This window comes from Convolutriloba macropyga, chromosome 2, assembly GCF_964194025.1.
Source record: "Convolutriloba macropyga chromosome 2, txConMacr16.3, whole genome shotgun sequence".
Classification (NCBI taxonomy): domain Eukaryota; kingdom Metazoa; phylum Xenacoelomorpha; order Acoela; family Convolutidae; genus Convolutriloba; species Convolutriloba macropyga.
Window position 1 is genome coordinate 72,726,635 of NC_134469.1, and position 409,924 is coordinate 73,136,558.

The 409,924-nt window shown below is 35.4% G+C and overlaps 7 protein-coding genes across 17 annotated transcripts in view; 3 read left to right on the forward strand and 4 right to left on the reverse strand.

The window, feature by feature from the left end:
- Window positions 1–11,447: 11,447 nt before the first annotated feature.
- On the reverse strand, window positions 11,448–255,464 carry LOC142334680 (uncharacterized). 2 transcript variants are annotated; one of them, XM_075382902.1, is made up of 9 exons: window positions 255,456–255,464; window positions 107,523–107,826; window positions 107,010–107,445; window positions 105,381–105,515; window positions 69,437–69,703; window positions 64,540–65,537; window positions 47,705–47,845; window positions 36,611–36,887; window positions 11,448–12,952 (listed from the first exon to the last, which is right to left on the reverse strand). In XM_075382902.1, the coding sequence occupies exons 2-9, from the start codon at window positions 107,796–107,798 to the stop codon at window positions 12,678–12,680; spliced, it is 2,805 nt and encodes a 934-aa protein (XP_075239017.1). In that variant the 5' UTR covers window positions 107,799–107,826; window positions 255,456–255,464; the 3' UTR covers window positions 11,448–12,677. The 2 variants fall into 2 exon arrangements, with proteins under 2 accessions (XP_075239017.1, XP_075239018.1); XM_075382903.1 differs by lacking the exon at window positions 11,448–12,952 and adding an exon at window positions 46,900–46,965 and having other exon boundaries at window positions 36,756–36,887.
- Window positions 144,621–165,420, forward strand: LOC142335445 (uncharacterized). 5 transcript variants are annotated; one of them, XM_075383941.1, is made up of 6 exons: window positions 144,621–144,782; window positions 148,209–148,518; window positions 159,312–159,493; window positions 160,738–160,798; window positions 161,739–161,752; window positions 165,011–165,420. In XM_075383941.1, exons 2-6 carry the CDS (start codon window positions 148,493–148,495, stop codon window positions 165,118–165,120), a joined length of 393 nt encoding a protein of 130 aa, XP_075240056.1. In that variant the 5' UTR covers window positions 144,621–144,782; window positions 148,209–148,492; the 3' UTR covers window positions 165,121–165,420. The 5 variants fall into 5 exon arrangements, with proteins under 5 accessions (XP_075240056.1, XP_075240057.1, XP_075240055.1 ...); XM_075383942.1 differs by lacking the exon at window positions 148,209–148,518 and having other exon boundaries at window positions 144,622–144,782; XM_075383940.1 differs by lacking the exons at window positions 144,621–144,782; window positions 148,209–148,518 and adding an exon at window positions 158,880–159,028 and having other exon boundaries at window positions 159,234–159,493.
- LOC142334990 (uncharacterized) lies at window positions 165,849–166,679 on the reverse strand. The gene is made up of 2 exons (XM_075383318.1): window positions 166,279–166,679; window positions 165,849–166,140 (listed from the first exon to the last, which is right to left on the reverse strand). The coding sequence occupies exons 1-2, from the start codon at window positions 166,677–166,679 to the stop codon at window positions 165,849–165,851; spliced, it is 693 nt and encodes a 230-aa protein (XP_075239433.1).
- LOC142334991 (uncharacterized) lies at window positions 166,717–168,670 on the reverse strand. The gene is made up of 3 exons (XM_075383319.1): window positions 168,539–168,670; window positions 168,005–168,376; window positions 166,717–167,469 (listed from the first exon to the last, which is right to left on the reverse strand). The coding sequence occupies exons 1-3, from the start codon at window positions 168,668–168,670 to the stop codon at window positions 166,717–166,719; spliced, it is 1,257 nt and encodes a 418-aa protein (XP_075239434.1).
- On the forward strand, window positions 237,553–246,321 carry LOC142334679 (RNA helicase aquarius-like). Its single transcript, XM_075382901.1, has 4 exons — window positions 237,553–238,158; window positions 241,225–243,062; window positions 243,327–243,706; window positions 244,544–246,321. The coding sequence occupies exons 1-4, from the start codon at window positions 237,578–237,580 to the stop codon at window positions 246,245–246,247; spliced, it is 4,503 nt and encodes a 1,500-aa protein (XP_075239016.1). The 5' UTR covers window positions 237,553–237,577; the 3' UTR covers window positions 246,248–246,321.
- Window positions 253,808–296,822, forward strand: LOC142334681 (vacuolar protein sorting-associated protein 35-like). The gene is made up of 14 exons (XM_075382905.1): window positions 253,808–253,937; window positions 255,871–256,091; window positions 256,817–257,010; window positions 257,182–257,364; window positions 263,836–264,038; window positions 271,955–272,164; window positions 273,406–273,554; window positions 277,314–277,521; window positions 278,380–278,604; window positions 278,733–278,870; window positions 284,220–284,402; window positions 291,522–291,773; window positions 293,364–293,510; window positions 296,458–296,822. Exons 1-14 carry the CDS (start codon window positions 253,836–253,838, stop codon window positions 296,662–296,664), a joined length of 2,622 nt encoding a protein of 873 aa, XP_075239020.1. The 5' UTR covers window positions 253,808–253,835; the 3' UTR covers window positions 296,665–296,822.
- Window positions 296,823–312,653: 15,831 nt separating this feature from the next.
- LOC142334682 (cytoplasmic dynein 1 heavy chain 1-like) overlaps window positions 312,654–409,924 on the reverse strand; it is a 148,454-nt gene continuing 51,183 nt past the window's right edge. Inside the window, exons 20-53 of one of the 6 annotated variants that reach the window (XM_075382906.1) lie at window positions 401,077–401,198; window positions 398,415–398,654; window positions 397,945–398,100; window positions 393,118–393,251; window positions 392,746–392,872; window positions 389,997–390,020; window positions 389,347–389,379; window positions 388,296–388,670; window positions 370,068–370,245; window positions 369,120–369,829; window positions 361,741–361,932; window positions 361,256–361,447; window positions 360,651–360,935; window positions 360,145–360,285; window positions 359,677–359,835; window positions 355,498–355,698; window positions 355,000–355,213; window positions 350,088–350,283; window positions 349,429–349,762; window positions 348,724–349,148; window positions 347,230–347,686; window positions 346,821–346,954; window positions 338,404–338,682; window positions 338,225–338,242; window positions 330,807–330,987; window positions 330,184–330,541; window positions 329,502–329,800; window positions 328,940–329,331; window positions 324,792–324,895; window positions 316,255–316,484; window positions 315,048–315,240; window positions 314,583–314,842; window positions 314,100–314,254; window positions 312,654–313,725 (exon numbers count right to left, since the gene is read on the reverse strand). In XM_075382906.1, coding sequence (XP_075239021.1) covers window positions 313,554–313,725; window positions 314,100–314,254; window positions 314,583–314,842; window positions 315,048–315,240; window positions 316,255–316,484; window positions 324,792–324,895; window positions 328,940–329,331; window positions 329,502–329,800; window positions 330,184–330,541; window positions 330,807–330,987; window positions 338,225–338,242; window positions 338,404–338,682; window positions 346,821–346,954; window positions 347,230–347,686; window positions 348,724–349,148; window positions 349,429–349,762; window positions 350,088–350,283; window positions 355,000–355,213; window positions 355,498–355,698; window positions 359,677–359,835; window positions 360,145–360,285; window positions 360,651–360,935; window positions 361,256–361,447; window positions 361,741–361,932; window positions 369,120–369,829; window positions 370,068–370,245; window positions 388,296–388,670; window positions 389,347–389,379; window positions 389,997–390,020; window positions 392,746–392,872; window positions 393,118–393,251; window positions 397,945–398,100; window positions 398,415–398,654; window positions 401,077–401,198 — 7,670 coding nt within the window. In that variant the 3' untranslated portion in view covers window positions 312,654–313,553. Of the gene's footprint in view, window positions 313,726–314,099; window positions 314,255–314,582; window positions 314,843–315,047; window positions 315,241–316,254; window positions 316,485–324,791; window positions 324,896–328,939; window positions 329,332–329,501; window positions 329,801–330,183; window positions 330,542–330,806; window positions 330,988–338,224; window positions 338,243–338,403; window positions 338,683–346,820; window positions 346,955–347,229; window positions 347,687–348,723; window positions 349,149–349,428; window positions 349,763–350,087; window positions 350,284–354,588; window positions 354,785–354,999; window positions 355,214–355,497; window positions 355,699–359,676; window positions 359,836–360,144; window positions 360,286–360,650; window positions 360,936–361,255; window positions 361,448–361,740; window positions 361,933–369,119; window positions 369,830–370,067; window positions 370,246–388,295; window positions 388,671–389,346; window positions 389,380–389,996; window positions 390,021–392,745; window positions 392,873–393,117; window positions 393,252–397,944; window positions 398,101–398,414; window positions 398,655–401,076; window positions 401,199–409,924 lie in introns of all 6 variants that reach the window. The other 5 variants (XM_075382907.1, XM_075382909.1, XM_075382908.1 and 2 more) reach the window with 5 other exon arrangements.

Sequence of the window (409,924 nt, forward strand, 5' to 3'; positions counted from 1 at the left end):
ATTCCAAAAACAAAAGAACAAACAAGGTCCTGCACAAAAGTTTGCAAAAGACACCCATGTTTAAATTAAATGCCTCAAACTAAGTTGGAGAGCAATTAATAATACCTCTTCAAGTCGTAACAGAACAGCAGCTCATTTATACGCTAAAATTAGGTAGACATTTATAATAAAAACCCAGTAACAACATTTTATTCAAATTGTTCAAAAAAACTGTACGCTCGTTCTCACTGATCAGCATAAAAAGTATTGCTCAAAACAAACTTGAAATTCATAAAAGACAAGAGAGCACGCCTTCATTGCATTTTTACCCGAAAGCAATTCTTAAAAATGTATTTCAAAAAGTTTTCAGGAACATGGATAAAATGTTATTCAAACGATGCTTAATTTGCTCTTGCCTTCGCTTCATGTGCAAAATAATCCGTCCTAAACGTTTAAAGGAAGAAAATGAATGCTCAGTTTTTTCTTTCATAAATATAAGTCACCAAAAAATTAAAATGCGTGTATTGAGCATCAGTTGGAAAGTTTGGTTTTGGTTAGTGAAAGATTCAGACAGTCATTTTTTGAAAAAAAAGGATGAGGCTGTTATACTCACTTAGTCGATAAGTTTAGTATTGCAATGGTGGCACTCATGAAAGCCAATGAGTATGACGGTTTCAATTTGAACAGATAAGAAAGCATTTAAGATAAAAACGATAAAACTTATTTAGAAAAATTTGTCAATGGTACACAGCCCAACGGCTAAAAATCAAAAACAACACAGTAAACCAATATTACAGTCATATGGTTGAAAGGAGCCTTTTATTCTGTAGTAGCTAGCTTAAGATCAGAGAAGCTAGACTCACTGGAAGAGGGAGGTTGACCTTCAGGCCTCCTTAGAAATGTGTTAACAGTTAACCGCTGAACTAGAGACTTCCGACGCTCCATAAACCTCCCAATCGACACAATGCCCTGTTCCAGTTTCTATGGAAAAAGAGGTAGCGGTCCGACAGAAAAAGATGGTTGGACTTAAACTTCATATGAGAACTGTGAATAATAAGAACTAAAACTCCAATCTAAGGATGTTTTCATCAATTTTAAACATTGAGGGACAATTTGTTGCAAAGGCAAAGACGAACAAGCCTTCTTGTTAATGATTGCCCTCTTCCAAACTCAAATGGGTACTCATTTCAGGGCTTACTCCTCAATGTACCCACCCATATTTCTGTCGAACTTTTCCGGCGCCTGCTTCTTTTTCATCAACCCATTTAGCTTTCGATACTGACCATTTTTCATATTGATACTTTTTTGCTTATTGATATTGTCTGTTTCGAAGATTGTTCGGTCAAAAAAACTTTCTTCAAAACAAGTTTCCGAGACATTGGTCGGCTATTCCCCCATCAATGTTTTCGCCCATTAACTCTTTAACATAGCTGGCAGATTGCCAGAAAATAGCCGCAATAGATTCGTAGATCGGCAGTCTAAAAAAAAACAGTAAAAAAGACAGACCAAAAAAATTTATCTTTTCATTGAAGGCTGATCTGTTATATTTTGATTAAAAATCTGTATAAGTTATTGCTGCCTCTATTAGCTGATCTCAAATAACCTTCATTTAGAGTGATACACACCCATTTGACCTTATCTCTTTGAATTAAAGTAAATAAAAGTCAATTTCAAAGTGAGGAAGTCACTTTTGAGAGTGAGGTAAGTCAAGTGTGACCAAAAATTTAATCATGCGCATGAACAAAAAAACTCGCTCCACTAAGAGCGAAAAATGACGTCACACATGCAATTCAATTGAAATTGCATGAACGAATGAACAAAAAATGGCTGTGACGTCATATGGTCGTAACAAAAATCATGACGACGAAATAAAAAAAAAACCAAGAGAAGGCCAATAATAGCCTCAGCTATCGCTGTGCGGCTATTAATTACAAATTTTCTGCTCAATGGACATTTCTCGGTTCATTTACACTTAGGCACGCTTTCGACCATTGACATCTGTATCAAAACATGAACTAATTAAGGTCGGACATATTGCTCTCCAAAGAGAGGCGGGGCAACTGAATTCAGAGGGGGCAAAAATTCGCACTAAGGAGGGATTCGGCCTTAAGTCCACCACTGAAGAACTTAACACTCGGTTATAAGTCCCTTATTATCCCAAAGTTTACAATCTCTTTTATTTTTGCAACGCATGCTTAATTTCTCAAAGAGAGCAATTTGGTCAAACAAAAAAGATCAAACCAAGCGTGAAAAAGGTCACACAAAAAGTGAAATCGAAAGTTTTCTAGAAAAGGGTACAGTTGTAAACTCCAGCAAGTGCAAAATAATAGAAAGCTTAAGTTGCGCGCCTTTGCTGTGTTTATTACAAATCTGAAATCTATGCTGAGTATCGTTCTACCTGGTGGTATTAGTTGGAGTGCATGTGTTAGCTCCTCTTTCACTTTACTCAGTGAAGTCTGATAATTCCTGCTGCAATGTCGTCTATCGACCAGCCAGTCCAACAGCTGATTTGAGTGAATGTCAATAGATACATGCATAAAATCTCCACTCATTTCAACACCTGAAAACACGATAACTCACTCACAGCCAAAAAACGGTTGCTGAACTGTTTTGATTATCTGATCAACAAGGCGGCTCGGTAATGTGCGATCGCACATAAGGTTCCGACCCCGCTCATCCACAATTTTGGCATAATTGTCTACCAAATGAGGAAGATAGAAAAACACAAAAATTCAAGTATTTTTCAAAAAAAAACTGGTGTATGAAAGAAAAGGTATCCTCCAAAGCAAATAACTCAGTGGAGTAAAAAAGATAAAAAAGATGCATTAGATTGATGAGACATTCCGATACTAAGAAAGCGAGCGAAGACGAACGGCAAAATCAAACAACAACAACCAACATTAATTATATCAAAAATTTTTTGTCCGTTTTGAAAAACAAAACTTAATAATACAGTCAAAATAGCGTCAGATAAAAATGAAAATGAACAAAATAATTTGTAATTCAACAGCAAAAATTGGTTTTTCACCAGTTCATAATAAGGTTTGGTAACAATTAGACAAAAAAGAACAGAAACTTTAAAGTTAGAAAATTCGCTGAATTTTTCTTACAAAACAATTAATTTCAAAGTAATGAAAACTATTAGGAATCCGCTAAAACATCCCATAGGTTTAAAGTTACCAATGCTGCTATAGAACGGAATAAAAAACTGTCGGTATTCAATTTTTTATGCAGTTACAAAATGAACGACAAATATACAACAAATAAAAAATCAATTAAAACTTGCCAGAAAATGCTTTGGAAGCCATAAAGCCATACTTTGGCCCTCAAAATATGTTTTTCGGACACCGATAATGTATTATGTTACCACCCAATAATGAAACTAAGTAACAATTAGACAAAAAAGAAAACAATGCAAAATTATGTAATAATTGATTTTTTTTGGAAAAAAATTTATTTCGAAAGACATGAAAGCCATTAATTACAAAACGAAAAAATTGAATAAGATCGTCCATTCTTCCAAAAGAAGGCCTTGAGACCTGCCATTATCCAGAATATTTCGTACGTCTACAAAAAGAACGTCAAATATGACAAAACTTTTTTTGTGAAAAACCCTTGTGGAAGCCAGTAAAGTCACAACGAATTCATTAAAAACATTATATTTGTGACACCAATCCCATTTGAAACCTTCCCTTGAAATGTATTCTTTGACCTCTCATTAATGAAACTAGGTAACAATTAGAAGAAAAAGAAAAGCAAAATTATGCAATACTTGTTTTTATCGAAAAAAATTTATTTCCAAAGACATGAAAGCCATTAATTACAAAACGAAAAATTTGAATGGGTTCGTTTATTCTTCCAAAGGAAGCCCTTGAGAATTACAATTATCCAGAATATGTCTTAAGTCTACAAAAAAACGTCAAATATGACAAAAATCAAAAATTAGTTTACTTTTATGTGAAAATCCCGTGTCGAAGCCAGTAAAGTCATAACGAATTCTTTAAAAACATTAGGTTTGTGACACCAAACCCTTACGATACAGTCCCCTAACAAAAATAATGTATCTTCAACCTTTAATTAACGAGGCCAGGTAACAAACAGACAATAATAGGAACAAAATTGCAAGTTGAAGTAATTTTTTTTTTATTTTGGAAAACAATTATTTTTAACGTCATGAAAACTATCATCTATCTTCTAATATTAGATCATCGGCTCATTTACTATTCCATGAAAAGCCAATCAAATCGGGTCATTGTACAGGAAATTAAATAGGACTAAAAAGACAAAGTAAAAACGATAGTTAAAGACAAAATTTAAAAAATTCATTTAAATTCATCGAGAAAGTATTGTCGAAGCGGTAAAGAACCACAATCTATATCTTTAAAGATTTAAAAAACTATCAATTGTCCGTTTTTTGAACGCAAAAAAATCTGATATATTAACTGCCAATAACGTGATAATTTGACAAAACTATAAAACATGAAAAATGGGCAAAAACCTAAAAATAAAAAAAAATTGTGGAATCTAGTAGTATCAAAGCCAGAACACCATAACTTAAGGCGTAAAACCGCACTAAAGACTAATTTTGAATTCAGCAGAAAGAAGGAGCACTCTTTGATTGCTTACACTAAGCTACAAGTTGACCAAATTAAAAAATGGAGGCAAATTTCAACAAGCCATTTTTTATTTAAAAATAAAACATTTTAAAAGTCAAAACGACCATAAACTTTCAAACAATCAACAATCTTAATTAATTTGGAGGAAATTAGGAAGACAATAGGACCTATCACTAGTGAGCTTTGATTTGAAATGTTCTGTTATTTAATTTATGTAAAAATATCGAGTTTTTTAGATGAAAAACCGACTGATGATAATCCGAACTATTTTTGGATTGTAACGGTCCAAGATTGGTACAAAACTAGTCCTGCTAATGCTGGATTGTCCATTAGGAATATTTAGTTTTTCGAATGTCATTGATATAGATATTTTGTTAGTTAAAAAACCAAAAATAAATGCTGCGTTTTTGATAATCAACAAGAAAGTTCGCAAAAAACAGCAAAGTTTTATTTACAGAACACTCTCAACGGAAATTGAAATAGAAACAACCCCCTTTTCAGTTTACAAAGACTGTGTTGGTGGTGTTTGGGTATGCACTTCCTGTAAATTTAATCAGAGTGGACTAAAGAAACTTATTTCGTGCTGTTTTTGATGAAAAAGTCTGAATTTTGTGAAATTTTTAGCCAGAATTTGTGACAAAAAGTTCAATGAAAATAGTCGACAAAGTATTTTGTCTTTAAACTTAAAATCAACAACATTTTCATGAAAAATTTTATTAAATTATATCAAAATTGGCGAAATTTTATTCAAAAATTCCGAAAAAAGGTGAAAGAAATTAACGGAATTAACTCCATTTTGTCGAAAGTTTAAACCTCGATATCTCCCTGTAAAAAACGAAAATCAAAAATATCTTTTTAATTCCATATTCTACGCTGCACAAGCTTTCTAATGATACCAGTCTAAACTCTCTATGATGAATATATCGATCGGCCAAAATTGACTGAACAAAAAAACCCATTTGAGTATATAGTTCCTCCCCCCTCAAGTGTGGTCGGAACAATGAGATCCCGAAGTTTTTAGTTGATCAAAAAGTAGCAGAAATTTTCCGTAAACAATAACTAAATTTTGTTAAAATTTACCAAATTATTTGTTAATTTTTTTTCGCACAGTATAAACAACCAACATGACGATGGACAATGAAGCAATGTCAATCATGTTCTCACGTTGATGCAATAATCCAGACTCTGGAGTTAGCTTTTGGCCTATTAAAGCTCAATCAAACCGCAGACGACGTCCTGTTAGGAGCGAAACGTTTAATGGTTTTCTGTGTCAAAAACGAGGATCTAAATTGTAAAAGGTAATCATTTCGAAGCAATTTTGATTCGACAAGTGGCATCTAATGACGTTTCATTTAAAACTAAGCCACGCCAGCTAAGTGAAATGCGAGAAAATGTTGTCTGGGCTTAGTACTAGAAAAAATATATAGCCAGCTAATTGCAAAAAAAATAGCCACGATCGAATCCCTTGATTACACTGGGATTGAACTAGAAAAACGAAAAAAAAAAAAAAACAAAACAGCCGAAAATCGCCGCAATTGAGCCCCATGAATTCGATTGGGATTGAGAAAAGATAGCAAATTGCAACCTGTCTTCTAAGAGTTAGAAGGCTTTCTCATTTTGTGTGCAAGTCGGCTTAGGCATATAGGCTGAGTTCAGGTCTAAATTGACGTTAATTTTCGATAAGAAATAATGAGACCAATTAGCATTTACTACATTGATCTCTCATAGAGTGGTGTTATATATGATCTGGGTTTATTTTACTCCTTTAGATTTTGCGCTCTGCATTTGACGTATCTACCATCGCTAGAATGAAGTCGTTGAATAAAATCTAGACTACTCACGTTAAACAAAGATTGAGTGAATCACAGAACAAAATCGCAAAATGTGACCTCAGTAAAAAACGTGAACTTAAGGTGAAGCGATATTAGAAACCTGCAAAAAATTTTGCACCCGCGCCCTAAAGGTCATCTTTGGAAAAAAATTGATTCCTTGAGCTATCGAGTACGCTCATGAATGAAATATTTTGAAGAAACTTCACAAACAGCATTTTAAAAATTCTTTTGAAAATACAAAATTTTGGCAACAATTTTTTTCAATAAACTTAAAAGCCGCAGGACAGTTAAAACTAAATATGAAATGTTCTCGAGCTTAGGTTTACAGGCTCACGCCAAAAGTAGGTAATCTCAGAAAAGTATTTATTTTCCTAGAGAACTGAAAAGAGTGATACACGCATAGCCTGTAAGGTTCATCAATAGTAACACGTTCGCGAAGTGCGCACATTCGTACTTAATATTACTTCACATTGTCGCCTTCTCTTTGTCTAAAATCCATCTCCCATACAATGACTTTCCGCGATATAATGTTGCCGTTCGTTAGTTGAATAATGGTCTAAATTTTTACACCATGCGCATAAGGAAAAATTGGACAAAATTACTGTCGGTCAAATGATATTAAGATAATAAATACAAGCAAAAAAACCCTTTCTTCATAAAAAACATTGAAATAAAACCCACTAACAAAGGGCGCATTGCGCACCAATGACTGGCGCGGGATCTACTCTTGCATTCTGCTGCAGTCGCGGAGGTGGAAGCGAAGTGAACCAGCTCAGAACACATCAGTGGTTCTAGATGAGCCCATCAACTTTGAAATTGCCAAATAATGAGATAAAGAACAACAATACTTGGTAGTGCAGAATTTCGGGCGCTGGGTTTCGTGAAGTGTTACGTTTGCGGTCGCATCCGAATACTTTTTTTATCGCAGACAGAAACCTAACTGCCCAACAACTCCATAAAAACATAACCGTCTACCGTGGGAAAAGTTGCTCGAACAACAGGTGTTGGCTTTGAATCGAGTAAGCTTAGGATTCAGCAGCTCAGCTGAATTGGGTAGAAGGAAAAATGGGGGTCCCAAGCAATCAAAGTTCGAAATTGCCTCTGAATAAATGCTTTCTCAAATGCTTTGCTGATGGTACACTTAGCGCCACAAAAGATTGCTGAAAAATGCATCCGTTGATTCCCATTACCCCAATTGGGATCGAAAGAACAGAAAAAACAGAAAATAATGATTGTTGCACAAAAAGAAAAACTTTTAAAGCACAAACTTTTTCTAATTTCATTTAGGTGTAAGACATACTTCTGTCCCATAATGAGAGGGTACAAAGGCTAGTTTCAATATCTAACATAACCGACTAAACGTCGGAAGAATTGCTCTCGAGCGACTAGTGGGAGCTAAAATCAATTGCAGCCTGCTTCAGTCGGGCGGGAGGAGGGAAGGAAGGAGGGAAGGGGAGCCTAAACGGGACTAAGAAGTTCAATAGTGGGCTTCAAATAACCACATTAGAGGTTAACATATACCACTATTAAGACTTAAAGTAAAAAATGACACCAGTTTCGGCACACTTTTCACCTGACTTTTCGTATTAAATTGCCGCCAATGAGTTCAGCTGCTTGAAATTGTGATTGAGAGAGAATTTTAGATCACCAAAACACAAAAAGTCAAGGGCGTAGAAGTCACTCGAAAAGTCAAAATTGTCAAGCAAAACTTTGCATAAAAAAGACACACGTTTACAATAAATGCTCTGAACTTCGTTCAAGAGCAATTAAAAAGCATTACAGATGGTAAGAAAGACTTGTAAAAACAAAGTTCAAGTAGCGCGGATCTAAAATTGGACTTTATGGGTTTATCCGTTTCTACACTTGATTTGGTTTTTCTACGTTCATTTTAGATTGCTTTGCTGAGTAACTGCTGTTTGAAACATTGAGCAGAAAAATTGGGTGAAAAACAGAAATAATCTAGTGAAGTGCAAAAAATTTCAGACTAAACAAATTTTTATTCGATGAAATTAAAACACAACAGGACAAGTCCACTGTACCTGACCAATGTCAACCGAACAGAAAATCAGAAAGAAAATAGAATTCTAATTGTATATACTGTTACTATCAGCTGGTTGAATACCTCATATCAAAAAGTCGTCCTTAAAATAAAAAAGAGCACCTTGGCAAATATGAGAAGGCTTGATATCCAGAGAGAGACAAAACAAATACAATAAGAAAATAAGAAATTAGAAAATAAGTTTCATGCTGTCCAAATCCTCGAAGCAAGAGTCACAGCGTTCGAATTTACGCATAAACGGAGCACCGAGCCCGTATAACGTTCTAATGGCAAATTGAGCTCCAAAAAATTGATAATGACACAAAACATTCCAAAACTTCAAAGCTGAATTCACTGCGAAACGCTCTTATTCTGCATACCAATGACTTTAAAACCTTTTTCTTACTAAAGTCTACAGAACAACGTCAGACAACAGGGATTAGACTGAACATAAAGGCAACAAACAAAAGCAAGAACTTAAAAACGAACCAGAGACAAATATCTCAAGTTCTCGAAGCTAGTGTTCTCAAAACTAAATATTTTCCGCAAAACTTAAGGCATTACCCCTTGCATAAGCTTTGAATAAGCTTTCTTGGTCCCTAGAGATTGAAAACCTAGAAGAAAAAATGACGAAGTACTTCAAAATGAAAAATGCAAATTTGCCATAGAAAAAATGCCACATATCTTGATCTCATTATCCTCAAACCGAAATCGACTACAATAAACATTTAACAGTAAACCATCATCAAGCCCTCAAAAGACTCATTGGTCCCAAAAAAGAGAAACATTCGAAAACGATCATAGTTTTCAAAACTTGACAAAAATGCAAATGTAATAAAATTGGCAAAAATTCGAGATAGTAGAATCTCCGATACTCTTTCATCATACTCGAGACCATGCCGTAACACAATATCAAACCATTGATGAATTCCACTGGTCCCTGAAGATCGGAAAATGCAAAAAAATGTCAAAAACCTCAAATTTTATTGAAAAGTTACCAAAATTTGTGGTAGTAATTTCTTCAAAACATTTCTCCCTAGAAATTATTTAGTAACCATCTTCAAGCCCTAAAAAGTGTTATTTGCCCCTAATGATCGAAAGACTTAGTTCTAACAATACTCGAATTTGAAATTTTTTTAAAAAAATCAGTATCAATTTGCGTGTTTAAGTGTGCATCGCTAAAACATATAACAAAATGGACTTCAAAAGTGTCTTGCAAAAGAACATTATCAACTTTAACAAACGTCAATTCAAGACTTTAAATTTAACACAATTTAAAACTGTGAATGAAAAATCACGCAGAACGAAACACACAAGGTCGCAAAAAACACTCAAACGTCAATCGGTCAAGCAAAAATTTGGCATAAACATAGTCGGCAAATTGCCGGAAAATAGCCGCTTGTGGCCCTTCCATGGAATTGAAATAACTAGAGAAATAAGATAGACAAATTGACCACCGGTCCATTCATAGACCACTAGACTTTTAGGGTTAGAGTCGGACTGTCATTTTTTATGCGACACGTACGCTCTATAAGGAAAAAGACCTAATAGAGATTTATCAAAATTAATATTCGAAATCAAAATCTCAAGACTCTTATACTCAAGAGTCAGGGAATATACGTTTGGCACTGTTTAGATGCATACTAATGATTTTCAACTAGTAAATGTCATTAAAAATTCATTAAGTGAGTTCTGAAGTCATTTGTTGAGTGAGGTAAGTCACGCAATTGACCTAAAAGCAGAACAAAAGAAGTCACACACACTAATTTTAACTGCAAAGCATTAGAAGTCACTGAAATTGAAAAAAGTCAATGGTCACAAGAATCATTGATGAAGATAACGAATTAAAAAAAATAGCAGGACAAGTATCGACCTACAATTGAAAGAATTTTCATTGACTAAACAAGAAATTAGGCCTTAAATGCGCTATGACTTGATTGCAAAAACCATTTTGAAAAAAAAAATCCCAGCAAAAAAGTCAAAATCACTACTCCAATTTGACTTTAAAAATCATGAAAATGTGTGAACACATCTTTAAAAAAAGACAGCGCCCCAACACAATTCAAATTCATTAAATTGTAAAAAAAAACACGATGTCCCAATAATAGCCGCTATTGCTTCGTGACTATTAAAGAGACCAAAACTTCGTTCCAAAGCAATTAAACATAACCGACTAAACGTCGGAAGAATTGCTCTCGAGCGACTAGTGGGAGCTCTCGAACCAATTGCAATAATCAAATGCAACCTGCTTCAGTCGGGGGGAGGGGGAGCCTAAATGGGACAACATTAGAGGTTAAGCTATACCACTATTAAGATTTAAAGTAAAAAATGGCACCAGTTTCGGCGCATTTTTCATTTCACTTTTAGTATTAAATTGCCGCCGATTGAGTTCAGCTGCTTGAAATTGTGATTGAGAGAGAATTTGAGATCACGCGAAACGCAAAAAGTCAAGGGCGTAAAAGTCACTCGAAAAGTCAAAACCGACAAGCAAAAATTTTGCATAAAAAAAGACATATACGTTTACAATAATTGCTATGAACTTCGTTCAAGAGCAATTACTAATACCGTACGGTTAATATCGCCACCGAGAAGTTATCAAACTACGAGGCGAAGCGGAGTTGTTGAATTATTTCGAAAGGAAATAACAACCATGCGGTAATGTTTTTACTCAACTCTAGTTGCGATTACAGCAGTTGGATAACTTACGCCCCACTGCCGAGATGACAACAAGCTTATCGCACTTTTATTGCCACAGTTTATTTTGTAAAAGTGGGGATTAAAGTGTGATAAACTCGTACTCTGATGACGAAGCAGATTTCGCAGCGCAAATTACGTTAACGTGTTATTTCACCGGTAAGTTATGCAAGTGCGTTATCGCAACAGAGTTGATTAAATCCAACAGGCAGTTGCTTAGCAAGACAACTGATCTCGTGAAATGCTTTGAGAGTAGTTATTTGTCTAGCTAAAGTTAATCTCTGATATACAGTTGACAACTTTTCTCACAAAAGAAGAGACAGTAACAGACTTCTTTATTGAGGTTCTATTTTAAAGGTCTGAACTTGAAATCAAACTGAGAGAAATTTGGAAGCAACTCGAAATTATTGTCCTATAATGTACTGCAGATAGCATTGTGGCAATAATAATACATCTTTAACATTCAAGTAGCATTCTTGTACTACACTTCGGATCGAAGGAATTTTGCGAAACAATTTTGCGGCCACGGTAAACGTTTGAACATAATAAGTTAAACTCAGTAATTGGAGGAAAAGTAACTAAGAGATTAATTAAGCTTATAATCGTAACATTCTAACTAGTGCTCTTTTCTTTTTGGATTCGATTGTTCTGATAATCGATCCAGTTTAAGAGTTTCAGAAAATATTCACTGCACTAATTTAATCAAAATGAGGATGATAGCTTTGATAACCAGATTAGATAACAAACGCGAAATATTTAACTTCAAATTGATTACCGCAATGACGCGGGCAAGGTCCTGACTTCGCAGGAAAATAGCAGAAAGACGTTTAATCTGAATCGGGTAAATTCTAAAGATAAACTACAAATTAAAGAAATAGCAAAACGAAGTAGTAGCTTAGTTACAAACCATTAATCTTAATCGCACACTCATTTCACAGAAGGGAAATTAAGTTGAGCAAGTTTAACTAAAAACTAAGCAGAGATCAGATTTTTAATTTTGATAATCAACTTGTTTGTTCATACGAGTTGAACTGCATATGAGAGTCATAAGATAGACTTCAGCAACTTGAAATCAGTGGATTAGATAAAATTAAGAAGTACGCAAGAGGGGTTGCTGAAATCTTCCAATTTTACACTTTGAATTGTTTTGATTGGCATAAAGTACAAACAAACGCGAGAACAAAGACGAAGAATAATATTTGGGTGAAATTTAGAAGAAATTCAATTAGCATCTTCAAGATGCGATAGCTAAAATTTTTAGTATATTTGTATTATCGTATGGCAAATGTATTTAATTCAATTGTCGTATTGTTCGGCAATTAACTGTGGCACAACATTAAGAGTGATTTGAATTGAGTCCAAGCACTGTTAGGAGAGGCTCCGATTTTCCAGAACCTTCCAATTTAGCTCAAAAACGTCGATTTCTTCATCATATCTCACGTGTCAAAACTTTCAGCTCCACGTTAGGTCTCATTGAATCGGCATCCGAATATGTGTCCAGAGTAATCCAACAACCCATCAGAAGTGATTACCACCAGTGCTCCAGATTTGACGCGGAAACGCTTCGAAAACAGAGTCTTCACTCTCCTCAGAAAGAAGTCGTTTATCAGTGGCCTCAGCCAGCAATGCATTAACGCTTGACATGCTGGGTTCCTCTGTAGCCACAGCATGGGACGCCTCCTCAATCTGGGCTGCGGCTTCTCTTGTGTGTTGCAGGAACACCCACTGCATACTGCGTGCTTTACGAGTGATCTCCGTCAGTTCACGCACAGCGTTACAAAGTGCAATACGATCTAAACATCAATTTCCTGAACATATGGAGACTAGAGACGAATTGGTTTATACCAGATGTTTATCACATTCGACGATATCATTACGTCCATTCAAGTTGAAATAATTAGCGCAGTAAAAGCAAAATAGCTGAAGGAGATATTAACCTTGACAACTTCAACCTTCCGGCAGTTGTCAGGGACCCTATCTTTTAGTCAAAACAAGTAAACATAGCTTGTAAATTGACGGAAAAAAACTATTGGCCCTCTAGTTGTCCATTGAGACAGAAAAAGGACAGAAGAAAGACATCTTTTCAAAAAATCAAAGTGTTCTAATTTGGTGCGCAGTTTTAGGTAACATAAATTTACAGAATTCAGCTTCTAAGCTGAAGCGTATGGAATTTACTAGTAATAACCTATAGCATTGGCTCTAATAAACTGTGATGATCTGATGCATCAACTTATTGACAGGCCATTAACACAACCCCAATTTTTTGCTCAATAAGAACAGAAAAAGAACAAATTGATTGTCATACAAAAAACATCTTTAAAGTGGGAAAATTTTTATTTCATTTTTAACTTAATGACCAGACGTCAAAAACAACAAATATGGCCAAAACTCAAAGATCGCTAAAAATGTTCAGAAATTTTGTTGCAAATTGAAGCACTTTGTAATTGCACCTAATTAAAATAACCTTTCAATAGCTATTGTGCAAAATAACAAGAGAAGCGACAGTGAAAACCGAGGTCAAATTGAAGGAAATGACAGGGAAAATTTTTAAAAATCGAAAATTTGTTCAAATTGCTTTCTCACTCCACATAAAAAAAGTTTTACGCTCTCGAAGGAGAGGCGCGAAATTTAATTGAGTCGCTGTTGTTTAGATATATGTTTCTCTATTGGTGCAAAAAAATCAGACTTGGGAGGGATTTGAGCCACAGACCCCCGGAGTTCCCGACAAAATCAGTAAGCACTCGACTATCAGGCCCTCGTCAATTCTTACAATCAATAATAATTAGATAAAAACTTTATTTTAGATTCAGAGCAATTAGGATAACTCAACAATGAAGACAAGCGTAAAAAGTCACTTGAGAAGTCAAAGAATGATCTTGTGAAAAAATTTGCATTAAGACTCATGCGTTTATAAACATACGCGGCAGATAGCCGAAAAATAGCAGCAAATGATTCCCATAACACCGATTCAATTGAGAGAACAGAAAAACGATGATAAAAATTAAATGTTGTACAAAACTCTTTAAAAGAGCAAACTATTTTGATTGCATTTCGTAGCTAGACATACTCCGTTCCCTAATGAAAGGATAAAGGGGCTAGAATCAATGCCAATAGAATTAAAGATTTAAATTATGACTTATAAGAACAAAGTTCAAGTTGCGGGCATCAAAAATTGGAGGGCTTTATGGGTTTATCCGGTCTCTATTTTTTGGATACTGATTCTGTCCACTTTAGATTACTTTGCTGAGCACCTGCTGTTTAAAAGCAGTGTGAGTAGATTGAGCGAAGCATGAAGCCAGCCTACAGAAGTCAAAACGATGTCATGCAAATTGTTGAACAAGCTGTGAAATAATGTTAGCCCGGATGAAAGTGGTCGGCAAATTGGCGTGCCTTCTAGTTTGTGTGTCGACAAACAACCCGAGACCATTCAAGGAGAATAATGCACAGAGTTCATTTTGGAACCATTAATGATTTCCATTGACAAGTCAGGTGCTTCGCCTGCCGGCAACTGTTGCTCGTTGTCCAAGCGATGCCCATGGAAACTATTGAGTCTTAAATAGTTTTATTTCATAAGAGGGGCTGTTGGCAGCTCCCATCGGGCGCTGCCAACTTGTTGGATTGCACTTTTTAGAGTGACCTTTGGGCACTAGCGAGTGCTTCAATTTTTACGGAAATTGTCTGCTCGGTTTTGAGAACACTCATTTTCGAACCATTAATGATTTCGATTCACACGTCAGGTGCTTCAACTGCCGGCATGTTTTAAGGGCTGTCCAAGCGATGCCCATAGAAATTTTCAAGCATTTAATAGAGTTGTATTTCATGTTAGGGTTTGTTGGCATTTCCCTTTGGGCATTGCCAACTTGTTGGATTGTTAGTTTAACCTATGGGCACTGGTGAGAGCTTTTTCACGGAAAAGTTTCTACTAGGGTTTGAGAACATTATCTCGGGGCTTCGTGCATGCTTTGGATTCTCTAAATAGGCCTGATGTGCGGCTAGACCCAAATACCAGCTCCGAAATATTTATAGGCACAAGTATGGAAATTGTGTTAACAGAATGTCCAATTTTGCACATTTTTTTTTTCATAAATTTTGGCTTTGACTTTTTATATGAAAATTTCTGAACAAACTTTTTCCTGGGAAGATCTTATTGTCAGATGTCACAACTAAAAGAAGGGAAAATAAGTTTCGAATTTAAAGCATTGACATAAACTTCTTTTGATTATTTTTGGCCCAAAAAATGTGCGTCCTCCTTGACCTGGGATGGACAGCAAAGCAGTTATCACAACCAACAGCGAATTAACATAGACGGCAGACTGCCGGAAAATAGCCGCGATAAGGGCCTGTGGCCTTCCATGGAACGACTTTCTCAATTAGACTCGGACTCTGATGTTTATGACACACATACGCTCATGTTCCGCACTAACTTTTAGAGTTTTTATCTCGGTATTTCGTCGGTTACCGTTCGTAGTAATTATCTACAGTTAGTGCCATTTTACAAGGAACTATTACGCTTGTTTCATAGTGCGATTTTAGCGGATATAATATTAATACAATTAGCTAGTAATGGCCTTTATTTGAGCAGTTCAGATACGTGGTATATCCACTAGTTGCCTTGTTTTAATAGCTTTTCACTGATATAGTTACGCTCAGTCAGTGACTATTATAACTTTGGGAATTTAATAAAGATTTTCCAGCTCAATCTTCATTCAATTATTATAGACAAATTTTTTTAAAAAAATATTTCAAGAGAAACAAGAAATTTGTGAGTTTTATTGATACTTCATGGATAAATTATTAGTAATCATAAGACTTCCATTTTCTTAAAATATATTTTATTAATACATTTTTTAAGTAAAAAGGCTTGTTATTGTTCACTAGGGACCTTATTCGGGCTCACATATGAAGACCAGATTTCTTCCCGAAGCAAGAATTAAATACAATTGAACTAATCTTTTCAAACAAAAAAATGGAGTTCCTCTTAAGAATATCTGAAAACAGATACAATTCAAGATAATTTTCTACTTGAACTCACCATAACTTTTTAGGCAAGACAACTTCGCCTTCAGAACTAGTCAGTCAGGGAAAATTATTGTTTTGCAAGAAAAAAGCTCAAACACATATCCAACTAACGTCGGGCGAACTGCTCTCAAACGACTGGCGAGCAGTTGGCTTCGTCAGTAGCTAGCCACGGTATAATGAGGATGGCTTTAGCTTAATTGAACAGGCGTGAGTTGAGTGAAAGAGGGCAGACTGCCGCATAATAGCCGCGATAGGCGCCTGTGGCCTTCCTTGGAATGACTTTTTGGGTTAGACCCGACCTGTTAGTTTTATGACAAACATACTCTCATATTGCGCACTGCAGAGTTATCTCGGTATTTTGTCGGTTATTATTCGTAGTAATTGTCTAGAGTTAGTGACATTTTACATGGACTTATTATGCTTTTTCACAGTGCGATTTTAGCGAATATAATTTTATCACAATTAGCTATTAATGGCCTTTATTTGAGCAGTTCAGATACGTGCTATATCCAATAGTTGCCTTGTGCCTTAACAGCTTTTCACTGTTATAGTAATGTTTAGTCAGTGACTATTATAATTTTGGGAATTTAAAAAAGATTTTCCAGCACTATCTTTAATTATTATATCCAAAACATCCGAAACAAAAAGAAATTTGTGAATTTTATCGATATTTCAAGACTAATTTATCAACTGATTGTCAGGCTGATTCTCCGTTGTTCTGGTGACCGTTGATTCAGCAGTGCTATACCTCGAGCTCTATTGGTCCTTCGCAAATATTTACTGATCTCCAAGTTCCGCAATTTCCTGCTTTTGCATGTTTACTGATGTTAGTTGAGTACCTAACAAATTTCCGTATTAGCACCTACTTCATCAGCATAATTACTTCACCAAGAACATAATTTCTCTTCACTTTAATAACCAATTATACAAAACCGTTTTCACTGAACTTAAAAGCTAAAAATTGAGGCTTTTGGGTACGTAATATGTTTATCAGGAATCTATCAATCTGCGGTTGTTTTTAATAAACAAATAGAAATAAGAGGTTATAGTCCTGGATGGAAACACGGACTATATTTAGCCTATAGAACTGTCTAAATCAGAACAAATTTAAAGCAATTTATAAGAATATTTAAGAAAAAACATCACGTAACTATGAGGCACAAAATACGGGGCGTAACACTCTACAAAAAGCCCTAATAGAGCTTTTTCAAAATTATTTGACGTCAAAAACTCACGACTCTAGTACTCAAAAATTAGTGCATATACGTTTGGCACTACTAAGATGAACACTGTTGATCTTCAACCAGTCATTATTCTTATAAGTTTAATGGAGCTTTCATAAAAACTCATTAAATGAGTGCAGAAGTCATTTTTTGAGTGAGGTAAGTCAGGCAATTGACGTAAAAGCAGAAAAAATGACGTCACGCAAGCAAATTTCAACTGCAAAGCAGAGATTAGTGAAATTGAAAAAGTCAATGCTAGCGAGAATCATCGATGGAGACAAAGAATTTAAAAAAAACGATGTCCCATTTAAAAAAAAACGATGTCCCCAATGATAGCCACTATCGCTTTGAGGCTATTAATCAAAAGACTTCCATTTTCTTAAAATATATTTCATTAAAACATTTTTTAAGTAAAAAGGCTTGCTATTGTTCACTAAGGACCTCATTCGAAATCACAGATGATGACAAGATTTCTTTCCAATACAAAATGGGAATTCCTCTTCAGAACTTCTAAAAAAACAATTTAAGTAATTTTCCACTTAAACTCACCATAATTGTTTATGCAAGACAACTTTGCCTTCAGAACTAGTCAGTCAGGGAAAATTATTGTTTTGCACGAAAAAAGCAAAAAACATAACAAACTAACATCTGGCGAACTGCTCTCAAACGACTGGCGAGCAGTTGACTTCGTCAGCAGCTAGCCACGGTATAGTGAGGATGGCCTTAGCTTAATTGAAGGGGCGTGAGTTGAGTGAAAGAGGGCAGACTGCCGCAAACTAGCCGCGATAGGCGCCTGTGGCCTTCCATGGAATGACTTTTTGGGGTTAGACCCGGACTGTTATTTTTATGACACAAATACGCTCATATTGCGCACTGTCGAGTTAATATCTCGGTATTTTGTCGGTTATTATTCGTAGTAATTGTCTAGAGTTAGTGCCATTTTACAAGAACTTATTATGCTTGTTTCACAGTGCAATTTTAGCGGATATAATTTTAATACAATTAGCTAGTAATCGCCTTTATTTGAGCAGTTCAGATACGCGGTATATCCAATAGTTGCCTTGTGTTTTAATAGCTTTTCACTGTTATAGTTAAGTTCAGTCAGTGACTATTATAACTTTGGGAATTTAAAAAAGATTTTCCAGCACTATCTTTAATTATTATATAAAAAAAATATTTTGAGAGAAACAAAAAGAAATTTGTGAATTTTATCAATAGTTCAAGACTAATTTATCAACTGATTGTCAGGCTGATTCTCCGTTGTTCTGGTGATAGTTGATTCAGCAGTGTCGTAGCTCGAGCTGTATTGGTCCTTCGCAAATATTTACTGATCTCCAAGTTGCGCCATTTCCTGCTTTTGCATGTTTCTTGATGTTAGTTGAGTACATAACAAATTTCCGTATTAGCACCTACTTCATCAGCATAAAAAATTCACCAAGTACATAACTTCTTTTCACTGTATTAACCAATTATACAAAATCATCTTCACTGAAATTAAAAGCTAAAAATTGAGGCTTTTGGGTGCGTAATATGTTTATCAGTAATCTATCAATCTGCAGTTGTTTTCGATAAGCATAAAGAAAATAGAGGTTATAGTCCAAAATGGAAACACGGACTATATATATCCTTTAGAACTGTCTAAATAAGAAAAAATTACAGCACTTAATAAGAATAATTAAGGAAAAGCATAACGTAACTATGAGGCACGAAATACGGGGCGTGATAATCTACAAGAAAAAGCCCTAAGAGCGTTTTCAAAATTGTTCGAAATCAAAAAACTCAAGATTCTAGTACTCAAAAAATAGTTCATATACGTTTGGCACAACTAAGATGAACACTATTATCTTTAACCAGTAAGTATTCATAAGTTTTATGGAGCTTTTATAAAAACTCATTAACTGAGTGCAGAAGTAATTTTTTGAGTGAGGTAAGTCACGCAATTGACCTAAAAGCAGAAAAAATGACGTCACGCAACCAAATTTTAACTGCAAAGCAGAGGTTACTGAAATTGAAAAAGTCAATGTTAGCAAAAATCATCGATGGAGACGAAGAATTTAAAAAGAAAAACGATGTCCGCAAGGATAGCCACTATCGCTTTGAGGCTGTTAATCAAAAGACTTCCATTTTCTTAAAATATGTTATTAATACATTTTTTAAGTAAAAAGGCTTGTTATTGTTCACTAGGGACCTTATTCGGGCTCACATATGAAGACCAGATTTCTTTCCGAAGCAAGAATTAAATAAAATTGAACTAATCGTTTCTAACAAAAAAAAATGGAGTTCCTCTTAAGAATATCTGAAAACAGATACAATTCAAGATAATTTTCTACTCGAACTCACCATAACTTTTCATGCAAGACAACTTTGCCTTCAGAACTAGTAAGTCAGTCAGTCTTGTTTTGCAAGAAAAAAGCTCAAACACATAACCAACTAACGTCGGGCGAACTGCTCTCAAACGACAGGCGAGCAGTTGGCTTCGTCAGTAGCTAGCCACGGTATAATGAGGATGGCTTTAGCTTAATTGAACAGGCGTGAGTTGAGTCCTCCTTGACCTGGGAGGGATAGCAAAGCAGTTATCACAAAATACAGCGAAATAAAAAAAAAGTCGGCAGACTGCCGCATAATAGTCGCGATAGGCACCTGTGGCCTTCCTTGGAATGACTTTTTGGGGTTAGACCCGGACTGTTATTTTTATGACACACATACGCTCATATTGCGCACTGTCGGGTTATTATCTCGGTATTTTGTCGTTATTATTCGTAGTAATTGTCTAGAATTAGTGCCATTTTACAAGGACTTATTATGCTTGTTTCACAGTGGGATTTTAGCGGATATATTTTATTACAATTAGCTAGTAATCGACTTTATTTGAGCAGTTCAGATACGCGGTATATCCACTAGTTGCCTTGTTTTAATAGCTTTTCACTGATATAGTTAAGTTCAGTCAGTGACTATTATAACTTTGGGAATTTAAAAAAGATTTTCCAGCACTATCTTTATTGTATCCAAAAAAAAAATATTTTGTGAGAAACAAAAAGAAATTTGTGAATTTTATCGATATTTCAAGACTAATTTATCAACTGATTGTCAGGATGATTCTCCGTTGTTCTGGTGATCGTTGATTCAGCAGTGTTGTAGCTCGAGCTGTATTGGTCCTTCGCAAATATTTACTGATTTCCAAGTTGCGCCATTTCCTGCTTTTGCTTGTTTCTTGACGTTGGTTGAGTACATAACAAATTTCCGTATAGCACCTACTTCATCAGCATAAAAAATTCACAAAGTACATAACTTCTTCTCACTGTATTAGCCAATTATACAAAATCATCTTCACTGAAATTAAAAGCTAAAAATTGAGGCTTTTGGGTGCGTAATAAGTTTATCAGTAATCTATCAATCTGCAGTTGTTTTTGATAAGCATAAAGAAAATAGAGGTTATAGTCAAAATAGAAACACGGACTATATATAGCCTTTAGAACTGTCTAAATAAGAAAAAAAAGCAATTTACAAGAATAATTAAGCAAAAGCATAACGTAACTATGAGGCACGAAAAACGGGGCGTGACAATCTACAAGAAAAAGCCCTAAGAGCGTTTTCAAAATTGTTCGAAATCAAAAACTCAAGACTCTAGTACTCAAAAAATAGTGCATATACGTTTGGCACAACTAAGATAAACACTATTATCTTTAACCAGTAAGTATTCATAAGTTTTATGGAGCTTTTGAAAAAACTCATTAACTGAGTGCAGAAGTAATTTTTTGAGTGAGGTAAGTCACGCAGTTGACCTAAAAGCAGAAAAAATGACGTCACGCAACCAAATTTTAACTGCAAAGCAGAGATTACTGAAATTGAAAAAGTCAATGTTAGCAAAAATCATCGATGGAGACGAAGAATTTAAAAAGAACAACGATGTCCGCAAGGATAGCCACTATCGGTTTGAGGCTGTTAATCAAAAGACTTCCATTTTCTTAAATTATATTATTAATACATTACAATTAGCTAGTAATGGCCTTTATTTGAGCAGTTCAGATACGTGGTATATCCAATAGTTGCCTTGTGTTTTAATAGCTTTTCACTGTTATAGTTGAGTTTAGTCAGTGACTATTATAATTTTGGGAAATTAAAAATGATTTTCCAGCACTATCTTTAGTTATTATATCCAAAAAAAATATTTCGAGAAAAACAAAAAGAAATTTGTGAATTTTATCGATATTTCAAGACTAATTTATCAACTGATTGAAAGGCTGATTCTCCGTTGTTCTGGTGATCGTTGATTCAGCAGTGTTGTAGCTCGAGCTGTATTGGTCCTTCGCAAATATTTACTGATCTCCAAGTTGCGCCAATTCCTGCTTTTGCATGTTTCTTGATGTTAGTTGAGTACATAACAAATTTCCGTATTAGCACCTACTTCATCAGCATAAACAATTCACCAAGTACATAACTCCTCTTCACTGTATTAACCAATTATACAAAATCATCTTCACTGAAATTAAAGCTAAAAATTAAAGTTTTTGGGTGCGTAATATGTTTATCAGTAATCTATCAATCTGCAGTTGTTTTTGATAAGCATAAAGAAAATAGAGGTTATAGTCCAAAATGGAAACACGGACTATATTTAGCCTATAGAACTGTCTATATCAGAACAAATTTACAGCAATTTAAAAGAATATTTAAGAAAAAACATCAGGTAACTATGAGGCACAAAATTAGGGGCGTGACACTCTAAAAAGAAAAAGCCCTAAAAGAGCTTTTTCAAAATTATTGGAAGTCAAAAACTCAAGACTCTAGTACTAAAAAATTAGTGCATATACGTTTGGCACTACTAAGATGAACACTATTGATCGTTAACCAGTCAGTATTCATAAAATTTTTATGGAGCTTTTATAAAAACTCATTAACTGAGTGCAGAATTCATTTTTTGATTGAAGTAAGTCAAGCAATTGACGTAAAAGCAGAAAAAATGACGTCAAGCAACCAAACTTTAACTGCAAAGCAGACATTACTGAAATTGAAAAGTCAATGCTAGCGAGAATCATCGATAGAGACGAAGAATTTTAAAAAAACAACGATGTCCCCAATGATAGCCACTATCGCTTTGAGGCTGTTAATCAAAAGACTTCCATTTTCTTAATATATTTTATTAAAACATTACAATTAGCTAGTAATGGCCTTTATTTGAGCAGTTCAGGTACGTGGTATATCCAATAGTTGCCTTGTGTTTTAATAGCTTTTCACTGTTATAGTTGAGTTTAGTCAGTGACTATTATAATTTTGGGAATTTAATGAAGATTTTCCAGCACTATCTTTAATTATTATATCCAAAAAAAAACATTTCGAGAAAAACAAAAAGAAATTTGTGAATTTTATAGATATTTCGAGACTAACTTATCAACTGATTGAAAGGCTGATTCTCCGTTGTTCTGGTGATCGTTGATTCAGCAGTGTTGTAGCTGGAGCTGTATTGGTCCTTCGCAAATATTTACTGATCTCCAAGTTGCGCCATTTCCTGCTTTTGCATGTTTCTTGATGTTAGTTGAGTACATAACAAATTTCCGTATAGCACCTACTTCATCAGCATAAAAAATTCACCAAGTACATAACTTCTTTTCACTGTATTAGCCAATTATACAAAATCATCGTCACTGAAATTAAAAGCTAAAAATTGAGGCTTTTGGGTGCGTAATAAGTTTATCAGTAATCTATCAATCTGCAGTTGTTTTTGATAAGCATAAAGAAAATAGAGGTTATAGTCAAAATAGAAACACGGACTATATATAGCCTTTAGAACTGTCTAAATAAGAAAAAAAAGCAATTTATAAGAATAATTAAGCAAAAGCATAACGTAACTATGAGGCACGAAAAACGGGGCATGACAATCTACAAGAAAAAGCCCTAAGAGCGTTTTCAAAATTGTTCGAAATCAAAAACTCAAGACTCTAGTACTCAAAAAATAGTGCATATACGTTTGGCACAACTAAGATAAACACTATTATCTTTAACCAGTAAGTATTCATAAGTTTTATGGAGCTTTTGAAAAAACTCATTAACTGAGTGCAGAAGTAATTTTTTGAGTGAGGTAAGTCACGCAATTGACCTAAAAGCAGAAAAAATGACGTCACGCAACCAAATTTTAACTGCAAAGCAGAGATTACTGAAATTGAAAAAGTCAATGTTAGCAAAAATCATCGATGGAGACGAAGAATTTAAAAAGAACAACGATGTCCGCAAGGATAGCCACTATCGCTTTGAGGCTGTTAATCAAAAGACTTCCATTTTCTTAAAATATATTATTAATACATTACAATTAGCTAGTAATGGCCTTTATTTGAGCAGTTCAGATACGTGGTATATCCAATAGTTGCCTTGTGTTTTAATAGCTTTTCACTGTTATAGTTGAGTTTAGTCAGTGACTATTATAATTTTGGGAATTAAATGAAGATTTTCCAGCTCAATCTTCATTCAATTATTATAGACAAATTTTAAAAAAAAAATATTTCAAGAGAAACAAGAAATTTGTGAGTTTTATTGATACTTCATGGATAAATTATTATTAATCATAAGACTTCCATTTTATTAAAATATATTTTATTAATACATTTTAAGTAAAAAGGCTTGTTATTGTTCACTAGGGACCTTATTCGGGCTCACAAATGAAGACCAGATTTCTTTCCGAAGCAAGAATTAAATAAAATTGAACTAATCGTTTCTAACAAAAAAAATGGAGTTCCTCTTAAGAATATCTGAAAACAGATACAATTCAAGAAAATTTTCTACTTGAAATCACCATAACTTTTCATGCAAGACAACTTTGCCTTCAGAACTAGTCAGTCAGGGAAAATTATTGTTTTGCAAGAAAAAAGCTCAAACACATAACCAACTAACGTCGGGCGAATTGCTCTCAAACGACAGGCGAGCAGTTGGCTTCGTCAGTAGCTAGCCACGGTATAATGAGGATGGCTTTAGCTTAATTGAACAGGCGTGAGTTGAGTCCTCCTTGACCTGGGAGGGATAGCAAAGCAGTTATCACAAAAGACAGCGAAATAAAAAAGACGGCAGACTTCCGCATAATAGCCGCGATAGGCGCCTGTGGCCTTCCTTGGAATGACTTTTTGGGTTAGACCCGACCTGTTATTTTTAAGTAAAAAGGCTTGTTATTGTTCACTAGGGACCTTATTCGGGCTCACATATGAAGACCAGATTTCTTTCCGAAGCAAGAATTAAATAAAATTGAACTAATCGTTTCTAACAAAAAAAATGGAGTTCCTCTTAAGAATATCTGAGAACAGATACAATTCAAGAAAATTTTCTACTTGAAATCACCATAACTTTTCATGCAAGACAACTTTGCCTTCAGAACTAGCCAGTCAGGGAAAATTATTGTTTTGCAAGAAAAAAGCTCAAATACATATCCAACTAACGTCGGGCGAACTGCTCTCAAACGACTGGCGAGCAGTTGGCTTCGTCAGTAGCTAGCCACGGTATAATGAGGATGGCTTTAGCTTAATTGAACAGGCTTGAGTTGAGTCCTCCTTGACCTAGGAGGGATAGCAAAGCAGTTATCAAAAAAGACAGCGAAATAAAAAAGACGGCAGACTGCCGCATAATAGCCGCGATAGGTACCTGTGGCCTTCCTTGGAATGACTTTTTATTGTATATCCAATAGTTGCCTTGTGTTTTAACAGCTTTTCACTGTTATAGTTAAGTTTAATCAGTGACTATTATAATTTTGGGAATTTAATGAAGATTTTCCAGCACTATCTTTAATTATTATATCAAAAAAAATTATTTCGAGAAAAACAAAACGAAATTTGTGAATTTTATCGATATTTCGAGACTAATTTATCAACTGATTGTCAGGCTGATTCTCCGTTGTTCTGGTGATCGTTGATTCAGCAGTGTTGTAGCTCGAGCTGTATTGGTCCTTCGCAAATATTTACTGATTTCCAAGTTGCGCCATTTCCTGCTTTTGCTTGTTTCTTGACGTTGGTTGAGTACATAACAAATTTCCGTATTAGCACCTACTTCATCAGCATAAAAAATTCACCAAGTACATAACTCCTCTTCACTGTATTAACCAATTATACAAAATCATCTTCACTGAAATTAAAAGCTAAAAAATAAGGTTCTTGGGTGCGTAATATGTTTATCAGTAATCTATCAATCTGCAGTTGTTTTTGATAAGCATAAAGAAAATAGAGGTTATAGTCCAAAATGGAAACACGGACTATATTTAGCCTATAGAACTGTCTATATCAGAACAAATTTACAGCAATTTATAAGAATATTTAAGAAAAAACATCACGTAACTATGAGGCACAAAATACGGGGCGTCACACTCTAAAAAGAAAAAGCCCTAAAAGAGCTTTTTCAAAATTATTTGAAGTCAAAAACTCAAGACTCTAGTACTAAAAAATTAGTGCATATACGTTTGGCACTACTAAGATGAACACTATTGATCGTTAACCAGTCAGTTTTCATAAAATTTTATGGAGCTTTTATAAAAACTCATTAACTGAGTGCAGAAGTCATTTTTTGAGTGAGGTAAGTCACGCAATTGACGTAAAAGCAGAAACAATGACGTCAATCAACCAAAATTTAACTGCAAAGCAGAGATTACTGAAATTGAAAAAGTCAATACTAGCGAGAATCATCGATAGAGACGAAGAATTTTAAAAAAACGATGTCCCCAATGATAGCCACTATCGCTTTGAGGCTGTTAATCAACAGACTTCCATTTTCTTAATATATTTTATTAAAACATTACAATTAGCTAGTAATGGCCTTTATTTGAGCAGTTCAGATACGTGGTATATCCAATAGTTGCCTTGTGTTTTAATAGCTTTTCACTGTTATAGTTGAGTTTAGTCAGTGACTATTATAATTTTGGGAATTTAATGAAGATTTTCCAGCACTATCTTTAATTATTATATCCAAAAAAAAAATATTTCGAGAAAAACAAAAAGAAATTTGTGAATTTTATCGATATTTCGAGACTAATTTATCAACTGATTGTCAGGCTGATTCTCCGTTTTTCTGGTGATCGTTGATTCAGCAGTGTTGTAGCTCGAGCTGTATTGGTCCTTCGCAAATATTTACTGATTTCCAAGTTGCGCCATTTCCTGCTTTTGCTTGTTTCTTGACGTTGGTTGAGTACATAACAAATTTCCGTATAGCACCTACTTCATCAGCATAAAAAATTCACCAAGTACATAACTTCTTTTCACTGTATTAGCCAATTATACAAAATCATCTTCACTGAAATTAAAAGCTAAAAATTAAGGCTTTTGGGTGCGTAATAAGTTTATCAGTAATCTATCAATCTGCAGTTGTTTTTGATAAGCATAAAGAAAATAGAGGTTATAGTCAAAATAGAAACACGGACTATATAAAGCCTTTAGAACAGTCTAAATAAGAAAAAAAAGCAATTTATAAGAATAATTAAGCAAAAGCATAACGTAACTATGAGGCACGAAAAACGGGGCGTGACAATCTACAAGAAAAAGCCCTAAGAGCGTTTTCAAAATCGTTCGAAATCAAAAACTCAAGACTCTAGTACTCAAAAAATAGTGCATATACGTTTGGCACAACTAAGATAAACACTATTATCTTTAACCAGTAAGTATTCATAAGTTTTATGGAGCTTTTGAAAAAACTCATTAACTGAGTGCAGAAGTAATTTTTTGAGTGAGGTAAGTCACGCAATTGACCTAAAAGCAGAAAAAATGACGTCACGCAACCAAATTTTAACTGCAAAGCAGAGATTACTGAAATTGAAAAAGTCAATGTTAGCAAAAATCATCGATGGAGACGAAGAATTTAAAAAGAACAACGATGTCCTCAAGGATAGCCACTATCGCTTTGAGGCTGTTAATCAAAAGACTTCCATTTTCTTAAAATATATTATTAATACATTACAATTAGCTAGTAATGGCCTTTATTTGAGCAGTTCAGATACGTGGTATATCCAATAGTTGCCTTGTGTTTTAATAGCTTTTCACTGTTATAGTTGAGTTTAGTGACTATTATAATTTTGGGAATTAAATAAAGATTTTCCAGCTCAATCTTCATTCAATTATTATAGACAAATTTTAAAAAAAAATATTTCAAGAGAAACAAGAAATTTGTGAGTTTTATTGATACTTCATGGATAAATTATTATTAATCATGAGACTTCCATTTTCTTAAAATATATTTTATTAATACACTTTAAGTAAAAAGTTTGTTATTGTTCACTAGGGACCTTATTCGGGCTCACAAATGAAGACCAGATTTCTTTCCGAAGCACGAATTAAATAAAATTGAACTAATCGTTTCTAACAAAAAAATGGAGTTCCTCTTAAGAATATCTGAAAACAGATAAAATTCAAGATAATTTTCTACTTGAACTCACCATAACTTTTCATGCAAGACAAGTTTGCCTTCAGAACTAGTCAGTCAGGAAAAATTATTGTTTTGCAAGAAAAAAGCTCAAACACATAACCAACTAACGTCGGGCGAACTGCTCTCAAACGACAGGCGAGCAGTTGGCTTCGTCAGTAGCTAGCCACGGTATAATGAGGATGGCTTTAGCTTAATTGAACAGGCGTGAGTTGAGTCCTCCTTGACCTGGGAGGGATAGCAAAGCAGTTATCACAAAAGACAGCGAAATAAAAAAGACGGCAGACTGCCGCATAATAGCCGCGATAGGTACCTGTGGCCTTCCTTGGAATGACTTTTTATTGTATATCCAATAGTTGCCTTGTGTTTTAACAGCTTTTCACTGTTATAGTTAAGTTTAATCAGTGGCTATTATAATTTTGGGAATTAAATAAAGATTTTCCAGCTCAATCTTCCTTCAATTATTATAGACAAATTTTTAAAAAAAAATATTTCAAGAGAAACAAGAAATTTGTGAGTTTTATTGATACTTCATGGATAAATTATTAGTAATCATAAGACTTCCATTTTCTTAAAATATATTTTATTAATACATTTTTTAAGTAAAACGGCTTGTTATTGTTCACTAGGGACCTTATTCGGGCTCACATATGAAGACCAGATTTCTTTCCGAAGCAAGAATTAAATAAAATTGAACTAATCTTTTCAAACAAAAAAATGGAGTTCCTCTTAAGAATATCTAAAAACAGATACAATTCAAGATAATTTTCTACTTGAACTCACCATAACTTTTTAGGCAAGACAACTTTGCCTTCAGAACTAGTCAGTCAGGGAAAATTATTGTTTTGCAAGAAAAAAGCTCAAACACATATCCAACTAACGTCGGGCGAACTGCTCTCAAACGACTGGCGAGCAGTTGGCTTCGTCAGTAGCTAGCCACGGTATAATGAGGATGGCTTTAGCTTAATTGAACAGGCGTGAGTTGAGTGAAAGAGGGCAGACTGCCGCATAATAGCCGCGATAGGCGCCTGTGGCCTTCCTTGGAATGACTTTTTGGGTTAGACCCGACCTGTTTTTTTTAAGTAAAAAGGCTTGTTATTGTTCACTAGGGACCTTATTCGGGCTCACATATGAAGACCAGATTTCTTTCCGAAGCAAGAATTAAAGAAAAAAAATTGAACTAATTAATTCTAACAAAAAAATGGAGTTCCTCTTAAGAATATCTGAAAACAGATACAATTCAAGATAATTTTCTACTTGAACTCACCATAACTTTTCATGCAAGACAACTTTGCCTTCAGAACTAGTCAGTCAGGGAAAATTATTGTTTTGCAAGAAAAAAGCTCAAATACATATCCAACTAACGTCGGGCGAACTGCTTTCAAACGACTGGCGAGCAGTTGGCTTCGTCAGTAGCTAGCAACGGTATAATGAGGATGGCTTTAGCTTAATTGAACAGGCTTGAGTTGAGTCCTCCTTGACCTGGGAGGGATAGCAAAGCAGTTATCACAAAAGACAGCGAAATAAAAAAAAAGGCAGACTACCGCATAATAGCCGCGATAGGCGCCTGTGGCCTTCTTGGAATGACTTTTTGGGTTAGACCCGACCTGTTATTTTTATGACAAACATACGCTCATATATTATATCCAAAAAAAAATATTTTGAGAGAAACAAAAAGAAATTTGTGAATTTTATCGATATTTCAAGACTAATTTATCAACTGATTGTCAGGATGATTCTCCCTTGTTCTGGGGATCGTTGATTCCGCACTGTTGTAACTCGAGCTGTGTTGGTCCTTCGTAAATATTTTTTGATCTCCAAGTTGCGCAATTTCCTGCTTTTGCGTGTTTCAAGATGTTAGTTGAGTATATAACAAATTTCCGTATTAGCACCTACATTATCAGCATAATTACTTCACCAAGAACGAAACTTCTCTTCACTTTATTAACCAATTATACAAAATCATCTTCACTGAAATTAAAAGCTAAAAATTAGGATTCTTGGGTGCGTAATATGTTTATCAGTAATCTATCAATCTGCAGTTGTTTTTGATAAGCATAAAGAAAATAGAGATTATAGTCCAAAATGGAAACACGGATTATATATAGCCTTTAGAACTGTCTCAATAAGAACAAATTTACAGCGATTTAAATGAATATTTAAGGAAAAACATCACGTAACTGAGGCACGAAATACGGGGCGTGACACTCTACAAGAAAAACCCTAATAGTTTTTTCAAAATTATTCGAAATCAAAAAGTCAAGACTCTAGTACTCAAAAATTAGTGCATAAACGTTTGGCACTACTAAGATGAACACTATTGATCTTTAACTAATAAATATTTTAGAAAAGTTTTATGAAGCTTTTATAAAATCTCATTAACTGAGTGCAGAAGTCATTTTTTGAGTGAGGTAAGTCACGCAATTGAAGTAAAAGCAGAAAAATGACGTCAAGCAACCAAACTTTAACTGCAAAGCAGAGATTACTGAAATTGAAAAAGTCAATGCTAGCGAGAATCATCGATAGAGACGAAGAATTTCAAAAAAACAACGATGTCCCCAATGATAGCCACTATCGCTTTGAGGCTATTAAACAAAAGACTTCCATTTTCTTAATATATTTTATTAAAACATTACAATTAGCTAGTAATGGCCTTTATTTGAGCAGTTCAGATACGTGGTATTAGTCAGTGACTATTATAATTTTGGGAATTTAATAAAGATTTTCCAGCTCAATCTTCATTCAATTATTATAGACTATCAGTATTATAGACTATTTTCTAACAGCAAAGGGAATTCCTCTTTAGAACATCTAAAAACAATTTAGGTAATTTTCCACTTAAACTCATAATTTTTCATGCAGGACAACTTTGCCTTCAGATCTAGTCAGTCACGGTAAATTATTGTTTTGCAGGAAAAAAGCTACAATGGTTATCAACTAACGTTGGGCGAACTGCTCTCAAACGACTGGCGAGCAGTTGGCTTCGTCAGTAGCTAGCCACGGTATAGTAAGGCTCGCTTAAGCTTAATTGAAGGGCTGTGAGGTGAGCACAGCGGGGGTGCACCCGGGGGCGTGGGGCTAGCAGTGAGAGGGCGGTTTTTTGCTGTGGTCAATCTGTAAGTACCACCCTTCAGACCATAAGTATAAGTTTCTAAAACAGTTTCTGTGAACCGCACACTTGGAGACTAGTGAGCTGAAAAGCTCTAGGAGCACATAATTCCCGCTGGGCGCTACATGTTTATCCTGTTTTTGAGGACAAAAAGTCAAATGGGTCAGACAAAATAGATCGAATAGTTTTAACGTTTTCCGAGGTGCTAGCTTTGGTTTTAGCTTAAGATTAGAGAGGCCAGCCTGAATTGATATTGGGCAAAAAAGGGTGTGTCAACAACATCAAAATTACCCTTCATACACTGAAAAAGGGCCACCGCAGTTTTATTTGAACGTAAAATTCGAGACTAGTTAAGAGAATTGCAAAGCAACTTACTGCAAGTGTCACTACCCCGAGCGTTACAACTTGATCAGACAACAGAGGACTACAGTAGAATAGACGAAACTGCTCAAAGACTCGTGCAACAAACTCTCCATCTAACTATGACCACAAGACATTTCGCAGAAAGTATACAACAAAAACAACGAAAAAAACCAGCATATAAACTGTAAACAACCGACGACCTTCGCGTGTTATTTAAACGAAAAAAAATGACAGCGTACAATTTTAAGTGTCCAATTAAGCTCTAATTTGACCCTCAGTATAAATAGATTTGATTAAAAGGGGGCAAAATTGGCCACTAAATTGCAATAAATTGCACTTACTAATACCATTTAGCATTTCTGAAAGAAGTTTTCGATAGCTTAATGCCCGAAGTCTTCAGTATTAAACTCACTTCTGTGATAACTTATTTTTCAAGAAAAAACACCGGTAGATTGTCGGAAAAGAGCCGCCGTTGATTCCCATAACCTTCATAAGAAGTGCAAGAACAAAAAAATGGATAAAATAGATTGATGTACAAACACAGCCGGCATATTGCCGGAATAGCTGCGAAAGAATAGACCTGCGCGCCGTATAATAGAGATAGAAACAGAGACAGATCTAAATTGGAAAATCCATGCCGCTCAAAAAGCTAGGTAAAAAAACATGCAGCGCTAAATAACAAAGCTTGTTAAAAATCATCCCGCAGAAGCCTCTTATTAGGGACCTTTACTGGACATGTGAGTTCCTTTGACCTTAAACAAATTCAAATTAAACTGCAAAAGTGCAAAAGCCATTTTACTGAGTGAGTTAAGTCACTTGTGATCAATATCTAATCACGCAAAAAACTTTTGCTAAAGAGATTGAGAAATGAAGACACGCGCGCAAACGTTGTTAGTGAGAGGAAGAAGTCATTCAGAAAAATTGACTTCTTCAGCTTTGCCTTGTGAACAAATTTAAAACGAAAAAGAGCGTCAGACGACGAAACAAAACATATAGCAGGACAAGTCCTGACGTACAATTCAAAGAATTGTCGTTAATTAAACAAAAAACTAGACCTAGAACAGACTGAGTGAATTGAGAAAACAATTTCTAAATAAATCATCAAAAACTTTTTAAATAAAACGAAAATGGATGTCAAAATGTCGCATGTGAACAAAAAACCAATAGCGTGAAAAGCAAATTTGGTTCAAACAAAAAAACTAGGCGTAGATTGAGCTATGAATAGACAGGGAAAACTATTTAGCAAAAATCGGATCCAAAAAGTCGAAAAAAACAGTAAAATCAAAGTGAAATTGCCGCATGTGAACAAAAAACCACTAGCGAGAAAGCGAATTTTTATTCAAACACCGTTTTCTCACTCTACTTTAAAATTAGAGCGAAGAAAATTCACGCCACAAATACACTCGCTTTCGCCCTCCACTTCATGTTTCGGCGTGACCAAAATCATTACTCCAATTTGACTTCAAAAATCATGAAAATGTGTGAACAGATCTTAAAAAGACAATGCCCCAATACAATTCAAATTCTTTGAATTGTAAAAAACCAAAAGCACCGCAATATAGCTCCGCTCATGTTACAGCTTCGCAGCTATAAAAACATTTAAAAAGTGCGCACTAATTTCATTTCCTTTCGGTGTTACACAAATTGCAGCTTCTTAATGAGACGATACAAGGGCTAATATCAATATCAAAAAGTATTAGAGATGTTAACTAAAACTTATACAAAATTATCCCTTATACACTGAAAAAAGGGCCACAGAAGTTTTATTTGAACGTAAAATTCGAGAATAGTTAGCAGAATGGCAAAACAACTTACTGCAAGCGTCACTACCCCGAGCGTTACAACTTGATCATACAACAGAGGACTACAGTAGAATAGACGAAACTGCTCAAAGACTCGTGCAACAAACTCTCCATCTAACTATGACCACAAGACATTTCGCAGAAGGTATACAACAAAAACAACGAAAAAAAATCAGCATATAAACCGTAAACAACCGACGTTGACCCCGCCGACCTCCGTTTGTTATTTAAACGAAAAGAAAATGACAGCGTACAATTTTAAGAGTCCAATTTTAAGTTTCATCAAAAAATTCATGAAAATGTGTGAACAGATATTAAAAAAAGACAGCACCCCAATAAAATTCAAATTCTTTGAATTGTAAAAAACCAAGAGCACCGCAATATAGCTCCATTCAGCTTCAGAGCTTCGCAGCTATAAAAACATTTTAAAAGTGCGCACTATTTTCATTTCATTTCGTTGTTAGACAAATTGCAGCTTCTTAATGAGACGATACAAGGGCTAATATCAATATCAAAAAGCTTTAGAGATGTTAACAAAAACTGATAAGAACAAAGTTCAAGTAGCGGGTATCTAAAATTCGGCTTGGAGGGTTAATCCTGTTCCCAATTGTGATGTCGTTTTTGATACTGATGTGGTTCATTTTAGATTGCTTTGCTGAGTAGACTGCTGTGTAAACGCCCTTTGAGCAGAATGGGTGAAGAAAGAAACTCGCCTGGACAAGTCAAAAAGATTTCAAGCAAAATGTTGAAAAAGCCGCAAAATGAGGTAAAGCAAACCAAATTTTTGTTGGACGAAGTAACATTATACTGACCAATTTCAAACAAAAACAGGCCTCCTAACAACTGCTGTCAAAAAACTTTGCAGCACGATTACTTCTCAATTGGCGAATATCGATTGACAGAAGAAATAACGAAAAAACACCTAGAAAAAACCGAGGAAAGGCAAAATAATGAAGGATAAAGGCCATAAATACTATTTTCTACAAAACTCTTGTAAAAAGTTATCCACATGGTAATACTATGCAATATTGCATCAATCAATTTTGAATAATTCTCATTACTGCTTCTGCTCAGGCATTGATCACCCCAACACTTGGCAGAAATATTAAACAACAGAAAAATGAATAGAAGGAAAAACCGAAAAATAAAATTGTTGGAATTAATTCAGTGATAAGTGCCCTACCTACACTTCAATGGCACCTTTCAGGACCAAAAACTATAGAACAACTAAAAATTAATTATTCGACAAGAACATCTATAACCAAAAGCTTAAAATGAGAAGAAATGCGCAAAAAGCTCAAAGACAAAAATCGGCCAAAAATTCGCTAAAAATTATACAATTATCTTTAGGAAACACCCAAAATCAATAGCAAATCAAAAGAAACGCATTAGGAATTGATTAAGAAAAACTAAATCGAGAAAAAAGCCGGAAAAAAATTTTAAAAAATCGACAAAAATTGGCACAAAGTTGCTGCAAACAACTGAGAAACAATGTCAATCCAAATAAAAGACAACCAAAGAAAACCAAGAACATATTTGACCCACAAAATCGCCCATTTACTACAAAAACATTGCCAGAAAATAGCTGCAACAGCTTCGGGGATCTGCAGTCTCAAAAAAAGTAAAAGACTGACGAAAAAAAAAGAAATTTATTCTTTTCATTAAGAGCTGAGGTATAATATTTTTATTAGAAATTTGTATAAGTTATTGCTGCCACTACTAGCTGCTCTCAAATAACCTTCATTTAGAGTGATATACATTCAGTTGATCTTCTCTTTGAACTAAAGTAAACAAAAGTCAATTTCAAAGTGAAGTCATTTTTGAGAGTGAGGTAAGTAAGTCACGTGTGACCAAAAATTTAATCAAGCGAATGAACAAAAAAACTCGCTCAACTGAGAGTGAAAAATGACGTCACGCACGCAATCCAGTTGAAATTGCATGAACGAATGAACAAGAAGCCGACTTGAAGTGATTAAGACGTCATATGGTCCAAACAAAAATCTTGACGAAATAAAAAAACCAAGAGAAGGCCAACAATAGCCTCAGCTATCTCTTCGCGGCTATTAACAAGAAGAAATAAACTGCTCAGAAAGCGTTCAAGTTGGAAAAATAGTTAAAATAGCACAATCTAAAACTCCACTTGAAACTTCATTTTTTGCATCAGATTAACAAAAAAAGCTTTCAACACGCTATTTCTAGTTTGGGTAAACAATAAAAACACCTCTAACTGAAAAATTTGGGTTGAAACTAAAAAGAGCTTTGAAAATGACGTACGTGGTCAAAACATTTGCTCTTGCTCGTTTAGCAAAACATTTTTCACCCCTACCCTCGCTCTGTGTCAAAAATGCGATATGAACAAAAAAACACTCTCCTCTCTGTTCTTTAGCAATTAGACCTAAATACTCAATAACCGATCAAAAAAGTCGCTCCACCGATACTCCTCAACGACCACGTAAAACTAAGAGCGCATGATAGCCTGGTAAGAAGATAAGGTCGGCTCTTTAAGAAGAAAAAACGATTTTTACAAAAACAATTTTATAGTGCGAATTAAAGATAGTAACTAAGACTTATGAGAACAAAGTAGCGGGCATCTAAAATTGGGTTTATGAGTTTATAGCGTTTCTATTTTTAATTTTGGTTTTATGACTCCGTTTATAATAGATTTCGTTGCTTAGCAACTGCTGTTTAAAAGCACTTAGAGCAGAATAAGGGAAGCATGAAACTAGCCTAGAGAAATCAAAAAAATTCAAGCAAAACGTCGAAACATACCCGGCAGATTGCCGGAAAATAGCCGCCGTTGATTCCAATAAGCATGATTGGGATTGAACGCATAGAATATATTGAAAAAAAAAGATCTTTGTACAAAAATATTTTTTAAGTCCGATTTATTTTGATGGCATTTCGTAGTTGAACATACTTCTGTTTCTTAGAGAGAGGCTACAGGGGCTACTATCAACACCAATAAGCATTAGAGGTGGTAACTAAGACTTATAGGAACGACGTTCAAATAGCGGGCATCTAAAATTGGGCTTTATGGGTTTATCCCGTTTCTATTTCTGACTTCAATTTTTTATACCGACTCTGTTCATTTTTAATTGCTTTGCTTAGCAACTGATGTTCAAATTCACTTTTAGCAGAATGAGAGAAGAGAGAAACTAGCCTAGAGAAGTCAAAAAGATTTCACGCAAAATGTCGAAAAAGCGGCCAAATGGTAAAGCGAAAAAAGTTTGACGAAGTAAAAAAAAATACGAGCGCAATAATAGCCGGCTGAGAAGATGAGGGCGGCTATTAAAAAGCGCCAAAATGAGGTAAGGCGAAAAAAGAAGAGATTAAAGCGAAAAAAAACATTAGGGGTGAAATAATAGCCGGCTGAGTTTGAAAGACTATCAGGAACCAAATAACTGCGATAAATTACTGAGAGCAGTTTCGTCGCATTGATTTTTCTGCTATATATGAAAGAAATGCCTCACATTATCAACCATCTACCTTATTCCTGATGCCACTTTCGCACATAGTGCTAAGTTTTTTCAACAAGTCATCATTCGCCATACTGTACAATACCTTTGTCTTCGTAGCCACGATTCGAATTAGACCCAGAGGGCATAGTGCTGCTGCTAGCCCCTGGCATCATGCTCCCAGGTGTAGGTCCCACAGGCAAGTGCCTCTGTCTGTTTGCCTGGCTATTGGTATCCTCACGTCTCCTAGCCTGCACTTTTCGGATGGCCGCCTGCCACTGGTCCATAGTGATGCCAACCTCAAGAGGGACCCCGCGAGTGACAACGCCCACATTGATCCATGGTCGGAGAACGTCTTCCGCCTTCGAAATGAGGACCTGAACCTGCAGACAAGAGACCCGAAAATAAAGATCATTGGCAATAAAACAAACTTAACGAAGATGGACTGTAGCGACAAATCTGCGCATGTGCTCAGATGAAACACATTCAAGTTCATTACATGTGTTTTGACTGATAATAAAATTGACCAAGAAGCAGAGAAGGGCCCTCTCAAAATAAGAGCTTTGCTTTACATTTATTAAATTGCGCTTCGATTGAGTCACGCCTGATAAGAAAAACAACCGACTAACGTCGGAGGAGTTACTTTCGAACTAGTGGGAGCTCACATCCAGCCTGCCTCAGTCGGGTGAGGGGGGGGGGGGGGTAACTAAATCCACTAAGGAGACTTTAAATGACGTCATTAGAGATTTTATAACACTTGCAATAATAAAATTTGAAAAATGACAAAAACTTCGGCCTAATTTTTGTTTGATTTCTAGCAGTGACTGCCGCGCCACTTGCGTTCAGCTGCTTAAAAATATACATGAGAGAAAATTAGATCACGCAAAACAACAGCGTAAAAGTTATTCAGAAAGTCAAAAAGGTCTAGCAAAAATTTTGCATAAAACACGACCAACACGTTTGAGAGCAATTAAAAACTCAGATGAATTGAAAGATTAAGCGTAGAGATCGAAAAATGACGTCGCGCATGCAATTCAAGTGCTGAGCAGTAGAAGTCTAAAAATTGTCAATAAAAACAGCTGGTGAGAAACCGGCAACTATTTGAAGCTTCATAAAAAAAAAGAACATTGTTAATTTCCTCTGGTACACATAAGTATAAAAAGCAAATGGTAAAAGAGGCAATGTAAAGTTAAGAATATAACATTATGTAAAATTATAAAATCATTAAATTACTTAACTAAAAATTTGACCTTACATTATTAAAAAATGGCCTAAAATGCGAACATAAAATGTTCTCACAATTTTATATGTACATCGTGAAGATTAAAAATTAAAATTAAAATCTAATGCTCTCAATATCATCTTTAATATCAGTTACTTTTGGGTCCTTCAAAAATTCTTTCCAAAAATATTCTTTCAGTTGTTTTTTTAAGGAAGCTTTCGATGTTGTTTTCAGTCTAATATTAGAAGGCAGACTATTATAAATTGGAATGGCTTGTGCAATAAAAGAATCAGTTAAAAACTTATTGTTCTTTCTTATATCGAAAGTTACTTTTTTGGACCTGTCATGTTGTTTTATTCTCATGGTAGAGAGAGGTTCAATTTTATACGCTGGAAGATCGTTGCTGAGTAAGCGAATAAAATATTTTGAGCAACGATATTTCAAGAGAAAAGAAACTGGTAGTATTTTGTTGCGAAGTTTGAGATCTGTAGACCGATCGTATTTTCTCCTATTAAAAATGGATTTTATTCCCCAATTCAATTGTTTTTCTAAAGTTGTGAGTAATGACTTTTGCAACCCTATCAGAATTAGAGCGGAATAATGTAGATGACTTATAACTATTGCATTAAGTAATAAGACTTTCGTTTTCTGTGGTAAACTTTTACTTAGTGTATTCAAAACTTTTATTCCACAAGCCATTCTCTGAAGAATCTTTTTCACTTCTCCATCAAATTTTAGTTTGCTGTCTATAATTACGCCAAGATACTTCACACTATTTGATTCTGCTATTCTTTCATTGTCAACATTCAGAACAGTATTTGTTAACCTCTTCCTGGTGCTGAACACAATATATTCTGTTTTTTGTTTGTTCACTACTAACTGGGACTTTGCAAAAAAATCAATAATTTTTGAGATGTTATGTTCAAGTTTTGTTTTTGCCGATATTTCATCAGTGTCGGATGTAAAAAGAAAAGTGTCGTCTGCGTACTGTACAACCGTGCAATCCTCTTCAACAATCTTTGCTAAATCGTTGACGTAAATGTTAAATAATAGAGGTCCTAAAATAGTACCTTGTGGAACTCCTCTCTTCAAATTTATCCAGTCCGATTCAATTCCATTCAGAACAACTCTTTGCGTTCTTTTACTCAAATAATTCTCTACTAAATTGGTAGCATGTTCGTCGAAACCTATATTTTCTAGTCTCCGTAACAGTATTTTGTGGTTTATAGAATCAAAAGCCTTTGAAAGATCTAAAAACGCCCCTGTAACATTTTTTTTCTTGTTGAGTTCTAATCTTATTTGTTCTGTCGATTTCAGGATAGCATCAATTGTTGAAATTTGTTTTCTATAACCAAATTGACTAGCCGACAATAATTGCTCCCTTTCGAGGAAACTTGTGATTTGTGAACTGAACGCCTTTTCAAAAATTTTTGACAAAGCAGAAGTGACAGAAATAGGTCTATAATTGAGTGGGTCTTCGGGATTCCCTTTTTTGAAGAGTGGAGTTACACAAGCTTTTTTAAGATCTTCTGGAAATTTTCCTTCTGTAATGAATTGATTAATGAGATAACATAGTGGTTCCGCTAGCGCTGCTTTAGCATCTTTTATTGCCCAAGCTGGTATTTTTGAAGGACCGACTGGTTTACTTGTATTCAAAGAATCTATGAGCACATTTGTTTCCTTGGTTGTTATATATCGGAAATTGAAACACTTTCTCGGAGCAGTTTTAGGAGGAATGTTGTTTGTTTGTTGCAAGCCAATAAACTCTCCTAGAGTCGAAAATCTGTAATTTAGACGATTTGCGATTTCCATGGGCTTTGTTATCTTATCACCAAAACTGTTTAATAAAGATTGAATTCTTGCTTGAGTCTTTTCTTTATTACGAAGATCTTGAATGAATTTCCATCTGGCTTTTTCACTGTTTAACTCCATAAAACTTGAAAGAAGTTGTTTTTCTTTTTGACGGATTAAATCATTTTTAGTTTCATCATCGCTAATTCTTGAAAACTGTCTTTTTGTTTCCTCACATAACCATTTTTCTTGAAGCAAGAATTTTGGTTTATCTGTTCTAATATAACAGGTTTTAATTGGAGCATGTAGTGCTAATGCTCTTTCAATAATTCTTTGAAATTCTAATAACATCATATCTCCTGTCACTGCACCGTAAAAGTGTCTCCAGTCTGAATTTTTAATAAAATTTTGGAATGCTATGGCTGAATATTTTTTTTTGTCGAAAAACTTTTTCTTTGTTGTTTTTGATTTTAGCATCACAGATTTAAGAACTGTGATTGTTGCAAAATGATCAGTTTTCAAAATCGTATCCGCTACTATGCCAGTTTCGAAATCGTCTGTTATGATATAATCGATAAGTGTTGAAGAAGAGTTAATCATTCTTGTAGCTGTGTCATTATTCGTTGGTTTAAGGTCATATGGAGAAATTACAGATTGCAGCAGACTTCTGTCGCGCTTTGCAAAATAGTTTAAATTGTAGTCTCCAGCAAGTATGACAGATTTTCCTTCAGCCATAGCAAGATCAATTCCCAGGACCAATTTTTCCAAAAACATCTTAACAAGTTTTTTTTCCGGACAGTATGATAAATTCAAAACGCATTTCTTTTTTTGTATGCTCAACTCAACCCATAAACTTTCAAAAATTGTATCCGGAAAGCAGTTGAGATCATCGCGGAGACGAGGTTTTAATAATTTTGGAATGTACATGATAATACCACCACCTTTTGTTTTTGTTGTTTGGATGCGATCTTTTCGAAAACAGTCAAAGTTTTGCTTATCTATATGCCAAAATTCTTCCGGATGGTTTTGTGACAACCATGTTTCACTAAACGCATATATGCAGTTGTAACCAATGTCTTGAATGAGTTCTTTCAACAGCAGATGTTGTCCTGCTAAACTTCTGGCGTTTTGATGTAGAATTTTTATTCTGGAATCAAATAATTTTAACTTTTTCATCATAAGTGCATATGGCAGAACTGGTCCAGGGTTTATTTCGATATCACCACTTTTTAGTAGAAGATACCATATAACAACCAAGAAAAAGGAAAAGTTGAATTTGCATGGTGAAGCACATTGTTTGCTGTTACAGATTCCTTTGAATGAAGGTATTCGAGATGCATAAGGAAGACTGTAAAAACATTCTGAAATACTATCGGAGGATGTGAGTAGTACACATAGTATAACTATGAGTCGAATACCTGCCATTTTTGGTTATATCTGATTATAAATCATTACACGTTGCAAAATAGCTTAAAAACAACAGAAACTGCAGCTAAAATCCATTTGTATAACGATATGTTTGTCTCCATGGTTTGTAAGTGTTAGCCCTACTCACGTATGCACTTTGAGAATATTGCAAAGGTTGTAATCGAACAAGATTACAAGAAGTTAAAAGAAAATGACTTAAAACTGCGTTTTTAATAAACGGAATTCCCTGCTGAAAATTAAAATGTATGTCATCGTAAAAGAGAGCGTTGTAATTTGCCATTTGACTCAACATGTTGCACACAGGAAGTATTTTGATTTTTTCAGTGTTTTCTTGTGTAATATACTCTCGCAGTTTTTCATTGAATTCATAAATTTTGTTGTTTGTCTGTTCGTTTTTCGGCAATTTTTTTAAAGGAGGCACTTCCATCAATACCAATGATTCTGGGCTGAACTTTTCCTGTATTGCAGAGACAAGATCTTTGTAATCTGAGAATAATGTTTCTAAATGATCACTTTTTTGTTTTAGAATAGCATTGGTCCCATCCTGTAAAATAACTGTTTTCATCTTTTTTTGATCGTAACCCTGTAATAATTGCAATTTCTCCTTTGTTGTCGAGCCTGGGTAAGCATGTATACTGCAGTCCTGAGGAAATGTCCGATTTCTTGCCAGGTGTTTGATTATACTACTACCAATTAAAAAATTTTCTGTTTTCTCCTCGATCTCTAATGTTTCAAACTTTCGAATAAAAACGTCATTTTTTGCACTCGTGTTAATCGTTGGTGTTATAATAGCTGAATTAGTTGTTACCTGTGTCGATTTTTTAAGGAATTCACTCACGGTTACCACATGCTCGGCGATGAGACTGTCCTTCTCCTCTAATTTTTGATAAAGTTCGCAATAAATTTTATAAAGATCCGCTTTTGAATAACTATTAAACTTTTCTGCAGTCATCATCATGATTGGAATATATTACAGGAGGATATTTACAGGAGTAATTTACAATTATTGATATTCACAATTAGAACTATGTTACAGAATCTGTTGCTTAAAAAGAACTATTGTGCTAACGTTTAAAACTAGCAATGCATAAGAAAGTGTTTAAAAAATGAAGGTCAAGAAGCAACTGTACAGAATGAAAGAATTGTGTGTTGTAAAAGAATTGTGTGTTGTGACTTACTTCGATGCCCAATACCCCAAATCAAAGCATATGAAACCAAAACTAAAACATAGTAGGACAAGTTCTGACCTACAATTCAAAGAACTGTCATTGACTAAACAAAAAACTAGGCCTGGACAGGACTATAAATGGATTGGGAAACTTTTTCGATCAATTGTCAAAAAATCCGATCCAATGTCAATTTATCCCATGCGAACGACCAGCCCACTAGCCAGAAAGCAAATTTTGTTCAAAAACTGTTTTGCCTTACTTTATGTTTTTTTACTCCAGTGTAAAAGAATTTCAAGCCGCACATTCAAGCCGCACCACCACCTGCATTTTTGCTCAAAACCAGAGTGTGACAAAAGCATCACTTTTTTGCAAAAGCACCATTTGACTAGTAAGATCATGAAAAAGAGTGAACATATCTTAAAAAGACAGCAACCCAATACAATTCAAATTCTTTGAATTGTAAAAACGTCACTTAAATCATACGAAAGATGCAATACTCTGAGTAATAACTCGCGGAGGACGGATTAATGATAGAAATTAAAGAGCAAAAGCAAAAATGGAAGAAACTTTCGTTTTGTAAAACAAATAGTTTTTACGTCATCCTATTTATGACTAATAAGAGTCCTACACTGAACATTACAAAAAAGAAAATACTTAGCATTACAAAATGGCCAAGAAATAAATTTATCAAATGCACCACATCCCATTCTCTAAAACTTTCCCGATAGCTTTATTCCAAATCAAAAACAAATAGAACTGTAAACTTTAATTTAATTGTATATTTTTACCGTGACCTGTAATCTATCTCAAAACACCAATGCCATAAAAATCAAATTGCCTTCGAACAATCTGTTTAGTTATGAGCTTCCTATCAATCAACGTGCTTTTAACATTATTTGTTAAAGGCAAACTTATTGATGGCAAGCTCATTACTAAACAAATTGTTCGAAGGCAATTTGATACATTATTATGGCATTGGTGTTTTGAGATAGATTACAGGTCAACAAAAATAAACCAGTTATGTTGAAGTTTACAGTTCTATTTAGTTTTGATTTGGAATAAAGCTCTCTGGAAAGTTATAGAGAATAAGATGTGGTGCATTTCATAGATTTATTTCTTGGCCATTTTGTAATGTAAGTGTTTTCATTTTTGTAATGTTCAGCGTAAAACTCTTATTGGTCAAAAACAGGATGACGCAAAAACTGTAATTGTTTTTACAGGTTTCTTCCTTTTTTTATTACGCTCCTTAATTTCTATTATTACTCGGTCCTTTGTGAGTTTGTGCTGAAAGTATTGCATCGTTTGTATGAAATAGGTGACGTTTATACCATTTACGTTAATACAGTTAGCCTGTAATAATTTGAATACCAAAAGGTTAATCTAAAATAGACCTCAACTTAATACCAAACATAACCTTCAGATTGCCGGAAAATAACCGCAACTGATTCCCATAACACTTATCGGGGTTGACAGAACAGAATGAAAAATATGATTTGTTTAAAAAGAAGTAACGCAAACTATTTTAATGTCATTAGGTAGTTGAACGTGGTCCTGTTTTCCAAAGAGAGGATACAGGGACTAGCATCAAAACAAATGAGCATCAGGCATGATAACTAAAACAAACTTTAAGTAGCCGGAACTGAAATTGAGCATTGTGGGATCATCCCGTTTCTATTTTTGATTTCATTTTTTTGATACTGACTCTGTCTATTGTAGATTATTTTCCTGAGCAACTGACGTTTAAAAGCACTTAAAGCAGAATAAGATGAAAGAAATTAACCTAGACAAGTAAAAGATTCCATGCAAAATATTGATTTAAGCTGTGAACTAAAGTAAAGCAAAACAAATTTTTATTCGACGAAGTAAAAAACATAGCAGGACAAGTCCTAACAACAATTATACGAGTTTTCAATGACGAAACAAGAACTGAACCTACAAATGACTGGGATTGGATTAAAAAATATTTTGGAAAAATCCAATAAAACTCACAAAAAAACAGTAAAATCATAGCCAAAGCGAAGCATGTGAACGAATCTAATCAAAGCCACAGCGAACGTATTCCAGAAAACGAACACCTTTTGTTCAAGGATCATTTTCTCACTCTAAATTAAAATTATAGCGAAACCCTTTATGCCACAAAACCACTCGCTTTCTTCCTTCAGTTCGTTTCGTCGTGGCTAAAATCACTTCTCCAATTTTACTTCGAAAATTATGAAAATGTGTAAACAAATCTTAAGACAGCGCCCTAAATACAATTCAAATTCTTCGAATTTTAGATAAATCTGGCCGCTATAACAGCCAGATTAGAGCAGGTGTTAATAACAGTTTATTTTTACTCTACCTTCGATAACTTATTTATATTTTGAGTGAAGTGATTGTTAATGCTAACATACGAAGACAATCAAACAATTATTGACGCAAAAAAACTCACACAAATAAGGAAACAATACAACACTCATACAATTCAATTCGATAAAACGAAATTAAAATGAATGTGTAGACGCGAGCATGAACAGGCGAAAATTGGCATAGCAGGAAAAAAATTAGAAACAAAACCAAAAAAGCAGACCTCGCAATGCATAGGAAGGGGAATTAAAAAGAATTTGCCACAAAAATAGGAAAGCTCAAAAAATAGAGTGACGCAATTCAGTCAAACTTGCAAACGTGAACAAAGTGAATACTGAAATATTGTTCTCATTATCTGCTTTAGAGGTCTATAAAAAAACACCGTAAAAATGTTTTTTTTCGAACGCCTTTCGGAGAGATGTAAAAAGCAATTTAAGTTTGACCGATAACTTCATGAAATTCAGTCAGGGAGAAGACAAGGCCTACAATTTAAACATAGTCGGCAGATTGCCGGAAAAAAGCCACGATAGACGCTTGTGGCCAACCATGAATTGAAAGAACTAAAGAAATAAGATACAGATTGGCCAGACTCTAATACTCAAGAATTAGGGCATATACGTTTGGCACTACTTAGATGCTCACTATTGATTTTTAACTAGTAAATGTTCATAAAATTTAAAGTTCCATAAGTGAGTTCAGAAGTCATTTTTTGAGTGAGGTAAGACGCAATTGACCTAAAACCAGAAATGACGTCACCAATACAAATTTTAACTACAAAGCAGTAGAAGTCACTGAAGTCATTGAAAAAGTCAATTCCAAGAAGTGAGGGTAAGACGAAACAAAAATCTGTTAGACGATTAAAAAAATTAGGAGCGCAATAATAGCCGCCTGGAATTGCTGACGCGGCTATTAAACATAAACCGATTACCGTCGGACGCAGTTCTCTCGAACCACTGGCGGGCGGTTGATTGCAGCTAGTTTAAGCTTAGGCCCAACCCCAAGGTGTTGTTGGATGCAGTAGAAGTAGGAGCTCAGGCCCCATTTCAGTACATAAGGGGTAGCAAAAAGGAGTGGACACGGTACAGGAAGTGGTTCCCAAACCTGCGTTATTCAAAAGTTCCCTTCATGCCCTCAAATTCTGCTAACTCGGCAGCTTCCAGCTTCGGTGAGCCGTACAATTAAAGCCTACTAAAGCTCAAAGAGCTGCTTATACACTTAATGGCTTCGGGCTTTACCTGTTTATCCAGTTTTTGACGCTAAAAGAGTCGCCTTCAATCGCTCAAGAGAGCAAAAAAAAATGTGGTAGCTGAGAATTCTAGCTGCACGGTCGAGCAAAAACTTTGCATAAAAACACACACGCTTACAATAATTTTTTCAAACTTCATCCGATAGCAATTGACTAAGACAAAAATTAAAACCACAGGCAAAACTAAAAATCCGGGGCTAGCCGAAAGGTGTAGCGTCAGCAGAAAGAGGGGAATGGGTCCCAAAGCAATATCAATTCAAAATTTCCTTGAAGTTCTGCTTGCTCAACAGCTTCGCTGAACCATACAGTGAAACCTACAGAACTCTAAAAAGCTGTCCAGACTCTTACTCCCCCTGCATTATCGGATTAAGCAGTTTTTGAACACAATCTAACTCGTCAAACCCGGCTAACAATATGAGCTATCAGATGTTCAAGGACAAACGCGTGGCTTCCACCAATAAGTTTCCTCAGCAAAAACTTGTTAAACATGGCAGTTTATTTTTTTGCTCTTAGTTCAAATGGCCGCGCGAACAATGTATTTTCTATATCAACAAAACATACCAGCAGAAAACCAACACTCCTCTTCGCTTTGCAGAAAAAAAACAATGAGATCAATATCTCCGCTATTGCTTGGTGGCTTTTAGTAATTTTAACTCGCTGCAAAAATATTAGTTTTCATGGAGGATTAGTTCAGCTCAAGATGAACGTTCATGCGTTAGTATTGCCAAGCTTAACTTGACATTTGAGAAGCATGTAATTAATTAGAGATGAAAAGAAACAAGCACACCAATGGCATTCACTAACACTAGCATGAGGACACCACTATCACCATCATAATAATACTTTGTTGTAAATTCTTGTAATGTTTCCCTCTCTTCTGAAAATAAATTTATTCGAAAAAATACAAAATTTGAGGTGTCGTGCACTCATTCAACGGAACCTCAATGTAAAATAGTTGCAATATATTGGCTTATATTGTACTAACACGTGTGCAATTCAATTCTGAGATGAAATTGAGGTAAGCAGCAACTTGAAGTCAATATAACGGCCAAGGCAAACTTCTGAAGTTCAAAACTAATGATATAATTCAGGAGCAAAAATGCGCCATTACATTCTAGGTATCAAAGAGCTATGCAGTATTTCAGAAGAAAAGGAAACATTTGCAATTTTCTCGACAAACACATTATACATACCCAATATAACCAATGTAAACCATCAAGGGTTTCTCATCCACCGTCCAGATGAACAGCGAAAGGCCGCTTGAAAACAGACACAAATTAAGTTTACTTCTGCAGTAGTAGTATATTGATTTACTGTTCTGTGGTGTTTAAAAAAGTGAAACATGACCCTTATTCTCGGAAGTTGCAAAACGAAATTTCATGTAACCAATTTCTACAAACGTTACTATGCGATAACTGTAACTATATATCTATCATTGCTATAACTTATCATTGAACATTGGAAAGCACAGTCAATTTTTTATCAGTGAATTAGCTCACAAATTCTTGACACCCAACGCAGGAGAACAACTTTTAATGTGAGATACCTTTCGACTGATAAATCCCTATCTGATACATACCTCTGCAGAATCTGCAATATTGTCCATACACCTCAATTGAGAGTAACTCAGAACGGTTTAAACATTTCTCTGATTGATGATTGCAGACAAAATAATTAATTAAAAACAAAATGTTTTTCAAAAATGGCGACTTGAAGATCTGACATCGCTAATAAATATAATGAAACAGTTTGGCAAAATGATGGCTAAAATACATGTGAGATTATTCATATAAAAACTGAAAAATAGGCCAGTCGAATGCGGCAGCAGGGAATGCTTTTCGTTCAACATTATTGAAACCAATATCAACTTAGTAAGCCGAGGAGACTTTTAACTGGTCCGATAAAAAAAGTCAACAGACTTTTTAGAATACGGATGAGAGCATCCGTTTTCAACGATTGCTAGACAGAACTCAAAAATAATATTGCTTTTACGATTACTTTTGGCTGTTCTTTCTGCATCTCTCCAACTAGTCTGTCCACTCGAGTGGGATTTGGAGGTAGCCGAGGAGTTTGACTGGATCGTCCATTGTCGCTGCGCATGTCATGGCTGGGGAACAAGTGGGACAGCGCGACTTCAGTCTGAAGAACAAAAGATAACTTGAAACATAGCCGGCAGATTGCCGGAATAAATGCGAAGGAATAGACCTGCGTGCCATATAAAACAGATACAGATCTAAATTGAAAAAAAAAATCGACGCCGCTCAAAAAAATAGGCTAAAAAACACTCAGCGATACATTTATAATGTTTGCTAAAATTCATTCCACAGAAGCCTCTTATTAGGGACCTTTACTGCACATACGAGTTCCTTTGACCTTAAACAAATTCAAATTAAACTTAGTGCAAAAGTCATTTTATTGAGTGAGGTAAGTCACGTATGATCAAAATATGATCACGCAAATAACCTAAATACTTTCGCAAAGCGAGTGAGAAATACCCTCACGCGCGCAAATGCCGTTAGTGAGAGGAAGAAGTCATTCAGAAAATTTGACTTTTTCAGCTTTGCTGTGTGACCAAATGCAAAACGAAGAGCGCCAGACGACGAAACAAAAAACCAAGAGCTCCGTAATATAGCTCCGCTCAGCTTACAGCTTCACAGCTCTAAAATGACTCGAACACAGAACTTTAGATTCCATTTGACGCTAACAAAGAGCGTCAGACGACGAAACAAAAAAAAACATAGCAGTACAAGTCCTGACGTACAATTCAAAGAATTTTCATTGACTGAACAAAAAACTAGACCTAGAACAGACTATGAGTGAATTGAGAAAACCATTTCTAAAAAAAATCAAAAAATTTAAAAAAACGCAAATCGATGTCAAAATGTCGCATGTGAACAAAAAACCACTAGCGAGAGAGCGAATTTTTGTTCAAACACTGTTTTCTCTCTCTACTTTAAAATTAGAGCGAAACAATTTCACGCCGCAAAACCACTCGCTCTTTCGCTCCATTTCCTGTTTCGGCGTGACCAAAATCACCACTCCAATTTGACTTCAAAAATCATGAAAATGTGTGAACAGATCTCAAAAAAGACAGCGCCCCAATACAATTCAAATTCTTTGAATTGTAAAAAAACCAAGAGCGCCGCAATATAGCTACGCTCAGTTTACAGCTTCGCAGCTATAATAAAAAAGTGTACAAATTTCAATATTCGGAATTTTGCATGAACATATAGCTAGCAAGCAGATCCAGTAACAGCTAGATTGAATACCAACTCAACACGCTATTAATTTTCTATTGCAAAAATTAGGGACCTTATTTAGATTAACAAGTCTTTGACCTGAGGGATCATCTTTGGACGAGTCTTTCCCATAAAAGCCCTTCAGCCAGATAGTCATATAACGCAAAGCCTCTCAATTACCGCAACTATGCCGTGATGGGGGACTATAATTTCGAGGGAAGCGCAGTATCAAAGACCCAAAAAAGGTGTGGGTAGGTGGTGGCGGAGGGGGATCTCAATACCCAACGTTCGATAAAAAAGAAGTCAATGATCGAAAAGAAAGAGGTAAAAGTTCAAGTCATGAACACATATTCTTCACATAAAACAGTATCTATTCTGTTTCACCCCTCCCCCAAGCATAGTGAGCGCATAACATTTATGCGCCTTAAATGTAGTAATTTACTAAAGTTATTAGCGGAAACTAAAAAACATAACCGACTAACGTCGGGCGAATTGCTCTCAAACAACCAGCGAGCGGTTGGCTTCGTCAGTAGCTGAGCACGGTTTAGTGAGGCTAGCTTTAGCTTAATTAACGGGCGTAGGTGAGCGCAGCGGGGGGGGGGGGTGCACCGGGGGGCTGAGGGGTGGCAACAGTGGGGGGAGGGGGGTCAATCTCTAAGAACGGCCCTTCGCACCATAAGTAGAAGTCTCCGAAACAGTTTGAGCTGAGACGGAGCTGAAAGGCTCTAAGAGCACTTACTGCCCGCTGGGCGCTACCTGTTAATCCCGTTTTTGAGGACAAAAAGTCAAATGGGTCAGACGAAAAATCGGTCAAGCGAAAAATTGCATTTAGAAGACCGACAGGACTTATATAATTGCTACAAATTTCTTTTGCGAGCAATTAATTAGGAATTCGGAGGAGTTAATGTTTAAGAAATGAACTTTTTTAAAAACTTTTATTTTCTATTCACTTGATTATTTTGTACATAATGGATCGTCATCCAGTTGCCGACACGTGCTGAAAATTTGGAGACCATTTTTCAAAAATTGACAAAAATTAACATTTTCTCTGAAAAAATGATATACTGATCCTTTTACTGCCAGTTTTTGACTAAAAACATGGAGTGATAGGGTGGAAAAGTTTACAGAGGGATTTTTTCCCGCTTAGTATATGAGGTCAACATGCAAAAAATTGGGAAAATCGGTTATAAGTTTTCAAGATTGTCACTTTTCTGAAAATTATTAATATTATATTTTTATAGGGACCGGCAGGGCTCCTACCCCAGCACACGAGCCATGAAAATTACAATCAGATTTTTTATTTACTCAACAAAATAGCGCAAATAATTTTAACGTTTTCCGAGGCGCTGGCTTTGGTTTTAGCTTAAGATTAGAGAGGCTAGCCTGATTTGATATGGGGCAAAAAAGGGTGTGTCCAACAACATCAAAATTACCCCTTAAACACTGAAAAAAGGGCCACACAGTTTTATTTGAACGTAAAATTCGAGACTAGTTAAGAGAATGGCAAAAACAACTTACTGCAAGCGTCACTACCCCGAGCGTTACAACTTGATCATACAGCAGAGGACTACAGTAGAATAGACGAAACTGCTCAAAGACTCGTGCAACAAACTCTCCATCTAACTATGTCCACAACAGGCATTTCGCAGAAAGTATACAACAAAAACAACGAAAAATAACACAGCATATAAACCGTAAACAAACGCCGTTTACCCCGCAGACCTCTGTTTGTTTTTGAAACAAAAAAAATGACAGCATACAATTTTAAGTGTTCAATTAAGCTCTAATTTGACCCTCAGTATCATTATATTTGATTAAAAAAGGGGGCAAAATCGGCCACTAAATTGCACGATAAAAGGCTTACTAATAACATTTAGCATTTCCTAAAGTCTTCATAAAATAGGTGCCCTTCTTTGAAAAGTAGTACTCTGAAGTGATCAAGAAAATGCTCTCAGTCAATTACGGAGTGGGGTAGGTATCATTAATGATTCAAGAACTGATCAAAAAACTGATTGGGTGGGTGGGGGTAAGAGCGCGCGGGGGGTGGGTTGGGGGAAATAGTGGGGGCGGGGGAGGGGTCAACAGTGGAGGGGTCTTCAACCTCTAAAAACCGTCCTTAACACCATAAGTATAAGTCTCCAAAACAGTTTGAGCTGAAACAGAGCTGAAAGGCTCTAAGAGCACTTAATGCTCGCTGGGCGCTACCTGTCTATCCCGCTTTCGAAGACGAAAAGTCAAAAGCGTCAGACGAAAAATCGGTCAAGCGAAAAATCGCATTAAAAAACCGACAGGACTATAATTGCTACAAACTTCGTTCGAGAGCAATTAAAAAAACGTAGTTCGCAGATTAACAAAAAAAGGCAAAAGACTTCCTGACCGCAAAAAAAGTAGCCAGTGATACATAATTAGGATGGAATACAATATCGAAAGTAGGTGTAAAAAATATCGAAACTTAATAACTTCGCTCTACTTTTGACCGTCTTCATAAAATAGGTGCCCTTCTTTGAACTTAAAAAGTAGTACTCTCAAATGATCAAGAAAATGCTCTCAGTCAATTACGGAATGGGGTAGGTATCATTAATGATTCAAGAACTGATCAAAAAACTGATTGGGTGGGTGGGGGTAAGAGCGCGCGGGGGGTGGGTTGGGGGAAATAGTGGGGGCGGGGGAGGGGTCAACAGTGGAGGGGTCTTCAACCTCTAAAAACCGTCCTTAACACCATAAGTATAAGTCTCCAAAACAGTTTGAGCTGAAACAGAGCTGAAAGGCTCTAAGAGCACTTAATGCTCGCTGGGCGCTACCTGTCTATCCCGCTTTCGAAGACGAAAAGTCAAAAGCGTCAGACGAAAAATCGGTCAAGCGAAAAATCGCATTAAAAAACCGACAGGACTATAATTGCTACAAACTTCGTTCGAGAGCAATCAAAAAAACGTAGTTCGCAGATTAACAAAAAAAGGCAAAAGACTTCCTGACCGCAAAAAAAGTAGCCAGTGATACATAATTAGGATGGAATACAATATCGAAAGTAGGTGTAAAAAATATCGAAACTTAATAACTTCGCTCTACTTTTGACCGTCTTCATAAAATAGGTGCCCTTCTTTGAACTTAAAAAGTAGTACTCTCAAATGATCAAGAAAATGCTGTCAGTCAATTACGGAGTGGGGTAGGTATCATTGATGATTCAAAAACTGATCATGCTATTCAAACCAACAGTCAAGGCAGCTGATGAACTAAACTTTTAGCGTCAAGCTCTACTTAATTCGCCCAAGAGACTTAATGCCCTGACACAAACGACCAACTACTTGGGCACAAGAGGTGGATAAGATTTGTGTTCTAACGCCGAAAGAGCAACAAAGTAGGGAAGGTAAAAACATGGCCGGCAAATTGCCGGAAAATAACCGCCGTTGACCCGCTTGACGTATATTGAGATGGAAACAAAAAAGAATAAGAGCTAGAAATTGACAGAAGTGTCAATCAGACTTTTAAGTGTCAATTTTTCATTTGGTGTGTAAATTCTACGAAATTGGTTAGATTCTAAAACTATACTTAATTCAGCTTCTAAACTGAACGCTATTAAGCATAATACTATTGCCAGGTAGCGATCACTTTAATAAACTTTGATAACCTAATGCACTGACTTAATGACCGAGCTTTATATGCTTATCCTTTTTCTTTTAATCTTTTGGTTTTGCTCTTTTGACTTTAACCGTATTCAATACATTGCGTAAGTCAATGCGCGGAAGATTTTAAAATCGATTCAATTGAAACAGTGGGTGAGGTAAGTCAGAAGTCAAACGCAAAAATCGTGACTTATGTAAAACAAAAATGTGACCAAAAGGTAAAGCGAATTAAAAGAGCGCCAAAACAATAGCTGTTGAGAGGCTGACGGCTGCTATTAAAAAGACATGAGACGGCAACTAAATGGGCCCGATATTTTGACAAATCTACGTTTAAAAACATAACCCGACTAATGTCGGAAGAATTGCTCTCGAACGGCAGGCGGGTAGAAAAACATTTGACCCCGAAGGGATTCGAACCACTGATATCCCGATCCATAATCAGATGCACTGACCACTCGGCCATGAGGCCCTTGTATTTGATTTGCTGCAACAGACTTTATATTAGCAACAAGCTTTACTTCGGAGTGAGATCAATAGAGATCACTCAAAAATGAAGAATGAAAGCGTGAAAAAGTCACTTGAGAAGTCAACGAATTTTCTAGAAGAAAAACGCAAAACGGTCAAGCAAAAAATTTGCATAAAAAAGACCCACACGTTTACAATGATTGCTATAAACTTCGTTCAAGAGCTATTAAACATATTTTGAATTCGTTCGTTTTCCACGCGCGTTTCTAAGATTTAAAAGCAATCTAACTTGAGCTGCCTCGAAGTTTTAGCGACTAATTTATTCATATTAGTCCTGGTGGACAAACTTTTTGCCTGAACCTTGCTTTTAGAGAATCAAGCAGTGGGGGTGGGGTGGGGGAAGAACTACTCTTCATACCAAAAATTTGTCTCCGCGACAGTTTCTGAAAAAATCGAGCAGACAAAAAGTTGGTGAAAAATCGAAAGACCAGTACAGCTAACATAACTGCTATAATAATAATTTCTATAAACTATGTTAGAAAACTACAAATTTCAAACATACCCGGCAGATTGCCGGAAAATAGCCGCCGTTGATTGCAATAAGCATGATTGGGATTGAAAGAATAGAAGATATTGAAAAAAAAAAAGATTTTTTATACAAAAACATTTTTTAAGTCCGATTTATTTTGATGGCATTTCGTAGTTGAACATAACGTACTTCTGTTTCTTAGAGAGAGGCTACAGGGGCTACTATCAATACCAATAAGCATTAGAGATGGTAACTAAGACTTATAGGAACGACGTTCAAATAGCGGGCATCTAAAATTGGGCTTTATGGGTTTATCCCGTTTCTACTTCTGACTTCAATTTTTTATACTGACTCTGTACATTTTGAATTGCTTTGCTGAGCAACTGATGTTCAAAATCACTTTTAGCAGAATGAGAGAAGAGAGAAACTAGTCTAGAGAAGTCAAAAAGATATCACGCAAAATGTTGAAAAAGCGGCAAAATGAGGTAAAGCGAAAAATTTTTTTATTCGACGAAGTAAAAAAAAAATAGGAGCGCTATAATAGCCGGCTGAGAAGATGAGGCGGCTATTAAAAAGGGACACGAAGGTTTACTTTGCTTGAGCAGATGACCAATCGTCTTTTTTTCGATCCAAACGGTTTGGATTGTATTGCTGCGCTGTCTTTTTTTAAGGTATGTTTACCCCTTTTTTCCACTTTTTCATATCAATGAGAAGTCGAAACAGAGTGGTGATTTGAATCAAACTGGAGTAGAAAAGGGAACAAAAAGCGAGCAAGTTTGAAGCGTGCTTTCTATTACATCACTTTCAAAGAGGAGTGAAAAATTGGTACTTGAACAATGTTTGCATTTGTTTCAAGTGCAGCAATTTGACTTCCATTTTCCCTAGTTCTTCCTGATTTTTTAACTTATGATTTCAACAGCTCATTCTGTCCAAAAAGTCATATTGAATTTTTGAATAATTCCAAAGGCATTTGAAGCTTTATGTAACTTAGACTTAGCTTTCTTAGTCTCATGAATACCTGGCCACATTGGCTCTCTAACAGGGGTTAATAGAACCTATGTAATAGTTTCAATTGATATCTAAAAATCTTGACTTTTTCACAACTCCTTTTCAGCTTCGCCCACTATTGAAGTTGTTTTTGTTATTTTATCAGCTAGACTCACTCATGACATTTCGCATCGTTTGCTAATGAGGCATTAATAAATGGTTTGAGCTCATAGAAAGTGTTTTTTATTTCTTTGCCACTAGTTGCTTTCGAAAACTATTAGCCAATTATTGCGTTTTTTGTCAAATAACTCAACGTGATTAACAATCAAAAATTTGTTCAGTTCATAAAGCTTTGTATGACTTGAAACAAATTGTTTTAAGAAATTATTAGCAAATTTTTGCCCCAATTTGATTCTTCTAATTCCTGTCTGGTAACTTAATCTCATTAATGACAAGAGAGCTCTGTTGTTAATGATGCATAAATGAATCTAATTCAAGATTTGAGTACATAGCAGTTTCGTTTTTGTGACTTCAAACTTTTGTTTCAAATTTTTACCAGTATCGCCCGTTTTTTTGTTCTTCTTGTGATAATATAGCTTAGTCTCAAAAATACCTGTTCTCAATGGCCTTCTAATGCGGCATAACTCGTAATTTTATCGCCTTCAACTTGTAGCTGTCGCTTTTATCGACTTAGGTACCATCTGTTTTTGAACCGTTTTAGTGAATTTTTGAATCTTGCCATCATTGGGCGTGTATTTTGGGCCTTTTCTCCAAGCAGAAAGATTAAGGGTTGTTTATGACTTCTAAGGGTGTATTTTATGCTGTGATTAAGTAATTTAGTATGTACTTGTTTTTTTTTACATTGAGGCAAAAAATTTTCAAAACTGATTTTTTTCTCAAAGTTCCCAATTTATGCATATCTGTTGAGGATTTCCACCAATTTCTTCTGTTGTTTTCTCATTCGAAGCACGCGCAGTGTTAATAAACATACCCGGCAGATTGCCGGAAAATAGCCGCCGTTGATTCCAATAAGCATGATTGGGATTGAAAGAATAGAAGATATTGAAAAAAAAAAAGATTTTTGTAAAAAAACATTTTTGTCCGATTTATTTTGATGGCATTTCGTAGTTAAACATACTTCTGTTTCTTAAAGAGAGGCCACAGGGGCTACTATCAATACCAATAAGCATAAGAGATGGTAACTAAGACTTATAGGAACGACGTTCAAATAGCGGGCATCTAAAATTGGGCTTTATGGGTCTATCCCGTTTCTATTTCTGACTTCAATTTTTTATACTGACTCTGTTCATTTTGAATTGCGTTGCTGAGCAACTGATGTTCAAATTCACTTCTAGCAGAATGAGAGAAGAGAAACTAGCCCAGAGAAGTCAAAAAGATTTCACGCAAAATGTCGAAAAAGCGGCAAAATGGTAAAGCGAAAAAAAGTTCGACGAAAAAAACAAAGCAAGACAAGTCCTGAAATACAATCCAACGAATTGAACAAAACAGACCTAATGTACCTGACCAGAAGATCAATTGAGCAATCCCAGCCAAAAAGACAATCTCAAATGTTGAGAACCTAAAAGAATCAAACAAACTAAACAAAAAAATAACCATTGCTAAAACTCTTGAAGCTTTTAACCTGAAGGCCATAAATGACACAATTCAAAATGATCATTATATTGCATATTGAATTATAGTGCCACTAAATGTAGATTAACTCGAGAGATGACAAATGCTTAAACAAAAATTGAGAAAAGCAAAATTAAAACAAAGTTTCTAAATATTGATGGAAAAAGTTCAAAACCATTTTTTTATCTCCAAAGTTTTGTGAAGTAACCCATCTGCAAGACATAGAAAAGCTTCTTGGGCCAGTAAAGGTCGTTAAACTCAAAAAAATACAAAAAATTCAAAACATTTTTTAAAAAATCAAAAATTTTAACAAAAACTTGCTAAAATCGTTATATTATTATCTTCCGAAACCTTTCATTATCTCCAAAGACTATCCGTTGTCCCGGTTGCAAGCCTTGAACAGTTTGACTGGCTCATAAAGATCCACAAACTTGTAACATGATAATAATTTTTTAAAAAAAAATATTTTTTTTTATCAAGACATTGCTGAAATTCTTGTTATAAATGTATTGATAACCATTCCATTACCTCTCGCAGCTATGCAGTAACTTGTTATCAAACGCTGGAGGAGGTTCCTGGGCTCCTGGTGCAGGGAAAGCTCAAAAAATTTTCAAAACATTTTCAAAAAAACTTAAAAACTTGCAAGTATATTTTAAAAAACTGCTGAAATTTGTGATATTAAAAATGGACAACCATTTTATTGCCACTAGAAACTATGCAGTAACATACTTGCAAACCCTATAGGAGGTTTCCTGGCCAGTGAGGAAAAAATACTAAAAAAACAGAAATTTATAAAAAAAATTGCAATTCTTCTTTAAAAAATCGTTTAATTCGAAGTATTAAAATATCAAAACACATTCCTCATTACCAATAAAACTATGCAGTAAACTATTATCAAAACCTAGAGACGATTACCACTAGAAATTATGCTATAACCTATTATTTAACGCAAGAGGAGGCTGCCTGACACCAGGGTCAGAAAAACCTCAAAAAAGGACAAATGTTCAAAAAACCTTGAAAGATTTGTTAAAAATTTGTATAAATTTGCGTGTTTATGTTTGGAGTACCAAAAGACTTAGCTCTTTAAGTGGCCATAAAACGTAATAACCGAATGCCAAACACCATTACCAAACTTCACAAAGCTCAATTTCAGACTGGTCCAACAGACTGGTCCAACTGTTTTGAAAAAACTTGATAAAAATGCAAATTTTAACAGAAAATTTCTAAAATTCGAAAGTGTTGAAAACAAATCCATTGAAACTGAAAACTATGCAGTTATTTTTTATCAGAACGTGGAATGATAATTTTTTCTCAGACCGTGGAATGCAGTAGTTTTCTGGCACTTGAGAATGGATAAATATCAAATATTGACAAAAACTTTAGGAAATCATAAAAAAATTGCAGATGTTATCAAAAAATGCTCAAAGTCGAGACGTTTAAATGTTGAAAACCAATCCAATGTTACTAGAAACTATGCAGTGCTCTATTATCATACCCTACGCGAGATTCCCTAGCCCTTGAAACCGGAAAAACAAAAAAAATGATAAAAACTTTCAAAAACTTGAAAAAATTGCAAAAATTAGTAACATTTTGCGTGTTTGTGTGTGTAGTACCAAAAGATATTGCTCAAAAAATGGTCATAACAAGTAATTTTGTCTCGCAAAAGCCCTTCATCAACGTTTAAAAACTTCACCTAAGACTAAACAAACAAAAAACTCAAAAAAATCACAAATATGAAAAATTGCACCATTTTGAGCCCAAAAAGTCCTAAAAAACCTTTTAACCTTAGATTAAGGCCATTTCAGCAGCTGCACCACTCTAAGCACTTGAATGACTACTAAAGTCCATTTTGGGCCTCTAATGAAACTTAATGCCCGCAGGGCTTTACCTGTTTATCCCGTTTTGAATGATCAAAGTCATTGAAGAATGTGTGAACACATCTTTAAAAAAAAACACAGCGCACCAATACAATTCAAATTCTTTGAATTGTAAAAAAAGACAGAGCACCAATACAATCCAATTCTTGGATTGTAATAGGAGCGCTATAATAGCCGGCTGAGAAGATGAGGGCGGCTATTAATTATATAAACTTTTGTTTATTTCTTTTCCGTAAAACTAATTTCTGAAAAAAGTTTTTTATATCCTCATGTTTATTTTTGCGCTTATTAAGATCATGTGCTTTGTTGACTATCATAGTTTGCTGTTGCTTGGAAAAAGTTGATTTTAAAGTCCTTAGTTAATTAAATGCTTACAATTACAATTCAGGACTTCTGCAAATTTTTCTTTCAGCTGCACCATTGCCTGTTACCAATACATCCAACAAAAGTGTCGATGAAGAAGATGCTCTACCGATACTCCTATTCCAGGTGTATAAAAAGCAGAGCGATTATTTACTTGCCGTTTGAGTATCTAAATGACCCATTGAATGATATCAATATTCTGCTTCTGGTCATTAAACAAACATCAATTAAACATAAATCGAATATCGTCGGACAAACTTCTCTCCAACGATAGTTGGTGCAATTTAATTAAGAGCGCCGAGATAGTTTTCCACCCAAGGAGGATTTTGAACCCCTTCCTTCGTATTAACAAACTGACGCATTAACCACTCTCGGCTACCAGATCTTTGTCATAGCATATCCTACAATCTCTGTTTTAGCAGTACCCTTCATTTCTGAAAGATGCCGACAAATTGCCGCCCTTCGTTCCTTTTAGATTACTTTGCTTACCAACTGATGTTGAAAATCTCTTTGAGCAAAATGATGGAAGAATAAAACTAGTCTAGAAAACAATATTGAACAAACTGCGACTTACGGTAAAACTGAAACAAACTTTAAATTACCAGAAAAAAAATTACAGCCAGAATAAATTGAAACAACTCGAAAACCCAAATCATAGGTGGCTGGCAGATTGCTAGAATATCGCCGCAATAGCTTCATGGGATCTGCAGTCTCAAAAAGATAAAAAAGAAACAGACAAAAAAAGAAATTGATTTTTATTAAATGCTGAGAAGCTATATTTTTTATTACGAAATTGTTTATCCAATGCTACTTCTATGCATTGCTCTCAAAAAACCTTCAATTAGAGTGATACACACTCACTTGACCTTTTCTCTTTGAATTAAAGTGAAGAGAAGTCAATTTTAGAGTGAGGAAGTAATTTTTGTGAGTGAGGTAAGTCAAGTGTAACCAAAAAAATTTAAGCACGCAAATGAACAAACAAACTAGCTCCACTAAGAGCGAAAAATGACGTCACACATGCACTTCAATTGAAATTGCATTAACAAATGAACAAAAATCAGATTTAAGTGGTTGTGACGTCATATGGTCGTCACGAAATAAAAAAACATAGCAGGACAAGTCCTGACGTACAATTCAAAGAATTTTCATTGACTAAACAGAAAACTAGACCAAGAACGGACTATGAATGGAATTGAAAAACCATTAAAAAAATCCGATCCAAAAAATCGAAAAAACAATAAAAATCAAAGTGAACTTGCCGCATGTGAACAAAAAAAACCACTATCGAGAAAGCGAATTTTTGTTCAAACACCATTTTCTCACTCTATTTTAAATTTAGAGCGAAAAAATTTCATGCCGCAGAACCACTCGCTTTTTCGCTCCACTTCCTGTTTCGGCGTGACCAAAATCACTACTCCAATTTGACTTCGAATATCATGAAAATGTGTGAACAGATCACAGCGCCCCAATTTAATTCAAATTCTTTGAACTGTAAAAAACCAAGAGAAGGCCAATAATAGTCTCAACTATCGCTTTGCGGCTATTAAAAACATAACCGACTAACGTCGAGTAAAACTCTCTCAAACGACTGGCGAGCAGTGGGCTTCGGTATTATCCAGCTGAGGCTCAGGGATGCATAAGGTGGGTGTGAGCGGAGTGGGGGGGGGGGGGGGGGGGGGGTCACGTAATGGGTGGTAGGGTTGTGCAAGAGCTAGAGAGAGGGTCCAAATCGCGGGGTTGGAAGAGAGTGGACAGGAGAGGCTTTATGGCGGGCTGACAGAGATGGGGGTTGCTGACAGAGGGGGGTTAAAATTGAGTCTAAGATCTGCCCTTCACGCCTTGAAAGTGTCTCCTCGTATCAATTTTGGTGAATCTTATACTTAGAGACTAGTAAGGCTCCAAGAGAGGTGCTCGGCCACTTAACGCTGTCCGAGCTCTACCTGTTTATCCCAATTTTGAGAGCGAAACGTCGAAAGGGTCAGAAGAACAATCGGTCAAGCAAAAAATTGTATTAAAAATCCCACAGGACTAACCTACAAACCTCGTTTGAGAGCCAAACCACTTCAAATGGTACCTACTCAAACCACTCTGGAGAATTTTGAAAAGTATTTGAAGATAGGCTCAAGAAAACAACTTGAACTAAAAAAACTAGAAAACAATAGAAAAATTTTTAAAATTAAAAGTACTTAATGCCAAAGAAACGCTACTTTAAGCAAAAAGTAATAAAAATTCAAAAACACAAAAGTCAAAACAGAATAGTCTAAAAATAAAGAAGGTTGGTGAGAAATTTGTCGAAGATATTTTGTCAAAGTCCTCAGCAAAAAGACGTTTTATACCAACGAAATTGTACTCACTTAGAATCTGAATATTCCATAACTAATAATAGTCTTTCCAACTTTTCCAGTCATCACTTGAGGGATTAAAACAATTCAATTAGCAAAAATGCTTATAAATTATCAAAAATAGCTGAATAACCACCAAATAAGCTGTATCAGATTAATTCGCAGAAACCTTCCAACCATTACTGAGACTACCCTAAAATTAAAACAATATCATACCTTAATCAGACCTCTTATAAAAAAACTTTTTTGAAAAAGCCACACAAGAACAAAAAACCTTTAAAAGACAAAATTTTGACAGAAAGCTCAGCGCGATCTTTTGAAACCCCAAAACTTTGTAATCTCAGCTACTCTTTAATACACTATGCTACTCAAAAAGACACATTGGGAAAGCATAAGGCAGATAACATTCTCACCAACTGACATTTACATCACAAAGAAACTAAAAGTTTATGTTGTGGCATTAGAGCACTCAATAGAATACTAAAAAATTTCTCTCATGTTACAGACAATTGTCTTAAAATGAATTCAAACAGATAAACAGATAAAAAATCAGAGGAAAAAAAGTGATAATTATCCAAAACCAGTCCCACGAAAATTCACAAAGAACAATTGAGTCCTAAATATCAGTCAAAACACATAATAACACTTAACGAAAATTCTCAGAGCAGCATTATTTTAAATGACATCAGCTTCAAATAAAAAACTTTTAAAAGGAAAAATTTCAAAATCTTTAAAATTTTAAACAACTCAAAAGCACAGCAAACAAAGCTTATTAGCAAACAAGAAGTTTTTCTAGCCCCCGGGGGTGGTAAAACTTCAAAAATTGCAATAAATGTCAAAGAAATTGACAAAAACTGGAAATGTCAAAAAAACTAAATCTCGTGATAATCTATGCAAAATCTCGTGATAACAAAAATTTTCAAAAAATTGTGAAAATAAATATTAATTTGCGCGTTTTTGGAGTACCAAAACACTAACCAGCCTCAATTTTAGACTAGTCCAACAAAGAATTTGAAAATGACAAACACAAAAAAAATGCAACATTTTGGGCTCAAAAACACCTGAAAATGATTTTTTAACCTTTAACTACGGCCTTCCCAGTAGCTTCACACACTAAGCAATTGAAGGACTACGAAACGCGGCTAAGGGCCTCTAATGAAACTTAATGCTCGCTGGACACTACCTGTTCATCCCGTTTTTAAGACGAAAAGTCAAATGCGTCAGACAAAAAATCGGTCAAGCGAAAAATTGCATAAAAAGATCGACAGGACTAATATAATTGCAACAAACGTTTGAGAGCAATTAACCATCTTTGAGTCAAAATAAAACATTGACAATATAATGCGAAGATCTGAATCACTCAAAAAATTTTGCGAAAAACACCCAATTACTGTTAAAATTGCTAATTTTAAAGATTTTTTTATTGAATATCTAACACTAACTGCCAAAAATAAGCAATTCTCAAGATAAAAGGCATTAAAATTTCTGACGAAGCACAAAGCCATATTCCAAAAAATGCAATAAAAAACAAAAACCCGGATTAATATGAGTAAAAACTTATAAACATAGCCGGCATATTGCCGGATTAGCTGCAAAAGAATAGATTTGCCTGCCGTATAATAGAGATAGAAACAGATACAGATTTAAATTGAAAAAAAAATGACGCCTCTCAAACTGCTAGGTAACAAACAATCAGTAACGAACAAATAAATAAAGCTTGTTAACATTCATTACGAAGAAGCCTCTTATTAGTGACCTTTACTGCACATGTCAGTTCCTTTGACTTTTTTTGAGTGAGTTAAGTCATTTTATTGAGTGAGTTAAGTCACGTATGATCAAAATCTAATCAAGCAAATGATCTTAAAACCTTTGGTAGAGAAAGAATGAGAAATGACGTCACGCGCTCAAACGCCGTTAGTGAGAGTAAGAAGTCATTCAGAAAATTTGACTTTTTCAGCTTTGCTGTGTGAACAAATGTAAAACAAAAAAAGAACGTCAGACGACGAAACAAACATAGCCGCCAGATTGCCGGAATAGCTGCGAAATAGACTTGCGTGCCGTAAAATACAGATGGAAAAAGATACAGAAGTGAGTTGATAATAGTTATCGCCGCCGCCTATAAAACTTACAAGTTTATTTCAAAGGAGGTTGTTTTTGGGTGCAAAAAAGTTTCACTGTCGCGTCTCGAACCGGCGATCTCCGGATTAACAGCCAGTCGCCTTAACCACTCGGCTGTCGGACCATAAAATCTGTTTTCTTACAATCAACTTTGTTTTAGGAACAGATTCTGTTTCTGGATAACCGCAATTTAGGTCACGCAGAAAGCGTAAAATCAAGCGCGAAAAAGCCATTTAAGCAGTGACGAGACAGAATGTTCTAGAACAAATGTAAAACGAAAATAAAGCGTCAGACAACGAAACAAAAAAACCAAGAACGCCGCAATATAGCTACGCTCAGCTTACAGCTTCGCAGCTATAAAAAACCAAGAGCACCGCAATATAGCTCCGCTGAGCTTACAGCTTTGCAGCTATAAAAAAACACCTCGCATCAAAAACGGAGGCATTCTATGCCGGAGTTTCCAAAGTGACCTCGATATTTAAGATCATTACAAAAAAGTTTGCTTTAAGGTCCAAAAAATTATTGAAAACTTAAAACGCAGCAATTAAACAGTTGTCCAAGTAAGCAATCTCAACAATTAAAAAGTTGCCCAGTACAACTCAGATTGAAATTTTTGAGCTGATAGATCAGTAAAAGCCCTTGCCATCCACACAGCTATAAAACATAACCGACTTAACGTCGGAAGAATTGCTCTTGAACGACTAGTGGGAGCTCTAATCACTTGCAGCCTGCTTCAGTCGGGGGGGGGGGGGGGGGTAAATCGGACTAAGAAGTTCTATAGTGGGCTTCAAATAACCACATTAGAGGTTAACGTATACCACTATTAAGATTTAAAGTAAAAATGGCACCAGTTTCGGCGCACTTTTCATCTGACTTTCAGTATTAAATTTCCGCCAATTGAGTTCAGCTGCTTGAAATTGTGATTCAGAGGGAATTTTAGATCACGCGAAATGCAAAAAGTCAAGGGCGTAAAAGTCACTCGAAAAGTCAAAATTGTCAAGCGAAAATTTTGCATAAAAAACATAGCCGGTAGAATACCGGAAACGACTCGAATCGTCGTGCCAAAAAATCTCTAACCTAACTTGGACAAAATCAGAATATCGAAAAAAACACTAGAAATAACAAAAATAGTAGACCAATACAACATAAAAAGCGTTAAAAATTTTTTCAGTTCAGGGGTGTGAGTAGGTGCTGGTGGGGGCGGGGGGTTGGTAGGTGGTGGTGGGGAATGTAGGTAGGTGGGGGGGGGTAGGTAGTTAAATGGGATCAAATTTTCTCAAATTGACCTCTTCACCTTGAATTACAGACTGTTACCAATTGCTATACATTCCAAACTAAGCTATTTTTAAAGTCCAATGTTCGAAAACAGAAGTCAACAATCAAAAACGGAGGTAAAATCTCGAATAGAAAGAAGTCAAAATTCAAGTCATGAACAAATTTGCTTTCTGCTAAAAAAAAAACGTAGAATATCAATACTCCTCTTCGAGTTGTAAAAAGACACACGTTTACAATAATTGCTATGAACTACGTTCAAGAGCAATTAAAAACCAATAAATACTATTTAACTAAAACTATGCGGCTAGATGAGACTGATACGAAGGGATGTCGGTTGGTCAGTCGGTTATGGATCAATTTCTGCCAAACATATCTTTGTAATTTACCTTTTTTCGTTCATTTTCAATTGCCTTGTACTGTTCCACGGCAAGTGCCACATTAGCCAGCAGCATATCTGTAGCCCTGTTTCTAGCTCCTGACGACTGATACCCATGTTGTCTATTGTGGTTATGATGTTGCTGGTCATTTCCATGCATTCCGACACTTCCACAACTTGGCATTAACATCGCATCATTGCCCTGCTGTTTGTATCGATTGCCACCATTGGTTTTGTTCATTGAGTTAGCTCCAAAACTGTTGTTGCTTCGAGCTGATGGCTGTTTGCTCCCCTGAGAATGTGAACTCTGAGAGTAATTTAACCAGCTAGAAGCACAATTTGGCATCTTAGAGTAAGCTCCTCGATTGTTCAAACCAGTACCAACGAAATCATGTTGCGACCTTTTGTTTGGATGCAATAACGGCTTACTCATCAGTCCATTGTTGCAGTTCGCAGATTTGTTGTTAGCCGAAGCTGCGAGCAGATCTTTGACACCGTCCGAATTCAAGTTGACAGATGACAACATCGACAGGTATGTGTTGTACAAGTCAGCGGAGGATTGAGCAAACCCATGTAACTGATTAGGCGAGACGAGGGCACTTTTTGGTCCCGCTTCAGTCTCGTCATACTGGCCAGCAAACACAGATTGATTATGATTATGACCACTTTTGTAAGCATCTTTCTCGTCTGCTGTGGGCAAAAGACCGGGTGAATGGCCATTTAGAGTATTGCATTGGTGAGACTGGTAGGCGCTGAAAGACGGCGATTGTTGACCTTGCACGAGCTGTTGTTGCTGAGGTTGATGTTGTTGACTAATAAGCTCATTGAAGAGAGCATAGTTGAAGTTCATATTGCGCAGGATGCTATTGGCACTTTGCATAAAGCTCTGATCATGTGAGTTGAAATTCCCGGACGTATTCGAGGCATCGTTTGTGGACGCACAACCAGATGACGCCACTGATGTTGCCATGTTAATCATGCACTGTTGATTTTGCAGCATCATGAAAGCTAAAATAACCCTATTCCTCCACAAAGCAGAAATTAAAATTTCGGACCATTTGAATTCGGACCATTTCATGATTTCAACAGTGCTTTCTCTTAAACCGATAAAAACGTTTAATATCTCAAAAATTTTAAGATTCAAAGCATGAAACAAAGTTGCGGGGAGCCTGAATGGGACTTAAAAAATCACTACGGGCCTTAGAGGTTAACATATAACCCTATAACGATTAAAAACGAAAAAATGTCACCAGTTTCGGCGCACTTATCATTTGACTTTGTATTAAATTGAGAAAAAAACTAAATACACATTCAGTTGAAACAGTGAGTGAGGTCAGAAGTTAAGCGGGAAAATCGTGAATTATGTAAAACGAAAAACGTGATCAAAAGGCAAAGCAAATTTAAAAAGTAGAGTGCCTAAATAATAGCCGCAGAGAGGCTAACAGCGGCCATTAAACTCAAACTAGCGTCGGAAACCTTGCTCTCGAATGACAGGCGCGACAAATTATTTCAGCGGCTGCAACCTAGATAAACTTTTCTTAATGGGTGCAAAAACATTGGACAAATAGGATTCGCAACGCAACCTCCTGGGTCCCATTCCGTCACCTCGACTGAGAAATTGGCCACTCGTCTATCAGGTCCACGTCAACGTCTCAATCGGTGTTGTTGAAAACTTTATTTCGGAGTGAGCAATTGAAATGACTCAAAAATCAACAAGTTCGTGAAAAAGTTATTTGAGAAGTCAAATATTACTCTAGAATCAAAGCGCAGACGGTCAGGCAACAAATCTGCATAACATAGCTGGCAGATCGCCAGAAAATAGCCGCAATAGCTTCGTAGATATGCAGTCTCAAAAAAACAGTAAAAAAGACAGACCAAAAAACTCGTCTTTTCATTGAAAGCTTATATGTAAAAATTTGATTACAAATCTGTATACGTTTTTGCTGCCTCTATTAGCTGCTCTCAAATAACCTTCATTTGGAGTGACACACACCCGTTTGACCTTATCTCTTTGATTTAAAGTAAATAAAAGTCCATTTCAAAGTGAGGAAGTCAGTTTTGAGTGAGGTAGGTCAAGTGTGACCAAAAATTTAATCAAGCGAATGAAAAAAAACTCGCTCCACTAAGAGCGAAAAATGACGTCACACATGCACTTCAGTTGAAATTGCATGAACGAATGAACAGAAAGCAGATTTGAACTGATTAAGACGTCATATGGTCGTAACAAAAATCGCGACGACGCAATAAAAAACGTAGCAGGACGTACATAAAACGTAGCTGACGTACAATTCAAAGAATTTTCACTGACTCAACAGAAAACTAGACCTAGAACGAACTATGAATGGATTGGGAAAACCATTAAGAAAGAAATCCGATCCAAAAAATCGAAAAAAAACAGTAAAAATCAAAGTGAAATTGCCGCATGTGAACAATAAACCACTAACGAGAAAGCGAATTTTTGTTCAATTACCGTTTTCTCACTCTACTTTAAATTTAGACCAAAAAAATTCAAGCCAAAAAACCACGACTCCAATTTGACTTCAAAAAATCATAAAAATGTGTGAACAGATCATAAAAAAAGACAGCGCCCCAATACAATTCAAATTATTTGAATTGTAAAAAACCAAGAGAAGGCCAATAATAACCCCAGCTACCACTGTGCGGCTATTAAAAAGACAGAAGATTACAAAAATTGCTTCTCATTCGAGAGCAATTAAAAACAAAGACGAGAAGGCAAATAATAGGTCCGTGAGTTTCCGTTATCGGAGCTATATATGAATCAAAGATCAAGTCGTGATTAAATTTGCTGGAGCTAAAAAAATTTACCCACTTCGATTCGTAAAACATTGTTCAGCAGCTTAATTCCCGTCGTATTTCAATTTCTATTTTAGAGAGAGCTATCAGTAGAAACAAAGACTCGAAACCTTGCTTTATGGCAACTCATACCATGAAAATAGGGGATATTGGAATACAAAAGCGATGCCAAGTTGTAGTTCAAGTCGCTTGTTTTCCTGACAGCTTCTGATTTGAAATTATTGGCAACAGAGTCCACAAAGGGGTTCTCCAACAACCCAGAGGAACTTACATCTTTATCAAAAGAGCCAGTGTCAAACGTGTTGATCATTTTTGGAACTTCGTGATCTGATAAAGGCGTGCTTACAGTTGAATTGGAGGTACTAGCAATCGAAAGCGAAGACAGCAGACTACTTATATCACCTAAACCACAATGCAGACATTTCAATAAGAAAAATTGTACTGCCGCTAGCTCATCCAACATTTCGGACAATTATCGTTTTTACGTAAGAGTAGTCAACCAGTGAGTGAGGTATGTCAGAATTCAAGCGTGAAAATCGTGAATTATGGAGAACGAAAAACGTGATCAAAGTGTTACGAAAAATCAAAAAAGAGAGTGCCCAAATAATAGCCCTCAAAAGCTGACGGCGGCTATTAAACAATAACTAGCGTCGGAAAACTTGCTCTGGACAGGCGGGGCAATTCAATTCAGCGGCTGTAGCCTAGATAAATATTTTATGGGTGCAAAAATATTAGACGAAGGTAGGGTTCGAAACCCGAACTCCTGAGTCCCATTCCATCAACTGGACTGAAGTATTAACCACCCGTCAATTAGGTCCTTGTCATCGTCTCAATCGGTTTTGTTGGAACCTTTATTTCGGAGTGAGAGCAACTGAAATCACTCAAAAATCAAGAAGGGCACGAAAAAGTCACTCGAAAGTCAAATATTACTCTAGAAGCAAAATCAAAAACTGTCAGTCAACGAATAGGCATAAAATAGCTGGCAGATTGCCAGAAAATAGCCGCAATAGCTTCGTAGATCTGCAGTCTCAAAAAAAGTAAAAAATGCTCATATGTAATATTTTGATTAAAAATCTGTATAATTTTTTGCTGCCTCTATTAGCTGCTCTCAAATAACCTTCATTTAGAGTGACAAACACCCATTTGGCCTTGTCTTTGAATTAAAGTAAATAAAAGTCAATTTCAAATTGAGAAAGTCATTTTTGTGAGTGAGGTAAGTGAAAAGTAACCAAAAAAAAAATTCAAGCACGCAAATGAACGAAAAACTAGCTCCACTAAGAGTAAAAAATGACGTCACACATGCACTTCAGTTGAAATTGCATTAACGACTGAACAAAAATCAGATTTGAAGTGGTTGTGACGTCATATGGTCATCACGAAATAAAAAAACATAGCAGCAAAAGTCCTCACGTACAATTCAAAGAAATTTCATTGACTAAACAGAAAACTAGACCTAGAACGGACTATGAATGGAATGGAAAAACCATTTAGAAAAAATTCGATCCAAAAAATAAAAAAAACAGTAAAAATCAAAGTGAACTTGCCGCATGTGAACAAAAAACCACTAGCGAGAAAGCGAATTTTTGATAACATACCGTTTTCTCACTCTACTTTAAACTTAGAGCAAAAAAAATTCACGCCGCAGATCCACTCGCTTTTTCGCTCAACTTCCTGTTTCGGCGTGACCAAAATCACTACTCCAATTTGACTTCAAATATCATGTGTGAACAGATCTTAAAAAAAGAGCGCCCCAATACAATTCAATTTCTTTGAATTGTAAAAAACCAAGGCCAATAATAACCCCAGCTATCACTGTGCGGCTATTAAAAAGACACAAGATTACAAAAATTGCTTCGCATTCGAGAGCAATTAAAAACAAAGATGAAAAGGCAAATAATAGCTCCGTGAGTTTTCGTTATCGGAGCTATATATGAATCAAAGATCAAGTCGTGATTAAATTTGCTGGAGCTAAAAAAAACTTACCCACTTCGATTCGTAAAACATTGTTCAGCAGCTTAATTTCCGGCGTATTTTAGAGAGAGCTATCAGTAGAAACAAACAGACTCGAAATCTTGCTTTATGGCAACTCATACCTTGAAAATAAGGGAGATTGGAATACAATAGCGATGCCAAGTTGTTGTTCAAGTCGCTTGTTTTCCTGACAGCTTCTGATTTGAAATTATTGGCAACAGAGTCCACAAAGGGGTTCTCCAACAACCCAGAGGAACTTACATCTTTATCAAAAGAGCCAGTGTCAAACGTGTTGATCATTTTTGGAGCTTCGTGAGCTGATAAAGGCGTGCTTACGGTTGAATTGGAGGTAGCAATTGAAAGCGAAGACAGCAGACTTCGTATATCATCTAAACCACAATGCAGACATTTTAATAGTACAAATCGTATTTCGGCTGGCTCATCCAACATTTCGGACATTTATCGTTTTTACGTAAGAGCAGTCAAATTTAATAGCCCGTCAAAAGGTTGATACATTAATACAAATTGAGCGCACAAGGAGTAATGAACATCAAAAATTACCGAATAACGTCGGACGAACTGCTCTCAAACTAGCCACGGTTTAGTGAGGCCAGTTTTAGCGTAATTGAAGGGGCGTGAGGTGAGCGCAGCGAGGGGGGTGAACCCGGGGGGGGGGGGGGGGGCGTGGTTGGCAACATTGGCGGGGGGAGGGTGGTTTGAAAGTGCGGGAGGGGGCAACGGTTGGAGGGGTACCTTTGGCTGCACTGGGTCAGTATGGCCTGAACGATGTGCAGGGGTAGGGATGGGGGGGGGGTGGGGGGACTGATGTGGGTCAACTTCTAAAAACCGCCCTTCACTCCATAAGTCTCCAAAACAGTTGATGAAAAGCATACTTGGCGACTAGTGAGCTGAAAGGCTCTAAGTGAATTTAATGCCCGCTAGGCGCTACCTGTTTATCCCGTTTCTGAGGACAACAAGTCGCATACAAAAAGACCAACAAGACTAATATAATTGCTACAAACTTTGTATGAGAGCAATTAAAAACCACTAACACTTGAACAAAAAGCAGCCACTCAAAAACAGCGGAGTGAAATAATTTGAGACAAAAAATTCTCAAAATAAGTTCAACTTTGTCTACAGTTTCATTATATTCAATAAAATTGATAAATTCAGCCTAAATCGGAGGACTATAAGAGTAATAAGACCAATTAACAGTACTTTCTATCTAAGGAAATCTGATATCTTCATGCATTAGAAAAATTGACGACAGACGAACTTTTTCCAAAAAGATTGAGGTGAACCAGAAGTCAATAGCAGATGATAGTCAGCAGGGCATACACCAAAACAACACAGAACAGCATCTGATAGTCAATAGAGCATATATTGAAACAAGTTGCAAAACGTAACTGAAAAATTGAATTTTAAAACAAAAAAATATCACATGTAGAGAGCATCTAACAACTTTTCAGTTACAGAGCACGTGCCATTACATAGTAAATCATTGTGTAAAAATAAGGCACGTGCTTCTAGGCGGCATATAATATGCAGCCACAAGGCTGGGTGGGGGCATAAACGGAAAATCTCCAATGAACGACGAAAGAATTGCATGGTTAAAGAACAAACGCAACAACATAACTGAATAGCAACAAAATAACTAAAACTGAATCAAAACAAAGGTTGTTAAAAAAGTCAGAAGCAAAAAGTTGAAAATAACAGTAGGGTGAAACCTAGGCACAATAGAAAACAAATGAGATCTGTCAAGCACAGTCAAATAAAATTTCAGAAAACTTGAACATAGCCGGCTGATTGTCGGAAAATAGCCGCCGTTGACGCTCTTGAAGCACATCGGGATTGAAACAGAAAGATATAAAAGAAAAGATAGAACTATACTTAATTCAGCTACTACTAAAGCTTTAAAGCTTAATATTAATCTCAGATAACTATCGCTCTAATGAGCTTTGCTAACCTAATGCACTATGACTTATTGACCGGGCTTCAAAGATTTATCCCATTTCTTTTGACTTTTCTCCTTTGACATTGACCGCATTCACTACATTGTGTAATTCAATGCAAAAGAATTTAGAATTCATTCAGTTGAAACAGAGAGTGAGGTAAGCCATGAGTCAAGCGTGAAAATCGTTAATCAAAAGGTAAAGCGAATTTAAAAAATCCTGACATACAATCCAAAGAATTGAAAGAAAAATTGAGAACTATTGTAGCTAACCAGCAGATCAAATGAACAATCCCCGCCAAAAAGACTATCTCAAAAGTTGAGAAAATAAAATAATCAAAATAAACAAAAAAAATTATTTCTAAAACTCCTGACGCTTTCACCCTGAAAGGCAAAGATAATACAATTCAATGGACTCCTTATATCACGCAAAAGCCTTTAAAGAGATTTATTATCCATTAAAAGTAGATAAACGAGAAATACGACAAATGCTTAAAAAAATTGAAAGCAAAATCTAAAAAAATTCCTAAATTTAGAAAATGTTTAACACCATTTTGTTGCCTCTGGAGTTGTGTCATGCAACCTATCTGTAAGACTTGAAAAAATTTCGTTGGCCAGTAAAGATTGCTAAACTCAGAAAATGCCAAAACTTAAAAAAAAATCAAGACAATTGCAAATTTTTAACAAAATCTTGCAAAAATTTGTAAAATTATCGTCTTAGGAACAATTTCACTTTCTCCAGTGACTATCTAGTATCCCTATTTCGCGCCTTAAATAGTTTCATTGGCTCAAAAAGCTCGATAAATTCGGAACAATAACTTAGAGAAAATTTGAAATTAAATTTTATATAAAAAATTGTTTAAACACATATTATTAAAATATTGGTATACAATCCATTACCTCTTGCTCCTATGCAGTAACTTATTATCAAACTCAACAGGAGGTTCCTGTGCGCGAAAAATTCGCTGTTGAAAAATTTTCAAAACAGCTTGCAAATAAATATGCAAGTTTCATTTAAAAACCTCTAAAATTCGCGACATTTAAAAATGAAAACCTTTTCAATGCCACTCGAAACTGTACAGTAACTTATTATCAAACCCTAGAGGAGGTTCTTTGGCCCTTGAGGGTGGGAACTCTAAAAATAACAAAATTTCAAACAACTTGAAAAAAAGTTCTATAAAAAAATGTCTGATACTAAAATGTTGAAACCGTTCCATGGCCAATAAAAACTTTTCAGCAACCATCATCAAATCCTCTAAATCAAATCCCATCAAAAACTTGAAAAATGACAAATATTAAAGAAATTTGAAAGTTTTAAAAAAATTGCTAAAATTATTGATGTTCAAATGTTAAAAACCATCATATTACCACTAGAAAATATGCAGTAACCTAATATCAAACCCTGGAGGAGGTTCCTTGACACTAGGGCTGAAAAAACTAAAAATGACAGAAAATTTCAAAACTTGAAAAAAATTATAAACATTAGTATAAATTTGCGTGTTTGTTTTTAGTACTAAAACATATAGCTCTTAAAATGGTCACAGAAAGTATTTAAGTCTCACAAAAGACCGAATTATCAACTTTTACGAACCTCAATTTCAGACTGGTTCAACAAAAAATTCAAAAAATTACGAAAAAACCGCAAAAAATGCAACATTTTGGGCTCCAAAACTAAAAGTCACAAACTTGAATTACAGCAATCCCAGTAGCTTCACCGCTCTAAGTACTTGAAGGACTACTAGACGCGGCTAAGGGCCTCTAATAAAAACTTGATGCACGCTGAGCTTTACCTGTTTATCCAGTTTTGAAAGCTCAAAGTCATAAAAAAAGATGTAAAAACATCTTACAAAAATAAAAACAAAGACAGATCACCAATACAATCTAATTCTTGGATTGTAAAAAAAGAGAGTGTCGAAATAATGGCCGCTGAGACGCCGACGGCGGCCATTATGAAAATGTTGATGCGCTTCAATTACGCTTCATCAAACAGCCAATGGGACTTACCATTACTGACACTAATCAATAAGACAATATCAACAACTATAAAACCGTACAGTACTAAAAAACTCGGCAATAATTTTTCAAAACAAATAATGTCAAAGCCGTTAAATACGTCAGCTAAAAACAAACAAATATACAGCTTCAATTATGCTTTATCATATAGTTATTAAGACGGGCCGTTAACACTACTAAGGCAACCAGAAAGAAGATCAGCAGAAACGGAAAATAAACCAAATAACTTTTCGAAAACAAAAGTCAAAATTCAATATACTAAATTGATTCAAAAAGAGATCCAAAGAGACATACCATTATTGGCATTAAGCAAGACAACATGGACATCTATAAAAACCCACAGAACTAATTGCAAAAAGTAGCGTCATTAAAACTTTGAATAAAAATTAAAACTTTAAATAAAAATAGCTTCCGTTATGGCTTTCTGGAGTGTCATTGAGATGAGTCATTAATAGAACAAAGAGGCAGGACGGCAAATTTAAAAAATTAAAGTATGCAAAATTATACCACTATTGTTACTCTCAAACGACTTGCAAGTGGCTGGCTTCTTCAGTTAATAGCTAGAGTTAAGTGTGGCTAGCTTTATCCTAAATAAAGGGCGTGGGTTGAGCATGGCGTGGGAGCGCACATGGAGGGTCGATCTCAAAGGGTTACGGATGGAAACATGTGCAGGGTGGGGGATTAAAGGGGAAGGGACTGATGTGAGGGGGTCAAACTAAGAACCACAGTCCAGTGAGCCAAAAGGCTCTTAGGAAACTTAATGGCCTCCAGGTTTCACTTTTTCCCGTTTTTGAGGACGGAAAGTCAAAAGGGTCGGACAGAAAATCCGCCAAGCGAAAAATCGGATGGTAAATAGTACGGCTCCGACTTTAATTTAAAAAAGCAGGACACGGCCAGAAATATAATCCAGGGAATTGAATGACAAACTTGAAAAATCATCAGTTGACTGACAGAAGAATTGGATATCAAAAGCCGAACAAAAACACTAATTTGAGAATTATCAAAAGAGAACTTGAATTGTAAATTTGAATACTTGTAAAGGTAACGAGAACCAAAGGTTAATAAAATATTCCAAAGAAAAACAAAACAGGGCAATTCACAGATATCCTTCCGGACACACAACAAGCGAAAGCGAAAACATAAGTATGAGCCAAACAAAGGACAGAAAATTGTCCAAACCTAGAAAAATCAAGCGAAATTACAAAAAATGTGCTAAAAATCTTAGGAAAAACTTTCAAAACAGCTTCTGTACAACTGAAAAAACTATTCATTACCACAGATTGAACTGAAAAAAAAGTTTATTCAAATCTCCTATGAATTTAATAACAAAATATTTCAAAAACTTGAAAATATCAGCATTATTAAGCAGTTTCAATTTGAGATGTTAATATCCTCAAAAAATATCTGGGTCATCAAAATTTATCCAACAACCCAAATTTCAGACTGAAAACTGTTTTATTAGTCGCTAAAACCTGCACTTAAAGATTTGAAAAACTATTTAGAAGTTGAAATTTGAAAAATATTTAAAACTTACAAACATTATTCATACCCAGATCATCAAATTTTTCTATTGATAAAACAAATCTCTGAACCCATTTTCAAGCATAACCTTTTTTAATAATACTCTCCCGGAAAATGCGAAGTGTGAACTAAAAACTGCTTTGATAAGACCGCACGTGATCAAAAAGATTCCACGCTTAGCGAAAATTTTTTCACACTAACTTTTTTCGATCGCTCTCAAAATGCGGCATGCGCAGAAAATCACTCTTTTTACTCTCTGCTCGCCAACTCCTTAACCTAAACCATTAGTTTTCACGAGCAGCATTGTTTTTACATTCTGTGGAATACAGTTCACAGAAAATTATCGATAAAAAATAGCCAGAACAAAACCGGAAAGTTGAAATTTGAAAACTTGAAAATTTTTTAGAAGTTACAGGTATTATTCAAACCCAGATCAAATTTTTCTATTGATAAAACAAATCTCTGAACCTATTTTCAAGCATAACCTTTTTTAATAATATTCTCCCGAAAAATGCGAAGTCTGAAAACAGTCCTCAACAAACATTAAAAAACAGTTACTGATGAATTGTTGATTACACACATGAAACCCGAACTTCATTGGAAAACACTTGAAACAAGACAGAGTGAAAACTGAAAACTGCAGAAGTGAACAATAAATTTTAAAATATGTGCTATGAAAATTTTAATTGTTTTCGCTTAGCAACAAAACACATACGATGACAATACCCATACCACAGTACACAATTGAACATAAAGATATTGCATAAGGCCGAACAAATCAGAAAAATTTGACAAGAAACATCAAAAAAGAAAAAAAAATTGTCAAAATTTAGTTCAATTTCATTAAAGCAAACTGAAATTGATTTTTAACAAAATCAAAAAGTTACAATATTCAACATAACTAATTTCAACCAAAACTATTAGCCTAAAAACAAAAAACATAAAATTGAGTCAAAAACCACTAAAAAGCGTCTAATAAGGCTAACTCACAAAACTGCTTTAGATATCATATAAAACTCTAAAATGTTGAGATGATGAAAAACGCTCCCAAATGTAAAGTTATTTTTTAATAGGGTTTCCATAAAATAATTACCCAAAAAAAACAAAGTGAAGTAAAAACTAAAAATAAAAATGCTTCGGAACACCTTTACTTAAAACAACTTTAGTGTGAACTAAACTGCTTTGAAAAGTCCTCACGTGATTAAAAAATTTGACCGCTTAGCGAAAGTTTTACCAAACTTTTTTCGATCGCTCTCAAAATGCGGTATGAACAAAAATTGGATCTTTTCCGTTTGCGCCCCCCCCCACTACGTTATGCTGCCCCAGTTACAGAGCACGTGTCATTACATAGTAAATCATTATGTAAAAATATTGCACGTGCCTCTGGGGGTTGCAAATAATATGCACCCAATAAGCTGGGGGGGGGGGGGGCACAAACGGAAAAGATCCCAAAAATTCACTCATTTTTCTCTCTGCTCACCAATTCCGTAACCTAAACAGTTAGTTTTCACGTGCAGCATTGACTTTTACATCCTGTGAAAAACATTTCACAGAAAATTATCGATAAAAACAGCCGGAAGAAAACCAGAAACTTGAAGAATTTTATTTAAAAGTTGAAATTTGAAAACTTTAAAAAACCTTAAAAAACAGTTACTGCTGAGTTATTGAAGACCCACACGACACCCATATTGATTGAAAAACAGTTGAAACATGACAAAGAGGTGATAGATAATAAGTGCGGAACTAAATAATTCAACTTAAAAAATGAATTACAAAACTTTTGTTTTCACTTAACAACAATACCCATACGATAATAATACCCATACTAAAGCACACAATTTAACATAAAAAATGTTGATGAAGACCGAATAAAACAGAAAAATTAGGCAAACAAAACGAGCACAAAAAATTGTTTAAATTTAGTTCATTTTCTTTAAAACAAACTGAAATTGATTTTAACAAAATCAAAATGTCACAATATTCAAAATAAAATATAATTTCAACCAAAATAATTAGCCTATAAACCAAAAAGGTAAAATTGAGTCAAAAATGGCTGCAAAGCGGCTAATACGGCAAAATCACAAAAATTGCTCAAGATATCATTTAAAACTCAAAGCTTGAGATGATCAGAAACGCTCCCAAACGTAAGGTTATTTGTTAATAGGGTTTCCAAAAATACCCAAAAATAAAAATGATTCGGAACACCTTTACATAAAAAATTTTTATTGTGAACTAAAAACTGCTTTGATAAGACCGCACGTGATCAAAAAGATTCCTCGCTTAGGGAAAATTTTTCCACACTTAACTTTTTTCGATCGCTCTCAAAATGCGGCATGCGCAGAAAATCACTCTTTTTACTCTCTGCCCGCCAACTCCTTAACCTAAACCATTAGTTTTCACGAGCAGCATTGTTTTTACATCCTGTGGAATACAGTTCACAGAAAATTATCGATAAACAATAGCCAGAACAAAACCGGAAATTTGAAATTTGAAAACTTGAAAATTTTTTAGAAGTTACAGGTATTATTCAAACCCAGATCAAAATTTTCTGTTGATAAAAAAAAGCTCTAAACCAATTTACAAGCATAACATTTTTTAAAAATATTCTCCCGAAAAAAGCGAAGTCTGAAAACAGTCCTCAACAAACATTAAAAACAGTTACTGATGACTTATTGATTACACACATGACACCCAAATTCATTGGAAAACACTTGAAACAAGACAGAGTGAAAACTAAAAACTGCAGAAGTGAACAATTTACTTTAAAATATGTGCTATGAAAAACTTAATTGTTTTCGCTTAGCAACAAAACACATACGATGACAATACCCATACCACAGTACACAATTGAACATAAAGATATTGCATAAGGCCGAACAAATCAGAAAAATTTGACAAGAAACATCAAAAAAAAACAAAATTGTAAAAATTTAGTTCAATTTCATTAAAGCAAACTGAAATTGATTTTAACAAAATCAAAAAGTTACAATATTCAACACAACTAATTTCAACCAAAACTATTAGCCTAAAAACAAAAAACATAAAATTGAGTCAAAAACGGCTAAAAAGCGTCTAATAAGGCTAAATCACAAAACTGCTTGATATATCATATAAAACTCTAAAAGGTTGAGATGATGAAAAACGCTCCCAAATGTAAAGTTATTTTTTAATAGGGTTTCCATAAAAAAATTACCCGAAAAAACAAAGTAGAATAAAGTAAAAATTTAAATTTAAATTATGTAAAAAAATTGCACGTGCCTCTGGGGGTTGCAAATAATATGCACCCACTAAGCTGGGGGGGGCACAAACGGAAAAGATCCCAAAAATTCATTCATTTTTCTCTCTGCTCACCAATTCCGTAACCTAAACAGTTAGTTTTCACGTGCAGCATTGACTTTTACATCCTGTGAAAAACATTTCACAGAAAATTATCGATAAAAACAGCCGGAAGAAAACCAGAAACTTGAAGAACTTTATTTAAAAGTTGAAATTTGAAAACTTCAAAAAAAATTAAAAAAAACAGTTACTGCTGAGTTATTGAAGACCCACACGACACCCAAATTCATTGAAAAACAGTTGAAACATGACAAAGAGGTGATAGCTAATAAGTGCGGAATTGAATAATTTAATCTAAAAAATGAATTACAAAACTTTTGTTTTCACTTAGCAACAATACCCATACGATAATAATACCCATACTAAAACACACAATTTAACATAAAAAAGTTGATGAAGACCGAATAAAACAGAAAAATTAGGCAAACAACAAAACGAGCACAAAAAATTGTTTAAATTTAGTTCATTTTCTTTCAAACGAACTGAAATTGATTTTAACAAAATCAAAATGTCACAATATTCAAAATAAAATATAATTTCAACCAAAATAATTAGCCTATAAACCAAAAAAGTAAAATTGAGTCAAAAACGGCTGCAAAGCGGCTAATACGGCAAAATCACAAAAATTGCTCAAGATATCATTTAAAACTCAAAGCTTGAGATGATCAGAAACGCTCCCAAACGTAATGTTATTTGTTAATAGGGTTTCCAAAAATACCCAAACATAAAAATGATTCGAAACACCTTTACCTAAAAAATTTTTAGTGTGAACTAAAAACTGCTTTGATAAGACCGCACGTGATCAAAAAGATTCCTCGCTTAGCGAAAATTTTTTCACACTAACTTTTTTCGATCGCTCTCAAAATGCGGCATGCGCAGAAAATCACTCTTTTTACTCTCTGCTCGCCAACTCCTTAACCTAAACCGTTAGTTTTCACGAGCAGCATTGTTTTTACATCCTGTGGAATACAGTTCACAGAAAATTATCGATAAAAAATAGCCAGAACAAAACCGGAAAGTTGAAATTTGAAAACTTGAAAATTATTTAGAAGTTACAGATATTATTCAAACCCAGATCAAAATTTTCTGTTGATAAAATAAAGCTCTAAACCAATTTACAAGCTTAACATTTTTTAATAATATTCTCCCGAAAAATGCGAAGTCTGAAAACAGTCCTCAACAAACATTAAAAAACAGTTACTGATGACTTATTGATTACACACATGACACCCAAATTCATTGGAAAACACTTGAAACAAGACAGAGTGAAAACTAAAAACTGCAGAAGTGAACAATTTATTTTAAAATATGTGCTATGAAAATTTTAATTGTTTTCGCATAGCAACAAAACACATACGATGACAATACCCATACCACAGTACACAATTGAACATAAAAATACTGCATAAGCCCGAAAAAATCAGAAAAATTTGACAAGAAACATCAAAAAAGAAAACAAAATTGTAAAAATTTAGTTCAATTTCATTAAAGCAAACTGAAATTGATTTTAACAAAATCAAAAAGTTACAATATTCAACACAACTAATTTCAACCAAAACTATTAGCCTAAAAACAAAAAACATAAAATTGAGTCAAAAACGGCTAAAAAGCGTCTAATAAGGCTAAATCACAAAACTGCTTTAGATATCATATAAAACTCTAAAAGGTTGAGATGATGAAAAACGCTCCCAAATGTAAAGTTATTTTTTAATAGGGTTTCCATAAAAAAATTACCCGAAAAAACAAAGTGCAATAAAGTAAAAATTTAAATTTAAATTATGTAAAAAAATTGCACGTGCCTCTGGGGGTTGCAAATAATATGCACCCACTAAGCTGGGGGGGGGCACAAACGGAAAAGATCCCAAAAATTCACTCAATTTTCTCTCTGCTCACCAATTCCGTAACCTAAACAGTTAGTTTTCACGTGCAGCATTGACTTTTACATCCTGTGAAAAACATTTCACAGAAAATTATCGATAAAAACAGCCGGAAGAAAACCACAAACTTGAAGAACTTTATTTAAAAGTTGAAATTTGAAAACTTTAAAAAACCTTAAAAAACAGTTACTGCTGAGTTATTGAAGACCCACACGACACCCAAATTCATTGAAAAACAGTTGAAACATGACAAAGAGGTGATAGCTAATAAGTGCGGAATTGAATAATTTAAATTAAAAAATGAATTACAAAACTTTTGTTTTCACTTAGCAACATTACCCATACGATAATAATACCCATACTAAAACACACAATTTAGCATAAAAAAAGTTGATGAAGACCGAATAAAACAGAAAAATTAGGCAAACAACAAAACGAGCACAAAAAATTGTTTAAATTTAGTTCATTTTCTTTAAAACAAACTGAAATTGATTTTAACAAAATCAAAATGTCACAATATTCAAAATAAAATATAATTTCAACCAAAATAATTAGCCTATAAACCAAAAAAGTAAAATTGAGTCAAAAACGGCTGCAAAGCGGCTAATACGGCAAAATCACAAAAATTGCTCAAGATATCATTTAAAACTCAAAGCTTGAGACGATCAGAAAAGCTCCCAAACGTAATGTTATTTGTTAATAGGGTTTCCAAAAATACCCAAAAATAAAAATGATTCGAAACACCTTTACCTAAAAAATTTTTAGTGTGAACTAAAAACTGCTTTGATAAGACCGCACGTGATCAAAAAGATTCCTCGCTTAGCAAAAAATTTTTCACACTAACTTTTTTCGATCGCTCTCAAAATGCGGCATGCGCAGAAAATCACTCTTTTTACTCTCTGCTCGCCAACTCCTTAACCTAAACCGTCAGTTTTCACGAGCAGCATTGTTTTTACATCCTGTGGAATACAGTTCACAGAAAATTATCGATAAAAAATAGCCAGAACAAAACCGGAAAGTTGAAATTTGAAAACTTGAAAATTATTTAGAAGTTACAGATATTATTCAAACCCAGATCAAAATTTTATGTTGATAAAATAAAGCTCTAAACCAATTTACAAGCTTAACATTTTTTAATATTCTCCCGAAAAATGCAAAGTCTGAAAACAGTCCTCAACAAACAATAAAAAACAGTTACTGATGACTTATTGATTACACACATGACACCCAAATTCATTGGAAAACACTTGAAACAAGACAGAGTGAAAACTAAAAACTGCAGAAGTGAACAATTTATTTTAAAATATGTGCTATGAAAATTTTAATTGTTTTCGCATAGCAACAAAACACATACGATGACAATACCCATACCACAGTACACAATTGAACATAAAAATACTGCATAAGCCCGAAAAAATCAGAAAAATTTGACAAGAAACATCAAAAAAGAAAACAAAATTGTAAAAATTTAGTTCAATTTCATTAAAGCAAACTGAAATTGATTTTAACAAAATCAAAAAGTTACAATATTCAACACAACTAATTTCAACCAAAACTATTAGCCTAAAAACAAAAAACATGAAATTGAGTCAAAAACGGCTAAAAAGCGTCTAATAAGGCTAAATCACAAAACTACTTTAGATATCATATAAAACTCTAAAAGGTTGAGATGATGAAAAACGCTCCCAAATGTAAAGTTATTTTTTGATAGGGTTTCCATAAAATAATTACCCAAAAAAACAAAGTGAAGTCAAAACTTAAAAAAATGCTTCGGAACACCTTTACTTAAAACAACTTTAGTGTGAACTAAACTACTTTGAAAAGTCCTCACGTGATTAAAAAATTTGACCGCTTAGCGAAAATTTTACCAAACTTTTTTCGATCGCTCTCAAAATGCGGTATGAACAAAAATTGGATTTTTTCCGTTTGTGCCCCCCCCCACCTCGTTATGCTCCCCCAGTTACAGAGCACATGTCATTACATAGTAAATCATTATGTATAAATATTGCACGTGCCTCTGAGGGTTGCAAAAAACATGCACCCACTAAGCTGGGGGGGCACAAACGGAAAAGATCCCAAAAATTCACTCATTTTTCTCTCTGCTCACCAATTCCGTAACCTAAACAGTTAGTTTTCACGTGCAGCACTGACTTTTACATCCTGTGAAAAACATTTCATAGAAAATTATCGATAAAAACAGCCGGAAGAAAACCAGAAACTTGAAGAACTTTATTTGAAAGTTGAAATTTGAAAACTTTAAAAAACCTTAAACAATTACTGCTGAAATATTAAAGACCCACACGACACCCAAATTCATTGAAAAACAGTTGAAACATGACAAAGAGGTGATAGCTAATAAGTGCGGAATTGAATAATTTAATTTAAAAAATGAATTACAAAACTTTTGTTTTCACTTAGCAACAATACCCATACGATAATAATACCCATACTAAAACACACAATTTAACATAAAAAAAGTTGATGAAGACCGAATAAAACAGAAAAATTAGGCAAACAACAAAACGAGCACAAAAAATTGTTTAAATTTAGTTCAATTTCTTTAAAACAAACTGAAATTGATTTTAACAAAATCAAAATGTCACAATATTCAAAATAAAATATAATTTCAACCAAAATAATTAGCCTATGAACCAAAAAAGTAAAATTGAGTCAAAAACGGCTGCAAAGCGGCTAATACGGCAAAATCACAAAAATTGCTCAAGATATCATTTAAAACTCAAAGCTTGAGATGTTCAGAAACGCTCCCAAACGTAATGTTATTTGTTAATAGGGTTTCCAAAAATACCCAAAAATAAAAATGATTCGAAACACTTTTACCTAAAAAATTTTTAGTGTGAACTAAAAACTGCTTTGAAAAGAACGCACGTGATCAAAAAGATTCCTCGCTTAGCGAAAATTTTTTCACACTAACTTTTTTCGATCGCTCACAAAATGCGGCATGCGCAGAAAAAAACTCTTTTTACTCTCTGCTCGCCAACTCCTTAACCTAAACCGTCAGTTTTCACGAGCAGCATTGTTTTTACATCCTGTGGAATACAGTTCACAGAAAATTATCGATAAAAAATAGCCAGAACAAAACCGGAAAGTTGAAATTTGAAAACTTGAAAATTATTTAGAAGTTACAGATATTATTCAAACCCAGATCAAAATTTTCGGTTGATAAAATAAAGCTCTAAACCCATTTACAAGCATTAAAAACCTTGCTTAGGTCTATATTAAAACAAGGAAAATGACAAACCATAATGAAAACGAAAATAGACAAAAAATTGCCAAACAATTGATTCATTCAGGACTTGCAAAACGACATTTTCACCTTAATATAGATGCTCCCAGCAACGTCACTACGTTTGGCACATTAAAAACCAATAAAGCCGGCTAAGGGCCTCTATCGCCACTTAATTCCCGCCGAGAATACCTGCTTATCCCGTTTCAAAAGCTCAAAGTTGTGAAAGCATCATACAAAAAAACATAGCCGGCAGAACCCGGAATCGACATTTAAAAAAGTTTTTTTTTAACTTTCACGCTAGCCAACCACTAAATGAGAAATTTATCTACTTCATAATACTAATCAAATTGAAACAACAAACAAACCAAATTATCATGGAAAGAGCAGATTACGAAAAAAAATTCTTGGAAACGTTGCTGGAATAGCATTTCCTTTCTAAGTTTCTAAAAAAACAATTGAATATGACAAATTGTTAGGTAAAAAAACATTTTGCTCAACAAATGATGGGAAACATAGCCAACAAAATATCAAGAAATTTCAAATACCGAGCAAAAATAGAAGAATTAAAAAAATCTGAAAAACCTGCTACATTTTTTAATATTCTCCCGAAAAAAGCAAAGTCTGCGAAAACTCTTCAGCAAACCTTAAAAACAGCTCCTGTTGAATTATTGAATACCCACATGAGACCCAAATTCATTGGAAAACACTTAACCATGACAAGGAAGTGAAAACCTTGAGTTGCGGAATTGACTAATTTATTTTAAAAAAAGTGCTACAAAACTTTTAATTGTTTTCGCTGATCAACAATACCCATGCAATAACAAAAACCATACCAAAACACACAATTGAAGAAAAAATTGCTGAAGACGGAGTAAAATAGAAAAATTAGGCAAACAAAAAGAGCACAAATTTGTGTAAATTCAGTTCATTTTGTTTAAAGCAAACTGAAATTGAGTTTAACAGAATCAAAAGGTCGCAAAAATAAAAAAAAACAGCTAATTTGATCCAAAACAATTAGACTGTAAGCCAAAACACAAAATTGAGTCAAGAACCGCTAAAAAGCGTCTAAAACGGAGAAATCACAAAAATAGCTCGAGATATCATATAAAACTCTAATAAAAAGTTGAGATGATCAAAAACGCGCCCAAACCAAGAGATTTTTGATAGGGGTTGCAGAAAAAATTAACCGAAAAAAATAGTGAATTATAAAAAACTGAAAACAAAAATGCTTCGAAACACTTTTACCTAAAAAAAGTGCTATGAATAAAAAACTCCTATGAAAAGACCGCACGTGATCAAAAAGATTGCTCGCTTAGCGAAAACATTTTCACGATACCTTTCTTCGATCTCTCTCTAAATGCGGCATAAACAGAAAATTACTTTTTCTCCCTGCTCGCCAATTTCTTAAGCTAAACGATGTCAATGCGCACGTGAAAACTAACTGTTTTCACGTGCGGCATTGATTATTACATCCTGTGATACACACTTCAGAAAATTATCGATAAAAACAGAAAAAATCCAGAAACGAATTGAGATCGCATTCCCCGAGAAAATTGGCTTTTCCAATTGGCTTATATCTCCTTTCAGAACGCATCAATGCAAGAAAACAAAAATTACAAAAAAGTGTGTTTAAATTCTTAGAAAATACTTTAAAACAGTGTCTGTAAAACTGATATCTATTCATTACCACATACATGAGCAGTAAAAAGGTTTCTTTAAACCTCAACTATGAACTTGGAAAACAAAGAAATTTTCAAAAAACTTAAAATCAGCATTATTATGCTGTTTCAATTTGTGATGTTCATATTCTCAAAAAATCATCTGGGTCATCAAAATTAATCCAGCAACCCAAATTTCAGACTGAAAACTGTTTCCTTTCTCACTAAAAGCAAATTAAACTTGGAAAAAATTAAAAACTAGAAAAACTTTATTTCAAACCGGAAATTTGAAAAACATTTAAAACTTACAAATATTATTTATATCCAGATCATCATACTTTTCTGTTGATAAAATAAAGCTCTAAACCCATTTAAAAGCATTGAAAACCTTAGGTCTATATTGAAAACGGAAATTGACAAATTATAATGAAAACGAAAATAGACAAAAAAAATTGCCGAACAATTGCGCCATTCAGGACTTGCAAAATGACAATTTCACCTTAATATAGAAGCTCCCAGCAACGTCACTACGTTTGGCACCTTAAAAACTACTAAAGCCGGCTAAGGGCCTCTATGGCAACTTAATGCCCGCCGAGACTACCTGTTTATCCCGTTTCAAAAGCTCAAAGTTGTGAAAACATCATACAAAAAACATAGCTGGTAGACCCCGGAATCGACTTTTAAGTAAGTTTTTTTAACTTTCACGCTAGCCCACCACTAAATGAGAAATTTCTCATTTTCATAATACTAATCAAATTGAAACAACAAACAAACCAAATTATCATGGAAAGAGCAGATTACGAAACAAAATTCCTGGAAACGTTGCTGGAATAGCATTTCCTTTCTAAGCTTCCAAAATATCATTGAATATGACAAATTGTTAGGTAAAACAAACATTTTTCTCAACAAATGATGGGAAAAATAGCCAACAAAATATCAAGAAATTTCAAAAACCGAGCAAAAATAGAAGAACTAAAAACTCTGAAAAACCTGCTACATTTTTAAATATTCTCCCGAAAAAAGCAAAGTCTGCAAAAACTCCTCAGCAAATCTTAAAAACAGTTCCTTTTGAATTATTGAATACCCATATGAGACCCAAATTCATTGGAAAACACTTAAACATGACAAGGAAGTGAAAACCTTGAGTTGCGGAATTGAATAATTTATTTTTAAAAAGTGCTACAAAACTTTTAATTGTTTTCGCTGATCAACAATACCCATGCAATAACAAAAACCATACCAAAACACACAATTGAAGAAAAAATTGCTGAAGACGGAGTAAAATAGAAAAATTAGGCAAACAAAAAGAGCACAAATTTGTGTAAATTCAGTTCATTTTGTTTAAAGCAAACTGAAATTGATTTTAACAGAATCAAAAGGTCGCAAAAAAAACAGCTAATTTGATCCAAAACAATTAGACTGTAAGCCAAAACACAAAATTGAGTCAAGAACCGCTAAAAAGCGTCTAAAACGGAGAAATCACAAAAATAGCTCGAGATATCATATAAAACTCTAATAAAAAGTTGAGATGATCAAAAACGCGCCCAAACCAAGAGATTTTTGATAGGTGTTGCAGAAAAAATTAACCGAAAAAAAATAGTGAATTATAAAAAACTGAAAACAAAAATGCTTCGAAACACTTTTACCTAAAAAAAGTGCTATGAATAAAAAACTCCTATGAAAAGACCGCACGTGATCAAAAAGATTGCTCGCTTAGCGAAAACATTTTCACGATACCTTTCTTCGATCTCTCTCTAAATGCGGCATAAACAGAAAATTACTTTTTCTCCCTGCTCGCCAATTTCTTAAGCTAAACGATGTCAATGCGCACGTGAAAACTAACTGTTTTCACGTGCGGCATTGATTATTACATCCTGTGATACACACTTCAGAAAATTATCGATAAAAACAGAAAAAATCCAGAAACGAATTGAGATCGCATTCCCCGAGAAAATTGGCTGTTCCAATTGGCTTATATCTCCTTTCAGAACGCATCAATGCAAGAAAACAAAAATTACAAAAAAGTGTGTTTAAATTCTTAGAAAATACTTTAAAACAGTGTCTGTAAAACTGATATCTATTCATTACCACATACATGAGCAGTAAAAAGGTTTCTTTAAACCTCAACTATGAACTTGGAAAACAAAGAAATTTTCAAAAAACTTAAAATCAGCATTATTATGCTGTTTCAATTTGTGATGTTCATATTCTCAAAAAATCATCTGGGTCATCAAAATTAATCCAGCAACCCAAATTTCAGACTGAAAACTGTTTCCTTTCTCACTAAAAGCAAATTAAACTTGGAAAAAATTAAAAACTAGAAAAACTTTATTTCAAACCGGAAATTTGAAAAACATTTAAAACTTACAAATATTATTTATATCCAGATCATCATACTTTTCTGTTGATAAAATAAAGCTCTAAACCCATTTAAAAGCATTGAAAACCTTAGGTCTATATTGAAAACGGAAATTGACAAATTATAATGAAAACGAAAATAGACAAAAAAAATTGCCGAACAATTGCGCCATTCAGGACTTGCAAAATGACAATTTCACCTTAATATAGATGCTCCCAGCAACGTCACTACGTTTGGCACCTTAAAAACTACTAAAGCCGGCTAAGGGCCTCTATGGCAACTTAATGCCCGCCGAGACTACCTGTTTATCCCGTTTCAAAAGCTCAAAGTTGTGAAAACATCATACAAAAAACATAGCTGGTAGACCCCGGAATCGACTTTTAAGTAAGTTTTTTTAACTTTCACGCTAGCCCACCACTAAATGAGAAATTTCTCATTTTCATAATACTAATCAAATTGAAACAACAAACAAACCAAATTATCATGGAAAGAGCAGATTACGAAACAAAATTCCTGGAAACGTTGCTGGAATAGCATTTCCTTTCTAAGCTTCCAAGATATCATTGAATATGACAAATTGTTAGGTAAAACAAACATTTTTCTCAACAAATGATGGGAAACATAGCCAACAAAATATCAAGAAATTTCAAAAACCGAGCAAAAATAGAAGAACTAAAAACTCTGAAAAACCTGCTACATTTTTAAATATTCTCCCGAAAAAAGCAAAGTCTGCAAAAACTCCTCAGCAAATCTTAAAAAACAGTTCCTTTTGAATTATTGAATACCCATATGAGACCCAAATTCATTGGAAAACACTTAACCATGACAAGGAAGTGAAAACCTTGAGTTGCGGAACTGAATAATTTATTTTTAAAAAGTGCTATAAAACTTTTAATTGTTTTCGCTCATCAACAATACCCATGCATTAACAAAAACCATACCAAAACACACAATTGACGAAAAAATTGCTGAAGACCGAATAAAATAGAAAAATTAGGCAAACAAAAAGAGCACAAATTTGTTTAAATTAAGTTCATTTTGTTTAAAGCAAAATGAAATTGATTTTAACAGAATCAAAAGGTCACAAAAATAAAAAACAGCTAATTTGATCCAAAACAATTAGCCTATAAGCCAAAACATGAAATTGAGTCAAAAACGGCTAAAAAGCGTCTAAAACGGCGAAATCACAAAAACAGCTCGAGATATCATATAAAACTCTAATAAAAAGTTGAGATGATCAAAAACGCGCCCAAACCAAGAGGTTTTTTATTAATAGGGGTTCCAGAAAAAATTAACCGAAAAAAAGTGAAATAAAATTAACACTAAAAACAAAAATGCTTCGAAACACCTTTACCTAAAAAAGTGCTGAGAATTAAAAACTCCTATGAAAAGACCCCACGTGATCAAAAAGATTGCTCGCTTAGCGAAAACATTTTCACGATACCTTTCTTCGATCTCTCTCTAAATGCGGCATAAACAGAAAATTACTTTTTCTCCCTGCTCGCCAATTTCTTAAGCTAAACGATGTCAATGCGCACGTGAAAACTAACTTTTTTCACGTGCAGCATTGATTTTTACATCCTGTGATATACACTTCAGAAAATTATCGATAAAAAAGAAGAAAAAATCCAGAAAGGATTTCAGATCGCATTCCCCGAGAAAATTGGCTTTTCCAATTGGCTAATATCTCCTTTCAGAACGCATCAATGCAAAGAAAACAAAAATTACAAAAAAATGTGTTTAAAACCTTAGAAAATACTTTGAAAACAGTGTCTGTAAAACTGATATCTATTCATTGCCACTTACATGAGCAGTAAAAAGGTTTCCCTAAATCTCAAATATGAACTTGGAAAATAAAGAAATTTTCAAAAAACTTAAAATCAGCAATATTATGCTGTTTCAATTTGTGATGTTCATATTCTCAAAAAATTATCTGGGTCATCAAAATTAATCCAGCAACCCAAATTTCAGAATGAAAACTGTTTTCTTTCTCACCAAAACCAAATTAAACTTGGAAAAAATTAAAAACTAGAAAAACTTTATTTCAAAACGGAAATTTGAAAAACATTTAAAACTTACAAATATTATTTATATCCAGATCATCATACTTTTCTGTTGATAAAATAAAGCTCTAAACCCATTTAAAAGCATTGAAAACCTTAGGTCTATATTGAAAACGGAAAATGACAAACCATAATGAAAACGAAAATAGACAAAAAATTGCCAAACAATTGCTTCATTCGATAAAATAAAGCTCTAAACCCATTTAAAAGCATTGAAAACCTTAGGTCTATATTGAAAACGGAAGATGACAAACCATAATGAAAACGAAAATAGACAAAAAATTACCAAACAATTGTTTCATTCAGGACTTGCGAAATGACAATTTCACCTTAATATAGATGCTCCCAGCAACGTCACTACGTTTGGAACCTTAAAAACTACTAAAGCCGGCTAAGGGCCTCTATCGCCACTTAATTCCCGCCGAGAATACCTGCTTATCCCGTTTCAAAAGCTCAAAGTTGTGAAAACATCATACAAAAAAAAACATAGCTGGTAGACCCCGGAATCGACTTTTAAGTAAGTTTTAAGTAACTTTCACGGTAGCCCACAACTAAATGAGAAATTTATCTACTTCACTACACTATTCAAATTGAAACAACAAACAAACCGAATTATTATGGAAAGAGCAGGTTACGAAAAAAATCCTGGAAACGTTGCTAGAATAGCATTTCATTTCTAAGTTTCTAAAAAACCATTGAAAATGACAAATTATTAGGTAAAAAATTAGTATGCTCAACAAATGACGGGAAACATAGCCAACAAAATTCATTGGAAAACGCTTGAAAACACAAAGTGAAAACTAAAAACTGCGGAATTGAATATGAAACTTTTAATTGTTTTCTCTTAGCAACAAAACCCATACGATGACAATAACGATACTACCATACACAATTGAACATAAAAAATATTGCTGAAGGACGAACAAAACAGAAAAATTTGGCAAAAAAAATCAAAAGAAAAAAATTTAGTTCACTTTCTTTAAAACAAACTAAAATTGATTATAACAAAATCAAAATGTTACAATTCAACATATCAACATATTTCAACCAAAACGATTAGCCCAATAACCAAAAACATAAAATTGAGTCAAAAACGGCTAAAAAGCATCTAATAGGGCTAAATCGCAAAAACTGCTTGAGATATCATATAAAACTCTAAAATGTAGAGATGATCAAAAACGATCCCAAACGTAAAGTTATTTTTTAATAGGGTCTCAATTAAATAATACCTAAAAAAAAATAGTGTGAACTAAAAATTGCTTTGAAAAGTCGGCACGTGATTAAAAAATTTGCCCGCTTAGCAAAAATTTCACCACACTGACTTTTTCGATCGCTCTCAAAATGCGGCATGAACAGAAATTTAATTTTCTCCCTGCTCGCCAATTTCTTAAGCTAAACGATGTCAATGCGCACGTGAAAACTAACTTTTTTCACGTGCAGCATTGATTTTTACATCCTGTGATATACACTTCAGAAAATTATCGATAAAAAAGAAGAAAAAATCCAGAAAGGATTTCAGATCGCATTCCCCGAGAAAATTGGCTTTTCCAATTGGCTAATATCTCCTTTCAGAACGCATCAATGCAAAGAAAACAAAAATTACAAAAAAATGTGTTTAAAACCTTAGAAAATACTTTGAAAACAGTGTCTGTAAAACTGATATCTATTCATTGCCACTTACATGAGCAGTAAAAAGGTTTCCCTAAATCTCAAATATGAACTTGGAAAATAAAGAAATTTTCAAAAAACTTAAAATCAGCAATATTATGCTGTTTCAATTTGTGATGTTCATATTCTCAAAAAATTATCTGGGTCATCAAAATTAATCCAGCAACCCAAATTTCAGAATGAAAACTGTTTTCTTTCTCACCAAAACCAAATTAAACTTGGAAAAAATTAAAAACTAGAAAAACTTTATTTCAAAACGGAAATTTGAAAAACATTTAAAACTTACAAATATTATTTATATCCAGATCATCATACTTTTCTGTTGATAAAATAAAGCTCTAAACCCATTTAAAAGCATTGAAAACCTTAGGTCTATATTGAAAACGGAAAATGACAAACCATAATGAAAACGAAAATAGACAAAAAATTGCCAAACAATTGCTTCATTCGATAAAATAAAGCTCTAAACCCATTTAAAAGCATTGAAAACCTTAGGTCTATATTGAAAACGGAAGATGACAAACCATAATGAAAACGAAAATAGACAAAAAATTACCAAACAATTGTTTCATTCAGGACTTGCGAAATGACAATTTCACCTTAATATAGATGCTCCCAGCAACGTCACTACGTTTGGAACCTTAAAAACTACTAAAGCCGGCTAAGGGCCTCTATCGCCACTTAATTCCCGCCGAGAATACCTGCTTATCCCGTTTCAAAAGCTCAAAGTTGTGAAAACATCATACAAAAAAAAACATAGCTGGTAGACCCCGGAATCGACTTTTAAGTAAGTTTTAAGTAACTTTCACGGTAGCCCACAACTAAATGAGAAATTTATCTACTTCACTACACTATTCAAATTGAAACAACAAACAAACCGAATTATTATGGAAAGAGCAGGTTACGAAAAAAATCCTGGAAACGTTGCTAGAATAGCATTTCATTTCTAAGTTTCTAAAAAACCATTGAAAATGACAAATTATTAGGTAAAAAATTAGTATGCTCAACAAATGACGGGAAACATAGCCAACAAAATTCATTGGAAAACGCTTGAAAACACAAAGTGAAAACTAAAAACTGCGGAATTGAATATGAAACTTTTAATTGTTTTCTCTTAGCAACAAAACCCATACGATGACAATAACGATACTACCATACACAATTGAACATAAAAAATATTGCTGAAGGACGAACAAAACAGAAAAATTTGGCAAAAAAAATCAAAAGAAAAAAATTTAGTTCACTTTCTTTAAAACAAACTAAAATTGATTATAACAAAATCAAAATGTTACAATTCAACATATCAACATATTTCAACCAAAACGATTAGCCCAATAACCAAAAACATAAAATTGAGTCAAAAACGGCTAAAAAGCATCTAATAGGGCTAAATCGCAAAAACTGCTTGAGATATCATATAAAACTCTAAAATGTAGAGATGATCAAAAACGATCCCAAACGTAAAGTTATTTTTTAATAGGGTCTCAATTAAATAATACCTAAAAAAAAATAGTGTGAACTAAAAATTGCTTTGAAAAGTCGGCACGTGATTAAAAAATTTGCCCGCTTAGCAAAAATTTCACCACACTGACTTTTTCGATCGCTCTCAAAATGCGGCATGAACAGAAATTTAATTTTCTCCCTGCTCACCAATTTCTTAACCTAAACGATGTCAATGCCGCACGTGAAAATTAACTGTTTTCACGTGCGGCATTGACTTTTACATCATGTGAAATACACTTCAGAAAATTATCGACAAAAAGGAAGAAAAGAAGAAATCCAGAAACGACTTGAAATCGCATCCCACGAGAGAACTGGCTTTTCCAATTGGCTAATATCTTGCAAAACTCATCAATGCAAAGAAAACAATAATCTTAAGACAAACAACGAAAGAAAATAGTACAAGTACAAATAAAAACGAAAATCGTTGTTTCATGAAATGAAAACTACTGACCTAACAAAAAATCAGCCAATACTTAATGAGCTCACAAACATCTGTTTTTCCCAAAAGGAACATTAAATTGGGTAAAATTTTATCATTTTTTGTCACAATTTAGAGAAAATAAGGTAGCAAAAAAATTGTATCCTTTGTATTCAACAGAGCCTACAGGAATGAGGCTTTAATTCATTTCTCAATAAATTCAATAACATAGCTGGCATATTGCCAGCAGAAAATAGCCACTATAGCTCCGTAGATCTGTAGTCTCCAAAAAGATGGTAGAAACAGACCAAAAAAGAAACTTCTTTAAATTACCGAACTGTTGTATTTTAAGAATGTTTAACTTATTGCAGATTTTATAAGCTGCCCATAAATAACCTTCAGTTAGAGTGACACACACTCGTGGCCTTATCTCTGTAAATTAAAGTGTACAAAAGTTTATTCTTTCCCATTATAGCCCTCCCCCGCGTAGTATTCATATAACCTATAGCCCCCCATCAATGTAAATACACAATAACGGGGGACTATAATTTCATGGAGAGTTGAAATGAGAAAGACCCGAAAAGTCAATTACAGAGCTAGTAAGTCATTTTTGAGAGTAATGTAAGTCACACGTGACCCAAACTTTAATCACGCGAATGAAAAAAACATAGCAGAACAAGTCCTGACGTACAATTCAAAGAATTTTTATTTCAGACGTAATAAACAAGCAACTAGACCTAGAACGGACCATGAGTGAATTGGGTAAAACATTTCTTAAAAAAATCAGATAAAAAATTTTAAAGAAAATCAATGTCAAAATGCTGCATGTGAACAAAAAAGCACTAGCGAGAAATGGAAATTTGTTTCAAACAATAAATTAGGCCTAGAATGAACTATGAATCGATTGCGAAAACCATTTGGCAAAAAACCGGATACAAAAACAGTAAATATCATCGTGAAATAGCCGCATGTGAAAAAAAACCACTGTCGAGAAAGCGAATTTTTGTTCAAACACCGTTCTCTCACTCTATTTTAAAATTAGAGCTAAAAAATATTCACGCCGCAGAACCACTCGCCCTTTCGCTCCACTTCTTGTTTCGGCGTGACACTACTCCAACTTACAAAATCACTACTCCATTTTGACTTCAAAAAACATGAAAATGTGTGAACAGATCTTTAAAAAAAGACAGCGCCCCAATACAATTCAAATTCTTTGAATTGTAAAAAAAACACTCTACTTAGAGTGAAAAATGACGTCAATCCAATTCGTTGCATGAACGAAGGGATAAAAAATAGATTTGAAAGGTTATCGTCGTATGATTTTAACAAACATCTTGTTGACGAAATAAAAAAAAAACAAGAGAAGGCCAAAAATAGCCTGCGCTATCGCTTTGCGTCTATTTAAAACGATACAATGGGCCAAAAATCGGGAAAAAACTAAAATTCAGCAACATGGTTGAAAAACCTTCAAATTAGCGCTTAATTCCCGTTATTTAGAAAAAACTTCAAGGTTTCAAAACAGGCTGAAAATTATTACTTGTCTCAACAATAATCTGCTAGACAACATAAAAACGTAAAACCAAATAACCTGTTGGACAACATAAAAACCCTAAAAACAGCTTCAAAAAATTCACTCATTTAACGAAGGTTTTTTTCACGCCGACACTTCTCACTCGCTTTCAAAAGAAGGTATGAGCAAAATAACCACTCTCTGTTTTCTCCGCTCTCCGAATTTGATCACTGAAATAACTTTTTCAAACTTTATTTCGAACCATAACGACTCTTCGAGTCGTAAAAAGACGCTCCACCAATACTCCTTCAAGTCGTAAAAAAGAACGAGCACCAATATGATCCAATTCTCGATTGATAAAAGCGCAAAACTCATAAAATCAAATTTTTGGGAGAAATAGTACAAACGTCCATAATACCGGTAAGTATAATATGAAACCATGAATTCCATTCCAATATCTCATTATAGAGAAAATGTACCTGTCACCACAGACTTTAAGAACCTACCGTACGAAAAAGTGCTCTCGATCGACAAGCGAGGGGTTGGCTTGTTTGGTTGTAAAGCTAGATTAAGCGTATGACCAGCCGCAGTATTTTGGGGGATGGGGCAGAAGTAGTAGCTGAGCGCGCGCGGGATAGCAGAAAGGAGTTGGTGCGAGGGCAGAGGGGGGGGGGGCAGAGCTTTTAAAGCTCTGTAACATCGGGCTTTACCCGTTTATCCCATTTTTGAAAACGAAAGAAAGTCACCTTGAAAAGCTCCAGCGAGCGAAAGAATGTTGCCCAATATCCTAGCTAAAAACTCAAAACATATAAAAATTATTTAAAACTTGTTTCGCAAGCGGAAAGCTTTGCGATCACTTTCCGCTTGCAAAACAAATTGCGATCGCTTTCCACTTATTAGTTAACGAATATGTAATCATCATCAGATCGATTACTACAAAGTTTTAACGGTGTTCGTATTAACTGTTTGCTTTCGTTTCCGATTTTTCAAAAAATTTTAGAATATTTTCAGAATGTTAATATGGAGAAAAGTTTCTTTTTCAAACAGACAATTTGGAAAATTGCAACAGTCAAAAAAACAGTTATTCCAATTGTTTATTTGTTCTCAATTTCAAGTGAAGAGCATGAAAATTTTCCGTTTGCTAATATCTAGATCGTCAGGATGATTTTGGCAAGCCCAAGGATAGGTTTGAACTACCAAAGGTTTTGGTAGAGTGTAGGTTTCTTTTGATAAAGTTCAGTTTGTATTTTGGTTACCAGAGGCCGCAGTAGACCGTTTTTCGGTAAGGTGGAAGTTATTACTAAGTTTTGGTAAACGCACTTCGTTTTATCTTTGCAGGAACGTTCATTGAAATCCGTACATTTGTCTAAGATGATTTTCTTGTGGCGTGATGCCAGCTAATTACTCGTTGATTCACGTATCCAAAATACTGTTTCTTGGTTAATGGTCTACCAAGTTTGTATTTCAACAAAGCATCTCTAAATTTATGGAGACTTGACTATTCTTTGCAATCCTGAGAATAGGGCAGTTATGTCATCAATACATAATTGACGCTCGGTTCATTACAGATTTTCTACACTATGAATATCCACCCGAAACAGACCACCAACGGTTAATTGAAGCAAGTGACAAATCAAAGAAAGTATCCAAGCAAAGGAGTCGAAAATGAACACAAAAAGAATAAACACTGAGGACTGATTTATTTCTCATAAACGCTTGAATCGTTTATTAATTCAACTAAACAAAAATGATTTCCCGAGTAGTCCTAAGGCGGACAATACAAAACGAGAAAAGCAAAATATGAAACTTAATCATAATCCGATGTCAAGAACCATGGGTTCAATTTTGTATTTAAAAAACAATTAGTGAAAAAACCAATTGAGTAAATTACAAGGGAGTAAAATCAAAGGCGAAAACAAACATGATAAATGTACTCGAATCGAACAAAGGAAGCAGTTAAAGAAACATAGCCAACTAACGTCGGGTGAATTGCTCTTAAGTGAACAGTTGGATTTGGTAGTTCGGTAGAGATGCTAGCATGGGGGATGAGCGGAGTGGTGGAGGAGAGGAGGCGCAGTTGGGTGGGGGGGGGGGGGGGGGGGGGGGGTAGGGTTCGCAAGGCTGAACGGGCTACAAACCACCGGGTGGCGTGGTCTGGCGTGATTGGTGGAGCGAGCGATGGGGTCTGATTGGGGAGTGAGCGTGAGGGGGGTGACTGAGGGAGTCACATTATTAAGATTAAGAACAGCCCTTGACACCACGAAAATGTCTTCTCGAAATAGTTTTGGTGAAGCGCTTATTAGTGGCTGGCATAAGGCGTAAGGCTCAAAGAGCGCTTAATGCCCTCTGTGAGTTACCTGTTTATCCCGTTTTTATGGACAAAAAGTCTGATAGGTCCGACGAAAAATCGCATAAAAAAACCAACAGGACTAATTTAATTACAAACTTCGTTTGAGGGCAATTAATTAGTAGACGAAACATTGTTAAGTAAAATACAGAACATTGGCTCATAGATCGATAGGCAATAAAATTTATAAAAAATTTCAAACTTCAAAAAACAGAAATTCGTTCTATTAAAATGTGGAAAGCCCTTCACTTGCCCCCTAGCAACTACATAATAACATACTACCTGGATGAGGTTACCTGGCTAATAAGGCAAAAAAATAAACAAAATGCAAATGTTTTGAAAAAATTGAAAATTTGCAAATTTTATAAAAAAACTTCCAAAAAACGAAAGTTAAATTGTTGAAAACAAATCCATTGAACTAAAACCATGCAGTATATTTTTATTAGAACGTGGAATATGTTTTTTCGCACTTGAGAATGGACGAATATCAAAAACTGACAAAAACTTTAAGAAGCCTTGAAAAAATTAAAAATTTTATCTAAAAAATGCTAAAATTCGAGATATTAAAATTTTAAAAACCATTCCATAATTACTACAAACTATGCAGTGCCCTATTAAAAACCTCAAAGGAGATTGCCTGGTCCCTGAAGCTGGAAAAACTGAAAAAAGGACAAACATTTTCAAAAACCTGAAAAGCGAATTTTGCCCTGGACTCAAACAACTTGATTAATGACAATATATGTCCAAAAATAGGAAAAAATTGGCTTTGTCAGAAAAGTTTTGTCAAAAAAGGCTAAAATTCATGATGGCAAAAACATGATAACCATTCCATTATCACTAGAAACTATGCAGTAATCTATACTCAAACCCTAGAGCAGGTTTTTTGACACCTAGGTTTGATATCACTCAAAAAACGGCAAACATTTCAAAAAGCTTCTAAAAAAACTCGAAAAATGACAAAAATTTTTGAAAAAACCTGAACAAAATTGCGAAAATTAGTATCATTTTGCGTGTTTGTGTTTGTAGTACCAAAACATATAGCTCATAAAATGGTCATAACAAAAAATTTTGTCACCCAAAAGGCCTTCATCAACTTTTAAAAACTTCAAACTAAGACTAATCCGAACAAAAAATTACAAAAAACATGAAAATATGCACCATTTTGAGCCCAAAAACTCCTAAAAACGACGTTTTAACCTTAAATTAAGGCCATCCCAGCAGGTGCACCACTATAAGCACTTGAAGGACTACTAAGGCCCACTTTGGGCCTCTAATGAAACTTAATGCCCGCTGGGCTTTACCTGTTTATCCCGTTTTGAAAGATCAAAGTCATTGAAAAATGTGTGAACACATCTTAAAAAAACATAGCAGGACAAGACCTGAAATACAATCCGAGGAATTGAATGAAAACAGGCCTAATATACCTGACCAGCAGATCAATTGAACAATCCCAGCCAAAAAGACGAAATCTCGAAAGTTGAGAAACTTAAAGAATCAAACTAAACAAAAAAAAAATAATTATTCCTAAAACCCTTGAAGCTTTTAACCTTAAGGCCATTTATGACACAATGCAATATAGTCAAAAACTCACGCAAAAGACTTGAAAAAGAATAATTTGACTCTAAGGTAGATAATCTCGAAAAAAATGACAAGAAATGTGAAAAATGCTTTAAATGAAAAGGAAAAATTTGAAGATATTTTTCAAAAATGCTTCTGGAAAAAATGTTCAAAATCATTTTTTCTTTGTGGAGTTCTGTCTTGTAACTCATCTGCAACATTGAAAAACTTTCGTTGGTCAATAAAGACAGTTGAACTCAGAAATTGACAAAAAAAATCAAAAAAATTGAAAACAATCAAAAAAATTTAAATTGCAAGCTTTATTTAAAAAATTACTTATATTTGCAATCTAAAAAACAGCGAACTATTTTGTTGCCACTAGAAACTCTGCAATAACATACTAGCAAACTCAATAGCAGCAAAACCCTGGCCACTGGGGAAAAAGACTAAAATTTGTAATATTAAAATATTGAAACACATTCACGATTACCACTAGAAACCATGCAGTAACTTATTATCAAAACCTAAAGGAAATGTTTTTGGTGTTCAGTTTAGAGGAACCTAAAAATTGACAGCAAATTTCAAAAATTTGAAAAAATTGGCTTATGCCATGGCCAATAAAAATTTTGCAGTAAACTATTAGCAAATCCTAGACGAGGTTTCTTGCCCCCTGGAGCTGGAAAACTTGAATAATGACAATTAATGTCAGAAAAATGGAAAAAACTGCAAGTTTTATCAATAAAATTAGTAAAATTCGTGAAGTTGAAAACAATTTCAATACCACTAGAAACTATAAAATAACCTATTATTGTGACACCAAGAGCTGAAACAACAAAAATATTCAAAAAACTTGAAAAAAATTTTAAAAATTAGAAATTACCGTGTTTATGTTTGGTGTAGCAATACATATAGCTCTTAAAATGGCCATAAAAAGCAATTACGTCTTGCAAAAGACCTTTACCAACTTTTACAAACCTCAATTTCAGACTGGTCCAACAAAAAATCCGCAAAAAAGACGAAAAAATTGCAACATTTTGGGCTCAAAAACTTCTGAAAATGACCTGTTAACCTTGAATTACGGCCTTCCCAGTAGCTTCACCACTCTAAATACTTGAAGAACTACTAAACGCGGCTAAGGGCCTCTAATGAGAAGAATGATTCCCGCTGAGCTTTACCTGTTTATCCCGTTTTGAAAGCTCAAAGTCATGAAAAATGTGAAAACATCTTACAAAAATAAAAAAGACCAATACAATCCAATTCTTGGATTGTAAAAACACAGCACACCAATACAATTCAAATTCTTTGAATAGTAAAAAAATTAGGTGCGCTATAATAGCCGCCTGGAATTGAGGACGCGGCTATTAAAAACGTAAAACCAAATAACCTGTTAGACAACATAAAAACCTTAAAAACAGCTTCAAAAAAATTCACTATTTTAACGAAGATTTTTTTCACACCGACATTTCTCACTCGCTTTCAAAAGAAGGTATGAGCAAAATAACCACTCTCTATTTTCTCCGCTCTCCGAATTTGATCACTGAAATAACTTTTTCAAACTTTATTTCGAACCATAACGACTCTTCGAGTCGTAAAAAGACGCTCCACCAATACTCCTTCAAGTCGTAAAAAAGAGCGAGCACCAATATGATCCAATTCTCGATTGATACAAGCGCAAAACTCATAAAATCAAATTTTTGGGAGAAATAGTACAAACGTCCATAATACCGGTAAGTATAATATGAAACCATGAATTCCATTCCAATATCTCATTATAGAGAAAATGTACCTGTCACCACAGACTTTAAGAACCTACCGTACAAAAAAGTGCTCTCGATCGACAAGCGAGGGGTTGGCTTGTTTGGTTGTAAAGCTAGATTAAGCGTATGACCAGCCGCAGTGTTTTGGGGGATGGGGCAGAAGGAGCTGAGCGCGCGCGGGATAGCAGAAAGGAGTTGGTGCGAGGGCAGAGGGGGGAGCAGAGCTTTTAAAGCTCTAATAGAGCTGCTCAGACGCTCAATAACATCGGGCTTTACCCGTTTATCCCATTATTGAAAATGAAAGAAAGTCAACTTGAAAAGCTCCAGCGAGCGAAAGAATGTTGCCCAATGTCCTAGCTAAAAACTCAAAACATTCAAACAAAAAAGCCACGTTTATAAAAATTATTTAAAACTTGTTTCGCAAGCGGAAAGCTTTGCGATCACTTTCCGCTTGCAAAACAAATTGCGATCGCTTTCCACTTATTATTTAACGAAAATGTAATCATCATCAGATCGATTACTACAAAGCTTTAACGGTGTTCGTATTAACTGTTTGCTTTCGTTTCCGATTTTTCAAAATTTTTAGAATATTTTCAGAATGTTAATATGGAGAAAAGTTTCTTTTTCAAACAGACAATTTGGAAAATTGCAACAGTCAAAAAAACAGTTATTCCAATTGTTTATTTGTTCTCAATTTCAAGTGAAGAGCATGAAAATTTTCCGTTTGCTAATATCTAGATCGTCAGGATGATTTTGGCAAGCCCAGGGATAGGTTTGAACTACCAAAAGTTTTGGTCGAGTGTAGGTTTCTTTTGATAAAGTTCAGTTTGTATTTTGTTTACCAGAGGCCGCAGTAGACCGTTTTTCGGTAAGGTGAAAGTTATTAACTAAGTTTTGGTAAACGCACTTCGTTTTATCTTCGCAGGAACGTTCACTGGAATCCGTACATTTGTCTAAGATGATTTTCTTGTTTCGTGATGCCAGCTAATTACTTGTTGATTCACGTATCCAAAATACTGTTTCTTGGTTAATGGTCTACCAAGTTTGTATCTCAACAAAGCATCTCTAAATTTACGTAGACTTGACTATTCTTTGCAACCCTGAGAATAGGGCAGTTATGTCATCAATACATAATTGACGCTCGGTTCATTACAGATTTTCTACACTATGAATATCCACCCAAAACAGACCACCAACGGCTAATTGAAGCAAGTGACAAATCAAAGAAAGTATCCAAGCAAAGCAATCGAAAATGAACACAAAAAGAATAAACATTGAGAACTGATTTATTTCTCATAAACGCTTGAATCGTTTATGAATTCAACTAAACAAAAATGATTTCCCGAGTAGTCCTAAGGCGGACAATACAAAACGCGCTATTTTTAAATTTATTGAATTCTAAACTCAGGTAAGAAAACAATCGAGAGAAATAAAAATGGAACCGAGAAAAGCAAAATATGAAACTTAATCATAATCCGATGTCAAGAACCATGGGTTCAATTTTGTATTTAAAAAACAATTAGTGAAAACAAACCAATGGAGTAAATTACAAGGGAGTAAAATCAAAGGAGAAAACAAACATGATAAATGTACTCGAATCGAACAAAGAAAGCAGATGAAGAAACATAACCAACTAACGTCGGGTGAATTGCTCTTAAGTGACCGGTTTGATTTGGTAGTTCGGTAGAGATGCTAGCATGGGGGATGAAAGGAGTGGTGGAGGACAGGAGGCGCAGTTGGGTGGGGGGGGGGGGGTGGGCAAACCACCGGGTGGCGTGGTCTGGCGTGCTTGGTGGAGCGAGGGATGGGGTCTGATTGGGGAGTGAGCGGGAGGGGGGTGACTGAGGGAGTCAAAGTATTAAGAATAAGAACAGCCCTCGACACCACGAAAATGTCTCCTCGAAATAGTTTTGGTGAAGCGCTTATTAGTGGCTGGTATAAGGCGTAAGGCTCAAAGAGCGCTTAATGCCCTCTGGGAGTTACCTGTTTATCCCGTTTTTATGGACAAAAAGTCTCATGGGTCAGACGAAAAATCGCATAAAAAAGACCAACAGGACTAATTTAATTACAAACTTCGTTTGAGGGCTATTAATTAGTAGACGAAAAATCGTTGAGTAAAATACAAAACATAGAGATCAAATTGCACAAAAAAGCAGCTGTTGACTCGCTCTAGGCACATCGGGATTGAAACAAAGGTTTAAAAATACAAGAAACCGACAATTTTTCGAAGTTAAACAGTACTCAAATTGGACGTGAAATGTCGGTTATCTTCTAAATTTAAACTTAATTCAGCTTGTAAACTGGAAAAAAAACAAAGCTCATTACCAATATCACCTAGCAACCGCTTTAATGAACCTAAAAAATCTAATGCACTATAACAATAACGGTGCTTTATATATAGGTTTATCCTGTTTCTGTTGATTTCGCTCTTTTGACTTTTAACGCAATCACTAAAGTGATTCAATGTGTGAACGAAATAAAATCCATTCAGTGAGTGAGGTAAGTCCGAAGTCAAGCGTGAAAATTGCGAATCATGTAAACATAGATGGCAGATTGCCAGAAAATAGCCGCAATAGCTTCGTAGATCTGCAGTCTCAAAAAAACTAAAAAAAGACAGATTAAAAAATTCGTCTTTTCATTGGAGGCTGATATGTTATATTTTGATTAAAAATCTGTATACGTTTTTGCTGCCTCTATTAGCTGCTCTCAAATAACCTTAATTTAGACAGACTAAATTTGACATTAGAAAGACTAAATTTGACCCATTTGACCTTATCTCTTTGAATTAAAGAAAATAAAAGTCAATTTCAAAGTGAAGAAGTCATTTTTGAGAGTGAGGTATGTCAAGTGTGACCAGAAAATTAATCACTCGAATGAACAAAAAACTTGCGCCACTAAGCGTGAAAATGACGTCAAGCACGCAATTCAATTGAAATTGCAAGAACGAATGAACAAAAAGCAGATTTGAAGTGGTTGTGACGTCATATGGTCGTAACAAAAAATCTTGATGAAGAGATAAAAAAAACAGAAGGCCAATAATAACCTCAGCTGGGGCTGCGCGGCTATCAAAAACGAAAAACGTGATCAAAAGGTAAAGCGACTAAAGCCAGTAAGAACGCCAATTTTAGCTCAAACACCGTTTTCTGTTGAAATGAGAGTGAGAAAACTTGCACAGCAAAACCACTGGCATTTTTGCTTTATTTCCAGTTTCAGCGTAGCGTGTCTAAAATTATCGGTACAATTTGATAAGAAAAGTCATGTAATTGTTTGATAAATGTTTTACGCTTAAAAAACACAAAAGGACTCCAAATAGAAATTTGACCATAACCTAATAAAAGACCTGCTTAGTTATAATCATTTTCGAGCAAAAACAGGAAACAGGAAAAGTTACCATGGAAAAGCACCTGACAACAAAAACCGATAAAACATCTGATAACAATTAAAAATTTTCTTTATAAGATGATAAGACGAAAACAACTATTGACAAAATACCTTGCGATACAGTTAGTTTCAATTGATTTAACAACTCCGAAAGGACAGAAAAACAAAAAAGCAACTTTTTAGAAGCAGCACCTATAAAGTAGCTCTAAATTAAAAATTGCACCAGAAGAACTAAAGCGAGAAGCACAAAATCAAAGAAACAGGGAAAACAAAAAATTGGCGTAAAAGTTTGCGTAAAAATACTCAATTATGGTTAACAAAATTAACTCAAAAACAAAATCCACCGGATCGAAAGTCAATCAAAAGAGCGAGAAAAACTTATTATTATCTACTTTTTCACCCAAGTGACTTAATGCCCTGACACAAGGGCGCTTGCAACCAGGTACTTGGGCACAAGAGGTTGATAAGATTTATGTTCTAACTCCGAGAGGGCAACAAAGTAGGGAAGGTAAAGACATGGCCGGCAAATTGCCGGAAAATAGCCGCCGTTGACCCGCTTGACGTACATTGGGATTGAAACAGAAAAGAATAAGAGCTAGAAATTGACAGAAGTCTTTTAAGTGTCAATTTTTTTATTTGGTGTGTAAATTCTACAAATTTGGTTAGATTCTAAAACTAAACTTAATGCAGCTTCTAAACTGAACGCTATTAAGCATAATACTATTGCCAGCTGGCAATCACTTTAAAAAAATTTGATAGCCTAATGCACTGACTTAATGACCGAGCTTTATATGCTTATCCTGTTTCTTTTGATATTTTGGTTTTGCTCTCTTGACTTTAACCGTATTCAATACATTGCGTAAGTCAATGCTTGGAAGAATTTAAAATAGATTCAGTTGAAACCGTGGGTGAGGTAAGTCAGAAGTCAAACGCAAAAAATGTGACTTACGTAAAACAAAAATGAGATCAAAAGGTAAAGCGAATTAAAAGAGCGCCAAAACAATAGCTGTTGAGAAGCTGACGGCTGCTATTAATAAGTAGGGAAAGTAAAAATATGGCCGGCAAATTGCTCAAAAATAGCCACCACTAAGGCGCTTCACGCACATGGGCATTCAAACCGATAAGAAAGATAGAAATTGAGACATTTTCTAATTAAATTTCAAAAAAATTCTAATTCGGTGTGCGGTTTCAGTTATATTCCAAAACTATACTTGATTCAGCTTCTAAACTGAAAGCTTTTGAGTTTAGTACTATTGTGAGCTAGCAATTGCTCTAATGAACTTTGATAACCTATTGAACTATCACTTAATGACCGGGCTCTATCGATTTATCCCCATTTCGTTTGACTTTGTTTTTTTAACATTGACCAATTCACTGCATTGCGTAATTGTAATTCAATGTGTCAAAGAATTTAAAACCGATTTAGTTGGTAATTCACATGTCAAAGGTGAAAATGGTGTCTTACGTAAGACGTGATCAAACGGTAAAGCGAGCGAGAAAGCCAATCTAACTGAATAAATCGTAGTTGCAACTAAAAAAACTGAAAAAACTGCTTCGAAAATTTAATAGGTGATCAAAAAAATGGCTCGCTTAAAAAATTCTTAAACGTACTTTTCCCGCTCTCCCTCAAAAATGCGACACGAACAGAAAACCACTCTCACTCTCCTCTCTTCTCCTCGTCAATTTGACCTAAATACTATTTTTTCATGCATTTTACTTCGTTTTTAATACACTCCAACAAAATTACCAATCAAAAAAATTTTGAATTGTATAAAAGGAGACCGCCTAAATAATAACCGTTGAGAGGCTGAAGGAGGCTAATAAAAAGCAGTAACGAAAAGGCATCTTTTGTTATTTTGAAACATGAAAAGTATTTCAATGATATTGGACATGAGCTTACCTCCAAAGTTAGAACCCTCGTTTTGTCCAAGTGATGACTGAGTTGGAGTCGTTGCTACATATGGAACTGCATCAAGCGTTCCTGGACTCAGCTGGTACTTGTTCTCAAACAACAAGCGTTTGTCCGGAGTCATATCTAAAGCAGTCCCTTGGTTGTATTTCAATATTTTCTTCAATTTGAACACATCCAATGACCTTTCAAGAGCAGATCACTATAATGTCAGGACACCCTTATACGTATCGTTCATACAATTTTTCACTGACTTTACAAAATTGAGCAGCTTAATTGTGTTCTGATCATTTTACCGGGTGCTTTCCTTATGACGCTTCTTTGGTATACTATATACGGTGCTAGGAAAATTGGCCGACAGGGCGTTTAGCCGACAAGGAAAACATACCCGGCAGATTACCGGAAAATAGCCGCCGTTGATTCCAATAAGCATGATTGGGATTGAACGAATAGAATATATTGAAAAAAAAAGATTTTTGTACAAAAATAATTTTTATGTCCGATTTATTTTGATGGCATTTCGTAGTTGAACATACTTCTGTTTCTTAGAGAGAGGCTACAGGGGCTACTATCAACACCAATAAGCATTAGAGGTGGTAACTAAGACTTATAGGAACGACGTTCAAATAGCGGGCATCTAAAATTGGGCTTTATGGGTTTATCCCGTTTCTATTTCTGACTTCAATTTTTTATACCGACTCTGTTCATTTTGAATTGCTTTGCTTAGCAACTGATGTTCAAATTCACTTTTAGCAGAATGAGAGAAGAGAGAAACTAGCCTAGAGAAGTCAAAAAGATTTCACGCAAAATGTCGAAAAAGCGGCAAAATGGTAAAGCGAAAAAAAGTTTGACGAAGTAAAAAGAAAATACGAGCGCAATAATAGCCGGCTGAGAAGATGAGGGCGGCTATTAAAAATGGGAAATTTAGCCGACAGTTTTATCATAATTGGTCAGAAAAGTCTCATTGGTCCATAAGTCAGTAGTTCGGTTGTGATAGATTCATATCAAGTCCCACGGGCCGCTGAGGCATGGCCATGGCCCGCGAGGCATGGCCAGATGCGGTAAAATACGGTCCGACCACGGATAGACCTTCGTTACGCTAGTTGATGAAAAAACTGCGGTATATTTGTCCGCTTACGAAATAGTGTTTTAAATTGGCCAATCACAGCTTCAGAATAAGTTTTATTGCTCATTTTACTTAAATTGTCGGCTAAATTTCTCATTTTTTGGTTGTCGGCTAAACGCCCTGTCGGCCAATACGGCGGTCACCACTATATACATTCTCGCTGGATCTGTCCTGTTTCTCTCTGGATCTCAAACTGGAAAGCACATTAACAAGTGCACGAGTTTAAAGAATGCCGTAAAACTTTTACGTTAATATCTTAACAACCAAGCCTCACATGCCTTTTAAGACGTTGTCCAATAAAAACAACTGCACGCCTTATGTCTCTCCAGCACCAATATCTATTTAAGATTATCTCATTTTTCTGTTTCAATCCCATCTTTTCCTTGTTCAAAATTGTTTTAAAGCCACAAAATTTAATTCAGCGCGGCGCCTCAATTTTTGTTCATTCTGTACTTTTCACATTTGGTGCTTTTACCATTAAGTTCTCTACTTACATTTCACAAAAGTTGTGAACTCATCCATAGACTTGCAGCGAGTTTCATGCAGAACACGTGGAGGGATTTTCAAACTCGCGGGGTAAGTTTTTTGAGGGCTGTCTCTTAGTGCTGAAGCGTCCACGGAACCATTTCTTGACAAGTTTATATTTAATTGCTGTCTTTTAAGGTAATTTTCGAAATCTTTCTTCGAGGAATAGTAAGTAGGAATGTGCGATTGCGGTGATAGGGTTGAACTGAGTGAAGAATCTGGGTATTGACACCGGGCTTCGGGTATCACAAATTGAAACTGTTTTCCTGAAGATTCATCCCACATAGGTCCCGTGGGTCCATTTAAGATGTATTTTTTCTCTGATCCAAAGCTAGATGCGCCGTCATATGTATTCGGCTTCCCATTTGATTCTAGCTCCGGGTCACAGACCGGCTCATCGGACTCCTGCAATTTATTTAATTTTTTAAATGAATGGTATAATGAATGGTACATTCACCATATAAACTGAAGTTCTATCTTACCAATTTCGTCACAACCGGGAGTTTTATGTCAATCATAGAAGCCTCATCGTTATTTGATTGCTGTTTTTGCACCAAGTAGTTGTCCTGCTTGTCATTTTCCGTTGATGCTATAAATGGTGACAGCGATAGAAATTGGAAAGGGTTAGTAATCAGTGCACCATCGCCTCTGTTGTCATCTTCACAAGACGAGGTAGCCTTGAAAATTTTTATTTCTTCGGTTGGTCGTAAGGCAAAGCCACCATACGGGATAGATAATTCTGAACTGAAACCAGGCATATTAGCTATTGCTGCACAGACATAAACTCTGAAAAATAAACACCGTCATAGAAACTTCAACTGTCAACTAAAAGAACCTCCAAAATACTAGGAAACCTCCCAAATACTAGCAGAACCTCCCAAATACTAGAAAAAATTTTAACGAAAAAATTTTCTAGTATTTGGAAAGTTGCCCTCAGCTTCTTCCTAGTATTTGGAAAGCTCCCAATAAGCTTGTTGGTTGAAATGTCCCTGATTTTTGAATACTTTTATATGGATTTATTTATGATTTCTTAAATTGTAGCTGCTGCCTTTCTAGAAATTTTAGCTGCTGCCTTTCCAGACCTTTCAAAAGCATTTGACTCAATAAACCATGTTATCCTTTTAAAAAAGCTAGGAAGATTAGGTGTTGACTATAAAACTAATAGAAAGTTTCATCTCGGAGAGAAAACAAAGAGTTCTGATTAATAACGTAAATTCAGATGAGATTACTCTAGAACGTGGTGTGCGTCAGGGGACAGTGCTTGGTCCTCTATTGTTTAATATTTATATTAACGATCTGCGAGATCAAATTGATAAAAACTGTGAGGTGGTACAGTATGCAGATGATACATTACTCCTTGCTTCCGCTCCCATACAACGAGAGTGCAAAACAATTATAGAAAAAACTGTAATTTTGCTGACCAAGTATTTCACAAGTCTAAAACTACAATTGAATCCATCAAAAACTGAATTCATACTATTCAGCCGCAACAGAAATTTCAGCGAATCTGAATCAATAAAAATCGGGAACGAAATTATCACAGAGTCAAAAAGCGTCAAGTATCTTGGGGTACATATTGACAAAAATCTCAGTTTCCAAGACGAAGTGAAGCATCTTTTAAAGAAAATGGCGGGTGGAATTAAAACAATTTATACACTCCGTAATCGGATACCAACGTTTCTAATGAAAACGGTTCTGAACGCATTTGTTATCAGCCATCTACACTATTCATTACTGTTAATTCAATCAATAGACAAAAATTTGCTTATATCGCTTGAAAAGCAACTAAATTGGGCCATTCGTGCTTGTTACTCTGGAAATAGAATGAACTCAACAAAAGATCTCAAGACACAGCATTCTATTCTCCCTGTTGAATATTTAATCAAATTGAAAAGAACCACTTATATGTGGAAACTGAGAAACTGTCTTTTCCCCGCGTTTAATCCTTTAGATGTCACAACCTTGCCCACTTGGTGCATCAGACAAAGCCTTAGAAGCTGTGACATATTTTTTTACTCTATATGTCACACTCAAAAATTAGAACGTTCAATTAAAAAAACTGCATCAAAGGATTGGAATTCACTTCCTAAAGAATTAAGGGGTTTGGAAAAGAAAAAAACTTTCCCAAAAGAATTGAAAAAGTTTTATATTAAATCTTTTTTTGATAATAAACAATATAAAACTTATGGGTCGGTTAGTTGGAAATCTATCAGATTTAAAAAGTTTACTAAACCATGACTCAAGAATCAACACTAACTGGTCGAGCTAAGAATTAATTAAATTGAATTTAATTACACTTATGTACTAAAATAAATAACCACACTCCAGGCAGTATTATAACAATTGTTAAACCCTCTGTTACTTGTTATGACTGTTATGGTTAATAAAGTGTTCTTTTTTATGATCACGTCAAATTTTAAGAAGCAGAGAATTGGCAATTAAAAATTAAATTGATTTTAAAAAAACGAGCTCTCAAGTGAGCACGCGTACGCCGTTTAACAGCACGTTCCAGGGGTGTTGAGCGTCAAAATTTCAGCAAATCAGTAACTCAGAATATGATAGCATGGAAAACCAGTTATGGTTGTGTTCTCTGCCGTGAAAATGATAAGACTTACATTAACCAGTCGTCCGAAATAGAAGTTTTTCTTTTGTTTCGGAGCAAAATGTCTGAGTAAGATATCGCTGAGCCAAATTACTCAATACGCTAGTCAAAAATGATGTCTTTATAGAATACCTTGACGTTTCAACAGCCGCGAGAAAAAATCAGTCCTTTAAAACTTTAGCTAAACTTGACTTCAATAAGGTTAAGTGATATCTTTTTCAATATAGATGTAGGTTAAGAAAACTAGATAAAGAAGTCAAACGCGATCATTGCTCTGCACTTTTAACTCGGGTCCTCATAATAAAACGTGATCCCCTTTAGTAGGGTGCCCTCTGATCCATCTCTAATTCTTCTAAAAATTCTAATTCTTCTGAATCAGAGAAAATAATTATAATTTTCTTTTTTCTTTCTTTCTTTCTTAGATAGGTCGACGATATTGTGAGAACAGTTAGAGGTGACACCAAAGAGCTGTTAGACGCGGTCAACAACCTCCATCCAAATCTTCAATTTACATTAGAAACAACGGATGACAAAAACAGTCTGCCATTTCTGGACATGTTAATTAACGTACAACCGGAAGGTACAATTTTTTGCACATGGAATCAATAACCGTTAGATACTGGAAAAATTCGGAACTATCGTACCTGTGTACCCCTTCAACATAAGAAAATCATAACACAGGGAACAAAACATAACCTGCTCCGAGGCGCAATTGGGAAGCGTTCAACGAAGCATTGACAAAAATGAAAAAAAAATTGGGAACGTAATCAATATCCTAGGCATCAGGTAGGGAAAATTGTCAAAGATTCAATTAGCCAGCTGCGAATTAAAGAACAAAGAAAAAGCTATAACGCTGGTGTAACCTTAAAACAAAAGATAAAAACTGAGAAAAAACAATTTGTATCAGTGCAGAGGCAACATTTCTAATGATTTGTAATTAAGCTGATGAAATTTCAACCTGTACAAACAACTTTTACCACTCGGAAACTTAAGAGCTGTTTCAGTATAGCTTTGATAAAGAATTCAATTCCCACGTGGTTTACGAACTCACTTGTAAAGGATGCAAATCCACCTCTATAGGGCAGACATGCCGACATATAACCACAAGGGTTGTGACATATAAACAAACACCAGAATTTACACTAAAACTCACTTGTAATGGATTTGACACTGAAACCGGTCATCAACACGCGCTACGAATACCAAACACAAGAATTGACACTGAAACTCACTTGTAATGGATTTGACACTAGAACTCACTTGTAATGGATGCAAATCCACCTATGTAGGGCAGACATGCCGAAATATAACCACAAAGGTTGCTGAAATTTAACCAATTTAAGTTAATGACACTAGAGGCGCCTTATATAAGAACATTGAAACCGGCCATCAACACGCGTAACAAACACCAAACACGAAAATTGACACTGAAAGCTTAGTTTGGGAATGAAAACCCAACTTGAAAGAAAGACACATGAGAAATCGAAAATTTCAACTTTACAATTGAAACAAACGAAGTAAGTTTAATGTAATTTATGTATGGTTTTTTAATTCAAAACATGACGATATGCATCTGCTACATCAAATCGAAAAAAAAATTATATACTCAGATGTAAACTTTTGTCAATAGGACCCTAGATATATAAAAATTTGTTTTTATTTGACTTGAATGAGTGGATTTCAGTGAATTCGCTTTTATTTTCTGGCTTTTCATATTAGCATTTTGTATTTTTGATAACCTGACGATGAACACAGAGTTCGAAAACGTTTGTAAGAAACTTTTTAATAGACAATTCTGTTTTAAATCTTAAAAATAATGAACATTTTCAAATTTTGCAATCATCGTCAGATTTAAAAAACAAATAAAATCTTTTATAAAGTATATAAACTTGTCTTTGACTCTAATTTTATGAAATGAAATAAAATAACAACAAATTTTTGAAACTAATTAAAGTTAATATCACATTTACAATGATTTAATTACACTTTTTTACCAAAAATTACCGGAGTTCTCAAAAAACCGGGTGTATTGTTTTGTATTCCTTAAACAGGATTTTTACTTTCATTCCTATCTACTGTTACTTTTTAATTGTTGGGTTTGACAAAACTTCGAATTAACATGTACTAGAAAATTTTTGAATTTCAAAAGTCATATTTTTTGTATTTGAATTAATACTTCAATGTCAATTCCCACCCCCGATACACGTCGCGCGTATTTAATTGCGGTCTTTATTTGTTGATATAGTTTATACCAAACAGTTGGAATTTCAATATAACAAAAGCTTTATTATACAACTGATTGTCGTCGTGGAATCAGTGCATTATAATCGAAACTCTAACTCATATGTGTTTTGTCTGGTCTATGAAAAAGCGTACGATAAAGTGCTTTTTAACATTTTGCTCAGTAAACTCATTCATTTCAAGTTTGAAGATTTAATTGTTCTGTTATTGAGTTATCCGTTTAATAGGAATCAAGAAACAAAGGTGAATAATTTCTCCTCCTTTGTGCAAAACCTGTTGAGCTTTTGACCACAGAGGTTATTATTGGGCCCAGTTCTCTTTTATAAATGACCTGCCATTCGTTTTTCTCAACTCTAAACAATGGATAATTTAGTTCTCTCAAGTTTTGTGATGATTTGAAGCGGTTGTACAATTGGAATATAGGAAAAGGGATGATTGAAAATAGTAACAAAACAGTTTGGTTGAACTTTCCTGGAAACAATAAAGTCGATTTTGAACGTCACTTGAAAATTGGTAATTAACAAATTCAAAAAGACTTGGTAGTAGTATTGCGCTCTGATTTGAAGTCGACTGTTGTCGAAGAAAGGTTGAAGAAAGCATATAGATGCTTTCATAGCCTGAAAAATATTATTCTCTGGAGCACTCCTTCCAGTGTGAAACTGACCCCTAAAAAACAATGATTATGCCTATCTTACCTTATGTTTTACAGGGATGCACCCCTTATAATACTAGACTAAAAAAACTTGAAAATGTTCAAAGAAAAAGCTTTATATGGATATTTGGAGCAAAGTCAGCTATGGCGAGCGAATTTTTCAAAAATACATAAAATTTTACCTCTCTGCCATGAAGTTAAGCAATAAGTTTTTACGTTTTTATCCCAAGTTTTTCCTGGTCGGTATCTTTATGAAAACTTGATTCAGGTGAATTTCAGACAAAAAAAAGAGATATCAAACGAACAAACGACAATATTCTCGAGTGCCTAGGATTAAGCAAGGTTTATGAAACTCAATTTGTACCTTCCGCGGAAATGTATATCTTTTTATATCGACAGAAGTTATTATCTGGTTTTGGGCGGAAATATGAATGTGCAATACGAAACAACTTATTCCCGAGGTCTTTCAAACTTAATGATGTTTTTTTTTGTTGTTATTGTTCCCAATGTTAGGTATCAGAGAAAAAACTCTAATTTCTTGGCGTCCTGATCCGGGAATAAAGTCTTTCTTTCTTTCTCTCCCCGAAAAAAGTAGCCAGTAACATCAAGAGAGGCAATGACATCAGAGGGTACACGTACATTACGTGTCTTTCCAATTATAGCCTCTACCTTTATGGTATGTTCCTTAGGCTGGGGGCTATGATAGAAAGAAAAGTAAATTGTGACAGCATCAAATACAAGTTTTAAAAATTTTTTAAAAAATTAAAAAAAATTTGAAAAATTTCACCTCATATATTATATATTTTAACATGCTCTTTAGATCTATCCATAGTACGGCTAAATCCATATCTTTGAAAATCAAGACAATCTGCATTTATTTGTTTTAAAGCTAAAATACAAAATAAGTTTATTAAGCTTACACATACTAAAAGTCAATTATATCTCCGGTTAATTATAATGTTTACTCATATGGTCATTTCTATCTTTCTCTTTAATGACCACTTTACATCAAAAACATTCAAAAAGTTGTTCTCTACATTTATAACAAGATTCTTTCCACTGTTTATCTCTACGACTAAGACGTTTTGAAAGCATTTTCTATATTGTGAACATTCATTTTCCCTAAAGAAATGGATATCAATAGAAGCAACTCGTGTTATATCTACCATTTATCTTTCAAACCAGCGAAAGATTTCCTCAAACAGACATTAACAAGCGATCACTTAGAAAGAAACAGAGAGCTGATTAATGATGAAGATGAAGACCCTCTTATTTATTAAGCTGAACAAAAAACTGTAAATAAAGCTAAAACTGTAACTAAAGCTAAAACTAAAACTGATGATAATATCTGTACTAGAATAAATTAGGAATGTAAAGAATGTCACGAAGTATTAGGAAATAGAATAGCTCTAACTCCTCACCCATATAGTCATAATGTAAAATATATATAGAGGATACTGAAGACTATCTCGACATCTATGTTTCCCATGACCTGACGTGGAAGACACACATCGAAGAACGACTGAAAAAAGCGAACAAAGTACTCTACCTACTTCGACGAAACATAGCTCTTCAACTAAGACAAGATATCAAGCTCGGACTCTACAAGTCACTAATTTTGCCAGTACTCTTATATGGCTCTGCATGTATAAATCCGAACCGAGGTGAGCTACAACAGCTTGAAAGATTTCAAAAGAAAGTAGTCAAATGGATCCTTGGACAAAAAGTCATGCCGTATCCAAATCAACTGAGACTTCTTAACATACTACCACTACCAATGTTCATGCAACTAAATGACGTTCTACTTTTATCGAAATTTACAGAAGACGATAGCTTTTTACCAATGCTGAAACAAAGTTCAGAAAAAAGGAGAACAAATGAATTATTCAAGCTCCAGAAAACCAGAACTGAAAAGGCTAGAAATGATTTCTTTTTCCCTACATGCAGACTAGCAAATCGAATAAAAAAATACATTGAAATTAATACGAAAGAAGGCCTTAAAAATCGAGTTTTAAATTTCATGTGGAAATTTGTAAACGAGCGATTCGACGAAAATAACATCTGTAGCTGGCATCTATGCTGTGACTGTCAGATCTGCAGAAATAATAGGACAATTTTCTAAGACCACGACTGGGACAAAAATCCCCTCAGTGAAAACTGTAAATCCCCAACAACAACAACTATGATATAAACTCCATTTGAACATGAGAGAATTTTATTTTACTGATAAAACTGGAAATTGTTTTGAAGATAGTGATGAAGCAATTAATTAACCGGTAGAAGAAATTAAAAACTATTACGAATTTAAAAAATTTAAGAGTTTTAAATATAAGATCACAGGTGAGTGTGAGTATGAGAAGAGAACTAGTGAAAAGTTGAAATCACGAAAATATTGTTCACTTTGGACTATATTTTTAAAAAGGCTATATACGATTACGGTGACTTCAAAAATTGGCTAAACTTTGAAAAAGAAATATATGAAGTTTATGGTTAGGAATTCGAGTTCCTAGATTTAGGAAGCATTCAGTTAAATATTGAATCAACTAAAGCATCTATTGGTAGCTATACAGATTTACCACAATATCTAAAAAATTCTAAATGAATATTAAATATACGCAATTAAAAATATAACTGTCTACAACTATCAACTACCGCATTGCTACATCTCGCTAGAGAGCATGCAACATGTGAGAGAAAATAAGTAAATAAGTGAATTGTACCACGACAACAAAATGAAGATGACTTTGCCTAAAGAGTAAGAATACAGAAATTATATAATATAAACATATGGCTACAATCACCTCGTGGTGAGGGTAAAGTAGAATTTTTTAAGCCAGTCGAAGACCAGGATAAAGACAAAAACGATGCTAGAATGTTTGTTTGGGAAAATGGAGAAGTAGAGTATTGTGGTTTAATTAAATACATAGAAACATTAATAGACAGGCCAAATAAAAGACACCATAAATTCTACTATTGTAATAGATGTACATATTGGTTTAGTTCACAAATTAAACATAACAATTAAACATGCAGTCATTCATTTAAACCTGAGATTGTTTGCCCCAAGAAAAATCTTATTATTTTTATAAATGAACGCAAACGACAGGAAGCAAAATATATTATAACTGGTGATGTAGATTTTTGTGTTATCAACATCACAGAACACACCAACAAATATAAAATAGCCAAATACAAAACAATAAATGTAGGCTACAGGTTCAAATGAAACTCCAAATACTATTTTGGTGTGGACTGTACCAAAAAATTTGCTACTGATCTACTAACTAATGAAACCGAGCATAAATTCAAGTACAACAAAGATATGATACTTACAGAAAAAGATAAACTATTTCACGAAGCCATTAACACATGTCACATATGTAGTAAAATGTATATTAGTAAAGTAAGAGATAATTGTCACAAAAACGGTAAATTGAGAGGGCCCCATGTGATATATAAATTTCCATAATGAATCCGGCTATGGTTTCAATCTATTATATAGTGAACTCTTTAAACAGAATAATGACAAAAGAAAAGTAGATAACATAACATCAGCTGCTGGTAAGTCTTTGACATTTAGTATTGCTAATCTAATAATAGAAGACTTCAAATCCTCTCTCTCTCTCTCTAAAAAACTATCAACACAAGAAGAGTTAGATATCTAAATAATGAAAACAGACATAAATTTGGCAAAGGTCAAACTATAGTGTCTTTACAAAATGATGTGGAAAGACATGACTATTGCATGAATGAAGATGGTAAACTAAGTATGACAGATTTTAGTCTCAATCCACTACACTATATAAGGCTCCCAGGTCATAGCTATGATTGTTGGTTGATCTCAAGCGGTGTTATATTAGATACATTACAAGATAAAGAAATGCCAGATATTTTTTAAAGCAAAGAGAGGTGGTAGATGTGGTATAATGGGTGATAGACAGATTATTAGTAGTGAAAGTAAAACGTCAATCTGTTACATGGACGCAAACATCCTATATAATTTTGCAATGATGCAAAAGCTACCTTAAAAGGACTTCAAGTACTCTAGCGTATTTCTAGATGATATTATAATTACTCCAGATTATAGTGATTATGGTTATTATATAGTTTGTGGTGTTGATTAAAATGATATCTGTAAAAATAGAACCAAACAACTAGCACTAATTACTAATAAAAGAAACATAAACGATAATGATTTAGGCTATAGAGAAAGAGAGAAAAGTAGAGCAAGAACAAAGAAATTAGTATTAGATCAAAACAATATATATATGAATATATGGTTTATTATGGAATGTTAAAGTGTTATTTTAAGATGGGTGCAAAAGTAACTAAAATACTTAGAGTAAGTAAATTTAAACAAGATTATTTATGCAGAGATAAGGATCAATACAATACGGATAAACCAGCAACGGCCAAAACTGAAACAGAAAAGGATGTAAGGAAATTAATGAACCCTTCGCTATATGAAAGAATGAACATGAATCCTCTATACTTCTTTCAAAGTAAGTTTTTACATGATGAAAAAAAGATAATGAAAAGTATAAGCAAACCAAAGTTTGAGAATACAACTAAATATATAGATAATAGCCGATTTGAAAATACAGTGAAAAAATAGAATTTGAGTCACCAAAATAAGTAGGTGTTTCTATATAAAATTCAAGTAAATTACACATGTATGATGTATGATTACACATGGACAATATACTAGAGCCATCTACAATATACTAGAACCATCACTTAAAGATACACAACTACATTATATGGATACAGATAGTTTTGTATTAAGTTTCAGTGAAACTAAAGTTAGCGATGAGCACATGGATCTATCCAATGAAGTTTCACCTATCAAAACCAATAATAAAGTCCCAGATGTAATAAAACATGATTTTGGAAGTAAAATCAGAGATTAATTCATAACTCTATAGCCAAAAAGATATAGCTTTAAACACTAAAGTTCAAAAGAGAAACGAATGAAGAAATGTAGCAATTGTAAAAAAGAAGTCTATTATAATGCACTAATTCATAGCACAGAGAAAACTGTAGAGGAATGTAGAATAGAAAAAGTGGGAGATAATATGACAACGACAAAAACAAGAAAGACTTGTCTAAATTTTTTCGATGATGAAAGATTTTATGTAAGTAGTATTTAAAGCTATTCTCATGCTAAAAACAAATCTATTCAAAACAGATTTAAAAAATAAAATTAATACTGCTCCAGTAGAGCTATTAATAAATCTAGGGCTAGACAAAGACAAAGATCTGCCCATCGGTAACCCATTGTTCTATTAATAAATAATATTAAAGAGCTAACTAATGATAATGATAGGAAGTTAATTGAAGCTGCTATTACACCATATAATCACTTTAATATAACTCTTATAACTATAAAAAAGACAAAACTAGAAACACTTAGAGAATTAGACAATCCAGAAAAGGAAAAGACAAGAAAAATTTAGATGATAAATTAAAACAACAAGATTTTAATGATAAAATGGAGGAGTTATTTGATTCATTAATTTAATCCTGAAAAGCTAACAATGAGAAATATTTACATTAGGTAAGCAAACACTTAGAGCATTAAATTGGGAAAATTGAGAGTTAGATATAAAAGCAAAGACTATCGAATAAGCCGGTTCCCAAATCAGTGAAGCATGGACGAAGTGCCATGAAACTGCCTTATTAAAGAAACTGGATACTCAGGATGGATCACGAATTATAATTGATACAGAGACAGCCCATATGCTTCATTTAAAGTATGTTCAATCTAACCCACAAGTAGAGTTATAGATCAAAAATATATCTACTAGGTAATATGAAATGAATGGTTTTGATATAACCTTAGAGCAGAGTGCATTTTTAGTTGAGGATAAAATATTCAAAATTTCAGATGGCTTTAATAATTTTCTTAACAATCAAAACATACCATATGAGGACATTGGAGATTAGGATGTAGAAAGAAAAGTTGAAACTTTTTGTGGGGTATAAGATACGATACAGGGGTGGGTGACAAAAGAAGCCAATGATTTAAAGCAATAAAACGCTTGTTTGAAGTGAGTTGGAACTTTTATTTAGGTAGAGGTCTTACAAAGGGCCCCCGGCCTTGGTTCCCCTTTCGTAACCCCGACAGTTTAATAGAAAGAATAGAATTACTAATATTAGAAACAAGGGCTGGTCATAATCGATTATACGATGAGATAATAAAGATATCTAAACAACTATTATCAATAAATATTATTAACCAAGAAACAACTAGACAATTTTTTATTTTTAATTATGGCAAGTGAGCGAACCTAAAACTAAGTCCATGAACACGCCCGCAATTAGGTTGGTGAATGAAGTCGTGCAAAGCACAGAATCAAAACTACAACCACAAGTAAAGCTAAACAGCAACTATTAGCTAAAGAAGTTTTCAACCTTCAAACAACAAAGACTAGAAGAGGAAAGTTATTACCATTATATAAAGATGAAACATGATCAGCTGATTTAATTGGTAAGTCATCTTTAAGTAAATACAACAATAATTATAAGTTTAAATTAATTGTTATAGATATATTCACAAAATATGCATTGGCCGTTCCATTAAGGACTAAATCTGTTATATTTTTAAACAATGGTTTTAAAATAGTATTAAGAGAAAGTAAAAAATCGGTATGAATGATTATGGATAGATAGAGGTATTGAGTTTTCCAATAAGACATTCAAATCCTTCTTTTCTCTTTATGAAACAGAATTTTATTCTGCATTCAGTGATCTAAAAGCCGTATTTAAAGAGTATTCAGTAGAACATTATTGCACATAATTAACAAACCAATGTTTATAAATGATGACAGTAATTGGGTAAATCTTATAAATGATGCTGTTGTAACATATAATAATTAAAACACACAAAAATAAGTTTGACGCCCGCTGATGCTTCTAATCACCCTGAAGAGGTTAGATACTACGCTAAATCAACCAAAGAAACCCCTAAGTTTAAAATCGATGTTTACGTTAGGAATGCTGACAAACGCAGCATTTTTTTTAAAAAAAATAGACATCCAATTGGAATAGAAAAATATCTAAAATTAATGAAGTTTTAAAAACTCAACCACCAACATAAAAAAGATAAAAAACTAATGGTGAAATAATAGAAGGTAAATATTATGAACATGAATCATTAAAATCTGGCTTTGATTTTTTGTCATAATAATAAAATTTAAGAATAATTAAATATAGACCTCCGTTCTTCTGCAAAGCAGTTGCTTTGTTAAGCCATCAAACCGGATTTAGTTTTTACTATAAACAATACAAAGATGACAAAAAGATTCAATGAGCCTAAAAAACATCAAAACAACAGTGATCAGCTTCACTGACCGTAGGAAAAATTTAACATTAAGTAAAGCCATCAATTATTCTTCGAAGATAATAAAAAAATTGATAAAGAAAGTAATTTCATAGTCAAAAAATTACATCCACCTCTTGATATGAAAGATCCTGTTAATAAAAATATTGTGATAATAACAAATTTTTTTAAGTCGAAATATGACTGAGTTAAGAAAAAGTGAATTTGAAGAAGTTACAACTGGACAACAAAATGCAAACATTATTCGACTACCATCATCTACAACCAAAAGAGGCGCTGTACGGATTGATGATCAGACAGTTGAACTAGTTTCTCTTAAATCGCATAATTTAATCGCATTAGCCGGTAAATAACTGAAATTGACACTATTATTGTTTGATTTGGCAATAAAGTTTCCGGGGACACCATTTCTAAAAATAATAAATTGAAACAAGAGTTTGACAATACGAATGTTAATCGATCAATTGCTAAAATTGAAAAAAGCGATGAATGCGTTGATAGATGGCGAGGTATAAGAGATAATCACATATTAGTAGTAAAGGTTGTTACAAAAAATATATTTGCTATAATACTTGAAAGTAAACTTGTTGATAACAAAGAATAAGCAAGACTAGAGATGCATTATATTTTAATCAAAAAGATATTGTGAAAGAAACTGATATTTTTCTTACTACTGAAATTGGCAATGCCAAAAGCACTCAGTGAGAAATTTTAATATCCAAACCAGTCAAGAGTTAGTGGACAGTTGATTCGGCAAGCGGCTGAGAAACAGATAAGTGAAAAGATTCGAGCTAATAATAAGTTCAATAAAAACAATAATATTATAAAAGATATTAGAAACTAATATGAAACTGAAACTAATAACTATGAAAAAGTTAAGTAATTACCAAACAAAACTAATATAAAATTGAAACTAATAACTATGAAAAAGTTAAGTAAATATCAAACATATATTAACATGGCTGAGATAAGATAAATTGCTCTATCATCAATAGCAACAACAGAAAAAACAACATCATTTGCAATACAGGTCTAGGATTATCTTGTTCTATACCAATAAGTTTTGCTACAGCAACTGTTTGTGGTTCATTACAGATAACAATCGACACAAAAATATGAGAAACAAGTTTACAAAGTATTACCAAAGTAAACAGCTTAGTGACAAGTTTAAAGGACTATATACTAAATCAATGAATGATAATAAACTAGATAAAGATGAATATAATGAGTTAGTTAAGTTATATGAAGATATAAGAAGAACAAGAAAAATAAATTGAGTAATTTTTCAAATAAAAGTTAATAGTGTTAGTAATAATGATATATTTAGTAATAATAATATAAGCAATAATATTTATAGCTAGGTTAATATTATTACTATATCTAGAAGTAGATGTAGATCTATAGCTATAGCTATATCTTTAGTCATAGCTACATTTAAAGCTATAGCTATAGTTATAGCTATAGTTATAGTTAGATTTATTATGTATAGCAATTGTTACAGTTAAGCTATCTGTTTTTTCCTAGATATAACCCTCATCCTTTTTGTACTACTCTTATACCTCCACCAGTAGTTGCAAATTTAATTAAATCAGGTGTGGCTGATAATGCAGCTCTAGGGTTTCTAGTTGCGGCTGCACTTCTTATTTTACTAGCTTTTTTGAATGCTCTTACTGGATTTTCTTTCCAAATTTAATAGTAGTTTTTCCGACACTTCTAAAGAAATCTTTTAATCCCTCGGCATCTATTGTTGCATCACTGACAGTTATTGACTTATTTTTTCTACAAGTAGTACAACTAACAGTTTGAATTTTAGTACTTTTTGATGAAATAAAACCCTTAATATTTTTATTATAACTATAATGTCTACCACCAACACAATATGAATAAGTTTTAAACCTCTAAAAAAGACTCAATTCTATATATCAAAAAAAGGAACTTAAAAATTATATTCCCTTTGTTGTACATAAGCCTAAAGATGAAGCTAAAGCTAAAGCTTAATCAGATCTTGAAGCTCAAGCTAAACCAAAACTCGAAGATAGGGTCTATGGCATAGCACGGTCGGAGTCTCTATCTCAGGAGAACAAAAAGGAATTAGATATTTTTTATACAAAGGATTTATTAAGTTTAGTAATTGATAAGACACACTTATAGCTGAAGCTAGGACTAGAACAATAGTTATAGCTATAGTTTTAGCTTCAGCTATAAGTATAGCTAAAGCCAAAGTTAAAACTAAAGCTTAGATTAAAGGTCAAACAACTTGTTACTATCACTATTAACACTAAAAATCTTTCTAGTTAATACCAATGCATGACATATAACATCAGCAACAGCAACGCCAAACTTAAATTTCAGACCTATATGATCGTTTTGATTTCTAGTGTCAGATACATATATTCTATAAATACTTTTGAATGTTTCATGATTTTTATACGGTTTAAAAACATGAGGTAATCCATTTTAATCTTTCTAAAAGTAACAATCTCTTTAAAGTCCTCATTATAGTTATTAGTACCATAATTAAGGTTCATTCTGTCATCAGGATAAAATCCACCACCTATTTTCCAATAACATTCAGTGACATTCATTACATCAAAAGTAGTTGCATCATCAGTTTGCTCATCAACATTATTATTCTCGAAACCGACTATTATATTTTGTGGTTTTTCAATTACAAGTTCCTTACCTAGATCAAAAAAAAATAGTAGCATTAGGCACATTCTAATAAAATGTCTTTCTTTCATTATAACTACAGTCAGAAATATTCCTTTTTTAACCACTTTTTGTACAAAAGTTCTATTTCTTTTACTAGTATCAATGATAGGAACGCACCTTGATATATCATTAGTTTCAATAATACCATCATAAGCCACTTCACCTGAATTTACATAAACTCTAAAAAAAGCTCTATCTTCATTATTTTTAATAATAGTATAGAACCTATACCATATATAATCTCTTCTAAAACTTTTACAAACCTGAGTAGACCTCTCATCTTAACCATCGTGTCCATATGACCACAACCAGCAGCAACATGATCACCCATAAATGGACTATCTCTTTTTGCTTGATTTCTAACAAAACCACTCTCATACTCATCTTCAGTACTAGTTAATAATTTGTACATCAGTAGATTAGGATGACAATGATCGATATATTCAAAAAATTAATAGAGCTAAACATTGCCATCATACCCTAAATTAATAGTCATTAATTGCATTAAATGCAAAAAACACTACCACCATTATCTGTCGCAGTAAAGTCTATCTCTAGATACGCATCGCGTATACTTAAATGACTCCCTTATCTATTGAGAATTGTATTATTGTTAATATTACCTGTATTCATTGTTGCTAGATTATTAGGTTTATTTTTTTAATCTTACTATTGTGTATATCATTATTATGACCGTAAGTTGTATCCAAAATAAAGTCCATTTTCATGGATAAATTATGTAGATATATATCTAGATGTAGAGGTAGATAAATAGCTTGATTTAGAGCTAGATATAGAGTTGAGAGAGTTGAGCTAATGTGATAGCTTTTCCTAATAGAATGGCTAACAACAACTTCGTACTATGGGAACTACAGAATATAACTAAAGAGTTAACAAAAATTAAAGATGAACATAAACTTAACTTCAGACCGATTACAAATGAAAGATTTCAATTTATTGACACTATAATTAATACATCAAAGTTAGGTTTGGTTAGATTATCTGTTCATAATTTGGTGTTTAATATAATTGAAACAAGTAATCAGTTTTTGTATGCTAGTTAGATTAGTACTATAACAACAGGAGCATTTGAATTAACAGATATAAAAAAACAAGAAAAAAATATAATGTTTTAATACAAGCAGATAAAAATACAATGAAAAGTAAAATGGAAGTAAAACATGGGGTAATTAATTTTGATTTAGAAAACTCAGTGAGACTATCACTAGGACATGGTAAACAAATATATGCAACAGGTATGCACACGGCAAACAAAACTGTTGATCTAATGGGTTTCAACACAATTATTTTTCATTGTTTTATTATATCTGTTGCCAAAGATAAAGGTAAAGATACAGATATATTTTATACATTTAATCTAACAGATTGACCCAGTTTTATGATATAAATTAAAATTCGTACAAATATGTTATATCAAAATGTCACAAAAAATGTAATAGAATATATTGAATTTCTTATTAGGGTTAAATATCGTAGACCATTTGATTTCAATGGTGAATTATTGAGTTTTTCTTCACATCTAGTCGAAATACTAGCTAGTCAAAGAGCCATCTTACGTAGTCAGCTGTTCGAAGACCCATCTGCGAAGCAGTTCTATTGATCTGGTGTAACCAGCAACTTTGTTGATCAGTATAGCTATGACTTCGTCAATCGGACATAGTCAACTGACCATCAAAAATGCTGGCCAAAGATCCAAAAATGGTCTATCTAGTCAAAAATCTTGCCCGTAGAAGACCCATCTAGATAAATTTATAGTTGAATCTCAAGTTTGTTATACAAAGTTTAATCTATAATACTTCGCACTCCAATTAGTTCTTACTTTGCCATTAATATTTTTGCTTTTAGATATATCAAGGACAATGCAGTTATACGGCTCTCTCCATACTTCATTACATAAACTAATAAAGCGTTATAAGTAAGTTCAATATCACAAAAAAAACTTGATATATAGATGTGAGGGCTTAACCTCTTTGTTCAAATAAAATTATAAAATAACAATTGTCTCTAACATTCTGCCTCTCCAAAGAGAAAGGTTTTGATTAATATATACAATGTATATAATAATATTACAATTATTATGTCTACCTGTACTGAAGTATTCATTAATAAATGATTCTTTTGCTTTATCATAATCAAATATCATAATTTCCTTGAACTCTTTTGGTAATTGATTAATGGAAGATAAATCTCTTTAATCAACTCAACATCTGCTTTTTCATTAATACTTTCGAGATCTTCATATTGATCATCAATAAGACCGATTATGTATAGCTTATCAAAATATATTTTATTTAAAATTATATTCTTTAATAACCATGTCTTACCGCATTCACTTGGTCCTGATATTACACATCTGATAGTTTCTGGGAACGAGATATTTTTATTTCTATCAATATCATTATCATTGACATTGACCTTGACATTATCATTATCATTGATATCAACATTATCATTATTATTGATAATGACATTATAATTATCTTTTTATCATTATCATTGAAAGTGACATTGACATTATCATTATGGGTCTTCAGCCAAGCGTCTGCGAAGCCCTTTTCACCATTGCATGGCCATCATTATCATTGACTTTGACATTATCCCTGACCTTATCTTTAACCTTACAATCTTTTCAACTACTACAACACCAACATAAACAAAAACACTCATTATAAATTTTAGGATGTTTACATTGATTAATACAAAAATTATGGGCACTCTTAACTCTATATCCTCTATCGATAACATAGATCATGTATAGATAATTTGCAGCACAACAAGATTCTTCATATTCTTGTATTCGCTCGTCTGACCTTAGATCAATATATTCTTCAAGGAATAATAGTGGTGTCTCAAAATCCAAATTATCAAAATAATAAATCTCACAACCATCTCTCCTTATAACTAAAACCCAAAGAATACCATTATTTGGATGTAAATTAACAATAATGTTAAATTTACTGTCATTAAAACTATCTTGTGTCTGATCTTTCAGTAGTATTTCAATGGGGTTTAAACTCGTATCTCCAACTATATTCTTTATTTCGATAATGTTCTCAGCTTTAATATCAATATTAAATTTATTATGAAATTCCTTAGAAGTTAAAACAATCTTTTTATATATTTATATTCTTTAAAGTTAGACTTAGACTATGTCTAGATATTAAACTAGCTTTTAGACTAGGTCTCAGACTAGATCTTAGAGTAGGTCTTAGACTAAATTAAGCTTTTACCGTATAAAAAAGGGTAATATAGTTTTCATATTTATTACGGTGTTTATTCTTTTATATATTCTTTATGATAGAGTGCCTAGTAAACATCATGCTTAGAAAAAAGTTTGAAGGGAAATGAATAATTAAGAATGAAAGAACCAAATGATAGGGCAACTATAAGTGAAATTACTTTAAGTGAAACCTTTCGTTTATTAAATATCCAAAGCACAAAAGTTTTGAAATTCAAAATGATGTTTCAACAAAAAGAACAAATTAGAGCTAAATGGTTAGGTTGGACATCTGCCGGTTTTAGTGTTCTGAGTAGTGGAATAATAACATATAATTTTATCTCGACAAGTAATCGAATAAGAGTTGCCGGTTTAGCGGCTACAATTGGTAGACGTGCATTAAATGGAACTAATATGTTAGTTAACAATAGAATTAATGGGTATGTTACTCCATCCATGCTGTGCCAAGGTTGTGTTTAAAAACTAAGAAAAAAAGCGGACATCATATTGACCCTGACCCAGTTGTTGCCACGCAGCGCATCTACAGAGATATCTTAGTATACAAGTTTATTAAAAAGAATACAAAATATTTGAATGTAGCTGGCGTTAGCGCTACGAATTAAAAACATAATATTCTCGACTACTTAATAAGTAACTATGGTAAAGACGGAGAACAGCTTGTACTTATGAGATATATGAACAGCTCTCTAAATAATATTGTTAGAGGTTGTTAGATATCTCTCAGAGTTATATAACCCAAAAGATATTGCTACAGATATAATTGAATTTTTCGCCCGCACTAAATAACGGTTTATAATTGATTTGAGTGTAAAAGAAGTCTAGGGGACAATTTTCAATCATGTGTCATTATGATAGACTTCATGATGATAAGAGAGGTGTGTGTAAAAATGGATGTGATTTTTTATTGAAATTTGTATTAAGAGTGGTTGTAGAAAGAGAGAGATCAGTGAAACTGCTTCGCAGATAGTGAAGCCGCTTTGCGGATTAGTGTTGAGAATACAGATCATATTAATGACTTGGTTAAAGATATACTTAAAGATAATACCTACAATTTTGATAAAGATGAAAATATAGATAAAGATAAAGATGATGTTTATATTTTTGATATCGGTAAAGGGAGCCAAAAGGAGCTTTAAATATATGTAAAAATATTAAACATATGATAGCTTTTGATATAAATAAGTATAAATGTAGGGATTGTAATGCTAGTAATGCTAAATATGGACATTGTAGTTCTTTTTTTAGTTTCAGTGGGTTGAGGGGTCATAAGAAAAGAGTACACCTATAGTTGGGTTTACCTAAGGCGGTTATTTTAATAAAAAGCCCGATAATTGTCGTTTTCCTTTTCTAAACTTGAAGCTAGTGGTATTGATATTGATGATTTATTGGAAATTTCGAAAGAAAGTAGACCCTCATCTCAAAAAACATTAAAAGCATAATAAGCATAAAAACAAGATTTTAGATTGAGGGCTATGCCTATATATGAGGGTGTGCTTATTCTAATTATTTGTGATAATGTCCAACATATTTCATATTTTAGTTTTAAAAAAGACAAAATAAGCAAAACTGTAGAGTTAAGCTGTTATATATAATTTTTGGGATACAGTTTTTGGAATATAACTTTTGGAAAAATTAATCTAAGAAAAATCAATGAATAACAATAAACTAGACAAAGATGAATATAATGAGTTAGTTAAGATATATGAAGATATAAGAAGAACAGGAAAATAAATTGAGTAATTTTTCAAACTAAAGTTAATAGTGTTATTAATAATGATATATTTATTAATAATAATATTAGCAATAATATTTATAGCTAGGTTAATATTATTACTATATCTAGAAGTAAATGTAGATCTATAGCTATAGCTATATCTTTAGTTATAGCTACATTTAAAGCTATAGCTATAGTTATAGCTATAGTTATAGTTAGATTTATTATGTATAGCTATTGTTACAGTAAAGCTATCTGTTTTTTCCTAGATATAACCCTCATCCTTTTTGTACTACCCTTATACCTACAGCAGTCGTTGCAAATTTAACTAAATCAGGTGTGGCTGATAATGCAGCTCTAGGGTTTCTAGTTGCGGCTGCACTTCTACCTTACTAGCTCTTTTGAATGCTCTTACCGGATTTTTAGCAACTTTCTTTCCAACGTCAACAGTAGTTTTACCGACACTTCTAAAGAAATCTTTAAATCCCTCAGCATCTATTGTTGCATCACTGACAGTCATTGACTTATTTTTTCTACAAGTAGTACAACTAACCGTTTGAATTTTAGTACTTTTTGATGAAAAAAAACCCTTAATTTTTTTATTATTACTATAATGTCTACCACCAACACAATATGAATAAGTTTTAAACCTCTAAAGAAGACTCAATTCTATATATCAAAAAAAATATTTGAAAAATTATATTCCTTTTGTTGTACATGAGCCTAAAGATGAAGCTAAAGCTAAAGCTTAATCAGATCTTGAAGCTCAAGCTAAACCAAAACTCAAAGATAGGGTCTATGGCATAGCACGGTCGGAGTCTCTACCTCAGGAGAAAAAAAAGAAATTAGATATTTTTATGCAAACGGTTTATTAAGTTTAGTAATAGATAAGACACACTTATAGCTGAAGCTAGGACTAGAACAATAGTTATAGCTATAGTTTTAGCTTCAGCTATAAGAATAGCTAAAGCCAAGGTTAAAACTAAAGCTAAGATTAAATGTCAAACATCTTGTTACTATCACTATTAACACTAAAAATCTTACTAGTTAATACCAATGCATGACATATAACATCAGCAACAGCAACGCCAAACTTAAATTTCAGTTGTATTGTTTCTTGACCTATGTGATCGTTTTGATTTCTAGTATCAGATACATATATTCTATAACTACTTTTGAATGTTTTATGATTTTTATATGGTTTAAAAATCTGAGGTAATACATTTCAATCTTTCCAAAAGTAACAATCTCTTTAAAGGCCTCATTATAGTTACTAGTACCATAAGTAAGGTTCATTCTGTCATCAGGATAAAATTCACCACTTATTTTACAATAACATTCAGTGACATTCATTACATCAAAAGTGGTTGCATCTTCAATTTGCTCATTAACATTATTATTCTCGAAACCGACTATTATATTTTGTGGTTTTTCCATTACAAGTTCCTTACCTAGATCAAAAAAGAACTTAGTAGCAATAGGCACATTCGAATAAAATGTCTTTCTTTCATTATAACTACAGTCAGAAGTATTCCTTTTTTAACCCCTTTTTGTACAACAGTTCTATTTTTTTCACCAGTATCAATGATAGGAACGCACCTTGATATATCATTAGTTTCAATAATACCATCATAAGCCACTTCACCAGAATTTACATAAACTCTACAAAAACTCTATCTTCATTATTTTTAATAATAGTATAAATCCTATACCATATATAATCTCTTCTAAATCTTTTACAAACCTGAGTAGACCTCTCATCTTAATCATCATTTACATATGACCACACCCAGCAGCAACATGATCACCCATAAGTGGACTATCTCCATTTTCTTGATTTCTAACAAAAACACTCTCATACTCATCATCAATACTAGTTAATAATTTGTACATCAGTAGATTAAGATGACAATGATCGATTTATTCAATAGTCCTACAACCACTAGCTTCAAGCTTAATAGAGCTAAACATTGCCATCATACCTTAAATTCATAGTCTGATAATAGCATCGTTTGCAAAAAACACTACCACCATTATCTGTTGCAGTAAAGTCTATCTCTAGATACGCATCGCGTATACTTAAATGACTCCCTTATCTATTGAGACTTGTATTATTGTTAATATTACCTGTATTCATTGTAGCTAGATTATTAGGTTTATTTTTTAATCTTACTGTTGTGTATATTATTATTATGACCGTAGGTTGTATCCAAAATAAAGTCCATTTTTATGGATAAATTATGTAGATATATATATATAGATGTAGAGGTAGATATATAGCTTGATTTAGAGCTAGATATAGAGCTGAGCTAATGTTATAGCTTTTTCTAATAGAATGGCTAACAACAACCTCGTACTATGGGAACTACAGAAGATAACTAAAGAGTTAACTAAAACTAAAGATGAACATAAACTTAACTTCAGAACGATTACAAATGAAAGATTTAAATTAAATGACACTATAATTAATACATCAAAGTTAGGTTTGGTTAGATTATCTGTTTATAATTTGGTGTTTAATATAACTGAAAGAAATAATCAGTTTTTGTATGCTAGTTAGATTAGTACTATAACAACAGGAGCATTTGAATTAGCAGATATAAAAAAAACAAGAAAAAAATATAATGTTTTAATACAAGCAGATAAAAATACAATGCAAATCAAAATGGAAGTAAAACATGGGGTAATTAATTTTGATTTAGAAAACTCAGTAAGACTATTACTAGGACATGGTAAACAAATATATGCAATAGGTATGCACACGGCAAATAAGATTGTTGACGTAATGGGTTTCAACACAATTATTTTTCATTGTTTTATTATATCTGTTGCCAAAGATAAGGGATGTATTTTATACAATTAATCTAACAGATTGACCCAGTTTTATGATATAAATTAAAATTCGTACAAGTATGTTATATCAAAATGTCACAAAAAATGTAATAGAATATATTGAATTTCTTATCAGGGTTGAATATGGTAGACTGTTTGATTTCAATGGTGAATTATTGAGTTTTTTTTCACATCTAGTCGAAGTACTATCTAGTCAAAGAGCCATCTTACGTAGTCAGCTGGTCGAAGACCCATCTGCGAAGCAGTTCCACTGATCTGGGGTAACCAGCAACTTTGTTGATCAGTATAGCTATGACTTCGTCAATCTGACATACTCAGCTGACCATCAAAAATGCTGGCCAAAGATCCAAAAATGGTCTATCTGGTCAAAAATATTGCCCGTAGAAGACACATCTAGTTAAATTTATAGTTGAATTTCTAGTTTGTTATACAAAGTTTAATCTATAATACTTCCCACTCCAATTAATTCTTACTTTGCCATTAAAATTTTTGCTTTTAGATATATCAAGGACAATGTAGTTATACGGCTCTCTCCATACTCCATTACATAAAGTAATAAAGCGTTATAAGTAAGTTTAATATCAAAAAAAAACTTGATATATAGATGTGAGGGCTTTACCTCTTTGTTCAAATAAAATTATAAGATTACAGTTGTCTCTAACATTCTGCCTATCCAAAGAGAAGAGGTTTTGATTAATATATACAATGTATGTAATAATATTACAATTATTATGTCTACCTGTACAGAAGTATTCATTAATAAATGATTCTTTTGCTTTATCATAATCAAATATCATAATTTCCTTGAATTCTTTTGGTAATTGATTAATGGAAGGTAAATCTCTTTAATCAGCTCAACATCTGCTTTTTCATTGACACTTTCGAGATCTTCATATTGATCATCAATAAGACCGATTATGTATAGCTTATCAAAATATATTTTATTTAAAATTATATTCTTTAATAACCATGTCTTACCGCATTCACTTGGTCCTGATATTACACATCTGATAGTTTCTGGGAACGAGATATATTTATTTCTATCAATATCATTATCATTGACATTGACCTTGACATTATCATTATCATTGATATCAACATTATCATTATTATTGATAATGACATTATAATTATCTTTTTATCATTATCATTGAAAGTGACATTGACATTATCATTATGGGTCTTCAACCAAGCGTCCGCGAAGCCCTTTTCACCGTTGCATGGCCATCATTATCATTGACTTTGACATTATCCTTGACCTTATCTTTAACATTACAATACATTCAACTATTACAACTGCAACATAAACAAAAACACTCTTTATAAATTTTAGGATGTTTACATTGATTAATTCTAAAATTACTCTTAACTCTATATCCTCTATCGATAACATAGATCATGTATAGACAATTTGCAGCACAACAAGATTCTTCATATTCTTGTATTTTCTCGTCTGACCCTAGATCAATATGTTTTTCAAGGAATAATGGTTGTGTCTCAAAATCCAAATGATCAAAATAATAAATCTCACAACCATCTCTCCTTATAAATAAAACCCAAAGAATACCATTATTCGGATGTAAAATAACAATAATGTTAAATTTTTTGTCATTAAAACTATCTTGTGTCTGATCTTTCATTACTATTTCAATGGGGTTTAAACTCGTATCTCCAAATATATTCTCTATTTCGATACTGTTCTCAGCTTTAATATCAATATTAAATTTATTATGAAATTCCTTAGAAGTTAAAACAATCTTTTTATATATTTATATTCTTTAAAGTTAGACTTAGACTATGTCAAGATATTAAACTAGGTTTTAAACTAGGTCTTAGACTAGGTCTTAGAGTAGGTCTTGGACTAAATTATGCTTTTACCGTATAAAAAAGGGTAATATAGTTTTCATATTTATTACGGTGTTTATTCTTTTATATATTCTTTATGATAGAGTGCCTAGTAAACATCATGCTTAGAAAAAAGTTTGAAAGGAAATGAATAATTAGAATCAAAAGACTTCTAATACGAGAAGTCCTCATTACATACTATTGTTTATAGGGTTACTGGTACTTTTAAAACATATTATGTTAAACCGTATTTAAAATTTGTAAATAGACCTATCATTGCGGTGTGTGAAGATATATTAGAATGAGGAGATACACAACGGCTGCTATTGAGGAGATTACTTGAATTTATTTGGAAGTTTTCAAAGATGCTATATTAGTACCTGATGACATGGTTGGTAAGTTAAACAAACAAATAACCTATTATTTTACAAGTCGGAGACATCATAATTTTCAAATTAATATTATGTGTCATAAAGCGGCTCAAATATATAATAAAAGTAGTCCTAGTGCAAGTACTATATAAATTACAACATATAATAAAGGCTGCAATCTTTCGGAAATTTAAAAAAACTCACAGTTTTAAATATGATTTCAGTGATGCGTGTGTGACAAAGTTTTGTCTGCAGAAACCCAAGTGGTTTCATCTACAAAAATCAACAGAGATGAGCTTGTGGCAAATTATGGGACTTTACTTAGGTGTAATCTTCAATATGCTATCATGAAATATGATCCGAATAATGACACATTTATCATTTTTGAGAAAAATGTAAATGTAGTATAGGATTCTTCTAATGGATTTATAGATGTTGAAGCAATGAGTCTTAAAGGGGATTTATCTAATGAAGAGAAACATAATGTAATCAATTATATGAAATTAAGAATGAAAGAACCAAATGATAGGGCAACTATAAGTGAAATTACTTTAGGTGAAACCTTTCGTTTTTTAAATATCCAAAGCACAAAAGATTTAAAATTCAAAATGATGTTTCAACAAAAAGAACCAATTAGAGCTAAATGGTTAAGTTGGACATCTGCCCGTTTTAGTGTTCTGAGTAGTGCATTAATAACATATAATTATATCTCGACAAGTAATCGAATAAGAGTTGCCGGTTTAGCGGCTACAATTGGTAGACGTGCATTAAATGGAACTAACATGTTAGTTAACAATAGAATTAATGGGTATGTTACTCCATCCATGCTGTGCCAAGGTTGTGTTTAAAAACTAAGAAAAAAAGCGGACATCATATTGACCCTGACCCAGTTGTTGCCACGCAGCGCATCTACAGAGATATCTTAGTATACAAGTTTATTAAAAAGAATACAAAATATTTGAATGTAGCTGGCGTTAGCGCTACGAATTAAAAACATAATATTCTCGACTACTTAATAAGTAACTATGGTAAAGACGGAGAACAGCTTGTACTTATGAGATATATGAACAGCTCTCTAAATAATATTGTTAGAGGTTGTTAGATATCTCTCAGAGTTATATAACCCAAAAGATATTGCTACAGATATAATTGAATTTTTCGCCCGCAATAAATAACGGTTTATAATTGATTTGAGTGTAAAAGAAGTCTAGGGGACAATTTTCAATCATGTGTCATTATGATAGACTTCATGATGATAAGAGAGGTGTGTGTAAAAATGGATGTGATTTTTTATTGAAATTTGTATTAAGAGTGGTTGTAGAAAGAGAGAGATCAGTGAAACTGCTTCGCAGAGAGTGAAGCCGCTTCGCGGATTAGTGTTGGGAATGGAGATCATAATATTGACTTGGTTAAAGATATACTTAAAGATAATACCTACAATTTTGATAAAGATGAAAATAAAGATAAAGATAAAGATGATGTTTATGTTTTTGATATCGTAAAGGGAGCCAAGAGGAGCTTGAAATATTTGTAAAAATACCAAACTTATGATAGCTTTTGATATAAATAAGTATAGTTGTAGGGATTGTAATGCTAGTAATGTTAAATATGAACATTGTAGTTCTTTTTTTAGTTTCAGTGGGTTGAGGGGTCATAAGAAAAGAGTACACCTATAGGTGGGTTTACCTAAGGCGGTTATTTTAATAAAAAGCCCGATAATTATCGTTTTCATTTTCTAAACTTGAAGCTAGTGGTATTGATATTGATGATTTATTGGAAAATTCGAAAGAGAGTAGACCCTCATCTCATTAAACATTAAAAGCATAATAAGCATAAAAACATGATTTTAGGTTGAGGGCTATGCCTATATATAAAGGTGTGCTTATTCTAATTCTTTGTGATAATGTCCAACACATTTCATATTTTAGTTTTAAAAAATACAAAATAAGCAAAATTGTAGAGTTAAGCTGGTATATATAATTTTTGGGATACAGTTTTTGGAATATAACTTTTGGAAAAATTAATCTAAGAAAAATCAATGAATGATAATAAAATAGATAAAGATGAATATAATGAGTTAGTTAAGATATATGAAGATATAAGAAGAATAAGAAAAATAAATTGAGTAATTTTTCAAACTAAAGTTAATATTGTTAGCAAAAATGATAAATTTAGTAATAATAATATTAGCAATAATATTTATAGCTAGGTTAATATTATTACTATATCTAGAAGCAGATATAGATCTATAGCTATAGCTATATCTTTAGTTATAGCTACACTTAAAGCTATAGCTATTGTTATAGCTATAGTTATAGTTAGATTTATTATTATTATGTATAGCTATTGTTACAGTTAAGCTATGTTTTTTTTCCTAGATATAACCCTCATCCTTTTTGTACTACTCTTATACCTACAGCAGTCGTTGCAAATTTAATTAAATCAGGTGTGGCTGATAATGCAGCTCTAGGGTTTCTAGTAGCGGCTGCACTTCCTATTTTACTAGCTTTTTTGAATGCTCTTACTGAATTTTTAGCAACTTTCTTTCCAACGTTAACAGTAGTTTTACCGACATTTATAAAGAAATCTTTTAATCCTCAGCATCTCTTGTTGCATCACTGGCAGTCATTGACTTATTTTTTCTACAAGTAGTACAACTAACCGTTTGAATTATAGTACTTTTTGATGAAACAAAACCCTTAATGTTTTTATTATTACTATAATGTCTACCACCAACACAATATGAACAAGTTTTAAACCTCTAAAACAGACCCAATTCTATATATCAAAAAAGGAACTTAAAAATTATATTCCTTTTGTTGTACATAAGCCTAAAGATGAAGCTAAAGCTAAAGCTTAATCAGATCTTGAAGCTCAAGCTAAACCAAAACTCGAAGATAGGGTCTATGGCATAGCACGGTCGGAGTCTCTATCTCAGGAGAACAAAAAGAAATTGGTTTTTTTATGCAAAGGGTTTATTAAGTTTAGTAATAGATAAGACACACTTATAGCTGAAGCTAGGACTAGAACAATAGTTATAGCTATAGTTTTAGCTTCAGCTATAAGAATAGCTAAAGCCAAGGTTAAAACTAAAGCTAAGATTAAATGTCAAACATCTTGTTACTATCACTATTAACACTAAAAATCTTACTAGTTAATACCAATGCATGACATATAACATCAGCAACAGCAACGCCAAACTTAAATTTCAGTTGTATTGTTTCTTGACCTATGTGATCGTTTTGATTTCTAGTATCAGATACATATATTCTATAACTACTTTTGAATGTTTTATGATTTTTATATGGTTTAAAAATCTGAGGTAATACATTTCAATCTTTCCAAAAGTAACAATCTCTTTAAAGGCCTCATTATAGTTACTAGTACCATAAGTAAGGTTCATTCTGTCATCAGGATAAAATTCACCACTTATTTTACAATAACATTCAGTGACATTCATTACATCAAAAGTGGTTGCATCTTCAATTTGCTCATTAACATTATTATTCTCGAAACCGACTATTATATTTTGTGGTTTTTCCATTACAAGTTCCTTACCTAGATCAAAAAAGAACTTAGTAGCAATAGGCACATTCGAATAAAATGTCTTTCTTTCATTATAACTACAGTCAGAAGTATTCCTTTTTAACCCCTTTTTGTACAACAGTTCTATTTTTTTCACCAGTATCAATGATAGGAACGCACCTTGATATATCATTAGTTTCAATAATACCATCATAAGCCACTTCACCAGAATTTACATAAACTCTAAAAAAACTCTATCTTCATTATTTTTAATAATAGTATAAATCCTATACCATATATAATCTCTTCTAAATCTTTTACAAACCTGAGTAGACCTCTCATCTTAATCATCATGTACATATGACCACACCCAGCAGCAATATGATCACCCATAAAAGGACTATCTCTATTTTCTTGATTTCTAACAAAACCACTCTCATACTCATCATCAGTACTAGTTAATAATTTGTACATCAAAAGATTAGGATGACAGTGATCGATATATTCAGTCGGCCTACAACCACTAGCTTCAAGCTTAATAGAGCTAAACATTGCCATCATAGCCTAAATTAATAGTCTGATAATAGCATCGTTTGCAAAAAACACTACCACCTTTATCTGTTGCAGTAAAGTCTATCTCTAGATACGCATCGGGTATACTTAAATGACTCCCTTATCTATTGAGAATTGTATTATTGTTTATATTACCTGTATTCATTGTTGCTAGATTATTAGGTTTATTTTTTTAATCTTACTATTGTGTATATCAATATTATGACCATAAGTTGTATCCAAAATAAAGTCCATTTTTATGGATAAATTATGTAGATATATATATAGATGTAGAGGTAGATATATAGCTTGATTTAGAGCTAGATATAGAGCTGAGCTAATGTTATAGCTTTTTCTAATAGAATGGCTAACAACAACCTCGTACTATGGGAACTACAGAAGATAACTAAAGAGTTAACTAAAACTAAAGATGAACATAAACTTAACTTCAGAACGATTACAAATGAAAGATTTCAATTAAATGACACTATAATTAATACATCAAAGTTAGGTTTGGTTAGATTATCTGTTTATAATTTGGTGTTTAATATAACTGAAAGAAATAATCAGTTTTTGTATGCTAGTTAGATTAGTACTATAACAACAGGAGCATTTGATTTAGCAGATATAAAAAAAACAAGAAAAAAATATAATGTTTTAATACAAGCAGATAAAAATACAATGCAAATCAAAATGGAAGTAAAACATGGGGTAATTAATTTTGATTTATAAAACTCAGTAAGACTATTACTAGGACATGGTAAACAAATATATGCAACAGGTATGCACACGGCAAAAAGGATTGTTGATGAAATGGGTTTCAACACAATTATTTTTCATTGTTTTATTATATCTGTTGCCAAAGATAGGGGATGTATTTTATACACTTAATCTAACAGATTGACCCAATTTTATGATATAAAATAAAATTCGTACAAATATGTTATATCAAAATGTCACAAAAAACGTAATAGAATATATTGAATTTCTTATTAGGGTTGAATATGATAGACCATTTGATTTCAATGGTGAATTATTGAGTTTTTCTTCACATCTAGTTGAAATACTAGCTAGTCAAAAATCCATCTTACGTAGTCAGCTGGTCGAAGACCCATTTCCGAAGCAGTTCCACTGATCTGGTGTAACCAGCAACTTTGTTGATCAGTATACCTATGACTTCGTCAATCTGACATAGTCAGCTGACCATCAAAAATGCTGGCCAAAGATCCAAAAATGGTCTATCTAGTCAAAAATATTGCCCGTAGAAGACGCATCTGGATAAATTTATAGTTGAATCTCTAGTTTGTTATACAATGTTTAATCTATAATACTTCCCACTGCAATTAATTCTTACTTTGCCATTAATATTTTTGCTTTTAGATGTATCAAGGACAATGTAGTTATACGGCTCTCTCCATACTTCATTACATAAACTAATGAAGCGTTATAAGTAAGTTCAACATAACAAAAAAACTTGATATATAGATGTGAGGGCTTTACCTCTTTGTTCAAATAAAATTATAAGATTACAATTGTCTCTAACATTCCGCCTATCCAAAGAGAGAAGGTTTTGATTAATAAATACAATGTATGTAATAATATTACAATTATTATGTCTACCTGTAGCAAAAGTATTCATTAATAAATTATTCTTTTGCTTTATCATAATCAAATATCATAAGTTCCTTGAACCCTTTTGGTAATTGATTAATGGAAGATAAATCTCTTTAATCAACTCAACATCTGCTTTTTCATTGATATTTTCGAGATCTTCATATTGATCATCAATAAGACCGATTATGTATAGCTTATCAAAATATATTTTTGTTTAAAATTATATTCTTTAATAACCATGTCTTACCGCATTCACTTTGTCCTGATATTACACATCTGATGGTTTCCGGGAACGATAAATTTTTATTTTTCTATCAATATCATTATCATTGACATTGACATTGACATTATCATTATCATTGGTATCAACATTATCATTATTATTGATATTGACATTATAATTATCTTTTTATCATTATCATTGAAAGTGGCATTGACATTATCATTATGGGTCTTCAACCAAGCATCCGCGAAGCCCTTTTCACCGTTGCATGGCCATCATTATCATTGACTTTGACATTATCATTGACCTTATCTTTAACATTACAATCTATTCAACTATTACAACTGCAACATAAAGAAAAACACTCATTATAAATTTTAGGATGTTTACATTGATTAATTCAAAAATTACTCTTAACTCTATATCCTCTATCGATAACATAGATCATGTATAGACAATTTGCAGCACAACAAGATTCTTCATATTCTTGTATTTTCTCGTCTGACCCTAGATCAATATGTTTTTCAAGGAATAATGGTGGTGTCTCAAAATCCAAATTATCAAAATAATAAATCTCACAACCATCTCTCCTTATAACTAAAACCCAAAGAATACCATTATTTGGATGTAAATTAACAATAATGTTAAATTTATTGTCATGAAAACTATCTTGTGTCTGATCTTTCATTACAATTTCAATGGGGTTTAAACTCGTATCTCCAAATATATTCTCTATTTCGATACTGTTCTCAGCTTTAATATCAATATTAAATTTATTATGAAATTCCTTAGAAGTTAAAACAATCTTTTCATATATTTATATTCTTTAAAGTTAGACTTAGACTATGTCAAGATTTTAAACTAGGTTTTCAACTAGGTCTTAGACTAGGTCTTAGAGTAGGTCTTAGACTAAATTAAGCTTTTACCGTATAAAAAAGGGTAATATAGTTTTCATAATTATTACGGTGTTTATTCTTTTATATATTCTTTATGATAGAGTGCCCAGTAAACATCATGCTTAGAAAAAAGTTTTAAAGCAAATGAATAATTCGAATCAAAAGACTTCTAATATGAGAAGTCCTCATTACATACTATTGTTTATAGGAGTACTGGTACTTTTAAAACATATTATGTTAAGCAGTATTTAGAATTTATAAATAGACCTATTAGTGCGGTGTGTGAAGATATATAAGAATGAGGAGATACAAAACGGCTGCTATTGAGGAGATTACTTGAATTTATTTGGAAGTTTTCAAAGATGCTATATTAGTACCTGATGACATGGTTGGTAAGTTAAACAAACAAATAACCTATTATTTTACAAGTCGGAGACATCATAATTTTCAAATTAATATTATGTGTCATAAAGCGGCTCAAATATATAATAAAAGTAGTCCTAGTGCAAGTACTATATAAATTACAACATATAATAAAGGCTGCAATCTTTCGGAAATTTAAAAAAACTCACAGTTTTAAATATGATTTCAGTGATGCGTGTGTGACAAAGTTTTGTCTGCAGAAACCCAAGTGGTTTCATCTACAAAAATCAAAAGAGATGAGCTTGTGGCAAATTATGGGACTTTACTTAGGTGTAATCTTCAATATGGTATCATGAAATATGATCCGAATAATGACACATTTATCATTTTTGAGAAAAATATAAATGTAGTATAGGATTCTTCTATTGGATTTATAGATGTTGAAGCAATGAGTCTTAGAGGGGATTTATCTAATGAAGAGAAACATAATGTAATCAATTATATGAAATTAAGAATGAAAGAACCAAATGATAGGGCAACTATAAGTGAAATTACTTTAAGTGAAAACATTCGTTTATTAAATATCCAAAGCACAAAAGATTTGAAATTCAAAATGACGTTTCAACAAAAAGAACAAATTAGAGCTAAATGGTTAAGTTGGACATCTGCCGGTTTTAGTGTTCTGAGTAGTGCATTAATAACATATAATTATATCTCGACAAGTAATCGAATAAGAGTTGCCGGTTTAGCGGCTACAATTGGTAGACGTGCATTAAATGGAACTAATATGTTAGTTAACAATAGAATTAATGGGATTGTTACTCCATCCATGCTGCGCCAAGGTTGTGTTGAAAAACTAAGAAAAAAGGGTGGACATCATATTGACCCTGACCCAGTTGTTGACACGCAGCGCATCTACAGAGATATCTTAGTATACAAGTTTATTAAAAAAGAAGACAAAATGTTTGAATGTAGCTGGCGTTAGCGCTACGAATTAAAAACTTAATATTATCGACTACTTTATAGGTAACTATGGTAAAGACGGAGAACAGTTTGTACATATGAGATATAAGAACAGTTCTCTTAAAATTGTTAGAGGTTGTTAGATATCTCTCAGAGTTATATAACCCAAAACATATTGCTACTGATATAATTGAATTTTTCGCGCGCAATAAATAACGGTTTATAATTGATTTGAGTGTAAAAGAAGTCTAGGGGACAATTTTCAATCATGTGTCATTATGATAGACTTCATGATGATAAGAGAGGTGTGTGTAAAAATGGATGTGATTTTTTATTGAAATTTGTATTAAGAGTGGTTGTAGAAAGAGAGAGATCAGTGAAACTGCTTCGCAGATAGTGAAGCCGCTTTGCGGATTAGTGTTGAGAATACAGATCATATTAATGACTTGGTTAAAGATATAATTAAAGATAATACCTACAATTTTGATAAAGATGAAAATATAGATAAAGATAAAGATGATGTTTATATTTTTGATATCGGTAAAGGGAGCCAAAAGGAGCTTTAAATATATGTAAAAATATTAAACATATGATAGCTTTTGATATAAATAAGTATAGTTGTAGGGATTGTAATGCTAGTAATGCTAAATATGGACATTGTAGTTCTTTTTTTAGTTTCAGTGGGTTGAGGGGTCATAAGAAAAGAGTACACCTATAGGTGGGTTTACCTAAGGCGGTTATTTTAATAAAAAGCCCGATAATTATCGTTTTCATTTTCTAAACTTGAAGCTAGTGGTATTGATATTGATGATTTATTGGAAATTTCGAAAGAAAGTAGACCCTCATCTCAATAAACATTAAAAGCATAATAAGCATAAAAACATGATTTTAGGTTGAGGGCTATGCCTATATTTGCGGGTGTGCTTATTCTAATTCTTTGTGATAATGTCCAACATATTTCATATTTTAGTTTTAAAAAAGACAAAATAAGCAAAACTGTAGAGTTAAGCTGGTATATATAAATTTTGGGATACAGTTTTTGGAATATAACTTTTGGAAAAATTAATCTAAGAAAAATTTTTAAAAATTAACTTATTACATATGTAGCAGTCATTATTAGTATTTGAAGTCAAACTATAACGTGAACCTGAATTACCGTCACTGTCTGCAAATCAGTTTGCCAATTATGCAAAAAAAAACAACTAAGAGCATTTGGCATGAAATGCTTAAAATAACATTAGTTCTTCTCACCCAGAATCTTGCTCATAACCACTAAAAAGATTCGGAGTTTACCATACAATCACCAACAACTTTGACTGTTGCACTGATGTCGTAAAATTCTATTCGAAGATTTATTCGGAAGAAAAGACGAAAGTCATTACTAATTTGCATCAGATTCTTTACGATTGGTTATGATTCGATCTGCTGTTGGTTGAGAATATTCAGCAAAACTTCTGCGTTGTTAACCAGACCTCATGACATCAACTTTACAATGAAAAGGTGACGTTATGAAAAACTGTTCACATTCTGTCGACATCCTCATCAACAATTAATCAGAGATGCAATTTTGATATGTAACGCAGTGTAAACAGAGTTTGATACTATTAATAATCCCAGTTGCTCATCCTTCATCAGAGGCAGAATATCAGTGCCTGTCAACAGCAGATTAGGAAGCGCTGTATGTGAGGCAACTTATGGAGTACTTTGGCATCCAAAAGAAACATCCAATATCAATTGGAGAGGGCAACCAGAATTGTAACAAACTGTACCAAAACCCATGAATGTGAGCCCACAATATGAGCAAGAATATTGAGACAAAGTTTCCCCTCATACAGGACAAGGCGGAAGATGTAACTAAATCAGTTCATTACGTTCCTACCGACAAAATCGCAGCCGACATCTTCACAAAAACCTTATTTGTTTCGAAGGTGGAAAAATACAGAACTGTTTTGATGGGAACAGACTATAAGCAATCAGCTTGGGTCTGTGTGAAGGTTTTGCAATTTGTATCAAACTACAGTCATAAACTTAGTTAGAATTAATAGAAAGAAAGTTTAACTAACCTTATTATAAAGACAAAGGTAAACTGATTCTATTCACAAAAATTATATAAATGAATCGTTAACAAATGATGTTTAGAATCAATATTCGGTTCACATTGACGAATCTAGATAAATATTATTAGACTGAGATTTTATGAAGTAAAATCTTCCTAACATGTATTGAATGATTTTGATACCGCCGGAAAGGCGAACGAATTCTTAGAAAAGTAGTTTAAATGCATTTTATTGATGGTATCCCTTGCGACTAAATTCTAGGAAATTTGCAGAAGTGAACCATATGGGGTAACCCATGCGTCCCGCAAAATAAATCATGGTGCTAAGATTATTTTTGTACCTTAAATTTTCTCGCACTGATAATGATTATATATACAATTTATTTTGAACTTTTCTTCATCCCCACTTCAAATCTCCATCCTAATCTCACAATCAGATTTCTCCTGTAAATTTCTAAAATCTACTGTGAAATATCATTTTTGTGATTCTCTTTTTTTGAGAAATTAATTTTTCTACTTAGCTAAAAATGCTTTATCATCGCCTGCCAAATTCCACAACCCAACAGTTTCTGAGCCCACACCCAAGTCTCTGAACTTAACCAAAAAAGAGAGACAAGATAGTTGGAAACTGAACAAGAGACGATGCGCAATTGAAAGGAGAGTGTTAGAAGGTTGAGAGAGAACAACCTAATGTAAATTGTGACAAGATAAGCTTGAGATAGCTTGTGAAGAAGCTCTAATTGTTCAACGTGTACTTGGTTAGAGAAGTGGTACCTTGAGGATCAAGATTGACCGTGCAAAGCGGGTTATAAGAGATGCGCAAGTCCGAGAGCTAAAGACCAGTTGGTGTAAATGGGTAGCACACTAGGCTTGCATGTAAGATTTGATGGAAGTTAGAGAATTTTTCTTTAAAAGATGAGTTTCTTGATAGAGCTCTGGTCGAACGTATTAATGTTTGTTCTTATGGTAAAAGAGCTCAACATTTTACATAAACTCAGAAGAAGTTTTATAATTTTCACTTTCTTACGTAACCTGCAGATGTTAAAAAGGAAATATTCCCCCTGGAGAACTCTTTTTCTCATCTAGAGCACAAACTTCTTGTTTTTGTTGTTGAATTTTTTTGGATCTATTCTGTTTTAACCCTCCGTCCCCCCCCCCCACACCAGATTAGTGAGCAAAATTTTTTTACGACCCCCAGGCGCACGTGATATTTTCTTACATAGTAAAATTTGGGATCTATTCTGTTTTGCCCCCCCCCCCCCAGTGTTTTTTATGACCCCCAGTTACAAATTATATGTTGTTATATAGCTCGTTACTATGTAAGAAAATAGCACGTGCGCCTGGGGGTCATAAACATTTATGCTCACTAAGCTGGGGGGGGGGGAGGGGGACAGAATAGATCCAAAATTTATAAATGAGGATAACACTGGGGGCCGAAACAGAATAGATCCTTTTTTTCAAGAAAACCTCGTTCTACTCCTTCATTTTTCGGCACTCAATTGTACTTGTTTGCAAGATATGAATGAAAAAAAAAATGAATAGCAAACTGAATTTCATTTCCGTCGTACAATGGAGAATTTTACTCTAAATAAACCTGATTTGGGACTACTTTTGAATTGAAATCTCTCTTTAGCCTCTCATCTGGTCGTGATATTACAATTAAAACTGAACTGTCATTTTAACTTGTGAATAGAACTGTTGCATCTTTGCATCTGTCATATAGTTAACGCATGCAAGAATTCAGGTTTCAGCCACAGATTCAATGTTTGTTGATCTGCTGGCCTTGCCGCAACTCATTCTAAACAAGGCCAAAATTTGGCGAATAAAACAAAATCAGCACGTGTTAATGTCTGACTACAAAAAATCCAGCTAGCACATAGCTACTTAAAACTCATTGTGACTAAATACTACTCAAGATATCCACTTATTTACCACCGACTGAACCAACATGTCTATCAGGTAGGTTCTTCAGTTTTATCCATCAAGTCCTAAAATAGTCTGCTAGGACTAAAATACGGTACGGTACCAAAAAGCTGCTTACACCTGAAATTTTTTTAACACACCACAAACATCAAAAGAAAAAAAATCATTTTGCCTTGAAAGTTCTCTTGTAACAAGTCATTTCACATTTAGTTTTAAAACATTAAAAAGACAGTTTGTATAAATTTTTATTCCATTATTATTATTGTATTATACCAACGACATTTGCTTCAATTTTGTCCGAAAATCTTTGAGCTAATTTTAGGATTTGAAGAACTTGGTAGAAGAAAAACAAAATCCCTAATACTGGGTAATATATCAGATGTCTTCATCAGCTGTTTTCATCTTTTTGACAAAATATGCTGGTTATTGTTTCTTAGCCGCCCTTATTTCTAGGTACTGTCTGTATAAATGCGTGCAACTGTGCAGAGAAACCCACTTCGGTTTCATTCTCTAATGCTGGTCAGAAACTTTTATTTTGTGGTCATGCCCACTTTCATCCCAAGTTAAATTTGAAGACAATTATTTACTACTTATTGTTTCATAAAAATGGTAGGCTTATAAACACTAATTTCATTCTAGAAAAATTTGATTCTTTAATTTTTTAACAAGTTAAATATAGCCTATGGTAGCCTTTGTTTGTTAAATATTAAAAAAAACTATTTAACCCGTGCATAAATATTTTAAACCGTTTCTTTTAATTTGGACCCAATTGTTTTTGTTGGGTATCAACGATGTCATAGCCACAACGCTTCAATTCTGTAACAACGATCAATTTCGAAGTTGTAAGATTCTGAATTTTAATTAGGCAACCTAACATGGGAAAAGAATAGCTCTACGACCTCTTAATTCTGGTGATTAATTATGTGTTTGGTTGTTCTCCTTAATTTCCAAAAATTAAATACAAATCATGGATCTTTTCCGTTTGTGCCCCCCCCCAGCTTAGTGGGTGCATATTATTTGCATCCCCCAGACGCACGTGCAATAACTTTACATAATGATTTACTATGTAATGACACGTGCTCTGTAACTGGGGGGCGCATAACGTACTGGGGGGGGGGGCACAAACGGAAAAGATCCCAAATCATAACACATCAGGTAACATGCTCTATCAAATGAAGACACTGACTTTAAATTCAAATGAATGTAGCTCAAGTAACCGCAAGTTTGGAACAAGAAATAACTAACTAAGCTAACCTCAAATCAGCTTCCTATGGATAGTAATTTCCGCTACTACTTAAGTGAAACTCATACAATTTAATTATCCCTCAGCTATTAACTGACTGTTGAACCCAAGTCAAGCAGCAACAATGGTTCCAAGCTTCTTGCTCGATCAATCAGGCAAACTCTGCCCGTTAGTTCTAACGCTATAACAGTGACTATTCAGAGCCTTGTGCCCAATCGAGCCGCAAAGTTAGCGCAACGACGCTTGTGAATGGTTAACAGAGCCTCTTGCACAACACCACTGGAAAACTATGACAAACAGTCAATTATTAAATCGTTCCAGATTATCAACTTCGGCACCGCGTTTATAGTTTAAGCCAGTTTTATACTGAGCCGAGCAAAAAAATTGAGATCTATTCTGTTTCGGCCCCCTCACAATTTAGTGAACCTAAGTTTTTTTGAGCCCACGGGGGCGCGTGCTCTTTTCTTACATAATAACGTGCTATATAACAACATATAATTTGTAACGGGAGTCGTAAAAAAATTGGGGGGGGGGGCGGAAAAGATCAAAAAATTGTTTGCTCAAACAAAACAGCCATGAAATGAGCGAACTATTAAGGCTTCCCCTGAGAAAACAGGAGTGTCCTAATTTTCTGCGCGTGTTGACTGCCAATATTTATTTACTATATGTTTAGATAGCCAAAACTTGCAGGCCAAATAATGTTTAACTGAACAGAAAACGATTCCGGATTTTTGTTTAAAGAGGACCGTTTGGGGGGCACGGGTCGTTTCTGGCCTAATCAGCTTTTGACTGAAGGCCTCTATACCAAATATGTTAGGTGGTTTCATGAACATTTAAAAAGATTGATTTCGGAAACCACCCAAAAATTATAGCCTCTTCGCCTCATAAGTGCCAAAAGCTACTCACAAGTGTTTAGATAGCCAAAACTTGCAGGCCAAATAATATTTAACTGAACAGAAAAAGATTCCGGGTTTTTGTTTAAAGAGGACCGTTTGGGGGGCACGGGTCGTTTCTGGCCTAATCAGCTTTTGACTGAAGGCCTCTATACCAAATATGTTTGGTGGTTTCATGAACATTTAAAAAGATTGATTTCGGAAACTACCCAAAAATTATAACCTCTTCGCCTCATAAGTGCCAAAAGCTACTCACAAGTAAAGCTGCTTTTACCAACTCCGCTATTCAAAGAACTTTGGGGCACCTTGGGGTGTTGGTGACTCCAATTTCGTCCTGATACATCGGCTTTGCAAAATTGGGGGTTGTACAAAAATTTACTCTTGAATTGCAAAAGTTTTCAAATTTGACCAACGATTGTTGTTTTGTAGAGTTTGATTTTGTTTAAATTAGAACGGATATTAGCGAGTTTCATACAAGGAGTATCATACATTTTCTGGACAATAACAAGTTATTTGCAAACTGCAGCGCATTACTTTTCAATACGGAACCGAATTTCATGTGGGTCACACAAATAATGCATTTAGGTTAATCATTCGCTACGATCCATTTATAACCACAACCACTCGCAAAATGTTTTCTGCTGTGAGGCATGCGCTCTTTTGCGCTCTTCGCAGCGGTTTCGATGATAAAGTTTTTTTCATAATATCAATTCTTTGATGACAAATTTTATAATTCCAGTCTATAGATAAGAATACCTAAGATAACAGTACATTATGCACTTGAGATTCACCAGTCCTCATACACTGCATGGCAAAACTGTTAATCTGCAGGATTGGTGTAAACTTATTTAATAAACCGTTCTGCTCTCCTTCCTCGTTATTGAGCTCAATCAGCTTGTTTGCTTGGTCTACTTTTGTTTGTATCCAAAGGTTGCCAGATGCTCTTAGCTAAAATCATTTTTCAATTAATGTGGCTTGAGCTCATTAATTACTCTTTTACATGCCTTCCTTCAAAAACTTTTATCCTCCCAGATAATTGAACATCAAGATTAAGAGTACTATAAATAAAATTCTAACTGTGTTTTTGCAACAGAAGCGTTTTCTTTAGTTCTATATAATTCACATTGTTTTTTTCCTAACTCTCAATTTACAAGATTTTGTATCTCCATTGACAACGTTTCTACTTTACTTACAACTATGCGGTCCGTTTTTTTACTGGCCACATCGGTTCAATTCTTCCGTAGCCTTTTTGAATACTTGCTTCAAGATAGCTGTTTTAAGATATGCGACTGAGAGGTCCATCGGAGGGACGTTCATTTGTTTTAGAGAGCGAAAATGTTTCCTGAACAAAGTTCCTTGCAAAAAGTTTCATCAAATCTTCGAAATAAACGTGACTTATTCCATGTCCTTCATCTGTCCTTGTTGAAAGAAATACCAGGTGCCCTTGGTTTCTTCCGACAACCCTTTGGCTTTATCCAGCTCTTTTGGGCCATGTTTGGAGAACACAAAGGTATACAGATTGTCGATCTCAACTCTCCTCAATACTGGCACCCCTTGTTTTGAGCAAACGCCAAACAGCATTGCTTCGTTTCGTGTGCTGCAAAATCCCAATGGGACAGGAACTTCTTTTCCAAAGGTGCCATTTTCTCCTTGATGATATATGGGTCTTTGTCTTGCTCTAAAACACTGCCGATACTTTCTTTTCTCAGCCAAACTTCATTATACCTCGAGAGGAGGCCGCAATCCAACAGTGCACGATTTGAATTAGAATAACCATGTTTGAATTATAATCGACAATTTGTGTCAAGCCAACTGTATTGTTAAGTAAAAAAACATCCAGGTTTGATTTCTATTCGACAATTTTTTCTGAGTCAACTTGTTTTGTTGGATGAGGGGTTATTTAACCTAAAGTTTATCGAAAACGCCTCTATACAAATCTCTTTGTAGTGTTTTAATCCATTGGATGTTTAACTTAACCCAACCTTAGTTTTTGTTTTGTTTTAGCTTTGCAATCAATCAATTCACTCCGTCTCGCGCTACCGATTATTGAATTTAGCTTCGTTTGGGTCCAGGTTTGTAATTTTTTTAAGTCAGATAACTAGACGGCATCAGTCTACGGCATATTCTAGCAGCAACAATATTAGATTGTAACAGTAACAGACAGCTATAAGCGTTTAGACAAGTCCTAAGGTTTTTGATTGAACAAGTTTGGATCCAGGAGAGTTGGTTGCCAGCCAGTTTTGATCGGCAACAGTTTTTGGTCTTATTTTTAGGTCAGTCATATTGTCACATGTTTTTCTCCCAATTATGTGTACCTGCCTTCTATTCCAATAATCCCTTGTCTCTTTTGCAGATTCTTTTTAAACAGCTTCTTCACAAATTTTTGAAATGTTGCTACTCATCGTCTCGGTCCTTTCTTGTTCACATCCTGCTTAGCCGCTTCAGTATGTCTGCATCCTGGTTGAAGAAACCGATTATAATTTTGGAGGTTCTGACAAGAAAGCTTTTCGGTTACCACTCTCCGCTATTTCAAAGCAAAAGTCCAAATCGTTACGCAATTTCTACACAGCAGACTCTTCAGCAAAAATTTTGAGTGTGCTCGAGAAGAAGTTTGAGAAATTTTCCGACAGTTCGTAGTTGATAGATTCACTATCAGCATCTTCCTAATCTGAGGCACAATTTTGTTGTCTGTTTGACATTCCAAGTTGACCAGGCTAAAAAACTGATTCTGTGCTGCTTCACCATTTGCGTTCGCAGAAGCGCTCTCTGTTAACAAGGCGTCGTCCCATCAATTCATTTGTTTTTATTTGTTTTCTGGGAGAATTCTATTGTCTTTATATCTGAGCCTTGTGGCAAATCAGCTCGCAACCATCCGATCACTTTAGGTTTTGAAGCTAACTGAATTTTCAGGAGTTTTTGATTGACATCAAACAATGCATCAAGACCTACATTCAATAAAGCCGAGACAAAAATGTGTTCTAATAGAAAATTTGATTGCGTGAGGTCTCTTCTTCAACGTCGTCAATTGTCTTTCCACGTTCATTTTATGGTTTTGCGCCACACGTTTGCTGTCATTGATACAATGAGCGGTAAAAAATTGCTTGTGGTTTAACTTCTGTTGTAAAATTCCGGCAATCAGGGGTACTCTCTTCCTCATGAGCCTACGAGGATTGCTTTGTCTTATCAGTTCTTGGAAAGCTGTCTTCCTTTTTCCCAACCTCAGCATTTTTCCTCCGGTAGGTGAAGTCTCATTGTGTTTGTTGATCTTGCATTTCAGAGGATCAAATTTCCATGTAACACTTCAGTGGTCCTTTCTCTCTCACTAACGTTTGGGACTCTCACTCTTGATTAATTGGTTGGCTGATAGTAAAATTTCAGAATCACGTGGGTGATCTTCGTTGTCAAATGCTTTTGTATGGTTCACTGATAGGAGTTTTTCAATTTCAACCTGATAAATTCTCGTCTCAGGTTTATTTCTTCAGCTTCTTTTTCCATTTTCAATTTCCGCCAGGCTGCGCTTGTGATGTTTTCTCGTGATGGGAGTGGAGGCCGCATGCATTTCCACCACAAATTTTTCCAGCTGCTTCTAATTTGTCCTCCAATGGATTCGAATTCCTCGGTTGTTTTTGTTTCATCTCACCTTCCACTACATGCATATGTGTCATGAGAACAGACGTTTTGCTCCAGTAATGATTTTCATGTAATCCATGACAGAATTCATCTGAAAGACTTTGCCACGGTGGCACTCGGGCGTCCTGTTCATCTATCAGGTCCAGTTCTCAAATTTTACAACAATCATTCACTTTCATTGAACACTCCTCAACCAGCTCATCTGGTTGCTAAGGCTTCAGATAAATCAATTAAATTTTAGTTGTTTTGTTGAGTTTGCTACCAGTCTCCGTTGCTGGTTGTTTTGCGGAATGCAATAGGTGGCTATCTCTATAAAAATTTCTTCCTCCAAAAAGCTCTCAGTCCCGGTATTGCTTACTTGCATCCGTTGAGTCTAATTTTCTAGTACACCGCATTCAATAGCTATCATCCTGTTTGGTGGTCGATGCGCCCTTGCATCAGACGTTTTTTCTTCCTGGTGAAATGCTTACAAAAGTTTGTAAAAGTAAATAACTTGAGTTTGGTTCTACCTTTCTGAGCAAATCCTTGCGCTCTTTTGCTGAAAATGCATCGACAGTTAAATCTTCCCGTTCCAAATTATCAATGTGCTCTGGTTTCAAATTCCACTGAAAAACCTGTTCAGCAAAACATGCTACCATCTCATAAGTAATTGGCAACAGAAATGCGTTCTTGGTCTGCTGATTGACTTTCAATTTCTCACTCACATCGATATTTGTTGTATTACGCTCAAAATCTTGTTAGCTGCTGGTTGCAAGCGGAACTTTTCAAATTATTTGGCTATTCTGATTCCGCAATATTTAAGGCAACTGATACAGGAGTTGTACTACATTTTTCTCGCATCCTGTCACACATTTGTATGTGTTATTTTGAGCCGCTCAGCCTCAATTTTTTCCACTATTTGCTCCAAGGAATTAGCATCTCTATCATACTATGGCTGAAAAGCACAGTAAAGCAGTCGGCCGACCTCCGTCATTCCTTCTTTCTCTTCATCTTTGTCGCCACACTTTTTCACTACGTGCTCTGACCTCGAGCGGGAATCAGACCAACCGTATCCGTCCCAACCAATGCTGCCCGTGTCCGCATTCATGCCTCAGTATCTCAATCTGTCTTTCAATTATGTAATTTGAAGAAGATAGCCCATCTTGAAGCGCAACTGTAAGATTTATAATTTTGATTAGGTAGCCTATCACGGCAAAACAACAGCGCCCCGATCTCAAAATTGCAAAAGGTTCTGTTAGGTGCTTCGTTTTCTTCTTAACAATATTATTCTTGTACTTTGCTCTTGGCTGTTATAAGTTGTCAATTAAAACACTTAATATAATCTCCCATAAAAAGTACAAAAAATCAATACGCATTTCCATCAAGTAACGTGCTCTATCAAATGAACAAACTAGCAGCGGTATTTAGTTGAATGTAACTCAAGCACCGGCATTCTTAGAACAAGAAAAGGTTACCCAAGTTAACCTCAAATCAACTCTCTAAGCATAGCAATTGCGCTAACTAATACTTAGGGTTACCTAATACAGCTGGAGTTATCTATTTATTACAGTCTTCTTGCACAATCAATCGCGCAAGCTCTTTGAAACATTTTCAAATCTGTAGCAGCGATTTATCAGAGCCTCGCGCTCAATCGCATCGTCAAAATTAGCGCGAAGACTTTTAAAAACTATTAACAGAGCCTACGTTGACAATTTGACGTGGTGTTCATAAAAACTGAAAATGACAGACTTTGGAAAATACCCCAAAAATACCCCAGTTTTCCACTCATAAATCTTATTAGCTATCCTCTTAAAAACGTTGGTTTAAATTCCTGTTCACAAAGAGCTTAATGGCCATTTATGGTGTCGACAATTCGTGTGGCTCGGACAAATTGGACTCACAAAATTGGGCGTGCACTAAATTTCAGTCCCAACTTGCAACACTTTTCAGATTTGAACGGATATTGTTGTTTTTCAACACTTTATTTTTATTCATTTAGAATGGCTGTTAGTGAGTGTCAAAGTTTCTGTAATATAGAAAAATATTCGGAAACTGCTGAGCAAAACTACTTAATACGGAATGCAACATAATTTTGTATAACCGTTTTAAGAATACCAGTGTCTTTGAAATGACTGTTCTGTTGTTCTCTCTAGGCTTTAAGGCAATAGGGTGCTCTTACTTAAAAAGTACATCAGATAGAAGGATGTGGATTGACCACTTAGCAGCAATTTTGACGATAACATTCATTTCATGAGGATAGTTGGTTGATGACAATTTTCATGATTCCAGTCTTTTTGATAAAAGTACGTATGATAACAGTGCGCAAGAGGGTTCCGTCAGCTCTCATACACCGCGTGGCAAAACCTTTAACCTTTATTAAAATCCTCCGCCTTCGCGAGACCGGGTAAAAACAGTTTTAACAAATTTTTAGCTCTCCTTTTCTCGTTAGAAGCATTAGTGAGCGTGTTCAGCTTAATTGCTTGTTTCTCTTTCTACTTTTTATTTGCTTTTAGACGTTGTCACATGCTCCTAGCTAAAGCGATGTTTCAAATTTGATAGCCTATTTGTCAGTCTAAAAATTATTTTTTGCCTAAAACCTCAACCGCTATGATTAAAGCTTTTTGGTTACTTTTTTACAGAAATGATTACGCTTTTGGACACCTGGCGTACATGAAATGTGTACTTGAGACTCAAATGAATGATATACATTTCAAATGACATAAACTTTTTTCTTCTAAATCTTTAGTTACTGCTTAAAACTGCCTTGGTGTTTTTTATTGCGGTGCTGCTTATCGATCAGGGCTAAGCCGTTTAATGATATACATTCCAGCAGAGGAAAGCCCAGGTTTTTCCTATTTTCATATGAAAAATATTCATTGGCCCTTGAAGATCGATTAACTCGAAAATGAACAAAAAGTTTAGAAAAAAAAGAAATCAATAGTAAATTATACGGAAATGTTGCTGAAAATCGTGATATAATGTCTTCAGAGTGATGTCTTCAGAATCATTTCTGTGACTCTAAAAGCTATCCAGTAACCCAATGCCAAGTTTTAAAGAACGCATTGGCTCATAGATCGACAGTCAATAAATTTTAGAAAAAATTTCAAACTTCAAAAAAAAAGAAACTCGTTCTATAAAAGTGTTGAAAGCCCTTCCCTTCAATTGCCCCTATCCACTACTTAATGACAAACTATTAAAACCTGGATGAGGTTACCTGGCTACTGAGGCAAGAAAAAATGAATAAAATGCAAATGTTTTGAAAAAACTTGAAAAAATGTGCAAATTTTATAAAAAAAATTTCAGAAGTCGAAAAGTTAAATTGTTGAGAACAAATCCATTGAAACTAAAAACCATGAAGTAGATTTTCATCAGAACGTGGAATATGTTTTCTCGCATTTGAGAATGTACGAATATCAGAAACTGACAAAAATTTTAGGAAGCCTTAAAAAAATTGCTGACTTAATCAAAAAATGTTATAATTCGAGACATTATAATCTTAATAACCATTCCATTTGTAATAGAAACTATGGAGTGCCCTATTAACAAACCTCAATGGAAATTGCCTGGTCCTTGAAGGTGGAAAACGACGAAATGACAAATGTTAACAATATTATTCCCGTACTTTGCTCTTGGCTGTTGTAAGTTGTCAATTAAAACACTTAATAAAATCTCCCATAAAAAGTACATAAAATCAATACGCATTTCTATCAAGTAACTTGCTCTAATAAATGAAGAACTAGCAGCAGTATTTAATTGAAAGTAACTCAAGCACCGGCAATCTTAGAACAAGAAAAAACTACCCAATGTAACCTCAAATCAACTCTCTAAGCATAGCAATTGCGCTAATACTTAGGGTTACCTAATACAGCTGGAGTTATCTAATTATTACAGTCTTCTTGCACAACTAATCACGCAAGTTCTTTCAAACACCTTCAAGGCTATAGCAGCGATTATTCAGAGCATCGCGCTCAATCGCATCGTCAAAATTAGCGCGAAGACTTTTAAAAACTATAAACAGAGCCTACGTTGACAATTTGATATGTGGTGTTCATGAAAACTGAAATGACCGAGTTCGGAAAATACCCAAAAGACACCCCAGTTTTTCCACTCATAAATCTTATTAGCTATCCACTCAAAAACGTTCGTTTAAATTGCTGTTCACAAAGAGCTTAGGGGCCACTTATGGTGTCGCCAATTCGTGTGGCTCGAACAAATTGGACTCACAAATATGGGGTGCAATAAATTTTAGTCCCAACTTGCAACACTTTTCAGATTTGAACGGATATTGTTGTTTTTAAAGACTTTATTTTTATTCAATTAGAATGGCTGTTAGTGAGTGTCAAAGTTTCTGTAATATAGAAAACTATTCGGAAACTGCTGCGCAAAACTACTTAATACGGAATGCAACATAATTTTGTATAACCGTGTTAAGAATACCAGTGTCTTTGAAATGACTGTTCTGTTGTTCTTTCTAGGCGTTAAGGCAATAAGGTGCTCCTACTTAATTGTACACCAGATAGAAGGATGTGGATTGACCACTTAGCAGCAATTTTGACGATAACATTCATTTCATGAGGATAGTTGGTTGATGACAATTTTCATGATTCCAGTCTTTTTGATAAAAGTACGTATGATAACAGTGCGCAAGAGGGTTCCGTCAGCTCTCATACACCGCGTGGCAAAACCTTTAACCTTTATTAAAATCCTCCGCCTTCGCGAGACCGGGTAAAAACAGTTTTAACAATTTTTTAGCTCTCCTTTTCTCGTTAGAAGCATTATTGAGCGTAATCAGCTCATTTGGTTGTTTCTCTTTCTACTCGTTTTTTGCTTTTAGACGTTGTGACATGCTCCTAGCTAAAGCGATGTTTCAAATTTGATAGCCTATTTGTCAGTCTAAAAATTATTTTTTGCCTAAAACCTCAACCGCTATGATTAAAGCTTATTGATTACTTTTCTACAGATATGATAACGCTTTTGGACACCTGGCATACATGAAATGTGTACTTGAGACTCAAATGAATGACATACTTTTCTAATGACATAAACTTTTTTCTTCTAAATCTTTAGTTACTGCTTAAAACTGCCTTGGTGCTTTTTGTTGCGATGTTGTTGCTTATCGATCAGACTAAGCCGTTTAATCATATACATTCTAGCAGAGGAAAGCGCAGTTTTTGCCTATTTTTTATGAAAAATATTCATTGGCCCTTGAAGATCGAATAAATCGAAAATGAACAAAAAGTTTAGAAAAAAAGAAATCAATAGCAAATTATACGGAAATTTTGCTGAAAATCGTGATATAAATGTCTTCAGAATCATTTCTGTGGCTCTAGAAGCTATCCAGTAGCCCAATCTCAAGCTTTAAAGAACGCATTGCCTCATAGATCGATAGGCAATAAATTTTAGAAAAAATTTCAAACTTCAAAAAAAAAGAAATTCGTTCTATAAAAATGTTGAAAGCCCTTCCCTTCAGTTGAACCCTATCCACTACTTAATAAAATACTATTAAAACCTGGATGAGGTTACCTGGCTACTGAGGCAAGAAAAAATGAATAAAATGCAAATGTTTTGAAAAAAAAATTTCAGAAATCGAAAAGTTAAATTGTTGAAAACAAATCCATTGAAACTAAAAACCATGAAGTAAATTTTCATCAGAACGTGGAGTATGTTTTCTCGCATTTGAGAATGTACGAATATCAAAAACTGACAAAAATTTTAAGAAGCCTTAAAAAATTCCATTTGTAATAGAAACTATGCAGTGCCCTATTAACAAACCTCAAAGGAGATTGCCTGGTCCTTGAAGGTGGAAAACGACGAAATTACGAATGTTAACAATATTATTCCCTTACTTTGCTCTTGGCTGTTGTAAGTTGTCAATTAAAACACTTGATATAATCTCCCGTAAAAAGTACATAAAATCAATACGCATTTCTATCAAGTAACGTGCTCTATCAAATGAACAAACTAGCAGCAGTATTTAAATGATTGTAACTCAAGCACCGGCAATCTTAGAACAAGAAAAAACAACCCAAGGTAACCTCAAATCAACTCAAATAACCTCAAGTAACCTCAAATCAACGTTCGTTTAAGTTCCTGTTCACAAAGAGCTTAGGGGCCACTTATGATCAGAGTCAATGAAAAATGTGTGAACACATCTTAAAAAAACAGCGCACCGCAATACAATTCAAATTCTTTGAATTGTAATTAAAAACTGGGCAAAAAAACAAACAAAATGAGGAATATTTTGAATATCTCAAAAAATCTGACCGAACGGCAAAAAAAGTAAAATTTCATTAAGCTTGTAAAAATACAAGTGAGAAAAATTAGAAAAAAAATGGAGTTCAGCCCGCATAATTGTTTACACTGGCTGGGTGAAGTAGAGAGGCAATGCCCGCCTTCTCAGAAAGCTTAGCCTTAAAATTAATTTTCGATCACCAAAATGTATTTAATTAAATCCTTAAGCTTAACCGAATTTTACTCCTGAAACAACACTAAAAGTCATTAAGATGCAGAGGTATACCCAAATCGTCACGGGCAGATATGACCCATGCGTGTATCTCGTTTTTGTTATTGCTATGTTAATACATTGAAAGCGGAACAATATTGCGGAAAATAGCTACTTTAGCAGAAACCGGCAAAAAGGAAGGGAATATCGTATCCCGTGTTCGCAAAAGTGTCCTAATTTTAGCCACGAAATACAAGTATAAACTTAATAACCTATTTTTCACGCGAGTTGTATCACGCATCCGCGCCATTTATGTATCGATTTTCCGCACGCAATGTAGCTCGATTTCGCATATAATCCGCAATTAAGCCTAACTTGATTACTATTTATTTAATTAAGACTAACTTATTACTATTAGTAGTACTTTATTACTACTTATAGTACTTTATTACTACTTATTACTACTTATTAGTACTATTTATTACTACTTATTAAACTCGGCCAGTCCCATATTGATATACAAAGCCTTTGATGTGCGAGGGATTTCTCGGAAAAAAATCAGTTTTTGTGGCTGCATTTATTTAAAGCACTTTAAAGCTTTGAAAGCTTTAATTAAATTTTTATTGAAGTGCTTATTGCATGCTCAGAATGCGCGCAAATAATAGATACCTAAATTGAGCGGAAACTTGCTACAAGATTTGTTACCTACTTTTCGCACCGAATGTTCTTTTATTTCGCAAAATTGGCGGAACCCCTTTTGCGAAAACTAAGATTCAAAGGATGTCTCCTAATTTCGTTCATTGTATGTATCTAATCTCTGCATCGTAATGATTTGAACTGCAAACTTTTGATTTATTTTGTTTTTTAACACAAGGTTTTCGTTTTGGGAAGAACTTATTAGAGACATGACTTCACATGTTGAGACTTCATGGGGATTCTGAGATTATTCTCTCTGATAAACAACTGTTGCAGGAAATAACGTGTTTCCAGATTTATACTAGCACACATGAAACGAAACAGCTATATTCGAATTAACTGGTTCTCTTGAGTTATGCCTAAAAAAAGCATTTCCGATATGCGTAGCCAAGATTATAGGTTAAAAATTTATGCTGTTTTGGGTAAGTATTTTTTCTTAATATTTTCCCAAAATCATCAAGGATTCTGAAGTCGTTGATAAAATCTTCAATAAAATGAGTTTTGATTTTTGGTGGTTGAATTCTTGGCAGTTAGGTTACCATGGTTATTTTTCTAAAGACAAGAAAGAGCTCTCCTTATTTTTAAATTTAGAATCCGGATTCGAACACATTTAATATAATACAAAACTGCATCTGTCTATCAGGCCTACTCAGTTAGAGGTCCCAGGCGGAATCAAGCATACCCACACCGATTATGAACGCACGAGGGCCGTCCTGTGTTAATTAATCCATTTTTAGCCGGAAACAATCAAGTCTGGAAAAATCGAAAAAGGCACGAAAGTCTGGACATGAACGCATTGAAGTCTTGTAGACGCATGTAGTCCGAACATGACCGAACAAACGTCTAGACATGAAGGCATGAATCTCTGATGAACACAAAAAGTCTGAACAAGACGACACAAGAATGTGAACAATTTATAAATGTGTCTGAAAAAAAACAAGAAAATTGGAGTGGCATAATTTTCTCGCATATTTTTCTCCAAAACATTAAATCATTTAAGAAATCTGAGAGCTGTGAACTTTTGATCTCATTTTTTGTATAACTTTGTATTTTACAGTTTTTCTGCCTACATTAATTAAGTTCAGAATTTAATTTAAGCCACTACAGCTAAACTTTTGATAGTTGTATGGTAAACAGTATGCAAACAGAATTACAATTGAGTATAATCCAAAGGCATAAAACTTTCACGAAAAGTTGAAAACTGTTGATGATCAATAAAAGCATGCACAATTTTCAGTTCAGTTGGTATACATAGGCCACCTATATTTGGTCAAAAATCAAAACTTTTCAAAGTTATGTATAGAATCTGATAAGACTGCTGTCGAGTAATAGATTTAATAACAAAAATCAATTATTTGCTCGAAAACAAATCTAATTTTCTAGCGGACCTAAAGCTCAAGCAAGCCATTGACACAACCAAGCAAATTAGTTATTAACTAATATATTAAGCTCCACGAAAATTTTAATTAAAAATTATGAAGTTATTCGGCTGTTTGTGATCTATTTATAATTCGATCTTCTAGTCAAGAGTTCAAATAAGAAATCGTTTTGTAGTTTTTCAAGAGACTTTGTGTTTGCTTGAGCTGAAGTTAACTTTTGAATAGTTTTCTATATTACCCAGATTACAAAACATCTGATAGAGTTATTGAACCCGTAATGGCACCTTCTTATTTTTCTGCTAGCATCTTCAGTGTGAAGAAGTCGATCACATTGAGCTCATTTCCAGTGCTGGTAGCAATTGTGACATGTCTGTTTTTGATGATGTCAGAGACTGTAGAAGCAAGGGGCGTTCTCATTGATGAGAGACACATTGAGAGACAGGTTAAGAGGATACTGGATATCCAGGAGAGAGCTAAGAAGAACAGTGAGTGGTCTTGGTGCTCCTTAGTAACCTCGAAACACCTACATCACACGACACCACATCAAAGCACACCAAAAGCATACAAGTGAAAAGAACTTTGCGCTCAAAACTACCTTTTGTCAACTTTGTCTCATAAACTCAAAAAATATAATTTATCTATTGATCAAAACTGAATCGAGCAGGATCTTGCATGATTATAAAAACTCACGCCAGTATTGGAAGAAAACCATCTTTCTTCCAAGACACTTGAAATATAACATTATTTTCTTCAAAAATCTTGCAATATAACCGTCTTTCTGCAAGATATTCCTTCCTTCAAGACTCTTGCGATATAACTTTTTCTTTAAAAAGACACTTGGAAGATAACAGTCTTTCTTTCAATACTCTTGCGAGATCTCCGCATTTTTCAGCAAAAGTCACCGAGGCAACCTTGATAGCTATAATTTCTTGGCTTTGTTGGTTTTGGTGTCATCAACTTTCGAAACAATAGAAATCACACAGCAGCCGTGGAAGAGCCGCAAAAACAAACAAAATACTCAGATCTTAATTGAGAAGTTTGACTATGTCACTATTTACAAAGGCAAAGATGCTTTTTCACAAAACAAGATTTTCTCAAAATCAACAGTATTTTAGCTCAAAACGATTTCTACATAATTTTTGATATTCTGGGAAACCTTTTACACAAATACCTCTAGAAAATTAAATCACCGCAGAAATTTTAAGTCTTTTGAAGCGCCCTATTGTTTTGGAGCGCAAGCCATTCTGATCATAAGCATTTTCCGACTGGGGCGACCTGGACATTGGGATGGTCTGGACATACTGACTTTCGGTCTGGCACCGCAGCCTGGGTACAATGGGATATAGGTCTAAACTTTGCTTTTAATCAAGTTTTCTCTAATTTTTCCAACCTCAAAACATTTTTTTTTTTTTGGGGGGGGGGGGGGGGGGGGTAACGAACCATGGGGTACAATGGCCTTTTGCTAAGCCGTTTTGTGGCGAGCGATATCTTTTACTCGGGGATACAAAAATGGTATCACTGAAAATCTCTTGAAAAATTGATGATTTGATTCTTGAATAGATTTTCTCATTTTTTAATTGTCAAAGAACCATTGGATCAAAGTTTTCACACTCATTTATTGATAACCGTCTTCAGTCTATTTACACTGTGTTTTTGGTTCAAAAGATGTAAAAACAACAATCATGTTCATAATGAGGATCACATAAAAAGACATATACTTTGTGTTTAGAAGAAGATTGTCCAGATGGCATGTTCCGATGTTCTCCCATTGAGTGCATAGACCCAGAATGGTAAAGTTGTTAAATCAACAAGGGTCGGTGTGAAATGATGTCAGCTGTTTCAAAACACAGCACCGGCTCACCTGCACAATTAACAACAAAAATAGAGTTTAATCTATAAAATAAAGAGGAATGGAATATTCAAACATCACTTGACGCCATTAAGTACTCAAACAATTATTTATACATAATAGCTTAAAATACCACAGTAAACTTTTTTTTTAAAAAAAAAATGCGCGTTAGCAATATTTTCTTTCGAATATTCCCGCGCCCAATAGCTGTGAAGTATTCAGAAAGCAAAGAAAACTTTTTATGTTCTCCTTTGAGCGCATATCAATGTTAGGTGTAGTAGCGATGAAATAGTTTGAATAAAAGTACATTTTATAAATACTTTATCGCGACTCATTTTCATATAAAGGCTATTCTCATAGCGTCTCCATAAATTAATGTGGTTCTTCAAGTACGGCCCTTAAAAGTTTTAATTAGTGTCTGCTTAATTGTTAAAAAAAGGTATTCAGACTTACAATAATGAACTTTAAACAATAGAACATTATAATATTGATAGAAAAGAAAACAAAGCATGAAGAAATAATTCAATTGACCGTTAGCTATTGAAAAGCAAATTCTAAAAATAGATCACTCCAAGTGCGTTTGAAAGTCTTCAGCAAAAACAAAGGCATCCAAACTTGAGCAACTGAGCAATTTGAGGTATGGTCGACCCAGGTCAGCTCTGATCAGACCGACTTGGGTCTAGTATTGAGGGTAAAGCGTGACCCTGGAACAAAGTCTGAAGTCTACACTACGGTCGAGAATTTCTGATCAGAGCCACGTTCACAGTCTGGACATTCTAATCAAAGATCTGAATAATTATAGATCAATTTTCCAAATTTCGAAGGGCAATGTTCTCAAATTTTGTATAAAATGAGAGTTGTTAATTGTGCGAACTGCAAAGGGACAACGGAAGTAGTTAGTATACCAATTTAAATTGTGCTCTTCGTTCAGATTAACTTTCAAAAACATGTTGGTTGGTAAAAACTGTTTTTTCTTAAATTAAAATCCCAAATCTTGCAAAACTTTTTCAAGAGAATACACAGTTTGTCAATTTTTGTTGCAAAATTCCTGCAAAAATTGAATAAAAGATTTCTCGCAAGTTTCCAAATCTATCTTAAGAGATACTTGGAATATTTTGAGTCTATTTTTTTGCAGGGCTGGACGAGGATCATGTTTGACATGAAAATGTAACAGAAAATCATATCGCATGGCTTATATTCTGAAAAACAATTATCTCAGCTCATGCTAAAAGCTAATTTTTAAGATTTTCCTGTATTTTTAGGTTTTATCTCACCTCCTTTTCAATCCAGTTTATGGGCGTACAAGGGAGGAGTTGCTTAAATAAATCATTGGAGAGCTGATAGAGAACCGCAAAATTGAGGTTTTCGAATTACCCTTATATGAATTTTTGCTGTGATTTCATCTTAAAATCCAATAAGGGAGACTTTACAATTTTTCGAAACACCAAATAGTTAAATTGATATAAAAATAATGGTATAACAATTTCATCCAATGACAAGAATCTGCAATTGTTCATGCTGTTAATGAATTTCAAGGACACAAAACCTTGCAAGTATTTCAATTCTCAAAACCAGCAGAACTTCCAGTCAGGTCTCCTCCTACGATACTCTTTACAAACCTCCTTTTAAATTATTGTCATTCTCGAAAAAAAAAGAATCAACAATGTTTTTTTGAGAATAAAAAATGTTACACCAATTTATAAAGATGCTAGACACTGCTTTGAATACTGCTATGTCCTCTCTCAGTTGTGAAGCTTGTAGTAATTATTTGATCTTTGTAATTCGTTTTTTCTCACACTGATCGAACACAATTTCTACCATTTGAACACATTATTTGACCTCGATGCGATAGCAAAACAGAAAGCCAACTTTTTGGGATTTGCCTCCATCTATTCACTATTCGCAATGACGTACTATTCTGAGTAAAATCACAAATTATAAATAGTATTTAAAGTGATTTTCATGTGAAGGCAGTTTTTAACAAAGCGTGAGAACTGAATAGCGCCTACGTAAGGTAACGTGGTTTTTCAAGTACGGTCTTTATATGTTTCAAATGGTGCCTTCCTAATTTTTTATCAAGTTGCCCAAGTTTAATTTAAAGAAATGCAAAGAATAGATCATTATCATATGGTATGAAAAGAGAACAAAATATGCACAAATAAATTCAATTGTCAGTAAGCAATTAAAATCCAAGCAAAAATATCTCGCTTGGAGTGCGCTTGAAAACCTTCAGCAAACACGAATGAATCCAACTTAGGGCATTTTGAAATTTACGACCCAGTTCAGCGCTGACCAGACCGACTTGAGTACAACGTTGAGGATAAAAATGTGATCCTAGAACAAGTTCTGAAGTATACACTGAGATCGGGAAATTCTGATTAGTGCCGCGTCCACACCCTGGACATTCTAATCTACAATTTTAAAATTTTTTGATTAATTCTCCAAATTTCCAAGCACAATGCACTCAAATTTTGTTCAAAACAAAACAGTTCTCATTTGTGCAAACTTTCTCAAAAAAAATTAAATTTTTTTAGAAATAATGGTAAATCAGTCTCATCCAATTTAAAAAATGTTTATTTGTTCATGGTGTTAAAGCTTTGCAAGGAACCAAACCATAGCAAATATCTAGCACATTTTGTGCATAATTTCAACTGCCAAAACCAGCATAGCTTCCCTAGTTGAGGTCCAGACCAAAAATGAGCTATGATCAGACACACTCAAACGCACACCCGTGTGTTCCCTGGCCGAAATAACAGTGTATGGACAGCACTTCGAGCACAAAATAGTCTGGGCCATGGTCTGATTTAGGTCTGATCAGAAGTCAATTCGGTCCGGAAGGTCTGATCAGACGTCATTTTGGTCTGGAAGGTCGGATCATAGGTCACTTAGGTCTGGAAGATCTGATCAGAGGCGGATTCGCACTTGGGTCATATCAGAGGCCATGTTGTGCGCAGTTGAGTCTGAGTTTTTTTTTCATTTTTTTTTCTAATGAGTAGGTGGTTATGGCTCTTCCAGGAGTCAAAGAAAAAGATATCTGCTCTGACCGGAGACTCATTTGCAGTCCCTTGCTTCCAATCAGAACCATCAGGACGAAAGAGTCCAACCACTATCTAGTGGTCCGTCCCTTAATAAAAAAGGAATGGCAACCGTAGATTCAGATATTTCCTATAAATAGCTGTCAAACGCCATCTATGGTGCTGGCAAACTTAAGCAATGGCGTGCAAAGTTTTCAATTTAAAAATTTCTTCAACTCTTTTTCACAAAAACACATTCGGTTTTCAATTGAATTCATTGAAATTTCTCCTGGAGACATCGATTTTTATGAAGTACATATATTATAACGATACCTAAAATCTCGTTTAAGTGTAGTCTCTGATGAGAGGTTACTTCGGTATTAAAAGTCTGATCAGAGGTCATTTCGCTCTGGTATGTCTAATCATAGTCTGTTTATAGTGTGGACAATGGTCTGAAATTGAGTATGATCATAAGCGCACTATAGTCTGGGCACCGTTTGATCAGAAGTTATATTGGTCTGGAAAGTCTGATCAGAGGTCATTTTGTCTGGAAAGTCTGCTCAGATTTCATTTCAGTCTGGATAGTATGATCATAGCTCAATTTGGGTCTGGACCTCAACCTGGGTTCCAATAAAATCTTCTCTGCGGGTCACTAACTCTGTGTAAACCTCTTTCTTTTTAAATTATTTGTAGAATATTCTTTTTATGTTTTTGGAGAATAAAAAATTTTACAAAAATCTTGAGAGATGCTAGCATTGTTATTTATTTATACTACTAGGTCTTCTCGAAGTTTTGAAGCTTGTCTTTAAAGCCTCCATACATCGGTTTTTAGAGTTGATGTTCACAAAATGTGATGTGTAGAATGATTTATGACTTCGAGGCAAGTGTCACATCTGACACAGGACCCAGTGGGATTTATAATTATGCTAGCATCTTTCAAGCATCTTCCATGGTTTTGTATTCTCAAGATATTTCTAATTTGTTTTTTAGAAACGAAAAAGCTTTAAAAAATTATAAATTAAAGAAAAATTATGTTTGTCTGGTTTTGGATATTGACCTTTCTCTATCCACCATTTGTACAAGGTGTGCAATTTATGAGGTAAATTTTTGTTTCAAATTTATTTGAATTTTGGTTTCAGTATTTTGCGATAACATCCATCAATGCAAAACTTCAAACAAAGACGAGAGCAAAAAGATTTGCAAACCTAAAGAAGGCAAAGGTCAAAGACAAAGACAAAGAAGAGAATGATTGACAGCTCGGTGAAAGAAACTAGTCAACTAACAAATTTATTTTATATCACAATGGCAACTTCTGGATATGTGCATTTTCTTTTTTGTAATAAACTCGAGACATTCCAAACCACTTATCCTGCAATGCTTAAAACTCGTATAAAGTTGTCTTTCAAGATTTTATACCCTTAGAGAAGAAAACTCGCAAGTTCTTGTCAGTTCTAGCTTGTAAGATATTCTTAATTATTCGTATTATAATTTGCCTAGTTAGTACGATTACTACAAAGTGACTTCTGAAATATCTGGGAAAGTCTTTTTAGTCGATTAACGCCGTTACTGTTCGTCCAGTTCCAGCATAGCATGACAATGGCCGTCTGGTCCCGGTCGGGGGAGTTGCCGTTGTCGTCTTTCTTCTTCAATTCCTTGGGTTTTGTTGTTTCAAAAATAGGATCCTTGTTTCAATTTCTTTATTCAATCATTTCTTTTGTTTCACCACGTGCACCTTTGTTTAGCTTGTTTTCGATGATTATCATTCAAACTGGTCGAAAAAATCAAGTTTACAACATTTAGGCGGCAAAATATGCTTAAGAATTATCACATCGATAACATTCTCGGGGCCTACCTAACCTGCCGGGGGTGTTTTTGGGAAAACATGTGTAAGTTTAACAGCTGGTCGGGTTAAAAAGCCTAAAGCAGTTTTTACTTCACATGACCTAGCTGTTTTGTCGGGGCCGGTGAACGTCCTTGTCACGCGTCCCAGGTACAAATTCCTCTTGGGGTCCATTCTTCCAAAACCCAAACGACGTCATTCACTTCCAACTTGGCATCAGGTTTTAACCACTTCTTCCTTGTGTTCAGGGTTGTAATGTACTCTTTTAGAAGTCTTTTCCAGATTGCTTCGATTCGTTGTCGCACTTGGGTCCACGTCTTCGTCTGGATTGTGGGAGTCTCTTTGAAGACACACGCTGGGACATTGGGAAACGCTCTACCGATCGGAAAGTGGTTGGGTGTAAACGGGTCCTCGTCCTCGATGTCACTTCTAAGGTGTGTTAAAGGTCTCGCATTGACAAGACTCTCTGTTTCGATAACAATGGTGGAGAAGACGTCCCATGTCAACTTCGCAGATCCGAGATTCAAGAGAAGAGCTCGTTTTGCAATTTGTACGAGCCTCTCCTACACCCCACCGAAATCAGGAGCAGAAGAAGGGTTTAGACGCCATTCGACAGACTCCTTCATTAGTTTCTGTCTAATGAAATCATGGTCAAGTTTGAGGGGTTGTCTTCGTATCTGTTTTCTGGCTCCAAGAAAGTTGCAACCATTGTCAATGAGGATGAGTCGAGGTTGTCCGCGTCTGGTGATATATCTTCGGATGGCCGTCATGCAAGTGGTTGTCGTTAAGTCTTCTGTCACTTCCAAGTCCACAGCTTGTGTGACTAGACAATTGAAGAGGCAGATATTGGCTTTTTCTTCTTTGTTCCGCTGAATAACAGTAAAGGGGCCAATATAGTCGATTCCAACGTTTGTAAAAACTACAGGAGACTGGTCTTGTGGAAATCTGATGTCGGGTAGTTCCGCCATAGGGGGTTGAAGTCCTTGGCTTTTGAATCGTCTGCAATCAAAGCACCTGCAGGTGATACTGCGGAGGGCGAAGACCAAACACGTAAAAGTTTTCTTGCACATAGTTAATCACATATTCAGTTCCAAAATGCATACAGATTTCGTGGCATTTGATTGGAAAGAGTAGGGTAATGAACTCTTTTGCGTTTAGAATAATTGGGTGTTTCGTGTTGTAACACAATGTACTCCTTTTGGTTCTGCCGCAAGCACGTAAAATGTTGTCTTGGAGAAACGGGGAAAGCTGTAGAAGTTTGTCTTTCGTTGGAAGAGATTTCTTCTGGTTCAGTAAGCAGATTGAAGCACCGAAAGAGGTCTGTTGTGACGCTTTGAACACATGATTTCTCGATTTTTCAATATCCGTACAGTTGGGAGCTCTTTTTTGCTTGGTTTTAATTATGTCCAGGAAACGAAAGACTTGTGCGGTTGTTTTGAGTAGCTTGGTCCACTTCGAGAATCTCTTGACGTCAATGATTGATTTTACTGGTTGTTGTATTGTTGTGACGTTTGTTTTCTCCGCGCTGAGTATCTTGTTCCAGCTGTCTTTTGATTCAAACAAAAACGAGGGTGGAGTTAGCCAAAGTTTTGGCAGCTCATCTGGATCAATACCGCGAGATACGTGATCGGCTGGGTTATTCTTGCCACTGATGTGATACCAGCTATCAGATGATGAGTTGTCTTGAATTTCGCGCACCCTGTTGGACACGTAAACTTTAAGCTTGTTCGTGCTCTTGTCCACGCTAGGACTGCTGTGCTGTCACACCAAAAGACGGTTTCCTTGAACAAAATATTTTGGTGGGTTTTAACGAATCTAGCTAAATGGCTTCCAAAAACTGCGGCCTGGAGCTCCATTTTAGGAATACTGAGCTGCTTGATCGGAGCAACCTTGGCTTTGCTTATGAGAAACCAGCATGAAACGTCATTTTCTGAAGAAGTTTTGATATAAGCTACAGCTCCATAAGCTAGTTGCGAGGCGTCGCTGAATATATGGAGTTCACGTAGTTCATTTGCTCTTGATTTGGGACTTATGCAGCGAGGAAATTCAATAGGTGGTGCATATTGATATTTGTCAATCCATTTTTTGATCAGAATCCGTTTTTCCTATAGATATCCTGTAGAATAATCTTGAGTTTAATTACTAGCGGGGCTAAAATGCCTAACGGATCAAAAAGACAGGCGATTAGCAACAGAAGTTTCCTGATTGAATAGCTGTTACCGTTGTTGTCAAACTTTGATGATTTTTTGTGGAAAAATCTGTCAGCTTACTTATTCCAGTGAACTCCAAGCACTCGATGACAATCTTTGTCGTATTCGTTGCTGTCGTCATAATCTTGTACAGCGGATCTTTCGTTTGAGACAAATTTTGTCAAATTGAACCCGCTTTTCAAAAGCGTTTTCTTAAGCAAAGCTGTGTTATCTTTAGCCTGTTGAATTGTCTCGAACGAGTGTACAAAATCGTCCATATAAAAACTGTTGTAGACTATATCCTTAACGGCCTGGTTTGGTGAGAAATCGTTAGCAGTTTTTTGAAGAACAAGAATTGCTGTTGTTGGCGAGCATCGAGCGCCGAAGATTAGGCGGGTGTACTGGAACTGTTTTATACTTCGCTCAGTTGCCCACAGAAATCTCATGGAGGGTTGATCTGTTGCTATAATGCCAACCTGCATAAACATGGCTTCAATATCAGCCGTGATAGCAACAGGTTTTTCTCTAAATTGAAGTAAGAGCCCGACAAGATTGTTTAGTAAGTCGGGTCATGTGAGAAGATTGCTATTCAGTGAATTTCCTTTGAATGTTGATGCAGCGTTTGAGACACGGCGCACCTTTCCCGGTTTATTGGGGTTGGTAACAAGATGGTGTGGTAGGTACCAGACGCGATCGGGTGTAGTGTAACTGAAGGTCACTGATTTGACATATCCTTTTTCAAGGTCAGTGTCGAGTGTTTTATGATACATATCTTTCAAGGTTTTGTCCTTCTTGAGTTTTTTGTCATGGCTTTGGACTTGAGCTTTTGCTACGGGGTAATTGTTCTCAAGGGTAACTCTTTCTCTCCAGAGGAAACTGATTTCATATCTTTCTCCTGTATGTCTCACTGTGTTTGTAAGCATTTCTACTGCCCGCCGCTTTGGTCGTTCTTGGAAAGGCAAAATTCGTCTTCATTTTCCGTTCCTGATGTGTCAATTTTCCAGAAACTGGTCACGGATTCCGTTAAAGGGTCTTCATCATCTTTTGTTGAAAAAGTCATTTCCCTATCAAAAGCCTCAAAACTATGTGACAGAAAGTTTGTTTTTTCGGGTTTGTCATTGTCAAATTTAATGGGGCCTGTTATGGTCCATCCAAGTAGACTGCGAATTGCAAACGGGGTGTTTTTAGGACCCTGCAAGAACTCTCGCTCGAGTATGTACTGTGTTGCATCAATTCCAAGCAGAACTTGGATTTTGTTGTTTTCCAATTGCGGGAAGTTGATGCGTTGTAGGTGTGGGTACTTGCTGCATACCTCATTTAACTGTGTCACGGGCGCTTCCTCGATGTGACAATTTTTTATTGAGTAAAAGTAGTTTAGACGGAACAATGGTCGTTGGCTCCAGAAGAGCCCGATGTCAAGCTGTACTAGCTTTGCTTCCATAGAAGTGTCGCCAAAAGCTGTTGAGACGTTCAGAATCGTTTCCGAGCTTGTTTGTGGTGCATTCAATTTGGTAACCATCGGATCAAAAGCATATGAGATTGTGCTGCAGCTGTCCAATAGCGCGTAGCACTCGAAGTGCTCGTTGCGTTCAAATAGTTTGATGGGTATCATTGGCAATTGATTTCGGATTCTCCTCGGGAAGACAGGTGTATAACTTGACGGTTTTGTTCCGCTATTTATATCTTCGAACGATTCACAAAAGGGCAATTCGTGTTGTGTGATGTTTGTTTTCTGATTAGGGCTATTGTTTTTATCGTGTAGCATTGAATGACGCTTGCGTGAGCAATGTCTACATAATAATTTTGATGGGCAATTTTTTGCAGTGTGATTGGGACTTAGACAGTTGTAGCAGAGCAGATTTTTCTTCACTTCCGAATTTCGCTCAGATGGTGACATCTGCAAAAAATTAGAATATTTTCGAATGTAGTGGTCGCCTTGATCTACCGGGCATTTCTTGCTCTTAGTTTGCTGAGTGTTGGAAGAATTTCTTTCGGAAATTCGGTTGTTGTTCGAGGAAGTACTTACGCTGTTGTTCATAAACTGTGGTGTTCCCCCAATATTGTCTTGTCGCACGTTATTGTGACTATTATTGTTGACTGGCTCGCTTCCTTTTCTGAAACTACCGTTCATGTTCGAGTTTCGGTTGCCATATCTTTTGTTGTTGTTTATGTTTTGATTAAAGAACTTGGATTGATGGTTGTTATTTCCATTGTGGTGGTTATTTTTGTCTCGCCGATTAAAATTTGTTTGTTTTCCGTTATCATTCGGTTGATTTTGAAGTGATACGGACTCCTGTAGCTTTTCACAAGCTCTAGCTTGTCTATCCATCCAATTTGAGAGGTCTTCTATTCCTGGGAAGGTACTATTGATATCCACAAGGTGTTCACTCAACCTCATTTTCAAAGACCATGTTAATTTATCCCGTGCTATCCGAACTAAGTATGATGACTTCAAATCGGCATAGAATCCATGGGCGTTGAATGTTTGAACCAGTTTGCGTAGAAAGGACGCATAGCTGATCAAGGTCGCGTGATCGCTTGCTTGTGGTTGTTGCCATAGCTCTAGTTCTTTGGTTAATGCTGATACGACGTGCTGCGGTTTTCCAAAGCGGCCTTCCAGTTCCGACAACGCTTCGTGATAAAAACCTGGGTTGCGCAAGTATCCAGAAACGGCTTTTTTTGCTGAGCCAATGACTAGGGACTGCAGGTAGCTCATTCTTTCAATTTCCGAGATGTCGCGATTATTGTGGATTATTGATGAAAACATACTAGACCACTCATTCTATTTCAGCGGATCTTCGTCAAACCTATTTACGCGAATGTCTGGGAGCTTGACCGAGCGGTGGTTATTTCGAAAGAAGGGCTGGTGTTGATTGTGGTTTTGGTAGTTCTGATATTCGCCTGGTTACGCGTAGTAACCATTGAGGGCTGGTTGGGTTGTAGCGTAGTTACCTTGTTGTTCAACGAGGTTTTTAGGATTTCGTCCTGCGTCAGTCGCGTTATAAAAGTGTTCACGACCGAACGTTGTGTTTTGAAAGTTATTGGTGAGAACATTTTGTTGATCTGGCATGGCTCCAGGGGCAACATACTTGCTGCGGTTCGTATCCAAGATTCTTTTGTTTCAACTGGCACATAAAAATTTCCGTGGCAGCTGTTGATCCGTTAGCTTGTGCAATGTAAGGCCGATCTGTTTTCTGATAGCTGTTCTTACTTAGTTGAGAAGTGTTTGTTGGATTCATGTTGCCTGCTTCTTCGCTCCCAATGAAATACGGTCGATTGGTTGTTAAAGGGGGAGCCGGCATTTCATTGCTGGATTAGACTTGATTTGTCCTAATAGGGTTGGTGTTTGAGAATGCTTGATAGCTGTTGGTGTTAATGTTCACTATTTCGTTCTCAGAATTCCTTATGGTGTTTTGTTGATTCGGCAGTAGGCTGTTTGCATCGCGAACGCATTTTTCTGTTAGTTGAAGACTAGGGATAATATTTAGAGGACCTGAGGTTTCGTTTGTTGTTTGTGGCTTAGCGCTACTTGTAGGCGAATGATCCAAGGAAATGATCATAGTTGGTCTATTGTCAACATTTTTGTCCAACTGTCTCTTAGGGTCTTCTTGTCTCAATGGAGAATGATTTTTCTGTTGTTGATCAGCACAGAAAATTGACTGATAGTATGAGGGCTCAAAATTGTTCTCGTTAGCTTTCCTATAGGCGTCGAATGGATGATACTGACTTGTCGGCGTAGTTATCTGGTGGCTAGAGATTAAATATTTTTTGTTCTCTTTTGAGATATTGTGATCGCCTGATCCTTGAAGCTGAAAAATATCAGAAACTCCCGGTTGATCTAGTTGTGACGATTTGTCTGGTTCGGTTGGGTTTTGATCCTTGTTCTGCTTTTCCTCATTGGATGATACAACTCTTTGAATGTTTCTATTTCTCAGCTCGTAAAGTACGCTGCTGGTCGAATTGACAAAATTATTTGGCTGGTCTTCAAATTTTTCTTGGTTCTGGGCTGCATCAAAAGTGTGCCCAAACGGAACTCTTTTGTTGATGATTATCAACAAAAGATACTCTAATTATCATTATTTCTATTCTCCTTTCTACCTTCAACTTTGGAAGCGGTTGATAGGTGGCTGTGTACTGATTAGCGACTGCTTGCTCTCGACCGAAACTGTCTCTTCGTGATCTCGTGCTGTTTGACGGTTTGCATAATTTCAAATTTCATCGACGTCAGTTCTTCCGCTTCTTCGAGAGGTTCTACCACTTGAGTGCTTTCAGATTGCGTCATGACGTCAACGAGTACTTCAGCTTGTTCCATCAGCTTTTTGAACTCTTGATATGTTTGTAAGATTATTTCAGGTTCCAGATCATCTGAAATTTGCTTTTTGATCTCTCGAAATAGTAGCTGCATTGTCTTTAATTGTTGTTTAAAAAGCTTGACGGTGCTGCTGATGTTTTGCTTGCCGTTACTCACTTTTATTTTCCTTGACAATTTTGTCCTCATTTTCTCAAACTTTGTAATGAGCAGCCGTTTGTGTTAAGTGGTTGAGTGTGAAGGAGCTTTCAAAATCCACTCTAACGGCTTTTGGTGTCACAAAATACGGTTAGGTGGTCCGATTTTGGTGACCTTTGGGGTTGATGGAGTCACTATTGGGGGGCTATTTTGACCAATTTGATTGGCCTTTGATGGCACTTTGGCGACCTTGGTGTAAGGTGTGGTCAACTTGCGTGACCTTGGGGGGCACTTTGATGACCTTGGGGGGGCACTTTGGTGACTTTGGTGGGCACTCTGCGTGACCTTGGGGGCACTTCGTGTGACCTTGGGGGGCCAGGTGTGGTCAACTTGGGTGAGCTTGAGGGGCACTTTGGTGACCTTTGGCGGCACTTTGTGTGACATTGGAGTCAGGTGTGGTCAACTTGGGTGACCTTGGGGGGCACTTTGGTGACCTTGGGGGGCTCTTTGTGTGACCTTGGAAGGCACTTCGTTGACTTTGGGGGCACTCTTGGTGTCCTTGGTGGGCACTTAAGTGACCTTCGGGAACTCTTTGTGTGACCCTGGAGGGCACTCTGAGTGACCTTGGGGGGCAGCTGGCTCGTGGTGGGCACTGCTAGGACGGGCTTGGAACTACTGGATCGTGCTGGCTCTTATAGAGCACTGCTGGGGTTGTGCTGGCTCGTGGCGGGCAATGCTGGGTCGTGCTGGGTCGTGGCGGGCACTGCTGCGTCGTGCCGGCTCGTGGTGGGCACTGCTGCGTCGTGCTGGCTCGTGGCGGGCACTGGTGGGTCGTGCTGGCTCGTGGCGGGCACTGCTGGGTCGTGCTGGCTCGTGGCGGGCACTGCTGGGTCGTGCTGGCTCGTGGCGGGCACTACTGGGGTCGTGCTGGCTCGTGGCGGTCACTGCTGGGTCGTGCTGGCTCGTGGCGGGCACTGCTGAGTCGTGCTGGCTCTTGGCGGGGACTGCTGGGTCGTGCTGGCTCGTGGCGTGCACTACTGGGGTCGTGCTGGCTCGTGGTGGTCACTGCTGGCTCGTGCTGGCTCGTGGCGGGCACTGCTGGGTCGTGCTGGCTCTTGGCGGGGACTGCTGGGTCTTGCTGGCTCGTGGCGGGCACTGTTGGGTCATGATGGCTCGTGGCGGGCACTACTGGGTCGTGCTGGCTCGTGGCGGGCACTACTGGGGTCGTGCTGGCTCGTGGCGGGCACTGCTGGGTCGTGCTGGCTCGTGGCGGGCACTGCTGGGTCGTGCTGGCTCGTGGCGGACACTGCTGTGTCGTGCTGGCTCTTGGCGGGCACTGCTGGGTCGTGCTGGCTCGTGGCGGGCACTACTGGGGTCGTGCTGGCTCGTGGCGGTCACTGCTGGCTCGTGCTGGCTCGTGGCGGGCGCTGCTGGGTCGTGCTGGCTCTTGGCGGGGACTGCTGGGTCTTGCTGGCTCGTGGCGGGCACTGTTAGGTCATGCTGGCTCGTGGCGGGCACTACTGTGGTCGTGCTGGCTCCTAGCTGTCACTGCTGGGTCGTGCTGGCTCGTGGCGGGCACTACTGGGGTCGTGATGGCTGCTCGGATGTTGTAACACAATTCGCCGGACCCGAACTTTGTAATATAACAATTTAAAAACGCTAATATATTAACAAAAAAAAACCTTCGGAATTATATATCAACCAGTTTATGATGATGGAAGCTTCTCTTTTCCTACCAAGCTTCTCTTTTCCTTTTTCTTTTTTCTTTTACCAGTGACTAGCTGCTTTTATGATAACTCTATGATATGTGCTTGGTCGTGAACGTTACCGGTGCCCCCAGAATCTACTAAATCTACACTGTTAAATTTATTTTAAAGTTTGTAAGAGTTTCTTATCTGTTTAGACACCGGACCCTTGTTTCCTGATCCTCGGCTTTCCTCGGTTGTCTGCTGCTCTCAGTGTGTTTCCTGTTACTCAGTTCACTCCCAGTTGTAGTGATCTCAGTAAACTCTCAATCACCATGATATCACTGAATGCGTCTTCGATCACATTAGACATTTGGCCAGGTGCAAATCCTTTGTAGGTTCTCAATGATTCTCCAATTTATTGGCGCCAAATGACAATGGCCGTCTGGTCCCGGTCGGGGGAGCTGCCGTTGTCGTCTTTCTTCTTCAATTCCTTGGGTTTTGTTGTTTCAAAAATAGGATCCTTATTTCAATTTCTTTATTCAATCATTTCTTTTGTTTCGCCACGTGCACCTTTGTTTAGCTTGTTTTCGGTGATTATCATTCAAACTTGTCGAAGAAATCAAGTTTACAACATTTAGGCGGCAAAATATGCTTAAGAATTATCACATCAATAACATAGCATTATAATTCAATATAAGCTGAAGATTGGAAAGCGACTGGCAAAGTTTTGGGGAACAATTTCCCTTGATTTAACGCTTTGAAACCCTAAAAAGGCTTTTAAAGCATTCAATGATCATTCCGTCCATAACAACACATTTAGTTCAGCTTGACCTTTTAGGTTGTCATGTCATAATAAAAGTGTCAATTTGGGTCTTATTCTTTTAAGTGTGGACTAAATAGATTTTGTGTTTTCTGACAAATTTTGAAAATTTTGCGATGGTCTGACATTCCTGCGTAACTTTGGGTAAAACTAGTTGCTTCCCATTGAAGTCTGCAGAAAACTTAACAGACATTCGTCATTTACTTTAAGTGACTTTAGAGTAAACAACGAGGCTCGGTAATGTGCGCTTGCAGATAATGTTTCGACCCCGCTTATCCACAGTGTTGACCTTATTCCAAATGGGAAGAGATTGACAACTTTTTTAAAATTAAGTGGTGTACGTTTAAAAAATCCTTTTAAACTAAAATCATTTAACAAAGTGAAAATGCCGCTTTAAAGGACCAATGAATTATGTCATTTCGTGTCCTTTATTTTGCTTCCCATTTTCCGAAAAAAAACTAAAGCTAGCAGTTTTACATGATTTATTTTCTTTACAGAACGTGGTACCTTTTCTGCAGAAATGGAGTTCTCCTCTTTCGGGATTTTTTCTTCAGATGTAGGTTTATATAATTTCATCGTCAATTTGTTACATCAACCTTTTGATCGGTTAGATAAGCCCCATCGGAAAACACGACTTACCTTGGGATCTTTTTAGGGAAAAATTCTAATGTTGATCAAATTTGGATTTCTCAATCCATTTTCATGTGTGAGTGCAGATTCTGCACACCCATTGAAAATTAAATTGGGAAAAATGAAATTTGATCTCACTGATTTTAATGCCTTTTTGTTTACACTTCTGGCTTTTAAATGAATCGTCCAAAATAATAACATTTCAATATCATTTTTTTAAATTTCAAGATAGTTTATTTCAATTGACAAACAGTTCGGCACAAAATGTGGAAGAAAGAGGTCAGAGTATTATGTGGTATTGCACATTAGAGAGAGTTTTGTTTTGAGAAACCAGTTGGTTTTCAAGTCCATCAAACGATATAATGCTCGTAATATTTTGCAACAGCTTATGCAAACATGAATTCTGATCATCCAGATAATAAATTTTATTGCAAATAGATAGAAGAAGAGGTGCGAGGAAGTGGTTGGTTTCTAAAAAAGTACCCGAAGTAATATAAAGACTCACACTTGAGTTTCCACACCTGACATTCGGCCAAGAGTTTTTCCGGTCAGGTTGATTAATATTCAGATGTATTGTCTCACTTTCTTGTCTCTTCGAGCACTGTTCAGAACGGTGGAGAATCTCGAAGTTACGAGAGATTGACTTTGCTCAATTCTGACCTTTAAGAATTTTCAAGGTGCTACAGTTTGTAAGAGGAACGCTCAAAAATTTTCTGGAACCCAACTTCTCTCAAAGACCCAAAAATTGATGAAGTTATTTAGTATAATCGTTGGCGTCCAGGTAGTTATAAGGAGACCTGCGCTGACTCTTTCTTCATTTTGTATTGATTTGTGAAGAAGTTACGTTACTTTTTTTAACTCCGATCCTGCAACAAATTCCGTGAATTTAAAAAAAACTAATTCGAGAAGTTAATGATTTTGGTCGTTTGCTAATGCTAGCCACAAAAATAGTTTTATTGAGTCTTAAAATTAGCCTTCACACATCAGAGCCTAAATTATATTTTTGGTTAATTAATTTTGGTCTCCTACGTTGCTTTACGTTCAACTGTAAGTGAATCTCTCGTATGCAGTGCGAAGCTTGCATTTTCCGTGATTCAGAATTATTCAATGGCCGACTTAATATATATGGTTCTGGTTTTAGACACAGTACTTATGAAGGCTTATCAAGCTGTGCTATGTTACTGGGTGCTTAAAACGAGTAACTCAGCAGTCCAGGGCTCAACGGAACACTTGATTTCAAGCAGTCTTGTCAAAGGTATTGACAAAACAAGAACTAACAATGCTAATATATTTGGATCATGATAATCCTGCGTCCTGAGGTTCCTTGAATAATTAGACGACTCCTAAGAGATAAAATAATAAATGAATTTTGGTTGTGATGCTGTCATTGGAAGTTGTTTTTACAGTTTGCTGCTGGCAAAGTTCACCAACTATTTTCTCTTTTTCCAACATTTAAAAGGCGGAAAATTTCAAAAAGTCACCTAATCGATTATTTGAGTTTGTCAACTATTCAAAAGCAGAAAACAGCTTTAAGAAATATGATTTGCAATCAAATGTATTTGAATCTGCTCGGTCCGGTGAACAGTCCTACTGCTGACGTAATTTGACTGAAATTGGATCAGCTAGATATCGAATCAAGATTGCGTTAAAATGGGAATTGCCTTAAAAATCCTAGCCTATTCGAATTTGATGAATGTTTTACATTTTCTCCTAGCTGGCAACAATAAAGAAACCGAGTATACAGTGCAAACTAATAATAGTCTCTTCGAGCACTGTTTTGATTGGTGGAAAATCTAGAAATTACAAGAAATTGACTTTTTCCCATTTTTGACTTTAATGTTTTTTGTGTTGCTACAGATTGTAAGTGGAAGGTTCAAAAATTATTCAAAACAACGTCTCTCATAGAACCGAAGACTGACGGAATTATCCATCATAATAGTTGGCTTCCTAGTATTGATTAAGAAACCTCTGGTGATGATTTTCTTATTGGTGTTGCTTGGTGATGTGGTTAAATTACTTTTTTAAAAATGTGATCCTGGTATATATTTCGTTACTTTTGAAGAAGGAAATTGCTACGAGATGTCGACAATTTTTTTTTTGCAAAAGCAAGCCGCAACATTTCTTTCACAAAATTTAAAACAGCCTCCTTTTTTCAGAGCCTGAATTATACATTTGTTAATCCATTTTGGCTTCCCACCATCTTTTAAGCTCAACTGTAGCTGCATCTCAGGTAGGGGTGGGAAGCTTGCGTTTTCCTTAAATCGCAAATAATCAATTGCTCAATTTATAGTTGTAGATCTGGTTTTAGACAGAGTAGTTATAAACAATAATTAGCCTAATTGTTGTGATAAACTTACAAAACAGTCTCCAAGTGAATCCGGGAGGCTATTTAATTCTGTTTCAGCTCCTGATTGTAATTATTTGTTGTTGTATCAGAAGCCAGACATTGTTTGGGTAGCCCCAGTTACCGGGGATTTCAGATTCAGGCGGACAAAACCTGTATGCTTCACATTCGAATACTGCAAACGGTGTAGTATTTCAACAAACACTGAAGTCCAGATTTCCGAGATAAACCATTTGGCGCAAAAGTTCTTCGCAATTTTTTGAGCTTTAGTAACATTAGGTTATTTTTCTCAGTCAATATTTGGCGTCAGAGTTATTTATTGCTTGTCAAACCATACGAAGCCGCAGATAGGTTTCCTTGGTATCTGACCTTTCAAAAAGATTTTTAGGTTATTTTTGTCAGTCAACATTTGGCGCGAGTGTCGTACACTATTAAAATGCGCCCGTCTCTTGCGGAGCGAGTTAGCTTAATTTGTTCAGGATGCGTTTTACGGCGCAAAATCCAAAGTTGATCTAATTTTGTTTACTTGCGGCGCGAGATACAAGGAGAGAATTGTCAACTGAATTTGATTTAAGAAAGTAAACTTATGAAACTCAAGTGCTTTTAATCAATTGAATAAGGTGTGATCAGACATGTACTGATCACGAAGCGGGAAACCAAGAAGGATGAAGATGAACAAGATAAGTCAAGGCTTGAACTAACATAAAATGATAATCAAGGGCAAATGACATTGAACTTAATTAAATGCATCGTATAAAATTTTACTGCCTCAAATAAATATATGAAATATGATATCTTTGGGTATCACATACCCCTTGTTTCGACAAGGAAAATTTGTGACAATAGCAATTTTTCAATTTTATAAGATAAAACAATATTTACAAGTTAATACTCGGTCCCCGATTAAATAAATTGTAACAATATATGCACTGGTTATTATAGCTAAAAATAAAATAATACTAAATTTAAAAAATTTAGTTTTATGCAGTTTTGAATCACAAATTTATTCATCAGATGTCTCTTGATTTTCTGCTTCAAAGACCGTCATAGACCAATCCAACGTTGGGTTTTAGAATTGAAGGAGCATACGGGGTGGGTGGCGAGACTGCTCCGATTATCGGGGAGATGTTAACCTCATCCTGTTGTTGTTCGGCAACGTTTTGGACAGTTTCAACAACAGTTTCAACTGATGCAGGTGGGGGCTGAAAACTGTCTACGTCTCCCGTTCGGCCTGGAAGTTTCGGTTGGGCAGCAGTTGTCAAGTCCGATGACGAACTCTCAAAGCCATAGTAAGAGGGGCTACGGCGGTTCCTGTTCGAAGATATTTTAGCCTGTATAGTCGGATTTGCCATTGCGGAAGATGTAGGTTGGAGAGAAGTTTGAGCTATCAGCGCCTCGCGAAGTACGTTCGGAATTGCTACTTTTTCGAAACACACACAGCCGGAACGTACGTGTAGATCTCTCCAATATGAGTGGATATACGGGTTGAAGGCTTTTAAACGGCTTTCGTTGTTTGTAAGAGTACAGTCCCGTACCTCTTTTAAGACTGCATCCTTGCTTGTTAGAGATGCGATGAGAGATTTACTAAAGACTTTATTCACGATATAATCAAACATTGGGAGCTGTAGACTAAGCGTAAGAGGGGTACTGATGTTGGAAGAAAGGGCCGGGGATGTTAGTGTCGTTATTTGGGTCGAGATTGCGGCGCGAGTGCTACTCGGAGATTTGGATTGTTGACTCGCGGAGCGAGATGTGGCTGGGAGTGTAAAGTGTTGATTCGCAGTGCGAGGGGCGTCATCGAAGCGAACATTGGTGGTACGCTTTCTAGAAGGCATGTTGTGTTCATTTTTATCAATGAGATTAATTTCTAAATTGTTTTTGAAGTGAAAGTGATTATTTGAACAGGAGGTGAGCAACTGATTTCTAGGATGATTTAAGGCAAAAAGCTCTGGTTCTATTTTTGGGTGGTGACTTTTTGTGGAATGTCTTCTAAGTGGCGGGAATTCATGTTGAGTGAATTGAGTTTCGCGCGTTGCGAGAGTTAATTCATTCCGATTTTGGAATGATTGTTTACAATATGTTGAATTTTTCCAAGCGAGAAAAGTGGTAAATGGTATTTGCGACACGGGATATGCATATCGTTGAAATTACCACTGGTATTTGCAATGTGATTTCGCGGCGCGAGTGATTAGTGAGAATCATGCCTTTGTACACGTTTTTGGTGTATGTTAATTGAATTTATCGTATTACTTCTATCCTCAAATGTAGGTGTAAATTGATTTGCAAGGTCATGTGTTTGGATTAATTTGTTGAAATCAACAGCAGATTCATTAGGGCTTAAATTCAGAGAATTAACTAATGCAGAGATAAGTTTTAACTTTGCTACAATAATTTCTTCATCATAAGCAGAAACTTTTTCAGCTTTTGATTTGGGTGCCGGGATATGTAGTCTACTAATCCCATTTTTGCACCAGGCATGTGTTCAATATCAAATTGAAATGGAAGGAACCTATCCAGCGAGATACGGGATCGATTTTTTTTAATATGGAAAGAAGAGCTCTGTGTTCCTGTGATACCTATGGATACATAATTAAATATCGAAACTCATATGTGTACTAAATTACAAAAAAAACCTCGAGTTTTAATATTTATTTCATACATTTTTAAACTAAGGCTAAGATGACATTTTATTATTCACATATATAGATATTCCCGCTAGTCTACAAAATTATTTCATAGATTGTTCACACTACTTATATTTTACTAATCATAATCTTTCTTAATCTGCTGAATTCAAGTTGCCTTTGTAAACGCTCTTCAAATTCGAAAGATAAATTAACCTGGATTCACTTAGCGATTCCATTCAGCATATTTAGCAAGATTCACTTTAAAACAGATTCGCCTCGAGATTCCACTTTATAAATTAGTTAACGTATTCGGATACAATTCAAATAGCTAATCTCTCAGCTATAACATGGCGCAGTCAACACTCTCCACAGTGTGGCGTAGCAGGTGACCACAGGTGGCGTAGCCAACAATCTCCACTCGGAATTCAACCCTTTTGGGAGAAAGCAACTGTAGAGCCCCCTCTTTAATGGCAAAACTGGAGGACACAATTCAAATTGGCGATTCCTGCTCGCGAAGCGATTGTAGTGGATCTCCTCCTTGCCGACCCTCCAGAGCATGTTGTTCTACCTCCCGAAACCGCCTATGAAGACGCTGTTGACAATCCTGCAGCAGAATTGGAACAAGAAAGACGCATTAGAAATGAACAATCAAAAACGACATGAAATAATCACCGTTTACGTCTTGAAACTGTAGGCGTATTATGCGGAGACAAACAATGGAAAATTTGTGATCTGAAAGCATCGTCTTTGATGTGTTTGAGCCGCGGAACAGAAGGACGACGATTCTTCAAATCAAAAAATTCGGCTGTCAATTTAGATGAAATTTCAACTAAAAGTCTCTGGGATATCTTAAACAAAAATTTTATCCGAAGTCACAATATAACATTCAATCAATATGTCTTCTTAACGCGAAAATAACAAAGAGGCGAACCATTGAAAATTTCTACGGTCATCTTAAAGAACTTTTCGAAAACTCTGATGTGGGAGAAAAGGGAGATACCATCATCAGAGATGTCTTTATTGCAAACAAGCAAAATTACCATATTAAAAAAGAGCTCCTAAAAGAGACGGTGGAACCCGATAAAGCTTTGACAATCGCAATAAACATTGAAATTGGCACTCTTAATTAACTTAAAATGAACGGTAGTAAATCCGAACTCAATTCCACAGTCAATCAAGTACAGTGGATGCGCACCCCAAATGTTATTCCCTACTCAAACATGAATTCCAGTGCCCGGAAGAAGCCTACAATATGCCATTTTTGTGAACGTAGTTGGACTTTGGAACATCGTAACAAATGCCCTGCACGCGGAACGAAATGCAATAATTGTGGTATCGGAAATCAGTTCGAGAAGGTTTGTCGAAAACCTAAGGATCCTAATTCCTACCCAAAAGTTAAACAGCGTGTCATTAACGTTGAAAAAGAAGATAATCAAACCGATGATGTTAATAAAATTTCGGCCAATTATGACCCTGATCTAGAATCTAACTACTCACCGGATGAAGACAATTGTGTTGCATTAGTGTTTTCAGCGGATTCTACAAATCTATAGAATCAATCAATCTTCCTGTGGTATTTGGAAATACAGCAACAAATGTTTTAGTGGGTTTGGGCAGCGTTTGCATGACAATAAATGAAACCCTGGCATACTCTATTATTTCCCCAGACCGAAAATCAAAATGGATACACGAAACGGCTCCCAAGCAATTGAAGACTTTCTCCAACGAACTCATTCAAACGCTTGGCATACTCCAAACGTCAATCCGAAGAAACAATTGGTACGCGAATCCGAATGAAATTCAAGTATTGACGGATGGTCATCGTTCGTTGTTAGGTAGACATTTGTTCCCTGCTTTCGGACTTTCAATTTAACAATCTAATAGTGCAAAGACAGTTAATCAGGTAGAACACGAACATTGTCCAATCAAAAAATTCATTGCAATTAATTTTCCTGACCTAATCTCTAGAATTGGTAAGTCTAAATTACATACAGTTCGTTTAAAATTCCATAAAAACTATACTCCAACACATCAAAAAGGAAAGGTCGTCGTGTTCCTATAAATTTGTTAGACAAAGTATCTGATGAATTGAAGAAACTACCAGATCAAGGACATATTGAAAAGCTAAACGAATGCTCAGATAAAATTTTTATTTCTCCGATCGTTATCACAGTTAAGAAAGAGAAATCTGTTAAATTAGCTCTTGATTCAGAAGTTTGGCATGAAGCAATTTGTAAAAAAGAGTATATAAAAATAAGCAAATGCCGAATATAGATAGTCTTATTGATTCTATTTCACAACACATCAACGATTCCAATCAAGGTGACAATGTTCTTTTTTCGACGATTGACTTAAAATATGCGTTTAGCCAACCAAAGTTACGTCCGGATACTTCTCGTCACTGTAATTTTAAAATCATTTGTGGAAACTCTACTGGTGCGTATCGTTTTAAAACTGGTTTTTACGGTCTTACAGTTATGCCGGCGGAGTTTCCAAAAAAGCCTTGGATTACACATTAGTTGGTTTAACCAATAATATTGTTTTCTTGACGATATAATTGTAGTCCGTAAAAGTAGCAAGGAATCGCACATCAAATACGTCTACAATTGCTTACAAAAACTTGATGCACATAATCTTAGAATAAACCTGAGCAAATGTCATTTTGCAAAACACCAGATAAACTGGCTTGGTTTCTCCCAAAGTGGTGTTAAGCCCATAGAATCAAAAGCAACAGCTATAGCAGAAATCAAGGCTCTAAAAACATTGAAATAACTACGGTCATTTCTAGGTAGTGTTCATCATTAAAGCAAATTTATTCCCAATCTGGCAAAAAATTTGACACCCTCATCGACCTTTGTTAAAGAAAAATGAAAAAATTGTTTGCACTGAAAATCATCAAATTCATTTTGAACATATTAAAACTGCAATTCAAATGTTACGGAAAATACTCTTTTTAATCCAACACTGGAAACGCGAGTCAAATGCGATGCATGTAGACAAAGTCTAGGCGCCGCACTAGAAAAATTGGATTGTGAAGGGTGGAAACCTGCGGCTTTTGCATCTCGTTTTCTTAATAGCGACTAAAAACGCTACAGCATTAATGAAATAGAATTACTTGGTAGGGTTTGCGCCTTGGAATATTTTAAATATTATCTTTTTGGAAAATGTTTTACAGTCTTGACAGATCATAGAGCACTTCTTTCAATTTTGAAATCTCATCGTTCAAACAAATCATATAATTGTCGATTAAAAAGGTGGATTGATCGTTTGTTACCTTTTGATTTTAATAAAAAACACATTCCCGGCACTTGTATGGGATTAGTTTGTTATATTTCGCGCCAACCAAATCAGAAAACAAAAAGCATCACTCAATATGATGAACAATTTATGGTAGCTACAATTTCCCGCATTCGCGACGAAATCACCACTTTACTTAGTAACTCAAATCAAATTCCATTCTAAATGTAGCATAACAAATCCAAACGCAAATTACTTGTAAACAAGACGCAAGTCCACTCTCACAATTTCACCAAACACGACGCACATATTCCAAATTCTTCAAATGTTTCATTCACTACTAAAGCAATAGTAAATAATTATAACTCAAAATTCATTTCAAGCTTCAATTTCCACGCATATCACTTGCTCAAAATTAATACTGTATCCGCTCCGCAAATCCAGATCACAAACTTTAAACTGAATTCAGTAAATAATTCCGATAACAAAATCAATCACATCACAATGTCTGCAAATGATTCCCCTCGAACCAACCCTCCTACATCTCAAACTCGCCGAGTAACATTTCAAGCCCATTCAACACCAAATACTAATACGAGTACGAGTGTCAACAACACCCAGACTTTCTCATCGCCAGAAAATAGGGACATTGAGCTTTCCCGGGAATAAATTTTCGAAAAAAATCTAAATCAGCTATTCACGAAGTCCTTTCTCGAGGGTCCTTACAAGAAAGGGCTCAGTCCTCAAAGAAATCCGGGACTGTGTGATACAAGACGTTGAGGCCAGATGCAAGGAAGTCAGCCAGTATTTTCATTCTCTCTGTAAGGATCTCCATGTGAAATCAGGTTGTCTTTGTGTTGATGGACGTCGCGATTTCTAACTCAATTAAAGACGCCGTACTCGAATCGATTCACATGACACACCCTGGTAGTTGGGGGATGATCTCTTTATCCCAATATGCATGGTGGCCATACATGCATAGAGAAATTCTAGCTAAAACATCTGATTGTGTTCCATGTAAAGAAATCGGTAAGAATCTCAAATTATATCCCTAAATCCAAATGGCATCCACATAAAGCATGCCAAGAACCTAAGGAGATTCAAATTGACTTTGGGGGTCCAATACTGAGTGAAAAAGATAAAGAAATTTATTTTCTCACTTGTATTGACCGTTATTCAAAATATCCTACAGATGAAATTTTCGAAAAAGCTAATGGTGATAATGTAGTTAATTTTCGTTAATATGCATTTAATCATGGATTTCACAAACGATACGCTTGGACCAAGCAACCTGTCTAGTAGGAAAACAAGTCACAATTTATTGCAATGAAAACAATATTAACATCCTTGACGCTCCTGTAGGCAATCATAGATCTATTGGATTAGTGGAGCGAGTGATCCAAACAATAAAAAGGTGGTTATCTTGTATGCAACCTTAACACAAGGAAATATTTTCTACTTCCGCTGCGATTGAATTAAATATTTCAGTACTACGTTTAACAAAACAGAAAACTACAAAGATAACTCCATTTGAAGCTCACTTTGGTCGTTCTGCAAATACTCCTTTAAAGAATATTAGTACTGCTCCCTCAAGCCTAAATTTAACTTATGAAACAATTATTAACTACTATTTAGATGCTGATACTGTTCCTGCGGATCGCTTCCTTGATTATGCCTGGTGGTTCAATCTACATAGAAGTGATCTGGAAATTGAAAAGACCATTTGCCAGGCACAACAAGATGCAGGCCGCCGTTATCGCGATTCTACTGACAAGGAATCGCGCATCATTATCCACCCTAAAATAACTATTCCCATCTCCAAGACTGAGGCATCTCTGAAAGTCAAACTCCCTCATAAGAAAACGACCAAGAAACAACTGGTCGGATTGTATGAAGTCCTCAAACACGGGTCATACGCCACTAAATCCTCGCCGACAACAACAATAATAAATGAGCCTGGACGATCAACAGTCAAATTTTGAGATAGTGACCTTGAAAAATTCGGAAAAAAAGCAGAACGGGCAAAGAATTTATGGACATATGCACAACGTCGGCCAGCCCCCTATGAGCAAACAACGGAGACAAAAATAGCGAAACATAGTAATGACTTAAAGAAGCATAAGCGGGAGGAAACCAAAATTCGCCATCGACAGCGCGATACAACGTCAGTAGATTCCTCCGTAGACTCGAATGTAACTCGAGCTGTGACAGTTCGAAAACCCTCCAAGCCTCAGTCTAAACGCCGCCGAATTACCGCTTGTCTAAAAGAAAAGGAACAAGCACCACAAGAACAGCCTGGCTCCTCAATAGTACCCGCCCAACAAATACAAAGCAAAAGTCGAAAACGCAAATGGCCTCACTTTTATGGTTTCTCGGAGGCAGACTTTTGCCCAACAAGATTATTGGCATCTACAAATTCCTCAAGAACAAAAAAAACGAAAAACCAAAAAGCAAGAATCAAAAAATCCGACAACCATAGAATCAGTGGTGGAATTAATCCAGAATGCAGAACAAGTTGGCATCCCATCTCCACCACGACAAGATATACATATCGGACATGTATCACCACCTGACCCTCGAATCACCTATTATGAGTTTGAACAAGAACGGGAAATGTCGGTATGTGATGCTGAAAATGAAATATAGTGATTAAAAACTATAAAAACTTTGCAAACTGTCAGTAAATATTTAGTTTCAATTCATTCATGTATTCACCCTGCGAAAGCAATTTTAATTTGTGTTTCATAATTTATTTGTTGCATTCGTTTCTCAATTCCGATTCACATTATCCATATGCATATCTGACGTCTTTGTGTTTAAATTTATCAATATGCCTTCGCGTTGCAAATCTATAAAATTATACAATTTCATTTTGGCATTTCAACATTCGCGGTGGTTTTCCACCCCACGTTTAGGTTAATTTCAATTTTCATTCTTTCGTTAACTAAATTGCATCAATATGCATACATTTAACTTATTTGTGTTGTTCCTTCTAAAAAATTGTAAAAACTTTAAAATTTTTTCCTGTCATGGGGGAAATGTGACACCTATGGATACATAATTATATATCGAAACTCATATGTGTACTAAATTACAAATTACCCTCTAATTTTAATATTTATATCATACATTTTATAACTAAGGATATGATTACTTTTTATTATTCACATATATAGATATTCCCGCTAGTCTACTAAATTATTTCAATGATTGTTCACATTACTTATAAATTACTAATCATAATATTTCTTAATCTGCTCAATTCAAGTTCGTTTGTAAACGCTCTTCAAATTTAAAAGCTAAAATTAGCCTGGATTCGCTTAGCGATTCAATTCAGTAAATTTCGCAAAGTTCACTTTAAAACGGATTCGCACCGCGATTCCACTGTATAAATTAGTTAACGTATTTGCAGCGCAGATAAAATTCAAATAGCTAATCTCTCAGCTATAACAGATCCGTAATGAATGTAAAGTGTTTACCGTAGAGGTAATTTTTAAAATATTCAATAGACCAGACTACCCCAAGAAGTTCGAGTTTATTCACGCTATATCGTTCTTCACATGAATTTAGGAATCGAGGTGTAATTGCAATTGGTTTCCACCCATCAACGGTTAACTGCACAAGATGGGACCCGAGACTGGAACAAGATGCGTCGCATTTTAAGCGCGTTTCGAGTTGCGGGTTATAGTGAATGTTTTCCGTGGCGTTCGCGATTGGGTTTTTTTCAATCAAAGAATTTTCATGTTCTTCAGTCCAGATAAGTTTAGATTTTTTTCTTAGTAATGGTCGGAGTGGATGGCTAATTTGAGCTAAGTTGGGTATAAATTTACTGATGTAATGGACTCAACCCAGAAACGAACGGAGTTTCTTTAATGTTTTTGAGGCCTCAAGAGACAATATAGCTGAGGTCTTACTCTCGATGGGCGAGATACCCTATTGTGAAATATGATACCCAAGCCAATCAATCTCTAGTTTTGAGAAATGACACTTTGGTAGGTTAATCCTAAGATTTTCATCATCTAAGCGTTTAAGACATTTCAAAACGTACATTTTGTCTTCAGCTTCCGATCATTTACTTCAATCCGAATATCCACAAGAAAACAGTAAGTATTTTTCAAGCCAATGAGAGTATAATCCATAGCTTTTTGAAATTCTGCCGGCATATCTGTTAAGCCATAAAATCCACCTTGAAATCGGTATGTGCCGGTCATGTCGCCACTTACTATAATAAAGTTAAAGTGATTTGCTGTGTGAGAATCTAGGTTTAATTGACTGTACGCTTATTTCAAATCCAATGTAGAGAAATATGTGGTGTCTTCCGGTGCGGGAGCACTTATTTTTTGAGAAATAGATTCGATTAGCGTATCGATATTTGGCAGTTGATACTTTTTTTACGAATAGCTTTATTTAATTTTTTGGAGTCCAGTTTGATTGATTGGTCTTTCTTTACGGTAACTACAATGGAGATATGAAATATTTGTCGGGAGAACTATAAAGTTTTATAATGTGTTTTTAACTAATTAATTTTTTCAGTCAACATTTGGCGCGAGAGTTAATTATTAGTTGTCAAACCATACGAAGCATCAGACAGGTTTCACTGGTATATGACTTTTTCCAAAAGACCCGTCTGTCCCTAGCTTAGACGGGTGAAGCCAGTCAACATTTGGCGCGAGGGGCCTAATCAGCATTTGTTGGACAGATTTTTGTATTTTTCTTGTAGTTATTTTTTAGATAGATTTTAGATTATAAGTTTAATTAGGACCTACTCAGCGCTTACTGCAGTTTTCGGACTGCATTTATTTATTCCAAACAAAGACGGCTTTATCCCCGCCGCCTCCCCCATTCGATCCGCCATGCACTGTGTGCATGGTTTTATGTACAAAACAAGAACGCGTTATCTGTGTTCGATGTAAATCTAAATGTGTTCATGGATCTTGCCTTGGAATTGCTCAGACTGGAATGATATTTTGGTCTTGTCCGAGTTGTTTGCCAACTTTTACAACAGAGTTATCAGACCTTGATTGAATATCTGCTCTTGACGTTAAATTAGAAAAAGTAGATTGGCTGAGTTCTGAAGTTCAATCAATGAAGCTGGAGATAAATTTTTGAAGAAACCGGATTAACCGTATCTTAGCTCTGCTTTCAGAAATTGGACTGACAGCACTGCTAGCAATCGTAATTCAAAGAAACAGAAAGTTGAAGGCAGAGAACATTTGTTTGCTGACAAAGAGTCACAAGACAGAAAACCAAAAGTTTTCAAGACGGGCACAAATATTAATCATCAGAAGACAGTCAGCGCAATAAAAAGGCCACCGAAAAGACGGCATATCTACATTGGTTGTGTAAACAAATCTGTCTCTACGGATGATATAACAGAATATTGCAAGAAGAAGGGAGTTGATATACTGTGTATTCGTGAAATATCAAGACACGAATCTCGTCTGAAATCTTTTCACTGCGTTTTCAAATTTGATAATTATCAAGTTGATTCTCCCGATTTCTGGCCCGAAAATGTTCCATTTTTACAATTTTATTTGAATCAAAAAGCGGGGGAGTGGCTGGCGTCCTTTGACACATGGCTATCCAATGTTAAAACCGCAAATGACAGTGTAAAAGTTTGTTTACATAATGCAAGATCGGTTCGCAACAAGACCTCGCAAATAAGAAATCTTATTTAAGCTAATGATTTTACCCTTATAGTTGTAACAGAAACTTCGATCAAAGATAATTCAAGTGATGAGTTTTTTCTCCAGCCGTGTTGCCCAAATGGATATTATTACTTGAGTGCAAACAGAAAAGAAAGAAATGGCGGAGGATTAGCGGTGTTCTACGAGGGCACTGTACGTGTCGATGATTTTGCAAACAAGTGTTTAACAAACGCAGAGCTGGCTTCTCTTGAGTTTACGCTTCGCAATTCGTGTATCTTTTGGTTTGTATAAACAGACGACCAAATGCCAAAGGTTCGTGTCTTTATAAGTGAGTTAACATGATTTTTTGAGTAGAAAAAGCTGTTGTTCAAAAAATTATTTATTGTAGGTGATATCAATAATTCTATGCTGCTATCAAATGATTCGTCAAGAAATCAAATTTTATTTTTCGAATGAATTTGGTTTGCAACGGCAATTTACTGTGCCTACACACAAAAGTGTTGGATTTTTAGACCAGGTTATAACATCCGAGGAGGTTGAAGTATCAAAACCTCTTGTAAATTTCTTTACAAGCTCTGATCATGGAGTTGTGCACTTTGTCTTTCTGCAAAAGCACGAGAATTTAGCTATAATGACGGCCTCTTGCAAAAATTGGCAAAATTTTGGCTTGGGAGCGTTTGCAGATTATATTGTTGCTCCGATCGACAGAGATATTCCTGAAAATGTTTGGAACAGTGTTTTAATGAACGAAGTAAATTATGTCAATAAGAACCATCCTCTGAAAACAAAGTATGTTCGAGTTCATACGTGCCCTTTTTTGTCCATGGGCTAAGAACCATGAAAAGATCGAGAAGAAAATGTGAGAAAACTTATCGAAAGAATGGAAATTTTGAAGACAAAAGCCTGTTTATTAATTCAGATTTGGAGTGTTTTGAGCAGCTTACCAAAAAGAAAAGTGAATACCTTGACAAAGGTGTCGTTAGTGAAAATAAGCGTGTTAGGTAATCGATGCTTCAGCAACTCTTAGGAAAAAATAATGTTGTCCTGCCGCATTCACTAGGGTTAGTTTCAATTACAGTTAGTTTCAATACCTCTAACAAATTGTTTAAAATTGAATAATTCACATACAACTACCCTGGGCGCTTTTCATGTTTTTAAATTGAGCGATTTCAAATTACTTCTACCAAAAATTTTGAACAGTACGGCACCGAATGATGTGATACCAACTAGGTTATGCAAAATTGTTTTGACAAATTCTCCGGACCAATTCATTGCATTAAATATTTTAACTCTCCAGACAGGGTACTTTCCAATCAAGTCAAGGCGTCGTGAGGCCGCTCATAAAGAAGTCTAAACTTGATCATGAATTGTTGTCGAGTTATCGACCTGTGACAAATCTAATATGCATGTCAAATGTTGTTTAAAGAGTTGTTTTTGAGCAAATTAATTTGTATCCGGAATCTAATAATCTCAAGAGCAAGTATCAGAGTGCATTTCGTTGTTCGCATTCAACGGAAACGGCTTCACTAAAAATATTTAATGATCTTCTTTGTTGTTTGGACGAGTCGCGTTCCGTGATGTATTTTGGGTTATACTTGTCCGCAGCGTTTGATATAATTGATCATCAGTTTTTATTTGAGATTTTAACAAAAATGATTGGTTTGCAAACTTTGTTATCTGTTGTGTTACTGTTTATTAAAATATTTCTTTCGAATCACTTGCAACAATTTATCATAAATGGATGTTTTTCTGCCGATGTTAAAGTTAAGACGGGTGTGCCACAAGGATCAGTTCTTGGTCCGGTACTTTTTTCTTGTTACATGCTACCATTAGAAGATAAGTTGAAAGAATTAGAAAAAATTACCATTTCTACGCAGATGATACCGTTCTTGATTTTGTATTCTGTTCGACCCTCAGTCAATGCAAGTTTGATATTTTGACCTCGATTCAGCGTTAGTTCAGCAATGCAAAAGTGAAATTGAATGCGGATAAGAGTGATTACATGATGTTAAACATGGTCTATTACGTCTGCCAGAAGATGGCAACTACACTGAACAGGTAAAAGGTCTAGGTTGTTATATTGATTGTCAACTTACTCTGCAACGAAAGATTAACTTTGTTTTTTCCAATTCGTTTTATTATCTCTGTAAAGTATGGTCAATTCCAGATCAATTTAAGACATCAGTCATAATTGATTTAATTAGAGTTTTAGTGTTATCACGTGATGACTTCTGTAATCCGCTATATTATAGTCTGCCAAATTTTTATTAGCAAAACTTCAGCGAATAATGAACTCTGCAAATTCCGCTCTAATTTTTGAAGACGTTCGTTCTCGCATGCCGTCGCTGTTGAGTGCAATAAACTCTCTTTTGAGCTGAAACTTAAACTATCTTAAATTTTATTCAGGCGAAAAATCAAAACTTATCTGTTTTGATTTTCCTGCACTGTTGAGATTTTAAATGGATCTTAAGCCAAGAAAATAATAACAATAACAATAACAATAATAATATTAAGAATAATAATAATAATAATAATAATAATAATAATAATAATAATAAAAATAATAATACTAATAATAATAATAATAATAATAAAATAATAATAATAATAATAATAATAATAATAATAATAATAAATAATCATACTAATAATAATAATAATAATAATAATAATAATAATAATAATAATAATAATAATACTAATAATAATAATAATAATAATAATAATAATAATAATAATAATATTAAAAGTTATAAAAACTTATCAAGCTGCGCTAGGTTACAGCGTGCCCTCCGGCTTTATAAATTATGTTTAGAACGAGTAAGGCTAGATACAAGTGCTCATCGGAACACTTGCATGTTGTCGGGCAGTCTTGCCAAAAATATTGTCAAAATAAAACAAGAACTAGCAATGCTGATATAGTTGGATCATAACAGAATTTACATTGCGTCTTGAGGTTCGTTGAACAATAAGACGACTCCTGACGGTCTCCAACGGCTCATAATTATCTTGAGTTTTTCTTTTTTTTAAGTTTATCGGCTTGCAATGTCTCAACTGTAAAATGAAACAGCAACTACCTTTGCTAAAGTAGAAGTAAATTTTCTCTAATATGAAGAAATGTTTTTTTTATGCGGCACAGATACATTGTTTATAAGTGAAACAACTATGCTTAATTTGTTTCAATAAGTCGGAGCCGTTTTAAGTTTGCTGGAGTTATGCGCTATGTTTATCTGTATAGCGGTAATGTATATCCATAGTCAAGTTTCGGATTATCAAAGTATGCACATTTTTCTTTGGCTTAAGTTGCGTTGTAATCAGAAAAAAGTTTCAACTTGCATGAAGATACTTTGTTAGTCCAATAAAAATTGATTTGTTTGAAAAAAAGAAGCACCGTACAAGGAGCTACATCAGATGTATACTGTTTTTCTGAAATAGAGGTAGTTAAAAAAAATTTTGTTTGTAATGCTGTTATTAGAAGTTGTCTTTTCCGTTTGCTACAGGCCAAGTTCAACAAATATTTTCTATTTTTGCAAAATTTAAAAGGCGGCAAACAATAAAAATTCACCTAATCGTTGATTTGAGTTTGTCAAGTATTCAAGAGCAGATAACAACTTTAAGAATGTGTCTTGCAATCAAGAGCATTTGAAACTTCTCTTTTCGCATAATTTGAAAGGCGGCAAACTAAAAAAATACCTAATCGTTGATTTGAGCTTTTCAAGTTTTCAAGAGCGAATAACAGCTTTAAGAATGTGTCTTGGAATTAAGAGTAATTGAAATTGATCGGTCGGGAGAATAGTCCTACTGTTGACATAATTTGCATTAAATTGGTTCATCTAGATATTCAAGTAAATTATAAAGATTGGTTTTACAGACCGATTGCCTTCAAAAATTATCCACTATTCAAATCTGAGGAAAACTGTAGAAATTTTTTTAAGTGACATTAATATTGCAACCGAATACACTGTGCAAACTAATAGTTGTCTTTTCGAGCATTGTTCCGGTTGAGTTGTCGAAGTTACGAGAAATGGACTTTTCTCAGTTCTGAGTCTTAAAATTTTTCATGGTGCCATAGTTCGGAAGTGGAAATTCGAATCAAAAGTTATTCGAATCCAACTTTCCTCACAATATCAAAAACTGTTGGAATTATCCTGTGTAATAGTTGGCTTTTAGGTAGTCATAAGGGGACTTGAATTTTAAAAACCAAAAATTGTGTGGCATGGTAAAGTGGTCACGGTTCTTTTTTGTAATGTGATCCTGGAAAATATTCAGTGAATTGTGAAAATAATAAACTAATTTATGAATCGGATGGTTGTCTAATCTACTTGTCTTTTCGAGCTCTGTTCCGAATGGTGGAGAATTGCGAAGCTAAAAGAAATGTATTTTTCTCAATTCTGACTCTAAACTTTTTCATTGTGCTGTGGTTTGCAAGTGGAAGATTCAAAAAATTATTCACAGCCAACACTTCTCAATGATCCGATAATTAATAGAATTATCCAGTATAATGGTGGGCTTCTAGTTATTCATAAGAACATCTGCGGTGATGGTTTTTTTCATTGTTGTTGCATGGTGAAGAGGTCACCTCACCTTTTTTATATGTGCTCCCTGAGTGCATTCCGCGAATTTTGAAAGAGAAAACTACGTCAAAATTTCGATAACTTTTGCCGTTTGTTATTCTGTCGTCAGTGATTCAGAAACTATTGTTCGCTCAGTTTATAATTATGGCACTGGTTTAAGACACAATGGATATGAAAGCTCATCAAGATGTGCTTGGTTAAAGGGTGCACTACGGGTCAGCAAACTATTGTTTAAAAACGTAACGTTGTATACAAAGGTACTTCTCTACACTAGTAAACCTTCAAACATTTATTGTCAAAGTAAAACATGCTGGTTTGGTTGAAGTCAAAACAGTTTGTTGCGCATCTAAAAGTTCATAGAATTACTAGACGACAGTTTTTTTTGTATTTAGAGTCATTTTCTCTTGTATATGAGTGGCAGAAGGCGAATTACAAATCACCTGAGGTTTGATTTGAGTTTGTTAGGTAATCAAGAGCAAAGAACAGCTTTAAGAGATTTGCTTTGCAATCAAATGTAATTGAAACTGCTCGGTCCAGCGAACAGTCCTTCTGTTGACCTAATTTGAATTTTGTTCAGCTAGATTTTCGAATAACTGAAATATGGAATGGGTTAAAAGAGCAATTGCCTTAAAAGTCGCGGGCTATTTGAACTTGATCAAAGTTTTGAAAATTTTTTTCACTGACAATAATTTTGAAGCCGAGTATACAGTGCAAATTAATAATAGTCTTTTCGAGCACTGCTCCCAATGCTGGAGAATCTGGAAATTACGAGGAATTGATTTTTTCCCATTTCAGCCTTTAATGTTTTTCATGTTGCTAAAGATTGTTAGTGGAAGATTCAAAAATTTAGTCAAACACAACTTTTCTCTTTAAACCGAAAATTAAACAATTATCCACTATAATAGTTGGCTTCCAAGTAGTGATATGGAAACCTGCGGTGATGATTTTCTCCTTGGTGCTGCTTGGTGATGAAGCTAAATTATTTTTATAAATGTGATCCTTGAATGCATTCTGTTCTTTTAAAAAAAAATTACTCCCAGATGTCAATGACTTTCGTCGCTTGTTTAAAATGCGATGTTTCAAGTTCAACTGTAGCTGCATCTTCTGCAGGGGCGGGAAACCTGCATTTTCCTCGGTTCACAGATAATCTATTGCTCATTTTGTAGCTATAGATCTGGGTTCAGACAAAGTAAATATCTTTAGAACGCGTAACGATGGATTACTGTGCTCATAGGAACATTTACATGCTGTCAAGCAGTCTTGTCAAAGGTAACGTCAAAATAAAACAAGAACTAGCAATGCTGATATAGTTATATCATAATAGAGTGTACATTGAGTCTTGAGGTTCCTTGGACAGTTAGACGTTTCCCGAAGGTCTCCATTGGCTCATCTTGATTTTGAGTACTTTTTTAATGCTTATAGGCTTGTAATGTCTCAACTGAGAAAACGAAACAGCAACTACCTTTGCAAAATCAGGCATAAATTCCTCTAATGTGAAGAAACCTTTATTTTTGCGGCACATATACACTATTTATAATTAAAACAATTATGTTTAATTTGTTTTAATAAGCCGAAGCAGACTCGTGTTTGCTGGAGTTATGCATCATGTATATCTGTATAGTGGTAATGTATATCTAAATTTCGGATTATCAGGGTAAGCATATTTTTCTTGGGCTTCAGTTGGGTTGTAATAAAAAACAAGTTTCAACTTGTATGAAGATATTTTGTTAGTCCGATAAACTGATTCATTTGAAAAAAAACACCGGTTAAGGAGCTACATCAGATGAAAACCGTTGTCCTGAAATAGAGGTAGATAACAAAAATAAAACAATTTTTTTTATAATGCTGTCATTAGAAGTTGTCTTTTCCGTTTGCTACTGGCCAAGTTCACCAATTATTTTCTCTTTTCGCGAAATTTAAAAAGCGGCACAGCACAAAAAATCACTTAATCGTTGATTTGAGTTTGTCAAGTATTCAAGAGCAATTACCAGCTTTAAAAATGTGTCTTGCAATCAAGAGTATTTAAAAATGCTATCACTATTGATTTTGTTGGACTTCACGATATGTAATGTAAAGCAGTCTTGTCAAACGTACTGTCAAAATAAAACAAGAACTAGCAATGCTAATATAGTTAGATCATCATAGTGTACATTGCGTTTTGAGGTTTCTTGAAGTGTTCGACGACACCCGAAGTTCTTCAGTGGCTCAATTTTTTTTTAAGTTTTTCTCTTTTTAAGTTTATGGGCTTGTAATGTCTCAACTATAAAAGGAAACAGCAACTAATTTTGCAAAATCAGACTTAACGTTTTAACAGTAAAGTATAGCTAACAGCATTCCAACGTTTTCCGGCAGTTATATGTTTGCAGAAAACGTGTATTTTTGATATCTGTTAGAATTACTATTGATTTTGCTGGACTTCCCGATATGTAATGTCAAGCAGTCATGTCAAAGGTATTGTCAAAATAAAACAAGAACTAGCATTGCTAATATAGTTGGATCATAATAGTGTACATTGCGTTTTGAGGTTTCTTGAAAAGTTAGACAACTCCCAAAGGTCTCCACTGGCTCAATTTCATTTTGAGTTTTTCTGTTTTTAAGTTTATAGGCTTGTAATGTCTCAACTGTAAAACAAAACAGCAACTATTTTTGCAGAATCAGACGTAAAATTTCTCTGATATTAAGAAACTTTTCATATGGGCACAGATGCACTATTTTTAAGTGAAACAATTATGCTTAATTTGTTTTAACAAGGCGGAGCCGTTTTGTGTATGCTGGAGTTATGCACTATGTATATCTGTATAGTGCTAATGTACATCTAAAGTCAAATTTCGGATTATCGGGTTATGCATTTTTTTCTTCGACTTCAGTTGGGAGTAATCAAAAACAAGTTTCATTTTGCCTGACAACATTTTGTTATTCCAACAAAACGGTTTGTTTGAAGGAAGGAAGCACCGTTTAAGGAGCTACATCAGCTCCTTAAGTCATTAGAAGTTGTATTTTCCGTTTGCTATTGATCAGCCACACCACTTATTTTCTCTTTTTCGCAAATTTGGAAGGCGACAAACTAAAAAAATTACCTAATCGTTGATTTGAGCTTTTCAAGTTTTCAAGAGCAAATAACAGCTTTAAGAATGTGTCTTGGAATTAAGAGTAATTGAAATTGATCAGGCGGTTGAATAGTCATACTGTTGGCATAATTTGAATTAAATTGGTTCATCTAGATATTCGAATAACTTAATTAAAGATTGGTTTAACAAACCAATTGCCTTAAAAATCACCCACTATTCAAATCTGATCAAAATTGTAAAAATTCTTTTAATTGACATTTCGAGAAATGAACTTCTCTCAATTCTGATTCTTAAATTTTTTCATTGTGCTAAGGTTTGTAAGTGGAAGTCTGAAAAAAATAATTGAACCCAACTTTTCTCAAAGAAATAAAAACTGTTAGAATTATCCAGTGTAATAGTTGGCTTCCGGGTAGTCATAAGGAGACTTGAGTTGAATTTTTTTGAAAAACTGTGTTGGATGGTGAAGAGGTCACGATACTTTTTACAACCTGATCCTGGAACCTGTTCAGTGAATTTTGAAAATAATAAATTAATTTATGAATGGGATAATTGTCCAATTTACTTGTCTCTTCGAGCTCTGTTCCTGATAGTGGAAAAATGCAAAGCTACAAGAAATTGATTTTTCTGAATTCTGACTCTAAATTTTTCATGGTGCTGTAATTTGCAATTGGAAGATTCGGAAAATTATTCAAACCTAACTTCTCTCAAGGAGCTGAAAATTGATGGAGTTATCCAGTATAATAGTTGGCTTCCAGTTAGTCATAAGGACACCTGCAGTGATGTTTCTTTTTCATTGGTGTTGCATGGTGCAGAGGTCACAAAAATTTTTTTATATGTGCTCCCTGAGCAGATTACGCGAATTTTAAAAAACTATTTTGAAATTTTGATAACTTTCGCCGTTTGCGAAAGTTATTTTTTCGTCAGTGATTCAGAAACTATTGTTCGCTCACTTCATAGTTATGAAACTTGCTTTAGACACAGTGCATATCAAAGCTTATCGGGATGCGCTCGACTAGAGGGTGCTCTACGGGTCAATAAAATGTTGATAAAATTCATACACTGAATACAACGGCAAATCTCTACACTTGTACACCTTCAAACATTTCTTGTCAAACATAATGACAAAGTAAAACGAGAAAACACTATGCTGGTTTAGTTGGAGCCGAAATAGTTTGTTGCGCATCTCGAGGTTCATTGAAAAACTAGACGGCAATTTATTTGTGATTAGATTCATTTTCTCTTGTATCTGAGTGCCAAAGGAAAACCAGAAGAAAAAAATTGTTTGAAAACTATATACTGAGCACTGTTATGTGTCTGCATATATAAGGAGCACACATGTGGTTGCTTCAAAGTGTCAGAACAAAACAAAATCGCACGGCAAATTGTTTTAAATATTGTTGTATTAATTAACTCCTTATCCTTTTGTATACAGAAATAATAGAGTATTGAAATTAGTATCATAACACCCTGATTGTAATTGAAAGCGGGCTTATGATTCAAATTTTTAACTTTTGTTTTTCATTTTTACAGCACAGTTCAGTCAGGGATCTGTTGCTATTGTTAATTGAACTTTAAATCGTAATGTTTTGTCATAAAAATTTTAATTGCTCGGGTAAGTGGTCAAAAATTTTCTGTCATCCAACGCAACATGGATGTTTGGATCTGCTGTGTATAAAAACTTCTAATATTTTGCAGATATTTTTGATGTTTGTTTTGCACTTTGATTGGTTTAAGCCTTTAATTAAATTTTTAATTTATGATTGAATTTTTCTAGCCCTGAGTATTAATTTAATGCAGTGTGTATTACATTTTTTTTGGACTGAGCAGCATGCAATATCATGTAAAATTATTTGTGCCGCTTTGGTCTTTTATAAAAGCTTTCGAAATCTTAGTTTCCAATCTATACAGTTGTGTTAGTTTGACTAAACAGTTTTGCCATTTTGCTTCAAATTTGCTTCAAATTGTATTTAAAGTTGTTAATGAAGCATAAATCTATGTGATTTTGTGAGAATCTGCCATTGGAGACAAGATTTAGACAAAAAGTCTTTGTGCAAAAACTATTAGTGTTGTGTTGAAACACTGATAAGTCTATATACTCTTGCCAGTTCCTTGGCAGTTGGTTTTCATAATTTTGTAAGTGGCATGCGAGCCGGCTATGGGACTTCTCTAAGGCGCCGATTGTGTGAGTTTAATTAATAATAGCTGGTTTATATTTTTTTCGTAGAAGTAGTGACAGCTCCTCTAAATTTTGTGAACGAAATTGCGATCTTTGACCTGTTAGTATAACAAATGGTAGACGGGAGTGCCGTTTGAACCATTGCATCAAAAATATACAGAGAGACTCACCTTAGATTAAAATTATGAACTACGGAAACAAATGTTTCGGAAACAAATACATTCTTCATAATATAAAAGGATGGCTTATGACCTTGGCAGTTGACCAAATATAGCAGCTTGCAATTGATTTTGAACTAATTTAAAAAATGTTCCAGATTTTGTTTTCTGTTTGGTAGACGCAGCCGGCAAACATGTACAACACATTGATGTAGGAATAAAGTTCAAAGTAGATCGAGCAAAAAAATTTTCCTTCAAAACCTGCGGCTGTATTTTTGTACGCCTTGGTTGCTGAAAATTTAGAGTTTAGTTAATTTGGAGTAGTAATCTGATTGTTAATTTTTTTGACTGAATCGTCGTAATATTTTCGTCAAAGTTTAATTCAATCAAAAATTGACCAACCAATTCACCTATACTATTTTGTATGTCATGCGAACCATACATGCTTTTTGCCAGTTCCTTTTAGCCAGTTAAATGTTTTTTGCATTTTTTTGGTTTTCAACTGTGAACTAAATGTATCAATTGCTTTTAAACACTCAATGCATCAAAACTTTTCTGACCTGTCTGGATGATTTTGTTTTGACAGTTTGTTGATGGAATGACTTTTTGGCTGCATGACTTCTTGCTGTCAATGGTTATAAGAGGCTGATTCTCTGCTGTTTATAAAGTTGTATTACTATTTTTTTGTCTCTGTACTGGTAGTTTGACTTCAAAAATTTTTACAGTGGAACGATTGCGGGGTTAAGGTTTAGCTTTGTGCTTGAGATGACATGAATGCGTGATAGAAGAACCGCAGCAAAATACTTTTCCAAAAATGTTTGCCTAAAACGTTTAAAGAATAAAATATAGCTAACGGCATTTCAACCTTTCCTGGTAACTTTTTGTTGGAAGAAATCGTTCATTTTTGATATCTGTTGGATTTATTATTGCTGTACTTCCCGATATGTAATGCTGAATTGACTCAAAGGCCTTAAAAATATTCCCCAGTATTCTTTCATCAATATTCGAGGGCTTCCTTTGTTTGTGCGAAAACATTATCAACCCAAAAACCACAGGTCCATGAATTTTTGGATTTGCTGTATATAAAAACTGCTTTTTTATTGCAGATTATTTTGTTTTGTTTAAGGCCGACTCTATAAACAATATGCGTGTTTCTTTTGCTTATGTCTCCAAATAAGTAGTTAATTTTTGGTTGACATTTTTCACCCCTGAAAATTATTTTAAATGCAGTTCGTATTACAGTTTAGCTTTTGGTAAGAAATTTGAAATGAGCAGCATAAATTATTCATTTGGAACTATTGGTGCTGCTTTGTTGTTTTATGATTACTTTCGCAATCTTACTTTTCATTCTATACGTTTGTGTTAGTTTGACTAATTAGTTTTGTCACATTTTGCTACAAATATTAGCAAACTAATGAAATGGCTTTGCAGTTGGTGTATAATGTTGTTAATGAAGCGTAAATCTATGTGATTTTGTGAGAATCTGCCTATGGAGACAAGATTTAGACGGCAAGTTTTTGTGCAAAAACTATTAGTGGTGTGTTGAAACACTGATAAGTCTACATATTCTTGCCAATCCCTTGGCAGTTGGTTTTCATAATAAGTGGCATGAGAGCCGGCTATGGGACTTCTCTAATGCGCCGATAGTGTGAGTTTGTTTAATAATAGCTGGTTTATATTTTTTTCGTAGAAGTAGTGACAGCTGCTCAGAACTTCGTGAACGAAATTGCGATCTCCGACCTGTTAGTATACAAAATAGTAGACTGGACTGCCAATTGAACCTTTGCATCAATAAGTTACTGAGTGTCTCCACTGAGATTGAAAATATGAACTGCGGAATCAAATGTTTCGGAAACAAATACTTTCTTGATAATATGAAAGAATAGCTTTATGACCTTGGCAGTTGACCAACTATAGCAACTTGTAGTTGTTTTTGAACTAACTAACAAAATGTTACAGTAATGTTTTCTGTTTGAGGAGACTGAGCTTGCAAACATGTATAAAACATTGATGTAGGAGAAAATTTTAAAGTAGATCATTCAAAAATGTTTTCCTCGAAAATCTGCGGATGTATTTTTGTATGCCTGGGTTGCTGAAAAAATTGGAGTTTAGTTGATTAGGAGTAGTAATCTGGTTGATAAATTTTCTGGCTGAATCGCCTTAATATCTTCGGCAAAACGTAATTCAATCAAAAATTGTCCAACCAATTCACTTATGATATTTTTTTAGGTCATGCGAACCATGCATGCTTATAGCCAGCTCCTTTTAGCCAGCTAAATGTTTGTTGCATTTTTTCGGCTTTAAGCTGTGAAATAATTTATCGACTGCTTTTAAATACTCAATGTACCAAAAATTTTAAGACCTATCTGGAAGATTTTGTTGTGACAGCTTGTTGATGGAATAATTTTTGGCTGCATGAATTCTTGCTGTCAATGGGTATAAGAGGCTCGTTGACTGTTGTTTATAAAATTGTTTGTCCATTGTTCTGTCTTTTTGCTCGTAGTTTGACTTCAAAATCTTTTAAATTGCTACGATTGCGAGTTTTAGGTTTAGCTTTGTGCTTGAGATGACATGAATGCGTGATAGAAAGTCCACAGCTCAAAAATTTTTCCAAAAATGTTTTCCTAAAACGTTTTAACAGTAAAGTATAGCTAACAGCATTTCAACGTTTTCCGGTAGTTATATGTTTGCAGAAAACGTGTATTTTTGATATCTGTTAGAATTACTTTTGATTTTGCTGGACTTCCCGATATGTAATGTCAAGCAGTCATGTCAAAGGTATTGTCAAAATAAAACAAGAACTAGCATTGCTAATATAGTTGGATCATAATAGTGTACATTGCGTTTTGAGGATTCTTGAAAAGTTAGACAACTCCCAAAGGTCTCCACTGGCTCAATTTCGTTTTGAGTTTTTCTGTTTTTAAGTTTATAGGCTTGTAATGTCTCAACTGTAAAACAAAACACCAACTATTTTTGCAGAATCAGACGTAAAATTTCTCTAATATTAAGAATCGTTTGTTATGGTGCACAGATACACTATTTATAAGTGAAACAATTATGTCTAATTTGTTTTAACAAGCCGGAGCCTTTTTGTGTATGCTGGAGTTATGCACTATGTATATCTGTATAGTGCTAATGTACATCTAAAGTCAAATTTCGGATTATCGGGTTATGCATTTTTTTCTTCGACTTCAGTTGGGAGTAATCAAAAACAAGTTTCATTTTGCCTGACAACATTTTGTTATTCCAACAAAACGGTTTGTTTGAAGGAAGGAAGCACCGTTTAAGGAGCTACATCAGATGAAAATCATTGTCCTGATGAAGAGATAATTAAAAAGAATAAAACAGTTTTGTTTGTGATGCTGTCATTAGAAGTTGTCTATTCCGTTTGCTACTGGCCAAGTTCACCAATCGTTTTCTCATTTTGCAAAATTTAAAAAGCGGCAAAACACAAAAAATCAATTATTCGTTGATTTGAGATTGTCAAGTATTCAAGAGCAAATACCAGTATTAAGAATGTTTCTTGCATAAAGAGTAATTTAAATTTCTCGGCCGGGAGAACAGTCCTACTGTTGAGATAATTTGATTTAAAATGGATCATCTAGATATTAGATTATTTTATTTAAAGTTGTTTTAACAGACCTAGTGCCTTAAAAAATCATCCACGATTCAGCTCTTATCAAAGTTGTAAAAAATCTTTTAACTGACATTAATATTCAATTGGAATAAACTGTGCAGACTAATAATTGTCTACCTGGGCACTGTTACGATTGGTGGGTTGAAGTTACGAGAAAAAAACTTCTCTCAATTCTGACTCTTAAATTCTTCATGGTGCTGTAGTTTGGAAGTGGAAATCTCAAAGAGATATTTGAACCCAACTTTTCTCAAAGAATCAAAAACTAGTGGAAACATCCAGTGTAGGATTTGAAGTTTTTTAAAACTTGTATTGCATGGTGAAGAAGTCACGATACTTTTTCTCAATCTTATCTTGAAACCTATTCAGTGGATTTTGAAAATAATAAACTAATCTATGAATGAGATGACTGTATAATTTAATTGTATCTTCCAGCTCTATTCCTAATGACGGAGAATTGCAAAGATACGACAAATTAATTTTTCTCAATCTGACTTTAATTTTTTCATGGTACTGAAGTTTGAAAGTGGCAGATTCAAAAAATTATCCAAACCCAACTTCTCTTAAGGAACTGAAAACTGATGGAATTATCTAGTATAATAGTTGTCTACAAGTTAGCCATAAGGACACCTGCGGCGATGTTTCTTTTTCATTGGTGTTGCATGGTGCAGAATTCACAATAATTCTTTATGTTTGCTCCCTGAACGCATTCCCCAATTTTTGAAAAAGAAAACTATTTCGAAATTTTGATAACTTTTGTTGTTTGTCGTTTTTGTCGTCAGTTGATTCAGAACCTATTATTCGCTCATTTTATAGACACAGTGGATATGAAAGCATATCAAGATCTGCTTGATTAGAGGGTGCTCTACGGGTCAATAAAATATTGGTAAAATTCATACACTGAATACAAGGGCAAATCTCTACACTTGTACACCTTCAAACATTTCTTGTCAAACATAATGACAAAGTAAAGCTAGAAAACACTATGCTGGTTTAGCTGGAGTCAAAAAGTTTGTTGCGCATCTCGAGGTTTGTTGAATAAATAGAAGACAGTTTTTTGTGATTAGATTTGTTTTCCCTTGTATGTGAGGGGCAAAGGAAAATCAGAAGACAAAATTTGTTTAAAAGCTATATACTGAGCACTGTTATGTGTCTGCATGTATAAGGAGCACACATTTGGATGCTTCAAAATGTCAGGACGCAACAAAATTTGACGGAAAATTATACTAATTGTTGATGTACTAAATAATTCCTTATCCCCTGGTCTACAGAAAAAATAGATTATTGAAGTTAGTATCATAACACGTTGATTGTTTTCGAGAGCGGTTTTACGATTCAAATTTTGCACTTTTTTCTCATTTTTCCATCACAGTTCAGTCAAGAATTTGTTGCTATTGTTGATTGCGCTTTCAATTGTCTTCTTTTGTCACAAAAATTTTAATTGCTCAAGTGTGTGGTCAAAAATTTTCTTTCAGCCATTGTCCATGGAATTTTGGATCTGCTGTATATAAAAAATTCTATTGTCTTGCAGATAGTTTTAATGTTTGTTTTGTTGTTTTCTTGGTTGAAGTCCGACTCTAAAAACAATTTGCGTGTTATTTTTGTTTACGTCTTTAAATAAATAGTTAATTGTTGGTTGAATTTTTTTACCCCTGAATATTATTTTAAATCCAGCTCGTATTACGTTTTTGCGTTCGGTAAGAAATTTGAAATGAGCAGCATATTTTATTCATGCAAAACTATTGGTGCTGCTTTGGTATTTTATATTAACTTTCGCAATCATAGTTTTCAATCTATACAGTTGTGTTAGTTTGACTAATTAGTTTTGCAATTTTGCTTCAAATATCAACAACCTATTGAACTGTTTTTTGTGGTAATCTGACATCTGAAGACAAGATTCAGACGGCAAGTTTTTTTGCAAAAACTATTAGTGTTGTGCTGAAACACTGCTAAGTCTACATATTCTTGCCAGTTCCTTGGCAGTTGGGTTTCATTATTTTGTAAGTGGCACGTGAGTTGTTTATGGGACTTCTCTAATGCGCCGATTGTGTTAGTTCATTTATTAAAAGCTGGCTAACATTTATCTTTGTAGAAGTGACAGCTCCTCAAAACTTCGTGAACGAAATTGCGATCTTTGACCTGTTAGTATAACGAATGGTGGACTGGAGTGCCGTTTGACCCATTTGCTCAAAAATATACAGAGCAACTCACCTTAGATTAATATTATGAACTACGGAGACAAATGTTTCGGAAACTGCAATCTTCATAATAAAAAATGATAGCTTTATGACCTTGGCAATTGACCAAATATAGCAGCTTGCAATTGTTTTTGAAATTACTAAAAAAATGTTCAGTTAGTGTTTTCTGTATTTTTGTATGACTGGGTTGCTGAAAAGTTAAGAGTTTGGTTGATTTGGAATAGTAATCTAATTGTTAAAATTTTTCACTGAATCGTCGTAATATTTTCTTCAAAATGTATTTCAATCAAAAATTGACCAACCAATTCACCTATGATATTTTTTATGTCATGCGAACCATATATGCTTTTTGCCAGTTTTTTTTAGCCACTTAAATGTTTTTTTTTGCATTTTTTTGTGGTTTTTCACTGTGAACTAAATGTATCAATTGCTTTTAAACACTCAATGCATCAAAACTTTTCTGACCTATCTGGAAGATTTTGTTTTGACAGTTTGTTGATAAAATGACTTTTTTGGCTGCATGACTTCTTGCTGTCAATGGTTATAAGGGTCTGGTTGACTGTTGTTTATAAAGTTGTATGGCCATTGTTTGTCTCTGTACTGGTAGTTTGACTTCAAAAATTTTTACAGTGGTACGATTGCGGGCTTAATGTTTAGCTTTGTGCTTGAGATGACATGAATGCGTGATAGAAAAACCGCAGCGAAATACTTTTCCAAAAATGTTTCCCTAAAACGTTTAAACAATAAAATATAGCTAACGGCATTCCAACCTTTCCTGGTTATTTTTTGTTGGAAGAAAACGTGCATTTTGGATATCTGTTCGAATTACTATTTTGCTGGACTTCACGATACGTAATGCTGAATTAACTCGAAGGCCTTAAAAATACTCCGAGTAATCGTTTATCAATAATGGAGGTCTTCCTTTGTTTGGGCGAAAATATTTGCAACCCAAAAACCACAGGTTCTTAAGCTTTGTTGTAATCTACTTCCTCAATAAATGAATAATCTTCGGCAAACGAGATAAAAACTGATGCGTTAAAGTCGGCTGAAAAGCAATTATGGACAGAAAACCTGGTTTAGTAGTTTCAATGACACTGACCATGCCTTGTTTATGTCGTTTTTAAATATAGCCGGGAATTCTTGATAATCATTTGCAAATCTGTTTTGACAATTTGAACAGGGATGCAGTTTGAATGCAAGATTGTGAATAAATTTCAGGTAATTTTAAATGACTCCGATCAGAAAGCGTAATTGTTTTACCACTTGTGGTATATGAATATTTCCAAAAAAGCTCAATTTTTTTTGCCTTAGAGGCTATACCGGCAGACTTTATAACGAAGATTACACGGGTCGCGGATTTTGCAGATGTGAAGATCAAAATGACATTTTAATTGAAAGAAATTAAAGCCGGTTTACGAATACAAAAGAAAATGAGTTCTAATTTACTAGGTTGTTGATAAACCTATTTCTATCCTTTGCGCCACTCTTTCACTTCGACAAAATGAATAAAGCGCTTTTCACGAGCTACATTTCAATGTAGGTGTATCCTCACTCAAGAGGTGATTGTTGCTGGTGATGATCTGCTGTGTTCTTTGACTAAAGTGAGTCCCATAAAGTTGCAACGCTATGGAACGTTTCAAAGGTCAATGGTTAATTTTAAAACATGCAAAGATCAGTATGTTGTTGTTCATTTGCATGTCGGGAGTTTTTAGAACATTCGTTTGAGTTGCAACTTTATGGGACTTACTATAGTCGTGTGAAAGCAAAACTTCTTCCACCAGTTTTATCAGCCATCACATAAACGCAATTTTAACACAATAGTTTAGCTAGAATCCATTTTGCTGTTATCATTTTGCCCACCAGAAATTGCTGTAGCACCAGCCATTGTTGATATAGGAATACTACTCTCATTATAATCTTTGTGTAAAAGGTACCATACAAAAATATAAAATTCGTCCATTCCAATTCAGAAAGAGATTTATCAAGGTTAAAATTATCCACTCATTAATTCATTAGAGTGGCTTAAACTTTAACTAAAGCTCCTATAAGCGTTAAATTGTCCAGACCAATAAATTTTCTACCTTTTTTTCTGTTTTCACGAAAATATAATTTCTATCCATTTGAAGCTTGAAAGAAACATATCTGGGTTCACTTTTCCATCCCCAATATTATAAGAGCGTCGTAAGTAGTAATCCAAATGCAAGTAATCTTCGAAATCTCAATACCGTCGTCAAGTGTTGGGAATAACAATTCATCTGAGAGCAACCATAATTACATATTTGTTTTGGTTTGATTTTCGAAACAGAATTTTTTAAAGGCGATTAATATAAATAATGGTCTCTAGTTTCAACTCTCTATTGTGCGCAAAATTTGACATCCAAAAAAACAATTTTTCCATTCGTTTTTATGGGAAATAGCCAGGATTGATCGGTTCCATTTCGAAATCCCAATTTTGATTATTTTCTATCAAATTTGTTGATTGACATGTAAAGCATGGTTTTGATTTTTTTTCTTTAATAAACCTAGCCGTACAATTATTCCAATTTTTTAATTTTGTTTTTCATGTTCACATCACAGTTCAGTCAAGGATCCATTGCTATTGTTAACTGAGCTTTCAGTTGTCATTTTTTGTCATAAAAAAATTAATTGATCAAGTGTGTGATCCAAAATATTCTGTCACGCAACGCCCCATGGATGTTTGAATTTGCTGTATAAAAAAATTTCTATTGTCTTGCAGATAATTTTGTTTTGTTTTTTGATTGGCTTTAGACCGACTCTATAAACAATATGCGTGTTTCTTCTGTTTCCGTCTCTAAATAAATAGTTAACTTGTGGTTGAACTTTTTCACCCCTGATTATTATTTTAAATCCAGTTCGTATTACTTTTTTGCATTCGGTAAGAAATTTGAAATGAGCAGCATAAACTATTCATGCAGATTTATTGGTGCGCCTTTGGTCTTTTATAATAACTTTCGCAATCTTAGTTTTCAATCTATACAGTTGTGTTAGTTTGACTAAAAAGTTTTGCGATTTTGCTTCAAATATCAACAACCTAATGAAATGGTTTTGCAGTTGGTTTTTAATTTTCTTAATGAAGCGTAAATCTATGTGGTTTTGTGGTAATCTGCCATTTGAAGAAAAGATGCAGACGGCAAGTTTTTGTGCAAAAACTATTAGTGTTGTGCTGAAACACTGCTAAGTCTACCTAATCTTGCCAGTTGGTTTTCATTATTTTGTAAGTGGCATGTGAGTGGTTTATGGGACTTCTCTAATGCGCCGATCGTTTTAGTTTGTTTAATAATAGCTGAACAATATTTATTTTTGTAGAAGAAGTGACAGCTCCTCTAAACTTCGTGAACGAAATTGCGATCTTTGACATGTTAGTATAACGAATGGTAGACTGGAGTGCAGTTTGAACCGTTGCATCAAAAATATACAGAGCAACTCACCTTAGATCTGTTCGGAAACCAATACAATCTTCATAATAGAAAAGGATAGCTTCATGACCTTTGCAAATGACCAAACATAGCAGCTTGCAATTGTTTTTGAACTAACTAAAAAATTGTTACAGTTAGTGTTTTCTTTATTTATTTATGCCTGGGTTGCTGAAAAGTTATGAGTTTAGTTGATTTGGAATAGTAATCTAATTGTTAAAATTTTTGACTAAATCGTCGTAATATTTTTTTCAAAATGTAATTCAAACAAAAATTGTCCAACCAGTTCACCTATGACATTTCTTTTTCATGACATTTTTATTTCATGCGAACCCTACATGCTTATTACCAGTTCTTCTTAGACATTTTAATGTTTGCTACATTTTTTGGTTTTCAGCTGTGAACTAAATGTATCAATTGCTTTTAAACACTGAATGAATCAAAACTTTCAGACCTATCTGGAACATTTTGTTGTGACAGTTTGTTGATGGAATGACTTTTTGGCTGCATGACTTCTTGCTGTCAATGGTTATAAGAGGCTGATTGTCTGCTGTTTATAAATTTGTATGACCATTTTTTTGTCTCTGTACTGGTAGTTTGACTTCAAAAATTTTTACAGTTGAACGATTGCGGGGTTAAGGTTTAGCTTTGTGCTTGAGATGACATGAATGCGTGATGGAAGAATCGCGGCAAAATACTTTTCCAAAAAATGTCTCTCTAAAACGTTTAAACAATAAGATATAGCTAACAGCATTCCAACGGAGGAAAACGTGCATTTTTGATATCTGTTCGAATTATTACTGATTCTGCTGGACTTCCCGATATGTAATGCTGAATTAACTCAAAGGCTTCAAAAAATAATCCGAGTAATCATTTATCCATTATCGAGGTCTTCCCTTGTTTGGGCGAAATCACTTGCAACCCAAAAACCACAGGTTCTTAAGCTTTATTGTAATCTACTTCCTCAGTAAATGAACAATCTTTGGCAAACGAGATAAAAACCGATGAGTTCAAGTCGGCTTTAAAGTAATTATGGACAGAAAACCTGGTTTGGTAGTTTCAGTGGCACTGACCAAGCCTTATTTATGTCATTTTTAAATATAGCCGGGAATTTCTGATAATCATTTGCAAATCTGTTTTGATAATTTGAACAGGGATGTAGTTTATATGCAAGATTTTGTATAAATTTCAGGTAATATTCAATGACTCCGATCAGAAAGCGTACTTGTGTTACCACTCGTGGTATATGAGTATTTCCAAAAAAATGCTCATTTTTCTTTTCATAGGAGGCTATACCAACAGACTTTATAACGACAATTACACGGGTTGCAGATTTTGGAGATGTGAAGATCAAAATGACATTTTAATTGACAAAAATTAAAAGCCAATGTAGGAATACAAAAGAAAATAAGTTCTAAAATATTAGGTTGTTGATAAACCTTTTTCTATCCTTTGCGCCAGTTTCCACTTCGACAAAGTGAACAAAACGTATTTCAAGAGCAACTCTTCAATGTAGGTGTTTCCTCACTCAAGAGGTGATTGTTGTTGGTGATGATCTGCTGTGTTATTTGACTATAGTCAGTCCCATAAAATTGCAACGCTATCGAACGTTTCAAAGGTCAAAGATCAGCTTTAAAACATGCAAAGATCAGTACTCTGTTGTTCATTTGCATTTCGGGAGCTTTTCGAACGTTCGTTTGCGTTGCAACTTTATTGGACTTACTATAGTCGTGTGAAAGCAAAGTTTCTACCACCGGATTTTTCAGCCATCGTATAAACGCAAATTGAACACAATAGTTTAGCTATAATCTTTTCTGCTATTATCGTTTTGCCAAATAGAAATTGCTGTGGCCTCAGCCATTGTTGATATAGGAATCCTACTCTCATTATAATCTTGACGTAAAAAGTAACGTAAGAAAAGATAAAATCCATCTATTCCAATTCAGAAAGAGATTTCTCTAGGTTAATGTTTTTCACCCATTATTTCATTAGAGTGGCATAAATATTAACTGAAGCTCCTCTAAGCGTTAAGTTGTCCAGACCAATAAATTCTCTACATTTTTTCTCTTTTCACGAAAATATAACTTCTATCCATTTGAAACTTGAAAAAAACATATCTGAGGTTAATTGTCCAAACCTAATTTTATGAGAGCGCCATAAATAGTAATCCAAACGCCAAAAATCTTTGAAATCTCAATACTGTCGTCAAGTTTTGGGAATAACAATTCACCTGAGGGCGATCATAATTACATATTCGTTTTTCTTTGATTTTCGAAAGACAATTTTTTTGAAGGCGATTAATACAAATAATGGCCTATAGTTTCAACACTCTATTGTGTGCAAAGTTTGACATCAAAAAAAACATTTTTTGCTTTCTGATTTTCTGGGAACTAGCCAGGACTGATCGGTTCCGTTTCGAAATCCCAATTTTGATTATCTTCTGTCAAATTTATTGGTTGACATGTAAAGCATGGTTTTGATTTTTTTCATTAAAAAATATAACGGTACATTTATTCCAATTTTTTAATTTTGTTTTTCATGTTCACGTCACAGTTCAGTCAGGGATCCGTTGCTATTGTTAACTGAGTTTTCAGTTGTCATTTTTTGTCATGAAAAGTGTAATTGCTCAAGTGGGTTGCCAAAAATCTTCTGTCACGCAACGCCCCATTGATTTTTTGATTTGCTGTATTTAAAAATTTCTATTGTATTGCAGATTATTTTGTTTTGTTTTTTGATTAGTTTAAGACCGACTCTATAAACAATATGCGTGTTTCTTTTGTTTATGTCTCCAAATAAGTAGTTAATTTTTGGTTGACATTTTTCACCCCTGAAAACTTTTTAAATGCAGTTCGTATTGCAGTTTAGCTTTTGGTAAGAAATTTGAAATGAGCAGCATTAATTATTCATGTGGAACTATTGGTGCTGTTTTGTTGTTTTATGGTTACTTTCGCAATCTTAGTTTTCATTCTATACGTTTGTGTTAGTTTGACTAATTAGTTTTGTCACATTTTGCTACAAATATCAGCAACCTAATGAAATGGCTCTGCAGTTGGTATACAATGTTGTTAATGAAGCGTAAATCTGTGTGATTTTGTGAGAATCTGCCTATGGAGACAAGATTTAGACGCCAAGTTTTTGTGCAAAAACTATTAGTGGTGTGTAGAAACACTGATAAGTCTACATATTTTTGCCAATCCCTTGGCAGTTGGTTTTCATAATTTTGTAAGTGGCATGAGAGCCGGCTATGGGACTTCTCTAATGCGCCGATAGTGTGAGTTGGTTTAATAATAGCTGGTTTATATTTTTTTCGTAGAAGTAGTGACAACTGCTCTGAACTTCGTGAACGAAATTGCGATCTCCGACCTGTTAGTATACGAAATGGTAGACTGGACTGCCAATTGAACCTTTGCATCAAAAAGTTACTGAGTGTCTCACCTGAGATTGAATTTATGAACTGCGGAAACAAATGTTTCGGAAACAAATACCTTCTTGATAATGTGAAAGAATAGCTTTATGACCTTGGCAGTTGACCAACTATAGCAACTTGTAGTTGTTTTTGAACTAACTAACAAAATGTTACAGTTAATGTTTTCTGTTTGAGGAGACTGAGCTTGCAAACATGTATAAAACATTGATGTAGGAGAAAAATTCAAAGTAGATCATTCAAAAATGTTTTCCTCGAAAATCTGTGGCTGTATTTTTGTATGCCTGGGCTGCTGAAAAAATTGGAGTTTAGTTAATTAGGAGTAGTAATCTGATTGATAAATTTTCTGGCTGAATCGCCTTAATTTCTTCGGCAAAACGTAATTCAATCAAAAATTGTCCAACCAATTCACTTATGATATTTTTTTAGGTCCTGCGAACCATACATGCTTATAGCCAGCTCCTTTTAGCCAGCTAAATGTTTTTTGCATTTTTTCGGCTTTAAGCTGTGAAATAATTTATCGACTGCTTTTAAATACTCAATGTACCAAAAATTTTAAGACCTATCTGGAAGATTTTGTTGTGACAGCTTGTTGATGGAATAATTTTTGGCTGCTTGAATTCTTGCTGTCAATGGTTATAAGAGGCTGATTGTCTGCTGTTTATAAAGTTGTATGACTTTTTTTTGTCTCTGTACTGGTAGTTTGACTTCAAAAATCTTTACAGTGGAACGATTGCGGGGTAAAGGTTTAGCTTTGTGCTTGAGATGACATGAATGCGTGATAGAAGAACTGCAGCAAAATACTTTTCCAAAAATGTTTGCCTAAAACGTTTAAACAATAAAATATAGCTAACGGCATTTCAACCTTTCCTGGTAACTTTTTGTTGGAAGAAATCGTTTATTTTTGATATCTGTTGGATTTATTATTGCTGGACTTCCCGATATGTAATGCTGAATTGACTCAAAGGCCTAAAAAATATTCCCCAGTATTCTTTCATCAATATTCGAGGGCTTCCTTTGTTTGTGCGAAAACATTTTCAACCCAAAAACCACAGGTTCATAAGCTTTATTGTAATCTACTTCCTCTGTAAAAGAATAATCTTTGGCAAACGAGATAAAAAAACCGCTGCATTAAAGTCGGCTGTAAAGTAATTATGAACAGAAAACCTGGTTTAATAGTTTCAATGACACTGACAATGCCTTATTTTTGTCGTTCTTATATATAGCTGGGAACTGCTGAAAAACACTTGTAATTTTTTTGTGACAGTTTGAACAGGGATACGGTTGAAATGCAAGATTTTGTATAAATTTCAGGAAATATTCAATGACTTCGATCAAATAGCGTACTTGTTATGCCACTTGTGGCAAATGAACAATTCCAAGAAAGTGCTCAATTTTCTTTTCATTAGAGGTTATATGTGCAGATGATGTATCATAGATTACACAGGTTGTGGATTTTGGAGATGTGAGGACCAAATTGACATTTTATTTGACAAAGATTACAAGCCGATTTACGAATTTAAAAAATGAGCTTTAAAGTACTAGGTTGTTCATAAACCTATTTCTAACCTTTGCGCCAATTTTGACTTCAACAAAATGAGAAAAATGGCTTTTCACAAGCAATACTTCTCTGCAGATGCTTCATCACTCAAAAAGTGAATGCGGTTAGTGATGATCTGCTGTGTTCTTTGGCTAGTTGAGTGAATGCAAAGTTTCTTCCACCGGATTTATCAGCCATCAGATAAACGCAATTTGAACACAATAGTTTAGCTAGAATCCTTTTTGCTATTATCGTTTTGCCAACCAGACATTGCTGTAACATCAGCCATTGTTGATGTAGAAATATTACACTTATTATAATCTTGACGTAAAAATTACCAAAAAAAAGAATCCGTCCATTCCAATTCAGTAAGAGATTTCTCTGGGTTTCATTCCACCTAAAATTTCAATAGAGTTGCATAAATAGCAACCAAAGCTTCTATAAGCTTTAAATTGTCCAGACCAATAAATTCTCTATCTTTTTTCGTGTTTTTACAAAAATATAAACTCTGGTCATTTGAAACTTGAAGGAAACATCTCTCGGTTCACTTTTTCCAACCCCATTTTTATAAGAGAATCCGAAAAAATAATCCAAACATCAGTAGTCTTTAATTTCTCAATACCGTCGTCAACTGTTGGGAATAACAATTCATCTGTGGGGGACCATAATTTTATGGTTGTTTTGCTTTGATTTTTTTTAAAAAAATCAAATTTTTTAAAAGCAATTACTGTAAATAATGGACTATAGTTTCACTTCTCTCTATTGTGAGAAGAATTTGACATCAAAAGAACAATTATTGCTTTTCAATTTTATGGGAAATAGCCAGGATTGATCGGTTCCGTTTCAAAATCCCAATCTTAATTATTTTCTATCAAATTTATTGATTGACACGTTGCAGTTGGTAAATTATGTTGTTAATGAAGCATAAACCTATGTGATTTTGTGAGAATCTGCCATTGGAGACAAGATTTAGACGATAATGTTCTTGTGCAAAAACTATTAGTGTTGTGTTGAAACACTGATAATTCTACATATTCTTGCCAGTCCCTAGGCAGTTGGTTTTCATAATTTTGTAAGTGGCATGTGAGCCGGCTATGGGACTTCTCTAATGCGCCGATAGTGTGAGTTTGTTTAATAATAGCTGGTTTATATTTTTTCGTAGAAGTAGTGACAGCTGCTCTGAACTTCGTGAACGAAATTGCGATCTTCGACCTGTTAGTATACGAAATGGTAGACTGGACTGCCAATTGAACCTTTGCATCAAAAAGTTACTGAGTGTCTCACCTGAGATTGAATTTATGAACTGCGGAAACAAATGTTTCGGAAACAAATACCTTCTTGATAATATGAAAGAATAGATTTATGACCTTGGCAGTTGACCAACTACAGCAACCTGTAGTTGTTTTTGAACTAACTAAGAAAATCTGTTTGAGGAGACTGAGCTTGCAAACATGTATAAAACATTGATCTACGAGAAAAATTCAAAGTAGATCATACAAAAATATTTTCCTCGAAAATCTGCGGCGGTACTTTTGTATGCCTGGGTTGCTGAAAAAATTAGAAGTTAGTTAATCAGGAGTAATAATCTGATTGATAAAATTTCTGACTGAATCGCCTTAATATCTTCGTCAAAACGTAATTCAATCAAAAATTGTCCAACCTGTTCACTTATGATAACTTTAGGTCATGCGAACCATACATGCTTATAGCCAGCTCCTTTTAGAAAGCTAAATGTTTGTCGCATTTTTTGGCTTTAATCTGTGAAATAATTTATCGACTGCTTTTAAATACTCAAGGTATCAAAAATTTTAAGATCTATCTGGAAGATTTTGTTGTGACAGCTTGTTGATGGAATGACTTTTTGGCTGCATGAATTCTTGCTGTCAATGGTTATAAGAGGCTGGTTGACTGTTGTCTATGAAGTTTTTTGTCCATTTTCTTGTCTCTGTGCTGGTAGTTAGACTTCAAAATCTTAACAAAGGTACGATCGCGTGTTTTAGGTTTAGCTTTGCGCTTGAGATGACATGAATTCGTGATAGAAAGTCCGCAGCTCAAATATTTTTCCAAAAATGTTTCCCTATAACAATTAAACAAAAAATATAGCTAACAACATTTCAAGGTTTCCTGATAATTTTTGTTGGCAGAAAAAGTTTTTTTTTGATATCCGTTAGAATTATTACTGATTTTGATGGACTTCCCGATATGTAACGCTGAATTAACTCAAAGGCCTTAAAAATATTCCCCAGTAGTCTTTCATCAATATTCGAGGGCTTCCTTTGTTTGTGCGAAAACATTTTCAACCAAAAACCACAGGTTCATAAGCTTTATTGTAATCTACTTCCTCTGTAGAAGAATAATCTTTGGCAAATGAGATAAAAAAAACCGCTGCATTAAAGTCGGCTGTAAAGTAATTATGAACAGAAAACCTGGTTTAGTAGTTTCAATGACACTGACAAGGCCTTATTTTTGTCGTTTTTATATATAACTGGGAATTCCTGAAAAACATTTGCAATTTTTCTGTGACAGTTTGAACAGGGATACGGTTGAAATGCAAGATTTTTTTATAAATTTTAGCAAATTTTCAATGACTCCGATCAAATAGCGTATTTGTTATGCCACTTGTGGCAAATGAACATTTCCAAAAAACTGCCCAATTTTCTTTTCATTAGAGGTTATACTTGCAGACGATATATCAAAGATTACACAAGTCGTGGATTTTGGAGATGTGAGGACCAAATTGACATTTTGTTTGACAAAGATTGCAATCCGATTTACTAATACAAAAAAATGAGCTTTAAAGTACTAGGTTGTTGATAAACCTATTTCTATCCTTTGCGCCACCTTTGACTTCTACAAAATGAGAAAAATGGCTTTTCACAAGCAATACTTCTCTGCAGACGCTTCCTCGCTCAATAAGTTAATGCGGTTAGTGATGATCTGCTGTGTTCTTTGGCTAGTCGAGTGAAAGCAAAGTTTCTTCAACTAGATTTATCAGCCATCAGATAAACGCATTTTGAACACAATAGTTTAGCTAGAATCCATTTTGCTATTTTCGTTTTGCCCATCAGAAATTGCTGTAACATCAGCCATTTTTGATGTAGAAATGTTACACTTATTATAATCTTGACATAAAAATTACAAAAAAAGAATCCGTCTATTCCAATTCAGTAAGAGATTTCGCTGGGTCTTTATTCCACCTAATATTTCATTAGAGTTGCATAAATAATAACCAAAGCTCCTAAAGGCTTGAAATTGTCCAGACCAATAAATTCTCTATCTTTTTTCGTATTTTTACAAAAATATAAACTCTGGTCATTTGAAACTTGAAGGAAACATCTCTCGGTTCACTTTTTCCAACCCCATTTTTATAAGAGAATCCGAAAAAATAATCCAAACATCAGTAGTCTTTAATTTCTCAATACCGTCGTCAACTGTTGGGAATAACAATTCATCTGTGGGGGACCATAATTTTATGGTTGTTTTGCTTTGATTTTTTTTAAAAAAATCAAATTTTTTAAAAGCAATTACTGTAAATAATGGACTATAGTTTCACTTCTCTCTATTGTGAGAAGAATTTGACATCAAAAGAACAATTATTGCTTTTCAATTTTATGGGAAATAGCCAGGATTGATCGGTTCCGTTTCAAAATCCCAATCTTAATTATTTTCTATCAAATTTATTGATTGACACGTTGCAGTTGGTAAATTATGTTGTTAATGAAGCATAAACCTATGTGATTTTGTGAGAATCTGCCATTGGAGACAAGATTTAGACGATAATGTTCTTGTGCAAAAACTATTAGTGTTGTGTTGAAACACTGATAATTCTACATATTCTTGCCAGTCCCTAGGCAGTTGGTTTTCATAATTTTGTAAGTGGCATGTGAGCCGGCTATGGGACTTCTCTAATGCGCCGATAGTGTGAGTTTGTTTAATAATAGCTGGTTTATATTTTTTCGTAGAAGTAGTGACAGCTGCTCTGAACTTCGTGAACGAAATTGCGATCTTCGACCTGTTAGTATACGAAATGGTAGACTGGACTGCCAATTGAACCTTTGCATCAAAAAGTTACTGAGTGTCTCACCTGAGATTGAATTTATGAACTGCGGAAACAAATGTTTCGGAAACAAATACCTTCTTGATAATATGAAAGAATAGATTTATGACCTTGGCAGTTGACCAACTACAGCAACCTGTAGTTGTTTTTGAACTAACTAAGAAAATCTGTTTGAGGAGACTGAGCTTGCAAACATGTATAAAACATTGATCTACGAGAAAAATTCAAAGTAGATCATACAAAAATATTTTCCTCGAAAATCTGCGGCGGTACTTTTGTATGCCTGGGTTGCTGAAAAAATTAGAAGTTAGTTAATCAGGAGTAATAATCTGATTGATAAAATTTCTGACTGAATCGCCTTAATATCTTCGTCAAAACGTAATTCAATCAAAAATTGTCCAACCTGTTCACTTATGATAACTTTAGGTCATGCGAACCATACATGCTTATAGCCAGCTCCTTTTAGAAAGCTAAATGTTTGTCGCATTTTTTGGCTTTAATCTGTGAAATAATTTATCGACTGCTTTTAAATACTCAAGGTATCAAAAATTTTAAGATCTATCTGGAAGATTTTGTTGTGACAGCTTGTTGATGGAATGACTTTTTGGCTGCATGAATTCTTGCTGTCAATGGTTATAAGAGGCTGGTTGACTGTTGTCTATGAAGTTTTTTGTCCATTTTCTTGTCTCTGTGCTGGTAGTTAGACTTCAAAATCTTAACAAAGGTACGATCGCGTGTTTTAGGTTTAGCTTTGCGCTTGAGATGACATGAATTCGTGATAGAAAGTCCGCAGCTCAAATATTTTTCCAAAAATGTTTCCCTATAACAATTAAACAAAAAATATAGCTAACAACATTTCAAGGTTTCCTGATAATTTTTGTTGGCAGAAAAAGTTTTTTTTTGATATCCGTTAGAATTATTACTGATTTTGATGGACTTCCCGATATGTAACGCTGAATTAACTCAAAGGCCTTAAAAATATTCCCCAGTAGTCTTTCATCAATATTCGAGGGCTTCCTTTGTTTGTGCGAAAACATTTTCAACCAAAAACCACAGGTTCATAAGCTTTATTGTAATCTACTTCCTCTGTAGAAGAATAATCTTTGGCAAATGAGATAAAAAAAACCGCTGCATTAAAGTCGGCTGTAAAGTAATTATGAACAGAAAACCTGGTTTAGTAGTTTCAATGACACTGACAAGGCCTTATTTTTGTCGTTTTTATATATAACTGGGAATTCCTGAAAAACATTTGCAATTTTTCTGTGACAGTTTGAACAGGGATACGGTTGAAATGCAAGATTTTTTTATAAATTTTAGCAAATTTTCAATGACTCCGATCAAATAGCGTATTTGTTATGCCACTTGTGGCAAATGAACATTTCCAAAAAACTGCCCAATTTTCTTTTCATTAGAGGTTATACTTGCAGACGATATATCAAAGATTACACAAGTCGTGGATTTTGGAGATGTGAGGACCAAATTGACATTTTGTTTGACAAAGATTGCAATCCGATTTACTAATACAAAAAAATGAGCTTTAAAGTACTAGGTTGTTGATAAACCTATTTCTATCCTTTGCGCCACCTTTGACTTCTACAAAATGAGAAAAATGGCTTTTCACAAGCAATACTTCTCTGCAGACGCTTCCTCGCTCAATAAGTTAATGCGGTTAGTGATGATCTGCTGTGTTCTTTGGCTAGTCGAGTGAAAGCAAAGTTTCTTCAACTAGATTTATCAGCCATCAGATAAACGCATTTTGAACACAATAGTTTAGCTAGAATCCATTTTGCTATTTTCGTTTTGCCCATCAGAAATTGCTGTAACATCAGCCATTTTTGATGTAGAAATGTTACACTTATTATAATCTTGACATAAAAATTACAAAAAAAGAATCCGTCTATTCCAATTCAGTAAGAGATTTCGCTGGGTCTTTATTCCACCTAATATTTCATTAGAGTTGCATAAATAATAACCAAAGCTCCTAAAGGCTTGAAATTGTCCAGACCAATAAATTCTCTATCTTTTTTCGTATTTTTACAAAAATATAAACTCTGGTCAATTGAAACTTGAAGGAAACATCTCTCGGTTCACTTTTTCCAACCCCATTTTTATAAGAGCATCCTAAAAAATAATCCAAACACCAGTAGTCCTTAATTAGCTGGGAAATAGCCAGGATTGATCGGTTCCGTTTCAAAATCCCAATCTTGATTATTTTCTATCAAATTTATTGGTTGACATGTAAGAACTTTTACAATCTTAGTTTTCAACCTATACGTTTGTGTTAGTTTTGACATCTGGATTCAAATATCAGCAACCTAATCAAATATGGTTTTGCAGTAGGTATATAATGTTGTTATTGAAGCATAAAACTTTGCGATTTTGTGAGAATCTGCCATTGGAGACAAGATTTAGACGGCAAGTTTTTGTGCAAAAACTATTAGTGTTGTGTTGAAACACTGATAAGTCTACATATTCTTGCCAGTCCCTTGACAGTTGGTTTTCATATTTTTGTATGTGGCATGTGAGTGGGCTATGGGACTTCTCTAATGGGCCGATCATCTGAGTTTGGTTAATAATAGCTGGTTTACATTTTTTCGTAGAAGTAGGAAGATCTCCTCTAAACTTCGTGAACGAAATTGCAATCTTTGACCTGTTAGTGTAGGAAATCGTAGACTGGAGTGCCAGTTGAACCTTTGCATCAAAAAGTTACAAAGAGTGTCACCTGAGAATGAAATTATGAATTGCGGAAACAAATGTTTCGGAAACAAATGTTTCGGAAACAAATACAAAAACTTTTTCCTCGAAAATCTGCGGCTGTATTTTTTTATGCTTGGGTTGCTGAAAAGTTTAGTTTAGAAGAGTTTAGGTAATTTATAGTAGTAATCTGATTGATAAATTTTCTGACTGAATCGTCATAATATTTTCATCAAAACGTAACCAAAAAAAATGGTCCTTTATGATATTTTTTAGGTCAGGCGAACCATACGTGCTTTTTTCCAGTTCGTTTTAGCCAGTTAAATGTTTGTTGCATTTTTCTTCTTTCAACTGTGAGATAAATGTATCGATTGCTTTTCAACACTCAATGCATTGAGAGTTTTCAGACCTATCTGGAAGTTTTGGTTGTGACAGTCTGTTGATGGAATGACTTTTTAACTTCACGACCTCTTGCTGCCAATGGTTATAAGAGGAGGGTTGACTGTTTTTTATAATGTTGTATGTCCATTTTCTTGTCTATGTGCTGGCAGTTTGACTGCAAATTCTTAACAAAGGTACGATCGCGTGTTTTAGGTTTAGCTTTGTGCTTGAGATGACATGAATTCGTGATAGAAAGTCCGCAGCTCAAATACTTTTCCAAAAATGTTTCCCTATAACAATTAAACACAAAACATAGCTAACAACATTTCAAGGTTTCCTGGTAATTTTTGTTGGAAGAAAAAGTTTATTTTTGATATGCGTTAGAATTATTACTGATTTTGCTGGACTTCCCGATATGTAACGCTGCATTAACTCAAAGGCCTTAAAAATATTCCCCAGTAGTCTTTCATCAATATTCGAGGGCTTCCTTTGTTTGTGCGAAAACATTTTCCACCCAAAAACCACAGGTTCATAAGCTTTATTGTAATCTACTTCCTCTGTAAAAGAATAATCTTTGGCAAACGAGATAAAAAACCGCTGCATTGAAGTCGGCTGTAAAGTAATTATGAACAGAAAACCTGGTTTAGTAGTTTCAATGACACTGACAATGCCTTATTTTTGTCATTTTTATATATAACTGGGAATTCCTGAAAAAGATTTGCAGTTTTTTTGTGACAGTTTGAACAGAAACACGGTTGAAATGCAAGATTTTGTATAAATTTTAGCAAATTTTCAATGACTCCGATCAAATAGCGTATTTGTTATGCCACTTGTGGCAAATGAACATTTCCAAAAAAGTGCCCAATTTTCTTTTCATTAGAGGTTATACCTGCAGACGATATATCAAAGATTACACAAGTCGTGGATTTTGGAGATGTGAGGACCAAATTGACATTTTATTTGACAAAGATTACAAGCCGATTTACAAATAAAAAAAAGAACTTTAAAGTACTAGGTTGTTTATAAACCTATTTCTATCCTTTGCGCCAATTTTGACTTCAACAAAATGAGAAAAATGGCTTTTCACAAGCAATACTTCTCTGCAGATGCTTCATCACTCAAAAAGTGAATGCGGTTAGTGATGATCTGCTGTGTTCTTTGGCTAGTCGAGTGAATGCAAAGTTTCTTCCACCAGATTTATCAGCCATCAGATAAACGCAATTTGAACACAATAGTTTAGCTAGAATCCATTTTGCTATTATCGTTTTGCCAACCAGAAATTGCTGTAACATCAGCCATTGTTGATGTAGAAATATTACACTTATTATAATCTTTATAAAGATTACCAAAAAAAAGAATCCGTCCTCTCCAATTCAGTAAGAGATTTCTCTGGGTTTTTATTCCAACTAATATTTCATTAGAGTTGCATAAATAATAACCAATGCTCGTTTAAGCTTTAAATTGTCCCGACCAATAAATTCTCTATCTTTTTTTTGTGTTTTTACAAAAATATAAACTCTGGTCAATTGAAACTTGAAGGAAACATCTCTCGGTTCACTTTTTCCAACCCCATTTTTATAAGAACATCCTAAAAAATAATCCAAACACCAGTAGTCCTTAATTTCTCAATACCGTCAACTGTTGGGAATAACAATTCATCTGTGGGTGACCATAATTATATGGTTGTTTCGCTTTGATTTTAAAAAAAAAACAAATTTTTTAAAAGCAATTACTGTAAATAATGGACTATAGTTTCACTTCTCTCTATTGTGAGAAAAATTGGACATCAAAAAAACAATTATTGCTTTTCAATTTTATGGGAAATAGCCAGGATTGATCGGTTCCGTTTCAAAATCCCAATCTTGATTATTTTCTATCAAATTTATTGGTGGACATGTAAGAACTTTTGCAATCTTAGTTTTCAACCTATACGTTTGTGTTAGTTTTGACATCTGTATTCAAATATCAGCAACCTAATCAAATATGGTTTTGCAGTAGGTATATAATGTTGTTATTGAAGCAAAAAACTTTGTGATTTTGTGAGAATCTGCCATTGGAGACAAGATTTAGACGGCAAGTTTTTGTGCAAAAACTATTAGTGTTGTGTTGAAACACTGATAAGTCTACATATTCTTGCCAGTCCCTTGGCAGTTGGTTTTCATAATTTTGTAAGTGGCATGTGAGTGGGCTATGGGACTTCTCTAATGGGCCGATCATGTGAGTTTGGTTAAAAATAGCTGGTTTATATTTTTTCGTAGAAGTAGGAAGATCTCCTCTAAACTTCGTGAACGAAATTGCAATCTTTGACCTGTTAGTGTAGGAAATGGTAGACTGGAGGGCCAGTTGAACCTTTGCATCAAAAAGTTACAAAGGGTGTCACCTGAGAATGAAATTATAAATTGCGGAAACAAATGTTTCGGAAACAAATACTTTCTTGATAATATAAACGAATGGCTTTATGACCTTGGCAATTGAAAAACTATACCAGCTTGCACTTGTTTTTGAACTAACTAACAAAATGTTACAGTTAGTCTTTTCTGTTTGAGGAGACTTAGCTTGCAAACATGTATAACACATTGATGTAGGAGAAAAGTTCAAAGTAGGTCATAAAAAAATATTTTCCTCGAAAATTTGCGGCTGTAGTTTTTTATGCTTGGGTTGCTGAAAAGTTTAGAGTTTATTTAATTTATAGTAGTAATCTGATTGATAAATTTTCTGACTGAATCGTCATAATATTTTCATCAAAACGTAACCCAAAAAAAAATGTCCATATTGATATTTTTTAGGTCAGGCGAACCATACGTGCTTTTTTCCTGTTCGTTTTAGCCAGATAAATGTTTTTTGCGTTTTTCGTCTTTCAACTGTGAAATAAAAGTATCGATTGCTTTTCAACACTCAATGCATTAAGACTTTTCAGACCTATCTGGAATATTTTGTTGTGACAGTCTGTTGATGGAATGACTTTTTGACTTCACAGCCTCTTGCTGTCAATGGTTGTAAGAGGCTGGTTGACTGATTTTTATAAAGTTGTATGTCCATTTTCTTGTCTATGTGCTGGCAGTTTTACATCAAAATCCTAACAGTGGTACGATCTTGTGTTTTAGGTTTAGCTTTTTGCTTGAGATGACATGAATGCGTGATAGAGAGTCCGCAGCTCAAATACTTTTGCAAAAAAGTTTCCCAAAAACGTTTAAACAATAAAATATAGCCAACAGCATTCCAACGTTTCCCGGTATTTTTTGTTGGAAGAAAACGTGTCTTTGATATCTGTTAGAATTTTTATTGATTTTGCAGGATTTCGCGATATGCATTGCTGAATTGACTCAAATGCCTTAAAACATTCCGAGTAGTCTTTTGTCAAAAAACTATGGCTTCCTTTGTTCGGGAAAAATTTTTGCAACGCGAAAATCACAAGTTTTTAAGCTTTGTTGTTATCTAATTACTCAGTAAATGAAAATTCTGTGGCAAATGAGATAAAAACCGCTGCGTTAAAGTCGGCTGTAAAATGATTACGAACAAAAAACTTGTTTTAGTGGTTTCAAAGACATTGACAATGCCCTATTTTTGTCATTTTTAATGTTAGTAGGGAATTCTTGAAAAATATTTGCAAATTTGTTTTGACAGTTTGAACAGGGATACGGTTGAAATGCAAGATTTTGTTTAAATTTCACGAAATATTCAATGACTCCCATCAAATAGCGTACTTGTTTTCGCACGTTTGGCAAATGAACATTTCCAAGAAAGTGCTTAATATTCTTTTCATCAGAAGTTATACCGGTAGACGATATATCAAAGATTACACAAGTCGCGGGTTTTTGAGATATGAGGACCAAATTGACCTTTTATTTGACACAAATGAAACGCCGACTTATGAATAAAAATGAAAGTCAGTTCTAAATTACTAGGTTGTTGATAAACCTATTTCTATCCTTTGCGCCATTTTCCACTTCGACAAAATGAACAAAGCGCTTTTCACGAGCTACATTTCAATGTAGGTGTTTCCTCACTCAAGAAGTGAATATTGTTGGTGATGATCTGCTGTGTTCTTTGACTATAGTCAGTCCCATTAAGTTGCACTGCTATCGAATGTTTCAAAAGTCGAAGGTCAACTTAAAAAACATGCAATGATCACTACTTTTTTGTTCATTTGCATTTCGGTAGTTTTTCGAACGTTCGTTTGCGTTGCAACTTTATTGGACTTACTATAGTCGTGTGAAAGCAAAGTTTCTACCACCGGATTTTTCAGCCATCGTATAAACGCAAATTGAACACAATAGTTTAGCTATAATCTTTTCTGCTATTATCGTTTTGCCAAATAGAAATTGCTGTGGCCTCAGCCATTGTTGATATAGGAATCCTACTCTCATTATAATCTTGACGTAAAAAGTAACGTAAGAAAAGATAAAATCCATCTATTCCAATTCAGAAAGAGATTTCTCTGGGTTATTTTTTCCCTGCATTATTTCATTAGAGTGACATAAATATTAACCAAAGCTCCCGTTAGTTTTAAATATTCCAGACCAATAATTTCTCTACTTTTTTGTGTTTTTACAAAAATAGAAATTCTATCCATTTGGAGGAAACATCTCTGGGTTCACTTTTTTCAACCTCAGTTTTATAAGAGCGTGATAAATAGTAATCCAACCGCCAGTAATCTTTGAAATCTAAATACGTCGTCAAGTGTTGGGAATAACAATTCATCTGAGGGTGACCATAATGATATATTTGTTTTGCTTTGATTTTCAAACGACAATTTTTTTGAAGGCGATTAATGTAAATAATAGTCTATAGTTTCAAGTCTCTCTATTGTGTGCAAAATTTGACATGAAAAAGAAAACAGTTTTTGCTTTTCGAGTTTATAGAAAATAGCGAGGATTGAAGGGTTCCATTTCGAAATCCCAATTTTGATTTTTTTCTCTCAAGTTTATTGATTAACATGTAAAGCATGTTTTTGAGTTTTTCCTTAATAAACCGAACGGTATAATTATTCCGATGGTTTCCTTATTTTAAATCTTTAAGAACGGTACATTCCTTCTCTATAAATTATTTTTGATAGAGGTTGAGATTGGCCTGTGGTATATAAATATATTATCACTAGAAATTCAGATAATCAGAAAACAGATTCTCCATTAGGCAAAACCTCTCATTCAATGTTTTGATACAGAGCTTACAGGGCTGAAAAACTAATGACGATTTGAGCGTTTTATCTCAATGATTTGGAACCCGAATTGAACTGTATCATTGATTTAGAACTCCAACTAAATTTTAAATGCGCGCGATTTAGATTTAAATGCTGATTACCGGGAAAGAATTGTCGTTAAACTATCCGTTCAGGTGCAAACTTAAAATTTTGACATCGGATAAAAATATGAAACATATTAATTCAACTTTTTTTCAACCCAAAAACTTTAAAGATAACTACAGATAGAACTATGAGAAAAATCTCTTTTTCAGGAATAAACTCAACAAATTATTCTTATTCGAAAACTTTTTTAAAAATAATAGTTTGTTGGGGGTATCAAATGTGAATAAAAACGTATAAATAATATGAAATCGGAGAAAAAAATCCAAAAAATTTGATTTTAACTTTTCTTCTAAAATTAGATGAAAATTAACAATGACAAGTATAAATGATATTTACATCATTGCATTGGATTGTTCTTCATTTTAAGGCCAACCTGAAAACGAATACATTGTTTGCTGACATTCGATGATACTAATCAAAATCCTTTATAAATTAAAAAATTACTTAACTTTAGTTGAGAGATTTATGTCTCATTGGAGTTAAGATATTTGCTCACTGGCAAGCGCACGCCATTCGAAATGGGCCCTTCTGTGTGCAGAGCATTTATCAGTGGCTCTGGATTAAAATGAAGTAATTGTTGTAGCCTTCTGATTCTTTCATGACATTATTATAAAAAAGTTCTTGTGAAAGTTCTTTCATAGAAAAATGAAGATGACTAATTAACACGACATTGCCCTCTTTCTTAAAGAATCGTTCCTATAAACTCATAGCACCTGCTAAGTATAAGCTAATTATTTATTTTTTTGTCGACATGAATATATTGCTTTTATCATAGACATAAGTTTGAAAAAATAGGCAAGTTTTAAGCCTCAGGCCTGTGAAATTAATAACAATTCAACTTTTTGTAAGCTGAGCCCTTAGGGTCTGAACTATCATAGCCCCAATCAGCTTAGTGGTCATATAACCTATAGCTCCTTAGTCATGGAGTTCGGACGTCTACGGGGAAAGGATCTCTAAGTTCGTGCGTGGTGCTATAATGGAAAAATCCGAAAAGGCCATAGTTTCATTATCTTTAAAGCCAATCACTTTCAAAAAATGGGAGCCAACGCAAACAGCACATTGAAAACTAGACAAAAATGTATCATAGGGCAGACAATCACAAAAGTCTTTTCCCTAGAGATGAAAAAATCATCTTCGCTTTCGAAGTGATCGAGAAAGCCGCGAGGATTATCTAAAAAGATTTTTCGATAGCAAGGACCTATGATCATTATAGTTTCCCGCAGCTCGGTGGTCATGTAACCACTAGCTTGTCAAACATACTTTTATGTGATCCTGAATTTTCCCAAAGAGTTTTGAGCAAAAACTGGAATTGAATTTCTTGAGAAAATTATAGTTGTAATGATTAAGTATTAAGGCATAGCATCCAAATCACCAATCATTTTATATCTGAGAGGTATTGGTGACGCAAGATGTGGTAAATTTGTCTGTTCTGTTAACGTACCAGCATAAATGGACAGTCTGCGATTTTTTTTGAAGTCTATTCAAGTTTTGGCAAAAATTTCGTGATATCTGTTCGAATCTTTTTTTGGTTTTTCTTGATCATAAGAAAAATAAAATCCGTCATTCCATGATGTGCATCATTACTGAAAAAAGAGACTCAAGAACCATAGGTAGCAGTTTCAAAGCAACCAGTATCAGGAAATTTTTTGAAGTAGCTCTGACAAAATTTCAGGATATCTGAACAGAAGACCCAAGGCCTGTGAAATTAATAACATTTCAAGTTTTTGTTAGCTGAGCTCTTAGGGTTTGAACTATTATAGCCCCAATCAGCTTAATGGTCATATAACCTATAGCTCCTTAATCATGGAGTTCATTCCTCTACGAAGAAATGATCTCTAAGTTCGTGCGTGGGGATAAAATGGAAAAATCCGAAAGGGCCATAGTTTCAATATCTTTAAAACCAATCATATTCAAAGAATGAGAGCCAACGCAAACAGCACATTGAAAACTAGACAAAAATGTATCATAGGGCAGACAGTCACAAAAGTATTTTCCCTAGAGATGAAAAAATCATCTTCGTTTTCGAAGTGATCGAGAAAGCCGCGAGGATTATCTAAAAAGATTTTTCGATAGCAAGGACTTATGATCATTATAGTTTTCCGCAGCTCGGTGGTCAAGTAACCACTAGCTTGTCAAACATACTTCTATATGATCCTGAATTTTCCCAAAGAGTTTTGAGCAAAAACTGGAATTGAATTTCCTGAGAAAAGTATAGTTGTAATGATTAAGTATTAATGCATAGCATCCAAATCACCAATCATTTTATATCTGTGAGGTATTGGTGACGCAGGATTTAGTAAATTTGTCTGTTCTGTTAACGTACCAGCATAAATGGACAGTCTGCGATTTTTTTTTTGAAGTCTATTCAAGTTTTTTTTCAAAAATTTTGTGATATCTGTTCTAATATTATTTTGGTTTTTCTTGATCATAAGAAAAATAAAATCCGTCCATTCCATTTTTAATGAAATGTTTCTTGTTTATTTTTTCTACCGATTGTTTGATTAAAGTGGCATAAATATTATTTAAAACTCTTGTAAGCTTTGAATTGACCAGATTTTTGTCAGATGTTGGGAACATAAATTATCTGTGGTTAAGCATAATTATATATTTGTTTTGCTTTTTCGAGAATCAATTTGTTTGTTTTACAGGTGATTAATGTAATTGTTAATCTAGAGTTTCCTCTATCTTTATATTTTGCTGATTTTGTTGACAAAAATAAAGTTTTGATATTCGAAATTTCGGGAAATGACTAGAGTTGAACGGTTCAGTTTCGAATCCAAATCTTGATTTTTGTTGGCTATCAAGTTTGTTGGTTGACAAGTGAAGCACGTTTTTGATTTTTTGTCCCAAGTAAACCAAACGGTATGGTTATACTTGTGGTCTTCTCAATCGCAATAGCTGATTTCAGCTTGAAAAATAAACTTCAGTCCAGTCACTTAATTTCTGCGTTGATTTGCTTAGAGCTGTCAAAGGAAATTTTTAAGATTTCTTTGAGTATGCGATTTCACTTTGCTAAGAAATTCTATTCATTCTACAGACCCGACGGAATGGAAAACCTGGCCCTACTGGATCTGAGCCGTAACGTATGTGAATACAAAAGAAAACAGAAGAACTGATACCGGCACAACCTTAGGTGTCCGTAGATGGTCATCATGACAAAAATGACTCAAGAAATATAGGTAGCATTTTCAAAATAACCAGTGACAGGAAAAATTTTGAAGTAGCTCTGACAAAATTTCAGGGTATCTGGACAGAAAACCAGTATCCAACTGAAAGATCATTTGTCTATTGAAAATGAGATTTTGGATTAAATACTTACAAAAGAAAAGAATTCAACAAATCTTCCCGAGAAAGATTATCTCAACTTAAGCAAAAGCTGATGTTTTTGTTCAATACTGAGGAATTATCAATCAAAATTTTTAAGAGTAAAGGAAAAAAATTGGGTGATTTTTTGAAATCATTTGCAAAACTATAAAAAACGAGAACTTAGTTGCCCACTCTATATCATTTTTGATAGAATATTAAAGTCTCGTGTGGCAAAAAAAATCACCTATAATGTGAGAACTTCGTCTTTTTTTTGGCAAACCGGTTTATATTTTACCACCAGTATTTAAAAAATCCAAAAAAGATTCTCCGGTGAGCCAAACATCTCAATGAATGTTTTGGTACAGCGGTTATAGATCTGCAAAACTGATGACAATTTGAGCGATTTATCTTAATGATTTAAAACCCGAATTGAATACGCGCAATGATTACCCGGGAGGGAATTGTCGTAAAAATTTTTATACATGTGCATAATTAGAATTCTGATATTGAAAAATAATTTGAAACATATAAGTTCAACATTTTGTCAACCCGAAACTCTTAAGGATAGCAAAAGATAAAACTCTGAGCAGAAACTCCTCTTCCGGGACAGAAAACAAAAATACGAGGAATTTTCGAAAACTACGGATAATTTTTTGTGTGTTTTAAATGTAAATATAAAATTGCAAATATAATTTGAACTATAAATAATTCCAAACGCTATTTGATTTTAAAATGTTTTTAAGAATAAGATCAATTTTGTGAATTAAAAAAGTAAATTCTAAATCATTTTATTTGATTTTACTTCAATTTAAAGTCAATTTCACAAAAAACGCAAACTTTGTAAACAATTAACTAATCAAGTTCATTTTTAATTAAAAATTCATTTTTCTTTGCAGCTCAGTGTGTAATGTTACAAAAAGGAAGGAATTGTCAAATCAAAATTAAAATCATACAAATAAAACGAACGTTTTCGAACATTGCGTTCATCGTCAGTTTTAACAATCGAATAAAATTGTTAACAAAGTATATAAAATTGACTCTATCTATTGAATCTGAAGAAATGAGTTAAAAACAGCAATATTTTTGAAATTATTTGCAGTTGAAGTCACATTTACATTTGTTCGACACTTATTTTACTAAAATTAATTAAATCTTTTTCCTGAGCTTTTGAAAATCACGTTTATTTTTACTTCACTCCTGTCAGTTGTTATCCTTTACTTGGGGTTGACGAAATTTCGATTTCACATTTACAAGAATAATTTTAAATATACAAAAGTGCGGTACTAGACTAACTACAAATATGAATTTCTGACTCCGTATTGAATGGCTACATTATTCCTTACGTTATATATCTTACGTTGGAAAAAAACTTTTCGTTTGTTTTATATCAGAATGTAATTTACTTGTTTCATTCATTCATCCCAATATATTTGAACTAATACTTCAATCTCAATTCCCGCCGACGGTGATCGTCTCGCGTATTTAGTTGCGGTTTCAGCTTTTTAATGTAGATCGCTTCTATTGTCATTAGTTTTTCAACCCCGCGGCATGCATCTAGAACCTCCCATTCAATATTATTGGTTGCACCGCAACATTCAACGAGGTTTTGTACCACAGAAGAATCTTTCTTTTGATGTGTTACGCTAAAGGCTTGTTGGAGTCAAGATATTTGACCTGTGGGGAGTGTACTTCATTTGAAATTGGCCTTTTTTGTTGAGAACAGTTATCAGTGGCTCTGGGTCAATAAGTGAAGCAATTTTAATAGCCTTTTGAGTCTTTCATTATCTTAAATAGTTTTCGAGAAAAAGTATAGGAACAATTAGATGACAAATTAGCTGAACAGGGGGCTCTTTTTTAAAGAATTGTTATTTTATACCTGCCAAGTATAAGCAACCTATTTCTAGTTTTTAGTAGACATGGATAAATTTCTTATCGTAGACATAAGGTGGAAAAAGTAAGCAAATTGTAAGCCTCAAGCTTGTGACATTAAGAACAGTTCAACTTGTTTTTAGCTGCGCCTGTTGGCTTTGAACCATTATGGCCCCAATCATGTTTTTGTATAGCCCACCAAGTCATTGTAGTTATACTTCAAGGGGTCTGTAATGTGGACCATGAATAAATCAACGCAACGGAAACTTGAGAGTTTTCACACCAGTTGTCTGCGAAGGATACTATGTTTTTCATATCTGGAGAGGGTGACAAATGAAGAAGTACTGGCTAGATCACGTATTTCGACACTTTCTGCAATTATCATGATTAAACGGTTGAAATGGTTTGGCCATATCCTGAGGATGAATGACTATCGTCTAGCGCTCCGAGCTTTCACCTGGGAGCCGACAGAAAAATATCAATATGCTAAACGAGCTCCAGGGGGTCAACGCAAGACGTGGATGGATCAACTTGAAGAAGATTGCTCAAGCAACAACATGAGCTACATCACCTTACGACAGAAAGCGAAAAGAGAGTCTAAATCCCGCTTCAACAGTTTTGTCGAACAGCATTTCCTGGATTAAATAAACCCAGATAAGCTCAAACTTATATGCATTCTATTCACTTGTTTGTACTTATTGTCATTGTTCCTTTATTTCTTTATGGAATTTAAGTGTTCAAACAGTAGTAGTAGTAGTAGTAGTAGTAGTAGTAGTAGTAGTAGTAGTAGTAGTAGTAGTAGTAGTAGTAGTAGTAGTAGTAGTAGTAGTAGTAGTAGTAGTAGTAGTAGTAAAAGACTCAATTCCATAACAGGAGTGAGGAGATCATTTAGTCCAGGCATCAGGAGAAATTAGGAGCGACAGCTTTTACAAAAACATTTTAAAAAATAAGAACAAGAGATATCAATGTTAAAATAAGTAAGATTTTCAACTAGAAAAATATATAATTTAGTGCGAAATTTGCCCAGCGGCATATCGAATTCAATAACTTTTAGCTTTAGCAGTTAATTTGCACATCTGGTGGCCCTGACAAAGTTATCTTCAGAGCAAAACTTCTGCGTTTTAGGCACGCTATACAATCCAAGAGTCAAAGACCTTGTGTTGAAAAAACTACTTTGTATTCACTCTCAATCTCCGCCTGTTTATTAATCATTGTCCAAAGCAGAACCATGTCCGACTCAATTTTCTTGTAGAAAACTGGTAAAAAATGTCTTTGAAGTTTAGAAACATAATCGAGATCAGAAATAATCCATCTGAAAACACTTGATTGAAATTTCTCCAGCTCGCGCATATAGGTTATGGAAGGCTGCCATACAGAACAACCGTAAAAAAGGATGGAGAGGACGAGGCATTGATACAATAAAAGTTTCCTCCTTGCTGAGATCTTGAAAGGCACATTTCGCTTTATGAAATAGAAAATCTTTTAGTTTTTAGCTAATTTTGTATCAATCTGACGTGGCCAGCTCAAATTACTCGATATGGTGAAGCCAAGGTCTTCAATATAGTCAATATAATTCAGTGCTATCTCATCAAGTTTTAATACTTGCGAACGGTCAAAATTGAAAGATAAAATTTTACATTTGGACGGATGAAAATTCAAGCAATTTGAAACTGACCACTGCTGTAAGGCGTTAAGGTCTGGTTGTATAAGTTGTGGCTCACAGCATGTAAAAATTTTCAAATCATCAGCGTACAAAAAATACGATCCATGTGAGATTACATTTGGCATATCATTGATAAATAACAGAAAAAGAAGTGGTCCGAGGACACTGCCTTGTGGTACACCAGATGTCACATTCCAGAAAGGAGAGAAAGTGTCATTCGCTTTGACGCACTCTAAGCGATCAGATAGATAAGACTCAAGAAGTATCAAAAAACCAGGACAGAAGCCAGTAACTTGAAGTTTAGACAGCAATAAATGATGAGGAACAGTGTCAAAGGCCTTCCTAATGTCAAAATAAACTGAAAGTGCAGGAGAGCTATTGTCTTGAGATTTATAAACAATATCTAAGTAATCAATCATTTGAGTTACAGAACTCCTTAATTTCATGAATCCGTGTTGCTGTTTGCAAATTAAAAGCTTCACCTTTGGATAAATAAAATCAAATAAAATACGTTCAAATACCAACGAAAGTTTTTCATAAAATACTTATTGGACGATAGTTTTCAATCAAGTTCAGTGGTCCTGTTTTATGTAAGGGCGTAATATAAGATATTTTCCATAAACAAGGCCAGGTACAATTTTTGGTAAACCAGTAAAGGAGTTGTTGAGCTGCTGGAGATAAAATAATTGCACACTCACGAAGAGCGAATGAGGGAATATTATCATCGCCCATAGAGCACGAATCATCACAGTGCAACAATAAGGTTCTTATCTCGGTTTCTGAAACCGTTACGTTGTCTATACACAACTCTGCCAAAAATTCACAAGATGCTGGCACATCGTATTTAATTTTGGGAGAAAAAACGGAACCAAAGAAAATATTAAAACCATTTGCGATCTCAGAGCTAGAGGACAGAGAAACTCCGCTATGAGACATAACAGAAGGTAAAGACTTACTGGAGCCAAGTGTTCTCAGCAGATTAAAACAGTGAGAAGAACATGAAAGGTTGAATTTTTCAAAGAAATTTTGCTTGTCCAATTCAATCGACTCGTTGAGAGATTTATTAAGTTCTCTTTGTTTTAGTGAGAGCAAAAGTGTCCAGTTTTTTGAAAGCTTACGGAGATTAGTCTCTTTTTGATTCAAGAGATGCATTGTATGCGAGGAGAAAAATATTGGCGAATTACGTCGCTTATCTCTTTTCATATTAACACTTTGACTAAAACTTTCTTGCAGATAAAAACACCAGTGCTCAGGATAGTCCAAAGTCTTGATATCGTTGAAGCTTAGAAATTTGAACAAGTGAGAAAGATAAAAGTTGAAAGCTTGCGCATTAAATGACGAGCGTGAAAAACCTGATTTAAATTTAGCATCAATCAGATCGAAGTTACAAGAAAAAGAAATCGGGTAATGATCGGAAAAAAGTTTGGTTCCAATAGATACAGGTAATTGATCCACATTAGATAAGATAAGATCCAACGTGTTGTGACCTTTGTGAGTGGCACCGCTAACAAATTGATTCAAGTTAAGTTTGTCAAATAAATCTAAAAATTCAACTTCCTGAGAGTTAATCGATGTAAGTGTTTCCCAATTGATGCCGGGAAGATTAAAATCACCGAGCACATAAATATTATTTGTTGTCGTAGGCGAATAGTTGGTGACTACACATTTGATTTTCGCTAGGTTTTCCTTTAGGAAATCAGCGAGCAATTCGATGTTGAAGTGAATGGGGAGCCGACTGGGGGTTTGTATATCAAAATGAAAAACGACGGTATGCTATCTAGAAGAACACACGGAACAGAGAAAGGATATTGTTGTAATTTAACATCAATTATTTTTGTTTGGATGCAATTAGAAGCAGCAAAGAGAACACCTCCGTGTTCCCATTTGTTGCGATCTGAACCTGCCACAACATTGAAGTTAGATCCGAGTAATATTTCTGAATCAGAAATGTTTTCAGAGAGCCATGTTTCAGTTTAAAATATTAAGGAAATTGATGCTGTTGTCATTATTCTAACTAATTCTTGACGTTTAGACAAGCTGCAAATTGACTGACAATTGAGAAGCAAGCAGTTGGCTTGTGTTAGTCAATTACTGCTCATTTCGACTTCACGCCCTTGATAAAAAAGTTTCAAGTTCTTTATCCGAAAGCCTTCTTTATTTTTTCCTTCCTGATGAATCATATGGAAGCGTTTTCCCGAGGACATATTTCTCCTTCTGTCTTTCACTGGAAGTCAGAATCTTCTTAATGTATACAGGTTTTACAAAATTTTGCAAGTAGGGACTTCTAGCAAAGCAATTCTGAAGGAAAAGGGGATTGGAAGTTGTGATAAGTATTGGACGGCAGTTTCGCTTTTGTTTGTTCAGGTGATTGACTTTTTTGCCAAGTCTTCTAACACCTATTACAGTGCCGTCCAAGCTAGCCCCATATATGATATTATGTTTTTGACTTCTATCAAGTCCTTCTCGATTTGCTTCAAATACAAGTCTTCAGATTCAGTAACACCATTTATAATAAACTGCAGATCAGAATTTTTGTACTGCGCCTTTGAGCGACCTGAACTAATGTCAGCGTAGGATGGTAAGGTCTCATTAACAGCTTTCTTGACGTCATTCTTTAGGAATTAGTTCTGCAATTGATGATGTAAAATTTTTACTTAAAGAATCAAATAAGCCATTCAACTTAGCTTCGGTTTTAGAAAAAGTAAAGATGTTGTCATTCTGCTCGAAACACGAGTCACAAAGCCACACACAACTGCGTTTAGCTCCAAGCCATTTAAATTCCTCCTCGGAGAGGTGAGCACAGGTACCGTGAAACCAAAGTTGACAACTTTCGCACCCTATCGCAGAACCGTCATCCTCTTTGACTCCTTTCTTGCATTGGCCGCATTTGACTGATGTCTTAGAAGAGTTAACTCTTTGATTCCTTGATGCCATTGTTCAAGCATACATTCATATGAAACTATTTAATGCAGGATTCAGGATAGTAGTGCAGGATTCATTGCGAGACTCTTGGGTTTCCACCCAATTTACAGTTCACATCAGGTTTAACTTTAGTATGTTGCAGTTTCCAAATCTTCAAATTTATCTCCATGTGCATTTGTTCTCTTCCACATAATGATTTGTAAAAAAACTGCAGTATTTTTCTGTAAAGTGATGGGGAAACACCCGCCTTTTGCTAAAAGAAGTTTTGGGTCTTTCTTAATGTGGCTTCCCTTAGCTTAGTGGTCATATAGCCTGTAGCTCCCCAATCAAGGAATACATACCTCTAGGGGAAGAGAGCTCTAATTTCGTTCGTGGACTATTATGGAATGAACCAAAGTGCCATAATTTCAACACCTGTAAACGTTGTACGAGAGCCGATTGAAAGAGCCGAAAATTTATTTAATTTTTTAGTCAATAAATCAAGATAAATTTAGCAGCCGATTAAATTGGCTTCTGAAGTGAGACCACCAAATTCTCAACCAATCTTTACGTATTTGAGTATTTGAGAAATGAAATTTTACCTTTTCTAGTAAAACAGCGGAATAAATGATTATCTTGAAATCATCACGGGCCATGGCCATGTCTCAGCGGCTTATAGGACTTGATGAGAAACTATAACAACCGAACATGAGACCAATTTACCAATTTACCCACTTTTCTTGGTAAACTTCAGTAAACTAAAGTTTTCAACTAGCAATTTATGATAATTGCAAATTTTTGCTTTCGGCTTTTTAAATCAAGTCAGGTTTCGGCGCTTTCTAGTGTCTGCTCTCTTGCACGTAACCTTAAACGCCAATCATAGACAAGAAACGGGAGCCAACGTTGACAGAACATTGAAAACCGGAAAAATGTATGATTAGGTAGACAGTAACAAAATTATTTTGAAATGAAAAGATTATTTTCGTTGTCGAAGTGATCGAGAAAGCTGTGAGGATTGTTTAGAAACATTTTTTCTGAGAGCAATGAGGGATTATTTTGCCGAAAAGATAAATTAGACTTGGGTGTTTCACTTGAAATAATTTCAGCCAACATTTTAATTTTTTTGAAGATTGCTCTGCAACAAAACAGTCTGCCGAGAAATAAATGAATAAGTATCCTGAAATTATTTATCAAGGGAAAAGTGAACAGTAAAAACTTGAATACTGTTTTAATTTAAATTACCAGGGTAATGACAATAGATAGAAAATAGTTAAGTATATAGTTTTATTTCTCTTCATTGCGAGAAAATTAGCAATAGAGGAAATGAATTAGAAACAAAAGAGATTGTCAGAAAGATATTTCGACTATGTAATTTGCGCAAATAGTGGAAACAAAGCTTTATTTCAGTAAATCAACGTTGTCCTTGAAAAGTTTACTCTGGAAAAATTAAGTACTAATTGAAGCTAGCTTAGTAGGTGTTGATGAAAGTATTCAACCATTTTTCAACGGCATTAAAAAACAGCCAAAAACTTAGTTTTTGCCACCATAGATTTGTAAGATTGTTTTAGATTTCCCTTCGTTCCTAAAGAACGATGACCAATTTTTTAATCAAGCCGTAGACTTGTGGAATAAAAGAAATATCGGAATTAAGAAAAATTCTGCCATTTCTCTTTTAATTGATTTCCCGCCAAGCAGAAGGAAGAACTGCCCAGGAGGAAGAACTGCCTGGTATGAGCAATTTTGAATTTTAGTTTAATTGCATCCCCCCACAAGCGGGCTTCCTTAGGATTATGATAGTTACAACTAAAGCCAATCTCCCGTTCAGAGCAATTATAATATGGCATTTCAGGTGAAATGAAGCCAGAGCGTGGTCCTAAAATTTCGAGGCGCTACTTTCCGACGGTGCGCCAGCTGGTGAATGATCGAGTTGGCGTAATTGCGCGCGACAACTGGGCTCCAACTCTTGAAAAATTTCCTCCATTCAATCCCAAAGTTGTTCAGAATATATATTACCAAGAACTTCAGGGACATGGCAAAACGAGCCAAATTATGTTTTTAGAGTTTTCCCAATATTTGGAGAATTATTTGTGGCCAAATTTTGATGCCGTTAACGCAACTAAGGAGCACGTAATATCTATTGCCATGATGGTGAACGAAAAGTGGCGTGAACGCAATCCTGCATGGACTGTTTTCATTGCGGCCCCAGATCAATTTGAAGGTTTCTTCCAGGCTGTCCTAAATTTTAGTTTAGCAGAGCGTTCGAAAATTAATTTGGTTGAAAAGTCTGTTTTGCTTGTCTTCATGATGCACTGCATGAATAGTATTGAGATCGACATTATTCGGTTCCAAATACAACGGTTGCTTTCACTGGCATCGTGGAAAAATTTGCTGCCTGGACGACTCTCAGAGGAGCTGGAAAGAAATCCCAAACTTAAGTAAGTAAACCGCCACAAATATTATTCGTCACTTAAAATTTTATAGATTGCTCTGAAACGAAGTTTTTAGCAAGTATTGCAGTGTGTCTTTTACTGCAAAATTTTTAGTTGAGCCATTTGACTTTTGCTCTAAAATGAAATTTTCGTTTTCCAAAAAAATAAAGGTCAATTAAGAGAAAGCCCTTCCCCTAAAAGTGTAGTCGGTCAACTCGGGGGCAGCAAGTCAACTCCTATGTGTATTTATAAATCATGACAGTAAACAAAAATTGAAGCATCCGATGCAAAAGATAAAGAAATTAAAGCATCAGAATTATAATCAAAATAGATATGGTAAATAGCAATTCAAGTATAATGTGTAGTGATTTTAAATCAGGATTAGAAAAAATATAAAGCATTTAGCACAACAGCTTCCCTTCATCTACAATGGTTCCCATTGACACTTCTACCGCAGGGTGCCGGCGCATGGAGCCCGCGCCACGGAGGCAGAGTATGGAGCTACGCAAAAGAGCGAAACTTAATTTTGTCCTTATGTACGTGATCACGTCCGAATATGAATCTTCTTTCTTAACGCTGATCGTGGAAGCCAATCTCTGTATGGTTTTTGATGCCGACGGACCAGCTCCTCCTGTAAAAGAGAAAATTAACGGACAGAAGTGGCTTTCTCGACTTCGATTATCCTTTGCTCGTATTTCAGCTTCTTGTGGACTCGTGGTATTTCTGGGAATCCGGTATGCTTCTTGGGCAACTCTTCGCATACGGATTAAACACTTTCACTTTAAAGACGTTCTGCTGAAACTTGAATCAAAGAAACCATTAGCTTAGTGGTATCAATAGTGGTAGTTCTATTTGCGAAGATTTCCCCTCCCAAAGTTTGAAGACAGGGCTCTTCTTCGACATCATCGCAGACCTCATTGAGCAAGTTGGTAAAGAGTCACGGATATCATTGTCTTATGTGCGTATAGCCACCTTTTGGATAATGTAGAGCATGTGCTACATTAAAGTTTTCTCCACATGCGCATCTTGATGACAATTTTACCGGATCTCATCCATATCTAGGAGCAATTCCATCTCTAAACTCTCCCTTGGTTAAATCTTTTCAATGGAAGTGCGTTTAGCCAGCATGATGCTCCTTTTTCCATAGCCAAATCTAGAGAATCTACCTCTTTATCATTGATGAGATCTTTGATTGCCAATTTTTTCGCTCCAGCTTTTTCCTGTTTTTCTTTTCTGATTTTCTGAAGGATTTTTCCTGATGAAACTTTGCATCTATAGCATTATGACTCCGTAACGGCTCACAAATTCGAATAGATCTTTCATATTCGTTTGCCCTGTCTTCAGGAAGAAGAATGCTTAGGCCACCCTTTTCAACCGGAAGAGAGATAGCCTTCCAATATCTGTCTTTGTAAGAGGGATGATTCAACATTGAAGGTATATGATTTTAAACAATAATTTTTTCGGCTTCACTCATTAGACTGTCCGAGTTTGGAGTAGTCCTAGCAATAAAAGTCAGTTATGCTGCCATTTGTTAGTAAATGATTTGTACACATTCTGAGGGGACACCATACTATGTTTGGCGAGCTTCTCAAGCATGTTAGAGTAGTTCGCTGACTTTTCTTTCAGAATATCGTTGCAGCTTTTATCAGAACCAATAACTGAACCCAGAACTCGATGACTATCAATAACCTCCTAATCCCGAAAAAACTTTTTTCGCCTTCTGGACAAACTCAGGTTTTGTAGTGAGATGACATTTGATAACATTATAACCGAATGCACCGCCATGTTCATAGAGCTTATCTAGCACGATTCGCAGTGATTGAAGGCTACCGGCCACGTTACCGTCATCTGCGTACCATTTAAGAGTCAGATTTTGATCTTCGAGCATGTCGATGAGAGGAAGTGTAGCCACTCCGTACATTGTCATGGCTATTGGATCACCTTGTGTTGGTCCTTCCTGAGACTTGATAACTCTTTTATCAATAAAAAGGTATTATGGGGTCTTAAAATAGTTTCTGATTGCTGTATAAATTGAGGGACAAAGCGTTTTTGATGTTTTTTAGAGCCAGATCTCTGATCAAGCTATTAAGCGAGTTCCTGGCATCAATCAGTGGGATCCCTCCAGTATGATCTTCAAGAAAGCGCCGCCGGAGTGCATGGATAGCATTTTCGATGCCACTCTTTTGTCCAAGGCACATCTTTACGTTTCCCCCTAGTAATTGGAGATCTCGTTTAACGCACTTCACTATAGTGCTACCTATAGTTCGTCTTGAGACCTCGACCATGGCAATTGGTTGAACCCCAGGGCATTTATCTAGTGCAATCAGACGACAAGCGTTATAAGAATTCAAGAAATTTAGTTCTTCGGTGACAATTCTGAGTGCAAGTTTGGACAATCTTTTGCAAAGATCGATTGAGGCACATTTGTATGATGTTAAAAATTGTCTCTATTCGCTTGCATCAAGACCAGAAGATGGGCCATGGCTGCCATTTGTTTTGCTCTTATTCTTTTTTTTGACAGCTGAATCTAATTTGTGGCAGTTGACTGATAAAAGTCAAAATGTAAAGTGCGCCGAAATGTTTTGATTTCTATCAATTTAAATCCATGTAATCCATAAATTAGTCTGTGATAAGCCCATGACATCATGTGAAGCCCACTTTTGACGGTACAAGTTTTAAGAAGGGAGGGACCCTTTTTAATTGACTTTTAAAAAAAATGAAGAGCTAATAATTAATTTAAAAAAAACTTTTTTTTGCCTTTTTGCTTAATTTTTTTTGAAAAACTGCTTGTATACGCTGTTTTTTGGTTTCAGTTTTTCTATGGGCTCGGTCGCGAAACTCAACCAAAAGGCGCGGAAATTGCTGTAGATGTTTGGCAATAAGACTAAAAATGTTTATACATATGCTGAAAGTGCATAATTGGACGCATCTTAAGAAATAGACAAAACTCTAATACCAAAATTAAGTTGGCGAACATTACTTTTCTTATTCTAATCTAAAATGTAACCTTTTCCATGTGATAGTGTTCGTGGAATTTACAATTCTTCGTACATACTTTGTTTTTGGTTCTAGAAAACTGTGGAAGGCCTTGGGGAAAAACGACAAGAAGTTGCAGCAAGAGCAACTTAAAAAGATCGACGAGGAAAGATGTTTTATGAAAATGCTGTTGGAGCATTTCATTGCTGTGGTCAAAGAAATGGAATTGGATGCCGAGGTTGACGAGGCGAAGAGAAAATATTGTGAAAGATTCCTTGAGTTGCTGATTGACATGGAAGTTATTCTGCCCACGAGGCGATTTTTCAATACGTTGTTAGACAATGAGCAATTAGTGGTGCGGTTGGAAATCTCGAAGCTGAACGGCCACCCAGATTGCAGTTTGTTTTCCGAAATGCTTCAGTATCTCAAGTATTACGCAAAGTTTGAAATTGACGATCACTCTGGTAATCCTTTGACTCAGAAGGAGATGATATCCAGACATTATAAACAGGTCACAGAATTACAGCGCTCTGTGTTTAAACTGTACCCGGAGTTGAAAAAGTTTTGTATCAGTAGTGTTTCACGCATAGACTCGCGTGAAATGCTGATGAAACATTTTAAGCCTCTCAGCAGCAAAAAGCTTCATCAGATTTGTGCTATGCTAAATATGATCGAAGCGTTACCGGAAGGGGCTAAAAGCTCCTATGACAAGAAGTTATTGCTAGAAATAATCGTGAGTAAGCACGAAAAGACATTAACCCAATTACAGAAGATAAACAATATGCCACTGTACCCTACTGAAGATCTCTTATGGGATGAGAATGTAATACCCATGAATTTCTATGATGGGAAACATTGCTTAGCTCTGCCCAAATTGAACCTACAGTTCTTGACGTTACACGATTATCTTCTGAGAAATTTCCATCTGTTCCGCCTTGAGGCCGCTTATGAAATACGAGAAGAATTGGAAGACGTAATAACACGTTTGAAGCCCTGGCAAACTGAAGGAAACGAAGTGAACTTCGGTGGTTGGGCTAGATTTGGAATGCCAATTACAAAGTTCACCCGTTTTGAAATTACGCAGCCGAGATTGGGTGAGGCCCACCCGGCGAAAGTGTCGGGACACGTGACTGTAACGTTGTCCATGCGACCAGATTTGAAGGAAGAATGGGAAAACCTCCGTCGTTTTGACACGGGGTTTTTGATCACACTTAGACCAACCAATGACTCTGTCCAAAGTCTTGATTCTGATGCAGACTTCCAAACTAAGTATGGAGTTGTCTATGTGCGGGGTGTGGAGTTTGAGGGTAAATTGGACGATGAAGGGAAACTAATTGAAGACTTTCCGGACCAACCAGTGAAATTCAAAGGTGACCAGAGAACGTATAGGGTTCTATTAGATCCGTGTCAATATCAGATTGATATGGAAAACCACGATCAGGGCTTAGAGGATGTTTATGAGACCTTCAATGTATTGTTCAGACGCAGTCCCAAGGTCAACAACTTCAAAGCCGTTTTGGAAACGATTCGAGACTTGATGAATAGTGAATGCAGTGTGCCAGATTGGTTGCATGATATCATTTTGGGCTACGGGGACCCAGCCTCAGCTCATTACCCTAATATGCCAACACTTTTGAAAACAGAATGTTTGGATTGGAATGATACATTTTTGGACTACCAGCATCTATCAGACAGTTTTCCTGGCTGCAAAATTGAGTTGAGATCACCCGAGGAAAAAGAAAAGTTAAAACCCCCATTCAAGTTGACATTTAAAGACGAAGTCAAAGATGAAAAAGACGACGTGAAAGAGGATAGTGGAAAAGTGATTCTGGTGGAGCCACATGTGATTCCAAATAGAGGTCCTTACCCTTTTGATGAGCCTAAACGCAATGCAATACGATTCACGCCTACTCAAATTGAGGCTGTAAAATCTGGTTAGTCAATCAACAACTGCGACAGCGTTCTCGCTTGACCATCAATAGTTGTTTGTGTGTTTTCAGGATCAACGTTGTTTTTTTTTGCTTACGTCGTCAACTCAAATCATAATTTTGATAAGAGAATCTTCTGTCCTCTGAATAAATTCGCAGCATTTCGACAATGACCTTTTGCCTCGTTAGCAGAAAGTGCATATTCCGGGGCGCATTATGAAAGGTTGTAGAAGATTGTTATAGGAGTTAGTCTCATCCATTATTTTTCAGGAATGAATCCCGGCCTGACTATGATTGTTGGTCCGCCTGGAACAGGTAAAACAGACGTTGCAGTTCAGATCATGTCAAACTTGTACCACAACTTCCCACAGCAGAGGACTTTGATTGTCACTCACAGTAACATGGCTCTAAACCAGTTGTTTGAGAAAATCATTGCGCTAGACATTGACGAGAGACACTGTCTTCGTTTGGGTCACGGCGAGGAGTCTCTGGAGACTGAGAAGGATTTCAGTCGGTATGGAAGGGTGAATTTCGTGTTAGCAGAGCGAATTAAGCTGCTCAAAGAGGTCTCAAGACTTCAGCACAGTTTGGCCATCACTGGCGATGTGACTTACACTTGCGAGAATGCTGCCCATTTCTTCCTTCATCAGGTTAGACCTTGTGTTAACTAATCAGAATTGACGCAAATGATTTCAATTAATCATGACCATGTTAGTTGTTGAGCAGTCTAGTTGAAGAAAACAGAACTCCAAAGTTACCCGGTTAATGTAGCTTCTGACATTATCTTGGGAAAGATATACAAATTCATATATGGGGAGTAATAATTGCTCTCGAACTGAGTTTTTAGCTATCACATTGTGCTGCTGTTCTTGTTCTTTTTAAGGCTCTTTTCCATTCTTGCTCTTTATCGGGATCTTTTCCATTATAGCCCCCTCGCGCGTAATTATTCGCCCTTTATTGTACAGTTATGGTGATGGGACGGGAAGGGGGCTGTACGTTCTATGCAAACTAACATGCAGGAGGGGACATAATGGGTAAAAGCCCCTTTTTATGCTGTTCTTCATCTGATCGATTTGATTTTTGGATTTACTTTGTCACTCTTGATTTCATGTATTCCGTTATATAAATTGCTCATTCAAAATTAGGAGCAGTCGAACTCATGTAGTTTTCTACTAAAAGAAAGTCAAATCAAGAAGTGTCGAAAATGTTTTTTTTTGCAGAATAAATTATGCGAGTAGTCTATAAGCTATCACTGAAGGTCCTTAGTGGCGCTATAGCGCTCCCCCAACCCTAACGTTGTAATGCAGGCAGTGAATTGGCACTGCTTTGTTATTTAAGAGTATTTTGTTTGTGGGATTTTTAATGTAAGCAGTATTTTTTAAAAATATTTTGCATTTTTTAGTGTTAAGTAAATCAACTGTTTGCAGGTGATTAAAAAAACAGACCAATGGTTGACTTTAATAATAACAACCAATTGTGTATTTAAGGTCATGTCGCGATGGGAAGAGTATTGGGCTAAGGTGACACGTCCAGAGGTCAAACTGAGTGATTTAATCAATTTCTTTCCATTCCACGGATTTTTCTCGAATGCTCCACAGCCTCTGTTTAAACAGAGTTCACTAGAAGAGGATTTGGACATAGCAGAAGGTTGCTGGCGTCACATTAAGATGATTTTTACTAAACTGGAAGAGTATAGAGCATTTGAGTTGCTGAGGACGGGATCTGAGAGGTCCAAGTACCTTCTGGTAAAAGAGGCCAAAATCATTGCCATGACCTGTACTCACGCTGCTTTGAAAAGACGAGATCTGATTGACTATGGCTTCCAGTACGATAATGTTCTGATGGAAGAGGCTGCTCAGATATTGGAGATCGAGACTTTCATTCCTCTAATGCTGCAAAAGGAAAAGGATGGTCACAACAGACTGAAGCGTTGGATTATGATTGGTGATCATAACCAGTTGCCACCCACTGTTAAGAACATGAGTTTTGCCAAGTACTCAAACATGGAGCAATCATTATTTACTCGCTTAATAAAACTCAATGTTCCCAACGTCACATTAGACGCTCAAGGGCGTGCAAGGTCCTCGATTGCTCAGCTGTATAGTTGGAGGTATGAAGTGTTGGGTAATTTACCTCATGTGCAACTTAGGCCTGATTTTCAGAAGGCTAATACTGGCTTCTGCTTTGATTATCAAGCTATTAATGTTGGTGATCTAAACGGAATTGGTGAAACAGAACCAGCACCTCATTTTTTCCAAAATTTGGCTGAAGCTGAGTTTGTTATTGCAACCTATATATACATGCGACTAATCGGATATCCTGCCGAAAAAATTACAATATTAACTCAATATAATGGTCAGAGGATGCTGTTGAACGATGTGGTTTTCAAAAAGTGTGCCAATAATCCTCTAATTGGACCTCCACACAAAGTAGAAACTGTTGATAAGTACCAAGGTCAGCAAAACGATTACATATTACTATCGCTTACTAGAACAAAATCGGTGGGTCATTTGAGAGATGTGCGGCGTTTAGTGGTCGCAATGTCGAGAGCTAGACTTGGTTTGTACGTTTTTGCTCGGGTTGATCTGTTCCGAGATTGTATTGAACTTAGTCCTGCTTTTGTCCGTTTCATTCAAAGACCTCTCACGTTACATCTAGCGCCAACAGAACAGTATCCGACGTCACGACCGAACGGAGAATTTCCAGCCAACCCGATGAAAATAACTGATGTTACACAAATGTGCCATTTTGTCCACAATATGTATGAGCAGAAAAGACGCTTCTTCGAGCACAATTATCACCAACAGCAAGCTATACAACAGGAGCACCATAGACAAGAATTGCTCGCAATGCAAACACAAGACAGCCAAGTGAACACGGAAGAAAGCATTGTTATACAGTTATCAACTCAAGAGGACAAGATGGAAACCGATAGCAATCAGCAAGCAATCGAGGAGAGTGGAGTGGCGATATCTTTTGAACAACAGCGGCACGATTTCCATCAATTGGAATCCTCAAGTCATACAATCGAAGCTGAAGAGACTGCTATTAAGTTTGATCAATCTTCACTGGATGAGGTTGCGCCTTTGATGAAACCACCAGAAGAAGCTATGCAAGAGAATTTGCAGATGCTCAGTACTTATGATGAGCTGAAAGACTCAGTTGAAGTGCGATATAATACTGATTTGTAGTTAAATATTTGTGATCTCGTTTACTTGTTTTCTGTCTTACTGGAATAGATAATTTGTATAGATCTTTATTTGGATTTTCTTCTGATCTGGGGAGCAATCATCACCCTGCAAGGTCTAAAATTGCTTCTATTATGCCCAAGTCTTTAAAGCTATTTCGAATCTTCCCAATATTGACTAAAGAATATATGTATGTTTTGGAGAACAGGTAATACATAGAATGACAAATAGGCGTAAGTGACTATAAACAACTGTAATTGATTAACTTTTCGATAAATACCGAAACTGATTCATTGCGATGCAATTTTGTAAACGTGTGTGTCTTTTCGCGTGACCGTTTTTTAACGTTTATTATAGCTGCGAAGCTGTAAGCTGAGCGGAGCTATATTGCGGTGCTCTTGGTTTTTACAATTCAAAGAATTTGAATTGTATTAGGGCGCTGTCTTTTTTACGACTCGAAGAGGAGTATTGGAGAAGTCCTTTTTTTAGTCAATTTTATTGGAGTGATTTTTGAAGCGGGAAATGAAATGCGTGAAAAAATTTGGAGTGCTTTTGGTGCTGAACAAAAGTGAAGAGTGGAGCGAAAAGAGAGTGGTTTTTGTTCATACCGCTGTTTTTGAGAGAGCGAGAAATTGATGTGTGAAAAAATTTTCTCTAAGCCAGCAATTTTTTTTTTACGTGCGGCATTTTAGAGCAGTTTTTTCATTTATTTTGGTTAAGAGGTTTGGTTATGATTATGTTTTAATTTTAGGCCGGTTTCGGTAGTGCTTTGAAGGTTTTTGGAAATTCATGTGAATTTTATGATAATTCGGAGGTTTTTAATGTATTTTGCCGATTTTCGGGCTAATTTTTGCGTTTTTTTGACGATTATTTTGTGTTACTGGCTCAAATGGGTATTGAAGAAACCCCTTCTACTTGAGCAAATTTATGATAACATTTGGTTACAGTTTTGTGGGTAAGAATCATTTTTTTGTTGAGAAATATGACAAAAAATGGCGAAAATTGGAATTATTTTTTAATTTTTTTTGCAGTTTTTCGTTTTTTTTTCTGTTTTTAGCTAAATTTCTTAGCCTATTATGACTTGCCTATTGTTTTGCGAGCATCTGGATACCCCATTGGCTGATTGGAAATTTTTGGATTTATATGCTTTTGAAATTTTAAAAAAAATTTGATAACTTTTTCCAGTTTTTCAGTGAAAGCTGTTTTTAAGAGCTTTCTTTTCATAATTTAGCCTAAAGTATTTTTTCAAAATTAACATAAGTGGTTTTAGTAAGTATTAGGTGTTTTGATGAAGTTATTTTTGCAGAGATAGTTTTTTCGGGATCTCAATTTATAACAAAATTTGATCAGATTTTTTATCATATTTTAACAGATTTGATTTTATTGTCTTTACTATTTTGTTTCATGGTTTTGTTTCAAGATAATCATAAATTAATTAAGGCACATTTTATTTGATGAGTGGTTGGATGGCGTTTAAATGGATTTTCACTTCGAGTCGTTTCCGGAATTCTTCCGGCTATGTTTTTTTTTAAGATCTGTTCACACATTTTCATGATTTTTGAAGTCAAATTGTAGTAGTGATTTTGGTCACGCCGAAACAGGTAGTGAAGCGAAAAAGCGAGTGGTTTTGTTGCGTGAATTTTTTTCGCTCTTATTTTAAAGCAGAGTGAGAAAACGGTGTTTGAACAAAAATTCGCTTTCTCGCTAGTGGTTTTTTGTTCACACGCGGCATTTTCAATTTGGTTTTTACTGTTTTTTCAATTTTTTGGATCGGATTTTTTTTCTAAATGGTTTTCCCACCAATCCATTCGCAGCTCATTCTTGACCTAGTTTTTTGTTTGAATTAAATTTTCATTTCTCGCTATTGGTTTTTTTTGTTCACATGCGGCATTCTGACCTTGAATTTCTGTTTCTTATTTTTTTGATCCAATTTTTTTTCTAAATGGTTTTCTCAATTCACTCATAGTCCATTTTAGGTCTAATTTTTCTGTTTAGTCAATGAAAATTCTTTGAATTGTTTTATTTCGTCGTATGACGCTCTTCTTCGTTTTACATTTGTTCACACAGCAAAGCTGAAAAAGTCAAATTTTCTGAATTACTTCTTCCTCTCACTAAAGGCGTTTGCGCGCGTGACGTCATTTCTCACTCTCTTCAGCAAAAGTTTTTCGCATGATTAGGTTTTGATCACAAGTGACTTATCTCACTCAATAAAATGACTTTTGCACTTTAGAACTTAAGTTTAATTTGAGTTTGTTTAAGGTCAAAGGAACTCATATGTGCCCTAAAGGTCCCTAATAAAAGGCTTCTGTGGAATGAATTTCAACACGCGTTATTAGTTTATTGCTGTATTTTTTGCGTAGCTTTTTGAGCGGCGTCGATAACTTCTGCAGCTTTTATCATATCTGTATCTGTTTCGATCTCTATTATACGGCACGCAAGTCTGTTCTTCCGCGGCTATTACGGCAAGCTGCCGGCTATGTTCATTCAATTCTTTGGATTGCTTCACAGGAATTAACCTGCTACGTTAACAATTGTTTATTCGCTTGAATAGCTTTTTGGTCACATGTAACTTACCTCTCGCGAATTTGACTTTTCCTCTCTCAAAGTGATTTTTGCTAACATTAATTAGAGGAGCTCAAATTAATTGAGGATATCTTAATCTAATCGAAAGTCAGTTGAGGGCATCAAGTCCCGGAGTAGCTGTGTAGGGTGTTAGTAGGCTCTAAGTGCGCGATACCTGTGAAGCTGCTGAGGAGAGAGAAATTCATTCTGTGGTGGACAATTTTAGTATTACCCTCACACTATTACCTCATAATGGTCAATGCTGAGTTTCAATGTTGTCCTGACGTTGTTTTGAATTTAATAGAATATGCTTGAAATCTTCTGGCTTATTTTGTTTTGATTGCTCAAATGGTTTTTTCGGTGTCAAGACATTTCTTGAGTTTATAAATGAGTTTATTTCTGAGTTATAAATGAGTTTGTTTAAGGTCAAAGGAACTCATATGTGCCGTAAAGGTCCCTAATAAGAGGCTTCTGCTGGATGGATTTTATCAAGCTTTATTAATTTATCGCTGAATGTTTTTTACCTAGTTTTTTCAGCGGCGTCGATTTTTTTTCAATTTAGATCTGTCTCTGTTTCTATCTCTAATATATGGCACGCAAGTCTATTCTTTCGCAGCTATTCCGGCAATATGCCGGCTATGTTTGACTTTTACATCCTTGACTTTTTGCGTTTTATGTGATCTAAAGTTCTCTCTCAATCACAATTTCAAGCAGCTCATCTCAATTGGCGGCAATTTAATACTAAAAGTCAAATGGAAAGTGCGCCTCAAACTTGGTATCATTTTTTTCACTCTTAAAATCTTAATAGTGGCAATAATCCTCTAAAGACGTCACAAAGCACCGTAGTGAACTTCGTTGTTCCCCCTCCTCCAGGCTACTTCCTCTCCCCGAGACTGAAGCAGGCTTGCAATACATAAGAGCTCTCACTAGTCTCGAGAGCAATTGGTGGGTTATGTTTACTAGCCGCCCTCATCCTCTGAAATGCTATTATTTATGAACTAAAAATTTGAATTGTCTTTTTACGAGGTGAAAAGAAGTATTGGAGAATTGTACCTTTTAAATCAATTTTATTGGAGTAAGAAATTTAATTTGAAGCAAGAAATGAAACGCGTTAAATTATTTGAAAGGGTTTGAGTGCCGAACAAAATTGAATAGTGGAGATATACGGGTGGTTTTAAATTGCTCTCGTAGAGAAGCAATTATTGTATACGTGTCCTTCTATGCAAAGTTTTCACTTGACCGTTTTAGACTTTTCAAGTGAAATTTACGCCCTTGACTTTTTGCGTTTGGCGTGATCTAAAATTCTCTCTCAATCACAATTTCAAGCAGCTCAACTCAATTGGCGGCAATTTAATGCTAAAAGTCAAATGAAAAGTGCACCGAAACTGGTGCCATTTTTCACTTTAAATCATTATAATGGTATATGTTAACCTCTAATGTGGTTATTTGGAGCCCACGATTGAGCTTCTTAGTCCCATTTAGAATCCCCCCGACTGAAACAGGCTGCAATTGATTAGAGCTCACACTAGTCGTTCGAGAGCAATTCTTCCGAGAGAGCAAGAAGTTGAGGTGTGAATATTTTTGTCTGTGAAAAAACTTTTTCTAGTGCTCCGTCCTAAAGAAGTTTTCTATATTTGGTATACATCGGTAAAAAAGTTTTTTGTTGAAGTATGACAAAAAATTGACAAAAAGTTTCTTCATATCCTTTTTTTTCGAGAAGTTCTTCTAAGTGAATTATGACTTGTCTATTGTTTTGGAGGCATTTTAATACTGTCGACTTAGAGAAAATTCAGAAAGTTTCTAATTCTCATTGGTTTCAATTGGTTTTCGAAGGTATTAGTTCTTCGAAATGGTTGTTTCTTTTATTGCTCTCAAACTAAATGTGCAACAATTATATTTAATTGCTCTCGAACGTCGTTTGTACCACTTATTAATTGCTCTCAAACGAAGTTTAGCAATTATATTAGTCCTGTCGGTCTCCTTTAATGCGATATTTCGCTTGAGCGATTTTTCGTCTGACACTTTTGACTTTTCGTCCTCAAAAACGACATAAGCAGGTAGCGCCCAGGGACATTAAGTGCTCTTAGAGTCTTTCAGCTCTGTTTCATCTCAAACTGTTTTGGAGACTTATACTTATGGTGTGAAGGGCGGTCCTCAGAGGTTGAAGAATTCCCCACTGTTGAACCCCACCGCCCGCCGCCTTGTTGACCCCCAACCCACTGTTGCCCACATCCTCCCCATCAGCCCCGCGGTGCACCCCCCCCCCCCCCGGGGGGGGGTGCTACTGACGAACAACCTATCGGTAAAAACACGCAATTTTTATTCTTAATTTCCACAATTTTTTTCAAGCTTTTTAAAAATTTGTCATTTTTCGAGTTCTTTCAGGCCTAGGTGTCAAGGAACCTCCTCTATGGTTTTATAAAAAAGTTACTGCATAGTTCTTAGTGTTAGTGGAATGGTTTCAATATTTTAACATTAGGAATCTTAGCCTTTTTTTTACAAAACGTACAAATTTTTTCAATATTTCTGACATTTTCCATTATTCACGTCTTTCCAGACGCAGGGGCCAGAAAACGTCCTTAAGGGTTTGATAATAAGTTACTGAAAAATTTTTTTTGCCTTGGAATAGCTTTCAAGTTTTTAATATGACAAATTTAGCAATTTTTTACAAACTTTCATTTTTTCAAGTATTTTGAAAATTTTTGTCTGTTTTTAGGTTTCTCCAGCCTCAAGAGCCGAGGAGCCTCCTCCAGGGTTTGACAATAGGTTACTGTATATTTTCTAATTGTAATGAAATGTTTTTCAAGATTACAACACCACGAATTTAAGCATTTTGTTAACATTTTTTGTCATTATTCAGATTTTCGATCCTAACTGAAAATCTCCGTTATGGTTTGATAATAGGTTACTGGAAGAAATTTTTTGGCCTTGGATTAGTTTTCTAATTTTATCATAATTTTTAGCAGTTTTTGAATTTTTTTGGTTTCTCCAGCCTCAAGAGCCGCATAACCTCATTTAGGGTTTTATTATAGGTTAATGTATAGCTTCTAGATGTAATTGAACGTTTTCCAAGATTTTAATAACTGCAAATTTTAAAATAATTTTCAGTTTTCAAGTTTTTTAAATCTTCTTGAATTTTTTTATCGTTTTTTCCGTCACCAGGTTCCTAGGGACCTCCTCTAAGGTTCGATAATAAATTACTTCATAATGTCTGAAGTAGGTGAAATGGTTATCAATTTTTTAATGACTCGAGCTTTAGCAATTTTTTATGGCGACTACTAAAGTCAAACCCTTCCACGTTGAGAGCGATTCGTTCGACAAAAGGTTTTTCTTGAGTTTTGTTTAATGAAGATAAGAGCAGTAGCGAAGCAGATAATTAGCAGTTAAGAAAATTTGAAAATTTTATCGTAGATTATTGCGAGATTGAGATGAATTTATGGATATCAGTTGTCAACATTAAGGTAATATCAGCTTGGTGGCATGATTGAGAGAAAATATTAGCGTAAGCTTAAGAGGATTGTGCAAAATTTCTTCAATAAGATGTAGGTATAAAAGAAACGTTTTCTGTATGTAGTCATGTAGAAAGAGCGTCATCAATATATATCATTAACTAAGAGTTAGTGAGAAGACAACTTCTAGTACGAATAAGCAAGTAGATACAATACAATCTTCCTAGTTATTTTAAGCCAATTTAGGACATCCGAGATCCAAAAATTGCGCCACATCGAATTTTTTGTCTTATACCTTGCGGGAAAAGCGATTTCTTTTCAAATCCAACGGCTGAAATTAATCATGGGCTTAAAGATGCAAAAAGTACAAGAATGTGTGAACTTTTGAAGGCAAGTAGGAGCTTAAACTAAAACAAAAATTGTTCGAAAGGTATCCACAAGATATGTGGAATTAATCGAGAGGATACTTTTGTAAGCTACCAACATTTGCCTGACGTTAGTCGGTCATGTTATCATAGCTGCGAAGCTGTAAGCTGAGTGGAGCTGCATTGCGGTGCTCTTGGTTTTTTCTCGTTTCGTCGTCTGGCGCTCTTTTCCGTTTCACATTTGTTCACACAGCAAAGCTGAAAGTCAAATTTTCTGAATGACTTTTTCCTCTCACTAACGTCGTTTGCGTGTGTGACGTCGTTTCTCATTCTCTCTCTAGTAAAGGTGTTAAGATCATTTGCCTGATTAGATGTTGATCATAGGTGACTTACAAACTCAATAAAATGACTTTGGCACTTTAAAACTTATGTTTAATTTAAATTAGTTTCAGGTCAAGGGATCTTATATGTGCAGTAAAGGTCCCTAATGAAAGGCTTCTGCGCAATGAATGTTAACACGCTTTATTAATTAATCGCTGAATGTTTCCTACCTAGTTTTTTGAGATGCGTCGATTTTTTTAGATTAGATTTGTATCTGTTTCTATCTCTATTATACGGCAGGCTAGTCTGTTCTTCCGCAGCTATTCAGGCAATATGCTGCCTATTTTAATTTTTTTAACGATGTATATGATCACACGCAATTTACGTTGTGCCTTGTTGCAGTTTACTCAATTGTTTCACAAATTGAGTTTCTACCATAGTTCACTTTGATATTTTGCTTATTTTTGATTTGTTTAGTTTGATTTTTTCCTGAAAACTGAAATATCCGCGGAACATAGCATTGTTTCCTTGCTCAACTATATCAGTGCAAAATTTCATCTTTGTTATCAAAGTTTGAGCTGATGTTAGCTGGTCAATGAGGTCTCTTGTGCTATTATGCTTTATTATAAAAAAAACCATTCTTTTTTCCGGAGTTATTTGGCGTAACACTTCAAAATCAGATAAAATTTTGAAAAAGACAAACAGGTGCGACAGAACTAATTAAATACTTGAGTAATGTTCTGCTCAAAGAATTTGATATCGAGCGAAAAGCAGAAGCCATTTTGGTACGTGTTTTAGAAAGCTAAATTTGAAAAGCAAGAAATGTATATCTGAGCGAATAATAAATACTTAGCTTTTAATGTCCATTAGAATGTCATTGTATTTCAGAAAAAAATGGCAACGTTAAATGCTACTCAACTTAAGGAGCAGGAGATGATATTGGATGAAGCAAAGGCAAATGTGGCGACTCAGGCAATGGAAATGAAAAGATGCCTTGTAAGTTAATTCTGCAGTTATCATTGTCTGAACTTGATAGATATTCAGTCGCAAAAGTTAAAAATTTAGCTGCTTGAAATGCTATTTGAATTCACTAGGGTCTAGATTTAAACCTAATAAAAGCTCCGAAGAGTCTGTTTTTAAAGCCCACATCTCCATAGCTTGTATCGTAATCATCTTAAACTTCAATAACTTTTCTGAACTGTTAAAACTTTTATTTCAAGAAGAAATATATAAGAATCAATAAAAGCAAAAACTTCATATTGGTCTTTTTTGAGAATACAAAACAATTAGGGTCTAAGATGAGATATTGAGCGAACTCCGCTGGTGATTTCAAGAACACGTGTTCTGGTTGTCGTCTCTCATAAACTACTTCCTATTGAACAGATAATCAATCACTAATATCGTAGTTTTAAGCTGGAGTGAGTCGTGCTTCGTTTGTTCGGGACTGTTTTTAATAGTTTTTGATTTATGAAGCTCAGAATTAAATTGTCCTAGGCGTTACAGCTCCGTCAACTAAAGATTTTCTCCGATCAACTCTAGTATGTCTTTGACTTTTTAATCTCAATTTTTCTACTTTCAGACTTTCTACTTCTTCAAATAGCCATCGTTCAATATTGTGGAAAATTGTCACCTTCATTTTTTTTCTACCCAATTTTTGTAAAGTAGCCTTGGATGAACACCTATTTCCCTAATACCTCTGATTTCCTGGTGTTGGGTGCATATTACAGTTACACACCACGCATATTGAAATTTTATACTTTTCAAACTGGTTTTCCCCATTGCTTCTATAATTTTGATCAAAACCAAGTAAAATAATCTCTGGGATTTTCACCAAGATAACGACTGTGACTGAGAGGATAAAAATTTTTGATTGGAAGCGAAGAAGTTAATCTCTTGGAACCTCGCAAAACCATCCTCTCACTCACTTCTTTTATTCGTCTGGCAATTGCTATCCTCTGCTGCTTTTGAGGCTTTCTTTGACATTTTTTTAATAGTTTGAAGTTGCTACCGTATTTTCTGTAAATTTTCAAGTTTTTATTTCAAGATAATGAACCAGGTAGAGTTTGCTTTAACTTGTCACCAGCTTCTTGCCTTTGTTTGCTCACTCGGTATAGATTTTTAACGATATGCAGCACTCTTATACCTTGTTAATTCGTTTTCGGATCCTTTAACACAATAAACAATGCCAATAGCCAGATTTGCTTTTCTGATTTCCTGTTTTCTGGTGGATCGCTCATCGGGTTCGTTACTGAGTTAATAATCAAATCGTGCCACAAGGTGAAATTTCCCTGCTGAGGAATTTATCGAATGCGACTTTGAACAATTTTGCTTTTTTTTCTTGGGCAGATAGATGCAAACTGTATCCAAACTTTGTGATCTTTTCCTTCGTCAGACGGAGCCTCTTCTTGATGTCCGTCCAATTTTCCAGTGACTTGTGCCATGAACTAATTCCAAGTAAACAGCCACTTTAGGGCATCCGCAGCTGCCCCCGATATTACAGTTAATCAGAAAGACCTATTTAATAAGTTTTTTTACAAAATTATGCAGACTTTAGAAAATAACATCTGTTCTTGAAGGTCAATGGAGCGCATCCACGTAGTTCTTTTTGCTTTAGAGGTTTCTATTACTTGATTGAACAAATTTGTGCATTAAGTGATCAAATAAGGAGAGGCAAAATAGCCTTCGTTTGACGCTCATGCGCTGTAGTCTCTTTGCTTTATCGTTTGTTGATACAACAGGTCACAACAGTGTACTTCGCGGCTATAACCCGGCAATCTGCCAGCTATATTTTTAAGTTACAAATTTTGAGCCTCTTTTGCTGTTTTATGTCAGCTGGATGCTTGTAACGATTGAAGATAAAATTTTAAGTGGGATTTTGCAGACCAATTTCTTCTATTTAACTGAGTAATGGGAAAATGAAAATGTTTAGGACAAATCTAAGTTGATGGATGGCCTAAAACATGCGTCTATAATGCTGTCGGAACTGAAGACCTCAGTGCTGGCTCCCAAGTACTATTACGAGTTGTACACTTGCATTGCTGATGAGATGCGACACTTGGAACAGTACCTGTTAGATGAATATAGGAAGGGACGAAGAGTGGAGGACCTCTACGAACTGGTCCAGTATGCTGGCAACATCTTACCTAGATTGTAAGTCAAACTGAATCCAAGTCTGGAATGGAGCTGTGTGTAGAATTGTATAGAGCATAGATAAAGCGTTTCTAAGATTTCCGGGTGTCTTGAAACGAGAAGGGCGACGTTTTCGGTGCTCCTTTAAAGGCATGTTTGCTACGCAATGCACACGTAACCTAAATTTGGAAATTCGTGCGCTTGCTCATACTTTTCTAGACGCCCGAAAATCTTAAAAATTTTGATCTTTGCTCAATCCAATCAAACAAATGCTGATTGAGCAAATGAATGTTTTGCACAAAATTGGTTCTTGAATTTGGCTGGTACTGGTACATGGTACATAATGTTTATTTATACCAGTTGCAAATGATTCGGTAATTCTTAATGTCTGAGAAATGGGTTGTGCTGGCTTAGTCAATCAAAGGAATATTCCTAGGCACGATAAACAACTGGCTAAGTGCAAAAAATTGCACTTGTGCTAGCTATTTGTAGCGAGGGACAAAGTCTTTTTTTGCGGAAAATGTCAATTGGAAATAAACATCATTTGGAAACTATAGGGGTTATTTATATGTGAACGGATTTATAAATTTTTACCTCGATAACAACTGTTATAAATAATTTGGGAAAAAAGTACATTTGGTTCATTTTAATTTCAATTGCGAATTCTTGATACTCATGCTCGGGACCACGATGTTCTTATATGGTTGGCAGATGATGATTGCTATTCATGGACAGTGTGGTTATAGGTATTTGTTGGTGACAGTAGGAGTTGTATACATTCAGACAGAAGAGCAACAACAGGAGTCTCAACAGCAACAACAGTCCTTTGTCAGGGACATTTTGAGAGACATGGTCGAGATGTGCAGAGGCATCCAACACCCTCTCAGAGGACTCTTCTTAAGAAACTACCTGATACAGACCACTAAAAACATTTTGCCAGGTAAATAGAAGATAGGAAATGCCTACATATTCGGTAGCAAATCAACAGCCTTTACTTTCACAAATTGAGAAATAGACCAGAGGCATCGGCCTTTGAAAAGCAGGACTCTCTGATATATTTTTCTAATCTTGAGAGGTCATGCTTTCCACTATTTGTGGTACTCAACTTTAGGAAATTTGCCAACAATGGCTCAGATTGCGGCTGCAAATGAGAATCTTGGCCTGGGAATGAATGGCGATGATACCTCGAACTCCCTCTCTCAAATGCCGGGAACATCAGTACATGACTCCATCGACTACATTCTCATGAACTTTACGGAGATGACGAAACTTTGGGTGCGCATGCAGTACCAAGGTCAGTTGATGCAGTCAATAAGAACTGATCGCAAAAAAATAAGTTGACGTTCAATGAAGCTTGGCAAAGTGTCAGCTATTCGCATATAGCTAAACAAAGCATCAGATTCGGGTTTTTTTGAATAGAACTAGAATTGAGATTTTGAGTAAAATCGAGACCGGCAGCGTAGTTTTACGGGTTGTGTGAAGTCATTTATGATATCCTGAGCGTATTTAAGAGCTAATTGCTCCCGAGTTTTAGAACGGTTGCTCAAATTAACCTCAACGAATAAATTAAATGGCTCGTTTTTATAGCTGGGGCTATTATTGGCCTTCTCTTGGTTTTTTACAATTCAAAGAGTTTTTACAATTCAAAGAATTTGAATTGTATTGGGGCTCTTTTTTCTCACTTTTTCCTGATTTTTGAAGTCAAATTGGAGTAGTGATCTGGGCACGCCGAAACAGGAAGTGGAGCGAAAAAGCGAGTGGTTTTGGGGCGTGAAATTTTTGGCTCTAAATTTAAAGTAAAGTAGAGTGAGAAAACGATATTTGAACAAAAATTAGTTTTCTCGCTGGTGATTTTTTGTTCACATGCGGCAATTTCACCTTGATTTTTTTACTGTTTTTTCGATTTTTTGGATCGCATTTTTTCTAAACGGTTTTTCCAATCCATTCATAATTCATTCTGGGCCTAATTTTTTGTATGAATCAAATTTTCATTTCTGGTGTATGGTTTTTTCACATTCGGCTCTTTGACATTGATTTTCTGTTTTTTTTCAAAATTTTTTTGATCCGTTTTTTTTAGAAATGGTTTTCCCAATTCACTCATAGTTTGTTCCATGTCTAGTTTTAATAGCCGCAGAGCGATAGCTGGAGCTATTTTTGGCCTTCTCTTGTTTTTTTGTTTCGTCGTCAAGATTTTTGTTACGACCATATGACGTCACAACCACTTTATTTTATTTAATTGCTCTCAAACGAAGTTTATAACAATTATATTAGTCCTGTCGGTCTTTTTTATGCAATTTTTCGCTCGACCGATTTTCCGTCTGAAGATTTTAACTTTCCGTCCTCAAAAACGGGATAACTAGGTATCGTCCAACGGGTATTAAATGATCTTAGAGCTTTTCAGCTCTGTTTCAGCTCAAAATGTTTTGAAGACTTATGGTGTGACGGGTGGTTCTTAGAGGTTGAAGACACCCCCACTGTTGACCCTGTTGACCCCCACCGCGCTGTTGCCCCATCGAACTCATGCCCCCCTCCCTCCACGTCAGCCCCTCGGTGCAACCCCCCCCCCCCCCCCGGCTACGTTCGAGCAACCGATCGCTAAAAACAAGCAATTTTATACTAGTTTTCACATTTTTTTAAGTTTTTTGAAAATTTTTGTCATTTTAGACAAAATAGGTTACTTTTTAGTTTCTAGTGGTAGTGGAAGGGTTTCAACATTTTAACATCACGAATTTTAGCATTTTTTCAAAACGTGCAAATTTTTTCATTTTTGACATTCATTTTTCCTTATTCACGTCTTTTAAGACGCAACGGCCACAAAACGTCCTTAAGGATTTAATGATAAGTTACCGAAAAAGTTTTATTTGCCATGGAATAGCTTCCATTTTTTAATATGACAAATTTTAATGATTTTTTATTTAACTTGCATTTTCAAGTTTTTTTTGAAAATGTTTGTCACTTTTTAGGTTTCTCCAGTCACAAGAGCCGAGGAACCTCCTCTAGGATTTAAAAATAGGTTGCTGTTTATTTTCTAAATGTAATGGAATATTTTTCAAGATTTAAACATCACGAATTTTAGCATGTTTTTTGGACAAAATTGGCAATTTTTTTAAAAATTTTTTTGACATTTATGGTCGTTGTTCAGGTTTTTATTGAGCCTCAGGGGGTCAGAAAACCTCCGATATGGTTTGATGATACATTACTGGTAAACTTTTCTCGGTCATGGAACAATTTTCAACTTTTTAATATCACAAATTATAACAATTTTGTTTATTAATAGCCGCACAGCGATAGCTGGGGCTATTATTGGCCTTATCTTGGTTTTTTTTTATTTCGTCGTCATGGTTTTTGTTACGACCATATGACGTCACAGCCACTTTTTGTTCATTCGTTCATGCAATTTCAACCGAATTGCATGCGTGACGTCATTTTTCGCTCTTAGTGGAGCGAGTTTTTTTATTCATTCGCGTGATTAAATTTTTGGTCACACTTGACTTACCTCACTCTCAAAAATGACTTTCTCACTTTGAAATTGACTTTTATTTACTTTAATTCAAAGAGATAAGGTCAAATGGGTATGTGTCACTCTAAATGAAGGTTATTAGAGAGCTGCTAATATAGGCAGCAATAACTTATACAGATTTTTAATCAAAATATAACAGATCAGCCTTCAATGAAAAGACAATTTTTTTGTCTGTCTTTTTTACTGTTTTTTTTTAGACTGCCGATCTACGAATCTATTGCGGCTATTTTCTGGCAATCTGCCAGCTATGTTATAATTTAGTTACGAATAGCTTCTAGATGTAATGGAATGTTCTCAAGATTTTAATATCAGAAATTTTGAAAAAATTCTTCTCCGGGTTCAACCATCATTACTGGCCAACGAAGCTTTTCAAGTCTTGCAGACGGGTTACTTGACATAACTCCAGAGACAAAAAATAGTTTTGAACATTTTCACTGGGAAATCTGGAAGCTTTTTTAAATTTTGCAATATTTTGCAATTTTTTAAAATATCAGTTTTTTTTTATTCATTTAATGATAAGGCTAGAAAACTAAAAGTTGCATAGTCCAATCAAGCTAAAACTAGCCTCACTAAACTGTGGCTAGCTGCGGACGAAGCCAACAACTCGCCGGTCGTTTGAAAGCAATTTGCTCGACGTTAGTCGGTTATGTTTGTTCCTTTCTTCATCTAATTTCAACTGAAACGCGTGCGTGACGTAATTTTTCGCTCTTAGTGGAGCGAGTTTTTTTGTTTATTCGCTTGATTAAGTTTTTGGTCACAAGTGACTTACCTGGCTCTCAAAAATGACTTCCTCACTTTGAAATTGACTTTTGTTTACTTTAATTCAAAGAGATAAGGTAAATGAATGTGTGCCACTCTAAATGAAGGTTATTTGAGAGCAACTGATAAAGGTAGCAATTACATGCAGATTCGTAATCAAAATTAACATCTCAGCGTTCAATGAAAAGATTATTTTTTCGGTATGTCTTTTTTACTTTTTTTGGACTGCAGATCTACAAAGCTATTGCGGCTATTTTTTTGGCTATCCGCCAGCTATGTTTTTCTGCAATTCAAAGAATTTGGATTGTATTCGGGCCCTCTTTAAAGATCTCTTCACATATTTTCATGATAGATGTTCTTGAACAAAGCTTGGGTCATTTATTAATTGCTCTCGATTGAAGTTTGAAGCAACTTGTGTTTGGGTTTTAGGCGAAGTTTTCGTCCGTTTTTGCGCTTTTGTTCTTGAAATTTATTTGACTTCTTGGATGACCTTTTCACGCTCAAGTTCATCTTTTATGATTGATCCAAGTTGCTCTCGTTCTGAAATAATTTTTCTTGCTATTATAAAAGGGATTGACAGCGATAAAGAATCAACTCCATTGTACATTAATGTTGAGATGTTGAACTAGAGGCCTGGAGTCCGGGTTTTTTTACGTACAAAAGTTTTCTGAGCTGCATCCTTTCTAGTTTAAATTATAAATTAACCGACTTCCGCGGCTATCAAGCGGCTATCCGCCGGTCGGCTATCAAGCAACCTTAAGCGGCTATCAAGCGACCTCCACCGGTCGCCTGATAGCCGTTCATCTGACGATAGTCGGTTTTTGTATCTTAAATAGAATTAAGTAATTTTGATCAAATTTCGTCTCTTTTTCTATGTTTTTTATTCCTATTTTTGCCTATTTCTTGTGCTTCTGAGATTTTTGCAATAGTTTTTCTGTTCAATAGTTAATGGAGAGCTGTTGAATGGGTATTGAAATTTATACAATGCTGTTTGTATAATATGATAAATTATACAAATTTGTAATTTTTTCAGGATTTTTGTTTTTTTAATTAACATTTAAAATGTCTAACAGTGAGTGATATGCAGAAAAAAATACAAGGGTTGTTTTAGAAAAATTGTTGTGCGGCAGTATTTAGCATTTTGTGGAGAGTTTCGCAACTGAAAATGTTTGCTGGTATTTTTGTTTTCTGGGTTTTCTCCGTTCGTAGCAGTTTTGTAGTTTTTTTCAAAGGAAAGTCGTTTTTACAGCTTTTGCGGCTTGAGGAGGAGTTTTGTTTGTTCATGGCTTGAATTTTGACTTCTTTTAAAATCACTGGCTGCTTTTTAATTGCTCTTGAACGAAAATCGAAGCAGATATTTTAAGTGTGTCTTGCAAGTTTTCCGCTTTACTGTTTTTGCGCTGTTATTGTAGAACCTTCTTTGTTTTCTTGAGTGAGTTTTTCGTGCTTGGGTTCTTCTTTGAGTGGTCTAGGTTGCTCTTTTTCTGAAGTAAAGTTTAGAGCTATTATAAAAGCAACTGCAAGTAGAGAATCAAATACATTGTTAGTGGTTAATTTGTGAGACTGAAATCCTAGAGGTCATGATGTTGAACCCCTGTTGATTTTTTGCACCCATCAAACATCTAATCTGTGCCCTCTAAAAATTCAATTGCCCCTCCTGTTGATCGAGAGAAGTTCATTCGACGCTAGTTTATGTTTCTTCAAGTCAAATTTGAAAAGTTATTTTTGTCACGCCAAATCAGGAAGTGGAGTGAAAAAAAGGATGAATTTTGTGCAAGAAAACGGACCAAAAAATTTTTTGCAAGTTTTTTTTATACACATGCGGCAATTCTACTTGATTTTTCAACTTTTTTAAAGTATTTTCATCGATAATCCTACGTTTTTCCAAATATAGTCCTAGTCATTTCTATGTCTGTTTTTGTTTAGTCAATGAAAATTCATTTAACGGTGATTAACAGCAGGAGAGCGATAGCTGGGGCTACTTTTGTCCTTCTTGGTTTATTTTACAGTTTATACATTTGATTTTTTTGGGTCCATGTTTTTTAACGATCTATTCACAACTTTTCATGATTTTTTAACTCCAATTGAAGTGGCGATTTTGGTCTCGCAGGTGCCTTTTTCACGCTTGACTTGATGTTTTTTCCTAATGTTTTAGTCCTTTCTGAGTCTAGGTTTTTTTATGTAATTAAACTTATTCGAATTTTAGGTCAGGACCTGTCGTGCAGTTTTCAATCGTCGAGATGTTTGTTACAACCGTATGACGTCACGATTATTTCAAACCTGCTTTTTCATTCATTCATGCAATTTTGATTGAAGTGGTTCCGTAACGTTGCGTCTTTTTTCCTGTTTGTGAAGTGAATTTACTAAATTAAACTTTTGATCACTCTCTAAAACAGTTTTCATCAGTGTCAAAACAACCTTTCACTTTGATTCAAGGAGATAGGCTCAACTGAGTGTGCCTTACTTTACTTGGAGGTTGTTTGGGAGCAGCTAATAGAAATAGCAATCAGTTAAACGTTCGCCTATCAAAATATAACAATAAATAGAAGAGAAATTTCGTTTTGGTCGTATTTTTTTTACCGCAGACCCACGGAGTTATCGCTGCTGCTTTCTTGCAATCTGCCAGCTGTATATCAGGACTTTTCTGCCATTTTTGTAATTCAAACATAGAACTTTATTGGGTCGCTGTCTTTTAAGATTTGTTCACTTTCATGATTTTTGAAGGCAAATGAAAGTGATATTCTTGTCACACCGGAGCGGGTGGAACCAAAAAGCAAGGGGTTTTGCAGCTTTCATTCCGTCGCTCGAATTTCAAAATAGATTGAGGAAACGGCGTTTTAACAAAAATGCTCTTCTCGCTAGTGCTTTTTTTCTCATGCGGTCGGATTTGAAAATTGATTGTACAATCCATTCTAGATCTAATTTTTGGATTAGTCGATAGAAATTTTGAAAGAAAATTAAAATATAGTCTGGACTTGTCCTGTTATGCTTTTTTGTCATCTGACGTTCTTTCATTTTACATGTGTTCACTCAGCAATGCTGAATTAGTCAAATTGCTTGAATAACTTCTTTCTATCACTAACGGATTTTGCGCGTGTGGCGTCATTTCTTACTCTATTCAACAAAGGTTTTTGGGTCATTGCGTGATTAGATTTCCATCATGCGTGACTTTCCTCACTCAAAAAGTGTCACTTTTAATGAAATTGCACTTAAAAAAACTTATATTTAATTTTGATGATTAAGGTCAAGAAGCTAATTTGTGTACTAAAGGTCCCTTATAAACAATTTATCCAAAAAATTTTTTTCTGTAAGTTTTTAAGCGGCTTCGACAACTTTTTAAAACTCATTTTGGTATCCTTCTATCTGTATTCGACGGCCCGTAAGTCTGTTTTGCATCTGTTCGGGCAATCTCTCGGCTTTGTTTTTTTTCGCGCAGCATCTATTTTTGCATAGCATTAACAGCCTGTTGTGCATTGTTTTTTGCAGGTCATACGAAGGATAGACAGATGAGAGAACAAGAGAGAAGAGATCTGAAGCAGTTGGTAGGAGCCAATCTGTATGCTTTGAGTTCTCTTGAGAATCTACATGTGGACATGTACAAAAACAAAGTTCTGCCAATCATTTTGGCACAAGTTGTCAACAGCAGAGATGCATTGGCTCAAGAGTACCTGATGGAAGTCATTATTCATGTAAGTCTAGGTTTCATTTAGTCGAGAGGTAAGGTTGGTGTGTAATTTTGATAGATCAGCGTTGAAAGGCAATTTTTCACCTAAAATTTACCCACTTTTTATAATGAGCCCTTCTGCTATTACAGCGACCATTATTCAGGCGCTTTCCTTTTTGGACGAGATTGGCATTGATCAGGCATTTAAGCATGGCACCTGACAATGAAAATAGTATACTATGGTAAATGAAAAATGTGCTCGACATCTACAATGACGTTTTGCTGCTAAACAGTTTCACATTCATTTCACCAAATTTCCCAATAGGAACCAGAAGTTAAAATGAACTGAAAAACGAATGCGAATTTTTAATTGACGATTTTAAGACGGATACACTTTGGAAAGATATTAAATTCCAGAAAAAACACTTACACATTATTACACTATTTATGATCAATAATTTATCATTCCTTATTGTTCCAACCCCATTTTTGCTTCAAAACATCTTAAAAAATTGATCTGAAGTAGTCAAAAAATTTGCTTCTGATTTTTAATTTGATTTTAATAGCCGCGTCAGCCTCTCAAGGGGTATTATTTAGGTGCGCTCCATTTTTTAAATTTGAAGACTTTGAATTATATTATGCTCTGCCTGCTTTAAAAATGTGTTCACACTTGAGTTTCTGTTCTTTTGAACGAGACGTCAAATTGTAGTCGCGGTTAATTGCTCTCAAACGAGGTTTGATGCAATTATATTAGTCCTGTCGGTCTTTTTATAGCTGCGAAGCTGTATGCTGAGCGGAGCTATATTGCGGTGTTGGTTTTTTTACAATTCAAAGAATTTGAATTGTATTGGGGCGGTGTTTTTTTAAGATCTGTTCACACATTTTCATGATTTTTGAAGTCAAATCGGAGTAGTGATTTTGGTGAGGAAATTTAAAGGAGTGAGAAAACGGTGTTTAAACAAAAATTCTCTTTCTCGCTAGTGGTTTTTTCACATGCGGCAATTTTTTCACTTTTTTGGATATGATTTTTTTCTAAATGGTTTTCCCAATCCATTCACAGTCCGTTCTAAGTCTAGTTTTCTGTTTAGTCAATGAAATTTCTTTGAATTGTACGTGAGGACTTTTGCTGCTATGTTTTTTATTTCGTGACGACCATATGACGTCACAACCCCTTCAAATCTGATTTTTGTTTAGTCGTTAATGCAATTTCAACTGAAGTGCATGTGTGACGTCATTTTTCGCTCTTAGTGGAGCGAGTTTTTTGTTCATTCGCTTGATTAAATTTTTGGTCACATGCGGCGTTTTGATATTGATTTTCTGTTTTTTTCTTATTTTTTTGTTCTGATTTTCTTAAAATGGTTTTCTGAATTCACTCATTGTCCATTTTTTCGTCATCTGACGCTCTTTTTTCGTGTTACATTTGTTTTCGTCATCTGACGCTCTTTTTTCGTGTTACATTTGTTCACACACCAAAAAGCTGTGTGTTTTTTTCGTCATCTGACGCTCTTTTTTCGTGTTACATTTGTTCACACACCAAAAAGCTGTGTGTTTTTTTCGTCATCTGACGCTCTTTTTCCGTGTTACATTTGTTCACACACCAAAAAGCTGAAAAATTCAAATTTTCTGCGTGACTTCTTCCTCTCACTAACAGCGTTTGCGCGCGTGACGTCATTTCTCACTCTCTCTAGAAAAAGTATTAAAGGCATTTGCGTGATTAGATTTTAACAAGCTTTATTAATTTATTGCTGAATGTTTTTTACCTAGTTTTTTTAGCGGCGTCGATTTTTTTTTTCAATTTAGATCTGTATCTGTTTCTATCTCTATTATATGGCACGCAGGTCTTTTTTTCGCAGCTATTCCGGCAATCTGCCGGCTATGTTTGCGATTTTTCGCTTGACCGGTGTTTCGTCTGACCCATTGGAATTTTCGTCCTCAAAAACGGGATAAACAGGTAGCGCCCAGCGAGCATTAAGATCTCTTAGAGCCTTTCAGCTCTCTAGGCTCCAAGTATGCGTTTCACAGAAACTCTTTTGGAGACCTATATTTATTGTGTGAAGCGCTGTTCTTAGAGGTTAACCCCCCCCCACTGTTGCCGGTCCTTTGAGAGCAATTCGCCCGAAGTTAGTCGGTTATGTTTTTAGTTACAATGTAGTGAAAGGAGATAAAAGAGGGTGATATTGATGTGTGAAATTTATTGTGAATACTTTTAAAATGAATGAAAATTTGCAAAAAAGCAGTAAATGTGTTCTAACGGTTTTAACAATTCTGACACTCACTTTGTTTTTCATTTTTTACCTGTCAATCAATCTTGTTAACGAAAGTTACTCTTGGCTCTATAATGAATTTTTATTAAGAATCTATTTTTATTTATAATAGTCTTTACGAGTCTAGTTATTTTCTAGAAAATATAACTGTTTTAATTACTTTGACCTTACTTTTTAAAAAAGGTATTTATTTCTCTTTTTGCTAGTTTTTGTTTTTCTCTCAGAGGTCTCATTGGCTCTATATTGAATCTTTTTTGAGTCTTTCAGACGCTTGTTCTCAAAAATACGAGCGTCCCAGTGTAGTAGCTTTCGATTTTCCTAGTGTATTAGCTGTTTTTGTTCTGTCAGTTTGGCAGGTATGACAGGTCTCATTGGCTCTGTAATGAATCCTATTATAGTCAATTTGATTGTTCTGTATATGAAATGATTTGAACAACGTTTTCACGAATCGTTTTCAAAAACTATTCCTTTATTATTTCTACTTTAAACCCCTAATGTAGTTCCGTCTTCGGTCCTCTCTCTCTCTCTCCCTATTCTAGTTAGTGACAGGTCGCATTTTCTATTAAATGATGCACAATGGATGCTTCTCAACCGTTTTCAGATCAGGTCTGTTGGCTTTAATAAATCATGATTGGGACTTTTTAAATATTTCAAATCATTTCGGCTTCAATGTTTTCAAAACATCGATTTTTCTTGGCCCATTTTTAGTTTTTTGTGTACTATCTTTTAGTCTCTTTATTGAATGGTCTTATTTTCTCTCTAATGGCGCAAATTTTTCCAGTTTACGGAGGTCCTAAATTGTTTTTTTCTAAAACTTGATTCTAACGATCTATTGTGGTATAGTTTTTAGTATCTATCCCAAAATCTGATTTTTAATTGCTCTCAAACGAAGTTTGTAGCAATTATATTAGTCCTGTCTGTCTTTTTTATGCGATTTTTCGCTTGACCGATTTTTCGTCTGAGGCTTTTGACTTTTGTCTTCAAAACGGGATAAACAGGTAGCGCCCAGCGGGCATTAAGTGCTCTTAGAGCCTTTCAGCTCTGTTTCAGCTCCAACTGTTTTGGAGACTTAAACTTATGGTGTGAAGGGCGGTTCTTAAAGGTTGAAGACACCCCCACTGTTGACCCCCCCCACTATTGCCCCCACCCCCACCTCTCTGTTGCCCACCCCCGCCCTTCCCGTCAGCCCCCCCCCCCCCCCGGTGCACCTCCCCCCTCCCCGGTGGCTACTGATGAACAACCGATCGCTAAAACCCGAAATTTTATACTAATTTTCACGTTTTTTTCAAGTTTTTTTGAAATTTTTTGTCAGTTTTTAGGTTTCTCCAGCCTCAAGGGCCGAGGAACCTTCTCTAGGGTTTGACAATATGTTACTGTATATTTTCCAATTGTAATGGAATGCTTTTCAAGATTTCAACCTCACGAATTTTAGCATTTTTTCAAACAAAATCTGCTGTTTTTCAATTTTTTGACATTTATGGTCGTTATTCAGGTTTCTCAGCCTAACAGAAAATCTCCGTTAGGGTTTGATAATAAGCTACTGGAAAATCTTTTTTGGTGATGAATTAGTTTTCAACTTATCACAATTTTTAGCAGTTTTTTATGCAACTTGCAATTTTTTCATGTTTTTGAAATTTATCAAGAGCCACATAACGTCCTCTAAGGTTTGATAATAGATTGGCGAAAAGTTTTTTTGACAGTTATTGTCATTATTAAATTTGTCCTCACCCAGGGGCCAGAAAATTTCCTTGAGGGTTTGATAATAAAGTAATGAAAAATTTTCAGTGAGCATGAATAGTTTTCAACATTTTAACATCACAAGTTCAAGCAATTTTTTGATAAAACTTGAAGTTTTTTTTCATTTTTTTTGAAAATTTTGTCATTTCTTAGGTTTCTCTAGACTCAATAGCCAAGCAACCTATGGGGTTTCGTTATAGGTCATTTCATAGCTTCTAGATGTAATGGGATGTTTTTCAAAATTTTATTATCAGCAAATTTTAGAAAATGTTTGTAAATTTCAAGTTTTTTGAATCTTTTTAAGTTTTTGTTTTTTTTCTGGAACCGTGGTCCTGGGGATCTTCTCCAAGGATTGATAATAACCTGTTGCATAGTTTTTAGAACTAATGGATTGGGTACAAATTTTTTAATGACTCCAGCTTTAGCAGTTTTTTGATAAATTTAATTTTTTTTTTCAAATTTTCAGAAAATTATTATGTTCCAAGTTTATGGTTCTTTATGAGCCCGTGAAACTATTTAAAGCTTGAAATTGGGATAATGGATAGTTTATTGAGACAATGGATTGGTTTTGAAGATTTTAATATCTTGAATCTTAGCAACATTTTGTTAAAATTTGCGGTTTTCAAAATTTTTTGACTTTTTTTTTACTTTTCCGAGTTTAACGATTATTACTGGCCAACGAAGCTTTTCAAGTCTTGCAGATAGGTTACTCCAGAGACAAAAAATAGTTTTGAACTTTTTCACTGCAAAATCTGAAAGCTTTTAAAAAAATTTTAATTTTTTTGCGAATTTTTAAAATATCAGTTGTTTGATTTATTTACTAACAAGGCTAGAAAACTAAAATTTGCATAGTCGAATCAAGCTAGAGCTAGCCTCACTAAACTGTGGCTAGCTAGTGACAAAGACAACAGCTCGCCGGTCGTTTGGGAGCAATTCGCCCGACGCTAGTCGGTTATGTTTGATTGTGTGTTTCAGTAACATTGACGTAACTGATTTTTCCATACATTAGTAACTATCGGTTTTTGCGATGTGTTGTCCTCTTACTGTCTTTTTTGTTGTGGTATTCTTGAATGTTTTTTTGCTTTTTTAAGTCCCATAGTCTGAAATTTGTTTAGGATGATGTTTTAGGACCCTTTAACTATGACAACCTTATGCATCTGAAACAAAAGATTTTTATTTGTATATTTTCGTGTATATTGGTTTATTAATTGTTTAATATGAAATACTTAATATAAATAAAGCGATAATTTGGTCTTTAGATTGTTCAATTTTTTTAGTTGTAGTCGAGGACTTGTGCTGTCATTCGTGTTAGTAATTATCTGGTCACCCATGATTTCCTGCAGTTGCCAACTGATTATCCCCCGTTTTTCTTTCAAGTGTTTATGTTTACTGTGAAATACTCACCACAATTGAAACTCATCTGCAAGAAGCTTTTAGAACAAATTATTTGAGATTACAACAACCAGGCAATTGCGTTTAATTAAAGTTTTCTAGTATTATTAATAGCCGCCGTCAGCCTCTCAGCGGCTATTATTTAGGCGCTCTCCGTTTTTTACTACTCGGAGAGGAGTATTGGTGGAGCGTCTTTTTTATCAATAATTTTTTGGAGTGTATTAAAAACAGGATGCAAAAGTCAATGCCGCACGCGAAAACTAAGCGTTTAGGTGAGACGGTTGAACAAATTTAAGAGCACAGAGTGTGATTTTCATCCATATCGCGTTTCTGAGAGAGCGAGAAAAGTAGGTACAAAGAAAATTTTTGCTAAGCGAGCTAATTATTTTGATCACGTGCTGCTTTTTTGAAGCAACTTTTTAAATTTTTTCCTTTTTTTGGTAAAGTGGTTTTTTGAAATCATCTTAACACGTTATTGTGCAATTGGGAGTCTTTTTAATAGCCGCACAGCGATAGCTGGGGCTATTATTGGCCTTCTCTTGGTTTTTTTTTATTTCGTCATGATTTTTGTTACGACCATGTGACGTCATAGCCACTTTTTGTTCATTCGTTCACGCAATTTCAACTGAATTGCATGTGTGACGTCATTTTTCGCTCTTAGTGGAGCGAGTTTTTTTGTTCATGCGCGTGATTAAATTTTTGGTCACACTTGACTTACCTCACTCTCAAAAGTGACTTCCTCACTTTGAAATTGACTTTTTTTACTTTAATTCAAAGAGATAAGGTCAAATGGGTGTGTGTCACCCTAAATGAAGGTTATTTGAGATCAGCTAATAGAGGCAGCAATAACTTATACAGATTTTTAATCAAAATGTAACACATCAGCCTTCAATGAAAAGACGATTTTTTTTGGTCTGTCTTTTTTACTGTTTTTTTTAGACTGCCGATCTACGAATCTATTGCGGCTATTTTCTGGCAATCTGCCAGCTATGTTTGGCCATTTTAATCTTATATGATTGTTTTATATGCAATCTTGAGCTAATTTTGTGATTTCGACGTTTTTGAGACTCTTTTGAACGATTTCTGCACTCTTTTTTCAGTATCTGGATTTACAAAATTGTTTTAATTGAGCTTTTCTGCTTAATTTCTGTTTTTAACGTATTTGACGTTCTTCTGACTTTCAGTATAAATGTTCTGCATTTTTATTTTTGAGCGTTAACTTACAGTTGTTGACAGGCTTATGGTCTTTAAATCCAACCAATTAAAGGTTTGATAGCACTTTTTTTTAAGTAAAACAAAGTAATTATTTCTGCAGTACTTCTAATTTTTTGTTTTTGCTCACGTTTTGTGTGTCATAGTGTGTTTGGGTGGAGGGTAGGTCAATAAATCAGCAGGGACGGCTTTTTCAGGTGTGTTGGTAACAATTCATTGAGACCTTGAGGTTGTCAGCAAAGTTGACTTAATAATATTGGCAGATTTTTTAGGGTTTGTTCTTTTTGCTCGATTTTTCTCCTTTCTCGAGATGTATCGTTGGTTAGATTTATTCTATCGTTTGATAGTCAATTGCTGAGAGGGGTTAATTTTTATCAAACAATCTATCATACACAATGCTTCTGGAAATGCAACTTTTAAAAGTTTTTTTCCAAGAAAACTTATTCATAATTTTTCCCTGCTTTAATTATTTTGGTTGTTTCAAATTGCATAGTATAAGGTTAATAGTTGTACCAGTTGGTGGTTGAATTTTTTTGGAAGTTTAATTCGTTACTTTGAGTCGACTCCGGAGTCTTCCGGCTATGTTTTTTAATTTGCTTTACCTTTTGATCGCGTTTTTCGTTTTACATAAGTCACGATTTCCACGTTTGACTTACTTCCCTAACTGTTTCAACTGAATGGTTTTTAAATTCTTCCACGCATTGAAATACGCAATGTGATGTATACTGTCAGAGTCAAAAGAGCAAAATCAGAAGAGACGGGATAAACCGATAAAGCCCGGTCATTAAGTCAGTGCATTAGGTTATCAAAGTTTATTAGAGCGATTGCTAGCTGACATAATTATTAAGCTTATTAGCTTTCAGTTGAAATGCTGAATTATGTATAGTTTTAGAATCCAACTGCTACTGCAAACCGATTAAGAGCACATTTTTTGAAACTTAGGAAAAAAGTCGTTCAATTTTTATCTTTGCTTTTTCTGTGTCAATCCCGATGTGCGTCAAGCCCGTCAACGGCGGCTATTTTCCGGCAATCTGCCGGCTATGTTTAGGTGTTGTTCTATTGGCATTATGAAACTATTTTTCTAAGAAGCGATTGCAGCTGTTTTGTGGCAACCTACTAGCCGTATTTTAATTGTGGCTATTCTGACTTCCGGTTGAACTTTACTGAGGCAAATGCCTGAGTTGGAACAGGTGATGTGCTTCGCAGAGCAAACCGCGATTGGCCTCTTTTTCAAGACATTTTGTCACATCTATACTACAACTACAACTGTATCTGCGTTTTCATTCCCAAGTATGGTTTTCCAAAGTTGCTGGTTCTTTTAAAAATACGTTTATAGGTATTTCCGGACGAGTTTCACCTGGCAACACTTCAAGTGTACTTGGAGGCCTGTTCATCGCTGCACGAAGATGTGGATCTGAACTCCATCATAACTACTCTTATCTCTCGTCTCACTCAAATGGCCAACGAGGAGCAAGGTGGCATTGGCATCCCACCTGAGCTGCAACTCTTCTCTGTCTTCTCGGAGAAAATTCAACAGATCATAAAAGTACGATTTGTAGTATTTTTGGTTAATATTTTTGGGCATTGATAAAAATTTTAATTTAACTGTTTCCAGTGAAGTGAAACTTACAAAATTGGCATTTTTTTCCACGCTTATAATGGGCAACGGCTATTTTATTTGCTTTTCAAATCTCTTTTAAGGAGAATGTCAATGTTACAGCACGCGTTCCTTGATTGCAAACACACGCGCAGTGTGTAGGAAATAAACACCTTTGGAAAAAAAACGACCTAATTTTAGATGGGAAATGAACCCTCGAGGAAATTAACCGCCATTTTAAAATTCAGTTTGTCTTGATAATTTGTTCGGTTGTGATAATTTCATTTCAAGTCCCACTGGCCACACGCTCTTTAAGTACTCAAGTGTTTTATTACCTATCTAAAATTAACTTTTTTTCGTGGGGTTTTCCGAAGCCGCAAGCTCAATAAACAAAGAATTTTTTGTGTGCCGGGTGTAAGAAACGGATACAATTTAGTTACCCTCGCAAATGTTACTAGTGCATTATGTTCCTGGTGTTTCTGGTACAAACAAATATTTAAATTGTATTGTTGATTTAGTGTAATGAATATACAATCAAAGTAAGAAAACTTTTTCAAAAGTCTAAGAGAAATGAAAGAATGGCAAGCTAAAATTTTTGCTAAAAAGTTCCTTAAAAACTATATTATTGGTTCCTTAGACATAAAAAACTATATTTTTGGCTGATTGGAGCCATCGATATTTGTAAGCTGTATACTGCCGTTTAACTCCAAGAAGTGTTTTTTGGTTTTCAAGTTTTTTAGACACATAGGAAGTCCTTTTCCCTGCATTAACCCAACAAACTCTTTTTGTTTATCTTCCTCACAAAGGCGCCTAAAAACGATTCATAGGGGGTCAATGGTGTCCTTTCGGAGCGCATATGATATTTGAAAATATATAAATTATGTAAATGTCCTTTTTTATTATGCGTAATCCGTAAACAATTTATATTGTATTATATATATTTATATATATATATATATATATATATATATATATATATATATATATAAAACGAAATTAGAAGAAGCGGGGTAAACCAATGAAGACCGTAGATCAAGTCATCAGAGTATATGCTACCAACGTTAGTCAGGGTTTAACTTAGTCGGTTAATTTAGCACGCTTTTGTATGTTCTGAGTATCAAACGAAGAAAATTAAACTAATTTTTCTGAAAAGTTGTAGTAGCTAATTGGACAATTCTGTATTATTGCAGACGTTGCCAAAGACGCCGATTGAGAAGATCATTGGAATGCAGGCATCCCTCCTGTCTCTGGCCCTGAATTGCTATTCTGACAAACCAGAATATGTGAACATTGTTCTGGAAACGACCGCTAATATCTTCAACAATTTTCAGATTGAAAAGTTAGTTGCGGTTTTGATGAACGTGATTGGTGTGTATTCTGAGCGCGGTGGGCTGTACTATATGCTCATCTAGTTTTTTGTGTTTATTTTTACCCATGCAATGTTATAAGGGATATCGCTAGAATGCATGTCAGCCGTAGAAAAATTTAGCTAAAAGTGTTTTTTATCTGCGTATTTTAGAGGAGTTATCGAGGATTGTCATTTTTGGCAATTTTCGGGACAATTTGGGCACTTTTCCATCTAATTTTGGCGCGCAGCAGGATAGTTTCTAATTCCAGTGGCCAATATTTTTTTCCCAATATTAAAGCATGAAGAGCATTATTGATTTCATTTTTGTGCGAGGTCACGGTAGCTTCCATTTCGACCGGATTACAATTGATCTTGGCAGTTTTAGACAACTTTCAGGTAGTTTGTAGTAATTCAATAATTGTATGTAAATACATTGAATGCTCAATTACTCTTTCATTGAGTTCTTTCATTCGCAGTTATCGAGGAGTTTGTGGTTATCATTGGCTTTTTCGGCGCTTGTTTTAGTCTAATTTATGCGTTTCGATTATATCATTTTCTATTGCTGTGCCTTAAAATCACAAGCTGCGATTTCCAATTGTGACTCTTTGAGATACGTTTTTTCGACGAAATTTGGCACTCATTGTAATCATAATGGCTCAAATGAGATATCTGCTATATTTACTGTTTTGCTTCTTGATATTATGATACTTAATACGATACGACTCTTCTTGTGCTTATCGAAATTCTGCTGAGAGCAGTTCGCCTGAAGTTATTCGGTTTTGTTTAATTGGCGCCTTTATGTTCTCAGTGGGCTATTATAGCGCTCCTATTGCTTTGTACTTGTTCGAACAAAAATGTGATTGGTTCTATCCCATTTTGCCTTGGTTTACTCTTCTCTCATTGCGCTAAAAATATCTGATTAACAAGCAGGAGTATGTCTTACTACAAAATCCAATAAAAAATGCTTGCTTGTTCTGATTACACGCTCCTTAATTATCGTTTGTAGAAATGTTATGCCGGTGCTGTGACTGAGTGCTAAGGTATTAGAAATTTGAGTTACTGATTCCTTTAATTTTCTATTAAAGGCATTTTAATGCGGTTTTTGCTATTCCAAGCGGGAGTCAGTTGAAAAGCGTTCTGTTTTCTGCGCAAAGGTTTTTATATAAATTTATTGAAGCAATTGAACTGCAGTGGACAGGGATGATTAGTGAGTAACTTTAATCAGAGACATCCTATAAATAATTTTTCAATGTCTTTCAACCAATCAAACTTAACCCTTGTCATACATTTTTTCTGTTTTTCAATCCTAATTTGAGTTATGGGAATCAATGGTGGCTATTTTCCTTCAATCTGTCGGGTATGTTTTGTAATTACTCTTTAATTGCTCTCAAACAAAGTTTGTAGCATGTATATTAGTCCTCTCGGTCTTTTTTTAATGCTATTTTTTGCTTGACCGATTTTTCGTCTGACCCATTTGATTTTTCATCCTCAAAAGCGGGATAAACAGGTGGCGACCAGCTGCTGCGCTCACCTCACGCTCCTTCAATTAAGCTAAAGCTAGCATCACTATACCGTGGCGAGCTACTGACGAAGCCAAAGGCTCGCTGGTCATTTGAGACCAATTCGCCCGACGTTAGTCGGTTATGTTAATTAATTGAAATTAAACTTTTTAAGCATGAGAACTTGGTTTTGTGTAGAAGTTATCTCCTTCTAACCTTTTCCGCATCTTTTTTATATCAAGCGTTTTTGTCAACATTTACTTTTTCAAGGCTATCTTTTTTCTCTTACCCGTTGAAGGCAGTTCGAGAATTTTGGAGGGCCAAGTGTCTAAGATGGGATAAAACTTTTTTCTTTGTAAATACATTGAAAGCCATTGTACTGCTAATTGAATAGAAGCCTTAGCACTTACAGCTGAAAAGCAACTTTTTAAAAGTTTTAAAACTTGAAAAACAAGTTTTTTTAGAAGTTTTAAAACTTGTTAAGCACGTTTTATTGACCGTTAAAATTTCTTCAACAAGAGTTACAAAACAAAAACAAGACCTGCGAATCTACTGTAGACGTGACAGAAAGTGTCCGTAAAGTTATTTTAAACGAAACAAACCGTTTTTTTAATTGGTCGAATACTGAAATTTGTGTCGAATAGCCGATGCTTATGAACTGGCTCTCTTATTTTCTTATTCAATAAAAAAATTTGCTACCAACTTTAAAATTTTGCTGCACTTTGTGGTTAAAAATACAAGCTGAAGAAACCAATAAACTTGGTACTAGAGGTCCATTATTTAACGTTTCAATTTTCCAATATCCGATTTAACTATAACTTCTATGGTGCTATCAAATCCAATCAAATTAATTCTCATTTTTGTATAATTTTTTGGTTCCTTTCTCCAGTAAAAAATTGACAACTGCATCTTTTTTTTCTGTTTTACATTTGTCTCACTCATTATAAGTCGTAAGAATCAATCACCTTTCTTCTACAGAAATCTGTCGGTTATATTCAAATTAGCTGCTGAGGGATCTCAATCAGTAACAAAAATGGATTATGGTCGCTTCATATTTCAGTGCAGTCAAGTGACCCCAAGAGACCAGGATTCCATATTTAGTGAATTCTTATGTTTAATAGCCGCCGTCAGTCTCCCAAACGGCTGTTATTTAGGCGCTCTCCTTTTTTACAATTCAAAGAATTTGAATTGTATTGGGGCGCTGTCTTTTTTTTAAGATCTGTTCACAAATTTTCATGATTTGTGTGCGGGCTGAAACTTTTTTGCTATAATTTTAAAGTATGTGAGAAAATGGTGTCTGAACAAAATTCGCTTTCTCGCTAGTGGTTTTTTGTTCACATGCCGTAATTTCACTTTACTATTTTTTTTTTCGTTTTTTTTGGATCATTTTTTTTCTAAATGGTTTTCCCAATCCATTCATAATTCATTCTACGCCTAGTTTTTTGTTTGAACCAAATTTTCATTTCTCGCTAATGGTTTTTTGCTCACATGCGGCATTTTGACATTGGTTTTTTAATTTTTTTTTAGAAATTGTGTTCCCAATTCACTCATAGTCCGTTCTAGGTCTAGTTTTTTTTGGTCGATGAAAATTTTTTGAATTGTACGTCTGGACTTGTCCTGCTATGTTTTTTTAATTCGCTTTACCTTTCGATCACGTTTTTTGATTTACATCAGTCACGATTTTTACGTTTGAATTCTGACTTACTTCACTCACTGTTTCAACTGAATAGATTTTAATTTCTTTTACGTATTGAATCACGCAATGTAGTGAATGCGGTCAATGTCGAAAGAGCAAAATCAAAAGAACGGGATAAACCGATAAAACCCGGTCATTAAGTCGTCATTAAGTCATAATGCATCAGATTGTCAAAGTTCATTAGAGCGATTGCTAGCTGATATTAGTATTAAGCTTAATACCCGTCAGTTTAGAAGCTTAAGTAAGTATAGGTTTAGAATCTAACTGATACTGCACACTGAATAAGAACATTTTTGAAACTTTGGAAATTTTTTTGTCAATTTCAGTTCTTTTTGTTTTAATCCCGATGTGTGTATAGCGTGTCAACGGCGGCTATTTTCCGGCAATCTGCCGGCTATGTTTAAATTTTGCGGTGCATCAGATAGCTCTCGTGCGAAGACGATGGGCTGAATTTTATAACAGCGTGGCTACAAATGGTAAACTTTGTGAATATCAATCTAAGCTCTTCGTTGTGATGCGTGATAGATCTTTGAGATAACATGGACTGATTAACAGGTTGCAAGCACGATCCAAAGTTGCTATTGAGCTTGACAAGATGTTGAAGCTCCCAGTGGATCATTACAATGACCTGCTATTAGTGGCGGACATGACAGGATTCCTTCCATTACTCACTTTCCTGGACTGGGAACCAAGGAAGGACTTGTGTTGCTATCTCATTGAGAACGCACTCAAACATGCATGCCTCGTCTCAGACGTAGAAAAGGTACACACCACCGTCCTTGATAGGAAAGTTTTGAAAGCGTTTTGAAACATCTAATATTGTGCACCTATTCACCTCTCCAAAAATCAGCAACGAAAAGGTGGCTAAAATAGGGCATACTAGGCAAATTGTGAGTTGGAGGTCTCACAAATTATTACCACCAGAAAGTTAATTTGCTTCAAATTTTTGGCAGGAGGTCTAATTCATTGGAAAAGACAAACTTGTAAAAACTTTGGTCAATTTCTGTATACTGGGATGAACTGCAAAATTTTCTATTTGTCACTTGGCCTCTTCTGATTGTTTTTGACTTTACTATGTGAAATCTTTTTAAAAGAGGAAAGTATATCCTTAGCATCGCATGACAAACTTTTGCTCGATATTCTCAATGACATTGGAAAACAATTCGAGACCGCCATGAATTGATGCAGCCATATTTATGTTGGAAAACAGTCAGATGAAAACACTCTTGTCAATCTATCAGTTTGATCTACATAACGTACTTACATATCATATCAATCTGCAGTAACGTTTGATTGCGATTTAAGGTCGAATAATGACGAGGGGAATTAGCAGAAAGTATCCAAAATTGCCTTTCAAATCACTCACCCACCAAACTTTTCTTTAATTTTGTATGTATATTATATATCTTATTTGTATCCATGTCATGTCCTATTAGGTTTTTGAAAAACTTGACGCATTCATCTGTGGAAACCCAAAATAAAACCATAAAAACCAAAAGCCGTAAATAACTTCTCTTCACTGGGAGAAGAGAAAATACAGTTTTGTTTTTTGCAACATCTTCTATCATCATTAGTTTCCCACTGTAACTATGACTGTTCATAATAGTTTGTCTGTTTGTAGACAAACAAGGTGTTGGAGTTGCTGCAGACTCTGTACAAACAGCAGTCAGATTGTCCAATCAATGAGGACTTGTCAGGTTCTGGAGGGGGAGATGCGACTGTGAGTGGTGGGGGCTACTCTACCATGTCAACTTCATCCCTCATTGAAGAGATCGAGAACGACATCTCTCTACTCGCTAAATTCCTGCATAACTTCTATGCCGATGACCCCAACCTTCAGCATCTGGTGAGCATTGATTGTAGATTAGCTCTCGCAGTAAACGACTATCTAATGGTTTGTGTGCTGTATTAACGTCCACTGGTGCGTCAACAGATAAAAATGTGGCCGAAAGTATTGTGTGCTGCGTGTTTTAGATGTTACAGGCTGCAAAGGAGCATCTGTGTGTGAAAGTGGAGGATACGAGCGGACCAGTGCGGAGGCAGAACACCCTGCCCGCCCTCATCTTCATCGCCCTACAGCTGGCTCTCCGATTCCACTCCATCAGAGAACAGGTGTGTTTATATGCATGCAAACATTCCCAAAATAAATGTACCAGTTTTTCTGGAGGCTCACTATTTTAGTTATCCATAAAGTATTAAATCAGAACTTGTGTATCAGAACGTAGCTTGGGCTAGGGCACTCAATCTTTGAAATTAGTTCCCTCCTTTTTTCATTGAATCGTAGCCTTGCTCTTATAACTTCTCTACTTTTTGTTCCGACCCACTTTAGTGTGGGGAGGAACTATATACTCAAACGGTTTTTTTTCAGTCAATTTTGACCGATCGATGCAATCATTGTAGAGAGTTGTGAGTTGTATCATTAGAAAGCACGTCCAGCGTAGAATATGGAATTAAAAACATTTTTTTTAATTTCGCTTTTTACAGGGAGTTATCAAGATTTTAAGTTTTGTAAACTTTCGGCCGAATTACGATGCTTTTGTTCAAAATTTGCGTAATTTTTGTCCCAATTTTTGTCAAATTTGTTAAATTATGTTAATAATGGTGTTATTAGTTTAATCCATAAAGATAGAAGAGGGTTGCGGAATTGTTCGATCCGAGTTTTTTGGCTAGAATTTATGCTAAATTTTTCAAAAACGGGATCAAATATGCTTTCTTTAAGCCCATTTTCTTGGCTGGCAGTGGACACCTAAAAACTGCGGAACCATTCTTTGTAAGCTCAAAAGGAGAGCTAATTGTACTCTCGCTGGCTTTAAGAGCTTCTGGAATTATAATTTTTCCAGTTTTTTGCAAATATAAACGCGGTAATTTTACGAATGCATTATTTATTTTTGATATACTTAAGTGTTGTTTAAAATTTGATTTTTTTCGCAATCATTTGAACAATTAAGTGTTTTCTTTGGCGAACATTACTAATGGGGAAAAATGAGGCTCAAATTTGAATATATTTGTTTTAAGAAATGTCCGTGAGTTTTTGAACTCTGCCACTCTTTTGCCTTATTTCTCTCAATTTCTGGCGTAGTCTGAGTAGAGACAGGCCAAAACACATTTCTTGTGATTTGTAAATAAATGTTGGTAACGGTTTTGTACTTAACTAATGGTTTCTCGGTTTTCGATGCTACGAGTTTTCAAAATAAAGAAATTTTGATTATAATTGCACATTTTATAGGTCCTTATTGTTTCCTTGTCGAATTATCACATTATGCAGAGATCCAATTGACTGAATGCTGCGCTGGAAGATTTTGCAGTGTTAAAAAAATTCGCAAGTGAATGTGTTAATTGTTTTTGTCAAATAGTTTAAGCTTTTATGGGCTGAGACAAATTTCTCGCAAATTTTAGCGCTTTTCTTTTTTGCCTGTTTTTCTTTTTGATGTTGCACGACATATACTTGATAATTATAGGTTTCAGTTGCTTCCTCAGACGTTTAACAGAACCTAATTAAGGGTTTCAGCTTAGAGCTAGTTGTTTTAATTGAACTTCCAGAAAAAAGTTCTTTCAAATGTTTCCTTTTTCAAATGAACTCTAAAAAAGATTTTTTCAACCGTCTCCTTGTTGCTCTTTTTCATCATCTTGTACCTCGACCTCATTAAGGACAAGTCTGACCTACTTTTGTTGATTCAAATATTAATTTCTCTTGCTTCTATGTTTTGACTGATGGTTTCGATCGTTTAATTTCATCAGAAAATTTTTGAGAAAGCTTTCAATACTGTTCGGTTTTTTGGTTTCTTTTTGTCATTTCTACGTAGTCTTTTTGTAAGCAAACACCGTTAATGTTCAGATGAAAAGCAAATGATGGTTTGCAGTTCTTGCAGATAACATCTTCTATTTATAGTGCCCTCAACACTGATGTAAAATTGTTTTGTCTTCCGCCTGTATTTGTTATTTTGTAGTCTGACTTAGTTTTTTCATTTAAAACAGTCGCAATTGGCTTGCTAATATGCTGCAAGTTAATTTCTTTTTTAGTGAAAATCTTATGTCTGTTATGGCTTTTGAAAATATTTGTTTTCAAAATTTTATTTTGATTTTTAAGGTTAGCCTTTTTTTTAAATCATTTTTGGGTCGATTTGTAGCTTAGTCTCTGCGCGACAACCCATTTCCAGTGAGTTATATTTTAATCTTTCTAACTGCTTTGGTGTTAACCATTTTTTTTTGGCTTTGTTACTACGAATTTTCATAAATTGTTTGATTACATTTTATAGGTTTTTCTATTTAAATTATAACTTCAATGGTAGGTCCCATTGGCTTTGAAAAATTGCGCAATCGAACATTTTTGGTTCTTAGTGACAAACTTATGGTTTTAACGGCTTGACTGCCATTTGCGCGCAAAGTTTGAACTTTTTTAATTTTTCAGGTGTTTATCCTTCCTGTTGTAGTCGTATGACGTAAACTAGATAATGATCGGTCTCAATTGCGTCCTATGGAGAAGTATATGAAATTTTAGTATTTTTTATGTTTTATATAATCATTTTAATCACTTTCAATCTAATTGTTTTCAGAAATAGAAACGATTTTTGAACTTCGCCCTTTTTTGCTCTTTTTTGTCGACCTGTTAACCAGCCGCATTGAGGACAGTCCGAAATGAAGTATTTGATGATTGGTTTTGATTAGGTTTCATCCGATTCCAGGTTGATTTTTTATTTTTAAAACAATAAGCATCGAATTTTGGTCGTAATTAGTATTTATTTGGTTTTTATGATGGTCTCTTCTAGTAGTCCATATAACAACTAGTTTCATCGGCCCTCTAAAGGGGCAGTATTTTATTTTATCAGTGTCTTGTTGAACGATATATACGCTTTTGAAAGTTTTCTTATTTTGTTTTCTTAATTGCATCTTTTGAAAGTTTTATTTGATAGTCAAGAATGTGAATGAGCTGGGTCGGAACATTATGTGCAAACGCACACTACCGAGCCTCCCTGTCAACTTTTGTGGCAGTTAGGTATGTTTAATAGCTGCGATAGTGATAGTTGATGGAGCTATTGTTGGTCCTCTCTTGTTATTTTATGAGGCTGCAGAGTTCTGGTGAACTTCCATTTGTACGATTCGATGAGGAGTATTCAAGAAGTGTCTTTGATTGCTCTCTCGGAGAAATTTTGTAACACTTATATTAGTCCTGCGGTTTTTTATAGCTGCAAACTTGTACGCTGAGAGGAGCTATATTGCGGTGCTCATGGTTTGTACGACTCGAAGAGGAGTGTTGGTTTTCGTAGGGGCTTTTTTACCGGAAGTACTATACGCTCAGGCGGCGTTTTGAGTAAAAAAATCCATGTGAGTCAAAGCGAAAGTGAGTAAAATTGCTGTGTGAAATTCTTTCTGAGCTAGAGAATTTTTCTGATCATGCGCTGCGTACAGTGAATGACTTCTCAACTTCTTAAAGTTTTTTGACAGAATGGCTCATATAGATAGCAGTTTTAAGCCGTTTTTTCTGTCTAATTGGCCCAATTTTTGACTTTTAATTTGTTTTTTTTTGTGGAAATATATATTTTTTCGACGTCATATTGAAATGTAGGCCTTGGAAATTGATATCGCTATGTTTTACAGAGCCTAATAATTCGTTTCAATTTCAAAATGAACACATATTTCTTGATTTTTTAGTTAATTTTGGCTTTTTCCTATTAATTTGTCCATTTTGGATCTGTCAGCTGTGTTTTTGCAAAATTCAGTTCATATGGCAACTTCCTATTGATAGTTCATATACTGAATGTCTCTTTCTACCGCGAATAAATTTGTTCATAAAATTATGCACATGTTACTCCGATTTTGCTAGTTTTTCTTCCATTTTTTTGTGTTTTTTTTGTATTCTGGCTTAATTTACTGGAAAAAGTCCTTTTTGCAACATTAGGCGTTTTAGTTTCGTCTTACTTATAATGATTTGTTTTTTTGGCGATGATTTTTTGAAATACAGTAAAAAAAATTTCCTAATTGCAGTTTTTTAAATTTGCTGACCTTTTTTTGCCAATTTTTTTTAACGCTCACAATCTCTGAATTCTGTTTCTACTTTTTTCTCTACAGGATTATGGCTCTTGGTTTATTCTATGTCTAGAATGCTAAATTGTGAAATGTGTTTCTTCTTCATTTTTTGTTTTAAATATGATTTAACTTTCAAGAGTCAGGTAGTCCTTTTGTTTCTGTGTTTTCTTACATTGTGTCTATATTTTGAAATTTCTAGATTCTAGCATTCCCCTACACCTATATTTTTATTCGTTTTGCGTTTTTCAGTAGTTAAAAAAATTAACGATTTTGGCTTTTTCTAAGGTTTCAGTCATTTCTTTAGTTTGCAATTGATTTCATTTAACAGATTGCAGCACAGAAAATTTGCTGGAAATCTTTTTCTTTTCAAAATTTTGACTGACTTTGTGTATTTTTCGGGTCCTCGGTGATGTTCTTAAACAATTTTTTCCCTTTGATTTTTTGCCTTTGTTTTTTTTGTCTATCATATCTCCAGCAACGAAGAAGTATATCTTATTTTTTTTCTTAATTTTATTGATATAACTAAATGTGGTTTTTTGATTTTTTCTGTGAAAAATGTAGTTTAGCTTCTACAGTGTTTATCTGTCTTATTTCTTCTCAATGTGTTTTTGGTTGTTACAGTTGATTGCGTCCTTCTATCTTTTCAAGACCAGCATCATGATATTTCATGCCATTTTATAGCGCTGTCAGTTTTTTAGACAATCTATTTTAACCATCCTAAGAATATTGGACATTTTTAAATGTTACCAAATGTTTAATTATAACAAAATTTTGCTGCATTTCTTGCTCGTGTAATTGCGGTATAAATTTTAGCATTTTAAAAAAAATCAAACCAGCTGATGTAAAGAGTTGATGGTTAAATACAAAAGGTTGTTGTATCAGCTGCAATAACGGTTCTTTTGTGAAGCTTTGACGTTTCGAGTCGCTTCCGGAATTCTTCCGGCTATGTTTTTTGTTTCGTCGTCTGACTCTTTTTCGTTTTACATTTGTTGACAGAGCAAAGCTGAAAAAGTCAAATTTTCCGAATTACTTCTTCATCTCATCAAGGTCTTTTGTGCGCGTGACGTTATTTCTCTATCTATCTATCTATCTATCTCTCTCTCTCTCTCTCTCTCTCTCTCTCTCTCTCTCCAGCAAAATTTTTTACGTCATTTGCGTGATTAGATTTTGATCATACGTGACTTAACCTCACTCAATAAAACTTCTGCACTTTAAAGTTCAACTTGAATTAGTTTAAGATATCGTACCTATTTTCTAGCAATTGTTCAGCTATGTCTTAAATTTGGTGTATAGTGCTTTGTACCAACTAGTTTTTGCTCAAAAGTATCAAAATCAGTGTGAGATCAACCGGATTTTGATTCATCGACCCTGATGAAAAATTTGATGTAAAGAATGTTCATCGTGGAAACGAAATATGCAGTTGTATTTGCATTGTAGGACGAGAACTGGGGAAAGAAGTGTCAGAAGATTGTGGGAGGTTACTGCAAGCAGTTGGTAGAGACCATTGCAGCGGATGAGAAAGGCGAACTGGCATTGCGCATGTACCTACAGTGTGCCCTAGTTGTAGACAAACTGCCCTTCGACCAGCATGAGTCTCTCGCTTACGAGTTCTTCAGTCAGGTTAGCATCTCATCTTTAACAGCCGCGTAGCAATATTAATCCTTCATTTCAGGTCTCGTGAGTTTTTAAAAGTCCGGAAGGCATTAAGATGCTGCGCACTTCTCCTAGAGCTGTACTAGTCTGTAAGTGTAAAAATCAGCGACACTGCTGGAAAGACATGAAATGTTGTATGAGTGGCACATTTTTGGACACCCCTCTTCCTTATTCCAGACCTAACCCCCCTCGCTTGAACCCCTGAAGACCCCCAGTTATTCCAACCCTCCTCATACTCCACATCTTAGCTATCTATTTTTTCTACTCCTTCACCCTCTCGGCAAGTCTTAACCTGGCTTCTGCTAGCTACTGACGAAGCCAAACGTTCGCAAGTCTTTGAGAGCAATTTGTTCGACTTTAGTCGGTTATGTTTAATAACTGCCCTCTGCCCTCATTTTCTCATCCGGCTGTTATACCGTGCTTTTTAATTTTTTGTAATTATATTAGTCCTGTGGTCTTTTTTTGTGTAATGTTTTTACTTCACCAATTTTTCGTATGACCCGTTTTAGCTTTTCGTCTTCAAAAACGTGATGAGCAGGTAGGTGGCCGAGCAGCTCTCTTAGAGCTTAACGCCTTTTAGTCTGAGTACGCGATTCACCAAAACTGTTTTGATGAGACAATTACAATGCGAATGGCGGTTCTCAATCTTGAAAGTTAGACCCCTCGGTCACCCTGACGATGACCCCCTCTCGTCCAGCCATCTCAACCCTACAACCCCCTCCCCCATCGCTTGACCCCAAGTCTGCTCACCTCCAAACCGGCCGTTTGAAAGCTATTCGCCGGACGTTAGTCTGTTATGTTTTTACTTCGTCGAACCGAAACTTGTTTTTGCTTTACCTTAGTTCATAACTTCTTTAACTTTTTGCGTGAAATCTTTTTGACTTGGCTAGTATTGCTCAAATTGTTTTCAAATAGTACTTGCCCAGAAGAACAATTTAGAATCAACGGGGTAAGTATTGATAACCCAAAGCGGGATAAACCCATAAAGCCCGACTTTAGCGCTCCTTAAACTTTGTTCTTATAAGTTTGAGTTGACATCTCATGAAAATTTGTTATCGATATTGCCCCCCCCCCCCGTATGCTATCAATAGGAAACAGGAGTATGTCTAACTACTACGTGAATTCAAAAATGTTACGCACTTTAAAAAAAAATTTAACGACAATTGGAATCAACGGCGAATGTTTTCCTGAAGTTTACCGGATGTTATTTTTGTTGCTTCAAAACTTTGTTTTGAGTGAAATCTTTTCAATTCTCTGTGCTTGTGCTTTTACTCGCACACCCTGCCTAAAGTTCTATTAAACATTGCCGAGCAAAGCAATCTGAAATGAACTGAATTGATGTTGAAAGAGGATCAAATTGCATACACGCTAAACCCATAATGCCCAGTGTTAGATGCCGGTTGCTTGAACTTTGTACTAATTTCCATGTCGAATGCATGTTTGTACTGCTACTAATCTCTCTAGGCTCAATTGCGAGCTGGTGTAAACAAGCGTAACTATCAAATCCTATATAAGTATCACGTATTTTCGATAAACCGGAGCAGAACCAAATAATCAGTATCGATAACCAAGAATCGGTATCGATAAGCAGAATCAGTATCGATAACCAAATAAATAAAAAGAAGCGGGATAAACCCACAAAGCCCGACCTTATAAGCGCGCTGCTTAAACTTTGTTTTTGTAAGTTTGAGTTGTCATCTCATGAAGTTTTTTATCGATATTAGCGCCCCTGTATGGTATCATCAGGAAACAGGAATATGTCTAACTACCACGTAAAAAATAATACGCACTTATACAAAAAATATTTTCTAATGACATTGGGAATCAATGGAGATTATTTTCCTCAAATTTGCCGGAGGTTATTTTTGTCGCTTCAATAATTTGTTCTGAGTGAAATCTTTTCAATTCTATGTGCTTGTGCTTTTACTCGCACACCCTGCCTTAAGTTCTGCTAAGCATTGCCGAGCAAAGCTATCTAAAATGAACTGAATTGATGTGGAAAGAGGATCAAAATACATACACGCTAAACCCATAATGCCCAGTTCTTGATGCCTGTTGCTTGAACTTCCTAATTCCCAGGTAGAGATTTTATTTGTACTAGTACTCATCTCTCTTGGCTCTCAATGGTGAGCAAGTGTAAGTAAGCGTAACTATCAAATCCCATATAAGTATCACGTAATTTTGATATCAATTGGAGCAGAACAACCATTTTAATAGCTGCGATAGCTGAGTGGTTTTTTATTGAACTTCATTATTTTGTCAAGTTTTTTTTAAATCACTTGCGTCACGCCCACCTAAATTTAGTTTATGTTGAAGTGTCCATGCATCTCTGGATCTTTTTTAACACTTAGTGGAGCTAGTTATTTACCATCCAAAGGATTTGAACTGTATCGGAGCGCTGTATTCATAGCAATTATTGTAAACGTGTCTTTTTTATGCAAAATTTTTGCTTGACTTTTGAATTTTCGAGTGACTTTTACGCCCTTGACTTTTTGCGTTTCGCGTGATCTAAAATTCTCTCTCAATCACAATTTCAAGCAGCTGAATTCAATTGGCGGCAATTTAATACTAAAAGTCAAATGAAAAGTGCGCCGAAACTGGTGCCATTTTTCACTTTAAATCTTAATAGTTGTATATGTTAACCTCTAATGTGGTTATGTGAAGGCCACTTTTGAACTTCTTAGTCCCATTTAGGCTTTCTTCAGTAGTCTTTTGGGTGCTTTATGTAATGAAGTTACTGGGAAAGTCCGAATTCAAGAAGAAAAATCACTTTTTGATTTTTTGGTCCAGAAATTTCTGCTATTTTTGTTTTTATCCATTTTTTCAGTTTCCTATCTCAAACGGATCAGCAATTGTTTACGTCTAAAGCTCAAATGTGTCTCTTGCAAGCTAGAATAGCTTTTCATACATGGTTTATGTTGTATATGTTTTGGTAATGCAAAGTTAATAACAAAAGTTTTGTAATTTTTGCTCTTCATAGCCGCCGTCAGCTTCTTAACGGCTATTATTAGGCGCTCTTCTGTTTAATTGCGAAGTTTGTAGCAATTATGTTAGTCCTGTCGGTCTTTTTTAAGCGATTTTTCGCTGGACAATTTTTTTTCTGACGCATTTTTCTGACTTTTTGTCCTCAAAAACGGGATAAACAGGAAGCGCCCAGCGGGCAATAAGTGCTCTTAGAGCCTTTCAGGTCACTAGTCTTCACGTATGCGATTCACAGAATATGTTTTGGAGACTTATACTTATCTTAACTTGTACTTATGGTGCGAAGGGCGGTTCTTGCCCCCCCCCCCCCCCCCCCACTGTTGCCAACCCATCAGCCCCCGGCCCCGCGCTGCGCTCACTTACGCCCTTTCATTTAAGCTAAAGCTAGCCTCACTAAACCGTGCCAACAAAGCCAACTGCTCGGCGGTCGTTTGAGAGCAATTCGCCCGACGTTAGTCGTTAATGTTTATCTAAGAGGTTAATTATTTCAGTTATGGCTGTCAATTTTTTGGTTGGATTGGTTTCCTTAATTCTTCCAGCTATTTTACTTTGTCGAACAAAAATTTGGTTCGCTTTACCTCATTTTGCCGCGGTAAGTATTCTGTAGGCATTCTCTAGACTTCGATTTCATTTGGATCATGTTTTTCGTTTTACATTAGTCGCGATTTTAAAGTTTGACTGCTGACTTACCTCTGTCACTGTTTCTACTGAATAGAATTTTAATTCTTTCTTGAATTATGCAATTTAGTGAATATGGTCAATGTCGAAAGAGCACAAAATCAAAAGAAACGGGATAAACCTCAACGGCTATTATTTAGGCGCGGTCTTTTGTATAATTCGCTTTAACTTTTGATCACGTTTTTCGTTTTACATAGGTCACATATTTTCAGTTTGACTTCTGATTTACCTCACTCACTGTTTTGAGGGGATGGATTTTTGAATGGATTTTAATTTCTTTTTTGTATCGAATTACGCAATGTAGTGAATACGGTCAGTCAAAAGAGCAAAATCAAAAGATCAAAAGAAACAGGATAAACAAATCGAGATCATTAAGTCAGTACATTAGGTTATCAAAGTTCATTTAAGTGAATGGTAGCTGGCGTTAGTATTACGTTTAATAGCGTTAAGTTTCGAAACCAAATTAAGTGTAATTTTAGAATCTAACCAATAATGCAAAATCTGCGCACCAAATAAAAAGTTTAGACACTTCTATCTCCTGTTCTATCTCTTATTGTTTTCTTTTTCTGTTTCAATCCCAATGTGCGTCAAGCGGGTCAACGTCGGCTATTTTCCGGCAATTTGCCGGCTATGTTTCTGTTTCAATCCCGATGTGCATCAAGCGCGTTAACGGCGGATGTCGCCGGCAATGTTTCAAAGTTTTTCATTTCGAGGTTTTCGATTTTAGGGGCAAGTGAACGTTTTTCAGTGCTGGTATATCGGTTAACATATCGTTTTTCAAACAACCAAATAGCTTTGAAGATATTATTATGCGTAATTTTAACGACTTTTAACAAAAAATGGTCATTTTAAGTTTGTGAATTGTTTAGAATGTTTTGAGTTTTGATCTTAAGTGGTCAATGAATTGTTTTAAGGGGTTGAAGATGAGTTGCTGAATAGGTTTTAGCGTCAACCAAATTGTTTTGAAGATATTAATAACTTGAATCCTAACAACTTTCAATATAATTTGCTATTTTTTCAGAATTTTGAAATTTTTTTGTGCTTTTCGAGTTTTTCTAATCTTTAGGGGGCAACGAATTTTTATGTGCAAGAAAAATTAGTGGATGTTTTTACAAAACAGCAAAATGGATCTCATGTGCAAAAAAGTTTTTGCTCGTCTGCAATATCATTGTATATTTGGTATATTGTGGTTATTTTGTATATGTTAGCAACGATGAATTGGTTTTGACGGCATGAAAATGATTAATGAAGAGAATTCCTTGAATTTCCTTAAACTTAAATCCCCAATGAATTTTTCTATCTTTGTATTGCCTATATGTGTAATTATGAAAATTACAATTTTGGGTTTGAAGGCATTGACATCAGCCATCAACAAGTTATATTGAATCTTGTTGTTTTTTTGCTTGTTTCTTAGTTTTGTTTTGCTTGCTACTTCCCATTTGTCAAGCGTTTTTTAATATTCGAATACAAGTTTTTTGCGTGGTTATATAAGATTGAAAAACCATGCTATTCAACACAATCTTAAAGGTGTTCACATTTCGAACGCCGTTATTTTTTCACTCTAAATTTGTGAAACTTTGTTTTTCTTTTGATTCGTATTATTCATTTGTTCCCATGTTCAGATAGTGGGTTATTTGTTTTTAATTGCTCTTGAACGAAGTTCGTAGCAATTATTGTAGACATGTTGGTCTTTTGATGCAAATTTTTTGCTGGACCAGATAGCCGAGTTGGCAGTGCTTCTGGTCAGGGATGGGGAGGTCAATGGTTCGAATCCCCGAGTGGTCAACTATTTTCGCACCCTTAAAGAAAATTTTATCTTGGCTACAGCCCCTGAATTAATTTGCCTCGCTTGTCGTTCAAGAGCAATTCTTCCGGCGATTAGTCGGTTATGTTTTATAGCTGCGAAGCTGTGAGCTGAACGGAGCTATATTGTGGTGCTCTTTGTTTTTTTAATAGCCACCGTCAGCCTCTCAAACGGCTATTATTTAGGCGCTCTTCGTTTATTTTAATTTGCTTCACCTTCTGATTACGTTCCCGATTTACATAAGTCACGACTTTCACGTCTGACTTCTGACTTACCTTACTCGCTGTTTCAACTGAATGGATTTTAAATTTTTTCACGCATTGAATTACGCAATGTTCAAAGTCAAATTGAAAAGATCAAAAGAAACATGATAAATATATAAAGCGCGGTCATTAATTAATTATGCATTAGATTATCAAAGTTGTTTTTAGCGATTGCTGGCTGGTATTAGTATTATGTTTATTAGCGTTTACTTTAGAAGCTGAATTAAATGTAATTTTAGAATCTAACCGATTATGCATAATTTGCTAGCTCTTTCTTTTTTCTCTTTTTCAATGTCAATGTGCGGTAAGTGAGTCAACAGCGGCTATTTTCCGGCAGTTTGCCGGCGATGTTTGTTTTGTCGTCTGGCGCTCTTTTTCGTTTTCAGTTTGTTCACACAGCAAAGCTGGAAGTCAAATTTTCTGAATTACTTCTTCCTCTCACTAACGGTTTTTGCAGGCGTGACGTTATTTTTGCTTCTCTCTAGCAAAAGTTTTTTTGCTTGATTAGATTTTGATCATAAGTGACCTACCTCACTCAATAAAATGACTTTTGCACTTTAAAACTAAAGTTTAATTTGAATTAGTTGAAGGTTAATGGAAAATGTGCAGTAAAGGTCCCTAATAAAAGGCTTCTGCGGTATGAATGTTAACACGCGTTATTAATTTATCGCTGTATGTTTTGCGCAGCTTTTTGAGTGGCGTTGATAACTTGTGCAACTTATATCATATCTGTATCTGTTTCTATCTCTATTATACGGCACGCAAGTCTATTCTTTCGCAGCTATTACGGCAATCTGCTGGCTATGTTTATTCAATTCTTTGGATTGCTTTAGAGGAATTAACCTGCTATGTTAACAATTGTTTATTCGCATGAATAGCTTTTTGGCCACATGTAACTTACGTCTCGCGAATTGACTTTTCCTCTCTCAAAGTGATTTTTGCTAACCTTAATTAGAGGAGCTCAAATGAATTGAGGATATCTTAATCTAATCGAAGGTCAGTTAAGGGCAGCAAGTCCCTGAGTAGCTGTTTAGGGTATTAGTAGGCTCTAAGTGCGCGATACCTGTGAAGCTGCTGAGGAGAGAGAAATTCATTGTGTGGTGGACAATTTTAGTATTACCCTCACACTATTACCTCATAATGTTGTCCTGACGTTGATTTGAATTTAATAGAATATGCTTGAAATCTTCTGGCTTATTTTGTTTTGATTGCTCAAATGGTTTTTTCTTGGTAATTGGATTATTGAGGGAATAAATTGGGTAAAATGGCACACTGAGTATTTTGGGCATTGGTTATATTGTCATTTAACCCCTGAAATTACTGGATATCTTGATAAAGTGTCCTCAATTCTATTTATAGGCTTTGGCGTTGTACGAAGACGCAGTGACAGAATCACGAGCTCAGCTGGCAGCCATCCAGGTGCTGATGAGCAGCTTGCAACAGATGACGTGCTTCACAGAGGAGAACCACCAGCCGCTCCGCACCCAATGCACTCTGGCTGCAAGCAAGCTGTTCAAAAAGCCAGACCAGGCCAGGGCAGTTGCTCTCTCTGCACACCTTTACTGGGACTGTACAGTTGTGATAGATGCTGCTGAGGGAACCACCCAGATTGTGCGTACTCGTTCTTGACCAGAGTTAATGTCAAATGGTATCAATTTGAGCCTTACAATTAATAATGTAAAATTATTGGGTAACCACTGTTTAATGTTGGATCCGTTTAATGTTGGATCCGCAAACTGATAACAGAAACCAAGTTTACTTGTTTTGCCAGAATTCCATGGGACTCTTCCAAAAAAATTGCGAAACTCCTGAATTTCATAAAGAAGAAAAACTGTTGGTTTTGATCTGAAATTTCATCACTTACTAGTTTTTTTTTATAGCTGCGAAGCTGTAAGCTGAGCGTAGCTATATTGCGGTGCTCTTGGTTTTTTTTAAAGCTGCGAAGCTGTAAGCTGAGCGTAGCTATATTGCGGTCATCTTGGTTTTTTTTTGTTTCGTCGTCTGACGCTCTTTTTTCGTTTTACATTTGTTCACACAGCAAAGCTGAAAAAGTCAAATTTTCTGAATGACTTCTTCCTCTCACTAACAGCATTTGCGCGCGTGACGTCATTTCTCACTCGCTTTAGCAAAAGTTTTTAGGCTATTTGCGTGATTAGATTTTGATCATACGTGACTTACCTCACTCAATAAAATGACTTTTGCACTTTAAAACTTAATTTTAATTTGAATTTGTTTAAGGTCAAAGGAACTCATTTGTGCAGTAAACTTCCCTAATAAGAGGCGTCTGTGGAATGAATTTTAACAAGCTTTATTAATTTATCGCTGAATGTTTTTAGCCTAGTTTTTTGAGCTGCGTCGATTTTTTTCAATTTAGATCTGTATCTGTTTCTATCTCTATTATATGGCACGCAGGTCTATTCTTTCGCAGCTATTCCGGCAATCTGCCGGCTATGTTTTTTGTTTCGTCGTCTGACGCTCGTTTTTCGTTTTACATTTGTTCACACAGTAAAGCTGAAAAAGTCAAATATTCTGAATGACTTCTTCCTCTCACTAACAGCATTTGCGCGCGTGACGTCATTTCTCACTCGCTTTAGCGGAGGTTTTTAGGTTATTTGCGTGATTAGATTTTGATCATACGTGACTTACCTCACTCAATAAAATGACTTCTGCACTTTAAAACTTAGAGTTTAATTTGAATTTGTTTCAGGTCAAAGGAACTCATATGTGCAGTAAAGGTCCCTAATAAGAGGCTTCTGTGGAATGAATGTAACAAGCTTTATTAAGTAATCGCTGAAAGTTTTTTAGCCTAGTTTTTTGAGCGGAGTCGATTTTTTTTTCAATTTAGATCTGTATCTGTTTCTATCTCTATTATATGGCACGCAGGTCTATTTCGCAGCTATTCCGGCAATCTGCCGGCTATGTTTAATTCTTACAAGTTTTTTGAATTTACTACCAATAACTGGAGGTTCTGCTTTAATGGAGAAGTTGATTGCCCATCTACTTGTAGGATAAAGAATTAATCGCAAGGAATAAATTACTTCTATTTTTTGCATGCAATGTTTTTCTTGTATTAATAGCTGCGAAGCTGAAATTTTCAGCCGTCATGTAAAACAAAAGCCGTTTTTTGCGAAAGATCGTTTACTTGCCCTATATTAGGAATACCAGAGCATATTTGCCAATTTATGATGATTGCCGTTTTAGTTGCGCGAGAGCAAGCGAGTGGCCGACTGCTTGAAGAGAGGAGTGAAAACAGCCAATCAGGTGGTGGACTCTTCCACGAAGACCCTCATCCTCATCGAGATGCTGAGCCACTATGTTCACTATTTCGCACACCCGCTGGCAACTGAGGTATGTGTTGCCAATCTATTCACTCATTCCGATTGATCATTGGTTAAGGGCATGACGAGTAATTTTGAGGCAAGCTAAATTTATCTACTAGTGCACTGTTCATCTGATGAAGTTAAAAGGTTTTTTTTTTAAAAAAAACTCAACCCTACCAAATTTGAAGATATTGCTTGATAGCAAATAAATATGTGACAATTCTTTTTGGTTCTGCAGGTATTTTAATGCAATTATTCGTCAGATTTTTGCTTGGCCGGTTTTGCTTTTAATTGATTTTGCTAATGATTTCCTGATTTTTACCATAAATTTCCATTGTTCAAAGTAAATAATAGCCGCCGTTATCTTCTCATTAGGCTATTGTTTGCTCTTAATTTTTTATCTCGAGGAGGAGATTGGTGGAGCGTCTGTTTGACGCTCGATAATTTTGGAGTGAGAATGTATGTGAACCAGGAAATTTCGCACTTTATAAAGTGTCTTGGGTGAAGCTGCTGTACAAATTGAAGAGCAGAGAAGCGAGAGCTATTTTCTCTTCATTCTGCCATTTTTGAGTGAGTTTGATCATGCTCATAAAAGTACTCTTTTTCCCAATTCGAAAGCGCTAATTCTATTGGATCGGTTTTGCTTGGAATGTTTTAAGAAAGCCTTGGTTCCGAGTAAAGTTCAGGTCTGTTTTTTAATTAGTTTTATTGGTACTTCTTCGGCGCTAAATTTTTTTCACTGTGCAAACTGCTGTCAGCTGAAAATCTAGTTTATTTCCTCGGCATTATTTTAAATTCTAAGTACATGTAATTTTTTAAATATTTGAATAATACTATAGAAGTATTTATACAAAGAGACCTAATTACAATTGGAAAAGAATTTTGGTTTTAATTGGGCTTTTGAAATGGGTTTTATAGAGTGCAACAAGACGGTGAACAGACAAAATAGTCTTAAATTGCAAAATGGTCCCAGACAACGTAGTCCAAATAGACAGACAAAACAGTTCCGGAGAAAGCGCTCCTTAGACAGACCAAAAAGAAAATGCAATTTAAATCTTAAAGAATGCTTTGAAGTCGGAAAACAAAAATTAGAGCAGTGGTGGTAAGTTCTCTTTACGCACTTTTGGGAGGTCGCTGCTTTGAGCCCGAGTGTGCAGATTAATATTTTAACTGCAGCCTCTCAAGAAATTAATCATATTCTGATGCGTGTACTTTTGAACAAGAGCTTGTAAATTCGCCTCAATTTTTTTTCTAGATTTGCTTTTGTGGGCCACTCTACTTCCTGACCAGCTGTTATCTTCTCAGCTGTTTTCTGTTTTTGTTCGTCCTTGAATTTCTCAATGAACTTTGGTAGCGACGGATGTTTTGTTTAAGCAAGTTTTACAAAACTATTCTAGCTCTGGACAGTTGTTTGTGATTAGATAGCGCTTCATTATGCGCTCGCGGCAATTCCCACGTTCAGTTGCAAATCGCTGTTTGTGCCTCTGATCAGTAGCGTCGTATCGACCGATGTAATTGTCTTCAGATTAGTTAAAAGTTGGCTCACAGTCCTCTGGACAAGTTAGTGCAAATGCAGTAATGACATCTTTTGTTGGCAATAAAGCAGTGCAAAGCATAATTATGATTTGTTCTCGAAACTCCAAGTTATCGTATTTTCCCACTTCATGTCTCCACACGTTTCGACCAAGGTGGAAGAAGTAAAATTAAGTTTAAATGCTTTCATTCTGAAGGAATGCGTTCCAATCTGCAACTTCGAAATCCATTTCTACGCGTTTTATTAACGTTTGTGGGAGCGAGCTTAGTAGTTTTCGATAGCTCTCCTTTTTTATCGGGAAGACGAGCGTACACGAGAGGAAAGTTGAAGCCGTCAACTGAAGCCGGGATTGTGTAGACCTGACGACAGACGTTTGGAGCTGTTGAGAATATCCCATCGCAGAACCAATCATCTGATTGCTCGAGCAAATCAATGGCAAATTGAGTCGCACAAAAAATTCTTTTCTTTTTGGGCCCTTGAATCATAATGCATGAATTTCTCACCACTATGTGCCACTTTTAAGATCTCTGGAATCTCAAATTTTTTCAGTGACGGGCGGTCACTCTTTTGTTGGCGATCTTTTGCAGCGTTCTGTTAACTGTTCTTTGGTTTGAGTTGTAGGATGGAATTTTGTGTGCTGTTTCTCCACTGATGTCTTTGTACACTGAATATTGTTTGGCGTGGAGTCTCGTCAGCCATTGCTGCTCTGTCTTTCACCGCCGAGCGAAATTTTGTTTTTTCAATATCTGCTGTATCAGGTAAATGGCTGTGAACCCTGATAACTTCTTCGATTTGTTCATTGCGTAGCACCATTCTGCCATTGGACTTTGTAATACATCAGCGCCAAGAGGATGCGTTGTCAGTAAATTGTCGGTGGCTATTATAGCCATATCCGTCAAAGGAGAGCAATTCTTATTTATTGTTTTTAAATTTGACAGCTAGTTTTAAGGTTTAGTTTAATTGCGAGATTAAGTTTTGTTTCACTACCTTTGAACGAATGAACGTATTGAATTCAATTAGGGGCTGAGTGGCTTAGCGACTTAATGGCCTTATACGAGGGCGCTTGCGTCCAATGGTTACTAGAATTTTTGTTCTATCGGATATTGCGAATCTTAAAAAATCGGGTGGGTGTTTTTATAGAGTAAGCTTAAGGTCGTCTAGTTTATCAACATTATAACCACTTGAGCAACCATAAAAGATTTCTCTAATCACACTTTTTCCATCCCCGCCTCCTTTTTGTTACGAGAGCAATTATTGTGTCACTTGCAGTAATCATGCAACAATAATGACCATTTATGATAATAATGGCTTAGAAGCTTAGAGATGCTCTCGGTGTGTAATTAATGCGAGCTGTGCGATCTTTGGTCTTTAATTGGCACTAATTTGAGATTGAATTTGGAAAGTTTCAAGTTCTAACAAATAAACTCTGGAATATGCTCAGATATCGGCCTCTGTGGTGAATGGTTTGACTGAGAAGATCAATGCGACACTGGAATCTGACGTGAGTCATGCTGATGACAAGCAGCGACTGAAGCACTGTCTGGATACAGTTCTCAAGACATTGAAAGAGAAAACAGTGAAGGCTGTTGAAGAGAACGCCAATGATGAAGCTCTCGCTTCTAAGGTTGCAGAGCTCACAGTAATTTGACTGATCCATCATAATCATCCAAAATCAATTGTAGTCTACGACATACGTTCATTGAATAATCTATAATGAAGTTGAGTAACTGTCTATAACCTGTACATCAAATAACCCTATTATATTTAATTTGTTTACGCTAAATTTATTCTGCATTTCATCATTGAGTCAAGGTTATTCTCTGATTAAGTTTGCAGGTTATCTAGATAAGTGATTGATACAAAACATTACTTCCAGATGATGGATGAAAACCGAGGTTTTGATGACAAAAAGCTGCGAAATCAGGGACTGAGAGAGCTATCATTGGCCTTCTCGTGGTTTTTAACAACTTGAAGAATATGAATTGTAATAGAGTGCTGCCTCTTTGCATTTCAAGTTTTTCTTTCTTTTTGCTCTCGGACGAAGTTGCCGAATTACTTATCTATGCAAAATATCAGTCCTACGTTAGTCGATGGATTAATAAATATGGCTAATAGCCGTCCTAATTTTCTCAGCTGGCTGCTATTTCTTAACGAATTGAAGAGGAGTTTGTTTGGTGGAGCCTCTTTATCTGATCGGAAATTTAGTTGTAGTGTATTTGGAACAGGAAGTGAAATGCGTTAAAAACAGTATTTAGGTCCAATTGCTAAATATGAAAAGCAGTGGTGAGAGAGAGAGAGATATAGAGTGCTATTCAATTCATGTCGTTTTTTTAGAGAGAGAGAAAGAGCGAGAAAATTAATTATGAAAAAGTTTTTGCTAAGCGCGCGTATTTTTATCATGTTGCATTTTCAAGGTAGTTTTTGCGGTATTTTTTCAGTTAGAGATTTTTCTCAATTATCTAAAATAGCAGCAGTGAGTGTGGAAGCTTTATTGGCTATTTAAACCAATTAATACATTTTTAGAGTCAATTTTGAGCTATTTCTTCGGTTTTGTCCTATTGGACCCTTTTTTTTAACAGTTTTCGTATTTTTTTTTCGTAGCATTTAGGGATTTCTGTGGCTCAAAACAGTTGTTCTAGCTCTGGCTGCCTTTCGAATCAATGGATGTTTTTTGAGTTGAGTTTGTTAAAGAATTGAAGAGGAGTTTGATGGAGCCTCTTTATCTGATCTGAAATTTCGTTGTGTATTTGAAACAAAGTGAAATGCGTAAAAAAACAGTATTTAGGTCAAATTGCTAAAGAAATATCAAAAGCAGAGGTGAGAGAGTGCTTCTCAGTTCATGTCTTTTTCTACAGAGAGAGAGAGAAAGAGCGAGAAAATAATTTATGACAAAGTTCTTGCTGAGCGTGCGAATTTTTTAATGCTGTGTTTTCAATGTAATTTTTTGGGTATTTTTTTTCAGGTAGAGATGTTTGTCAATTATCTAAAATAACAACAGTAAGTGTAGGAGCTTTATTGGCTATTTGAACCAGTTAATAAATTCTTAGATACATTTTTGAGCTATTTCGATTTTGTCCTATTGGAACCTTTTTGTTCAGTTTTTGTATTTTTTTCGTAGCATTTAGGGATCTCTGTGGCTCAAAACAGTTGTTTTAGCTCATGCTGCCTTTCGAATCAATCGATGTTTTTTGAGTTGAGTTTGTTAAAGAATTGAAGAGGAGTTTGATGGAGCCTCTTTATCTGATCTGAAATTTCGTTGTGTATTTGAAACAAAGTGAAATGCGTAAAAAACAGTATTTAGGTCAAATTGCTAAAGAAATATCAAAAGCAGAGGTTAGAGAGTGCTTCTCAGTTCATGTCTTTTTCTACAGAGAGAGAGAGAGAAAGAGCGAGAATTTAATTTATGAAAAAGTTCTGGCTGAGCGTGCGAATTTTTTAATGCTGTGTTTTCAATGTAGTTTTTCAGGTATTTTTTTTCAGTTAGAGATGTTTGTCAATTATCTAAAACAACAACAGTAAGTGTAGGAGCTTTATTGGCTATTTGAACCAGTTAATACATTCTTAGATACGTTTTTGAGCTATTTCTTCGATTTTGTCCTATTGGACCCTTTTTGTTCAGTTTTTGTATTTTTTTCGTAGCATTTAGGGATCTCTGTGGCTCAAAACAGTTGTTCTAGCTCTGGCTGCCTTTGGAATCAATGGATTTTTTTGAGTTGAGTTTGTTGAAGATAACTTCTGAGCAGGGGAAATTTTCGATTACATTTTTATTATAGCTGCGAAGCTGAGCGGAGCTATATTGCGGTGCTCTTGGTTTTTTGTTTCGTAGTTTGACGCTCTTTTTCGTTTTACATTTGTTCACACAGCAAAGCTGAAAAGGTCAAAATTTTTTGAATGACTTCTTCCTCTCACTAATTGCGTTTGCGCGCGTGACGTCATTTCTTACTCGCTCTAGTAAATGTTTTTCAGTCGGTTACGTGATTAGATTTTGACATACCGGACTCAATAAAGTGACGTTTGAACTTTAAAACCTAAGTTTAATCTGACTTTGTGTTAAAGGTCAAGGGAACTCATATGTGTAATAGAGGTCCCTAATGAAAGGGCTTCTGCGCAATGAATTTTAACAAGCTTTTTAAATTTATCTCTGAATGTTTTTAGATGGTTCTTTTGAGCGGCGTCGATAACTTTTTCAACTGTTATCTGTATCTGTTTCTAGCTTTATTACACGGCACACAAGTCTGTGTGGTCGCAGCTATTCTGGCAATCTGCGGCTATGTTTACGTTTTTACACTTCATCGGCTGTTGTACGGCAAGTTACTATGCAAAAAATCTTGTACACTTGAGAAGCAGCACGATTTTGTTGTATTTTGTTAACTGTTCTTTGGTTTGAGTTGTAGGCTGGAATATTGTCTGCTGTTTCTATAATGATGTCTTTTTGTGCAGTGGTTTTTGTTTGGCGTGGAGTTTCGTCAGCAATTGCTGCTCTGTCTATCAACGCCGAGCATAATTCTGTTTTCAATATTGCTGGATCTGGTAAATGGCTATGAACCTTGATAAATTCGATTTGTTCATTGCTTAGCCTCACTTCTGTCATTAGATTTGGTAATACAGCAAAGTTTTCAAATTATATTCTGTTCTCTATTCACTGCAAAGAGATCTTTGTCGGCTGTTTCTTGTTAATCTACGGGGTTTGTTTTGCTTCAAAGATTTAAAAATAAATTTCTGTCCACGGACGAAATTGAAACGAAGATCTAAATTACCTAAAAAAATTATTAGCCTTAAATTTGTTTTGGGGTTATTAATTCTTTTCTCTACATTTGATTATTTAAATTGCTTCAATTAAGATTCATTCCGATCTATAAGATTCTGTTCCCCGAGTGTTTACGCCCAAAAATATACGTCCAATGAGTTGTGGCAGAAACATAATAGATCTTTTTATGCGCCCCCAGTTGAAGAGCACGTGTCATTACATTGTAGATCATTGTAAAAAAATGACTCGATCGTCTGGAGCGTGCAAAATTTTCGTACCCACAGCTGGGGAGCTTGAACAATGGAAATCTGTAAATCTTTATTAATTGCGCTCGAACGTAGTGTTTGAAACAATTATTGTTTATGCAATATTGTCTTTTTTATGCAAAACTTTTGCTTGACTGTTTTTAATTATCGCTTGACTTTACGCCTTGACGGTTTTGTTTTCCGTGATATAAATTTCTCCTTCATTCATCAGCTACATTCGTGGTGACATTTCACTAATATAAGTAAACTGAAAAGTGCGTCGAATTGGTGTAATTTTTCTAATATTTCATTAGTGGTTATAGTGGTATAACTACTTCTAAAGACGTCATTTGAAGCCCAATCATTGATTTTAGTTACCTCCCCCCACGCTGCAATAGATTAGAGCTTCTACTAGTCCTTCGAGTCACTTCTTCCGGCGCTAGTCGGTTATGTTATTCTTATCAGCCTCATTATGCAGGACTATTTTTTTCAGTCTATAGATCTATTCATGGGCTCAATTTGACCTAAAATGAATATAACACTTTACAAAATTGTTCAGAGAACGATATCAGTCATTGATGAATTGAAGAAATCAATCATGCAGTTGCAATAAACAGGATGGGTGTGGCAAATATCTAACAAGTCGAATTAGACTTTACTGTGATAATTCAGACGAAGAAAAATGGGTAGCAAATTTTGAGCGTCAGACGACTAAAGAAAACAAGCTAGCTAAATTTTTGAGCTAAATATCTAATATGAACTCTAAATGGACTCTGATATGGATGGTAAATGAACTGAAAAGGAATTCGTCAACCGTTAAAATCGTTTTGGATAACTCAAAACAGAGCATTTACTGCAATTAAGAATTTTTAATTTGTAAACCAGTAAAACAGCTGTGAGGCACAGATTACAGATTTGAAGCTAATTACATATAGTATTTCTTTTAATCACTTACAAACAAATGCATGCGAAAACTATGTTAGCAAAACAGAAGTTCTCCAAACTCAATTTTTCGATGCTAAAATTAATGATTTTCTGATAACGCTGTGACAAGTGCTCCAACTCAAAAGCTTATAGTCTTCTGTTTATAGTATTTTGTTTTCCTGTGCTCATTCAGCATCTTTTCTCTCATCAACCCTTCCAGACCTGTCCCAATAAGCACGCAACCTTTTAACGCTCTTCTTCGACTACAATAAAAATATTCGTTCTCCAATGACAAGCAGTGAGATTAAATGATGCAGCCTGTTTGAGTGGTTCCCTCTACAATTAGGTACTTCCGGTTTTATGATTTCCAAAACCGAATTTGTCGCATCATGCATAAGTTTTTAGCCACTTCTGTGGTCTAGCATCCTGAATAAAAAGACTTTAGAGAGCGGAAAACTCAATAAGAAGCAAAACACAACAGAAATCCTAATCTGTCAGATAAGACAGAAAATAAAATGTAATACCAACTAAAAATCAGTTTAGTCGATAGACGATAGCTTTGTTCAGAGGAATTAAAGAAGTATATTTTGTACAAACTGTGCATACAAGCAAACAAACTCACCTAGCGCAGTTTCACTGCTGTATATTGAACCCGTTTTAGTAACTCCAATAGCTTTTTCTTTGATCAGCGAAACCATCGATAAACCCGTTTAGGCATGCTGTTCAATGATGCTTTTCAATATACGATTCACAAAGCCCACTTAAAAATGCTGCTTATGTGGTTTTAAACAAGTGATGTATATTAGGAAATAAGCAAATTAGAAAAAGAACTAAATAGGTAATACACAACAAAAATTTATGGCTAAAAACCAGACGTTTTGTAGAAAGAGACCGCAATTGACTCCCATGAATTTTACCACACGGTTGTTATCGCCACTGAGAAGTTATCAAACTCCGAGGTGTTATGATAACTTCGAGGGCGATAACAACCGTGTGGTAATTTTTTTAATCAACACCTGTTGCGATCATTTCAAAATTGAACACAGTTTTATTGGTTTTTCATTTTCACCTTTTGTGCACAATTACATTTTCAAAGGTAAGTGATATTTCTTCGGATCCGTTCTTCGTTTTGTCCTCAGGCGCCCCCTCCCCCACCTACACACACACACACTTACACACACACAAACACTCACACACACACACACAGAGACACACACACAGACAGGCACACACCCACGCAAATGGATGCACACACGTATACACGCACCCGCGCGCGCACACACACACACACACACGCTCACACAAACGCAACCACACACACGCACACACACACACACAGACACACACACACACGTACACACACACACGCACACACACACACACACACTTGCACAAACTTACACACACACGCAAACACACACGCACACACACACCACAAACCAACAACACCACACACACACCGCATACACACGACACACACACCACACAAGTTTTTTTAGATTGCAAGTTTATCAAAGCACACACGTGCACACGCACACACGCTCACACACAAACACACGCGCACACACACACACATACGCGCGCACACACACAAGCACACAACCAGAAACACGCACGCACGCACACACACGCACACACACACATACAAACACACACCCACATACATACGCACGCACACACACGCAAACACACATACATACCACGCACAACACACACACAGCAAACACGCCACACACACCACACACAAACAACACACACGCACACACTGCACACACACACGACATACACACCGCACACACACAACACACACGCCACACAAGTTTTTTTTAGACAAGTTTATCAAACTGTTTCCATCATTAGAGTACGAGTTTATCACCACTCTTTTATCGCCATTGTTTATAGTAACAGTGGCGATAAAAGAGTGTGATAAACTCGTAGCCTAATGCTGAGGTGTTTTTCCAGTGTCGATCGGGCACTAAAATTTATTACACTGGCAGTTTATTTAACTGCTATTATCGCAACAGGTGTTGATTAAATTGTGAAAAGAGATATCAATAAATGGCTCTATTTTGTTTTGGCCTTCGGTGTTTTTTTATGCCCCGAAATACAATTTTATGTTAAACAGCACGCTAATACACAAAGAAAACAGCACATGCGTCTGGGGCCTAAACGTTATATTGACACTAAGCTCCGGGGACGGGGGGGGGGGAACAGAATAGATCCGGGTAAAGATGGTCTTCTGATAAACGGTTTTGCTAATAAAGCCATTTTCATTTGTTCTGCAAGCAAAGTTTGCTTCTGAATGACAAGATAGAGGGACTAAAACCAAGAAATTGGATTGCATTGCTACTCTGTCAGTTTGTGTGTGTTAAAGCGTTTTTTGATTACTTTTAGCTTTGGAAAGGGATTAGTGGTGTATAAAATTGCAATAGAGGCCACAAGTTGGCTGCGATAGACTCCAAAGTTCTAAGTAAGCTAAAAATCTATTAAATCCTTAACTGAAGATGAAAAGATCAGTTTTCGAAGTTAAGTCGGCCAGAATGGCCCAGCTTTTCCCTTTTTGTCGACTTTTTTTGAACTTTTTTCAAATGGTTTTTGATGGGGTGGGTCAAAGTCTAATTGAGTCTTTTCTAAGAAATGGGATACATAGCATTCAAGTCCTTAAATGTTGCCTAGGTTGCCTGAATTGCCTGACTGTTAAGAGACTTATTAGTTTTTGCAGGGCTTCCACTCTGGCCAATGGATATATTTTAGCAGCAACAGCTGGACCAAAAATCAGGGAAACACCAATATTTATTGAGTGAGAAAGAAATCTACCAATTGAACGAAAAAGTCATACTTTGATTTATCTAATTTCTTTGATTATAAAAATGACAAGGAGGCTCGGTAATATGCGATCACACATAAAGTTCCGACCCCACTCATCCAGAATTTTGGCATAATGGTCTACCAAATAATGAACAGATTGCAAAAATCTTGAATTTTTGGATTTTCTATCTGTTCCTCATTTGGTAGACATTGTTCCTCATTTCAAGTCTTTGGAAATAATTTTTTTTCCAAAAAAAACAAGTATTACTTAATTTTGCCTTTTTGTCTACTTGTTACTTGGTTTCACTAATGAAAAGTCACATAATACATTATTGGCGTTCGAAGAGGGTGCAATCGAACATATTTTGAGGCCAAGATATGTTCGACATATTTTGGTAAGGCCAAAGTATGGCTTTACGGCTTCGGAAGCGTTTTCTGTCAAAAATTATCTGATTTTTTAATTGTCTATTTGTTTTGCTTTTTACAATCGCATAAAAAATGAATACCGACAGTTCTTATTTCCTATCTTTAGAAACACTTGTAGTTGGTTTTCGTTTTTATGAAATTAATTGTTTTTAAAACAAGCGATTTATTCAAATTTACTGTTTTTGTTCTTTATTGTCTAATTGTCACCACGCCTTATTATGGACTGGTCCCTTATCTTTTCTAGTGAATTACAAGTTTTTTTTGTTTAGTTTCACTTTTATCTAAAGCTATTTTTACTTTGTTATTAAGTTTTGATTTTTTAAAACGGACATATATTTTTGATGTATTTAATGTTTGTTGTTTTTGTTTGATTTTGCTGTTCGTCTCGACTCGCTTTTTCAATATTGGCATATCTCATCAAACTAGTGCATCATTTTTTACTCCACTGAACTATTTGCTTTGAAGACTATCGTTTCGTTCATACACCTTTTTTTGTTTTGAAAGTTCCTTAATTGTCCCAAGAATAAAAACAGTAAATTTGAAAAAATTGCTTAATTTTTTTTAAAAAAATCATTTAATTTCAAAGTAATGGAAAACCATCAGAAATCCACTAAAATATACCATATGTTTACAAATACCACTTTTTCTAATGATGGAAAGTAAGAACTGTCGGTATTCAATTTTTATGCGGTTACAAAAAGCACAACAAATAGACAACATTTATAAAATCAGTTAATTTTTGACAGAAAACGCTTCCGAAGCCGTAAAGCCATAATTTGGCCCCCAAAATATGTTCGATTGCACCCTCTTCGAACACCAATAATGTATTAAGTGACTTTTCATTAGTGATTTCAGGTAACAAGTAGACAAAGAAAAGAAAATTAAGTAAAACTTTTCAACTTTTCAAGACATGAAAGTTATCAATTAAAAAATGTAATAATTTTTAAGCTTTGTATTTATTTCCAAAGGAAGACCTTGAGACGTGCATTTATCCAGAAATTATCTTACCTTTACAAAAAGAACGTAAAATATGACAAAATTAAAAAACTAATTTAATTTTTTTTGTAAAACCCGTGTCAAAGCAAGTACATTCATAACGCCTTCTTTTAAAACATTACATGTTGTGACACCATTCCACCATTTTGACACCTTCCCTTGACAACAATAATGTTATATTATGCCTGTTGATCAAAATTGCAAAGTTAGTGTTTTTTTATTTTCAGAAAACAATTGTTTTCAAAGTCATAAAAGCTATCAGCCATCTACTAATATCAGAATATTGGCCCATCTATTCTTCCATGAAAAACCAATTAAACCGGGTTATTGTACAGGAAATTTCTTAAGACTAAAAAGACAAAGTAAAAACGACAGATAAAGACAAAATAAAAAAAATTCAAATAAATTCTTCGAGAAATGATTGTCGAAGCCGTTAAAACTAGAGTCGATCTCCATAAAGCTTTTAATATTATCAATTGTGCTGTACTTTGAACGCCAATACTCAAATGTCAACAACGTGATATTGTGAAAAAAACTAGAAAACGTGAAAAATGGCTTTGACAATACTTTCACGAAGAAATTATTTGAAATTTTTAATTTTGTCTTTAACTGTCGTTTTTAATTTGTCTTTTTAGTCGTAAGAAATTTCCTGTACAGTAACCCGGTTTTATTGCTTTTTCATGGAAGAATAGATGGACAAGCACCTGAAAATAAAAAAAAATGTGAAATCTAGCAGTATCAAAGCCAGAAATCCATAACTTAAGGTGTAAAACCGCAATAAAGATTGAATATGAATTCAGTAGAAAGAGAAAGCATTCTTTCATTGCTGACGCTTAGCTACAAGTGACCAAATCAAGAGAAAATTGGAAGCAAAGGTCAAAAATCCATTATTTATTTAAAAATCAAATTTTTAAAAAGTTAAAACGACCATAAGCTTTCAAGTAATAAATTAGATAAAAATAATTGGGAGCTAACTCGGAAGCGAACTCGACCTGTCACTAGTGAGCTTTGATTTGAAATGTTTTATTATTCAATTAGCATATAAAAAAGATTGATTTTTTAAAAGACGGACTGATTACAATCCGAAACATAACCGACTAACGTCGGGCAAATTACTCTCAAACGACCGGCAAGCCGCTGCCTTTGTCAGTAGCCATCTACAGTTTAGTGAGGCTAGCTTTAGCTAGACTCGACTCTGCGACTTTTAGTTTTCTAGCCTTTTTAGTAAATCAATCAAATAAAAAATTGATATTTCACAAAACTGCAATATATTGCAAAATTTTAAAAAGCTTCTAGATTTCCCAGTGCAAATAATCAAAACTAATTTTTGTCTCTGAACTTATGTTAAGCAACTCATCTGCTTGACTTGAAAAGCTTCGTTGTCCAGTAAGGATCGTAAAAGGACAAAAATTTTGAAAACAAAAGCAAATTTTACAAAAATCTAGCTAAATTTCAATATACTAAAATCTTCAAAACAATTTCATTGTCTCAAGAGATAATCTAGTATCTCTATTTCAAGCTTTAAATATTTTCAGTGGCTGATAAATATCCATAACAATTTTCCGAAAAATTGGCAAAATTAATTGCTAGAAAATCGTTAAAGCTTGAGTCATTAAAATATTTGTAACCAATAACTCTACAAACTATGCGACAGCCTATCATCAAACATTGGAGGAGAACTAGGACCCTGGTGCTAGAAAAAATTATAAAAAATCAAAGATTCAAAAGACTTGAAAAAATTGCAAATATTTTTTAAAAATTGTTGATATTAAAATCTTGGAAAACTTTCAATTACATCTAGAAGCTATGCAGTAACAATCTGAAGCTATGCAATTTGAGGTTGGAGAAACCTAAAAATGACGAAAAATTTTAAAAAATGCAAATATTAAAAAATTGCTGAAATTCGTATAAGAGAATGATGAAAACCATTCCATGGCCAATAATTCCTTGCCAATATTTCCTGGCCCCAGGAGATTTCTTGGCTCCTGGGTGTCGAAAAAACTGGATAATGAAAATAAATTTTATAAATTTGAAAGCAAGTTTCATCCAAAAATTGCTAAAATTCGTGATGTTAAAACGCTGAAAACAATTCTGTTACCACTAGAAGCAATGCGGTAACCTATTACCAAACCTTGCAGGAGGTTGGCTGGCTCTTGAGACTGGAGAAACCTAAAAAAGCAAGTTTTATTAAAAAAATTGCTTAAATTTGTCATATTAAAAAATTGAAAGCTATTACATGGCAAAATTTTTTCAGTAACTTATTATCAAAAAACTGAAAAAAATTGCACGTTTTGTCAAAAAATGCTAAGAAATTTGTGATGCTAAAATGTTGAAACAATTGCACTACCACTAGAAACTATGCAGTAACCTACTATTAAACCCTAGAGGAGGTTCCTTGACACCCAGGGCTGACAGAACTCAAAAACTGACAAAAAATTTTCAAAAAGCTTGGAAAAAAATTGTGAAAATTAGTAAAAAATTGCGTGTTTTTAGCAATCGGTTGTTCGTCAGTCCACGGTGTGGGGGTTTGCATTGGGGGCTGAAAGGGAGGGGGTGTGCTGGCAACAGTGGGGAGGGGGAGCAACACCGGCTGTGGGATGATGAGAGCAATAGTGCGGGGGGGGGGGGGTTTCAACCTCTAAGAACCGCCCTTCACACTATAAGTATAAGTCTCCAAAACAGTTTGAGCTAATACAGAGCTGAAAGGCTCTAAGAGCACTTAATGCGCGCTGGGCGCTACCTGTTTATCCCGTTTTTGAGGACGAACAGTCAAAAGCGTCAGACGAAAAATCGGTCAAACGAAAAATCGCATAAAAAAAGACCGACAAGACTAATATAATTGCTAAAAACTTCGTTTGAGAGCAATTAATTAATTTTGGATTGTAACAGTCCAAGATTAGTCCAAAACTAGCTCTGCTAGTGCTGTTTGTCCATTAAGAACACTTAATTTTTCAAATGTTATAGAAATAGATATTTTGTTAGATGAAAAATTAAAAATAAATGCCATTTTTGATAATCAACGAGTAAAGTTAGCAAAAACGGCAAACTTTTAATTACGGAGCACTCGCATCGGAAGTTGAAGTAGAATTAGCCCCTTTGAGTCTACAAAGCTTGTGTTAGTGGTGGTTGGGTGTGTACTTCCTGCAAATTTAATCAAAGTGGACTAAAGAATCTTATTTCATCCTGTAATTGATGAAAAAGAATTTTGAAATATTTAGCCAATTATTTTAGAACAAAAACTTAAAAAAATTAGCCGGCAATATTTTTTTTGTCTTTACAAATAAAATCAACAACACTTTCTAAAAAAATCGCAAAATTGGCGAAATTAGCGAAATTTTAGTCAAAAATTTTGGAAAATGTGATTCAAATCAACGGAATTCACTCTATATTCTCAAAATTTTAAACCTCTATAACTCCCTGTAAAAAACGAAATTAAAAAAATCTTTTTAATTCCATATTCTACGCTGGACAAGCTTTCTAATGATACCAGTCTCAACTCTCTACGATGAATAACTCTCAAGCGACTGGCAAGCGGTTGTATTTGGTTGTAACCACTTGAGGCATATGGATACTAGAAATCGGAGGGGGTGAACGGCGGAGTGGTGGGGGCTCAAGCGCTGGGGCGGAGGGAAGTCAGGAGATGGGGAATAAGTTCGGGAAAGCTGGACGAGAGGGGGTACAAATTTCCAAAAGGAGGGGTGAAGTAACGTGGACGGGGGAGTGTTAGAGGGAGGATGTTGAGTGAATAAGGGGGTTGAATGAATGAGGTCATGCGAGAGATCAATTAAGTGAAAATTGCAAAAAAACAACAGGACTAATATAATTGCTCCAATTTGATGAAGGAAAATGTTCAACTAGTTGTGGAACGATAAAAACACACTGATGATTAAAATAGGAGGAGAAACCTTAGAGGAAAGTGAAAAAGGACGCATACACACACATGCACACACACACACACACACACACACACACACACACACACACACACACACACACACAGAGAGAGAGAGAGAGAGAGAGAGAGAGAGAGAAAGAGAGAGAGAGAGAGAGAGAGAGAGAGAGAGTAAAAAGTAAACGAAATGTAAAATTGGGATATCGTGACAAAAAAGAATGCGCACGAGAGATAGGTCAAAAGGGACAACGAAAAAGCGAGAGAACGGAGAAAAAAGCAATGAAATCCTTAGAGGGAGAGAAAAAAGGACAAAGGGTTAAAATAGGGCTACAGAGGTATGTTTGAGGGAGAGATTGAGATGAGATATTTTTATCAAGAACAAATAGCACGAAACACATGCACACACACATATACACACAAGCAAACACACAAACAAATATTGGATCTTTTCCCTTTGTGCCCCCATCTTAGAGGGTGCATATTATTGGCACCACCCATAAGCACGTGCCAAGGTTTTACAATGATTTACCCTGTAATGACACGTGCTCTGTAACTTAGGGAGCATGACGTACTGGGGTGCACAAACGGAAAAGATCCCAACTAATGGACAAGAAATTTAAAGAAAGGATAGCATTGTGTGTGATGGAAGGTATCAGAAAGAATTGGCCTTAAAACAGAAAACCAAAAAAAAACCAACCGACTAAACAATTCGCAAAAATGTAAAAAAAGGAGTAAAAACATAAGAAAAGGGAGAACAAAAGGGCAAAATGAGCAATACTTTTAGAGAGATAGAGAGACAAAGAACTGGAGAGAGAAGAGAGAAGCTCCATTAAAGGAGAGGAGCTACATTAAGCAGAAGGACAAGAGATGAACAAAGATTTAAACTCGGAAATTTGCAGTCACAGGAATAAAATCTAGAGAACGCAAGCGCCAGAAAAGCAGCTCAAAGAGGAAAAAACAGCGACATGAAAGCAAAAAGCAGGTCAAGTAAAAGACACGAAAGAAGGTGAGGAAAAAGAAAAGTAAACATAGCCAGCATGTTGCCGCAAAATAACCACTGTTGACGCGCTTGATCAGTATCCAAAAGTATTTTATTTTTGCGTTTGTTAGATTCCTAGACTATACTTATTTTAGCTTCTAATCTGAAAGCTAAAAATAGCCGGAAGATTGCCGTAAAATAGCCGCCGTTGATGCGCTTGATAGACATCGGAATTGAAACAGAAAAAAACACAGCTGACAGATTGCCAGAAAATAGCCGCAATAGCTTCGTTGATCTGCAGTCTCAAAAACACAGTAAAAAAGACAGACCAGAAAAATTCGTCTTTTCATTGAAGGTTGATATGTTATAATTTGATTAAAAATCTGTATATTTTTGAGGCTTCTATTAGGCGCTCTCTAATAACCTCCATTTAGAGTGAAACACATCCGTTTGACCTTATCTCTTTGATTTAATGTAAATAAAAGTCAATTTCAAAGTGAGGAAGTCATTTTTGTGAGTCAGGTAAGTCAAGTGTGACCAAAAATTTACTCACGCAAATGAACAAAAAAGGCGCTTCATTAAGAGCGAAAAATGACGTCACGCACGCACTTCAGTTGAAATTGCATGAACGACTGAACAAAAATTAGATTTGAAGTTGTTGTGACGTCATATGTTTGTAACAAAAATCGCGACGACGAAATAAAAAAAACCAAGAGAAGGCCAATAACAGCCTCAGCTATCGCTGGGGGGCTATTAAAAAGAAGACAACATTCAGCAAAATTGTTTGTTTTTTTTCAGTGCCAAAAGTGTTCTGTTCTAATTTTGGCGTCCAGTTTCAATTAGATTCTTAAAATCCGAAGTCAGATTTCAAACGTGAAAATCGTGACTTAAATTAAACGAAAAACGTGATCAAAAGGTAAAGCGAGTTAAAAAAAAGAGAGCGCCTAAATAATAGCTGTTGAGAGGCTGACCCCGGCTATTAATAGAATAAATAGCAATTTCAGCTAGCAAACACTAATGAACGTTGATAACCTAATGCTAAATTAAGTACGGATCGGGCTTTATCCCGTCTCTTTTGATTTTGCTTTTTTGACTTTGACTGTATTCACTACATTACGTAATTAAATGCGTGAAAAAATTTAAAATTCATTCAGTTGAAACTGTGAGGTAAGTCAGAAGTCAAGCATGAATTGTTACCTATGTAAAACAAAAAAACGTGCTCGAAAGGTAAAGCTAATTTAAAAAAGAGCGCCCAAATAATAGCCGTTGTGAGGCTGACGGTGGCTATTAACGAAAAAAAGCGATTGACAAAAGAGAACAAACAGAAACGCGTACATAAATGAGTTAAACGAGCCTGAGAGAACACTCATTAGTTTCACGGCTGATTCCTCAACTTAGCACCCCAATGTTTTTGGGCACCTGATAGGTTTTGCTTCAGCACCTTCAGCTTTGGTTGATGACATGTTTTTTCATTGACGCTTGTTTGCTCATTGAAATTTTCTAATTCGGCAATTGTGTGGTCATAAAACTTCTTACAAAACAAATTTTCCAGTCATCGGCCAACCCTTAAATCTTTATTCTCGGCCACTAACTGACTGTCTTTATCAAAAAGTTTTTGTTCACTGAACTGAGAAAATGTTCACTGAACAAAAAATTTGTTTGCCTTAACAAGCTGTATGTCACTGAACTATGCAGCAAAATATAAACCCACTAACGTCGAAAAATTTTTTCTCAAAGACAGGTGATGCGATTTAAATCAGTGAGCGCTGTAGCAAAGGAAATATTTTACGGTTGAAAAAATTACTCGGGAGAGATTCGCACCCTCCACCTCCGGCGACCGCGTAGACTCACGCACTTGCCACACGGCTATCAGCCCTTTGATCACGTTTACATTTTTTTTGCAACGCAGACCTCGCATTTATTACAACGCAGACTCAATTTCTCAACACGAGCAATTTTGATCTTGTACGAATTCAAGCGTGAAGAAGTCACTCAAGAAGTGAAATCAGGAAAATGTTCTAGAAGACGGTCAAGCAAAAATTGGATCTATTCTGTTTTGCCCCCCCCCCCACCAGCGTAGTGCTATATAACAACATATAATTTGTAACTGGGGGGCGTAAAACACACTGCGCGGGGGGGGGGGAACAGAATAGATCCCAAAAATTGTGCATAAAAGACACACGTTTATAATTCCTTCAAACGTCGTTCGAGAGCAAATAGAAACTTTTCGTCATTAAACTTTTTCCTGAAGAATTTTCCTGTCCTTTGCAACCGCTTAACCAATCAAAACTGTTAAAACATGCTGATCAATGCCTATTAAAAACGCAACCTTGTGTTCGCGCGCAATATTGTTGAGTGCAATTTATAATGCATCCAAGAAAAAGCACTCAAAATTTGATGCCAGCTATATAATTGCTGAAAACTTTGTTAGAGAGCAATTTATAACTCATCTTCATGAATCAGCAGTAATAGCGGGCTAAAAACATGCCATGTCATATATATTTGAAGGATGCCGATTGCCAATATTAACGCCCTAAAGATTACTTTATCGACTTTTTCACCTGCGCTGCAAGTTAACCGACAGATTGGTACAAATAGCTGCTGTATATACCCTTAAAAAGAAGCAAGCAATAATGAATTATAATAATACATAGTGATACATGACTCACACCATTCTTAATTTGGATCAATTCACTTCCACCACCAAGTAACTAAGCGATAGAGCACAAGTCCAAAATGGTAGAAATTCTCGTATCTTCCCATTGCATACAAGTAATGTCATCGTCAGTCTTTACATGTAAGGTTAGGATAACCATATTAACAGTCGTAGCACTGTACAAAAAGTATTCAATTTAAGCGCAGTCAGTTGCTTCGACCCATAATGCACTCATTTTTTTTAAAAAATTAATAGCTCCTTTAACATATCTTAAGATCTTTAACATCCTTCACCTTAAGAGAGTATAATGATATTGCAACGTTTCAACAAATCCCTCAGCTGATAAATCGCATCTCGAAATTCGTCATTAGGAATTACTGAAGACTAGTTTTCACCAATCGAGATCATCCTGATAAAATTTAAACGGATTGAGATGAAGAATTGTACATAAAATAGGTCGCAGCTGATTGTATTAAAGCATTCAGTTACTGTCTATCAAAACAGTCAGATCACAACACCAGTTAATCAATTAAGTTAAATTTAAGTTCTGCAATTAATATTACCCAGCATCGGAGCAGATTTTGACTTGAATTGCCCAGCAAAAGCCATTTAACACCTCTTTAAGAACCCGTCGTCAATTTTCTTTGAAATATTTTATGTAACAGTTGATTGTGTCAGTGGGTTTTAAACTGTTTAATTTTTTTTTCAAAGTTTGAGTCTGATAAGTAATTAAGTTTGAAACAGAATGTTTTCCTGTGTCATTGTCATGTTGCCCTCTCTTTTCCTGTACATGTGCTGGTGAATCCTTGTGGTTTGTTGGTGTGTGATTGGTGCTTAGTTGTGAACAAGAGAGTGATGTTCAGTTTAGACAGCCTTTGAGCACAGGAGGGCCACTCCCCTCTCGTAGAACTTCATGCCATCCGAGTGCACAGTGTGGAAGTCCAGAGTGAACAACAGTTCCGCCCGAGTGAAGTTCAAGTAAACTGGCAGTCTCACTTGACCCTCGCTCAACAAACCACGCTCCTCAACTGGCAACCTATGCACACGCCACATTCGTTCATACGCACCTACTGACAGTTTACCATTCAGTAGCCCAAGCTAAACTGTCGCAGAAAGACATGTTTTTAGTAGTTTACTTTCTCCAAATCTAGTTTTTTCTTGATCCGTCAATCTATACCCTTCCCTCAGTTCAGACAGTTCCTTCGCAATTAAACGAACCATCAATTCCGAAAACCCAAACTAACAAGGTTTCTGAAGCTAAAAGTTGCAGAAATTATAAAAGACGTGGGCGTTCGACCGGAGATCGCAGATTTATTTTCTCTTGAGAAGCGTAAATTGTAACAAGTCCCTAAGACCCCTTAACAAAGCAGAAATGAGAAGCCTGCACTTAAGACAAAAATAGGTACTTACTTGACCCAAGTGAGTGCAGTGAGTGGGAGATCGGTGGAAATTTTAGAGGAGAGGGAGAGCTTGTTGTCCTCACAGGCAGCCCCCAGGAGATTTAGACTCAGGATGCCAAATGAACACATGTCCAGCTTAGTGTGTACATCCGTATACACTTTGACCTACATACATCAAAAGTGAATCAAAATCAATCTAAAATTCCCTTATAAAATTGAGGTTCTCACTGACTTGAAAACCCACCCAATATGTGGCATTAAACGTTCTTCAAACCTTAAGCATTTAATTGAATTTCCTCAACATCTTGATTCGAATCATTTAAAGTATTATGGTAAAAAAAACTGGATCGAAAGTTTCTCATGATTCACTCCAAGTTCATCTGAGGCACACCCCTGACAAATATCACCATACAATTCCATTGAGCTTAAAAAAACCGTTTTTCCAATAACTAGAAAGGAGCAAGGCCAGTGAATTCTCGTCCACGTCATTTACCTGTAGAGTGAGCTCCTCGAGTGACCATTGATTGGCCTGTGCCACGTACTGTCTAGTGGCAGTGATGTATGCCTCGGCTGTGAACAGTCCTCCTAGCCACACATGGATGCCCTTGAGTGGCGCAGTCGTGTTAGGACTGTCATTGGCCACCTTCGAGATCTCTCGCAGCTGCTTAATCCTCTCAGAGAAGTCTGCAATCCATTGAAGCACAGTCACACTTTTCGGCACCTTGTACCTGTTCCAGCTCATGGGCAGAATGCCTGTTCAAATGCAAAGTCAGGATCAAACTGCATTCGTCAAATGCTCAATTTCACCGAAGCCTAACATAGCCGACAAATCACATCGTTGAAACAGAAAAGCCGTGTCAATGTTGGCCGCTATAATATTACTACTGGCCAATATCATCATTTCGTCTAGGTTGCTATACTATTTATTTGGTTTCTAGTTAATTAAAGTGGAACTAGCCTTTAGAAAGGAAGCTTATAAGTTGTCTGAGATAGTTGGTCTGTTTCTTCTCAACATTGCACACAGCCACCACATCTCTCAAGTCCCGTCTCACATCCTCAAGCAGAGCCGCGCCCTGGCTAATCTCTCGGTCGAAGAAGCGGAAGAGAGGATCCTTTATATTCTCACTATTTCGCTGCAGCACTTGCAGACTCTATAAAAATGAAACAAAAGATTAAAAACGTTTCTGCACAAGTTATGCTGATGATAGATATGGAAGCAGTAAGGAGTGACACCCATAACCTAAACTCCATGGGAAAGAACTAATCCAAGATAGACCATGATTTAATGTTTTCTATTGCTTCCCCAGCGTTCCTAGCCCTCTCCAAGTAGCTACAAAACTTTGTATAACATCAAATGTTGCAGATAAACTTTGAATAATTACGCACAACTGTCGCGACAAATATAAGGGAACATGAGAAAATATTTTTGATAAATTTACAAGAACCCAGTTTTCAGAGATGCCCATAGCACATTTAAAACATGTGGCCCCAAAACGTTTTATTTTCTACAAACCAGAAGTTATCCTGTCTTACCTCCTAAATTAACAGACAAATATTAGCATATAAACTGAAGTTGACCAAAACCAACGATTCTCAATTGCTCGGTCGATATAATCATGAGATGGTAACTGACGGCAAGGAAAATGTTCGGTCTCATTTGACTGGCGACTGATTGATGAACGCATTCAAATAATTCAAAATGAAGCAAATGATAACTTACATTAGCCTAAATGGAAAGCTTCATGATGGTGCAAAATCAAATTCACTTTTTGGAAAGCAGCACAATTAACCATTGCCTGTTAAATATAACCAACTAATGTTGGGAGAATTGCTCGCAAACGACCGACGGGCAGTTGGCCTTGTGAGCAGCTAGCTGCGCGGCTTGGAGAGGCAAGCTTTAGGTTAATGGGGGGGGGGGGGGGGGGGTCAGAGAGCACGGGGGTGTTGAGAGCGCAGATGGGGCGAGTGCTCGGGGTAAGGGTTGGAATGAGGACAATTGGGGAGTGGTGGTGGGTGGTGGGGGTGAGATTCAGGCGAAAATCGCATCTATCCAAATCAAACAGAAAATCTTGAAAAATCATTATAAGCGTCCGAAGGATAGCATAGATCCAATAACGATGCACACAAAATGTGAAGCTTAAAGCTATTTTTGAATGAAATGATACCTTGGGCACGAGACTAAGCCACTGAGAGGCGGTCTCAGCCAGCTGCTTCATCCACGCAGGTCTTCCATCATCAGCCTGTTGATTGCTCTCTTGAGAGCCGCCAGCAGAAGAAGCATTGTTATCTGCAGGTCCTCCGGACAGCAGATCCAGACCTCCACCAGCTGTCAGATCTTCCTCGCTTTCGTCCTCCAAAGTGCGCATCTTCAACAGCTTCGTTGTCATCTCAGTACCTATCAAAAACACAATTTTTATTGCTGCTTCTAAAATGGTCATGATACTCTTATTTGAAACTAACATCACTTAAATCTCTTTCATAAAAATCATTAATAGCACAACTGCAAGTCAAAAAATTCTGCTGTTTGAATAAAACAATTGTTTGTTCCAACATTTTTTCAATAAGGGGGAATACATAATTCATTAATTTCCGATTTTTTTAACACAGAAATAGATATCTAATAGCACTTGGAGGCTATTTTACTTTTTTATCAATTACAAGAGACGGGTTGAGAAAGAAGAACATTTGCTAAAGAAAATTGAAAAAGAAAAATGCAATGACAGAAAATGTGTCTCAATTTTAATTTATATAAAATAATTTAACTAAAAATTTAATTTTCAATTTAAATATTTTTTGCTAACTAATTCCTATTATACAAACTTGTTTAAAAACAGAACATTTCATTAAAAGTTAATTAAGACAAAAATTCAAAAGAATAAACTACAACCATTTTTCACAATTCTTCCTCATATTAATTAACTTAGAATTTCATTTTTGTAACTCATTAAAGACGAAATATAGCGAAAGGAAAAAATTGAACTTAATACGCGGAAACAAAAATAAGAGAGCGTACGCCGAATTTGAAAATCCTGTACAAAAGGTAACTCTTTTCTAGTTATTAACCAATATCTTACCCTCGTTTATCAAACACTGCCCAAATCAACGAATCAGAAACACTTCATGTACCAGAAAATTACTGAAACGAAAACAATTCTTCTAGAGAACGAGAAAACTCAAAATTGACAGTTCGCATTTTGTTGTTGTCTTTAGATTCTTGAACACACTGAAATAAACGAAATAAAATATCTGGAAAAAACTGTATGATAATAATGAAAATCATTTGCAACAAAAACGGTAAGGACCGAAAAATGTTAAATAACAATTTTTTTTCTTGATCTTTTACGCTAAGCCTGAAAATCTTGACCCTAATTTGATTCGAGGATCGATTGGACTAAAAAGAACTGGCCGTATATGGGATATTGGAGACTAGATCGCTGTAAAGAAAGGAACAAACATAAAATATAGCTGGCATACTGCCAGAAAGTAGCCGCAATAGCTTTGTAGATCTGCAGTCTCAAAAAGCTAGTAAAAGAAGCAGAGCAAAAAATAAGTTTCTTTTATTATCAAATTGATTAGGAATCAGTTTATCTTATTGCTGCTTCTAATAGTTGTCCTCACATAATTTCCAATTATAGTGACACAAATTCACTCGGCCTTATCTCTTTGAATTAAAGTGAAGAAAAGACAAATTCAGAAAGCGGAAGTCATTTTTGAGAGTGAGGTAAGTCACGTGTCACCGAAAACATAATCACGCAAATGAACAAATAATTTCTCTCCAATAAAAACGAAAAATGACGTCACGTAAGCAATCGGTTGCAATTGCATGAACAAATGAACAAAAAGCAGAAGTGATTATGACGTCATATGGTCGGTACAAAAATCGTGACGACGAAAAAACCAAGAGAAGGCAGATAATAGCCCCAGCTATTGCTTTGCGGCTATTAATAAAAAATCCAAAATAAAAAACTTCTTTTTCTCGCCAAACTCTGAGCAAGTTGCGGCTATTAAAAAAAATCCAAAATGAAAAAATTCTTTTTCTCGCTAAACTCTGAGCAAGTTTAACAACTGCCTCTATTAGCTGCTCTCAAATAACCTTCAATAAGAGTGACACACATTCACTTAACCTTATCTCTTTGAATTGAAGTAAATAAAAGCCAGTTTCAAAGCCAGTTTTTTTGAGACTGAGGTAAGTCACATGTGACCAAAAATTTAATCACGCGAATGAACAAAAAAATTCGCTCCACTAAGAGCGAAAAAGACCGTCACACACGTAATTCAGTTGAAATTGCATGAACGAATGAACAAAAAGAAGATTTGAAGTGGTTGTGACGTCATATGGTCGTAAAAAAATCTTGACGACGAAAAAACCAAGAGAAGGCAGATAATAGCCCCAGCTATTGCTTTGCGGCTATTAATAAAAAATCCAAAATAAAAAACTTCTTTTTCTCGCCAAACTCTGAGCAAGTTGCGGCTATTAAAAAATCCAAAATGAAAAAATTCTTTTTCTCGCTAAACTCTGAGCAAGTTTAACAACTAACAACTAATAAAAACTAGCTAACAACTAATAAAATAGCTGGCAGATTGTCAGAAAATACCCGCAATAGCTTCGTAGATCTGCAGTTTCAAAAAACAGTAAAAAGACAGACCAATAAAATTAGTCTTTTCATTGAAGGCTGAGATGTTATGTTTTGATTAAGAATCTGTATAAGTTATTGCTGCCTCTATTAGCTGCTCTCAAATAACCTTCAATAAGAGTGACACACATTCACTTAACCTTATCTCTTTGAATTGAAGTAAATAAAAGCCAGTTTCAAAGCCAGTTTTTTTGAGACTGAGGTAAGTCACATGTGACCAAAAATTTAATCACGCGAATGAACAAAAAAATTCGCTCCACTAAGAGCGAAAAAGACCGTCACACACGTAATTCAGTTGAAATTGCATGAACAAATGAACAAAAAGAAGATTTGAAGTGGTTGTGACGTCATATGGTCGTAAAAAAAATCTTGACGACGAAAAAACCAAGAGAAGGCAGATAATAGCCCCAGCTATTGCTTTGCGGCTATTAATAAAAAATCCAAACTAAAAAAATTCTTTTTCTCGCTAAACTCTGAGCAAGTTTAACAACTAACAACTAATAAAAACTAGCTAACAACTAATAAAATAGCTGGCAGATTGCCAGAAAATACCCGCAATAGCTTCGTAGATCTGCAGTTTCAAAAAACAGCAAAAAAGACAGACCAACAAAATTAGTCTTTTCATTGAAGGCTGAGATGTTATGTTTTGATTAAGAATCTGTATAAGTTATTGCTGCCTCTATTAGCTGCTCTCAAATAACCTTCATTAAGAGTGACACACATTCACTTAACCTTATCTCTTCGAATTGAAGTAAATGAAAGCCAGTTTCAAAGCCAGTTTGTTTGAGACTGAGGTAAGTCACATGTGACCAAAAATTTAATCACGCGAATGAGCAAAATTCGCTCCACTAAGAGCAAAAAAGACAGTCACACACGTACTTCAGTTGAAATTGCATGAACGAATGAACAAAAAGAACATTTGAAGTGGTTGTGACGTCATATGGTCGTAAAAAAATCTTGACGACGAAAAAACCAAGAGAAGGCAGATAATAGCCCCAGCTATTGCTTTGCGGCTATTAATAAAAAATCCAAAATAAAAAACTTCTTTTTCTCGCCAAACTCTGAGCAAGTTGCGGCTATTAAAAAATCCAAAATGAAAAAATTCTTTTTCTCGCTAAACTCTGAGCAAGTTTAACAACTAACAACTAATAAAAACTAGCTAACAACTAATAAAATAGCTGGCAGATTGTCAGAAAATACCCGCAGTAGCTTCGTAGATCTGCAGTTTCAAAAAACAGCAAAAAAGACAGACCAACAAAATTAGTCTTTTCATTGAAGGCTGAGATGTTATGTTTTGATTAAGAATCTGTATAAGTTATTGCTGCCTCTAATAGCTGCTCTCAAATAACCTTCATTAAGAGTGACACACATTCACTTAACCTTATCTCTTCGAATTGAAGTAAATAAAAGCCAGTTTCAAAGCCAGTTTTTTTGAGACTGAGGTAAGTCACATGTGACCAAAAATTTAATCACGCGAATGAACAAAAAAATTCGCTCCACTAAGAGCGAAAAAGACCGTCACACACGTAATTCAGTTGAAATTGCATGAACGAATGAACAAAAAGAAGATTTGAAGTGGTTGTGACGTCATATGGTCGTAACAAAAATCTTGACGAGGAAAAAAAACCAAGAGAACGCCAATAATAGCCCCAGCTATCGCTGTGCGGCTAAAAATGACGTGTGAAAACATAAGTTAACTTCATCACTGATCGATTTTCTCAGTTGCTTCAAAAACTTCAGACCACGTTTCCCTTCATTTAACGAATCAAGACTAATTAAAGTTATCATAACTGACTCAATATGGGATTTTTGATGAACAAAAAAAATTTTTGGAACGCACAATTATTACGTTTCCATTCTCTTTACTGATGCTTAGTGGCCTTTGAAAACTTTGTCGCCCTTTTTGTGGCCAACTTTGATCATGCTAAAAACCAACCGAATCCAAGAGCCATTGGAAATATACATAAGGAACAGCTCAGTACGGAAAGTGTAGAAAATTTAAAGTGTAGAAAGTGTAGAAAATTTCAATCACACCCTTCATTTGAATAACATAGTCCGTAGATTGCCGCAATAGCTGCGAAAGAATAGACCTGCGTGCCATATAATAGAGATAGAAACAGACACAGATCTAAATTGAAAAAAAAACCGACGCCGCTGAAAAAAACTAGGTAAAAAACATTCAGCGATAAATTAATAAAGCTTGTTAAAATTCATTCCGCAGAAGCCTCTTATTAGGGACCTTTACTGCACAAATGAGTTCCTTCGACCTTAAACTAATTCAAACTAAATTTAAGTTTTAAAGTGCAAAAGTCATTTTATTGAGTGAGGTAAGTCACGTATGATCAAAATCTAATCACGCAAATAACCTCAAAACTTTTGCAAAAGCGAGCGAGAAATGACGTCACGCGCGCAAATGCCGTTAGTGAGGGGAAGAAGTCATTCAGAAAATTTGACTTTTTCAGCTTTGCTGCGTGAACAAATGTAAAACGAAAAAAGAGCGTCAGACGACGAATCAAAAAATAGCCGGAAGAATTCCGGAAGCGACTCGAAAAGTCAAGATTTCACAAAAAACCGTAATTGCAGCTGAAGCAATTACCTTTTGTATTAAACCATTAACTCATTGCCTCACTAGGTCTGATCTAAAAATTGGGAAAAAAAAACCACTCACCAAGAAAAAAAAAGCAGCAAAATTTTATATTATTGAAAACCTTTGCTAACGTTAAAAAATCCGACATAATTAGGATGGTCAAAATACTGATAGACTCCAAAAGCAGACAGTGTTATCAATTGCCCTAAAAATCATAATTCTAGTCGCTAAAAGATCGCAAAAGCAAACTGCAGATAATAATCTTAAAACTAAGTTAAACTTTTCAAAAAAGAATGCTCAAAATTAAGAACCAGAAAACCACTACAATTAGAATGCAAATCACTGCAATTAGGACAGAAACAACACATACTGCTTCCTTGGTGTACGTATGCTAGACAAAAATGATTTCATGAAAAATTAAAAAATTCAAAAATTAAATTAATCATAGAAAAGACATAAGCAACAGAATAATATTCAAAGGCAAGAATGACTGAAAACAATACCAAGGCCACCAGAAAATGGCAAGGCCAAGGCCACCAGCTGTTCCTTATGTATATTTCCAAGAGCCATTGGAAATATACATAAGGAACAGCTCAGTACGGAAAGTGTAGAAAATTTAAAGTGTAGAAAGTGTAGAAAATTTCAATCACACCCTTCATTTGAATAACATAGTCCGTAGATTGCCGCAATAGCTGCGAAAGAATAGACCTGCGTGCCATATAATAGAGATAGAAACAGACACAGATCTAAATTGAAAAAAAAACCGACGCCGCTGAAAAAAACTAGGTAAAAAACATTCAGCGATAAATTAATAAAGCTTGTTAAAATTCATTCCGCAGAAGCCTCTTATTAGGGACCTTTACTGCACAAATGAGTTCCTTCGACCTTAAACTAATTCAAACTAAATTTAAGTTTTAAAGTGCAAAAGTCATTTTATTGAGTGAGGTAAGTCACGTATGATCAAAATCTAATCACGCAAATAACCTCAAAACTTTTGCAAAAGCGAGCGAGAAATGACGTCACGCGCGCAAATGCCGTTAGTGAGGGGAAGAAGTCATTCAGAAAATTTGACTTTTTCAGCTTTGCTGCGTGAACAAATGTAAAACGAAAAAAGAGCGTTAGACGACGAATCAAAAAATAGCCGGAAGAATTCCGGAAGCGACTCGAAAAGTCAAGATTTCACAAAAAACCGTAATTGCAGCTGAAGCAATTACCTTTTGTATTAAACCATTAACTCATTGCCTCACTAGGTCTGATCTAAAAATTGGGAAAAAAAAACCACTCACCAAGAAAAAAAAAGCAGCAAAATTTTATATTATTGAAAACCTTTGCTAACGTTAAAAAATCCGACATAATTAGGATGGTCAAAATACTGATAGACTCCAAAAGCAGACAGTGCTATCAATTGCCCTAAAAATCATAATTCTAGTCGCTAAAAGATCGCAAAAGCAAACTGCAGATAATAATCTTAAAACTAAGTTAAACTTTTCAAAAAAGAATGCTCAAAATTAAGAACCAGAAAACCACTACAATTAGAATGCAAATCACTGCAATTAGGACAGAAACAACACATACTGCTTCCTTGGTGTACGTATGCTAGACAAAAATGATTTCATGAAAAATTAAAAAGTTCAAAAATTAAATTAATCATAGAAAAGACATAAGCAACAGAATAATATTCAAAGGCAAGAATGACTGAAAACAATACCAAGGCCACCAGAAAATGGCAAAAAACTTTAAGAAGTGGATTTTGAAAAGGCTTTCTAGCAACCTCTCAGTACCTCTGATTGTAAACCAAAGAAATGACGAAAATCTAAGAAAAAGCTGATATCACCCAATTTTAAAAAGAAAAATTAATATAACGAATAAAAATGTAGGTGCCAGGACAACGATAGAATGAAGAAAACTAGAATGTGAAGAAAATGGACACAATGTAACAAACACCGTAACAAAATTCTTGAGTTTTGAAATTTAAAAGTCAAATAAAAAATCAAGAAAAACGAACACATTATATTGTTCAGTAATTGAGACAAAGAAAACACAACATGTCATCCGAGACAAAAAGCCATCTTCCTGAATAGCACAAAAAAAACAAAAAAACAATTCAAACATACGAAACATTGAAACATTTTTGAAATTTTTAAGACTGAAAATATGAAAAAACTTTTTAACTGTTTTTCAAAAACTTAACGCCAAAAAGTGATTGAATTTTTTGAAACGAAACTAAAGTCCCTGATGTTGCACAAAAAGACTATTTCAAGTAATTAAAACCGAAATACAAACAAAAAACTACGAAAATCGGATTAGCATATGAACAATTTTACAAAACAAAATTACATAGAGGTAGAAAGAGGCTTTGATGATATGAATTATCAAAGTGAAGTTGCCATATTGAACGATGTTTGAAAAAAGGCTGTTGAAAGACCCAAAAATGAAAAATTAATAGAAAAAAGGCCAAAAATTAACTAAAAAAAATCGAAAAAGATCTGCCAATTTTGACCTTGAAAAATATTTTCAGTCTCTCGAAAACACTGTGATATCAAATTCTGAGGTATACATTTCAGTATAGCATTGAATAAAAATTATTTCTACAAAAAACCAAATTACAAGGAAAAAATTGGGCCACTTAGACGAAAAAGCGGCTAAAAACGGATATCTATATGTGCCATTCCGTCAAAAATACTTTTCAAAGTCAAAAAGTCATTCACTAAACGCAGCGCATGATCAAAAAACTTTGCTCAGAAAAAATTAGTTCACACGGCAATTTTACTCACTTTCGCTTTTAGGTTAAAACAGCGTCTGAACGAATAGTACTTCCGGTAAAAAAAAACCTAAAGAAAACCAATACTCCTCTCTTCGAGTCGTAAAAAACCAAGAGCACCGCAATATAGCTACGCTCAGCTTACAGCTTCGCAGCTATAAACATAGCCGGCAGATTGCCGGAATAGCTGCGAAAGAATAGACCTACGTGCCATATAATAGAGATAGAAACAGATACAGATCTAAATTGAAAAAAAAATCGACGCCGCTCAAAAAACTAGGTAAAAAAATTTAGCGATAAATTAATAAAGCTTGCTAAAATTCATTCCGCAGAAGCCTCTTATTAGGGACCTTTACTGCACATATGAGTTCCTTTGACCTTAAACAAATTCAAATTAAACTTAAGTTTTAAAGTGCAAAAGTCATTTTATTGAGTGAGGTAAGTCACTTGTGATCAAAATCTAATCACGCAAAAAACTTTTGCTAAAGAGAGTGAGAAATGACGTCACGCGCGCAAACGCCGTTAGTGAGAGGAAGAAGTCATTCAGAAAATTTGACTTTTTCAGCTTCGCTGTGTGAACAAATGTAAAACGAAAAAAGAGCGTCAGACGACGAAACAAAAAAAACCAAGATCACCGCAATATAGCTACGCTCAGCTTACAGCTTCGCAGCTATAATAAAAAATCCTCACTGCTACATAACTTTAATCAAGTATACTTACCGAGGGTCGTGAGCAAGACAGTCTCGGCATTGTTGGGGAGTCCTAGCCACGATGGTGTCTGAGTATCGGGCAAGTCACCTACCCACTTCACAAACTGCTCATGTCTGAAACAGTAGCAGAAGCTTAGAATTCAATAAATTGGAATACTGAACAATATATAAGCAGGAACAACTACGTTTGGTCCGCAAATGCACCTAGGGCATAAATTAACCTTACATAACCTAAATAAAATTTAGGTTATGTAACCATAAATTAGTTACATAACCTAATTCGACTAATCAGGTGGCGAGTTGCTCTCAACGATCGCCGAACAGTTGGTTGGCTTCGGAAGTAGTGAGCGGTCTGAGGGGGTCTCTTAACGTTACGAAAAACATGAATTAATATCTCCCCAAAACTTAGAGACTAGCAGGGCGCAAGGCTTTAAGAGAACTTAATACCCTCTGGGTGCCACCAGTTAAGGGGTCAGACGAAAAATTGGTCAAGCAAAAAAACCATAAAACATAACCGACTAACGTCGGGCGAATTGCTCTCAAACGACCGGCGAGCGGTTGGCTTCGTCAGTAGCTAGTCACGGGGGGGGGGGGTGCACCGGGGGCTGATGGGGGGGGGAACAGCGCGGTGGGGGTGAGGCAATCGTGGGGGTGGGGGGTCAACAAGGGTCTCCTCTTCGAAGAACCGCCCTTCACACCATAAATAAGTATAAATATAAGTCTCCAAAACAGTTTGAGCTGAAACAGCTGAAAGGCTCTAAGAGCACTTAATGGCCGCTGGGCGCTACCTGTTTATCCCGTTTTTGAGGACGAAAAGTCAAAAGCGTCAGACGAAAAATTGGTCAAGCGAAAAATCGCATAAAAGACCGACAGGACTAATATAATTGCTACAAACTTCGTTTGAGAGCAATTAAAAAGACCACAGGAATATAATTGCTACAAACTTGATTTGAGATCAAATAAAAAAGAACTACGATGAGACCATTAGGGTTGGGGAGATCTGGACCGAATTGTCAGTCGGTAGAATGTGGACGGAGGGAATGTGGGGGGAGGGGGAGGGGGCGAGGGAAATTATGCACGGGGGGTCAAATTTTTAAGACCAAGAACTACCCTCCACATTACGAAATTATCTCCTCAAAACAATTTCAGTTAATCTTATACTAAAAGACTGGAAAAGCGTCGGGCTCTAAAAGAGCTGCTCAGCCACTGATTGCCCTTCGGGGCTTTACCTCTTCATTCCGTTATCAGGAAGAAAAAATTGAGGACTGAAGCGAAAAAAGACCGCATTGTAGAATTGAGAGCTGTGAATTAGAACGGATACTTAACCCGGCATATAGAGCAAACATATTTCATCTTGCTAATTACCACCAATTCCTCTAAGAACTGATCAACTTATCGAGCGCTTTGACTGACAGCGTCTTAGTATTAACACTTTGATAAAACATACCCGGCAGATTGCCGGAAAATAACCGCCGTTGATTCCAATAAGCATGAGTGGGATTGAAAGAAGAGAAGATATTGAAAAAAAAACGATTTTTGTACAAAAACATTTTTCAAGTGAACATGCTTCTGTTTCTTAGAGAGAGGCTACAGGGGCTACCATCAATAACAATAAGCATTAGAGATGGTAAATAAGACTTATAGGAACGACGTTCAAATAGCGGGCATATAAAATTGGGCTTTACGGGTTTATCCCGTTTCTATTTCTGACTTCAATTCTTATACTGACTCTGTTCATTTTGAATTGCTTTGCTGAGCAACTGATGTTCAAAATCACTCTTAGCACAATGAGCGAAGAGAGAAACTAGACTAGAGAAGTCAAAAAGATTTCACGCAAAATGTTGAAAAAGCGGCAAAATGAGATAAAGCGAATCATTTTTTTTGTTCGACGAAGTAAAAAAAAATAGGAGCGCTATAATAGCCGGCTAAGAAGATGAGGTCGGCTATTAAAAACTTTATAACAGTTCCCTTTATTGTTCGACGAGGTAAAACATAGCCGGGTGTCAGCATTTCCAAACAAAGAAGCGCCTTTGACGCCTTGAAATTGTCTCCTCAAAACAGTTTAGGCGAGTCGCACACTTAGAAACTAGTAAAGCGTTAGGCTCTAAGAGAGCTGCTCGGCCACTTCTTGCGCTACCTGTCGTCCCCTTTTTGAGGGCCAAAAAATAAATGGGTAAAAAAATCGATTAATCGCATAAAAAGACCACAGGACTAAGATAATTGGGTCAAGCTCCGCTCGAGAGCAATTAAAAACATAACCGACTAAGCGCCGGAAGAATTGCTCTCGAACGACTAGTGGGAGCTCTAATAAATTGCAGCCTGCTTCAGTTGGGGGGAAGGGGGAGGGAGGCGGAGCCTAAATGGGACTAAGAAGTTCAATAATGGGCTTCAAATAACCACATTAGAGGTTAACATACCAGTATTAAGATTTAAAGTAAAAATTGGCACCAGTTTTGGCGCACTTTTCGTTTGACTTTTAGTATTAAATTGCCGCCAATTGAATTCAGCTGCTTGAAATTGTGATTGAGAGAGAATTTTAGATCACGCGAAACGCAAAAAGTCAAGGGCGTAAAAGTCACGCGAAATTTTTGCACTAAAAAAAGACACACACGTTTACAATAATTGCTATGAACTTCGTTCAAGAGCAGTTAAAGACCACCGGACAAATTTTGCTACAGAATTCGTTCGAAGAGCAATTAAACACTTCAAACTTTTTCACGCATGTCATTTCCTGCTTCAAAACTCTCTACAATAAAAACTGTTCAACAAACAAACAGGACAATTCTCCAATACTCCTCTTCGATTCATTAAAAAATAGGTCTGCTAAAATAGCCGAATGAGAAGATGAGGGGGCTATAGAAACGGAATAAAATAAAATAATCTATATTAAGCTATAAAATAAAACAGCATAACAAAACTACATAAGATGAGTGACATAGAGTACAGACATAAACAGATACATAAAAGAACTGATAAAAATTCTTATTCAAACTAGAAAATTTGTTTAAAGGATTCAAAAACTTTGCGAGATTTCAATCTATTTTGCCAAAAATCATACTGGTCGTAATGCCACAATAATAACTGCATTCGGCTAAAAGCTCACTGTTTATGAGTATGAAAAATGACTTGACGCACATAATATAGCGTCAAAAACATAGCCGGCAGATTGCCCGAATAGATGCGAAAGAATAACCTGCGTTCCATTTAATAGCGATAGAAACAGATACAGATCTAAATTGAAAAAAAAAATCGACGCCGCTCAAAAAACTAGGTAAAAACATTCAGCGATAAATTAATAAAGCTTGTTAAAATTCATTTAGCAGAAGCCTCTTATTAGGGACCTTTACTGCACAAATGAGTTCCTTCGACCTTAAACTAATTCAAACTAAATTTAAGTTTTAAAGTGCAAAAGTCATTTTATTGAGTGAGGTAAGTCACGTATGATCAAAATCTAATCACGCAAATAACCTCAAAACTTTTGCAAAAGCGAGCGAGAAATGACGTCACGCGCGCAAATGCCGTTAGTGAGGGGAAGAAGTCATTCAGAAAATTTGACTTTTTCAGCTTTGCTGCGTGAACAAATGTAAAACGAAAAATGAGCGTCAGACGACGAAACAAAAAAAACCAAGAGCACCGCAAAATAGCTACGCTCAGCTTACAGCTTCGCAGCTATAAAAAAAACATAGAAGGACCAGTCCTGACGTACAATTCAAAGAATTTTCATTGGCTAAACAGAAAACTAGACCTATAACTGACTATGAATGGATTGGAAAAACCCTTTAGAAAAAAATCCGATCCAAAAAATCGACAAGGAACAGTAAAAATCAAAGTGAAATTGCCGCATGTGAACAAAAACCACTAGCGAGAAAGCGAATTTTTGTCTAAACACCATTTTCTCACTGTATTTTAAATTTAAAGCGAAAAAAATTTCACGCCGCAAAACCTCTCGCTTTTTCGCTCCACTTCCTGTTTCGGCGCGACCAAAATCAATACTCCAATTTGACTTCAAAAATCTAGAAAATGTGTGAATAGATCTTAAAAAAAGACAGCGCCCCAATACAATTCAAATTCTTTGAATTGCAAGAAAATAGGAGCGCTATAATAGCCGGCTGAGAACGAGGTCGGCTATTAAACAGCATAAAAATTAAGCAAACCCACCTCAGTCCATCTGGCATTAGAATGGGAGTTCCCTTTCCATCAGAGTCGTCAATGAGTGCGAAATCTGCCTCGAAGCTCTTGATGGTGAAGAGATTTGACAGGAACGCATTGAGCAACTGCTGGTCGAAATCGTTGTCAATCTTACCACCATAGATGCACTTGGCCAGAGTAGTTCTCATCGCATCCCATGGAATCTTTTCAGGTGGCAGATTCGATCGTCCTTTAGATGTGGAATCAATCCAGGTGTCCAGTAAGTCACAGCCACACTTCAGGTCTGAATCAGTGAATTCGTATTTCTTGCTCCATCCCAAGGGCGAATATCTCAATCTCTCTTGCACAATGCCGTGGAACCACGCAAGGAGGACATACAGTCGAGACCTCTCATTAGGAGCCTGTTAGCAATGTTACAAGGAATATAATTGATTAAAAATAAATTACGGATCAGGGAAGAATTAGAATCATGGAAGAATTAGTATCAGCGCGCAACGATAGGGAATAGATTCCAAACAAATAAAATATGAGAAAGTAGAGTATCCCCTAAAAAACTCAAGCAATTACATACCCTAGTTATTCGGCTAGCAGGTATTTCGGCGAAGGTGCGCATCAAGTTTGCTTTGATTCCTGGTGGTGGTTCAAACACGAACACTCTGCCTGCTCGGACGAGATTCATTGGCAATTTGGGTGTGATTTCACATGTGAGGAACAGACGGAAGTTGTTATTGGGCGTAAGGCTGTGCAGCTTCTTCTCAATTCCTGCCAACCACTGGGGTGCCAAATGTACGTTCTTTAACAACACCCATCTGCCCGACTTAGCTGCCATGTTTATGGCGCTATCTGCTTGCTTGAATCCCTCCGCAGAACCTAAATATGTTGGCGACCTTGAGGTTTTTATCCGTTATTATAAAATACGATCATCTAATGACAAGAGATTACAGTAGCTGCTTAAAGCCTCAAGAAAATTATTTTTCAATAAAACCTATATTTTACTACTCATTTCCGACTGACATTATATAACACAGACGTGAAAATCCATACAAAAGTTTTTTTGCACTATTACCAATTCTTTTTTTTAATGAACGGATAGAAATCCAAATTTATTTTTAAATTTTTAATTAGTGCTCTTGTGCTTGAAAAGTAATGAAATGCTGGAGGACGGCCGTGCAAAAAGCGCGTTCAATAAATATTTTAATAATGGCCCTAAGAGAGCACAAAAGGTGCTTCGAGGAACATAAGGGACAGTGTACCAATTGAGATTGCAGTCAACTGTTTGCCAGTGTCTGCAGCCAAGTCCTCCACTTTGCCAGATGCGTCGAATCCAGTGACGGAGCACATGAGCACTGCAGTGCCACTGGTCACCTCCTCTTCCACCACTCTGCGCAAATCCAGAGGCGAATCTATCACATTCAGGAACTCCTCTCCCATAACCGAAGCCACAAACTGGTTAACGGCTGCCAGAAGTCGATCTGGTCTGAATGCCTCTACGAGCAGCAGATTGTAGAGAGACTGTCCAACTTTGTTGAGGGGCTTTGCACCACTCGGCATTTGCCACATGTCAGAGGGAACACGCAATTCAGGATAAGTCTCATTCAGCCATCCAGAGAACTACAACAAAATCGAATTGTGACGAAGAATAGAACAAATTCGTATCTAAAACGTTTTAAAATGTGCAAAGACTATGTCGAAAAGCCCTGGGTACCTAAAAATGCACTCGTCAAATGCCCAGATTTTGCATACATTACCTCTACGCAACATTACATGTAGAAATGGAATAAAAATTTTCTGTTACCAATCACACTGTTTATAATTTCCATGCCTTATGAAAAATGATTCATCAACAATAAATGCAGGCAAGGCTGACGAAACTAGCCTCATTGCTGGCTTCAACAGCATTGTAGATGTTTTTAAAAGCCGGAAGTGATGAAGACAGCTTCGTCATTCTCTCAGCTTGCTCCACTTGAAGTCCAGGTAGAACTCGCGGAGCACTAGCCATTACCACTTTCTGATTACCCTCAATGAAGTGACGGTATTCAGGGTCAAAGCCTTGATCCCTATAACATTATTTATTCCAGAAACTCGTTTCCATGTTAACTACTCTGTACATGCGCTGCTACCTATTCAAATAGCATTCTTCATATCAGGCATGCGAAAAAAATGCTAAAGCAAAATCAGAGCACATCAGCTCGATTGTCTGGAACTAGTTTTTCAAATTTTTGAAAACTCTTGAAGAGTTCGCTTTGAGAAAACAGACTGTAGCAAAACTGCTGTCGCAATAACGTAGAGATTTCAAAATAACCGAAAGTAAGCAAGCTAGCTCATGAACACAGAAAATCCAAAAAACTCAAAACTATACAAACTATGTCAAACATAGAAAACTCATTGATTCTTGAACGCTAAAGAGAAAGGAACCTTAGTAGGTCAAAGTTCAAAGCAAAAATCAAGAAACTTTCGAAAAAGACGAAAATAAAAAAATTGAATAGTTGCGGGAAATTTGCTATTAACAGGTTCAAACCATAATATATTAAGAAAAACATACACAGTAACCAAACTGACAGCTACCATTTAACTTCTTTGACCATTAAAATCACAAAAATGAAGGGCCAAATTTACTAAATTTTAGTTTTTAACGCCTTCAGAACCAATACCGCCATTCTTTCAGAACCAATAACTTAAATGAGTAGGCTGAAAACATAAACCTCCTGGAAACCTTAAACAATAAAAACCCATAAAAACCGACAATTTTACATCCATTTGTTGGCAATTTTTGTTAGCGCCTGTAAAACTACTAAAATTAAAAATCAAAGTAAAAAACAAAAGAGCTAAAATCTTCAAATGCTAAATATCACGATATCACGACCATGTTGAAAAAGGCATTATACACGCAAAACAATTTGCCTCTATCACCGAGCAAACCAATAACAACCATATAAACAAAATTTGTTTTTAAAACCTCTGCTAGTCGTAAAGTTCAGTAGAAAGTCCAAAAGAATACGTGCTTATTAGAAAAAAAGATGCAAGAGCATTGTACTACCTCAAGCAAATATCACAAAGATTAAAAACAAAACCGACTAAAGTCGCTCGAATCGGGCTTAAACGACTGGCGAGCGGTGAGCTTTGGTAGTAGCCAGCTGGCGCTTAGGGATGCATCAGGTGGGTGTGACCGGAGTGAGGAGGTCTGGGTCAAGTGATGGGGGTAGGGTTGCGTCGACGAGAGGGGTTCCAAATAGTGTCGGCGGAGGGTGGACGGGGGAAAAGTGTTGGGGGTGAAATATGGGGGGTGACAGAGGGAGTCAAAATTTAAAGACTAAGAATCGCCCTTCAGACCTTGAAATTGTCTCCGCAAAACAGTTTCGGTGAATAGCATACTTAATATACTAGTAAGATGTAAGGCTCTAAGACAGCTGCTCGGCCAAATAATGCCCTCCAAGCGCTACCTGTTATCTCGTTTTTGAGGACGAAAAGTCAACGGGGACAGCCGACAAATCGGTCAAGCCAAAAATCGCATTAAAAAAGCACAGGATTATATTGCTACAAACTTTGTTTTAGAGCAATTAAACATAGCTGGCAGATTGCAAGAAAATAGCAGCAAACCCTCATAAAGCACCGGTCTCAAGAATATAAACAACAGACCAAAAAGAGCACTGTCAAATGTTTTTTAAAAGTGCTGAGATTTACATTTTGATTAATAATCTGTATGCCCTAATGCTGCTTCTATTAGCAGCTCTCAAATAAGCTTCATTTAGAGTGACACACACTCAGTTGACCTTATCTGACTATCAGTTGACTTCATCTCAGTTAAGTCTAGTCTGACCTACCCGCCTGACTGAGGAGCCTAAATGGGACTAAGAAATTCACCAGGGGGCTTCAAATAACTTCATCAGAGGTTAACATATACCAATGTTGAGATTTAAAGTGAAAAAATGGCACCAGTTTTGGCGCACGTATTATTTGATTTTTATTATTAAACTGCCGCCAATTGAGTTCAGCTGTTTGAAATTGTGAATGAGAGAGCACTTTAGATCAAACAAAACGCAGAGAGTCAAGGGCGTAAAAGTCACTCGAAAAGTCGAAAAACGGTGAAGCAAAAATTTTGCATAAAAAAGATGCACATGTTTACCATAATTGCTTCTCTTCAAGATCAGCTAAAGACTAAACCACAGGAGGCAACAATAATGTATACAACAAATTTTAAAACATACCCGGCAGATTGCCGGAAAATAGCCGCCGTTGATTCCAATAAGCATGATTGGGATTGAACGAAAAGAAGATATTGAAAAAAATTTGATTTTTGTACAAAAACATTTTTTAAGTCCGATTTATTTTGATGGCATTTTGTAGTTGAACATACTTCTGTTTCTTAGAGAGAGGCTACAGGGGCCACTATCAACACCAATAAGCATAAGAGATGGTAACTAAGACTTATAGGAACGACGTTCAAATAGCGGGCATCTAAAATTGGGCTTTATGGGTTTATCCCGTTTCTACTTCTGACTTCAATTTTTTATACTGACTCTGTTCATTTTGAATTGCTTTGCTGAGCAACTGATGTTCGAAATCACTTTTTGCAGAATGACAGAAGAGAGAAACTAGCCTACAGAAGTCAAAAAGATTTCACGCAAAATGTCGAAAAAGCGGCAAAATGGTAAAGCGAAAAAAAGTTCGACGAAGTAAAAAAAAATAGGAGCACAATAATAGCCAGCTGAGAAGACGAGGTTGAAGACGATTGATGTTAGTAATACGAACAAAAATCTTTGAATAAGCATCAAAATTAGTCAGTGTAAAAAATGACACGGCTATTACAGAAAAAATAAAGGGTTATACAGCGTACTGGTATGTTCTGTTTAAGTATTTACAAATTTCAGAAAGCAATATTCTGAATCAATTTTTTTAACAACAACGAGGAATACCAGGCTAACGTTTTAAGGTCAAACGTTTAAAAACCGCCCTTACACCATGAAATTGTCTCAAAACATTTTCGGTGAAACTCATACTTAGAGAATAGTGAGGCTCTCGTAGAAAAGGCTCTACGAGAGCTGTTCAGTCACTTAGCGATCTCCGGTTTTTACCATTCTATCACGTTTATGAGGACAAAAAGTTATAATGGTCAGACGGAAAACCGATCACATGAAAAATTGCACAAAAAGACCACCGGACTGCAATTGCTACAAATTATGTTTGACAAAAATTAACATAGCCGGCAGATTGCCGGAATAGCTGCGAAATAGACTTGCGTGCCGTAAAATACAGATGGAAAAAGATACAGAAGTGAGTTGATAATAGTTATCGCCGCCGCCTATAAAACTTACAAGTTTATTTCAAAGGTTGTTTTTGGGTGCAAAAAAAATTTTCCCTGTCGCGTCTCGAACCGGCGATCTCCGTATTAACAGCCAGTCGCCTTAACCACTCGGCTGTCGGACCATACAATCTGTTTTCTTACAATCAACTTTGTTTTAGGAACAGATTCTGTTTCTGAATAACCGCAATTTAGGTCACGCAGAAAGCGTGAAATCAAGCGCGAAAAAGCCATTTAAGCAGTGACGAGACAGAATGTTCTAGAACAAATTTAAAACGAAAATGAAGCGTCAGACGACGAAACAAAAAAACCAAGAGCACCGCAATATAGCTACGCTCAGCTTACAGCTTCGCAGCTATAAAAAACTATTATTTGGGAGAGTTTAATAACTCATAACTTCTCGAATAGCAACCGAAACAAAAAAAAACCAAGAGCACCGCAATATAGCTACGCTCAGCTTACAGCTTCGCAGCTATAAAAAACTATTATTTGGGAGAGTTTAATAACTCATAACTTCTCGAATAGCAACCAACTACCACCGTACGAATGCTCAACAACAGGCGATGTGTTGGCTTTGATTGTAACTAGGTTAAGTTTAGGGTGACAAGCCGCATTGGGTAAAATTGGGTCTCAAACCTATCGAATTGCCCTTCATGCCGTAAAATGAAGTTCTGCTTCCACAACGTTACACTTATAACCTACGATTATCCTAAGAGAACTGCACAATGACTAAATTCTCTTGCAATTTGACCAGTTGATCCAATTTCTGTCAAATTTGTATATAACCGATCAGGCAACAAAATGCGCACAAACCAACAACTCCCACTTAATTGCAAAAAGCATCAATCGAAATTGCCTCATCAATGTATAGTTTTAAAAATTTTGCATTTTTTGAGCCCCTTCAATTACGCTAAAGCTAGCCTCACTAAACCATGGCTAGCTACAGACGAAGTCAACCGCTCGCCGCTTGTTTGAGAGCAATTCACCGGACGTTAGTCGGTTATGTTTTGAGGACTCTTATTTGAGTCCTCAAAACATAACCGACTAACGTCCGGTGAATTGCTCTCAAACGACCGGCGAGCGGTTGACTTCGTCAGTAGCTGGCCACGGTTTAGTGAGGCTAGCTTTAGCTTAAATTAAGGGGCGTGAAAAATGTAAAATTTTTTAAACTACATTGATTGAGGCAATTTCGATTGATGTTTGTTACAATTAAGTGGGAGTTGTTGGTTTAGTGAGGCCAGTTTTAGCTTGAACGAAAGGGCGTACGCTGAATACAACGGTGATGCAAAAGTGATGTGGGGGCGGTTGTTGTGGGATCAATTTCTATGAACCGCTCTTGAGGCTTCAAAAACCTAAAAAAGGACAAATTTTCAAGAAACTTGAAATAATGCAAGTTTTTTAATCAAAACTTGCTAATATTTCTGTTAGTAAAAAAACTATTCCATGGCCAATAAAAAAACCAGTAACTAATTATCAAACACCGAAGGAGGTTTTCTGTCCCCTGCGTCCGGAAAACCTTGAATAATGACAATAAACATAAAAAAACATTAAAATTGCAGGTTTTGTCAAAAAAATTCTAAAATTCGTGATGTTATAATGTTGAGAACCATTCCATTAACACTAGAAACTATGCAGTAACATATCAAACCCTAAAGGAGGTTCCATGGCTCTTGAGGCTGGAGAAACCTAAAATATGACCAAAAACTTCAAAAACTTGAACATTGCACGTTTTATTAAAAAAATTGCTCAAATTTGTGATAAAAAACTGATATAATCCTTGGCCAACAAAAATTTTTCAGTAACTTATTATCAAACCTTTAACAAGGTTTACTGGTCCCTGCGTCTAGAAAAACTTGAATAATGACCAAAGTCAAAATTGAAAAAAAACGCAAGTTTTGTCAGAAAAATGATATTATTCGTGGAAATATCTTGAAAGACATTCCATTACATCTAAAAATTATACAGAAACCTATTGTCAAACCCTAGAGGCGGTTCCCTGTCTCTTCAGGCTGAAGAAACCTAAAAAAAACGCCAAACATTTTCCAGCAACTTGAAAAAATACAAGTTGAAAACTATTTCATGGCAAATAAAATTTTTTCAGTAATTTATTATCAAACCCTTAAGGACGTTTTCTGGCCCCTGCGTCTGAGAGACGTGAATAATGAAAAATAAATGTCAAAAAAATTGAAAAAATTTGCACGTTTCGTCGAAAAAAATGCTCAAATTTGTGATGTTAAAATGTTGAAACCATTCCACTACCACTAAAAAATATGCAGTAACTTATTAAAACCTAGAGGAGGTTCCATGACACCTAGGACTGATAAAAAAATTTTCGAAAATGTTAAAATAGCAAATTAGTATATATTAGCGTGTTCTTAGCGAGCGGTTGTTGCCAGTAGCTAGACAAGAGGGGGAGAGGGGGGACCGGTAACTGATGGGGGGGTCAGTAGTTAGAAACGGGGGGGGGGGGAGGAGAGGGTTGCACCAAACACTGATGGGCGGGGATGGGGCAACAGTGGGATGGGGGTAACAGTTCGCGGGGCGCAACAGTGGGGAGAGGGTCAATAGCGGAGGGGTCTTCCACCTTTAAGAACCGCGCTTCACACCATAAGTATAAGTTTCCAAAACAGTTTGAGCTGAAACAGGGCTGAAAGGCTCTAAGAGCACTTAAAGCCCGCTGGGCGCTACCTGTCTATCCCGTTTTGAGGAAAAGTCAAATGGGTCAGACGAAAAATCGGTCAAGCAAAAAAATACATCAAAAAAAGACTGACAGGACTAATATACAAAGCTGACTGCATTGAGAGCAAGAAAAGACGTTACGCAACCAACGGAGTTGAACACTTGCATCAATGAAGAAACAGAAAAAAAACTATATCGAAGTGAGCACGAAAAATAGTAGTATCAAAAGTGAGCACAAAAAAAGTTGTATCAAACTAAATAAATATCTTGACAAAAAATAAACGAACAAAAATGCCAGCAAACAAAACATTACCGACTAAAATAAATTCCAGTTTTCGCTGCAGATCAATTAAAAAACTAGCCCAGAGGCGAAAAGGGCAAAAAATATATATATACAAAACGTTGCGAAAACGGGGACATCAGGAACACGAGAAAAGAAAATTTTGGAGAAATCAGACAAATAGCCAGCGTATAAGTTCATGCGGTTACCACAAAAGAGAACTGGTCTGTTCCGTTTGAGTATTTACCCATTTGAGACTAATATTCTAAATCAACTGTTTTAAATAAATCCGAGTAACGTCAGGCGAATTGCTCTCTAAGGACCGGCGAACGGGTGGTAACAAGCTACGACTTAGGGATGGTAGTATTAGGGAGGGGCGGAGTGGAGGTTCAAGCGATGGGGGTTAAGTTGGGCGCTTAAATTTTTAAGAGTAAGCACCGACCTTCACATCATAAAATTGACTCCGTAATACTATTTCGGCGAATCTCTTACTTAGAGAATATAAGGCGTAAGGCTCTAAGAGAGCTGCTAAGCAACTTAATGCCCTCCAGGTTTTGTCTACTTATCCGGTTTTTGAGAACGAAAAGTCAGGTTCAGATGATAAATCGGTCAAACGGAAAATCGCATGAAGACCAGAAGACAAATATAATTGCTACAGTCTTCATTTGAGAGCAATTAAAAACCATTTTGAGAGTTAGGTAAGTCAACTAAAAAATACTATGCACATGAAGAAAAATACTACACAAAAAGTCCGCACACACACACACTTCGTCCGCATCGGGAGAATATAATCACACTTGAGCGACAAAGGGGGGCCCGGAAATCAATGCAGAGCATTTGGAGTTCGTTTGAAGCACTAACTATTGCAAAAGCTGAAGCAATTATCCATCTCCTAGGCGTCACGAGTTAATATTAAATATTTAGATCATGCGGCTATTAGTTGACTCAAACTGAAACCAATCTGCTTAATCTAAAGAAACTGAATTTTAAACTCGCAGTTTAATTCATGTTAGTAAAGTAAGCATTTAACATTTACCCAATCTCAGCTTGCAATCTAAAATTTAGGAAAGAATTTTCACAATGAGACATTTACAATCCTTGAGATTAGCCATATATTCATAAGAGACAACACCAACTAGCATTAATTTTTGTGATCTTAACTGACAAAAAAGTATTCACGCTTTTCAAAATCGATTACAATCTGTATTAACTCACCCTGGGTTGCCCTTCATCTGAATTCGTGCCAAGAGCACAGCAAAAGTCAATCTATCCTGATGAAGCATGCCTCTGGAGACACGCTCGAATGTCAGGGCAAACAGTAGTTTGTTGATGATTCTGAGTCTTTGTCCAGGATCGTTCACCCCGGTTAGAGGGTTCTTGTCATCTGAGGAACCTTTGCCTTGAAGTGCTGCGTGGAATAATTCCAGGAAAAAGCGAAGAGAATACTGATAGAGGAAGTGGATCTGATTCAATGCCTCCAATGTGAAGTATACACTAAAATGAAAACACAAAGCTGAAAACGCATTATCCACAAAAACTCATCACAACTCGCTAAAAAATTTTGAGAAACGTAATGGCCAGAACATACCTGGCAGATCGCCATAATAGCTGTGAAAGAATAGACCTGCGTGCCATATAATAGAGATAGAAACATATACAGATCTAAATTGAAAAAAAAATCGACGCTGCTCAAAAAACTAGGCTAAAAAACATTCAGCGATAAATTAGTAAAGCTTGTTAAAATTCAATCCACAGACGCCTCTTAGGGACCTTTACTGCACATAGGAGCTCCTTTGACCTTTAACAAATTCAAATTAAACTGAAGTTTTAAAGTGCAAAAGTCATTTTATTGAGTGAGGTAAGTCACGTATGATCAAAATCTAATCAAGCAAATAATCACGCGTCAGACCACGAAACAAAAAAAACAAGTCCTGTCGTACAAATCCAAAAGATTTCATAGACTAAAAAAAACTGGACCTAGAAGGGACTATGAGAGAATTTGGAAAACCACTTCTAAAAAACTTACCTAAAAAACAGAAAATCAATGTCAAAAGGCCGCATGTGAACAAAAAACCGATAGCGAGAAAGCGCACTTTTGCTCAAACACCGTTTTCTCAATCTACTTTAAAAATAGGGCAAAAAATACATGCTCCAAAACCACTCGCTTTTTCGCTCCACTTCCTGTTTCGGCGTGACCAAAACCCACCACTACAATTTGACTTCAAAAATAATGAAAATGTTTGAACATTTCTTAAAATATAGCTGGCAGATTGCCAGAAAATATCAGCAATAGCTTCGTTGATCTGCAGTCTCAAAAAAATTTAAGAAAAAACAGACTAAAAAAATAATCTTTTCACCAAGGGCTGAGATGTTAAATTTTGATTAGGAATCTGTATAACTTATTGCTGTTTCCATTAGCTGCTCTCAAATGCCCTTCATTTAGAGTGATATACACTCACTTGACCTTACGTCTTTGATATGAAGTAAAAAAGTCAAAGATAGAAGGAGGTAAGTCACGTGTGACCAAATAATTAATCACGTGAATGACAAAAAACTCGCTCCACAAAGAACGAAAAATGACATCACGCACGCAATTCAGCTGAACTTGCGCGAATTAATACACAAAAAGCAGATTTGAAGTGATTGTGACGTCATATGGTCGTTACAAAAATCTTGACGACGAAAAAACAAAAAAAAGAGAAGGCCAATAATAACCTCAGCTATCGCTTCGCGGCTACTAAAACAGCGCACCAATACAATTCAAGTTCTTTGAATTCTAAAAACCAAGAGCACCGCTATAAAAACAGCTTCGATAGCTTTGTCAGTATCATCAAAATAATGCGGTGAATGAGGAGTGATGGGGGTCAAACCCCAATAACCTCCCTTGACACGATATGAACTTATATCTGCAAAACATTTTGATAAAACGCAAAAAGCTCTAAGAGAAATTAATGCCCTCATGGCGTTGCCTGTTTTTCCAGTTTTTTGAGGATGAAATGTCGACAGAGTACGACGAAGAATCAGTCAAGCGAAAAAGGGATGGACAAGACAAGGGTCCAAATCGCCAGGTGAAGAAGGGTAGACGGGGGAGTGGTTTGGCGGGTGACTAAGCGGGTAGGACAGGTTAAACATTCAAGACTAAGAACCTCCCTTCAAATCATGAAACTGTCTCCTCTAACCAGTGAGCTTTTTCTCCTCTAACCCTAATGGAGCTTTTCAAAATTAATATTCGATAATAAAACTCAAAATTCTATTACTCAGGGCATATAAGAATTAGGGCATACAAGTTAGGCACTAATTAGATGCACACTATTGACCTTTAATTAGCAAGTGTTCATAAAATAAAGCTAAGTGTTCGTAAAGCTCCATAAGTGAATTCAGAAGTCATCTTTTTGAGTGAGGTAAGTGACGCAATTGAACTTGAAGCAGAAATGACGTCACGAACACATACTTTAACTGCAAAGCAGTAGAAGTCACTGAAAGTCATTGAAGAAGTCAATTCCAAGAAGTCAGGGTAAGACGAAACAAAAATCTGTTAGACGAAGTAAAAAAAACATAGCAGGACAAGTCCTGAAGTACAGTTCACAGAATTTTTATTGACTAAACAAAAAGTTAAACCTCTAACGTACTATGGGTAAATTAGGAAAATAATCTCTAAAAAAAATCAGATCAAAGATAAAAAAATACAAAAAATTGGTGTCAAAGTGCCGCATGTGAACGAAAACCCACGAGCGAGAAACCGAAATTTGTTGCAAACAAAAACCTAGGCATAGAATGAACTATGAATGGATTGGGAAAACCATTTAGAAAAAATCCGATCCCAAAAATCGGAAAGACAGTTAAAATCAAAGTGAAATTGCCGCATGTGAATAAAAAACCAATATTAAGAGAGCGAAAACTTGTTCAAGCACCAATTTCTCACTCTACTTTAAAATTAGAATTTAAAAAATTTACGCTGCAAAACCGCTCACATTTTCGCTCCAATTTTGTTGCGGCGTGGCCAAAATCACTACTCTAAATTGACTTAAAAAATCATGAAACTGTGTGAAGAGATCTTAAAGAAAGATATCAGGACAAGAATTTCAAAATGCCGCATGTGAACAAAAAACCGATAGCGAGAAAGCGCACTTTTGCTCAAACACCGTTTGCTCAATCTGCTTTAAAAATAGGGCGAAAAATACATGCTCCAAAACCACTCGCTTTTTCGCTCCACTTCCTGTTTCGGCGTGACCAAAACCCACCACTACAATTTGACTTCAAAAATAATGAAAATGTTTGAACATATCTTAAAATATAGCAGGCAGATTGCCAGAAAATATCAGCAATAGCTTCGTTGATCTGCAGTCTCAAAAAAAAATTAAGAAAAAAACAGACTAAAAAAATAATCTTTTCACCAAGGGCTGAGATGTTAAATTTTGATTAGGAATCTGTATAACTTATTGCTGTTTCCATTAGCTGCTCTCAAATGCCCTTCATTTAGAGTGATATACACTCACTTGACCTTACGTCTTTGATATGAAGTAAAAAAGTCAAAGATAGAAGGAGGTAAGTCACGTGTGACCAAATAATTAATCACGTGAATGACAAAAAACTCGCTCCACAAAGAACGAAAAATGACATCACGCACGCAATTCAGCTGAACTTGCGCGAATTAATACACAAAAAGCAGATTTGAAGTGATTGTGACGTCATATGGTCGTTACAAAAATTTTGACGACGAAAAAACAAAAAAAGAGAAGGCCAATAATAACCTCAGCTATCGCTTCGCGGCTACTAAAACAGCGCACCAATACAATTCAAGTTCTTTGAATTCTAAAAACCAAGAGCACCGCTATAAAAACAGCTTCGATAGCTTTGTCAGTATCATCAAAATAATGCGGTGAATGAGGAGTGATGGGGGTCAAACCCCAATAACCTCCCTTGACACGATATGAATTTATATCTGCAAAACATTTTGATAAAACGCAAAAAGCTCTAAGAGAAATTAATGCCCTCATGGCGTTGCCTGTTTTTCCAGTTTTTTGAGGATGAAATGTCGACAGAGTACGACGAAGAATCAGTCAAGCGAAAAAGGGATGGACAAGACAAGGGTCCAAATCGCCAGGTGAAGAAGGGTAGACGGGGGAGTGGTTTGGCGGGTGACTAAGCGGGTAGGACAGGTTAAACATTCAAGACTAAGAACCTCCCTTCAAATCATGAAACTGTCTCCTCTAACCAGTGAGCTTTTTCTCCTCTAACCCTAATGGAGCTTTTCAAAATTAACATTCGATAATAAAACTCAAAATTCTATTACTCAGGGCATATAAGAATTAGGGCATACAAGTTAGGCACTAATTAGATGCACACTATTGACCTTTAATTAGCAAGTGTTCATAAAATAAAGCTAAGTGTTCGTAAAGCTCCATAAGTGAATTCAGAAGTCATCTTTTTGAGTGAGGTAAGTGACGCAATTGAACTTGAAGCAGAAATGACGTCACGAACACATACTTTAACTGCAAAGCAGTAGAAGTCACTGAAAAACATTGAAGAAGTCAATTCCAAGAAGTCAGGGTAAGACGAAACAAAAATCTGTTAGACGAAGTAAAAAAAACATAGCAGGACAAGTCCTGAAGTACAGTTCACAGAATTTTTATTGACTAAACAAAAAGTTAAACCTCTAACGTACTATGGGTAAATTAGGAAAATAATCTCTAAAAAAAATCAGATCAAAGATAAAAAAAACACAAAAAATTGGTGTCAAAGTGCCGCATGTGAACGAAAACCCACGAGCGAGAAACCGAAATTTGGTGCAAACAAAAACCTAGGCATAGAATGAACTATGAATGGATTGGGAAAACCATTTAGAAAAAATCCGATCCCAAAAATCGGAAAGACAGTTAAAATCAAAGTGAAATTGCCGCATGTGAATAAAAAACCAATATTAAGAGAGCGAAAACTTGTTCAAGCACCAATTTCTCACTCTACTTTAAAATTAGAATTTAAAAAATTTACGCTGCAAAACCGCTCACATTTTCGCTCCAATTTTGTTGCGGCGTGGCCAAAATCACTACTCTAAATTGACTTAAAAAATCATGAAACTGTGTGAAGAGATCTTAAAGAAAGATATCAGGACAAGTCCTGACGTAAAATCAAAGAAATTTCATTGACTAAACAAAAAACTATACCTTGAACGGATGTGTGAATTGCGAAAAAAATTCTTAAAATCAGATCAAATTTAAAAAAAAACAGAAAATCAATTTCAAAATGCCGCATGTGAACAAAAAACCGATAGCGAGAAAGCGCACTTTTGCTCAAACACCGTTTGCTCAATCTGCTTTAAAAATAGGGCGAAAAATACATGCTCCAAAACCACTCGCTTTTTCGCTCCACTTCCTGTTTCGGCGTGACCAAAACCCACCACTACAATTTGACTTCAAAAATAATGAAAATGTTTGAACATATCTTAAAATATAGCAGGCAGATTGCCAGAAAATATCAGCAATAGCTTCGTTGATCTGCAGTCTCAAAAAAAAATTAAGAAAAAAACAGACTAAAAAAATAATCTTTTCACCAAGGGCTGAGATGTTAAATTTTGATTAGGAATCTGTATAACTTATTGCTGTTTCCATTAGCTGCTCTCAAATGCCCTTCATTTAGAGTGATATACACTCACTTGACCTTACGTCTTTGATATGAAGTAAAAAAGTCAAAGATAGAAGGAGGTAAGTCACGTGTGACCAAATAATTAATCACGTGAATGACAAAAAACTCGCTCCACAAAGAACGAAAAATGACATCACGCACGCAATTCAGCTGAACTTGCGCGAATTAATACACAAAAAGCAGATTTGAAGTGATTGTGACGTCATATGGTCGTTACAAAAATTTTGACGACGAAAAAACAAAAAAAGAGAAGGCCAATAATAACCTCAGCTATCGCTTCGCGGCTACTAAAACAGCGCACCAATACAATTCAAGTTCTTTGAATTCTAAAAACCAAGAGCACCGCTATAAAAACAGCTTCGATAGCTTTGTCAGTATCATCAAAATAATGCGGTGAATGAGGAGTGATGGGGGTCAAACCCCAATAACCTCCCTTGACACGATATGAATTTATATCTGCAAAACATTTTGATAAAACGCAAAAAGCTCTAAGAGAAATTAATGCCCTCATGGCGTTGCCTGTTTTTCCAGTTTTTTGAGGATGAAATGTCGACAGAGTACGACGAAGAATCAGTCAAGCGAAAAAGGGATGGACAAGACAAGGGTCCAAATCGCCAGGTGAAGAAGGGTAGACGGGGGAGTGGTTTGGCGGGTGACTAAGCGGGTAGGACAGGTTAAACATTCAAGACTAAGAACCTCCCTTCAAATCATGAAACTGTCTCCTCTAACCAGTGAGCTTTTTCTCCTCTAACCCTAATGGAGCTTTTCAAAATTAACATTCGATAATAAAACTCAAAATTCTATTACTCAGGGCATATAAGAATTAGGGCATACAAGTTAGGCACTAATTAGATGCACACTATTGACCTTTAATTAGCAAGTGTTCATAAAATAAAGCTAAGTGTTCGTAAAGCTCCATAAGTGAATTCAGAAGTCATCTTTTTGAGTGAGGTAAGTGACGCAATTGAACTTGAAGCAGAAATGACGTCACGAACACATACTTTAACTGCAAAGCAGTAGAAGTCACTGAAAGTCATTGAAGAAGTCAATTCCAAGAAGTCAGGGTAAGACGAAACAAAAATCTGTTAGACGAAGTAAAAAAAACATAGCAGGACAAGTCCTGAAGTACAGTTCACAGAATTTTTATTGACTAAACAAAAAGTTAAACCTCTAACGTACTATGGGTAAATTATGAAAATAATCTCTAAAAAAAATCAGATCAAAGATAAAAAAAACACAAAAAATTGGTGTCAAAGTGCCGCATGTGAACGAAAACCCACGAGCGAGAAACCGAAATTTGGTGCAAACAAAAACCTAGGCATAGAATGAACTATGAATGGATTGGGAAAACCATTTAGAAAAAATCCGATCCCAAAAATCGGAAAGACAGTTAAAATCAAAGTGAAATTGCCGCATGTGAATAAAAAACCAATATTAAGAGAGCGAAAACTTGTTCAAGCACCAATTTCTCACTCTACTTTAAAATTAGAATTTAAAAAATTTACGCTGCAAAACCGCTCACATTTTCGCTCCAATTTTGTTGCGGCGTGGCCAAAATCACTACTCTAAATTGACTTAAAAAATCATGAAACTGTGTGAAGAGATCTTAAAGAAAGATATCAGGACAAGTCCTGACGTAAAATCAAAGAAATTTCATTGACTAAACAAAAAACTATACCTTGAACGGATGTGTGAATTGCGAAAAAAATTCTTAAAATCAGATCAAATTTAAAAAAAAACAGAAAATCAATTTCAAAATGCCACATGTTAACACAAAAACCACCAGCGAGAAATGAAAATGTGGTCGAAACAGAAAACTAGGCCTAGAATAAACTATCAATGGATTGGGAAAACCAGTGAGAAAAAAATCCGATTCAAAAATCGAAACAGAGCCGGCAGATTGCCGGAATAGCTGCGAAAGAATAGACCTGCGTGCCATATAATAGAGATAGAAACAGACACAGATCTAAATTAAAAAAAATCGACGCTGCTCAAAAAACTAGGCTAAAAAACATTCAGCGATAAATTAGTAAAGCTTGTTAAAATTCATTCCACAGACGCCTCTTAGGGACCTTTACTGCACATAGGAGCTCCTTTGACCTTTAACAAATTCAAACTAAACTTAAGTTTTAAAGTGCAAAAGTCATTTTATTGAGTGAGGTATGTCACATATGATCAAAATCTAATCACGCAAATAACCTAAAAACTCTCGCTAAAGCGAGTGAGAAATGACGTCACGCGCGCAAATGCCGTTAGTGAGAGGAAAAAGTCATTCAGAAAATTTGACTTTTTCAGCTTTGCTGTGTGAACAAATGTAAAACGAAAAAAGAGCGTCAGACGACAAAACAAAAAAACCAAGAGCACCGCAATATAGCTACGCTCAGCTTACAGCTTCGCAGCTATAAAAAACGGTAGAAATCAAAGTGACATTACCGCATGTGAACAAAAACCACTAGCGACAAAGCGAATTTTTGTTCAAACAACATTTTCTCACTCTGCTTTAAAATTAGAGCACAAAAATTTCAGGCCGCCGCTTTTTCGCTCCACTTCCTTTTTCGGCGTGACCAATATCACTACTCCAATTTGACTTCAAAAATCATGAAAATGTGTGAACAGATCTGAAAAAAAGACTGCACCCCAATACAATTCAAATTCTTTGAACAGTAAAAAAAAGACAGCGCCCCAATACAATTCAAATTCTTTGAAGTGTAAAAAAATAGGAGCACCATAATAGCCGCCTGGAATTGCTGACCTGGCTATTAAAAATATTTCTAAATTCCGATCGCCAGCAATTAAAAACCGCTTTGTTAAATAAGATTCGTTTCATTATCACGACTGTTTTTATCATCTGACGACTGAGACATTTAGCAAACGGCATCTTCGACAATTATGTTGAAAGTACCGGTTGCTTTACGTACAAGGGTTTCCTACTTACGAGGACGTATTTTCAACAACACTATCATAGCATTTTAGGTGATCAATAAACTAACTTGCTGCATGCAGTGGCAAGTGGGGCGTACTGCTGCGAAGTAGCCTCCACTTCCGCCATTATGACATCTGTCTCCTCCACCTTCTTCTGCACTTCAGCTGCCTCTTTTTTCAGCGTCTCCAGGGTCCCGATGACCTAAATGAACAAGCTATCAGACATTCTAGAAAGCTCAATTAGCTGTCACTACAGCGTTTTTGTTCATTTGTTGAACAATAAGACATGCGACTATTTTCCCTAACTGCGTTCTTATACCATTCACTATTCTCTTAATACTTTATACTTTTCAAATTTGGTTTCCTGAAGAAGTTTTTATGAACTGATTTAGTTTGTTACTTAACACCAAGGCACACATTTCCCGTCGCTTAGAATATTTTGCTACTTGACAATCGGATATAATTTAGCAATCATACCTTGTCATCTTCAAGAATGGAGCCTTTAGACTCATTGAGAGCATTCAGCAGTGACTTCTCCAAGTGTCGCAGTTTCAGTCTGAACTCTCCTTGCAACTTCAGCAGATCCGATCTCTTCTCATCCACATCTGGACGCTCAGATTTGAGAACAGTGTTCAGACACTGACTTTGCAGCGAACTTCGAGTAACAGTGAAATTGACGAATGTCACTCGACTGCACAAGTCGGGCGGGAATTCAACTGTCGGGTCACGAGTCGACAAGAATATCGCGAACGTCGGAGATAAATCAATATCTTGATCTCCAATTGTTATCAGCACACGGCCACCAGTACGTCGCACTTCCCTGTTGAGTACTGGATTTAAGATAGGGTCATAGGATTCCACATCTTGCACAAGTAGGGGGTTACCAAATCGAAGCGCACTCTCCAAGTGCTTACGGAAGTTTGAGTCCAGGAAGCTAAAATGTAAGGATACAATTGGCACAAATGCTCTCACTGCCACAAATATGACTACCCAATTCTGTTTGGGATATGGTGAAATCCATTGGCCATTATATAACATAGCCGGCAGATTGCCGGAAAATAGCCGCCATTGACGGGCTAGACGCACATCGGGATTGAAACAGAGAAGGGAAAAAAGAAGCGATAGAAATAGACAAAAAATTTTCCTTTGTTTCAAAAGTTGATCTAATTCAGTGTGCAATTTCAGTTAGATTCTAAGCCTTTACATATTTCAGCTTCCAAACTGAAGGGCACTAAGCTTAATACTAATATCAGCTAGCAAACGCCCTAATGATAACCTAATGGCTTTATCGGTTTATCCCGTTTCTTTTGATTTTGATCTTTTGACATTGACCGTATTCACTACATTGCGTAATTCAATGCGTGAAAGAATTTAGAATCCATTCAGTTGAAACAGTGAGTGAAGTAAGTCAGAAGTCAAACGTAAAAATGTAAAACGAAAAACGCGATCAAAAAGTAAAGCGAATTAAAAAAAACATAGCAGGAAGTACAATTCCTGACGTACAAGTCCTGACGTAAAATTCATAGAATTTTCATTTACTAAACAAAAAACTAGACCTAGAACGGACTATGAAAGAATTGAGAAAAAAAAACCCAATCCAAAAAAACTTGTTCAAACACCTATTTCTCACTCTACTTTAAAATTAGAGCCAAGTTTTCACGCCTCAAAACCCCTCGCTTTTTCGCTCCACTTCCTGTTAAGGCGTGACCAAAATCACCACTCCAAGTTGACTTCAAAAATCATGAAAATGTGTGCACAGATCTTAAAAAAAGACTGCACCCCAATACAATTCAAATTCTTTGAACAGTAAAAAAAGACAGCGCCCCAATACAATTCGAATTCTTTGGATTGTAATAAAAAAGGATAACGCCTAAATAATAGCCGTTTCAGCGGCTGACAGCGGCTATTAATAATATATGTTTAATCATGACCACAGCGCTAGAAATACCAAGATCAATTAACTTCAACTACCTCGTCTTTGTAATCTTCTTGTTTCGATACTCTTTCGTTATGAATTCAGTCGCTTGTCCACTGGGGTCAATCACGAGGGGATACCGGTTGTACCTCTTGAGCATTATCGCATTTTCAACGCACAAGTCATCGGCCGGCAACGAATTCGCTTGCCAGGTCAGGCGATCATCCGCCGAAGAAAGATATTCCACCAATGCCAGCTCAGGTCTGAACACAATATTTGACTGGCTCAACTGCTTAGTCCATGCCTGGACCAAGACTCGTCTCATGCTCTGATCGAAGTATCCAGCGTAGGCCATGAAAGCAGATGACAGTATAACGTCACCGACTATTGTTGCCATTTGTCCCTTGAACGCCTCAGATCCTGCTTCCCATCGCACTTTCTCACTTTCAAGACTTCCCAAGAGGGCACGGCTTCTAGTCACCTGTAACATTAAAGAATAATAAAATGAAAAGGGAAAACGAGCTAACATATAGATTGAGCTCGATTAATGATCCTTACCGACAATAGTAAGGATCATTAATCGAGCTGTAACTGTTTCTGGCAGGTTACCAGGTTGAAAACCAAAAATTTTTGAAAACGGCGATGAATTGTTGTTCCTTAGCGGAGTAGTTGATACTTAGTACAGTAAAGCTCATCACAAAACCCTTACATGCCTCTTCAACACATCTTCTATCATATCAGATAATATTATCCATCTTTACCTTTGCTTCAACTAGTTCGGCGTCAGTCTTGATGCTCTGGGCTTGACTGATAAGCTGTGCGTACTCGGCCGTGTATGTAGCAATACTGGCTTCCAAATCAGCGATCAGTTTGTTAGTCTCGTCGGCTTTCTTCTGATTTTCAGCGGCTTGTGTCTCCAGGCTGCTCAGCTCCTGCCTGAGAGGGTCAACTTTTCGCAGCATCTCTGCATAGCTCACCTGGGCTATCGCCCATTTGACCATGGGTCCACATGCCTGACTCGCTTTATTGATCTTCTCGAAAGTGTAGTCAGGATTGGACAAATACTTCTTGCTCATTTGCTCTCGGATCTCATCCCTACATTACAATGTTCGTTCAAACAAAAAAAGAATTCCTGCATTAATCACCTCAGTTGACAAACTAGATTCATTGCAGGCTAATTAGCAGGATTATGCAGGCTAATTAGTGTCACCACGATTCATGCTCCGGGATACCACGAATCATAGGAGTTCTATCATTGCAACAATAAAAAAAATGTTATAACTAAAACCTATTTTGGAAATACCAAAAGTATAGTACTCACGATAGGACTAATTTCAAATATAAATTGCTTATTGCCTACGGAAAAAGATCGTGCTGTTTCTCTACCTCTTCATCTGAAAGTTTTCTACAAAATACGTACGTGATCTGATCAGCATCAAAGTTGAGAATTCGGGGAATGAAGTCAGCAGTGTTAATCAACTGCCGAATGTCTCGCCATGATGGCGCCCCCTCCCCCAACATCAGACACACACTCTCCAGAGTGATCTTGACTGGAGGGGGAGGATTATTCATAGTCCTGATCTCAACCAAGTTCTGACGCTTGATCGAACTGACAGCTGAAAGAGGGAAAAGAACCAATCAATAGAATCCCACAACCAAAGGATACATTAGCTCTAATAATTCTAACCAACCGGCCAGACCCTTCAATTAACATAACAACACAGAAATTCACGTCGTATTAGCCGCAGTTTTTAATCATTTTCAAAACGATGTCATAGAAATCAAAATTTTTCACCATGTTTGTTTCCACATATATGCCGTTCTTCAGATTGGTATAGTGACAAAAGGTGTGTTTTCATATTGCACTGTTCAGCGTCAAATATCTGTTTGGACAATGGGCTCTTCGGAATGTAGCCGAAAAAAATCTGTCAATTAGACGTTTGGGATGTAGAATATAGATAGCAATAGATGTAGATCTAAGTTGGAGTTGCTGACGGGTGCAATCTATAATCTATTTACAAAATTTCAATTCTTTCACAAAAGTTTTAAACTTCCTTTTGAAAAAACTCAAAAAGCTAGTTCTATTTTGCTTGCCCTGGTCTTTTTAAGTAGTCATTTCTTGCCGTAGCCATTTAATGACTTCGCAAAAATTTGGAAACTTTGTGGCATTAACGACAGTGTAATTTATTGTTATTTGTTGAATGAGGTGAGTCATTTATGATAAAACCCGTACAACGATGGAGCGGCTTGAAAAGACAATCAAATTTCTGCTACGCGACAAAATTTGCGGCGTGAAAATACAATGCAAAAAATCAACGTAATACAACGAAACTAAAACAGCTGGACCAAATCTTCAAAACAGCCAGCAGATTACCGGAAATTAGCCGCCATTGACGCACTTGAAGCACATCCGGATTAAAACAGAAAAAGAAGATAAAGAAATGGGCAGAATTTATTTTTCTAAAAATGTTCAAAATGTTCTAGTGTGCAGTTTGTTAGATTCTAAAACTATACTTAATTCAGCTTCTACAAGATTAATGTCAGCTAGCAACTGCTCTAATGAACTTTGATAAACTAATGCACTATACCTTAATGACCGGGCTGGACCGGTTTATCTCGTTTTCAATTTTGCTCTTTAGACTTCGACTGTATTCGCTATATTGCGCAACTCAAGGTGTGAAAGAATTTAAAATCCAGTCGGTTGAAACAGTGAGTGGGGTTTATTCAGGAATCAAGAGTGGAAATCGTGACTTCCGTGAAACGAAAAACGATCAAAAGGTAAAGCGAATTGATTTGAGGAAGTCATTTTTGAGACTGCGAATTTATTCGAGGAGGTCATTTTTGACAGTGCCGTAAGTCAGGAGTGACTAAAAATTTAATCACGCGAACAAACAAAAAACTCGCTCCACTTCGAGTTAAGACGACGAAAAGGCAAGAGAAGCTCGATAATAGCCTCAGCTAATGCTTTCCCGCTATTAAAAGAAAAACAGCCGAACTGCTGGAAAATACCCGCCAATGATTCTCATAAACACCGATTGAGATTCATTGAACAAAAAATGAAAACATAGCAGGCAGATTGCCGGAAAATCGCCGCGATAGACGCTAGTAGCCTTCCATGAATTGAAACAATTTAAAAAAAATACGATAGACAGATCGACCACCAGTCCATTAATAGACCACTAGAACTTTTGTGCTAGATTCGGACTGTCAATTTTATGACATACGGTCTATAAGGAAGAAGCCCTAAACGAACTTTCTCAAAATTGATATTAGAAATCAAAAACTCAAGACTAATACTCTTGAAAGAGTGCATAAAAGTTTGGCACTTCTTAGATGCACACTATTGATCTTTAACTAGTAAATGCTCATAAAAATTAAGGTCGACGAATTAAAAAAACAACGATGTCCCCAATAATAGCCTCTATAGCTTCGCGGCTATTAAAAAATAATTTTTATACAAAACAGTTAAATATTGCTAAATTGATGTCATTTCGATGTTGGACACAGTGTTATTTCTTAATGAGAGGACACAGTGAATTGAACAGATCAATGCCATTGGAAAGACAATTCGACTAGTCATTATCGAGACAAAGATGAGAAAAACAGCTGCAAATTGAGAATTCAAACAATTACAACTGTGCACTATTAGAAGACAAACATATCTAAAAAAAGACAGCGTCCCAATAGTTTGAATTTTTTTTTGAAATTTCAAAATTGAACACGAGTAATCTAATTAAGCTATGTCGGTTTTACCAATTCGCAGCTATAACCAAAATTTTGTGTCGTTGTTAACCTAGCTGGAAAAATAAAGTCCAGCAGCTCCCCAAAGTGTGCTTCTCAGACATACCTGTATATCAACAACTCAAATACCTTCAATTGAAAAACACTTATGAAAAAAATAACAAACCGGCAAACGTCAGATGAATTCTTCTCGAAATACAGGCGGGGTAATTTAATTAAGATGTGAAGCTTCAAAAACTTCTATGGGCAGAAGAAAAAATCCGACATCAAGGGGGTTCGAACCCTCGACCTCCAGGATTTCAGTCTTCTATATGACCCACAAAGCTATAACTGGTTTGTTACTTCATCGCTTACAATTGCTTTTATTTCAGCAACAAATAATTTTTCGGAGACCAATTGCAATCTCGCAAAAATTAAGAAGACAAGCGTGAAAAAAGTGACTTGAAAGCAAAATGAAACGTTGTAGAAGGAAAGCGAAAAATTTGGTCAAGCAAAAATTTTGCATAAATGAGACAGACACGTCTTCAATAATTGCTTCAGACTTCGTTGGAGAACAATTAATGAGGATTACAGCCTACATTAGGGAGTGACTAATGAATGTCGAAGAGATTAATGCCGACAATTAAGTTCAACTAAATTCGACACCTGAGCTATTTCTGGCCTATTTTAATTACCTTTAAGGAAAACTTCTGACATGCAGAAAACAAAATGAACAACATAGCTGGCAAATTGCCAGAAAATAGCCGCAATAGCTTTATAGATCTGTAGTCTCAAAAAAAGGCAAAACATACCCGGCAGATTGCCGGAAAATAGCCGCCGTTGATTCCAATAAGCATGATTGGGATTGAAAGAATAGAAGATTTTGAAAAAAAAAGATTTTTGTACAAAATTATTTTTTAAGTCCGATTTATTTTGATGGCATTTCGTAGTTGAACATAACGTACTTCTGTTTCTTAGAGAGGGGCTACAGGGGCTATTATCAATACCAATAAGTATTAGAGGTGGTAACTAAGACTTATGGGAACGACGTTCAAATAGCGGGCATCTAAAATTGGGCTTTATGGGTTTATCCCGTTTCTACTTTTGACTTCAATTTTTTATACTGACTCTGTTCATTTTGAATTGCTTTGCTGAGCAACTGATGTTCAAAATCACTTTTAGCAGAATGAGAGAAGAGAGAAACTAGCCTAGAGAAGTCAAAAAGATATCACGCAAAATGTTGAAAAAGCGGCAAAATGAGGTAAAGCGAAACATTTTTTTATTCGACGAAGTAAAAAAAAAAAATAGGAGCGCTATAATAGCCGGCTGAGAAGATGAGGGCGGCTATTAAAAAGACAGACCAAAAAAGAAACTTATTCTTTTCATTAAGGGCTGAGATGCTAAACTTTGATTAAGAATCTGTATAACTTATTGCTGTTTCTATTAGCTGCTCTTAAATAACCTTCAATTAGAGCGACAAGCACTCATTTCACCTTATCTCTTTGAATTAAAGCAAAGAAAAGTCATTTCATAGTGGGGAAGTCATTTTTAAGAGTGAGGCAAGTCACGTGTGACCAAAAATTTAATCACGCGAATGAACAAAAAAGCAGCTCCACTAAGAGTAAAAAATGACGTCACACACGCATTTCAGTTGAAATTACATGAACGAATGAACAAAAAGCAGATTTGAAGTGGTTGTGACGTCATACGATCGTAACAAAAAATCTTGACAACGAAATAAATAAAAAAAAACCAAGAGAAGGCCAATAATAGCCTCAGCTATCGCTTCGCGGCTATTAATCAGAATGGATTCAAAACAATCGAGTTCAGCCACTTAAATACAATTAATACAACGCATAATTAAGAGTTCGTAATTATGCATTGTATTAGTGATGCCCGAAGAAATCGTCAAATCAAAAATGCAGCAGGAGACATACATTTGTTTATGAGTAGTTATTAAGCACCATTTCAAGAGCATTTTCCAGAGGGAGTCACTTATTATCAGTGTTATAGTCAGAACTGCTTGAAACCTAAACGCGCTCGCTGAAAATAATACGGCAGTATCAAAATTCCCTCACTTTGAAATGGGAGGATACAAGAGCGTGAAGAGTAGGGGAAAGAGTCCATCACACGCTATATTCAAGTGTACCCGCAACCTTTACACCATAGTACAAGCGAGAGAGATCATTTACGAGACGTACGAGATGGACTCGGAGTCAAATTCCACAATGTTTTTAATGAAGGAGTCGCTGGCCATGAATTGTTTGATGTCCTTCCATTCAGTAAACTTCTTGCCCAGAAGCAAGACCAGAGACCCAACCGCCATTTCGACTGGCTTCGGAGGGGTCTTGAGAGCTTTGATCTCTCTCAAGTGGTCCTTTTTGATTTGTTTAACGGCTACAAATACAATTCTCTTCTTCACAAAAAGTAAAATTTAGATTCTACGCGTTTTTTTTTCTTTTCTGTAAAAATATCTCACTCTTAGCTCACCCGTTAACTCTGGGAGATCTCACTACTCTAATTTTGTGCCGAAGTTTTAACTGGATAACTCCCAGTAAACGATTCCACAGATTGACTTTGTGGCTGTGAATGTTGTTGCCAGTGATGCTTACCCTGTTTAGCCTCCTCAACAGCTGGTTCGACAGCTGCCAACTGGTGCATGACGTCATTTCTCTTCACCGAGATGTATTCACTCATTTCCTTCAGTTTGACTTGAAGTGCCTCGCCCTCTGTTTTCTTGCTTTCTGCCGCCTGCTGGTCAGCCACCATCTGCTTCAGCTTCGCATTCGCCAACGCATTCTTCTCCTCCAGTTCTTTCGATTTCACCTACACGTGCATCACACATACAAATTACCCGGAATTTAGTCACAGAGCAAACAAAGTCTCAATAGTAAACAATTCAAAAATGATTGTTAAGTTTTTAACATCTTCAATATTCAAAAACTCTTTTTATCTCTTAGTTTAAAAACCATTAAAATACGAAAACAGCCAAGCTGAGAAAAATTTCCAACTTAAACCATGAGATTTCTTTTAAAAAATAACTACCCAGTATGAATATTTCCAGGAAATTCAAAATTTTAAGGCAACCAATATCTTTTGCATTATCTGACCTTAAGCTCTTTCTGAAGTTGTTCCACCTGTTGTACAGTTTCCCTTATTTTCTGTAGACCGACACTCAAGTGTTGTTGCTGCTCCTCCAAGTCATTCCTCTTCTCACTTGACAGCTTCACATAGTGGCTGATGAAGTCCAGATAGTGTCGCGGAGTCACCACCACTGGTCGACCCCCACGTTTAGTCAACTTGTCACTCACCTTAATCATTTAGCCTAGTATAGATACAGCCCATGCAGATCCAAGAGGACATTTCTCATAGCTTGAAGTGAAAATACAACTATTCCTAATTACCCTTCATTCTTTGCCAAAAAAAACTGCTACTAAGCTATAAGCTACCGTCGGACATAGTGCTAACTATAGAAAACTATGGTAGTTCAGAAAAGCACAGAAAACCCAGCCTGCAACTTGCAAAACAACATCGAAATAAACTTATTTGCTAAGGACAGTAAACAAGAAACCTAGAATTGAGTTAATGGAGTTACCGATTCAAACTGTTTATTTTATTTTGGTCGCAACGTTTTATTAATATAACTCATTAAACTGGAGCCCTATATTGACCTTGAAAAGAAAAAGTAGTTTTAAAACACCTCAATATCAGTGCTAAAAGTGAATCATAAAGTGAGGGTGTCTTTCATGATCCAAAACACTTATAACAATAGGCATACCACTAATTAACTTAAGAAATGACAACATGCGGTGAAAGAGCCGCACAAAAAATATTTTAGAAAAGACTCTTAGAGGTTGCCAGAGTCAAAATAAGCAAAACGGAAAATGACATTAACAGGACAAGTATTGAACTACAAAACAAAATGTTCATCGACCAAGCAAAAATAGACCTCGAAATGACTAGAAACAGCAAATGAAAAGCATATGTGAAAAAGAGTAACTCGAGAAAATAAGAAGAAACTGAAGTTTGTCGCATGTGAACATAAATCCTCTCTTAAAAAAACTGTTCAAACTGACACTTTAAAAATGGAGCGAACAAAATCAACGCCTAAAAGCCACTCGCTTTTCCTTTTCACTTCCAGTTTCGGAGTGATCAAATTACACTCAGACTGATACATCATCAAACCTTTTAAACATATCTAAAAAAAGGGCGAGAATGACCAAAACGTCTAGTAGTAAGAAATTGAGCAGAGTAACGCACGTCAACTAATCTGAAAAATAATATTAATTACTAATCAAAAACAAATTTGCATACTGATATTTTCAAAACCCGAACAAAAAATATTGAATTTTTAATTCACATTTGTGCAAATAATTATTCTTTGAAAGGTATCGCAGGCAAAATCAAGCATCAAGGAAATGCAGAGACAACAAATAAATCGAACATCTTCTCGGAAACAATGAAAATTTTGTAATTCTCCGACCAAGCCTTATGCAGAATTTTATTTTCTCATCAGAATTTTTTTCGATGGTCTAAAAAGGATATCAACAGAAAAAAATTACAAATCGTGGAAAAAAATGGTTTAAAAATGCGAAGGTGTATCAGATGCCGACCGCTAAAGGTCTTCACTTCTGTAACACAGATAAGAAGACAGAAAGATGCGGCAATTTTTAATGGAAGACTGCGGAATTGACCGTAAGTAGACTTCAAGTCAATCAGCAGCCAACAACTAAAGTAGATGACCTATTTATTTCACTATATTCAATTCAAAAAGGAGAAAACAAAGATCAAAGTATCAATGGTGCTACTCCAACTCGATATCAACTGTTTTCAGCAAATAAAAACATTAAAGACTGAGAGAGGAGAAGAAACAATGCGACATCGCAAATGTCGATATCGCTGACTACCAAAACGGCTAAGGACTCACTAAACAAAAAACATAGCCGGCAGATTGCCGGAATGGCTGCGAAAGAATAGACCTGCGTGCCATATAATAGAGATAGAAACAGATACAGATCTAAATTGAAAAAAAATCGACGCCGCTCAAAAAACTAGGCTACAAAACATTCAGCGATAAATTAATAAAGCTTGTTCAAATTCATTCCACAGAAGCCTCTTATTAGGGACCTTTACTGCACATAGGAGTTCCTTTGACCTTAAAAAAATTCAAATTAAACTTAAGGTTTAAAGTGTAAAAGTCATTTTATTGAGTGAGGTAAGTCACGTATGATCAAAATCTAATCACGCAAATAACATAAAATCTTTCGCAAAAGCGAGTGAGAAATGACGTCACGCGCGCAAATGCCGTTGGTGAGAGAAAGAAGTCATTCAGAAAATTTGACTTTTTCAGCTTTGCGGTGTGAACAAATGTAAAACGAAAAAAGAGCGTCAGACGACGAAACAAAAAAAACCAAGAGCACCGCAATATAGCTACGCTCAGCTTACAGCTTCGCAGCTATAAAAAAACATCAGAGGCCAGAAAAAACATCGGTAAAAATCATTTATTTTGTTTTAGTAACAATTGTTCTACCAATCATTCGAAAGCCTCACTTAAGTTAAAATCAGCACATAAAACAAATCTAAGTTAGAAATCTGTACCAACATAACTGATCTGTACCGCAAAAATTTAAACAAACAAAACCAGGTCCAGATTCGCTTTAATTAAACAAACTTTGTGTCACAAAACCCCATTGAATGAAACACTAAAAACCACTGTACCTGCGTAGCAGACCAATTGAACAATGCCAGACAAACAGATAAAAAGTATTATCTCAAACTCAGAGAAATAAAGAAACAATAGCATTCAAAGTGCATATATTTTAAAGATCAGCGTGTTGAAAGCCAAGGTGTTGAATACAAAAATTCGCTCGAGCTTCTGTCGTCAAAATTTTCGTAAAAACTGTAATGTTAAAGTTCATGCATATACACAGCACCAAGCACAAAAAATATTGACTAATTGAGCTCAGAGAAATTGAAAAGGACAAAACATTTCCAAAACTTCAAAAAGTAAAAACGAAAACCATCGCAAATTTGTCTTATTATTCATTCTGATGTCTTCAAAGCCAAATGTTTCTGGATACATTCTGTGTATTACTTAACTTGCATTCTAGCAGATATCTTCTTGCACAAAAAAAGCAAAAAGAATCAAGAATGATAAAAAAAATTTAATTTAGAAAAAATGACGCTTATGTCCACAAAACCAAAACCTATGTCAATAAATGATACGCATTAACATATGTATAAACATCTAAAAAGCTTCATGGACCCGACAAACTGAAAAGTTTAGTTAGAATTTTCTTATAAGTTGCAAATTTTATTGAAAAGTTTCCCACATTTATGAAACTATTATTATAAAAAGCATTTCGTTGTCACTAAAACTATCCCGTAAAACAACGTCAAGCTTATAAAAGTTTCATTGGCCCGTTTTGAAAGTCAAAGTTCAAAAATTGAGTCAAAACATCTTACAAATAAAGACAGAGAACCAATACAATCAAAATTCTTTGGGTTGTAACACAAGTAGCACACGCAAAATCGTATCAGGAAACGTGCACACATGCATTAAAACACATCTATGCATATGCAAATAAGGACACATAATGGATGCGTGTGTATGAGCACATATAAAAATAAAAAAATCAACCTGAGAAGACAAAAAAAATAGTCTGATTGAGGTTAATTTTTTGTGATATAAAACAAACAAAGGGTGAAATTGGCACGAATCTCTTTCATCTAGTATATCACATGACTTTATACAGATTAAAACAGCTCTTTGGAAGTTCATGTTTGTACACCGCGAATAACATTACGTCAAAAAAAACATGACAGGACAAGCACTGCACTACAACAAAGGACTTTCATCGACCAAAAATAAACCGACTAACGTCGGCAAAATTGTTCGAATGACAGGCGGCGCAATTTAATTAAGGGGCTGTAGCTTACAATTTATTTTATGGGTGAAAAACATCAGCCGAAGCTAGGGTTCGAACTCCGACATCCTGAGTTCAATTCCGTCTCCTCGACGGAGGTATTAACCCATCGGCTATCACGCCTTCAGCGAATTTCTAACAATGGGATTTGTTTGATCAACAAACTATATTCCGCAGTAAGAGCAATTGATACCACTCAAAAGTCAAGAAAAAGAGTGTGAAGAAGTTCACCTTATCTCTTTCAATTAAAGTAAAGAAAAGTCAATTGAGTAAGGAAGTCACTCTATTGAGAGTGAGGTAGGATCTTTTCCGTTTGTGCCGCATAACGTACTGGGGCGCCCCCAGTTACTTTATTTTACTTACTCTGTGGAGCGACTGGTGAATGAAGACGAATGAGTTGACAATAGCGCTGTGGTACGACAGAGGAGTGGGAATTGTCTCGAATGCCAGAGGGGGGTTGAACTGTGGGGCTGTGTAGTGATTGTTGTCTATGTCCACCTTTATTGTGAACTCCTTGCCCACCTGTTGAAGATACAGTTCAGAATTCTATACATTTCTCTTCTTTTTCAATTGTCAGTTTAATTTGCATCTGCATTGACGAATGAACAACTTTTCGACTCTCCAGCTTGATTATTATTTAACTAGGTCTAATTCAAGATTTTGCCCCCTGGCTGCATTAATACATCAATTCTTCTCTTTGAAAACTTTTTTTTCTTTGATATCAGCAATTACAATTTAACACTGCGTCTCAAAATGGAGGTCCAATTGGACAAGGTGGCGGGGGTATGACACGAGCATAAAAATGGAACTAAAAAGGGGGTTTCAACGCACCTGGAAGTATGCGGAGAGTGACCAGTCTCCGAACCAATTGAGCACACATCGGTTGAAGAGGGCGGGCGATGTTGCTGCCCTGTCCTTAAGCCCGTCTGCAGATGGGTTCATTGTGAACACCACGTGCAGATTTCGCATCACCTAAAATACAAATTCAAAGTACGTATTTATGCACAATGTAATCTGTTCTGTGATAGAGTTTCTTGCATCTTAGTTTAAGTATCTTGCTCTTTCTGGACACCATTCTATGAAATTCAAGAGCTGCTTCAAGTATCAAAACTAGCTCCCTTTTTCACAATTTGTACAACAACAGATGCCCAACCCGAGACAATAGTAAATTAGAATTTTAAACCGGCATTGAGGCCGTGGAGACGACGTGGACTCAACTAGATAATGTGGTTATCACCAAAAAGTATTCACGCCGCACTGCACGGCTCAAGACTATGCTTTATATTTAACTCTACAAAGATAAATAATTAGCAAGATCAGCAATTCAGATCACAAACCTGATGCGTGAACCACTTGTACAATTCCTCATTGGAATCCAACATGAGCCCTTCTCTGACAGCACCCTCTTTGATCTGAGTCATGAGAGTGGTGTACTCGTCTCCCTCGAACAGTCCAGGCACCTCTCCGTTGGCTAGCAGGGTGTTCATCCTCTCCAGGAAACTGGCGTCCAGCACGTTTCCCTCGTCCATGATGAAGCAGATCTTCTCTCCCTTGCAGCCAGATCGCCTTAATACTATACGGAGGTCCTCGTCAAAATCATCCCCTGTGTATTTGTTGTGCACCTACATTCACAAAAAATATTGGAGTAAATTTGATCTCTTCCATGGCGTGGAAGAAAAGTACTGGATTAAACAATTGAACACAAAGACCGATTCTTCACAATAAACTAAGTTCACTTTGATTCTATGATTCGACTAACAATTTAGTGAGACTCATTGGCATTGTTTTAATTCACCTTTTTTAAATAGGCAAATTGGTCTCCTTTAATCTGCTAATCTAAATTATTATGTCGTTCGCTTTGAAAACTGGCTGTTTGTCAGAATTAAACCAGGCTGTTTGCCAGTAAATTGTACATTTGACGTACAACAGTTTTGTTCACTACCTTAATTTGGTAGACAGTAAGTCCATTCATCCAGGCAACGAATCGAGAGAGGGTAGTTTTTCCAGCTCCCGACACTCCAATGAGGAGCAAATGTCCTTGTGGCTGTCTGAACACTCGGTCAATTCTCAGCACATGATCCAATACCTCATTGAACAGCACAAGCTGCACGTCTAACTCCTCCTCGTAGAATACCTGTTTTCAAACAGATGAAATAGCACGTGAGCAATTACGACATGTCAGCTATGGCGATCAGAAAGATGAACAAAGCTTAATAATTTCACTCAAAAGAAAAATATTTTACTGACATGGTGTGCGATTCTATTGATGCACAATGAATTTCTCTTTAAGTCAAATATCACCCTCACCAAATATCAACATTGGTTCAATCGTAATAGGAAAACCAGCGATACTTAAACCTATTTTATGGCTGCCTGGTTTACATGTGACCTTGCCCTATTCCAAGTGCAATAATGAGTTGAACACACCTTCAGTCTGGCTTTGACGTAGTCCCGTAGTTGTTCCTGCTCCACAGGCATATAGTCCTTGGAGAGCCAATTGGAGAAGAGGATAGGGCCTTTGAGCGCCTCCTCTCGATCAATTCCTGGGAAATGGCTCAATGCCACCTTTTCCACGTGTTCATCCGTCCACTGTCGCTCTTCGTCCTCGATGAGACGGTCCTGAAACAAATCTCAGAATCAGCCAGTATAATAACATTTTTTTGCTGCCAACTATTCACAGTAGCTACCCGACTTTACTGCAAGAAACATTCCCGACTATTTGCCAGAAAATAGCCGCATTGATTCCCATAATTCCGATTGGGATTGAACGACCAGAAAAAAAGGAAAATCGATTTTGTAAACACATTTTTTAAAAATATCAGGGCCTGTAGCCTAGGTAAACTTCTCTTAATGGGTGCGAAAACGTCCACCTAGGGAGGGATTCAAACTAGGGCCCCCGCAATCCTAGACAATCATTGCCCACTCAGCTATCAGGCCCCTGTTATTTCTTATCTTACAATCACCTTTGTTTTAGCAACAGACTTTACTAGTGAGAGCGAGATCACTCAAAAAATATAAGAACATAAGCGACTAACGTTGGGCGAATTGCTCTCAAACGACCCGCCAGCGGTTGGCTTCATCAGTAACTAGCCACGGTTTAGTGAGGCTAGCTTTAGCTTGATTCTACTCTGCAACTTTTAGTTGTCTAGCCTTGTTAGTAAATAAAACAAATAAAAAACTGATATTTAAAAAAATTGCAAAAAATTGCAAGATTTAAGAAAAACTTCCAGATTTTGCAGTGAAAATGTTCAAAACTAATTTTTTGTCTTCAGAGTTATGTCAAGTAACTCATCTGCAAGATTTCAAAAACTTCGTAATGATCGTAAAACGGCCCGTAATGATCGTTAAACTCAAAAAACACAAACTATTCAAAAATTTTGAAAACAATCGCAGATTCTAACAAAATCTTGCTAAAATTCAAGATATAAAAATCTTCAAAACCCTTTCGTTGTCGCAAAAGACTATCCATTACCCCTAATTCAAGCTTTAAATAGTTGCACTGGCTCATAAAAATCCATAAACTTGGAACAATATTTTTCCGAAAATTTGAAACTTTATCAAAAAATTGCTAAAACTGGAGTCATCAAAATGTTGATAGACATACAGTACCCTGTTGTCAAACCCTAGAGGAGTCTCCTCGGCTCTTAAGGCTGAAAAACTAAAAACCGACAAAAATTATCAAAAAAACTTGAAAAAATGCAAGTTTTATCAAAAAAAATTGCTAAAACTTGTCATACTTTAAAAATTGAAAACTATTCCATGGCAATTAAAATTTTTCAGTAACTGATTATCCAACCCTTAAGGACATTTTCTGGCCCCTGCTTCTGGAAAGACGTGAAAAATGAAAAATAAATGTAAAAAAAAATTGCACGTTTTGTCAAAAAACGCTAAAATTCGTGATGTTTAAATGTTGAAACCATTCCACTATCAAACTATGCAGTTAGCTTTTATAAAACTCTAAAGGATATTCCTTGACACCTAGGGCTGAGAGACTCGAAAAATTACGAAATTTTACAGAAAGCTCGAAAAAATTGTGAAAATTAGTATAAAATTGTGTATTTTTAGCGATCGGTTGTTCGTCAGTAGCCATGGGGGGGGGGGGATGTGCACCGGGTGGCTGATGTGGAGGGAGGGGGGTTGGCAACAGTGGGGTGGGGGCAACAGCGCGGCGGGAGGCAGCGCGGGGGTTGGCAGCAGTGGGGGGTCAACAGTGGGGGTGTCTTCAACCTCTAAGAACCGCCCTTCACGCCATAAGTATAAGTCTCCAAAACCGTTTCAGCTGAACCAGAGTCGAAAGGCTCTATGAGCTCTTAATGCCCGCTGGGCGCTACATGTTCATCCCATTTTTGAGGACGAAAAGTCAAAAGCGTCAGACGCAAAATCGGTCAAACGAAAAATCGCATAAAAAAAGACCGACAGGACTAATATGATTGCTACAAACTTCGTTTGATAGCAATTAACAAGCGTGAAAAAGTCACGGGTGAAGTCAAAGAATGTTCCAGAACAAAAACACAAAAACGGTGAAGATAAAATATTGCATAAACAAGACACATATGTTGTCAATAATTGATTCAAATTTCGTTCGGGAGCAACAGAAAAATTATTTTGCCATTTCGTAGATGGACATACTGCTGTTTCCTAATACGAGGATATTGACTAGTATCAATACCGAAGACAGAGCAGATTGCCGCACAAGCGCCGTTTAGCGCTTCGGGACTATCGAGATTGAAAAAAAAATGATACGAATTGACAGGGTTTTTTTTCTAAGTGTCGAGAAGTGTTCTTATTCTATAACCAATTTTGGTTAGAATAAACAACTATAATAAAAGTGATTTCCAACTGAAGTCAATTCAGCTCTCAACTGATACAATAAAACAATCCCTCTGATGAACTTTGATAACCTAATGATTTTTTTCTAAGTCAGATGTGCAACCTAATCACGCAAATGACTAAAATCATCTTGTCACTAAAAGTGACAAAAGACGTCACACACGCAATTCAGTTGAAATTTCATGAACGAAAGAAAAAGCAGAATTGAAGTGGTGATAGTGACGTCATATGGTCGTAAGAAAAATCCTGTTGACGAAATAAAAGAAGGCAAGATAAGGCCAATAATAGCCTTAGCTATCGCTTTGCAGCTATTAAAAACATTATCGTGAGAGAAACCTTTACTCAACCACCATTTACTAACTATACCTCAAAATTAGATTGATAAAAATTTACTTCAAATCACAGACAAAAGTTCAACAAATAAGATCAAAAACCTCTAAAACGTACCCCACTAACGTCGGGCGAATTACTCTCAAACAACTGGTGAGCGGTGGGCTTTGGTATTAGCCAGCTGGGACTTAGGGATGCATCAATTGGCTGTGAGCGGAGTGAAGGGGTCAAGTGATGAGCGTTAGGGTTGTGGAGAGCTCGACGAGAGGGAGGTCCAAATCGTCGGGAGCGAGATAAATGGAGGGTTTGGGGCGACTGAGGGTGTCAGCATTTCCAAACAAAGAAGCGCCTTTGACGCCTTGAAATTGTCTCCTCAAAACAGTTTAGGCGAACCGCACACTTAGAAACTAGTAAAGCGTTAGGCTCTAAGAGAGCTGCTCGGCCACTTCTTGCGCTACCTGTCGTCCCCTTTTTGAGGGCCAAAAAACAAATGGGTCAAAAAAATCGATTAATCGCATAAAAAGACCACAGGACTAAGACAATTGGGTCAAGCTCCGCTCGAGAGCAATTAAAAACATAACCGACTAAACGCCGGAAAAATTGCTCTCGAACGACAAGTGGGTGCTCTAATCAATTGCAGCCTGCTTCAGTTGGGGGGGAAGGGGGAGGGAGGCGGAGCCTAAATGGGACTAAGAAGTTCAATAATGGGCTTCAAATAACCACATTAGAGGTTAACATATACAACTATTAAGATTTAAAGTAAAAATTGGCACCAGTTTTGGCGCACTTTTCATTTTACTTTCAGTATTAAATTGCCGCCAAATGAATTCAGCTGCTTGAAATTGTGATTGAGAGAGAATTTTAGATCACGCGAAACGCAAAAAGTCAAGGGCGTAAAAGTCACGCGAAATTTTTGCATGAAAAGACACACACGTTTACAATAATTGCTATGAACTTCGTTCAAGAGCAGTTAAAGACCACAGGACAAATTTTGCTACATAATTCCTTCGAAAAGCAATTAAACACTTCAAACTTTTTCACGCATGTCATTTCCTGCTTCAAAACTCTCTACAATAAAAAATGTTTAACAAACAAACAGGACAATTCTCCAATACTCCTCTTCGATTCATTAAAAAATCAGGTCTGCTAAAATAGCCGGCTGAGAAGATGAGGGGGCTATAGAAACGGAATAAAATAATCTATATTGAGCTATAAAATAAAACAGCATAACAAAACTACATAAGATGAGTGACATAGAGTACAGACATAAACAGATACATAAATGAACTGATAAAAGTTCTTATTCAAACTAGAAAATTTGTTTGAAGGATTCAAAAACTTTGCGAGATTTCAATCTATTTTGCCAAAAATCATACTGGTCGTAATGCCACAATAATAACTGCATTTGGCTAACAGCTCACTGTTAATGAGTATGAAAAATGACTTGACGAACATAATTTAGCGTCAAAAACATAGCCGACAGATTGCCCGTATAGTTGCGAAAGAATAGACCTGCGTTCCATTTAATAGAGATAGAAACAGATACAGATCTAAATTGAAAAAAAAAATCGACGCCGCTCAAAAAACTAGGTAAAAACATTCAGCGATAAATTAATAAAACTTGTTAAAATTCATTCAGCAGAAGCCTCTTATTAGGGACCATTACTGCACAAATGAGTTCCTTCAACCTTAAAGTAATTCAAACTAAATTTAAGTTTTAAAGTGCAAAAGTCATTTTATTGAGTGAGGTACGTCACGTATGATCAAAACCTAATCACGCAAATAACCTCAAAACTTTTGCTAAAACGAGTGAGAAATGAGGTCACGCGCGCAAATGCCGTTAGTGAGAGGAAAAAGTCATTCAGAAAACTTGACTTTTTCAGCTTTGCTGCGTGAACAAATGTAAAACGAAAAAAGAGCGTCAGACGACGAAACAAAAAAACATAGCAGGACAAGTCCTGACGTACAATTCAAAACATTTTCATGACAAAACAGAAACCTAGACCAAGAACAAACTATTAATGGATTGGAAAACAATTAGAAAAAAATCCGATCCAAAAAATCAAAAAAACTGTAAAAATCAAAGTGAAATTGCCGCATGTGAACAAAAAACCACTAGCGAGAAAGCGAATTTTTGTTCAAACACCGTTTTCTCACTCTACTTAAAATTTAGAGAGGAAAAATTTCACGCCACAAAACCACTCGCCTTTTCGCTCCACTTCCTGTTTCGGTGTGACCAAAAACACTACTCCAATTTGACTTCAAAAATCATGAAAATGTGTGAACAGATCTTAAAAAACATAGCCGGAAGAATTCCGGAAGCGACTCGAAGCGTCAGAACTACACTAACAAAACCATATTTGCAACGGAAGCCACTACTTTTTGTATTAAACCATTAACTCACTACCTCTCCAGGTCTGCTCTAAAAATGGGTTAAAAAACCACTGTCAACAAGAGAAACAAAATGCAGCAAAACTTTATATTAATGAAAACGTTTGTTAAGGTTAATAAATCCAAAATAATCAAGGTGGTCAAAAACCTGATAGTCTGAAAAGGCTGACAAGGTTGTCAGTAGCCCTCAAATAATTCATGATTCTAATCTGTAAAATATCGCGAAAGCAAATGGCAGATAATAATCTTAGAAACTAAGTTAAATCTTTTCAAAAAAGAGAGCTCAAATTTAAGAATCAGAAAACACCTATAATTAGACTTCTTATCACTGCGATAAAGACAAAAAAACAACACACACCTGTTCCTTGTTGTACATAAGCTAGACAACATGATTCATACTAAATCAAAAACAAAATTGATCATAGAAAAGACATAAGCAGCAGAAGAATATTCAAAGGCAAAAAATTGTTTAAATTAATACCAAGGCCGGAAGAAAGCTGTAGTAATTAGTCATAAGTGAAATTTTGGGAAAGGCTTGCTATCAAACTCTCAGTACTGCCTTATGTTGAAATAAATCAATTGCAAATCAAAGACATGACGAAAATCAAAGAAAAAGCTGAAATCATTCATTTTTAACAACTGAAAAAGTTAGGTGCCAGCACAACGCTAGAATGATACTAACTAGAATGTAAATATGGGCACAATGTAAGGAACACCATAAGAAAAAGACATTCTTGATTTTTGAAAGTTAAAAATCAATTTGATTTTTGAAAGTTAAAAAATCAATTTAGAAAGTTCAAGAAAAACGAATACATTTCATTGTTCAGCATTCAAGACATTGAAAAGATAACTATTCATTCGATACAAAGATCTATCCTCCCGAAGAGAACAAAAAATAGGAAAAAGCAGAACTCATAAATACGAAACATTGAAACATTTTGCAAAAAATTGGTCAAAGAACTTTTAAGTTAAGACTGCATTTATGAAAAAGTTATAACTGTTTTTTCAAAACTTAATGCCAAAAAATGATTGAATTTTTATTGAAACGAAATTAAAATCCCTCGTGTTGCACAAAAATACTATTTCTAACAATTACTAGCAATTTTAGCATATGTACAATTTTATGAAACAAAATTACATCGAGGTATAAAGAGGCGTTAAGTATAGGAATTTTCAAAGAGCAGTTGCAATTTAACTGATTTTTGGCAAAAAAAGACGGTTAAAAGATCCAAAAATGAAGAAATTAATATAAAAACAGCCAAAAATTAACTAAAAAATCAAGAAATATGTGCCAATTTTCAACTTGAAACGCATTTTCAGGCTCTGCAAAACACTGTGGTATCAATTTCCGAGAATGACATTTCAATAGAGTATCGCATTAAATTTACTTCTACAAGAAACCAAATTAAACGCAAAAAATTGGGCCACTTAGACGAAAAAACGGCTAAAAACGGTTATCTATATGAGCAATTCAGTCAAAAATTACTTTTCAAAGTCAAAACGTCATTCACTAGACTCAGCGCACGATCAAAAAAACTTCTCTCGCTCAGCGAAAATCTGTTCACCAAGACAGCTTTTCTCACTTTTGCTTTTAGGTCAAAATGCCGCGTGAACAAATCTTCCTGTAAAAAAAACAGAGAGAAAACCAATACTCCTCTTCGAGTCGTAAAAAAAAGACAGCGCCCCAATACAATTCAAATTCTTTGAATTGTAAAAAACCAAGAGCACCGCAATATAGCTTCGCTCAGCTTACAGCTTCGCAGCTATAATAAAAACGAAAACAATGAGTATATAGCTATATCTCTACCCTGAGCTCACAACTTCACAGCTATAATAAATTAATTTATGGTGCAAAATTTTTAAGTGTACTCGTGCTGAAGCTCATATTGAGGTTATGGAAACCGAAGTCGAGAATATTCCAAGTAGCAAACGTTTTCGCTGATTTCATTATAAAATACAAAAATTAGCTTTACTGATTACCTAATCCCTAGCATAGGAGTTCCCAGTCTTTTGCTCTAAATCTACTTTCATTTATTGCTGCGCAAAGCTTACATGGTACATTCGAGCTAGAGCTCTCCAGAATTAAAAAACTGGTCTAATGAGAAATCAATTCATCTCATCATCAAATATCTAGTGCTTTTCTGTCACTGTAAAAAATAGTGTAGATCAGAACTTAAGTCAAAGCTAATGAAGCCATTCCATTCCGTTCAGTAAAATCGCGGACTAAAGCACATGCAGTTAAGTTATGAACTTACTCTGAAAAGCCTGAAAGCCTCATGCGCCCAGATTCGAACGAGTCCTTCTACCGGCAATATCTCCAGAGGCTTGATAGCCTCGTATATACCTCGCACCCATCTGGTCATTTCACGAGGACTGTATATGTAATGGGGCTGCATATCAGCTGTGAATCTTTCTTGAGTTTTTAGGAAAAATTCTACCATTGCGTTTGTTAGTGGCTCATGGTAAGGTTTCAGAGATGAAATGCATCTCAGCATAGCTCGATTGAAGGTTCCGTAAATCTGTTTCAAACTCATTTCGCCGGGATAGTCGACATAGACCACCGGAATGTGTCTCAACAATCGGGGCGAAATTGGTTTACGTCCAGGGTCAGTTGGTGGATTACAGGCACCCACAATTTGGATTCTCTGACATTGCACCCATTGCATATCTGATGTGCGATAAAATCCGCCATGCTCCACAATCTGTCTCAAGAAAGTGATCACTCTTTGTGTCTCATATTTGTCCTGGTCTGGTAAATTGATTTCATCGCAGAACAAGACGATCCACTGTCCGAGTTGCATAGGAGCAATCACGGTCCCGTTGGGGGTCTTCTTGTATTCACAGTATTGGTCCAGCGTTTTGATCAACAGCTCTGGAGTGGTGGCACTTGAGAAGTTCAACCCAATCACTTCCATGTCCGGCAATGCCCTCAACGCAGAGAACAACGTCATCGTTTTACCAGATCCTGTTAAAACAGGGGTGAAAATTTCAATTAAAGTTCCACTTTTTTCCCCTCGCCGTTCACTCGCCATAAAAACTCGATTATAAAACCAGTGCTTTCAAAGCAAATTTTGAAAAACAAACAAACTATTAGTTCGAGCATTTTTCACAATTGAGCTCGCGATTGATACTCATGAACGTAATGGCATTTTACTAAGTCTGCAATATAACCCATTACCGCTAATAATACTGAAAATACTAGCCTGGTGGTCCACAGAGAACAAGTGGCTTATGTTCTGATAGCCATGTGTACAAGAGTGCCTCATGTCTCACGGTGTCTAGAGTGGGCACTACTACATCAGGAGATCCCACTTTGTGTGTCTCCACCTCTATCTGGGGCACCTTGTTAGACCACGGCACCCACTCACCCTCTACTGTTGCCTAAAACCCACACATTTTAGTGTCGTGCTAGACCCAACAAAATCTGAACATAGCCGGTAAATTGCCGGAAAATAGCTGCCGGTGACCCGCTTGACGCACATTGGGATTAAACCAGAAACAAATTAAGAGATCGAAAATGACAGAAAGTGTCAAAGTGTTCTAATTTGGTGCGTAAATTCTGCATAATCGGTTATATTCAAAAAATACACTCAAACTAACTTCTAAACTGAAGGCTTTTAAGTATTATACAACGGCCAGCTAGCTATCGCTCTAATAAACTTTGATAACCTAATGCATTATGACAACGGGCTTAATATGTTTATCCCGTTTCTTTTCATTTTGCTCTTTTGAGTTTGACCGTATTCACTACTTGCGTAATTCAATATGTCAAATAAATTAAAATCCATTCAGTTGAAACAGTGAGTTAAGTAAGTCTGAAGTCAATCGTGGAAATATTGACTATGTAAAACAAAATCAAAAGAAAGCGAATTAAAAAAACATAGCTGGACAAGTCCTGACCTACAATTCAAAGAATTTTCAATGACTAAACAAAAAACTAGACATAGAAGGGACTATGACTGGATTGGGAAAACCATTTAGAAAAAATTCTATCAAAAAAATCGAAAAGAAAAAACCACTAGCAAGAAAGCGAAACTTTGTTCGTACACCGTTTTCTAACTTCACTTTTATAAATTAGAATGAAAAGTTCACGCAACAAAACTACTCGCTTTTTCGCTGTACTTCCTGTTTCGGCGTGACCAAAATCATTGCTTTAATTTCACTTCAAAATAATTGCAAAATGTGGAACAGAAAAAAAAAAAACGGAAGACTCCGGAATCGACTCGAATTGGAACTCAAACTATGACATAGCCAGAAACAAGCAAATTCTTATCCAATTCATCATATCAATTTGAAAGAAAACAGAGGAACTAATTAGAAAGGAAAAAAATAACAGACTAACGACGTCGGGCGAATTGCTCTCAAACGACCATCTGGCTTCGTCAGTCGCCAGCCACGGTTTAGTGCGTCTAGCTTAAGCTTAAATGAAGTGGAGTGAGGTGATCGCAGCGGGGTGAGGGGGGCAACAAAGGGGGAGGGGCAACTGTGGTAGAGGGCTCTTTGGCTCCATGTTGCCCTTACGGCCTGAACGATGTGCAGGGGTGGGGATTGGGAGAGGGGGGGGGGGGGGGGGGGGGGGGGTGGGTGGGATTGGGAGTGAGGGGGGAGGTGAAGTGAGGAGGTGGGGCTGATGTGGTGGAGGTGGTTGGGGGATGGTCAAACTATAAGAACCGCCATCCACACAGTCTCAAAAACTTTCCGTGAATCGCATACTTGGAGACTAGTGAGCTGAAAGGATCTAACAGAACTTGATGCCCACTGCCCGCTAACTGTTTATCCAGGCTCAATGACAAAATGTCAAATGGGTCAGACGAAAAATTGGTCAAGCAAAACTTGCATTAACAATAGACCAACAGGACTAATATAATTGCTAAACTTCGTTTGAGAGCAATTAACAATTTAAGTTTGGTATTGAATGGAAAAAAAATGACAAAAACTGCATTCAAATACACTAAAAGTATGAAACATGTTGATTTTCTATCATAGTTTAAATTTCGAGTTTTTAGTGAGGGGATACAGAGGCTAGAATCGATGCCAATAAGAAACCAAGATAGTAATTAAGACTTATAATAACAAAGTTCAAATAGCCGCATTATAAAATTCGGGTTCATTGATTTATATTGCTTATTGTTTTGATTTATTTTTTCGTTACTGACTCTGTTGAATCTAGATATAGTCCGTTTTTCTGACTAACAATTGCTGCTTAAAAGCACTTTGAAGATAACGAGACGAACAAAAATAAGTCAAAATGATAAACGCAAAATTTTGAACCAGCTGTGAATTAACGTAAAGCCGAACAAATTTTTGTTCGACGAAGAAAAAATAGTGCCGCTAAAACAGCCAGCTGTAAAATGAGTCAGAACATTACAAAAAAGATGACAGACAATACATCTCAAAAAATGAGAAAAACCGAAAAAAAAATGACAAAATCTAAGAAGACTGCTAAATTTTCCGATAATGTGTTCTGAAAGTTGTAGAATATCAATGGATGATTTCAACACAGATAAGGAAGCAGCTCTTTTTTATTCGTTGAGCAACCACATGACACCCAAAGGCACTGGAAAACACTTAAAACAAGAGAAAAAAATGCAAAAAAAAACTGCAGAACTGATTATTTATTTTACAAAAACAATGTGCTAACAACAAGCTTTTAATTGTTTTGACGTAGTAACAAAAAACCTAAACCAACTCAAATTTACTGTTTGAACATGAAAAATACTCGAATAGTCAGAAAATAAAGCAATTAAACCAAAAAAAAACAATTACTGAAAAACCAAAAAATTAAGCAAAAAATTGTTGAAAATTGGACTGTTTCCTTCAACTAAAACAAACTTCAAGTGCTAAAATTAAAACTGCATGAAAACCTACATGAACACTAAATTCAACCAAGATATACCCGGACACTAAAAAATTCAAAAAAGAGTACAAAAACGGCTAAAAAAAGCGTCCAAAACGGCGAAATCACAAAAATGGGTCAAGATTACATATAAAACACTAATATATGGCTGACACGGACAAAAATACTTCTAAAAAAACAATTATTTGCTAATATGGTTTAGAACAACCACATTACCCGAAAAAATAAAGTAAAAACTAAAACTGCTTCGAAAAAACTGCACGTGATCAAAATATTTCGCTCGCATAGCAATTTCTTCACACCTACTTTTCTCGCTCTCTGTCAAAAACGCAGCAAAAATTACCCTCTCTTCTCTCTGCTATTCAATTCGTTCAACCGTTTGACCTAAACACTTAGATTTCACGTGCCGCATTGACTTTTACATCCTGTTTTGCATGCAGCTTTAATGTTCGTTTTTGTCTCAGCTATAATTATCTCAAGAATTCATTGTAATTTACCATGAACTTCAGTTACTAAAAGAGTTGTTATAACATGAATGATCTACTGCCACCAAAGAGGTGAATGTATCAAACTATTCTATTTGGTTTAAGACAACAACTCCATTATATGGCAACAAACTGCATTACTTTCAGCTTAAGTGAGATTAAGAACAGAGCTTTGCCAGTCTTATTTATCTACCGTGTTCAAACTTGTCTCTTCGGACCACCAGTACGGCAAAAACCATTCACTGATTTATTAAGCTTGTATCAGAACAACCATAAAAAATTGGCCAGGATGGACCAAATTCTGTCTTCAATATTGTCGCCCAAGTGCGTTGAAGTCTATTTCACATACAAAGACTATTTCAACTTAGATTGCAGCAAACTCCTACTCAGCAGGCTAGTCGGATACCTGATACTCGGCTTCGCCTTAGGTGGCAAACTGCCTCAAATATCCAAAATTTACAAAGGCAAAAGCGGCCGAGGCATCAACATCACAACTCAAGTAATCCTAGTCCTCTGTCTCTGTACAGAATTCAGCTACAGCTACATCTCTGGGTATCCTTTCACCACCTTCGGAGACGCCGTATGCAACTTCGTTCAGACAAATGCTATTGTTTACTTATGCATTTACTACAGTGGACAAAAAACCCGAGCAGCTTTCACCATGATGCTGATTTTCAGTGGAGCAGTATTGTTGTGCTCAGGCGTTGTCCCGCTTTATATTCTCAAAAAAATAAATCAAATAGGCTTTCTCCTGAAGTTTTTTGCAGTGTCTATTCAAATTCGCACCAACTATAAGAATAAATCAACTGGTCAGATTTCATTCGCGTCAATGGCGATTGCGCTATCTATTGTATCAACGAAAGCAGTGCTAATTCTCTACGCGACCCGAGACTATCAATTGGCTACCGGTGTATCTCTTAGTGTTTTGCCACTCGCCACACTTGTCTTCCAAATATGGTACTACTCAGAAAAGGTTCAAGCCACCAAAAAGACAGAATAGTCCAATCGGATGAAGATCGTATGAGATCAAATGAAGACACAAAAATTTGATTTAAACTGGCAAGTTAATTTACATTCTGATTGAGGAATACAATTTCACACTTTCGATGTTCTAATTCACAATTCCAGCTCAACAATTCTCTTGTTCAAACGATCTAGTTATTTCGAACAATCCTAACTTGCGTAGAGCGACGGATATTCATAATCATTGGAAAGTTTGAAGTTTTTAAAATATAAGAGAGGGGCGAAAAAGGGGCAAGTAAACGTCTTTTGCACCATAAATTTATATCTCGAGAGCAATACCGATTTATCGCACAGTTAGGATCCAGCACGCTGTAGTATATTATGAACTGAACTGATCAACTCCGATTCTCTGGACAGAAAACCAAACAACAGACGGATAATATGTTAAAAAATACCAGTTCAAAAATTAACACCGAGCAAATATGTTGATCATCTGAAATTGGAGGTCGTATCTTTAGCTTATAAGAGATAGAGCTAAGGAAGGATCATAGAAGTTAAAAAAAATGCCAAACATAACAATTATTAACAAAGCCGGTAGATTGCCGGAATAGCTGCGAAATAGACTTGCGCGCCGTACAAGACAAATCGAAATAGATAAATATGTTCGAAAAGCTTTCGACGCCATTAAAAAAATTATGAGAAATCATTCAGCGACAAAATAAGCAGGCTAGTTAAAATTCACTCCGAAGAAACCCTTTCATTAGGGTCCTTTATTAAACATATAAGTTTTAAAGTGCAAAAGTCATTTTATTGAGTGAGATAAGTCATGTATGATTAAAATCTAATCAGTCAAATAACTTAAAAACGTTTACCAGAGAGAGTGAGAAACGAACTCATGCACACAACTGCCCGTTAGTGAGCGGAAGAACTCATACAAAATAAATAACCTTTTCAGCTTTGCTGTGTGAGCAAATGTAAAAGGTAAAAAAGAACATAAAATGGCCAAAACAAAAGCAGAGAAGGACAAGTCCACGACCCAAATCCAAACATTTTCATTGCTTTAACAAAAAACATACCCGGTAGATTGCCAGAAAATAGCCGCCGTTGATTCCCATAACTCTATTGGGATTGAAAAGGAAAATATCAACAAAAAATGATTTTTGTACAAGTGGGATTTATTTTGTTGTCCTTTCGTAGTTGAACATACTTCTGTCTCTCAGTGAGAGGCTACAGGGTCTAATATCAATACCAACAATCATTATAGATAGTAACTAAAACATGAGAACAAAGTTCAAGTACCGGGTATCTAAAAATGGACTTTATGGTTTATCCCGTTTCTATTTCTGACTTTGATTTTTTTTATACTGACTCTTTTCATTTTGAATTTCTTCGCTGAGCAGTTGCTGTTTAAAAGGACTTTGAGCAGTATGACAGAAGAGTGAAACTAGCCTAGAGAAGTCAAAAAGATTTCACGCAAAATGTCGAAAAAGCGGCAAAATGGGTAAAGCGAAAAAAAAGTTCGACGAAAAAAAGGAGCGCTATAATAGGCGGCTGAGAAGATGAGGGCGGCTATTAAAAACTAGACCAAACATGGACTAACAATGGGTTGGAGAACACTCATTCTTTATCCGGTTTTTATTCCTCAATTATAAAAATTATGCAGCAAGAATACCTGAAGCAAGTCCTAAAAATCTTCGCAAAAAATAAATTATGACGACAGTAAAAATGAAAATATAAAGGACTAACGTCGGGCGAATTGCTCTTAAACCGCCGGCGAGCGGTTGGCTTCGTCAGTAGCTAGAAACGGTTTAGTGAGGATAGCTTTAGATTAAGGAGCGTAAGGTGAGCACAGCGGGCTGCACCACAGCGGGGGTGCAAAAGTGGATTCAAGGGACTTATGTGGGGGCGTTGGGTGCGTGGGTGGGTGGGGGTGTAGGATCAATTTTTAAGAACCGTCCTTCACGCCAAAGTTATAAGTCTCCAAAACAGTTTCTGTGAATCGCATACTTGGAAACTAGTGGGTTTAACGGCTCTAAGGGAACTTAATGCAAACTGGGCGCTACCTCTTTATCCCTTTTCTGAAGACGAAAAGCAAATGAGTCAGACAAAAATTGGCTGAGCAAAAAATTGAATAAAAGAGACAAACAGGATAAATAAATTTGCTAAATTGCTTTGGAGAGCAATTAACAATGATTTCTTAAAATGTGCCTGTTAAGTCAAGTGAGATAAAAACCTTTCTACTATAACTCATTGTTAATGAGGATCAAAGAAGATGAAATTACGCCACATAACAACAGCTGAAGTGCGGCATCAACACACACACATGCAGAGAGAGAGAGAGAGAGAGAGAGAGAGAGAGAGGAGAGAGATAGTGTGAGATAAAACGTGATCGAGAAAAAAAGGGAAGAAACCCTTAACCAAACAAAGAGAAAGAGAGATAGGATAATTTTAAGACGGGATTCAACTCAGCAACATTAATTTTTTAGCCTTGTTAGTAAATACTTCACATAGAAAAAAAACTGAAAAAGGCAAAATTAAAAAGTTTTCAAATTTGCAGTAAAAAAATCAAAAAAGTTTTTTTTGTGTCGAAAGTTCTATCAAGTAAAGCATCTCCAAGACTTCAAAGTTTTCGTTGGCCAGTAATGGTCCGTAAACTCAGACAAGGACAAAAAAATATTGATAAATTTTGGAACCAGTTGCAAATTCTAACAAGATCACGCTAATAATCAAGATATTAATATCTTAAGAACCATTTCATTGTCTCAAGAGATTGTCCAGTATCCCTGTTTCAAGCCTGAAATAGTTTCAATGGCTCATACAGAACAAGGCACTTCGAACATCACATTTTCCCACAAATTTGAAAAAAGTTAAATTTTATCGAAAGAATACAAAATTTGGAGTCATAAAAAAATTGATCGCCCTTCCATTAATTCTAAAAACTAAGCAGCAGCTTATAATTAAAAAATGGAGAATGCTACAGGGCCCCTGCCTGTTGCCGGAAAAATCAAACATAAGCGACTAACGTCGGGCGAATTGCTCTCAAACGGTCGGCGAGCGGTTGGCTTCGTCAACAGCTAGCCACGGTTTAGTGATCTCAGGGCACTACCTCTTTATCCCGTTTCCGAAGACGAAAGTCAAATGGGTCAGAAGAAAAATCGGCCAAGTAAAAAATTGCATAAAAGACAAACAGGATTAATATATTTGCTACAATTTGCTTTTGAGAGCAATTAACAATGGTTTCTTAAAAAGTGCCCGTTAGATCATTTATGATAAAATTTCAACTATAACTCAATGATAATGAGGATCAGACACGATGGCATTACGCTACATAACAGCAGTTGAAGTGCGGCATCAACAAAGAGAGAGGCGTTACTGATGAAGTAACCCATCTGCGAGACTTGAAAAAATCTCGCAGACTTGTTGGCCAGTAATGGTCGTTAAACTCACAAAAGGACAAAAAATGTTGAAACATTTTGGGAAAATTTGCAAATTTTAACTAAATCTTGCTCAAATTCAAAAAATTCATATCTTGGGAACCAATTCATTGCCTCAAGAGATTATCCGGTATCCCTGTTTCATGCCTGAAATCGTTTCACAGGCTCATAAAGTTCCATACACTTGGAACATAAAATTTTACAAAAACATAAAGTTTAAATTATATCCAAAGATTACTAAAACTGGAGTCATAAAAAATGTTGATCACCATCCCCTTAACTCAGAAACTATGCAGCAGCTTATTATCAAACTTTGGAGGAGGTTCCAGGTCCCCTGTTCCGGGAAAAAATTCAAAAACATGAAAAAATTGCAAATAGTTTTAAAAAATTGCTTAAATTAGTGATATTAAAATCTTGAGGAATTTTCCATTACATCTATAAATTATGCAGTAATATATTATAAAACCCTAGAGGAACCTAAAAAATGACAAAAAACTGCAAGCTTTGTTTAAAAAGTTGCTAAACTTGTGATATTAAAAAGTTGAAAATTGATCCGTGGCCTAAAAAAATTTCCAGTAATTTAATATCAAATCCTAACGGAGGTTTTCTGACCCTTGAGGCTCAAAAAATCTGAATAATGACTAAAAATGTCAAAATATTGGAGAAAAGGCAACAATTATCAAAAATATGCTAAAATTCGTGATGTTAAAATCTTGCAAGACATTCAATTTAATCTAGAAATTATTCAGTAACCGATTTTCAAACCCTTGAGGAGTTTCCTTGGCACTTGAGGTTGAAAAATTCTAAACAAAAAAATTTTCAAAAAAAACTTGAAAAAAAGCAAGTTTTATCCAAAAATTGCTAAAATTTGTGACATTAAAAAGTTGAAAAACTATTCCATGGCCATTAAAAATTTGTCAGTAACTTATTATCGAACCCTTAGGATATTTCCTGGCCCCTGGGTCTGCAAAGACCTAAATAAGGAAAAAAAATGTCAAAAAATTGAAAAAATTGCACGTTTTGTCAAAAAATTGATAAAATGCGTGATATTAAAATGTTGAAACCATTCCATTACAACTAGAAACAATGCAGTAACCTATTATCGCACCCTAGAGGAGGTTATTTAACACCTAGGGCTAATAAAAATCAAAAAATGTCAAACATTTTCAAAATGCTTGAAAAAATTGCAACATAGTATAAATTTGCATTTTTAGCAAGCGGTTATTCGTCAGTAGCTAGCCACGGGAGGGGGGTCACCGGGAGTTGATTGGAGGGCGTCACTGGAAAACCGGTCAAGCAAAATATCGCATAAAAAAAAGACCGACAGCACTAATATAATTGCTACAAACTTCGTTTGAGAGAAATTAAAAACTTGAAACACGCACATCAGGATTGACACAAAAAGAACAGAAAGAAATTGACAAAAGTTTTCCTGTTTCAAAATATTTTCTAGTTTAGTGTCCAGTTTCAGTTAGGTTCGAAACCTATACTTACTTCAGCTTCTAAACTGAAGGGTATTAAGCTTAATACTATGATCAGCTAGCAATCACTCTAATGAACTTCGATAACCTAATGCACTGACTTAATGACCGGGTTTTATCCCGTTTCTTTTGATTTTGTTCTTTTGACATTGACTGTATCTACTATATTGCGTAATTCAATGGGTGAAAGAATTTAGAATCCATTCAGTTAAAACAGTGAATGCATTCAGTTCAGAGTGAGGGAACTCAGAAGTAAAACGTGAAAATCGTGACTTATGTAAAACGAAAAAAAGAGAACGACGAAAAAATAGCCGTTTGAGAGGCTGACGGCGGCTATTAATCAGCAGAAAAATGCAGAATACAATAAATCAGAAAGACCAAAATTTGATCAACTTTCGTTAGCAAAAACAACTCAAAATTGATATCTATCAATTGAAAAGGTCGCCAGATAAGCTAAAAAGGGCCACTCTGTATCCTGACGATACAGAAACAAAATGAAGCATGCAAGTACAGTGAAAAATGCGTCCAAAACTGGTTAAAAATATAGCCAAAGAGCCCCGGAAAGGACTGGAATTCGTTTTCGCCGAAAAATAACTAGTATCTTATGGCACAAAGCATCAAAGCGGAGAAAATAGAAAAGCCCCGAAAGAAGGTATGAACAAAAAAAGCACTGTCTTGCCACCATTCTTCGAAATTGTTCACTGAAGCAACTTTTTTAAACAACTTAAAAGTTTTCCCCTCGAAATTCTGGATTCCTTGCTCACTCATTTAACAAAAAACATAGCCGGAATAATTTCGGAAACAACTCGTAGACGCCTTTCAGTTATCTAGTTTCTCATGGCAGCAGAAATCAAAGAAGACAAAATGACAATCTTAATTGAACAAGAAGGCTCGGTACTATACAGTGGACTTAAATATCCACCAAATGAGGCAGAGAAAGAAAACTTTCGAAAACTCACTTATTGTTCAAAAATAATTAGTGTATCCATTTAAAAATCGCTTAAGCTCTAGCCACTATAGAAATGAAACAATAACTCATTAGATGGAAAAAGATATCTGTCAAAAAGGAGAGTAAGAGAATACAAGCAACAAAATCAAACAAAAACAACGAGCATTACTTAGGACTAACAATCAATGTCTAACTAGGTTTTCTTAAAAAACTGAATGAAAAAACCAAAATAGCGTCAGATAAAAAGTAAGCTAAACCAAATGACCTGCATTTCATCAGAAAAGATACGAGACCTGTCTTTATTGAGAACAATTAAAAAGTAGACAGAAAACCAAACGGGCAAAATTCGAAAATAAGTCATGAAAGCTATTAGTTTTCAACTGATATCATTATTTGGCTTCGTTTACACCTTTATACAAAACCATTGAGAGCTGTCAATATTCAGAATGTCACACGACTACAAAAAGAGCAAACACAGGCAAAATTTAAACAAACCGACTAATGTCGGAACAATTCCTCTCGAACGTCAGGCGGGTGGAAAACTATTTGACCACTCCGGGATTCGCACTATTGACCACCCGATCCTTAAGCAAAAGCACTGCCCACTCGGCTACCAAGCCCTTCTTTTTGACATACTACAACCGTTTTTATATTAGCAACAAGCTTTATTTCGGAGTGAGAGCAATAGAGATAACTCACAAATGAAAAAAGACTGTGTGAAAAACTCACTTGAGAAATCAAAGAATGTTCTAGAAGAACACAGCAAAAACGGTACAGCAAAAAAATTGCATGAAAAGGACCAACACGTTTGCAATAATTTACAATAATTGGTATTACTGTTTACAATAAAGACGGTAAAGCGAAAAAATTGCATGAAAAAAACCGACACGTTTACAAAAAGTGCTCACAGCCTCGCTCAACGGCAATAAAAAAGTCCATTCAATTTTGCGAGGAAACGGTGTCCACGCCTATAAGGTCAAAATCTAATCACTAAAAAAAGAATAACATACCCGGCAGATTGCCGGAAAATAGCCGCCGTTGATTCCAAGAAGCATGATTGCGATTGAAAGAATAGAAGATATCGAAAAAAAAAGATTTTTGTACAAAAAAATTTTTCAAGTCCGATTTATTTTGATGGCATTTCGTAGTTGAACATAACGTACTTCTGTTTCTTAGAGAGAGGCTACAGGGGCTACTATCAATACCAATAAGCATTAGAGATGGTAACTAAGACTTATAGGAACAACGTTCAAATAGCGGGCATCTAAAATTGGGCTTTATGGGTTTATCCCGTTCCCACTTCTGACTTCATTTTTTTTATACTGACTCTGTTCATTTTGAATTGCTTTGCTGAGCAACTGATGTTCAAAATCACTTTTTAGCAGAATGAGAGAAGAGAGAAACTAGCCTAGAGAAGTCAAAAAGATATCACGCAAAATGTTAAAAAAGCGGCAAAATGAGGTAAAGCGAAAAATTTTTTTATTCGACGAAGTAAAAAAAAATAGGAGCGCTATAATAGCCGGCTGAGAAGATGAGGGCGGCTATTAATAATCAATTGCACCTTATTTCAGCGCCTTTAATGTAATATGAGACTTTTCATTATTGTGCAATTAACGTGATGATCGGACAAAACAGCAAAAGAGAACCTAAAAAATTGGAAAATGTCAGTAAAAAAATTATGAAAACTTGTAGTATGAAAGATAAAAAAAACGTTAATTAAATAAAACACAGCAATCAAAACTACATTGTGACTCTCTTGAAAAAGAAGGCAACTTCTCTCTTTACTACGCTGAAAAGTTAAAGAAATAAGAGCGAAACTCGCAAAACTCAAATTCCCATTTCTGTTTTTTAGAACAAATTTTATTACGAGCGTAAAGCATGACAACCTTTAGCTTTCAACTTAAAAAGGGTAAAAGAACGTTGAAGCCAAACAACATTTGCTTTGCACTGCAAATATTATGTACGTCCACATCGTCGTCCCTGTGAACGTAAATTTTAATTGTCAATCATTGAGGTTTGATTTGAAAATTCTGAACTGCAACTAACATAAGAACAAAATGCAAAATTAATTCAAAAAAAATCTATACAGAGATTTATAACAATTCGATCTCTGAACTATAAAATTCCATAACTAGACCAAAACTGTCCCTGCTTTTGCTGTCTCTCCATTACAACAAAAAGTCCCAAATTACTGATATAGCTAATTTGACCAAAACGTCCTTATCAAAATTGAACGATGAACTTTGGACATCTATTGAGTGATATAACCAAAAAACAATTATGTGTCAACTGAAAGTATTAGCTAGTTTTTAAAAACTCCGACGATACTCAATTAGTCATTTGATTAATTAGACTCGGTCATAAATCAAAATGCGAGCAAAAATTTATGAAAACAATTTTTCGGAGCAATAAAAACCATGAGCTCTACTCAATATTGTTTTATTGACTTTTCTGGACAATCTGGCGGGGCTCTTTTTAAGAAAATGTGTAATACTTTTTTTGGCAAACGAAAATTTTATCATATCAAAAATAAACTACACTTTTTCAATAAATATCGGTTTAATTTAGCAAAAGACTGCATAATTCTTATTTCCAGAGAACTTTCGTTGGAACCGGGGCAAAAATCAGCCCATATCTGAATAAAGGAATAATGTGTAAGCAGTTTTAATGTGTGCATCACCGGTGAAACTGGACAAAAGGAAAATATAGCCATCTGTGATGCCATTTTTTATAAAAAGAATTGCGAATAAATTTTCAAAAAGTTGCTTAAGATTGGTTCAAACTATTCATCAATTCTATTCTAACTTTAAACGTAAAAACAATGAGACTGTCGTTAGCAATTTTATCATATTTTAGCCTAAATTGATCAAATTCAAGCTAAAATTAAAATCACGTTCACATTTCTTTAAACCTCAGTAACACTCCGGGAAAATAAAAAGTCAAAAAAATATTTAATGTGAAATTCTTTGCTTGACGAGTTTTCTAATTATACCACTATATGATTAAAATATCGACCGGCAAAATTTGACGAACACAAAAAAAGCCAGTTGAGTATATAGTTCCTCCTCACAAATTGGGTCGGAACAAAAAAAACGTAGCTAAAAATTTACGTTCTTACACTTTTACGAGTACAAATACAATCTTAAAACATTTAATGCAATCGAGATAATTTAATTGCTCACACAAATTATGACAAGCCACGATGAGCTGAAAAACATTGCTAAGTTTAAATACAGAAAAAAAAGTAATTTATTGTGAAAAGCTGTACTAATTATTCAATAATTTTTTGCTAAAATTCAAAGAAACAAATCCCTCGATAACAACAAAAACTGCAAAAATTGGTTAAAAAAACAGTCTAAGAGCATTAGGCTTATATTCAATTTCATAAAATAAAATCATTCGAATAGCCTTAAATCGGAAAAGTAGTTAAAAAATAAGCGTAAAGCTCCATTTAATTACCAAAAGCCTTCACAACGATATCAATACAACATCAAATATATAACTGCAGGCGAAAATAACCATTTAAACAACAAAAATTTTGGAAAAAAACAAAAACATAGCTGGCAGATTGCCAGAAAATAGCCGCAATAGTTTCGTAGATCTGCGGTCTCAAAAAAAACAGTAAAAAAGAGCAAAAAAAATTGTCTTTTCATTGAAGGCTGATATGTTAAATTTCGATTAAAAATCTGTATACATTTTTGCTGCCTCTATTAGCTGTTCTCAAATACCATTAAATTGGAGTGATAAACACCCATTGCCAGAAAATAGCCGCAATAGTTTCGTAGACCTGCGGTCTCAAAAAAAACAGTAATAAAGAGCAAACAAATCGTGTTTTCATTGAAGGCTGATATGTTAAATTTTGATTAAAAATCTGTATACATTTTTGCTGCCTCTATTAGCTGTTCTCAAATACCATTCAATTAGAGTGATACACAAATTTGACATTATCTCTTCGAATTTAATTAAATAGAAGTCAATTTACAAGTGAGGAAGTCATTTTTGAGAGTGAAGTAATTCAAGTGTGACCAAAAAAATCACTCGAATGTTATAGCAGGACAAGCCCTGACGAACATTCCAAAGAATTTTCATTGACTAAACAAAAAACTAGACCTAAAACGGACTAGAAGTGAATTGCGAAACCATTTCTAAAAAAATCAGATTAAAGAAACAAAAAAAAACTCGATCCACTGAGAAAAAAACGACGTCACGCACGCATTTAAGTTGAAATTGCTGAACGAATAAAGAAAAAGCAGATTTGAAATCGTTGTGACGTCATATGGTCGTAACAAAAATCTTGACGACGAAATAGAAAAAAACATAGCAGGACAAGTCCTGACGTACAACTCCAATAATTCTCATTGATTAAACAAAAAAACTTGACTTAGGACGGTATATGAGTGAATTGGAAAAACCATTTCGAAAAAAAAATCAGATCAAAAAAATTTAAAAAAACAGAAAATCAATGCCAAAATGCCATATGTGAACAAAAAACAAATAGCGAGAAATGGAAATTTTAAACAAAATACTAGGCCTAGAATAAGCTATTATTGAATTGGAAAAAACCATTTAGAAAAAACACCGGATCCAAAAAATCGATAATACAGTAAAAATCGACGTGAAATTGCCGCATGTGAACAAAAAACCACTAGCGAGAATTGACAATTTGGTTCAAACAAACAACTAAAGCTAGAATGAATTATGAATGGATTGGGAAAATCAGTTAGAAAAAAATTCGATCCAAAAAAACGAAAAAACAGTAAAAAAAATTAAAAAGAAATTGCCGTATGCGAACAAAAAACCATTATCGATAAAGCAAATTTTAGTTTAAACGCCGTATTCTAACTCTACTTTAAAATTTGAGCAAAAACATTCACGCCGCAAAATCACTCGCTTTTTCGCTCTACTTCCTGTTTCGGCGGGACCAAAATCACCAATGCAATTTGACTTCAAAAATCATGGAAATAAGTGAACCGCCCTTAAAAAAAGGCAGCGCCCCAATACAATTCAAATTCTTTGAATTGTAAAACCGAGAAGGCCAATAATAGCCCCAGCTATCGCTGTGCGGCTATCGAAAGACAGCTTGAAGAAGCCGCACGTTAACAAAAATAATAGCTGCGAAAGAATAGACCTGCGTGCCATATAATAGAGATACAGATACAAATCTAACTTGAAACATCGACGCCGCTCAAAAAACTAGGTAAAAACATTCAGCGATATATTAAAGCTTGTTAAAATTCATTCCGCAGAAGCCTCTCATTAGGGAGCTTTACTTCACAAATGAGTTCCTTTGACCTTAAACAAATTTAAACTAAACTTAAGTTTTAAAGTGCAAAATTTATTTTATTGAGTGAGGTGAGTCACGTATGATTAAAATCTAATCACGCAAATAACCAAAAAACTTTTGCTAAAGCGAGTGAGAAATGACGTCACGCGCGCAAATGCCGTTAGTGAGAGGAAGAAATCATTCAGAAAATTTAACTTTTTCAGCTTTACTGTGTGAACAAATGTAAAGAAAAAAGAGCGTCAATCGACGGAACAAAAAAACACAACCGACTAACGTCGGGCGAATTGCTCTCAAACGACCGGCGAGCGGGGGGGGGGGGGGTGCACCGAGGGCTGATGGGGGCAACACTGGGTTGGGGGAAACAGCGCGGTGGGGGGTGGAGGCAATAGTGGGGGTGGGGGGGGGTCAACAGGGGAGGGGTGTCTCAACCTCTAAGAACTGCCCTTCACACCATAAGTATAAATCTCCAAAACAGTTTGAGCTGAAACAGAGCTGAAAGACTCTAAGAGCACTTAATGTCCGCTGGGCGCTACCTTTTTATCCCGTTTTTGAGGACAAAAAGTCAAAAGCGTCAGACGAAAAATCGGTCAAGCGAAAAACCGTACAAAAAAAAGACCGACAGGAGTAATATAATTGCTACAAACTTCGTTTGAGAGCAACTTAAAACCAAGAGCACCGCAATATAGCTCCGGCTCCGCTCAGCTTACAGCTTCGCAGCTATAAAAAAAGCCACGTCTCCCATACTCCTCTTCGAGTCGTAAAAAATTGGCGTCGCAATAACATCGGGTGAAAAGATAAGGTCGGCTATTAAAAATCTGACTTCTACTCCAATCACTACTCCAATTTGACTTCAAAAATCATGAAATGTGTGAACAGATCTTGAAAAAAAGCTTCCCAATACAATTTAAAATTCTTTGATTTGTAAAAAAACTCGATCCACTAAGAACAAAAATGACGTCACGCACGAACTTAAGTTGAAATTGCTGAACGAATGAACAAAACGCAGATTTGAAGTGGTTGTGACGTGATATGGTCGTAACAAAAATCTTGACGACGAAATAAAAAAAACATAGCAGGACAAGTCCTGACGTACAACTCAAATAATTCTCATTAATTTAACAAAAAACTTGACCTAGGACGGTATGTGTGAATTGGAAAAACCATTTCGAAAAAAATCAGATCAAAAAAATTTAAAAAAACAGAAAATCAATGAAAAAATGCCACATGTGAACAAAAAAACAAATAGCGAGAAATGGAAATTTGGTTTAAACAAAATACTAGGCCTAGAATGAGCTACTATTGGATTGGGAAAAACCATTTAGAAAAAAAACCGATCCGAAAAATCGAAAAACAGTAAAAATCAACGTGAAATTGCCGCATGTGAACAAAAAACCACTAGCGAGAATTAGCAATTTGGTTCAAAAAAACAACTAAGGCTAGAATGAAATATGAATGGATTGGGAAAATCATTTAGAAAAAACTCCGATCCAAAAAATTGAAAAAACAGTAAAATTCAAAAAGAAATTGCCGTATGTGAACAAAAAACCATTACCGATAAAGCGAATTTTTGTTTAAACGCCGTATTCTAACTCTACTTTAAAATTTGAGCAAAACAATTCACGCCGCAAAACCACTCGCTTTTTCGCTCTGATTCCTGTTTCGGCGGGACCAAAATCACCAATGCAATTTGACTTCAAAAATCATGGAAATAAGTGAACCGCCCTTAAAAAAAGGCAGCGCCCCAATACAATTCAAATTCTTTGAATTGTAAAACCGAGAAGGCCAATAATAGCCCCAGCTATCGCTGTGCGGCTATCGAAAAACAGCTTGAAGAAGCCGCACGTTAACAAACATAATAGCTGCGAAAGAATAGATCTGCGTGCCATATAATAGAGATACAGATACAAATCTAACTTGAAACATCGACGCCGCTAAAAAACCTAGGTAAAAGATATTCAGCGATATATTAAAGCTTGTTAAAACTAATTCCGCAGAAGCCTCTCATTAGGGAGCTTTACTTCACAAATGAGTTCCCTTGACCTTAAACAAATTTAAACTAAACTTAAGTTTTAAAGTGCAAAATTTATTTTATTGAGTGAGGTGAGTCACGTATGATCAAAATCTAATCACGCAAATAACCTAAAAGATTTTGCTAAAGCGAGTGAGAAATGACGTCACGCGCGCAAATGCCGTTAGTGAGAGGAAGAAATCATTCAGAAAATTTAACTTTTTCAGCTTTACTGTGTGAACAAATGTAAAGAAAAAAGAGCGTCAATCGACGGAACAAAAAACACAACCGACTAACGTCGGGCGAATTGCTCTCAAACGACCGGCGAGCGGGGGGGGGTGCACCGAGGGCTGATGGGGGCAACACTGGGTTTGGGGGAAACAGCGCGGTGGGGGGTGGAGGCAATAGTGGGGGTGGGGGGGGGGGGGGGGGGGGGGTCAACAGGGGAGGGGTGTCTCAACCTCTAAGAACTGCCCTTCACACCATAAGTATAAATCTCCAAAACAGTTTGAGCTGAAACAGAGCTGAAAGACTCTAAGAGCACTTAATGTCCGCTGGGCGCTACCTTTTTATCCCGTTTTTGAGGACGAAAAGTCAAAAGCGTCAGACGAAAAATCGGTCAAGCGAAAAACCGTATGAAAAAAAAGACCGACCGGAGTAATATAATTGCTACAAACTTCGTTTGAGAGCAACTAAAAACCAAGAGCACCGCAATATAGCTTCGCTCAGCTTACAGCTTCGCAGCTATAAAAAAAGAGACACGTCTCCCATACTCCTCTTCGAGTCGTAAAAAATTGGCGTCGCAATAACATCGGGTGAAAAGATAAGGTCGGCTATTAAAAATATGACTTCATTATTCCTTGTCGATTATACAAGAACTAATGAAATTATTCGTCGCAAAAATGCCGTCAATGACATTAGTTTGCAATATTTCAACCAAAATTTTAAAATCACATGGCTTTATAATTACCTCGAAATCAATGATGCTCTGGTTAGGTTGCATGTTGGGCAGTTGGATGGTAGTTGCCTGTGCAATGAACTGACCCAATTGCTCTCTTGCTTTCAACTTGCCATCACCCACTGCCGCGAATATGAGGGAGTAGATGAGGGCCTTACCCGTGTAGGACTCCATCTTCTCACGAGACAGGAGGAAGTCAGGGTGGTCTCGGTTGTACTTAATGACGTTCCTCGCAATCTGGTTGAGCATAGAGAAGAGAGTGGAGAGGACACGTAGTTTAGTGTACTCCATAATGTGATCCAGGGATGCCGCTTGTTCCAGCACACGTGACACAATTCCACCTTCCGCGAAGTGGGGCGCAAGCACTGATGCTACATCGTTTTGAACCTATTACAATACAGCAGAATAATTGACCAATTGCATATAATAAAAGCTGAGAGCATGTTTTCAGCTTTCAATGAAACATGATCACAAATGGAATCGAATTTTCCAGCTAAACAATATGTGAAGTCAATTTTAGTGGACAATATAAGCATTATATTTGCCAAAACCCAGTTAGTTTATTCTTAACGGATGTGGTCTAAACAGCCGGCGAATAATAACTGCGAACATTGGCCGCAGAAAAGACATCATTGCTGGGCACAAGAGACATCGCTAAGACAAAACTGTACATCATAAATGCTTTCACGTTCAACAAAGACTGTACGGATCAATTTGTAGTTTTTCTTTTATGTCAAAAACCATAAATGACCAGAAGTAAAATTCACAAAAAAAGATCAACATGGAACAAATGTAGCACCAGGCTCCTATAGATTTTAAATATTATCCCGAGTGTAACACTAGTACAGTATTGATGAACAATCAACTGCTGCAACGCATTTGATTTCAATGAGCAAAATGACGTGCTATGTCACCGCTCCTCATTGTACGCTACTTTTGACATCATTCTATTAAAACTAGATCCCTGTAAGAAAAGAGCTCAGATGACATGGCAGTAATCAGCCAAAATGATCAAACAATAGTTGAGTTGCCAGTTTAAAGCAGAGTCCGATGATGTATCAACCTGCATTGCCATCCTGCGAGACATTTTGTTCGCCTGTAACACCGCCAAAATTGAGTGGTATCAACTGATTAATTTAAATGAGCACAATTTTGTTCTTTGGAAATAATCTGCAAGGTTAAGCTTTTAATTTCCTATGGTAGGATCCGGTGTGCGATTCGCACCAAATAGCCCAGCATCTGGTTCATTTCCTACTTAAACTTTTGTGAATCAACATATGCTTATTTGCTCACCCGTAAGACTTTACATAGTGCAATAGGACAACGAACTATCTAATCCGATTTTGGAATTGGAGAGGGGCAGAATATGAATTATACATGGTCATAATTTACCGAAACAAAAAATCTCCCAGAGTGATTCTCCCCTCTATCATTTCACCACGACATCATTTTATTTAATTGGTATCATTGAAATTCAAAATTAGGGATACGAAAGGTTTTGGGGTGAAAGATTCCGGGGTTAAATGACTTAGGCCGAAAAAACTAGAACCCAAAAATCGAGAATACTTTCATATGTTAAGATACAGCCTCAACAGTACCAGGTGACAATGACACCTCATAACTTGAACATTTTTACCCTCTAATATTAGACATCAACTGGACGAAAAGTCCTGAGTCACAAAAACAGAAAACAAAACAGATAGCAGACAATACCTGGTAAACAAGCCAAGATTTGATCTAAATCGAAACATCCAAATGTTGAAATTCCTCTGGTGCACTGGTTTAAATTTTTACCTAAAAAGTAAAGTATTACGACTGATCAGCATTTTTAAAATACGCTCGTTAACAGGACAATTCAAATCCTAAATAAGACAGTAGAAAGCAAGTAGAGCTAAGTAGAAAGTAGCCATTCAGTTCGCTAAAACTAGCTTCAGTCAACATTATTGAAACAAACCTAAATCGAACTAAATAGCTAGTCAATTGCCGGAATAGCTACGAAATAGACTTGCCTGCCGTACAGTACAGATAGAAAAAGAGATATAAGTTGAAAAAGTTCCGACGGAGCTCAAAAAAAAACTATTTAAAATACATTCAGCGATAAACTAAAAAGGCTTGCTAGAATTCAGTCCGCAGCATCCTCTTTATTGGGGACCTTTATTACAAATATTAGTTTCCAAAAGCTATGCGAAACATTATTTATGCTTAATTTTTGAGGTGTTGTGCAAAGAGATGAAACCTCGAGATAAGATATGTCAACACGACTGTTTTAAATATAACCTGATAACTGCTTTTAAAGGAAAGGCAGGTGATGAGTTGGAGATCCATCTTACGCTGAGTGGGAGTTGAAACATAAACATACTAGCGTCGGACAACAAACAACACTCGAACGACGGGCGGCGCAATTTAACTGAGGGGTTGTAGCTTAGATAATATTTTCTTTACGGGAGCAAAAGGTCAGACTCGGAAGGGATTCAAACCAACCGACGTCCACATTTCTCAACAGAAGCCGTTACCACTCGGCTACAAGGCCCTGATGATTCCCTATCTTAAAATTCCTTTCATTTGAGCAACAAACATTAGTTCGGAGTGAGAAAAATTGAGCTCACTCAAAAATGAACAGTACAAGCGTGAGAAAGTTACTTGAGAAGAATGATATAGAACAAACGCGCAAAAACGGTCAAGCAAAAATTTTGCATTAAAACATAGCAGGTAGATTACGGGAAACGCCTCGAAGAGTCATGCAAAAAATTAATCTAACCTATTTCAGAATTATCAAAAAAAGAACTAAAAACAGTAATATAATTTTAGAAAAAACCAATTTTTATTTGAGAGTGTGAGTAAGAGTAGTGTTATGCTGCTGGGGGAGGGGAGGGTCGACAGTGGTTTTGATATGTACCTGGTTGGTCTTTATTTTAGATAAACACATGTGAGATCAAAATTTGTCAAAATGACCTTTTCACCTTGAAAAGAACCAACAGTTCCTAATTACAAAACCTGGCAAACGAAGCCATGATCGTAAACCGAAGCAAACTTTGATCGTAAACCGAAGCAAACTTTCAAAAGATAAATGTTCGAAAACAAAGAAGTCAGATGTAGAGTTAGCGACTTAAAACATTTAACTAACCCTACCGATATCAAAAAAGAATAAAAAAACATTTGGTAGTTTGATTGGGACATAGGTTGATAGGTGGGTTAGGTAGGAGAGGGTTATGTAGGTGTCATGGGTAGGTTGCGGGGGGTGAGGTAGTTGTGGGGTGTAGGCATGGGGTAGGTGTGTGTGTGAGAGATTAGGTGGGTGTAGGGAGGTTGGTGGTGTAGGTAGTCGGGATAGTGTCGACACGGGGTATATAGGCCAACACGGGGGTATTCAGTTGGTAGCTTTGGGGGTAATTTAAGTGTGAGGGGGGTTCGGCGTGATGGAAAGGTAGAGGGGGAAGAAGGGGGTTAAGCAGGGGGTTTGATAGGCGGTAACACTTGCACCTGGAATATTGCCAGCAGTTCAAGTGACCTTAGTTAAGTTAGAAGTCATTTAGTGAATCAGAAGTCAGTTATAAAAACTTTTACATGGTTCAGCTTAAAACTCACCACCAGTTAGTTTAAGAAATGACATCACGCACATAAAAGCAGCAAAAGATAAGTCAAATAGGGGCAAGAAAAATTTTCCTTTGAACTTTGCGGTGCGAAAAAAATGTTAAACAAAAAAGAGCGTCAAACGGCAAAACAAAAAAAACTAGGATCACTGCAACATAGCAACGCTCAGCTCACTGCATCGGAGATATAATAAAAGCCTGTATTTCTGCTGATAACTATCAGTGACAGAAGAATGACACGAATTCCTTAAGTATGAAACCTTTCACATTGCAGTCGCAGTCTCCCAAAAGAATTTACAGTGTCAAAGCTAGAAAAATTCTAACATTTTGCGCACACCTTTAAACAGGTGATTAAAAAACTTGAGCACAACATTTCCCAACTGATGATTCAGGATTCAAGCAGAAAGCTTTAGTTTACCAGATTTCTATTTTAAATTTTTTTAATTCAAGGTCTGATATGGAATCTCGGAACGCTCATTTATTCCCTACTTTCATCCTTATTTATCTAAAGCACCGTTTTCGCTATCAGAGGGCATCTGTTATCTATTGTTAAAATTATGGCCAGATCGTCAATTTCAAATACTTCACAGACCGATTTCATATGTGTAAATAATCTAGTAAGTACAGCGCGCTACTGAAAAATGACGAATCGACTGCCACAGTATAACTCAATCAGAATTTTGATTATGATATAATTTACGTTTCACACACATTCTCTGGTGGAAAATGTTGGAAAAGAGCGAAAAATAAACTTATGTAGCTTAGTTCATCTTCCCGACTTGAACTTAGGCCAATTCGTGATCGGTTGAAAAGACCATGCGAACCATTTATAAAATTTGTTAAATAAGCCTGATGTGATGTGACTTAAATACCTGCATAGCAGGAGACAGATCCTTGTCTTGAGAGTCACTACCTCTGTCACCCACTCCAGATGACCCAACTCCACCAGAGGCAGATACACCTGGTTGCTGCTCTTCGTCTGGCTCTACTGACACATTTCTGTACAAAACAATAGCCATTTGAGGGTAGCCACAAAATCACATCACAAAACATACTATCTTATTTACAAGCAAATGTTTCACAAAAATTCAATTCGCTCTGAGTTGGGATTAAAATATGATCAGGCCGACCGGTTCTTATTTTCAAAAAGTCGAAGAAAATAACATTATGAAGTGTTTATTAATTTTGAAAGAAGTCATGAATTTTATTTGTACTCTTCCGATTGTGAAGCCTCTTGGATATACCTGAGTTTTTGAAGGAAGTTATGGTACACCATCTCAACAGTCATGACCTCTTCACTAAACCAGATCATTCCACATCTGGACACTGTGGCCAAAGTGGCGTGCTTAAGGTCTTGCACCTCGAACATTATCCTCACCTGTAACAAGGACGTTTCAAGTTTAATGTCTTTTTAATTAAACTCAACTAGTACCTTGGAAATTATTTCGACTACCAGACAAGCCACGGAACCGATCGAAGCCCGCTAAGGTCCGAAGAACAGCTTACGATCGCCAGACAAAAATGGAACCCGGTGAGTCGATTTTATCTTATTGAGCGAGGCTATAACTCTAGAGACTTTAATTGATGTTATTAAAGCTATTAATAGAACATAGCCGACAGATTGTCAGAATACCTGCGAAAGAACAGACCTGCGTGTCATATAATAGAGATAGAAACAGATACAGATCTAAATTGAAAAAAAAATCGACGCCGCTAAAAAAAACTAGGTAAAAAACATTCAGTGATAAATTAATAAAGCTTGTTAAAATTCATTCCACAGAAGCCTCTTATTAGGGACCTTTACTGCACAAATGAGTTCCTTTGACCTTAAACAAATTCAAATTAAAATTAAGTTTTAAAGTGCAAAAGTCATTTTATTGAGTGAGGTAAGTCACGTATGATCAAAATCTAATCACGCAAATAGCCTAAAAACTTTTGCTAAAGCGAGTGAGAAATGACGTCACGCGCGCAAATGCTGTTAGTGAGAGGAAGAAGTCATTCAGAAAATTTGACTTTTTCAGCTTTGCTGTGTGAACAAATGTAAAACGAAAAAAGAGCGTCAGACGACGAAACAAAAAAAACATAGCAGGACAAGTCCTGACGTACAATTCAAAGAATTTTCATTGACTAAACAGAAAAACTAGACCTAGAATGGACTATGAGTGAATTCAGAAAACCATTTTAAGAAAATCAGAACAAAAAAATAAGAAAAAAACAGAAAATCAATATCAAAATGCCGCATGTGAACAAAAAAACCCCTAGCGAGAAATGAAAATTTAATTCAAACAAAAAACTAGGCCTAGAATGAGCTGTGAATGGATTGGGAAAACCAGTTAGAAAAAAATCCGATCCAAAAAATAGAAAAAACAGTAAAAATCAGAGTGAAATTGCCGCATGTGAACAAAAAACCGTTAGCGAGAAAGCAAATTTTTGTTCCAACACCGTTTTCTCACTCTACTTTAAAATTAGAGCGAAAAATTTCACGCCGCAAAACCACACGCTTTTTCCGCAAAACCACACGCATTTCCTGTTTCGGCGTGACCAAAATCAATACTCCAATTTGAGTTCAAAAATCATGACAATGTGTGTGAACAGATCTTAAAAAAAAAGACAGCGCCCCAATACAATTCAAATTCTTTGAATTGTAAAAAACCAAGAGCACCGCAATATAGCTTCGCTCAGATTACAGCTTCGCAGCTATAATAAATAAAAAGATTTTGTTGCAATAACAGCTCCAATTTTAAAGCACTTTGGATTTTAATTTCAGCCAGCTGTCACAAATTAAGTTTAGCTACCCAAAATTTTTTCTAAATTAGGGAAAGTTAGAGTGCGCATCCACTAACACAGTGAACTAGAAGTCAGTGACAAGAAAACTTAATCGAAAAACGAAATGACGTAACAAAAATGATCAACAGAAAAACTAAAGAGAACGACGGGACTAAATAGCCGGCATCAAAAACTGTTTATCCCGTTTCTATTCTGATTTCATTTCTCGCTACTAACACTTCATTTCAAAGTGCGTTGCTTAGCATATGCTGTTCGAGAAGCAAATTAGCTAAGATGAATTGAAAATATGCTGAACATCAAAAGTAAGTTAGCACCCATAGTTTCGCCCAGTAAAAACTTTTGACGTGGTATTACACCAACTTGTTACTAAATTCCGAATAGGGTTTTTTGAGTCATTGTTCCCATACAGAAAAGGTTTGACAAACTATGAAATTCAGAATATATGTTATGTTTAACTTACAAGATATCCTTGCCAAAATCTGTCCCAAGTTTCACAGTTCTTGTCTGAAATTGTGATTTTCACAATTTTTTAATTATAATTGTATTTAAATAGAAATAAACAAGATGCGAAGAATTTGTAATCTCAAGACAAAATTCTTTTCACGTTGAAATTTGGATGGAGTTCGTGAAGTTTACAATGAGATATCTGGCGAGTTGCCAATACGCAATTTCTCAATATAAAGTTGACGAACTCCATCCAAGTTTTACGAAAAAAGGCTCAATTCAAATCACAAAATCTTAATATCTTTTCTTATCTGTATTACGCACATGCAAACACAATTATCATCAACAAACGTGAAAATATATCTCAATTTTAGAACACAGCTGGTAGATTGTCAGAAAATAGCCGCAATAGCTTCGTAGATCTGCAATCTCAAAAAAAAAACAGTAAAAAAGACAGACCAAAAAAAAGTCATTTCATAGAAGGCTGAGAATGTTATATTTTGATTAAGAATCTGTCTAAGTTATTGGTGCCTCCACTAACTGCTCTCAAATAACTTTCATTTCGAATGACACACACAACTTGAACTTATCACTTTGAATTAAAGTAAATAAAACTCAATTTTAAAGTGAATAAGTCATTTTTGAGAGTGAGGTAAGTCACGTGTGAGCAAACATCTAATCACGCAATTGAACAAAAAAACTAGCTCCACTAAGAGCAAAAAATGACGTCACACACGCACTTCAGTTGAAATTGCATGAACGAATGAACAAAAAGCAGATTTCAAGTGGTTATGACGTATATGCTCGTAACAAAAATCGTGACGATGAAATAAAAACATAGCAGGACAAGTTCTGACGTACAATTCAAAGAATTTTCATTGACTAAACAAACTAGACCTAGAACGGACTATGAGTGAATTGCGAATATCATTTTGAAAAAAAATCAGATCAAAATTTAAAACATACCGGGCAGATCGCCGGAAAATAGCCGTCGTTGATTCCAATAAGCATGATTGGGCATATTGAATAGAAGACATTGAACCAAAGATTTTTGTACAAAAACATTTTTTAAGTCCGATTTATTTTGATGTCATTTCGTAATTGAACATACTCCTGTCTCTCAGTGAGAGGCTACAGGGTCTAGTATCAATACCAATAAGCATTAAAAATATTAACTAAAACTTATGAGATCAAAGTTCAAGTACCGGGCTTTATGGGCTTTATAAAATTTAGTAAAAATGGGCTTTATGAGCTTATCCCGTTTCTATTTCTGACTTTGATTTTTTTAATACTGACTCTCTTCATCTTGAATTGCTTTGCCGAGCAGCTGCTGTTTAAAAGGACTTTAAGCAGAATGACAAAGAGTAAAATTAGCCTAGAGAAGTCAAAAGATTTCACGCAAAATGTCGAAAAAACGGCAAAATTGGTAGAGCGAAAAAAGTTCGACGAAGTAAAAACAAGAGCGCTATAATAGCCGGCTGAGATGATGAGGGCGGCTATTAAAAAATAGCCGGCAGATTGCCGGAATAGCTGCGAAATAGACTTGCGTGCTGTAAAAAACAGATGGAAAAAGATAGAAATGAGTTGATAGAAGTTATCGCCGCCACCTATAAAATTACAAGTTTAATTCAAAGGAGGTGGTTTTTGGGTGCAAAAAAATTTTCACTGCCGCGACTCGAACGGCCGATCTCCTGAATAACAGCCAGCCGCCTTAACCACTCGGCTGTCGGACCATACAATCTTTATTCTTACAATCAACTTTGTTTTAGAAACAGACAACTGCTGAATAACCGCAATTTAGGTCACGCAGAAATCGTGAAATCAAGCGCGAAAAAACCATTTAATCAGTGACGAAACAGAATGTTCTAGAACAAATGTAAAACGAAAATGGAGCGTCAGACGACGAAACAAAAGAGCACCGCAATATAGCTACTCTCAGCTTACAGCTTCGCAGCTATAAAAAACAAAGAGAAGGCCAATAATAGCCCCAGCTATCGCTGTGCGGCTATTAAAAAATAGGAGCGCTATAATAGCAGGCTGAGAAGATGAGGGCGGCTATAAAAAAAACAGAAAATCCTTGTCAAAATGCCGCATGTGAACAAAAAACCACCAACGAGAAATGAAAATTTGGTTCAAACATAAAACTAGGCCTATAATGAACTTTGAATTGAATCCGATCCGAGAAATCAGAAAAAACGTAAATTTCCGCATGTAAACAAAAAACCAATAGCGAGAAATTTTTGTTCAAATACCGTTTTCTCACTCCATTTAGAAATTAGAGCAAAAAAATTTCACGCTGCGAAACCACTCGCGTTTTCGCTCCACTTCCTGTTTCGGCGTGACCAAAATCACTACTCCAATTTGACTTCAAAAATCATGAAAATGTGTGAACAGATCTTTCAAAAAACAATGCCATAAGTATGTCTCCAAATGTTTCTGTGAATTGCATACTTGTAGACTAGTGATCTAAAATGCTCTAAGAGATCTTAATGCCCTCCGAGCGCTACCTGTTTATCCATTTTTGAGGACGAAAAGACCACAGGACTAATATAATTGCTAGAAACTTAGTTTGAGAGCAATAAGTATAATCTCAATTTCATTAGAAGAATAACCTTCCTAGTAAAACTTGGTTGCAAGTTGATGTTGTACCACGTCAAAAATTGAATTTTTACTATGCAAAACCATAGAGTGGTAACTTATTTTTGGTGTTTAGTATATTTCAACAATATAGTTCCAGCGAAGTGATACACTTAATCTCTTTTTCGAGAACTACTGCAGCGCAAGCTATAAGCTGATCCCTCAAATGTGAATAAAATTTGTCATCGGATTTATTTTCTTACATTTGGTGGTACAGCCAATCGCTCTCCATTGGGGAGAGTGAGCAGCTTGTTGTCATCGAGAGTCGAGTTCAAGTTCTCCACCCACTCGGGGTCCACATCTCCATCAAAGATGATCCACTGTCGCTTGTTCCTCTCGCCTCTCACGTTGTCAATCACCTATTGCACAAAGATACCTTTAACATCTATGTATTTCCCACAGATTTGAACACTCATTTGAACACTCAGTATTTTCAGATTGACGGGAATTACGGCATTAAAAGGTCTGAGTGAATCGCAAGTCATTCCTAGATTAAAACCGTTCAGTAGAAACGGTTATATCGGTGCAGGGTGAATCTATGGTTTAATTTATTTTTACTTCTGGGGAAAATTGCATCTTGGCGCAACGCTAACTCCATACCGATTCCCGTAAATATTGGTTGTAACAAACACGTCTGTGATAAACGCTAAAGCCATCAACAAATTTTACAAACTTTTCGCAGAGTCGCAGTGAATATTCCATCTGTCCACTCTCTGGTGTTTGGATCCATGCTTCCATAGAGCTCTTTCTTGGTAATGGCTTTGGGGTCGATCAATGTAGCCACACCCTCTGTTCCATCAAACCTCTCCAAAGCAGTCATCAGAGTTTTCCATGCACATGTTTTGCCACTGCCGGAAGGACCAACCAACATTAGCCCATGTTGCAGGTTCATGATTTGGTACAGTTGCAGCACCTAACCAAAACAACAAACATAGAGTACATTATAAACTTGACATCGCATCTAGATTTAGATAAAATATACCCGCCAGATTAGAGGAAAAGAGCCGCCATTGACTCAGATGTACAAAAACAGCTAAAGACTCCGGAAACAACTCGAAGTCAAATCTGACAATGAACGCCGCTAATTAGCCCTTTGAATGGTTTATCAACTTCACTTAACTACTCAACTCATAAAAAAGGAAGTTAATAAAATCAAAATCTGAAATCTACTTTCCTCTAAAAATATTCACAAGTTGAGACTCCGTTCTAAAAACCTTGTTCGCAAGATACCTTGTAATGATTCCGTTTATTCAAGCTACATCACAATAGACAAACGGAAAGAGGATACGTAGCAAAAAAACTTTCAAGGAAAAGCATCTAAGAAAGATTCGAAAAATTTTCACATCTTTTTTACAAAACTTAACCTAGTGATATATATATATATATATATATATATATATATATATATATAAGCGGTGACATGTGACATCCAAAAACATAACCTAAAAACACTTCTGATACAATGTGTTCTTAGTATGTGACAACCAACAAACAACAAGTGTCTACTCATAGCAACACAAACCCTAGAATACATCTAAATAAAAAACTGTTTAACTATCAGAGAGAGAGAGAGAGAGAGAGAGAGAGAGAGAGAAAGAAAGAGAGAGAGAGAGAGAGAGAGAGAGAGAGAGAGAGAGAGACAGGGAGAAAGAGAGAAATAGGTGAGAAAGAGAAAGGGAGAGATAGAAAGTTAAGAAAAAAGAAATGAGAAAGAAAGAAAACAGAAAAGGAAAGAAGGAAAAACGAAAACGAGAGAAAAAGGAAAGAGAGAGAGAGAGAGAGAGAGAGAGAGAGAGAGAAAGAGAGAGAGAGAGAGAGATGAAGGAAGGAAGGAAGGAAGAACGAAAGAAAGAACGAAAGAAGAAAGAGGAGATAAAAAGAGAAAAGAAACAAAGAAAGACAAAAAAGGAGCGAAGAAAGAAAGAGAGAAAGCAAGAGAGAGAGAGAGAGAGAGAGAGAGAGAGAAAAGAAAATAGGAAGAAAGTGAGGCAAGAAAAAGAAAAACAGACAGAGCGGAAAGAGCGAAGGAAAGAAGAGAAAAAGAAATCAAGAAAGAAAACAGAAAAAAGAAGCTAAGACAAAAAACAAGAGAAAGAATAGAAAGTAAGTTTGAAGAAAGAAAGAGAAAAACAGTGTGTAAAAGATGATTGCTTAAAACTACGTCACACAAAAGTAAAAAAAAACAACGGAGGAAACAATTTCAGCGGTTTACGAAAAATAATTGTTCAGAAATTGAAACTAAGGAATCAAAGAAAAGACCAAAAGACAGCAAAGAAGAATTGCTACAAAGAGAAAACAATTGCCATTCTTTCCTTATCACCCCCCCCCCCACACACACACACACACACACACACACATACACACACACATACACACGCGCTCACACACACAGGCAGACAGACACACACCCACGCACAAATAAACCGAATAACGAGGCAAGAATGGCTCACGAACTGCAGGCGGGGAGATGTAGATTAGAAATGTTTATGGTTACATAAAGTGAAGATACTTCACACGGGTTCGAATCTGCGACTCACAGATTAGCAGCCCGCCATCTCACCAACTTCGCTTTAACCGCTATAAAACACCATTTCCCACAAAGGCTTTTATGTTCAATTTCAAAGCACTTGATATGGAGCAAAAATCAAGAAAGCGAGAAAAAATTGCTTGAACGCGAACGCTGTTCTAGGAACGCCACAAATCGGTAAAGTAACCATTTTACCGTTAAAGCAGAAAAAGCGGATACATGTTAACAATAACTCTTTGAAACTTTGTTCAAGAGCAATTAAACAACACATAGTACCCAAGACAACAAATCCTCCCTCTGGGCAACCATACTTTTAAGCCCACATAGCCTCGTGGTAACTGCACCTGACCAACAATCTTTTGTCCCGGGTTCAGTTACCACCCCTCTACTTGAGCCTTTTAGATAATTGACCTCTCCATATGTTCACTTACTCATGCTACTCAATGTGGCTCTTAAACCTCTGCTTCGAGAGGCCCCGTAAACCTGCAAAAATGTTGTCCCATTTTAGATTAATAAATAGGATCTCAAAACGCATTTTTCCAATACTCCTCTTTGAGACGTAAAAAGACAGAACACCATTCCTATCCAATTCCTGGATTGTAAAAAAACTACAAGAATACCAATACTCCTCTTCTAGTGGTAAAAAGACGTTTGCAATAATTGCTTCAAACTTCGTTAGAGAGCAATTAAGTCCTCGCTGCGATACTAAAGACCATGACACATGTACTAACAGCCTGCTACTTGAGTTGAAGAAAAACATGATTTATAACTGCAACAGGAAAACACGAGCAAGAGATGAAGATCTTACCTTTTCTGTCCACACATATCCGAGGTCTTCCTCTTTCATACCACACGCGAGGAATTTCTCCTCGCACACCTTCTGTATCTCTCTTCTCAAATCGTCCATCATAGAGCCAGAGTATTCCACACCTATTAACAGAGTTATCAATTGTGATTGAAATATCAAAATTATCAAACGCTATTTTGAAATTTAATGAACAAAAACTGATGACAACAGAAAGCGTTGACGAGTTGTTGCACAATTGTTTTCATTTTAAAGCAAGGAAGTAATATAGAAAAATTAAAACGAAGCAATTTTAAAAAGGAAGTCAGCGAAGCAAGGTTACAAAAAACGGAGGTTAAAAACTATGGCTTCTCCGTTAAATCAAATCGGCTCAAAAAAGAAAACAAGAATGTTCGCGCATCTGCTTTCGCACAGCTGGTACCCACCATCATCTGAAAAGTTGTTTTGAAAAATAATCAAAACCTTAGCAACCTTTAGAACAGAATTTGAGTATTAATTGTGCAACCCATAAGGATCTCGTTAATTAGCACTTGATTTTACGTGACTTTCTTGAAATCTAAGATAATTGATCGCACTGAAGCACATATGAAATGTGTTCCGACCTTTCTTATCACAACATCTTATCTTTTCACTACAGCAACTGTATAAATTCGACGAAGCGCCACAACTGTAACACCGACACATGAGTCAAGTTTTAATCAAATTCAGATACATGTGGGAGTTTGAAAATTTACGATTCTCAAAATTTTGGAAAGGAAATCTTAAATCTTTTGAAGGGCTTTTATTTAGCACCCCTTCTACAAAGCTTATTCAAGCATTTTCAAAGCGCACAGACCGCCATTAAAAATACCCCCCATTCAAAACCGCCAATGGGATCGAAAAAAGGTACGAATTTACAGCTTTTAAAGAAGTAACATTGTTCACGTTTGGCGAGCTTTTTAGTTAGATAAAAATTATAACCACATTTACCTTCGGTACTATAGGAATATAAGCTTTATACTGATAAAAACAAGCCTTCTCTCTTATTAGGTCTGATAGCCTAATGTACGATGCCTGAATTATCGAGGTTTATCGGTTAACCCCATTTCATCTGTTTTTCTCTTCTGACCAGGATTGTATTCAATATACTGCCGGAAATTACCAAATAACTAAAAAAAATACGGGAAAACGCAATTATTAACTGATAACGTTTCAAAAATGAATGGTGTCGAAATCGGGAATTTTTTAAAAATAAACGAAGAAGCCAGTTCATTTACGTTCCATCCAAAAGCCAATGAAAGCTGTCATTTATATAACTACAAAACAAGACAACAAAAAGTGAAAATTCGATTCCTTTGCAACTTTTTTGGAGAAAACAATTCAAACTAAAAAACCCATTGGCTATCAGCTGAAGACAAAGTACGTTCAGTTGTCTCGACATAACGCCAAAAGGAACTGTCAGTAACGAAACAAACAGGGCAGTAAAAAAAAACAGACGAGCAAAACTCAAAAATATAAAAATTTACTAAAAATCACGTCCCAGCGTCAGAAAAATCGTTTTGCAAAAACCTTTTGAAAATTCCCTCCTCAAACAATGATTCACCAAACTCCCGACAAACGCGCTCAATAACAATTAAAAACGACAAAAACCTGAGTAAACAACCGACTAACTTCGCCTAAAATTTTTGAGGGCAAAAAGTCAGTCAAGCGAAAAATCGCAATAAAAAACCGTCTCGTTAAATTACTTGACAGACACTTCGTCTGAGAGCAATTAACAATCATTAGAGGGGACAAGTTTGAGAAATTGGTTTCTTTGCTTATATCTATACAAATACAAAAGCCCTTCTCTTTGCTATATAATTTGATGTTTCAACAATTTACAACGCAAACTTTGTCCCAGACTGTTTTTGAGATGTTGGAAGAAAAAATACTTGAGATAATTTGGCAGAAAATGTCAATTATGGGGAAGAGCGGCGCAACCTTCGCTACAGCCAAAATGTTTACTCCAGTAGTTGATAGCTCTACCAATAAAAATTATTATCATTATTCAAATTATTATATTTTGTAATGTTAAATATTATTATTATTATTAAACATAACCGACTAACGTCGGGCGAATTGCCCTCAAACGACCGGCGAGCAGTTGGCTTCGTCAACAGCTAGCCACGGTTTAGTGACCTCAAGGCACTACCTCTTTATCCCGTATCTAAAGACGAAAGTCAAATGGGTCAGACGGAAAATCGGCCGAGCAAAAAACAGGCACTTTTTTAGGAAACCATTGTTAATTGCTCTGAAGAGCAATTAATAATGGTTTCCTAAAAAGTGCCTGTTAGATCATTTATGATGAAAAATATTTCAACTATAACTCATTGATAATGAGGATCAGAGATGATGACATTACGCTACATAACAGCAGCTGAAGTGCGGCATCAACAAAGAGAGAGAAAGAGAGAGAGAGAGAGAGAGATAAAACGTCAACGAGAAAAAGAAGGAAATGAACCCTCACCGAAAGAGCGAGAAAGAGACAGGAATATCTTCCATGATTGGATTCGACACTGCAACTTCTAGTTTTTTAACCTTGTTAATAAATAAATCATATAAAGAAAAAGGCGAAATTAAAAAAAAAACTTTTCATCTCCGCAATAAAAACGATCAAACCATTTATTGTCTCGAAAACTCTGTCAAGTAACCCATCTGCGAGACTTGAAAAAATTTGTTGGCAAGTAATGGTCGTTAAACTCAGAAAGGGACAAAAAATATTGAAAAATTTTCGAAAAATTTGGAAGTTTTAACATAATCTTGCTAAAATGAAAGACATTAATCTATTAAGAACCATTTCATTGTCTCAAGGTACTATCCAGTATCCCTGTTTCAAGACTGAAATAGTTTCACAGGCTCATAAAGATCCATACACTTGGAACACAAAAATTTCCCAAAAAGTTGAAAAGTTTAAATTTTATCCAAAAAATACTGAAACTGGAGTCATAAAAAATGTTGATCACCATCCCCATAACTCTATAAACTATGCAGCAGCTATTATCAAACCTTGGAGGAGATCCCAGCGCCTCTGTTGCCGGAAAAAATTCAAAAACATGAAAAAATTGCAAATATTTTAAAAAATTGCTTAAGTGATATTAAAATCTTGAAGACGACTCCATTACATCCATAAACTATGCAGTAATATATTATCAAACCCTAGAGGAAATTTCGTGGCTCTTGAGGCCAGAGAAACCTGAAAAATGACACAAAAAATTGCAATCTTTGTTTAAAAAGTTGCTAAACTTGTAATATTAAAAAGTTGAAAATTGATCCATGGCCAACAAAAATTTCCAGTACCTTAATATCAAACCCTAGCGGAGGTTTTTTTACCCTTGAGGCTCAAAAAATCTGAAATGACTATAAATGTCAAAATATTGGAAAAGGCAATAAATATCAAAAATATGCTAAAATTTGTGATGTTAAAATCTTGCAAGACATTCCATTTAATCTAGAAATTATTCAGTAACCTATTTTCAAACCCTAGAGGAGTTTCCTTGGCTCTTGAGGCTGAAAAATTTTGAACAACAAAAAAACTTGAAAAAAAGCAAGTTTAATCCAAAAATTGCTAAAATTTGTGACATAAAAAAGTTGAAAAACTATTCCATGGCTATTAAAAATTTGTCAGTAACTTATTATCGAACCCTTAGGATATTTCCTGGCCCCTGGGTCTGCAAAGACCTAAATAAGGAAAAAAAATGTCAAAAAATTGAAAAAATTGCACGTTTTGTCAAAAAAATTGATAAAATGCGTGATATTAAAATGTTGAAACCATTCCATTACAACTAGAAACAATGCAGTAACCTATTATCGCACCCTAGAGGAGGTTATTTAAGACCTAGGGCTAATAAAAATCAAAAAATGTCAAACATTTTCAAAAAGCTTGAAAAAATTGCAAAATAGTATAAATTTGCATTTTTAGCAAGCGGTTACTCGTCAGTAGCTAGCCACGGGAGAGGGAGGGGGTGGAGAAGTTCCGTGGCCCTTGAGGCTAGAGAAACCATAAAAACGACAATCAAAAAACTAAAAAAAATTGCAAGTTTTACAAAAAAATGCTTAAACTTGTACTATTAAAAAGTTGAAATTTAATCCATGACAAAAAAAATTTCCAGCAACTTATTATCAAACCCTAACGGAGAGTTTCTGACCCTTGAGGCTCAAGAAATCTGAATAGTGACTATAAATGTGAAAAATATCAAAAATATGCAAAAAATCGTGATATTAAAATCCATTTAATCTAGAAATTATTCAGTAACCTATTTTCAAAACCCCAGGGGAAGTTCTTTGACTCTTGAGGCTGAAAAATTCTAAAAACTACAAAAAAATAGCAAAAAAACTGAAAAAAGAAGATTTACCAAAAAATTGCAAAAATTTGTGACAAGTTGAAAAACTATGCCATGGCCATTAAAAATTCGTCATTAACTTATTATCGAACCCTTAGGATGTTTTCTGGCCCCTGGGTCTGCAAAGACCTAAATAAGGAAAAAAAATGTCAAAAAATTGAAAAAATTGCACGTTTTGTCAAAAAAATTGATAAAATGCGTGATATTAAAATGTTGAAACCATTCCATTACAACTAGAAACAATGCAGTAACCTATTATCGCACCCTAGAGGAGGTTATTTAAGACCTAGGGCTAATAAAAATCAAAAAATGTCAAACATTTTCAAAAAGCTTGAAAAAATTGCAAAATAGTATAAATTTGCATTTTTAGCAAGCGGTTACTCGTCAGTAGCTAGCCACGGGAGAGGGAGGGGGTGGAGAAGTTCCGTGGCCCTTGAGGCTAGAGAAACCAGAAAAACGACAATCAAAAAACTAAAAAAAATTGCAAGTTTTACAAAAAAAATGCTTAAACTTGTACTATTAAAAAGTTGAAATTTAATCCATGACAAAAAAAATTTCCAGCAACTTATTATCAAACCCTAACGGAGGGTTTCTGACCCTTGAGGCTCAAGAAATCTGAATAGTGACTATAAATGTGAAAAATATCAAAAATATGCAAAAAATCGTGATATTAAAATCCATTTAATCTAGAAATTATTCAGTAACCTATTTTCAAAACCCCAGGGGAAGTTCTTTGACTCTTGAGGCTGAAAAATTCTAAAAACTACAAAAAAATAGCAAAAAAACTGAAAAAAGAAGATTTACCAAAAAATTGCAAAAATTTGTGACAAAAAGTTGAAAAACTATGCCATGGCCATTAAAAATTCGTCATTAACTTATTATCGAACCCTTAGGATGTTTTCTGGCCCCTGGATCTGGAAAGACCTGAATAAGTAAAAAAATGTCAAAAAATTTCAAAAAATTGCACATTTTAGAACTCTAAAGGAGGTTCCTTGACACCTAGGGCTGATAAAAATCAAAAAATGTCAAAAATTTTCAAAAAGCTTGACAAAATTGCAAAATAGTAAAAATTTGCGTTTTTAGCGAGCGGTTGTTCGTCAGTAGCTAACCACGGGAGCGGGGGTAACCGGGGGTTGATTGGGGGCATCACTGGGCTGGGGTCATTAGCGCGGTGGGGGTGGGGGCAATAGGGGGGTGTCTTCAATCTCTAAGAACCGCCCTTCACACTATAAGTATAAGTATAAAACTGCAAAACAGTTTGAGCTGAAACAGAGCTGAAAGGCTCTAAGAGCACTTAATGCCCGCTGAGCACTACCTGTTTATCCCGTTTTTGAGGACGTAACCTAAAATATACAGTAACCTATTGTCAAACCCTAGAGGAGGTTCCTCGGCCCTTGAGGCTGGAGAAACCTAAAAACTGACAACAAATTTCAAAAAAATTGAAAAAAATGTAAAAATTAGTATAAAATTTCGGGTTTTAGCGATCGGTTGTTCATCAGTAGCCACCGGGGAGGGGGGAGGTGCACCAGGTGGGGGGCTGACGGGAAGGGCGGGCAACAGAGGGGTTAGTGGGGGGTTCAACAGTGGGGGTGTCTTCAACCTTCCTTCAACCGCCCTTCACACCAGAAGTTTAAGTCTCCAAAACAGTTGGAGCTCAAACAGAGCTGAAAGGCTCTAAGAGCACTTAATGTCCGCTGGGCGCTACCTGTTTATCCCGTTTTGAAGACAAAAGTCAAAAGCGTCAGACGAAAAATCGGTCAAGCGAAAAAACGCTAAAAAAGACCAACAGGACTAATATTATTACTACAAACTTCGTTTGAGAGCAATTAATAATATTCTTATCATAATTATTATTGTTATTATTAATTTACTATTACTATTATTTTTTTTTATTACTATTATTATTATCATTTATGTTCTTACTACAATTAATTTTCATTATTATCATTATTATTCTCATCATTAATATTAATATTGTTATTTTTATTAAAATTATTATCATTATATATATATATATATATATATATATAAATATATATATATATATATATATATATATATATATATATATAAAATATATTTTCATTTTTCAACAATTCTCAACGCAAATTTGGTCCCAGATTGTTTTTGAGATATTGGAAAACTTACTTGAGACAGCTTGGCAGGAAATTGTCAGCCATGTGGAAAAGCTGGGCCACTTTTGCTAAAACCAAATTGTTTATTTCACTAGTCTATTGCCCTACCAATAAAAACTATTATCACTATCATTAATTAAATTTTTATAACTTTTATTACTATTAATAATTTTATTAAAAATAGTTTTAGCATTATTATTATTATTAATATAATTTTGGTTATAATTTTTCCACTATTACTATTATTATTAATAATAGTAATAATATTATTTTTATTATTATTATTGAAATAATATTATTTTTATTATTATTATTGAAATTTCTTTATTACTGTTATTATTATCATTAATGTGTTTATTATAATTTATTACTATTATTCTTATCATTATTACTATTATTATTCTTATTATTAAAATTATTATTATCATTATATATAATTTTATGTTTCAAAAATTTTCAAAGAAAACTTTGTCCGAGACTTTTTTTGAGATTTTTAAATTGAGATCGCAATTAAATATTTCAAAACTGTTTCCTTTTTCTCAGAGCTGAAAAATCTAACAATCAAGTGCTCCTTCTTAGTATGAACATTCAGAGAATAGTTTTAAAACATAGCCGGCAAAGAGCCGCCGTTTACGCATCAACGGCGGCTATTGACGCATCAACGCACATTGGGATTGATAGAAAAAAAAGATAAAAAATTAGCTGAACTTTCTGTTTTTTCAGTCAAACATTTCCAATTTGGGGTGCAGTTTCAGTTAGATTCTTAAACTATACTCATTTCAGCTTCCAAACAGAGAACTATTAAGCTTAATACTAATGTCAGCTACCAATCGCTCTAATGAACTTTCATAGCATAATGCACTATATTTTAATAACAGTGCTTTATCGATTTATCGTTTCTTTTGAATTTGCTCTTTTGACATTGACTATATTCACAAAATTGCAAAACTCAAGGAGTGAAAGTCTTTACTTCGAAGCGGGGGGGGGGGGACAACGGCGGGAGGGGATGAAGTGGGGGCGGGCTTGAGGTGAGGTTAGGGAATCAATTTCTAGGAACCGTCCTTCACACAATAAGTATAAGTCTCCAGAACTGCTGCGGTGAAACAAATGCTAGGAGACTAGGTTGAAAAGTCAAATGCGCCATATGAAAAATCCGTCAAGTGAAAAATTGCATAAAAGACAAACAGGATTAAAATAATTGCTACAAATTTCGTTTGAGAGCAGTTAACAATAATCTCCTAAAAAGTGCTAGTTAAGTCATTTATGATAGAACATTTCGACTATAATTCAGCGTTAACGAGGGTAATAGACGATAACATCACTCTACAAACCAGCAGCTGAAGAGATTCATCAACAAGAGAACGACCGAGAGAGAGAAAACGAACAAGAAAAAGGAAATAAACGCCAACCAAGAGAGCGAGAGAGAGAGCGCGCGCTAGCAAAATTTTCAATGATGAGATTCGACTCTGGAACTTCTAGTTTTCTAGCCTGGATAGTATTTATACATATCGGAAAGAAAGTGAAAAAGGCAAAATTAAAGAAAGTTCAACTTTCTCTCAAATGAGAAGTTTCCAGATTTCAAAAGTTTCCAAAAATTTGGAAAAACTTAAAATTTGATTTTAAAAAAATGCTAAAAAAGAGTCATTTGAATATTGATAGGCACTCAAACTCTAGCAACTATCGAGCAGCTTATCGTCAAACCTCGGAGGAGCTCCCTGAGCCCATGGAGACGAAAAAGTAATATATTCAAAAAAACTTGAAATTGCGAAAACTTAAAAATGCTTAAATTCGTAATATTAAAATCATGAAGAACATCTCTAAACAATGCAGTAACGTATTATCAAACCCTAGAGGAGGTTCATTGGCTCTGAAGGCTGGGGCAACCTAAAAAATGACAAACTTTCAACAAAAAAATTGAAAACATCGCAAAATTTATCAAAAAACAGCTTAAACTTAAAATTAAAAAGTTGAAACTTACTATCAAACGCCTAAGGAGGTTTACTGACCCCTGAGGCTAAAAAAACCTGCATATTGACAAATGTAAAAAAATGAAAAACTTGAAAGTTTTTTAAAAATTGCTTAAATTCGCGATAATACATCTAGAAACTATAGAGTAACCTATTATCAAACCTTAGAGGAGGTTCTTCGGCTCTTAAGGACGGAGAAACGTAACAAAAGACAAAAAATTTTAAAATTGTAAGTTTTATCAAAAAATAGCTAAAGTTTTTCAGTTAAAAAAATTGAAAAGTATTCTATGGCCAATACTTTCAGTAACGTATTATCCATCCAAAAAGGAGCTTTTCGGGACCCTGGGTGTGGAACACCTCAATGACAAAAAAATGTCAAAAATATTAAAAG

Coding starts and splice junctions, on each gene's coding strand:
- LOC142334991 (XM_075383319.1), bottom strand. CDS start 168,670: ATGTATCATAAAACACTCGACACTGACCTTGAAAAAGGATATGTCAAA. Junction 168,377..168,538: donor ACCCCAATAAACCGGGAAAG/GTGCGCCGTGTC, acceptor ATGTTTATGCAG/GTTGGCATTATAGCAACAGA. Junction 167,470..168,004: donor ACGACAAAGATTGTCATCGA/GTGCTTGGAGTT, acceptor TTGGTGTGACAG/CACAGCAGTCCTAGCGTGGA.
- LOC142334680 (XM_075382902.1), bottom strand. CDS start 107,798: ATGCCTGGTTTCAGTTCAGAATTATCTATCCCGTATGGTGGCTTTGCC. Junction 107,446..107,522: donor TCCCGGTTGTGACGAAATTG/GTAAGATAGAAC, acceptor AATAAATTGCAG/GAGTCCGATGAGCCGGTCTG. Junction 65,538..69,436: donor CAATCTCCCTTATTTTCAAG/GTATGAGTTGCC, acceptor GGGTTATTTTAG/CTTTCATGATGCTGCAAAAT.
- LOC142334990 (XM_075383318.1), bottom strand. CDS start 166,679: ATGGCGGAACTACCCGACATCAGATTTCCACAAGACCAGTCTCCTGTA. Junction 166,141..166,278: donor GCTCCTGATTTCGGTGGGGT/GTAGGAGAGGCT, acceptor AACACACCTTAG/AAGTGACATCGAGGACGAGG.
- LOC142334681 (XM_075382905.1), top strand. CDS start 253,836: ATGGCAACGTTAAATGCTACTCAACTTAAGGAGCAGGAGATGATATTG. Junction 257,011..257,181: donor CACTAAAAACATTTTGCCAG/GTAAATAGAAGA, acceptor ACTCAACTTTAG/GAAATTTGCCAACAATGGCT. Junction 277,522..278,379: donor TCGTCTCAGACGTAGAAAAG/GTACACACCACC, acceptor GTCTGTTTGTAG/ACAAACAAGGTGTTGGAGTT.
- LOC142335445 (XM_075383941.1), top strand. CDS start 148,493: ATGGGACAGGAACTTCTTTTCCAAAG. Junction 148,519..159,311: donor CAGGAACTTCTTTTCCAAAG/GTGCCATTTTCT, acceptor TTTTTCTGCTAG/CATCTTCAGTGTGAAGAAGT. Junction 159,494..160,737: donor GGAGAGAGCTAAGAAGAACA/GTGAGTGGTCTT, acceptor CTTTGTGTTTAG/AAGAAGATTGTCCAGATGGC.
- LOC142334679 (XM_075382901.1), top strand. CDS start 237,578: ATGAAGCCAGAGCGTGGTCCTAAAATTTCGAGGCGCTACTTTCCGACG. Junction 238,159..241,224: donor GAAAGAAATCCCAAACTTAA/GTAAGTAAACCG, acceptor TTTTGGTTCTAG/AAAACTGTGGAAGGCCTTGG. Junction 243,707..244,543: donor CCCATTTCTTCCTTCATCAG/GTTAGACCTTGT, acceptor TGTGTATTTAAG/GTCATGTCGCGATGGGAAGA.